At 45.0% G+C, this 576,716-nt stretch overlaps 1 protein-coding gene and 2 pseudogenes across 4 annotated transcripts; 1 reads left to right on the plus strand and 2 right to left on the minus strand.

The window, feature by feature from the left end:
• Nucleotides 1–58,926: 58,926 nt before the first annotated feature.
• On the minus strand, nt 58,927–450,533 carry MSRB3 (methionine sulfoxide reductase B3). 4 transcript variants are annotated; one of them, XM_085653427.1, is made up of 8 exons: nt 450,370–450,526; nt 298,428–298,554; nt 293,786–293,947; nt 264,228–264,336; nt 239,120–239,197; nt 182,632–182,660; nt 64,266–64,363; nt 58,927–63,368 (listed from the first exon to the last, which is right to left on the minus strand). In XM_085653427.1, the coding sequence occupies exons 2-8, from the start codon at nt 298,501–298,503 to the stop codon at nt 63,213–63,215; spliced, it is 708 nt and encodes a 235-aa protein (XP_085509553.1). In that variant the 5' UTR covers nt 298,504–298,554; nt 450,370–450,526; the 3' UTR covers nt 58,927–63,212. The 4 variants fall into 4 exon arrangements, with proteins under 4 accessions (XP_085509553.1, XP_085509555.1, XP_085509552.1 ...); XM_085653429.1 differs by having other exon boundaries at nt 298,521–298,554; nt 450,370–450,525; XM_085653426.1 differs by lacking the exon at nt 293,786–293,947 and having other exon boundaries at nt 450,170–450,533.
• A 65,642-nt stretch (nt 450,534–516,175) lies between these two features.
• On the minus strand, nt 516,176–520,150 carry LOC146855599 (uncharacterized; annotated as a pseudogene).
• An 11,343-nt stretch (nt 520,151–531,493) lies between these two features.
• On the plus strand, nt 531,494–534,045 carry LOC146855600 (uncharacterized; annotated as a pseudogene).
• Nucleotides 534,046–576,716: the final 42,671 nt, after the last annotated feature.

Consider the following 576,716-nt stretch of genomic DNA (forward strand, 5'->3'; position numbering starts at 1 on the left):
GTAAGTAAAAATTTCGATGTCAATAATATCGATATTTATTTAGTGTAATGTCATTTAATATGTATTTTATTTGTATGTTAAAGATTATTGTAATGTATTTTAATACATTTAAAAATAAATGTTTAGAGATTTATAATTATTTTACATTTAATTTAGCGTTTTAGTATCAGAGCGGGTTGTGGGTTTATAGGGGAATAGGGTGGGAAGTAATTTAATTATAATTAATGAATTAATATGTATTGTTTAATTGGTATTTATGATTAATTAATTGGTAATTAATTAATAATTGGTAATTAATTGATTAATTAATTGTTAATTATTAATTGTACAATTATTTTATTAATTGGTTAATTATATACATTATAATTAGTTTATTATTAATATTTATTTATTGTTAATTAATTAATTGTTAATTAGTAATTAATTGGTAATTTAATTTTATTAAGTGATTAATTGATAATTAAATTAATTATGTGAATTTTAATGTGTAGTGGGTTGTGGGTTTATAGGGGAATAGGGTGGGAAGTAATGTAATTATAATTAATGAATTAATATGTATTGTTTCATTGGTATTTATGATTAATTAATTTGTAATCAATTAATAATTGGTAAATAATGTGATTAATAGATTAATTAATTTTTAATTAATTATTAATTGTAAAATTACTTTATTATTTTGTTAATTATATAAATTATAATTAGTTTATTAATAATATTTCTTTATTGTTATAGTTAATTAATTAATTGTTAATTAGTAATTAATTGGTGATTTAATTTTATTAAGTGATTAATTCATAATTAAATTAATTATGTGAATTTTTATGTGTAGTGTGTTGTGTGTTAAAGGGGGAATAGTGTGGGATGTAATTAAAATTTATTTATTTAAATATTTATTTTACATAATTGGTATTTAATAATATTTTTTTTTTTAAAACATTGTTAACATGCAATTTTTTTATAAGAAATTATTAAATTGGTTATAATGTTAATAGAATCACTATGATATCTAGTGCTTTCCCAACTGTTTTACTATCTGGAGTGGGAATAGTAATTTTTACCCCTACGCTATCCAGCGCTTTCCCTACTGTTGCACTCTATGGAGTTGGAATAGTAATTTTTACCCCTACGCTATCCAGCGCTTTCCCTACTGTTGCACTCTTTGGAGTTGGAATAGTAATTTTTACCCCTACGCTATCCAACCTTTTCTCTACTGTTGCACTGTCTGGAGTGGGAATAGTAATTTTTACCCTTACGCTATCCAACACTTTCCCTACTATTGCACTCTCTGGAGTGGGAATAGTAATTTTTACCCCTACGCTATCCAACGTTTTCCCTACTGTTGCACTCTCTGGAGTTGGAATAGTAATTTTTACCCTTACGCTATCCAACACTTTCCCTACTATTGCATTCTCTGGAGTGGGAATAGTAAATTTGACCCTTACGCTATCCAACACTTTCCCTACTATTGCACTCTCTGGAGTTGGAATAGTAATTTTAACCCCTACGCTATCCAATGTTTTCCCTACTGTTGCACTCTTTGGAGTTGGAATAGTTATTTTTACCCCTACGCTATCCAACGTTTTCTATACTGTTGCACTCTCTGGAGTGGGAATAGTAAATGTTACCCTTACGCTATCCAACACTTTCCCTACTATTGCACTCTCTGGAGTGGGAATAGTAAATTTTACGCTTACGCTATCCAACACTTTCCCTACTATTGCACTCTCTGGAGTTGGAATAGTAATTTTTACCCCTATGCTATCCAACGTTTTCCCTACTGTTGCACTCTTTGGAGTTGGAATAGTTATTTGTACCCCTACGCTATCCAACGTTTTCCCTACTGTTGCACTGTCTGGAGTGGGAATAGTAATTTTTACCCTTACGCTATCCAACACTTTCCCTACTATTGCACTCTCTGGAGTGGGAATAGTAATTTTTACCATTACGCTATCCAACATTTTCCCTACTATTGCACTCTCTGGAGTTGGAATAGTAATTTTTACCCCTACGCTATCCAACACTTTCCCTACTGTTGCACTCTTTGGAGTTGGAATAGTAATTTTTACTCCTACGCTATCCAATGTTTTCCCTACTGTTGCACTCTCGGGAGTTGGAATAGATATTTTTACCCCTACGCTATCCAACATTTTCCTTACTGTTGTTTTTGTTGAAGTTGGACTAGTAGTTTTATTGTGTCTGATATTATATATGTTTTGTAATATTTTAGCTATTGTAATATATAATTAATAATAAAAATTATTCAAATTAAAATTATTGATTATTATTTGCTATATGTAATTATTTAATATTTATTAATGTTATTGTTTTATGTGTATAGATGTATTGGTAATTTAAATAAATATTTAATAATTTATATGTTATAGAAATTATTATTAAAAGTAATTATTAAGTAAGTGTATATATTATATATTATATATATGTTTAATTAAAGTTTCATTTAATTATATATATTTATTATAAATTTTACATATTATACAATATATTTAATTATGTTTCTTTGATTTATAAGTATTATTTGGTTTATTTTACATATATTTTTAAACTAAAAAAAAACCGATATTTTTGAATTACGATATTTTTGACATCGATATTAAATTATCGATATTTTTGTACTTACCATGTTGTAGATAGGATGTCGATATTCTTGACCACGATATTTTTGTTGCGATATTTTTGTAGGTCGAATTTTTGTCTTTCGAAATTATGTCATATAATCCTTTTGACCAGGGTGGTTTAATGTCTTTCACTGTTTAACATTGTGTGAGAGGGTATGGACTATGGATGTCCCCTCCATCCTGTCCTACGGGAACGCCTCATGAAGTCAGATAGTGCAGAAAAGGGCTGGGGAGGGTCCCCAACAACACCTACTACCTTTAATTGTCTCACTCATATACTAGATGCCAGAGAAGAACCCAGACAATATCCAATCCTTTTGTTAATACATCTGGCCACCCATCTAGTGCACAGCAAACATTATAAGTCTGTAGGCAAACAGTAAGAGATTTCAAATAAACAACTGCTAGCTTCACAAGGCAAGTGACACCCGAGACTTGTATTCTATCCACACATCCAAGGTTATTCCGTAGGCAGTGTGTAAGCACTGCAAAACCAGCCCACTGGCAGAATGTGACTGTGCAATTGAGTCTAATAAAGAGTTTTAAAAGAGGCACTAACACCGTTCCACTGAAAATAGCAATAGCTTTAGGCATGCTGACTTCTACAAAAAAATCAGTACTCTGGCCAAATCATATATAAGTCGGAAAGGCTTTTTTTAGGGCGTTGCAACAGCAACATTAGGGAGCCAATTACTGCTCCCAGCGTACCACAAACTATGCATCGCAAGGGTTCAGGTGAGTGGTGGCCTCGTATCATAGGAGAGGTGGCACAGCCGTCATACCCACTTTCATTTTCATTCATCAGTGTACCTACTTCCAGCAATTTAATGGCAGGAAGTTTTAAACCTATTTTTTCCTAAAACAAAATCTAATTTGTATGAAACAAAAGTTCAGGTGAAATCTTTGATCTTTTATTCAATTTTGAATAACTTTCAAAACCGAACACATTTTAGGAAACAGGTCGTTCTGTTTCCTTTAGCCCTTCCTCCTCACTAATAACTTCAGAGGCTCCACATTAGAACGTGTCCCGTTGCGCGTTTGTCACTGACTTTCGAGTCCCCGTCCCAAAGTGCTTTCCCATTTCATTGGTGGGCTTCGGTGAAGGTCCTTAGATAATTCTCAGGGCGGGATGTTTTTGTCTGCAGGCTCTCTGGGAACTCACTGCACCGATCCGAAGGATCATTACATTGTTACTTTATACTAACTTAATGTTTTTGTGGGTTAATTAGAAATTGTTGCAGTCGTACACCTGTGTGTTTCTATCAGCATTGATTGTTGTTGAGAAGGGTGTACACCAACACTAAAGAAACGATGAGTGATGGTGGGGAGACTTCAGATTTAAGGTGTCTCTCTACCCTGCTGAATTGGTGCTAATCAGGTTAGAAATAGCCCTGTGGCCTATTCTCATCTAAATGCATTAAAACATGTGGAGACTGTGATACCGTGTCGGTCGTACAAAAACCAGTGCCATGTTGAGGGGATTAGAGATGGGTACAAACACCTGACATGCTTCCAAGGTGCCACCTATGTAGTGCTCCCCACCATCCCATAGCAAACTGCAGTGTCCATGGGGTGGGCACCCCAGGACATTGCTGGAGCCGGCCTTGGGGGTGGCGGTCCCCAGGGTCATTTAGGCTCCAGGAGGGGGGCTGCACTGCTCCCCTCCCATCTTGAAACTAGCATCGGGGAGGTGGTGGTCCCTGGAGCAACGGGGGGGCATGTGGCCCCCCATTTAAGTGTAGTAGCCCCAGGGAGGTGGCAGTCCCCTGGGCTGCAAGGGGGGGCCAGAGGCGCCATGCATCTTATTAACATATAGCCCGGGGAGGTGGTGGTCCCTGGGGCTGGAGCCCTCCACGCAGTATAATTAAAAATAGCGCCGGGGAGGTGGCAGTCCCTTGGGCTGCGGGGCCCCACGTGGGCCCCTGCATTTGTATTTTTTTTGGCCCCTGGAGCCCGCGCTTCATTTAAAAAAACAATTCTGGTGGGATTTGCAGATCCAACGCGAATCCAGACACATAAAAAAAAACAGGCCTAGGGCGTCAGAGTGCTTCTAGCCTGTCCTCTTTTGTTTTTTTAAACGTTTTTTCTTGTGACTCAGTTCAACCGAGTCACAAGATGGCTACCAACATTTCCTGGTTTGAAGTGTTGGCAGCCAATCAGATCTCAGGCACATGATTGTCAGGGGTCGTTAATCCGCCAAGGCCACAATTGTATATCTGAGAAATCCTCAGATTTCTCAGGAACTACCAACCCGATTCACACCATTTAACAAAAAAGGTCCTTTTTAGACCAAGAGCTACCTTTTTGCCAAATTTGGTGTAATCCCATTCACCAGTTCGGACTGTAGTTGTGTCTAAAGTTACCTACGGAAATTACATGGATAAAAGACTTTTGGGTCCCCCTTTTTCTCGGCCCCGCTTGATGGATCATCCCCAAATTTTCAAAACAGCAGCTGAAGTGAGCGTCAAATTAGTTTTGTCAATTTCATCAAGATTCGTCAAACGACACCAAAGATATTGGCAACTGAAAAACAGCTTTTTAATAGAAATTAAGTCCTAACTATAACTACCTACTAGCGACTGCCAGTAGGTAATAAATATATACTAATACCAACGTATATCATGGATTACATAATACTCATTACACATAGAAACAATATTACACACCAACAGTTTACTTATTTTCAAACCCAATACTCAATAAACTTCACTCCATAATACATGATCATGACCATGTACGCAAAATAAACAGTGCAAAATACATACTGGAAAATACACAGCCTTCCCTACACACTACCAAATACACAATCACCCACCAATGCCGTTTATACACTACTAAAAGGAACAGGAGATCATGCAATAATCATTATGCACAAGCATAATAGTAAGCAGTCAGAATTACACACTCACATAAGCAATTCTCACAAAACCTCACTCTATAACAGAATGTAAAGACCAAAATACATATTGACAAATATGTACCTTTTACTATGCACTCTATACTACACATTCACTCAACAGTCCAAGCAACACACTCTAGTTCAATACTCACTACACACAACTAAATAGCCAGTCCCTGGTTTTAGTACCATTTTAGACTGCTATAAAGGTTGCAAACTGCACACATAACATTATACACAATTACATTTTCATAGATGAAGTACTATGCATTACTCCATAACTCATAAATATTGGCAACTATGCTAAAATACATACTGCCAACTACTTACCCTTCTCTGTGTAGTCCCAAAGATTTAAGCACTCAAGAATCCCAAAAATGGAGTGCCAAAAGACAAAGGTAATTATACACTACACATTGCAGACATGTTTCACGCAGTGTGCGAACAATTACACACTTCCATGCCAATACTCAATAGATATCACTGTATAATACATACACACCCCTATCTATGTGAAATATGCAGTCTACAATACATTAAGCCAACTAAATAACACTTCTCTACACAGTTCCAAATATACACATACTCAACAATCCCAGGAGTGTCCTACTAGCAGACACAAGTGATTGAGCTCTGTTTATTACACATATAAGACTATACACTACCAATTACACACTCCTACATGCAATAATCATGTGCACATCACTTTATAATACATACACATGCCGCATATGCAAAACACATACTATCAACTATGCACCCATCAATATTTCCAAGTGTCCATCACCAATAAACACATGAAATAATGCATAGCTGTTTTCATTCACACATAATGAAATGCACTAACATTTACATACTTCTAATAATAGTACTCTGTACAGTACACATTATAATACATAAATACTTTCCAATACAAAATACAACTACTCACCCATTACCGTGGATTCCAATATGCAAAAGGACTTATCAGTCACAGGTGTTTGTTAGCAATACAAGCTGGCGATTATACACTGTTCATTACAAACACACATTATGTTATGGACAACAATTACACATGTCCATAAGCAATATTTATTACACATCACACCATAATACATAAGCACTAACAGTAATATATAGCTAACACTTCACACTTAACAGTACATATAATGTTTATATTAGTAACTGATGTTTTGGTTTAATTCATTTTAATTTATTATTTTTCTTATGAACTACATCAATACCTAAGTCTATCACATAAAACCCAGCAAAGAAGAAGAGATCATTGAAACACAAAAAAAAAATACAAACCAAGAAAGATAAGTATACATATATTTTCATCAATATAGGGAAGCATAATGTACCAAATAATAGTGCATACCTACAAAGTTATTTAAAAGTTAGAGTATTGAAACATTGAACAAAAGCCCAAAAAAAGAATATAACTAGGAAATACTCAAAGTCACTCAATCCACAAAAAGTAATAAAATAGAAAGAAAGATAAAAATAATATTGCTTGATTAAACAAGAACAAATATAAAAAAAATACATGCACAAAAACAATGGAGTACTCATAGAGAGTATAACTCTGCAAATGAAAGCAGAAGGAAATGCTCATTTTGATTACAAAAAGTGCTTGAAAAATATATTTGAGAAATAGTTGTAATTAATTTCCTGCAAAATTCGAAGGGCTGTATCTAGTCAACTAAAAAGCTAATAGCCAAAGGTAATTCTAAACTGTTGAAGATAAAGCTTCTAATGTCCAGAGAAAATTATATGGAATCACTAAGCTAAAAACCATAAATAACTTATTCTCTAAATAAGCTATCTAAAACAATAAAAAAAAATAAAAAAACTTTGATTATATTTTTAAAATATATATATTTGGAGGAAATTAGTAACATATAGCATTAAAGAGTCATATTGTGCTGAAGAAACACAAAAAGAAGGACAAGTCAATGCTGTTGATGAGCATGGCAGGGCTTTTGAAATTATTATTACAGGTATTAAAGATTTTGAAAATCTAGTATAAGTTTTAAGCAAAGGATGTACTTGTAAACTGGAAAGCATCCAACTGGAAAAAAAGACAACAGAACTGCATTGGAAATGTAAACTCCATTTGTGCCGTTAAAAATAAGTCCTTTTTAAAACATTTATTAAACAATACTCAATGTCTTGTAAGAAGTAAAAAATTAAAATAATTCAAAATATGGATGAATTTTGAGTATGGACTTTTACTGAAAAAAAGGAGATTCAATTTCCTGTTTATAATATAAAAAATGGAACAGCACATTGCATCACATACACAAGTGGATCACATCATATTGAAACAAGAAAATTAGTACGAGAAATGAACCCTTTGCGAAGACCAGCATTTTACTCAGAAAAATTAACTCATGCATTATTAATTCAAAATGATTGTCACATTATCTTCAGAGAAAAAGAAAACAAGTAATGTTAATATTGTATCTGAAAAAGAAATCAATACTTGATATCATCTGAATTTCCACATGACAATATTCCATATCTTGCAGAAGATTTCATGCACAAGTTAGAAAGATGCTCCTTTTTAAAGAACTTCAAGAAAAACACCATCAAAAGTAGTGCAACTATGATGTCGGTTTGAGGAGCAATATAGAAATGTATACTGAAGCGAACTATTTGCAAATACTGTTAAACAAATGCAAGCAAATACCTACCAGTACCTACAAGTAGCCACAGCCAGTGAAAGAATTGACAGATTGATAGCTCTTTTATGATTCTGTGGATTGTGATGTATGGCCATTCTTAGTTGGTGGAGGAATATATTTGGTTAATTCCCATAATGAACAAGACTTTCCCGGGCTAAATAGCAGTAGAACATTGTGGCAGTTTGCAATTTTAGAAGAATAACTATAACTTGATAACCTCAATGTATACAAAGTATACTAATTCAAACTGCTCATCAATTTCAAACAATTATTAGATTATGAACAAAAATGTGTCTTTACCTTCTAAAGAATTAGTGTTGTGTAGAAAAGCTTTATAAATTCCTTTAGATATTGAGGAGAACAGCAAAACAGTAGGAATAAACAACCATTTGGCAGATAAACTTTTAGTACTAATCAACAGGGTTCCTACTACTATTCCTACTAAATACAAAACAAATTGGCAACCACTAGTAAATATGCCAAAAATGTCAAATGCATTGGAATCTTTAAAACCTTAGAACCCTGACTACTAAAATGAAAATATTAACATATTATCTAAACAATAATTTACCACAAAGAGTATTCCTGCCCCACTTAGGTAGCAGAATTGTAGTTTTACCCCTCTCTGCCAGTCCATATATCAGAATAAATAATTCCTTGTTAGCACCAAAGTATGGTTAAAAAATGCTATTTTCCCCACATTTATGTTGGAGAAAACATAGGCAGTTCAAGTCAAATGATTGCATTTTATCACCCAGCTTTCCCACACAGACCAAAAGTACCAAGTGAAGACCTTATTGACACCAAATTCACTTCACAAGGTCCACGTTTTGACTGTTTTCTGTTGCAGGTGATAAGCCCAGACAGATAAGTGAGGTATTATTGTTATCAGTAGAAGTTTGGAATGCTGGGTGGTAGGAATTTCGACAAGCCCTGCAGATTCCAAATATTCCCTTCGCATAAATGTGAGGGAAATCTGTGATTTTATCTAAGTTTGATGTTTGCATGGCATTCTGGGTAAAAACCAGCATAGTGGCCTCCACACAAGTCTGACTTCCACGCATATCTGTTTTTCAGAAATGTCCTGGTTTGGCAGTTTTCCCTGTGGGGCAGCAGAGCCTGGACCCAAATACCATAAATGTCCACATCACTGGAATGAGCCAATTTGCAAGGCGAATTTGTGCCATTCCCTTGTTGCATTATGCGGCTTTTCATGTCACTGGCGAAAGGCCCTGTCACATAAGTGGAGTATCGTTTTTATAGAGAGAAGCGATTTTCTCTCCATTATCACTTCCAAATGTAAACTAGAGTGGAAGGAGGAACATATTTTGCAAAATGCCATCTGAATCACTTGATACCTTGAATATCTTAGCTCATGTAAAATATGCATAGGTTTCTTCATACCAATGTTTCATTCATTAGATTTTAGTATATGAATTAATGCATGGTCAGTAAATAATGAAATATAATTAAAAGTTGCAGCTCAGTGGTTGGCTCTGTGTATCGCTGATGGACGTAACAGTATATTCCTTTTGAAAATTGGCTATCAGGGCAAAAATCTACAGATGAGAACATTGTTACTTATTTAAATTTTTCCTACTTATTTTCATTACTTTTTTATTTAATCAAATAGCTTCCTAATGAAATCCATGAGTGAGCTAAACAACTGACCACTTGCTGAATTCAGGATTTTGTAAAATGTTTATATATATATTTGTAACCGCCTCTTTAGAAAGCTATGTGTTAAAGGCAGAGGTGATTCAAACTATGCAAAGCGACCATAATCCGATTAGTACTACTCTAAGCTTTTCACGTCGCCCTGCGCATGATTTTGCGCTCGGTGCACGTGATCTGGTGGCATCAAATGACAAACTTAGAGTAGTTTGGCGCAATATTGACAACAACACTTTATTTGAAAAAATGATTAAACACCACTCAAATCTGGTGGACATTTGTTTAACGCCCTGCCTTTATAATATAAAGGTAGTTAACGCCTTTTCAGGGCTATGCTCTGGCATTAAAAATATACTGTCTAAACCAATAAGGGAGCCGAATTATGAGCTTGGTTGGTTTAATGCTGAATGCTCTGCGGCTAATAGAGCATTAAGAAAGGCCCTTGTAAGCAAACCCAGAGTGGCGTCCGCTATATCATCACTCAGGGCAAACTATAAAAAAGTTATAAAACGCAGAAAGGAAGAGCTTACTAATAACAACTGGGCAAATCTTGTGCAGGCTAATGTGTTAAAAAACAGCAAGAATTTTTGGAAGGCAGTTAAGGATATGAAATCTATGGGTAATATCCCCACACCAATTGCATGTAACATTATGAGTGAATCTTGGGAAGATCATTTTAGTAAGATTTATGCTGCCCCAACTTCCAATAATCCCAAAAAAGAATACATATACACTGGTGGGATATTGATTGAACTATATGAGGTCGAAGAAGCAATAACTCAAAGCCCGGGGGGCAAAGCCCCCGGACCAGACGGTCTCCCTATCGACCTTATTAAAAGTAAACCTGATTTTTGGGCGCCACTTCTTACGAATGTTTTTAACAATCTCACCAACTCATCTATCCCAGACACTTGGTCAGTTAGCACTATTGTCCCAATTTTTAAGAAAGGAGACCGATCCAACCCGAGCTGTTATAGGCCAATCTCATTGATTGATAACACCCTAAAAATCCTGGGACGGGTGTTATTTAACAGAATTAATTCATGGGCTGAGGATAACAAGGTCCTGCATCGGTCTCAATTGGGTTTTAGGAGTAGGGTCGGCACTGTTGAACAATGCCTGAATCTTCACCTGATTGTCAGTAAATACACCGTAGCTAAGAAAACACCAATGTATCTGACATTCATGGACCTTACCTCAGCCTTTGATTTTGTAAACAGATCCCAGCTGTGGAAAACCCTTTTAATTCTCGGCCTTGACGACTCATTAGTCTCCTTTTTAGCATATATACACAGAGACCTGAAAGCCAGGGTTCGCATTGGAAGGAACGGTGAGGTCTCTAAGCCAATTGAAATTGGTAGGGGGGTCAGACAGGGCTGTGTCTTGGCCCCCCTCCTATTCATTTTATACATCAATGACCTATCTAAATCTCTACTGCCCCTAACTGAGGACGTCCCTAGCATCGACGGGAATAAAATCCCCGCGCTGCTTTATGCAGATGATGCTGTGCTAATGGGGCGTACCCCTAATGCCCTGAGAGCTTTGGTCAACGGTTTTGTGGAATTTATGGCAACATTAGATCTGTGTACTAATTTTAAGAAATCATTTTTAATGTCATGTGGGACTAAGAAGTATTTTAACCTTTCTATTGTATCTAACTCTACCAGATTGTCTAGCACCAGCACTTTTCCGTATCTGGGCCAGGTTTTTGCATCTAACGGTTTGTGGAATGATCACATTGCCCATTGCAATAGGAAATTTATTAATTCCATTAATACAATTCTCGGGCTACCCAAACCCAAAAACATAGAGGTAGTGCCTGCTATTGTCAAAATTTACAGACAACAATGCATTCCAACCGTTACGTACGGCGCAGAGGTATGGGGGAACACTGCCAGCTCACCTATCCAACGAGAAGAGAACAGGTTTTGTCGCAAAATATTGGGTGCCCCATTTTCCTCATCTACATATGCTTGCCACGGCGAGCTTCACTTATCCTATATAGAGGATTTTATTAAGGCACGCCCGACATTATTCTGGCTTAGGATTTGGAAAAACCCGGCGGCACAAATGACTAGGGAAATTATCCTGGATTGTTTAAAATGTGACAGAGGGCTGGTCATATCATGGTTGGCCGGAGTCCACAAAAGCTTAATTAGCCTGAATTTGGAACACCTTTTTATAAACCCTTTAGCCCACAACCCTCCAAGCATTAAAACTGTGGAAAAACTACTCTATGCATCGTATAAAGAAACTAGGCTAGCAGCTGAACGTAATAAAACCTCCGTTGCTAGATATATGCGAATAGAGCATGTATCCACAGCTATGCCTACATATCTCTTAAAACCTGTTGGCTGTTGGGAACGGGGTCTATTTTTCAGGGTAAGGACCGACACCATGAAATACTTACTGTCTTTTCCAACTGGCTATTCTCTGAACCTTGATCACACCCCCTGCCCATGTACCCACAATCTGAAACAATCAATGTTACATTTCTCATTCTTTTGTTCCTTTTATTTACCGCTCACGAAAAAATTTCTGATTCCGTACTTTAAATCCCGATGCGTAACTGATTATAAAATAGCCTATGAGTTGATGCTTGCAATTGATAATGATGAATTACGTTTCCGAGTTGGATCCTTTTTAAAAATGGCTGTACATTTTCGTAATTCTATGATTTCGGACTAATTTCTTCTATGTCCAATTGTAAATAATGTTTTTTAACTGCACTTTTATGGATATGTTGTTTTTATCCGAATAAAGTTCATATTGATATTGATTGATTGAAAATGTTTAGAACTGTACAGCTTTCCCCACTAACCCAGAAGTTTCACACCTATTTCCACCACAACTGCAGATAGTCAAAAACACAAAAATAGGAAGAATGGACTACCACTTAGAAAAATGCTAAAATTGTGGCAAACATTTTTAACAACTATGCCTGTTCCTAAATACTGGGAAGAGGGTCATCTTTGTACAGCAAACCTTTTGTTGATGCCATTTTTTAGAAAAAAAGATTCACTTTCTTGTACAGCACTTGTTTCTATTATAAAAACATTTTGCTACATTCTGTCTATTTTCTTGGCTCCCTCTGAGGGAGCATAAACCATGTGTACCTAGGTACCTTAAGAATCCCTAACACGTGATGAAAGAATAGACACAAATGTCACTTGATACATTTTGCACTATTAAAGAGTGTTAGACTGGTCAGCCTTGCCTCATTTTTCCCACCCTCGTTTTCGTTGGCCTTAGGTCTCCGAGCGCCTTCCCATTGCTAATCAATGCTAAGGGGCAGGTGCTCTCTTCTTCCAACATGGCTGCCACAGGCCCCTGCTACTGCAGAGTGGTCTTTTTAGTAGCACCCTAGTTGCCAGGAGCTGGCTGGGACCCTAAACATTGTTGCAACACCAGCCCGCCTTTTTCTCCCATAGTTAGAATAGGGAAGCTCCTGGAACCTTCCAGAACAGGGGAGGGGTCTGCTTTTTGCCGCCTGAGAGTGTGGTCACCTGACCTGGGCATATATAAGGGAAGGAGGGAAACTTTTTAGTCAGTTGGGGCATCACTGACCTGGGGGATCCTACGCAGGAGACTTAGGCGGTAGGGCCTAGTCAGGAACCTATACCACTGGGAGTGACAGGGCTTAGGTGCTGCCTTCCAAGCTGAGTGAGGAACACTGGACTAGCCCACTGATCTGGCCCGGCGGGAGGGGAACCCAGGGACCATCTGCAGTGACCTACTGAGACTATCCTGCCTTCAGCCACCAACTCAACCCCCCCCCTCAAGAAATCCCCTACCAAGGGCGCAGGAACCACCACGCATCGAGAAGACCCTCTAACTGCCCACAGGACTACTGGGGGATCAACCAGGTGTTGGCGCTGTGTCACCCCTGCGCTCCCTGACTCCACCTGGGTCCCCTTTGCTGAACTGCCACTGTCGTGTGGCCTGTCCTGCCTTGCCTGAACTGCTAACCTGCCTAAAGCTGAACCAAACTGCGCTGCTTCTCAGCGCTCCCCGGCTGTGCCTGGAGAAGCGCTGGACTCCTCCCCAGAACTGCTGTGCCAAGAAAGCGCTGTATTTTCCCCCAAACGCTGTGTTACCAGCGATATTGCCAGAACTGTTGAACTGTCCCCGAAGCCCCCCTGCCGAGGTGCTGCAGGCGAACTCACCGTCGCAGCCCGGCACCGCGTGGGCGGAGTGCCGCTGTCATCCCTGGGGCCTCTGAGGGGTTCGGGGCTCCGCCATCGCCGTCGCGACCTGGGCGCTTCCCCCGACATGGGCCCGGCCGCTGTTCGTCCCTCGAGGCGGCCCCCGGTCAGGAGAGGGCCGCCGGAATCCAGAATGGGCCGCACTAGGCCCTGAGGCCATCATCCCGCCGCACAGGACGGAGGTGTCCTCCCGGACTCCGCCCCGCCGCACACCCATTGGCCCTCGCGACCGCACCCCCGCAGGCCGCGCTGCCATTGGCGGCTGCGGGCGCGCCTTCACCGAGGCCTGCTGCAATTGGTCCCAGGGCCCCAGGAGCTATCGGAGGGCCCGGGACCGGCTCCCTGACAGCGCAGGGCTCCCTGGCCTAATCCAGACCCGCCGGAGGCCCCACGTAACACCTGCTGATCCCGGGCACTGCCGGGAAGCCTGCACTGCTGGTGAGAGGGGCTCCAGGGAGAGCGAGTCCCCGATCTGCCCGCAGTACGCTGCAAGGGCCCTGAGGGGGCCGAAGAAAAAGGTAACCCCCGGAGAGGAGGGCGGAAGGCCGGAGGGAGGCCCAGAGATCGCCCCTCCCCTGGGGAAGACTGTAGTTGGGCCCTGTTGGCTCCCAATTGCTGTGGAAGGCATCCTGAACGGGGCCTGAACTTAGTAGAGTTAGCCCCTGGCTGGGGAATAGTTCCTTACAGGCTATTGCCTGGCCCTGATTAGGGAAAAGTTGTTCTTGCCCCAGGAACTGTGGATATTCCGGCCCGATGCCATATTGATTCTTGCTTCATGAAATGCTCATCCTTGCCTGCTGAGCTGGTTATTTTTGCCTAAGGAAATACTGTTGGAGAGAGCTAATGCTACCCAGGTTAAATGAAATGTTTATTCCTGCCTGGTGAAAGGTTTTATTCTTGCCTAATGAGATGTTGTCTGATTTATACTGAAATGTTTAGTACTGCAAAAGGAGTTGTTTACTCTTGCAGAGGGAGATGTTGATTAGTTGCCTCCAACGACCCAATGACATGTTTATCCTTGATTAAATGCTTTGATGAAATAGAGATACCGTGATTACCCTGATTCTGATCTAGATAAAAGCTATTTTATTTTTACTCAAACTCCCTGGTGTGGTGTCAGTCATTGCGTGCGTTTCCTGTCTCAGTGGATGTGTGTGCCGTATGGTCACTTTACACCTAAGCTTTCGGGTGCCTGCCTGCTCGCGCCAAGCTACCCCCCCCCCCCCGGGGAACTGGTGACCCCAGTTCCTACAAAGAGTAAGATTGAACTGTCCAAAACATGAAAAAGGGCTCGGCACTAAAAGTAAGGAGAGGAACTCTCAGCAATTTTATTTGCAACAATCAGTGCCCACCACTTGGAGAAGTGACAAGCTACCTTTGGATAAAAGAATATGAAACTAGAGGAGCATCACATATACATCTGATTCTATGGATAAAAGAAGCAACTAGGTTTGGTGTAGGTTCAGATGAAACCATTTTGCAGTATATTGAAAAGTATGTAACTCTTTAAATATCACCTGGACAGATAAGCACAAACTTATAACAAAATGTTCTAGAATACCAACAACACAAGTAGTTGTCAATTCACTCTTATATCAACAAATACTACAGAAAATGTAGCTGTGGCTTTCCAAGACCACTTACTGAAAATGGACAAATAGTCTATTGTAAACAATGTTACATTCTGCAACTCAAATAAAGCGATGTACTTGAAAGCAATAGCCAATTCTGAAATTATCAGTGACTAAAAGTGCAGAATCAGTACATTATAGAACGCTAATACTTATGTCAAATTTATTGCTGACAACTGCAATGTATGTGTTTGCCACGTACTGTTCTACATTATATTATCTGAAAGAATAGAATTAAGAGATGTACTGGATGACTTGTAAATGGAAAAAGTTTGGAACAAAAGATGTACAATTTATGGTTAGAAATGCTGAACCATAGAGAACATGGAGCCTATGAATGTTTTAATCAAGCTACTGGAACTCTTTTAAAGTTTAAGAACGTTTTATTTGGTTTTCATAAGTGAAAAGAAATTACAATATTATAACTTTCAACTCCTGTCATCTCCCCTCTCAACCCCTTCAGATATGCCAGATGTTTTTCACCCGAGTGCTCAGTTCTTCATTATGGCATTAGGGAACTTGAAATGTTCCGTCAGGTCATTCCTTGAAGAGTCTAATGGCAGAACCTAAAGTGCCCTCAATGTCTTTGGGCAGGTGAGTGACCTTGTATCTTCTTTAAAGAACTTTAACAGTGCAGCCCACTTAGCCACAAAGTATTTTCCTGGTCCTATCATAATGTGTGCCATCTTCTTTATCCTCATCATATACCAGTCTATGATGCCAGTCCAACAGATGCATTTCCTGCCATGCTACTGAATCTCTGGGATCCTCCCGAACAGTGTACTTTTGGCTTATCTTGGGACTGCTAATATTTTATTTTAGATAGAGAACTCAGGGCCATCTTCCAAAAGCCTTAAGTTTTGTGGCAGTCCAACAGTGTATTTTGTGGAAGTCCTATAAATAAAGAAACCTGGTACCCTTCCCGCCACACTCTCTCCAACCATCATTTGATCACCTCCTATCAAATGTATGTAATTTGGTCGGGGTGCAATGGCGCCTATAGAGGATTTTAATGGTAGACTCCAATCCCCCGTCACATAGGGTCACATCACACAGGCTCCATTGCACATAGTATGTGGCATGTAGGCCTACTTCCCATGTCTTCTGGAATGCCTGAGGCCTGTGATTCAGTCTAGCTCAATCCTTGATATAACTTTGATTTTAAATGTTTGTCCAAGTTTGCTACCTGTTGGAGTTTTTCAAAGGATGTACGTTATCTCATTGTCCAAGTCTTAACAATGTGGTGTAGTGTCCAGTGGCATGGCTGAAAATAGTTAATTCTTTCTTTCTCCCTCAATGCAAACCCCTTTCAATCATCTCAGTGTTTAATAACCACCCTAGGGAAGAGAACACCCAATTTCAGAAAGCCCTTTTCCTTCCATTGTTTAAATTAATTACAGTCCCTCCATGGGTTTCTGAAGAAAGGGTAAATGGGGTGTTGTAACTTGTCAAGCCTTTTGTAATATAAATTTCATCCCTGACTCTCAGGGACATGCCTAAAACTCCTCAATTATTTACTCTATTGCTTCTAACTCCTCTCTTCGTCAATTGAAACTCCTGTAATGTGTGTTCTGTTAGCATGTGTTCAAGAAAGCACCTCTGTTTCACGGTCTCTGCCCTTTATCATTCCCATATATATCACAGTTGTGATCTCCTGTAATATGGTCCAGGATGCCTAGTGTAAGAGATTGGAACATTAGTTGAGGGGGATGAGGACTCACCCCAAAAAAGTAAGCACATGGGAGAACCAAAAAAGTCACTAAATAAACTTTTGCTTAACCCTCTGGTATTTTGGCACAAATTGTGTCACTTTTAATAAATCAAATATTATTAAAATGACAAAAAGCCAATAAGTAGAACTAGAGTTAAACATTTTTTAAATTTACGGTTCAAAATACCGGCAAATAATGATAAGGCAAATTTTAAGGCCAACCGTGAGGAACGTGTCAGGTATAGGGATCAGATCCGTCCTGGTGAAAAGTTTTACCTTTGGACTCTCTTGGATGGAACTCAAAATTCTCAGAGGGGCTAGGCAGAAGGTTGTAGCCAAAGATGGTTTCACTTCATCGGATAATGACTGCAAGAAAAGGTACCCCCTATTTAATTTTGGGTTGTAGAAGAGGGGGAAAAAAACGAAAACTGTGAAAAGACCTCTAAACTAACCCACTTAATTTTACTGCTGGATTGATCCCTGTGAAAATGCCAGCAGAGGCCACGTACGAATAAGAAAAGATTACTGCAAGCCACAACGAAGAACAATTAAAAATTTCTTCTGGACCATGCTCAAGATGGTCTCAGTGGCAAAGAGCAAAATTGTATGACTTTGGAATCATTAACATCCACCCATTTAGGGGTCAGCACGACAAACTTATTTCAGAGGTGAATTCTCCATTATCTAATCTGACAACCGGCCTACAATTTGAAAGCCAATCTAAATACATGGTCTTATGTGCACTCTTGCTACATGTGATAAAGTTGCGACCATTGGAGAAGACCACATAAGAAGCGTTCAGATAACCCCTCTGTCAACGTGTCTGTTTGACATTGACCAAATACATATTTGGTCCTGATGAAGGCGGCTCTAACACGATATCCACCGAAACGTGCGTAGACCTTTTCCTAGATACAAGGGAATCCTACCAGAGACATAAACGAGAAAAGAATTGGATGGAAAACGATTGTAGAAAGGAATTAAATCTTCAACTGTCTCTGTCAGAAGGAAATAGGATCCCACATATGTTCTAAAAATGTATTTTTCTTCTCTGATATTGTTTATGTTGTGTGAATGTTAGTGTGATTGTAGGATCTCTGAGAGGTGTGAATGCAGTTTTGATGGGTGTTTTTGTGGGGTTATAAACAACTGTTTAAATTGTGTTCAAGACAATGTCTACACTAAGATTGTAAATACATTAATGTTTATTTAATTGTGATAAAACAAATATAAATGTGAAAAAAGGTATATAAAAAAAGATAAAGAACTAAAAATATATGTATATTTTTATAAACAATAAAATACTTTTGTAGGCATTAACCAGATTGTAGGAATGTGCCTTTTTGGAGATATGTCTTTTTAGGAGAGCTTCTTGCCAGCAGTAAAATCAAGTGGGTTAGTTTAGAGGTCTTTTCACAGTTCCAATTCATCGGATAGCCATTGGATGAGGTCTGAGTGAAGCCATTGGCTTTTGGCAGGAAAGCTCCAAGCGGGAGAAATTTGAGTTTCATGCCAAGAGAAGCTCCCTTGCCGGCCAGATACTTTTTTATGCCTTCATCTGCTGCAGATTTCTATCTTCAGTCGCCTTTTGGGGGCTCAGATTCTTTCAGTAGGGTAAGGCTGCAGGCTGAAGTTGATTAGGGCTCCACGAGGCCGGACACTTTCTCTGCAAAGTCCCACTGGTTTAAATTTGCTCCTCTGGAGAAGACCGTAGTGCAGAGCAACCTGAATCTTTTGCCCAGAGGCAATGTTCCTTCGTCTGATTGGCTTGCCAGGTTGGCCCCAGTCCACCAACAGTTCTCATAGCAAAAACATTGGCATAAAGTTTCCAAGTCCAAAATTTGATGAAATATTAGAAGGAATAGACTTTGACTCAAGCCCAGAGTCCAGGACCTAAGGAACAGCATGTAGGGGTCAAGACAGACTCCACCAGAGGCTAGCAGCAGGGTCCAGGGTAGGCCCAATTGGAACTGGTCGGCTGAGCAGTTGCAGGAAAGGCCTCTAGAAGATTGTAGTGTCCCTGTAGCTCAAATAGGAATTAACCAATTGATCCTGAAGTCACTTCTGAGGTCATGGATTCAAAGGAAACAGGTCCAGTATTCCTTCGGATTCTTCAAACAGCAGGGCAGTCATTCTTCTGATTCTTCACAGGTCCTGGAGTGTTCTGAGAGGGGTAATGGAGATTCCACTTACATGCTAAATGCGAACCTGTGAGCAGGGGAGACGCCCGGTTACTTCCTAACCAATGGGGTAAAAGTTTCTTGTGGTAATCCCACCCAGTATTGCAGCACTTTATGTGTGTTTTACTTTAAGCTATCACACAGTTCGTTTCTCCACCTAAGTCCAAAATGGCAGAGCTCTCCTTTCCCTGATCAAAGTTCCCTGTGTCCATCCAGAGGTGTGGCTAGGGTAATGGGGCAAACCCTCCCCTTCGGTCACTCGAAATCAGTTCTGGGGCAGCAACTCCCTCCACTAGGTTTGGAGCCAAGCGGACTAGGAAGTCAAAGAGAAGGCAGCTTAGGTGTGAGCTACATCTGGCAGTTACAGGGTAGGTGCCATTTGAAGCTCAGAGAGGAGCTGGGCACAATCCTTCAGGCTTTCCTGTTCAAGGAAAAAAAAAATCACCACACCCAAGTCTTCTTCTCCACTGTCTGGGAGTAACCCAGACAGGGAAGGGAAGGCAGGGAAGACAGTCACCAGTCAGGTGACACTGGACACTGAGAGAAAGGCAAATCTGGGTTAGGCAGGAAAATGACAACTTTATAAAGGTGCAACTTTCAAAATGGCAATATAAAATATGACTTTGCCATGAAGTTGAGATTTAAATTGCAATTCTTGAATCATTTTTTAGCTGCTTCCAAACCAAAATTAACAATTATAAGTTGGAGAGCCAGCCTTGCTACAGTGAAAAATGACTTTGGAGATATTTCACCTTAAATATGCATGTCCTACTTTTTTAAAATACTATGTACCCTGCCTTGTGGACATTAAACGTCTAACTTAGAGATGACTTTAGTGTTACCAATCATTGGCAAAACCAATAGGACTCATATATGCTAAATCTATTGGCTTTGTTAATGTTTCATAGCCATGTTCCATAGCAGCTGCTGTGTAACATGACTGAAATAAATAAAATAAAAATGTTATGACACAATCACTGCTTGCCACATTATATAATTTTTTGTCTTTAATTTCAGCCATGTTGTACTGTGACCACACTCCTGTGCAACATTGCTAGAAAAACATTGTCAAAGTAACATAGCTCTGGCATACACAAGAGGTATTTGGCTTTGGCAAAGTTTTTTTAAGTTGTGGTGGGAGGTAAGAGGCAAGTAATACAGAACAGGGTGGGAGGCAGCAAGCAACAAAGCTGGAAGACAAGCGCTATAATACAGCCAGGGAAGGTCGCTTCATATTGCTTTTTTCTAAATTTCTTGTTTTTTTAAACTATTGCTGTGACACTCTGCCAGATGTTGTGGTGTCCATAAGTCTTATTTAGGAACTGTAACAATATTGGAAGCCTTAAGGATAACACCAACATGTCTCATTTGTATTTTAGCATTTGTGTAGCCCTGCAGACCCCAGACGAGGTCTGAAGCTCCTCTGGGTAATGAATGTGAAGGCCATTAATGGTGAGGGCAACAACTCTAATGTGTTTCAGTTTTGGTACAAACAGCACATCTTATAGACAAGTAAGGATGGAGAAGGGAGTGGGGGCATGGCAAGAAGTGACAACAGGGAAGCATGGGAGAACAAGGGGCAGCAACATAGAAAAGGGGAGTGTTGAAAGGGAAAGAATCAACATGGAGAAGGGATGGGTGGGGAAAGAAGAAATAGTACCCCAAATCACAGTGCGACAAGCAGGAGGACACTAATCAAGAGGAAGCAACCTGTGCTTGGTTTATGCTCCACAGAAAAAAAAAGTGATGCCAGGCACACGCTGGCCTATTAGGATGCATCAAAGAAGAGTGACAATGAAGTCAATAAATGGTAAGCAATGGGCGTGCTCCAAGCACTGTACAATACTCCTCACAAGCGAAAGCACATATAGCGCGTGCGCTGTCACAGGGAATGATTATGCCTTGCGAAAGGTATATTTTGCCAAGTCGAATTTGCAGCTTAAATCTTCCCTCCCAAACTGCAGTGGTGTATCTGTAGGGGAAACAGCATTTACAACGCTGTCATTACATCACGTTACACTTACAACGCGGTCATTACAACGACTGCACTGTTAGAACGCAATAACTTAACATCGCAAGTCATTAGATCGACTTGCTGTATAATTTACTATTCCAACACCTTCCCTACTGTTGCGCATGCTGGAGTTGGAATAGTAAATTATACTATTCCTAAGTACAGTGCGCCCCATTCAGCAATACAATCTAATGACTTGTGATGTAAAGGTATCGCGTTCTAACAATGCAGCCATTGTAACAAACGCGTTGTAATAGAACGCGAAGTAAAAGCATGCATTGTAACATGCTATATTCACCTGTAGATGTGATTTACAGTGCTACTTTAGTTGGTGGTACAAGGAGGCTTCAATTCACTTGTCTCATTCAACATACAGGCTCTGGATAGATGTTGTACCTTATATTAGGGACGTACAAGTAAATTTAAAGTGCCAATTAGGTGTATGCCAATTTCATCAGGTTCTGAAGGGAGAGCACAAGTACTTTACCACTGGCTAGCTGGAGTGAAATGAACAGAGGCCTATGGCAAAACTCAAGGTCAACTACATAAGGAAAATATTTGGGGGAATAACACAAAAAAGTTGATAATTTCCAACACCTAGCCCTCCATCTAGATGGTAATGTAACCTTTTTTTAGACTTATTCTTAACCTCTTCTTCCACGCATCTATGAAATTGAGATAGATTCTCTGCAATTCAATCAGGGTAACGTTAAGTACATGTACCATTAGAGCCTGAAAGAGGAACAGAATCCTCTGCATGGTTGTCATATTAACTGAGGCCATGTGGCTCATTCATGATTGATTCATTTTGTATCAGTGTTGCAGGTATTTTAGATTGAATCTAGTAAGAATATATAATTAACTATATATAAAGCTTTGCTGTTCTTGGTAAGTTTTATGCCCAGATAACTTATCAATTTGTTTTGCCCATCTTCATGTTGTCTCACCCCGTAGCTAATCCAATATGACTGAGGAGATAGAGAGGCTCCTGGCATTTGACTTTGTCATATTGATTCTAAAACCTGATATTTCATTGTATTGCTTCAAATCCTTCAGCAGGGCCTGGAGAGAGGAAGTCATGCCTGGCTGCGACACTAACACGTCAACCAAAAAGGTGACCAGCTTGAACAAGTCTGACGGATTTAGATTCCAGGTCCGTCCGGGGGAAAATTTACCTTCTGACTGGCTCCATGCAATTAGAGTTATATTCTGTTAATTTTTGAGTTGTCTCTAGCCCCTTGAGCCCAAAGCTTTATGTAAAGCAAAAGGAAAGGGGCTAATAAATACCCCCGTTTTGCCCTTTCCTGATTTGCACCATCCAAGAGTCCTGCCCATTCATAATGATTGAAGTTTTGGGCACAGCCTAGCTAACCCAGAGCATACTCATAAACTGTCTTTAAATCTCCTCTCCCTTATCATCTCGGAGATCATTTTTTAATTCACCCTATCAAAAGCCTTCTCTGTGTAGAAGGAGAGGAGCATTGTCTAGGGTCTGAGTCAAGAACCTACATCAATAAAGCTGATCAAATTTGTTATGTAGTCTCTTGACCTTTACCCTTCCACAAACCCAAATTGTATCGGCTGGTGTAGTACTTCTCTTATCCTTTTTACTAGTATCTTGGTGTAGATTTTTACATCCTCATTAAGTAATGATATGGGTCTATACAAGTTACACTCCCATTCATCTTTACTGGATTAGGAAACACAGAGATTTTTGCTTCCACCATGACGGGTGTGACTGATCCTGACCTAGTGAATGAATTGAAAGGTCTAATCATGAGATAAACCATTTTGGACCCCCGTGTCTTATACAATATTGGCATGTAGCAATCTGGGACATGGGCTTTAGGTGACTGGAGGTCCTTTATGGCCTTAACCGCCTCCTTATTTGAGATAGGCCAATCTAAAATCTCTGCCTGCTATGACAATAGTGTTTCCTGATTGCCTGATGCAGAGCTGCAGTTGGGCATGTTCAAATGGGCCAGCTCCTGAAGTGTTCACCTACACCTGTGTTATTGTGCAGCTTCAAGCCATTTCCATCTATAGCATTTCTTTTTTTTTATATATATATTTTATTGCACAATCCATAGCATATAAATAATTATACATAGTAATGACATAAATATTTCTTCAAATAAACATCATAGGACGAAAGAGACAACAGCCCAGGAGCGAGAAAACAAAATTGCCATGATCAAAACAATTAACTCATATGTTCAATCATTGGAGCCCATATCTGGATACCAAGTTTTTGTTTTTTTGGTGATTTAAAAAAATAAAGGCTATATTCAAGATTACAAATATTATAGAATTTAGCTCTCCACATCTCAAACGAGGGGGCCTCCTTCTGTAACCAACATGAGGCTAAGCATAACCGAGCCACAGCAGTAGCAATTAACAACATATACCTAAATTTATATACCGGTTGGTCAATTTGGAGATTGCCCCCAATCCCCAGTAACATAACTTCTTTTGTTATATGTATTGGTATCCCTGTGATTTCAGACAAAAACAAATCTATATGTAGTTTAAATTGTGAAAGCGAAATGCAGTCATAAAACACATGCACAATGTCAGCTCAGCTCTATCTATGCTGCATCTAAAACACTTCCCATCATTAGTTCCACCCCACTTCATCATCCTCTCCGGGGTATGATATAAATCGAATATAGTCTAAAAGTGTTGTGTTTTTAGATTTGCTGACATCAAAATCTTCCCTGCGGTACCAATAGATCTTTGCATATACTTGCCTTCCTGCCCGAGTCGCTCACTCCATTTACCATCTTGCACAGCCAGATTATCTGACTGCGCCTCAATTATCATGGCATATAGAGCACCTATCCTTGCCCTTTTTCTAATTGCCTCAACTATCGAAACCTTATTTATTCCCTCATACACATTATGTTTAAATAGGAAATCATGAATTTGCACATATTTGAAGAATTCATTTTGTTGAAATCCGTATCTATCAACTAGCCCTGAGAATGAGGCTAATATTCCCCCCTCGAATAGATCTCCTAATTGTTTAATCCCCTTAGCCCTCCAACTCACCATCCAATGGTCCCAGAATGTCGCAGGGAACTTAAATATTGAGTTTAATGGTGTATAGAAGCTACTCTGTGGGATGTCTAGGTTTTTCCGTACCAGTTTCCACACCTTATATGCTTCGATCAATACCTTGAATCTTGTTTTTTTAAAATAGCTTGGCTCACGAAATTTTACTAAGCAGTTTCTAGCTTCTGCCCCTCTCAATAGCGGATATATGGACGGTGCCTCTGCAGTCGCCACGTCCTCCCCTGTCAACAAAATCCACATATTTTGCAGTAAGCATACATAAGAATAAAAGGAAACATTGGGAACCGCCCCCCCGTCATATGGTATCATCATATATTTAAACACTCGCCTTGATTTCTTTTGTCCCCATATAAATCTATCACATATGGATTGTACCCTCTGCAATTGCTTTTTACTTAATTCAAGCGGTAGCGCCCTAAAATAATACAAAATTTTGGGGAGAACAATCATCTTAATTACATTGCATCTCCCAACCATCGTGAGGTGAAGATATTCCAGCCGGTCCAGCTGCTGTTTAGCCGCAGAGACTATACTGCCCCTGTTCACCTCTATCAAATCTGGCAGGGACATTCATATTTTAATGCCTAAATATCTGGCTTCATCGGTTACTCGATTCTCACCCAGAGAGGCCATATTGGTACACACAATCTGTGTTTTAGTCGAATTTAATTTGTAGTCAGAAACCGCCCCAAATCTTATAGCCAATCTTTCAATCTCAATTATTGCCTGAGCTGGATCTGCCGAGGCTACAGCAATGTCATCTGCAGAGGCTAAGACAAGCACCTGAAATTGCCCACAGCTCATAGATCTAATACGTTTGCTTTGTTCAAACATAATCATAAATGGATTGATACATATAGCGAATAGCAACGGATAACAAGGACATCCCTGTCTTGTTCCTCTGCTAATTAAAACTTGCTGTGACTCCCTGCCCTTCGCGCAAATCCTCGCTCTTGGTGATTTATACATACTTTGAATAGCCCTAATATATACTTGCCCAAATCCTATCCTTCGCATGATACTCCATAAAAAAGCCCAGGAAACGCGATCAAGTGCTTTTTCCGCATCAAGAAAGATCAGCCCTAGCCTTCTATGATAAGCATTAGCATAGTCTATGAGAGTAACCACTCTATTTAAATGATTAGTCGTGCTTCTGTCAGGTATGAACCCATGCTGAAATTGAGATACCAAGGGCGTAATTACTCGCGCCAACCTATTAGCTAATATCTTCGCATACATTTTACCATCTCCATTTAACTATAGGCTCCAGGCATGTTCGGGGGTTTCTCCTTCTTTTTGAACACCACTATATTAGCCTCATCCCAAGAGGATACAAAAGTATTCAGCATATCTGTTTTCAATACTTGAAAAAGCATGCGATATACTTCAAGCGGGTAGTTTATCTGGACCTGCTGCTTTACCGTTCGCAAGCGACCCAGTTGTCTCCTCCAACTCCTCCATTGTTATTATCTCATCCAATTTCACATGCTCCTCTAAACTTAACCTACTCAAATCCAATTGTTGACAAAAGTTCTCTATCTCATTTTGATCCATATCACTCTGCATATACAATTCTTGGTAAAATTCATAAAACACCCCCACGATTCCCTCTACTGTTTGAACCGTATTCACAGATGCATCCTGCATAGCAAGTATTTTCTGTACAGACTGCTTTACTCTAAGCCTCTGTGCCAGATATCGACCCGAGGATTCGGCATATTCATATCTATCCTGTTTATAAATGTTATATTGGTAGGCAATTTCCTTAAACCATATCGCATTTATTTTAGCTTTACAGCATGCAATCTTAGTATGAACATCCTACCTTCTAATCCCTGCATAAGCACCTCTATTAACTCATTTTCTGCCTTCCTTAAATCCCCCAAAAGTCGTTGTATCAGAATTTGTCCTTGTTTCTGTTTGGCCAATCCAAAATTTAGTTCCTCTCCACGAATTCCCTCTTTAAGAATGTCCCATACTATAGGATTAGAAGAGGATCCCCTGTTCACCTCCAAAAATTGATCAACCCAATTAAGCATATGATCAATAAAATCTTTATCCATTAACAATTTCCTATTGAACGTGAATGCCCTCCTAACCTTTGCCTGCCTTAAGCTACATATATCTAGCTATAATGGGCCTTGATCTGCCGTTATCCTAAGCCATACCTTCATTTTTGCTCCAACTATGTAGGACCTGGGCATAAATACATAATCCAGTCTCACTAATTTATGATGAGGATATGAATAGAAAGTAAAACCTGGATCAACATCATATAAAAACCTCCACACACACATCTACTAACCCAGGGTCCTTCAACTATTGTTTTAAAGCTCTGAAAACCTTGAGTTTTCGACCGATATATTTTACATTTTTATCATCAACACCTTGCCCATCCGTATGTATATTGAAGTCCCCACACAGGATCAAGGGGGTAGGCCACAGAGCCAGTTCTACGTTTAAGCTCTCCAATATAGCAGCTTCATCAAAGTTTGACCCATAGATAGTACATATTGTACACTTGGTCCCTCCCACCATTCATTCAGTGATCGCCCATCTTCCATAGTTGTCTGTCATTATCCTTCCTGTCCCAGTGATCCCACCTCGTGTTAAAATAGCAACTCCCCTACTAGTAAAAGTCTGCCTGGTCGCAGCCAGAAGTGTATATCCCAACTCTTCTAGTACACTACGCTTTACCCAAGGTATATGCTTCTCTTGAATACACAAGATGTCCGGTTTCATTAACCGCAAATCTGCAGCTACTCTTCGCCTCTTATTATTATTATTCAGGCCACATACATTAAATGAACATATACGTACCCCATTAGCCATTGTTCATACTGTATATCTTACCTAAACTACATAGCTCCCTGCCAATCCTGGAATCCCAGAATTGTAAATCTTTTATTTTGCTCAACAATATTCTGCTAAGGATTGTTTTTTCTTTTTTTAACCCCCCCTCCCACTTACCCTTCCCTCCCCCGTGCCCCCCAATCCCCCACTCAACACCCTCGTGCCCCCAACTATCCCCAAACCCTCCCCCTTTCCCCAATTCACAGGCAATAGGGATCATAGCCCTTGTGATGGAAGATGAGTGTACCACTCCGTGTTCACCCGTCCCCCACTTCATACCAGTTTTGTTTACATTAATACAGACTCTTCTGAGAGACACTTATTGCTAAGCCAGGAATCTCTTCACAATGATTGCAGACACTCTCTAGCTTGAACCTCTGAAATGAAAAATCGTGTTTGCCCCTTACAAACAACCTTAAGAGTGGCAGGGTTTAGCAAAAAGACTTGTGCCCCTTTGCCTGAAAGGGGGTAATCAGTTGACGTAACTGCCACCTTTTCTCTACCGTATGGTGACAGTAATCTGGTCTAACAAACAATTGCGTTCCCTTTCCCATCCTCTTTTTGTCCGGTCGTGCCAAGTCATATATAACGTCTGATTAGCCAAAAAATTGTTCAAAGAGATCAAGATCGCCCGTGGTCTCAGTTCGATTTGCCCTCTTTTCGCATCTTTCTGCCTGAATGGGAATCTATGTGCCCTTTGCACTCCTACAGCCCAGTTCCACTCCTTCAGTTCAGGAAAAGCTTCCTCAAATAATTGAACCACAAATTTGCGAACATCTTGCCCCTCAATCCCCTCAGGCACTCCCAAAATTCTAAGATTGTTTCTGTGAAGCCTATTTTCCAAATCAACAAGTTTAGCCTGCACATCGTCCTTATTGGCGTTTATAGCCTCTGTGATCCCCTTCTGTGCCTCCATTTGATCTTCGAGTGTTGAAATTCGAGTCTCCGCTTCTGCCATTCGGTCTGTGTAGTCATTGCATGATTTAACTAGTCTTATAACAGTATTTTGAAACTTATGACAAGCCATATGGGTTTTCAAATTCTCTGAAAGCGTTTTCATCCTATGATCTGACAAACATCTATAGATTGACTCCAGCGAGATTTCATCCTGTGGATTTTCCATCACCCCACCCGTTGCTCGGTCAGATAGATTAATACCATCTGGGGTCATCTCACCTTAGGAGGAGAAATCCCACTGAGGAAAGTTCATTGCCTCTGCTCCAGTCCCTCCTTCCTTGGTTACATTTTGTTTGCGCACAGTAAGCAATTCCGTATGCTCTGAATTTCCGTCCTCCTGAGCAACACTATTCGAATCACTGCCAACGCTTATTAATGACCCTTGCAGGGAGTCGTTTTTATGGGCTGGATCGCCCTCATCATCAGACATATCCGAAGGTTCAGAAAGGAAAAAAAAACTTCTCCCCTGAATCACTTTCCTTGCTGGTAACATCCATCCTGTCAGCATTTACACCAGCATTTGGATCTATTATTTCTGGTAGCCCGTTTTCCTCATTATCACCTGCTGTTATATATCAATGGCACTATCAATAGCAGATTGTTCTTTATTACTTGTTCCTCCAATGTACTGTTAACCCCCTGCGGCAAAATTGATTTTTTCCTGGTTGCAGCCTGGAATATCTGTGGAACTTTCATAATCACCGGTTCTTGCTTGTTGCCTTGAGGGTTATTGTCCAAATCACCTCCTCCTGTAGCTTCTCTAGCATTGCGCCCCGCTAGCGCTGCTCTAGTCCCCACCAAGGCTTCACCTGCACCTCTTGTTTTACCACCACGGGCTGCTTTAGGCGGCATCACGCTCCCAGTCACTATTACGTGTGTCTGATATTACACTGGGTTAGCACAAACTTACTTTGCTCAGCCGAATGTATATACAGAAATACACTGCCACTTCGGCTACCCACCCCTACTGCAGGTTCTCAAACATCTATTGGCTCTGTTCGCCGGCAGCGCCTCCTCTCATGTTACTGGTACGTTCCTGTTTGCACACTGTTACAGCGCCTCTAGCCAGGGAACACACTGCTTCATTATTTCACAATTAGGCAGCAATTCACCTGGCCGTCACGCTCCTGCCTGACTCTGCCGACTCCGTTCACCAATACACTCCTCCTTCCCTGCTTCAGCTGCGTTTTTGGCCACATGCTGTCACCGGCCTGGAATTTCTCTGCTCCTCCAGTCCGCTACCTCCACAATTCCCGAGACAGCCACACCAACACCACCGCTTCACCACTGTTCCCCGCCGGCAAGCAGTACTATATTCAGCTTGCAGCCTCTGCAGGTGCACACCACAGGTGAGCATGCCTTACCCTGCTACTTGAAACTTAGTCCGGCGTGTCTTACAAACCGCCACGCTAAGAGGTTAAGAGGCTCCCTCAATGCTTTTCTGTTACTTTGTTTCTCTTCCTCATTTATAGCTACAGGCCTAAACCGCCATGCTGAGAGGTTAAGAGGGTCCCTCAATGCTTTTCTGTTACTTTGTTTCTCTTCCTCAATTATAGCTACAGGCCTTCATAACATTTTAATTTTCTGCCGCATACATCGCTCCAGCTTCTCGACCCTTTATGCGCCTCAATGTGGAGGATAGGCGAATTACACAGGAGCCACTCACACACACGTCCAGCCAGTGGACACCATCTTGCCCTCCAAACCATATATAGCATTTCTACAGCACAAACCTAACCAAAAATAGTGGAATGCTCTACAGGATCAAAGACAAGCATAAAGTCAATGAATGATAGGAGAGGGATCTGGTTTGTTGGCAGGTAAGGCATTGTGATGTGGTTTTCTTCAAAAAGACACATCCCTAAGTCTGATATCTTTAGTTGGGGCCACCCCCTCTGGCTCTTACTGTAAATAATGAGAACTCCTCTCAGGGTGGCCTTTAGAGCATCCCAAAAAATGTCTGGGGAGTCCAAAATCCTGATGTTTTCTTCTAGGTATCTCCCTCCCATTTGCTGGTTGGCCTCATGGAATTCCCCATCCTGTAAGCATCAGTGGCTCAGGCGCAACCCCGCGGTGGGCTGGGCAGGACCCCAGGTCCGGTCCAGTAGCACAGGTGAGTGGTCTGATAGGCCCATCGCCAATCTTTGGATAATGAGTACCCTGTGGCTCTCTGATTTAGGGAGCAAGAACTTGTCAAGACAGGAAAAGGACCTTGTGCATCAGAGAAGAAGGTATAGCAGCACTTCATTAGGTGATACGCCCCCATGTGTCCGTTAGGGACATATTACGCAAATATGCAGGCAGTGTAATTGGGTGTACCCTTGTCGGGGTCACAACAGAGGAACGGTTTGTGCCAGGTTCATTGACCCCATTAAGATCCCCGCCCAGGGATCCGTTGAAAGTTCCAAAAGGAGTCGGCTTAGTGTCTTGAAAAACTGGTGTGAATCAGCCATTGAGTTGGGGGGTGGCTGCATGATTGACAATACCCATGGCCTGCGTGTGTGGCTCGTGTGTGACGGCAAGCGCAATGTTAATCAGTGTGATAGAACTTGGTACAGACTAAAAGTGAAAGAAAAAGACCTTCCCCATCATAAAACCTATCCCATACTGTTGTGGTGCAACTAGGAGCAGTAGCCAACTGAGCTAACCTTCAATATCTAGCTCCCCTATTGTGCAACACCCCACCCAATCATGTCCCAAACTCTACACCACAAAAACCCCCAAAACCCCTAAACAGAAATTTAGGCTACTCTGGCATGGATTACCAGCCATCCCTAGGCACCACCACCCAGTATCATGATTGATTAGACACCCTGCAATGTTCAGTGGGAAAGGTCAGGCCGTAGATCTCTGGGAGGACATCGGAGGGTTAGAAACAGCTGTGTGTTGTGTGGGATTTAAGGGAGTAGCCAGAAAATTAAAATACTCCGCACTTTGATCCATCTCTCGAACAACGTCAAATGAGCAAAGCGAGTAAACTCTACCCACTCTAGATGAGGTCCCATAATACAACCTTCTGCCTATCTATTTCTCCATCCTTTAAGCCTGTCATGCATCCATCCATCTATCCATATTTTCATATTTCCACCCATACATATATCCTTTCACCATTCCATCCAGCTACCCCCTCAAAGTGAGAGGATTTATGTGACAATCTTGTTCTTCTTTCTTTACCCTGCATGTGTTATTCTGCTGTCTCCCTTATAAGCTTATTTTAGCACCCCCATCCTGTAGCCACACCATTATTACTCTTTTTTTATTTATTGCTGTATGCATATAGTGTGGACTCTCCCACCGGTTCTGAACTATGTGCCTTGCTTCACAGGACGTTGAGCTGACACCAGCACTCGAGCCTGGTTCCACAGCTCCAAAGTCGGCAGTCCTGTCCGTAAGACTAATCAGTTCCTTCTCCCTTCTCCACGGCTCTGCACTGCTCATCTCGTCCATGCCCTCTGCGTTGCTTAAACCCATCCCGCCCTGCTTTCCATTTAATTTGGAGACGTGTTAAAAGTCTGCAAGTGCTTGTTGCTGAAGTTGCAGTTTTTAAATGCACTCAGTGTAAACACGTTTTAATGTTTCTGTTTGTTTAAGGACATGGTGGATGGGAGCGGTTTGTACACGTGGTGTGGCACCAATACTTTTGGATCGAAAGTACAGATTGCAAATTTGAAACAAGAAATAATGTTTACGTGGTGTGATTTATTCATCGAATCAGTAGAAAATTCCATCACAAAACGAATTTCTCGTAAGGTGGCGATATTCTGCCTTCAAAGACATGCAAAGTCTATTTGTTTATAGATTGTGCAAACAAATACGCGCAGATGTTTGTCAGCTGCTGTGCCATGTGTGCCCCTGGGCACACGTGCAGAACTCACCTTAGTCGCTTCTCTTTGGGGGTGCCCAGCAACAGGTATTGGCAGAATGAGTTAACAGGTCCAGGGCGATGGGTACCAAGTGCTGCGCTTTTCCACGTTTTAATTCAACAGAGCAAGGGCTTCAGCAGGGCAGCCGCCTTGTATTTATTTTACAGAATAAAAAGATAAACACCAACAAGCAGCCCTCCTTCAACCTCAAAACTAGGGCTTGAAAAAGGCAATAATGAAGCAGATTGTAGTCCAATCTCGTTGTCCTCATGACGACTGTGACTAGAGCATGTTGGATAGATGGAGAACATCCCAGCGGCAGCTGTGAAATTAATTAATTAATGGCGTCAAATAGGTGTTGACTAATAATGAATAATCTTGGCCTTCCTGACCCCACCCACGAAGAAACCATTCATCTCGGGGATCCCTCCAGTCCCAAGAACACCACCTGAGAGTGCAACAGCGCCCTGAAGGCCTAGATTAACGAGCACCGCAAGAATGGCAAAAAGATCATGCTCTGTAACATAGATATATATTTGTCCAACCCTAATCGCTTCAACTTTTCTTAATATGTAATCTCGAGTGAATTTGCAATTTCTATATAATAACTCTAACCACAAGTATCTGTGGTAGACATATGTACTTACTACCATTCTTTTTGAGTTTAGAGTTTATCTGTTTGTATCTTTTATGTAATTCATGTACTCTGAAGTCCATATGTGATGTAACTGGTTCTATTGTAAAGCGCTCTGAAACCTTCGGGTAAAGTACACACTATATAAAAACACATAAATAAACAAGTAGCCCACGTGTTCTAGCATCACCCAGCCTGTCCTGAGCTGAGGCATCGTCTTTTGGGGGTGTGGGGCGATTATGCACCATTCCTAGGGGTTGGAGCAAGGGAGGAGAGGACATGAAATACTGTTTTAAATTAAAAAAAAAAATAGGTAAATTCACTTTGCTAACTTTCTTTCATTTTCTGTTTGGAACTGACAATTGTAACGATAGTGGAGCTCAGAGGAACAGATTGTTGTTTATAGCACGGACCTTGTGCCTACAAGCCCCCCCCCCCCACACACCACTCCTCTTTAGCATCTCCCTGCCAAATAAGGGGCAGAGGGCCCAGTTAACTGTGTTGGTGGAGCAAGGAGTTTCCACCACAGCCCGCGTGCCCAGAAGCCCCTACAATCCTCCTTAGCATACCCCTCAATATAAGGTGCAAAGCAAGGTGTTTTCGAGCACAGCCCGATCAACTATAGGTACCCATTCTCCTCTTTCGCATTTCCCTCAGAATAAGATGCATGGATTGCAACTTGCAGGTGCAGAGCAAGGTGTTCTTGATGACAGCATGGGTGCCTAAAAGTCCCCACACTTTTTCTTCTGGAGTATAAGGCACCATGGGGCATCTGCTCTTGTGCAAAGCGAGGTGTTTCCAAGCACAGCCTGGGTGCCTAAAAGTGCTGCCCAAACACCCTTCTTTAGCATTTCCTGCAGTATAAGGTGCAGAAAGGGCATTGCATTACATTGCACTATACAGTAACAGGTCATATATCATGACAAGTCATACAATACCGTAACATAACAGGCCATAAAATACTATGACAGGCCATACCATACAATGACAGGACATAGCATATCATACCATACCACACTATACAATGACAGGCCAAACAACACCATACCATACAATTGACAGACCAAATCATACCATACCTTACCTTACCATCCCATACCACACAATGGCATGTCATACAACACTATAGAATACCAAGCCATACCATACCGCACAATACCATACCATTATACCATACCAAACCATACCATACCATACAATGACAAGCCACGCAATACCATGTCACACTATTGCACACAATTAAAGTTTATACTATACAATACCATACAATGACAGGCCATACAATACTATACTATATAATGGCATACCATGCCATACCATACAAAATAATTATACAAAATTTCCAAAGTTTATATCACTGCTCCAGCTGGCTTAAAAGCAGTGGATCCAAATTTCATCTGTCAAATCGATTGTATCTGCAACCAATGAGAGAGTTCCTTGTGCTGCACATCTGTTGCTACCGACGTAATGTATTGCACCAGGGGTGTGAGCTTCTAGAGGAGGGGGCTGGCAAGGGGAGCACTTCGCAATTGTCTGCATACAATACATAGCCTAATGCAATGCGTTAATCAACTCCATGAATTCTCAATCGGAAGTTGGGGAAACCAATGCCAAGGGAGTGGATGACGATTTGGACACGATCACACAGCACACAGTGTATCATCGAAGTGAATTCTAACCCATGTTTCCTCTGCTATTTGAATAATAAGAGTCCATGCTCTACTGCCTCCTATGAAGCACCAACATTCTGCATTTAAATGAATAGAAGAAGAGATGTGTTGCCAAGTGTCCACCCATAGCTTCTCACACTTTCCATTGCATCTCATCCCATTCCCATCCCAGCAGGTGCCACATTTCTACCACAACCTTTTCCTAAGTTTATTTTACTTTTATTACATCTATTCTACTGGTCTGTCTTCTACCGTCCATTAACCATGTGATGTGCTAGATATGGCACTGGAGTAGAGGGCGACCCTCTGTAGTTACACTTTCGTCAAGTGTGGTTCACTGTGAAGATATCTTTACGGCACCTGGAGAGACTGACAAGGTGGCGGTGAACTACCCTTGACGAAAGTGTGACTACAGGCTTCCAGACTCCCTTTGGCTGTCATGAGATCTGGGTTATATCCATTATTGTTTTGCTCGCCACGCCACCCCAGTTTAGACCCAGCCATATGCAAATCAGTCTTGACCCTGTTCCTTGCCCACACAGTGATGGCTGTGTTGCTTTGCTTCCTGCCTTTGACTGTGACATTTGTACTACCTAAGGAAACCTGGCACACCTTCATTAAAGAAAGAAAAATGTTTTGCCAACACTTTTTCTTTTGGGTCAATTATTTGATCTCTTTACAGGAGGTCGAAAAATCAACTTTTCACTTAGAGAGTGCCTACCAATCCTCCCCTGCTCTGTTGGCAGTTCAGCGTGCCCCACCCCTACAGAGGAGTTCTGAAAAATAAAATGATCATATCATTCTGTTATTATCATTTTATTTTTCCTGTGGAGTGAAACTCCTCCGCCATAGCAACAAAAGAAAGAGTCGATCTTAGAAGTGGGCATCAAATGACATCTTTAAAAGCCAGGTTTGTAAGACTTTCCTAAAAGAGTGTAACTCAGTAATTAACATAAACAATTAACACGTATAAGAGTCTAATGCCTCTACGTTTAAGTGAATGCTTTCCACAAGTGTGCAGCATAGAGGCAGGGAGTTTATAGGCCCCAAATAAAGCTGAAGACAGATGTGGGCTTGTAATAATCGGCTGAAGCACATAGGGAAGTATGATTTTGAAAAGAATGGATCCCTGCGTTTATCCAGAAGAAAAAGTTATACTGAGCTCCCGATTTATGGTTGTGCCCAGTCGAATAGTACTTACCTACCCAAGTGAGGGGAAGGCACTTTTATTTGGGGGTGGTGGGTCTGTTGTGGGAGGGGAGGGTGAGAAAGTGCAGGAAGTGGTAGTTTTTTTTAGGAATTTTTTATGTTTATGGATAGGGTTGACCTTTTGTGGCAGGTGGGGGGATGAGCGGAGGCCTTTTGTGGGAGGGAAGGGAGGTATAGTTAGGGAAGGGGTAGTTTTTATTAGGATCTTTTTAGTAGTCATTGGCGGGGACCCAGGCTGGAGAAGACTCTACAACTGGCGACAAAATAGGGGATAAGTACCCCGAAGAATGATCATGCTCTCCCAGATAGTTTGCTGTGGCCCAAGCAAACTGCTCATGTGTACCACGTGTGTCACAGTTGAAGTACGGAATCAATGTTTCATGCATGTGGAGTCAAAGCGCAGCTCCAGCAACTGAAGAAAATGAAAACATTGCAAAGAATCTACAGGGGTTGGCCAAGAACCTGCTTGTCAAGCCATACATTAAGGTAATGTGCAAGATAAAGTTGTACATTATATGGTTTCCACACGAAGGTAAATGTCCCGCCATTGGACAGGTCTGTAAAGGCTGTGATTTGATTTTTAATTTATAAAGCGCAACAAATGCCCATAGGCGTCAAGGCGCTATAGCCCCAGCTGCCCTCACAATCCAGCTTTAAATCAAGCAATAACGAGGCCAGAAAAGAAACAGCCTATACAGTGTACAGCCAGGTCTTTAATGCCTCTCTGAAAGGTAAATGCCCTTTGATTGAAGTTAAAGACTGGGGGAGCGAGTTCCAGAGTCTGTCAGCAGCAACTGAGAAGGCTCTGCCCCCCATCACATCTTCCAGACTCTGGGCAAAGTGACCCAAGTGTGATGGGCTGATTGCAGATCTCTACTTGGAATGTACCAATAGAACATCTCTCTTATCCCAACTGGGCGTTTTTGATAAATAGCCTTATATACTATACAGACAGCCTCAAATGTGATACACTTTCTGATAGGGAGCCAGTGAAGCTCACACAGCCCGCAGAAGCATACTGATGCTTGGGAATATCAAGAATAGCCCTGGTAAGAGCATTCTGTGCTATCTGCAGTTTTGCTTGGGCTCTGATGTTAGAATCCAGAAAGAGAGCATTGCAGAAATCGATTTTGAACATAACCAATGCCAGAGCAACCTGCTTGCTTGCCGAGATGGGAATGAAGGGAATGATTTTTTTAACCTTCTTATAAGACTGAAGCATGTTACAACTGTTCAATTGGCCTGTCCGTTAAGAGAAAGGCCAATATCTAGAATCACTCCAAGATTTTTACCCTAATCAGCTGGAACAGGCAAAGTGCCAAGGGAGTTCGGCCACCATGCAACATTCCAGATCGAGGTATGCATTCCAAAAAGCAGCTCCTCAGTTTTCTTACCATTGAGTTTAAGGAACTTACTTCCCATCCATTCTCCTACTGCAGACAAACAGTGTGAAAAATTAACTGCAGTGGCTGCAGAATTCTTAGGAATGAACACAATGATTTGGGTGTAGTCAACATCTGATATTGCATGCTGCCTACAGGAATGGATAGTGGAGGCAAGTGGAGAAACATACAAATTAAATAATGTAGGGCTCAACGACGAGCCCTGTGATATTCCTCAAGGCAGGAAGAAGACAACAGAGTGGTTTTGATTCAGCATAACCCTTTAAGAGTGATCTTTAAGGAAGGAGGACAATAGTGCCAAGGCCCTACCTATAATGCCTATCTCTTGAAGGCGTTCAGTTAGTAGAGAAGAGGAGATGGTATCAAAGGCTGCCGATAGATCAAATAAGATCAAGGCCACACCTTGCCCTTCATCCACTAACCGCCTAATATAATCTGTGGACAACACTAATACAGATTCAGTTTTGTTATGTTGCCAGAAACCGAACTGTGATCTGTCCAACCAACCTTGATATTCCACAAACTTCATCAGCTGGCCATTTAAGTGTCTCTCCAAGATCTTAGCAGGCAATTGAAGGAGCAAGTTTGGATGATAATTTTTGTAATATTTGCTATCCAGATTGGATTATTTTGAGAGGCCTGACCACTGCCTCCTTCTGTAGCTGTGGGTAGCAACCAGAGGAGATTGCCTTATTCATCAGGGATGTAAGAGGGGGTGTCACAGTACCCGCCGGCATATGTATCATTGCAGGTCTGAATGCTTCCATAGGCAAACCAGATTTAGTGTTAACATGATGCTTTTCCACCATTTTGGGGATAAGCGGCAGAATAACAATGAGCAAATTAGCCAACTGAGAGGGGACATGGACTGGAATGTTACCCGAGGACCATTCATAAATATACCATCCAGAGTATGTCCTGCCTCCTAGGTAGGTGCCGTAACCAACTGTGACAGTCCAAAACCACTAAGGGCCTCCTTTTGAGCCATAGAGTCTTTATTGGCATTCTGTGCAAGGTGAAAATTAAAATCATCCAAAATGGTCAACCCACTTTTTATCAGATGTGGTTATATAAAATTCGAAAATTCAGTTGAAAAGGTAGTTCTAGGAACAGGTGACCTATAAACCAGCATCCCAGAAAATGAGCCCGTGGGAGCTAGCTGTGGGAAAGAGAACCATTTTGTGATGGTTTGTAAAATGAAGGAAAAAGGAAATATGTCACGGTGTGAAGATAAAATGCCTTCCAGAACATTCCAGAAAAAAAGTTTGACGCACACCACAAGGTCGAACGGAGACATCAATTGAGGCAAATTGACACTGAACGAAGTAGATCATCATCTAAATCATCGTCAAACAGTCTTCCACCTCAATATCAAGTGAAAGTGAGGAAGACGGGTGTGTCATGTCTATGTTTACCTAAGAGAAACATGTGCATGTCGGACTGGCTGCATGTGGTAAAACATTTAAGTCAACAAAAAGTCGACATGCCAAAGCATCAAAGTCTTACAAACATTGTCTGAAGATTACATTGAAAATAAACGTTTGCTCAATACCTTTCATCATCGACAGCGGTGCATCGAAAAACATGTTGCTCGAAGGGAAATACAATGAATCATCTCCATTGCCACAACTTACGCCATCGGAAATCAAAGTGTATCCATGGGCTGCATCGACACCCATAAAAAGTCAAAGTTCATTTGAAGTGACAATGAAACACCAGAACATGAAGGTGAAAGCACCCATCCATGTTCTTCAAGGTACAGCATCAAGTGCCTGTCTACTCAGTTTCAGTACAGCTGCTGACATGGGACTGATATCAGTGAACTACAACATGAATGCTCATCACGAAATATTAAGTACATTCCCATCGTTGTTTAATGATTTAGGAAAGCTTCAGACTATGAAAGTAAAGTTGCATAATAATGAAGATGTCTGTTCTGTTGCTCAATGACATAGACAAATTGCTTTTCATTTACAAGAAGCTGTTGAAAAAGAACTTAAATTGTTACTTAAGCATAACATTATTGAGCATTTAACTGGTCTCACACCATGGGTTCCTCCCATAGTGGTAGTGCCAAACAAGGACAGATAGGGAGCTGTACTCATTTTCGTTTACATGCATCTAGCAAACAAGGCAATTGAACAAGAACATCATCCAGGTTCACACATTGCTGACATGATAACGCAATTAAATGGTGCAAAGGCCTTCTCTCGCTTTGATTTAAATAAAGGCTATCATCAGTTGGAACTAGAAGAAGATTGCAGGTACATTACAACCTTTTCTACACATGTTGGTCGGTTTTGATACAAGAGACTACGTTTTGGTGTCTCATCGTCTGCAGAACTTTTCCAAGACGGCATTCAACGTGTCAAACAACTTTTGTGAATGCATTCAATTATAGCGATGACATACTGATTTTGGGAGCTACACAGAAGGAGCAGGATAAAGCTCTCACACAAGTATGTTGTTTACTTACTCACGCAGGTTTGACTTAGAATGTAGACAAGTGTGAGTTCCACAAGACAAAAATAACGTTTTTTGGCAATATCTTTTCAGTTGGGGTATGACACTTGATCCTGCAAAAGTACAAGCACTGTCAAATGCTGATACCCACAAGATGTTTCCATGATACGTTCATTTCTTGGCATGGCCAGTTACTGTTCAAGATACATATGAGACTTTGCCACTGTTTAAGTGCTACATTACGAGAGTTAACGTAGAAAAATGTTTGATTTAAGTGGTCACAAAAATGTGAGAGAAGTTTCAAGAAAATCAAACAAACCATTGAGACTACTGCTAAAATGGCCTACTTCAATTCAAAGCTTCATAGAGATTGCAGTTGACGCTAGTCCAGTCGGGATAGGTGCTACTGTTGCACTGCACAGCGGACACCCAAACGCACAAATGCCTATCATGGCATGTGCCAGTAGAAGTTTGTCCCAGACAGAACGTGCTTTCTCCTAGCCTGAGAAAGAAAGTTTAGTTGTGGTATGGGCTTGTGAACATTTCCATGTATTCCTGTACAGAAAGCCTTTTATGTTAGTAACTGATCGTCAAGCTTTACTGACTATCTTTGGCAATGCAACTGCCAAGATGCCTCCTTGCATTGAACAGTGAGGACTATGATTAAAAGAGTACAATTATATTATTATTTTTTTAAAATCTTTTTATTAACATGCTCATTGCGGTCAAGATTACAGTACAATGTTCAAATAACATGAGATAGGTTGGCAGTGCATAACACAAAGCAGGGCCAGCATGACCCAACGTCAAAACATTCAAGAGGAAAACCCCCCACCCGGACCACCCCCCATCTCTCTGTTACAATTGTATTATTGTGCATCATCAAGGGAAGGATCAATACCCTGCTAACTACTATTCCAGGGTGCCTTTATGAAGTCAGGGTACTCCATCCAAGACGGCTGAAACCTACATTCATTTCATCGGAAAATCAAATACTCCAGCTGTTATATTGTTAGCCCAGATTATCACTGCCACAAGCCATGATAGTGATTTGCTGAAGTTCAAAGATATAATTACACATCAGTCATGGAATCATGGAACCAACACACTCGACCTCTCACCAGTGATGGTGAATATCAAAAATACAAAAACATTAAGGATGAACCGTTCATAACTCAGGAAAGAGTAATACTGGGATGGACGAGAATCCTGATTCGGGAGAGTTTGTGAAAGAAAATAATTGAAGTAGTTCATGAAGGACATTGTGGTATCATTGCCACCAAAAAAGCTCTCTGAGACAGAGTTTGATTTTCATATTTAGATGAGAGATTTGAAAATGAACTCAAGGCCTGTCATCTATGCAACTGTCTTTCTACAAATTTTACTCAACATACTCTTAACATGTCAGAACTCCCTAAGCATGCATGGGAGAGAATAGCCATCGATTTCTTTGGTCAACTCAATAATGAACATCATCTGATGGTAATTGTGGCCGATTACTCACATTTTCCATTAATAGAAGATCATCTCACCCACAACTCATGATCAAGTAATTTTTTTTTTAACTTTATTTATCATTTTGGCAATAAACAAGATAGTGCAGGATTATATGTTCACCGTCAATGGCATAGCATTAAAATGATAAATAATAAAGGAGAAAGAAATTTGCAAAGCGTCACATCATTATCACAAAACAAACATGTCATAGGCTGTGCACTCCCAGCAATATAATATTGTAGTAAAAAGAAAGGACAGTCCTCCAGTTTGACCCCATTTATGCACGTCCTGACAGCTTGTATTGAGGAGCTACAATCCAGACGCGTTTCAATGTCCGCACTCATATTAAGCCAGAGACTGAAAGAGGAACAGACTGTGAGGATAAAGTGGAACATATAATACAGATAGTGTGTGAGGACAATCACTTCACCCAACTCCTTCCGGGACTATACCGTGGTGTAGCTGTGAGCTAGAGGCTTGCCGCATATTTTCTGCATACAGTCTGTAGGGGCCCCCGATGTCTTTAGGACGAAAAACCCTGGTAGTAGACCGGCCTATACCTCACAATTTGTATTAGAATAAGCCAGGCTGGGCAACCAGCCTGTCAAGGAAGGAGCAGTTTTTGCAGACCCATAATAAAGCAATTTCACATTTAGCTAACAGTAAACTGAGAGATACAAAACGTTTGATGTTTTTGGGGAAGTTCACCATGTAGCCCAGTAGTACTACTTCCGGTATGGGGGTAAGGGTCAGCTCCGTCATGGCCCCCAGAGTGTTGTGCACTTCTTCCCAGTATGTGTGAAGCTTGGGGCAAGTACATGTGAGGTGAGCAAAATCAGCATGTGGAGCTGAGCATTTGTGGCAGGTGTGTGGTCTAATCTATGTGCCTTGGCTGGGGTGAAATACATTCTACGCAGGAACATGTAGTGCAGCAGCTTATGTCTACTGTTTAGTGAGATATCCTGTGTCACTGCGCAGCACTTAGCCCACTGATCGTCCGTGATAGGGTGGCCCAGGTCCACCTCCCAGTACGCGCAAACCTTGTCGTCATGGACGGGCCGCAAAGACGTGCAGGATTTGTAGAGTTTGGAGATGAGATGTGCCCCGCTAGGGCTTTCGATTATTAGTGTTATGGGCGGGAATGATTCAGGGTGAAACCGGGCAGCGCAGAGCCGATCTGATTCAGTACAAAACTGTCCATAATGGTGATGGCCTGAAAACGGGTATCTTCCGATGCAGAAAAAATATGCCCCTTGGGGTATAGGTCCCGTAGTGTAGTGATTTCATATTTGGTTAAGGTGCACTGGATCAACCTTTCGCCAGTGATTGGAAGCCAACGGGGATTTGGGACAGGCAAGACAGAGGAGTATAGTATGGGGGCAGCGGTGAGTCGTCGCAGCTTGTCCCAGGCCCAACTGGTAGAGGAGACTGTCTGTATGTCAGTAGAGTCTCTGGGAACGCCCTTGGGCAGTACAGTTGACAACCGTTCAGGGAGGACAAAATCTGCCTCTGGACGAAGATAGGGGATCCACGTGTCCGGGTGAAACCACACGTAGGCATAGCAGCATTAAGCCACTAAATAATACAGTTGTAGATCAGGTACGCCATATCCACTACTATCATATGGTAGGGTAAGAATTTGCCAGCGAACGCGCGCCTGCATACTCCCAATACCAGCCGTATAAGAAGCTTACGCAACTGTAAAAAAAATCCATTAGTGAGGGGAATAGGAATATTGTTGAAAAGATGCAGAAATTTGGGCAGTACGGTCATCTTAAGTATTGCTACCCGCCCAGAGATGGACAAGGGCAAGTGTAGCCATCTCTCAATCTGAGATTCGAGAGTGGAAATTGCTGGACCATAGTTGAGACGAAGGATCTGGGCAGTATCAAGATGTATATGAATGCCCAGATATTTGACGGATTCAGTGCACCATTCAAGAGGTAATTTGCACTCCCAGGGGTGGTACTGGAAGTTAACGGCAAGATCACAGATTTGCGACAGTTAATGCCTAGGCCGGAGAAGAGGCCAAACCGCAGTATTTCTCTGATGAGGGGCTCTAAGTTAACCCAGGGGTCTCTAACATATAGGATGGTATCAACTCATGAGCAAGTAATTGAGAGAATAGGCGGCATCTTTGCGAAATGGGGCGTTCCAAGCATTTTGAAGTCTGATAATGGCCTGCCTTTTAACAGATGAGAATTCAAGGATTTCCTGGAGTATCTCAACATAAAGCATCAAAACAGGACACATTCATGGCTGCAGGCTAACATACTCGTTGTACATTTTATGAGTATGCTCAAGAAAGCAGTACAGTGTGCAGCTCTTGAGAGCCTCAGTTTAAAAACTGTATTACATTCTACCCTACATGCCTATCATTCAACACCTCACTCAATCACAGATGAAAGTCCTGTGACTTTGATGTTTGCAAGAGCAATGGCAACCAAGTTACTTCAATGGACCAACAAAAGAGAACACAACTCATACAAAGAACTTGGTTAACAACCAGAAAATGAAAGCCTATGCAGACAAGAAGCCTTTGAAAAGAACATCAAGTGTAAGAAAGGAGATCTAGTGATCGCCCAGCAAATGTGAAGCAATCGAATACTCCATATGATTCCATGTAGTGTCCACCAAGGCACACATGGTGACTGTCCAACATCCCGGAAAGTCTGTTACAGAGACTCTTCTCACTTTCGGCATTTGATTCATCGGTCTTCTGATCGAGAGGGTGAAGAAAAGACTGGACCTGAGAACTGAGTGACTGCTGTTACCTAGTCCCCATCTTCGATAATCTCTGACACTGAAGATGACAGCTTCCAGTAACTAGATCAGTTTGAATAATTAAAGTGGCAGGAAGATTGATTGAAGAGAATTAATTATATATACATATATATACATTAATTTGTAAAAAATAGTCATGTCATTTTTTATTTAACAGAGGGGGAGATGTAGTGTTTTGCGAGTTTTATGCCGTACTCCGCGGAGCTGTGATGTGGGTGTCAGATTGGAATGCAATAAAAGCTTGTTTTTGAATGTTGAGTTTGCAGTTGCACACAGATGAATAAAGAGGTGTAATATTAAGCTCCATGTGTGGTGTAGTCATTGCAGGTACCCAGACAGGAGAGGATGCTACAGCAGCCATGGTCACTTTCTAAATTTTGGGACCACTCTCTGCGTCTGTGCGCTGTCATCTAGGATCCTTCCACAGTGCCAATTCCAGATTAGAGAAAACACTTCTTTCTCAGAATTTGCTCTAATGAGTGGGTCCTAAAGTGAGTCTAGCTGATTGGCTACACTTTATTTGTCAGGATATCAGGCAGTGGAGCCTGATGCTGCTGGTTGAAGGCCCCAAGGCCGGTGACTGAGATGAAGGATGTAAATCTACATCTAACTTAATGCTTACCCAGACCAAGCCCCTTGGAATTGTTTTTTTTAATGAAGACATGAGCTGTGTAGCTTAGCTGCAAGCATGTATTTTAAAGATGTTTTTAATTAATTTTAATTAATTGGGAGTTAAAGCAGATGTTTCATGTCGAAAAAACTATAATCATCAATGTTCCACTTATGCTTCGGAACTACCTTTGTATAATGCTCTTCAAAAAAACACAAAGCATTGCAGGACTACAAACAATTTTTCACAAACAGTCTAAAACATACACAATTACCAAGAACAGATTGCACTCCAGTACCACACCACATCTTAGTGTCTTTTGAATATAAAAATGTAATTAATTGCTGAGCAAATGTGCCTTTAAATGTAATTCTTCAATTTCTGTGTATTTGTGAAAACCCAGCACTACTAAAAACAGGCTTTGAAGAACAATTTCTACCATTTTCAATCTTTTTATAATTGCCCAAAATGAATTTCAAACAATTTCGTTAAGTCTGCAATACCATACATTATTTTAATTCTATAAAGACCAACCTAAACTGGGACAAAAGGGCATACACCAATAATGGGTTTTAACAATTACATTTCAAGTTGGTAAACAAATGAAACTACACCACAATTGTTACCATCTAACATTTGGGCAGCAACTCACTTTTTGAGATTATACAATAGATGTGTTGAATCTCTGAGAAAAAACATACCAGAAATGGCCGAGAGAGCTTCATACATAGAGGAGAATGAGGAAGGGGCAATGGAGACTTGAGTCATGCAGAACCGACACTTCAGGTCATGTACCATGCTTCAGTCCCTCTAGGTCCTGTAGAGATCAGAGGTGCTTTCAGGATGTATTAGGTAGAGCCCTATAAAGACTTGGGCCCATGTTGTACTATGATTTTGCATGTGGTTGCATCACTTTTTGTGGTGCAGCCTGACTCAAAATAATTTTGGAAATTTACTAGGCCAGGAAATTCCACTTTGCATGGCTTCGGCTGGTTTTGTATTTACAAAGTAATCCAACAAAGCGTTCTGCGTTACTTTGGCCGGGTAGACATTATTTCGGTGGAGAATGAGTGATCCCATGCATCCACCTATGCATTATGGCGTAAACTCAGATTTACAAAGATTTGTAAACCTGAGTTTGTACCAGAATGGTACGCCTGCCCGAGGCTGGCGTAACTAGGAGAAATATCTTTATTTCTCCATGTTACTTCCTCTTTCCATGAAAGAAAAATATTGAATATTGCCTCTAAGGATTGTTTTTGTGCAGGAATGAGTCCATTCCTGCACAAAATCAATTCTGCCTGTAATGCAGGTACTCTTGCGGTATGTTGCCACGGTGCTTACATTGACGCTAGGCAGCATACAGTGCACAAGCGCAGGGAGAGAGCAGAAATGGTCCATATTTCTGTATATATGGACCATTTCTGCTCTCTCCTTTTACACATTTCAGAGCAGAGTGTTATCTTGCTGCACAGCATTGTGTGAAATAATAGTGAATGTGTCCCAGTTCAAACTAAGAGCGAATGTCTGGGAATAGCATTTTTTTTAACAAGCCTTTCGCATTACTTCCCACCCGCTTTTACGCAAACACTTTTATTGGTTTTCCCTCCTTTGTTCCTTCCTGTTACCCTGTTCTCTGTGCTGTGGTTTTTCCTTCTCTGTTGTCTGCAGTATTTGTCACACCACTGTCTTTGCTTCTATGTCCTGTCTAGGGCATCTGACCTGTCTTATGCTGTCTGGTTATTTGAAGTTTATCCATCTTTGGTTCTTGGGCAAGTTTCTGGCTTTCCCTGTGGGTTAAAGTGAGACTCCACAGCTCATATTGTAAGCCACTAAGTCTTGTATATGTATTGTTGTATCTCATGCCTTTATATCTGATGCAGTACTTTCCATCTCTCACTTTTTGTTTTAACAGATAATTGGTAACTTCTGTGTGTCATTCTGCCTAAGAGTCCAGTACAGGTCTTCAATCATCCAACCTGCTGGAGAGGATTCCCCCTCTCTCTCACTCCCACATCCAAGTCCTAAGATTCATTCATTGTCCTGGAGTAGCTGTACAGGAGGTGGGTTACCTCGATAAGGGGAAAGGGTGGGTTGGCCTCGTTACCCAGGGTCGGAGTCTACCATAGTCATGATTCGATGTCGAAAATATACGACTTGGTAGGAAGTGACCGACCGCATCATAACCAACAATTATAGATTGTCTAGAAAATGCTTAGCTCATATTATTAAAGGAAGAACAATGCCTGCAAAATAAATAATCACATTTCCATGCATTACAAATGAATAAACATCTCTAACCCCAAACTGCATAGTACTCTCAAATATGCTTATAAGTATGGAAAGTTAATCAATAATAACCAAGCATCCTTATATAAATGTGAAACACAAAAATAATACCTTCAATGTATACCATAGGAACAAAACCATTTGTCTAACTTTAAAATATCAAAAACATAACTACAATTTAACAAAACTATGCACAGCTGTACGGAGAGTAAATGAAGTAAAATGCTTTATTTGTTCATCATTACTTTCAAAAACGTCTGTTTTACTTTGACGGTTGTCTATTTTCCCACATAAGGCCACACGATTAAAATGTAAAACACAAAGATATTTTGTGTAATGAAGTATAAAACTGTACGCCTAAACATTATATATTCAACAATTTAAGAAATAATTAATTTCTACTAATTTCCCTAACCAATTCCTTTTTCATTCCCAATAGAAAAATGCATTCTAAAAATCATCTAAACGCGAATAAAAAAATGAATTTTGCAAATTATATAAAAACTTTTTTATGAATTGTTACATTCTAATTTTATAACTGACCATTTCTAAAAATGTAGGTTTACTTGAAAAAAAAAGTTGGAGAATCATGGTTTACTAACTTGTTAACAGTGACTTTGCAATGAAAACAAAAAACTCAAAAAATTCACGAATCGAGCGAAGGTGCTAAATTCTCCCCACTGCATTGAGTCAACGATCATTCACTCCTCTTGCATACACCACAGTACACAATACACCACATTATCAGATACATAATACCATACTACATGCATCATACCATCACACAACCAATATCATGCAAAATAATATTTTCCCATTATTTTATAGTGATTCAGAAAGCATCATTGGCCCTTTTTCACAACACCAGATACAAACACCGATAAAACATTATTTGTCAACATAATCGGCCACATACTCACCAACAAAATCCACACAGCCATCTTATGACAACACACCAACTATTCCAATACAGACACCATTTACAAAGGCTAGCTGATATCTAAAACAAAACATCAACCATCATATGCGGTAATTCAACATTTTGATCATTTTAGGTCAGCAAGTGACATCTTGGCTCCATCCAGTTTAAATTGCAGGAGTAAAAAGTCCTTCACTAAGTGCTATTCACCTGAGCTCAAATCCCCAAGCATTTGCTTACGATGCTAGAATGCCCTTGGCATAGGTATTATAATCCAAGAACAAAAATAAAGTGCATTAAATTCAGTGTCACTTATAAACAAGTGATTAGGAAAGCTAAAGCTGCCTTAACCCCTTAACTGCTATCCCGCCACCCGTGCTGAGCCCTTTTTTGGCTATTTGGGGTAGTTTGCACTTAGGGCTCCATAACTTTGAAAATGTATAGTATGGACAGTGGACCAAAGCACAGATACAGCACCAAAGCATTTTATTTCAAATAATATTGAACATCTGTGTGTGCACTTCTCCATATGCACCTCCTGTTCAAGGGTGCCCCCCTTTACAAGGAGATATGAAACAAAGCAGAGTCTGAGCTGCACCACATATAAGCAAACATATATATAGAATGAAAAAGCAGTGACAAAATGTTCAATCAAATATGGCTCTTCTATATAAATAACAATGTTAATGCGATCCATATGTTAATTTCTTCCATTATTGAGGTATTTTCCATTCATAAAAAACCATCACCCAACACGTTTCGGCCATTTAAACAATTGGACTTCTTCAGGGCAGTAAGATTACAAGGCGCCTGTGCCAATCACAAAGGTGCACCTTGTACATTTTTGAAAACTAGGCACCGAGCAGAATCCATGGTGGGGTGAATTGCGTGGCTCTCATCAGAATATTTTACCCAGAATCCCTGGCAAACTTCAACTAAAACAACATCTTTTCCCAATATTTCTGTGATGGAAAGTTCTGGAATATGTGGGGATCCCCAAACTTCCATACACCAAGCATTACCCCAACTCTCCCGATAAAAATGGTACCTCACTTGCTTGGGTAGGTCCAGTCCCCCAAATAGGACAGTGTCCAAAAAACAACATTTACACATCACATTTTCCACTCAAAACTGACCCTTTGTTTGCAACACGGGCAGCCATGGATTTTGGGCCCTAGCTCAGCCAGAACACAGAGAAACCTAGCAAACCTGCACATTACTGAACATTAAACACCTGGGGTAATACAGGGTGGGGGGACTTGTGTAGCTCTGACCTGGTTTGTTTACCCAGAATCCCTTTCAAACATCAAACTTTGACAAATTAAAACACATTTTTTTCCACACTTGAGTGAAGGAAAGTCCTGGAATATGTGGGGAGCACAAACATCCTTCCACACAGCATTCCCCCCAAGTCTCTGGGTAAAATTGGTACCTCACTTGTGTGGGTAGGTCTAGTGCCTGCGACAGGAAAGGGCCCAAAACGCAACATAAACACATCACATTTTTCCACTCAAAACTGACCCTTTTTTTTGCAAAGTGGGTAGTTGTGGATTGTGGGTCCTAGCTCAGCCGGCACCTAAGGAAACCTAGCAAATCTGCACATTTTTCAATGCTAGACACTTGGGGGAATACAGTGTTGGATGATTTGCATGGCTTTCATCAGGTTTTTTTTACGAGAAGCCATTGCCAACCACAAACTTTAACTTAACTAAAAACACACATTTTCCTCACATTTCTGTGCAGATAAGTTCCAGAACCTGTGCAAATCCACAAACTTTGTACCATCTGTAGTTCCCACACGTCTACCAATAACAACAATACCACTATAGTGGGAGTGGGCCAAAGACCACCACACAAAATGCCCTAAAGCTCTTACTGAATATGGATTTGTTTGTCTGAGCCGTGTTGGGCTGCCACACTTAGAATCTTATCAACCACATTCGCCTTCACCTTTGCATCCCTCGGTAAAGCCCACAAACTGAAGGTTGTTCCTACGGGATTGTCCCTCAGCATCCTCCACTTGGGTTGCGAGGCCTCTGGTGAGGGTCTCAAGGGTGTTCACTTTCTTTTGGAGGGTGGTCACGATGCCTTCTACACTGGACAGTCTTGTCTCAGCCCCTGTAAGCCTCAGAACCGAATTTCACATCACCTATTTTTGCATCCTGGATGTCTAAGATTGGGTATTAGTTTCCAGCAATGACGCGCTGTCTGGCAATGCACCAGCTAGTCATCCAGAGTCCGCAGTCGGGGTGCTAATCTCAGTGTAGCGGTCCGTCGTGCTATGTTTGGAGACAGCACCAAGTGGCTTATCACGTGTCATTGTGGGGGAGCCTCTCTATCTGAAACTCTCAGGCCCCACAAGGAAGCAGCTGATATTCTGTGTGGTTAGAGGCAAGGCCCACACCAGTGTCTGCGTCTAGGTGTGGGGCTCTCAATCAGAGGAAAGGGAGGGCCCCTGAGGTGTCTTCATATATGCTGGGGGGGACAAGAAGGAGAGGCAGCTGTATCCCCAGTCTTGCCTGGTAACTGTCATGGGGACCCACTGGCCTCACCGGAGCCTGGCCCGACCACCCCCACAAGTGGGAGCACTCCCCACCTCCCAACGGGTGCCTCACCTGTGGACTGCGCTCAGTGGTATCTGCAGGAAATCAGCTCCTCCCTGTTGAAGGCAGGTCTTTGGCAGGGCTCATTAGCAGCTCATCACCAGGGTTAGAGTGTGTAGTGGAGCACTCAAGCCCAATATGTGACCAGTTGGGGCCTCCTCTCCTCACAGCCCACCGGGCCTCCGAGTGATCCCAGCTCTAGCAACCAAGGTCTCCGTAGTGTCAGCAGAGGGGCTGGTAATGAGGGCCTGTGCTGGGTCCGTCTCCACCTCTCCCAGATCGCCCTCATAGCTGCGGCCCCACCCGGATGCCAAGGTCCCAGTAGACATATGCCACACTCCTCAGGGAATGCATGCACATCGCAGGCGTCGCTGCATCAAAGGCGACCCCGCCCCTACACAAGCGTAATCGTCGCCACTTCTGGATGCAGCCGCAAGGTCTGTTTGACCCTGGCAAGATCGTGGTCGAGGCCGTATGCTCACCTCGGGTGTCTGCCACCCACTCAAACCACTGCCAAGCGGCCATGGACAAATGCTAAGTCTCAGGCTTCTCGCAAAACGGGGCCTCAGACTCCCGAGCCTCACTACCAGTAGTGTATAAGCCCAGCAGGGCGGGCCTGCTGCACCACTCCAGGCAGCCATTGTAGTCTGTGCCTGAGACCGCCCCGATGCCAACTTCAGTGGGCTGCGGCCTTGGCCCTGGAAAGGCGATCCGGAACCCTCACCAGTTCGATCTTGGTCCACTCCGACCAAGCCTACCCTTGGAATGGTCACGGCTAGATGGCAAGGGAATCTCAGTAGGACAGGCCCCTCCCTGGCTGGGCCTCAGCAAACTCCGCGACTCGACGCAGCTGCTGGGACGCTCCTCCAAAATGGCTGCACCTCCAACATATCGCAGAGTATTTCCAAGTCATCCCAGCACCTCAACGCCTTTTCCTTCCACACCGAGAGGCCCAAAAGGTACCAGTACCGATGCAGGAGCAGCAGGGGACTAAGATGTTTGCATTTCGGAAGGATATTGGGTAGATGAAATATCGGGCTACTGGAGCTTGCCAAGAGCGCAGAGGCCATGTTGGACCACTAGGCCACACCCCCATATTATTATTTTATCCTAATTTTATTTTTCTGTGACTGACTCTGAGCAGTATAGCGATGCTGCTCCGCCATTACCGAAGAGTCCACTCCTGATCCTCTCGTCTGGTGACGAGCCGCAACAAAGGAGCACTAGCTTTTTTTCAAATTAGAAACATGAGAGTGAAGTTATATAGTAGCCAAGTAGCCTTATTTCTTATGTGACACTTTCCGTCAGGCCTGGCTTTAAGTAATTTACCACTTTGCATGCTAGGATTTTTGAGCCTGCACTGTGGAACTACAAATCGCAGAACGCAAAGTCCTTTTGGCAAGGAAGCCAGGAATGCGCAATGCCTTCACATGACACAGGAGGCACTTGAAGGCCATGCTTTCCATAGCTCACTGGCATTCTTTATTCAATGTAACTGCTTTCTGGGAGGTTTGTGGCAGTTATCTAGCGGTACCAAGGGTGCCAATGACATGTAGAATGGGCTCCACAAAGTAATTTTTTTAATGGGTTCATTAACTTCCATTGGATTGCAGCATATTGTTGAGCATCAGAAAGGTTTTTAAAAACCAGAGAAGAAACCCCTTTTGTTTGGGAAACAGGGAATATTATTTCTAAAGGGATATTTTGTTCAATTTTAATACAGGAATATTTAGTTAAAAGAGAACAAAATGTTTATTGTCATTTTAAGTGCTATCTATTTATAAAATCACATAAACGTGACTGAGTGGCACACAGAAACATTAAAAAAGCAATACTTTCAAAACAACATCATACAATATTTAATGATTGCAATTGGTGTATACCTGCTCTTTAACCTCACATGCAAATCCCCTACCTTGCCCCCATTTTCAGGACCATTTTAGGTCTCGCCTGAAACAGCACATGCGCTGTTGCTTGCAAGATATTTTGCTAGCTTAAAGTGGGCCCATTGTTTACCGTTGGTTGGCTTTATTGTCACTCTTGTCATTGTCTTTGCTGACTCTAGCTTGGTCAGCACATGCCAGCTTCACTGCCCTTTCATGTGTTTCTCCCTGTCCTGGAGCATGGGCCAAGTACTGCTTCCTTTCTTTGTGGGTATCCTTTTGCTGTTATTCTTCTACTTGCAGCACTCACTAACAGGACATGTGTTTGCATGCCCTATCCTCTCCTTCTCCCCTGTCCTGCTCTGGGTCGTTGCTTGCCCCATCCCCCTTCTGTCTTGTTACCCCATTTTTTTTACTTGCCCCATTCTGCGTTTTTGGCCCATTGTCATTACTTGTCCCGTACCCATCCTGTGTTGCTGCTTGACCTATTCCTCCTCCTCCCTGACCCAAACCACTGTCCCTCACCCCATCATTGTTTATCCTGTCCCTCGCCACTCCCCCATCTGTGCTGTTTCTTGCCCCTTCCACGCCCCCTCCAGCCAGAAAAAAGGTGCTATGATGCAGCCACTGTTAGCCCACATCATTGTACTTTTAGCTGCGCTGCTGTACAATATGGCTAAAACACATTGACAAAGTCAATAGCTTTCGCTTAGGCAAGACCTATTGGTTTTGCCAAAGCTTGTTGACATTTGAGACAGTCTGCACTTAAGACTTCAGAACTTTTTTCCACACAAATTTTCTCCCTTTTGTCCCACTTACTGGGCCGCCACAAAGGGCAAGTGAGGGGTGGGGTGGGACGCGAGGGAATGAAGGGAAAAGAGACAAATCATTTTTTTAAACTTACCTGTTCCTGCTGCCAATGCCAGTGCTTCTCTCCAACAGTCACTGGAAAGCATAAGCTCTGCACCCAATCCAGACGCTGCTCTCATGCTATGAGAGCAGTGGCAGGATTGGTCTGGGTGGCCTGGTCTGCCGCTCAGACAGTGCCTGGGAGTGTGCAGCTTTTCTCCAACCCGACTGTAACCACAGCTGGGTTTGAGAAATTGAAGAGCGCATGTCTGTTTGGCCAACCAAACTTACAAGCCCACTTTTAAGCGGCCACCACTCCTCCCTGTCATGGCCCAGCCCACCCTACACAGACACGCCAGCCAGAGCCAGTCACTGAAAAATAAAACGATATTATGGTTTTATTATGGTTTTATTTATCTGTGACTGACTCTGACCAGTAGGGCGACGCTCCTCCGCCATTACAGAGGAGCTACCCCTGGATGTCTCCAAGTTAAGTTTTGGGGCTTTTCTTGTTGTGGACTCTGGGTCCACCCATAGAAGAAGGGTAGTTTCGTTATTGGAATAAGTGGGGCAATGCTGGGCAGTAGGAATTATGTGTCTCTCTCTGTATTCAAGAAGTTTACAGAATAGTAATGCAATGAAAATGTGTGATTTTAGACAGAGTTTGAGGTCTACAGAGCATTGTGGGTAAGAAAACATCATGGAATCCACACAAGGCATACCACCCTGGAATCTCCCTTTAATGTTTAATTTTCCAAGATGTCTTGGTCTGGTAGTTTTCTCCAAGTAGAAAACTACCCAAGCCCAAAAAGTGCAGCCATTCACCATGGCAAGTTGGAAGATACTGGGATTTAACCTCACTCTCCAGGCCTATCTGAAAAAACAACGCCCGAAAGAATCAAATGCCCTCTTGCTTGGCTGGGAGACTGGATGTCGCTATTCGTAGAAGAGCAGAAAGACTGTTAAGGCTTAAGGGGTGAGGTTCATTTTTTTTTTTAAATAACCCTGGCAACCAGTGGGCTTTCTGTCTCCTGGGGCAAATTGGGGGGAAAATCCCTCTCTGTCCACCGTGGAGGTCAAAATACTGGTTTGCCCCTTTTGGGGTGGGAGTATGGCCTGTCAGACACCTTTCTTTTGCCTCAAATGGTGGGCCTTCTAACCCTCGCCCCCGGAAGCATATTTGGGGTAAATTATCTCAATTGGGGCAGAAAGATGCTATTGGCCCATCTGGGGCAAGGGTATGGCTTGATACCAGAGTACGCCACCACCTCCTTTTGTTTGTTTTGACACCAATATGAAAATCCTGATGTTTAGTGGGCCTTCTGCCCCCCTCCCTGGGATGGTAGACTGGGGGAAATACCTCTGGGAGTAGAAAGTCTATTGGACCTCAGGGTATGGGTCAGCATGGGCCCATGCCCAGGGAGTTCTTCCCCAAAACAAAACTGCATAAATGCAGTCCAAAGAGTCCAGTCGGTTTTATGCCCCTCAGAGGGGCCAATTGGGGGTAATTGCCTCCATCTGCCTCCCAGGGGATGAGAAAGACTGTCAGCTTCATTGTTGGGGTGGGGGCAAGGCCATGCCCATGGTGGACAGCCCCCGGCCCTATAGTTTTTTCAATTATATTCCCTGTTGTCTAGTGGCTTTCTGCTCCCCGGGGGACAGATTAATGGTAATTACTTTGTCTGCCATCCGAGGGGGCAGAAAGACTGCCTGCCTCGTTGTTGGGGTGGGGACATGGCCATACCCATGGTGTGCAGCCACAACCATCTCCCCTATCTGTCTCATGTGGGCCTGAAAAACCTAAAATATTTATTTAGTGTGGGGGCATGGAAATGCCCATGGTAGGCAGCTCCTACCTGTATATTTCTTGTTATAATATTTCCTGGTGTGTAGTGGACTTTCTGCCCCCCTCCCACTCCCGGGGCAGATTGCGTGATTAGCCCATCTGCTCCCGTGTGGGGAAGGGGGTAGAAACACTGTCCACATCATTGCTGGGATGGGGCCTGGTGTCTAGTGGGCTTTCTGTCTCCCTGGGTGGGCAGATTGGTGAAAATCCCTCACCATCCATTCCCCAGGGGAGCTGAAAGGTTGTCAAAATGTTTATTTGGGGTGGGGGCATGGCCATGCCCATTTTGTGTAGCCCCCGCTACTATATTTATTTTTAAAGTTCATGGTGTCTAGTAGGCTTTCTGCCCCCCACCCCCCCACGGGGGCAGATTGGGTTAATTACCCCCATCAACCCCTATGGGGGGCAGAAAGACTGGATTTTAGATGGGGCTGGGGGAGCACAAGCCTTTGCCCCAGGGGATGGTCCCCCAAAACCCCTGGGGTCTAGTGGGTGAATTCTTGCTTGGCGATCGCTCTTCTGTGGCAATCCCCATGCAGGCATCCACTGGGCTGGGATATCATTGGCAAGGGGAGATTCTCCCCAATGAGCATAAGTGTGAGTAGAAGTGAATCTGGCCATGTTCTGATGGAAGTAATAGGTTGGTGGGTTTGATCCTGCTGTACTAGCAAAGCCAGTAAGGGGCCTGGCTTGTCCGCCTTCAAGTGTGTATGCACCACATAAGTCCTAATATTGATGCAGCAGAGTCACTCAAGGAGCTCTATATGGTGGGTGCGTTCCTGCGATAGGGGATGGTGTGGGACACCTTGCACAAGATGGTAGTGCTCCAGGGATTCAAGGGATCCTTCAGTGCCCTTAAGCTGTGCCTCCAATTTGCACTCTGCACCCAGCGTGGAGCCTACACTATCCCCCTTAATTGAGACATTAAATGCCTCCCATTCAATTGCTCCAGAGGAGGCTGTGCCCTGGTTCAGTTCAAAGAACTCTGCGATTGCTGTGCGAAGCAAGAAGAGGAACTCTGCGTCTGCTTGCATGCTGGGTTGCATGCACCAGGTGGGAACGGGAGTACATGGTCGACCCCAGCTAAGGGTCATCTGCAGTGGATTATGGTCGGAAACGCTTTGGTTAAAGTAGTCCGCTTGCTTGACAAGAGTGCTTAACCAGAATGAGCATAGTATTCTATCTGAATGCTCATGCAAAGTGTGTGGGGAATAGAAAGAGTAGACCCTGTGAGTGTGGTTGTGAAACTGCTAAATGTCCATGAGGGTCCAACTAGTCTGCCAATGCATTTGGACTTTAGCATTGTGTACAGTAGGATCCTGCAGAAGTGGAGGGCATGATCTACCAAGAATGCACCTGTTTGATGCATTTGCTATTCTAGTACCAAGATTCTCCAGTATGGGTGAATGTTGACGCTCTATAAAGCCAAACTACAAATAAATATATATAAACAAATATTGATATTTATTTATTTTATGTGTATTGTTAAAGCACAAACGTACACTCTGTTATTCAGACATCACATATCCACACACCAACCACTATGTTTGCACAACCACCACTGTATGTAGAGAAACACCTGTCAATTACACAAACACCCAGTTATGTTAATTCACTCACTAAAAGACGAAATCAATCACCATGAAATGCTCACACACTCTTTTGTACATCTACACAGAACCCATCGTACATTAACACATGAACCATCATTTAAAAAACATCTCATTTTTAACTTAAAGAACTAGTAGGTTTCTGAGTTAAGATCGACTCAGTACAGCAGGGAGAAGGCAATAACTTAACTTGGGATTTGCATGTCTTATTAGATGCAATGTCTGTGTCGCCATTAACATAGTGTATATACAGATGCAGAGAGTGGGATGTGCTATTTACTACCATAGTTCATTATTGGCAGGGCTCGTGACTCCAGAGAGGTATAAATGAATGGCACATTGAGCAATAGTGACTGTGCAGTTTTACACCATTTAAAGGATCTGTATGAAATTTGGCACTCGGTGCATTTGTTAGAGTCGGTTTGTCAGTTTGGTGCAAATCTGTTTGGGGGAATTACAGGGTAGAGCAAAACGCTGCATTTTCCTTTGTAACTCCAAAAATAAACTTTGCTCGTGCCTACAGCAAATACGTCTGAATAGAATTACCCCAAACATGGCCTGAAACTAGAATCTTATTCAGAAAAGTGCCTTAGAATGGGTTTATATAAACCCATTTAGTAGCTTTTGAGATATTCACACTTCAAATATTTGTCAGCAGCTCAAAAGGTTAATCAGGCAAGGGTTTCTGCATGTGACTCTGCATGGATCTGGATCTTTAGAGAGTTTAAGGGTCCAAATGTTTAAAAATAAACATGCCTCACTTGATGAGGGCAAGCAAAATCTATGAGGATATGGAACATTCTAGGATCCAAGCAATTGGATTGGCTGGCAGCACTTGCATCTTTGGGTGTAGTGTGTGCCTCAGGATGCCAGGCAACAAAGTATTTGACCAGGAAATAGGTGACATCGAGAGTACAAGTCGCTGACTGAGTATTCCTGACCCCAGAGAGGATGTAGGTGGTCCCAGAGAGGCACATACTGATTCGAATATTAAAAAGCCCCTGTTTTTCAAGCAAGATTTGAGAACCTGGATTTGGGGCCACAGATCCACAAATGTGTGAGAAGATGAGCAAGTATTTTGCAAACGTGGCCAAATTTAGTAACCTTCACTGCTCATGGCTGAAGACTGCGCTTAGCAAAGATTGGCCATGCAGGAGATTGGGAGTTGGGCCTTGCCACCCTGCTCTTTAGGGCTGTTGGCCATGTACAGAGTTAGACACCCATGGATGGTTGGAAGGGCTTGGCTTTAGGTAGCCCCCACTGCATGTGGACAAAGATCTTGTGTAGAGGCGATTGGCCGGCCATTAATTTGGCAGGAGGCCTCGCCATTGTCAGGCTGCCCACCCATGCTAGGCTAGGTGTAGGTTCTAGCTAGCACATGGGCAAAGAACATCCACAGCACAGATGAGTCTTCAGAGGCTGAGGCCCTGGGTCCATGGGTCAGGCCCTTCAGTCAACCCTTGGTGGAGCATTGCAAAGGTTGGTCCCGCTTTCTTGGTTGGGCTACAGGCAACTCCTGCTATGCACAGGCCAAAAGCCATGCAAAACTTGGGTTGGTTCCACATGCTGAGTGGGTGCAAGGCCTGGACCTGTGGCCAACCCTTGCCAAGGAGGTTTTGAATGAACAGGACATGGATCAAGCATAGCATCAAAAACCCCAAGGGTTCCCTGAAACGTGTTGTGAAGAGCCATTTTTTAAAATCACAGTTCGAGAGATTGTATCCTCTCACTCTACCCACAATTACAACCGTATGCGTCAACCATGTTGTTGACATACACACAGTATGATTAGTATTGATGGTGAACGTGGTTTCAGGTTTTGCTCAGAAACAACCTTCGAGCTACATGATTCCATTAGCCAATTGCCTTTGAGAAAAGAACGCATTGACTTAAAGACTCTAAAACATGAAGTAGGCACAACTTTAAGCCACAATGGCACTGTTTCCCATGGCAGCTCAAAGTCACACTAGGTGTAGACGTTTGCAGCTTCCAGTGGAGCTAGGATACTTTACCCATGGTCTAACAAGTGAAACACACAAGACAGATTTAAATCACTTCGCACTTTTACTAACCTTAACCATACTTATGTGCGGGAAAGGCACTTAAACTCTGACTCTGCCTTGTACGTAATACAGATGAACTTCAAACGCATGCTATTTTTCTTTGGACAAACATTATTCATATCTACTTGGTTAACACAGAAACTGTAACTCATAATCAAACATCTAAGTACTATTTAAACTTTTTTGAAGGCATTGCATTTTTGAGAAGACCAAACCATAGACGCAACTTAGAATGCAATTTTATTGAACATTAGAATATAGCATATAAAGTTTTTCTCTGTAAATATAATTTGAATGTAAACATATTTTATACACTTTGCTTCCAAATTTAATAAGTAAAAATAGTTTATACCATTTTCCTGCAATGTAATATTTGGGCAATTAAATAGTATGTGTGTGCTTCTAAATTAAGGAACAGGAAACAAAACATTGGTATCTTCCTAGCTCATAGAGCAAATACACAATTCATTCGGTATTTCGCTGCCAAGCAGACTACTGAAAACCACTGCACAATTTTTTTTATTTAAATATCCCGTTCCCCCCAAAAAATCATCTAAAAAAACACAATACAGCTACGAGCTGAAGAGCTATTTTCTAAAAGGAATGCCTTGTACGACTTATTTTTTAGTTATGCGAACAATATTTAGCAAAAGTTGCTAGAGAGGAAACATTATCATTCATAAACCAAGATACTGCAGAAATCTTTGTTTTTCTTTCATTCAAAGTCAAATTCCAAATCCAAACAAAAGAGCAGTCTATGCGAAAGTGGACTCCAACCCCCCCTCCTCTGTCCCACCCTCACAATAATGATAAATGACCATGCACTCAAGGCACAGGTTATATTTCCTACATTTCTAGACCCACTGCTCCATTGAGCTAGGCAGAATAAACGTACTAGTCTGGATCAAACACCCAAGAGTGCAGGTCCCACCAAAAATGCCCTCCCTTCACACGCATAATCATACCAAATTTTGCAACTTTTAAATTTGAGATCCTGGTAATGCGATATTGCTCCTACAAGTCACGGCTCGGTCTCACTGCCTTGTAATCCTTGTGTGTGTTTTATGGCACCCCTTGGAAAGAAGGCATAACCTGATGCTAAGAGAAGGCCCATCCAGGACAGGAGAAGGTTCCCTTGGGTCTCCGTGACCTCCTTTGCCAGCATCAGGCAAAAAGCTGATCTGGGCTTGTAGAACAAAGGGAAAAGCTATGGAATCGTGAGACACTTCCAGGGTTGCGTGGACTCAGAAAATGAGAAAGCTCTTGCCCCATTGTTTTTAATGGAAATATTTGTAGATAATGGGCCAAGCCCCGGAAGGCAGTGGATTGCGATACATAGCAATACAGTATATGTCACGCACGAGAGATAAGCAGGTATGTTCACAAAGTGAAGTCAGTCCAGTATAAGGGAAAGCTGCACAAGAAAACAAGACCGAGGGAATTATGGGGGAGAACATTAAAGGGAGAATGTTGAAGTCTTTTAAGAATTGTACTAAAAAAGGAGATAGTCTGATGTACAAAGGGGGGATCATTCGATGGGCATGGCCCATATGCTGAAAAGGCCTGTTGGCGCCTGCTTTCTTTGTGGGCCTTTGGATGTTCAAACTGTCAGGGATGAGCGCCTAGTTGTATGTGTGCCATCAGATGCATGGTTTTTCCATGTGAAGTGTTTGGTAAAATCACACGATAAACATATACATCGTTTCTGGCAGGAAGAGAAAACAAACGCAGATTAATTGGGCTCAAACTCTCATTGGATTTTGAGAGCGTACAGAGAAACCAGTAAATAAAGCAGGGAAGAAACCTTGAATCAATTTATGGGACCTACAGAGTGGGGTAAGAACATCCCCCATAAGATTAGAAAATAAAAACTGTACCAGGCCCTGTAGTAGTGGACATTTTAAACAGTTTGCTATGAGGCCTGTGTGCTAGGAAAAACGTATCTACACTAGATTTCCATTCATTTAAATAGATCTAATTTACATAGTGGTAATCCTGGGAAATTGACATGGATGCTGCCCTCCTGGCTCTGCACTGAACATCTCTGGCACAGGATAACAGCACTAAGTGTTCTACATATCGGTAGTTAGCAGGGGGACAGTGCTAACTTTGGGGCATATCATCAAGGGCCGACGATAATTATTGCTAAGCGCACTTAGCGCTAGGATAATTATCGCCGGCTATCGTGGAATTTTATCTCTGAGTTAGCGTGCTATCAGCAACGCTCATCTCAAAAGCGATAAAATCCCTCGCGCTATCAGCCAAAAGTGAGTAGCCTTTTTCCTTTGTTTTAAATTGTAAAGGAACTGTAAATGAACAATAACCAAATGCCTTGTTCATTGGTATCTATGCTATAACATAACCTAAGCTGATTTATGACAGACCAGCCCAGTCAAGTTTCAGGGACCAGTGTTAGGCGTATTTATTTGTTCACATCTGCATAAGGGTGTTTGTGCACTTTGCCATTTTGTCTTTGCAACTAAAGCTATGCAGTTAGTCACAAATCACATTTGTATGCAACAAAAATTACACCTTTGAAGCCCATCCAGAGGTGTCCGCACAGGTGCAAGTGACAAGGCATGGAGAACTGTTACAGACTTACACACCTGCAAGGTATAGGGCGGATGTGCGTGCAACTCTTCCACAGTAAGGCAACTCTTCCAGAGGCCTTTCCAGTATTGGGACTAGTCCTGCTTTGTATGTACTCAAACTCACAATGGAAGACAAATCAGGATGAAAAATCTCTAGCAGAAGTGAGATAAAGAGACAGGAAGCCAAGGGTGATTGGAAAAGAGGCAAGTGTTGGCAATCAAACCTAGGCAGGGCAATCCAGGCATTCAGTAGTGCTGGTGGTAGTTTCCTACAACAGCAACAAACCTGGCCAGAGTGGCTTTCAGTTCTTCTGTGACCTCGAAGAGAGCTGACTTAGTTCTACGGCAGGGACCACAATTGGTTTGGAAGGAGTTTAGGAGACTGTGAGATTCAAGAAGACTGGATAGCTGTATGTTGACATGTTTTTTGATCATTTTCGCAAAACCTGATAGGAGCGAGAATGCATGTTCTCGAGTTTAGAAGCATCGAACGTGTGGTTTTCCGAACCATGGTATGCTTCCAAGCCCGAGGAACAGACGCTGTAGTAAGTGACAGGTTTACCAGGTCAAGAAGAACGGGGCTGGCCTTCTTTAGTATCCAGGGTTGCAGGATCAAGTGGGGAGCTAGACCTCGTCAACATGAAAAGACATTAAAAAATAAAAAATAAATGACTGTCAAAAATCAAGGAGCTGTAAGCAAAACAATACCCAGGTTGTGAATGCTAAGGGTGCTCTTGCAGACAATACGCGGTTTAAGGCGTGAAGGACAGTGAAAAACAGAAACGTTGGAGATGTTACTTCAGCAGATAGGAATACTTATTCTGAAAAGGCTATGACACATGACACAATTGGGCAATCTTAGATTAGAACTGTCAATTGCATAAAAGCAATGATGATGAATTTGCTTCTGTGGGAGGCCTGCAGCTAAAAAAAATACTTCAATGACTTAGGGCCTGATTACGATCTTGGTGGACAGAGTTACTCCATCACAAACATGGCAGATATCCCATCTGCTAAATTACAATTCTATAACATCCTAAGGCACCTGTAATATGGCGGACGGGATATCCGTCATGTTTGTGATGGAGATATCCATCACATTTGTGGCACAGTATCCCATCTGCCAAGATCGCACTCGGGCCCTATAGCTACATTCCTTCAACACCATCCTTATTTACCTCTGTCTTCCACAAAGGTGTTTTAAGCCCTTGGCAAGAGACTCTGACCTTTACTTGATGCTCTGTGCAATGCGAATGGAACCCGGCATGTTATTCAAGGTTAGATGTTTTGAATATCGGGCCCTCAGCCCATGTTGCTATCATAAGGTAGTCACAAATCACCTCTTGTCATTACATGCTTGAGGGGCAAGACTAGAGTCCTTCAGTCATGTCATGGTAAGATGCCATGTTAAGAAGACCGACCCTAACCAGCATGGCAGCGTCCAACACCATATTTGAACATTTTAAAAGGTCATAACTTCCTACCCATTAGCGGAACCATCCAATGGAATTTGTGGGGAGAGGTCTCTCAACTGAATACCCGCAGCAGTATGAATTTCAAATGTGTGTTCTCCAGTTTCTGACTCTAGCCAAACAGAAACAAATGTATGTGTTTTATATGTGGTTTAACAATGGGATTACTTAAAGTTGTTTAACTCAATGCAGAGCACATTTCAGTATGAATTCCCCATTAGCACCCCTAAAATAATTTTAAAACAGGCACGTTGGCGGGTTTACAGTATGTAATTTAAATCTCAAAAGAGGAACAAATAAGAGGTCATATATGACGAATCTTTGATTTGGGTAAAAGAGTGAATATACAGCAATGATTCCTGTATTGTTAAACCACATTTGATATGAGAGGTGACTTAGAAAACAGCAGTGTAGGTTATAAGAAAAATATTTTTTTCCTCGCTCTTCATTCTACAGCTCTTTCTTCACGCCTGTGGTGGAACTGCGATCCCCATCTGTGCCAGGAGGGTCCTTGGGCACAAACGATAAAGAGGCAGAGTTTATGCAGTATCGTTTACCAGTTGGACGTGGACCATCATCGAAGAGATGTCCCAGGTGAGCACCACACTAAAATGGATATCAAAAATAAATCTTGGTGAAAGTTTCTATGGTTGATAATTGAATATTGTAGCAGAAAGTTGATTAACGGTATACTATCCGAGACAATAAGAAGTTAATCTGCTACAGCGCAATAAATAAGGGTAATAGTAAAAACGATAAGAATACAAATAATTTCAATAATGAGACTAGTAAAGGTTCAATTCAACAAAGAAGGATTTAAATAATATGGTAATCTACGTGGGTCGGTGCTATATGACCCACTTGAGGCTTCAGGTCTTGTGAGTCATGGACCCTTCCACCACTCAACAATGGTACTCTCTGCATGGATATATACTAACTATCTAGCATGGTGTTGGAAGTTCACTCTACACTGAACAGTGTCGTAATCATGTAGTGGTCTACGAAGAGTAGTGAGTCTTACAAAACAGGTCACCTCTTCAAACACACAGTTAAGGCGTCTACACCACATGGAATCTTTAAATATTTAATAGATCCTCTTATATTTTACTCCAGGCATGTATTAATGGCCAGTGACGAGTTACAACTCCTCTTTTTAGCTGCTATCTCTGTGTCACGACACATTAATAATATGCAATGTTTTTCTGGATTTACGTTCTTATTTTAATAGTTAAAACTGCCTAGAAATTTTGTTTTGTGACTAATCACAAGATTTTTAAATTGTCGCCATGCATAAGGCATTATCCACCCATATGCCGGGGTTTGCCAAACGCCATGTTCTTTATCAGCACAACCGGTGACATACGGATTTGATCTAGTTTTTGACTCCTACCACTTTATCATGTCATATGTACTTAATAGGTAAAGAAGGTCTGGACCATTTTCACGTCATTCCTCCCAGTCATTGCAATCAGGTATGTGGCTCTCTCAGTGCTGTCGACTGACCTGACTGCAGCTCGTCTCCACCCTGTGCATCCCATGAGAGAAGTCGTCGGTAAAAGTGATGGTCTCCAGGCTGATGACGTCATAGAAGGAAGGCCAACCTGCAGAGGCAGAGAAAAGCACGATTTACTTTTTCTGAAATGAACATGACGGAAGGTTGTACAAAATGTCTGCTGGCCTTTTGCGTGAACACATTTCGTGAAAACATTGTGATAAATGGAGGAAGCAAGCAAACATCTCCAGACGTCCTTCCTTCCTTGAGCAATGTGTGAGCGCATGCTGCAAGTGCAGATTCATAAAATCTATTTCACCACTCCAGACGGAGAATAACATGCATTTTGCATATTTGCACACACAACTTTCAGCTGGTGTCATGTTCTATAATACCCCTGCACACTGTCACGATTGCAGAGTGTGCACTGGAGAACACTCGGAAGAGTCTACAGACATCCCGTCCCATAGAGCAACCTGGGCCGATGCCTGCCTTCAAGACAGGAACCCTCCATTCTAGCAGAGGAGTGCCCGCTGTCTGCGCACACCGCACAGATCATTAATGGGATTCTTTTAGAACTTTTAGCCTTTCCCATATAGTTGACGTTTTGTAATATTATTACTGCTTGATTCTGTCTTGCAGTGAGAGCAATTAAATGTGGTAAGCGTCGGGATGTACAGTGCTTAGAAGTGGCAGAAGTGTGCCATGAATGGGTGTGCAAAAGCAAGTTATTATCTGAGCTGTTTTCTATAGCGGAACAGTCAAGATCCCGCATTTCACTCGTAATTAAAATATTAATACCTTTTTGCTAATACCCTGGATGTCCCCTTCAACTGGAGAATTTGCTTTTCTACAGATACAAAATAAATGCGGTCGCTCTAAGAGGTAAATCTCGACTCCCTGCAGTCTAATGGCTAACAGCACACACAACAAACGAAATACAGACCTAAGGCAAAGAAAGAGCTTGGAAGGGAGGGCTGCCGCAGAACTGCCCTGCTGCAGGAAGCAGGCTCATTACAGTTAAAGAAATATTACACGTGATACGTCTTCAAAGAGGACCATACATCAGACAGCTTCATCTGAGCATTAGCCGAAGTCAAACTCAATCCCTGGATTAGAAAAGGCCGCACTTCTCTCCAGAACCACGGAGGAGAATCTCGAATATGCACAATTATGCATTTGTTCAGGGTGAAGAAATAAATCACTAGCGGAGCCTAGCAGATGTGCACCACTGGAATGTAATATCCGGTGCGGAGCCGTATCATGACCACTCAGAGATGAACATGTAACCCATAAGAACATACTAGCCTGGCTGATCATGCGAGTCTCATGCACTTAGATAAGCCCCATAAAGAGGGCTCTATGCAAGTGGTTAAAGGGTCGTCTCACAAAAAGCGTTAATGAGTATGGGAAGAAGTACTCCAGCAGTACTCCATCACACACTCTCACCAGTACTCCATCACACACTCTCACCAATACTCCATCACACACTCTCACCAATACTCCATCACACACTCTCACACTCTCACCAGTACTCCATCACACACACTCACCAGTGCTCCATCACACACTCTCACATGCCTTTGTAAAATGGGCCTGACACGTCCTTCTCCCTATCAGTAAAAGTACTATGAGGTCACAGTGCTTTCTCTTTGCACTAATTGTATATGAATATTCCCTGAATGTTCCCATATTATTGCCATTTTAGATGGTGTGGGGGCAATTGACAAGGGCATGTGAGAGTACGCAAAATACTACTGCTTGAATATTACTTCATCCTTCAAACAATCGATAAAATGAGCAGCACTTTGTTAGTTAGCCACAAACATTGCTCATCAATGACAAGAAGTCACTTTAAATAAGAAATCATGCTTTAAAAACAGACTGCTGTGTTGTGACTGGGCATTGAACACTGTCTCCAGACATGTTTGCTGGGGGCTGGTGTCCAAGGGAAGGGTTTGAAGTCGATGGAGAGCGGTTTCACATTGCCTAGTTTGGGTCCTATCAACAGGAATTCCATTTTCTTGATTAGCTTGGTACCCCAGTAGGTAAGGATCCACAGCTTTTCCAGTGTTCACATGTCCCCGCAGTCTGTAATGCCTCTGTTCACCCCCACTTACAAATGGCTATTCTTGTCTCCCTCTAGTGGCTGGGCTGGGGCCTGCCTACAGCAGGAGAATGTTGGCGCTCAGTGGGGTTGTTGTGAAATAGAGGCACAGCCCGCTGCCAGAAAAGGATGTACATCCGCAGAAGACAACAGTCCTATGGCACACAGGCAGTAACATCTATTGTACAAGTTCTTTCTGTGATGTGGGGTGGAAGCTGGATCCCTTCTTCTATTTTGTGAATGTGAGCCTTAACTAGTGCACCGTAGAGGGAACTGAAAGATGCACAAGCAGCATGTCATAACAAGAAAGCTGTGAACCAGTGCCTTTCTATCCAAGCAGCACACTGGCTGTCCTGCAGCTAAAGACAATTAAGCTTAGACTGTTAGCAGGAAGATTAGGGGCTTGTCTCAGTTACTCTTAAGGCCAGATAGCCCCTAGATGGATGAATCTCATGTAGAATAGCAGAGAGATTGTTTGCCGTGGACATAAAGCAGAACGTAATCTGCATAGAGGAAAACGGTTATCCACCTCTCAAAGAATGTGAATGGTGTTCAATTCACCGATTACTTTGATATACACACTCCCCTTACCTAGGCCTTAAAGACCTCCTACATATGCCTCTGTCAGTAACAGACCCTTCATTTGGCTGAAAATAGTTCAAAATTTGCGACTCTGATTTGAACACCATGTCTAAGAGCACCGCCGTCAGGAAGAGCCAAAGCCTGAGGCGTGGCACTGCAGCTGGAAATTTTAGCTCCAGCAATATGGGAGACACACACCCAAATGGCAGCTATCTTGCAAGGATAACCAATGGTCTATCTGCGAGTATACCCTATACTCTACCACACACCGTGTTGCTTCAGATTAAGCCTCTGGGCACAACTACAGACTAGCATGGTGTTGCGGCCTCCCCCGCATAGTATTAATCAAGGCTCTACTCTGGCGCATAAGAGATGTATGTTCCTATAAAACTATGGGATGTCCATGTTTGCAACACAAACATTTAGAAGCATAATATGTTGTCCTTCAAGTGTGTCCTGTATAGTACTTATCCCACTTCCTCATCTGTGACTTTGTGAAGCCGGTGAGGGAATGGGAGGTCCCTCTCCACCTGCGGCAGAAAGTCTCCGCAGGCCACGCCTCTGGCAAAGGTGCTAAATGAGGTGTATGTTTGAGGCCTCTCAAGAAATTTGGCCAAATGTGTCTCTTGCAAGAATACTAGGGGCAGCTTCTCTGTAATGGCAGAAAAATGTCGCCCCACTGCTCAGAACCAGCAGATCATAAATAAAAAGATAATAACACAATGCTATTATCATTTTATTTATTGCTGTCCGAGCTGCACAATAGGGATAGGGCCGGACATGGAAGGGAGGAGGAGTAGTGTGCACTTATAAGTGCGCATGTCTGTTTGGCCGGCCATGCTAGGAAAGCCAAAAAGACATACGAACTGGTGCTTCTCCAACCCATCTGTGTTGCACAGCCATGTTGGAGAAAAGCCACAGGCTCCAAGGCACTGTCCGAGCGACAAACAAGGCTGCTCAGACCAATCCTGGTGGTGATCTCTTGCAATGAGAGCAGTGTGTGGATTGCGTGTGGAATCTGTGCCCTAAGGCCCATCCACATCCGGGTAGGATGAGAGAAGCAACGAGGCGACCGGAAACATCAGCGGGATCGGAACGGCAGGTAAGTCTTCTTTAATTTGATATTGTTACCCAACCCTCCTCCCCCACCCGCCCGGCCTACCAAGCTAGGTAGGCCGCCGCCACCACTAAAAAATACAATTAAGATTTTCTGTCTATGCAGGTACACTGCTATCTCGCACCATTCAGGCTTTTAACTTGTCAGGCGAGCATGCAAAGATGTAATTCTTTCTGTGTCATGTTTTTCTCTCTGCATCATAGTGCTTATCTGCTACCCAAAGAGATTCTGTTCTCCCAATTTGGGTAATATCATGTAATATAAAGTAACTCTTTTTCACCACCATCCTACACTGCTCACCTTAACTAGCAGCTGCAATACCGCACGTTTCCAACCATATAATTTAGGAATCAAATCAACCATAAAACAGAAGTATAGCGTGTAACACTAATAGTGCCAAGCAACTCAGCCTCCGCTATAGTGGTGGTGGCCACCTTGCAGTAGAACATTGATCGTGTCCATCATCTTCTCCTGTTGCATCTAGTATCATGCATATTACAGATTTACTGTGTAGTTTCAGTGCTACCCCCATCCATAAGGTATATCTTCCCTTTACAGAGTGATATTGCATGTATATATAGTCAGCACCTCCACCAGAGGCAATGTTGTTACATTGCTATTGTAACCTCACCATATACTACTTCAGTGATTTCACACTGCTTGTGCTGGGTACCATTCATATGCACCATCATTAGCATTTAAATGAATGTGCCACATTCTACTGTCTTAGCTTCCTTCATCCACCATCTCTGCCGGGTTACCACACGCAGCCATAGATCAGGGGAGGTGTCATTTGTTTCACTTTTCTTAAGAAATACGTGTGCTGTCCAAGGGTGTATGAAGAGCTGTGCTTTAATATTCCATGTGATTTTGAGTCACACAGGATAGAGTATAGGGAGTTTAATTGCTTGTAGCTTCTTTTTAAGCTGGCAAAGCATCTTGGGTGGGCTTCCTGTACTGAGATGGTGAAGTAAGGGAAGAAAGACACCAAAGAGCCAGAGTATTGTAGGCTCCTTTTTTGCCTGCCAACATCAGCACTGCATCTCTGTCCCTGTAATTTGGGAGGCATACAATTATTGATTTTAGTGGAGCACCTGGGATTGGACCAAGTGCCAGTGATCCGCATTGCATATCTTGATATGGCTGTTGTTCCGACATGAACACAGGAATTTTCCTCTCCTAGTCAAGTTACAGTGCCCGATTATGACCGCTAGACCCACGGTGACATGGCAGTGGTGGTGGCGGTCCAGCCAACACCGCACTGGTGGTCCGACTGCCCTATTACAACTAGGGTGGTCGGACCACCATTGCACAGCCACAGCCGCCAGGGATCAGGGATCCCTGGAGATGGTGCAGCAGATTTGAGGACGCGATATGCTTGACGGGACCGCTGCGCTCCCGCTAACAATTTTACAGTTTCCTTTCTGCCATGGTTTTCTTTTTTTTTTTTTTTACTTTTTTTTATTGCAACCGAAGCATTTCATTTTTTAATTATTTTTTCCCTTTTTTTCCCCCCCATGGTTTTCATGGTGGTTCCTACTCCAACCGTGACAGAAAGTTGAGGTGCATGCAGGGGGGAACATGTTGTTCCACCCTGTGTGCATGCACTCCAGTACCTGCACGACATGGACTGCAAGTCCATGCCGTGCAGGTACTGCCTTTGACGTGCCGATGGCAGAGTCTTTTTCAATGGCATCGCCATAGAAACGCCAAAGGGCCGCCTGCCAGACCATGAGAAAACTCCTAATCTGGTGGGCGGGCAGGCGCTGGTTGACTTTGGTGGTGCGGGATTGGGGAGATGACGTGCCGCCCTGCTTCCGCAGCGTCAAAGTCATAATCAGCCCCTTAGTCTCTAGGCAGACACAATGGCCATAACCTATTGTAAAGCACTTTGATGCCGACTCTGTAGAGAAAGAAGAATCAAGAAGCAAATAAATGATAGCAAGTTGTTTCTAAATAGCATTCCATATTGCACGTTTGCGGTCTCTAAACTGTGTCAATAAGAAGCCATTTTATCCAATGTATAAGGTATTCAGTTTAGAGTCCGTAGAGGGATGGAAAGCTGAGTCTGCCTTGGTGGGTTTCTGACTCATGTCTTCGAGAATGTCACATTTTGTCAGCTGCGAACATTCACCTGATGCAGTCACACTTCCACTACATATAAACTTACAAAACATTTTATGAGACACTTTCATCTTCTTTAAAAGTTGATGACGCTTTTATGAGTTTCAAAAATTGTTGGGGTTGGTGGGGAAAAGGGATTGTTGAATTACCTCTATCACACTGCATTGGCCAAAGGCGTTCTTTTTCTAAACTTCAACACATCTAATATCTTTATAGCAATCAAGAATTTATTATAACGTTTTAAAACATATACTTTTTCACCAACCAACTAAAGCTCTAAAGGTTAGTGTAGTTTTCTTCTTTTTTTTTAACTGATTGGTTGGTGAGAATTGAAATAACTTTTATCAATCAATCCTCCTTAATACCTTAATATAATAATAAAGTTATTTATAGCAAAAGCTGTTCGTGCCAACATTTCAATAGCTTAAAAATAAATGGGAGAGGGTGGAGCACAAAATCTTTGTAGATTATGACACGCATGTTTTACTAGAATACAACGTCATAAGGCACAACTCTTTGATGGGTTAATATGCATTACTGACTTGTTTAAATTATGACGTGCAGTGCATTCATGCATTATTACAAAATCACAATGACTACGCTTCTTTCAAAATCTCTTCCCCTGCTCCACTACCCAGTATTGGTGCACTGAACTCACTGCCTTCATTATGCAATTATATGGGTTATAAATGAGTATAACATAGTTGAACAACTTTTTCTTACTCAATAAAAAAAAAATGATGCTTCTTCTCCGTACCCAGACCCCATAATGTATGATTGCACTCTTTTCCACACTCACTGCAACTGTTACACAAAGCCCATTGAGATAAATGTTACATGTGTCGATAAGAGAGGGAAATGTGTTGAAAAGTTTTTGACAATACCCACAAAATTATGACTGTGCATGTGATTATTGCATTTCCATTGTATCCCCCGACTACTCAGAGGACACTACTGCAGGATGCCCACTGTTGTAAACTAACTTCGCAACTTTATACATGGTCAGCCTATATATGAGTGCAACAGCATGCACAAGTAGATCTCACATGTTGTGTATTTCTTCTATGGGCCATTGTTGTTTTCCCTATGTTAGCAGGTGCAACCCTGGCAGGTAAGAGCGGTGGGGTGGTGAGGCTGGGGTGGGGTAGGAGGGCTTCTACAGATGACCATGAGGGAAATTAAATAAATAATGAATTTCCCCTAGAGGTCATCTGTGGAAATCTCCCCCCACTAAGCCCCACCACCCTTACCTGTATCTTAGCCTAATTGTGCACACTGTATGCCGCTTTTATTTTGCACCCATTCCTTAGTATCACGCTTGCCTTTGTGCCACATTTAATTTTCACACAGAACCAGCCCATGTTTTCATATTTTCCTCTTTTCCTGGGATTTAGTCTGAACGGCCTGGGCAAGGTCAAACAACATGGCCCCTTGTTATTCTCTTTGGTCAGAAACTAGTACCTAGACATAATAAAATAATATAGCTGCTGTTTTGAACACACATATGTTGTCATATAACTAAAGACAGGGGCTCTGAGAAAACACACACAGAGCAAAGGCCCTGAGACAACAGTGCTGTGTCATCTGAGATGTAGCACATCCACCTATGTAAGCTAAGTTAGGGGGTCTGCCACTAAACCCAAAAAACTATAATTTATAACCACTTGACTTCAGTAGTACAGGAGGGTTTATGTCAGATAACAAGACAGCGCTTTTTATGGTACATGGTTTATTAACCATGCTGATGATATTATTGACATGTATTTGCTTTCTAATTGTGGCACAATGATTGCATCTTAAAGCACAATAGTTTAAATAAACGTTGTAAACTTCCTTCGTGTCACGTTTAAAAAAATCTTATTGTGGACAAGTACGAGTGAGAGATCCCCGAGAGGGACGAGAGTGTTATGTTCTGCGGTGCCAAATCACTTGCCTCTCTGGAAAGGTTAGGAGGGCAAGTGAGGCAGGGATGTGAGCTCATAAATACTGAGGTGGTATGGTGACTCAGTTCCTACATACTGATGTTCTATGGTACCAAGCATAGTTCTGGTCCTGAGCAAAATCCCTGCAAGAACTGCATTCATTTATATGTCTCCCACTTTATAAAAATATCTCAAATACTCATGCATGAATTATAAATATTTTCCATGTCCAAGTGTGATTTACATATGGAAAAGGTTTTGCCAATCCACCCTCTTATTTTTAACATATAAATAGCATGTCTTGATTGGGTTATTTTGTTATTTAAGTTTGGAGATTTTTCTCCTGCGACTTAAAAAAAACATTAGATGTGAAGCTTTTCATTAAGTTTGTAGTTTCAGGATTCTTCTATATAAAGTACCTGTATGAATCTATCAACACACAAGGAAAATAGTCAAGAGGACCCAACTCCAACAACTATTGAAAGTGGACCATGGGCAACTGCTTCTATGGTTTCTCGAGGCCTCCTTCCACCAATTCCTGAAGCCTGGTCCTATCGCCTCGCTGCAAATTAAAAGGGTGTTTAGGCAGGGATTTCACCAATCAAATGCTGCAATCCCCAACACCAGCTTCTCCAGGGGACCATGAAGCTCCTTCCATGCTGGAGCAGGGTTCAGACGTGGATGGAAGCAATGACTCTTGTCAGTTGGGCATTAAATGGGGGCCAGAATAATTGCGACTTTTAACCGATGCTTTGACCGTCTAGACGGTAGCTGATTAAGGATCTTAATTTTTATTCTATAATATACACCATGTACATTTGGTCCCCATTTTCATTTTACTCACTATAATATCGGTATTTTGAACGGTATATTATGTGAAAGCAATCACCCCCAAAAGAGCTGCTCATATTCGTTGTTAGCTGATGGAAGGAGTCTATGGGATCATGTGCAGAGACTTTGGAGGATTGCTTCTACATTGAGGAGAGAACACAATTAGAATTTACAATTGGCCACAATAGACTGCTAAAAAGCAAATGTACATCATGTACCTTTTAACAGCATCCTCAGAAAGATTCCTATCTGCCGCAAGAGCAAGCGATGGCATCCCCGGGTTGCCCAGAGTCTCCCATGGTTAGCGATGAAGGACTCTTCTGTACTCCAACTCATCCGCAGACAATGGTATGTCAAAGCCACAAGGCCTCCTACTGTCTTCTTATGGAACCTCTTATGTCCTCTCCTGAACCATATAAAATCTCTGAGTCACAGCATTACTTTTCTAGACTTGGCCAGTTTGGACAGGGTGTTTCCTCTACAGAAATTCTCAAAAGGAAAATATCTACAAAGGTGGTATCAATTTGATCAGTAGGATGAACTCCACTGTTGTAGCAGTTTCAGGTAATTCCTGTTAGTAATGATTAGGCAAGCTGTGTTAAGAGGAAAACAGGAATGCAACTACAAAACAATGTAGTCATGCAGTTTGTGGCTACAGCAACCCCCCGACCTCCCCGCTGCCGCTCCAGGTTTCCTTTAGTAGTTTTATATTTCAAGTAAGTAAGCAAATTGCACACTGTTGATCCCCACAAAGCCTGCGCATCTCTTCCAAAATCTTTTACAGGAAAAGATAAACGTGACTACTCCCCAAGCAAGGAATTCATCAAGCCGCGCTCTTTTCATCATAGTCTATAGGAAACGTCTTTACAGCCATTAAGTTTTATAGCAGCACCTAGCAGAGAAATTTTCAAAATATTAAACAGCAGTGATACAAAATAAATTAAACGCCGGTAAAATAAATGAATACATGTGAGAATCCATTTATGAAAATGGTGCTGTTTCAGTTTTTCTGCGGATGAAACATGGAATCCTTCTACACTGTGTCCTATTGCAGCAAGTACGGGGCTTACATCTACCGGACTATCCTTAAAACAAGTATTGACCAAGCCAATAGGTCTCACCTATGCAAGAGCAATTGGTTTTGCGAAATATCTCATCCATGTTGTACACCAGCATGTCTGGTTTTCAGCCCGGCTAAAAGTTAGTAGGGTGAAGGAGATTGGCGTGGAGTGAGGTGTCGAAAAGTGGAGTAGAGTAGAGTGTTATGGAGTGGTGTAGAGTTGAGTATTGTAGAGGTGAGTGGCATGGAGTGAAGTGGTGGCTGCTTCCAATAGAAAGTGGAAATCAGCGGGGATGGGGGTGACTGGGAAATAATATTTTTAAGAAGGACTTACCCGACGCTGAGGCTGCTGGGGTCCAGCTTCTTCCATGAGCGCAGTCCAACTCCCAGACTCCACACCCAATCACAATGCTGGTGTCATGCTATTACCCAGCATGACAGAAGTACTGGGATTGGTCTGAGCAGGCTGGTCTGATGCTCACTCAGGCACAGGCAGTATGAGCCTCTTCTCCACCCGGTTCCTGTGCAACACAGCTGGGTTGGAGAAATGTAAGTGTGCATGTCGGTAAGGCCATCCTAAGACGGCCGGCCAAAGCTACATGTGCACTTACAGTGCCCACCACTCCTCCCCCTTGTTGCTGTTCCTCGAAGATGGCCACGCCCTGTCCTAGACTCGGGCCACTCTGTGGACTCGGCATAGCCAGGGAAAATAACATGATAATAAATTGTTTTATCATCATTTTATTTTTCATCTGCTGGCTCTTAGCAGTGGGGCGACGGAGGAACTGCTGCTGTTGGAGCGGACTGAAGTGGAGTGTCATGGAGTGGTGCAGAGTGATGTAGAGTGCTGTGGAGATGGTAGAGTGTTGTAGAGTGGAAGAGCATAGTGTGGAGTAGAGTTGAGTAGAGCGCCAGAGTGGAGTAGAGTGGAGTAGAGTGGAGTGGCATTGAGTGTTGTGGAGTGGTTTTTAGCAGAGTGGAGTGGCACAAAGTGGAGTGGCATAGATTGGAGTGGAATGGCTTAGAATGGAGCAGTGGAGTGGAGAAGAGTGAAGTAGTGCATCATTGAATAGAGTGGAGTAAAGTGGCATGGAGTGGCATAGAGGGAGTTGCGTTGATCGTCTTAGAGTGGAGTAGTGCAGTAGAGTGGCATAGGGTGCAGTAGAGTGTCACAGTGCTGTGGCATAGAATGCAGTGGCATAAAGTAGAGTGGTGCAGAGTTGGAGTTCCACTAGATCTTCTTAAGTTAAATATAAATCTTTGGGCACCCCTGCTAACACAAATTTTTAAATCGGTGGTTGTTGGTACAATTCCAGCATCCTGGAAAGGGTCTATAGTCGTACCCATGTTCAAGAAAGGGAATAGAAATGACCCTGCCTGATATAGGCCCGTTTCCCTTATTGACTCTACCGCCAAAGTATTGGGTAGGGTAATCCTTGCCCGACTAGAGTCATGGGCAACTAGTAGGGGGATCATTTCGAAGACACAGTATGGCTTCGGGAGGGGATTGGGAACAACAGAGCAGTGCCTAAATCTGTCCTTGATCATGGGCAAGTATATGAGGGCAAAGAGTGGTTCTATCCACCTTGCCTTCATGGACTTGTCCTGTGCATTTGATACTGTGAACAGGGGGAAACTGTGGGCACTAATGACAGAAATGGGGTTTGAGAGTGCACTAATCCTGCTCCTAAAAAGGCTACACACTAATAAATCTGTTTCCATAAGATTTGGATCACACAGGGAAAGGACAAAGCCCATTGCCTCAACCGAAGGAGTTCGGCAGGGGAGCATTTTAGCTCCTTTTCTGTTTTTAATTTACACAAATGGTCTGGAAGCATTTTTACTAGGCAAGAAAATTGATTTCCCTCACATTAATGGACAGCCAGTTCCACTGCTCTCGTATGCGGACGATACTGTACTCAAGGCCTTGACGGCCAACAACCTCCAAACCTCCCTGGACGCCTTTACTAATTGTATGGCGGCTCTAGACTTGAGGGTTAAATTCTCAAAGTCTTACATAATGATTTGCTGCCCAAAAAAGGTTAAAACCAGAAGTTTTAATGTCAGGGGTAAGTCCATTGAAAGGGATACTTGGGCACATGTTTAGCAAGGCTTTGAAATGGGATTCCCTGATTATGGCTGGGGCATAGCAGACAAGTAGAGTAGTGGAGCGGCTCTTTAGGTTCGCCTGTAAGCTAGGCCACAAGCCAGTGTCCGAGCTGGTTACCCTATTCAATGCAAAATGCGTGTCAGTCGCATCGTATGGGGCGGTCGTATGGGGCTATCAAAGAAGTCGCCCGCTAAAGGTAGTGGAGAACAAGTTTATAAAACGCTTGTTGATGATTCCAAGCAGCTCTGCCACCTCATTTTCTCATCGAGAAGTGGGGATGGAATACATAGAAGATCGTATCGCTGCTGCCCCTTTGCTCTTGTGGGCCAAAATCTGGGTCTCAGAAGAGTTACAGTTTTCCAGTGAGATCATCGAAGACTGTATTAATTTGGACAAGTCTGTGAAGATCCCCTGGCTTCGGTTTGTGAGGGACAGGTCATCCGAGATTGGGTTGGGTGAGTACTTTGACACTCCGTCGAGTATCCCCTTAAACGCAAAGGGTATAATTAAAGAGGAGTATAGGGTCTGGGCAAATTCGCGTCATTTACAATTGGAGGCACCCAGCCCTAGTTGCCCTTTCATGCCCAAACAGCAATATTACCTATCCTTTACAACGAATAGCCAGATGCGTTTAACAAGATTTCGCCTTAGCACTCTGCCCTTTTTGGTAGCGTTCCCCAAACAATCTGGGTGGATGGACAACCTTATTGCCTGCCCATGCAACAATAGAACTTCTCAGAGCACCTTGCACTTTACGCTTTTTTGTGCACTTTATAAAGAGCCATGGAGTAGATTTTTGTTACCCCTACTATTGAGTATTCACCCAGGTACACATATTGAGGGGTACAGATATCTGCAATCACTTACCAATTCTGTTATTTCCACTACTGTTTTAAATTTTATTAGAACAGCAATGGGCATTATGAAACACTATGAAGTGCAATAAATGGGTGGGGAGTTGAAGTGATCTGTATTCCTTGTTTTTATCTCAAATTGGTCCGAATTTTACGGCTATTATTAAGTATGATTTTAGCTTATAATGGAACTTTTATCTTACTAATATTTTTTTAAGAAAAATGTGTATTTTAAATTTGCATTGCTTGATTGTCGAAACTTTTATGGCTGTGTGCCGAATAAAGTTAACTTGACTTGACTTGAGTGGTGCACAGTAGATTAGCGTAGAGTGCAGTGCTGTATATTGTATTGGTTTTGAGTAAAGTAGTGTAGACATTATCAGTGTAAAGTAGAGTGGCGCAGAGTGCTGTGGCATGGACTAGAGTGGTACAGAGTAGTGGCATATAGTGCAGTGGGCACAATGATGCACTCTTATGCAATATGTTTACTGTTTTTATTCTGTGTGTATTAAGAATGTGCTCTTTCATCTCCCTATCATTAACTCTGGCTCCACTTTGACCCCTATCATGCCCATTTGCTCCTTTTCATTACTTCCTTCTGATCGCATGGAGCATTGCAATGCATATATTGCATCAGCATTTTCACTTGCAAACCAGCATAGGTAGTCCCTCTCTACTGAATATTTATTGACGAGCAGCTATTGGTCTATTTCACTGCTTCCTCTCTCTTCTAAACCCCCTGGAAAAAAACGTAATGTGCAAGCATCTGACTTTCTGGAATCTTCTTTATGAAGCTCTATAAGGCTGTTGCGCACTCTACAGCGTAGAGCCGACTCTTCTTACTGTGTCAAAAAAACTAAGAATAAACCTGGCACAGGGTGGCAACATGGCCCTCCCTCCATCTGATTGTAACTTTACCGGACCCTGACACTCGGCATCTCTCCAACTCCAGTTCACGGTTTCCTATTTGATTAAACAACCTTGTCCTCAAATGAAAACAAAACTCACACTGCAGCTAACTTCCTACTACCTTCACAGGTGATGTAGGATTTCCTCTTACTTCCTCAGGAGTGCAGACAAACTGGATCCAATAGGCCAGCGCACCCTACCTGGATCTGCCTAATTGCTTCACTGCCAGACCACAAGTGGTGCACATGAAAAGGCACTCCATTTGGAGTTGGCAGATGAGAATTTGAGAGAATCTGTAAGGTTGGAGTCTGTGGCCACTTATAGTATCCATAAGAAATACCATTGCCAAAGATAAACACCTTTTCCTTCTGAGGGATCATAAATCCCACAGATTCCTCCCTGTCCGCTCTCCCTCTTTACTTCTGAGTTAGTGTCATTCATAATAAGCTTCCAAGGTATTCAACTGTTAATTCTGTTGTTTTATTCTCTCTCTCGTAAACCTCTTTCAGCTCTTGTTCATATGCCTCTGTAGGGCATGAAAAAAGTTAGGAACAGACACCAGTGCACCAGCAAGTCCTGTATATATTAACTATTGTCAATTTGCTGAGCAATCAGAGCGGTTACTGAAGTTGCATGGTAACACCCAGTGATGATGAAGAGTTATTGATAGAGGAAAAGCTTTCTGGATCCCGGTTGGTGCCTTTGTCTATTGGGAGGTGACATTGGACGTAGTCAACTAATGAAGTGTAATTGACTTTTTTGAAGAATTCGCTCTGGAAACAAGTCAGTAAAGCATGAACTAAGGAGCTGGTGCCAGTGTGTCAGATGGTGTCATATAGGCCAAAGTAATCACTTCTTGTGTGGGCAGAACCATGGCTGTATTTATGTGGTACCACCTGTCAGCCCTGGAGAGCTATCGCTAGAGAAAAACATGTGGCACCTGGGGATAGTCATAAGGTGAGGAATCTGCTAGAAGATGTATCTATTTAAAAATATAAATCTGCTTGTTTTAATCTCAATCTCCCACATTGGCTCCCACCACTTAAAAGGTCTTTACTGGCGACCCTATTGAGAAATATGGCATGTTCAAGTCTCTCCTCATTTGCCTTCATTTTTTTTTTAAGAGCAGCCCATCATCCTTCCAACAGATATATTCTTGATACCTCCTGACTCAGTGTTTTCGGTATGCCCCCTGAATCTGCTTTGCAGTTGCCACACATTCTCGCATCTAGCTACCACACGTTGGAACCAATTGTCTCCAGCTTTAAGACTGCTATAAAGTCACTTTTTGTTTTCCAAGTCTCAGAAGGCTGTTTTTAGGTCTCGCCTGGCGTTAGTAGTGCATGCGCTGCCCTCGCCAAGCGAGGGCTTCTTGGAATCAATACAGTTCCAGAAGTCGTGTCTCAGCTTCGCCTGCAAATTTGATTGGTATGCGTTGTTTGTCGTCATATATTATTCAGTACAGACATTGTTGATTGTGCCGGAGAGTTTTTAGCCCCTCCTGGTTGTCACCCTGTCCTTTTTAGGCCACGCTCAGCGGGATTGGATCTTTTCCTGGCCGCGTGAGACGGTGGGTTTAATATTGACTTGCGGCACTTTAAAAAAAAAACTATTGCATACGTTTGCGTGTGGAATGCATTCTATGCTATTTTGTTACCCTACTTCGTTACTATACGCTTTTTTGTTATCTAAACAATGCTTGAATGTGCACATGCCGTTGGAAGCGTATTGAGGGGATGTCCGTAACATTAGCATCCAGACGGCGGACTCAGCATAAAAGTTAAGCTTTTGTGGATCAGGGCTCTGAATAAAAGGTAAGCTTTAGTGGAGTATGCGTTTTTGATTGGTTTATTTATGGCTTTTTTTGGTGATATTGGTTATGGTATTAAGGTGCGGTCTCTTGCATATGGGATGCATTTTGTTTATTCTATGCCAATTGTTTTTATATTTTGTCTGTGGGATGCTTTTTATTCATTTTATGCTACTTTGTTACTATACGCTTGAGGTGCGGTTGATGTTTTCTTTCTCTAAAGAATGCATGAGGGAGCACATGCCGCTGCTGACACACCGCTGCTGACACACCACTGCTGACACACCACTGCTGACACGACACTGCAAACACCCCACTGCTGATACACCACTGATGACACGCTGCTGCTGACACACCGCTGCTGACACACCGCTGCAGACACCGCTGCTGACATGCCGCTGCTCACACGCCGCTGCTGACATGCCGCTGCAGACACCACTGCTGACATGCCGCTGCTGACATGCCGCTGCTGACATGCCGCTGCTGACACGCCGCTGCTGACACGCCGCTGCTGACACGCCGCTGCTTACACGCTGCTGCTGACACGCTGCTGCTGACACGCTGCTGCTGACACATCAGAGCAGACACCGCTGCTGACACGCTGCTGCTGACACACCGCTGCTGACACGCCGCTGCTGACACACCACTGCTGACACGCCGCTGCTAACACGCAGCTGCTTACACATTGCTGCTGACACGCCGCTGCTGACATGCCGCTGCAGACACCACTGCTGACACGCCGCTGCTGACATGCCGCTGCTGACACACCACTGCTGACATGCTGCTGCTGACACGCCGCTACTGACACATTGCTGCTGACACATCAGAGCAGACACCGCTGCTGACACACTGCTGCTGACACATCGCTGCTGACACAGCGCTGCTGACACATCGCTGCTGACACAGCGCTGCTGACATGCCGCTGCTGACACGCCGCTGCCGACACGCTGCTGCTGACACGCCGCTGCTGACACGCCGCTGCTGACACGCCGCTGCTGACATGCCACTGCTGACACGCCACTGCAGACACGCCGCTGCAGACACACCGCGCCAGACACACCGCGGCAGAAACGCCACTGCTGACACGCCGCTGCTGACACACGGCTGCTGACACGCCGCTGCTGACACGCCGCTGCTGACATGCCGCTGCTGACACGCCGCTGCTGACACACCGCTGCTGACATGCCGCTGCTGACACACCACAGCTGACACGCTGTTACTGACACCACTGCTGACACACCACTGATGACACACTGCTGCTGACACACCAGTGCTGACACACCACTGCTGACACACCGCTGCTGACACACTACTGCTGATACATCACTGCTGATACATCTGATACATTACTGCTGACACCCTGCTGCTGACACATCGCTGCTGACACACCGCTGCTGACACACCGCTGCTGACACACCGCTGCTGACACACCGCTGCTGACACACCGCTGCTGACACACCGCTGCTGACACACCGCTGCTGACACATCGCTGCTGACACGCCGCTGCTGACACGCCGCTGCTGACACGCCGCTGCTGACACGCCGCTGCTGACACGCCGCTGATGACACGCCGCTGATGACATGCTGCTGCTGACACGCCGCTGATGACACGCTGCTGCTGACACGCCGCTGCTGACACACCGCTGCTGACACACCGCTGCTGATACACCGCTGCTGCTACACCGCTGCTGCTACACCACTGCTGACACACCACTGCTGACACATCACTGCTGACATGCCGCTGCTGACACATCGCTGCTGACACACTACTGCTGATACAACACTGCTGATACATCTGACACATCACTGCTGACACGCCGCTGCAGACACGATTGCTGACACGCCACTGCTGACATGCCACTGCTGACACACCACTGCTGTCATGCCACTGCTGACACGCCACTGCTGACACGCCGCTGCTGACACGCCGCTGCTGACACGCCGCTGCTGACACATCACTGCTGACATACCAAGACACACCACTGCTGACACATCGCTGTTGACACATCACTGTTGACACCACTGCTGACACACCGCTGCTGACATATCGCTGCTGACACATCACTGCTGACATGCCACTGCTGACACACCCCTGCTGACACATCGTTGCTGACACACCGCTGCTGGCACACCGCTGCTGGCACACCACTGCTGGCACACCACTGCTGGCCCACCACTGCTGACACACTACTGCTGATACATCACTGCTGACACACAGCTGCAGACACACGTCTGCTGACACGCCACTGCTGATACGCCACTGCTGACACGCCACTGCTGACACGCCACTGCTGACACGCCGCTGCTGACACGCCGCTGTTAACACATCACTGCTGACCTACCAAGACACACCGCTGCTGACACATCGCTGTTGACACATCGCTGTTGACACCGCTGCTGACACACCGCTGCTGACATGTCGCTGCTGACACATCGCTGCTGACATATCGCTGCTGACATATCACTGCTGACACGCCGCTGCTGACACACCCCTGCTGACACACCGCTGTTGGCACACCGCTGCTGGCACACCACTGCTGACACACTACTGCTGATACATCACTGCTGACACACCGCTGCAGACACGACTGCTGACATGCCACTGCTGATACGCCACTGCTGACACGCCACTGCTGACACGCCGCTGCTGACACATCACTGGTGACATACCAAGACACACCACTGCTGACACATCGCTGTTGACACATCACTGTTGACACCGCTGCTGACACATTGCTGCTGACACATCGCTGCTGGCACGCCGCTGCTGGCACGCTGCTGCTGACACGCCACTGCTGACACGCCACTGTTGACACACCACTGCTGACACCCCGCTGCTGTTGACACCCTGCTGCTGACATGCCGCTGCTGACACGCCGCTGCTGACATGCCCTTGCTGACACACCACTGCTGACAGGCCGCCGCTGACACGCCGCTGCTGACACGCTTGCTACTGACGCACCGCTGCTGATGCGCCGCTGCTGACACGCCGTTGTTGACACGCTGCTGCTGACACATCGCTGCTGACACACCGCTGATGACACGCTGCTGAGGAAACGCTGTTGACATGCCGCTGCTGACACAACACTGCTGACATGCCGCTGTGACACGCTGCTGCTGGCACGCCGCTGCTGACACGCCGCTGCAGACATCACTGCTGACACACTGCTGCTGGCACACCGCTGCTGGCACGCTGCGGCAGACACGCCGCGGCAGACACGCCGCGGCAGACACGCCGCGGCAGACACACCGCGGCAGACACGCCGCTGCTGACACGCCGCTGCTGACACACCGCGGCTGACACGCCGCTGCTGACACACCGCTGCTGACACACCGCTGCTGACACACCGCTGCTGACACACCGCTGCTGACACACCGCTACTGACACACCGCTGCTGACACGCCGCTGCTGACACGCCGCAGCTGACACGCCGCAGCTGACACGCCGCAGCTGACATGCCACAGCTGACACGCCGCAGCTGACACGCTGTTACTGACACCACTGCTGACATGCCACTGATGACACATCCCTGCTGACACATCGCTGCTGATGTCACTGCTGATGCACCACTGCTGACGCTGCTGCTGACACACCACTGCTGATACAGAGCTGCTGACACGCTGCTGCTGACACGCCGTGTTCATCAGCGGCGTGTCAGCAGCGGTGTGTCAGCAGCGGTGTGTCAGCAGTGATGTGTCAGCAGTGTTGTGTCAGCAGCGGCATGTCAACAGCGTGTTATCAGCAGCGTGTCATCAGCGGTGTGTCAGCAGCGATGTGTCAGCAGCGGTGTGTCAGCCGCGGCATGTCAGCAGCGGCGCATCAGCAGCGGTGCGTTCTGTGCACCCTACTGCTGACACGCCGCTGTTGTGTGCCTCACTGCTGACATGCCACTGTTGTGCACCTCACTGCAGACACGCCAATGTTGACACATAACTTCTGGGCCCCACAATGATGACAGACCATGGCTGTGCACCCAACTGCTGACAGACCACTGCTGACACCACTGCTGTGTGCCTCACTGCTGACACACCACTGCTGACACGCCACTGTTGTACACCTCACTGCTGACACACCACTGCTGTGCACTTTACTGCTGACACACCACTGCTTACATGCCACTGCTGACACACCACTGCTGTGTGCCTCACTGCTGACACACCAATGCTGACACACCACTGCTGACACACCACTGCTGTGTGCCTCACTGCTGACACACCACTGCTGTGCATCCCACTGCTGACACGCCACTGTTTACACACCCCTTCTGTGCACCCCAGTGCTGACATGCCACTGTTGACACATCTCTTCTGTGCACCCTACTGCTGACACGCCACTGTTGTGTGCCTCACTGCTGACACGCCACTGTTGTGCACCTCACTGCTGACACGCCAATGTTGACACATGACTTCTGGGCCCCACAATGATGACAGACCATGGCTGTGCGCCCAACTGCTGACAGACCACTGATGACACACCACTGCTGTGCTTTCCAATGATGACAGAAAATTGCTGTGCGCCCCACTGCTGACACGCCGCTGCTGGCCTGCCGCTGCAGACACCACTGCTGACACACCACTGTTGACACACCACTGCTGATACACCACTTTATACACCACTGCTGATACACCACTTGATACACCACTGCTGATACACCACTGCTGACACATCACTGCTGATGCTACTGCTGACACACACCACTGCTGCTACACCACTGTTGACACACCACTGTTGACACCCCACTGCTGACACACCACTGCTGACACACCACTGTTGACACATTGCTGCTGACACGTTGCTGACACGCCGCTGCCGACACGCTGCTGCTGACACGGTCGCTGCTGACACGCCGCTGCTGACACACCACTGTTGAAACATCGCTGCTGACACATCGCTGCTGATGCCACTGCTGATGCACCACTGCTGACGCTGCTGCTGACACACCACTGCTGATACAGAGCTGCTGACATGCCACTCCTGACACACCACAGCTGACACACCACTGCTGACACACCACTGCTGTCACATCACTGCTGACACACACCATTGCTGACACACCACTGCTGCTACACCGCTGCTGCTACACCGCTGCTGCTACACCGCTGCTGACACACCGCTGCTGACACACCATTGCTGACACGCCACTGCTGACACGCCACTGCTGACACACCACTGCTGTGTGTCTCACTGCTGACACACCACTGCTGACATGCCACTGCTGACACCACTGCTGTGTGCCTCACTGCTGACACACCACTGCTGACATGCCACTGTTGTGCACCTCACTGCTGTGCACTTCACTGCTGAAATACCACTGCTTACATGCCACCGCTGACACACCACTGCTGTGTGCCTCACTTCTGACATGCCACTGCTGTGTGCCTCACTGCTGACACACCAATGCTGACACGCCACTGCTGACCCACCACTGCTGTGTGCCTCACTGCTGACACACCACTGCTGTGCATCCCACTGCTGACACGCCACTGTTGACACACCCCTTCTGTGCACCCCAGTGCTGACATGCCACTGTTGACACATCCCTTCTGTGGACCCTACTGCTGACATGCCACTGTTGTGTGCCTCACTGCTGACATGCGAGTGTTGTGCACCTCACTGCTGACATGTCAATGTTGACACATGACTTCTGGGCCCCACAATGATGACAGACCATGGCTGTGCGCCCAACTGCTGACAGACCACTGCTGACACCACTGCTGTGTGCCTCACTGCTGACACACCACTGCTGACACGCCACTGTTGTGCACCTCACTGCTGACACACCACTGCTGTGCACTTCACTGCTGACACACAACTGTTGACACATGACTTCTGGGCCCCACAATGATGACAGACCATGACTGTGCGCCCAACTGCTGACAGACCACTGATGACACACCACTGCTGTGCTGTCCAATGGTGACAGACAATTGCTGTGCGCCCCACTGCTGACACGCCACTGCTGGGCCCCACAATTATGAGGGACCACAGCTGTGCGCCCCAATGATGACAGGCCACAGCTGTGCACCCCGATGACAGACCGCAGCTATGCGCCCCAATGATGACAGGCCCCAGCTGTGCGCCCTAATGATGATAAACCTCTGCTTTATGCCCTGGTGATGACAGAGCACTACTGAACCCCAAAATGATGACAAACCACTGCTGTGCACCCCTCTTCTGACATGCCACTGCTGTTCGCCTCACTGCTGACACACCACTGCTGTGTACCTCAATGCTAACATGCCACTGCTGTGTACCTCACTGCTGACACGACTGCTGACACACCACTGTTGTACGCCTCACTGCAGACACACCACTGGTGTGTGCCTCACTGCAGACACACCACTGCTGACACACCACTGCTGTGTGATTCACTGCCGACACACCACTGCTGACACACCACTGCTGTGCGCCTCACTGTTGACACACCATTGCTGACATCACTGCTGACACATCACTGCTGACGCAACACTTTTGACACAAAACTGTTGACACATCACTGCTGACACATCACTGCTGATGCACCGCTGCTGACGCACTGCTGCTGACACAACACTGTTGACACAACACTGTTGACATGCTGCTGCTGACATTACTGCTGACACACTGCTGCTGACACGCCAATAATGTCACATCACTGCTGACATCACTGCTGACACATCACTACTGACACAACACTGCTGACACAACACTGCTGACACAACACTGTTGACACGCTGCTGCTGACATTACTGCTGACACACTGCTGCTGACACGCCAATAATGTCACATCACTGCTGACATCACTGCTGACACATCACTACTGACACAACACTACTGACACAACACTGCTGACACATCACTGCTGACACAACACTGTTGACACAACACTGTTGACACAACACTGTTGACACATCGCTGCTGACACAACACTGCTGACACAACACTGCTGACACAACACTGCTGACATTACTGCTGACATGCCACTGCTGACACATCAATAATGACACATCACTGCTGAGACATCGCTGCTGACGCACCGCTGCTGACACAACACTGCTGACACAACACTGTTGACATGCTGCTGCTGACATTAATGCTGACACACTGCTGCTGACACATCAATAATGACACATCACTGCTGACAAAACATTGTTGACACACCACTGCTGACACATCACTGCTGACACACCGCTGCTGACACAATACTGCTGACGCAACACTGTTGACACGCCGCTGCTGACACAACACTGCTGACACATCACTGCTGACGCATCATTGCTGACACACCACTGCTGTGTGCCCCAATGATGACTGACCACTGCCGACACTCCATTGTTGACATGCCACTGCTGACACATCACTGTTGTGCACTCCAATAAGAACATACCACTGATGACAAAACACTGTCGACAGACCACTACTGACACACCAATGATGTGCCCCCCAATGATGACACACCACTGCTGACACACCACTGCTGACACACCACTGCAGACACACCACTGCAGACACACCACTGCAGACACACCACTGCAGACACACCACTGCATGTGCGCTCCATTGATGGCTGTCCACTGCTGATACACCACTGCTGACAAACCATTGATGTGTGCCTCAATAATGACACACCACTGCTGTACTCCACAATGATGACATACCACTGTTAACACAATACTGCTGACGTGCCACTGCTGACACACTACTGCTGTGTGCTCAAATGATGACAGACCATTGCTGACAACACTGCTGGCACACCACTGTTGTGCACTTCACTGCTGACACATCACTGCTGAAACACCACTGCTGTTCACTTCACTGCTGACACACCACTGCTGACACGCCACTGCTGACACGCCACTGCTGTGCACTTCACTGCTGACACACCACTGCTGACACAACACTGTTGACATGCCACTGCTGTGCACTTCACTACTGACACACCACTGCTGACACGCCACTGCTGACACACCACTGCTGTGTGCCTCACTGCTGACACACCACTGCTGTGCACTTCACTGCTGACATACCACTGCTGACACGCCACTGCTGACATGCCACAGCTGTGCGCCTCACTGCTGACACCACTGCTGACACACCACTGCTGTGCACTTCACTGCTGACACACCACTGCTGACACACCACTGCTGACACACCACAGCTGTGCGCCCCAGTGATGAAGGTAGAATTGAATGCAGCCAAATTTGAAAGAGGTGGGCATGCCCAGCACTGACCCATGTCATCTGAAGGAGTCAAGGCAAGGAGGAGGGTGCAAGAAGCTGCCGGAAGAGCTACGATAGGAGGAACATTAGACAGGTGCATGAAAGACAAGGACGAAATCCGTTTGATCCCAAAGCGGAGTCACGTGGGCGGGGGATAAGAAGGTAAGTGCAACTAAAAGAAGTGGAGTAGGAGGAGGCAAGAGCTCTGATGTAAAGAAACAACTAGCTCCGTAGAGCAGATTGACAACAAGGGGTGCTACCGGGTGGACAAGGCTTTACAGAGCAGTTTAAGGCTGCTCGGCCGTCACTAAAGATAGTCGCAGGTGCAGGTAGAAGGGATGTTTGGCAAGGATTGTAGGGGGAGAGGACATGGGAGAGTTACACGAATAGAACAAGCATTGAAAAATGCAATAGGTCTCGCCTTGGATTAAGTTTAGGGGTGGGCGGAATTTGCGAAAGCGACTTTAGCAAATTATCGCGAAAATGTTACTAATCTCCGCAAACACGCGGAAATATCGCGAAGATGCGGAAGTTTTTTTCCCGCCCGTTCGCGGTATTTTTTCTGCGTGGTCGCGGCTCGCCAACTTACCCATGCAGTTGCTCGCAGGCGCGGCCATCTTGTTTTCACTCTTCTCGCGGTGCATGATCGCGAGAAGAAAGACGTGATCGCGCGACGCATGACGTTACTGCGGGCGTGAACTGTCGCGAGACAGCGCAAATGGCTACCAACAATCCAACATCTCGTGGAAAACGTGACCGGATCGGGAAAACTTGTCGGCGAACGCGGGGATTCAGGTAAGGCGATCGTGCGCGAGAATGTATTATTTTACAGCGCGAGCAAGAAACAAATTATCGCTAAGCTGCGGAATGCGGAAATTTTGACATTTTCGCACTCTCCGCGGAGCGCGAAAATGTCAAATTATCGCAATTTCCACAAGCGGAACGGAAATTTAGCCCAGGCCTAATTAAGTTAAAGCCATTTGCTTTGCTAATGGTATTGTATAGCAAAGCAAATGGCTTTAACTTAATGAAAGGCGAGACCTATTGCATTTTTAATGCTTGTTTTAACACCTCCTCTGAATCCCGTGACGTCTCTTCCCTATTGGACCCTATTGGACCCTCTCACTTTTGTACCGTGTTTTAAAAATGAACCTTACAAAGATAGATAGATAGATAGATAGATAGATAGATAGATAGATAGATAGATAGATAGATAGATAGATAGATAGATAGATAGATAGATAGATAGATAGATAGATAGATAGATATGAGTCCTCTCTTTCATGGCTCATAAATGTCTATTTTGAGTAAAACTGTACCTCAAATTATGAGAAGAGAACTTCAATAGACCACAGTGTGTAACTGGCCAATTTAGGAAAAGCAAAAGAACCAAAATATGTCACCTAAGCTCTTATAGGTGAGATGTCCTTCCCAGAGACTAAGAGTGAACCCTTCTACCATAAGTGTCCAACACCTCCAATTGCCCATTCTCCTTCACCTGACTAACTATGGACAGAAATAACTTTCAGGACAACAATCCTGTCCCATTGGAACCCCAGGGATTTAAAGACAATATAAGAATAGTGTTATCAATAGGTTTAGGCAGCAGTAGTCTAAGCTATGATTTCTTCCCTTTTCTAGCCTTTAAAACAACATTAATAATTCTTGCTTTGATCATTCAGGTGATGCTCTAAACAAATGTAGACTCTTGCCCAATATCTTTTTTCTGGAAGTTGATTTTGTGAGCCTTGTTTGCTTTGTTGGCTAGTTTCAGTGGACAAGATTCATCTCGCTGGGACACATTGGGGTAGAGCGCATCTTATAAGTCTCATTATTCATTCTCATCATATGGCTGCATTCGATTGGTCATTGTTGCAGTGACTAATCAGAGTGCCACTTCTTCATCGAGGGACAGCAAGGAATTCAAGTCACACACTTGGACACTGTATTTTAGGATATAAATTTGGGAGTGTAATGCATATCCAAATGACAACAATAGTGATTTAGAAATAAAAATAGAGGGAGTAAGAGGATATAGACTGGGGCCACCCTCCAAACATAATTCACAACACAGAAAAAATAGGCACCCAGCAGTTAAGGAAAGTTGAACTTTCACCTGGGAGAAAACACAAAGTTTTCTGTGAAACCATCACCCACCAGGGTTAGCCCTTGGTGGCATGCTTCATCAATGGGTCCATCCCGTTTTGCTGCGGAACGGGACGTGATGCAAATCTCGAGTTACACGGGAGCCTTTTTAATGACTATGTTGATGACAGATGAGATGATATAGGAGGGAGGAGTGGGGGAGGGAGGAAAACTTATTTTAAAATTCAGCTATTGTGTTTTCTCCCAGGCGAAAGTTAAACTTTCCTTAACTGCTGGCTGCCTATTTTTTTCTTTGTTGTGAACAATTGTAATCTAAACAGTCAAGCTTACATAATAGTACAATTATTTAAAGCCCGGTTTGTGATGATTATTTATATGTCAATGGCATAGCAAGATTGGTATGGGTTCTAATGCATGGAAAGAACAATGGACCCCTCCCATCACTTGGGCCTGTTACCAGTGAAATTAGAGGCTGGTGTCAGGGAAAAGTGGTGGGGCAGTGCAGGGGGAGGATGACAATAACAACACATTGCAATGTCACAAAGCCGCTTTTCTGCTCCTCTGGCTCCACTGCAGCACAGGCTGAGGATCCCAGACTCCCCTACTGCCAATCCAGATTCTGCTCTCATGCTGCTGACAGCATGAGAGAAGCACCAGGATTGGGCTGATTTGCACTCCCACAGGGCCTGTGAGCCTGTGCCTGCTGCCTCCAATCTGGCAACGCAGCTTGGGTTGGAGATATCTCAGTGCACATGTCGGTTTGGCCATCCAAAGACGGCTGGCCAAACCCAAGTGTGCTCTTGCAGCAGTGCCCACCACTCCTCCTCCATTCCTGTCATCACGATGGCCCTGCCTCCAAGACTCAGCCCTGTGAAGAAAAATAAAATTATAATAAATCTGTTTTATTGTCATTTTATTTTTCAAACTTTGCAATTGCTGGCGGGGGAGGGCGACGCTCATCCGTCATAACAGAGGGGCCACCACTGGCCACTACACCTGTTACACCAGAGATAGCTCTATCTCTGGTATATAACCTCACTAGAAAATAAGATTTATTAAAGGTAGATGGGCAGTCAGCAGTATCAACTGAACTGAAGGAGAGTAGGATCTGCTTCACATGGGTAAACCCACTTTTTGCTGGTATTTCACTGTTTTTCGACCTTAGTCTGGCTGTGGCCCCGTGTTGGAAAACGAGGCAGCATCTGTGAGGCCTGCACAAATAACATGACTACATTTGTCCTTCACTGGGAACCAAACATGCAATTGTAGCGCCTGACTCTCAGAGGGTAGCGTTGCAGAGCAGTCTGAGGCTCACTCAAGGCAGGTGGTGTGGGCTAGTAATCGCCATTTGCAGGTGTGCAAAAATAACACTCAATAATTGATTGTCCCGTCTGTACTTTGCTTTATAAAAGTGAGAGTACATTTATTAAACACACATTACTCAATACTATGCACCAATTTACAAATATACATAAGCTGTTGGAATTACTTTGTGACATTGCATAACATCTCCACCCCTCCCGCAGGGTAGGTGGGGTCTAGTACCACCACTCCCATGTATGCACATCATCTTGCCCCCAATGCAGTTGGTTGAACATAACATGGGGCGAGGGCCCGGCGCACTAGCACCATCCCAGTGGCGACCCCCCCCCCCCCAAATATCTCAATAAGAATTTAAAATAGGTAACCCTGCCTTGGTGACATATAACCCTGACTGAGCATGTACTACTGACCATAAAGTATGCACCTCTATATCTTAAGGGTAGCAGTCTGGGTTCTTCACCTAAGCGCAGCAGCAAGAATACATGTTTAAGCAACACTTTAGAATGACAGTACTCATCACATTTGTGGATCACTTGAATGCATTGCAATTACAGCCCCTAAAAGCATCACAGAGTCCCTCTAAAAGAAATAACCATTAGTAAATGCATTTCTGGTACAAATACACCTCTTCACCTCCAGGGGATGCTCTTCTCCAGACATCTCCAACTCAGCCCTTCATTCCATGATGCACTTTTCAATTCACCCTCAGCTGTAGAACAAAGGTTCCAGCCCAGAAGTAGTTAAATGCTGGCTGAGCCCTTGAGGGGTTATTCTTTCAAATCCCCAAGACACTTAGGGCCTCATGTAGGTAGCCAAATACCGGTCGGTAACGGCCGATTTTCGGTAAATATGCCGTTACCGACCGGTATTCAGACAAGTGAGATGTAGGAGTCCAAAAACCACTTTTCGGTAAATATGAGGCGGTAAATACCGATTCATATTTACCTAATTCTAAAATACCGATTCATATTTACCGAATACATTATTAACGAATCGGTAAATATGAAGTGGTAAATATGAAGTGGTAAAAATTGAAAATGACATGTAGGAGCAGTCGGTAATTAAGAAATCCAGGAAAATCGGTAAATAAGAGTCGGTAATTAACACGGATGGAAAGCAGGTGGTAACCATCAACAATGCATATAAGCAATCCCAAAATGCAACAGCGTGGACAACATGGCCGCCATGTACGTCATTGCAAGGCGCCTACGTCTACAGGCAGCAGGACTGAGGGTGTGGCGACGGGAGGAACAAATCTACAGACAGCGCATCACACTATTCCAGCTGACTGATGCAGAGATACATGAGAGGTACAGGCTACACCCCGAAACCATCATGGACCTGATAAGGGACCTGCACCCACTCCTGGACCAGCCAATAAGAAGGGCGCACGCCATACCCCCACATGTGCAGGTGCTCTGCAGCCTACATCTGTTGGCATCCGGCAGTTATCAGGTGGTGATAGCTGCGGTGGGTGGGGTATCCCAGAGTTGCCTGTCACGTTTCTTCAGGAAGTTCCTGGATGCCATGATGCAGAGAATGCACCACTACATCAGCTTCCCAAACACACAGGCTGCACTGCAGAAAACAAAAACAGACTTTTATCACATGGCACAGTTCCCCCATGTCATCGGCTGTATTGATGGTACACACATCCCAATCTGTCCTCCAGCTGACACAGAGCACATCTACAGGAACAGGAAGTCCACCCACTCCATCAATGTGCAGGTGATCTGTGATGCAGGGAACATCATCACAGATATTGTTGCAAAGTTTCCTGGGAGCACCCACGACTCTTACATCTTCCAGAATAGTGGGATCTACACACGACTGAGAGCCGGAGAATTCGGAGAGGGATACCTGCTGGGTAAGTAACAGTGACGCCCCTTGAAACCTGCAAATCAGAGTGTATAGAGGCATGTAACTGATGGTTCCCTTTTACTCATCCAGGCGACAGTGCATATGCATGCCGTTCATTCATCCTCACTCCCTACCTACACCCAGCAACCCAGAGTGAGAGACGATACAACGTGGCCCACAAATCTACACGCAATGTGGTGGAGCGCACGTTTGGACTGCTGAAGAGCAGGTTCCGCTGCCTCCACAAGAGCGGAGGCGCACGCCAGTACAAACCCATCACCTGCTGCAAGATAATTGCCACTTGTGCAATGCTGCACAACCTTGCCACGAAAAAAGGTACAGATGTGGAACTAACATATGTTGAGGACAACGAGGATGAGTCAGGCCAGCCAGAGGGCAGCGCAGCTAGAGTGCCAACTGCAATCGATGGGAGAGAGAGACGGGCAGAGATCACATGCAACTATTTCTGAGTAAGTGAGGGGACACAGCGAGTCGTGAGAAGTCATGACGTAGTTTAATGTGGCACCACGCCATGAACACATGAACAGGCCAATCTGGCAATATGCCATCTATACAATGAGTATGTCCAGGGTTACGTCACCCAATGGCAAGTGGATAAGCAGGGCCACATCAATGTTTGCGCATACGCGCTGCAGTGGTGGATTGCACGGCCTGTGCATCCTCACTAGAGCCAACCCCAAGCCGCCTGCTGCTCCTGCGTGCTTCGGGGACGGGGGGTGTGATGCTGCTGCTGGTGTCGATGCTCTCCGCAGCATCCCCTGCAGCAGTTGTCGACGCCTGACTTGTCAATAGCACCCCTAGTGCACTTGTCACCTGCACCATCCCCCGTGACAGGTCGCTGCAGCACTGTGTTAGGCCCTCCTGCATCGTCACAGAGCGCCGGCAAAGTAGGGAAGTCGCAGTTGCCAGACGGTTGAGTGCCCTGCTGGTAGTGTCCCTTCTCTGGCGTTCCCGGCGCCGTGCTTCGATGTCAGCATCTAATTTGCTGCACAACTGCTGGATTGACTGGGACATGTCCCGAATGCCCGCAGCCATGCCGCCAATGTTTGTGTCCATGTTGACTAAGCTTGTCCTCATCACCCGCATGTGCCTCTGGACTGACATTACTGCCTTTGATTGCAGGCGCTGTTGCTTCAACATTTGGCCCTCGAGCCCCAAGAAGACACCATGGCCGTCAGTGGGTGCTGGTGGACTCTGGACACGCGACCTGCGGCGCCCTCTTGCTCCCGTCTGTGCTGCCTGTGATGTTTGGGGCACAGTGGGATGGCTCCCTTCCTGGGGCCCGGTGCGGTCTTCTGGGCCCATGGTGTCGTCTGACGAGGTGTCTAAGGCTCGTAGCCTGGCTGCTGGACGCCTCCTCATTCTCACACCTGCAAGCGGAGATGTGGCCGGTGAATCGAACATGAGTGGCGATGCTGGCTCTGGTGGTGGTGATGCTGGCTCTCGGTGAGGTGATGCTGGCTCTGTGTGCGGCGAGGCTGGCTGCGTAGGTGGTGCGGCTGCAAGTGGGCCTGCTCCCTGGTCTGCACTCGTGCTGGCTAGAGGTGATTTTTGTGGCCGGTGTGCCGTCTCCCCTGCAGCATGCCCTGTACTGCATGATGTCACATCTGTGGACAGAAAAACAACATTGGCTCAGTGTCCCCGAAGGGCTGCATTGCAAGCGTCACAATAAATCATTTCACATTCCAATCTGTCCTCTGTCTCCTTGTGCCTCGAGTGCGTGACATGCCTTGTTGCCCTGTGACATTTACGTCATGGTTAGTGTTGCCCTGACTACATCTCCCGGAATGCATTGCCTGTCTGCACTGACACGTGTGGACTGCAGTGTGATTCTCGTGTCACAATGGGGGATGTGGGATAGGGGTAGGGGCGGCTACATTGCTGTGCTTTCGTCTTACCTTGGTGTGTTGCGGCTCTGGCAGAGCTGTCGGCGTCCCCAAGACCCACGACGCTCTCTTGCTCGAGTGTGGCCGCCACCAGCTCCTCCAGTTCGGTGAGGGCAGGTGCCCTGTTGGTTCCACCTCCGGTCTGGCTGGCCTCCTTCTGGATGTCGCCCATCTTCCTCTTGGTCACAATCCTCAGGTCATACCAGCGCTTTTTGAGGACCTCAATTTCCCTGTGGGTCACTCCCACAGCATTGACCTGCGCCTGGATGGCCAGCCATATGTTGCGCTTTTCGGCCTCAGGCACTTGCAGGGATTGCCTCCCAAACAGCTTCTGGTGCTGCTTCACCACCTCCTCCACCAGCACCTGGAGTTCCTTGGGGCTGAATTTGAGCTTCCTCCTCCTTTCCCCTCCGTCTTTCTGTGTGCTCTGGCTGGACATGCTGTTCGTTTCCCGCTCGCACATGCAACTGCTCCCTGCCTCTCCTCTGCACTCCGAGCCTCTCCAGGGTCGGCTAATTATGTACACCTGCCTGGGTGTGGCCACTTCGGCTAATTGTGTACACCTGCCTGGGTGTGGGCAGTTCCTGGTTGGGTGGGCTGTCGTTGCACAGGATTAGCTGTTTCGTCAAGTCATGTGATGTTATTTACCGAATCCGTACGTACCGATTCGGTATTTTCCGATTCGGTAGATACCACCTCGGTATTTTCCGAATCGGTAGATACCACCTCGGTATTTTCCGATTCGGTAATTATCACCTCGGTATTTACCGATTCGGTGAATTCCGATTCGTATTTACCGACTGTTACCGAATCGGTAACTGTTACCGAATTTTTACCTACATGTAACTTACCGATTCTAATTTACCGATTCGGTACGGCTCGGTATTTAAGAACCGGTAAAATTTATTTACCTACATGAGGCCCTTAGTGTGGGACTTTTCTCTTCGTGCAGGGGGGAGACTGCGCCTCTCCAGCAGCTCCCCCAGCACGCCTCCTAGGCCTCGTGGGCGGCCCGGTCCCACCCGGAACCCCAGGTGAGGGTACGGCTCGGGGAGCCCACCCCCGGCCGATCAGCAGGCCATCCTCGAGGGAGGGCAGCACAGGGAGCCCACCCCCGGCTGCCCCCGCCGGCTCCCCGTAGGCTCCCGCCGGTCCGGCGGCCGTCGGGAGAGTGCGACGGCACTCCCCCACCTCCCTCCATCTTCGGGCCCTGGGGATGGGGTCCCAGGCCCCCTCCATGACTTTGGGGCCCGGGGATGTGGTCCTGGGCCCCCGCCTCCCTCTTCACGGGCTCGCTGGGGGGCCAGGGTGGGCTCCTGGCACCCCCCCTCCAATTTACACGGGGAGCGCGACTGCGCTTCCCGACTTTGCTTCGGGGCCCGGGGATGGGGTCCTGGGCCCCTGGACCTCTTCACGGGGGGCACAACGGCGCTCCCCCCTTCTCCAGCTTCGGTGGGGCATCCCCCAGGACTTGACCCACCCCAGGGGGCTGATGGTGACCCTCGACGGAGCCCCATGTGCTTCATCATCGGTCCCAGGAGGGGTCAAAGGTCGCCTACCTTCTGGGGGGCATATCTCGGGCACTCTGAGTCCTATTTGTATCCTTTTCATGTCCTCTCACTCCTCTTGGCCAGCCCCAGCCACTGAAAACACTCTCCTTGGACCTCGAGGCCTGTGAGGGGGCCATTCTGCAGGGAGTGCTCTTCACTGGCTCCCGGCACCAGCCTTTTACCTGATTCTCCTACTGGGCCTCTCTTCTTCCTGCGCATAGGCCCCTGCTTCTGCGCACCGGTCCTGAGCTCTTCTTCTGGCGCTGTTAGGGCCCTAGGGGGTAGTCAGGGGGTCTCCCCTTCAAACTGCCCATTGCCAGGCTCCAGCACCTTTCACCTCCTTAGAACACACCCAAGAGAGAGCTTCTCTTCCTGTGCAAGCACTTTTTAAAAGTTGAGTAGGGGGCTGGCAGGAAGTCTCTGTTTGGCCTATCAAACAGCGACACATCACTTCCCTGCCCCTGCTCCCTCCTCTTGTCCAGCCTCTGGGTTTGTTCAAAATGGCGCCGTCCAGGGTCTCTGGCCACATGCTCCCCTTCCCCCAGTGCTGCCTTCACCTTGGTTCAGCTTGGTGCCTGGCACCCAGTGTCAGCGGTTGATAGATTGGCCTGTAGCTCCACCTATCTCCTTTCTCTTGGACGGAAGATCTTCGCTCTTGGAAGAAAGGTCATTAATCTAACCTGCCAGGGACTCAGAGAAATATGACATTTCTGGATGACCCAAAAGCAGTACAAATATGACTTTGGACTCTGCAGAATACTTCTTTTCACATCCGCTACAATGGACTTTAGTGCGTGTCTGGAATCTGTAGGCCTTGTGGAAGTCACTCTAGCCATTGGCCCCACATCCCCCACATCCCCATAGGGGAATAATGAAGTGAAAGCACATTAAAACACACTAACTTTCACTGGCATGTTTCTTTCCAGTGTATAATGCCTATTCCATGTCACCACCCAATTCGGCATAAGTCCTGCCACACAATTCAATTTGTAGCTGCTCCTGGACTGCGCACGCTAGGAATCTCCCCTGCGCAGCCCATACACGTAGGCACACGCATGTACACATGTGTCTGCATGTAACCAGCCCTGTGCCCCATACTCCAGCTGCTGCGCTGCGGCTTAGTCAAGCCAGGGGGCACCAGTAAAATCTCCATGCAGTCTCCTTCATTATGAGTTCACTGTGGGTGTGTTCCAGATTATGAGGCTCCTCACAGTAAAAGCTCAACAATTAGGTGCTCAAAAAGCGAAAAATCCGGGAGGCCCCTAGTGTCAGAACCACCTTCCTACTAATCAGGACCCCAGCCTAGCTGCTTCCTCTCTAAAATGTTTCCATGTACATTAGGTACATCTCTAATTGGATTCTGGAGTGCCTTATCAGTCCCTAGGATATGGTATACTATGTACCCAGGGCATAGGTACCTCAGAGGCCTACCAGGGGCTGAAGCATGTATTATGCCACCCCTGGGAAGCACTCCAAAATGACACCACAGGTCTGCTACTGCAGCCTGGGTAAGGTGGTGCATGCACCCCTTACTGTGGTATAGGCTACCTATATCACTACCATTGCACACACATATAAAACCTATAAATAACTCATATGGCAGGCCTTAACAATCCTGAAGGCAGAGTGCTTGGTTTGTATGTGAGAGGGTGCACCTGCATGAGCAGAGCCCCTCTGCAGCGTTCGGAGTACCTCCTCTCATGCTGTTTGTGGTGCAGCCTGACCATATACTCTTAAGTGCATTATAACCTTGCGGTAAATGCTAACTTTGGACTGGCTGCATGGAAACATGTAGTGTTTGGTGTCAAACACTTTGGAATACTACCCCCCGCCAGTTCTGGCAGCAGGGGTAGCATTACACCCTTCTAGAGGGAGAGACATGTTCACACTGGTCCACCTGGTAAAGACTTTCTAAAGCCCTGGCATCACAAAATGGATGCCACTGCCACAAACACGGGTCTGGCCTCCTGCTGCTGACCGAAACTCCAGCAGGGGAGGCCTGGACAATAGGTTTCCTGTCCCAGGGACGTGTAACCACCTCCCCCAGACAGGCAGATGTGTATTGGGGTTGGGCGGGAGCACTCTCTGGTGCTTTGAAGTCCTGCACTGGGGGCACACTTGGTGTCCCTGTGCACAGTCCAGTTCAAAACGGTTGCAGGGGCTACCTGCCCCTGCTCTGGCACGAAACTGGACAAAGGAAAGGGGTGTAACCACCCCTCTTTCCAAACCCTCCCATAGGTGGGTCCCCAGAGTATGTCCAACCCCCTATCTTAGTATAAGTATAGGAACCCAGTCCTTGAGACTTCAGATTACCCTGGACGAAACTCTGCAACATATATCCTGGACCTTCGACTTTCTATTTCGACTAGAAGACTGAAGAAATCTCCCTTGGGGTCAAGGAGTGACTCCCCTGCTTGGCAGGCACCAAAGAAGCAACTGTCCGGTCTGCAACTCTGAAGCTCCCGCCGGACGCCGAAGTCTTTGCATCACCAGAGGTGGATTTCCAGACTTCCCCGAGGCTACCCTGAGTCCACAGCAAAGCTGAGGCCTGTGGCTTTCGTGGGTGACGTGGAACCGCGACCCCAGGACACCGTCATCTTTTGCCGGACCGTCATCTTCCTGGTCTTCCTCGAAGTTGTGCTTTGGGCTCCGAGTAGCCCCAGGCTTGGGCACCTACAGCACCGAAGATCTCTGGCCTCCACTCCACGAGTGACCCGTGGGCCAGTTTCCAGTGCGGCTGCTCGAGGCTCCTTCGCGATCGCTAGCCCATTGGCTACTGGGTCCCCACGAAGGCAACTCCTCTTCTGATTGGGCTTTCTTAATTACTCCAGATGTGCCCCGACTAGCCTCGCTGGTCTGCGCCCATGTCCTTCTTTTATTTCCACTTGACTTGCCGTTGCCAAGGCTTGTTGGGTCCATTCTGGTTGCCGACACCGCAGCACTCGACAGACTTCGTGGAACAGCTCGAATCCAGCTCCTGGCTGTCGTCGACGCCTCCTGGACCTCGTGGCTGAAGAGTCAAGACACTCGTCAAGTCACCTGAAGCACCCAACATCTGTGGGCATTGGACTATCGTGTCCCTGGTCACTGGCAAGTGACCCAGACTCTGTCCCCTCTGCTTTCAGGTTCCCTACATCCTCGATGCAGGCTTGGATATTCTCCCTCTCTCTCTCAGACAGGAACAGGAGCTTTTCAATTTTAGACGCCAGCTTAAGACCTGGCTGTTCCAGCAGTAACGGAGGTCTTTGAGGTTCAGAATGTATACTATCTCTCCTCCAAGGGGATCTTTCAGCGCCGGGACACTCCTTGGAGTAGCCGTGCGCTCTATAAATCCCCCATAACATTAACATCTCTTCGGACACTTCTCCTCTACACGGCAGCAGCACTTCTTTGCCAGCTTCCATTGAAAACAACGCAGCGACCCGACACCATTTGACACCTATGCACCCGGCTTCCCTGGGTGAGGTAACTCGAGTACTCCGGTGCTCCCATGGGTGTTGGCCCTAGACACCTCTAAGTCCAAAAGGGTTTGCTTGTAGTTGTCCTCTAAGTGTCCTTAAACTCTTAATTTCCAATGCGACTTTCCCCATAGAAGTTAACGGCGATTCGCGGCTGTGTTCTCACACTGCATGCATCCCCCGTGGGTCCTCTGTGTCAGTACCTTGGGTGGTTTCTTGTGGTCCAAGCACTTCTACAGGCTCTAGGCCTTGTGTCGAGCTCAGTCGTGGTTCTTATACCACTTTATTGGTATATGGTTTGGTACACCCCTAGGGCCCAAACGTTTATTTGTGCTTTTACTGTTGAATACTAACTTGTAACTTAAGTACTTCGAACTCAAGCCTCATAAAGAGACTAGAGGGGTGTGTTTTATCTTAAATACATATATTTTAAATATATACCTGGTGGGGTTGTCATTTCATTTGGTCATTCAAGAGATTATAGACTGGTAAAACAAGATGCTTTACATTCCTTCAAGACTTAGCCTGAAGGCTGCTCTCCATAGCTACCACTAGGATAGCTTTCTATAAAGGTTGTCTTTAACCTATCACCGTAAGGGGTTGTTTGGACTGATACAGGGTGCCCACTATAACTAGTGGACAGCATACATCAGGCCAACTTCTCACATGAACAAAACCTCAAAAGACAAACTACAACAGTTAAGGTAGCATGTTAACCGCCAATAGCTGTAGAACCATTTAAACTCTGGTAAGTGAATGCCCCTAGATCATGCCATGAACGACTGCATACACAACCTCAGAAATTATTCCATTAAGCGTGGCACAGAAGTCACCAGAGGACACAAAAATTTAACGTAGCAACTTTGGCACAGAAATATTCATCCTTCAGATACCTTCTTCAACCCAAAACTGCAATTTCTTTAATACAAAGCATTTTAAATCACTTTTTCCTATACGCAGTAAGGTTCACTGTTACTCAACATAATGGTGCTCTTTTTACTGATGGCAGGTGGGTGTAAGGCAGGTTAATGAAAATTACAACTGCTAGCATTTAATTCACTGATCCCTCTTGCTAGCTTAAAGTGCTGTCCACTACTATGATGTTGACTATCTTGCATGCTAATATCAGAGAACACACTCATGCCTCACATTTCCAGCATGGTGGAATTATCGTATTCACAAATTTAAGGATGGAAAAAAGTAGGAGACTTGATCCAAGCTGTGGAGTAATTTTATGGAAACAAATTTCCTACATTTATACAGTGTCTTTTTTAATCTGTGCGCAGGGATTTTCTGTGGGTGAAAATGAACTTTCACTCAAGAAATTGTATGACGATGTAAAACAAGCATTGACAGTATCAATAGGTCTTGCCGTTCTAACCTTTTAGCTTTGCCAATGCATTTAGCCGTGCCATACAGCATCTCTGCTGTGCAGCATGGTCAAAGAATTTTTGAAAAAAACATTTGGTGTAGACATCTACTTCATTTTGTATGGGTGTGCACCACACAATTAGGCAAACAGCCTCAAGGGAGAAAATCCCCCAAAAACGTTTGCCATGTTACAATGCATGAGGATTTCATTTGCTTCAGGTAACCCACACCCTGTCAAAATGGTGGACATTTGACATTGAACTGCGACAAATGGAAAGAAATATGATGTATGCTAACAAAAGCACCTCTCTCTACTTTTGTTGTGCAAAGTTCAACTTCTTTTTTGTTGTTAACAATTGGCTACAAGCCACTTTCCCGCTTGATACCGGATACCCTCAACGTGCATAAAACGCATATTATTGGGTTTTTTTTGTGTCGATTCACCAAAGATTAGTGTGGATTTCAATTTACAGATAGCAATGATGGAAAGTCTATGAATTAACCCAAATGTACAGATTGGGCTTGGCACATTTTACACAAAATGTAATTCTTTGTCAATAATCGGTATTAATTCAAAATGTTTTAATTAAGAGTTACAGGTCGCAGGTTCACATATTGTACCCTAAATTCCTAGTACTACTCACTTTTCCAGATTGAGGTCTCATGTAAACTTTGTTCTCTGTGATTTTTACCCACCTCCTCCAATTATGTTTTGGTGTGCAACTGCACTTAAAATAGAAATTGTTTATGAAGAAGGACTGGTGAATGCGTGCTCTGTCTTAACTGTCAGCAGTGTTGTAAACAGCAGCAGCTGGGAGAGAATGTGTAATCCGCTTTGAGGCTACCCTCAGAACCCCTTCCTCTGTAGGTCGTCCTCACACACACACACACACACATACACACATACACAATTCCCCTCTGATCCTACCGAGTGGCACAATGACTTATGGCCCGAATTAAATGTTGTCGGAGTGGGAACTCAGCTGCAACAGGGGCGATGTTCCCTCCCTACCAACATTATAGTCAGACATGGTGGAAAGTGTTTTAAGTCATGCAATTGAAAAGCTGAATTCCCCCTGATGATATTGAGGCAATGTCCACTAAAATGTTCAATGTCTAGCAGAAACTATGCCAGTCGGATTTCCAATGGGGAATCTGCATCATCCAGCATGATAACACAGATAACACAGCCTTCTAAGACTTCCACTTCCCCAGCTAGCGCTCTGTGTTCTTGCTCCAACCCTTCCTCACATCAATATGAAGGGGGTGAATCGTCCCACACTCCCCGAAAGATGGTCAACGCCATCTGCAGGACAATTAAAGAAGTGTCAGACAGCACAGAGGTCACGTGACCATGAAGCTGGAGGGCGGGTTCGCGATGCTGGTACCCTTCATGTTGGAGAAATAAAAAGAATAGCGAAAGCAGTTCAGAAGGAAGCAGGCCATTAGGGTGTATTCCATGTGACTCCATACCTTTCCTCGATCCTACCTGCGGTAAAACCCTGGAAGTCCCCCAAGGGGCAACCTTAGCTCAGACCTAAGGCTGGATAGTAAACTCAGGGGGCTAAACTGTTCTGCCATGTTACGCATGTATTCTCACCCTCATCATGCTTGGAGATCCAGCATAGACTAAACAAGAGTAAGTTGCGACTTTTTCCAGGTGCAAGTCAGACATACACCTTGGAAAATCTTTTGTGAATAGGGACCTTAATTTTTACTTTTTGTATTAGCTACACGAATTTCTGCAGCACCTTTGCTTGTTTCTCCCGCCTTCTTGCACTGCCTTGTGTCACTGTAGAATCACTCATTTCCCTTGGCAGAAGGGTTCTCCAGTGTCAAACATATTTTGGCCGTCCGCGTGTCTCATCTTTGGAGGCCTTTTAGAAACAGTGAGGGATCTCCCTTCGACTCGCCCAGGGCTTACATAAATACGCTGGATGTTGAAGTAATGTGGTGGGGTGAGAAGTTTCTGTAAATATACTCGGAATGAAAGGAGTATGTCTGCGGAGCACAGATAATAAAATGGTTGCTGGTACGTCCAGGTTGACACCGAAGACCCCTTCCTCAATTAATCTTCACACATTTTAAAAACAAAGTGAAATCCAGTTACGGCCCCCCTTGAGCGTCTTCTGCACACTGTAAATTGTATACAGTGTCAGAATGTGGCTAATGATATTTAAAAAGTGCAATGGCTGGATTCCTCTGGGATGAAAGGATTTCGCAGACATGTCTTTGAAGTTGCAGTTCGTGATGTATGCCATTGACACCAGGCAGGAGTCAGTACGATAGGAAAACAACAAAATTCACACAAAGAGACAGTAACACATGCTCTTTACAACAAAAACAATGTCTAATATGGTTCTAGCTATTTAAATTGTCTCACGTAGAGAAGAAGTCCCTTTCCTGGCACTTTGTTGCACTTAGACATCTGTGTACTTAGTGTGTTAGGAAACATGTGGGGCCCGGGTAGCACATGTGTTGTGACTAGAGATGGACAGAACTCAAAGAGTTTCACTCCTTGTAATTCCGTGAAGTTCCGTGAAGTTACATGAAAACTCAGCGAGAGTCCGCAGAGTCCCACTGCTCGGAATTCACACATCGCACAGCTCGTGCTGATTTTTAGTGCCAGGAGTTTGTTCCGCACTGTAAAATCAGTGTGAACAGCACCACACACCACGCCAGAAGCCACCGCTTCTTTCTGCCACTCGAGTAGATTTTGTACTCGAACAGCAGCTTTATCAACATGAACGGTTGCGACCTGCCGTGACCACCCGCGTCAAGAAAATCTTGTAGGTAGCGTTCTAGCACCTGAAAATTGTGCTAGGGTGCACAAATTCTCGCATGCGCTCGCCAACATAGCACTGGAGAGCCACGTGCAAGAAGAAACTTTGCCACATGGCAGTTGTCAAAGTTTTGCCGGAACTCCGCATTCCAAGCATAACACAGAGTGGGCAAAACTCCACAAACTCCGTGGGCGGAGAAGAGTTTAACGCCCACCTCTATTTCTTACACTTGATGAGGTAGCGGTTATGGGAAAAGGAAACAGACCCCCTTGATATGGAGTCGAAACTTGGTGTTGTGTGGCTGAGTTGAGATCCTAGATTGGTAGGGAGTCTGTGGCCAAGCAGAGGGGTAGGCAGAAAGGGATAGTGGAATGTAAATTAAGAAGGGTGCCAGGATAAATCTCCTGCCCAGCGCTATCCTAAAATTGAATCCCTTTTCGTCAATTAGCAGTTAAAGTATGGTTTAAACAATTGAGACACGCCTTCTCTCTGGTAGGGTGGACACCCCGACGCTGCAGGAAGCACTGATGCAGGGTAGGGGGTCAGACACGTCCCTTCCCTATATTGTGCGACACACGGCCGGTTTATGGCAGAGGTTCGTTGAGAAGGTCTTACGGAGGGCACCCTTTCACAGGGAGCTTCCGATCTGGATACTGGCCCCCTTCATCGACATGGGGCAACATATGTCCTTTCAATCTTGAAGGGAGGGTGGGTGCGAAGTTCTGGATGACCTTTATCCCAACGAGACCTTCCTTACTTACAAGCAGGCGGAAGAGACCTTTGGCCTTGGACGGGGACAATTCCTACACTTCCGGGGACTCCAGGAAGTGGTGAAAGTCACCTGGCCCCAGTACCCGGACATTCCACCACTGACACACACCCTGGATATCCTACTTTCATGCGGTAAGGGTCGTAAATTGATCTCTCTCCTGTACAAAGCCATGAAACAGGATTCAAGCCCCCGGTACCTCCGTCTCGGGCTGCCTGGGAGACAGATCTCGCCACCCCGCTGGAGGAGAAACAATGGGCACGCATAGGCACCCTCACACGCACAGTTTCATGCAACACCAGGTTTAAGCTGACGCACTTCAATTTTTTACACCGCACCTCCCTAACCCCAGTATCCCTGAAACGTATCTCTGGGGACAGGGGAGATAGATGCCCTAAATGTGCCGCTGAGAAAGCGGGCTTTTTACACTTGGCTTGGGACTGTCCATTGGTTAGGCAGTTTTGGGTGGGGGTGGTGGGTCGGATAGTTGCAGCCACAGGCCTTCAGATGGCGCTCGAACCCTTGTATTGTCTGCTTGCATTAGTCCGGAAACCCAAGAAAAAGAAACTCCTGCATAAGCTCCTACAATTAATGCTGGTACTAGCCAGGCGCAGTGTGGCAATAACTTGGATGGGGCAGAAGGCCCTGGAGGTGCCCATCTGGCTTAAAGATGTCCTTGAGTGGTCCCTAGCCGAGGAAGCTCACATGCAACTCACTCGAAGGGATGAGAAGCTGCAGGATGACCTAATGGCTTGGCGGGTTATGTGTACTTCTGGGTTAGCAGAAGGGGAGCCCTCCCCACAGGATATGACTGACAGTGAGGGAAGTGGGTTGGATCTACCCATTGGGTCTGGGCCCGACGGGGAGCGAGAGGGTCAGCCCCAGTAAAGTCCGTAGTGCGACAAAGTGCTGTGCCCGGTTCCTTCCTCACGGTGCTCTGTTTGCACATTATTTTTTCTTTCCCCATGGTTCTGTTCCCTCCCTGATGCTGCCTGTAGTCCTATGTGCGATTAATGATGTCATAGATTTGCCTGTATACAATGATCTGATGCCAGTTTGTGTGTTTTTTGTTTTTATAACATGTAAACTGAAAAATAAAGTTTATTATAAAAAGTATGGTTTAAACAAGTTAAATACAACAAAATGCATTAAAAAAAGAAAGTGCTTACTGGACTATCAGGGTTGTGCTGAATAGCAAATTCTGCTATAATAGAGGTACCAGGCATGTTACAATTGTAAAGAACTTTGCTACGTTATGTTCCTGAATTGTCTCAAATGGGAGAACTTGACACCAAACACCTTCTTTACGCCAGAGATTCTACCAACCTGTTTGGTGCCAAGGTGATGTGTGCCATATGTACCAATCAAACATCAGTATTGCACATGTGAAAATGAATAATATGCAAAAACATGAGAGTGGGGAGCTTCCCACTACAAAATGGGTGAAAATCACAGGCATCCACACTGCTGTATAGTAGTAAACTGTAAAAACAAAGTTAGAAATTTGCAAATAGCAAAAAATAACATGGCAGAGACACTGGTAAAATCGGCGGGCGGGCCAGCGTGGGCCAGCCGGAGGAAGGGCACACAGGGCACATTGCTAAATAAAATAAAAAAATACACTTATGTTGCCGCCAGGTCCCGCGTTTCCGCTCCCCTCTGTCTCGGACTCCAGGACAGTCAGGCTCCCCTGACCAATCACGACTCTGCAATGCAACGTTGTGATTGGTAAGCACCCAGGCTCCCCTGACGAATCACAATGCTGCGATGCAGCGTTGAGATTGATCTGAGAGCCATGGTTCGGCGCTCAGCCAGGGACTGGGGGCCAGGGCATGTTCTCCATGCAGGCTGTGAAAGTGCGCATGACTGTTTTGGGCAGCCCAAAAGGGCTGACCAAACAGTCATTGCCCACTAAGGAGGGTTCTATCACGCCTCCCCTGCTCTGCAGCCCCGCCCCTTCATACAAAGCTGCCACAGCATGAAGACAAAATAAAATGCTAATAACATTACGTTATTATCAGTTTATTTTGTCCCTTTTTTATGCTGCAAGGCAGTGGATAACATCAAAGGTTTACAGAACAACATGTAAAAATTGCAGGGAGAAAACAAATGCAGGAACTAAGAAAAATAAGAGAAAATTCCATGATGAGGAGCAGGTGGAGTAGGTGACAAATGACAATGATAAACCCTTCAGAAAAGCTTCCAAGAGGATCCATCAGGCTTCCAGGTCGGCCACATAATTCATACGTAAGGCCAGTATCAATGATGTTGGAATCACCCAAAGGTCCATTACTGAGATGGAAAAGCAGTGATGTGGCATCTGTCAACGTACCAAAAGTAAATACCAGACAACAATTGGAAGAGAAATGGCAGTGAAGAAGGGCTGAGTCAAGAGAGATCTTACACATGCACAGTCCACACTTAGGACACATGCACAGTCCACACTTGTTCCCGAGGCTTTAACTAAATTAGAAGGAGTGCACAACTCGGATTGCCACGTGTTGAACAACATGCACAGAGTCGGTGCCAATCCTTCATTTAATCTATTTACGAGTGGTCAGTGTTTAATTACACCTGCAAATCAGCTCTTAAACCACATCGACGAACAATCCATTCACCCCTGAGCGACCTCCATAATTGGAAGCCCCTAACAGCAACACTGGGAAATCAAGCACACTATTTCCATCGCCTAGAAGAATGTGCCAAGTACACCCCTTGGAATCTAAAAGGGGCACAGAGAGACAACCCTGCCTAGTTCCCCACCAGAAGTAAAACTATCAGGAAAGGTACCATTCACTGAAGTTGTTGCCTTAGCATTTAAATGAATAAGTGGAAGTAAACGAAACCACCTACAGCCAAAAATGAACGTATTTAATGTAATCCCAATCAGTACTCTCAGTTGTCTTCTTGGCAATAAAAAAGTAACTGAAATGCATGGAATAAATGTATTCCTTGGTAAATCAATCAACCTAGGAAGGTCTGGTTCAGATGAGTAGGAGTTTTCTTCTGTGCATATTTATGTATGTATATAGTATTTCTATAGCACAAACTAAGCCAAACTAAGCCAAAAGGCAGCAAAGCACAGCACAAGGTCAAAGACAAAAATAAAATCAATGAGAAAGATAAGAGGAAACTGGGCTGTGGATGCTTAACACATTATGATGTAGTGTTATTTAAAGAGGTACGTCTTCAACTCTTTCCTAAATAGGAGCATCATTGGGGTGGTCCTGATGGATATAATCAATCAATCAGGGGCTTCTATAGCCATCTACTCACCCGTGAGGGTCTCAAGGTGCTAGGGGCTGCTGGTCACCCTGGGTGGAGGATCATTCGAAGAGCCAGGTCTTGAGGTCCTTGTTGAATTGAGTCAGCGACGCGGATTGCCTGAGGTGGAGAGACAGTGTAGTCCAGATCTTGGCGGTGAGGAAGGAGAATGAACTTCCTCTGGTTCTGGTCTTGTGGATCCTTGGAATGGAGACTGGGGAGAGTTGGGCATAGCGGAGTTGTCTGGCGGGTATGTGGAATGCGAGCTAGTGGTTCAGGTATGCTGGTCGTTCGTCATGTAGAGCTTTGTAGGCATGAGTGAGGAGCTTGAAGGTGACTCTCTTGTTGACTGGGAGCCAGTGGAGTTGTAGGAGGTGTTGCGTGATGTGACTGCGGCGGGGTATGTCGAGGACCAGTCTGGCTGCAGCATTTTGAATGTTCTGTAGTTTCTTGAGCTGTTTCTGGGTGGCACCGGTGTAGAGTGCGTTGCTGTAGTCGAGTCTGCTGGTGATGAGTGCTTGGGTGACCATCTTTCTGGATTTTGTGGGGATCCATCTGAATGTCTTTAAAAGCAGTCGGAGCATGTGGAAGCAGGCTGAGGAAACTACATTGATTTGGCTGTTCATTGTGAACGATGAGTCCAGTATGATGCTGAGGTTGTGTGCGTGGGGGTGGGCGATCCCAGAGCATCTGGCCACCAGGAGTTATCCCAGGCTGAAGGGGTGGGTCTCAGGATGAGTAGTATGGTCTCGTCCGAGTTGAGCTTGAGGCAGCTGTCTTTCATCCAGGTAGCAATGGCCTTCATTCCGCTGTGGAAGTTGGTGTTGGGGGTTGTGCATTCATTGGTGAGCGAGAGGATCAGCTGGGTGTCGTCGGTGTAGGAGACAGACAATGTTGAGTCAGTGGCTTCTGACAATGGCTGTGAGGGTGGGGCTCAGGGTGGAACCCTGGAGCACTCCACAGCTGATCACTGTGGGTTCTGAGAGGAACATGATAGTCTAACTCGCGGAGTCCGGATGGTGAGGAAGATACTGGGAGGTTGTCCCAAATCCTGGGTGCACAGATGGAAAACACCTACTGTCTTTATTTTTCTTTTTTTATGCTTTTTAGACTACAGTCTGATTGTATCAAGTATGCTGACATCTACTAGAGATGGTGTGCTTTTCTTCAAGGTAAGTGGTGTGCTGGTCATGCTAGCTTTGTAAATGATGCAGCTGGTTTTGAAGATGGTGCAGACCAGCAAGGGAAGCTGATGGAGTTCCATCATCTTGGGGGGTAAAGTGTTCATAGTCCTGAATAGGAGGTGCTGCAGAATGTAGGATGTCCCAGAGGGGGCCAGTGTGGAGTCTGAGAGGCCATGGAGTAGGGCATTGCCGCCATCCAGATGCAAGAGCACAAGGGCTTGAACAGCAGTTCCAAATTCAATTTCTAAAAGAAATGGTTTGACTTTGTTCAGAAGAGAGCTGTTACCTGGAGTCTTTTTTTGACAATATATTCCTTGAATGTAAGGTTGGTCTTAGGATAAATTCAAGAAACTTGTCATTCAGTGGAAGCTGGGATTCAAAGCCATCACAGTTTATATTATTGAACTTGGCTACAACTGTTGCTTGTTTGCTGTTCTTGGCAAATAACAGGAATTCTATCTTGGTTGGGTTGAGCTTCAGATAGTCACTGACCATCCAGGTCTGGGTAATGTGCAGGCAGTGTTTGAAGCATTGGCTGTCTGAAGCAGAGCAGTCTTTCAGATAGAGTTGTGTATCATCAGCAAATTGGTAAATCTTGAAACTGTTATCTGAGAGATAAGCACTAAGTGGCTCCATGTAGAGGTTGAAGATGCCCCTGCCCCATCCCTCTTGTCCTCCATTCTTTGGATGCATGCCCTTGCTCCCTCCCTCCTGCCTTACATGATCAGCGTTCTGCCCATGCTCATTCTGGCCTGCCCCCCAAAGTCAGCTTGCTGTCCCTGCCCCTCTCCTCCCTGCCCTCTGTGTGTGTGCCCCTGCCCTTGCCCCCCTGGCCTCTATGGTCAGTTGGGCTGTCCTTGTCTCTGCCACTTACCCTCACTTATCAACTGCCTCTTGCACCTATTCTTTATCTATGGGTTAGGTGTTGACTACATGAAGCAGGGGGCTGGGTGTAGGAGAGTGCTGTGTGGGCATTGGGTATGTAAAATTGGGTGCAGGGCCTGCTAACAGGTTATGCCCTGTCCACAACCTCCAGACTGTGGATAGCTGGGATTTGTGCTTAGACAGGAGAGTGATAATGTGGGGAATGTGTGGACATTTGTTTTGGTGTAACATTGGTACTGAAGGAAGCTACCCCAGAAAAAGATTGGCAAAATTGACTTTTTCCTGGGTACTGTGGGAGTACAGTGGTAGCGGAAAAATTCCACCCCCAAAAAAATTACCCTGGATAATTGTTTTGTAAACAATCAGTTTTAGTATCATAAAGTTGACACATCAATATGACAATGAAGAAATAATATATTTGGGAGTCCTAGTTTGAAAAGTGAAATGCAGAACTGTAATGCATTCATTCATTTATGAGAGATAAACAGAATTCCTTTATGAGTTTTTAATACCAGATTAGAAAAAAATAATATATAAAAGATTTCCTTGAAATATGTATGCTTAGGTCTATAGGGATATATTTAAAATGCTAGTGTTTGTCAGTTGCAGCATTTAGGGAATAGATTGTTCTATGGTAATCTAGTAACCTTGCCGCAGTAGACAGACCTTTGCTATTCCTGGAACCCCGACCAGAGGTTACAATAAGATCAACCAATTGTTGGTGTTTCCACTATATGTTTGAAAAATAGTTTTGTTTTGATTGGGTGCAGAGCATCAAACCTCAAGATAAATATATGCCTTAAATAACCCTTCCAAATGGAGTTTAATTCTGGCTGGGGCAGAAGTGCATGAGCGAACTTACTTGTGAGTTTTGATCCTCACTTCTGACATTGTACTTTGGGTGTGCTGCACTGAGCTTTATTAACCTTATTTCTACATACAGTTTCTTTTACAGGGAATGGAGGGTATGCTGACAGTGGCATTTGGTGCATGTGTGGAGATAGTTGAAAATGCATTGTTATAAACTATATTTTAGAATAATGTATATGTTGAGAATGTGCTTTAGTAGTACCATAACTATATATCAATGACTGTGTTACACTGTTTCTGGGTGTTAGACCTGTAAGCCTTAGGTTGGTCTTACCCCAAACCTTTTGCCTTCCTCCTCCTTTTTTTGTGGATCTCATATTTGCTGGCCTTAGAACACTGCACACCTTACCACTGCTAACCAGTACTAAAGTGCATGCGCTGCCTCCTTAAACAATGGTAAAATTAGCTCATCCCTAATTAGAATATTTAATTTACTTATATAAGTCCCTAGTAAAGTGGTACTACATGTACACAGGGCCTGTAAATTACATGTTAATAGTTGGCCTGCAGCAATTATTGTGCCATCCATTTAAGTAGCCCTTTAAACATTTCTCAGGCTTGCCCTTGCAGAGCCTTTGTGCGCAGTTTAAACTGCCATTTTGACCTGGCAAAAGAAACCTTTTTCCAGGTCCCAGACCTTCTTTTTTACTACACACAAGTCACTCCTAGGGTGGGACCTAAACAGCCCAGAGAGCAGGGTGCAGTGTACTTGAAAAATAGAGAATGTGCTTTTAAGTTTTACATGCCCTGGAAGTTAAAAGCTTGAGTTATAATTTCACTAATGCAAGGTCTACCCATCCATTAGGATAACATTGGAGTTACCTTATTGCATAATATAAGTGTAATTTCCAAACAGGAATAGGTAACCAGTTCATGTTTGGTATCCCTGGAATCCCAATTCAAAATCCTAACTTGTGGTGAAGTCAGATTTTAAATTACAGTTTTGAAAATGCCACTTTTAGAAAGCTGGCATTTTCTTGCCTTAGCCATTTAATGCCTGTAGCCTGTCTCTGGTCACACCAAAAAAGGATCCCAAATAATGTTTGAAAAATAGTGATTTTTAATAAATAAAACAAGACCAAAATGACACAACGCCAATCATTGAATAATCTACTTTCAAATAACCAAACAACATATTTCTTTCCCTTTCCGTCACAACCACTGAGCACTATCCTGCAAATAATTGCCTTTTTTTTACTCAGAAGCGAATAGTTACAAACCTCTATAACTTTCAACTCTCCAATCTCAGTATGCTATGTTAAGTAGCACAATTGCATTTAAAATTGGACTAAATTCCAGACACAAACTTAACTCAATACCACACTAGTATAAGGAGACTGTAATACCTCAAGCACTTATGTGAGAATATAACATCTGTACAATTTGTTGTTTAGAAAACTATTTACTTTGAAAGATTTTAGTAAACATATAAACGTATAAAGCGCCAACCGTGAATATCTAGTTGCACTGGCCCGGGCCCAGTTAGGCCCACTGAACAAAGTATCTTTAATCCTGCAGAGTGGTGCAGCCGAAGAGATGCTTCAGTTCCAAGACACAGCAAGGATGCATTGTGAGGTCCTATTGTGTCGACGTCAAAGATCCTGTCAACAAGTGCATTAAAATGTGCTGAATTACGCTGCCTAATTTTCCTTTACTTGCCGGATAATTTAGTCAACCCTTCATATATAAATATATATACATATATTTACTGAAAAAACAAAGGTTAGAGTGAAGTTATAGTTAGGTATTGTAATAATATCTTACTTTCCAAAGGAAAAAAACTCGGCATTTCACTGAAAAAACAAAGGTTAAAGTGACCTTATAGTTAGGTGAAATTCACCAGTTAGTTATTTCAGGTAATTATATCTCATGCCTTCCCCATCCACAGCTTATGACCTGACATATTACATCGGTCATGGCATGTTCTTTGACATCATTGACAGCATCACTGATTTCATCTGATTTTACATCATTAATGATAAAGCTGTGCCTGCATGGGCGCGACTTATAGTAACTTGAAATAACTATAACTGGTGAATTTCAGTGCTTGTTTAATCTATAACACTTTAGTCTTTGTTTTTTTAAGTGAATTTCTATTTTTTCTATTGTAAAGCAGTACGTTATTACCATATGTCACTATGCCAACCCCATTGTCATGCTCAGCCGCAGTATGCCTAACCCCTGCAGGCATCCAACCCCCACAGCACACACCCCTAGGTCCAGCGCAGTGGGGGGTTGGCCACAGAGCCTGGCCGCCAGCTAGTTCTTGCACCTAACCCCCCTCATATGCAGTCAATCACCCACCACGCACAGTCTTTTACTGTTTGTGGCGCAGTTTAGCTGCAGGGCGAGCTGCAGCCAACTGTAGGAAGCTGGCTCTCTATATAGGGGCCGATTCCGATTTCGGTCGGAAGGGCTCCGACCGACCGACGGCCTGCCGTTTGGCGGCCTGGGCGCACCTATGGTGCCCCTCTGTGGCTCCCTGTACCCGGTGGCAGGCACTTTGTGGTGCCGCCCACAGGGTGCAGGGATGAACTGCACCCCTGCTTTCCATGATGCAAGCATGCATTCCGCTCGGAATGCATGCTTGCATTGTGTTGTATACGAGTGCAACCGAACCCTGTTCGGTCGCATCGTACTAGCAGGGCCGTAACCGACGACAGCAGGTTGGTTGGTTACGGCTCCTGACCGATGTCGGACGGACCCGAGTTCGTCCGACATCGGAATCGGCGCCATAGTGTACTAAAATGAAGTACACTGTGCAGAGAGTCCATGAATCATTTATTGGTATACAGAGGTAGAAGTAGATAATACTACTTCTCTTTTTGTGGTAGTGTGGGTGAGCAGTTAGGTTTATCAGAGGGTAGTGCTAAGCATTTGTTTCACTCACAGAGGCAATAAATGAGGCACACACTCAAGAATAAATCCGAGACCAATTTGTAAAAATAACTTAGATTTTTATATAATTTTTCAGACCAAGAACTTCGCTCTGAAGTCAGTACTTTTTAAGTTATGAATTTTTTAAGTTTGGAAAAGAAATCACTGTTGTGTGCAGTTACCCACAATAGAAGTCAATGGGAGAAAATAGGAAAAAGCACAGAAAATCACAGTGAGTTCTCGAAGTTCACTTTCAGAATTCAGGTAAGTAGCAAGGCCAGGTCCAACGTTCCAGCAACAGAAGTTCAGGAGTGTCCCGGATTTGGCCGGGAGCATGGTGCTGAAGTCGTTGGTAGCAGGCGAGCTAAGAAGAAGGGGACCACCTGAAAACACACCGCACAGCTGGACATAAAGGTAAGTACAAGGGGTCCCAGTCGAGGGAGAAAGTCGCAAGGGCCACAGGAGCACAGCTGGTTTGATGCTACCCAGGCCGGGCGGGCTTGGGGCAGAGCAGATAGAGCAGTCGTGTGTCAAGATGGTCCTCGCTCTCAGCAACAGGCAGGTTGCAGAGGTGATTCTGGGACAGCGGGCCACTTATGGAGCATGTGGTTTGGAGTCTGGATTTGACTCTTTCTTCTCGGTCTTTGGTGTAGGGAGTCCGGTACCCCAGGTATTTGCACGGCTTCGGTCACTCCTTGTGTCCTCTCACTTGGTGGAGGGACAGATGTGACCCTTCGGAGCTGATGTATCTCTCCTTGCTTGGGTGCGGACTTCCAGTTCAGTGCCTGCTGGTTGCAGGGGAGTAGCTCCTCTACTCCAAGGGAGGTTCTTGGCAATTTGCCGAAGGGTGGAGGTGCGCTGGGGTTCTTGGAAGTCTCACACTTGCAGGACGAGACAGAACAGCAAAGTTATTAAGTCCTGGAAGCAGCCGACAGGGTTTGGCTCTAATTTTCTGCTCTCGGGTCAGCAGCTCTTCTTTGTCCGTTGCTCTTCTTATGTCAGTTGAATCTAAGTTGCAGGGTGCAGGGATGCCAACTAACTACTACATTTAGGGGCATTAAAGGGGGAGACAAGTAGTAGTCAATGGCCTACCTACCTATAGGGTGTCTACACCCTCTAAGTGACCACTTCCTATGGAAAGGGGCACTACCCTAGCCCTGATAGATTAATTCCTGCCATCTCAAGAGAAGGTATTGCAAACGTAGTGTACACATCACCAGCCCCACCTTAGGGGTAGTGCTGGCTAAATGTGGGTGCACCTCCTAACCTAACTAATTTTCCCGCCTGTCCTCTTGCCAAATGTGGAGCAGGACAGGGGGGCTGGCATCCTCCACTACCTGGAAATGCCTGGCTTGCACTTCAAAGGCAGCACAGCCTTTGAAGCTTCCTGTCTTTAAATGTCTTTCCTGTGAAGCACCTCACAAGTCCAACACTGGCATCAGTGAGGATTTATTAAGATGAGATGTTTAGTACCAAACATCTTATGGTACAGTTAAGCTATCATTGAGCTAAGAAACTCGTAATGACAAGTATTCAGCCCATGTACTCTCTATTGCTTCCCTGTGCACTTACAGTATCTAAGAATAGATCTAGATTTTGTAGGGTCATATCTGCTCATGCAGATATGTCCACACCTGGTATATAGTGCTCCCTGCCTTAGGGCTGTAGGACCTGTAGTTGGAAGGACTTGCCTATACCTCATGCACTGTAGGTAGGCATGGGAGACAGGGCTGTGTGCCATGTTGACTCTTCGTGTTTCTTTGCACCAAGACACACAGACTACAAAGGCAGTTTGCATGGTCTTGGTGAGGGGTCCCTGGGGTGGCACAATTTGTGCTGCAGCCCCAGAGGACCCTCTTCAGTATCCATGTCCTAGGTACCAGGGGTACCATTTACTAGGGACTAATAGTGTGGCTGAAATTTCAGGAAAGAGATCTGGCACTGGGATTCTGGTTAGTAGAGATCTAGTGCACTTATATTTTAAAATTAAATTAAAGTCAAAAAGTGGGGCCTAACCATGATAAAAAGAGGCAGTTTACTACACCAATCCACCACAGACTCTCACACACCCTCCTTTAAAAACAAAAAAAAGTTTTCCCAATCCTTTGGAACTCCCACAGGAGCAGAGGAGTATCAATGACTCCTGTGAGAGTCCTGTGGGATTGCAGCAACCCCAAAATTTGTTTTTCTATATTTGGCTATAGGGATCTCTCCTGCAGGCATACATGAGGTCAGGTTACCCCTACCCTGCCCTATATACCTTATTTTTTTCTCCTTTTTTGGACACTGGGACATTGTACCAGTGTCCTGAAATGGCGCTGCAACATTTCTCCTCATGTTGTGGCAAGCCAATCAGAGCACGACGGGAAAATATACCCTCTTGGGTAACGTGTCATAATATTGAATTAAAAATATCGAATGGACAAAATATCAAGTTTTTAATATCGAGTGGACAGGAAATCGATTTGCAAAAATATAGTGGTTAAGAATATCGACATGCAGGTAAGAACTATCGATTTTAATAATATTGAAGTTAGTAATATCAATTGTCAAAATATCGTTGTTAATAATATCGATTTTTTTTAGTGTTTTTGTATGTTAGTATTTGTGTTAAAATTAATTTTTGCGTAATTTAATTCCGTAGCTGGTTGTGGGTTTATAGGGGAATAGGGTGGGAAGTAATTTCCTTATAATATATTTTTTAAGAATTATTTATAATTAATTAATTATATGTTAAGTACTTTTTGCATAATTTAATTCTGTAGCGGGTTGTGTGTTTATAGGGGAATAGGGTGGGAAGTAATTTAATTGAAAGTAATTAATTATTTTATTAATTAATACTTTAGTATTTAATAATTAATATTGTTAATTAAGTTAATTAATGTATTATTAATTATCAATTGATCAATAACAATAATGATGTGGTGATTATGTTAATTGTGCTATTTTTTTAATTAATTAGTAATTGATTAGAAATTAATTATTAATAATTAATTTGTAAATGTGTTAATTGTGTACTTTTTTATGAGCGGGTTGAGGGTTGATAGGGGAGTAGGGTGGGAAGTAATTTAATTTTAATATACTTTTTATTATTTGTTTTATAATATTTAAAGTTATTTTATAGTGTTAATAGTGTGAATTAATTTAGATTTGATGGATATTTTTTTCATTAATTGTTAGTAGTTAATTAATTGTTAATTAAATATGTTATTTTTAATATTTTACAATATTGTAGGTGACGTTTCTAGGGGAAAATAGTGGGAGGTAAATTAATTTAGAAAAATTCCCACCCGCTATCCAACACTTTCCCTACTGTTGCACTCGCTGGAGTGGGAATAGTAATTTTTACCCTCGCGCTATCCAACACTTTTCCTACTGTTGCACTCCCTGGAGTGGGATTAGTAATTTTTACCCACCCGCTATCCAACACTTACCCTACTGTTGCACTCGCTGGAGTGGGAATAGTCATTTTTACCCTCCTGCTCTCCAACACTTTCCCTACTGTTGCACTCGCTGGAGTGGAAATAGTAATTTTTACCCACCGGCTATCCAACACTTTCCCTACTGTTGCACTCGCTGGAGTGGGAATAGTCATTGTTACCCACCCGCTATCCAACACTTTCCCTACTGTTGCACTCGTTGGAGTGAGGATAGTAATTTTTATCCACCCGCTATCCAACACTTTCCCTACTGTACCACTCGCTGGAGTGGGAATAGTAATTTTATCGCCTACGCAACGTTTTCAGTATTGTTATATTTAGGGGCCGATTCCAATCCTGGAAAAACCGGGTACGAATCGTCGGACGGAGCGTTTTCTCCGTCCGACTCGTACCCGGGAAAAATACCTTACAAAATTGCAAGTACGATTTGTACAGAAACACCATTTCCGTGCGAATCGTAAAAAACACCGACCGTCTAAAATATACCCGCAATTCCGATCCAGGACACCGCGTACGTGACATTCGCATGGAGTCAGGCAGCGTTTTACGGACCAGCAAGTAAGATTCGTACCCACAGCACTTCGCACGGCAATATTATTACGGGACCCAAAAAGTGCCGGAAAAGCTAAGTACGCCACGATGCACGGCGAAAAGGGGGCCCGGTATGCACCGTACCCCCATCCCTACACGTCTGCACCGTACCCCCAGTCCCCCCATGTCCGTGCCTTACCCCAGCACCCCCCCGTATGTCCGCGCCGTACACCCAGCCCCCTGTATGTACGGTGCGTACCACCACCCCCGTATGTACGGGGGGTGGGGGTACGCACCGTACATACGAGGGGTACGCACCGTACATACGGGGGGGTGGGTGTATGCTCCGTACCTACACGGGGTGGGGATACGCTCCGTACCTATGGGGTGGGGATACGCTCCGTACCTACACGGGGTGGGGGTACGCTCCGTGCCTACGGGGGTGGGGTGGGGGTACGGCGCATATATGGGGGGGCTGGGGGTACGGTGCGTACTTGGGGGGGTGGGCTGGGGGGGTGTTCGGCGTGTATGCGGGCACATGTTTGGACGTCTCCATGGTTGCTATGGGAGTTCGCTCCGTACGGTGTTTTTTCCATACGGTTGTGCATTCGGACGCACGGGACGGATCGTACCTGTGCGCTCGGACTTCATTTTCCCGATTCGTACGTAAAAATGTCCGGGGACGTGTCGGACACTTTTTCCGACCCGAGGACATGTCGGGGAATTTTCACAATGCGATTCGTATGGATTTTTTAACATACGAATCGTACTTGCCAGTTTGTACGGATACGATTCGTACGGGGAATATTTTTAACGGATCGGAATCAGCACCTTAATGTAGTGTAAAATATTATTTAATTTGTTTCTTTTTAATGTTTTAACTTATAATATATAATTTATTTTTATATTTATATTATAGGTTTTTTTATATACATATATAAGTAATTATATTTTAAATTATGTTTTTAATATTTTATCATTCAAAATATTGATTATTCTTTAATATTATTAAGTTAAGATATATAAAAATAACTAAATATGCATGTTTATTTTTTTTTACATTACATTTATTATTTATTAAATGTAATCTTTTAAAATTATTTTTAAGTAAGTTTTACTTAATTATATTTATTCTTTCATTAATTTTATATTACTTTCAAGACATTTAAAAAAGTTGATATTTTAGCAAACTATAAAATTAACAACGATATTTAGAATTCGATATTTTTGTACTTACCTGTTTGTAGATAGGAAGTCGATATTCTGTCACTCGATATTTTTACCTCGATATTGTGGTAGCTCAATATTCTTCTCCTCGATATTCTGTCAATGATCCACCCTCTTGACCAATCAGATTGCTTTATTCTTTAAAGTTGCGTGCTCGTGGCTCTCCCACTTGAGTACAGCAACCCTAACTGTCCATATACATAATATTTTTAACCTTAATTTCTCGAAAAAGTAGTTTTGAGGAGATGTTCTCACTGACATATGTAAGAACAAAAAATATCACTTTGGTTGAGGAGTTTAACAAACAAATACTTAGGGGCCTATTAGGATCGCGGGCGGACGTATAGAGGTGCTGAGACCGCCCGCCAGTGGTGCGACAGTCCCGCACCGGCAATTAGGATGCCCCCGCCATGGTGGCATCCCCCATCCACATCATTGTGGCGGGCGGTGCACACAGCACCACCCGCCACAATGCTGTGGCTGCACATTGTGCATTTGCATGCACAACGTGGCAGGCACCGCGCAGTGCCTGCCACGTTGTGCATGCAATTGCAGGGGGGTACCATAGGTACCCCCCATGTGCACCCCCCATGTGCACCCCCCAACATCCTGGGGGCCCGCAATGGGCCCCAACTGAGAACACCACATGCCTTTCCATGGCGGCATTAAAGGCTGCTTCCCGCCTGCATAGTAATATGGATGGCGGTGTCTTGCAGAGGCCACCACCATATTCAACCCTTTTCCACCTGGTCGACTCGTCGACTGGGCGGAAAAGCGGCAGACGGTCTTCCCGTCCGCCGCGTTACCCCCGCCATCATAATATGGCAGGGGAAATGAGAGGCGGGTGGGAGATAATGTCGGGCAGATCGCCACCGCCATGCGGAAGGGGGTGATCCGCCCGACATTATAATAGACCCCTAAGTTACTCGTGATTTTGTACATAGGCTATTTTCTCACTTAGAGTACATTAGTAATTGATTAGCCCATGAATTAATAGGATCCATTTATAATATTTGACTTGCCACAATGTTGTATTTTTGTGAATTTTAAATTATTTAGAAAATATGCACGTCTCTATAAATACAAGTTACAGAATGCCCCCTTGTTGGCAGAATGGGGAAGTATGTAAATAGACACTGATGAAAGACTCACTAACTGTGAACACGACGGTAAGGTTGAAACAAGTCAGCTTTTTTTGTTTCGCTAAACAAAACCATTTGATAAATCTTCACAAAAAGTTCAAAAAAATGTAATCCACCGCAGTTCATTCATGGAAGGTTTTGCGCCAATGCTTAAACCAAGGGCCAAGAAAAAGGGGCTTTCCAAATACTGATTTGCCATGTTAATTCCCATTGGAAACGTTGCTGTCGCCAATAAAGAAAAAATGGCTGAACAGAATTACACTAAATTTGGCAGAAAATTCGAGCTATGCTCGGAAATTGTGCTTCTTTTGCTTTGGTGTTTGGAGAAATTATTGTTTAAATAAGTGCAGCGTTGGGTTGTATAGTCGTTAAAAAGTACGATATATCAAGATGGTTGGGGGTGCATAGAATGAACCGTGAAGCTCCTATGTGTTCCTCTGTCCTGTCGCTGGTGGGGTTCCCTAGGGGTCGCAGTCACTATACAGTGCTGCGAGAGTGGACACAGCACTCAGTCACGGAGGTAGGCTCCTTTTAAGTGAACAGGCAATTACAGACATTTGCAGAACTGGCAGCCGACATAGATCTCCCCAGGGGGCAATTTCTTCTCCATCGGCAACTGATCGAAGACTGCCGTTGTATGTGGCACACGATAGACACTGAGTCCCCCACCCATCCGGTGATACACACAATACTGCAGATGGGCTCAGGGCACCATCTGATCACTTGGATATATAAAGCGGTGCGAGCCCTGAAGCCAATCACCCTCGTGCCCTCTTGGAAGAAGTGAGAGGCTAAGATCCACAGACCATTACACAACAAAAAGTGGAGTTCCCTAAAAAGGTGTCTCACAACGATCGGTTCAAGTCCATCCAAATACACATATTACACCGTGCCTACCTGACCCCTGAGAAACTCCAACAGCACTATCCGGACACGTCATTTACATGTCCCAGATGCCCAGAACCCAATGCATCCTTTTTCCATATGTTTTGGGACTGCCCAACACTCCGCGCTTACTGGACCAGAATCCACGCCGTCCTTCTTACAGTCACAGGGCTTACTGACATTAATACGTGGTGGCCTGTGCGTTGGGTCCAACCAAACGCCGTGAGAACCAAAAAGTAGAAATGGGATTTGCATCCCTGGCACTCCTCTTAGCTAAACGCTGCATAGCAATGCGCTGGAGGCCACCCGGGGGGTCACCACTAGAGGCCTGGATGGGGCGGTCAAGAAATGGGGTGCTGCAGAGGAAGAGGTGCTCCGGTCGGAAGAATTTAAAGGTATCCGCAAACACCCCATGTCCATGCAGTGGGCTATCCTATTACATTCCTTTAAGCAGGAAATAGTGGAGGAGCCATTGTCGCAGACTAATTGATCCTCTGCAGCGGAGGCGCACCACGTAGTTGCCCGATGCAGTCCCTCCACGGAGTAGATGCACGGTGAGGCAGGGTTAGAAGCAGGGGATATGCAGTACATATAGCACCCCCAGACTAACATCCCCGTCTCCCCCCGACGCACACACAGGTCACAGCTTAGTTCAGATACATCAGCTTACCGGTCCCAATCGTGCGATATTACCTCAAACATAGTGTACCCCAGTTTTAGTCAGTTTTAGTTGAAGAGTTCAGATTGTTATCCCCAGTATAGCAAAAAGTAAATCGTTGGGCTAGCGTTGCGTGCTAGCGCTCAGCTCACAGGACATACTATCGCCAATCTCCCGCAGACTCACACTTCGCACCAGTATGCCTTCCCACGCCGGCAATGACACTTAAGTATATGATATGTTACTGATGCAAGGCTATACCAAATGGCATGATGTATAATTTGAATGTTGTTTATCCCTGAAGAAATGTTAAAGTATGCACTGTGTGGAAATCAGAAATGCCAATAAAAATGATTTTACAAAACAAAATATCTAGATGGTTGGTTCTGGAGAAGTCCTGCGGTACCAAAACTTTGAAAAAATAGGGCCTTCTGATTGGGTGAGGTAGCTTTTTCCCAGAATGCCATTTTGGCACCACCAGATCAGTACCGGTACAGCTGTACTGAACAATGTGATTGGGTGGCCACAACTCTGAAGAAAGTGTTGCGACCCCCATTACAGGACTCAGGGAACCAGTACCCGTGTCCTGAAAACGTTTTGAAAATAGAATATATGGGGGCATGGTATGACACCCTAACCCCCCAGGCATTGCTGGGGAAGGGGGGACCCAGAGGGATCTCTCAGAACCAAAAATTCTAAAAAAACAAACCTAGGAACTCAGTCTGTGGCTACTGCTGTACTCTTATGGGTCACAGCACGGCTCTCAAGTGAGGGACTGAGGTACTCTCACGGGAGCTACCGCAGAAGCTTCAACCCCATGATACCACCACAGTGAACAAGCTTCCTCGGGGAAGCTTGCAAGGTACTGCAGTGCCATGGGGAAGAAGCTTGCATGACGGGTATGATGGGAACACCACAGTCCCAGAAATAAGTGTAAAAAAAGAAGAAAAAGAAAATGCAAGATAGCCTTCCACAGGAGGAGAGGGGTTGGACACAGGACCTGGTCAGAGGCCGTACACAGTGGGGAGTTGGCTGCCCATGGTGCCATTTGGGTTCAGGGCCTGGCCAGAGTCCAAAGGCTATGTGCAGCGGGAGAATAGGATTTAGATAATGCTTCAGTTTGATTATGATTTGAAAAAAACAACAAATTCACAAAATAAAAAAGTAATCAAAGATTAAAGTGCCATTATAGTTAGGATGGTGATACGTTTTTAGCTTACTTTAAAAAACAAGCATAGGCAAAGTCAATCGGTCTGACTTATGCAACAGATATTGGCTTTGCCAATGTGTTTTAGCCATGTTGCACACCAGTGTGGCTGCTGTTCTGCATGGCTTAAAGTTAGTGGCTTATAGGAGAGTAGCGTTGAGTGGAGAAAAGTGTTGTGGAGTGAAGTGTCATAGATTAGAGTGGCGTAAGGTGTCATGGAGGTGCATAGAGTGGGGTGAAGGGTTGTGGGAGAGGCATAGAGTGGAGAGGAGTGTCATGCAGAATCATAGAATGGAGTGGTGTGGTATGGAGCCGTGTAGAGTGGCATAGAGTGTCATAGACTGGGGTGACTGAGGGGCATAAAGTGGAGTGGTTTAGAGAGGGTAAAGTGCAGTAGTGTTTCATAGAGTAAAGTAGAATAGAGTGCCGTAGAGCAGAGTAAAGGGACATTGAGTGGCATTGAGGATGTTGTGTAGAGTGAGAAAGAATGTAGTAGAGTATCATTGAGTGGCACAGAGTGGAGTAGGGTGTTGTAGATTGGAGTGTTGTGGCATACGATGGAGTGTCATGGTGTAGAGCGTCGAAGAGTGGAGTGGACTGTCAGAGTGGAGTAGCATGTAGTGGGATAAAGAGGAGTGTTGAAGAAAGGCATGACAGAGTGGAGTGCAGTTGAGTGAAGTGGCATAGAGTGAAGTGGCATTGAGTGGAATAGAGTGGAGTGGTGCAGTGTAGAGTGGAGTTAAGTGTCAGAGTGGAGTAGAGTAGGGAGGAGTAGAGTGGTGTGGTGTGAAGTGGAGTGGCATAGAGTTTCAAGCAGTGGTGAGAGTGGCGTAGAGTGGACTGACATACAGTGTTGTAGAGTGGAGCGATGTGGAGTAGAGTGAGTATCATAGAGTGGAGTATCAATGTGGAGAGTCGTAGAGTGGAATAAACTGTTGTAGAGTGGCATGGAGTAGAATACAATGTCATAGACTGCAGTAGGTAGAGTGGAGTATAGTGGCGTGAAGCAGAGTGGTGTGGCCCAGAATGTCATGGAGTGTTGTAGAGTGGTGTGGAATGTCAGAGGGTCATAGAATGGAGGGACATGGAGTGGAGTAAAGAGCTGTAGAGAGGAGGGGCATGGAGTGTTGAAAGAGGGTCACAGAACAGAGGGGCGCATAATGGAGTAAAGTGTTGTGGAGTGACAGAGTAGATTGGAGTAGAGTCTTAGAGTGGAGTAAAGTTGAGTGTGTATTGTAGAGTGGAGTATCAGAGTTGAGTGTCAGGGTGGAGTGTTGTAGAGTGGCATGGGATAAAGTACAATGTCATATAGTGCAGAAAGTAGAGTGGCGTGAAGTAGAATGTAGTAGAGTGTAGTGGTGTGTAGTCTTTTGAGTGGCGGGGCATAGAGTGGAGGGGCTTAGAGCGGAGTGGAGTAGTAAAGTGTCTTAGAGCCAAGGAGCATAGACTGTTGAAAGAGGGTCGTGGAGCAGAGGCCTGTAGAGCAGAGGAGCGTAGAGTGCAGTAAAGTATTGTATAGTGGAGTGAGATAGCGCAGAGTGGAAAAAAGTGTCAAGAGGAGTAGAGTGGCTTAGACGGGAGCATAGTGGCATAGAGTGGTGTGTCATGTAGTGGAGTGCTGTAGAGTGGAGTAGAGTGGCCTAGAATTAAGGAGAATCGAGTGGTGTAGAGTGTTGTAGAGTCACATAACGTAGAGTGGAGTAGAGTGCCTTAGAGTGGAGTGACGTAAAGTTGAGTGAGTAGAATATCAGAATGTAGTGACTGAGTGAAGGGGCATAGAAAGAACTGACAAAGAGTGGAGTAAAGTGTTGTAAAGTGGAGAGGAGTACCATGGAGTAGAGTGTCATATAGTGCACTAAATTAGCATGGAGTGTAGTACAGTGGAGTGGCATAGAGTTGCATAGAGTGACGTAGAGTGGCAGAGTGGCATTGAGTGGAGTGTTGTAGAGTGGAGTGTCTTAGAGAGGAGTAGAGGGTTTTAGAGTCAAGTGGTGTAGAGCGTTGTAAAGTAGAGTGGTGTAGAGTCGAGGGGTGTAATGTGGAGTGGAGTGCCATAGAGTGGGCTGGCGTGGGGTGGTGTAGAGTGGAGTGGGCAGACTGGAATGGGACAGAGTGGAGTGGGATAGAGTGGAGTCGGAGAGAGTGGAGTCGGACAGAGTGGAGTCGGACAGAGTGGAGTGTCAGAGCGAAGAGTCTTACAGTAGAGTATCAGATAGTGTGGATAAGAGTGTCAGAGTACAGGGGCATAGTGGAGTAGAGTGTTGTAGAGTGGAACAGAGTGGAGTAGAGTGTTGTAGAGTGGAGTAGTAGATAGGGGAGTGTTATAGAGTGGAGTGCTGTGGTGCAGAGTGAAGTGTTGAGGTGTAGAGTGGAGTGTTATGGTGTGGAGTGTTGTAGAGAGAAGTGTCATTGAATAGAGTGTCAGAGTAGAGTTCAGGGTCAAAGAGTGGAGGGTTGTAGGTTGGAGGGTTGTAGAGTGTCATGGTGTACAGTGATGTACAGTGATGTACAGTATGGTGGTGTTGAGTGTCGTAGAGTGGAGTGGCATAAAGTGGAGTGGCGTAGAGGGGAATGCCGTAGAGTGAAGGGTCACAGAGTGTCAGAGTTGTGGCATAGAGTGGAGAAGATTGTCGTAGAGTGTCACGGAGTAGAGTGCCGTGGAGTGTAGTAGAGTAGAGTAGAGTGGAGTGGAGTGGAGTAGAGTGTTGTATAGAGTAGAATTGAATAGAGTGGTGTAAAGTGGATAGGACAGTCCTTTCTTTTTATATGCAGAGTCTCCACCACGAATGCGGAGACTCTGCAGTCGTAAAGATACTACTCCTAAAATACCGTTGTGAATAGGAAAAATGTGTAAATGCAGCTAAGAGTGTAAGGTTACTTTCGTGTACCAAGCACTTTAGAACATAGAGGAGTGCAGGCAAAATAAATTGCTGGTATTTTTAACATATAATAATAATAATATAGAAAGAACACTTTGAACCAGCTTTGCAACTGACGAGAACGAATCTTTTTCAGGTGGATGTGCACAGGCTCTGTTCAGTCACTCAAAATGATGGGAGACAATGGGTAAAGTGGGTTGACTCGCTGCCTCCTGCTCTGAGCTGTGGGTAGTGATGCAAAATGTGAGTGGCAGTTTAACAGGCCAATGGATGAAGCCTGCTGACCAAAAGCCACTCTATGCATGTATATTATGTATGATATGTTGAGAAAAAGAGTAGTCTGAAGAGGCAGACCTCAAAATGTGGATTCCTTTTTATAAATCCTGATACCCGACCTCACCATCTCCAGTCTTTCAAGCCAACTGTGACAACTAAAATGCTTGCACTCATACATTTCTATGAATTAGGTTTGTTTTTGGCACAGTTATTTCTTGTATCTTTCCTGAAGAAGTAATTACGTTTTCAAATGCCCATTTATTATTAATTCTATAGATAAAAATGCTATCGGAATTAAATCTATAAAGTACAAACAACAAAAACTAGTATTTAAATAATATTTTCTTCATACTCTTCCACATTGAGTATAATTATATTGAAGTCCTCCAAGAATTTGAGGTTGTCACCAGCACATCTCTGGGTGAACACATACAAATTGTGCTAGTATCCCACTTAGCATCTGTTTCATCATTCGAGCAAAGATTCTCTGCCAAACACAGAATGCAATCTCCAATATTTGCTGTTGAATGTGAAAGTAATATCACACTGGGTGCTTTTGTGTCACAAGTGTCAAAAGGACAGCAACTACCCACTTTTTTAAACTTGATGTGCTTGTGAAGTGCAAATTCTGCAAATTTAAAACATAGGTGAAAAAAGAATCCTTCACGCCTGCCAGCCACCCAAGCTGTATCCTTTCAGCAGCTCATGCTCTTTGGTCACACTTTCCCTTGTACATATGTGGGTAGAGGTGCAGGTCCCAAGGACAGAATAGGATTTTCAGTTGTAGGCTGCACTGTCCATGTCCTGTCCATAGGACATCCTGCAGGAGGTTGTCCTACAGACAAGTTTGAACATCACCCACCCCTATATAAAAGTAGCATCCTCAGGTATGCTGTTCTGAAATCTAATAAAATATTGTTATGTCAGATGCATGCATTGCATAATATAATGGTAATTTATACTGAAACTTGAGGAAATGCCATTATGGTAAAACTATATCATATTTTGGAGCTGCCTTCCACAACATTGTCAGTATTCAATAAATGTGTTCACCATTTGTACCACTGAGCAATTTATAGTGTGTTACTGGGCACCAATTTAATGCCTCCATTATGGATTTATGGATTGCGAGAGCAACAGTCATTTTGTGATATAGTCTGTCATGATCTATTATAAGTTTAAATCAGCTGTGCTTGAAAGATTTGAACCTATTACTCAGGATCTGCTGTCAGACCTGTTGGTTAAAGTTAAATCAGGCTCTCCTTCTGACCCCTATCCTCTTATATCATGCTCTATTTGTCTACTCTGCTTAGTCCCATCATTACAGCACTGTGTAACATATCGTTCACCTTAGCTACGGTACCTTAGGAGTGGAGATCTGCACATGTAATGCTCATCCTAAAAAAAACAACGCAAATCCAAAGGTGCCTGCCAACTATTGCCCCATGCATCTTCTCTCTTTGTTAGGCAATGTTCTGGAGTCATATGTGAATAAACAACTTTCTTCATACTTGGAGGACTATTATCTTTCAAAGCCCTCACACTCTGGTTTTAGAGCCTTTCACGGAATCTGAAACTGCATTGCTGACAGTAGTCAATTCTACTAGAATATCTCTAGATGCTGGAAATCCAGCAATGTTGGTCCTTCTTGACCGGTCAGCAGCATTTGATACCGTCTCACATTCCATCTTGATTCAACGTCATTTTGAGATAGGTATCCAAGGAACAGCCCTAGCCTGGCTCAAAGATTTTCTTAACAACAGGAACCAAATGGTCTCTTTCAGCAACTTTCAATCTAAGATCCTTTCTCTCTGCAAGGGGGTTCCACAAGGCTCCTCCTTGAGCCCCACTCTTTTTAACATCTATGTGGCGCCCCTGCGGTTTTAAAATACTTTCCTATGCAAATGACACCCAACTAGTCATCTCCTTTGGGCATGATGTTGAAAATGTCAAAAAGAGATTTTTCTTGTCTGCATGAGGAAAATTGCTACATGGATTACCCTAAATTGTCTTCAGTTAAATGGAGACAAGACAGAGATCCTTTTGTTTGGAAAAGCTTAGTTGCACAGGTCAGAGGAATGGAGGCCCTCAGAGTTAGGTCCTGCGCCTTCTGCCAAAAGAATGGTGAGAAATGTAGGTGTTGTTCGTGATGAACACCTATCCATGAGAGATCATGTTACATCCACATGTGGTAACTTTTGGAACTATGCCCGTTCTTAGTAGAGTATTTCAGTGGCTTCTGCTAAGATCGAGGAGAAGTCTTACTCAGGCTGAGTTGCTTGTACTATGGAAATTCCTTACAATTAGCGTCTAATGAATACCTTCTTGCTAAGCCGCAGGTCATTCAGAAAACTGCTGCCCACTTGGTTAACAAACTTCTGCCAGGCGTGCCATCAACTCCTTCGCTTAGAGCCCTTTATTGGCTCCCAATCAGGAAAAGATCCTTGTTCAAGCTGCTTTACCTGACCCTTAAGTCCTTGATTGGCAAAGGCCCAGTACACTTACAGGAGATACTGACTTAATATTGTCCTAGCAGTAGTCTAAGTTCTAACAACAAATTGTTGCTACGTCCCGGCCGCATCCGTATGACAAGATACAGCGCCCATTCATCAAGGCCGGACTAGCCCTACCAAGCATCAGCGTTTCCCCAAGAGGCTGGAAGGGTGGGGGGCCAGTTTTATCAGTGGGGGCTTGTTCTGTAGCAGTGCAGCAGTTTTATAAGCACTGCAAAGCTCCTTATATATCCAGCAGTTCCCGGGCAACAATGTAAGTGTCAAGGTAACTCTGGTGATTAATGTACCTGCTGGTGAGAGATGAGAGTTTTGTCTAGTAGCAGTTTCGACTCATATAAGGTAGCGCAGAGGGTTAATATGGCTGCTGCAAAGAACGTGTTCCATGCATATCAAAGAACAGTATTTTATGTGCATAGCTCAGTGGGTTACTGCTTTTGTCACAGAGATTATTTTGTTACTGTGCAGTTCAGAAGTTATAACCATAATCTAGCACAGTGAGTTATGAACTGCCTTCAAAAAGCTGTATGCAAACTGCATAGTACAGGTTAGAAAGTTATGTTTTCCCCAGTCTTTCATTTTCTGATGTTGATAAAAAAAAAAAGGTTTGTTTGGGTATAAATAAATTCTTCGCCTTTTCTGTAATGCACTTAAATCTGATACCAATTTTGTTGGGTGAAATGTGGGAATGCATCACGTGTGCATTTAACATACAAGTTGTTATTCTACTGAAAATTAGATATAAGCATGCGTGTGTGCTTTTTACAAAAGCTGCACATTTAAAGGCATTATTCGAGAAAAACATGCTCAACTGAGAGGGTAAGTAAATGGGAAAGGGGAGTTATGATATTACACAGATACAGAGGTGACACGATTCTCTCTAATACAGTATATTAAGGTCATCTGGATGGCGTTTCAAAAAGAAAATATAATTTCTCTCCATCATGGTGCAAAAAACCTCACCACAAATTAAATATGTACGATATCCATTTCAGTTTTATCTTCTTATATATCCTAAAAAGTACAGCTTTACTGGTCTCTTCATAGCTTAGGTCTCTCATCCAAAGTTTTGTTATTTCATGTTCAGGCCATAGATTTCTTCTAATTACTGTTTTTCTACTTTAGCTGAATGGAGGTTTTCCGATATATACATATATAATTATATGAGAGAAGAAAGCCCCATACATAAATCAAATACATAGGGCACACAAAATATACAGGGAATTCTTAAATGGCAACGATTGTATATCTTCTAGATAGAGTTCTGACAGATCCAGAAACATTAATCATATTAAATTGGATGACTTAAAAGACTTGCATATTTGTGCAGGAGCGCAAGCTTTAACACTCCCATTGTCGCTGCCTCTGGTTAGGTCAGCATGTAAGGAAAGGAGCAAGGGCTTCTAGAACATTCGTCTGAAGAAGAACAGAATAAAAAGAATGTCTTGCTGATAGTAATGTAGTAGATGCTTCACAGACGGCACAAAAACATTCCTCGCAATTAAAATATTCTGAATGTAGTGTGCACTCCAAGGAACTTGGGCAAGTCATCAGAGAGAAAAACAGGGTTACAAAGATTAGAGTCTATGGGTCACCAGCCCATATACAGAATACAGAACTTGGACCAATAGCCCGAAGGCCCCCGAACTCTCAAAATCTGCAGAAGGACCCCAACATAAAAAACACTGGAAACAGGCTCCTTTATTAATGCACACATTTTATAACCAATGTAAATTCTATAGTAATGTCTTTTAGGGATTGTGTTGTCTGTATTTTTCTTCTTAAGCCCTTTCTCTCCTACATTAAACAACAGACTACATAATGCTGTATATATACTATATATATATATATATATATATATATATATATATATATATATATATATATATATATATATATATCCAACCAGCATTTCCCCGTTCCGGAGCCACAGACCCTTCAGGGCGGCCTCACGCAATGGGCACGGAGCAGCCCATCAAACACAGGTTAAGCAAACACAGTGAGGCCCACTACTGTAGAAATGGTTTTATTCCAAAGTTCAGCAGCGCCTGATTCCACTCGTCTAACGTTTCGGCATATTTGCCTTGATCACAGACTGGAATTTACAAGCGCCAGGTGCGCTCAGGTGTGTTTTTGAATAATTGCATCACGTGACTGAAATCACCATACTACCAATCCCACAGTGCATTGTGATAGTTTTTAAATGCATAAGTTGGAAGTCCATAGATATTAAGACCTTAATGGTGATTATTTCTGTAGCACAAGCACTGTCACTGTGTGGAATATTCTTAAAGTACAGTCAGGTGAGTTGGTACATTACCGCAAAATGTTCTCATGTTGTATTTAACTTCAGAGATACAACCTTTCACAGCACGATCATCGCGGGATATCGTCCCGCTTGAATCCCTTCCAAGCGCCAGTCATTTTTGCTTCTAATGGCAATCCTTCGTAGGAATCCTTCGTAGGTTTTAGGCGCGAGTGAGTCAGGCTCCATTAGAAGCAAAAATGACTGGCGCTTGAATATTCCACACAGTGACAGTGCTTGTGCTACAGAAATAATCACCATTAAGGTCTTAATATCTATGGACTTCCAACTTATGCATTTAAAAACTAACACAATGCACTGTGGGATTGGTAGTATGGTGATTTCAGTCACGTGATGCAATTATTCAAAAACACACCTGAGCGCACCTGGCGCTTGTAAATTCCAGTCTGTGATCAAGGCAAATATGCCGAAACGTTAGACGAGTGGAATCAGGCGCTGCTGAACTTTGGAATAAAACCATTTCTACAGTAGTGGGCCTCACTGTGTTTGCTTAACATATATATATATATATATATATATATATATATATATATATATATATATATATATTATATTCACACACAAATAACAAAGGTTATAGGGAAGTTACAGATAGGGTGAGATTTGGCTCGTACAAAACCAGAGAAATTCAGCTGATATAGTTACCTTAGGTAACTTTAACTCACGCCCCCGCAATGCACTGTTTATGACCTCACATTATACATCACTCATGACATGTTCATTGACATCACTGATGACATCTCAATGACATCACAGATGACATCTCAAATGACATCACTGATGACATCAGTGATGACATCATCCAGTGACGGTTTAAAAAACGTTTATGAGTGTTAAATATATATACTAAGGTGTATTGGTGAATCAGTGGGCGTATGAGTGTTTATATGGATGACTCAGTGGGTGCCTGACTGACTGTATAAGTGAGTGATTAGGTGTCTCAGTGAATGTATAGATGAGTGACTGGTTGTGTAAATGGGTGTATCTGTCAGTTGATGTCTAAGTGGGTGCATGAGTGTTTTAGTGGGTACATGAATGGCTATATGGGTGATTGATTGGTTGTCTGACTACCTCTATGGTTGTGTGAGTGTCTCTGTGTGTGAAAAAACAACAGCACTGTGCACAATTCAGTGAATCATTGTAAGTAGCACGAGAGCAATGATCCAAGTCATAACAAGGTGAGACGACCCTTCAGGGTGAAATGCTTGATACACACAAGTGGGAACAACTCAAGTAGTGCTTATAAGACATTAGCAGTACCTGAAGGGTTCTTTATCAGGCTCTGAAAATTTAGACACCACCCTAAAACAGGGCCCAGGTTTATGTTCCAGAATTAGAGAAAAGATTCCGGTTATAGAAGACGCTAGAGGGGAGAGAGCGTTACCTGTTAAAAACAGGTATCAGCTTTGCTCTTGGCTGGAACTGCAAAAAAAAGACCTATTGGCTTCACAGGGGGAAGGCATAGGGGGGTTTGATGCAGTAGTTCCATTAACCCCTCTGAAAAACAAGAAGGAGAGAAAGGAAAAAAGCATAAAGAAAGGTGAGTCCAAAAACAGTAAGACCTTGAAAATTTTTGCTTTTAGTAAAACCCACCCCCTCGCTAAAATATTATTTTAAGATAATGGAGCAAGTGGGCAATTCCAAGGGGGGGAGGTTCCCCCTCTATCCTCCCCCGTTCAGATTATTCCTCAAATCTGTATTGAAAACCGGTACTCTCCCTTATCTTGTGATCCGGATATCGAGACTGATGAGATGGCCCCTTCTGGGCTAGAGATTTCTAACCTCCCAGTCCCGCCTGAGTCTGTTATCCCGACCCTAACTCAGTACCCAGATAAAGACGTAGATTCTATGGTTACCGCTAATATTAAGATCTGCACAGCAGTCTGTCTTCCATCAGCCCTATGTTCATCACCCTTTACCGATGTTGAAGTGGGAGAAAGGTCTGACCAGGGTGCTTTGGGGGCGAGACCTGGAGATTTGAGTGGTGGACATTTACAGCTAGAGTCACTTCTACAGTCCCTCAGAGGGGACTTACTTTCCAAAGCAACCGAGGCAAACCAAAAGGGGATACACGAGAAGTGTGCAAATTTAGAAACTAAATTGGACGATATCTGTAAGCGGACTGGGGCCTTGGAAGTGGAAGTTGCTACACTCTTGGAAGTGGGTCGAATACACACAACGGAAATAGCGGAATTGAAGGCCCAGAACAAGTCACTCCAAATGGACATTGAGAGGTTAGAGATTCAAGCCAGACAAAATAACTTGACATTTTTAAAGATTAGAGAATGAGCTGAGAACGGGGATGTTAAATCATTGATCTGTAAACTTCTCAGAGAAGGAGTACTAAAAGACAGATCAGACATTGACCTCGAAAAAGAAATTCAAAGGGCACATAGAGATCCTTTTAGGCAACACCCAGACAGAAAAGCTCCCAGAAAAATCTTAGTTAACTTCCATACCTTTGCAGTCAAGGAGTTGATATTGGGTAGAGCACTCATGGACACATCTCTTCAGCTCGATTCTACAAAATATCTTATTCGTTCTGATGTGGGCAGAGCTACAGCACAAAGGCAATGGGAGTTGGGGACTATAATGCCCGATTTGAAGAGCTTTGGCGCACATGTCCAGATGAAATTTCCTGCCTTACTGAAGGTGATGTGGAGAAATAAGTCCTATAAACTTACTTCTCCCCAAGAAGTAGATTCATTGTTGATTTTGATGAAGGAAAACTCACATTAGAATTTTTTTATTTTTTTTGTCAAAATGGGCGGGTTAGGCCTGCATTTGAATGTCTGGGATGCGTACTAAATTGGGGGGGAAGTATAGGCATTGGGATGAGAAGAGAAGAGAACCAGGAGATAATTAAAATATATAAAAAAGTAATAACAAAAAGAAATTTAATTTAAAAAAATAGGATGTGTATACAAAAAAAACAAAAAAAAACTAGGGCATATAATTTTTTTTTTCTTTTTAAAGAGGGTCAGAGCACATGAGGGAATTTAACGTTTATAAGGGGGTTGATTCTGGTATCGGATCAAGCGAGGTCCCGATAGGCGACTAAGATCGCCAAAGAAGAGGAGGGAGGGTTCCTCAGGGGGGGTGGAGGGTGGTCGGGGGCACGGGTGGTAGGAGTAAAATTGGAAAAAATTAATCCTCACACAACTGTGGAGAAAAGAGAACTATAATGGCCGGGTGGGAGCAAAATTTAGTCTACCTAATGCAGCCCCAAGATGAATAGCATTCCTAATAAAATCAAGATAATCAGCTGGAACGTCAATGGGTCGAGAAATACGAGAAAGATGTCTAGAGAGTGTGTAATTTTTTGAATAATTCTAAGGCTCATATTTGCTTTCTTGAAAAAACCCACCTAGAAGCAGATGAGTGTAAGCTAGGGTTTGGCAAGCTCAGATGGGTCCAAGATCTTCTCTGCTCCGAACAAAATGGTAGTACCAGGGGAGTCGCAATAGTAATCACAAACAATGCTGGGATTAAAGTAGAGAAGTTCGAGACAGATCAATCTGGGAGGTGGCTGGTAGCTTCATTGTTAATAGGAAGCTCTCCATTGGTGTGTGCAGTTTACTATGGGCCTAATCAAGATGTTCCAGCTGCTCTCTCGAAATTAAAAGCTAGCCTTTCTGATATGGCAACACCCATTATCTTTTGGGGAGATTTTAACTTGAACTTGGATGAATTCCTAGATCGTACTTCAAGGGTTAAATATGCCCCTCCCCATAAATCACATTTGGAATTGAGAAATATTATTAAAGAGTTTAATTTGATAGATATCTGGAGAGCAAAAAACGGATCTAAAAAGGATTTTTCCTTTTACAGCCGGAAGTACAGACATCACTCCAGAATTGATTTCTTTTTATTAGATCAGTCCCTTTTCTCAGCAGTAGACTCCATCTTATATACTCCAGCACTACTCTCTGATCATTCCGCGGTGGAGCTGGTAGTTAATTTTAAGCAAAAAGAATGTCAGAGAAGGTGGACCCTGGATAGATCCTTATTACTAAAGGAGGAGGTCAAGTTGGACTTCGTGAATCAGGAAGAGGAATACTTTAAGTATAACTGTAGCACCGCAACTGATCAGGGGTTTGGGAGGCATTTAAGGCCTTTTTTTGAGGATCGTTAAGTACACTGATGATTAGGAGAAATTTGTTCAGGAGGAGGCTGAAGGAAGAGCGCCTCTCTAAGATTAAGCAAAAAGAACAAGAGCTTCAGAGGGCAGCGGCAGACCATTAGAATACAGTACCACACCTGCAAAGTGAGCTGGACGGATTACGGGCAGAATTCCAAGCTAGTTTGGATAAGATTCTAAAAGATAGGTGGGATGCCAGCAAGCTCCAAAATTTCTCCTATGGCGAAAGATGTAGCTCTTTTCTAGCCTGGAAAACCTGGGCAGATAGGGTAAGGAATCAAATTAAAAGCCTATCTCAGAGCAGCACAGGAGCCATCATATATGATGATGACCAAATTAGGGAGGAGGCGAGAATATTTATGCAAGATCTATATAAAGAAGACACTTGCTCTTTACCTCAAAGAGCTAAAGATTGGTTGAATCAGTTAGGGCTGCCTCAGATATCTATGTTGGATAGAGCCTTTCTATGCTCGAGCATCAAAGAGGGCGAAGTTAAAACCCAGATTAAGAAAATGGCCAGAGGGAAGGCAGCGGGGCCAGACGGGCTCCCAATCGAGTTATACTTGGCAGTCCTCTAAAAGGTTGTCCCTGTCCTAACAAATCTGTTTAATAGAATCTATTTATCAGGTGAGTCCGTCCCAAAATCATGGTCTGAAGCCACAGTAACCCTGATCCTGAAGTCCAACAAAGACCTGTTAAAAATTGAGCCTTATAGACCCATTTCCCTGTTAAACACGGATTATAAAATTTTTGCGGGGGTCTTGGCAGAGAGAACAGCAAGAATTATTAAAACAATAGTACATCCGGATCAGAGGGGTTTCATTCCCGATAGGCAGCTGAATTAATTAACTTTTCAAGCTATCGTGGCAAAAGATATGCCAACAGATAAGAAGCTTCCATTGACTTTAGTAGCTATTGATGCCGCCAAGGCTTTTGACCAGGTGAACTGGTCATACCTATGGGAAGCTCTATCTGGGTTTGGCTTTCCCAATAATTTTGTTTCAGCCGTTAAGTCTCTTTATTTTTGCCCTCGGGCAAGAATTTTAGTCAATGGAGTCTTAACAGATTGGGTTACAATCGCTCGGGGCACCCGGCAAGGGTGCCCCTTGTCTCCCCTATTGTTCAATCTTTATATCGAACCTTTTGTTTGTCAGCTTAGGTCCGATTCATTGATCAAACCCTTCAAAATTGCAGATCTGGAGTTGAAATTTGCTTTATACGCAGATGATCTGCTTATGTTTACATCTAATCCAGCTGAAGCTATCTCCAGATTAGTAGATCAGGCTGAATCATTTGGGGAAATCTCTGGATATAAAATAAATAAAGATAAGACCGAGATTATGGAATGGAACCAAGATGAGGGGACACAAGGGGCTAAGCCTCGAATGAGGTATTTGTGGATCCATCTGGCCCAGAAAATTGGAGATATATCTAAAATTAATTTGACCAGAGTTTCTAAGGATGTTTGTGGTTTGCTTCAGCGGTGGTCAAGCCTCCCTCTAAATATTTTTGGAAGGGTTAATTTGATAAAAATGATCATTTTGCCAAAAATAACTTTTCTATTTAACTCAATTATGCTATCTTTTATGACACCAGATATCGCGAAACTGCAGGGAAAAATCGGCTCTTTTATTTGGAATACTAAGTCCTCTAGAATCTCCTGGAAAAAGCTTAGGAGAAGTTTATACATGGGTGGTCTAGCTCTACCAGACCTATTCACTTACTGTCACTCATTTCATTTTAAAAACTTCAGAATATTGGCCAATAAGACGGATGCATCTTCACTGGGTTTATTGTTTCAGGCCCTATTATATGACATTCCCCAGGGGCAAGAGTTTTTTCTTTTTAAATTCGGAGATCCGAAGTTCTATAAAAAAAAGTCAGGCTTAAGATTCTGGGTGCTGCCTTGAAGAACTGGTTATACATTAGAAAAAGTCTTAAAATCCCCTACTATGCATCCCAGACAGTCCGGGGTACCGGGGGACTTCCCCGGTACCCCGGACTGTCTTAAAGATCAATTGTCCAGGCCCTTAAAAATGGCAGGCATTACATGTTGGGGTGATCTGCAGAAAGATTTGCAGCTCTTGAGCTGGGTGTCCCTCTCGAGTTTGACAGGAGGAACACTCACTAGATTTAAGTATTACCAGTTGTCAGGATGGTGGGCAACGAAATCCTGGGACCTTGAAGCATCAAACTCCAAATTTGATTCAGTCTCAAGGAGGGGTGGATGGAAACGGGAGGTTTCTTTTTGGTATTGGGCCCTTCTAGAAACCGGAGGAGTTACTGAATCCGAACTCCAAAAACTCTGGGGCAATGTCATTAGTTTCAACTCTAATGAAATCAAGGGCATTTGGGGGGAATCCTTTACTATGTTGCAACCAGTTGTTAAACCTGCAGCACTTAAAAGAAATAATTTATATACTACTCATAGGGTATATTTAACACCTGGAAAATTAGTTAAGGTGACGGGTCTAGAATATCATTGCCCCAGGTGTAAGCACCCGGCTGCGGACGATCTCCATATGTTCATGGATTGCCCGAAGATCTCTAATTATTGGATTGAGATACAGGAATTTTTGGAGGACGTGTTACATCAACAAGTGGAGATTAGCCCGGGACTATCTTTCTTGGTCTTTCGACAGATTACGACCTTAATGATTTAGCCTCTAAATTTATTTTCTATGTCATTATACTGGCAAGGCGTGAGATATGCAGGGCCTGGAAAGACGTAAATGCCCCAACTTTTACGGAATGCCTGATACATATAATTTTTACGAGCGAATCAGATATGGCCTGTGACAGTACAAGCTACAATAAGATCTGGGCGGCCCTAGTGGCATGGCGAAATAGGTAACGGTGGTCCTATGATTTTGCCCGGGCACTGTTGGTTCTTGATCTCCATAGTAACACTGGGTCCCGTTGGTAGTGCGAACTGGAGAGGACTAGGAAAACAGTATCAGCTTGTGGTATCTCCATCTTCCACTCTCTTTACGGGCCTCGGAGCCGGGGCTGGAACAGGTTGGCTGTCTGAGAGGGGGGATGTCTTGTTTCCCATTAAGAATGCCCTTCACGGTGTATGAGGACAAAAAAAAAAAAGTAGTGCTTATAAGACAAGAATAGACCTACAGTACTGCTTTGACAATCAACAATATGACACACAACAAAGTCAACCTGACTCAGAGGGCAAAAGTGAAGTAGTGTGACCACAGAGCCACCAACCTGATGCTAGGCCTCGCACTATGAAAGGTGGGCAGAGAGCGGATAGTTTAATGAAGGTCTGCTGCAGTAGATAGAAGTAGAAGAGGATGCAAAGAAAAAAGAAATGTAGATTAGGAATTAAGTCAGCATGTTTGGCTCTACGGTGGTAATGTATCATTTTTGATGATGTCTCTGAGATGTAATAATACATCATCCAAATTCCTAGCAATCGTGTGTTTCTAGTTAGCTCGCTGTGAATGGCCCTACATTCAGCCTCAGCCTATTTTACAGTGACTTGGCACTATACCTAAATGGGAGGGTTTGCTACCTTACATTGCATAGTGACCACGCACTTAGCCATCAATAAGGCTAGATCCAGAAACCAGGATATCACCTTGTTCGTTTTCTCTTATACAATCCCAAGCCACAGGCCTCCCCAAAATCAAAGTTTGCTAGCCTAGTAACATTCGCCATCCTATCCTTGACTTCAGACAAGCAGGTCACTAATGAGGTGCAATTCTAGAGCATATGATGGAGATCAGCTGAGCTTACAGTGCAGCATGCACAGAAAGAACTGGTGATGGGGAAGATTTTCTTAATTTAAACGGGGGATAGATAGGCACTGTGCAAGATATAAAATTGAATGAATACCTCCGATATGGGGATATGCAAGTATTTTATCTCATTCCTTATCATGGACCACTCGCCCTATTTTAGTCTCCCAAGTGTCTCAGAGAGCCTGCAATGATATGTGTGTTTGATGTTAGAGGGCATTGCATAGTCCATGTTTGCAATTTCCTATCATGAGGGTTTGGCTAAGGCATCGTGTTTTGGGTTCTCCATCAGAAATGAACCAGATTGTCCGTAGACTATGGATCAGGGCTCCGTATGTCAGGAACTGTCCTCTGTGGAAGTCAAACTGGTTCACCATACTGGAAAAGATATTAAACTGCAATCTTAAAATAAGCTAACCAGGGTTGTGATGCCCATCTCCTCCTAGTTTAGACGTCACTAACTGTGAGCTGTGCCAGATACCTGGGAGGCAGAGAAGAGGGAAAACCAGGGCGTAGGGGATAATGTGTTTAGGGGAAACAGCCTATCCAACATGGCATTTACTACGCATTGCCTTTACCATGCACTGCCTTTACCACGCAGGTCTTTACTACGCATATGCCTTTACCACCCATGCCTTTACAATAAAATGGTAAGTATACATCAGGTAAGAGTATAAGTGGGTATATAGTCACTGAAAAACCAAAAGGTTACAGGGACATTATAGTTAGGCTCAGATTTCACTTGTACAAAATCGGTGAAATTCAGCAGTTATAGATACCTGAGCTAACTGCAATGTATGCTCCCGCAATGTACTGCTTATGACTTCACATTTTACATCACTCATGACATGGCCAGTGACATTTCAGATGGCATCTCTGATTACATCACTGATGACATCATCCAGAGAGTGTAAGTGTTTTCTAAGAGCTTATGAGTGTTAAAGATATATACTAACCTGCTACAAAAGTTAGATTAGTATACTAGGTACACTACTAATGAGAGATACTACTTCTAATATATATTATGTGAGTAACTTGTGTATCTGTGTGTGGATGGCTGTATGAGTAGCTGTATGGGTGTGTGAGTGGCTGTATGGGTGTGTGAGTGGCTGTGTGGGTATATGAGTGGCTGTGTGGGTGTGTGAGTAGATGTATGGGTTTATAAGTGGGTGTGTGAGTATATCTAGGGGTAAGTGACTGGCTATGTGAGTCAGTGTATTTGTGAGTGAGTGGGCGTGCAACTGACTGTATGAGTAGGTGAGTGCCTGTGCCAGACACTGGATGGGTGTGTGTGTGTGTGAGAGTGGCTGTATGGGTGAATGAGTGGCTGTATGAGTGAGTGACTGAGTGTGTAGGTGGGTGTATGGGTGAGTGTCTGTATGAGTGGGGGGGTGTATGGGTAAGTGAGTGGATGTGTGAGTGGCTCAATGGATGAGTGAGTGGGTGTATGAGTGGTTGTATGTGTATAGGTATGTGAATAGGTATGTGAGTGGGTAGGTGTATGACAGGTTGTATGGAGGTGTGAGTGGGTGTGTGAGTTGTTCTGTGGATGATGTCATTAGCAACATTATTAGAGAGGTCATCAGTAATGTCATCAGTGATGCCCCTGACCATGCCATGAGTGCTGTAATATGAGAGTTCACAAGCAGTGCATTGTGGGAGTGTAAGTTTTAGTTAGCGCAGGTAAGTATAACTGCTGAATTTCACTGGTGTTGTTCGAGTGACATCTGAGGCAAACTATAATGTCCCTGTAACCTTGGCTTTTTTAAGTGAATTTCTCAGCTTTAAAAATTTTGTTTCCTAACTATAACCTCTCTATAAACTTTGCTTCAGAATTGAGGAGAGTCGGAAGGTTTTTTCTAGACTTCAATACGATACTTACTGTTGCCGAACAGTGTGTTGCTGTAGTTTTGGAGACAGCAAAACATCACACGTTATTATTCACACCACTAGTTACATTGCTTTTGAATTTCTGGAGATAATGGTTTTTTTTCCAAGTTGACATTTTATTTAAGAAAAAAATACAAAATGTTAGAAAACTAAAGAAAAATCCAGAAAAAAGAAGAAAAAAAGGTAGGTGATAGAACCTCCTTTCATGGTAAATACAGAGGAAAAGAGATAAACATATGTCTGTATATACTGGGTCTTTAAGTGGCTACAAGGGTGATTGGGTGTGTGAGGAACTGTCTTTGTAAGTGGCTGTATGAGTGAGTGAATGGCTGTGTGAGTTCCTGTATGACTGAGTGAGTGTTTGTGGCTGTATAGAAGAGTGAGTGGGTATACAAGTGCCTGACTGGGTGGGTGAGTGCCTGTATAAGTGAGTAATGGAGAAAAACCAGGGTGTTGGTGAAACTGGGATTCACGCTATCCTTGTAGTGACCCAAAATAATGATGGTACGTGCCTCACAAATGGCTACACCCAAAAGCCATTGTAAAAAGGTAATTTTAGGTAGTTGGTGGAGATTTGCACCCCTTAATCCTGATAGGATTGTGGAAAGTAATATCCAATGATTATATTTCGGTAGACAGTGGTTGCTACTTTTTATTTTTTTATTTTTCTTTGTTACACATCATAACGATATCAAATATATATATAGTATAAGTGAGTGACTGGATGTGTGAGTGGCTGTATGAGTGAGTGACTGGGTGTGAGTGGCTTTAGAAGTGAGTGACTGTGTGTGTGAGCGGCTGTATGGGTGAGTGAATGTCTGTGTGAGCGCTTGTATGCTTGAGTGAGTGGTTGTGTGAGTGACTGTATAGGTGAGAGACTGGTTGTGTTAGTGCCTGTGTGAGTGAGTGACTTTGCATGAGAGTGTCTATATGGCTGAGTGAGTGGTTGTGTGACTGCTTGTGTAATTGAGTGAGTGGTTACCTGAGTATCTGTATGGGTGAGCGACTGGGTTTGTGAATGGCTGTGTGCGTGATTGGGTGTGTGAGTGACAGTATGAGTTGGTAAGTAGCTGTGTGAGTGGGTTTATGAGTTAACGAATGGGTGTGTGAGCTGCTGTATGAGAGTGATAGTTGATATGTGAGTGGCTGTATGAGTGATTGACTGGCTGCAAGAGTGGCTGTATGGGTGAGTGAATGCCTATGTGAGTGCTTGTTTGACTGAGTGAATGGTTGTGTAAGTGGCTGCATAGGTGACAAACTGGGTGTGTTATATCCTGTGTGAGTGAGTGCCTGGATGTGAGTATCTATATGGGAGAATGAGTGGGTGTGTTAGTGCCTGTGTGATTCAGTGACTGGTTGTGTGACTGACTGTACGGGTGAATAACTGGGTGTGTTACTGCCTGTATCGCTTAGTAACTGGGTGGGTGAGTGTCCGTATAAGTGAGTGACTGGGTATGTTAGTGGCTGTAGGAGTGAGTGAGTGTTTGTATTAGTTAGTCACTGGGGGTGTAAAGGGCTGCATATCTAACTGAATGGGTATGTAAGTGACTGTATGAGTCAGTGACTGGCAGTGTCACCAGCTGTGTGGTTGAGTAAGTAACTGTGTGAGTAGCTACATGGGTGAGTGAAAGTGTATGTGGGTAGCTGTATCAAAGAGTGAGTGGCTATGTCAGTGTTTGCATCAGTGTGTGTTTAGATGTCTTAGTGGCTGTATTATTGTATGTATGGGTGTAAAAGTGTATAGAACAGTGTGTGCCTGAGTGTATCAGTGTATACACAGGAGTTTGTCCGGGTGTGTCAGTGAAAGCCTGGGTGCGTTACTGTATCAGTGTTTGGGTGGATGTATTAGTGTATGAATGAGTGTGTACTTGGGTGTATCAGTCTATGCATGAGTGTGTATGGGGGTGTGTTAGTGTTTGCATCAGTGTGTACCTGGGTGTGGTAGAATATACAGTACTGTGTGACTGGATGTGTCCCAGTCTGTATCTGTGTGTAGATTGGTGCATGAGTATCTATATAGATGAGTAAATGGATGTATGAGTGTCTGTATCAATGACTAATTGGGTATGTGAGTGACTGTACAGGTGAGTGAGTGACTTGGTCAATGTCTGTATGTAATATTGAATATGTATGGCAGTACCTGTATAAGTAACTGACTGGCTGGGTTAGTAGCCATTTAGGAAAGTAAGTAAGTGTATGTGCCACTGTTTACAAGAGTGAGTGTATGTCTTTCTAGCTGTATGGGTGAGTGATCGGGTGTATTAGTGGTTACATAGGAGAGTGACTAAGTATGTTAGTGATTGCATGCATGTCTGAGTGATTGTATACAGTACTGTGTAGGTGAGTGAGTGAATGTTAAGTATCTGTATTAAGAAGTAACTAAGTAGGTGAATATCTGTATGTGTAAGATCATGTAGTTGTAGATGTATTCGTACGTGAGACAGCGTGATATTGTGTCAGTGATGCCCCTGACCATGCCATGAGTGCTGTAATATGAGAGTTCACAAGCAGTGCTTTGTGGGAGTGTAAGTTTTAGTTAGCGCAGGTAAGTATAACTGCTGAATTTCACTGGTGTTGTTCGAGTGACATCTGAGGCAAACTATAATGTCCCTGTAACCTTGGCTTTTTTAAGTGAATTTCTCAGCTTTAAAAATGTTGTTTCCTAACTATAACCTCTCTATAAACTTTGCTTCAGAATTGAGGAGAGTCGGAAGGTTTTGTCTAGACTTCAATACGATACTTACTGTTGCAGAACAGTGTGTTGCTGTAGTTTTGGAGACAGCAAAACATCACACGTTATTATTCACACCACTAGTTACATTGCTTTTGAATTTCTGGAGATAATGGTTTTTTTCCAAGTTAACATTTTATTTAAGAAAAAAATACAAAATGTTAGAAAACTAAAGAAAAATCCAGAAAAAAGAAGAAAAAAAGGTAGGTGATAGAACCTCCTTTCATGGTAAATACAGAGGAAAAGAGATAAACATATGTCTGTATATACTGGGTCTTTAAGTGGCTGCAAGGGTGATTGATTGGGTGTGTGAGGAACTGTCTTTGTAAGTGGCTGTATGAGTGAGTGAATGGCTGTGTGAGTTCCTGTATGACTGAGTGAGTGTTTGTGGCTGTATAGAAGAGTGAGTGGGTATACAAGTGCCTGACTGGGTGGGTGAGTGCCTGTATAAGTGAGTAATGGAGAAAAACCAGGGTGTTGGTGAAACTGGGATTCACGCTATCCTTGTAGTGGCCCAAAATAATGATGGTACGTGCCTCACAAATGGCTACACCCAAAAGCCATTGTAAAAAGGTAATTTTAGGTAGTTGGTGGAGGTTTTCACCCCTTAATCCTGATATGATTGTGGAAAGTAATATCCAATGATTATATTTCGGTAGACAGTGGTTGCTACTTTTTATTTTTTTATTTTTCTTTGTTACACATCATAACGATATCAAATATATATATAGTATAAGTGAGTGACTGAATGTGTGAGTGGCTGTATGAGTGAGTGACTGGGTGTGAGTGGCTTTAGAAGTGAGTGACTGTGTGTGTGAGCGGCTGTATGGGTGAGTGAATGTCTGTGTGAGCGCTTGTATGCTTGAGTGAGTGGTTGTGTGAGTGACTGTATAGGTGAGAGACTGGTTGTGTTAGTGCCTGTGTGAGTGAGTGACTTTGCATGAGAGTGTCTATATGGCTGAGTGAGTGGTTGTGTGACTGCTTGTGTAATTGAGTGAGTGGTTACCTGAGTATCTGTATGGGTGAGCGACTGGGTTTGTGAATGGCTGTGTGCGTGATTGGGTGTGTGAGTGACAGTATGAGTTGGTAAGTAGCTGTGTTCGTGGGTTTATGAGTTAACGAATGGGTGTGTGAGCTGCTGTATGAGAGTGATAGTAGATATGTGAGTGGCTGTATGAGTGATTGACTGGCTGCAAGAGTGGCTGTATGGGTGAGTGAATGCCTATGTGAGTGCTTGTTTGACTGAGTGAATGGTTGTGTAAGTGGCTGCATAGGTGACAAACTGGGTGTGTTATATCCTGTGTGAGTGAGTGCCTGGATGTGAGTATCGATATGGGAGAATGAGTGGGTGTGTTAGTGCCTGTGTGATTCAGTGACTGGTTGTGTGACTGACTGTACGGGTGAATGACTGGGTGTGTTACTGCCTGTATGGCTTAGTAACTGGGTGGGTGAGTGTCCGTATAAGTGAGTGACTGGGTATGTTAGTGGCTGTAGGAGTGAGTGAGTGTTTGTATTAGTTAGTCACTGGGGGTGTAAAGGGCTGCATATCTAACTAAATGGGTATGTAAGTGACTGTATGAGTCAGTGACTGGCAGTGTCACCAGCTGTGTGGTTGAGTAAGTAACTGTGTGAGCAGCTACATGGGTGAGTGAAAGTGTATGTGGGTAGCTGTATCAAAGAGTGAGTGGCTATGTCAGTGTTTGCATCAGTGTGTGTTTAGATGTCTTAGTGGCTGTATTATTGTATGTATGGGTGTAAAAGTGTATAGAACAGTGTGTGCCTGAGTGTATCAGTGTATACACAGGAGTGTGTCCGGGTGTGTCAGTGAAAGCCTGGGTGCGTTACTGTATCAGTGTTTGGGTGGATGTATTAGTGTATGAATGAGTGTGTACTTGGGTGTATCAGTCTATGCATGAGTGTGTATGGGGGTGTGTTAGTGTCTGCATCAGTGTGTACCTGGGTGTGGTAGTATATACAGTACTGTGTGACTGGATGTGTCCCAGTCTGTATCTGTGTGTAGATTGGTGCATGAGTATCTATATAGATGAGTAAATGGATGTATGAGTGTCTGTATCAATGACTAATTGGGTATGTGAGTGACTGTACAGGTGAGTGAGTGACTTAGTCAATGTCTGTATGTAATATTGAATATGTATGGCAGTACCTGTATAAGTAACTGACTGGCTGGGTTAGTAGCCGTTTAGGAAAGTAAGTAAGTGTATGTGCCACTGTTTACAAGAGTGAGTGTATGTCTTTCTAGCTGTATGGGTGAGTGATCGGGTGTATTAGTGGTTACATAGGAGAGTGACTAAGTATGTTAGTGATTGTATGCATGTCTGAGTGATTGTATACAGTACTGTGTAGGTGAGTGAGTGAATGTTAAGTATCTGTATTAAGAAGTAACTAAGTAGGTGAATATCTGTATGTGTAAGATCATGTAGTTGTAGATGTATTCGTACGTGAGACAGCGTGATATTGTGTCAGTGAGTTAGTGGGTGAGTGAGTGCTTGAATGGATGAGTGACTTGGTGTATGAGTTGTATTATCAGTGTGTCTGTGAATGTGTCAGTAGCTGTATAAGTCTACCTTGGTGTACAGTTTTACAGTATAAATTTGCTGAACTACACTGAAAGTAATAATTAGGGCATCTGCAAAACAAAGTGGTGGCAAGGTATGTCAAGTGCTCTTCATGCATAAAAACACTCTCCAGGGGTATGACTCAGACATATTTCTGTGGTACAACACTATTTTGAACAACTAAAGACATAGCACTCCAGCCACTATTGAAAAAGAACATAAATATATGTTGGTTTTTTATTTTCAAAATTGCAGAAACATAACAATACACATTGGTTATGCTCAGGGCCACTGGAATTATGTGACTATGCGGCCGGGGCGATTTTTGTATAATTATAGATTTGACGCATTTGCCACATACTACATCATCTACTGCATAATCTTTAGATTATAACCCCCCCAAAAAATGTTGTTTCTCAGGGCCTGGAGTATTACCAGTGGCTAGAGAACAAATGGCTTCCTGAATCCCAAAGAGGGTAAGGAGGCCGTTGACTTCTGATTTCTATTCTAGCATCATTTGGAGGACAGCCACGCCAGATAAGAACATGTCCACAACAACTGCAGTGGCAGTTGTCGCTAACTGATAGAGGAGAGTAATGTGTGGTTAACTCAGCATGTATGATAATTTGGGTATGGAGGGTATCCCCATGGGCTGCGCATAGTTCCATTATTGGGTGACAGGGCTGTTTCTCCGCTCGAATAAGGCAAGCCAGCACGAACCCGGATTTGACCACGCCGGCGTGTCCTGGCTGAATGAGCTGCATAGTTTAGACCACAAAGTCTCTCTAACAGTGCAATGTGCTCCTGTTGTGCATGTGTCAAGTGATCCCGGTGGGCAGGAGTCCGCAACGTTTGGGTCTCATGGCTGAGCATATCGCGCTCGATCCTCATGATGTCTCTATCCAATTGGTAGCCAATTTTCTAGGTAGTGCCAATACACTGGTCCCTTATTGCAAATTTAAAGGCATGCCACTGAATTAGACAGGAAGACGCAGTGTTAGTGTTGATATTAAAGTATTCAGTAATGGCAGTGTCTAAAGAAAAGTACAAAAGGGGGGGTCTTCCAGTGCACAGTGCAAAAATAACTTCCTAGGCAATTAACATTTTTTGTATATTGCTATGTAAAGCGTGTCCAAGTAGTATAGCCAAGAACAGTATTTAAAAATATCGCATAAATGTTTATTGTTAATATGATTCTCACAGAATCACAGGCAAAATCAATAAAAAAAAGCAATTCAACAATGCATTTGTACATAGTATAGACATTCAATGTATTAATATTCATTAAACAACAGTTAAAAGTAGAAACAAATCTGTGGCCATATGATCATCTTCTACGCGCGTTTCGGCGAAAAGTACGCCTTCGTCAGGAAATGCCACAATTCTTCAAGATGTGGTCTAGCGAATGGATAACGGGTGAAGGATTTGTCTGGAGGTAGTGTGAACGGTCTGATAATTGATGTAATGCCTTTAACCATGTGGTTTCACAGTAAATAAAAAGAACGTTGCCGGGTATTACTGGTGGTGGTCATGAAGCCTGTTCTATCTGTTAAAATGGATTTTCACATGTGTCGATCAAATAGCTTGAATGAACGGAGTGTTCATTCATGGGTTCAAGATATATTCTTTGTGCAGCAAAATTCTTTTGTTGTGTGAACCCGATGAAGGATTGCCACAGATGATAATTAAAATGGTGCCGTATGGATGACGGGCGTCTGGTTTTAGGGACAGATATCCTGATCTGCGGCGTGATGGAGTGCCGATTGCTTCTTTGTGGACGTTTACTCAGCTGTGGATAATGCGATATCGGCATTATCCACAGCTGAGTAAACGTCCACAAAGAAGCAATCGGCACTCCATCACGCCGCAGATCAGGATATCTGTCCCTAAAACCAGACGCCCGTCATCCATACGGCACCATTTTAATTATCATCTGTGGCAATCCTTCATCGGGTTCACACAACAAAAGAATTTTGCTGCACAAAGAATATATCTTGAACCCATGAATGAACACTCCGTTCATTCAAGCTATTTGATCGACACATGTGAAAATCCATTTTAACAGATAGAACAGGCTTCATGACCACCACCAGTAATACCCGGCAACGTTCTTTTTATTTACTGTGAAACCACATGGTTAAAGGCATTACATCAATTATCAGACCGTTCACACTACCTCCAGACAAGTCCTTCACCCGTTATCCATTCGCTAGACCACATCTTGAAGAATTGTGGCATTTCCTGACGAAGGCGTACTTTTCGCCGAAACGCGCGTAGAAGATGATCATATGGCCACAGATTTGTTTCTACTTTTAACTGTTGTTTAATGAATATTAATACATTGAATGTCTATACTATGTACAAATGCATTGTTAAATTGCTTTTTTTATTGATTTTGCCTGTGATTCTGTGAGAATCATATTAACAATAAACATTTATGCGATATTTTTAAATACTGTTCTTGGCTATACTACTTGGACACGCTTTACATAGCAATATACAAAAAATGTTAATTGCCTAGGAAGTTATTTTTGCACTGTGTTATACCCTGTCCTAGGAATTACATTCCATTTCCTCATGTTCAGGGGGTCCCTGTTACCCACATAAGGGGTCTTCCAGTGCCGCTGGTTGCATGCCCCACAAGGGAATGAGAAAGGGTCGCTTTACCCATTCAAATTGAAGTAGCTGGGGTTTATGGTCAGTGGTCAGAATGTGTATGCCCCAAATAATCAATGTATGTGACGTGTGGAAGAAAATCGGGGGAACCAATATGGCGATCGATGAAAATGTGCAAATCATGTGAAAATGAAAATAAGGAGTAAACTCTGGTAATAGCGTTGCGTGTGCACCAGGTGTCAGCCAAATGCCAGTGTGTGAGCCAGTCGTAAGGTTTTGGCCATCTGTTGCAGCAACCATGTGGGAGGGGAGAGCAATCTAAGTCAAGTTGCTGTACACTATTAAAGTCCCCCCAAATGGAGCCTGGGTGGTCCGCTCCAACTCCATAAGACATCAGACAGATTAGCCAGGAATGCTACTTGGTCCGTATTGGGGGCATGAATGCTACCCCTTACCATGTGGTGGCCATTAAACCTGCCCTTGATGAAGGTATACCTGTCGTCCGGATCAACTCTGGTGGTCGCAGCCTGGAAGGGAACACCAGCTGATGCACACCAGTACTCCCCTTGCATGCGCTGAAAAGTAGGTGGAAAACAACTGACCTTGCCATTGTTTCTGCAAGTTAACAGGTTCTCTAGCAATTGAGTGATATTCTTGTAGATAGGCAATGTGGTTGTGGTGGCAGTGCAGGTAAAAACATACAGCGTACCTGAGAGAAGACGTGTGTATGTCCCAAATGTTCCACATTATTATGCTGGTGCCTGCCATATCACTAACTGCGGTGTGCTAAGGGGTCTGAGGAAAGTGCATGTCGTCAGGGTGACGACAAAAAATCCAAACATCAAACAAAAGAAAAATAACTATGTAAATCAAATACAAAATACTATTGGGTTAGATCAGCAATATGCGTCCGTCCAAACTATATAATGTTGCATACATGAAGTAACAGACTAACCAACTAGGTTAGGTCAATATATAGGGTGCAGGCAAGTGAGACCTCCCTTACTTGCAATGGCATGATTGATCTTTTACACAAGTGAGTGCAGTTCCCATGACAAAAGTAACATAGCTACAATGCATGCTCATCAAGGCTGATTGTCAGGTAAATGTGCAGGATAGCCGAAAGGGGAGTGTAGCAGAAAAAGTGGGAAAAAGAAGAAAAGGGGCAGGGGAGGAGAGGAGAGGAGAAAAAAGTTGGGTAGAGAAAGGAGAGATGAGGCAAAAGAAGGAGGAAAAGGAATGGGGAAGAAGGAGGAGAAACCAACAGGGTTAAACCTGGTGGTAGCCGACAACCAAGGCACAGCAACTGGGAAGAAGACACTCTGTCGCCACTAGTGGGAAGAGGTCAGGAGGTAAGCAGCATCTGTGTCCAGTGACTTCAGATGAGTTCATCAGCTGTTTGTGGACTCACATCTGGCGGTGCCATGGTGTCTGGTTTAGAAGGCCAGATGAACTGTCTTCACTTGAGGACCCAACAGAGTCTCTGTCAGCGTCAGATTGGATTGTGGTGTCAAACATGGCGGCAGTCATCTGCAGTGCATGCTGCTTCTCCTGAATCACCTGCTCTAGATTCGGTGTGGATTGAATTTGCAGGTGGCTCTCCTCCCTGTGGTGTTTCCTGCGGTGTCTGTCTGTTTTTGGGAGCACCAGGACCTTGTCACCAGGCTGTGAGGGTTGGTGCGATGAAAGTCCAGTCATGTCGATCCTGTCCCAGGCTTCGTTGGGGTCCATGAAGAAATAGGACTTTTCCTCCATAAGGATCCTGAGTTTTGATTGGAACAGGAGACAGTAATTCACATCAAGCTCACACAGTCGGCATTTAACCGATGAGAACAAGACCCTCTGGCGCTGCTCAGTGAAAGTATAATTTTGGAAAAGCATTGTACTGACCTTGACCACAGTGAGATTGATTAGTAAGGTTACGGTCATGATAATGCAGCACCCTAAAGACCAAAGGTCTAGGATGGATTCCTGGTGGAGGCCTCCGGGCCAGCACTCGGTGCGCCCATTCAACAGAGAAGAATGGTGATAGTACCGAGGGAGAGAGTTCCACGGATTCATTGTTCGATGTAGGCGATTTCATCTTGGCCCTCAGTGTTTTCAAGGAGGCCCAAAAGTCTGGTATTGTTCCACCCGGAGCGGCCCTTTGCCCTCTCCTCCTGTATATGAATCTGGTCAGTAAGTTGGTGGACTTTCACTTCTGTCGCTCGCGCCCGAGGTTGCAGCATTGTGAGTGATTTTTCTGTTTCGTGTACTCCGATGATTAGCATGCAGTGAGTTCTGCTACAACTGTATCAATCTTGTTTTCAAGAGAGATTCTTGATTTTGCCACTAATACAATATCCATCAGTGCGTGTTGAAGGAGTGACGGTGTTAGTGCTTGGCGGGGTCGATGTAGGGAGGATGAGTGGTGCAGCCAGAAAAGAGGTAGCGATGTGCGGGGCACACTTGCATGGTGGAGGCTGTGCAGCACAAGCAGCCCCAGTATATCAGGCAATTTAGAGAGATGGTACACACCCTCGATGCAGAATCTAAAGCATGAGTTGATCAAGCCAGAATATCAGTTCAGAGCACACACATGGTAGAAAGCATGAGTTGTAGACACCTAATCAGGGCCGGACTGGGTAACAAAACAGGCCCTGGCAAAGTGCTCGGCCGGCCCCCTGGTGGGTTGGGGGTAAGGGACGTTTTTGGCTGTTTTTGTTACAGGGGCCGATATTGCAGCTATGCTGCAAAAACGGCCTTGTAACAAAAACAGCCCCCCAGGGACCCAAAACCGGTCCCCACCCTGGCAGCCCACCGGGCAAAATGCCCGGTGCACGCTACGACCAGTCCGGCCCTGCACCTAATAACCAGGCGCATGGTTCAGGTCCACAGTATAAGCGATCCCAAAGATCAGCACCAGAGGGCAAGCTGAGTAGGCCAGAGCTCAGCAGCAGGGTGCCTGAGCAAGCGTGGCGGGTGTGAATTGGCAGAGAGCAAGTTCTTAGGCAGTACTGAAGGGCAACAATTCCAATAAAGTTAAAGTGCCATGGGTCTCAACTGGAGGCAATGCGTGCCTGGGAGCGCTTACAAGGTGCAGGTGAGTGCCTAAAATGGTGCAGGGTCTGCCAACAGCTTTTCAACCACATTTATAGCAGGGCAGGGGATCAAGCGAGCAAGTGGTGACCACATTTTCAGCCCATGTCCCACTGACAGCTAGGTGGCGTACTACCAGTTGGATTATGGATGTATTCATGTCTTTCTGACCCCTTGCCAGCAAGATTTTCGTGGGAGGAGAGAAAACAGAGTACCAATGTAAGTGGTATAGCACTGTACTCACTCCCGCCAACAAAGTTTCAACCAGCCCTGAGCGCTGCAGGGCCACGTAGTCTAAGAGTCTCTGTGTCACTTCAATAAAGGGGTCAGCGATCCAAATCGGTAAGCCCCGTCCGAGCTCCGATCAGGCAGCAACCTACAGTGGGAGCATTGGGGCATCCATTTCCAACAAAGTCAGTATAAGGGGAGCAGGAGTTCTGGTAGGGTCATCCATTTACTGCATGTGCAGATGACAGTAAAATGGCGCTCCTCTGTCCTAGTCCACTTTCTCCTGTGTATGCCCGGAAAGAACAATTAGAGTCAAGGCCTTAAGGCATCCATCGCCAACAGGGATAGCTTGAGGGCATTAAGGGGGAAGAAGAGGAATCATCCACGCCCTGCAAGATGCCGATGCCGGACGCTTGGCATGTACCATGGGGTGCCACTGGATTGGCGGTAGCGAGGGCAATCAGCTCACCTCCTCAGCACCATCCGGGGGCCAAGGCGGGCAGGGGGAGAACAGCCAATGCAGCACTCCACAGGACTCAGGTGCAGTCCGGACTTTACAGGACGAACTTGATGACATCAGAGCAGTGTCTCCATCAAACTAGGCAGGATGGACTCAAGCGTGGTCCATATTGCGGCAGCGACCTCGTCACACTATGTGGGGTGCAGATACCCTGTTGTAGAGGCAACGTCAAGTGATTGACAGGATAAATGTTGGATTTCAGGGGTCTGATGCGGCGCTCCGTTAAAGAGCGTCTGCCATCTTAGCCTCTCAAGCCACGCCCCCCTCCTGTTCTTACCGACACCGGAGTCTTCCTGTCTTAAATTGAAAAATCAGTAGTGAGCTGACCTTACCAGTACTTCTGTAGTTTAGTGCCCTTTGCATGGATGATGTAGGACTCTTGGAGCACGGCTAATTGGACCCCATGGTGCTTAAGGGAGGAATGCATTCTGTATCATTTATTTCCCGAGTGTATCCGCCTGATATTCCATGTCAAAGAAAAAACATTTAAGGAAGATAATAATATATATGTCCGTGTGGAGTCAAAGCCGAAGGGATTTCGGTTCCCAGAGGAGGGGATCAGAAGGAACGAGGCAAGATCTTCCTAAGAGTCTTAGGATGAGCTGCCATTTAGTGCCGCAGTAAGATAACAGAATGAGGCCATCACTGCCAAAGCACAGCATCTGCCTTCATAGGCCTGTTCCCATGACATAACCACAGCTATGGTAAGGGGCAGCCCATGTCTCGCCCTTGGATGTCTGTATTGATAGTTAGTCAACTTGTGCCCCCATTTGAGGAGTGCATCTGCTTGCAAGGTCGTTCCCTGACTCTTGGCCTAGTCCCAGGCTTCTTCCTGCTCATTTAAGAACTGTTGTGTCCCAATAGGATCTTGAGTTTGACTGAGAACAGTAGGGACATTTTTTGCCCCATTTCTCCAGGTTTCCTCGTTACATCCAAGAAAGATGTCCTGTCATGCGGACTATACAAAATGTAGTCTAGGACACGACGATTTGGTGGTTGTCAATCTCGAGGGCCTCACCTGACGCACCACCCACAGTATTTCATTTCGACCTTTGTAGTGAAACAGTTTGGAGATAAATGGCCTCAGCAGAGCACAAGGTGGAGGGAGGAGAACCGTAACCTGTGAGCTCTTTATATAGAGGGAGAGTATATATGCCACAACAAAGTTCTTTTTCCAAGTTCCAAGGAATTGAATGGTGTCCAGCCCCTGACAGCCCTCTGGGATGCCAACTACCCTGACATTGCTAAGTCATGAGTGATACTCCACTTCCTCCACTATACCCTTAAGGAAACTTACTTGTTCTCTGACTTTAACTTACTGTTGTAGGACTGAGGTCTGGGGCTGCAGGTCTTGTAGCATCCAATCCGACTGGGTGACTCGTTTGGTCATCCACTTCTGATCATTCCACAGCAGGCCGACGTAGAAGGCGATTATGCCAATTTTTGTCTTGGGAGAGGTCCTGGTCATTCCTATGGCCACCATGAACATATTGAGTTTATCTGGCTCAGTAGCTCGGGGGACCACCGGTTACCCATGCCACCTGCCAATGACAGTGCCAGTGCCAACACTATTACCAACCATCACACTCTTACAATTCAGACTATTCCTGGCTTTCAAAGCTTTAAGAATGGCTTGAGTGGTAGCTATCAGTCTTTTTTGATATATATTGAATTAATAAACAACTGTTGTTGTGCTGATTTCTGAATCAGAAAGACAGCGCCACCATGTGGCAGACTGTCATATGTTTTGGTGTTGGCAATTAAGTGCGGTTTCAGGCACCGGAAACCAGCCGCGGTCGGTAGTAGGAGTTCCTGCAGGGCGGTGACGTGGGGAGGGGGAGGGGCAGGGTGGGGGGTAGTAAACTATGGATTACGGAGGTTTACAGGTAAGTAAACATATAAATTAATAAAACGAATTTCGTTGCGTGCACTGCATCACATTTGGGGATGCAGTGCACGCAACAAAATTTGTTTTATTAATTCATATGTTTACTTACCTTTAAACCTCCGTAATCCATAGTTTACTACCCCCCACCCTGCCCCTCCCCCTCCCCACATCACCGCCCTGCAGGAACTCCTACTATCGACCGCGGCTGCCGGAAACCACGGGCTCAAATTAAGCACTGACTGACTTCCAGGAGTATACTTGGGCATGTTGCAAATAATGTTTGCCATCCACAAAGAGCTGTGAGGCACAAGCTCTTTTTAGAACCGTAGGCACAAGTACCCAGTTGCAGTCTATCCAGGAACTTCAGATTCTCTTGTTCTTTTCTACAGGCAAAATTCACATTGACAATGCACATAAATGCAAGTCCCCGCAGGCACTGAGATGTTAACAGACCTCCTAATCTTCACGAGGCAGTGTGAGTACCAGCACTTAACAGATCCCAAAAGCAGAGAAATGCACTGCAGGCTGCATTCCATCAATGTAATTCTTTTTGTACTTTCATTTTCGTAGAAGTCAATACCTTATCTTTTGTAGTTGTGTTGCTTTTCAGTCAATAACAGACAAGTCTCCTCTGACTCCACATCACATCTACTGCCAATCTGATCACATCTAGCTCTCTCAATCATATGACAAACTATACTGCCAGTTTGATTTCTTGTTCCCTTCGGGTACTCAAGGTTTGATATTATTTTAAATGCAGTTCACTTGAGATATTCCACGTGCATGTTAATTAAAACGTGATGGATCTGGTATCATTGTGAACATATGTAACAGATTTGTATGCCTTATTCTTTGTTTTCAGAATATGTCTGGAATTACTATCATTAGGCCAGGGTAGGCATTATAAGAAATTGGGCTTCATTGGTATGAAGGCCCACAATATGCCTACAATTTCCACATGATTGCCAGAACCGCATTCATGGCATGGGTATCCATCATTATACACAGCAGGCCCACAACATGTAAAGAATTAAGGTCATTCTCTCTGGACTAGCGTTACATCAGAGGAAAGCAACTTCATAAAGGAGGCCAACAATATGCCAACTATTATCACCACTATCCCAGGTCCAGCATCATGCCCTAATTTGACAATGAAAAGCGATTCCCAGGCATGCATCCACTCCACTAGACACCAGGGATGTCTTTGAGGTGGGAGAGCGCCCCTTCACCCTAACCCCCACTCCCCACCAGCATTGAACGTCTTTCTGCCCGCTGGGGGATGGATGAGGGTACATATCCCCATGGGAAAAAAGCCCAATTGACACCATGGATGAGTCATGTGATTTATTAAGAAAGGCTAAGGATGGGCATAGCGTAATTCCCCCATACCAAAGGGGGGAAATACGGACTTTAGGTTTGCCCCCATCCTCCCCACCACTCCCAGGAAGCGGGAGTGAGAAAGTTCACCAGACCAGGCAATGTTTAAAAAAATAAAAGATGCAATAGGGCCATGCCCCCTCCTCAAAGAGTGCAATACAGTGTCTCTCTCGGGAGGTATATAGGGAGGTGTACCCTCATTCTGCTTATGAGGATGCAAAATTCGCACTAGACACCAGGGATATGTCATGTAAATTATTTGGAAGGGGTGAGAGCTGCTCAGCTTGGCATTTCTGAAAACTATACACCCAGGGGAGTCAGGGTGGTGTGACTTACATGGATCCCCTAACATTTTCTTACCCATAATACACTGCAAACCACAAACTTTGGCTAAAATGCACACATTTTCCTCACATGTTGCAAAGCACGGCTGCTGTGTAGCATGGTTGAAAGTTTGTAAAAGTTATGATGGAGCCAGCATTGACCGTTTCATTGCGATTTTTTTAAAAACTTTCAGCCACAGGTTCTGTCACATCCTGTTTTCTCCTGTAGAGGTGTAAGTACGTCCACCTACATGGTATTATACTCAGCCATGGCCAGGGGAAGAAGTACTTCTAGCATTGCATGATGAGTAGCACATGCGTGCTGGTGGGATGCCATAATGACAGGACCTTAACCTCCAGTATGTGACGTCACTAGTAGCCATCTCTTTGAGACATCGAGAAACATCTTCTTAGCATGGGTGGATTCTGAATTCAAAAGAAGGTTATAATGAAAGTACAGCTATTTATCAGAAAAATGCTTATCAGACCATAACACCTGGTTGCCAGTTACAAATCATCTAAATTCTGAAGCAATTTATCTACCCAAGTTGATGATCATCCCGTATCATTCAACTTGTATAACAGTTTTATAACAACCATAATTAACAAGCAATACAAGGACCTGTATGATAATTGCATGGCACCTTTGTAATTTTCCTATATAACAAATTGCATGACAGTTAGTTTGTAGATAACATGACTGTTTGTCAAACAACATAGCAAACTGTAATTCCATTTGCATGTCAAATTCTCCAATGTTGTCCACATTCAACAGAGTAGCTTGCTATCCATCTGCAAAGTGCCTGAGCCCCTCATCGGTGGCAGTACCCTGAACATCTATGTGCATAACCAGGCACATCTGTACTTGATGTGAAGCTGTGCACATGCTTTGACAACTCATCCGTGTCCGTCTGTTTTACGATAGTGGGGACTTGTGTGAGCCAATATGTAGTGTGTTTCTTTGCTTAGTGCTATTAAGTTAGGAAAAGCTACATAACAGCGTTTGGCAAAGTACGTCACTTAAACTCCGAAAACAACCTTACCGGTCATGAAAAATGAATCGAGTCCTGCCATGTGGTGTTTAGCACTAGTGGCAAGTTAAGGTTCTGTTTGTTTAGTTATATTTGTTTGCAGAATGTAGCCACCGTTTTAACTTAAAAGCGCAAATATTCCTTTCGTAAACCACCCCCCTGGCAGCCACGCAGTATCCTACATGTAGATAGCAATTTCACCTAATGAGGACTAAAAACGAGAATTAACAAACAAAAAGCAAGCCCAGAGTTGCAGCATTTTTACTCAAACCCACCCCGCACACATCAAACTCTTCATTTTATTTTTTGCAGTCATTTCTTTAGTCTTCTACTTTCAACGGAATGAAAATCCAATGTCCGGAAACATAAGACAATATGACATCCTCTTTGATTCGAGTCTCTTAAATATCCCTGAGACAAGGCATCGCTGCGGTGCTGGCGACACACACGCTCCTGTAGAGAGCGCATTCGCCTGAGCTCTCACTAGCCTAGCAAGGTGCGCTTCTGTCTTTCACTCTGCTGCAGACATGCACTTGTGGATTCCCTAAGCCCAGTCCCTTGCCCCTCTTTCTTGAGAACCTGTATTGTTGCTCGAGTGAGACCCAGGAAGGACCATAATGCATGAATTCATCTTCCCTACTTATAGAAACCCACCCTCTTGTATCGCACTTGAAGTCGGCTAGATCTGAAAAACTGCATACCATGCATTTCTTGAAAAAATAAAGCCTTTGAATGTTCCAATCCCAAACAAGAGATGCTAGTGTTTGGTGACCTTTTCCACTCACACTCCAGTCTCTTGTGTGCTGCAATCGGTCTTCCTGTACCAGATATACAAGGCCTGGGAATGTGACCCTTGACCTTTGAGGTGCTGCACCAGAAGCGATGGGATGCAGAGTAAGCAGACTCCGAGCAAGTAGAATCGGGAGCAGAAGTGGAAGCATGAGTGAATTAATGAATGGTCCGATGGATAACAGACAAGAGCAGGCATGGTCAGAGGAGAAGTTAATTTCTAGATGCACGTGAGTGATATGCACTGATTTGTAATGAACAGCAGAGTTAAACGAGCACTGCCTTTATGCTGCTCTGCTACTACACTATCACCTATGCTATCTAACACAGTAATGCAAGTCCACAAGGACACCTATTCTTAGGTCTCGACTGAGCCAGCATGCATGCCCTGCTCTGCGAGACATTTAGTAAGGGCTTTTGAACTCTTGAACACACGCTCGTGCGTTTGCTTTTTTTCTATTAACCCGCAATTGGCCTGTGCATGCTTCTTTCTAAGAAAGACAGCACGCAATTGGTCCAAGGCGGGTGCATGTCCCTCCTTCTCTGTCCCCTGCAATAGGGTGCTCGGGAGCGAGCAGCAGCGCCATCTGTTTCCAATTTACGCGCCCGCGTCTCGCGGTTGTGTTAATTGGAAACAGATGGTGGTCGCGCTGGGCCTGGTGCACTTTCGCTCCAAACGCAGCGCTTTTACTTTCTCCGCCGATTAGAGCTATTAGCTCCACAGGCACTTTGTCTGTGCCCCTAACTCACCTGCACTTTCCGGTACTGGACACACTCGCCGCACTACGTCTTAGATCCTGTTCACTCTAACTCCATGTGTGCCTTGGTTAGTTTCCTACAGCGCCCCTCCCGCCCCCTCAGCATTCCATTACATGTAACATGTATCCATGATTTAGGAAGAGAAAAGAACAACACCCAAGCGAAAGTTTCAATCAATATTTTAAGAAGTAACAAATAAATTGGGCTACAATGGTACAATTGAAAGAATTGTGAAGGAGGGGTGACATGTAGAAGTAAATACAGACAATACACTTAGTACACTTAGTATAACAATTAAAGGAATAGTTGGGAAAGTGCGATTTTTGGTAAAGTCCTTATGATTGATCGCATACGCCTCCTGTTCATATGTGAATAGGCTTTTGAACTGAGACGTTGCGTAGACTCTTAGTATGCGTCGACGTTTCGACCCTATGTAAGGCGCAAAACTTTTTTAAGCGTCACGGCGGGTCTTCTTCGGGACGGAGGAGTGTATGTAGCCTGCAGAGTAAAAGAACTTCTTTAAGGGTGTGTGCTAATGCGAACAAGTAATTAAATCAGTGTTCAGAAAAGTAATGATGCTTACCCTGCGCAAGAGTCATTAATCACTGCGCGTGTATTATGCTTCTTTTTCCAAAGGACGGGGTCGATTTATGTTTGACCTGTGGGGTAATAATATCAAATATCAATGAAGTGATAGCTATTTACAAGGACCGGACAAACTATGGGCTTTAACCAAGCTCAGACAAATAAATCAGGCTTTGTGCAAGTGCATATGTGGCTCAGTATACAAATAAAGAAGCGCCCCAGAAAAAGTTGCTCGGAACTAGCACGTTTCTAAGCAATTAATTCCTTCATGCCAGTGAGGTGATTTAGCTGAAGCACAAAAGAGAGGGATTTGAAGCCGAGCCTGTTTGGGAAGAAGGTCAAAAGCCAGGTGGTTGTCTATTTCAAAGTGAAAGTGAGGGATTTAAAGAGGAAGTCAAAGGACAGCTTAATAATTGCTGTTTGTCTATTCATGCCAGTCACTGGCATGAAGGAATTAATTGCTTAGAAACGTGCTAGTTCCTCATGTTCAGAGCAACTTTTTCTGGGGCGCTTCTTTATTTGTACACTGAGCCACATATGCACTTGCACAAAGCCTGATTTATTTGTCTGAGCTTGGTTAAAGCCCATAGTTTGTCCGGTCCTTGTAAATAGCTATCACTTCATTGATATTTGATATTATTACCCCACAGGTCAAACATAAATCGACCCCGTCCTTTGGAAAAAGAAGCATAATACACGCGCAGTGATTAATGACTCTTGCGCAGGGTAAGCATCATTACCTTTCTGAACACTGATTTAATTACTTGTTCGCATTAGCACACACCCTTAAAGAAGTTCTTTTACTCCGCAGGCTACATACACTCCTCCGTCCCGAAGAAGACCCGCCGTGACGCTTAAAAAAGTTTTGCGCCTTACATAGGGTCGAAACGTCGACGCATACTAAGAGTCTAAGCAACGTCTCAGTTCAAAAGCCTATTCACATATGAACAGGAGGCGTATGCGATCAATCATATGGACTTTACCAAAAATCGCACTTTCCCAACTATTCCTTTATTTGTTATACTAAGTGTACTAAGTGTATTGTCTGTATTTTCTTCTACATGTCACCCCTCTTTCACAATTCTTTCAATTGTACCATTGTAGCCCAATTTATTTGTTACTTCTTAAAATATTGATTGAAACTTTCGCTTGGGTGTTGTTCTTTTCTCTTCCTAAATCATGGATACATGTTACATGTAATGTATTTATATTGTGAACATCCCAAAGCAATTGTATTTCCCCGACAGAACCATTGTAGCCATATAATACAAATACCCAGATTCTGAGGGACACAGGGTCACCCCATTATTTTTCATAATAATTTCCTCAGCATTCCAAGCAAGACTCGTGTTTGTTTTTAACATGTATATTTTATGTTAAATTCAATACTATTGGAAAACGTCCATAACGATGCTTACTGTTGCCATGTGCGTTCGGCTTCTTTTCAGCTAGTTGTTTCTTCTAATGCGGAGGGATTGCTTCAAACCCTAGAACTAAGAGTGCCAGAAAGCAGCGAATGAAACGTGCAGCTCGCCGATGAGAAACAGGCCACTGACACAGTCGAGCGCGGAATCCAGGGGTTCACAGCCAAACTCCCTACCCCGTGTCACGTGACACTCCAGGAAACAGTCAGGGGCATCCACCACACAGAAGGTCGAGCGAGGAGCGCAGGTAGAGACATTCAGAAAGGCTCCCTGAGGGGGCCCTGCATCTGTGAATTGTGTTTTGGCACACCCGCATGTCAAGAGATCGAGGGCCTTGCTGGTGGATGTGGTTGGCTGGCCACTGCCACCCCGCCCTTCCTGCAAGTCGGTTGGGGCTGGTCTGAAGTGGATGGTTTGGGTGTCAGCGGATAAGCTCTGGCACATGTTTGAGGTGGACTCTGAGGTATGCCGAGTGGCAGTTGAGTTCTTGTGTTAGGAACCGGTAAAAGTCTAGCAGAGCGTGATTGCTGATTGGCTCTGACGGCGGTGCGCTCGCCTCCCCAGGAACCTGCTGGCTGATTGGCTGCTGTGCCTCGTAGCTTTAGACGGACTGATTGCTTGGACAGTGAGGCCTGCCGAATGATTACCTGCAAGCCACTGTGGTGCCGAGTGCTATCAAATGGCCTATGGATTGATTTGGGCTTTTCATTTTATTCGCGTTACGAGCTTAATAAACTACCCTGCCTGCTGCAAGTGAATGGTCCCAAAGGCGAGACCTATTGGCTAAGCCAATGCTTGTTACGTCTTTACAGTGAGAGTGATACGCAATTTGGACATTATGGAGGAATGATCAGAGTCTTTTTCAAAAATTATTCTGGGTGTCTGAGGTGTGCTGCCCCGAAATTCAGAGTTCTTATCTCTGCAGTCAGAAAACCGCCGCTCAAACTTGAGCAGTCTGCCGCTCTTCTTACTTTCTAGCGTGGTTCACCGCAATACCAGTTTTCACATGCTGAAAGTGAGCCAGACATTTACTATGACTTATACTGCCATTGCACACTACTAGTAAGTGTGCACACAGACTGGTGTTTACTCGTCAGCTGCTGAAAGTGAGGCAGACATTTACTGTGAGTTATCCACTGTTGCACGCTTCTAATGAGTGTCCCCGCAGGCTGGTGCTGACTCGTCAGCTAGAGAAAGTGAGCAAGACATTTACTGTGCGTTATTCATCGTTGCACGCTTCTAATAAGTGTCCCCGCAGGCTGGTCCTGACTCGTCAGCTGCCAAAAGTGAGCGACACATTTACTAGGAGTTATCCAGCCATTGCACACTTCTAATAAGTGTCCCCACGGGCTGGTCCTGACTCGTCAGCTGCCGAAAGTGAGCCAGGCATTTATTGTGAGTTATACATCATTGCACGCTTCTAATAAGTGTTCCCGCAGGCTGGTCCTAACTCGTCAGCTGCCGAAAGTGAGCAAGACATTTACTAGGAGTTATCCAGCCATTGCACGCTCCAATAAGTGTTCCAGCAGGCTGGTCCTGACTTGTCAGCTGCCGAAAGTGAGCCAGGCATTTACTACGAGTTATACTGCCATTGCACACTTCTAATAAGTGTCCCCATGGGCTGGTCCTGACTCGTCAACTGCCGAAAGTGAGCCAGGCATTTACTGTGAGTTATCCATCATTACACTCTTCTAATAAGTGTCTCTGCAGGCTGGTGCTAACTTGTCAGCTGCCGAAAGTGAGCCAGACATTTACTATGAGTTAGCCATCATTGCACCCTTCTTATAAGTGTCTCTGCAGGCTGGTGCTGGCACGTCATCTGCCGAAAGTGAACAAGACATTTACTAGGATTTTTGCAGCCATTGCAGGCTTCTAATAAGTGTCCACGCAGGCTGGTGCTGACTTGTCAGCTGCCGAAAGTGAGCCAGACATTTACTATGAGTTAGCCATCATTGCACCCTTCTTATAAGTGTCTCCGCAGGCTGGTGCTAGCACGTCATCTGCCGAAAGTGAGCAAGACATTTACTAGGAGTTTTCCAGCCATTGCAGGCTTCTAATAAGTGTCCCCCCAGGTTGGTGCTGACTCGTCAGCTGCCGAAAGCGAGCCAGACATTTACTGTGATTTATCCACGGTTGCACACTTCTAATAAGTGTCCCTGCAGGTTGGTCCCGACTCGTCAGCTGCTGAAAGTGAGCGAGACATTGACTAGGAGTTATCCAGCCATTGCATGCTTCTAGTAAGTGTCCCCACAGGCTGGTGCTGACTCGTCAGCTGCCGAAAGTGAGTGTGCCCACTGACTGCTGCAGACTCTTGTTTGCTCAAGGATAAGCTACTGTTTTCATAAATATCTTTTGCAATAATCACTTTTCAAAAACATCTTTTACAATAACCTCTTTTACCCCTTAATATCTTAGACCAAGTTTAGCACTGCTGTCTATGGATTGAAAAATAATGTGTAGCATACGTGGGCGTGTGTGTGTGTATATATATATATATATATATATATATATATATATATATATATATAGACACGGCCTCTGAGGAGATGCAAACAGCGGCATCGAAACGCGTCAGGCCATGGACTTCAAAGGGATGTTAAGCTGCCTGCTTGGTTTAAATAGAGTTTGTTAATCACCTGCAGTAGTGTGCGGCCTCAAGCTTCTGGGTGTTTTGCTTCGGCAATATTGGTCATATATATATATATATATATATATATTGACATTTATAAATTTACAAGGAAATTGAAACTGCGCAAATTTCATTTTTTGCAAAAGAAAGGTCAATTGAATAATGAAACAATGGTGGTTCCTGTAGCAACTAGTCCATCCATGCTTACAGTTAAGGATATGGAGCTCTTGCGAGATTTACAGGAATTGCGCGAAGAAAGCACCAGCTCGCAGTGTTCTCAGATTATTGGCAAATCCAATATATCAAACATTGGCATCGCAGGTTTAACGCACTTTAAGGCTAAGTCCACATTTAATCCAATCATGTTACATGACAATTTGGATGTCTTTAATGAGTTGTTGACCAATCAATTGAAAAAAATTCACATCTCTACGCTGAAATCACGGTGCAGAGTATCTAGAGATAACAACCGTTATGGTCAACTGATACGAAAATTACACTCCAAAGACAATATAATTGTCAGACAGTCCGACAAGGGTGGCAATGTGGTCTTATGGCCACGTGAGATGTACTTGGAGGAAGCTTATTGCCACCTAAAAGACAGAGACTGTTACAAAATCAGTGATAAGAAAGCAGTCAAGCAGGCATGGAGGGAAATTTATGTCAAGCTTGTAGGATGGAAGAGTGCGGGTCTACTCAGTGGGGATGAATTTAAGTTTTTAAAAAATGATTATCCGGTGATTCCGGTTATCTATTTCATCCCTAACATACACAAGGATGCCAACAAACCACCTGGGCGGCCGATAATTTCAGCCCGTAACAGTATTCTAGAGAACACGTCCAGATATGTTGATTTTTTCCTGCAAGAACATGTTAAACATCTGTCTTCATACATTCAAGACACCAGTGATTTCTTGCGGAAAGTTCAGGACATTGTCTGGCAGGACAACTACCTCCTCATTACCCTAGATGTCAGTACGTTGTATACAAGCATTCATCACCGTGATGGCATTAAGGCAGTGGACTATTTCTTAAGCAAGAGACCATTTTGTATGCTAAATCATAACAAGATGTTGTTGAATATGATTCTATTCTGTTTAACCAACAACTTCTTTTTATTCAATAATCAGCTTTATCAACAGATGAGAGGAGTTGCGATGGGGGCTTGCTTCTCCCCAAGTTATGCCTGTCTGCATATGGGAATTTGGGAGGAGCAGGTCCTCATCAACAAATTTGCGGAAGTGATGGCCAACAATGTAATTAGATGGTATCGTTACATTGATGATCTGTTCCTTGTATGGAAGGGCAATGTACAAGAAGCTTTGACCTTCATAGATGACATTAAGGACAATGAGCTGAATTTGCACTTTGTTGCACACGTTAGTAGGGAAAGAGTCAACTTCCTAGATGTAGAGGTATACATCAATTATGGTAAATTGGAGACAACTTTACATCATAAGCCAACAGCAGGTAATACAATGCTCCACGCATCTAGTCATCATCCTGAACATCTGATTCGCAGCATTCCATATGGGGAAATGCTGCGAATCAGAAGGATATGCAGTGTTGAGTCAGAATGCACCCTAGCTCAAATTGAGAGTATGAAAAGATTCCTGACCAGGGGATATTCTAGGGAAATTCTTGACAGGGCAATGAACAAAACCAAGGTGATTTCCAGAACAGTAGCCCTTGCACCCAGAATGTCCAATCAACTTAATAGCAGGTCTAACATCAGTAATGATTCACCTCGGTTGATTTTAACTTACAACAGGCAGCATTTGGCCTTGCGCAAGTTGATCAACAAAAACTGGGTTGTAGTACGTAATGACCCAGTTATAGGGGAACTTCTTCCTAAAAAACCTGCCATTACATTTAGCAAGGCACACTCTATGAGCGATATGTTGGTTAAGAGTAGTCCTGAAATAATATCGTCTAAATCATGGCTCCACTACATAAAAGGTTTTCGCAAATGTGCTACATGTAAAGCTTGCAAGTATGGTAAAAACAAAACTACTTTTACCAGCCCATTCAATGAGGTGCCAATCACTATATTGAGGAGATTAACCTGTAAAACAGAATATGCTGTATATGTGCTGGAGTGTTCATGTGGCCTGCAATATGTGGGCAGTACCAAGTTGCAGGCTCACAAACGGATACTCCAGCACATAAGGGCAATCAACAATAGTGATGCAGCATATCCAGTCGCTCGTCATTTTAAAGAATGCCATGATAACTGTCTTGATCATCTCAGTTATTACGTGATTGATACGGTGTCACCACTCAGACGAGGGGGCAACCGTGAAGCATTACTTAGAAAATTAGAGACCAAATACATCCTGGAGTTGGATTCTAAAGTGCCCAATGGGCTCAATTCCAGTGATGATCTTTATACATGTTTATAAAGTAACTAATAATGCTTCCTGTAGAATTTGATTTCTGGATTGAACAGTTTTTAAGCTATAGTTTCAACCACCTCCTCTGCAATATAATTTTTAACATGATGTGTTTTTATATGTAAAGAAATGAATTATTATATGTTTTCAAAACTTGCATAGTGGATTATTGCACACATGCACCTATTTTGATTTTGTAGATATGGGTTCTTTTGACAGCGATTTATCAAGTAGAAGTATAGGGACAAAAAATATATTACAATCTCTGCAAAACATAAGATACATATACTATTTAGCATCATTGCATAGAGTATATGGGTACCGTACATATGATGCATGGAAGTAGGGACGTTTAGGTGAATATTATTTAAAATCCATACATGGCCATTTTTCATGTGAGGAGTAGTATGATAGCCCACATGGGCTTTATTGGCGTAGTATTGGATTTTGGCATTATCGCATTTTTGATGTGTCCATTTCACCACAATGTCCATAATAATAACGTTCTCCCCATTAATGGTGATACAATACAATATAAACTGATATGGTTGTTATTATTGAACGCTATTTCACATTTCAAGTTATTACGTGCATATTAAGGTCTGGATTATTGACCAATGCGGGCTGAAGCAATGTTTGCAGTTACTACAAAGGATTAGTTTTAATGGGCCCGATTCACAGAATTAACTTAAGACAAAATCCTAAACTTACTACCATTTTCGTATTCACAGAAGGCACTTACTCATTTTGGTATTCACAGAAGACACTTACTCATTTCGGTATTCACAGAAGTTAGTAGTCCTAACTTTAGGACTCCTAAATGCCTTCTGTGAATACCGAAAGTCTTAAAATTAGGATTTTTCTCAGTTTAGTAGTAGTAAAGTTAGGACTCCTAACTTTACTACTACTAAACTGAGAAAAATCCTAAATTTAAGGCTTTCGGTAATCACAGAAGGCATTTAGGAGTCCTAAAGTTAGGAGTCCTAACTATACTACTACTAAATTGAGAAAAATCCTAATTTTAAGACTTTCGGTATTCACAGAATGCATTTCGGAGTCCTAAAGTTAGGAGTCCTAACTATACTACTACTAAACTGAGAAAAATCCTAACTTTAAGACTTTCGGTATTCACAGAAGGCATTTAGGAGTCCTAAAGTTAGGACTCCTAACTTCTGTGAATACCGAAATGAGTAAGTGCCTTCTGTGAATACCAAAATAGTAGTAAGTTTAGGATTTTGTATTAAGTTAGTTTTGTGAATCGGGCCCATTAATGTGTTTATGAATTTTAATAGACATGTTTTTAAATTCTTGCGATTTTGCACATAACATGCAGCTATTTGCACATGTATAAAGCATATTTTGCACAAGTAGAAACAATATATATTTGTCCAGGCTTCTGAAGATTTGGCTTAAACGTGTTTATGAAGATAATAGATATGTTTTTAACCAACGCGAATTTGCACGAAAAGAGAAGCAATTTGCACATCTATGAAACAGTATTTGCACTAGTCAAAATATGTTGTTGATGTCTATTAATGAGAAATAGGTTTAAAAGTGGTTTCTTTAGACATGGTTTTTAATGTACGCAAATTTGCACAAAGAAAGCAGTATTTTGCACATTTGAGAAACTTCAAAGAATTTTGTCGATGTTTATGAACCCATAATCACATGTTTGTTGCACTGTCACTTTAAATTCAATGGTCACTCCTTGTGGCGTCATGTGATCAAGGCTTCTCTGAAGCCGAAACGCGTCATGGCGGCAGTGCCGGTTTAAAGAAAATAAATCAATCAGCACTTATACCTGGGTCCGTACCGTCTTTTGTGCAGAGCTTGGGAAGTGGAGTACTGCGACGGATTGCGTGTGTATATATATATATATATATATATATATATATATATATATATATATATCTCTCCACATATATATGTTATAGTTAGGATGTAGTTTCCATAGGAAGAGTTTTTTTTATTTGCCAATAACTTTGGCGTTGTTTGATGAATCTTCGCAAAATTTTCAAAACTAGCTTGACACTCACTTTGGCTGCTGTCTTGAAAGTTTTAGGGTGAGCCATCAAGTGGTGGCCGAGAAAAAGGAGGGGTCCCTAAACGCTTTTTAACCAAGTTAATTTCTATAAGAAACTTTAGATATGGCTACAGCCTGAGCTGCTGAATGGAATTACAACAAATTTGGCAAAAAGGTAGAGCCACTCAGACACCCTCTCCCAAACTGATACAGTCATAGTGCCACTGAGATTATATATATTAGAACGAGTATCACTTACTAGTAGTGCAAAAATAATAGTATTTTAACTTATGCAGTACCTTAGCATGTGTTTTAACTCTCAGAAACTTTTACGAAACACACTCACTGGATGATGTCATCAATGATGTCATTTCACATGTAATTTCAGATGTCACTGACCATGTCATGAGTGATGTAATATGTGAGGTCATAAGCAGTGCATTGCTGGCTCGTAAGTCATGGTTAGCTGAGGTAACTATAAATGCTTAATTTCAATGGCTTTATACAAGTGAAATGTTAACATCCCTGTAACCTGTGCTTTGTTCAGTGAATTTCTAATATATATAACCTCTGCTGTGTTGGGCTTGTTTTTCCGGGCTGCCGTGCAACGCAACGTGAGACGCGAGGAGTCGAGTCATTTCCGGTCCCGCGGTCCGCGATCTGTGGCGAAGCTGAAGGTTGAGGAAAGCGCGTGAGGAAAGCGCGTAGGACTCCGACGCTGATACAGTGAGGAGATTCCTGGTGGCAGAAACCACGCTCAAATTGCGGAGCGGGTGCAGCGGATACGGTGAATTGGTAATTAAGACGTGAGGCACAGAGCACGGAGCGAGTGCCCAGAAAAGGAGAAAGGAGCAAGTGCGAAGGAGAGCACTTAAGTGGGGAGTGGTGCCTGAATTCTGCTAGTCTGTACCCTGTACTCTGAATTTGGTGGTGTTGCAAAAAACAGACAGGGGAGGGCAGAGGCAGAGTCAGAGGCCAAAAAGAGGGGAGGAGTAACCCGAATGGTCTAGCACCAGTTTAAGAAAGGTTACCCCCTGGAGTAAAGTAAAAAAAAAAAAAAAAAAAAAGGGGAACGACCACGGCAAGCCTGAGGTACTACTAGAACACAGCAGAGGTAAGTGAAAGTGATTTTTGCATTTTTTTAATTCATTTTTATTGCAAAACGTAATTGATTTGCTGTATTGGTAACAGAAAGTGCCGGATTTTTACTGATCCTTTCTAGATAGTAGTTTTTAGTTTTAGTAGTCACGTCGACTCACTCATTGTAAACCAGAACTTGAGCCTCAAAGTTTAAGGATATATCGGATTTGAGTCTTTCTTTTTTTGTTGTAAGAAGGCCCCTAAAAAAGCAAGAAGTAACAAAATAAGAAAAGACCCCCAGTCTACAAATAGGGAAATAAGGGAGTTAACCCCCATGGAGATTTCGAAAGAAGCAAATGAGGCAATTAATAGGAGGGGACAAAATAAAGAATTAATGAAGGAAAATACGCCAAACATACTGAACACATCACATGTGAGCATGAAAGGAAACAACCCAGTATCTAGATCAATAAAAGACTTTGTGGGAAAACATTTTACCAAAAAATCTACCGCTAATAAAATTGAAGAAGTAGAGAAGGATTTAATCTTAACTCAGGAAACAAACGAGAAATGTATTGAATGTATACAAGACTCATTTTCCAGTCACTGTGACTTAAGCAGTATAAACATTAATTTGGAACCAAGACTTTCGTCATTGCCTAGGATTTTCCCCGAGCATGATATTGGAGACATAGAATATGAGGAGCTTTTAAAAGAGCGCCAAGCTCAGAATGACAGTATTGCCCGGGAGGAAGGAACAATTATGGATAAAAGCTTGGGCCAATGGACAAATGGTGCCTCCAAATCTATGGAAGATATGTTACGTAATAGCACTGAGAACTTGGACTTGTCGGAAACTCCATTGGCTTCAACGTTGGATATTATTGGATATTATTTTAATGTTACAAAAGATTTTGCAGGGCTTGTTAGAAGTCACACTCTCAAATAATAAAATATTAAAGGCACAAAAAATGAGCCTAAATCTCACTGTGTGTGAATTACAGGGTATGAGGGGTTTAATGCCATTGGTGGTTAGACCGGTATCGGATACCCCCACTGGAGGGGGCTCAGGAGACACCAAGGCATTAGATCTATCGAATCAAGCTCAGGATGTGTACATATCGAAACGACCTATGTTAATTAGGAGAAGAAATGAACATAGGTGGCAAAAGTTTAGTTTCCCGTTAAGGAAACTTACCCAGTATTCGGGAAAGCTTAAAGGGAAACAAACAGCCAGTAAAAAAGTAAAGTGCAAAAAAGATAAATCATTTGTAGCAAAGGTAAAAACTGTAAGAAGAGTTCCTCCTAGAATTAGTAAGAAGGAAAGGAAGAAGAGGAAAGAGAGCCTCCAAGAAAGTGGGCAAGAAGTAAGTTTGAAGGAAATAAGGGAAAAAAGGTTCCAACAAAGAAAGCCCCGGGAGGAAGTCAGGGAGAAGGAAAGGAGTGAAAAAAGGGTAAACTTAAAAGATGTAAAAAGTAACCCAAAAAATTTATGGAAGGCGGGTTTTAGATAATAGGCCCAAATAGAAAAAGAGACATAAGTGAAGAAAACACTAGAGATCGAGGAGTTGTAGATGTAAGTGATAAAAAGTGATTATACTTTGAGCCCCAGGAAGTACCAATGGGCAGGAAAAAATGAAAGAAAATTATACCATTAAATCGCTCACAATTTCTATTTTCTTTCGCATAATGTTCAAGCCTACGTAAAATAGAATCAAAGGATTCAAGGCAGGTTGGATTTTTATCTAGTAGTAAAGGGAAGGAATTGACAAAAGTTGACGTATATTCAGGGATGATTAAATCCGCAATAATAAATGCTAAACAAGAGATACTAAAGGAAGGAATAAGATTAATTACAGAGGCGGAAATAGCAAATGTAAGTCATCCAGATAGTAATTTCTTGAACTGTCGTGCAGGATTGGGGAAAAGACAAGCAAGAATAATAACAGGGGCATGTGGAGTAAGAGAGGAAATTAAAATCATTGTTGAAAATCATGAGCTGGATAAGAATTGGGGAAATTGGAGTATTGAGGACAGAGAACTAAATGAATCCTGGTGGGCCGTAAACGAGTCCGGTCATTTGAGTGAAATAGATTAGGAAAGTGGGTTGTCGCATAGTCTAAGAATAATTTCGTGGAATATTAATGGATTAAGAGAACAAATAAAAATGAAATGTGTAAAAAATATTTCACGACAGGCAGACATTGTCTGTCTGCAAGAGACTTGGCTATGCAACAGTACCCAGATAGTCGACGGCTTCACACAGCTTCATAAAGCGGCTACGAAAGTTAGATTTGGTCGCCCATCTGGTGGGATCCTGACTCTAATTTCCACAAAAACAACAAACAAGGTGTCTTTGATATATACATCTTGTAAATGGATACTGGCTAGTGAGGTATGACTACAAGACTAGGGAAGGCAAAAGGAATATGTGATCGTGGTTAACATTTATGTGCAGTGGGGTACCCGAGAAGAATATGTAAAAGAAATGGGGTTCTTTAAAGCAGATTTGATATCCCTAAATGATAAATACGAGAAGGATTTTCTAGTTATCACTGGAGATTTTAATCATAAGTTAGATTCTGAAAAGATGGACCCTTGGATGAAGGAAATTTTAGACGCATATGAGATAGTGCCAGCCCTTTTTCCCATTGGTAAAATGAACAAACAAGATGAAGAGTTAATGAGATTCCTAGGGTCGCATGGGCTAGTTAGTCTAAATGGTAGATCGGAACTCGATAGACCTGCAGAACAAACATTCAGAAGGGGCAACCAATTGTGCCCTGTAGATTATCTCTTCGTACATGCCTGGAATTTTGTTTCAGTAAAAAAATTTAAGGTAATTAAACGCAAAGAAAGTGACCATTACCTACTGTATTGTGAAATAGCGAGAGCTTGCCCAAGAGTTTGTGAAAACGTTTTATCACAATCTATGGATTATCCAAAAAGGCTAACCACTAAATTGACGGAGGAATATATTATAAAATTGTCTAATTTTCAACAAAATTTAGACTCTGAGATAGTTTGGAGCCCGTGTGTGGCATGGTTTGAAGGAAAAATCAAGCAGGCCGCACTATGTTTGTCTGTCAATTTAAAGAAGACAAACAAAGGGGGCAAAGCTCAGCAAGGGGGTGGCAGTCAGCAAATGGTTTGGTTTGACTCCGCATGTAGAGAGAAAAAAAGGCTACTAAGAAGAGAAGAAAGAAAGTTGAAGTTAAGATACAATCAGGAGAGCTACAATAATTTATTAAAGTTGAGGAAGGAATATAAAATGTTAGTGAGAATTAAGAAAAGAAGCTTTAACCCCTTCGCCGCGGCAGGAATTCCGCTGCGGCGCTGGGGGGGGTTTGGGGGCAGCGCGGTGGCGCTGTACTCGTGACGGAACCACTCCGTCACGAGCCACGGTTGAGCTGTGCTCATGACGGAGTGGTTCCGTCATGTCTCCGCCCACTGCGCTAATCGCCCGCACAGGCGGGGAATTAGCGCCATGTGGGCGGAGCGGCCGCCAACGGCCACAGCATGACGGAACCACTCCGTCATGAGCACAGCGCAACCGTGGCTCATGACGGAGTGGTTCCGTCATGAGCGGGGAAGGGGTTAAAGAAAATGCTGGGTTTCGCTGCTAGAAAGCATAGAAAGTAAAAATACTAAAGGGTTCTGGAGGCTGATCCAAGATGCATCAGGTCGATCCCCAGGAACCATGAGTTGTGAAGTCGACGAGGCATCCTGGGAGGAGTATCTAAATCAATTCTATAAGTCTAGAAATGGGCCAGAAATTGGTGGAGAGAAAACCTGGAGGCGACAAGTAGCAAAAAATGTAATTCCTTTATATTCGCCTGAAAACGTAAAGAATACTATTAAAATTTTAAATCTAACCCGTGCAGCAGGGCCTGATAATTTACCTGCAGTAATAATTAAAACAGAGCTAAATTGTTGGGCCCAATTTTTCTCAAAAATGTTCATAGCAGTATTAACCACAGGTACAATTCCAACGTCTTGGAGGGGAGCCGTAATTAGGCCACTGCATAAAAAAGGGGATAGAAAGGACCCCAAGAATTACAGATTGATTAATCTATTAGATATCGGTGTGAAAGTGTTCTCTAAAATAATCCTGGGAAAACTGAAGGAGTGGGTTGAATTAAATACAATTGTCCCGGTAGAACAAGGAGGTTTTAACCCCTTCGATGCGCATGACGGAGCGGTTCCGTCATGCGCATCGGTTGCACTGTGCGGATGACGGAACCGCTCCGTCATGGCCCTGCCCGCGCACGAACCCTTCAGCGCAGCCCGATAATCCGCGCCGCGCTGAAGGGCTTAAAGAGGGGCACTCAACACTTGATCATTGTTTTGCATTGTGGGCCGTGGCTAGGAAGACAGTAGAACGGCAGGGTAGATTATACTGCTGCTTTGTCGCCTTCCGGGCGGCATTTGATCTAGTAGATAGAGAATGCTTATGGGAGACGCTAAATAGATATATTATCCCCGAGGACCTATTAGAAGTCATCCAAGGACTGCACAGCGAAAATTGGGCACAAGTTATTAAAGATACAGCAGGAGGTTTAACCCGAGAAATAAAAATCAATAATGGTTTAAGACAGGGATGTGTATTGGCTCCTCTTCTATTTTCTATTTTCCTTGCTGACTTACCAAAACTGTTAATAACTGAAAGAGGAGCAAGCCCAAAGGTAAATGGAAAGCATCTGTCTTGCCTACTATACGCAGATGACCTAGTTATCTTAGAACAAACGGAATTAGGGTTGCAAAGAAAGCTAAATGTTTTTGAGACATATTGTCTAGCCAAACATCTAATAGTAAACATGGAAAAAACTAAAATATTGTGTTTTGGAAAGAAAAAACATGAAAATAGCTGGTGCCTGGGTCAGACAAAATTGGAAGTCGTCAATGAATATAAATATTTGGGAGTAGGGTTTGACAGAGCTTTAAATTGGGGTCTGCATCAACAGGCCCAGAAATTAAAAGGACTAGCAGGAATTTGTGGGTTGTAAAAATGTAACAGTATTGATGGAGACATGTCACATAGACCAGTGTTGAAAGCATTTAAGGCTATGATCCCCCCACAGATGCAGTATGGGGCAGAAATATTGTGTCTGGGGGGCAAATGTTCATGGGATAAGGAGGAAGGTAAATGTTTAAAAACTCTTCTTTCCTTGCCTAGCTCCTCAATGGTACAGGCCATTAGGCAAGAACTAGATTGGCCAGCATGGAACATACAAGTCCAGGTAAATCTGTGTAGATTTTGGAAACGGTTGGGATCAGGAGAGGAGGAGAAAGTGTCATGTTGGTGTAGGAAGGAGATACAATTAGTGAATTAAAGTGAGCAAAAGCTACCAGAAATAAACTGTTCTCTATTTGTGAATCACTAAAAGTAAAAATAGACCCAGAATCATTATGTATTGAAGAACGGAAGAGTGTTCTAAATATTTTGGGAAATGAAAAATCCAGAAAGATGAACATGGATTACTTGAATCAAAAAAAGTCTGTGCATTTTATGTTAAATCCCTGGAGCAATGATAATTGGTATCCGTATCTAGATACTGTACTAAATCACGGGTTGAGATTGGAACTATTAAAAGTAAGAATAGGTATTAATCCCGCCCGTTCAAATGAGAAAATAAAAAACATATTAATGGATGACTGTGGTAAATGTACATGCGGGCTAGATTTTAAATGTACCTGTGTTCATTTTATAATGGATTGTCAAAAATTGCTATCTGTACGGTGGATGATTTTAAGGCCATTCTTTTTAAAATATGGAATAAGCTCAAGGATACAAGCAATTAAGCTCCTTATTGACATGCAGTTTTTTGATATTGCAATTGCTTTGGCAAAGTTTTTACAAGTAGCTAAAAGTTTTCTCATGGAATAAGGAAATGAACAGGGTTGTCCAAGGGGGATAAACAGAGGCCAATCGAATTTTTGTAATTATATCATGTATTGAATTTTTTAGATAAACGGCCTTGGCTCATAGTATGACAATACAAAAATAAGCTTTTACGAGATAATAAAGAAATTTGATTTTAGGTTCTTTTAAATATTTTAACAATTGTATTTATTATCTGTGTCATGTTGGTATATGTAGTTTAGAGACCAATTGGTCACAATAAACTTATTTTTGATTGATTGATTGAGATATATATATATATAGATATAGATATAGATATAGATATATATCGCGCTCGACTTCCGCCTTTTTTCCTTCACTCACGATCGGGTGCTTCGAACGCGGTGACGGACACCGCGTAAATAACCAAGCTCACGGTACATAACGATACCAGCACTCACGGGAACAGTTGTCCTTAAAAACTAAGGACAACTGTTCCCGTGAGTGCTGGTATCGTTATGTACCGTGAGCTTGGATATATATATATATATATATTTATTTATTCATTCACTGAAGGTTACAGGTACATTATAGTTAGGAAACAGAATTTTAAAAAACTTTAAAATTCACTGAAAAAACAAAGGTTACAGGGACATTGTCGTTAAGAAATAGAATTTAAAAAACCTTAGATATTCAATAAAAAACTAAAGGTTGCAGGGATGGTTCAGATTTCATTCGTATAAAACCATAGGCTAACTATAATGTATGCCCCACAATGCACTACTTATGACCTCATATTTAACATCACTTATGACATGGTAAGTAACATCACTGATGACATCTCAAAGGACATCACTGATGACACATTACGGATGACATTATCAAGTGAGTTTAAGTATTTTCTAAGAGCTCATGAGTGTTAAACATACATACTAACTATCTACAAAAGTTAGATTAGTATACTAGTGTACTACAAATGAATGATACTATTTCAGATGTATGTAATCTGAGTTGCTGTATGACTGTCCTCCACCCAACTTGTCCTAGCCACTGTTTCATGGATCCACAAGACCAGAACTGGAGGAAGATCCTTCTACCTCCTGCCAGGACCTGGAAAACACTGCCTTTCCACCTCATACAATCCCTGGTGCTGTCCCAATTCTGGAAAGATATCAAGACCTAGCTCTTTCACTGAACCCCAGCACCATGACAGATCAGCAGCCCCCTCCTCCCTCTCAGTGCCTTGAGACCCTCACCAGTGGTTTGCTGCACTATACAAACACCCGATTGAATGATTGATAGACTGTCTGTATCAGTGTATGAGTGGTGTCTGAGTGGCTGTATGGGTGTGTGAGTGGGTGTATGACTGGCTGTATGGATGAGTGAGTGGGTTTCTGACTAGCTCTGTGGATGTGTGAGTGGTAGTCTGAATGGTTGTATGGGTCTGTGAGTGTGTGTGGACTGGCTGTATGGGTGTGTAAGTGGGTGTGAGAGTGGCTCTATGGGAGTATAAGTGGATGTGTGAGTAGCTGTGTGGGTGAGTGAGTAGCTGTATGGGTGTGTGAGTGGCCGTATGGGTGTGTGAGTGGCCGTATGGGTGTGTGAGTGGCCGTATGGGTGAGTGAGTGGCTTTGTGAGTGGCTGTACGGGTAGGTGTTTTGTAAAGCGAGTTTGTGTGCGAGTGGCTGTATTGGAGAGTTAGTGTATAGGTGAGTGAGCGGATATGTGAGTGCACGTATGGATGTGTGAATGGATATGTAAGTGGTTGTGTGGGTATGTGAGCGAGTGTGTGCTTGTATGGGTGAATGAGTAGCTGTTTTGAGAGGGTGAGTGGGTGTGTAAGTGGCTATATAGGTAAATAAATCAATGTGTGAGTGTCTGTATGGGTGAGTGTGTGGCAATGTGACTGGCTGTATGGGTGAGTGACTGGTTGTATGAGTAGCTGTATGCGTGAGTGACGGGCTGAGTGAGTGGCTGTGTGAATGGCTGTATGAGTGAGTGGGTATGTGAGTGACTATGGATGAGTGAGGGGTTGTGTGAGTACTTGTATGGGTCTGTGAATGGATATGTCTGTGGTTGTGTAAGTGGGTATTTGAGATGTTGCAGAGGGGTGTTAGTGGGTGGATGTGTGAGTGGTTCTATGGATGGTGTCATCAGTGATGTCATTTGAGATGTCACCTGTGATGTCACTGACCAATTCATGAGTGATTATATGAGGTCATAAGCAGTGCACTGCAGCGGTGCAAGTTATAGATAGCTCAGGTAACTATAACTGCTGAATGTCTATGTTTTTGTATAAGTAACATCTGGGCCTAAGTATAATGTCCCTGTCACCTTTGTTTTTTAAAGTCAATTTATAGAAAAATGTAATGTTATTTCCCAACTGTATTTTATTTCCTTTACTGTAACCAGTAACCTTTGGCATTGAGTGAGTGTATGAGTGTCTCAGTAGGTCTGTGAGTGGGTGTCAGAGTTTGAGTGGGTCTGTGAGTGGGTGTCAGAGTGTCTGAGGGGGTTTTGCGAGTGCCTCCAAAGGGCTGTGAGCCAGTCTGTGAGTGGGTGTCTGAGTGGGTCTATAAGTGGGTGGGTCAGTTTCTGAGTGGGTCTGTGAGCGAGTGCATGAGTTTCTGATTAGGTCTGTTAGTAGGTGTGTGAGTCTCTGACTGGGTATGTTAGTGGGTACATAAGTCTCTGAGTGGGTATGTGAGTGGGGCTGTTAGTGGGTGTGTGAGTGGGTATGTGAGTGTCTGATTGGGTCTGTGAATGAGTTTATGAGTCTCTCAGTGGGTCTGTGAGTATGTGAATGAGTATCTGATTGACTATCTGAGTGGGTGCGTGAGTGTCTGAGTCGGATTTTGAGTGGGTGAATGAGTGTCTGAGTAAGTTTGTGAGTGGGTACATGAGTGAGTAGGTCTCTGAGTGTATGTGTGGGTCTGTGCATGGATGAATGGGTCTGCTAGTTTTTCTGTCCTCTGTTTTGCCTTTAATGCTCATTTTTCTGGCTCTGTTTTGACTTTCATTCTTGTATTTCTGCCCTCTGTTTTGCCCTCTTCTGCTCTCTTTTGCTTTTCCTGCATGTTTTCTGCCCACTGTTGTGCCTTTTCTGCCCTCTGTTTTGCCTTTTCTGCTCTTTTTTCTGCCATCTATTTTTCCTTTTCTGCTTGTTTTTCTGCTCCCTTTTTTGGCTTTTCTGCTAATTTTTCTGCCCTGTGTCTTGTCTTATTCTGCTCTGTTTTTCACAGGGGAGGGGTGAATTTCAGTAGCTTTTATTTTGTTTTGTTTAAAATGCTGTGTTGTAACGGAAACTTTCACCTATCTATTTTTTTTAATGGACTGCATGAAATAATTACAGTTCGTAACTATAACGTCACTTTAACTTTCTTTTTTTTGTGAATTTCTAGTTTCTTTTTACATAAAGTAATATTCACAAATGTTTTAATCAAATGTATATTTCAGTAATTCACAATAGGATGTTTAAAAATAATGATTATTATAAGAATGTTCAATAAAGTTTTGATAAAAAAATCTCAACAGGTCTATGAGTCTTTTTTTGTACATAATTTTTCTTAATGCATTTTTAGGTCCAAAAAATGTTGAAAGAAAGCATCACAGACTTTTTTTTAAAGTAAAACCAACATGTATTTGAATCTTTGTTAACATTTTTCAGCCCACAAAACGCAATCATAAAAACAATTAAAAAGGGCCTTGCATTGCAGGTGAAAAACACAGAGCTCCAGCTAGGCATGATTTGAAAAAATATGGTAAGTTCTCATAGGATCATGAATTCAATGACCCAGGAAACTTACTGCATTTTTTAAATAATTTACTTAGGGGCTGCACGCAAAGCTCAAAAATGTGTTTGAAGAGCCCTCTCAGGACATTATGGGGCAATCCTTCAAGGAGCAGTAAATAATTATTATGCAGCTCCTGCATTCATTCATTCTTCTTTTTTTTAGTTTGGATAGCCCGGTGCCCGCCCGCGACACCCTTTTTCAAATGATTATTGCAGAGGTGATGGGTAGACCCCTCCCCAAGCATTTACCGGCTCTGGGGAACCCATCTACAGGGGTCGTACACATGCATCATTTGTTAAGAAAAGGGGAATGCGCGGCCTCCCTCTCAAGCCTCTATGGGCCAAAAGGGCTGGTTTTTAAAAAACGGGAATGGGGGTATATGGCCCCCGTGCTCGAGCCTCTATGGGACCACATCTGCTGAGGCAGTTCTATCTTTTATGGGGAGGGGAGCTCCTGGCACCACTCCCCAAACTTCTACATGCCCCAGGGAACCCAATCTCCAGGGCCTTTTTTCTTAAGAGGCTGGGGCTTGGTCCCCCTCCCTGAGCCTTTATGGCCCTGGGAACCCCATTCCCCTGTGCCTAATGTGGGTGTCCCAGTGTCCACCCAGGGTACTCACAAGAGACAATGCTGGGGGTTGCGGAGGCAGCTCCAGGAACCTGTGGCCCAGCCAGCTCCCTGCACACAAGAGCATGGAAAGGGAAACAAATGTCTGCTGCTGCCTGGCAGGAGCATTTTTGCAGCTCCTACCAGGCAGGAACAGACAAGTTTTCGCTGCCCATGCTTTTACAGGCAGAGAAACAGTGTCATGGGGGTGTGCTCCTCAGAGCACACATTGGAGCTGGACCCGGGGATGGAGTCCCCAGGGCCCAAATCTGATGAGGGAGGAGAACCGCGTGCCCCCCCCTTCCGTTTGAATATTATGTCTGTCCCAGGGGAATGAGGTCCCTGGGACTGTGATCAGCCCAGGGAGGGAGGTGCCACACTTGTCTCCCTCCCCAATATATATTTAATTGACCCCCAGCCCCTTACCCACCCCAGGGGTCATTTTACTAAAACAAAATAAAAAATTGCAGCCCCTCTTTTGGATAACCCCATGATCTGAGCAAACATCTCAATTTGTTTTAAATCTTGGCCTCAGGAGGGTCCCTCTAGGACCCCCTCTTCCCCCATAAGGGTCAGGGGCAAGTTATCCCTACCAGGCCCTCTTATATATTTTCTAGTTCCTTAGTCCTGTAATGGCCGCCACAACATTTTTGTTCGTGTTGAGGTCAGCCAATCAGAACGTTTGCTCCCACAAGACCCTCACTTCTGACGTGCTTCTGCCCGAGCTTGGGGAAGCTTGAGAGGGAGAATACAGGATGGACAGTGTTTCCAGAGTGTGCCCTCCACGAGATAGGGAATTGCAGCAGAGCCTTGCAACTCTGGGCAATCTGGGGCCCCAACTCGACAATGACTGCAGCAGCTGAGGTTGACCAAGGTACTCAGAGGGGTTTGCGGTGGCCGAGGGGGCATCAAACTCTCCCCCAGTCCACTGTGCCCAATGTGGCAACGATATAGCGTCCAGCGGTGGGTCCGCCAACCTTCTCTCCCCTGCCTGGGTGATGCCACAGATCTCCTCCCTTGCTCTGACCCCTGTCCTGAACATAGATGACCCCATACACTGCTTCATTGCCCATAGGAACTCTGCAGTGCTACTGCGAGAGGGCTTTCCGGATGGAGAAAACCACTGAGGTGTCGCCATGCTGGGCTCCTCTTGATCATGAGTTGCTCCCCTGTCACACCACACTGTGAGTTGGGGCTAAACCGGGGAATCCAGCGAATTCCCCTGCCTATATGTTGCTCCAGCCAGCCATGGCATGTTGGTCCCGACTGCAGGGGCATCCACAGCCCCCAGTCTGATCCATGGCTGTCAGGCAGCTCAGTGACACCAGACACCCCTGCATCTCTGCTGATGGCTCTGGGGGTCAGCCAGGGGCAGCCCTATACAAAAGCACCTATGCCACTCCTGCACCACATGGGGGGGGGGCCTTGGCCCCCTACACAATTTACCGGAGATCTTGCCATCGCTGACAGTGAAAACGGACTGCAACACTAGATGGCGTCGGCCAGCTTTGTTCACACAGTCTTTTCCCCTCCCTGCCCACTCCAGCCTGGACATACCCCAACTAGGAGAAACTGGGGTAGGGCTACGAACCATCTATTCAGCAACAGACCCCCCTTTTCGAGGCTCTCCCTTCCAGTAATGGCACAAAAACTGCTGAAGGTCTACTCCTTCTCGGGGGTTTATTGTATTGTGCGTCTGACGCAACCCAAATAATGTAGGCGTGTGAGGCACAGTCCCTAATCGCTGCAGACAAAAGGACTGCTATGTATGTATGTCCACCATCTGTCTGAAAATGGATCATCATATACTTCCATCGTATATCGTTTCATATCCTGTCCTTCATCTACTCTCTGTATATACTGTTACCTTTGGATATCATAATGGCATGCTATATAATATCATTATGCTATTTCTATATTCTTTGCGCTCACTCCCTGCCAATACTCTTTGTGCTCACTTCCCGCCAATATTGGCAGATTATATCTATGTTTTTAGTGTTTATACCCATGTATCTGTTTCGTAACTTATTTGGAATCCCTGTACTTATCCTTATGTAATATAAATGGTTCTCTTGTAAAGCGCTCTGACACCTTCGGGTAAAATACACGCTAGATAAAAATGCGTAAATAAATAAATGAGGTGGAAGAGCCAGCTGCCGGTTTACATTGGATGTCCTGCTTTTCCAAACTGTAAATGACCTCCATCGTCTATAGGCAGAGCCTGGGAATTGGGCAATTCCATGGCAGCAGTGATTTCCACATAATTATTTATTTGCAGCACATGCCAGAAGATCCTTCATTGCTGCATCATTTTCACATTACAACAAAAACCTTTGTTTCAGCCTGAAATGGCTCATAATTTACTAATAACCATAAACCTGGAGTCCAAGCATCCCTTAAATTTTAATTGTCATATTCAGACAAAGAGTTGATAAATTTGCAGTGATGCTGTACATATCCTTAAATGAGCTTGTTGGAAAAGGCTTTATTCCCCCAGCAAAAGACAAAAGCCCTACACATTTCAAATGCAATTCAGATGACATAAGAAGTGATTTCCATCATTCATGGAAATCCACTTTTACATCACAGTGTTTAGAAGCTGAAAATATTCAGAAGTGCACAGAGTTTAGAAAAATCACAAATAATTTATATCGCTGCCTCCATCGGAACAAATATATAAAAAATATGAAATGTTCAATACTGGACTATTTCTTGTTGAAAGGAGTTGCATCAAGTAGCCTTGAGCTTCGAGCCAGAGAAAATGTAAGGCAAGTTTTAAAACACAGCTGGGGGATGAATAATAAAGAGGTGCATCTTGTCCATACGTAGGCTTATTTTCAACCCAGTGCAACATTTTTATATGTTTTACACAAAACTCTTTACTTTGGAAGAGAGAAAGAGAACAGTATTTCTAAGATGGTAGCCCAATGCCTCTATGCAAAGCAATTATTGACGATTAACGTTTTGACAAGTATCAGTTAATGTGTAAATTTGTTTATTTCTTAAACTTATTTTTTCATAGTGTTGAGATTCGTATTTTTCCGTAAAGGACTGTTAAAAAGATAAAAACAAAGGTTGCTAAAACTACAGAATGTGTCGAATTATTTAACTTTGTTCAAATAATGTGCAGCTTAATTTGCTTCTCCATGTGGCATAATTAGTCAAGCCTACCACATAATGTATTTCCATTGTCACATAATTTTCATGACCTTGCCTTAAGGATATCTGAACACATGCTGGAGAATCCATTTTCAACAATGGAACGACTAGCAAAGTGTGCTTGAAACAATAATTATATCATTTTTGCATGGCTTCATTATGTAATCTAAGAAGGCACCAACAGACACACATATTTTACTCTTGAACCAATGCTACAAAGCATAACATACCAGAGCTGGATTCAAACTTCGTTTCAGATCTGCAATGAAATAAAACATATGTTTATGATCCAAGAACCTCTTGAAAGTAAAAATAACAAGTAATGATACATTGAAATCCAAACATTTTTCTTTCAATTTATTATTTGTTAAAAGAGCAACTTTCCACATCTATTTCGGGTGATTTCTCTATTCATTTTGGAATTAGATTTTTTTTTCTATGTACATTGTTATTGCTTTTAGACTGATCTGCAAAGAGAGAATATAGGATACATTTTTTCCCAATATTAAACTGAAACATAGTACCAAGCATAGTACTTTCTCATAACGCACTTTCAGTTACTAGGACAAACCATATGAAAATTATTAGATCAGAGTTCACTTCTGTATGAATTTCATAAAAAATGCTCCATGTCAATTAGTGTGTCGACAATCTACACTCTGTGGCTAATGCATGTCCAAAGAAACCTTAGTTTATGGCATTTAAGAATTTTTGGTTTGCATACTGAATACAGTATCCCCTTGTCATACATTATCAGGATATTACAAATCACTGTAGAGTTTGGTGACCAGATAGATGAACGAGGCCAAAGGTAAGTAAATTTGTAAGGTCATGGAACTCCAAGGTGACTTCCAATACTCTTTAAGCATACGGTAGAGGAAATTCTATTGCTTATAATACATGGCCAATTGCTTATAATACATATTCACACTATCACCCCTCCTCCAAACCACTTAAATCTTTGCTATTTTGCTCTTTGAAAATGAGAGTGGTGGTATGGTCCCGGACATGAAACAAAATAAAAGCAGAGTCTAGTGTGCAAAATTAAACACACCAAAAGGCATTTAATAATTAGTTGCAAAAATATATTAGAATCCGTTTAATGTAAATGATATTGAAAAATGCTGCAGCTCAGAATGTTCAAAAACATGCAGACAGAGATGCAGTCTTGCCTGTAATGACCTACAGAGTGCAAAAAATAAACATGTCGCTCCATTTATCTTCTATATGCGGATCACTGTTCATTTAAGAAAAAAAACAGAGCAGATAAAGGAAAAGCCAGTTCTTGTTTTCCTTGTTTAAACTGCAGCTGTACTTATGCTCTGTGAACTATTTCACTTTGGCTGCTGGCAGCAGGCATTATGATCTCACAAGTCAATTGTGTTAACTGATTACAGTTGAACAGCTGTCATTTCAATTTTACTGGTGACTAGTGAGAACTCGACATTTCATTATTACATGTGACTAGAGAGAAATTGACTGTAATAAGGAAATTAGAAACAAACTTTCATACGGAGATTGTAGTCTCCTGTGCATTTTAATTATAGAAAAATTCCCAAAACACATCTAATAGGTTGAGTGTTGTTTATTAAAAAAATGCCGGTCTCAAAAAATAGTAGAAATTAAGATGACATGCTGAATTATTGGAAATGTCCGATTATCACCAATTCCAAATACTTTTCCATTATTTCATTTGGCCTTGCTTGAAAAGAGAATGACAAAGGTCTTTATAAAAACATTTCATATACCAATAAAGATTTATACCAGAAAGTCTATACATGTTAGGTAAACTAAATATATTAGCAAAATCTACTGTGTTTTATTCTATGGCGGTTCCAAACTGAGATGCAGATGGAACCACATAGTTTTCTGTTGAGTTGAGATTCCAGTTTCCTCCCAGACCAAAGGCATGCAAAAAACAAGCATTGGCAAAGCCAATCGGTACCAGCAATGCGAGAGCTATTAGCTTTGCCTATGTCAATGTCTTTTAGCCGTGTTGTGTAGCAGTATGGCTGCTGTTAAACATGGCTGAAAGTCAGGGGAAAGGTGCTATGACGCTGCTATACAACATAGCTAAAAGACATTGACATAGCCAAATGCTGTCATATTGCTGTGGCTTATTGCAATTGTCAATGCTTTGTTTATTGCTGGTGGGAGTGGAAGGGGGACAAGAGGCATATGGAGGGAGGGCATGTGGGTGGGGGCAAGATAGACAACTGAAGGTGGCACTGCCCTGAGAAGCAGTGTTGTTGCTACTGTACACCTAGCCCTTCAATCCAACGATGCCATAAGGAGGCTGACTTTGCAGAGGTGTACTATGCAAAGGAAACCAAGTATTTACTTTAGAGATATATTTAATCATGTACATTTTCATGCAACATGAAAACATTTCATACATACCGTCAAAATCTTGTTCATTCACTCAAGTAATCCATTAATTTGTTTATTCAAGCATTCAATTAGGTGCCCGCAGGTTCGGCAATTCATCCATCCATCCATATATGAAATCAATAATGAATTGGTCCATCAAAGCTTGCATTAATTCAACCATATGTTTATGTGCTCTGTTACTCGTTCCATCACCCATCCATCTGTTTATCCGTGCACTGAATAATTCCCTTTTTCACTCATGTAATCATCCTTCCAAACATTTGTTTATTTGTGCATTTAATCATTCATTTAAATATCGATGCATGCTTTCATTTTTATATTTATCCATGTGCTTATTCATGAAATCAATCATTCATCCAGGCAAACATTCTTCAATGCATTTGTTTATTCATGTGTTAAAGCCTGCATTCAGTTATCGATGCACACTTTCATGCATCCATGCATTTATTTGTTAATGTATTGCTGGGTAGATGATTTGCGCTCTCTTCTGTTAGCGGTGTCATGTGGCAAGAATGTGTCCCATAAGTACTGGAATACTCCCACCTTCCTCCACAGCCATCTTTAGACACTGCAGCTTACATCTGAATAACACAGTTTTGTTTATCTAACAATGGGAAGTGCAACAGTGCTGGTGTAACACTCCTCACCCAGCTGCCAACTGGAAAGCACAGCTGACTTGGACTGCCATGCCCAAAGACCTGCCAGATACTAACACCTGATTGTCACGCACGCCCTCCTACAGCAGCAGTTTCTACAGCATGTTTGTGATGCATCTGAACTTGCAGGTTACATACTCCCTGATAGCTCATAGGTTCAATGCACCTACAGCCAATCATCGCAAACTGCAGGACAACGTTTCTACTCTCTGTAGGACAGCTCATGTGGTTATACAAGGCATCTGACTGATTCCACCCCAGCCGTATAACACATGAGGCTTCTGTCAATATGTAAATGTCTAGTTTTCCAGCTTTGTATAGCGCCCAACTCAGCTTTCATTTGAGGGTTAAGAAATTTCACTTTTGGAAGATCAGAGACCTGAGGAGGCCCATGCCGTGCGGGGCTCACATCTTTGAAAAGAGTTGTGGAATAAGAGACGGAGCTGACAGCCATGGAAGAGTAGTATTCTGGCATTGGGAGGGGGGAGAAGGGTTTTGCCTACGGTTAAGGGAGAGACGGGAGATGTGCGGGTGGTACTGTGGACAACGGAATTGAAGCAGGGTGGGAGAGGTGAACACCACGGTAATGGAAGGGATGGAGCGTGGCTGGGTGATTGAGAACAACACCACGTACAACGGAAGAGAAGGTCTGCGGTTGGTGGGTGACAACACTACAGATACATAAAGGATGGCCAATGGGAGGAACAGGGAGGTGGGGAAGTACACAAGGGATGTATTAAAGACTGCATACATTTGTGGTTGCTGCATGCATTGTTTCTGGTAATATTAGGGGAAATAACAGTAAAAACCGGCCCACCAGACCATAGAACACGCCTAGAAACATCCCTAAGCTAGCAACTAACAGACAGCAGCTTCTGGTGCTCCGGCCCTAGCACCAGCGTGCGCACCGCCATGACAAACAGACAAGTAGCTCGCGGGAGGCACCCTCACGGCTAACAGAGGAAAGAGGCTGCCTCGGCTGCATGGCTGACTGGCTCTAATTCACGAGGCACTAGCACTGTGGACTTCTGGCAAACTTGATATAAAAAATGAAAAATACATATGCAAACTGTTAAAAACAAGAGACCAAACAACGAAATTGCAGAAGAGGTGTGCACGAGGTGGTAATCGTTATGAGGGACTCAGCTGGGAGCCAATGGGGAAAGCGGGCACTGGACTGTGTGTTTTTAATGCAGGAAAGGATGAAGGGAGGCGGGAAGGCGAGAGTGGCTAGCAGACTGTACCACCAGAATGATGTTGGGTGTTACTGCGGAGGACTGTAAAACGATATCCATAACCATGCCCTTCCCAACGGTGCATTCTTTTGTTAAATTTTAAAATAATGATACAGATGTTGACTTTACTCACAGGCACTCGAAAAGTTTTCATGATTTTGCAGTGGACACATCAAGTCTTCCCCTACTTTGGCTCCTACCAGGTCTTTCAACAACAAAGCTGTACGATCAGTCTGGAAAAAACGTAACTAGCTGAGCCTGGCTTCCTTCCCACTACTAAAAGGGATATTTCTGCTCATTGACCCGCTGCTCTTTCAATCAGATGGCCATTACCCTGTTTCAAAATGGCCGTCGCTGGAGCTGCTGGGTATTCTTTTTTTTTTGGGACTGGTGACTATCAACTCTCTAAAGTATTTTAAATAGTGTGAACCTGGCCCTAAATCACGTTACAATGGAACCATACAAAGTTACACATCCTTTAAGGTACTAGGAGGGGGCGTGGTGTTTTGAGATGAGCTGTAGCTGAGGCACAGGAGCACTCTACTCGGGAACGGGTAAAGCAGGTTCAAATCCTGCACTGATCTCACCCATCATGCCGTTCTAAGGAAATAGCTTAATTGTTCTTGACTCAAAATGCAGTGAAAGAAACTAAGTTGCATGCCGGGGCTGAGCAAGTCAGGGGGTGTCGTACAGAAATAAAAAAGTAGTCCAAAACAATGCGATAAAATGGCTGCTGCATATGTTTAGCAGTACATGGTCACTGGGCTCAGGAAGGCCTACAGTCAGGAAGAGGCATTAGACATGACTGCTATAGACCAATGGGAAGAAGGAATAATGGAGCTATGTGGGAGCCAGCAAATGGCAAGCCTATGGACGGGCTGAAGCCCACAACAGTAGATACAGCATGTTTCTCTTCGAGACGGCGCATGCAGCCCGTCTACAGCCAAGACCCAAAAAAAACACCTTTCATTTCCTCTGTGCAAATTGGAAATTGGGTGGCCCAATTTAACAAGGATACTGAAAGCCCAGGATATTGCTGTTTTCAATTTTTCCAACCATTTTAAAAACAGTGAACTATATGCCGGACAAGAAACTCTCCCAAGTCTACAGTGTGATAGAAAAAGACACTTCATTACTACAAATAGTAACAAGTGATAACCTAACTGTAGACCAGATACGTTTTACCAGCATATCCTTTAAGAGTGGGCACAATACTGAGAAAAACAAGGAGAGTAAACAGAAAGAGCTTCTATTTCGGGAATCCTCTGTTTGGAAAGAAGTCTTTATCCAAAGCATTTGATGCGTAAAGATTTGCTAACAATACCAATGTCTGCCATATAGCCTTGTGCCGAATGTACAAAAGTTAATTCGCTCGCAGTAAATTTGACAGCAAAATAAAAGAGCTTAAATAGTACCATTTTAAGACATTTGAGTTCTAAGAGCTCAAATAGTTATCTAAAAATATTTAATTGCTAGACAAAAGCTTTCTAATAATCAAATGATGTCTTTCCTTTTAAACAATGGATTAATAAATATTCCTAATTTCTAAAGCAGGGTTGCCCAATACTACAATTGAATATTCAACAGTGCCTGCCTCTCCTTTAGTGTGGCTTAAAGTAAAATGCTGGGGCCTCCACTTCAAAAGGTGTTGAGGGGGGTTGAGACTCCCATGTGTCACAGGTATTCACACTCCTGAGGTTGAACGGGGGGCCTTCCGAAAGGTGGGGGATCCACTGCTCCTCAGGGGCTGCAGGGGCCTGTGTTACCCCCATGGCTGGGTAAGTGCTGAACATTTTATCTATAGCGCCTTGCAAGCCCGAAGAATATAGCCTGTTATGGTGTTACAGTTGTGGTAAAGTTTGACAGCTTAAATGTCTGGAACAAAAAATAAAAACCACAGGTAAATGATTCTCTACAACAGAATGATGTAGCTAATGTTTAATTTGGCCTGTACCCTTATACAGTAAATAATTTCATATAATCTTTCCTTGGACTGCTGAGTTCAGAAAACATCACAACGGGACATCCTCTAAATACTTGATGTCGGCATACTTCCTTTTCATAACATTTTGAAGCTGAACGCAAACAACATAGACAATCAGACATAGCAGACACCTGTAAATGGCTTCAAATGAATATGGTATCCATTAAACAATGTGTGCCATCAGTTAGTAATATTCCGAAGCAGCCTAGCGCGCTGAGGCTTCTTTCATGCCCTAAGAGCTTTATGGATCACTGTATCAAAATTCCTTAGGACCTTATTTTTCACATCCTGTTAAGTCCTTGATAGCTTATCATGCCCTTCTACTGGAATGGCTGAAGATTCTAGCTGGTCCATAAGGGGGACTCTTGCATGGTTGGCATATAATCAACCACAGTTCACATTTACTGTGTGGAATCTGCCTTGGCTACAAGGTACGATCTGCCAACGACTGGGTGGTTCTCTCCCTGGCTACTTGTATCAATATATCCGGCTGTGGGCCCCTGTTCGTCACTAATATTCCTAAACTCCTTCCTGTAACACTGTTTGGAGAAAGTGGCATGTCTATCACTACTGACTCCAAACTACCCTAACTTTGAAATTAGTCTGTATGCTTTTGTGACTCCCACTTCAACCATCCGCTGGCCGATAGAGGAGTACTTTTTCAGTTCGCTTTGCGACAATAGCTTCACTGAAGAGACACCAATGAACATAATTAGTACCAATATTGATGGAGGATGGGTCTCTTTGATGACAGTCAAGCTAAAGAAATCACACTCAGTAAAATCACAAAAGGCACCTTATGACTGTTACAGATAACAAAATGTAAATCATATTAGGTCATGGTTAGAAATGAAGTAATATTTGAAACAAGTGCGAGATAGAAAAAGGTAAAAATAAAATACAGATTTCATTTCTTGGCCTGATCCAGTCTCATCAAATGGTCAGAAGAGACCTTCCGGTCACACAAACAGAAAAGGAGTAATTTGGGCCCAGTATGTGGATTTTGGGGAGGTTACATTCCAAGCAAAAAGTGCAACATTTTGGCTATCACTGAAATGAAAACATTTACACAGAGAAAAAAGTGTGCTGAAAAAGTTTACTCAAAACACTTTCAGAAAACGCAAAGTGTGAAATTCAGAATCTTTACCAAACAAATTAATATTTAGAAAATTAATAAAAGTAAAAATTAGCTTTTGGACACGCAATTGCATTAAATGTGTACCATACAATATTAATTCTCTCTCTAACTTTACATAACACATTGTATACATATGCAACGTCCTTCACTGACCTTTGATATTCACTTTGATGTACGTTTGAGTTAATTTGCTAGATTCAAAACCTGCCAGCCTAAGATTTGAAAAATTACATAAATACTATTTTGAGCACTTGGTGGCCATTTCTGGGAATCCGTGGCCAAACTGTGGCCCGCACTGGACTTGCCATTAGTGCAGCTGTGGGATGCAACATGCAAATGTTTTGCTTATTCTATCGTGCTGTCACACTGCATCCTTAAGTAACGCCATCAAAGAGCGGGCGAAGGCCAAAGGCGCCCTGAACCTGCAGGCTTCATAGCTGGGGAGCCAGGGCGCTTGTGGGAACACTGTGTGCCATATTCCCTTCAGCACTCGCTGTGGGTTCAGAAGCCTTTGAAGCTCTCAGTTCGGTGGTGGGAAAGCTGCAGCTTTGTAATTACTCTCATGATGGTGCTGATGTGCTGTCAGGCAGAATTAACTCTGTGACTGGCCCAATGTGCCCAAGCTGCCGTAAGACAGCATTGTCCAAACCAGCCCCCGACCAATTAGCGGGCCGTGCTCCAGTCAGACTTGCACTGCGCGCTGACAGTCGCTTTAATACCACTCAGAGCTGCCATCAGCCGCCACAAGAACTCACCAGCAGGAGACCTCGCGAGGGGGTAATACCACACAAAAGACCGCCAGGGGAAGTGGTTTTACAACACAAGGAAAACATCATACCTTATTTTAAGCAACAGGTTTTTGATGGAGGGGAGCTTTCTGGTCACGGGTGCGCTGTTATGTTTGTGCCGACAGAAAATGAACAATGCCACAACTAAAAAACCTTCACATGTTAGAAGGTCCATTCCAATGGGATGATGACTGAACAAATCAACACAAAATGACACCGTTCAATAGAACGTGTTTAAAATGGCGACATTTCTTCCCACTACATGGCAGAAAGGCTAACCTCAGTGGTGGGGAACTGAAGCAAATCAGTTTTCATAATAGAATAAGGCCAGCAATGGTGCACGGAAGTCCAACATTCCCACCATCCAGTGGACGATCAATAAACCACTAGAGGTAGCGGTGCTTTGCCAATGCCAATGGGCATGCCCCGTGTTCATTAGAAAAGCTGTGGCTACAGTGGCACAGTAATTCCATAGCGGGTGTCCCTGCTATGCTGCTCCCCTTGTGCAACTGGTGGTAGGCCGCTGCTGGCATTCCGTTACCACACGTGTCTCTCTGCAATTGGTGGTAGGCCACTGCTGGCATTCTGTTACCCCATGTGTGTCTTTGTCACTCGCTGGGTAATTGTAATGGCAGTGTTTGATAAAGCAATACAAGTACTGTAACAAAACTCATCAACTTATGTCCCTTGACTGAGAACACCCAGAAACATAAATGGATTGCAGATATCATGGAGTCGCGACTGAAAACAGCCTTTTTGAGAACATAAGTGGGTTAACAGAGAGATAAATATGATTCACTAAATGAAACAGGCTGTGACAGAGCCAATCGTTTAGTCTTTTGTACATTAAGAAGTTTTTTTTATTATGCCCTACTAGCACACTATATATCACTAAAAAAACAAAGGTTACAGGGACGTTATAGTTAGGGAATATAATAAAACAAACTTAGACATTCACTGAAAAAAAACAAAGGTTAATGGGAGATTATGGTTAGGCTCATATTTCGCTCATACAAAACCAGTGAAATTCAGCAGTTGTAGTTAGCTGAGCTAACTATAACTCATGCCTCCGCAATACTTTGTTTATGACCTCACATATTACATCACTCATGACATGGTCAGTGACATCACTGAAGACATCATCCAGTGACTGTGTGTTTTTTAAAAAGTTTATGAGGAGTGTCAAATAAACATTCCAAGGTACATTGGTGAATCAGTGGGTGTATGAGGGCCTATACGGATGAATCAGTGGATGCATGACTGACTGTATAATTGAGTGATTAGGTGTCTCAGTGAATGCATGGGTGAGTGACTGGTTGTTTGAATGTTTGTATCAGTCTGTCAGTTGGTGTCTAAGTGGTTGTATGGGTGTGTGAGTGGGTATGTGAGTGGCTGTATGGGTGATTGATTGGTTGTCTGAGTACCTGTGTGAGTGTTTGTGTGGGTGGGTGAGGGGATGTGTGACAGTCTGTATGGATGAGTGAGTGGGCGAGCCAGTGGCTGTAGGTGTGAGTGAGTGTGTGTATGGCTCTTTGGGTGAGTGAGTAGATGTGTCAGTGGTATATGGGTGAGTAACTTGGTATGTGAAAGGCAGTATAGGTGAGTGATGGGGTATATGAGTGACTGTATGGGTGAGTGTGCGAATGTGAGAGTGGCTGTATGGGTGAGTGTGTGAATGTGAGAGAGGCTGTATAGGTGAGTTAGTATATGCATGAGTAAGTATGTGGGTGGGTGTGTAACTGTATGGGTGAGTAAATGGCTCTGTGATTGACTGCATGGGTGAGTGTCTACGTGTGTGGGTAGTTCTATGGGTGACTCATTCAGTGTGTGAGTGCCTGTATGGGTGTATGAGTAGATATGTCAATAGCTGTATTAGTAAGTGAGTGGGTGTATGAGTGGCAGTATGGGTAAGTGAGTGGATGTGTGTGTAGATCTATGAATCAGTGAATGGGAGTGTAAGTACTGGTATGGCTCTGTGAATGGGTTTGTCCATGGTTGTGTGGGAGTGGCAGTGGGTGTATAAAAGATTACATAGGGGTGTGAGTGGGTGTGTCAGAGATGCTGTGGACGGTGTTAACACTGATGTCACCACAGCACCGAGACTGCCCTCATCGCCGCCACAGACGACATCAGGATCCTGCTAGACAATGGCGAGACGGCGGCCCTCATCCTCCTGGACCTCTCCGCCGCCTTCGACACCGTCTGCCACCGCACACTACGCACGCACCTCCACGACGCAGGGATCCGAGACAAGGCCCTGGACTGGACCACCTCCTTCCTCTCTGGCAGAACTCAGAGTCCGCCTCCCCCCGTTCCGGTCCGAAGCCTCCGAGATCATCTGCGGTGTCCCGCAGGGATCCTCCCTCAGCCCAACACTGTTCAACGTCTACATGGCACCACTCACACGCATCGCCCGACAGCACGATCTCAACATAATCTCCTATGCCGACAACACGCAGCTGATCCTCTCCCTCACCAAGGACCCCCCACCACCAAATCCAACCTCCACCAGGGAATGACTTAAGCTGAACACAGACAAGACGGAGATCCTCATCCTCGGGTCCAACCCCTCAGCATGGGATGACTCCTGGTGGCCCGCATCACTGGGGACACCCCCGGGTCCTACCAACCACGCACGCAACCTGGGAGTCATCCTCGACTCGAAACTCACCATGACCAAACAAGTCAACGCAGTCTCCTCTAACTGCTTCAACACCCTCCGCATGCTCCGCAAGATCTACAGATGGATCCCGACAGACATGAGGAAAACAGTCACCCAGGCCCTAGTCAGCAGCAGACTCAACTACGGAAACGCCCTCTACGCCGGAGCCCCGTCCAAGCTCATCAACAGACTGCAAAGAATCCAGAACGCCTCTGCACGCCTGATCCTCGATGTCCAGCACCGCGACCACATCACCCCCACCTGAGGAACCTGCACTGGCTCCCCGTCGACAGAAGAATCTCCTTCAAGCTCCTGATCCACGCACACAAGGCACCCCACAAAACCGGCCCAGCCTATCTCAACAGTCGACTCTCCTTCTACGTACCCAACAGGAAACTCTGCTCTGCCGACCACACCCTGGCCACGGTCCCGCGCATCCGTAGAACCACATTCGGAGGCAGGTCCTTCTCCCACTGCGCCGCCAAGACCTGGAACACCCTCCCCCTCAACCTACGACAAACCGAACACCTGCTGACCTTCAGGAGACGACTCATGACCTGGCTGCTCGACCAGTAGCAGCAGCACCCCCCCTCCCTCAGCGCCTTGAAACCCTTGCGGGTAAGTAGTGCGCTTTACAAATTAACTGATTGATTGTTTGATTGATTGATTGATTGATTGATTGATCAGTGATGCCATATGAGATGTCATTAGTGATGTCACTGACCATGTCATGAGTGATGTGATATGTGAGGTCATATGCAGTGCATTGCGGGGGCACGAGTTATAGTTAACTCAGCTAACTAGAATGGCTGAATTTCTCTGGTTTTGCATGAGTAAAATCTGACCCCAACTATAACTTCCCTGTAGCCTTTGTTTTTTTTAATGCATTTCTAAGGTTTTTAATTTTTTTTATTTCCTAACTATAACATCCCTGCAACCTTTGTTTTTTTCAGTGAATTTCTAATGGTAATTTTTATATGAAGTAAGATGCCCATTGCAATGCACACTGGGGGTGGGGTTGAACTCGGACCTGGTCTGGCATTCTGCTGTCCCCAACCAAGCTTGCTGCTCATGCTACCCTCCTCCTTACCATCCATTTCCCATGTCCTTGACCCTGCTCCCTAATTACAGCGGTGTGTGGCCATTGTTTTGCCGCTACCCTTCCTGCCTGCCCTAAACAGTTAGCTTGCTACCCCATCCACCTGTGCTCTTACCTCTGTTGTCAGAGTCCATTCATCACCCCCTCCCTCCTGCCCCGCATGGTCCAATGTGCTGCACTGCCTTCCATTTAGAGCAATATCTCTGCCCACAACCTCCTGCCCTCCATTCCCAAATTCTATGCAACATCACTGTCCTCCTGCTTAGCCTCAGTTCTTAGCTTGCGGTCTCTACTCTCCTTACTCCTGCCTTCCTATGTCGGTGTGCATGCCCGTTCCCTCCTTTCTACGATATTCCATGGACCTGCCACCCTCCTATCTACTCTGAGTGTTCTGTTGAGCTGCCACTGCCCCTCCCACCTACCTAGCATGGTCAGATGGCTGCCACCTGTCCCTGCCACCCCCACCCTGCTGGTCTAAATTCCATGCCCCTATTCGCTCCTACCTGTCCTCCATGGTACATTTTACTGCCACTCCCTTCTGCCCTCCATGCTCTGTTGTGCTGCAGCTGCTCCTGCTGTCTACCCTACATGGTCTGTTGTGAAGGCCTTTGCCTAGCCCACCTCTCTTTTTCGGTGTCCAGCCCCTACCCCTCCTATCTGTCCTCCACGGTCATATGTGCATGGCCATGCCCCCTCCTGCTTACCATGCATGGTCTTCAGTGCTGCCACAGCCTCTCCCACCTGCCCTGTGTGGTCAGCTTGCTTCCTCTGACCCCCTCCCAACTCCCCTCCATTGTCTCCGTGTATGCCATTATACTCTAACTGTGGCCCTCAATGGTGTGTTGTGCTTCCAGTGCCCATCCCACCCGCCCTCCATGGTTAGCTTGCTGCACCTGCCCTGCCGCCTGCCGTCCATTTTCCATGTGCAGACCCCTATCCCCTCCCTCCCGCCTTGTTTGTTCTGCTGATGTTCCCCTGACCCCTCCCTCTTGCCTTTCACAGTCCATTATGCTGCAACTGTCCCTCCTGTCTGTCCGCTATGGTCATCTTGCTGCCCCTGCCTCTTTCCCCTCTGCTCTCTATTGTCAATGTGCATTGACCAGTTCCCTCACTCTTGCTTTCCATGGTCCGTTTGCTGCACTGCCGTCCCGCTTGCCCTGTGTGATGTATTATGCTGCTGCAACCCCTGACGCCTGCCCTCTAATGTCAATTTGGTGCCCCATACCATCTCCCTCCTATCCTCTCTTATCCAAGTCCATTTCCCTACCCCATTTCTCCAGCCCTCCGTGATTCAATATACCAAACTTGCCAGCATTTTGAACTTGTAAAGAGGGAAACTTTGAAGAAAAAAATAGAAAGTGATATTCCCTATTGGCTCACAGTGAAAAAGAGGAGATTTTAGGCAGGAGAGAAATAAAATAAAGACCTTTTGGGCTTAAAAACATTGGGAGTCTCCAGCCCGAATAGGGTCTGTTGGCATGTATGGTTGTACTGCTGCTGCTTCTTCTTTCTGCCCTCAAAGGTCTTTTATATTGCCACAGCCTGTCTTGCCTGTACTGCATGGTTGGTTTGTTGCCTCTGTCCCCCTTTTCCCTGCCCTCCATATTTATGTTTTTTTGATCCAGTTGATCACTTGATTATATGTTACACGTAAGGGAGAGGAGGTGGCGTTAAAGCCAGAGCTGCAGACTTTGCCGCTGGGGAACCAGGTTTAAGTTTCGGCGTCAGCTCGACATTCTGTGACTCTGAGCAAATCACCTAAGGGCACATGCATCAAGCTAGCCTTTTGGGATGCAAGTGCCCAAAGCCATTCACAAAATAGGTAATCGCAACATTTGCAATTACCTATTTTGCAAATGTAGTTAGGGAATCGCAATTTACAGTTCCCTAAATGCAATGCAAGAAGCATTCTCAGAAAGCAATTTTGCATTAAGGAATCGCAAATTACCATCAACTTCAAGTTGATGGTCATTTGCAGTTCCTTAGAAAAATGCCAGAAATTGTATTTTTCTAAGCGCTATGTGGCGCACACACATGCCCTTAGGGAATGTGTGTGCGACACTTGTTCACACATGCCAATTTTGGAGGTGCATCAGGATGGCCTTTTGGCCATCTGGCACTCTTGAAATTGCATTTGCAATTTGCGATTACCTATTTGGTAATCACAAATTGCAAATTGTTTTCTATTCATTCCTATGGGCCTCTGAGCCCATAGGAATGAATGAGAAACCATTACCTAATAGCGAATGTTAATTTGTGATTCGCTATTAGGTAATGTGTAAGAATCGCTATTTTTTTAGCGAAACCTACATGTATAGGCAATTGGGATTCCGTAATAGCGATTCATTAATAATCGCTATTAGGGAATCGGAATTGCTTAGCTTGATGCATGTGGCAGGTAACCTCCCCATGCCTAAAACCAAATTTATGTGTCCTTGTGTATTGTAACTGATGCTCATGTAAAGCACTCCTATACCTTTGGGTCAAGTCTGCGCTATGCAAAACCGCAAAAAAACACTATAATTAAGTGTTTTGCACACTTCAGTCCTTGAGCTACACTTTGGCTACATTTGGGTGATATTTTAGCTGTATTTTGGCTCTTTTTTTCCAGTGACCATCTTGGGAGACACATTTGTTATGAAGCTTTCTAATTTCATCATTTACTGTAGTATCCTCAGTTGAAAATACTTTCAGTTTTCTACTTTGATTCCATCAAGATGGCGTTCATATGTGCAACACCTTTGGCATAAATTCAGAATGTTAGCACTCTAGTTGCTCATTAGAACACTGTAGTAAAACTGCTGATATCCAAGGAGTTAACTGGCAGTGTGCTGCTGGTGTTGAAAGATCATGTTTCAGTCTGCATGTGTTGAAAGTGCATATTTCAGTCTGCATGTCAGAATGTTTTAATGAAATAGAAGAGGAAGATATTTGGGAACTCACTTAAAATGTGTCCTTATTTTTCTTTCTACAGCACTAAATATAATTTCTATGACAATCTGAACCCCCCCTATTTTTTCCTTTCTAAATTAAATGTTTTAAGTTTTACCAGTTTGATTCAATCAACGTGACTTCAGGTGTGCCATACTTTTGTCATAAATAACACTGCTAGCACTCTAGTTATTCTTTAGAGGCTGCCGTAGAACACAAGAAATCAACTGTCAGACTTCATTTTCATATGGTTGAGAAAGAGAGTGTGAATTTACAGAAAATATGCTCTCATTTTAGCTTCTGGAGCACCTTCCATAGCCTCTATGGGGAAATCATGAGAAAAAGATTTCTCTCAAACATAATTCTTGGAATCCCAGCAGAAAGCTTTTTCACACGGTAAAATCCCCTAAGAACACACCACAATTCCTAAAATTAGTATGGTACCATCAACAAATGATTAATCTTGTACCTAAACTCTGTTATCACCCTATATACGTTCTCCTTTTTGTAGCCCTCAAAACCTACCGTTCACTATAATGCATTTCTGTATATTGGTCCAAAGATAGCTACCAACACTTCCTGGTTGAAGTGTTGGGAGCCAATCAAATTTCAGTGGGATGTAAGTAGGATTTTGGACTCCCAAATATCTATATTTTTTAAACCTAAATATCTTTGAAACTAGTAAACGGATTTACACCAAATCACAAAAAGCACGCTTTCTAACCAACATCTAGCTTTCTGACAAATTTGGTGAAATTCCATTCAGCGGTTCGGGCTGTAGTCGTGTAAAAAAATTGAAAAATCAAATCGACATAACAATGGGAAAACAAGTTTTGGGACCCACCTTGGTCCAGGAAGACATAAGACAGCACCAGCACTGAAAGGTTTTTTTCACACATAGAGAGCTTCAGCTACGGTACATGCAGTACATGAAGCTGAAGTGCGCATCTACTGCACACACAAAGCACACATACAAATGTACAGCATCAATGAAAGCATGTCTGTCTTTGATGGGGTATTTGTATTTAATATGGATGACATTTTGAGCTTTGTGTGATCGTGTTTGCAAGGGTTTGGTACACAAATAGGTTAGTGATGGTGGATGTGGGTGAAATGAGGTGTCATGGGACACATATTGAATAAATGGTGTGTGCGATAGTGTGTGTTAGTAATAATGCATGTTATTTATTTGAAAGCATTAGCAATGTAGGCGTTAGTGTTCTATTAAGCACATTTGTAATAGATGGACCTCATCATAAGGAGCATTTAGAGCTTTCCTGATGTACAGAGGAAATATTCTATACTTCAATCAGTAATGGAGGTTTCATTGGCAACATTCAACCCACCTGCTATTCTAAATATTTATGATAGAAGAGAAACCATCCTACCATGAAAGATGACTTTGCCTTCCATAAGCTTAAACAAGGACCAGCTCTAGTAGTGGGAATCCACCACCAGCACACATGATCCATTTGAAACACCACAGAATACCACTTCTCCAGCCCTAGACTTTTCCACAACCTCAACCACCTGCAGACCACACACTCACTATATCTGGGCCATCCATATCCAGTCTACTTGCCTTACTGAAGATTGTCACCCTCCACATATGGTCAGTAAGAAAACTGTCTCAAAGAAGGCCCGGGCTGCTAGAGTTCACAATGACATTATGCAAGCTTAATGAAAAGTTTATGACTAAAATAATAAAATAAAAATGCAAAGTACTGCAAAAGGGAAATAATTGTGGTATAAATGTTGAAGCTACTCAGTCTGTCACCAGTGGCCCATCTCCACAAAGGAGGAAATACCTGCATTTGTGGAGCAAGCAAGATGTTGAGAAGCAACTTTGGTGGCAGGCACAGCCTGGTTAGAACAGGAGCAAAGCGCACAAGAAATAGAGAACTTAAGAACACAGAAGTGGAAGGTCATGGGGATGGGGGTGGGGTGGCATGGGAGACTATTTGTAGAAATTAACATAGAAAACAACTCAATTTAAGAGCACATGGCATCTACGTTTTTGTAAAAATTAATTAGTCAAATTACTTCTCAAGTTGGTTTCCATCTAGGTGGCGTACAACCAATTCAAATATGCTCCGAAAGCACCATCAAAAATTGTAGAACATTCCTCTTTCTTGGACAACCTCACCATGTGGTGTGAACACTGAAACTGTTCCCATCCCTTCTGCATGCTACAGTGAATCTAAACCTGAATCAACAGGTATATAAATCTTAAGACACCGAACGCCTGCAACCCACATACCCCAAGAATGGCACTCCCATGGCTTCTTTAAGCGGAAGACATAGTCCTGGTCAGCCACACGCAAGTGAGCCTGCAGCACCTCCTCACCACCACACAGGAGTTCTCTGAAACTAATGGCCTAAATATCAACCTGGAGAAAACAAGGACAATCACGGTCAAGAAAAACCCAAACCCAAAGAAGACACCAGTCTGGTACTAGGGCAAACACGCATTGAAGCAGCGACAGAATACAAGTACCTAGGCATGATCATAGATAACGGAGGCCACTTTGTGCCCCAGAAGGACTCGATCAGAAGGAAGGGCCTTGTCCTGGCAGTCACACAAGGAAACTCAGATCAAAACTGAGCTGCCCATCACTACTCCCCTTAGGCCACGTCACACAAGCCAAGCTCTTACCAACGATAGCCTATGGCACTGAACTACAGGGAGGCAGGGATTCCAAGATTCTGGACAGCACAATCATAAGAGCGTACAGAATTATCTACGGCTTGCCCAACCACACATCACCAGCATAGATTAGGTCGGAGTTTGTAGTACAAAAATAGACCCTGGCAAGACAAGGTACATACATTATATTTATCACCTACAAAAAAAATTCCAGAACTCCTCACCAAAAACCCTCAACCACTACTTATGGCTAGAACTGCAACAGAGCCACTCAACACTTGCCTTAACCTACCTCCTAAAATGCCTGTGCAACACAGGGTTATCACAGCTCGTGGACTCACCCATCACCAACATCTCATTCAAAAAAATAGTATGGAAACCAGTAAAACTTCTATCACTGATCAAAGACAAAGCTGCACGATAGAAGAGGGCTCATGGCTGGATGACCTTAAGTACCTATAACTCTCTGGCCCCTCAAAAATACTTAAACTTAGGATACACAAAGCTGTCAAAATTAAATTCCTGAAATATCATCTGGGGCTGCTACCCTGCACGCAGCATCTCCCGCTTTGGCTCAGGTATCATGCAGGCTCCTTTTGTCGCTTATGCTGTACAGCACCAACCAACCTGTTGCACCTTTTATGCACCTGCAAGGATCTTTTGAAGGAACAGAAACAGCTACTGAAACCTCACTTCAACCAAAGAGGCATCCGGACAAGGAGGCAAGCTGTGTTGGTCTGCTTCGCTCCAGAAGGCCCACAGTTGAACGGTCAATTGGTAAAAATATTGACATTGGTGGCCAAAAAGATGCCAGCTTACTGAGAGAGGGATCCTCAGCCAAAACAATCTGCAGCAAACTTAAAGCACTCTTGAGAACTCATCAAACTCATGCCACGCTCTTCCCCTCTCTAAGGCCCTACAGCATAACAATAAACAAATCCTTGTGGGAAATGAGCTCCTTATTGATGGCCACTCCTCCAAAGATGTGCAATGTTGACCTCAAGAACTTAACTTGCAATTACAATGGTTTACAACTTATGTAAACAATATTTTATAACTTTTTTTAGAAGATTTTTAATGCTGTACCTTTTATGCAATGCTTTCAAGTAACTATGCTAATCAAATAAACTTGAACTTAAGACACTGCAGGTCAAAACGTAACCCCTTCTGGTCTCACAAACGGAATGGTTCCCTCATGATCACAAGTGCAAGTGTGCTCATGACGGAACCATTCTGTCACAAGCACACTTGCAAAAAAAAACTCTGCTGTAAACAGCAGAGGGATTTCCTCTTTTTCTTTTTTGCTTTGGGAGGTGGGGAAGAGCTTCCCCAACCTCCCATGGCATACTTCTAGTTTTCCTTGCAATGATGATTGTGCGCATGGTGTGCTGTCTTCATTACAACAAAAACTAAACTGAAACTTAGTTTCAGTTTCACAGTTTCGGTGCTCGTGGGGCTATCTCAGCCCCCTGACCACTTAAAAACACATGGGAGGAGTATTGTTGGAAAAGAGAGATATTCCCCTTTCCAATGGTACCACTCCCTAGTGGATCCCTGGTTGAGGATCACCCCAGGAGGGCAAAACCCAAGCAGAGATCCACCCACTAGCCACCAGGGTGGTAGGAGCGACCCCTTGGGCAAGGGCTTTGCTTCCCCCCATTTTATTCTCACACAACCAGTAGCCCCCAATCTGCCCTCCCGGGGGGGGGGGCAGAAAGCACCCTTGGTGCCAGGCGCTATTTTTTTATAGGCCAGGGGTGGTGCTGCCCAGAATGGGCATGCCAATACCGCCACCCTTCCCCCCCAAATAAGGTCAAATACTTTCTGTCCCCGCCCAGGAGGGATATGGGGGCAATCATTCCTAATCTGCCCTCCCTGTGGGGGGCAGAAATCCCACTAGGCACCAGGGATTTTTTTTTTGTACGTAGGGGTGGAGGCTGCCCAGAATGGGCATGTCAACACACCCACCCCAAAAAAATACCAGTCTTTCTGCCCCCCCCCGGAGGCAGATGGGGGTTGCATCCCCTTATCTGCCCCCAGGGGGGTAGAAAACTGACTAGGCACCAGGGATTTTATTTTTTAAGTTCAGGATGGGGGCTGCCCAGAACAGGCTTGTCAATGCCCCTATCCCCTCAAACAAATGTCACAGTCTGTCTGCCCCTCCCCACAGAGGCAGATGGGGGCAGAAAAGACCTGGTGAGAGCCAGACAAGTCACCCCTCCTGGATTCCCATGGGTGTCTAGTTTTCAAAAATGTGTAGGTTTGCTAGGTTTCCCTAGGTGCCGGCAGAGCTAGGTTTCAAAATCCACAGCTAGGCACTTTGCAAAAAAAGGGTCAGTTTTCACTGTAAAAATGTGGTTTGTCCACATCGCGTTTTCGGCAGTTTCCTGTCTCGGGCTCTAGGCCTACCCACACAAGTGAGGTACCATTTTTATCGGAAGACTTCGGGGAATGCGGGTAGGCCTGGGTGAAAAGTTCTGTTCCACTCGCGGAAGTTGCGAAGTTTTGGCATTTCCGCATTCCGCAGAGAACACAGAGATATCGAAACTTCCGTGATCCGCTGCAAAAGCGGAAGTGTTTTCTTGTTCGTGCTTTAAAAATGCATTCTCGTGGCGCGGTAGCGACTTACCGGATCCCTGCGTTTGCCGACAAGTTTTCCTATCCGTTCACGTGCGCCACGAGATGTTGGATTGTTGCTAGCCGGTTGCGCTATCCCACGAAGAGTTTACGATCGCGAACACGTAATTCGACCTGGAAGAGGAAATAAGCATCGCAAGCAAAATGGCCGCGCCCATTAGCGACTGCACAGGCAAGTTAGAGATATATTTCCCCGCGAGCACGCAAAAACACATCGCGAACGGGCGGGAAAAGCAATCTCCGCGTCTTCGCGAAAGTTCCGCGTGCTCGCGGAGATTTATAGAAATTTCGCGATAATTTGCGCAAATTCCGCCCACCCCTAAATGCGGGGTTGGCGGAAGTCTGTGGATCCACGCAGATTCCATAACTTTTCATAACAGAAATGTGAGGAAGGTTTTTTTTTGTATAAAGTTTGAGGTTTGCAAGGGATTCTGGGTAACAGAACCTGGAGAGAGCCACACAAGTCACCCCCTCCTGGATTCCTCGGGGTGTCTAGTTTTTAAAAATGGATAGGTTTGCTAGGTTTTCCTAGGTGCCGGGTGAGCTAGGGTTCAAAATCCACAGCTAGGGTCTGTTTTCACTGTAAAAATGTGGTGTGTCCAAGTTGCGTTTTGGGCAATTTCCTGTCGCGGGCACTATGCCTACCCACACAAGTGAGGTACCATTTTCATCTGGAGACTTAGGGTGACACAGAATTGAAGAGTCACTGTTATTACCTATTGACGTTCGATGCATTTCTGCCTTCCAAATGTAAGACATAGGTGCCGATTACGATCCTGTAAAAACCGGGTACGAACCGTCAGACGGAGCATATTCTCCGTCCGACGCGTACCCGGTCGTACAAAAATACAAACATGGAATTACGATTCGCACGGGAACACCATTTCCGTATGAATCGTAAAAAACCCCGACCGAACAAAATAAACATACAAATGCGAACCGGGAAAGCGCCGACCTGACGTTGGGACGCACGCAGCCTGCCATTCACGAACCAGGAATTACGATTCGCACCGACGTCATCCCGCACGGTGAATATTTTCCGGCAGCCAAAAACTGCCGGGAAATCAGGACGACGCGAACAAGGACTACCAGTACGCGACGGACAGACAGGACGACGCGAACAAGGAGGATCAGTACGCGACGGACAGACAGGACGACGCGAACAAGGAGGACCAGTACGCGACAGGACGACGCGAACAAGGAGTACCAGTACGCGACGGACAGACAGGACGACGCGAACAAGGAGGACCAGTACGCGACAGGACGACGCGAACAAGGAGGACCAGTACGCGACGGACAGACATGGACCCGAACCTACGAGTCATCCCGGTCCTCATAGCAGTCGACCTCCTCTACAGGTTCCGACGCAGACGCCGCAGAAGGTCAGAACAACTAAGGGAGGGGGAAAGTGGGGTGGGGTGGGGGTGGCAGGACCAGGGCAGGCCACAAACCCCCCACCAAAGTCACACAGCACACATGCCCTGGACATACCGGACTCCCATGCCCTGGTCACTACGAGGGGGTGGGGGCGTGTCCAGATAAGCCAGCGACCGCCACAACGGAAGTCCGTCACGACGCGAACAGGCAACACAACCAGACAGGTACGTCCCATACCCACGCCTGAAGAGCGTGGGTACGAGTCGAACCACGCCCACACCCACGTCACCCCAACAATGGCGGGACGGCTCGTACCCACGTGGCAAAGGCCTGGGTACGGCCCGCACAAGCATCACATAGCGTGGGGACGGATATGTACGGACCCTACCCCCACCCGTATGCATGGAGCGTACCCTTACCCCAACAGTGTAAGTACGACCCGTACCCACCCGCGTACGTATGGAGCGTACCCTCACCCCAACAGCGTAAGTACGACCCGTACCCACACCCGCGTATGTATGGAGCGTACCCCCACCCCAACAGCGTAAGTATGACCTGTACCCACACCCGCGTACGTATGGAGCGTACCCCCACCCCAACAGTGTAAGTACGACCCGTACCCACACCCGCGTACGTATGGAGCGTACCCCCACCCCAACAGTGTAAGTACGACCCGTACCCACACCCGCGTACGTATGGAGCGTACCCCCACCCCAACAGTGTAAGTACGACCCGTACCCACCCGCGTACGTATGGAGCGTACCCCCACCCCAACAGTGTAAGTACGACCCGTACCCACACCCGCGTACGTATGGAGCGTACCCCCACCCCAACCGTGTATGTACGACCTGTACCCACACCCGCGTACGTATGGAGCGTTCCCCCACCCCAACAGTGTAAGTATGACCCGTACCCACCCGCGTACGTATGGAGCGTACCCCCACCCCAACAGTGTAAGTACGACCCGTACCCACACCCGCGTACGTATGGAGCGTACCCCCACCCCAACAGTGTAAGTATGACCCGTACCCACCCGCGTACGTATGGAGCGTACCCCCACCCCAACAGTGTAAGTACGACCCGTACCCACACCCGCGTACGTATGGAGCGTACCCCCACCCCAACAGTGTAAGTACGACCCGTACCCACCCGCGTATGTATGGAGCGTACCCCCACCCCAACAGTGTAAGTACGACCCGTACCCACACCCGCGTACGTATGGAGCGTACCCCCACCCCAACAGTGTAAGTACGACACGTACCCCCACCTCGAATGCATGGAGCGTAGCCCCACCCCAACAGTGTAAGTACGACACGTACCCCCACCTCGAATGCATGGAGCGTACCCACATCCGTGTATGTCATGAGCTTACATATTGTGAAATTGGAGAGGTGGGTGCAGAGTCCTCCCAGCAGTGCCCTGAGACAGGAGGGGTGTGTGCAGAGTCCTCCCAGCAGTGCCCTGAGACAGGAGGGGTGTGTGCAGAGTCCTCCCAGCAGTGCCCTGACACAGGAGGGGTGGGTGCAGAGTCCTCCCAGCAGTGCCCTGAGACAGGAGGGGTGGGTGCCTATCACTCCCAGCAGTGCCCTGAGACAGGAGGGGTGGGTGCCTATCACTCCCAGCAGTGCCCTGAGACAGGAGACAGGAGGGGTGTGTGCAGAGTCCTCCCAGCAGTGCCCTGGGACAGGAGGGGTGTGTGCAGAGTCCTCCCAGCAGTGCCCAGGCACAGGAGGGGTGGGTGCAGAGTCCTCCCAGCAGTGCCCTGAGACAGGAGGGGTGTGTGCAGAGTCCTCCCAGCAGTGCCCTGAGACAGGAGGGGTGTGTGCAGAGTCCTCCCAGCAGTGCCCTGAGACAGGAGGGGTGTGTGCAGATTCCTCCCAGCAGTGCCCTGACACAGGAGGGGTGGGTGCAGAGTCCTCCCAGCAGTGCCCTGAGACAGGAGGGGTGGGTGCCTATCACTCCCAGCAGTGCCCTGAGACAGGAGGGGTGGGTGCAGAGTCCTCCCAGCAGTGCCCTGAGACAGGAGGGGTGTGAGCAGAGTCCTCCCAGCAGTGCCCTGGGACAGGAGGGGTGTGTGCAGAGTCCTCCCAGCAGTGCCCAGACACAGGAGGGGTGGGTGCAGAGTCCTCCCAGCAGTGCCCTGAGACAGGAGGGGTGTGTGCAGAGTCCTCCCAGCAGTGCCCTGAGACAGGAGGGGTGGGTGCAAAGTCCTCCCAGCAGTGCCCTGAGACAGGAGGGGTGTGTGCAGAGTCCTCCCAGCAGTGCCCAGACACAGGAGGGGTGGGTGCAGAGTCCTCCCAGCAGTGCCCTGAGACAGGAGGGGTGGGTGCCTATCACTCCCAGCAGTGCCCTGAGACAGGAGGGGTGTGTGCAGAGTCCTCCCAGCAGTGCCCAGAGAGAGGAGGGGTGGGTGCAAAGTCCTCCCAGCAGTGCCCTGAGACAGGAGGGGTGTGTGCAGAGTCCTCCCAGCAGTGCCCTGAGACAGGAGGGGTGTGTGCAGAGTCCTCCCAGCAGTGCCCAGACACAGGAGGGGTGGGTGCAGAGTCCTCCCAGCAGTGCCCTGAGACAGGAGGGGTGGGTGCCTATCACTCCCAGCAGTGCCCTGAGACAGGAGGGGTGTGTGCAGAGTCCTCCCAGCAGTGCCCTGAGACAGGAGGGGTGGGTGCAAAGTCCTCCCGGCAGTGCCCTGAGACAGGAGGGGTGTGTGCAGAGTCCTCCCAGCAGTGACCAGACACAGGAGGGGTGGGTGCCTATCACTCCCAGCAGTGCCCATGGAACGCAAAGGGTGGAGTAGTCACAGATACCATGCCCACAAATGTCAGTCAGGTGCACAAAGACCCTGCAGTACATGTACCACATGTGTTCGAGGCTGGGAGTATACGCATGCATAGCGCAGAAAAGAAAACATGTACACATGAAGTCATGTCAATAGGCCACATACACAAGTACAATGACTACCAAGGATGCCACGAATGACGCAGGTGGAGACATCGCTCAGCATGCATGTGCAAAGGTGAAGGACTACGTCACACACCCAGCTAATGGACACACAGCTCTGTGCCAAAGTCAGGGGACACCCTGCAGGGAAGAAGTCAGGGTACACAGAGGAAGGAATACACCTTGGGACAATTGCAACATGCAGCAACTGCATACATGAATGGAGAAAGGTAGCTAACACCGTGTGATGGCACACAGATCCCAGGGTCCCCCCTATGAGCAGCACACTACTACATTTCCCACACACCCAACACATGACCAACACCCACAACCATGTAGCAGCCCCACCAACTGCAAGGCCAGCAATGCAGGAGTGTTCCAAGGGCAAAAATAAATAGCTTTATTCAGCATGAGAAAAAAACTAGTATGACGTGAGTCCAATTTCAACAAAGGCCATAGGGCAGTCCAGGAGTCCCAACTGGATGGGGGACACAGTGGGATGCGTGTCCCCTAGCTTGCCTGCACAGTTACAATCCGTCGTCTTCCACAGGGGTCAGGGCATCATGTGGGGGGGAAGAAACAGGCACCGCAGGGACAGGAGGGTGAAGGGTAGGTGTCGTGGGTGCAGGGATGGAGGACTCCACCACAGGGGGTGGGGCAGGGCCAAAGGCGGAGGCCAGGATCTCGCTGCACGCCTTAGCAAGGTCCTCCAGGGACTCCCCTGCACCTGAAGGAACCACAGGCCCCAAGGAGGGGGGGGGGTCAGAGGGATGGGTCGCAGCGCCACTGTGGGAGGGTGTGGACAGGGGGGGGGAAATCAAGCACCATGACCGGGGACCTCCTTGACCGCTTGCGGGGTGGTGTCACTGTGGGGCTCAGGGACAGAGCGGCCATGAAGGAGTCTTTGGGGGAGATGTGGCCAGGAGAGCTGAGGGGAGGGGATTTGGAGGGAGTGGATTGGGTGGAATGCGGACTCCCACTCTGGCTGCGTGTCACACGTTTGCCCCCCGACCCAGTGGGTGTGCCTACTGCACCCTGTGTGTGCGTGTCAGGAGGTGTGCGGGGGACCTTCCCTGCAGGTGTGGTGCCTGTGTCTGTTGTGGTGGTTGCATGCTTACGTCTGGGTGTATGTTGGACAGGCATGGGAGTGGGAAGTGTGGAAGGAGCAGGGGTAGGGGGTGGGACGTAGCGCTGCAGGAGACCCACTGCTGCAGTCAGTGTGGAGTCTATGGACCTCAGCAAGTTGCGTTGGTCAGCCTGCGATGAATGAATGCCCTCCAAGTATGCCTCCATGTTGTTGAGGACCTGGCTGTGGCCATGGAGGACATTAAGGATCGCAGTCTGACCAATCTGCAACTGCCGCTGGATGTCCACAGACTCAGCATTGGCGGCAGCAGTGGAGACAGGGGCAGGGGGTGCGGTGCCTGGCAGGAAGGAGACATGTGGTGACCGGGCACGTTGGGAAGGGACACGAGCACGTGGGAGGCGGCTGATGCCAATGGAGGGGGCGGTGCCAGATGTAGGGCTGCTGTCAGATGGTGGTGCAGCCACCGCCCACTCGGAGTGATCATCCTCGGACCCGTCCGCTTCATAGTCTGTTGTGCCAGTCGACAGGTCCCCGGGGGTCACTCTCCACCGCCTCTGTCCCACTCGAAGTGCCAGCCCCGATGTCACCGCTGGCACTGGTGCTCGGTCCCTCCGCGCCGTCTGTGTCCATGTCTCCCACCGTGTCCCCCGACGATGCTGTGGGCAGGGTGAAGAGACAGAAAGTAATCATACACCTGTATACATATGTTACATGAGTACAATCTACGTAGGTTACAGTGCATAGCCTGAAACAAAGGATGAGTTACAACTACAAAACAAGGTACATACGTAGGCCCTGCAAGACACAGTTGTGTGACCCACCATGGCATGGAAAAACTATGGAGAGCATGACACAATAGCAAATGAGATGACATGGCATTCTGACTGAGGAGCAAGGCCCTGGGGACAATACAGCACTGCATCTGCACCACACAGCGTGGCAGGAAATTGGGATGAGCAGGGACCAAATCCAGGAACTAGAGGCACATGCAGCATAGGTAATACTGAGAACATGCCCACCCTGACTGGCACGCTGCACCTTGAGTGTATGTCCAGACAAACATCACACACTGGCCAGTCCGAGCAAGGAGATGACAGGTCTTGACATGTAGGCCATGGCCGCCCCACCCACCCCCTACATGAGACACATCTGTGGAGACACAGGAAGCACTTACATCTCTTAGTCTGGGTGAAATACACATGGGATGCAATAATTCAAGATTGCACACCAAATACCCAAGGTGCGGCTGTCCAAAGAATCATGTACAAATGGCCATCATCAGATGATTGCTACAAGACACACAGGCAATGGCCACCGTGAGTATGAACTTGGAAAATCATGTCAGGCTGGACAGTGGACACTTGTAATACATCTCACGTCAATAAACATGGTGCCAGGGGACAATGGCACAGAGCACAAGCGATGCTGTAGACACAGAGATTATCGGCATTCTCGGATTACACACATGATACCTAGGAAAAGATGCCCCTGGGGACAGTAGTGGCCACACAACTCCATGCTCCTGAATGGAAATGACTGCAACACACGCTAACATCCCTGCACTATGCGTAACACACACTCATGCACATCATGTCACAGGCCACCACATGGGACATGCCTGCTGGAAGGCCTCGCACTCAAGAGATCAACTCCCATGTCTGAAATCAGCATCAGTGCCAACTGACATGGAACCCACAAGTCCAGAACTGGACAGGGCACAGGCAAGGTCACTAAACCTCTTACACACCACCCCCACACATGACGCTGCAGGCATTGTACACTTGGAGAAGGTGTCAGGCTACATTACTTTGTGATGGAGTGACTACACAGAGACCAGGGAACACATTGCAAGGTTGGGAAGGGAGGCAGGTGAGGCCTGCAACACTGTGGGTAACAGGATCGTCACAACACCATAAACCCTGGAAGTGTATCCATGGAACTGTGCACTTACAAATGCTGGTGAAACACAACAAACACACACATGTACCTACCCCCTTCCGGCTGCTGCATGTCCTGTAGACGCCTGTCCAAGTCAGGAAAGACCACCGCCAGCACACGTTTCTGGATGTGGGAGAGACGGCGGCGCCCGCGGTTCTTGTGGCTCTCAGGTGAGTCCCCCAGCAGGAGCCGTGCGATCCTCCGCGTCCAGCACCGCAAATCCTGCCAGCGTTTCCTCACCTGGGACAGGTGCCGCCTCCGACCATCCGAACTCCTCACGGCGCTGACGGCGTCCAGCCATATCTGCTCCTTGGCAGAGGCATCTACCTGTGAGGATGAACAAGTGACACTACATCAATACACCTTGCACATGTCACGGGGACACAGATTAGAACACATTTGCAGTTTACAACAAGGCATAGAATGCATCCAACGCATTGCAACTTTGTCATAGGGACATGATCCTGTGGGGGAAGGCCAAAAGCAGTACGTGCCATTGGAAGGACACAGGTGGAATGAGGGCAACTACACAATCAATGATCCAGGCTCACACTGTGCATCACACCCACCCCTCCTGTCTCAGGGCACTGCTGGGAGTGATAGGCACCCACCCCTCCTGTCTCAGGGCACTGCTGGGAGGACTCTGCACCCACCCCTCCTGTGTCTGGGCACTGCTGGGAGGACTCTGCACACACCCCTCCTGTCTCAGGGCACTGCTGGGAGGACTCTGCACACACCCCTCCTGTCTCAGGGCACTGCTGGGAGGACTCTGCACCCACCCCTCCTGTGTCTGGGCACTGCTGGGAGGACTCTGCACACACCCCTCCTGTCTCAGGGCACTGCTGGGAGTGATAGGCCCCCACCCCTCCAGTCTCAGGGCACTGCTGGGAGACATCAGGCATTCCCCCCCCCTGGGACCCCCCCTACAGTACAAAGCATGTGTGTCACACCTGGACACAATGGCAGAAGTCACAGTCACTAAAAAGGGACACAGTCTGTGCCAGTGGACACTGAACTCACCTGATAACCTGGTCGCCCATACAGCATGGGGTACCGTGGGAGGATCACATCCACCAAAGCCATGTTCTCCTCCAGGGTGAATGGCTGTGACCTCTCCACAGCCCTTGACATGGTTCCAGGGAATCAGTAGCAGCAGCTGGGTCGTGGAATACAGAGATGTGCAGGCAAGTGCTCCCTCATGGGACCTGGCTGCCTTATATCTGCCTTGCTGGCCCATCTCATGCACAGGAGTACAGAGTGATTGGTCACTCACATTTGCATCCTATGTTTCCTCCAGTCCCTTCAAACCTAGCAGTCTGTGGGTTCTCTATCGGTTTCATTCTCCTGCATGATGTCAGCCCCACAAACACATTGCAACAAAGTAGAAGAATTCCAACTGACTACTGCTGTGCACCTTCCAGAACACATTCAAATTTTGAACTTGGTCTCCATGACAACCAGCATGCATGTAGGCCTTAATACTTGTCCCTCATGTGTCCCCTATGTAATTTGGAGCTCCACACACAGGTACGGTGCGTTCCGGGGCCCTAGGGCACCCCAAATGCATTGCAACGGACCGTACACGCGTGCCTACGTTCACTATCACTATGGGTGTCCTCGCGTATGTGTAGTCGTAGTGGTACGGGCCGTACACACGCCTGTACGCTCCCTATCACTACGAGTACGCATACGCGAGGCCACCCATAGTGATAGGGAGCGTACAGGCGTGTGTACGGCCCGTACCACTATGGGTGTTCTTGCGTATGCGTACACGTAGTGGTACGGGCCGTACACACGCCTGTACGCTCCCTATCACTATGGGTGGCCTCGCGTATGCGTACTCGTAGTGGTACGGGCCATACACACGCCTGTACGCTCCCTATCACTATGGGTGTTCTTGCGTATGCGTACACGTAGTGGTACGGGCCGTACACACGCCTGTACGCTCCCTATCACTATGGGTGGCCTCGCGTATGCGTACACGTAGTGATAGGGAGCGTACAGGCGTGTGTACGGCCCGTACCACTACGAGTACGCATACGCGAGGCCACCCATAGTGATAGGGAGCGTACAGGCGTGTGTACGGCCCGTACCACAACGAGTACGCATACGCGAGGCCAACCATAGTGATAGGGAGCGTACAGGCGTGTGTACGGCCCGTACCACTATGGGTGTTCTTGCGTATGCCTACTCGTAGTGGTACGGGCCGTACACATGCCTGTACGCTCGCCATCACGATGGGTACACATACGGCAGCACTCCCATAGTGATATGGGAACGTACACAGGCCCTCTTCGCAGCAGTACAGCGGTTTTCACACATCACAGTGGTGACAGGCGGCACACAGGTAGGGATAGGGCGGACATACTTGACCATGGATGGACATACTTGTCCATGGATGGACACACTTGTCCATGAATGGACATACTTGTCCATTAATTGACATCAAGGCATCGTCTGTGCATTACTACATGTGTGGGGCACAGGTGTGACGGCCTGTGATGTGGAACATTACTCCTGAGTCGAGAAGGCACCAGATGTATGATGAGATGTGTACAGATGTACTGTGTGATGGTGCAATGTGTGCCAGGCATGCCCTTGACTCCTTTGACATGTGTGCATGTCGTACTGCACACTTGGGGTGAGCGTCACTGGCATGGCACGGACACCAACACACGGAAGTGTCCCCTGATGCCCGGTACAGGGGTTATCACACCTGACTTGTCACTACCCACGGTGCACAATGTGACTATGTCATGTATGTGTGGGGGCTTCCCATCAGGTTGATGTTGGAGCACCCTCAAAAGCTGCAGCCGTTGCAGCAACCAACATGTGTCTGTGTGTAGATTGTCATTGCACACTGTTCCGCACACCATGCCACATGTGGTATCGGATGTGAGGTGCACATGTATGCATGGGACACGGAGTAGCGTGACAAGGACATGTCAGCATCCTCACAAGGAATGTGTGGTGAGTCATGACATGTGCACCTTCATGGCAAGGTGTGTGGGCTGTCCTAGTGTAATGTCATGTGACCTGTGGCTCCAGTGTTCCGCTACCAGTCTCTGCAATCGGCATCCTACTGCTGCTGATGTGTGGGCGTATGTCACTCCTGTCTTGCGTCTGGCTGTTCACTTGCACTGGGACACAGCTATTCCCATGGCGTGGCATGGGGAGGTTCTCAATCTCCGTGTGTAGCTGGGTCTTGGTAGGAGTGTCACCTTGCATCCATACGTGTCCTGGGCATGTAGCACATACCTGACTCCCTATGTAGCATATGTGTATTGACAGATTAACATGTGCTCAGTACATATGATTTGTTGTCGTAGTGCACTCACTCTTTCTTGTCACTTCCAAATTACTGCAGAGCACCGCCTCTTGCCCGACCAATTCCGGACTTGGCTGCCATGCAGGAGAATGACAGCATCCGGCTCTACCGCTTCACCCAACCGTTGATTCTGGAGTTGACGGCGAGACTGGCACCACACCTGCAACCGCAGCACAGGTATCCTACGGCACTGACACCCCAGCTGAAGGTAATGGCTGCCCTACATTTTCTTGCCACGGGTACCTTTCAAAATACCATAGCTCATGTTGGTGGCATGTCCCAGAGCATGTTCTGCCGTGTGCTGCATGATTTCTTAGAGGCCATGTTGATTCACCTGGATGACTTCATCAAGTTCCCAACCCCTGAACAGATGACTGCGGTCAAGCGTGGATTCTATGCCCTGGGAGGGATGCCCCATGTCATTGGGTCCATAGATGGGACACATGTAGCTTTGGTACCACCACACGCACGGGAGGTGGCGTACCGCAATCTAAAGCACTACCACTCCATCAATGCCCTTGTGGTGTGTCAGTCCAACATGGTGATTTCACATGTCTGTGCTCGTTTTCCAGGATCAGCACACGATGCCTACATCATGAGGCGTAGCAGGATGCCTGAAATGATGATGCAGCTGCGCAACGAACGGGCATGTGTTGTTGGTGGGTACAGTCTGTCTGTCCTGTATTTTGCATAGCCTACCAGCACGACCGCTTCACCACTTCTAACGATGTCCATGTGCTTCCCATGTAGGGGACGCTGGCTATCCCAACATGCCTTGGCTGCTCACACCTCTCCGCAACCCCATCACGCCGGCCCAGCTCCGCTACAACACCGCCCATGGCCGGACAAGGCGAGTGATAGAGAGGACGTTTGGCCTGCTGAAGAGCCGATTCAGGTGCCTACACAAGACCGGCGGCGCACTCCCATATGCCCCGGCGAAGGTCTGCAAGATCTTCATGGTCTGCTGCATGCTGCACAACATGGCAATTGAAAGAGCTGTGCCACTCATCCTGGATCAACATGACGAGGACCATCCACCCGTGGAGGACGAAGGGCTTGGCAATGGGGCTAGTGATGTGGAGGATGTGGAGCCGCAAGAGGACATCCGGACTCGGCTCATACGCGACTTCTTTGCTTAGTGGTGAGTACCAGTGTCTGAGTGTGCACGCATTGGTCCCCGTGTGGCATGTGTTGTGATGTGTGTGTCCACCTGCATGTATGGCACGTGAGTCAGAGGTGTGTGTGGGTGTGTCACTGGAGTGATGGTGGCAGTGATGGTTGTATTTCCCCAGTCATAATTGTGACCTAGCATGTTGTCATCCATACATGTGTCGAGTAAATGCACATGCAAGTGGCTGTGCTTTTTGTGGCTGACTTCTTGTGTGTCTCTCTTCCCCAGGTACTTGCGCATGCCGTCTGCTGCTTGCATTGTTGTGGCACTGCTATTCCTCATGGACATGACATCGTGGGCTGATTCAGCGTTACAGGCACGGACACGTTTGGAAGTCTCCATAGGGTAAGGGATGCATCTGGGGTGTATTGGGTGTGGCAGTTGTTCACGATGTATGCACACTGCCCCTGTCGATGTTTGGTTCCTCTGCAGCCATGTAGCATCACCATGGGACACGACATGCAGCTGTGTACACCTGAAAAGATGGTCTGCCTGGTTGACAGTCATCAGTGATGGGATAGGGGATTGTGATGATGGCATCAATGTGTGTGACACTGCCCTCGGACACATACGGTTAGCATTGGCTTGACATGGTGTGGGACTTCCACATCAGCGGATCTATGGTGTATGGCAGGCTCTCCGTGAGCAGCTGTGGGTGTTTAGCTGTTAGCCGACGCTTGTGTGCCAGTTCCATGGCGAACACGCATTTTTGCTGCAGAAGGGGGGTGCCAGTGTTGGACCCACATGTTACTCCACATGATGTGTTCATGTGTACTTCAAGTTGCCTCTGCAATCCCGAAAACATGACTAATAAAGGTGTCCCTATGCCTCCAAGGTGCCTCTTCTCAGTCAATGCTGGTGTGTTGCCACGGTGCATCCAGCATGTCTGGCATGGTATTCCCTGATTGTGGTTATGTGTCAATGTGTCGAGTAGCAAGATGCAAGCTGTGTGTGTGGGCTGAGACTGTGTATTGGGCATGATGTCCATGACTGTGTGGGTATTGTGACATGTGCCATCCCCATGCATCCAACGTTGTCCAGGACCCCATTCTCTGCCTCCACCGGGCTCAAGCTTGCAGGACATGGTTCTGCCACCTGTCTACACATACCTGGGTGCCCCCCAGGACACTGGACTGGATCCCTGACCTCTGCGCATGACTGTTGCTGTACTCAATGTGTCTGTCAGCACGGTTGTTCGGCCACCCCCTCAGCTGGTTGGGCCCATCACGGGTGTGTATGGTACTCCATGTCTGTCTTGCCTAATACACTGTGACCCATGTGTCCTGTGCCAGACTCAGGCCCCAGGGTGTGGATGGTTGAAGACAAAAGATGACTCAGGCATGTTTAGACTTTACAAGACACATGATAGGTAATAATGCAACCAGCAGGCATCTACTCTTCATAGTGTGATTTATTATTGAGGGGGGGGGGGGGGGACAAAGTGAGGGGCTTTCCGGGAGTTTGGAATCCAAAGTTCAGTAGGGGAGTTGGTGTCCTTGCCATTTGAAATCCTCAGAGTCCATGCCACAGTCTTTGTCAACATTGGTCAGCCAGTGACCAGCAGGGCCATGTGGCAGAGAATGTCTCTTGATGCTGTGATGCTGTTGCTCCAGTGGGCCAGGTGCCAGGCCAGGTGTCCTGGGAGATGGTGATGTAGCGCCGACCCTCACGGTCCTTTCCGTGGACGACCCGGCCTCCTGCGTGGACCCTCAGCAGCAGGCCGTGACGACGTCTGGGATGCTCCATCGGATGTTTCCTCCTCCTCCTCCTGATCCCTCCCTGTGGGTGGTGATGTTCTCTGCCTTCTGGCACAGGGAGGGTCGGCCATGTTGTCGGCCATCCGACGGAGTGTATCGTGAATCCCCTGGAACGCCGTCACTTGCTCAGCCTGTCTGTCCTCCATCCTCCGTTGGTGTCTCAGTAGACAGGCATGTTGCTCCGCATGTTGCTGGGCCTGCTGGGTCTTTATCTCATCGAGGGTCCCCTTGATCTCATTGAGGGTGGACACAACCTGGGCCATGCCCGTGGTGTCCTGCCGGTATGTGTCCATGATGTTTCGGACATGGGCAAATACCGGTTCCCCAGCCAACTGGTCAGGCTCGCGCCTCCGCCGTCCTCCACTCCCACCACCCCTGCCCACTTGCACCTGGCCTGCCCTTGTGGGTACATCGAGTCTCCGGGACCCCTGAGGGGTGGCATTGGCGTTGTCGCCTGCCTCCTCCTGGGTGCCCGGGACACCGTGTCCCTCCTGGCCAGCCTGGCTGCATTGTGGTGTTGGGGCAGGGATCCTGGGTGTCTCCTGGCATGTGGCAGGAGTGGGGGTGGTGGTTGGCACAGTTGTACCTGACGCAGGTGCTGCAGGTGGTTGGACACCAGAGGGGCCAGGTCGGTCGGGGTCGTCCACAGAGTGGTGAGAGTGGTCGCTGCCGGTGGGATCGGGCTCCCGCAGCTCCGGGTCCTGTGAGTCTTCCCCCCCAGTGTTGGGGGGTGAACCACGACGTTGACCTGTGTGTGAGAGAGACAATGTTAATTTTGGTCCATGCAACATCCATGTTTCATCTGTTTCAAAGTTGGGACATTTCCTCTTGGAATTGGGATCTGTCTTGCATTCCACTCACAGTGCACTTGTGCATGGGTGTGTCCCTTGGGCACCACTTTGGCCCCTTTAACTATGTGTGGCACGGTCTTACTTGCTGCGTCAAGTGTGACTGCAGTCAGCAGTGGAGTGGGCAGGTGTGGCGAGCCATGCATTGGCGCCTTCCGTGTAGCACTGTACATGTGCACATGGAGTGGATCCACACACTTATATGATCCAGGTAGCTGTTGTTGTGCTCGTGAACAGGTTGTGACATGGCCCTGTGTTTTGCCATGGGGAAGAGGGGGGTTCTGGGACTGGCCACCCTTGTCTACATGCACGCAGTCTACCTGCTGACGAGCAGACATTCGCACACGCCACACGGCTGATTTGCTCTCCCTGTGTCTCGCTCCCTCTCTGTCCCCCTCTCCCTCCCTCTCTGTCCCCCTCTCCCTCCCTCTCTGTCCCCCTCTCCCTCCCTCCGTGTTTCAGCCTCCTCCCTCTGTCCGTCTCCCTCCCTCTCTGTCCCCCTTTCCCTCCCTCCGTGTGTCAGCCTCCTCCCTCTGTCCGTCTCCCTGTGTCTCCCTCCCTCTGTGTCCCCCTCTCCCTCCATCTGTGTGTCAGCCTCCTCCCTCTGTCCGTCTCCCTGTGTCTCCCTCCCTCTCTGTCCCCCTCTCCCTCCCTCTCTGTCCCCCTCTCCCTCCCTCCGTGTGTCAGCCTCCTCCCTCTGTCCGTCTCCCTCCCTCTCTGTCCCCCTCTCCCTCCCTCTGTGTGTCACCCTCTGTCACCTCAGCCCAGCTTCCTGGGCACACACTGTTAGCAGATCTTTGAGTGGCCCTTGGCTTGTTGATGTGAGTTTGTTTCTGATCTCCAGGCACCCATTGGGTGTGATGTGTGTCTGTGCGCTGCTGCTGTGGTGGTGTGTGCTGCCACTCTTTCACAATGTTGGCTGTTCATTAGCTGCTGTCATGTGCAAAACAGTGCCTTCACCCCCATGTGTTGATGCAAGGCGTCCGCCATTTGCTGGCAAGTCATTCCTGTGTTGGGACACACTGTTTGTCTGGCTGTGACCTAGGCCATATGGGCAGAGGGCATTGTTGTCTGCTTCGGAGTTGCACTATGTGATTTTTGGGGCCCGGCCTCCCGCCATCCGGGTTACCGTGTCATGTGTTGGTGTCTTCTGTGGCCTGTGACTTGACATTGTCCAGCTGGGTGCATGGGGCATGGTGGCAGCAGTGGCATGTGCGTGCTCATGGAGTGTGGTTGAGTCATGCGATGGCTTGGGGTGGTTGCGTGCCTGTTAGTGATCTTGGTTGTGGATGCCGTTCCCCCCCATGTGAGGTGCGTTGTTTGTGTACCCACCCGGGTCTCGGAGTCCTTCTAATCCTTCGACTGCCTCCACCGGCAGTATGGCCATCACCCTCTCCTCCCAGGGCTGGTAGTGTACGGGTCTGCGGGAGGGCCCTCCTCCAGTGGCGTTGGCCTGGTTGTGTTCCTCCTGCCTCTTGGCTCGGACCCTCCTCCGCAGATCGTACCACCTGTTCTGGCATTCCTGCCTGGTCCTTCTGGTGTCCGCAACAGCATTCACAGCATCGACGATGGTCTGCCACATGGCTGTTTTAGCTGCCATGCTGGTGTTTCTGACCAATGTTCCAAAGAGCTGTGGCTCGACTCTGAGGATTTCATCGACAAGAACCTCCAACTCTCGGTTACTGAACTTTGGATTCTTGGTAGTGGGCATGGTGAGGGGTGTGGGTGTGGATGGTGGGGGGGGGGTGTGGATGGTGGGGGGGGTGTGTGGATGGCTGTGGGTGTGTGGGTGTGGTTGTGCAGGTGTGTGTGTGAATGTGATGAGGGTGTGTTTGTGAAGGTGGTTGTGTGGAGATGTGCAAGTGTAAGGTGTGGTGAAGCTTGTAGTAAGGTGCTGTAAGTTGTCTGTGGTGTCTGGCAGCAGTGAGTCTGTTGCAAAGGCTCATGGTTTGTGTGTGTGGGCCCTTTTTATTGGTCCATTGGTGGGTGTGGCTGTGTTTGATGTTTGGGTGGGTGTGTTATAAGGAGTGGTGGTGTTTAGGGCCTCTGTTTATTTTTGGCAGTTGCAGGTCAGTGAATGTGTGTTTTTGAGTGTTTGTTGGCCATGTTTAGTGGCTTTGTGCCATTCGAATAGTGTATTTTTGTGTTGTTTTGTTTTGTCCTGGTTGTGTACGTGCGTTTTGAGCGTGTGTACGGTGTGTAGATGGGCCATTTGGTTGTACGGTGATGTCCTTGTGTGTGGCTTGGCACGACTCGTACATGCGGTTGTGATGTTGGGCCATGGGGTGCGCTCCGTACTTAGGAGGTTGTGGTGGGGGTGCGACTGGAACGTACTGGGGTGTAGGTACACGGGGGTACGACACGTACAGGGGTGGGGGTACGACTCGAACGTACTGGGGTGTACTTAGACGGTGGTACGACACGTACAGAGGTGGGGGTACGACTCGAACGTACTGGGGTGTGGGTACACGGTGGTACGACACGTACAGGGGTGGGGGTACGACTCGAACGTACTGGGGTGTGGGTACACGGTGGTACGACACGTACAGGGGTGGGGGTACGACTCGAACGTACTGGGGTGTAGGTACACGGGGGTATGACACGTACAGGGGTGGGGGTACGACTCGAACGTACTGGGGTGTGGGTACACGGTGGTACGACACGTACAGGGGTGGGGGTACGACTCGAACGTACTGGGGTGTGGATACACGGTGGTACGACACGTACAGGGGTGGGGGTGCGACTCGAACGTACTGGGGTGTGGGTACACGGTGGTACGACACGTACAGGGGTGGGGGTACGACTCGAACGTACCTGGGTGTAGGTACACGGGGGTATGACACGTACAGGGGTGGGGGTACGACTCGAACGTACTGGGGTGTGGGTACACGGTGGTGGTACGACACGTACAGGGGTGGGGGTACGACTCGAACGTACTGGGGTGTACTTAGACGGTGGTACGACACGTACAGGGGTGGGGGTACGACTCGAACGTACTGGGGTGTAGGTACATGGGGGTATGACACGTACAGGGGTGGGGGTACGACTCGAACGTACTGGGGTGTGGGTACACGGTGGTACGACACGCACAGGGGTGGGGGTGCGACTCGAACGTACTGGGGTGTGGGTACACGGTGGTACGACACGTACAGGGGTGGGGGTACGACTCGAACGTACTGGGGTGTAGGTACACGGGGGTATGACACGTACAGGGGTGGGGGTACGACTCGAACGTACTGGGATGTGGGTACATGGTGGTACGACACGTACAGGGGTGGGGGTACGACTCGAACGTACTGGGGTGTGGGTACACGGTGGTACGACACGTACAGGGGTGGGGGTGCGACTCGAACGTACTGGGGTGTGGGTACACGGTGGTACGACACGTACAGGGGTGGGGGTACGACTCGAACGTACTGGGGTGTAGGTACACGGGGGTATGACACGTACAGGGGTGGGGGTACGACTCGAACGTACTGGGGTGTGGGTACACGGTGGAACGACACGTACAGGGGTGGGGGTACGACTCGAACGTACTGGGGTGTAGGTACACGGGGGTATGACACGTACAGGGGTGGGGTACGACTTGAACGTACTGGGGTGTGGGTACACGGTGGTACGACACGTACAGGGGTGGGGGTACGACTCGAACGTACTGGGGTGTGGGTACACGGTGGTACGACACGTACAGGGGTGGGGGTACGACTCGAACGTACTGGGGTGTGGGTACACGGTGGTACGACACGTACAGGGGTGGGGGTACGACTCGAACGTACTGGGGTGTAGGTACACGGGGGTATGACACGTACAGGGGTGGGGGTACGACTCGAACGTACTGGGGTGTGGGTACACGGTGGTACGACACGTACAGGGGTGGGGGTACGACTCGAACGTACTGGGGTGTGGGTACACGGTGGTACGACACGTACAGGGGTGGGGGTGCGACTCGAACGTACTGGGGTGTGGGTACACGGTGGTACGACACGTACAGGGGTGGGGGTACGACTCGAACGTACTGGGGTGTAGGTACACGGGGGTATGACACGTACAGGGGTGGGGGTACGACTCGAACATACTGGGGTGTGGGTACACGGTGGTACAACACGTACAGGGGTGGGGGTACGACTCGAACGTACTGGGGTGTGGGTACACGGTGGTACGACACGTACAGGGGTGGGGGTACGACTCGAACGTACTGGGGTGTAGGTACACGGGGGTATGACACGTACAGGGGTGGGGGTACGACTCGAACGTACTGGGGTGTGGGTACGCGGTGGTACGACACGTACAGGGGTGGGGGTACGACTCGAACGTACTGGGGTGTAGGTACACGGGGGTATGACACGTACAGGGGTGGGGGTACGACTCGAACGTACTGGGGTGTACATACACGGGTGGGGGTTCGACATGTACACGGGTGTACATACGGGGGGGTGTACATTAACGGGGAGTACGACTCGAACGTATGGGTGCTGGGGGGAGTGTTTGGCGCGTATGCGGGCACATATCTCCATGGTTGCAATGGGAGTTCGGTGCGGACGGTGTTTTTACCATACGGTTGTGAGTTCGGACGCACGGGTGGGATCGTGATTCCTCGGTCGGACTTGACTTTTCACGTTTGTACGGTAAATCGTCCGAGGACGTGTCGGACACATTTTCCGACCCGAGGACGTGTGGGGAATGATTCCAAATGCGGTTCGTATGGACTTTTTACCATGCGAATCGTGATTGCCAGTTCGTACGGAACTTGTACGATTCGTACGGTAAAAAGACCGGATACGAGTCGCACGGGGATTTTTTCTACCGGATCGTAATCGGCACCAATGTATAAAAAAGAAGTCACTTTGAAAAATGTCCAATAATTTACATGCTAGTATGGGTGCCCACAATTTCGTAGATGTGCAAATAGCTACTGTTTCTAAACTCTATATTTTGTTCCCATTTCAGAAATACATAGTTGTCTTTGATACCTAGTTTTCACTCATTATATTTTACCAAATGAGTTGCAATATACCCGGTACACAATGAAAACCCATTGCAAGACGTTGCTCAGTTATTGGCTCTGGGTTCCTCAGGTTCTTGGTCAACCTACAAGTCCTATATATACCCACAACCAGAAGTGTCCAGCGGATGTAAAGGCATATTTATTTTAAACATCTGTCATACTTAGAAGAAGTTACAGGTGAAAACGTTGGCACAAATGGCTGCTTTTTCAACTCATTTTCAATTTTTCCTAATTTCATCTGTTGGTTTCTACAAAGAAAACCTTGAAGGATCTATATAAATGACCCCTTGCTGAATTCAAAATTGTGTCTACTTTTCAGAAATGTATAGTTTTCCGGGATCCATTATTGCTTTCACACCCATTTCTACCACTAACTGGAAGGAGATTGAAAGCACAAAAAGTAGCAAAAATAGGCTATGTCCCAGTAAAATGGCAAAACTGTGTAAATAATTTTGGTTTTCTGACAAAATTCTGCCTGTCCCTGAAAGCTGGAATGAGTGTGATTTCAGTACCACAAACCCTTTGTTGATACCATTTGCAGGGGAAAAAACAGACGCTTTCTTCTGCAGCATTTTTTCTCCATTAAAAATAAAAAATGCTGTACTTTGGCTAATTTCTGGGTCCCCTCCAGGGGAATCCACAAACCCTGGATACCTTTAAAATCCAGAGTTAAACACCATCTTCAGAGTACACAAGCTCAACTCAGTAGATCACAGTCACCATGACACCTGAAGAGACCACCTAGCTTTTTCTCCTGCAGAATCTCCCTTGGCCGAGCGTGTATCAAACAATGAGCCTTCGCAGTAATTGGTCTAAAATTACTGCAAAGCAAATTCAAAGGCACTCTTTACCAAGCTCCGTGTGTTGTGCTCAGTACTCCTGCTAATCAACTCCCGTCAAATGCCATTGAGCGGGGTGTTCCTTAACAAAGCCTACAACCATTTTTTGGAATGTCATTCTAACATCACTGACCATCTAGCCACCAGGAAAGGGCTACGTATCTGGCCCTTTGCTCCAGAGTACCAATGACACCTTTAGAAGATCAGTGCCCTCATTTAGACAGAGCTGAATGAGTCTACCTTTCAGCAGACACGGTGTGCAAGTATATCACCCCTTCACCTATCCCTCCCCACTATTGCAGACCTAGAAGCCCACACTGCCTAAAAACCCTAACTCACTTTCCATACAACAGTCAGTCAATTCCTACATATAACTGACGCTGGCAGTACTCATTCCATTTAACCCTGTGATCTACCAGATGATCTACCAGATAGAGCGCAACTAATAAAAAGCCGGACAACCACCATGCGCTACTAGACAATACACACAGCCAAAATGCCATATCCGTCAAGCATAGGCTGCACTTTACAAATCAAGCTAACATCACATAGTAGAATATTAGGACATTTTCTGTCCTTTCTACAGGACGCTACATCATAGCACAATCAAGTAACAGCTGCAGAGATTTATGAAAACATGGGCAAAAGGCGCAATTGCCAGGGCTCTCATCTTTCCCCTCACACCACCCCCCCCCCCCCCCGAAAGAAATTTGTCTCTCTATGTCACCTTTATTTCTCAATGTATTCCCTCTGTCTGCCTACCTCTACCATGTGTATTTTGTATGCCACAAGCCAGGTTAATAGCTGCCCTGTCAAAACTCAGCCCTAAAAAAAGGCATAAAAAAAAGAGCAAAAGAGGAACACGACGCATATTAAGCATGTGTTTTATAAGAAATCAAGTTGTTTTTTGTATTCTTTCAATTTTTTTAATCAGATCAGTGCATAATAATACGTTACTTTGTAGCTTTTGTATACTTTTTCGGTGGCAGCCGAATGGTAAAATGTTTGCATCTTCCATGATAAAGTCCAGTCTCTCACCACTGCGGGAGACCCGTCTGATTGATTTGTTTATGAGTAACTGCTTACATGTCTTCCTCCCTGTTAATCGTAACTAATGCAGAGTGTTTTAATGACGTTCCTGTTACTGCAGCTTTGCTCCTTCAGGGCATGGTGAATAACAGATGTTACTATTACCCAACTGCGTGACACTTATTGTGTTTTTTTCACTTCAGAAGGATGGAAGTCTAAATTATCCCTGCGGAACAGGATTTGACGCTGACCTACAAATTATCGTTATTTGCAGGGCAGTGAAAGACAATTCCCATGCTTGAGCCAAACACTATTCACACTTTAGCATCTGCAGGTCACACTTAACAAATCAAGACACTCAACACAGTTGCTCTGATACGCCATGTTACCTAAAACAGGGCTTATAGTCTTAAAATATCAGTGGCAACCCGAAGCAGCTGGGGAGCTTCCGGGCCTTTGCAGCAACCAGGGTGGCACAGTGGACCATTGACTGGGATGACAGAGGAGGCGCGGGACGAGGGGGACTTCTGCTCGGCGCTGCCAAGAAAGCCATCCGCGCAGCGCAGTGGACACATTACTACAGCTGCGTGACATCTCTGGTAATCTGGGTCAATGGCCGCCATTATTGCACAGGGATCATCTGCTGGGTCCAGATGCCACAGCAATGAGTCACTGTGCCAGCTGTGCTGCGGCTTCCTCTTCAATGCATTTTAGAACAATATTGTGGACATATGGCGCATCATGGGCACCAATTACTGTGCTCTATGGAGAACCCATAGTGTCCAAAACATGTTACATCTACAGGACAGCTGAAAGTATTGGAGCATCAAAAATACCCCAATATAGGTCTTTTTCCCACACTGGCACTGCTCAGCTGCAGAAAAACAGATATTAAACTTCCAAAATGCTAACTGGTCTAATTAGTAATAAAAGCAGATCATAGTGAAATTACATAAAAGAAAAACATAACAAAGACCTCTACATAACAGTAACAGACCAATGAGAACATTACAAATCTGTAATGCTGTATGTGACAGACCGCACCTACAAGCAAACACTGAAGCAGATTAAAACATACCATGAACAGGGCGCACGTTAACACACGCAAAACCCCTCAGCTCCACTCCACCATCAAACTGTGGAGGTCTAGGGAACGCACCCTGGGATTTGTAAAGAAACTGGATGTCATGAAAGTCATTGTTAACTTAATAGCTACTTACGTACCATGGAGAGTGAGCAAGACAACAGATCCATATGTATCATCTTTTGGAGGATACTATGGGGCTCTCCATGCCATTGGAATCAAGCTATCCTAGCTGAAGAGGGGTGAAACCCCGAAACCGGTCCTAGGATGCTTGTTTCCAGTCCAGGGAGGACCTTGCCTTTCAGTTCGGGCTGGACTGTTCCCATTGGGCGCAAGGCCAAGACTGATTTGCATATGGTTGGGTCCAAACTGGAATTGCATGGTGAGCAAAAAAAACGATGGGTTTAGGCCCAGATCTCTGTACTGGGGTGAATGTATGACAATGTTCTGTATTCTGTCCAGCAATTGTTCTTTTTGCATTTGTAACCCCGAGTGGGACATGTATGCCCAGACGTGGGTCCCGTGCTCTCCATGCCACTGGAGTCAAGCTATCCTGGCTGAAGAGTGGTGAAACCTCTAAACCGGTGCTAGGATCCTTATTTCTAGTCCAGGGAGGACCTTGCCTTGCAGTTCAGGATGGACTGTTCCATTGGGCACAGAGTGAAGACTGATTTGCATATGGTTGGGTCCAAACTGGAATGGCATGGTGAGCAAAAAAACGATGGATTTAGGCCCAGATCTCTGTACTGGGATGAATTAATGACAATGTTCTGCATTCTGTCCAGCAATTGTTCTTTTTGCATTTGTCACCCCGAGTGGGACGGGTATGCCCAGGACGTGGGTCCCGTGCACTCCATGCCACTGGAGTCAAGCTATCATGGCTGAAGAGGGGTGAAACTTCAAAACCGGTCCAAGGATGCTTGTTTCCAGTCCAAGGAGGACCTTTCCTTGTAGTTCGGGCTGGACTGTTCCCATTGGGCGTAGGGTCAAGACTGATTTGCATATGGTTGGGTCCAAACTGGAATGGCATGGTGAGCAAAAAAACTATGGATTTAGGCCCAGATCTCTGTACTGGGGTGAATGTATGACAATGTTCTGCATTCTGTCCATCAATTTTTCTTTTCGTATTTACAATACAGCACACCATGGTGCAAGGATTGATAGATGAATCAGAGATTCTGACGCATCTGTTGGCCCAAAAGTCACACATTGCTGGAGTCGTGTCGCAAGCACAACGTAACTCTAGCTATGCATGTTGAGGTCTATACTTTTTGTACTGTGTCACTCCTTACACCTGCAGGCGTAAGGTTTTGACTCAGTGACATCCTAGAAGTAGCGGATTGAAATCTTGTAGATTTCAGTACGTCACTTTTACAAGGCTTTGCTGCAGGTGTAATGTGATGCATGGCTTTACAACGTGACACATCTCTCTAGAGGACACAAAAAAATGTGTATCTGCACAGGGTGCTTCATTTTCTCTTTGTGTAATTGTGCACTATGTAGAATTCTCCTTAGGGGAAATATGAGGCCTTGGGATGTGTCCCATGCCACTCTCGGTAATTTGTTACGAATATTAGGTCTATTCTGGTTATTACCCCACTTGAATTGCATGTGCCAGTCAATCAATCAAAAATGAATATGTGTGATAAATATTATGGACATTGAGTTATTATTATTATGTTCTGTAATGTGATAATTACGTTTCTGTGAATATATTCACAGCATTTAGCCTACATACTGAGTACTTGGTTTGACATTCGTTTGTTTTTTATTTCTAAGAGTTTTTAGAAAGTTGACAACTATGGGTCTGATTTATATTTTGGCAGACTGGTTACTCTCGCACAAACGTGACGGATGTCCCATCAGCCATATTACAAGTGCCACTGGATATAATGCACTTGTAATAGGGCAGACAAGATATCCATCACATTTGTGTCAGAGTAACCCATCTGCCGAATTCTAAATCAGGCCCTATGTGTCTTGTTTACTGCTGTTATTCAAATGAACATAGTCCCAGAGAAAGAAAAAAAGTGAATGGGCATCAGACTACTTTCTGTTAATTGTTTATGCCAAGAGTTTTAACAACAATGAAATAAGGTTATAAAAATGGAACACAAAGAGTGAAGGGTAGAGGGGAATATTCATGCCAGGCGATACTGAGACAGGCATAGCAGAATCACAGATCTGTGGCTCCAATTGAATACTACAGGGACTGGAGGAACATAACCTATGCTCACAGACTTATCAGTGCAGCTATCTTTGTGAGACGAGGTTAGCAGACCTTGCAATTGTTTTGAACATACACTCCTTTGTTCAAACAGATATGTAGGCGTGTACCATCTCTTAAACTCTTAATAGATTTATTTTCCGCAGTTCTAGAATTAGCTTAACGTTTAGAAGTGTCAAAATGAGGATAGAGTTGCAATAAATCTATAATCGAAATCAAGTTGGAGCAGTTCCTTTTATTTACGCTTTTAGTAAACCGTGCTGCTGCCTTTTTAGGTCTCGCCTGACCCAGCGCATGCGCTGGGCTGGCGAGACTTTTTGAGAGGGCTCAAAAAAGTGCTACCACTGTAGCCTAGAGCTACAGAGGGGGGGGCGCGCGCCTCACTTTCGCGGCCGCACGGCCGCTTTGATGTTTGATCGCGATCACTTTCGCGGCCGCACGGCCGCTTTGATGTTCTCTGTGAGACATATGTATCGTGGCACACAAGATGTGAGCATACGCCGTGTGTGTGAATATGTGTGCATGTACATACATGCGCCGTGACTCCCTTGTGGTAATTTGAGCTGTTCTACTTTTCTTTTACAACATGGCCAACAGCCATTTAAAAACTGCAAGGTACAAATACAAAATAAAGGGCATGGAGGCTCCAGTTTAGACAACCCATGGCAAAGTCCATTGATTAGCACTCACCTTTTAAAGGTGAAACTTATTGGCTTTACCAATGCTTATTAATTATACATGGGGATTGGTAACTTGTTAGATCTGCATGTTCTAGAGGGGGGTTCCATATTATTCCCAAATGCAGTTTAGCACTGGGAACAATAATGTGTTTTGTGAGAACAACTGCAATATATCACCACAAAATATTTCAACATTAAACCAAAGCACCGGAAAGTACCCACACATTTCTGCTTTTGAGGGCTTAATTAGATCATGCACGTTTAGTATGATGCATGGTGTGACAACGTGTAGGGGCGAGCATCGACATGGAAAACGGCAGTTTCCTGTTTTCTGCGCCTACAGTTGTTCACCTCTAAATGTCAGCCCATCAGAGGCCTTTGGGGTGCAAAGCATTAATACCAGGCGCTTGTGACAGCAGCATTTGTGACTGCGGTGCTGAAAGGCAAATTAATCTTTGACTTCTAAACATCTCGAGCTTTCATTCATAGGACAAAAGGAGTTTCATTTCTGGGGCCAACAATTCTTGCCTCGGCTGGCCGTGGGCTGGGAGGACTGCTATGGGTCCGTATCCCAGCGCATCCCTATCGCAACACTAAAACAATGATGGGAGTTTTAAACCGGGTACAGATATGGTATATCTATTTGCTATCGTCCAATCTGCATAAAAACAAAAAAAACAAGCATTGGCATAGCCAATAGGTCTCGCTTTTGGGACCTTATAAGTATATTTACTTTTGCTATAATCACGGCACGTAAAGCGCGGGTGCCGCGATTAAAGCACAAGTAAAGAAATAGAAAAAAACATCTATTTCTTTACTTTTGCTATAATCACGGCACCCACACTTTACGTGCTGCAATTATAGCAAAAGTAAACATACTTATAAGATCCCAAAAGCGAGACCTATTGGCTATGCCAATGCTTGTTGTCTTTATTGTGGTTACAATTCATATTGTATGCGCTAGACCAGGACTCTGATTTTAAATACATTTTTACAGTTTATCCCTCATGTTCTAGTGTTCTTGAGTGTGCAATACCTTAATGAAAAAGAGGTTGGGGTTCGACTAAGTATCCTTGCGCTGTCTGATGAGATCGATCATTCACTGAAACACATCTCACTCAAATAGTTGTAGAGTGGTTGTAGTACAACTGTTTTTCTGATTTGGGTTGGCACATTAACAGAGTTCTTGGTGCTGGGAGGGGGCGGGTCTCTGCACCATTCTTCAGAATTTTCAGTCTGTTCAAAAGGTACTCTGGAATACCAGATAAACAGTGTTTCCATACTTTAAATATCTGAATCACTAAATGCAACACTCAGTATACATCTGTGCCTATGTGTATGCACCCCTATTCTTTATCCATATCAGGCTAGTATGCTTTCCTTGTATAAGGATTCTTAGATGGATGTGAATCCATGCTCTCAGTCACCATGTTCTCACTGCCCTGGAGGGGAATTTTCTAGATGTGGTTTATAATCAAGGAAAGCGCTATATTGGTCTTCTGGCTTACCATCATAAAGCAGAGGTGTGGAGATGAAGGATGTATGTTATCCCACTGCCTTTGCCAGTCAAACATGGTGAATTTGTCAATGTACGTGATTCCTTGACTGCAGAGTCGTCCTTGTAGCAGGATTTTTCACAGCTCCATGGTTGGGATTTCCGGTACTCTTAGTTCTAAATGGTGCTGTGGGGATGGTGCTGTGTAGAACGTGCATGCCAAAGAAGCAGCTATCAGTGCAATAGTTCAGTCTGTTCCATGTCACAGTGTTGGTTTGTTACTAGAAGTCTACCCAGCAAGGCTACGGAGCCAATCGTTTTCTTATTGATCCAGCCCCTAAATAGTACATTTCCCTGCAGAGCCTGAGATGGAAAAAAACTTGGATGGATGGAGAACTAGGGGACAGACACTTGCAAAGGCCTTTATTTTGCCAAGAGCTAGAGCTTATGGAAAAAATAGGGTCATCATGAATTGAGGGAGAGATCCTCTTTAAGGTTTTACATCCTCCTCCGGGTTAGATATGCTTGAAAGATCTGCTCTGCTGCGTTCACCTGAAAGTTCTTTGAGGTATGTAAATCATTTATTTTACTCAATCTTGAATCTCAACGCTTACGGCCCCCCGCCTGTAATGTGCCCACACGATGGGCCCTGTCCAGCTTGATTTTCAGGTGCTGTGGGGAGAGGAGTTCTGCAAAGAGGCCCGTCACAAATGCCTCCAGATCAGGCCCCTCCACCCCCTCTTCCAAATCCCGATCCGAACGTTATCCCTTCGAGTTCTGTTCTCCAGGTCTTCCACCTTAAGTATGACTTGCTGAAGCTGGGCTTGAAGCGCTTGCTGTGAATCTTGTACTTTGGAAGTAGCCGTCACCAGGTCCTGCGTCTGTTCCTCCACCTCCAGTACTCTAGTACCCACCGCGTCTACATCCTGCCGGAGGGTGGTGAGCTTCTCGGTGAGGTCAGTTTTTAGTTGGTCCACCGAGGACCGCAGGTCTTGTTTGATCTCTAAACACAGCTCAGCTTTGAAATCACGAAGGGTGACCAGCAGGTCTTCTCGTGTGAGCGCCATATTCTGCAGTTGTGCGGTATCCTGCTGAGGTGAGAGCCTTCTCAGGTGCCATAAAGTACCGGGAGACTTTGTTGGTGATTTCTTGGTCGGCATAAGGTCACCACTCCGCTCGCGCACGATCAAAGCCACCAGGGTCCTCCAGAACTTGCCAGAAGTAATCGCGACGAACGGCCAGATCGTGACGTGTGCTTCCCCCTCGCGGTGGGGTCGGACCCCCGCCGCCTACTGCTCTCCGGTATTCTCTTGAGGGTCAGGCAGTGGTGGGCCCGCCCTGCTGAAAGCTTCTAAGGGATTCTCCTCCAAAGCGCAGTCCGCCGTGTCCTCTCACTGTAGCTGGGTGGATGGCTCGTTATCAAGGCCCGGATTGCCAAGCCGCCGTTGGTGCCTGTCTCTGTCACGCCGCCATCTTGGGGTCAGGCACAGCCCTCGGGGAACGTTTTCCCCCAGGTCTTTAACCACGCCGAATCACTCCTGTTGCAGATGGGGGAGCCCCAGGCCGCTCAACTTCTTCACTTCTGAGTGCCCCCCTGCCGCCGCTCCCCACTCAGCACAGCGCTCCTGCCGCTTCACTGACACTGCGGGACCCACAAAATGGCGCCAATGCGGGACCGCTGGCACTAACCGAGTTTGGAGGGCTGGCTGCACCGGCAGGCATGGCAGCGTAGCTCCACTGGGTCAAGGCACCACTCCGGCGCAGGGGAGATCCATCTGTGGCCCCCTCCAGTTTTCGCGGCAGGCCGCAGGATTCTCAATTCGACCCCCTACACCATTCGACGGCGGGCCCGGGACCTCAGCGACTCAGCCTCAGAGGCGCGATCTCATGGACCTGCATCTAACCTGCAGTACACCCAGCTCCTGGAAGACCTCGGACACCCAGTGGGTGAGTAGCTCGTTCACTAGGCTGCTGGAAAGCGCATATTACAATCGGTGGGGTCCGGAGCCGAGTTGGTTCACAACCGCTCGGCCATCTTACTTGGCCACACCCCACAACACTTCATGTTTAATTACAGTCTAAATAGGAACCATCCCATAGTTTCACTCAGACATGTGTTGATGTAGCTCACTGAAACAGCCCTGGATTATTTTGTTCAATGCCAGGGCATCCTCCTAAACACAAATAAAATGCAATGCAAATCAAGCATGCCATAAGCACATTTTACACAATGATTACATCATGTTAACAGTGATTGCAAAAAAAGGCTCTTCAACTGTGTCCAAATGATTAAGAACTAGAATTATGAAACATCACCTCCTAATGGCTGCATCTAAAAATTAAATGGCCCTAATAATACTGTATGCGGAGAGGTTTTTGCATGAAACCCTACCGAGTCGCACTTGAGAATGACATTTTAGAACTACATTCTGGCATGCAGGGAGCTTGATGGTGCATATTTTGCAGCTAAGGATGGAAGCCAGAGTTAAGAGTTGACAGCAGCGCTCCAACTGTGTAAAAGGGAGTGTACATGTGACAGCACCCAATTCCATCTCTTTGGGAAGAGGTAAAACAGCTGCCAGATAACAGAGGACAATCCCTCCAAGATGGAGTGGGTAGGACGAAGACTCCGTTGTACGAGGAAACAAAGGCACTATACATCCGCAACAAACAAGAAACAAGCATTTGCAATGTAATTGGTCTCACCTTTGGGACCTTATATGTATTTAGCTATGCAGCACATTAGCCTGGGTGCTGAAACATCTACTGTTATTTAACATGGAGCGAAAGTAAGCACCAAATTACGTGACACGCCAGGTATGGGAACACATGGAGAAAAATATTGCCTTTCAGTGGGAAATGGTATAGTCCAAAGCTCTGTTTTAATATAAAAACAGGGCCTTCTGCGGTCATATCACTGAAAATACAAGATTTGAAAAAAATATAATTGTCTATGGGTGTTCGTGGAAGACAATTTCGATGGACTGGAATCTAGAAAATGCTAAAGTGATTCTGGTACGTTACTGATCTCTGCTGGTCGTTTTCTATCAAGAAAGTTAAATAGAAGCAGTTGCCAGAAAAAGAAAAAAAAGAAAGCCTCTCAGCAGAAAGCAATTCTGGTATTTTACTGACCTCTGCTGGTTGTTTTCTATTAAGACAGTTAAATAGAGGCAGTTGAACAGAAAAAAGTCCCTGAGCAGAAGCAGACAAGTCCTAGGGTTGATCTCCAGAGCCCACAAAGTAAATACACATATAAGTATATACTAAAGTATATACATGAGGTCTCGAATGCTCGACCTAAAATCTACAACCTGACAGTTGCAGTTAGTGGTGTGGGACGGGGAAAAAGCTGTAAAGGCTTGGGCAAGACGCCAGATAGGAGAACGGCATGTCACGTTCAATGTGTAGCATGAGAGAGTTGGTGGGCAATTGGGCTGTGGCAAAAACAGGAGACTTCACACAGCAAAGAAAGCATTAATAGGTTTTATGCAATGGTCATGGAGTTGTGAGAAAAAATTATCATATTCTAGCAAAACACATTTAATACACTGTGGCAGACATATGACTCCGAGTGAGGTGATGCCACTGGTGGGGTTTACCAAAACTAGAGGGGGTTATTTCACAGCACACAGCATGTACTTGGAGGACTGGAAAGGCGCCGATTTGATGATGGAGGGAGATTGCTATGCGGAATGAGCCCTCTGGCAATTGGATTCCCTGGTGGAGGAATGCCACCTTCCACGAACACAATTTCTGATGTATGGGGCGTTAGTTCAGTCTAATGCCCTAATGCAGAGTCCCATACGCAGTGGCCTAGTAAGGAGGGGTGGGGGTGGTCTGCCCCGGGCGGCACAAGCTTTTTGGGGCAGAGGCCTACGCCCCCCTCTTCAATGCAGCTGCCAGGGGGTAAATGCAGTCTCCGCCACGGGAAGCACAGCGTCTAGATACGCCACTGCCCATATGCATGACTCACTGCAAACAGTGTTGACCTTCGGTAGCGGCAGACACCTTGGAGCATATATACAACACAATGACGGAAAGTGGCATTAAGCAAAACTTGCTAACGCCGCGCTCTATATTCTGAAAACACAGGGGTGCACCGTATTTACAACGATAACCCTTGCATTTTCCATGGCACTAGCGCTAAATTAAGCTGCCTGGTGCCAATGCAGGCACCCTTGGACCATAATGCATGGGGGCCTGCATTGGGAGCAATGATGTTTTCCAATCTTGCACATAAACAATCAATCATGGCGTTTTGCTGTTTCTATGTGTGCTGCACAATGCAGCACACATAGGAACAGCAAAAACAAGGAGAAATAAAGCATTTCTGCTCAATTTGCCATGTTAAGACCAGGTTTTCCCTGGTATTAATTTTGGCCCTGTCCCATATTTACGACTCCCTTGTAAATATGGGGCAGTGTCAAAATCAATGGGTGTCACAGCGAAACACCCACAGCAACACCCATTGCCCATGGTAAGTGGCTTAATGTCGCCTTGTAAATAAGGCGAAGCCACTTTCACCACAGAAACGTCGTAAAACATAATGTTCCTGTGGTGATAGGGGCCTGTAAATATGCCCCTTTGTGTTCTGGCTGTACTGCATGCTGCTAGCCATGACTCTGGGTGGTTTTCCAGGTGCAGGGGCTAGGTGGGAGGTTACAGTGGGCCGCCCATTTGTGGCAAAGAATGGGAGTGCATATTACAACACACTCAGAAGGTCTCAAGTGACACACACTTCAAACACATGCAGTTTAACTTCCTGCACACTACATATCTTACACCCCACCGACTGACTGTTATGTACCAAACTAATGATAAAGTTTGTCCCAGATGTTCCCATGTGGACGCAGATTTTGGATATGTGGTATGGAGCTGCTCAGTGATTACACAATACTTGGAGGGGATAGTGGCGAATCTGGAGCGTACTTTGGACCACTGGGGTTTGGGGACTGCTGAGGTATGCGTACTGGGCCTTTATAGCTGGCAACCTGCTAAGAAAGTGGGCAACAAATTCCTGGACATAGTGCTTGGGCTGGCCTGCAGAGACATTGCCAGACACTGGAGGTCTCAGAGTGGACCACCACAATGCCTGGGGAGAGCGGAGGTCCTGAACTGGGCAAAAGCTGAGGAGGTGTTACTGTACCTAGAGGATTATAGTGGATTTCAAAATAAGCCATTAGCGAATCTCTGGCAGGAAGTGGTAGCCAGCTTTGAAACCACAGGAGATGGGGGGGATCTGATTGCATTGGACTCCGGGGACAGGGCCCATAGCTGGGGATCAGCCGGAGCCCTGAGGCAGAAACAACCACAGGATGGGATGGAAGAGGGCGCTCCTTCCCCCTCTCTCTTTACCACAGTGCCATAGGTTTTCTGACACCCCACAAGAACAACCCCTCATCCACATTCTTGAAGGAATTAATTGGCTTGGGAAGGGTTAAAGTTACGTTGGTTGAATGCGTTGCCAACAAACTGTGATGATCAAGCAATAGGATGGTGTTGAACACTGCAATACCCAATGTTGTATGACCATAGGAAAATCCAATGAAACAGATTTGAAAAAACACACACATATTTAATACACTGGAATTGATTGGAAGCGTGCTATGATTTATGATGTAACAGCGTAGGTTTAAGAGTTAACACAGGAAAGAAAGAAGTTTGTGTACTGAGAAAGGTACCCTACCTTCCCAGGAGAATCATTATCCTATTCCAAGTTGAAAACCCATCTAAACATAATAAAATCTGTATGGTCCTATTCTCATCCCAGAGAAAAGAGTACACCTTCTTAGACCACAAAATATGCAATCATAGAAGCAACCACTCGAGGTCGCAGCTGAACAGAAAAAGCTCTAACTTTGGGAACGTTAGGAAATTAATGGTGAAAATCATGGGGCTCATGGATTTCATGACCCCAGAAACATAGGGTAAATTTTGAGTATTGATCGGGGCTGCTGCGCTCCTTAGGCCCCACACACTTCCTTAATCATGGTGGTGGTGACCCTGCTTTCTGTGGGGAACCACAAAAGGCTAATAAGCCTCTTCTGAGGCATTATGGGGCGTTCCCAGCCAGGGAGCACTGAATATTTTAACAGTGGGTCTCCTGCTGTGTTCCAGAGCATGGAGGTCTTTTAAAATGTGTTTCCTTTCCATTTAAAGGGTGTGACTGGCAGAGTCGGATTGGTAAGGCGGTCACTCGGGAAATGGCCAAAGGGCCAATAGCCGAGTTCCAGCTGTGGGCTGCTTTTTTTGGCAGCCTCGGGGCTGTCTGTGCTGTTAGCCCAGTGGGTGCCTGAGTGGCCTTTCAAGTGGCAGATGGGCGGAGGTATCACTCCATTTCTCTCGGTGGGCCAGTTCATTAATGTAAGCTGATTCAGCAGTGGCAGGGGGCCTGAGCAGAAGTGGTCTCACTTGCATTCATGTGTGGCTCAGCAGTGTGAACTAATCTCTGCAATTTTTTTATCTAACAGAAGGTAATAAAACATGCCCCACCCCCATTCTTTTCATAAAACTTCGCTGAAGAAGTGTTTTGCGGAAAAGCAATGCACAAATATGGGCCACTTTTTTTTGGTGTGTCTGGGCAGATTTTTGATCCCAATCCAAACCTGGTGCCTGGTCCCACCCAAGACATCCCCTAACCTTCCTCCTCATCGTGGCAGTGCAGGGAGCCCACTTCCGTGCTGCCATGCAGGCGCTTCGGCTCCCGCCTCAAGCAGGAGCCTGCGATCCTCTGTTGGTACTTCCACTCTGGCGGGGGGGGGGGCTGTTGTAGATGTTTTTGGGCTCCTGTGAGGTGGGAGCCCACAATAATTTCTTCTGCACAAACCTGCAGGTGGGAGTAAAGCAGACTTGCTTGCCTCCTCATCTGGAGACAAAGTATGGGATCCCTGGTCCCTTAACTAAATATGCCGGCCCTGGAGTTGGGGTCCCCAGGCCTCACTGAGCTCTAGGGAGGACCCCCATGCATGCCCCATTCTAAACTCAAATTATTGATGAAGCTTGAACCAACCACCGAGCACTGGCCCACGATGGGGATGGAATTCAGGTTTGCAGCGGAGCCCCACAACCTCTGTCTCTCGCAAAGGGGTCAAGAATCTTTAAATGTGGATATCTTGGGGCCTTGATGGGACGAATTTAACCATCTTGGGCTCACTTTACTCCTGGTGGATAGCTCTAGCCACCAGAAGCATTTGCAGCAGGACTACTGGCTTAACAATGGTGCACTTTGCAGGGATCTGTCTTCACTGGCTCCCTGCACCAGGCTCCTCCTCTGTTGTGCCCTCCACAGACCCCATGGACTTCTAGCCATCTTACTTTTTCTGTTAAAGCCAGGCATTTAGCTTTTCTGGGATTGTAGATATGAAATGGACGATAGGAGAAAAAACACCTTGATCTGATGTGCTGCACTTCCTTTTTAGGTCTCGCCTGACCCAGCGTATGCACTGGTCTGGCGAGACTTATTGAGAGGGCTCCAAAAGTGCTACCAGGCCAGCCTAGAGCTACAGTGCATGAGCACGGGCGCGCGCTGTGCTTTTCCGCGATTACTTTCACTTTTGCGGCCGCTTTGATGTTTGATCGGGATCACGATCACTTTCGCGGCCGCTTGGTATAGCCAATAGGTCTAGCTTTTGGGACCTTATAAGTATTTAGTTATGCAACTGTTGCATGGCTAAACACTTATAAGGTCCCAAAGGCGAGACCTATTGGCTATGCCAATGCTTGTTTTAATGGGTTTTCAGTTTGTTTGCTATCTGGCATGAATGTTAGAGATGTGACATTTTGTATGCACTTTGGGCTGCTTTTTGGCTGTTGTGTTATAACTGCTACGGATATTGATCTAAATCAATTTCAGATTATGCCTGCACAGCCAGCTTTGTATTTTCGAGAGGTAGCTTTTGATGTGATTAGTGGAAATGTTGAAATGTTGTAAATCTTATGCCAATGTGCGTATTGATGGTAAATGAGGCTATATGAGTGAGTCTACGGGGCTAGTTTAGATCCCAGCGAGACCACATAAGGCGTTTACAGGATGCGAGTAAGAGTAATTTCTTTTCAGCTGTTGTTTTTAGGTCTCGCCTGACCCAGCGCATGCTACCAGGCCAGTCTAGAGCTACAGTGCATGTGCGCGGGCGCGCGCTTTACCGCGATTACTTTCACTTTCGCGGCCACACGGCCGCTTTGATGTTTGATCGCGATCACCTTCACTTTCGCTGCCGCACGGCCGCTTTGCATAGCCAATAGGTCTTGCTTTTGGGACCTTATAAGTATTTAGTTATGCAACTGTTGCATAGCTAAACACTTATAAGGTCCCAAAGGCGAGACCTATAGGCTATGCCAATGCTTGTTTAACTTGGGCCTGCAAAAAATTCACTCACTGTTATACATCATGTTTGATATTTTAACGCTCTGTGTTAAAAACAGCTAATTTCCTCATAAGATTGTTTTAAGCAGACAAAGATCATGTGACATCAACCACCTCATGATGTTACTGTGTTCCGGTTTATTCAGAACCTAACCTAAATAAACAGCGACTGCTGTTTATTCTTGAGTATCGCATATGCATTCATGTTTCCAGAGCTTATCGTATACAGCAAAACTGTCATAGGCTGCTTGAAACACAGACAGTGCGCTTATGCATCTTCATTCTTCAGTCTGATTCTTTGACCTATAGACATATTCCAGTAGTGCACAGAGGGGCAGCTGCCTTCGCCTGCAGTCTTACCATGGAACCCAGCCACCACTGATTTTCACATTACAGAGACCATACCATTGTCTCAGTTTGACTAGCTAAGGGTTCTTAGACTACTGGAAACTGGTTTGGAGTTTGGACCCCTACAAAAAATAAATTAAATACCACAAACTTTACCTGCAGCAAGCACAAATGCATACAGACTCCCATACCTTGCACAACACCTATAGAGTATGTCTTTAAAAGTTCCAAACTGCCCTCAATTCGTGATGTTTAAGAGTAAACCTTTAGGGACACTAGTAACTCTGACTCATAGTAGTACAGAGTGTGTGGTTGTTCCTTTTCGTTCAATCTGGTAGTATGATGAGTGCCTCGTTAAGCTCAGGCTACCTGAGGAAACCACTTTAAAAAAAGAATAGTAAGGTCCTTGGGCGCCAGTGTCCGAGCTCATTGTAATTGTAAATTGTATTTATATAGCGCTTAATTCCCAAGACTTCGAAGTGTTTTTCAGCATTAGCACTTTACTCCAGAACCCGAGGTGGATTCGTAGAGGGAAAATATAAATTGTTATTGGGAGCGGTAGACATGTGCGCCTGTTAGTTAAATGAATAAGATGAATGGGACAGCCTCATCCCTCCTCTCTGCTCGGGCCTGGTTCCCTGCAGTTCAGGGAACTCAAAAAGACAAACTTTTCCAGCCAGGCTTGAACTAAGCCTACAGCTTGATGGGAGTCACCACAGAATGGCAGCTCGAGGTCCACCCTATGGGCCTGCTGCACTCTACCTCCCTCTCTGTTCAGCCTTCTGACCTGAGCTGGATGACATGTAGCGCTATACAAAACTCCTAAATAAATACACAAAGAAATAAACGAGCGTGGCGCAGCTAAAACCGGGTCTACTTAGAAAACAGGCTGCACATGAGTCTGGGGCAATGCATGAAAACTAGATATTCCCTGTGCGACACTGACAACCAGCACGTGCAGGGCACAGCTCCATAATTCAAGTGCTGCAGTAGTCTGTCCTCTAAACCAAAGGCTGTATAGGATTCAGATGCACTTACTTAAAGAGGGCGGTTCCGCACACTACACATCTGTACGTTCCTTCCGCCGTCTCATGTGTGTACTCTCCTGCAAAGGCGCTTGAAACAAAAAGGTAAAAGTAGGATTAGAAAACACAGTAAGATTTATTTCCTTTCAAATGACTATTCTCATGTCAACACATGTTAATGGTCTGAAATGTCGAGAGTTTGTCGAAGCTATTTCTCACATAGCAAACAAGCATTTGCAAAGCCAACAGGTTTAACGTTAGTTTATGACCTTCTGGCTCTACCAACACTTATTCTGTTTGTGAATCATTTTTTTTAAATGAGGGCTTGCATTCTACAAAAGCAAACAGAGTATAAAAAGCACAATATATGTATATATTTTATGTAAAATACATTGTAGCATTGTTCCCTGGCACTGAAGGGGACTTGTGCGGTTGTGCAAATTGTGCAAGAGCAGAACGCCATCACTCACACTCTATGGCTGAAGTGGGCTTACCCTGTGCTCACTATTGTCTATATGCCGCAGTGGGTGGAAGCAGAGTGAGCATGACACTACAGCAGACCATTGGATGAAGACGGCTAACTGAGCACTCCTGCAAGTACATATGTTTTTAGTAAAAACAAAACTTTTTGACTTACACCCGACTTACAAAACGGCCATAACATTCCTATGAACATCTGAAATGGGCAGTAAAAAGACCATTTAATGTCGTCTAGTTACTTCTTATTATTTGTATTGCTTCAAATGCGAACCGTTTACAGAGAAGGAAAAGTGTAAATTGCAAAATTTTTAACCAATGTTTTTGGCAGAGATCGAGATTTCCCATCTGAGGTGTGAATGCTTCTTACTGTACAAGTGTTTTCTTTGAATTCTGGTATTTGCATTTTCAGTTTTGTTCCAATTTGAAGTTCCTTGAGCAGAATGCTTGCTGTACTAATGGCAACCTAAATCCAGGCAGAAAACGCAATTTAACTCCCAGATGGTAGTGGGGTGCTTTGGTCAATCAGATTACTGCAATGTGATCATTTTAATTTTCTGAAATGCCCCCTGCATTCTGGCCATTCTAACAGGTTGTGCAGTATCTACCCAAATCGGTTGAAAACACCAAGGGGTCCAACCCTAGGACAAGAAGACATGCGGGTGTCCCTTGGGAGGCAGTGCCAGTAGGTAAACAAAAGCAGAATCTTCAACAATCCACTCCCGGGCAAAGTTGTTTAAGATCAACACATTTTGCATTTACCTTTTTTCAGACTTAGCTGCCTATAACTACAAGAATACATAGAAAACAAAAATGCCTATATTAATCACATCTGCCATGGGACTTCTTGAAAGCACTGCCTTGTACCCATTTCCGACATTCCTTAAAAAGAGAAATACTGAGATGGTATGTTTTTCGTATTTTGGAGTTTGTGGTTGGAAGCAGTAGGGTAGATCTTCTATCTTTCAAAATTAGTACAAAAAAACCCTAAACAACCAGTCCAAGATTTCACGCTGTTTGACTAGTTATTTTTTCTGGTTTCAAAAGGAATATTGCCGGTTAAGTGGAATATTTTCCTAAGTTAACAATTCTTAAGGGTAGGAGGTCACCTGCCTAATACAATTCAGCTGCTCTGACCCAAAAAAACGATGTGCTCTGCAGCTTGCTTTTATTATCCTTTCACCGTTTTATGAGGCTTCGTTTTTCTCTTTTTTATGAACTGGATTCTTAAGAATGACTTAACGTTGGGTTGTTTTTGTGCATTAAATCATTTTCTTTTAGGTTAAGACGCCCATGCAACAGTGAGTGAACTCGGGTGGGAGGCGGAGGAGGGGAAAGGAGGGTCTGAGTTCTCTCAACCACCTTAGCTACCTTTCTGGCAAGTTTGGGAGGACGCAGATCGCTTTGCAAGTTCGGGGGTGGTGGGGCAGGGGTAGAGTAGGAGTCCCTCCTGCAAGGACGTTGTGCAGGGCTGGGAGGGTTTGTGCCAAGTTAGAGTCAACTCTTTCAAGTTAGGCGAGATGGCAGACGTGTAGCTGGGGGGCTCCTGGACCCAGGTCCCATGATCCCTTTTCACTACACGGCTGGCTGCAGCATGGAGCCTTGAATAGGTCACAGAACTGTTCCTGGAGCATTGGCTGACACCCATAGGGCGCTGGATGACTGGTGGGCATCCGAGAACACCAAATTCTTGTCACCCCACTGCGCGACTAAGATGGCGGTGGACGTCAAGTGGCCCTGAGACTGGTGCAGACTGAGGATTGTGGGAGTAGCTGCGAGCGCGGGCCTCCATCACTCGGCGGGACCGACGTATCAGGGAGGCGGTGGACCATGGCTCCAGTGTTTCTGTTGACTTATGGCCTTGAGCAGCCCAGCTCACCTGGCTGCCGGGCCGAATCACATAGACCTGCGGGAGATCCTGGTACACAGGTGGGCCGCTGAGCCATGAGCCACTGTCTGGTTCTACCCTCACTGCCAGGATCACACAGCCGGTGAGAGGGGACCCCAGCCCAATTGAATTACAGTTCCCCACTTATCTCTGGCGATGGAAGGGAGGCCGGGCTGATATAGAGTGCCCTATGGTTGAGGGCGACCCAGCATGCCCTGATGCTTTGCTTGTATGCATGTGTGGACTCGCTTCTCTGGACCCCACTGACGCAGTGTCTGATGCTGAGCAAGGATTATCGAGGGCCTGTCAGCTGCCCTACATTCCTCAGGTGGTGTAATCGTCAGCCAGACATGCGCGCCACCCCTGGTGGTGGAGCCTTGTGAAAGTACCAGCCAAATGCAAGGAGCCACTGGGAACCCTTGGAGCACATACAGGTGTTCCATATGGCACCTATACCACCAGACAACATCGGGGGCCTGGCGAGTAGATACCCGATTTGTGGGCTAGGATTACCACCATAGCTACTGGCTGTGCCTGGCTGGATGGGAGAGGTGACGGCTTACCAATCCACATCCAATTAGTATCACCTCATGATCAGTCACATTCAAGTTGGGCTCTATGTGGACCGGGCTAGCCTTATGGACAGTGCATGGTCCACTCAGGGCAGACGCCACTGATCTCCACGCAGGGAATATCTGCTCGCCTTGAGATTGGGACTGCACCAAAGCCCGCTTGTGTGCTGAAACCCATGGTGCACCCCTGACGCCCTCCCTCCAGTACACTTCCGCAGGAGCAACCCGGGACTGCGCAGGTACACCTGCACCTGTCCTAGTAGACCCAACAGCCATTTATTGCAGATACCCTGTTGATTGCGAAGCTGACAGAGGGCCCTATCTCCCCTCTGTCTACTGGTACTGAAGACAAGGGACAACAACCATGGGGTACACCAAAACCAGGAGTGACAGGCCTCCCGCCCACTTGTGCTTCCAGTCCACACAATCCGAGTACTCAGGCCCATTCTCACGGCGATTGTGCACCTTCAACCATGATAACACCTCCCATGGATAAGTTAGATGTCATCCTACAAGAAATCCGAGACTCCAGAGTAGCCATCAAGCAGTGACTAGGTGCTATCACTACAGACATTAGCCTGCTAAAAATGACCAGCATAAACTGTCTGGCAGGGTCAAGTCAAACATATTGGCGCTTTCTGCCTTGTCCCCAGGTCATAAGGAACATGCTGCACAAATAACACAACTGAGGCGACAAGTGGATCAATGCAAGGAAAGTGCAGAGGATGCCGAGGGCAGTGCCCATAGAAATAAACGAGGCTGATTGGAATCCCTGAGGGGACAGAGGGCCGCCATGTTACCCAATTCGTGGAAGACTGGCTTAAGCAGGTGGTGGCTCCGACTGACCTGGACAATTGTCAGCAACCAGGTCAGCGACTACACTGTGGGCAACTAGACCGCTTGTCAGCTCCAGTTCCTCACACGACAGTGCCTCGGACTCAGAATCAGAAACAGCAGCTTGGCCCTAGCCCCCTCGATTTCTCCAGAAACTGCTAGTGATCTATTAGGCTGATTGTTCATACTGCAGCATGACCACTCATGGTTGACCGCTCATGTTTTTCTTTTCAGGTGCAATTCAGGTAGCACATGCCATATAACCTAACCCGGCATTTCTTTGTAGCATACCGGACAGCCTACTAGCGTATTCATTATGAGGGGTCGTTTATGATACCCATTATCCTAGCTTTGAATATGTCTGGCATTGTATGGTTTCTTATTGCATTGTCCAGAACTCTTTCATATCTTAATACTGGGGGTCTTGAGTCTGGATGGCCCACAATAATACCAATGTACATACACAGTAGATGCCATACACCCGGCTGGGATGCTATTACATGCCCCAATAGTGAAGGCAAATGGTTCACCATAGTTAATCTGTTATGGTTTTTTCTAATGTTTAGTTGAATGACAAAGAATCGCTGGACTGAGTATTATGGGAAAGTTTTTCACTGTTTGACGTGGTCACCTGATGGGAAGATACAGGGAAAATGTATGGAGGGTGGATTTGCCACAGTTTTTTATGTCAATTAGGTCTACTGTACCTCACGATTACAATATAATTACTTAAAATGTACGGGGGATGGGTCAATACATAAAAGGCATAGAATATTGGCCCAATTACATAGGCGCCACAGCCCTAAAATTACGTAAACAATGGCAAGGCCAATTATTCCATACCACTTACTCTGCTTACGATAGGGGTGCTGTATCAAACAAGGGAAGAGGTCCTATTGGAACTTACACAATGCGAGAATAGCCTTGGCCCCCTAGAGAGAGCAGGGGCTAAACACATGGACGCTGTACCCTCAACTAGAAGAAGCTAGAATTTCACATGCAAAGCTCTTTGAACGCCTTAGAGTGCTGGATTATAAAGCTTACACGCAGAAAATTCACAATCAGGCAAACAAATTGGGCATGCTATTGGTACATCTGATTCAATCCGAACCATCGCCAACCTCAATCCAGGCGATTAATACACCTACCCATAGGCTTGTGGTGACCCAGTTGGGGATCAACACAGCGTTCCAAGACTTTTGCGCTGCACTATATCCTGCCCCTCACCCCCGGACCCGGCGGAGTAAGAAGCATTTCTACATTGCACAGTGTTAACCCAAGTGCAGGCCACTGATAGGGAGGCCCCAGCTGCCCCCATCACATCGGGTGAAATACGTGGGTCAATTAAAGAACTAGCCTGAAATAAGACGCCAGGTGCCGATGGGATTCTTGTGGAATTCTACCCACATTTTCTTCCAAACTAGTCTCAAATTTAGAGAAGCTCTACAGAGCCTCCCTGGAATCAGGCTCCTTACCCCCTTCCACCAAAGAAGTGCTTGCAATGTCCCTGCTCAAACCCGGTAAATCCCCCACTGAGCCAGCAGTGTATAGGCCATTATTGATTCTGAACACGGAATACAAAATACTCAGCAAGATCCTAGCCCTCCGGTTACACCTGTTACTTCTGACATTGATCCATACGGACTGATGCGGTTTTGTCCACCCACAGAGCTCGTGCCTGAATATACGGTAGCTATTTAGTATAATGGATGCTGCTAGAGACCTTAATTCAAATGCCGGTTCCCTAGCACTGGACATTCGGCAATAATTTGATACCTTGGGTTGCGATTTCATACTAGAAGCCCTGGGTCGGTATGGGATACCTTCCCCTACATCAGATGAGTTATGTCACTGTATACAGTGCCTATCGCAAGAGCTAGAACTGGGCCTTATATTTCAGATTCCTATCAGGTTGGAAGGGGTACGCAGCAAGGCTGCCCCCTTTCTCCGCTTCTTTTATTTTAGCAATTGAACCCATAGCATAATGAATACGGCAAGACGTAGGGCATAAGGGGATCCTCATAGACAGCATCACGCACTCCATATCATTATATGCAGACTGAATGATTTTGTACTTCAAAGATCTTTGGGAGGTAAAGGGTAGATGTCTCAGTTATTATCAAAGTTTGGTCTTCATATACATTTAGAAAAATTGTGTGCCTTTACATTTACTGACTCCCACATAGAATCCATGGTTTGGAGAAACACGAATGCAGGAGGCACCAGGCACCTTTCATTACGTCAGTATTCAGATATACTGTGCATTGCAAGACCTATTGGAAGGTAATCTCATACGCACGATAAACGCACTCAAATCCCAGGTTGCCTTTTGGCTCAAGTTACCCATATCCGTGATGGTCCGCTTGGCCCTGGCAAAAATGGTGCTGCTACTGTGCTTCTTGTACCACTTTTTTCCTCTGCTTCTCATAATTCCAGCATGGGCGTTCTAACTATTGAACTCTCTTTTAACCAACCTCATATGGGGCACTGGATGTCGCAGAATCAGTATGGCCAAATTGCAATTGCTGACAACCCAGGGTGGTATGGGGGCTCCAGACTTCAATGCAAATTGCACAGCCAGACAGTTCCAATGGTTATCCTATTGGTTTGCCGGCCACAACCTGCTGGAGATAGGTTACACCACGGCCCGACTTAATCAGGGTTTCTTACACTGGTTGATCTGCATCTGCCCCAGTGCTTCACCCTTACACACTGGTTCACTCTTACTGTGTACGGCCCTCGCCTACTGGAAGATAGCAATGAAATACACTGCGTCACCAACACCCTATTCACCAAATATCCCATTATGGGATTTTCCCACTTCTTCAGGCACGCTGACAGCTCATAGATTGGGCCTTTGGAAGCAAGCTGGAGTGACTGCGGTGGGTGCATTATTTGCCGACGGTGCAGTGTTGTCACATACAGACTTTGTGCATAATCATGGACTGCCTGAAAATCTGTCCTTAAGTCATGCCAGTACTCTCCGATATATCTGAAAGCATTGGGCTACGATGGCACCTGACCCAGCACCCAGGAGTTCCTACAGGCGTTACACATGATGGGATACAGTAGACACCTCTGGTTATATGGTTGTACAAGGGACTCTGAGCACATCTTCTGATACCGCTACAACACTCAAAACCAATTGGGAAACAGATCTGGATAGGGAAGAGAAAATGACCGCCGAGTAGGAGCCATTCCTCAGAGCTCCCGGTTGGGGATCACCATATCGGTCGATATCCCCCGATAACCCAGCCATCTGACATCAACTGTCTTATATCTACTACAATCGACATTCTACCAGACGAAACAACGATCTTGACGCCACTTACCTGCAGAATCACTCTACCAGGATCCGTAGAGCCTCAACTCATCTGCCGAGGCGCTCTCAACAAGAGTGTGCTCCCCAGGATCGGGAACTCTCATCCCCTCGCTGGTCATGACAGAAAGGATCTCCTGTCTCCTAGATTTACATGGCGTGAAGCTGCCTCGATGCCCAGTACCGAGGTGAGCTCCTTTCTGCACAGCACCAAGCCACAGGGTATGGCGGCCCTATTGGGGACAGAACTGATTCCCCCTCGACTGATGCTTCTTGCCGCTCCCACTTCTCGACGGTGAGCTGCTGTCGATGCCGGTATGCCCTCACTCCGCATACATGTAAACTTTGCCGATTGTGGCCTCCAGACGGGTCTGAATTGATCATCCCGCCGCTGAGGTCCGTTGCCTCCCCGAACCTTGTTGCTGACCCGGCGAAAAGATAACAGCTACCGATCTGCCATCTATACATACATCCTGACCACGATCTTAAGGAGTCCCACAGCAGGGAACCACTGACTGGATCCGATCTGATCCCCTCAATGATTGGGTTTTTCCGTAAGAACATCCCTGCTTGCCAGTCAACAGTTTTTACTGCTCTGAAGGATCCGTTGCATTGTGAGAAGGAATCCATTTAGCATTTAAATAATATATTCATGGTATGTACGGTACTAGAATTTTAAAAAGTTCAAAGAGAAACACTAACATGACTTCTTTTTTAAATTGATTGCATGACTATTTCCCACCCCTGATGTTAAATTTAATGGAAATGGGCATGTAATGCTTCCCATGGCTCCCGGATATCTAGAAAGTAGAAATGACATTTGGAAAGTTATCTCCCCTCCCTGCACTGAACAACGGATGTTTGTGCATGGAGCCACTGCCTTCCTGATTGACCTGTGGCTGCCCTTCCCTCACTGAGTCTGAGCCCCTGGACACATCAGACCATGGTGGGAGTGACATGCTCTTTCTTTAGGTTATAAGGGCTTTATCCTTTTATCTCTCTCCATGGAATTTGAAAAAGGGGAGAACCTATGGACAAAAAAGATAGCAACCATCTTGAATTGATCAATAATTGGCACGTCCCCGATTATTTAGTCCAAGCATTCACAGCAACAAGACGCAAATGCGCAACCAACCTCTCCTCCCATAGATTCATATAGAGCCTGATCTCTCAGTCTTTAACCATGCAACCGCCAAACCCCTCCCGGAACTCTAAACTCTGCCGTTACGGACCCAACTCATGGTCCATGAAGTACCCAGAAAATCTGACCAGTAAAGCTAAAAAGAACCTAAAGCACAGTACCTTAAAACAGCACTCGGAAACACTTATAGTAGACAACTACCACACCGCGACTAACGGCAACACGAAAACTAACTTCATCTTTTACACAAATCACCCGACTAAGTGGAAGAACACCTTCCTTCTTCACTTTCAAGTTACGAAATCAGTAAATATTCCCTATGGCGAAAAAATCTCCACAACAGTCACCCCCTATCTTTAAAGGGGAACTCACAATTTCTATCTTCAGAACAGGAAACATTCTCATAGAGGCCACCTCACCGCACCTCACCATTTTTGATCGGCATTTCCCAACATTACTCTCCTCTCTAACTCATCAGTACCATTAAACCCAATCCCCCCCTGTCCCCTCTACTTAGACAGAAAACCCAGACCTGACCCAATCTCCCTCCCCGGACGACCCACGAAACAACTCTTGGACATCCACCATCACTAATTATAATCTCACTACCCCGATCATCACACTCGGCTGGCAAACACCCTCTACAATGGCTTCAACCTATACCACCAGGTCCAGTAAATGCACAGCTAATAAACACTGCAAGGCTGACCCTGAGCTAGGCAGATCGGACTCAAACGGCATTCTTTACATGACTGAACCCACTACAGGCAACCCCCCTCGACTTAAGGAAACCCGACTCTACTGCCACAAATTATCCTCAACTCCACTACTGTCCCTACTCCTCCTGCCCAAACCATCTCCATACCCAACGTCACCGATAATCCCTCAGATAACTGACCTCCCTCTAGCCACTGCTCACTTCCACCCTCGTCCCACCTCCACATGCTCAAACTGCCCCGTCTTCTAATCACACTGCCAATCCCCTAGACACAGACTTCCTCCTTACCATTGCTCACTTCTCTCCCTTGGACCCAAGACCCACAACACCCCCTCCTAACCTCCTGACCGGAAGCAACAACGACCAGACTCCTCACATCCAATCCATCCCCACTCCTAACCCCAATGATGCCATTCAATCCCAAAACCTAGTACCCTCTCCTTCCACAGACCCTAGTCATACACTGCTCCCGACGAAGGCAACATGCCCTTTCAGCACACTTACCCAGCTACTGAGCCGAATGGAGCAGAAAATAGACTCCCTAGTGGCAGATATCCTACACCTGCAACAAAACCTTCCCAACCAGATTAAGCCCCTTGCTCACACACTCCAGGTAACTACACACCTCCCCCCATACAGCCTCTTCCATTGCCCCGCTTGGCACCCCATGGCCCACCAATCCTATGAGGAGTCGGGCATATCGACCTAGTCGAGCTCTCCGACCCATTTCAGAATGAGACGCAGATGATATTAACAACTCTTACCTCGAAATTAGCCTGAACACATCCCCGTTGGCAATCCCAGTTTTAGTGAGCACTAATAGAATCCCTAGACCTGTCCTCTCGCCCAGACCCCCTGCTCAATACACTTCTATACATACAGCACACACCAACACTGAGGAGCCCCGGCCTCTATTGTGGATGCTCCTCAACTGTAGATCAGCAGTACAACATGCCACAGATATTGCTGAAGTTATACTCACGGAGGAAATAGACATCGCATTCCATCCTCACAGAATCCTGGCTCAATTACTACTCTACCCCCATCCTAGACCTTCTCACCCCCCCAGGCTACAACATCGTCAGACACAACAGACCGCTCAAAACAGGTGGCAGCCAAGCTATCATTCATAAAGAAGGAATACATCTTACCAGATTAAAATCCACAGAATACCTGACTCTTGAGTACCTAGGTGTTGAACTTACAGTCAAAGGTACCACGCCCATCAAATTTCATACCATCTACCATCCTCCTGGTGAACGTACACTCTTAGCGGAAGAACTAACTGACCTAATAACTTGTTTCTCCCTAACAGACACAAAAGACGTATTCCTGGGTGACTTCAATATCTACTAGAACAACCCAGAAGACACTACAACCCAGAACCTCTGCAACCTGCTTGATATTACCAACCTCAAACAACTCTGCAATGAACCAACACACATCAAAGGAGCAACTCTGGATACGATCATCACCAAAAATGAGCTGGTCTCTTTGAGATCGATTTCTCCCATTGACTGGTCTGACCACCACCTCATACGGTTTAATATTGACTCACATGTCAGAAACCAACCAAGACGACCTGACAAACCTAAGCACTGGACCAGGAACATCAACGGAGTCCCCATAACTGAACTGGAATCCAAGATTCATGCCCATCTACAAGCCCAGCCTTCCAATATAACGGCCGCTGATCTCACAGCCCACTTTAGTTCCACAATGACAGAGGTGTTAGATCAAGTAGCACCACTCAAACTCGAATATTTGAGATCTACCAAATAAAACTCTTGGTTCAACGTGAATCGTAATAACGAAAGAAGACAACTCAGACAATCAGAAAGGACTTCGAGTCTTAACCCGTCGACTCTTTTCCTAGCACAACTTCGATCAACCCGGTCAGCATATAAAAAACACATCTTTAGAGAAAAGGCCCCTTGCTTCCGCAGCGAACTAGACCAGGCGAAAAATAGACCTAGAGAACTATTCAACATTGTCAAAGGTCAAGCAAACGGCACATCCCCACAAGAAATAAAAGCCACCAAAGATCGATGCAAAGAAATTGCCAGATTCTTCACAGATAAAGTCACAAAAATTGAGCAATCCTTCATCCAAACCTCAAATCCTCCCTCCCTCGCAACCTGCCCCCCTTTAACCGCCCCTGACCAAGCAAATCGAAATCATACCATGGACAACCAGGACCGCTACCAACTGAAAAATGACGCTAATTGGTTGAACTTCGAACCCATGTCGGAAATCGACGTCTTCAATATAATTGCAAGCTTAAAGCCTACCTCCCACACTATGGACCCCCTCCCATCCACAATAGTAAAAAAAAAACTCAACCACGTTATTGCCCCTTTCTGGACAAAAATCATCAACTCCTCTCTCAAATCAGGCAGGTTGTGTCCCAGACTCCCTTCAGCTAGGACAAATCACACCTATACTCAAGAAACCAGGGGCCGACCCCAACGAGCTCAACAACTTCAGACCTATCTCCAACCTTCCGTTCCTAGCTAAAACATTGGAGAAGTGCATTCTCCAACAACTTAACCAACATAGTGACGACTTCAACCTCCTCGTCACCTTTCAGTTGGGTTTCAGGAAAGGTTGTAGCACCGAAACAGCAATGCTCAATATTGCAGATGATATCCACAGAGCCTTAGATGAAGGTGAAGCCTGTCTCCTCATCCTTATTGACCTATCTGCGGCATTTGACACAATAAACCATCAAGCTTTACTTGATACTCTGAAGAGGCGATCTGGCATTAATGGCACAGTACTAGAATGGTTCACTTCCTTCCTTCAGCACCGTTCGCAACAGATTAAAATCAACTCCTGCCTCTCTGTACCAACACGAGTCAAACTTGGAGTCCCACAAGGATCGATCCTCTCACCATCCCTCTTCAATCTCTTCATGGAACCTCTTGCAATTATTCTGAAACAAGCAGGGGTTCAGTACCACCTTTATGCAGACGACACACAAATATACTACAAAATCAAATCACTCAGTGACGTCCGACACCTCAATGGCACGGTAACCAAGATCCAAACCTGGTTTAACGCAAACCACTTAAAACTGAAACCAGACAAAATGGAACTAATACTGTTCTCTCCGAAAAGTAACCACCAACCAATTCAAGACTGGCTCAAGGAGCTTGATGCTCTAAACTGCTCCCTTGTCCTATCTGACTCGGTAAAGTCACTAGGCATTACCCTGGACAAGAACTTGTCAATGAAGGACCACATCAAGAACTCTGCAAAGAGTGCACTTTACTCTTTAAAACGCCTCAAGAAAATTAAACCTTTCATTCCTCAAGATGATCTCAAGACATTTGTACAATCCCTAGTCCTTTCTAAACTGGACTATGGAAACGCCATCCTAACAGGGTCACCAAAAGCTCACCTAGCCCCACTAAGGACAGTCCTTAACATGGCAGCCCGACTCATAACTGGTGTAAAAAGATTTGAACACATCTCACCAACCCTCAACGCACTCAACTAGCTTCCCATGGAAGGTAGATGTATTTGCAAACTGGCCTGCATCACACACAAGGCCCTTCACATCCAAGCCCCAAACTACCTAAACAGCAAACTAGTAAAAGCAGGAAAATCCAGAACTATGAGAAGCACCAGCTCACTTCTTCTCATCCCTCTGAAACTGAAAAAGAAAACAACCCAGTGCCGGTCCTTCTCGGGCAACGTACCCAGGATGTGGAACGCACTCCTGATTGACCTCAGATGCAACCCCTCCTTCTCTTGCACCAAAAAGGATCTGAAACTCCTTCTCCTCAACCAATACTTTTCCGACCAAGTCAAAGGTCCTAGACATCAATAACATAATGGACTCCCCCCTCACTTTGACCTTCGAGGATGGTGGTTGTCTGACTGTGTCAACCCCCTGCATCTCTCTCCCCTCACTGGATACATAAGTATTATGTCTTTGCTTATATCTTTATGCATCCTCATGTCCTGCGATGTTATGCAATCTTTCTTTTCCTTTGTGTATGTAAAGTGCTCTGATACCTACGGGTCCAGCTGGCGATATATATAAAAGTAAATAAAATAAGGAGTTCATGGATAAGGATTGGGCCTATGTCCTGGAATACCCCAAGGCAATCTCGCAAAACTCACAATTGAAATTCTTTTAACTTTCCATACTTCATAGAGCATATTTCACGTCCCTCAAAATCAACAAAATGTTCCCCCCAGGGTGGATGTATGGCAGGAGGCAGGCCCGGACTGGCCGTAGCGGGCACCGGGCAATCCCCCGGTGCGCCGCACGGGTGGGGGCCGGTTATGGGCCCCTGGGGGCCGTTTTTGTTACAGGGCCGTTTTTGCAGCATAGCTGCAAAATCGGCCCTGAAACAAAATCGACCGAAAACCGGCTCTGGCAAAGAGCTCGGCGGCACCCCCAAGCCCGGGGGGCCGGCCGAGCACTTTGCCAGGGCCGGTTTTGGTTCCCAGTCCGGCCCTGGCAGGAGGAGGTGTTACACTGGGGCCTGGCCAAGAAAGAGGCCCTGAGGAGGGAAGAATATGGAGGCCTTCGTAAAATACCCATATCAATGCAATGGGACATGTTTTGAGAGGGCTTCAGACACCAAGAGGAAGGGCAGTGAAGGGTGAGTTGTACAGCATTATCTTGAAACCTAGTTAGCTTAGTTTTCTTGATGGTATGGCAATGACTTCACCGTCATTAACAATGGGTCTTCCATTTCTAAGGCATGCCTCCAGCACCCCGTCCTACCCCCGATTGAGTTGGCCTCTAAGTGTCGGATGATCTGTTAACTTCATGACATCCAAATGACGCATTCTAGGTAGATGATGCTTACCCTACACACGTTCCTCTGTGACACGGGCTGTTTCATAGGTGACACGTCTGCGTTCTTAAACGGGGGTGGGGTGTTGCCTTTTTTGTTTGTTACTCTATAGAATATGCAACATTTACCATAAGTGTTGTTCTCGTTATATAAAAAATTGACCAGTTCCTACACCGTCGGATTAACATGTGCACTACTACGAATTGATCCTGATGTAATGTCTTGTATCTGTCTTTGATAAACTCAAACTAAGAGGTAAAAAAAGAAACTTTTTCAAGTTAGGGAGGCCCCTAATTTCTCTGCCAAACAGAAGAAGGCTACTGCCCCTTGTCTCCGCTAAGAAGAGATCTGGGGTGCTAAACTAAGTAGCTGAAAGATGGGTACAGTCTAACGGTTTGGAGGGCACAGGTCAGTTTACCACGTGGCGGTGCTGACCCTCGGCATATTGAAGAAAGGGAGGGTCTCTTCCAAACTGGGTGGTAGGGTGGGCACACGATTCTTCCTGCCTATACTAGCTGGGATTCCGGTGCCAAGCTGGGGCAGGCTTGGGTCTCTCTGCCAAGCTGGGACGGGTGGGGGCCCTTTTGCCAGGCTGTCTCTGTGTGTTTTTAAAATGCCAGTGAACTCCATTCAGTGAGTTCACTGAACAGTGCAGTGTGACAGGAAAAGAGCGCAGCCCATTAACCAGAGCCCCGCGTGTGGTGCGGGGTCCTTCCAGCTCATGAATGAGAACAAGCAGTTACATCATTAGTACATTTGGACCAGAGGCGAGGCAGGGCCCGCTGCCAAGCTCCCTGCTACAAATTAGACGGCAGGATGCCTAACCCTTGGCAAGGCCCGCTCCTGCTGGAGTCAGCTGAGAGACACTCTATTCACTTAAAAACAGCCTTGGACTTGAACAAACATTTTCATCCCCTCTCTTCCAAGGACGAAAGCCATGTGAGGGCAGTTATTGAACATTTTTGACATTCCAGCCACAAATGAGCCAATAAATACTTTCTCCACATGTGCTTCAAAAAGAGAAACCCGAGCAGGGTGGAAAGGAAACGGAATTATGCTGCCTTCCTCGCCGCAGCCAAGGCGTCTCTGCTTACAATGGGCACTTTCAGTGCGGGGCCCCCTGGCACTGAGGTCGCCCACCCCATGGTTCTGCTTACTGGGAAGCCTTGCTCCCCGCCTCCCTCGCCCAAAACACTGCTGTGCCTGCACACATCTCTGTAGTAAAGTGGAAACAGTAAACACACAAAGCAGAAGACTTTATTGAGCATTCAAACGTACTTGTAAAAGACGGAGCAACGGTTTGCATTTATACTTTTTAATCAAAACCTTTATAACATGAGTTTTTTTCCCCCCTGGACAAGGCAGCATGGTAGTTAAATTGTCAGGCAATAATTTATAATTTGGGTTTGCAAAATTAACAATTTCCTTTTGAATAATTATACGGAATTCCAGAAAAAAATATTCAAAATTAGATGAAACGTAAATATGACATTTTGCGCTTTTTTCTTTAAGCTTGAAGTGTGCCCTCGTGTCCAACAAAGGGGATGTGAGGATGCACCTCGCACTGAAAAAATAAATAGTACGAAATAAACAATTGTCATGATCAAGAGTTCGCGGTGTTCTGGTGCTCCCGCGATAGGATCGTTTACCCAAATGGCACCGAATTATGCCATGTGGCATCGTTTTATGTTGTACAGACTTGTAGAGCTTGCTGTGATCTAGAAGGTATCCTGATGCTGAGGTAAATGCTAGTTCTAGAACAGGAAAATAGTAAGAAAATGTGTAATAAGGGTACATAAAGACAGGGTTTTAAGGCTATCCTAAATGGGACTACATCATGGACCCAGAGGCGGCTGGCACAGATCGAAGTGGCGAGGTAGAGGGGGGAGGGGGTAAAGAAAAAAAAAAAACCTTACCTCCTTGCTGCGTCTTGTCTCTCCTCCGTCGTCCCTCCGCGTCGTCCCGCGCTGGGCCGGAACAGAAAGCACCCAGGCTCCCCTGACCAATCACATTGGTCTGAGCGCTGTGGCTTTGCGCTCAGCAAGGGAATGTGAGCCTGGGCATGTTCTCCACCCAGGCTGTAATGCTGCCTGGGTGGAGAACATGCAAAGTGCGCAGTCCGAGAGGGCCGGCCAAAGAGTCATTGCGCACTTACAGAGTGCCTATTTATTTATTACATTTATTTATTTATTCATTTGTAGAGCACATGGTTACACCACCAGTGTGTCCCAGCACTTAGAGAGGACTCTGGGAGATGCGGCTTCTAAATGCAAGATCGGCCACGACATAAGGCCATTAACCGAGACTTATCCTTGTAGCTGTTGCACAAACAGCCAGGTCTTTAGCTGCCTACGAAATCTGCTTTCGCATGGCTCTCTTCTTAGGTCAATCGGTAGGCTATTCCACATTTTTGCAGCACGGTACCTGAATGAGCATTCCCCCATTCTTGCTCTCAAAATTCTCGGTACAGTCACCAGATCCTTGTCCAACTATCTTAAGCTACGCCCTGGTATGTATTTGGTGATTAAAGGTTGCAAATATCTTGGGACTTTCTTTAGTAGGATGCGGTGGCAGTGGCACATTGCCTTAAACACGACTGCACAGGTGTCAGACACTGAGTTGTTGATAGAAATTAGCAAACGGGTCTCGTCAGCATAGTTCAGAAATTAACCGCATATGATCGTATAAATTGGGCTGAAGGGGGCGATATAAAAGTTGAACAGAGTAGGGCTCAAGGAGGACCCCTAAGGAACACTACCACAAGGCTTTGAACTCAAAACAAAATCTGGGGCGATGAACAGTCTCCAAATTGGACCTAACCTGTGCAGCCGTCTTTCATGCGACACCATATTGAAAGCAGCAGACAGATCAAACAGCACTAAGGCCACTGTCAGCCGACATTGGAAGTTCTTCCAGGATAGTAAGAAAGCAGCTTCCTTCCCATGTCATGGTGTTGCACAGACAGAGAATTCTGCTTATTGATGTACTTCTGCAAAATGTTTGCAGGAAAAGGCAGTAGTAACATAGGGCAGAAATAGCATAAGGTGGCAGGGTCAGCAATGGTCTTCTTCAACAATGGCACAACCAAGGCCTATTCCTACTCATAAAGCAATGTCACATTTGAGATGGATTTATTACAGATCCTCAGGAGATAATAAACCAAACAGGGAGCCACCACTTTCCAGATCACTGGAGGACTCTGGCCCAATGGTGATCTAGATGAGACTGCATTCGCCAAATCCACAAACACCTCATGGGTTAACTATTCAAACCTCAAATGCATGAGCATCTTCGCTTTATTAGTCAGGCTAGACACTGCATCAGATTCAGTTGTACTGAACGTACAACAGGAGCTGCTAGGGAGGGCTACTAGACTCTCACAGATCTTAGGAATTTTCTCATCAAAGACGTTGGACTGTTCATTGCACGACTGCTGTGCATGCTCGAAGGTCTGGCTAGCGCACGCGGGAGATACCTGGGACCTTACAACTGAGGAAATCTCCTTAGGAGTGTTACGGGCTCCAAAAATCCTTTCTGTGGAAAAAGTGGCTTTGGCTGTTTGCAACAACTTTTTGTTTTTAATGCCAACTTAATATCAGATCTAGCCTCTGGAGAATAGTTGGTTCAACAAACCTGTTCTAGCCTTTGACAGCTGATTTGGGCTTTTCTCAGTAAATTGACATAACAGCGGGCAGATGGGTGGCCTCACTTGTGCTGGGAGATATGAAGAGTGAGCACAGTATCCAGAGTAGACGTAATCCACACAAGTTAGTTCCTGTAGTCAATATTAACCAAACCATCTCCCATCGAGAATTCCAAAGTTCTCAAGGTGTATATAAACTCATTGGCTGATTTGAATTTTACTCATGAACGTACCAGTGTAGGTCTTCTATTGCACTCTTTCGAGCCTCGCTCCTGCTTTCCCTCCTTAGACCTAAAATGAATTAGGAAATGGTTGGACCAGACGAGGAACAATATCTGCACACACCACTGGCTCCTCAGGGGTGAATGTCAAATCGCCTCTTAGAGAGTGCTGGTGGAGACCTTTTGAATGAGATATAATGCAGCTAGCGCGTTGATCATATCTCCGGCGTGCACTTTATTAGCCAGCTTCACACACTCATCAAAATCACCCAATAGAAAAAAGGCAGTATGGGTAACTAATAAGCGAGTGCATTCGTGAAATGAATACATACTTAGTGGGTTGTTGATAACAAAGAATGCTACCAATGCAGGCTGTGGGAAAAAGGGAAATAGAAAACCCCAGTAGCTCTGCCAAAAAGAAAAGGACTACGTTTTACAGGCTGAACCTATAACCCTTCTTTAAGCATAATACTCAGCCCTCCACCTCTTCCATTGCTGCGAAGTAAATGAAAAAATATTGGAGTCTTCAAGGCAGGCAGCAGTTCACTCAGGTGCCAAGTCCTCCACTGTCCAACATTCAGTAAGGGAAAGTCTGACTAATTTACCTGTGACAATCACTTCATATATTTCCACCAAGTGCTTGACTAATGAAGGCACATTGATAAAACACAAGACAAATTAACACCTTGGTTCACTGGTGATGGACCAAGATGGTTAAACAGTGGCTGAATGACTAACTCTTCAACATTAGCCTGACAGCGGTTTTTGACCGATGCACTGAACTGGTCAGAACCTAACCATGACTCACAAATGTTTAATAAGTCATTGCTACATTAAACAAGAAGTCCAATTTTTCCTGCTACAAGATGCAACCTGAAGTCAATAGCAAGAAGAGAAGTGTGGCTGGTGCTCTACGTAGCCGGTGTGTGGATGGGTGCAGACAGGCTTGCTTTTGGCACCCCACAAGCTTGTATGCTGTGTGTCCCACTCAACTACACAGACATGATACAAGCAGGCTTAAATAGGCATCCTGTTGCATGCACGACTAATAGCAACTATAAAGCAGCGAGACCACCAATCAAGATGGATACTTGACCACATCCAGTGGCATGGAGGAAAAATGGCGTCAGGATGATGAGAACTTCCCTCAGATCAAACAGCATAAAAATCAAAATGCAACAAAAACGCTTTCCATATTCATCAATGTAGTACCATAACAACCAAGCAGCACAATAACCATCAAGCAAATCCCTCATCTATTCCTATTAAAAACAGGTGTAGGGACCTTACAAAAACAGTTAGTGTGCAAGAATAGCAGAATAGCGGATGATGGGGAAATTTTGTAAAAGAAGCGGAGTGCGAAGTGCTGGAAATTATATGAATTACGACAGAGTAATTGAAATTTGGCTTGGCACTAGTTTAAATGAGAAAAGTAATTGAAGGAAATACAGCAGACAATGGCTGGCATAGGTCCCAGACATCCAGGCATCCAGCAAAGTCACCACAATACACGGCGGTCACAATAAGAATCAGTCCCAGCCCCAAATCACAAAATAAGGCAAAAATCACAATCCCACTACAAAAAAATTATGACGAACTGCTAAATAGAGTACATAAGCCAAGACTGAGGCTCATAACATGGAATGTGGCAGGAATCACAAGCACACAAAACAGCGAATCAGCAATGGAAACGATCCTGGAGGGAGACATTCTCTGCCCACAAGAAACCTGGCTATCCGAGGAGGTCCATTTACAAGGCTTTGCAGGTATCCATGTACCAGCCAGAAAACTACACTCATATGGCAGGCCCTCGGGTGGCCTTGCAATTTATGTAAACCATGCAATAAAAGTCTCTATTACAGAGATTGGGAAACCACTGGACACGCTACAGTGCGTTGTGATAAATGGACTATTTGATGGCAAATCCAGAAAGGAACTCTTAATTATCAATAACAGCAGCATCTCGAAGTTGGCAATCACCAAGCAGACCATTGCAATCTTAGAGGAAGTACTCTGCGAATACGCCCATATGGACCTGATTATCACTGGGGATTTCAAACTCCACCATCTGAGTCCGGACAGCGAACATGGCACACCCACTGAAAGAACATTCAACAACTTCCTAAGATCAGTTCAGGCCTGGACCGAGCAACAGAGTCCCAAGGAATCAATTCTTTTCACCTTTAACAATCAAACAACAATCAACTATAGCTTCATTCGAACATGACACAAGTGACCATGCAATGCTTATCTTAGAATTCAATTTCCAGTGTGAATGTTGTGAAGAACTGGTGCCCATAAGCAACACACGAGGGTTGGAGAAGTATAAATTAGTGAAGAGGATTAGATGGAACCACTTCACGGCTGTGAATTGGGAGTCTTGGCATCGAGTATTAACACTGAAGAGACACAACACGCCACTCAATTAATCAATCAATCAATCAATCAATCAATCAATCAGGGAATTGTAAGCGCGCTACTCACCCGTGTGGGTCTCAAGGTGCTGTGTGGGGTCTGCAGATCTGTTTAGCCGAAGAGCCAGGTCTTGAGGGTCTTCCTGAAGGTGTTCAGGGAGGGGGCACGTCTGGTGTCTGCCGGTAGCTCCTTCCAGGTCTTGGCTGCAATGTGAGAGAGGGATCTTCTGCCTGCTCTGGCTCTGTGGATGCGTGGGGTTTTGGCCAGTGCAGGGGCCGTCTGTGGCGCCTGGTGGATGGTCAATTAAGTTTTCGTAGAGGTTTTTGATCTTGAGGTGGAAATTGGTTCCAAGCTTGTCGCAGAGGTCTTGGGATGGGGTGATGTCTGTGGCTTCGCTGCGTGGGTTGGTGAATTCTTGAATGACACTGAAAAGTTCCTTGGAGTTGGTGGAGTTGGCCAAGATTTTGTTGTGGATGAAGTTTCTCTTGGTGGCACTGATCTGGTTGTGGTAGTCCGTCATGGCGTCCTTGTAGGTGGTGTGGTTTTCTGTTGCCTTGGTGTTTCTCCAATTCTTCTCCAGGCGTCTGTAGCTGCATCTGGCTTCTTGGAGAGCGGTGGTCAACCAGGCGGCTTCCCTGGGGCGTTGTCTGTCGGGGTTGTGTAGCGGGTTAGCTCATCTGTGCAGTTGGAGATCCAGGTGTGGAGTTCTCTGGCTGCATCATTTGCGTCGGGTGCCCAGGTGTGGTTGTCTCGGGTGAGGGTGGAGTTAAGTTGCTCGTTGGTAACCTTGCTCCAGTTCCTTCATTGTGGGCGTGGGGCTGGTTTGGGTGCCTTGGGTTTGCTGATGGCGAAGTGTACGCAGTGGTGGTCGGTCCATGGCGACACTCACCCCATCTATCCAGAACTGGGCCACCTGGATTGAAGAGCTACGAGCAGCCCTGTTGAAAGGGAATAGGAATACAGCCCACTAGACGATGGGGAACTCCGAACAAATCAGGAATTACAACAAAGGGCTGAAGCACACACTCTCAGACAGGTTAAACAGGCATACTGAAAAACTGGCACCCCGGGGGTAAAGAGCGTTTATAACGAAGCCCATCGGAACCACAAACACCTAATATGGAGAAAACAAATGCCAGACGATTGAGAAGGAATGGATCAAGCTATTTGACTTGTGCAAACCCAACAAACAGAAGCAATTTTGGGAGTATATAGCCAAGATGGAAAACACAAAAAACGGACAAGTGGGATTCAGTTACAGCGGAAGCCTGACTTGCACACACGGCAGAAATCTACACGACGAAATCCAGAGGCCAAAGTATCAGGAGGTCCCCATGGCCAGAAGGGGCGGTTGTGGAGGAAGAAGACCAGACACACGAGGCGGGCATAGCACAGGAATCTAAAGAGATCATGAAGGTCATAAAAAGGATAAAAAGTAACAGAGCACCAGGCCCCAACGGCATACCGGGTGGCCTGTTTAAACAGGATCCCAAGGGGGGGGGGGGGGCTGCTATCACCCTTGTATGTGAAATGCAGAGCTTTGGGGGATGCACCGGATTCCTGGCGTTGCTCGTTACTGCAGCCAATATTAAGAAGGGAGAAAAACAGGTCCAAAATACTATAGGCATATTCTCTTGTTATACATCGAAGGCAAAGCATTTGACATTACCTTGTTACAGGAACTAACCACCTGGATTGAGGGAGATGGAATATTACCTTTTTATCAAACTGGATTCTGAAAAGGCTGTTTCACTATAGATAACATAATGACACCCTCGTTCCTGGCACACCAGGCAAATTACAGAAACAACCCCCCCGGTATTTGCATGCTTTGTTGACTATTCAGCAGCTGAAGTAAGTTTTGGCATAAATTGTCCAGCTGCAAGATCCCTGGTAATTTACTGAAGATAATTATGTCATTGTACACCAACACCTGGATGAGAATCAAACTGGCAGGGGACACGGTTACACATAAACTGCCAACAGATCGAGGTCTAAAGCAAGGCTGCGTCCTACTGCCAACAATCTTTAATCTGTATACGGCTGACCTGAGGAAAGCTCTACAAGGCGCAACCTTATTAACCCCGAAAATCGGACAGCAACGTCTACACGTGATTCAGTATGCCGGTGACCTGGTGATTCTCAATCACACCAGAGTAGGCCTGAAAAGAGGATTGAATGCACTAAACATCTACAACGAGGCAAACAAGCTTGTAGCCAATCCCTGCAAAACGAAAGTTGTGGTTTTTGGACAAACTCAGAAAAAAGCGCGTTTAAAGTGAAGACTGGGCAGTAATAACATAGTAACAGAGAGAGCATACCTCTATTTAGGAGCATGGTTGAATGATAAAGGAAAGGCAACCTTGCACCAGGCTAAGACAGAAGCCAAAATACAAGCCACCATCTACGCACTGGGCAAGCTACAGGGCAAATTACACAGCCCTAGTACGGAACCTATAAGGAGAGTAACAACATCTAAATTGCTCGCTGTTGCTGGGTATGAATCGCATGCATTCCCTGGGGAGATGGAAAAGACCATGGAAAAAGTCCAGTGCCAGTTCTATAAAAGGCTTTTCGGGCTTCCCAAATACACACAAAACGCCTTGATCCCTCTAAAGTTTGGCCTGGTACCACAAAAATATGAATGCAAAAGCACTCTGGTAAAATTCTGGTTTAAGACACTAAGGGCCATATGTAGGAAGCCAAATACCGGTCGGTAACGGACGATTTTCGGTAAATATCCCGCTACCGACCGGTATTTAGGCATTTGCTATGTAGGGGGCATATTTCAGGATTCGGTAATTTACCGAATCGGTAAAATTACCGATTCGGTAAATACCGAATCCTGAAATGAGATGTAGGAAACACTCTAATGAGTGTTGTGTAGGAATTAGAATTCGGTATTTACCACCAAATATAGGTTGGTGATAAATACCGAATTCATGCAAGAAGCAATATTTTGCTGAAATAAGAGTGCCATGTGGCAGACATACATGCCCTTAGGGCATGTATGTCCGCCACATGTGCACACATGCAGGAATCAGGGGTGCAACAGGGTGTCAATGTGACACCCTGCCACCCTTGAATGTGCTCCCCCCATTACCGAATCGGTATTTACCGATTCGGTAATGAGGCATACCTTCCCATTGATTCCTATGGGCCTCCAGGCCCATAGGAATCAATGGGAAGGTATGCCTCATTACCGAATCGGTAAATACCGATTCGGTAATTACCGAATTTCTCCGATTCGGTAACATTTACCGAATTATTACCTACATAAAATTTACCGATTCTTAAATACCGAATTGGTAAAATTCGGTATTTAAGAATCGGTAAATTGTATGCCACCTACATATGGCCCCAAAAGCCCAGAAAGGATCCTTTAAGGAGGTACTGAAAACGATATTCGAAGGGGGACCAAACCTATGGCAGAAGTACTGTCTAGAGACAGTGCCTGAGTTGGGTCTATCCACAGTGTGCTGGTCCCAAGATGTAGTAAACTATTCAACAATTAAGAAGGCGTTAAATAACCAAACCATCCAGTTATCAAGGAATGACGACATAGCCAGATTCAAGGATATTGGAGTATTGGCAGGCCTAATGAAAGCATTTCAGACACACAAAATCTGGCCATACAGGAACAGCTTCTTAGGAAGGAAGGGATTGAAAGAAATTCAATGGGCGCGCCTAGTCCCACTGCCAATTAAGGAACTGAATGCTGTCTGGAAATCCCTGAGTAATATAACCCGATGCAAGCTGTGCAATCGCAGTGAAGAATCCTTGGCACATCTAATATGTTGCTGCCCCGCCCTACTCCACTACTGCCGAAAATTGTTAAAACCAATCTTTCTAAGGCATGGGATCAGAAAATGCGTTGATGCAGTTGCCTTGCTCTTTTCCTGCACAGTGCCCTTAGACCAGGCCATTTTTTTGGCATGAATGTGGCTGGAAGGGACTTGATTGAAAACAATCTAGATGCAAACTGTGCAACCACAACTGCGTGGAATCCTGCCTGCACAGAAAGTGAGGCTTCCCCCCAAGAAACTGGTCCATGAGGGGCCCAGTAAATACTGTGATGCATCAAGTAGACTTTTTGCCAACAGTCAATGATCATATAAGGGACCCAGACAATTTTTTTACTGAAATTTTAACCCCTGCATTTTAGGCCAAAACCTTATCTCACAAAAGGTCTGAAACCTGTTTGAAATGTCAATTTTGATACATGATTTGATATATGAATAACAAAAGGTGAGAGACCTGTTTTAAATGTTAATTTTGATACTGTGTCACAATTTTGTAATGATTTTAAGTAATTATGCAATAAATAAATTCATTCCTATTTGAAATACAATGTATAAATTAAGTTTGAATGAAGATATGTCTACAAAAGAAAAGAAAACACAATATAGTGGAAAACAAACACAAGGACTGACTGAAGGTGTCACCATGACAATAATAAAGGACTTTTGGTCGACCAAGGCATTTTCACTAATTCTGATCCAACAGTGAATCATTGGGCATTAGAAAATACATGAGCAATGGCAAACTGGCCACATGCGTAAGTCTATTCCCTTTGTAGGATTGATGCATGTCAACTACGTGCATGACGGTTTTAACTCCTGTGTGACACAGAGCACATGTACATGTGATTTCATGTAAGAAATAGGGATTCACAACTTAAATGGACAGTTATATAACTTCATTAGGGTGCCACATTCTTGGTTAAATTACGCATAGCATGGGATAGCTTAGCAGCTACATTTTGTTTAGTGGAGTTGAAAATTCTGTCAAAAAAAAGAGCAAACTGTCTTGCACATTGCTGTAGTTGTCCATAGTGTTTTCATTTGGCTCCATGCTATGCAGCACACTCTTATCTTGCACACCCTTATTCACCTGGAGGGCTTTGCTTTCTCAGACTTGTAGTTCTATTTTTTCCGTTATGTATGCATGCCTCCATGGGACCATTTAGAAGACGTTTGTGAGGAGTCAACAATGTGGGGGGGGGGGCATGGTGGACAGGCAGGTTGGACAGGAAGGCAGGAATTTGCAGAGACCGGTTCATCCATCCCACCTTACCTTTCAGTACCTTTCTCTTGGGTGACATGGTACTGCAGGGGTGTTAGCCTCTTCTTCAGCTCTTGTGGCGTGAAGAACACCTTGCAATTCTTCTTATCTCTACATGACCCTAAACGAGAGAATCAAGTGGAGAAGAATTTTGTTATATTTATATCTGGATGAGCACCAATGTCCATTGCTCCAATCATTGGTAGCATGGCTCTTCCCCAAAGCACTACAAAAGCACTACAATGATTTAGATGCTTAGTGGCTGGTTATTTCTTCAAGCCCAGTCTTTAGTAAAGAAGGTGTGTAAATCTATGCCAACTATTTGCCAAGAAAAATCATTTTTGGTGATTCATCAGTTCTTATAGACGTGTGTCCATAAACCTAAGAAAATCATACTCTTCCAGACCTACTGTTAATTCTCTATGTGCGGAACTTTCCAAGTTGACAACAACCTACAAAACGTTTGTTAATATCTTCACAATTACAACTGTGTGGTTTTTTCCCCCTAATATTTTACTGGACAGCTGGCCAAGAATGCTCTCTGTCCCACCCCTGGCTGGACATTTAGTACAAAGGGCAATCTTGAAAACTGGCAGACAGTCCACAGGATTCAATTTTGTGATCATGGAATTTCCACCTACAGATACGTTTTTTGAACATCTAGTTTAACTTAAGTGTGCATGAAATTTATCAAATTAGGCGATTTGTGTCGTGGTGATAAAATCAAAACAGTGACCATGTGCTGCAGCCCAAGCCATGCGTGTTTGTTACTGCAGTCCTTCCTACAATTCGTAAAAGAAATAATACCCTAGTATTTGCATTACCTATAATCCACTGGCCCCCACCCCTTGGGAGCATTGGCCAATCTGATTGGCCAACGCACACCCTATCAGACTTGCCAAAACTTCCACAGTCCTCTGGGACGAGAGCACCGATGACCTGAAAGTTGAATATTACACCCAAGGCAGATATCCGGAAATGGATGGAAGGGTGGCTCATTATGCTGTTCTTCAAGAACCATGTAGGAGGAAAGTGCTGCCATTGTAACATTATTGAAGGTGTGCAGATTCCTAGTAATTGATAGTAATAGTAATTGAGTATATAATGGCTGAATCATAATTCATTTGAGATGACTGTTTGTTGGGAAGTGTGTACAGTTGCTGGTTACACTAGTGCCTAGAATGCCCAAGCACTTAGTGGCAAGGGATTCTTGGAAATACATTGTTATGTTACGTATAAGGGTGGGCGTAGTTCGCGAAGTAGCACTTCGCGAAGCTACGCAAAGTGAAGTTCGCACTAGGCGAGCTACGCGTAGCACTTCGCGAACTGCGTAGTAACATGTTCGCACTGTGCAAGATGTTGTTTTCATTGATTGCACAGTGCGGACAAGCAACCGGCACTGTGCAATCATTGAAAATGGCATCTTGCACAGTGCGAGCTGTAGTTTTCTGCTGCTCGAGTAGATTTTTACTCGAGCGGCAGCTTTCTCAACGCGAACTGGTAGTTTCTCATCGCGAGCGGTCGCGAGCATACGTGACCCCTCGCAATGAGAAACCTGCCTCCTCACGTTGGGAATCTCGCCGGGAGGTTTATTTTCCATGCTCGCGATCGCCAACTTGATGCTGCTGATCGCGAACAAGGAAAAAGTCTCGCCGGGATGTCATTTTGCTTGCTCGCGGTCGCTAACTTGACGTTGAGGACCGCGAGCAAGCAAAAAATGACCGCAGCACTACGCAACACTAAGCTACGCGTGTTCGCACTGTGCTACGTGCAGTTCGCGTAGTGCGAAGTAGCGCGAACTTCGCAAACTACGCCAGCGTAGCGTAGTGCTTCGCCCAGGCTTAGTTACGTAGTGGTATTTGTACAGTGAAAACATCGCACTATGCAAACAGCAAAACTAGTTGCTTTGTTAGTGCTTCTTTGGTTTTGTGTATTGGGCCATCACTAGGCGGGAGCCGTAGGTGCACAAGGCTCCAAATTCAATGTTTATACAGTGCCCCGCACTTCTGCTGCAAAACATATTAATAGACTTACTAAGCAAGACTGAGATTTTTTTTATTAATGATAAGGGAGCTAACAAGTAGAGGCCACTAGATGGGACCAGATGGTGTAGCTGCCCTGCTTTCAAATTCTTTATAGGACACTTTTTATACTCTGAATCAGGTACTCTGGCCACCTGGCATAAATGGAAGAAGTGGCAGTGGATCCCCGTGTCATTTTCATCCCATGCACTGCAAAAACATCTGGCATGGCTATTTATGTAAATACATTTATTACCACTTTATGAAATATCTAAAAACAAAATACCAGAAATGCATTATGTATAAGCACAGCCCTCCCCCACCCCAGCCTATTTTTTATTCTAAGGAGAAAATCTAATTAGCAAAGAGGAATGGAAATTGTTTTTTGGTAGCGACATTAGATACACAAATCCAGATCAAAAACCAGTGATCTGATATAAAATAAAATAGGAAAGCATGCTGAGTGCGTGGTGGCCTACCACATTCCGTGTCAGGGCCAGCCCCCATCACAAAAAAGTGAAAAATGTAATTTCTGTGGGGAAATGTATGAGGTTCATAAACATAGGTCCAAATCTGCTAACCCAGAGGGTGGTCTAAAGCGGATACTTTCACTTTCCTGACATTTAATCATTGGGTTCTATGATTATTCATTATATTTATACAGCTTCATCTCCTGTGAGAACTCATGTGGATAGAAAGAGAGCCTTTTGTGGCTAATTTCTGGTCACTAAAAATATACAGTTTTCTCTCTCTAAATAGCCCATGTCAATTTAGCTGAATAAACGGCATGGTTTTCATGGGTATTAGGGGAAATTGACATGGATATGTTAGAAAGACACAACTGAATATTCTGAAATGACACACATAACCGAGTTTCGAATTGAGATCAAATTTGAGTTATAGCAAACTCTAGTTTAGTCTTGCTTTAAGGTCAGCTGAAAATTGCAATGTGATTATATAGATAATGTGATGTTGTGGCTAATATGTGGTCACTAAAATGTTTTACCTCTGTTAATATGAGATCTTACAGGAAGAACAGCAGTATGAATGTGCTGAGTTTATATGTATCTGGGTACCCTGGTCAAATGTCATCTAAATCCACACACAGGCACTGCTAAATAAAAATGACCTGTTAAAATAGAACATGAAACCGAGATGAGTTTTGTTACGTTTACTCTTCATTACATTGGATTTATGATGCACCCAAGTAGGGTGACTTCCTCACTTATTCACTAATGAACGATTCCAGTCATGAGCATTTGTGTGACATCCAAGTTCATTCTGGGTGTTGTAGTCTTATTTTGTTAACTTTGAACTAGTTAAGCTGACACACCTGAAAGCAATATTTTATAGGTGAAAAGTTCAGTAATAGAAAAACCATGTCCGTGATGACAAAGTAGGGTGGTCACCCTACACACGGAATATTATTATTTGTCGATAGCTCATAAGGGTGATGCATAAACTCCTATGTACTCTTTAATTATGTACCCAGCGCTGATGTTTGTAGCTTGGGGGGTTGCAAAGTGCTCAGGCTTATCTGCACAGGACAGAAGACGTATGTGTTTCCTGTAGGGTATACGTTAACATCTCAGAAGATTGAGGCAGTCTTCCATCTAAGAAAGCCACACATTTAATAGCCAGTGAAGCTCCTTCAGATGTGGTGTGATGCGAATGTGGCGTGGGAGGTTAAGAGTGATTCTGGCTGCAGAGTTCTGAATGGTCTGCAGTCTTCAGACGAGCTTTTATTGATCCCGGCATAGAGGGTGTTCCGGTAGGCAAGCTTTCTGGTGACGAGGGCATGCGTGACTGTTTTCTGAGTGTTGATTGGGAGTCATTTGAAAAGCTTCCTCAGCATCTTGGGCGGTCATGTTGAGTTTGCTGTTGATGACAATTCTTAGGTTCTTGGCTTTGTCAGTTCAATCTCTGTTGGCTACCAGGTAGAGTCCCATGGTGAAGTGCTATTTCCAATGATCACGATTTTGGCGCTCATCCAGTGGGCAATTTCATTAATGCAGGCATTGAAGTTGATCTGGGTACTGGGCTTCTTGTCCATGTGGAGAGAATGAGCTGTATGTCTTTGGCATAGGAGAGGACTTTTATGTTGTGAGAGTGGATGATGCTGGCTAGAGGGATCATGTATGCTTTGTAGACAGTCGGGCTCAGGTAGGATCCTTGCAGAACTCCACAGATGAGGTTGCAGGTGTTAGCGGTGTAGGGTGCCAGGCTAACTGAGTAGGTCCTTCCAGTCAGGAAGGAGCAGATCCATCAGAGTGCATGTCCAGGATTCGGATGTCATGTAGCCGTTGGATGGGGTGGAAGGCCATGTCAAAAGCTGCAAACAGGTCCAGAAGGATGAGGACCGCCATGTCTCCCCCATCCGGAGACATGATGATGTCATGAGGGCAGTTTCCGTGCTCTGGTTGTATATCAAACCTGACTGAGTGGTGTTATTGAGGTATTTGGTGTGGAATCTGTTAATGATAATCTGTAAGACCTTGGCCTAGAATGGTAGCAGGGAGATCGGTCTGTAGTTGGCGAGCATTGAAGGGACTGTGGTGGGTTTTATACAGCAATGGGAGGATAGTTGCAACTGTGTAGAGGTGGCAGCATTCCGAATGGGTGTGAGCATGGCGCTGATGAGTTGCAGTCCTCTGGAATAGAAGTGGTGGGGGCAGGGTCAGATGGGGCCCCTGAATGAATGGACTTCACAGTGGCGAGGGGTATCTTCTGGGGTAATGGTGGGTCAATTGGTTTTGTTGCTGAAGAATGGAGAGGGTTTGTTGCCCAGGTCCTGTGATGGGGTGGTTGAGTTGGAGGCGGCTTCTGGTGAACTGAAATCCTTCACTATTGTGAAGTTTTCTGTGCTTCTGTTGGTACTGGCATCAATGTGGTTCACCAGAGTGGCACGTTTGTTGCCCAACTCATTTGATGGTTGCATCTCAAGATGGATTTGAAAGTGTTCCTTTTAGCACTGTCCCGCCTCAGTCTCCATTTGCACTCCAGTTGTTTGCAGTGGCATGTCATCAGTCTGAGTTCCTCCGTGTACCAACTGGACTGGAGTCTAGATCTTGTTGTATTGCTGTGTTTGAAAGTTGTCAGGCAGTTGGCGCAGAAATTGATCCAGTTTGAAATTCTTGATGGCTTTGGGAAGGCTGTTGCTCTTCTCGGGTCAGAGGGTGCTGAGAGCAGTGATCCAGGCCTTGTCAGTTATGCTGCTTCAGTTTCGGAGGGCTGGTCCGGTGGTGGTGCGTGTGTATTGGACCAAGACGGGGATGATGAACTTGATATGGGCATGGTCTTTCCAGGAGACTGGTTTGGGCTCCTTGAATTGAATGTTGCAGAAGATGGTGAAAATAGGATCCAGGAGGTGTTCGGTGATGTGGCTAGGTCCATTTATTTGTTTGGTAAGGCCCAGCTTTCAGTGGTCTTTGATGAGTGCTTTTGAGTTGGGGTTGAGGTGGTTTTCCAGGTGGAAGTTCTGGTCTCCAAGTAGAATGTAATTGCTAGCATTGAGGGAGAGTCATGTGACAAGTCCTTGATGGTGTTGATGATGTTGCCACTCAGGATGAAGTTGATTGTGATGCGGAGGTTGAACGACAGGCATTCAAAGTTTCAAGATGACGTGTCCATGGAGTTGGTGCAGTTGATTGCGTTCTTGTGGATGACGGCGATTCTGCCTCCATGCTTGTGAAATCTGCCCTGCCTGGCGATCTTGTAGCTGTTTAGAGGGGATGGCTGTGGTTATGACAGGTGCCGATATGGGGTTCAATCAGGTTTCTGTGGGAAAAAGTAGTCAAGGGCCTTTTTAGGCAGGAGGTCTATAGCGTGTTTCATGAGGGAGTAGGTGTTGAAGAACATGCATGTGGGTGCAGTGTGTTGTGTGGATGGTTGTAGGACTGTGCGAGAGAGTGGGGTGTTGGGTGCTGTGTGCTGTTTGTGCCGATGCAGTGAGTGTCAGGTGTGAAAGAGAGCATGAAAACTTGCAGGAAGCGCAGGAGAACACCCCCCCTGTGTTTTGTGGTATGGTGAGAAAGCAGTAAAGGGGGCAGCAACCGGGTTCGAGGGCATGGAGGGTTGAAGCGGGGTAGCGGTGGGAGAGAAGAGGACCAGGATTCCTTGCATTGGGCGTGGTCCCGGTGGAGACAGGCTTGCATTTAATGCGTCCGCCTTTAAGTAGGTCTGGGAGGGGAGGAGTACTTTCACTGCCTGTGCAGATAGATAATGGAAATCCAGTGTTGTCACTTCCAGTGCAGATGGATGATGGGAAATCCAGTGATGCCCTTCGTATGTAGATGGATGATGGAAACCACTTGTCCTTCTTGGCTTCTACTTTTAAAGACACTTTTGGTGGAAAACCAGTGATGTCACTTCCTGTGAAGATGGATGATGAAAATGAGTCCTCTTGGTTGGCTTCTTCTTTTAAAGACAGTTTTGGCAGGAAACCAGTGATGTCAAGGAATAAGTGTTCATGTTGTGTCCTTATACTATATTGACCCTGAGGAAGTACAGATTAATTAAGAACCCAGAGTAAGGCTAAAGTAAATATACTGAACCACCACTTTGTTTGCACTCAGATAAGTACAGGGCAGTGGACGAAGGATTCTTGTACCACCAGCCTCATACAGCTGTCGTACTTTGACAGCTCTGCACTGACTTCCAGCAACTCTGGGCTGGCTTATCGGACACTGTAGTATACATAAAGCTACTTAGATGTTAAATCTAATGTAAATAGTCTTTTTACAAGCGCAAAGACATTTTTTTAATTCACAAGTCTGATTCACTTACAGGTTTCCATGTGGGTACATCTTTTTCTGTAGGTGGGGAGGGAGCTTTACATGAAGGAATTTCCAGTTAAGTTTACTAACACCTCAAAGAAAGATTTGTGGGCAGTGGTGTAACAAACTCTTAGGAGGTCCCTCTGTAAAAAACAGAGATGGCCCCCACCACATACCCATTCCATCCTCGTGCCCCACCTCCCATCTTCATGATGCCTCAGAGCCCAGCTAGACCACAGATGACACAAAGCCACAGACTCTGGGCTTAGAATACAGAGCTATTCTTCATGTGAAACAGAACTTACATACTCATGACAGAGCTATCTGTCAAGTTACTCAAATGTAACAATGTGAGGCCTCTGACAGAAGAGCTACCCTCAGGTTACAGGATGTTTAACTCACACATTCACTACTGCTGAGCACTGCGTCACCTACAATTTTGCTGATTTTATTATTTAAATGTAATGCATGGCTCTCATAGAGAGCCTCTATCATTTATTTCAGTTTCGGAAAGCCATAAATCCTTGCTATGACATCACAGCAGTTGAGAACAAAACTGGTCATCAACTGTTGTGATATCATAAAGGCCTTTCAGACCATGTGACGGGGCTCGCTGAGAGCTCATCAGTGCAGCGCCGCATCCCTGCTTTGACCGAAAGCACAGCTGCAGGAGGGGGAAGGAAGACAGGGAAGGGGAGGGGTTTTGGTTTAGGATAGCTGGTAAGATATTTATTTTTCACATTTCCGACAGGGAGGAGAGTGCATGTTATGTATAGTTCTACCAATATCATCTGCCCATGCGCATTAGTTGAAGGTAGGGGCAGACGATTTTTGGGCCATACAGAACATTAAATTATAGGTGGATAAAAAGGGAATTACGGAGATGTTTTTCACCTCAGAGTTCTGAGTGGCATCATAGACAATGCAAGCTTCGCTCTCGCTGTCTATTTGACATTACTCAGAACCCCTCGGTGAAAAACCTCCCCATAATTCTCTATATTAGACATAGAAAATACAGCACTCTTTTATTCACTAAGAGGCTTATGTTCACATTTGTATGAATTGGTTCAAGTAATTTGACTAATGTATACAGGTTGGGTATAGGTATGATTCGTTTAAAAAAAGAAATCGCACAGAACCATTGTTCAATGTTATCAAACAAATTGTTGGTTAAACTGTCAAAGACTATGGCAATCTTTTTACCACTGGACATGGCTTAATCATATTTCCATGACATGTGTTATGATTTTTCGTCAGAATACATGTCCATAATATCATACTACTGCACAGTACATCTTATTACATTACCATAAACACCTCCGTGTCCATCATACTATGCCGGATTATGCCAATGCATTTCACTTGCATCTACTTCATTTTGTGTCTCTCCTTTTTCTGTCACACTTTTCCCTATCCCTCTTCCTCTCCAATTTCTTGTGTTACTGTTATCCTATTTTCAAGTCTCTCTCTCTCACATACACACACACTGTCTCCCAATATTTCCCCATCTTGTCTCACATCTCTCCCTGTTCTGGTCTCTACTCATGTGTCATGCCCAGATTTCTCTCATTTCCCACCTGCCACCTCTCTCTCTGGTCATCTTTCCTCTCTCCTTTTTCAATATCACTTTCCTTTGCGTCCCTGATGTATCACCTCTTAGCTGTCTCACTCACATCCATCTCTCTCACCTGCTCTCCTGTTCTCTTTCTCTCACTCTTCCCTCTCTCTCTAACTCACTTTCTTTCACCCGTCTCTTGTTTGTTTAAGGTCTTTCCTTACTCTCTTTCTTGTCCTCTCGTCCTCTTTCTCACTCTTTCTCTCTCTTCCAATCACCTGAGTCTTTCTCTGTCTTTTTTCTCTGCCTATCCACTCTATCTTTCAATGTTCGGTGGCAGCAAGAGACACGGGAGTGCCTTTTCTTGGGGCCAAATCTACCAGCACCACTAAATCAAAAATGTTGCAAGTCTGTTATTTTCATCTCGGCGAAACTCCATGTTTTGCTTGCCATACGAACCAGTGCATATTTACTACAGCAGAGCTGAAGGGCCCCTGGAAGGGCGGGAATCCCGGGGGAGGCACGTACCCCAGCAGCTTCTGGGTCCTGTCTTACACCTGTTTGTGGGTTTTCACAAACCATATTTGTACCCTTCCCACCGTGGAATGGGTTGGTCATCTGGGGCAGGAGTAAATGTCTTTCTATGGTAGAAAGGAGAATAAAGTACACCCACAAAGAGTAGGCGTAGGATTCATTGTTGATCAATGGGGAGAAAAAAACAAGTTTTTATATTCTCACATGCATACGTGAACAAGCATTGGCAAAACCAGGTTTATTTGGCTGGGGAAAATATGGCAGGGAGAACGCTGCAAGGAGATCTGAGCAAGCTCCCCATAAGGTACATCTCCTACTCTATCGGAGGCTAAAATGTTGCTCTCACCCTCCAAATTAGGCTCCTACCATCAGTCGTGGCCAGAATGACTCACGGGTGGGGGGTTCGCGAGGGGGGCTAGAGGGGTTAAATAAAAAAAGAAACGTACCTTCTCGGGTCCCGTGCCGTCGCAGCTCCTGGCCGGGTCCCGTTTTCCTGCTCTCCTACTGAACAGGAAGCAGGCAGCCTTCCTCCCCTCCCCTAAGCCAATCACAACGCTGCAATGGCAGCATTGTGATTGGCGGGGACGGCGCCCAGCCGGGCACCTATGGGGAGGACATTTTCTCCATGTAGGCAGCATGCAGCCTACATGGAGAAAAGGGAGAGTGCGCATGACTTGTTTGGTCGGCCCCACAGGAAAAAGAAAGCTGGCAAGGTCAGCGCTCCAGTTATCCACAACAGCCAGTATCTAGCGGTGAACAGCAGGGCGTTCCAGAGGCAGGTGAGAAAAGAGCCAACGTGTGGGAGATTAGCTCTAACAAATGTAGGCCACCCTGTGACAGATCAGGGCTGAAATAAAGAGATTCGACAAGCCAGCAAGGGGAAGATTTACCACTTTTTCACACAGCGCAGTGCAGCAGCCACAAATGCTGAACTGCATGAAAAGGAGCGGAGTTGAGCACCAAATTTACTGAAATATTACTCTCTCCTCCCCTTTCCCTTGCCCAGGTGCTGAAATCAGCTTCCGTGCGCTACTGATACACCTTTGCGCCATGATGCAAGGGTGTCTCCGTGAGTCTGGCATTTGTGCTGGAAGGGTAACCTCATGTCTGGTATAAGGGACCCGTGCACCCTGGTACCACCCGGATGCACGGGTTCCTTATACCAGACCTAAGGCTGACCTAGTACTTCCTGCCCCATTAAGGACAGTGTTACCGCAAGGGTTTCCTCGCGACCCACGAGATATACAAACAGTATCAACAACTAGTTGGGCCTGGCGGAAGCTAGCGTGTGTAACAGGTGGTCGCGCATTATACTCTTCTGAGATCCCACTTGGCAACAATCCATGGCTCCCCATTACTGAGGAGAAGTTGGTACAAAACACGCTCACCTCCATTTCCTTAGACAAGTTCGGCAATTTGTTTCCAGAGGGTCATGCGTTCACTAGCACAGAGGGCGGGCAGTTCAGTGAAGCCACTTTTATGGATACATTTATTTTGTGTACGCTCAGGAGAGCGCTTAGAGAGTGAATTACTGAATTCCCACTGGAGGATGAATGCTTCCCTACACTAACACTAGTGATTACAAGCAGCAGGGGGGATCGTCTGATCTCTAAATTATACAAATCCTCCATGGTTTTGGTCCCTAGCAAGGATGCCAAGATCAGAGAGGCTTGGGAGCACGATTTGGGGCACCCGATACAGGATTCACATTGGGCATATTGCTGTACCCAGACCAAAGAGGTTTCCTTCAATAGTAGACACAAATTGATTCACTTTAAGTACCTGTGGAGGACATATATGTCGCCTGCGAAAATCAATTCTATTGATCCCGCCAGACCTCCCAACAGCCCTAAGTGTGGAGGGCCGCAAGCTGATTTTGCACATATGACATGGAATTGTGCTAAAATAGGGGGTTATTGGAGAGCCGTTCATGAAATACTATTGCACATGACACACCAAGATATTGCCCCCTCGCCTGAGGGTGCCTTGTTGGGTTATGTGCATGGGTTCCCTAAGCAGCTTTGCAAATTCATTGCTATATTCCTGCTCATTGCGAAGAGAGAAATAGCGATCCAATAGGGCAGTAAGGTTACCCCCACAACAAAAGCCTGGCTAGCTAGCCTCACATTCTGTAACACAAATTGCGAGTTATATTCGATGACGCAACCCCTTGCATCTAGTCCCAAAGATATTTGGCATCCCCTAAAGACTTCTCCTTGAAATTAGCTCTTCCCCTACAACACAGCACCCAGCAGGAATAGTCCCCACTGGGATGGGGTAAACCACAATTGTTATAGATTCTTTTTTTTCTTCATATTCTAAACATCACGCTGGAGATGTGTAGTGATGTATTTTTAGGAAGGAGAATGTTGTCAGATTATTTAGAATGCTTATGGGGAGTGGGATAAATGCATAGGAATAAGATGTTTTAAAGTTCTCATGTGTGATGTCTTTTTACCCTGTCATGGTGTGTGGCAATAATATGCCTGTATTGCATTTATTTGAAAATGGTAAATAAGGTTTTAAAAAAATAAAAATAGAAAAATAAAGTACAAATAGTGCTGAAAACTCTCCTGAAGACTGATTGACTTATAAAAGGCAACAGTTTGGTTTCCTCGGATCCTTGCTCATTCTAAAGGACATATCTATACTAAAAAAAGTTGCTTTATTAAAACCTCTATTAAGAGATATAACTTTTAATGGGTTTTGTAGTGCAAACTCGTTAAATGAAGTCCTAAAATATGCAGATATATAAGAGAGTCAGGGGATTGGAAGCATAGTCCAAGGCAAGATAGTCCAAGATGGCTGTTTTAGTGACCCTTGTTTAATTTCTATGCCAGATTGAATGCGAGAGTAGTAAAGGTTTCAATAAAAGCTGATCTTCCAAAAAACACAAACCAACTTAATTTTGGGCAATCAGAGAGGAATCTGAGACAGGCAGACATAGCAAATGTTTTATAAAAGTATTCTCTTCAACTTGCAGTGAGCTGCTAGGAGTATAACCCCACAACCCCTCCCTCATATATCGCAGTGGACACCCCCCTTGCCTTGTAAATAGTTCCTTAACAGATCAACAACCCAACCTTTGGGCAAACCTAAAAATCCCATGGCAATTCCTACTCATCTTAGATCTAGCATTACCCACCTGTCTTGGCTATGTACCATTGCTTCAAGAAGAGGATCCCTAAGTAACAAAAAGTATGGACTCTTAATTTGTGAGTCTCCAATAAAAAAGGATCTATAATTATGCACCTTTTCCCCATAGGCCAGAACTTAAGTTTTTGTTTTATTGATAACCGTTTTCTTTGAGTTCATAAAGACCCAAATTGCATCCATCAGCTTTTGCAGGCTGAATGGTGTCCTAGAGATTAATACAGCATCGTCGGCGTATAACAATATGGGAACTGGACACCCGGCGACACAGGGTGCATCGGACTGCAGAACTTGCAGGGCACCATTGACCATTGATGAACAGTGAGAACAAGAAAGGGGACAATACACAACTCGGTCTGATTCCCCTCCGAACCCCCAAAAATGTGGGATCATTCTCCGTTGGGTCCATAACAAACCTTAGCAGAAAAATGTATATATAGGCATGCATGAAAACAGATAATCTCTACTGGGGCACCAAGGGAGATCAGAATTGACCAAAGAATGGATTGGTTAACCAAATCGAAGGCGCTGCTTTGATTGGTGAAACAGAGAAAAATTGATCCCTTCTTAATCCTGGTGTATTTCCCAATCAGCGGTTCCAAGTTGCAAATGAAGCCACCAACAACTCAGAAAGAGGTTAGAATGTTTTTCAGACTCTATAGAGTCTGATACTCAAGGAGGAGTCAAATCAGGTACCTTGGGATAATGACTGATTGAATTTCTGGAGTTGAGAGAAAGTCATTGTCGCGCCCCTGCGATAGGAATGCCTGATTATAACAAATCATTTTTATTCTTCTTCACTCTCTCAGTACTAACACAAACACATGGGAATGCCCGTAAGCCTGTGGCCTATATTTCCAGCTACCTTAGATCCAGTAGCAGCGGTTCTGCCTGGGTGTCTTAAAGCAGTGGGTCCCACAGGTGTCAGCATAGAGAAGTGTGAAGGCATGGTCATGGGTCATCCTTGAACAGTGTACATGCCTCACTCTGTGGAAATACTGCTGACGTGCACCCGCACTCAGCATTTGATGAACAGTTGCTTGGCCCGCTGTGAGCAGATCATGCCTGCAGCTGAAAACGTCACGTTGAAGAGATGTTCTGTTTTGAGTCCTATTACATTGTTACCTATTCCTGATGTTGATGTAGATCAAAGTGAACTAAAGCATGACTGTCTTGATGTCACTGAACTATGCACCAAGCCGAGACCTGATATTCAAGATGAGCCATAACCTGAATCTGATTTTGTATTGTTTGTGGATGGCTTGTGTTTGCGAGAACACGAATGAAATTTGTGAGCTGCTTATACGGTTTGCGCAGTTTCAGGAATATTAGCAGATTGGGCTCCCAAATGTATATTCTCACAAGTGGCGGATTTGATTGCTTTTACGTTGATATAAGTGTGAGAGATTGTTTTGCGGGTACATAGTTGCCTGCCTCAGTAGTTGAGAGCACCACCTACCATCAAATACCTTTGATATATGGGACTACATGTTGTCTTTTGATGACTTTATTCTATGGACAAGGAAGTTTTCAATATTATTTTTTGAATTTTGATTTAGCACTGCCAGAAATTCCGATTTTCAAGCATTTGAATAAGAATCCTTATTTTAAGGGGGCAGTATTTTTCAGGTAAATGCTTTGCATCTCTTAAAATGCTAGATACGGCTTATGCTCACAGAAACAATCTGACTTGTTCAATGTCAGATGCGAAGGAGAAATTTCCGAATTTAGTGGAGAATAGATAGAGAGACCTGAAGACTCAAGCTGAAACTGGTAAGAGTGCAGAAAATCACAAATGGGGTAGCGAAGAACTCAAACAGCAAGAAAAGGGAATTCTACTTGCACTTGCTTTAGATTGGAAGTATAAGGGAAAATAGTGCATACATGTTGATCAGAGTTATTTTGATCCATTGTTCTTAGGGGAGAGTGATTGTGAACATGTGTTTGAAGCAAGAGGAAGGAATCCTCGTTATCAGGAAGGAAACGATCCTATGATTCCTGGAGCATATTTCATTTGTGGACAAAATGCATATTCAAATTACCTTTAGGATGGCATGGCACATGATATCTTGGTATAAAGTTTCAAAATATTTACCACGTTGAACATTTTGATGATCCAGTATGGGAAAAGAAATACAAGACAAAATGAGGTGTTAGTGCAACGGAAGTAGTAGGTGACATTTTTGGTGCCATGATTCCATCTGTAGGTGTGATCTTGAATGATCTGAAGATTAGGATGAGTGAACAATAGTGGATAAATTAGTCACTAGTACTGCAAATTCTCTACTGCTTATAAATATGGAAATGGTACTGATTAGATCAATGGTTTTACAGAATAGACTTGCCTTAGATCTTCTACTCTCAAAGGAGGGTGCAGTCTATCAGATGCTCAAAAGCCAGCAATGCTGTACTTCTACACTGGATGAGATATATCTGGGTTGATGAAGGACTTTGAAGGGTTGAAAGCAACAGGAGATTGGGAAGTCATTGGAAATTGATTGTCTGCTGTGAGAAAATGGTTTGGAAATTTGGAAAGTGGAATATTGGGTGCCATCTTAAAGCCCATATTGATAATTGCTCTTTGTGTGACATTCCTGTTCTTGTTCTTCAAGGGATATAGATATGTTCAAGTTAGGCAGGGAGTGAAGAGAAAAAAAGTTGATGTAGAGCTAGAGGAGAGTGAGGATAACCCCTTTAATGCTATGAAATGTCTCAAGGATTCAAGACGACCACACGGTTTTAGATGGTTCATATGATATGATTAGATTATCTGTGATTGCTTGATGCGCCATCAGGTAGGGTCTTAAGCAACATAAAATTGGCTCCACCATCATTATTATTGATTTGGACACATATGTATATTGAGGCCTTATGCAGTCATGAGATATAATGTAACTCACAAGAGAAAAGTGCACTTAAAGCCACATACAAAGTATACATGCTAAGTAATCATGACATTTATAAATGTGTGTGTTCGCTAATGCTTTGTTTTGAGTAATAATGAGATATAGCTTACATGCATTTATAAGATGTTTTGCTTTTTGCTATATAATGGAATATGCATACATGAGAACTGCATTTACTTTTATAGTGACTGTTCGTCTATTGGCATTTATTTCATTATAACGTGTATTGAAGTTTTGAATTTGTTAACTTGACCAAAGGCCTTAAATATTTGTTTTTCACAACACCTAACTTTTAACATGAATGTTTGCTCAGATCAAGTGTTTTTCTCCCCTTTCCAGGTGCCTGATACTATGACCTAATGAATCGAAAGTAGGCTCTTTTGTGTGAAACAGATAAAGAAGCAAAAAGGGAGTCAAGGGTGAAAGAAATTATGGCCAGCGGGGAGGCTTACTGTCTGTGTGGAATGAAGGCAGAAATTCAAGGTCAACTTGAGATATGGGGATCAATGGAGAAAGAGTTATTTGTGTGTTTTCGAAATGTACAACAAAGAAGAAGGAATTATGACTGTGTTTTGCTAGAATATTGTTTGAAGGTGGTCTTTAATTGGGTCCATGACAATAATTTAGGAGGGTCTTTGAGGGTATACCTAGACTAATTTAGGAGGGTCTTTGAGGGTATACCTAGGCTAATGTAGGAGGGTCTTTGAGGGTATAACTAGGCTATGTTCTGTGGCGTTGAACACACTACACTGAGGCTTCTTTAGGATAGGAGAGGTTTAGACCTCTGTGCTTTGCATTTTCTGCTTTATTCTCGTTGTATGGCTTCACGCTATTCAATACTTATTTTTAGAGTCTTCTACTGAAGTTTCATGCTGACATCTTTCTCTTGATTTTGTGGATCTAATTGAAGCTTAGTTTTGCATTTTGAGTGTAGTTAAATTGGGGAATTGGAAATCTTCATTCATCATAGACAGGAAGATTGGACGTTTCAATCTTTTCATTCTGCTGTGCTACTTTTACTCTGTACCATCACTATTGAGGTTCTCATTGGTTATTTACATTGAGAATTAATTTTGTTCGCAGAGTTGGAAGTCCTTTGATAATTCTGTATTTCTATGCGATGTTTCTAAGACTGCTTTATATTACGTTGGCTTTGAATCTGTAATAAATCTATGTTTAACCTGACTTCCCCACTTGGAGCTTTACTGTGTAGCCAAATGGGTTGCACTGTATCGGTGAATTGAATTGAAACCTAATTCCTTTATTTCTCAACTCCGTAAAAAGATCAGAGTTGGAGGGGACAAAAAGGGCCCAAATGCCATCCGCTGGAGCAGTGCCATGTGGTTGGCAATATCCTGCTGCAACTGTTTGAAAGCAAGACATGCCCACAAGCCACAAGAGGCATGAAGTAAATAATCCCTCAATCAAGTGCATGAGAAAAGATGGGCATATTTATTGGCTGGATGGAGACAAGACAATTGTCATTAAATACAATTTTTTTAAAGAGCGTGAATGAATTGGGAGCAAAAAACTATTTTAAAGACACAAATCCACGAATCACTCTTATCCATACCTTCCTCAGGTTCCACAAAGCACACTGTTCTAAGAAAATGTTTTCCAATGTTTTAAGGGACCTTAATTTGAAGTTGGAGGGGATCTGTGGCCTAGTATTATCACTCTTGAGAGGCTACTCTTGAATGGAGTTATTTTGAATACAGCGGCACCCATCCAAGATGCTAGGCTATTGTTGATAATATTAACAAATGAGATAAAAGGGGAAAAAAGGTAACGAGCAGCCGCAGTGTGTCCCTTATGCTACAGGAAAGATGTGGATACCTGGGATTTTATTACATTTAGATAACAGTCCAGATGATGGTGTAAGTGGATTCTTTTTTTATTCGAACACCACTGTAATTATTAAAGACAATCCAAGACAATTTGCAGATTTGTAATCCCATCAAGGCCATGTTAAAAATGTACAAGTTGTCATGGTAGCGTTACATCTCTGCCAAGAAAGGAGTTGAGAGCTTACCGTGAGCCCTGTGAGCTGCAGAGGAAGCTGCATTGACCGCTTTGTTTCTGGGACACCGCCCTCAGGATATGGCTGATGCCTGCACTACCAGGACTGCCCAGTTGCCCCTGAGCTTGCAGAGGCCTGGGGGGTATTCCATAAGCTGTCAGGAGCACAGGGGGAGAATGGCGGCAGCAGGATTGTGCAAAGCAGCGAGGAGAGAAAGATGATGAACTCTGCCACTCATTTGCTTCCCAAGTGAACAATATGCTTCCCACAATTAGGGCATGGTCAAGCATTATAACATGATGTTTATAATAGAGCGATCTGTCCATACGATGTTATCTGAGGATCCCAAATCAAGAGGAAGTCGACATGGGCGAACTGAAAATTATACAGGTGCAAATAATGTAATTTCATGTTTTGCGTTATGCTTGTAACACAAAATTCCTGAACTTATGTCATTACACCACTTTGCGTAATTACACCCCATTCACAGTAAAACATTTACAGCGAATGTGTCACTTGCTGCAAGAAATGTACACAAATACAAGGGAATAACAGAATGCGAGAGCCTATTGTTTGCAGTGCTTTCTTTTTTTTACACTTTTCTTTTGCACGAAATGCTTCCACATGTAAAAAATTGATGCAAGGATGCATTTTGTGCTAAAATATCATGTGAAGATAGATTTGCATTTCAAGCAATTTTGTGTAATTTTGCCAAAATTGTGTTTAATTACTCAAAAGCAAATTGCTCCAATATATCACACCCTTAGAAGTAAGGTGTTTTTCCGTTACATCACCTTCTGCTACAACAGTTCTAATGAATTAAATTAAATGAAAAATTAATTTATAAACCGCATTAAACCTGAGGGTATCTAAGTGATATGCCCTGAAAACAATCTAAGTGACGTGCTTGGAGTATACCAGCTAAAGAGGGTGGAGAGATGTTGGACCCTTTGTGATGGAGAGCGAGGAAGACAAGGCAAATAGCCTTAAAAAACGTGTTTCCTCACAGGAAGCCGACACAGCTAATGTCATCTCTGGCAGACACTCGTTTGGTAGTGTTAAAAATAAGGCAGAAGCCACATTTTTCACCACTTGTAGCTTGTTAAGTGAGGAGACATTAATACTCAGAGCGCACTGCAGTAATCTAGTCTGGAGGAGACTAAAGCAATGGCCACCGAGTGATGCAATACAACTGAAATAAAAGGAAAGACCATCCTAAGAGTCCTAATTATGTGAAAGCAGGTGCTCGTGATACAATTATCCTGTGAGTCAAAGTTCAGGGAAGTGTGGAAGGTTACTCCAAGATTTTTGGCCACTTTAACAGGCGTAGGTAAAGAGCCACATTCCTCAGGCAACCAGTAGCAGGATCAGATGGATTCTTGTGCACAAAACACCAGCACCTCAGTTTTTTCCATGTTCAGTTTAAGAGAATGTTCTTTCATCCAGATGTTAATCTTGGTCATGCAGAGATTAAACTTAAACCTACTGAGGGCTTTCCCTCTGACACCGGCCTGATGAAGGCACTGAATTATGCGCACAGGTGAGGCGGTGTCATAACGGTTGCTGACAAATCTACCAGCACCAAGACCGTCACCCCACCCTGATCCACTTGGTGCCGGATACTCTCCGTAGCGGCCACCAGTGCAATTTCTGTACTGTGACCACTTCTAAAACTATTTTGTGAAGGATCCAGAATGTCACATGTCTCAACAAGCATCACTAATTCCTGATTAAGGTATTTCTCCAGGATCTTGGCAGGTGTAGGCAGAAGCGAGACAGGATGAAGTTCTTCATATAATCAGGATCAACGTTAGGCTTTTTTTGAAGAGGGATTACAGTAGCCTCCTTCCAAGTTTAAGGGAAAGTCCCACATTCAAGGGCATGATGGAGTAAAGGCTGTAACGTTTTGGCAACGCAATCAGGTGCCAGTTGCAGAATTTTAGGTGGACAGGGGCCCACCAGGGACCGTGATCTAAGGCACTTGAGAAGCTCCTTAGTTTTCTGCTTGGAAATAGTGAAGAATGGGTCGCGAGACATTTGCTCTCCAATTTCTCATTGCATTCTTTGTCCTCTTGCTTACATTTTTGACCAGCAGCCCATTCTCCATCTGGTCATGTGAGGATGTCACCACTGTGATGGAGTACACTCTCTGCCAAACTCTAAGACAGAGCCTACATCTTCCTTTCAGGGGGCTCTGCTATTATTTGTTGTGTAAACTCCTTAAACTTCTCTGACCATTATTTACTTATACTTTGTGCTTCCTTGATAGTAGAAGTTCACTTACTCTGCCATGGTGGTATGCTGGTATAAGAAAACCAGTATAAATATTTTCAGAGTTTTTCCCCAGGTGTCAGGTTAAAAAAAAAAAATGTGGATTCACATTCTGAAATAAATGTTCAGATAAAGTTCGCCGCTGACATAGCAATGAATAATTAAGGGACAGTAAAATATTGAAATTCTTTTCTATGCTCGCTCCTTTTCAAAATACAGCCGGTGATATTATCCCTACCTGTGGCGCTTTCCAGGGGGCTGGCGAGTCCTGAATTGCAGTCCTTCCCCTCCCGCTGTCGCTGTGGGTTTACCAGCGACCGCTGTGTGGAGGCTTCGCTGGACTACGGTGACCAGGCTCCCTTGCAACAACTTCCGGAGGCGGACACCCTGCATTTCGCGCCCGTAGGCGCTTTAAAAATAACTCTGCCCCCGGTTGAGCGGGTTTCTATGCTCGCTCCTTTTCAAAATACAGCCGGTGATATTATCCCTACCTGTGGCGCTTTCCAGGGGGCTGGCGAGTCCTGAATTGCAGTCCTTCCCCTCCCGCTGTCGCTGTGGGTTTACCGGCGACCGCTGTGTGGAGGCTTCGCTGGACTACGGTGACCAGGCTCCCTTGCAACAACTTCCGGAGGCGGACACCCTGCATTTCGCGCCCGTAGGCGCTTTAAAAATAACTCTGCCCCCCGCATCGCGGGACCGCGCGCGGGCGTAGCCGGGCTAAGCCCGGGCAAAGGGCGGGCCCTCTTAGGCCCTCAGAGGCACGAGGAGGACGGGACGGGGCCACCTCCTTTTATTCATCTATTCGTTACAACTTGAAGGTATTGTTCATTGGTTCACTGGCCATTCCTCATTTGGGAACTGTGGGTACTGCTATCATCTCCGGGACTATCTGCCTTATAACTATAATGTTGCTATGTGTCATTGATACTTGTATCTGTAGTCCTGCGTAACAACCCAAATCGCAGAACAGGGGTTATTATTTGTCAGCATGGCCCCAAGAGGCACCCGCAGCAAAACTGCTGCCGCTGTGACTGGCCCCATTGACCTTTTTATTTCTAAGGCCAATGATGCCATCAACCAGGGCATAAATCTACTAGAACGCAGGGTATCACAAGACTTGGCGCATGCCAAACGTTCTTCGCTTGGCCTCATTGCTACCGCCACTACACCTGCACAAATTATGCCTAATAACATCAGACCCCTACTTGATGTTTGTGCTGACATACACACCATTCCTAGCGAGGTTAACCTCTCAGCCTCAATTCCCCTGTTAGACACAGATACCGACACTAGCACAGACCTGGAAAAAACGCCTGACTTACTAATTAACCCCTCTCCCAAAGTACAATCTGCTGATAACACCAGGCATGCTAGAGGTAGGCGTGAGGGGGCAGTTCAAAAACTGAAGTTACACGTACCCAAGCCCCGGGTAACTAAGATCAGGAAATATGGCCGGGCACAAAGGAAACCTGGGAAAAATACCAACTTTGTCCCTGACAATAATCATAACGCGACTAAGGTTACGGTAATACCCCAGAGGGATGATAGTGAAACTGTTCAGCAGGGCAGAACAACGAACACTAACGGAAATATAGACAAGGCATATGACCCCCTGTTGGAAAGACTGGGGGATTTATTAAGCATTTATCTATCCCCAATCGAAAATAGGCTTGCTCGATTAGAAAAACAGCTAGATGAATTGAGCAACCCTCTTAAGATTTTCCTAAAGGGAGGTCCTGCAACCAGTACAAAAAATAGTAACCCCACCAATATAGTAGGCCCCAAAACAACTATCTTACAAGTACCCCCAGCCGCCCCAAATAATGCAGATAAAGTTGTACCTGTTGCGCTGGCCAATGGCCCAATTACTAAACAAAAAACAGCAACACCACATACTAATAGCAAATTCACAGATAAAAGAAAGGATCCTGGCATCAATACCACCGCGAATACCACACTCTCAACTGCGAGCACCACAGGTCACCCTTCAATTTCTACAAGCAATCCTATCTTGACCCAACCCATCCCAAAACCGCCCAGACAAGTTCCGGCCCGCATCAATCTTCCTCCGGAATGCGGTGCATATGTATTAGTGTTAGTAAATGTTACTAAACTAAGAGAGGATCAGGATGAAAATCCCATATCACTCAAAAATAAAACCCTGCACTGGCTAATTACTAACTGCAATTACCCGATTGATGGTGCAAGGGAGATTATTAACACACAGCGGGTGGGTTGGATTGGACCCCTTAGGAAAAAATTTGAGGGCGACTGTGTCATTATTAGTTTTAGAAAACCACATTGGGCAGAGAAAACACTAGCCAACGCCCCTTTACCATCGCCATGGGAATTTAACACCACGCTCCTTCCCTTAGGATATTTTTATCGACACCTGATACCTCCAGAACAAGCCACGGTTAACCCTCCCAACAATTTCCCCATTAACTCATACCAAGAGATGAATTTTGGTGCAAGGGTCAAATCACCCTTTTTTGCCCAAAACCAGTACCCAAATGCCGCCTTTTCCAACAACCCCAATTGGCATCCACAACCTCTAATGCCAATTCTCACCCCCAACCATCCACAACATTTTCAAGCCCCAACTATGCGTCAGAGCAATCACAGGGATAGGTCTTATCCAATCCCTAACCCATTCCAGTTTGCACAGACGACACAAGTCAGGCCAATGTACAATATCCCAACTTTCAATCGGTTCGACTATTTATCATCATTAGACGAACAGGATTGACTGAGTATACCCCTTAATAATGAATCATGCAAGAATGCAAAAACTTGTAACCAAGAGGATGCCACAATCATAAATTCACTTGCATCACTCCATGCTAAAACAGTAGTTCCAGAAATCATATTGACGGATAGCACTCCGGCCATTTCAAATGAATCAACTATCTATGATAATGGGAATACTAGGTGCACATTTATCAACCAGGGGTTCAAACACGGCCTATCAATCCTAAGCTGGAATGTCGCAGGTTTAGAATCCAAGCTCTCTGACCCTGCCTGGACCGAACTAATTAAGAACATAGACATACTCATGTTCCAAGAGACTTGGGCTGTTGATAACCTGTATATCGAAGGCTACCACTGTTTCAGCCTGACATCTCTAAAACCTAGTTTTGGCCGAGCGGTGGGTGGACTCTTTACGGGGATTAGAATTTTGGCAGGCGGTACAATTAATGTTCTGAAGTTAGATAACCTTGCTAATTCCAACATTCAAATTCTGGAATATAAATTGAAATCAAAGACCACAATTTATTTAATTAATTTTTACAATAATGATTTTAATGGTGTACCGAACAAAAATTTTGTTGCTTTATCTAAGGTTTTAAATATAATTGATTGTTCCATGTCAGTAGATATTAAGACTAGTATTCTGATCGGGGGAGATTTTAATGTGAAACTTATAGATAACTATGGATCCACTAACTTTGATCACTGTAATGACCGCAGGGGTTTGGAACTGATTAGCATACTCTCGGATTTTAATCTTGTTGATGTAATGAGTGTAGGGTATGATATGAATTTTCCCTATGCCCCTACGTTTAAGGGCAGGGATAACGGTTCAATTATCGATTACATTTTTACATCACCTGTGTTAACGGACTGTTTAATCAAATCTTCTGTGGTGCAAACGTCCTTCAGCGATCATAATCCTTTGTTTGCTATTTTTAACCTCGCACCCAGTCCGATTTTTATGAATTTAAATGGAGCTAGGGATATCACACCCTCAATTGATGGCCTTCGCCTTAAATGGAGAGGAATTGATTGTGGGGCCATTTTAGATACGATTCAGGAGGCATATCCGGATCTATTGAAATGTCTCTCCTCCCCCAGTACAAATAATGAAGAACTGATTACTGATTTTGAAGCTTTATGCACCAATATAAAAACTCTCCTGTCAGTCCCACTCTCTACTGACCATAAAGAGCCACGGTGGTTTGATACATCTTGCTCCGTGGCCAATAGAGAGTTAAGAAAGGCCCTCTCTGCCAATCCCAGGTGTAAGGACGCTGTTCGAGCCGCCAGGAAAAACTATAAAGATAAAACATCGAAAAGGAAGGCAAATTTGCTCTCCGATCACTGGGATAAGCTGGTTATCAGCGCCAATCTGGGTGGCAGCGGCCCATTTTGGACGGCAGTTAGGAGAACGAGGGAAATGGGCAAAGAGCTTACTAAAATTAGTTGCAATATAACCAGTACAGCCTGGGAGACCCATTTTTCTAATATTTATGCTGCCCCCTCTGATGAGCAACCTCTCGCTAACATGAACCAAACAGCAGGTTTAGAGATTTCGGACTTAGAAGTCAGGAAAGCTATCAAAGAGAGCCTAGGCAACAAGGCGCCCGGGCCAGACGGCCTCCCTATAGATATCCTTAAATTTAATGTTGATCTTTGGACACCAATACTTTTAAATATTTTTAATAGTCTTCCACATGTAGCCATGCCTGCCACCTGGGCTACTAGTATTATTGTCCCCATTTACAAAAAGGGAGACAGATCTGACCCAGTAAATTATCGTCCCATCTCCCTCCTGGACAATACTTTAAAAATACTAGGACGAATAATTTATAATAGGGTACTGGTATGGGCGTCTGATTCTGACTTTTTAGACCCCTGCCAGATGGGGTTTAGGAGTGGGGTAGGAACAGTCGAGCAATGCCTAAACTTAAAATTGATAATAGATAAATACTGCATTGCTCGCACATCCCCCGTTTACCTAGCTTTTATGGATCTTTCATCCGCATTCGATCTTGTGAATAGATCCAAGCTATGGTTAACTCTCCTGTCAAATGGTCTCGATGCCACTCTTGTTAGATTCTTAGCCTATCTCCATACTGACTTGAAAGCTCGGGTACGTATTGGTATGGGCGGAGAGGTATCGGGAGCCATTAAGATAGGGAGGGGGGTGAGACAGGGGTGCGTTTTAGCACCCCTGCTGTTTATCATTTATATTAATGGCCTGTCCAACTGTTTAAAGAAAGCTACCCCTGATGTCCCAATCATTTTAGGAAATCCCTTGCCCGTACTTTTATATGCAGACGACGCTGTCCTTTTGGCACGTACACCAAACGCCTTACGTCTGCTTGTACATAGTTTTGTAAATTTTATGGAGGGACTGGATTTAAAAGTTAATTTTAAAAAGTCTTTTATTATGCCTTGTGGGCCGGGCAAAAGGAAACTCGGCACTATTCAAATTGGAACAGATAAACTCGAATCTGTCCATAAGTTCCCTTATCTGGGGTTGGTTTTCGCTGCGAACGGCTCCTGGAGTGGGCATGTGGCCCACGCCACGAGCAAGTTCTCGAAAGCCAACAACTCCGTCCTGAGTCTCCCACGCCCCAAGAAAATCGGCGCCACTAAAGCTATTGTTCAAATTTTTAAATTACAGTGTTCCCCTGTTGCTACGTATGGAGCCGAAGTTTGGGGATCGGCCAGCAGCATTGGTATTCAAAGAGAGGAAAACCGTTTTTGCAGGAAACTGCTGGGAGCACCAATTTCCTCTTCCAATTTCATCTGTCATAACGAACTTAACCTCCCATTCATAAACGACTTTATTAAAGCAAGACCAGCACTCTTCTGGATCAGAATCTGGAGGAATGAGGCTGCTGCCCTTACGCAAAACATCATTAGGGACTGCCTCAATAGTGATAATGGCATACAGATTCCCTGGTTTAAAGAAGTTTTTAAAATATTTAATGAAATAGGAAGAGGTATTTTGTTTACTGAGCCAACGGCTATTGAACCAAAGGACAAACATGAGGTTCAAAAGGCACTCTATGCACTTTATCGTAATGAACGGCTTGGAATTGAACTACAGAAATCAGGGGTCAAAAAATACATTGGTAATGGTCTCTGTATGCAAATCATGCCACCCTACCTATCACTGCCTATGTCAAATTGGGAACGATCTCTACTGTTTCGTCTAAGGGCAGGAACTGTTAAATTTCTGCTCTCTTTTCCTCTGGGGTATCAACACCATATTGTCCTTACCCCCTGCCCCTGTGACGGTACAAGTACTCAAGATGATTTGCACTTTCTGTTTTTCTGTAAATATTATGTGAGATATACCAAATGGCTTTTAACCCCATATTTTAGAAAGCTCAGACCTCTTACACTTCAGGAATCCTACATGCTGCTGCTCACCCTGGACAATGATGAACTGACATTTCGCACTAGCACTTTTCTAAGACTAGCCATACGTGCACGCAAGACTATGGAAAGTCCTTGTAATCAGATTCAGTCAAAAAATACTACTGCTAAAACCTTATAAGTTAATGGAATTTACTGTCTATCCTCTGTATGAATTGCTTTGTTACTATGAAATGTAAATTATTTAACTGTCTTGTATTATGTGTATGTATATGTTCTTTGATGTGTCGGTACTTTTATGAATTTTAACAAATTCGAATAAAGGTCTTTTGAAACTTGAAACTTGAAATTCTTCCCCGACATTTTTGTTAAAATGTACTTTTATTTCTTAAGTAAAGCTTTACTTCTTAAATACACATGATTTAAAAAATATGTTGGCTGGGATTTCATGAACATTTAAATGTAGTTTAAATGTCCTAAATGAATAAATTCAATAGCATTTAAGTCCAGGATTAACCGATATTGACATGTTAGAAGTTGAAAAATCCGATAAACAGGTACTTGTGAATATTCCTTTTTTTGTTTGTTTGCAAGCACACACAGCGAGGTCAATCAGCCTGCTTTCCCTGTATCACTTCCATCATAACATCCAAGTGTCTATTAAGGATATCTTCCTGCAAAATCAGATCTGTTACCTAGAACACTCCATCTATTCTATGTCGTAATGCTTTTGTTTTAATTTAAAATACCAAAAATAATATGTGATTTAAACATTAAAAGATGTGAATGATAAAAAGTTAACAAAAGAGTAATGAAAGCATAATACGTTACCTAAAAATATCAAAAATCAATTTAGCGGTTTGTACATCTCCAAACGAGCTTACAAGGCTACGCCAGTGGTCTTTCACGAAAAAAAAACCAAGGCCATTCCAAGGAAAAGAAACCCGAACCAGTGATACCGTGTACATTTTTAGTAGGTTTTGGCAATCTTTTTAGTATTTATGTCGTTATTGCTTTTCTGCCAATGTTCATTTTTTTCTGACCAAATAGTGGCTGTCCTCACAGTTAAAATTGCAATGAAAACATAAATGGAACATTTTAATTAAAGAAAAACAGACCATCATTTTGATGTTGAATAAAGTTTCATCTGTTTACATCAAGTGCTTCGAGCAAAAACGGAGGGTTTCAAGCCTTTGCTTAACCGTCTACGGAAAATATATTATTATTACCCAAGAGGATAATGGTGAAAAACATTTTTAAAAAACAAAGAAAAACTTGTTATTCACAGGTACCTCTCGCATCACAGCCTAATTCAATCGTTGCTACCTCTACCCAAACAGCTCAAGTCCTCAAACTAGGAATCGATTCCAATCACAGCCTGACCCGCATGGCCGATCACTCACTAGTCATAGCAACCATCTGCCTGTGGGAAACCAAGTGCCTGGTAACCCTGTGAGCTAGTACCTGGTAGCTGAGTAGCCCACAGCTACCCTAAGGAGGATGTGAAGATATCACCAGCTCAACCAGATCATGAAGCCCGAGTCAATGCCTCAGATAGTTATGCCCACAACACCGCAGATGGGCACCTGGTTTCACCAATCAGAAAAGTGATCTAGTCACACAGTGGACAAGTATCAAACTGCATTTAAATAAAGTCTGTATCCAACTCCCGTTAAAAGGAAAACGTTCTTTAAGTGCTCTCCTTTTTAGGTCTCTCCTGACCCAGCGCATGCGCTGGTCTGGCGAGACTTTTTGAGAGGGCTCCAAAAAGTGCTACCAGGCCAGCCGAGAGCTACAATGCATGTGCGCGGGCGTCGCGCTTTTCCGCGATTACTTTCACTTTTGCTGCCGCACGGCCGCTTTGATGTTTGATCGCGATCGCTTTCGCAGCCGCACGCCCGCTTGGCATAGCCAATAAGTCTTGCTTTTGAGACCTTATAAGTATTTAGTTATGCAACTGTTGCATGGCTAAACACTTTTATAAGGTCCCAAAGGTGAGACCTATTGGCTATGCCAATGCTTGACTTGCTAACTGCACGATCTCCCCAAATCTTAAGCCTTCATCGACTGTCTGTGACCACTGGAAAGATCCTTTCCTGCCCTGTAAAATCATCGTTGACCGAACCAACCAGGAGGGACCACCAACTCGCTTGCAAGGCTTTGCAGTCTGCTTTGGCCTCTGCAGAATCTATTCCATCTTCTCAGGTCGTCTTCTCTGTGATTTCCAAGCCACTTAAGACTTCATATTTGATCGATTGGCTATCACATGACCTCCAGGACACATTTAAAGTACAAAGGTAACTATAGGGACCGGGCCAAATCTTCATTACACACTGGCCCGATTCATTTGTTGGTGGGTTGACCTTTAGGTCCACAAAAAATGACCCATTACTGCTCTTAGACATTTTTTAAATATTTCCCTGCCATAAGAGTCTTTAATGGGACACTGTTAAAATGTTAATTCCTTAAACCTAATTGTCAACTCTATTGGCAAATTAGCATGAAATTTTATCTTAATTGATCTAATTCCTAATGCTAACTTTTGGTGGTAATAAGCTAGCTCATGTTTTATTAATTTCACGTACCTTTGTCTAGATTCCTAAACAAAGGGACCCCCTTGCTTTGATGTGGTTCCTAGGGCAAAATTTCTGCAATGTTAGCCTTTTTCTGGATCCTACACTTTCTCACTTTTCTACATGGTATTCTGCTAGATGGTTTCTATACCATGGGCACATCTGGTAGGATTCTTCCTAGAGCATGGCCAAGCTACACGAATGGCACCTCCGAGAGCTTGGCTCACCTCTGTTTGCTAACAGCTGAACGTCAGAGCTATGCAAGGTCGGTTAGGGAGAAGCATATCTCTTCCACTGCCAGTGGGTTTCTTACAAACATATATGTACATATACAAGAAAAGTACACAAAACCCTGCAAACCCTGACCAGCAGCCTCGTATGGCAACATTAGACTGCCACCGAGGGCCATGCGCTTCACCAGAGACAGCAGGGACACATACATTAACTGCTCCTGTATCATTTTACAGTAAGCCTGGGCAAAGCACTACGCTACGCTCGCGTAGTTTGCGAAGTTCGCGCTACTTCGCACTACGCGAACTGCACGTAGCACAGTGCGAACACGCGTAGCGTAGTGTTGCGGTCATTTTTTGCTTGCTCGCGGTCCTCAACGTCAAGTTGGCGACCGCAAGCAAGCAAAATGACATCCCGGCGAGACTTTTTCCTTGTTCGCGATCAGCAACATCAAGTTGGCGGTCGCGAGCATGGAAAATAAACCTCCCGGCGAGATTCCCAACGTGAGGAGGTCAGGTTTCTCATTGCGAGTGGTCGCGTATGCTCGCGACCGCTCGCGATGAGAAACTACCAGTTCGCGTTGAGAAAGCTGCCGCTCGAGTAAACATCTACTCGAGCAGCAGAAAATTACAGCTCGCACTGTGCAAGATGCCATTTTCAATTATTGCACAGTGCCGGTTGCTTGTCCGCACTGTGCAATCATTGAAAATGACATCTGGCACAGTGCGAACAAGGTACTACACAGTTCGCGAAGTGCTACGCGAAGCTCGCGTAGTGCGAACTGCACTTTGCGTAGCTTCGCGAAGTGCTACTTCGCGAACTACGCCCTGGGTTACTTTACAGCACCTTCAATGCTTTACACATCAGAGGTACGAGGCGCTCATTCTTTGCAAGAGGTAACAGTGACCCAAAAGCAACTGCTCCAAGAACATTAAGCAGCACATTCCATGCCTTAAACATCAGAGGTACGAGGTACTCATGAAGGATATTGGCACCCCGACATGCCAGTGTCTCACACCTGCCAATCTCAGCGGTCTAAAATATGCACTCCGCTGCCCTGGCCCTACTCTCTCTCCATGCAGCTGATCTTACAGACAATTGCTCCTACAGGGAAAATGTTGCCTAAAAAGGATCTTTCCTGATAAATATTCCTGGGGAGTATTTGACATAGGTTCATTTTTTGTCATTTATGTTTCTTTATCCCACTTTCTTATCAGGTGTGCATCTAATAAAAATGTTTGGCATTACATCAAAGCCTATAGGTATCGCTTTTGGTTGTTCTGCCATTTGTGGCTTGGTGTCCTTTTCAACATCCGACTCATATTTCTTCTAGCGAATGAGAGAAGATGATGACTGTATCATGTAAATGCAGGTAAGTACAACTAGATACACTTTGTTAGGTGTATTGTACTGCCCCCACCTGTGCTGAATCGACATCTGAGGTGTTTGTGTAGGAGCCCAGAGGTGCATTCTACAGGGTTTCTGGTCCAGTTTTGAGCAGCATAGCATCTCATCTCTCGGGGCGTGAAAAGGTTCCACAGTGGTCTATGCAACCGTGGCAGAAATAGGAATCCAGTATTTCCTGTGAATAGGGTGACACGTATGAGAATTACGGGGTCTGAAATTACTTGAACATGCATGGTGTGGTAAACAAAAAGGACGTGTTATCTTGCGGATATGTATGTCAAGAAACAAATTGGCTGCACTTATGTGAACGTCCTGTTACTTAACGAAAACTTGCTGTTACTTAATGGCATAGGAGTGTGCGTGCCCTGCTTACTCTTAGGGTCTATGGATGTGACATGCAATATGAGGTTGTAGGGGTGTACAATGTCCATGGCCGCCTCTATAAGGCTCCATGTGTGGTGATGATAGGCAACGCTACAGCTCCACATTCCGGTGGGGCTTTGTCTCCTATACCATTCAGGTATGTTTCCAACATATGTTGTAGCCCAGTCGCCTGAAGGGGGAATTTTGGTAGGACTCTGGGAATCAACTGTTCTATAACATTGTGGCCCTGTGGCAAGATTCAGGGAGCTGGGGAGACCTCTGATAAAAGAGATGAGGAGCACTCACGGGTTACAGATAACAGGATTTATTTGCCCAACAAACACATTTCGGCATTCGCCTTTTTCAATGTTGGTCGACTTTCGGCATGTTACAACCAGAATGTTTAAATACATCTCAGCACACTGCGATTGGAGAATACATAATAAACGGTAAAAGAGGACTGCTCTCTGCTCTCATTTTACAGATGGCACTTGTGCAGTCATTCTAACTTAAGTAGGTGGCATACCTCAATGAATGCGAGCCACATGTTGTAGCTGGATTCACTGATCTCACAAAATAGAGAGGAGGAGGCCAATGCATCCATACATCCCATGCATCCTTCCCATAAACAACTCCTATATCACATACAAGTGGGGCGTCTGAAAAGGAGATCACAGATACACACAGACGACCATGGCCTAAATTACCAGAGAGGTCATCCGCTATCGCTACACTCACAAAGGAGCGGATTAAAATGGGAAGGCCATCCTTAATGGAAGAGGATGTCTCACACACATAGTAGTGTCATGCTTCATCATCGGCATCCTCTCCCCACCCCAGTAAGATGGTACTACCAGGGCCGACTCAACATCTGCAAAGACTTGTCGGTAGGAGGGAGTTCTTACATAGAACTTACTGGTCAAGGCGGGATCCAGACAATCTAAAAATACCTAAGAGTTCCTCGGTGATCACCTTTACTTGTGAGGACTCTGGGTATGTCGAAAAACACCAAGCTCGGCGGGTAGCGAGAGTGCAATGGCTCAAACCAGTTTGCTAATCACCAACATGTTTCTGCCCTCAATAATTATCCTATCTGGTCTGGGGCATTCGTCAGGGCTAAAGGATCCCTGCAAAAATAAATAATCAGCTTAATTTATCCTAATGCATGTGCATCACCAAACAACAATCACCCAGGTGAGTCCTACCTGGCTTTCCTTCCAAAAGGTTATCGTAGAAGACCCTAGACTTTAGGGATACCAGTAGGCTGGTCAGGGAGGGCGCGATGTCCTTTGTAGTCACACTTGCATCAAAAGGTTCACCGCTTCAGTGAACCTAATCGTTCCTGCTCCATGCCGCTGGGTTCACAACAGTTCACAATTGCAGCCACTTGTGCCAGAAGGTAACAGCACACTATTTAAAAGCCAAACTCTGTCTCCCTCGTTTGCCACCGTTAACTATTACTCTGCTGCACACCCAGCATGAAGTCCCCTTGGATGCTGAGAGTCTTTGGGGGCCAACAACCCCCCCCTGTCACCATCAGTAGGTCCCTCACAGCTTTACCAAATGATAGTAAAAGCATTGAATTCTACAACCTCCCAAGTAACAAGAAAACACAATCACACAACTAGGCTTGCCGTTTAAATATTTGCTGTTTTCACATCCCCAGTACACACAATATCAATAAAAAAACTATTAAAAAACAGAAATGAAAGTCAGAGCTATCTGACTTTTCTGGCGGCAGGCATTATCTAGGGTGGATCCTGCTGAATCCGTTTCAGAGATCGCCGTGGTTACCCAACAACTATGACCAACAGGAAGAAAGACTGATGTCAGATCCTACTTTGTTGTTTTCAGCGGTGTGGGAGTTTTCAGTAACTGTGCAATGAGCGAGAGCAACTTCCGCTGTGATAAGACAACTTAAAAACGAAACACATTTCATTCGAGATTAAGCATAAACGGCCTTTTTAAATTCCATGCACAAAACAAGTGATGCGGGTAGCCAAGCCAGAATTCAGTGTCACACGAAGCACACCCAAAGGATAAAAACCACAGCAAAGCGAAAGGTGAAATGCTCTTCATAAGGTGGGTGGTCTGTCTCAGAAAATATACTCAGAAGGCTGCTGATTGAAAAAATCCGATAAGGATTATTGAGGCCAATTGTAAACATAGTGGAGGCTGAAACTTGGCCGTTGTTGCGTGACACTGTCACAGTAAACCAAGAATTAACTTAATAAACACTTCTAATTTACATCTCTAAGTGTAATATTTAGAACAAACACAGCTTTCTAGAAATAAGTATGGGTACAAGCAAGATGTGCACGTGCATTCATAAAATGGGCTAAACTATTCTTTAAAAAAATGCAATTTTATACAATTGGTCGTTTATTCCACGTGGTGTGGGCTATTTAAGTTTGGAGAGCTCTGGAAACTACTTCTTCGAAAATAAAGAGGTTAGGCTGCCATCTAGTGGGCATTTTGTGTACACACTCTTCCCAAGGGTTTGGTTGTGTTGTCACTTGCTATTAGCATCGATTTTGTTTTCTATTTATATGTATTTATATTTTTTTCTTTGTTCTTTCCTGCGGATATTAAGCACCTGCTAACTAACCCTAAGAGGTTAGTTAGCAAATCTACAGGTGAACGGTCAGCATCCTATGCTGTGAAACAGAAGTAGGACTCCCCCCTCTAGCTAGATGATGCCGAATAGTTAGCTAGGCATTTTTTAAGAACAGGCTAATGTGCATAAGCATCGAAGTCCCAAAAAACATAACTTTTATTTATGTTGAAAAGTGGAATTCAATACAATTCTGAGTATGTATTACAAAAAGCCACAGAATTACTATTTTTAACACCTTCATGAAAACACAAAGAGGTGGTTGACCGTCTTCTCTTTCGAGTGGCAAATATAAGTTTGCTGCAGGAGTCGGGCACACCAGACATGAGGGCCTGAGAAATCTCATAAGGGAATTCTGGTTCTAGCAATAGAGAGAACGAGGAGCTGTATGCATTTTTTAAGGAACCTAGTATAACTGAAGATTGTTCTAGATATACAAAAGAAATAATTAGGGGGTAAAAAAAAAAAACACCGAAGAGACTGCCAAGTGCATTTTATATACAGCTGAAACATGTTGACACTTCTACATAGGGAAGTAGACGAGAGATGTTTTATCTCTTTGAATCATTGGTAGCTTCCGTACTTTTTATTCCATATCTTACCTCTACTGAACAACAAAACAATCAAAACTAAAATATGCTGGATCTAGTACAGATCCGAGCACAATCAATAGGTATGAGCTGTCAGGGCGTGATTATACGGCCTGATTGAATATATTACCTGTAAAGACTAGAGTTTCTGTGAAGGTGGCAATGGTGTGGTCAATGGTCAGAATGTTTAAGGCAACTTTACACATAACAAACTGGAATCTCACTTGTTCCAATAAAACGCTAGGATTTATAATATTCGTTGTATAGTTTTGCCTAAAATGAATCTTGTGACCAATCAAATAAAACAGATTAGCTGAAGAAGTTTTCCTAGTTTCAAGACGCTCAGTAACGGGGTTGAATGAAGCAGCAACATGCCAGCATATGGTTGCATCACTCTGCTGTATGAAGTCTTCACTAGTTGCGCTTGCACTTTTATGATTTATTATTGTTATGCTTAAGGACTTTCACTAAACTGATCAAAAGGATATCTCCTTCCCTTAGAGATAGGCAACCAAACCAAAAGCATGGCTTTCTGTGACTGGATACCCCTAGATTTCGCGGAGCCAATTTGTGCAGTCTAGACATATTTGCTGCGACTATGGAACTGTGTGCTCAACTCTATTTGTGTTGCAACGGGTACTCCGAATTTATTTTAGCCTTAATTATATACTTTTTTGTTAATAAGCCTAATTTCCCTGACTACTTCAGTTATTCTCTATTCTGTTTTATATCCATTTTTACGGTTTGCATTTTGGTCATTCTATTTTGAACCAGGATTTTTATTTTCCTACCTGACACAAAAGGATTTATTTTCAAGATAAGCTGTATGTATGTGTGTGAAGATAGATAGATAGATAGATAGTTTACTGGACAACGCTCAAACCCCTGGGAGTTGGGAGTGCACGCTAGAAATGGAGCCCAGAGCGTCCAAGGAAAGCAATGACTAGCGCCCTCTGTTTGCAGCAGAGTGCGCCAGGGTACAAGCAGTGAATTTAGGTCGCCTTCATAAAGAGTCATTGACTGCGGCAGACGCACCCCCTGTGAGGGCCCTCAGAATGCATCACAAAGACAAGCTGCACTCATTCAACCTGAGGGAAGCCCACAGGCTCGCAGGGAGACTGGCTGGCTCTTTGTCACCAAATGAAGCAAGTTGAATGCAGACATCACTGTGATATTCTCACCAACAAAACGAAGGGCAAAGAACAAGGTCAAGAGCTGAGTGGGGAGAGAAAAAGAGATCAACAATTAAAACATCAACAAATATGGCATGTGCAGCAAACGTGATGATACAGGTGATGATGAATCTCAGAGACAAATACAGCAATGCACTACTGAAGACAGAGCGCTGTTCAACACCCTGGAAAACGTGCAGTCAACACCAGCTCAGAAAGCGCTGCTACCTCCAAGTACATGTAGGAGGTACAGCTGCTAGCATGGGGGTGTTTTTATTTTCAGTTCCTATTGTAAATATTTAAATTGCCTCGCTTCTTTGTAAATATGTATTACCTTATTTTTGTCACATGCATAGTACTATTTTATTTCCTATTTCATTTGATGTCTTCACAGTTACTGTGCAGTTATGTTTAACAACTTCATAAAAGTTGAGAACTACATGAAATGAAATAAGCAAAACATGCACATTTAACCTATTTCTAAAGATGCTTTTCTTTGCACAAGACTTTCTCACTGAACATAGATGGATGCCAAAAGAAAACATGAAATCATGGTAAATAAAAACAGTAAAAAGAAAAAAGCAAAACAAAGATCTGGTCACAAACAACTGACTCCCATGAAAAAGTACACAAAATAAAGGATTTACCTTCCACCGAGTATAGGGTAATAGTTAACAAGAAACCCCGTTACATTGTTTGCTCCAGGGAAGTAGTGCGTACATTTCCATCTCACACTCAATCAAAAAGATTGCGACAAGAAAAATGCATATTATAATAGTGGAACCAAAGAGGGAGTTTGTGAGGAAGTGCGGCAGGAATGCAGAAGAGAAGCAAGGAGAAGCAAGGAAGGGCATGGAAGTCAACGAGGATGTTTAAAGCAAACATAGGGATAAAGCGTCATTAACAATTGATAAATGAGCACACGTCAGTGACCAGAGTTTATGCACAGCGCTGCCGTAAGGTGTCCCATATTTACCGCAACATGTCCTAAACTACCTTTACAAAGAAGACTTCTTACATTGACATTTCTGTACAGTATTGATCCAGAATGCTGCATTGGCAAGCTGCTCGTCAGTGTCATAAGCGACTTGTTTACACCTTGAAAAAGCGAATACCATTACGTATATGTATATATTGTATTCGTGTTGTTCGCATTTAACTTGTATATGAATTGTGCAAAAGGATAGGGCTTTGTGACATGATGTAATACGTTGATTGCCTTTTTGGGAAAGTCAGCTATGCTGCCCCATGTATATATTGTCAGTTGTAACAAAAGGACTGTAATATAAATATATCGTACAAGATGCACTGCTGCAGGACACATTTTTGCAACATAACTTGTTTGTAAGTGAATATTCGTGCACGTTATGTATAGATAGTCTCAATTTGATTTGGATTGGGGCTATGCTACTTTTTCACTCACTGCTCAATGGTAGAAAGCAATCTGCAGTTCAGTGAATCAAAAGGAAGAATAATTTTGTACTGACTGATACATTAATAGATAATACTTTTTCTATACTACATAGATAGTGCATTAAAAAAAACTATACATTTATTACAAAAAAGCCTTAAAGTCATGTAAAAATTCCCAAAAGCTTTTCATGCAAAGTACTGATCACCCTTCAGAAAAGTTTCAAAGTGGAAAGGTAAACTTCAGGTATAAGAATAGGTGAAAAAATGTGCCTGAGGAAGACCCAATCTCGGTGGCTGTGATTTTCAAGGCTGGACAGAAACACATATTTAATCCTACTCTGAGGAGTCCTGATGGGCTACAGTTCTCCACTTTTCCCTTCTGACCAATCAGAATCTCCAGAAAAGAGATTCATCATATGATTAATCTTTTGACCTGTTCACTGGTCAGCTACGTAGTGTGCCTAAATCCTGGTGGTCCAGAAAAACTTGGCCACGGCAAACCGGTCAACCCTGGAGGATGCTGGAATCTGGTCAACCTTGCCCTACTGGAAAACATTGGATTTTCTACTGTTTCCTATGAACACAATTTGTAATTTTTGTGATGTTTACCTAATGCAACTTTGATGTCATTGTTTTTTAACCAAAACATTTTATACTTTATAATTCAATTGATCTGAAAATTGCAACCTTTTTATTTTTAACACGTAATGTTGTTGCCTCTGGTCATAAATCATTTGCAATTTTTTGTGGGGAAAGTTTAGCTACATGTGCCAAAGTACTGAGGGTAAGCTGCGGATTCCAAACAGAAACTGTTTTTCAATAATATGTTTTTTCTAAACCGTATTAGTGGGCCAATATCAATGTATAGTCTTTTTCAGTATTCGCATGGCCTTGGCATAAAATAAGGATATGCACAAAGGGAAAGAACAATTTGTCAAATAAGAAATATCACATGCTTCAAAATCAGGTATTTCCTAATGCTAAAAATATATTTTGGTCAATTCGAAATAAAACTTAAAAAGCATGTGTTACAAAATCTGATTCTACTTCTGAGTAACGGTGCATTGTTATTACCCAACTGGTCAACTGTTCGAAAACAACATACCAAATCAAGTAAACAAAAAGTTTGGAAAAATACATATGGAAATGCAAAAAGAGCAAAAGTCTGCAAATGGAAGAGAGAATTCCATTACCCAACTTATTTTCCAATTCAAATATCCTGTGATCCCTATTGCAGGTCTCTGTTTTTAGGTCGGCTACAGCGGTAATTTCTTCAAAAAGGACTGATAGAGCGGGCTTTGGGTCAGCCCTTTCGTCAGTAGCTTTTATGTGTTTTTCGTGGTTTGCCAGTGCTTGGCTGGGCTGTCTTTCAAGGCCATGGCATTTCATGTATGGTTGGTTACATTTGTGTTCCCATAACAGTCTTGTGATGGGTTACTAAGTAGTCTTTTTTGTCACACTGCAGACAGAACATGGGGCTTTAGTTGTAACTGGCACTCACTGTGTGCTCCTTGGTCTATTTACTTTGCTGGCACAACATTATTTTAATTTCTGGAATATAGGAAGCCTGATCTTTGCATGTACTATTCTCTTATTGCCATTGCGAGTTCATTAGTTTTACTCTGCTGTCATAATAATACATTCACATTTAAAAAAATGATTATTTACAAAGTACAGGTGTGTGTGTGTGCATATAGGCTTTCTTAAATATTCAACGAAATTACTGACCTTTCCTATGTATGTCTTTTAAGTTCCCTACTTATAGTGAAAAATGTGTCTTCTGTACCCTTTTCATAACTCTTCTCTACTAAAGTGGTTTGTGATTTTGTAGCCGATGACGTTGCTTCAGTGTGGCATTTTCTTCAGCTGGGGGAAAGGAACACTAAGTTGCCCAACTATTACCAAACACTAAAAATAACAAACAGCAAGACCTATTGGCTTAGTCAATGATTGTTTGAAATCCGAGGATAACATATATATCAAGGGTCGGCAAACCCTGCTACCTTCCAAATCAACCTTCTTATTAATGAATGAGTAACCAACCATCCCTCTAAAATCCACAGAATGATCAGCCCACGTGCACGTCAAAACATTAAATCTGCTCCACATTCCTTTCAGCTTCTCCAGGTTAAAGGATCTTTCACTTGCAAATATACAAATGTTCTGTTCCACGTCCAGCGTATGAGAGAACTCCCTCAGAAATATGTGCCCATGATTGCACACTGTTCACAAACAGGATAAACAGTTGCCATTCCACAACAGAGGATACCAACACGAGGGCATAATTCCCTGGATTTATCAGGCTAGCTCTTAAGTGGCAATTTAAAAAAATAAACTTTGAAAATAACCTTTGATTTCAAGATGAATTTCCTTTGTGAGCTGGCTTCATGAAATTTTATGAAAGCACAAGGGCTTGTCTTATGATGCTTGCTGCTTATTTACCATCCTATGATGATCATATATTCTACCACGAATAAACAGTGGATTACAGCGCTGATTAAGCTAAAATCTAAATGCAGAAGAGACTGTTTTATTTTCCTTCAAATGACCTTTGGACCAAGACAACAAAAGAAGCCCAGTCGACCACACTACTTTATCTTACAAAGAATTTTTAGAGAGTGACAGTAATTACTTCTATCAAATGCAGACCCTATGGCATAAGACATTTTACAAGTTCAGTGCCAGAAACAAGACATTTAAAAACAATATGTAGCCAAGCAGTAAATACCCTCTAATCTTCCTTCAGAAATCTCAAATCAGAAATAATTAATAAGAAACTTGGCCAGCCTGTAGGCAACCATTTTAACCTTGCAAACCATCTGATGTTAGACATGAAGATTTTCCCAGTAGATCATTTCTTCAAGACAGAACTAATGGATTCTAGAGAAAATATCTGGATGTACCATTTGAAATTGTTGCCCCTAGATGGACTGATTATCACTGACAATACCTTCTTATCAATGGATCTCAGGACAGTATTTATTCTATATCCCAAATGGAAGTTTCATTGATGATGCTTTTGATAACTCAGAAATGTCTGCTGAGCAATCACTGGGCGAGCAATCTTGTACTAACCGAAGAAGGCGGATGACAGATGTTGTAGCGAAAGTATATTTGTGTTCTTTGGTAAGTCCAAATGTTTGAGTCGCTCATTTCTTTGATATTAATTTCTATATGACTCTGATATTCTTTAGCATCCAGATTCCTGTCTTGGGTGGGTACTGATTTCTTGTTGCCCTTCATATTTTTGTGATAAAAATAAATATACATTACTTGTATTAGTCCAATAAAAGCTATCGTCATCTGCGCAGAGTAATTTTTTTCGCCTGAACCATCCTTCAGATGACGGACATTTACTTTTCCAGTTATATGGATAACCAGTTTTCAAAAAAGATCTGTCTCGCTTTGGAATCAATCATCTGAAGAAGCAGTGCACTATGTGTGTCAGTAAACTCCCTCAAAGCCAAAGTCCTGCGGCTGGGGGTTAAGGGCCCAGAGCTCCGGCCTAAGACCACAGGCTTAAGTCTCCTTGATCAATGTCTCGCAAGGCATAGAATGCAAATGAATGGACCGAGAAGAACAAATAAGGAACCAAATAACGATGGCAGCATTGATTAGCAATGCTCCCTATGATAATGCTAATAGAGCCCTGTTCTTAGGAGCTACACATTTGAAATCCACATAATGACTATTGTCATCAATCCGAACATATCCACCTGTACCCACAGCAATATGAACTGCACTGCATTGTGTCCTTTCCAACCCTTCCCAACCAAGCCTGTTATTATCTATGCATGTTCAACTGTGTCAACTAGGCAGAATTATGCACATCATAATGCCCTGTACAACCTGACCTCATGTTACAACCCTTTAGTAGATCCATCCTCCCAGCAGTATTGGGCCTTCAAGGCCAGTCCCCATATCCTCTACATTACCACTAAATCTACCCTTTCTCTACCACTTTATCTTCCAGGCCAACCCCTGTCCACCCACCTCAGTTGCCCCCCTCAGTTAAACACAACAGATATGAGAATACTCCGCCCTTTTGAAATATCTGATACATCCCCACATAGGTACGCTTGTTACTGTTCAATTTGCCAAAACCTTCCCCCAATACACTTTCCAGCCCTTAGTGGGACATGGATCAGTTAAAACGCACATCAATACCAGCAGTAATTTGCCACATTCTACCACACTCCACAACAATGAAAAAGGCAATTGAGATGGCACCCTCCTCAATAAATCACTCTCAACAACACCCACCCCTACATTAGCACCCCCTCCTTTACCTTTCGAATACCACCCTACTTCAGTCATTGCACCTTTCAATGCCAGTGTATCACCCACCAGGAAACATCTGCTCCTTCTTCAATACTCTTATTGATAATATCCACTGCCACTAAACTCATTATACTTGCTGACCCTAACCTTAATTCAAACAATCACTAAAAAAGTATCCTATTGTCCAACGCCTATCCGACCGCTCAGGTCAAAACACTCACTCATTCCCTACACAGTCACAGAGAAAAATCACTTGATCTGGTCTTTATTTCTAAGACAGTAACTTACTTCAGACCCACCATGGTCCATTTCCCTCTGGTCGTGGAACACATGCCAGCCTCCATGCCTCCCACCCTGTTTTCCCTGCTTAAAACCCCAGCACCAAACGAAAACAGTCTCCAAACGATATATCAGTCCAAACCAAATTCGAAATGCCACCCACCCCCCAAGGCACGCCACATGGACTGGCCTACTTAATGACCAACGTTTCCTCGCGCTAACCTCTGCGAAGCTTTACCATGCAGCCCACTGGCGGCAGCCCCTGAATAATTATAATTATGAACGAATGAATGCATTATGGAGCTTGGATACAGGAAGTAAAATAACTATGGACGTTCTCGATGAATATGTCACGGTTCCAACTACCCTCACGTCACGAGCGCAAAATTCTCTTGTCAGAGGAGATCCGCAGACTACTCAAAGCCTCCTTGACATCAAGGTCCTGGAAGGCTCTTGGGAAACTTAGTCGAGGAGCTCAGCATATAAGCACGAAGACGTCTGACATTCATAGCTATGGTAGTAAACTGTAGTGTCCAGCAGGTGGCGCCAAGCTGACATTGCCTCTGTAGTAGCTCAAAAGCAGCAGACTGTTGAATCTGCAATGTTCCCGTTACGCCGAGCTGGATTTTACCTGTAATTGTCACTTACATCATAGCATGGCCTGTGATTCCACTGTAGGAATGCCTCAAGAAAACTAAAACGATCATGTAAACAGCATTTTTTCCATGTTTGCGGTTATAAATTTCAGAAACCTGTGGGCAGCGTCAGATAATAAATAAAACAAGCACTGGCATAGCCAATAGGTCTCGCATTTGGGACCTCATAAGTGTTTAGCCATGCAACACTTGATGTTGTTGCACCAAGGATATTGTGCTAGATAACCAAACACTTGTAAGGTCTCAAAGGCAATACCTATTGGCTATGCCAATGCTTGTTTTATAAGCCACCAAAGAGACGGGGATGGTTGGAAGCATTGGCATAGCCAATAGGTCTCGCTTTTGGGACCTTATAAGTATTTCGTTATGCAGCACAATATCCTTTGTGCAACAACATCAACTGGTGCATGACTAAAGACTTATAAGGTCCCAAAAGCAAGACCTATTGGCTATGCCAATGCTTGTTTCCTTGGTCACAGCTGTGCTTCATGCGCTCTTCCTCCGGTCCTCACTCAGTCTTTCACAATAATTAGACGGTTATGCTAACACAATCATCTGTCGTGCCAGAAGTTCTTTTAGGTTTCTGTATAAGCCGGAGATATCACCTCTGGAGCAGTGCTTCCCATTCTTTTCAGAACCGCAAACCTTCACGACCCACCTCGCTTTAGTGAGCGTGAGGTGGGAGACTTTTTAATGCAACTACAGTGTTGTTTTGACAGCACACTCTATTACAGGCAGCACGTTATCCAGTGAAATGGCCACTAAATGTGTGCAGATGGTTTTACTGATAAAACTATCGCACACAAATCTGTAGAACTAGTTTCAGTGGATATCTATCATGTGTGCATCACCAAATAAATCGTCTAAATAAATTAGTTTTGATGCTATTAAAATCTTTGTTTCCGTAACACACTTCAGAATTACCAAAAAATTAGCTTCTTTTGCTTTTCTAACTGCTGAATGTGTGCACTTCACTTTTTACAGGTGTTTACATTTTGTTGTTACAAAAGACATCTTTCCTTTCACTCTTTCTCTACAACAGCAAGATTGTCACATAATTACCTACTTATCTGGCTGCAAAGTGAGGAATTTGTAAACACCAACCCTCATGTTAAAAAATATAAGCAGCAATTTGTCAGAAGACCTAGCCTTACGTTCGATCTGTCTCTGAAGCGCAGGCAATGTGACAAGATAAAGACCGAATTTAAAAACTTCTTTATTTATTGCTTAGACCTTTGGCACCCACATAGCTGCCAAGGTTTCAGATGTGTGGCATTTTCATAATTTCAGTGTAATTGAGTGACATTCAATGACTGTGTGACACTCACGAGCTAAATGAAGCGATGAAGACAAGAAAAACAAAGATTTGAAATTACCCCATTGGTGCTATATGAAGCTTAGTGCTAATGTTTGCTCAAATGTACTTGCACCGAGGTAGTGCTGACATGTCTCAAGCAGTCTGTGCCTTGCTGTCCTGGCTGAGAGGCAGCAAAAGCAGGTACATGGCCTCTGTACGGTGTACTAAATCCCTGGTTTCAATTACTGCGGTTAGAAGTGGTACTTGGGCCACCATGTTTATAAATGCTTGTTTACTGTTGGTGCACCCCACAAACTGACGGTCGGTCCAGGCTGCGAAATAGCAGCCGCGGTCTCAGCTGCTAGGAGTCCTTATTAGCGTCACTGACTGCTTGAGCCGCCCAGTCCGCAGCGGCACCACACCAGTGCAGCCTGAGAAGAGCAGTGAGCTGCAGGCTAATGTCGTAAAACAAAATATTTTCAAGAAGTCAGTAGCATTACAGACCTGAGTGACTGAGCTGTCGGCCATGATGGCAAATCTCCAGCAGCCCTATCCAGTGGCAGGGCATCATGAGAGAGGCACAGTGGCGGGCTGCTGAACAACTTAGAAACCGAACTGCCGCCCACTACTGACTCATGTCTTGACTCTGCAAATGAATGGACAATGGTTGTCACGTGACATGAATGCTGCTGCAGTCAGTGAGCGCAGCTGAGCGCAGCCTGGCCGGCGCGAGTGGACCCATGCATGTGATTTCATGAAAACTTTATAAGTACAAATTCAACAGTATTTCACTGCAGTGTGGTTGCACACTGTGGCCGCCAGAGCAGCACGAGGTCCGTCATACTTTGCTCATAGTGCAATAGAGATGTTCCCGTTTACCGCTTGTCAGCAACTTAAGAGGGCGCCATAAGGTCAGGCATTGCTAAAGTTAAAAACCAGACTCTTCAGTCTGTTTTAAAACAAGCATTGAGCACGCACGTGCCTCGCGCTCAAAGTTAAAAACAAAAACAAAAACAGGTAGAGACTGCCAGAGTCAGGGGCACACCCAGGGGGGCATGCACACTGCACACTGCACTTGTGAACTTACTGAACTGCTTGTCATCCTCGGGATCAGAGTTACTCATACTCGCCAGGTGAGGCTGCAACCAGGGCACCAGAAGATCTGCGGGAGAAGAGGTGGAGGTGGGGGGCGGAAGGAAGGCATGAAGGTTGGCACGGCACAGGGAAGGGAGGAGGGGGAAGGAAAACAAGCGCGCGCGCGCGACGGCAAAAATAGGCTGGCGAGTGGGCAGGAAAGGAATTTTACCAAGCGCGCGCGCCATGCGAGTGGTGCGCGCACGCGAGACGGCAAAAGTAGGCTGGCGAGTGGTGTGTGATGCGGTGCGCGCGGCAAAGGAAAGCCATGGGGCTGAAAGCTGGTGGATGCGCGCGTGCACGCTCGCGTGAACGCAAGCGCTAGGCCAGCCAGCAGCACTTTGAAAACTCACCTACAAAATGTCTCTCCGAGCAGCGCATGATCGCTGACTCAGTGAGACCTAAAAAGGTGTTTGCATATAATTAAAGTGGAACTCCCCGAATACCCTCCCTAGTAACGTGAAAGAGAATCTTCTTAAGCCCTCAGAACCATGGTCTGTTCTGTGCTAATAGAGGACAGCAGGCCCCACTCTGCCGCTTCCCAAAATAGGCTTCACTCAAGGAGCCACTAGTAACCGAGCGCCCCCCTCGAAGCTTGTTCTGCTGCAGCTGTAGCCAGGCAGCATGTACTATGCACCTATGGTCACTCACTTTCTAGGACCAGGACACGGACAGCAGTGTAGAACCCCCTTGGTGCATGTGCACAATGGGCCAGGCCATCACCAAACTTCTAGAAGGCTTCTAGCTAAGGTGTAACGGCGGCAACTTTGAATTATCCTAGACCTTTCCCCCCGTAGGCCTTGGACAATGTGCCTACAACTTGGGGTTTAATTCTAGCCTCCCCAAAAATCAGCAAAGCGGTTTCCATGCCAGTTTCACACCATCTTGTTTCGTGACATTGAGAGGCAGTCCAAGAGCCTGACTATACCGGTTGCAGTCTCTCTATTAAGTTTCTTAAGTAGGCCAGTGTATGTATTGTTGCAATATTTATGAGACGTCATTCTTCACCTCGGGTTATCACCACTCTATGTTGGATTTGAAAGGAATGGAAGATTTTCTTTAGCATGAATAGTTAGAGCCAAGATCTTTCAACATTATAAATTCATATCCGGGAAAAGGAGAGGTCAATCAAGGAGGACAATGACGTCTCCTAAGTTTTTTGCCTCCTGAGAGGTGGTCAGAGGGCTCCATGACGAGCAGTTCTCCATGACCAGCAGGGATACCCTGTGTGTTTGAGTTTCAGTTTTGGGCTCCATCTAGGCCTGCAGTTTCCTTTCGTCCATCGAGGAGTTTGTTTGAGGAGAGTGATAAAATTAGGATAACTACCAGAGCCATTCTTCAGATTGATGTTAGTAAGTCACAAAAAACGAACATTTATATTTTTTCTTTCTCTTGCCTGGTTATAGGTAAAATAGGTTTTTGCTTCAGAGAGAAAAGAGTGCAGCAAATACAGCAAGTAGACTAATTATTGAGTGAATATATCTGAACCTCAAAGGGGTGTTCGGGCGTTACTCGGACTGTTAAAGTTAGGAATTCCCGAGACTAAGGAGGTACATAGGCACATTTTTAAATGATTCTTGAAAATCCAATGACTATGTTGGGTTCAAAGGGTAAATAATGATTAGCCACTAGGTGTGAAAAGGATCTGCCTCCAAGTTGGGCCCAACAAAATTCAGGCATCGAAAAAGGATAAATGGAAAAAGATTTGCTAGGACATACAGAAAAGAAGTACAAGTTACTTACGTTCGGTAATGCTCTTTCCGTTGGCTACTCTACCCAACTACAGATTCCTCACCTTGGGATACTCCCCAGGTGCGAAGACTGGATCCAGAAACTTCCTTAGCAATGCTCCTGGGCACCAGGAGGTGGCACTGTGAGGTTCCATTCCACCTTAGAAGTGACAGATCGAAGTCACATATAAGCGCCACCTCTGCGTGCTGACATCAGTTTCTTGCTTCTTGTGCCCTCAAACGCGGAGCATCAAATAGTTGTTGGCACCAGTGTGTCAAATCTTAACTTTTTAGATGTGAAAAGAGGACACTCCACAGAACAGGGAGGTGAGAGGGAGGTGCAGAATCTGCAGTCAGATTGAGTATTCACCAGAAATAGCATCACTGAAGGCAAGGAATTCGTTCTTCTGATGGATCCTTCTAACCACAGTTTTCTCCCCTCAGAATAGATACAAAGCACTACCTCCACAAGATGGAAGTTCTGTGGAGTGGACTCAGACCAGCAAGTCTTGCATCACAGAACAGGCAAAATGTCCTTCCCGGCAGACCTGATTGCCAAGGTACTAATGCTTCATAAACATGTGCACCGAGTCCACGTCACAGCCTGGCAGATATCAAGGACAGGCACTTCACATGCCAACACAGTGATAGCAGCCTTGGCCATTGGTGGAATGGGCTCTCAGACCTTCCAAAGATTGTTTCATGGTTAGTTTGCATCAAATCTGAATGTAGAAGACTATCCACCTTGACAAAGTCACTTTCTGCATTGCCTTCCTTTTTTCGCTCTAGAGAACCCTACAAAATGCTGATAGTCCACCCAATGGTCCCTGATATGACCAATGTAAAAGCTTAAAGCACTGTTGGAGTCCAGCCAATTTAGCCTCTCTTTCTCCTTCGAGGGGTGAGAAGAGGCAAAGAACGCTGGCAGAGGGATGGATTGTCCAATGTGGAAGGGAGTCACAACTTTAAGCAAAAAGGCTCCCCGAGTCCTCAGCATCACTTGGTCCAGAAAAAATGTGATGCAAGGCAGATGCACTGAAAGTGCCTGAAGTTCACTCATGTGAGGAGCTGAAGTAATCACAATGAGTGGATTCAGAATGAAAATTGAATGGCAGCGGTACCCAAAGAAGAATTTGAGGGATCTTGGGCTTAATGCTTTTCGGTGGTCATTGTTCTTTGATGGAAAAAACTCAAGAACCATTGGAAAGGAAAGGATTCCCATTAAAGCTCTTGATGACAAGTGGATATTCAAAGACAACTGGCAAGGTTTATAGAAGCTGCACAGAACAGGCGGCGGAAGAGGAGTGCTTTTCTGTTAGAAGAGTAAGCAGCTCTAAAATCCCTTTCTCCCTTACGAAACTAAGCGTCAAAGTTTTACTTGAGCATTTGCGCAGAACGCTGCAGATGCTCTGGTTTCACAAATATTTTTGAGGACTGAACACATTTATGCACTGTATTATATTCTTGGTCTTATTCCATGTGTCCATTTGTTAATATTTTTGTTTGGGACTAAAATTGGGGGTTTGAAATGAATTGTAACATGATCCTCCGTAATTAGATGTTAGATGATGTTTAGATGTTGTTGCTGCTATTTCTCTACTTTCAACTTGTTGTTTATTTAAAAAAAAAAAAAAAAACTACTGATATTTTAACATATTATTTTGTGTCAGTTTGATTTTGGTATGATGTGCATTAGGAAAATAAATATTTTTTATATGTTGACATGTTTTAGACAACACTTTAAAAAACAACACTGATTATCGCTTATATATCAGAGGACATGAAATGATATACACTAGCATACTGAACCACAAAAAACTGTGAACTTTAAAGCATTGTGAAATACCATATTTGAAAGTGTCCTCTGCAAAAAGGAACCTGCGGTCCAGTGGATTCAGTGTCGACATTAGAATCAGAAGCTCAGGGTGCAGGTCCCAGCCTGATCACATCTGAAAGACTGAAGACTTGCCTGAAGTCCAAATTCAGTTAAGGATGTTGTGCAAGCATGGTTTGTATGTCAAAAGCTGTTGGACCTCTGGAAAAATACCTGAAACTCTTATTTTAGTTTTATATCTAACTTGTCAGAACAGTCGAGGATGCTTTATGTTTTTATAGAATACGGAGTTTGATGATATCTGTTACAAATTTGTTTTAAAATGTTTCTTGATGAGTCACATTTGCACATACTAATTATGTGCAGTATTCTGCAAAGATTCAAACAAATAATAAACACTGACAGTGTCAATAGGTCTGACTTTTAAAGTTACTTTTGTGTGACTGATGCTTTAGACACTCAATAAGTTACCCTACATGAACTTTATCGCTCATCTTTGCACTTATGCATTTATTGATCCATTCACAGACTCATTCTTGCATTCAAACACAAACTCAACAACATATGTAATATAAATTAAAGCAATGCAAGCAGAAACAAACATTGGCAAAACCAACAGTTCTCACCTACGCAAGAGCTATTGGCTTTATCAAAGTTTACGTTATCCGTGCTGTACAGCAATGTGGCTGCTGTGCAGCATGGCTAAAAGTAAGGTAGGAAAAAAATGGTATGAGGTGGCCAGTGCTGACTGCATCATAGTGGTTTTTAGGTGTCGCGCCTAGCGTTGCAGTGCACAACACTGCCTGCGCAGCAAGAGACCTCTTGTAGGGGGTTTCAAAATCGAGATGGGAACAGAACACGCTCATGCGTGTGCTTTTTCTTTTGGGCCACGCTATTGGCCTTTGCGTGCGTCTTTTTATTAAAGACAGCACTTAATTGGCCAAAGGCAGGCGCATTGCTCTGCCCATGGCCTATTGGTGTCTACTACGCGCACCGCCGGCCATGTGGTTTCAATTATCGTGCCCAGACACGGACGCGATAATTGAAACCACATGGCTCGCTGTGGCGCGCGCGCACGCACCACTCGTGGGTTTCTGTGTTTTGTAATAGCGATCGCTTTGACTGCCGCTTGTTTTTAGAGGGATCAAACATAGTAGAAATAACATATTTTAGTGTATTACTGATAAATAAGGCTGCTCCCAATATTTTCTAGGGGCGGTGCATGGCTCAGGATATACAGATACAAGTGATTCCACCACCGACCACAGGGTCACACCGCATCCCGGCCTCGCTCGCCTTTACTTAGCATTCGAACTGGCCAAGTGCACTGCCTGGCAGTGAACGGCCAGACGTGACCTTGCTTACGTATGACTGGTGGGGCGGACGAGCGAGGGTCACGGAGGGCACGGCGTAACTTCAGCGCATCCCGAGGATGCGGGGCGTTGAGAAGGCTGGGGGCCGGGTTTAATGGAAGCTGGGATGTGTTTGTCAGTGTGTGGTGGGTGTGGGTGCCGCTCTGGTCTGCGTGCATTGCCATGTGAATTTCAGATTGTTGTACCCTATCACACTCTGTGTGCCTGTCGCTGTTTCTGCCCACCTGTATGTACATGTATGTGCGGCGGTGTTTCCTCTTGTGCGTATTTTATTTGCCACTGTATATCCACAATTGTTATGTATATGTGCAGAATGGTTTCAAAATGTCTTTCGCCCTGTCAACTTGTGCCCATCCCTCGCTGTCGGTTACACTCCGCATCTCCTACTTTGTGTGTATGTCATACTATGCCCCTATAATTCTTGGTTTGGGTCACACTTTGGGATGTGTCTCCTCGTGTCCCTATCACTCTATGCCTCTCCCTCCGTGTGATTGTCACTTGTGCTGACCACTGTGTGCGCATGTATGTACAAGAGACAGAAAGAGAGGGCGCATCTTCATTTTTCACTGGCCAAGTGTCTGTGCTACCCGGGTGTGCGCTCCTTTCTCCCTTGCTCATTCTTTATTTGTGTGTACATAACTGTCATCCGCCTTGCCTGTCATCGACTGTGCGTGTGTTTGTGTATTTGTATTCATCACTCACTTTGCCTGTTATTCTTTGTGTCCCTGGTGGGCTGAGTGATTGCGTATTTACGCCTACCCCTCTCTCAGCTATGCCCTCTTTCAAGATCTATGTCTATTACTCTGTGTATTTGTCGCTCGTAGCGTTTGTGTGTTTGTGTGTCTGTTTGTATGTGTTCTCACACTCGGCGTACGACACCCTCTTTGCACGGGACTCTCTGAGCATGTCATTCTACGTCAGTCTGTCGGTCACTCTACGTCCCTGCAGGGTATCGGCCGCTCAGTCAGTATATCTGTGCACCTCCAGGTGGGATTGTGTGTGGACCACTTTCTGTAGCTGTCCCTTAGTGTTTATGACTTTGTGTTCTTGCGCGCATGGAATACTGCGTGACTATCACGCTGTATGCAGGTCACGCGGTGTATCTTTGACTTCAGTACACGTGGGTGTGTATGTGGTTGCAGACACTATTAGCTTTATATGTGCGTGCGTGTGTGTTTGCGTGTAAACGTGAGAGGGCCTGCCCATCAGTCCCCGTGTATGTCTTTTACCGTAAGAGACGAAGTTTATGTCACTTCGTAGATCTGTTTCACTGCGTTTATCTAGCATTGTGTGTGAAACTGTATGTCTGTGCCACCTCATGTCTGTGCCCCGACTGTGTTTGCAAGACTGTTTCCTATCACTCTTTCTGGCCATAACCTCGTTATCTGTCACTGTCCATAGTACTGGCTGCTTGTGTGACAGATTGTGAGAAGGCTCGTGTGTGTTTTTATTTATTAGAGGTGGGCGAGCCATTAAATTAACAGGGGGAGCCAAGGCTCTGGCTCGGCTCTTAAAGCCCATGCACGAGCCGAGCCCTGAAATTGTTTCCCATGTAAATCATACAACACACATTAAATAAAATGTGATAATGCCTCTTCAAAATTCAACAAGCATTTACAATGCAATAGGTCTTGCATTACTGAAAGCTTGAGCTCTTGGCATTGCATTATAAGGTGCAACGCCAATAGCTAAAACTTTTATTATTGCGAGACATATTGCATTGCAAATGCTTGTTTTCTTTACTTTCAGCCAAGCTTCACAGCGTTTACGCACAACACGGCTAAGACAGACTGACAAAGCCAATGGCTCTCATATAGATCTCGCTTTTGTAACCTGAATAGGCCTTGGCAATTGTTTTTACCCATGCTGCACAGCATCCACGATGGCTAAAGTTTATATGCGTGAGCACCACACATGCACACCTACAAATTACCAGTACTTTTTTCCATTTTAGTTACCAATAAGAGTTGGATCAGTACCTAAAAAGAAAACAAAATGTGTAAAAGCATCTTTTTAATGCGAGGGGGGACACAAAGGGGATTGGGGTAAAGCAACATGGAGGGTGGGAGTGGGGGAAGGAACAACAGGGAGAGATAAGGAGGGCAAGCAACATGGAGGGTGTGAAGAGCAATGTGGAGAAACAGACGGGCTAGGTCATCAGGAGGATAGGCAAGGAGGAGCACTGAGACAACAGAGAGCAAACACAAGTGTAGAAGGTGAGAAGTACATGTGAGAGTCAGCTCGAAAACACATGCATTGTAATGAAGTGCTTAACAAAAAATAAAAAAGTAGAGCTTAAAAAGTAGGCAGTGGAAGCGGAGGGGCCAGCCAATCAGAGAGATGGTAACGATGCAATGCTCCATGGAAAGGACAAACACAAGACTGACAGCTGGTACACCAATGAGAAGCAGGCAAATGAGAGTGACAGGAAAGGAAATCAGTGGTAAGTAAGGAACGGGCAGGCTCCGAGCCCCTGTGTTCTTGCTGAACTAAAATATGCCTGAAAACAGACAGAGCATGCACTGTGTCATAGTTGCTTATTTTTCCAGGTCCATGCATGATGTGCTGTTTCAGTCCAGGTTTTTTTAATTTGATTTCTGGGACTTGTAGTCCTGTTTTATAATTGAAAAACAAGACTAAAAATCCCATAATTCAAAGAAAAAATATGGACTGGCACAACATATCATGCATAGACCTGGGAAATTTAGCAAGGCTGTTGTCCAGTAGGCCCAGCCTGAAAAGACAACTCTTCGAGAAAGATACATGCATAGTTGGATGTCTGCGAGAAAAAAAGCATCTGTTATTGTCACGCACAGGAGTGGGATAACAATGTATTATGATGCTCGAGTGAAAAAATCCTTGTATTGTTACACACTGCGGGTGGTGGGGAATAAACATTGTGTAGTCACAAACTGAGTGAGGTGAACTTCTTGCGATTTATCTCACGCACTGGTGAACAGCACCCTCATGCTGTCACACCGTGTGAACATAGCTACAAGGTTTCCCAGGACCATGCTTGACTAATTAGGTCAGTCTGGTTTTTTCCTTATAATTCTGAGACTTGTAGTCATATTTAACCCAGCATAAAACAGAATTCTATGAAAAAAACAAGACTGGCCCAACTAGCCAAGCATGAGCTGGGAAACTTAGCAGCTATGTGTGAAAAAGTCCCCTTATTGGAAAACATACCTCGAGGTCAACAGTAATGAAAAGATTTAGCACAAGGTAAACCTCCCAGTTTATCATATGCTGGGGAAACAAATCTCATGCAGTTACATACTGGGCGAGATGAACCTCGAGTTGGAAGAGCTCTTGTGGTCATGCACTGGAGTATCGAAGATATTAACACACATTCAGTACTCGGAATAATGTCAGTTCAGTATTTGAAGGAAAAGTATCCTCATCCTTTGAACTTGAACAGTTGCCGGCTTAATTAAACTTTTTGCAAAACAAATAATATCGTTCTTGAGTGTCTGATGTATGAAAAAGTAGAAGTTTTCCGTTTGGTAGAAGAAATTAAGTGGATATATGCCTTCTGCTCTCGGGGCGCTGCAGTAATCAATGTTACTGTTGCTCGTACGACCCCTCACAGCCCTCCATGTACTGCATGAAGTACTGGATAATCTATATTCTAAAATATACTGAAGAGGCGAGTGGGTCATTTAAAATTGAAAAATCATGTATTTCAATAAATAAAGGGAAATATAAAAAAGTGAAGATTTAGACTGTTCTTTGCATAAAAGTTATTCCAAGCGAGATACTGGCGTTACAGCACTCCAATTGTTGTAGATCCGATGCAGCTGCTGAATCACATTTCCAAGAGATTGTGGGATTGGTTAGGGATTCCCTGTTTCCATGCAGTGGCGTTGTTAGATGAAAAGCCATCGAGGATGGGAGGAAAGCGCTTTGAACAATGACAAAGCTCCGCCCCCTTTCTTCAAATTCGATGGGTGTCATGTATTTCAACACTCAACATGGCAGGATGCTGAAACATGCACGTGTAGAGTCATCATGGTGTCTTAATAACGAACTATAGCACTGTACAGAGTTTGTGTGACTAAAAGGAAGCAGGAGTGAACGCAGTGCTACTGAAATACAAATAACAGATTTCACCATATCCTAGTGAGCACGCTGAATGAACAGTCCAAGCAGAGAATTGTGGATTTTAGTACTGAGCATTCTTTTAATGCATGTTTGAAAACCAGCTTTTCTCATATGTGAAGTAACATTTGTATTCAATAATGATTTCATATAACATCAAACATTAATTTATCGGCTTACACTTTCTCAGGTGCACCTCTGATAGTCATTTTTTAAAAAAATCTGAAAGAACTATGGAGGGAGCCACAGGGAGTAGGAGGAGGGGGGATAGACTCCTAATCACATTGGGAGCAGTAGACGGTCACTGATTACGTTTAATCAATATGTGCTTGGTCCCTGCTCCATAAAAAGAAACAGGAGTGGCGTTTGGCTTTGCGCTAGCCAATTAAGAGGCTGCAAAGAAAAGTGACACACAAGCCAACAAATGGTAAGCAATGGGAGGGCTCCAGACCCTTTTTGTAATCAATAGAGTCTTGCAAGTGTGAGCACATGCTCTTGCATGCTTGACCCTAAAAAGAAAACAAGTTGCTATCTAAAAACAGCGGGTATATGCTTGCAATAACAAAACTAAAGATAGCAATGGGTATCCATCTTGCAGAGATATTGCAATTACTTTATAATTGTTTTAAAGCTCCAGCATGACTGCCACCTCTAGAACCAACATGGTGTCCATTTTGGAATGGTAAAACAATGACACACTATGGACAACAGGATATAGTTAAATCGAAGACTCAGACTCATTTCCGACTGAGTTTCAAAAGCTGGATTACTGACGCTTGGAAAACTGGCACCTCGAAAAGGCTAAAACAAGCATTTACAATGCAATGGTCTCGGCATTGTTAAAGTTAGAGCTATTGGCATTGCTCATGACATTATTTTTGTTTATGTTTTTGTTTTTAAAACATTTAAAGAAACGGCATTGTTATTTACAATGTCAATAGCTTAATCTCTCTCAAATGCGAGACCTATTGCATTTGGACCCACACACAAAGCCACACACACAAAGCCACCCACATACACAGAGCCACCTACACAGAGCTATTCACATAGAGCAACCCACACACAAATAGAGCCATCCACACAGAGCCACCTACACACACAGTTACACACACACAGACCGAGCCACCCACGCATAGAGCCACCTGCAAAAAAAGCCACCCACACAGAGCCACACACACACACATAGAGCCTCCCACACACAATTTATGAGGACACTGTTCCAAATTCAGCAGCTGTGGCCATAGGGCCACATCCTCTCCCCCACTGAACACCATACTGTCCCACTGAGAAAAACTCACACTGCCTTCAACTACAACCCAATTGCTGCCGGCTATAAACACCTGGATGAGGCTCAATTTAAATGACGCAATAGACAAGAGCAATATGCGGCCTACAAAAAAAACGTAACATCATCCTGGAAAAAGCAAACACTCATAGGGGAATGCAAAATTTAGCAAACCATGTGAAATGTAAGCAGGAACAACATTGTTACCTTAACGCTTTTACACTCACTATTCAGAAATCAGTGAGTGCTTTTGCCTGAAAGGGGTCTTGAATGGTCCCATTTCAATGTCCATTGCTGATATCCTTACAAAACGTTAGCAGTATGGTAAAAAGACCACATCCCTGGACGCAGAGCCGCAGTACACATTTTGGTTTTCCAATCCACACTTTGCAGTACCTCCAGGATTGGTGCACTAGATGCAAGCCCAGGGAAAACAAAGACAAGAAAACAAAAACAGCGCTTCACTGGCAAACTCTGTAAAAGTGGCGCTAATGTGTTTGGGTGTGAATAAAATCAATCTGGCAAGTTTGCTACCACTCTGTCTTACTTTCTTTAGTTATGTTTCATATTTTTAACCTTTTATTCCAGATGCTGCACCTTAGAATTAAAATACGACATTTCCATCAAAAATGATTCTCTTTTTTGGATCCATTTCACAGGGGAGCAAATAAAAGAAAGTAGAGGAAAGATAGTGAGAACCCTATCTTGAAGTCAAGGCTATGCCTCTGTTCCCAGCTCACTGTGTCTTGGTGTGTTGGGGGTGGCCAGCCACTGAGCTCTGGTGCCACTGCACCTGCTGCACCATCAATAGGTATGCCCGTTCCCAGCTCACCGTGTCTTGGGGGTGGCCAGCAACTGAGGCCTGGTGCCACTGCACCTGCTGCACCTTTGGTGTGTATGCGCCTGTCCCCGGATCACCATGTCTTGGGGTGGCCAGCCACTGAGCCCAGGTGCCACTGCACCTGCTGCACCATCGGTAGGTATGCCCTGGCTCACCGTGTCTTAGTGTGCTGGGGGTGGGCAATCCCTGCTCGCTTCCATCTTCCCCACCCCTCCCCCCTTCGTCTGGCACCACCAGTCCACCATCTCTATTCAGACTTCCACCTCCTGCCTGTGGCCTTCCCTCCTCCAGCTGCTTTCCCTGCCCTCCCTTCTCTTAGCTAATGAGCTCTCCGCCCCGTCGCTCGCGCCCCATTCAGACCCGGCCTTTTATAGAGCGCTTTATTCCTGTATCTCCATTCACCCGTTTATGGGCTCCAGTGAGTAAACAGCCTTTCACCGCGGCGCTCTTAAAGCGGCCGAAGGGTCCCGTCCCCATGTAAATGTCTTGTTGTTTGCACAGCACTTAGGGCGGTGTCCAGCCTGTTTCCAAGCACTTACCATTAGGGTAAATAAAGGGCCTTGGACGCAGGCAGACAGCGCGGTTTAACGAGGATCACACGAGGGTTCATCTCTGGGGAGCAGGATGGGCGGTGGGAGCTTTACCGCGGTCGAGGGGTGCGGCACTTCTTGGGACGGGAGGGCCTAGGGAAAAAGAAACATGGGCAGACTTGGGGCCCGGCAAGCATGGCTCCTGGGTGTGCCCTGCCCATAGTGTATGGAGGAGAAGAGACCAAACGGCCAGAGCTGCCAGTGCCAGCTCTCGAACTGGGAGCCAAATCCGAGTCCCGGCGTTGCCTAAACAGCTTGTCATCTTGGGCAAATTACTTAATCTCCCTGTCTCTAAAAATGAGGGGAAAAGTGGATGTGATCGTGTGTATTGTAATCTGGTGCTCGTGTAAAGCGCCCTTGGGCCAAGTTCGCGCAACAGAAATCTGCAAACAAGCACACCACCGCCTTTCTCCGAGGCATTTCTGCTCCGCAGTGTCGTTTTCGGATTCGGGGGCGTGTTTTGCTGTTATCTCCTCTTGCCATTGGGAGGAGGAGATAATTAGACTTTCTGCAAAAAACACGCCCCCGATCCGAAAAGGACGGGGCCTGATCGGAGTGATGGGACCTCTTCTCCAATGGCTGGCCAGCATTGAAGAGGCCAGCCAATGGAGAACAGGGGAGAAGAGGGGCGGGTTCATTAAATCTCGGATCGAGACTGCGCAAGCGCAGCCTTCGAGCCGAGACCTAATAAACGGCACATTTGCATTGAAAGACACAACATCAGAACAAAGGCTGACGCTTTTACACCCGTTTTTAAACCGGCGCAGTAATTGACCCACGCATGTGAAAATGTCACTGAGGGACTCGTTTCCTTAATATATTTGGATGCTCAAAACTCCATTATCCTTTCGAGAATACATATGTCCTTGAAAGTGTCCAGGTAAATCAAGAAGTATAAAACGCTCAGGGCTACAATATCAGGTTACACCGTGCTCCTGCCCTGATGAAAATCCCGTAATTACAACGCGGGATTGGAAACGCGTCGGAATTTCCTCTCTATAGAGGGCTCAAACTTAAGATGTATCCCATAGAGTAGCATGCATCCCTTGTAGCAGCAGACTCCTACATTTTGCCAAGTTATAGGGTCTGATGGAACTGCTTTGTATTATTTGTGTAAACTATCTGCTGGTGTAATTGTTTATTTTGTTCATTGATTTATATATGATTCATGATCACACTTTTTTGTGCACATTTTGTATATAGGCACACTTTAAGTTTGACAGTCGTTGTGTATTAGATGTGTATTTGACTCATACATGAAGTAAATGTTATATGAAAATATTAAATGTGATAAAGTTTTGTGAATAAGACATAATTGGCTTAAGAACCTATTGGTCTAAGCTCCAGTCTGCTACAATAAAACGCAGCATGTTAAATTGACAGCCACTGGCCACTGGCAACTGGCGTCGTTTGGACGAAACCACCCTTTTTATCCCACACTATGGACAACAGCATTCCAAAACGGTCTCAAGGTTTAGGGAAAATGGTCATTTGGGATGGGCCGCAATGCAGATGAAATAGGCAGCAAAGGAGCGAGCCAGGGCCGGACTGGTAACAGAAACCGGCCCTGGCAAACTGCTGAGCCGCCCCCCCTCTGGGGTGAGGGGGAGTGCAGCCGAGCAGTTTGCGAGGGCCGGTTTCGGCCGATTTTGTTACCGGGGGCCGCGATTGCCGACCCCCGGTAACAAAAACGGACCCCCAGGGGCCTAAAACCGGCCCCCAACCTAGCGGCCTACCTGGGAAACGCCCGGTGCCCGCTATGGCCAGTCCGGCCCTGGAGCGAGCCCTCGGCATTGCTTGGAGATTTATATATTCTCTTAAGAAAAATTTAAATAACAAGAGGATCAGCAAAGAAATGAAATGGCAACCATAAGAGGAGAAAATAAATTGAAAACAAAAGGACTGATCAACTAGCTCTGACACAAAAGCTCACTCATTTTCAAGAGGCTATTCACATGTGGTGAGAAAATGCGGTCATTTACACGGAAAGAGAGCTAATGACTATTGTGAACTGAACCATTACCCATGCATTATGCTGTCATGAATGTAAGCAGAGTCTAAATAGCACCCAGATAGACCAACGGAAGGAAAGGGTTACCCAAATACCCTCTATGTATCTATATGGATATAGTTGGCTATATGGATATATCTTTTATTTAATGACTGCTTTTATTACAAGATTTTGGCAGACAGCTAGCCTGTCAGGCCTTCCATCACAGTGCAAATATTGCACCCCTAGGGTATGACAGACCTCCTTCCCTACAAAGGGAATTTGTGAGATTACATATAACAAATTGACTATCTGTATGCTTCAATTTAGAGCAATAACAATGTCCCATAAAATGCCCATTGCCTTTAACATGCTTTTCACAATAAATATGTCAGGCATACTTTCACATATCAGACCTATGACATCTGAAATATATTTTCCTAGTGAACCAATCAGTCCAATACCTGTTTTCACTGGGGTATCACTATATCCAACTCAAGCCTTATGTATTGAGCTTACGCTTTCCCACAAGGCAACCATTACGCATACAGTCAACAAATTACAATTGTATTCAAAATAACAAATGCTAAAGCAAAATACTATCACAGGGGTTATGCAGCAACAAAACCCTTGCCAGCTAGACTAATCTGAGATTTCATGTAACATTTCTATGAGTAGGCTTTAATACAGAGTATAACAAACAATCCTTAAATGCCTATTGACTTTAACATGGGCTTATTACCATCAATATACCAGGCCTACTGCCTTTATCATAACTTATATTATAACAATTAGACATAAGCTTTATCATTTGGGTTTGCCACCATAACCAACTCAGAACTACTGTGTTGGTTAAAATACATTCCCACAATGCAACCATCATGTACACTTGAAAAAAATTACAAGTTTGCACAAAATTGCAGGTGTCAAAACAATATATAATCCATACTAGGAGAGCCGTATAAGTTTACCATAGTGCTAATCTTCTTTCCCCATGGTCGGTTTGGTAGGATCACTAACCTCAAAACCCTTGCCTACTACTGTAATCTATGAGACTCCATGTTAACAAAACACCTGCTCACAGGCTTTAGCACAGTGTAATAACAATCCACCCTTTAAAAGCATATTGCCTTAAGTGCATGTTTATCACAATAAATAAGTCAGGCAGACTTGCTTTGTCATAACTTTCCATTACTAACAGATCACACCTATGGAATCTAACATAACTTTCCCCAGTGACCCAACATGGCCTAAAGCGTTTATCATTGGCATGACACTATATTCAACACAGACCTACTAATGTCCGCATGAACTAGCAACATTAGGCATACATTTGAAAAAGTACACGTGTACAAAATACAGTTGGCAAAACATTATACAACCCCTCTCAGTAGGACCTAATAACAATCATCACAGTGAAATTCTACTCCCAGGGTTTGCCAGAGAGTGTTACCAACACCAGGAAGTCTTGTCTTCTATAGTCATCTTTGAGCTTACATGCAATCAAATACCTATCTACAGCCTTTGACAGAATGCAATAAGAATCCAGGTCAGGGGAGGAGGAGCCTAGCGCGCAACCAAGATGGCCGCGTAGGTGCGAGGCTCCCGAGGACCTCCGTGACCTCCTACATAAATCCTGACAATATCCTGTCCTAGATGAGGGGACTGTGTTGGTGAGCCCGAGCTGAGGTGTCACCCGTTTTCCGCTTCCAAATTGGACCTCGGACACCGGCGGGAGCACCGAGTGAGGTTTGCGGCCTTCTCCACGCCGGCCCCCCGGATTGGAGTTGTGGGGCGATCCGGAGACAAAGTGATCAACAGCGGCGGGCAGGGCCGGGCGACTCGCGTACCCCGCACTTTCACTTTCGCTTTTGCACCCTCCTTGCTGCGTAGGCGAGGTTGGGTTGCGGGGCGGTGTGCGGTGGTGTGGCCTCGTTGGGGTGCCCTGCCGGCCCGCCGGCTGTGATCCGTCCTGCGGACCTGTGGTTGCCCCCCCCGGAGCCCGTGAACTGGTTTGTCGGCCTTTTCCGAGGTGATTGGCACGATTTGGGGACTGCAACCATGTCCACAAAGCAAGATGGCGACCGGGCAAAGGTGAAATCGACCCGCCGTGGCGCAGCCCATCAGTCCAACAACATGGACCGCTACACCCTCCAGAAGGGATCTCCTGAGGTGCCGCGTAGGTGCCGCGTAGGTCCCCTGAGGGCCCGACTGATGCTCCTGCTCTGCCCGCGGATCTGACCCTGCGAGATGTCATGGGCGCTATCGCCGAGATGAAGGCCTCGGTGGACCAGCGCTTTGACACACTGGCGCAGAAGATTGACTCGGTCCACGTGGATGTTGGCCTGGTGAGGGCCGATTTATCCAAGACCAATGACCGGGTCGATTCTTTGGCCCACACCGCCTCGGGCCTCACAACGGACGTAGCGGCCCTCCAAAAGGAGGTGCGCCGGCTTGGCCAGGCGAGCGCCCTGATGGATCGTCGACTGGAAGATTCCGAGGGCCGGGCCCGGAGGAACAATGTCCGCATTGTCGGGGTGCCGGAGGGACGTGAGGAGGCGGCGGCGGACCTGTTTGTGGAGGACCTGATTCTCACCCATCTCCAGCCCCGGGGGCTGAGTAAATTCTTTGCGGTGGAACGTGCCCACAGGGTTCCCGGAGGACGACCTAAGGCCGGAGCCCCTCCGAGGCCTCTCATTGCCCGGATTTTCAACTTTCGGGACAGAGACGCTATCCTGCAGACTTCTCGGCTACAAGGACCGGTCAGACTCGACAATATGGACGTAAACTTCTATCCTGATTTCACCCCAGCGGTCCAGAAGCAGAGACTGAGCTTTCTCGGAGTTAAACGTCGTCTACGGGACCTGAACCTCAAGTATGCGATGCTTTTTCCAGCTAAGTTGCGGGTGGAGGTGGATGGCCGCACGCACTTTTTTGATCGTCCCGAAGCGGCCGGGGACTGGTTGGACTCTTTGCCCGGGGATCGGGGCCGGGGGGGTGGGGGGGGCGCGGTTGGAGGGGAGGGCTCGCCGGATCAGGACTGAGGGACTAATAGTAGGCCTCGCTCTGGACAACATTATCGTCACTTTTGACTGTTCGTGTAAGTTCCCCTCCTGTGGAGGTAGTACGGGGTCTCCTGGGGGCTCTCCCTCCTCCTCTGGGGGACTAGTTAGTTTAATCATTTATGGGGCGACAGGCACACTGCACTTTGGGGGGGCTGTTTGGGCTCATGCAGGGGTGCAGGGAGGGGGGAGTTTTGTTGGGATGGGTGGGTTGGGGTGGGGTGTTGTTTGTTTTTACCGCAAGGCAAACCCTTTATTGTATTGGTGTTTTTAAGGTGCTCTCAGGGGGACGAATGATGGCTTCTGTACGTGATGGGGGGTAGGGACCTGACTTTATTGTCTTGGAACGTTAATGGACTGGGGGATAGGATCAAGCGAGGTGTGGTCCTGCAGTATCTGAAACGAACTTCGCCAGATGTGGTCTTTCTGCAGGAGACACACCTTATTGGTAATTCTTTTTGTGCCATGAATCGGCGTGGCTATCGTTTGGTGGCCCACTCGGGCTTCACGTCGGGCTCACGGGGGGTGGGCATCATGGTGAAGAACTCGCTCCCGTTGGAAATAGACGAGGTGCGCCATGATGAGAGGGGACGCTACACTGTCTTAGTGGGGAGAATGGAGGGTAAAGTAGTTGTCTTTGTATCAGTGTACGTCCCACCGGGGTTACAGTCTACCACTTTTGCAGACCTGGGGCGCCTCCTTCTTGACCTTCCGGGGGGGCTTCTGGTGGTTGGGGGGGACTTCAATGCGGTGGTTTCTGGGACCGTGGATCGCCACCCCCCTAGGGACCTCCCCCGGGCGCAGGCGTGGCTGTCCGGCTTTCTAGATACACTGGGATTGGTGGACTGCTGGCGCTTAAAACATCCCACGCAGCTGCAGTACACTTTCCACTCGGGTGCCCATGGTAGCCTCTCTCGGCTTGATTATGTCCTTGTCCCTGCGGCCTATGTGGGGAGGGTAGGAGAGGTACGCCATTTGGCGCGGGGTATTTCAGATCACTCCCCGCTCCTGTTGCACTTTGATGTCTTCCCGAGGGGGGAGGGCAGGGTAGCTCCAATCAACGCCTGGTACCTGCGCGACCCCACCATTCGCGCTGATTTGATTAAATCCTTGCAGCGGTATTTTGATGAGAATGTGGGGTCCGTCCCTTCGGCTATCTCCCTGTGGGAAGCCTTCAAGACAGTTCTTAGAGGGGAGGCCCTCTCCTTTATCTCCCATGCCCGGAGGCGCGAGCAGGAGGAGGTGACCCAGGTGGAGGCCGAAATTGCTGAATTGGAGGGTGATCTAGAGGGTGGGGTGACGGATGCTGCACTACATGTCCTACAACTTAAGCAGGCGGCCTACAGGGCCCTCGTCACGGAGACGGCCAGGGGCCTCAGTAGAGAGCAACAGGGGCGACTGTATGATGTGGGTGATAAGGCTGGTAAACTGCTTGCGTGGTTGGATAAGAAGGAGAGAGCGAGTCGTGTGGTCCCGCTGATTGAGAGGATGGATGGTGTGCGTGTCACCGAGCCAGAAGACATTGTCTCTTGTTTCGCGGATTATTTCCGCGATGTGTATTCCCCGGTTTCTCCCTGCTCGGAGGAGGATTCCCATGCCCTGCTTAGGGATATCGCGCTGCCTTCCCTTTCGGTGGAGGACAGGGTGTCGTTAGATGCCGCTCCCACCTCCGACGAAATTGCCCTCGCCATACGCTCGGTCGCATCCGGCAAGGCCATGGGCCCGAACGGCATCCCTATCGAGTTGTATAAGCTGCGACCGGATGTACTGGCACCCCATCTCCGCGCGATGTTCCTGGCGGCCCACTCGCTGGGCTCCCTCCCGCCGGACCAGCGTCTGGCTACAATCGTGGTGATCCACAAGGAAGGGAGACCCCGGGACCGGGTTACATCCTATCGGCCCATCTCGCTCTTGAATGCGGAGCCCAAAATCCTCGCCAAGGTGCTAGCCAACCGGCTGGTCGGCGTGGTGGGCGATCTGGTCCACCAAGACCAGTCCGGCTTTATTCCCCATCGCAACACGGCCCTCAATCTGCGGCGCTTGCACGGGGTGCTCGCGCGTGTCCCGTTTGTGCGGGAGCCGGCCGTATTGGCGTCCTTAGACGCCACCATGGCGTTTGACACGCTCGAGTGGCCATACATTTGGGCGATGCTGGCGAAGTTTGGATTTGGCCCGGGGTTCATCAGCTGGGTCAAATTGTTGTATTCGGGCCCTTTGGCGCAGGTGGTGGTGAATGGAAGAGTATCGGTCCCATTCGAGCTGGGACGGGGCACGCGACAGGGCTGCCCCTTGTCGCCGCTCCTGTTCGCGCTGGCCTTGGAACCCCTGGCGGAGTGGCTGCGGTGGCACCCTTCCATCCGTGGTCTCCGTTGGACCCCCGAGTATGAGGACCGCGTGTCCCTATACGCTGACGATATCCTTTTGTACCTAGCCTCCCCGCGTAACTCACTGATTGTCCTGGTTGATGTTTTGCGCTCATTCGGCCGCAACTCAGGCCTTGTCATCAACTGGGCTAAATCATGTGTGTATGTGCTTTACGGGGAGGCTCCCGTCCTCCCGCGGGGCTGTCCGATCCAGATTGCCTCTCAGGGGTTTCGGTACCTGGGTGTTTATATTACTCTGGACCCGGAGGCCCGCTACGAGCGGAATTTGCTTCCCCCCCTCCAGCGCTTGAAGGAGGACGTCGCGCGTTGGCGGCGCCTGCCGCTTTCGCCGCTCGGCCGGGCGGCATTGTTTAAAATGATGTCGTTGCCACGCTTCCTGTACGCTCTCCAGAACACTATGGATTTAGTCCCAGCGCGCTACTTCCGTGAGGTGGAGAGTCTACAGCGCCGCCTGTTCTGGGACGGGAGGCCGCGTATTGCCCTGGCGAAGTTGACGCTCCCATGGTACGACGGGGGGATTGCCCTCCCGGATATTAAACGGTATTACTGGGCCTCCCAGCTAGCTGCAATTAACCATGGCCTTTACGGGCCCGCCTTAAACCCGGCATTTGAAATGGACAAGATGCTCCTGCCTGGTGGCGACTATAATCGAGCGCTCTACTCTGGCGCGCCCGGCCCCCGCCTAACGGGACCTACGCGTGTCATGGTGCGAGTATGGCACGCGGCTAACGCAGCTATGGGGTGGAAGGACCGTTTGACCCGGGCATCACCGTTGTACGCGTCTGAGAGATTGGGCTCCCTGTGGACCTCGAAGGGCTTCGAGAGGTGGGACACGATAGGCATCAGTAAAGTGGGGGATCTCTGGACGAGGGGGGGATTTAAAACATTCGAGACGCTGCAGACGGAGTTTCAGCTGCAGGGCAGTGAATACTTTCGGTACTTGCAGGTCCGTCACGCACTGGGCTCCGTCTTCCCAGACGTCGCCTCCATCCCGGAGTCTTCCCCCCTGGAGGATAGGGTGCTGGACGGCCACGTTCCGGACAGCACGATCTCCCTTATTTACAAAAAATTGATTAATGACCGATCGGGCTTGCTGACTGGCCTCCGCGAGGCTTGGGTTGCCGATGGGCTGGAGTTGGACGACGAGGACTGGATTTCCGCGGTGGCCTCTCCGAAGGAGATGGCCATACCGGCTCGCCTTCGCTTCGTCCAGCTTAAGATACTCCACCGGGTTTACATGACGGGGCCAAGGCTTCTGCGTATGGGCTATGCTGAGGATGGGTTGTGTAAGCGTGGGTGTGGTGCTTTGGCTACTTTTTTGCATATTTTGTGGGAATGCCCGAAGGTGGAGCGATTCTGGCGTGGTGTGCATGAGGTCCTGCGAGTGGTTACGCATGTCGCGCTGCTGCCTGAAGCGAGGAGATGCCTGCTGAATGTGTGGGAACCAACTGACTACTCGGTTCCGCAGACGCGATGGGTGACTCTGGGATATATGATTGCTAAGCGTGACATTGCTCAACTGTGGGGATCCCAGAGGCCCCCGGCGGTGTCGGCTTGGAAAGAACACATGGATTGGTGCATGTTCCGAGAAAAGGTGGTGTATGTGGCGAGGGGTAAGCCTGGGGCATGGGTGAAAGTATGGGGCCCCTGGAACGCTTACCGCGGGGGTATCTGCGCGCCACCACTGCTGCCTGCTGCCTCACCAACCCCGTCCCCTTAGTTGACTCCTTTCCCCAGCCCCGGGCACAGAGTTCCCCCAGTCCTCGATCTGTTCCCCTTCCCCTCTTTAGACTCCTGTGGATGGCTGGGGTCCCCCATTCGGGGAGCACGTGCTGTTACTTTCGATTGCGGGTTGCCTTGTGGGTGTGATTTTTCGTGTTGTTTGTATAAAATGAAACCGTATTGTGGGGTCAGAGTGATGTGGCCCACGACGTTGATACCTCCTGATTCTGCTTCTCTGCACGGCCAAGTGTTTTGGAACGTATGTCATATGCTCCTGTCATTCTAGCGGCCGGCCGGAAGGTTGTAGGCCCATACTTGTATATTCTTGAGATTGCAATAAACGGTTTCAAAAAAAAAAAAAAAAAAAAAAGAATCCAGGTCAGATGCCTATTAGCTCTAACAAATGTTTTCACAATACATAAGTAAGGCCTACTACCTTTGTCAAAACGTTTCATGATAAACAGACCAGACCTTTGACTTCTCTTTTATAACTTTTCTCTGCATACTAATCAGGCCTAAAGCTACCATTGGCTTGTCACCACAAGCAAAGAAATTCAACCCAATCAAATCCTGCACTTCGAGGAAACAACATGCAGGTGGGGCTTAAGCCCCTTTCTCAATAGTACTCTGAAAGCTCTTTTTTTGTTCATCGCATAAGGTGTGGCGTCAGCTGTGCTGTCAAGCCAGACATGAAAATGGAAGTGATATTGTGTCTTCCATATGTTATTAATAGGTTTTAGGTACACATTAAGCAATCATATATGCACTGATTCACTCATGTTTGTACTCATGCATTCATTCATCCATCCACTGACTCATTCTTGCATTCATCCTCTGAAACAACTACAATAAAAACACACACAGACTCAACAACATACGCGAGATATATTAAAAGAATACAAATTAAAAAAATAGAGAACATGCTGAAAGGTGTATAGTTTATTTACAGGAATTTAAATATTGTTGTCTTATAGACTTTCCTTTCACATCCTGCACCTCAGCAACATTGTCACCTAGGTCACTTTTACAAAATCTGTTCACTTTGCGGTCAGAGAAATAAAAGTTAACACCAGTTTCCAAAGAAAGCAGCAAGTTGTCAGCAGACAAAGCCTGACTTTTGACGTTTGTCTTTGAACGCACACCAAATCTGAGAAGATAAACACAAAATGCATTCACCTTCTGACATACATTGTTCATTTTATGATGTTTACATAAAGTTTGGCAAGAGCTGCGACGTCGAACCAGACATCATGAAAATAACTTAAGGGCTATAAAAACATGAACCTCTACAGTGTGTCATCAGTTGAGCTCAATTTGAAAGAGATACAACAATTACAAGAACTGCAGTGAGCAAATTTTATCTTAAAATCCAGGATGCACATAACGCATAGGGATGGGATTCTCTACCATAATTTATGCCCCTAGAAATGACTCTTTATTGCTTATCAGTTTCACCAAACATCCCTCTCAAGTGTTTGCAAAAAACTAAAATAAAACAAAAATTACATTCAGCATCACATTTGTCTGCCAATGTGATTGCTTTCTTTAACTAAAAGTCTTTTTTGAAACAGCTGTTACGCTCAACAGCTGGACAAATGCTGTTTCAAAACAGGAAGCTCAGGACACTATCATCAATATCTTTAAAGATAAAATACACTTTCAAAACAGTATGCAGACAGAATAAATGTATATTTGTAAAAGAAATAAGCACAGTAAGGAATTTTGCGTAGCAGCTGCAGCAATGTCTAACTAGTTTAAAAAAAACTATTTATAGATACTCATTAATTCTTTCTTTCATCCAAGTCTGATGTCAAATTCCATTATTTCCTAAAACCATACTTCCCCCCACAGACTTCAGGGGTCAGTTTTAAAAGGCTGAATAAGAAAAATATATTTTTCATGACTCCATGCCACATTAGATTATTGTACTAATGCAAATTGTACATCCATTTTTTGTGCTCAGCATTTTTCAATGCGACTGAAGCACTAATCAATCGCATCGAAAAATGTACATTCATAGAGGGTCACAAAACCTCCTGTCTCCTAAATATATATGAGTCTGGTCACATTTTTCAACCTTCTACCAGTGGCTGCAAAGGCAGAGATGGAGGCCTGAAAGGAACTGCAGACCTCTATCTATAGATTGGTTCTTCTACACAAAAAAGGATGTTCATAAGGTGGGAACACATACCACTAGTGGTGGGAGAGTATACAGTGGCACACTGGACCAATATCTGCTCCACCAGGGGCCACCAACACAATTCCGAAAGGGACAGCTTCAACATTGCACATCAGTTTCCAAAGCAACTGGGGTATCCCCAACCGATCAATGAGCCGCAACCACAATTCTGATCCGAATCAATTGATGCATACCTTTGCAACTAAAAAATTGGAGAGGGGTGCTTCTTGCATGCACCCTCATATCTGCGATTCAGAAATGTTAACAAAAGTCCTTTTACAGTCAAAGACTTTAATGACTCATAAAAGGGCTTTCAGAAACTTTAAAAAAGGTATTTTGTGGTCGCGAACCTTGTGATTTTGTGAATTGCAGGAATTGTGACAGCAAAATACTTTGGGCCCTATATGACCATTAACACCTAACATGGTAATGTCCTTCCATCATTCTTTAGTTGTTTGATAATAGCAGCAGCGGCTCTTCCCATAGGACGGAGGAGTGTGCCCGCTGCAAATTGAAGCATAAAAAATAAAATGATAATAAAACAATTATTATAATTTAAATTTCCGTCCTGGGCTGGCTGCCAGCAAGCCGACTGATCGGAGTATGGGGGGCGGGTCCAGGCAATCCTCAATTGACAGCTGCAGCAGTAGGAGGAGAAGAGGTGGTGGGCACTGTAAGTGCGCATGCCATCTGGCCGCCTCCTTAGAACAGCCAAACCGTCATGCGCACTTAGCAGCCTCCAACTCTAGCTATGTTGCACAGCTGGATGGAGCAGACACAGGCTTCCAGTCCCTCTGTGAGTGGAAAACCAGTCCGCTCACACCAATCACAGCGCTTCTCTCATGCTGGTAATTGTACTACCAACATGAGAAAATCGTCATGATTGGCCTAGGAGTCGGGAGCCTGTGCAGATTGCAACACAGTGACGACAACTCCTGTCTTGGACTGTACATGTCTCCGCTGCTTATCTGCCCACCTCGCTGAGGCCCACAGATACTAAACGCGCCACCGGATGTTTGGGGGAAGAGAGGAGCACCTGCATTTCAGCTACAGAAACGATCCACTCAATAATCAACTCAACCAAGCGCAGATCAGGCTATTTGTTGCTGCCCTGCCTGACCCCCCCCTGCACACCGGGGGTGGGGGTGTCCTGTCTGACTCTCTATGCACACCCGGTGGCACCTTGCTTGGATCCCCAAACAACCCTTGGAGGAACCTGCCTGCCTCGCCCTCTCTCCCTTGGCTCCATGCCAGCACTCCATGGACACCTCCATGGACATCTCTTGGAGTCACCGCTTCAGGGGGCAGTCTCCCAGGCTCCCCATCTGCATCTCAGACCAGGTGCTCCAGTCACGCCCAGCTGTCAGTGTCTGGGATGGCACAGGTGGGTGCCTGTGTACTAGAACGCAGTGTTAATTTAAATTATGCATGTATAACTCTTAAGATGAACTCTGCTTAATCTTTCAACATCCATAACGTGACCCTTGCGCTCTTCCTTGCCTCACGCGCTTTTCTAAGGTGTATCATTTTTCTGCTGGGGTTAGTGCTACTGTCAGTGCCTCCTGAGATTCCAAAGGCTCTGTCAGCTCTGTAATTTGGGGCACACCTGCCTAGTTATTCTTCTAAGTGTCTTTCCAGAGAGTCAAGCGTTTTCACTCACCAGTGAGTCCATATTTACTGCTCTGTGTTTTTTTACCTGCTACCCAGCGCTGTCTGCCTAAGTGATACAATGGAATCAACTCATGACTACAACCCCCATAATGCATTTGGTCGTGAAATGAAAGCTGAGGACTGGAAACAGGTTCCGAACAAACATGGAGCCAGTTGGCGACAGTAACAGAGTCTGACCAGGACGAAAGGGAGTTCTTACACACCTCAGGCCTCATGGTTGCAATTACTGATGTTTCGAGAGGTGAGTGAGGGCCGCACTAAGACTAATGAGTACATGGTGTGTGTTAAAATGTGACGACGGCTGGACAGTGCCACAGAGTGATGCTTTCACAATGCATGTCAGGGCCTGATTTTGAGCGTCCTGGGGTAGGATGTGCAATTATTCCATTCAAGGAGGTTTTAGGAAGTTATCGGGTTCGTTAATTATCATCTGTCCAGGGTTTTGCTCTGAAAATTGGGGCATAACATACAGATTTGGGTACTTGCCACATCAAAAAAGCATGTCCAGTTTCTTTACGGATCTTTTTCCGGCAGGTTTCACCTCACAGTATAATTTATTTACTGTGACTTCAGTGTGACATAAAGAGCTATATATAAAAATAAAAACTATTATTTATTGCTGCTGTTCCATTAGAAGAAGGCAAAAGGAATAGTGTATCTGCAGAAAGCTGACACAGCAATTCTCTAAGTGGCCTTTATGTGCTTCTTTGAGCATGTATTTAATAACCACATTGGATTAAAAACCTTTATTAGTACATAAGCATAGTACCTTACTTTGTATCAGCAGCTGATATATAGTGCAGAGACCTCGGTATACATGGGTTGTTGGATTCTTGCACATAGGAGTAAACCATCAGTTATTGTAACAGGATATTTCTCTGTATAGTTATAAAACCTAGTAGCAGAATTAATTTAGTATAATTGAAGTGACTTACTTGCTTCGTTTGTGTATCGAGTGGTAAGCAAGTTAAAGCAAGTTAAAGCAATTAATGTGAATTAGAATGCGGAATGATCAAACATCCTCTGAGTTTTACGCTCCCAGGCTACTCTGCCAACCAAATGAGATGTACAGTGCCTTGTAGGGTGCCCTACTGCCTTTTAATGTTTATTCCTTGCTCTCTCATTGTATCCACTCCGAAAAATCACAATAGCTTGTATTTCCTCAATAGATTTCATTTGTAGTAAGGAAATCTGTGAGGTACTCAGCACTGTTATCTCAAAGTCTGTTATGAAGTTCTCAGGTTATACTGAATAGGCAGCTACCTATGCAGTGGCTCAAACAATTTTCGGGCTACCCATGCCAAACATGTTCTTAAGAGTCTTCACTGACTCCCGGTGAGAAAAAGGATCATCTTTAAGATACTGCCCTGTACCCAGAAAGTCCTAATCGGAACTGGCCCGTGCTATCTACAAGATGGAATTAAGTTCTATACCCCCCAGAGAAACCTTAACTCTGCAAATCTCTGTCTTGCCTAAGTTCTGCGGGTTAGGAAGGCAAGGTCAGGGGGCGGATCTTTCTCCTTCCTGGGCCCCTCTCTGTGGAACAAACTTCGGTTGACACTCAGATGCATCAAGGCTACACCTGTATTTTGTGGTCTGTGGGTGGGGGTGGGGGTGGGTTCCCGAGGGCGGGGGGCAACCAGGTGCCTTTCCAGGCGTCAGGGTGGAGGCCCATGATGAGTACTTCGGTTTTGTCTGTGTTAAGTTGGAGGCAGCTGTTCTTCATCCACCTGGCGACTGCTTCCATTCCTTCATGAAAGTTGTGTTTGGAGATGTTGGGTTCGTTGGATAGGGAGAGGATGAGTTGGGCGCCGTCTGTGTATGATACGATGTTGAGTCTGTGTGATCTGATGATGAATGCGAGCGGGGCCATGTAGATGCTTAACAGGATGGGACTGATGGAGGATCCTTGGGGGACTCTGCAGGTGGTCGGTGTGGGATCGGAGAGGAAGGGAGGGAGTCTTTGCCGGAGAGGAAAGAGCGTATCCAGTCGAGGGCTTTGTTCCAGATTCCTGCGTGGTGGAGTCTGTGGGCTAGGGTGCGGTGTGAGACTGTCGAAGGCTGCAGAGAGGTCCAGGAGAATGAGGGCCACAGTCTCTACTCTCTCGAGGAGGGAGCGTCTGTCGCACGATCAGGGTGGTTTTGGTGCTATGGTGCTTCCTGAATCCTGATTGGGAGGAATTAAGGATGTTGTTTTCATCTATGAAGGAGGCGAGTTGGCTGTTGACAGCTTTTTCAATCACTTTTGCTGGGTACGGAAGTAAGGAGATCGGTCTGAAGTTCTTGAGGTCGGTGGGGTCCGCTGAGGGTTTTTTCAGGAGAAGGTTGATCTCGGCGGTCTCGAAGGAGTGGTTGATGATTCTTTGCAGCGCAGGGCGATGATGTCTGCGACTCTGTTGTAGATGTGGTGGGGGCATGGGTCCATGGGGGCCCCAGAGTGGGTGGTCTTCATAGTCTTTAGGGTGTCTTCGATGCTGGGGGCGGACCAGCTGTCCAGTGTCGGCTGCATGATGCAGGGAGGGGTGGGTGTGGGTTCCTCGTCGAGGTTGCTGTTGTCAAAGTTGTCATAGATGGTCTTGATTTTGTGATGGAAGAAGGTGCTGAGTCTGTAGCAGAGGGCCTGGGAGGGTGGGATGTCCGTAGTCACACTGTTGGGTTGGGCACTCTTTGATGATGCCGAAGAGTTCTTGGCTGTTGTGGGCTTAGGTGGAGATTCTGTGCTGGAGTGCTTTCTTCCTTGAGTATCTGATGAGTTTGTGGTGCGCGGTGGTGGCTGCTTTGTAGTTTTGGAGGTCTGCTGGGGTTTTGGAGTCCCACCATAGCTTTTCGAAGCGTCTGCAGGTTCGTCTAGATTCTCTGCGTTCGGTGGAGAACCAGCTGGCTTTCTTGGCGTGTTGGTTGGAGGATTTCATGAAGGGGGTGATGGTGTTGGTGCAGTCAGTGATCCATTTGTGTAGGGTACGGGCGGCGGTGGTAGGGTCATCATCTGCGGCTGTGGGAGCGGAGCCACTGAGGGAGGCGGTGAACTGGTCAACGGAGTTCTTGTTACAATTCCTGTGCTGGAGCTATTGTGGGGGTCTGCAGGAGATGTTTGCCTTGAAGGTGAAGTGGACGCAGCGGTGGTCTGTCCATGGGAGTTCAGAGGTGTAGCTGAAGGTGATGGAATTTCCTGCTGTGAAGATGGGGTCGAGGGTGTGTCCTGTGGAGTGCGTTGGTTCTGGTACGATCTGTTTGTATGGAGGTTGTCCAGGAGGGAGGTGGAGTTGGGATCCTGGCGGTTGTCAAGGTGGAAGTTGAGGTCTCCCACCAAAGTGTAGTCTGTAGAGGTGATTGCATGCGGGGTGTTGATGTCGGTGATGGAGTCGAAGAAAGGGTCTGGGGGGTCTATAGATGAGGGTGCCTTGGAGGGTGGTGGACGGGTTGGCCTGTAACTTGAAGTGGAGGTGTTCCATTAGGTCTGTGGGCCTGTCGGTGTAGGTTTTCAGACGGAGGTTGGCCTTGTGGGCAATGCCTCCTCCGGGGTGGTTTTGGCGGTCCTTCTGGGTGATTTTGTATCCTTCAGGGATGGCGATCGCGACATCTGGTCCCAAGGCGTTCGTCCAGGTTTTGGTAAGGAAGGCGATGTCAGGAGTGGTGCTGTCGAGGAGGTCCCAGATTTTTGCGGCATGTCCGTGGAGGGAGCGGACGTTGAGGAGCATGCATTGCAGTGTTTGGGGTGTGATGGAGTTGTTGCTGGAGGGTGGAGGTGGGTCCTGGGTCTAGAGAGATGAGGAGAGCTTGCAGTTGTCATTCTTGCTGACGTTGAGTGCGTAGAGAGCTGAGGAGCTGTAGCGCTGGCAGGTCGGGGACCAGGGTTCCTGGCGCTGGTCGGATTGCGGGCGTACGCAGACATGCTTGCCTTTGGCGCCAGCAGTGCGGCCACCTTTAAGTAGAGGTCAGAGGAGGGCGGGACAGCTAGCTGCAGGAACACCCAGGAGGGACCGTGGGGGCAGCAGCGGTGAGAAACAGCTGAGAGGCGGCTTAGGTGGAGAGGGAAAGTAGAGGAGAGTCGAGGAAGATAAAGTAAAGGAGCAATAAAGTAGAGTAAAGGAGCAACAAAGTGAAGCCAAATGGAAGAAAAGTTAAGAGGTGAAATAAAGGGAGAAAATGAAAATGAAGGCAGGCAGGTAAGAGCTGAGTGCAACAGGCTGGGAGTTGGAGCAGGGCCTTGAACCACAGTGAGCGGCGGTGACAGGCAGAAGCACTGCCTAGGCGTGCTACAGGTGCAGCTAATTGCTGGGAGAGCAGAATCCTGAGGGTACTTGCATTGGCCCCAGGACACTCCTTGGAGTAACAGTCATGCTCTACAAATATTCTACATGCATACATACGTCATTATGAAATTAATTCTCTTTATTGATGTCATAACTACACTTTCGCAATTGCCTTATTAACCTTTGAGAAAGCACAAATATGTTTGACAATGCACTATTTGCCCTCTCTTTTTTTTGTTTTTAAAGATTCTCGTGGGAGAATTCCCTGCCCCCCCCTTATGATAGTCAGAAGCGCTCGATATGCTCACTCGCCACAGGTCACTCATCTCAAACTTTTACGTCTCGCCACTTTCAAATGTAACCAGCCGCCACTGTCCAATAGCTGTTTTTTAGGTCTCGCGCCTAGCATTGCAGTGAGAGACCTCTTGTAGGGGGTTTCGGAAACTGACCTAGGAATCGCACACGCACGAGCGTGTGTTTTTCCTTATGGGCCACGCTATTAGCCTTTGCATGCGTCTTTTTTACAAAGACAGCACGCAATTGGCCAAAGGCGGGTGCATTGCTCCGCCCATGGCCTATTGGTGTCTGTTACGCGCAGCATGTTTCCAATTATCATGCCCAGACACGGTCGCGATAATTGGGAACATATGCTGCTGCTCGCAACCGCACGCGCACACCAGCAGCTCCCGCATCTCGCGCGCACCATTCGCGGGCTTGTTTGAAGTGACTTTCCCTCACTTCCGCCTTCATTTTGTTTCCTTACTTTGAGCTCTCAGTGCGTGACGGTAACGCACTGGACTAGGTTTTGCATCCACCCGTTTCTACTGCCGTGCATCTCCTAGGGACAAATTACAGAGTGCAGGAATTACCACCTGCTGTTTTAACAAGCAGTCTGCGGCCCGGGACTCTGCGTTTTCGCCTGTACCTGCTGAGTGAGAGCTAAACAAAAGGGTTTTCACTATCTCGCCCGTTGACAAGTGTAACGGAGGTATATAACTCAGTCGGCGGCGTGAGGAGTAAAAGTTTAAATTCCCTGCACGCATGCGCAGTTCCTTCTTCTCCCGGCTCGAGCGATAGGACGCCGCCACATTGGTCCAGCATTTCAGTTTGAAGGAGCCAGAGAGCGGATCCTTGAGACAGCAACAGCTCGCCCCTAACATCACGTTCAATCATAACCTTCCCTCCCTGCGCGCGCCTAGCCCCACTGACCACCCGGGAATGGCACCCGTGCCGCTGTGAAGCTCCTGCATGGCCCCTGCTTGGATCCCAGAGTAGGCTGGATTCAGCCGGAGCAGAAGGGCCCTGCCAATGCCTTCTGGATGCAAATATGGGCGACCTACCAACAAGGCTTGCGTGGCTCCTCCGCCGGGGGCTCCCGTGCCCCTGGGGTTCCGACTGCTGTTACCCTCACTATCTCTGCTTGAATACCCCTGCCGAGATCAGCCCCCTTTTCTTCCCCGGGTCATGACAGCCCGCCGGCTACATCAACTCTCATCGGGCGCACTGCCCGCAGCAGCAGCTCCAATGGCATCGGCGCGCCGTGCACTGTCCGGGCTGTACCCGTCCAGAACCCATGCCCACCACCCCCTTCCACCACCCAAACTACTATGACCACCTTCACCAGTACCACCCAGGCCACCGGAAACGCGAGAAAAAAGGCAAGCATCTACCGCATAAATTATCTCCTGCCGCACGGGGCCCCCGCGGAGCTCCCCCTGGACCCTCTGGAGGAGGAGGAGTGGCAACTACAGTCCAGGCCTGCAGGGGTAAGAGTTTGGCGACTGAGTATGTGGATTTTACTCAAGTAATTGAGTTAACGGGGAATTCCAAACATTGAGATTTGTAAGGTTTCCGTCTTTTGGTTATATTGGCACAGCTGACCATGTTCAAGGTCCGGTTAAGTGGTGTCATGTACGTGTGACTCATGACAGCTGAGAGAGAGTGGGCCTGGCCCCTCTGGCAAACGTGGGTGGGTAAAGGTAGCTCCATAGTCTCCGACCGTGGATCTTAGCAGTTGATAACTGTGCCCCCACCGGCGCTCACACGTAGGGTAACCAACTGGCATTGGTGCAAATTCAGGACGGTGAGTGTAAAAATTCAGGACAAAGAGTCAAAATTCAGGACAGGAGGTCAAAATTCAGGACAAAACTTCAGGACAATAGATAAGTTTTACAGACACATCAGAGGAGGTCGTAGTATATAAGTAAGCCCACATATTCAACCATTTGCAAACCTATCCATCATGTATCCTTCCATCTATCATTTCACTCATCCATCCCTTCATCCATCTTTCACTCTTCCATCCATCATCCATCCACCCTTTCACCCTATCCATCTGTACACTCATCCATCCAGCCATTTACCTTTTCACCCATCCAGCCATCCTTTCACTTACTCATCCATCCACCCAGTCACTCATCCTTCCACCCATCCACCCTTTCAGTCATCCATCCATCCTCCCTTTCTCTCTCCGTCGACCCTTTCACTTAGCCATCCTTCCTTCCATCTATCCACCCACCCATCCATCCATCCATCTACTCATCCACTCATGAATCCATCCATTGACCCCATCACTCATCTATCCTTTCTCTCATCCATCTATCCTTTCACTCCTTCATTCATCTATTCATCCTTTTGTCCACCAACCCTCCCTTTCACTCACTCATCCATCCTTACATCCACCCTTTCACTCATCCATCCATTCACCCTTGCACTTATCAATTCATCAATCCATCCATCATTTCACTCATCCATCCACCCACTCACTCATCATCCACCTTTTCACTCATCCATCCTTTCACTCATCCATCCACCCTTTTACCCATCCAGCTACCCTTCCACCCACGCATCCAGCTATTTACCTTTTCACTCATCCATCCATCCTTCCACTCACTCATCAATCCATCCATCCTCTCTCATTCTCCATCTATTCAATCTTTCATTCATCCCTTCACCCTTTCACTAATTCATACAGCCATCCACCCATCCCTTCACTTACTCACTCGCCCATCTTTTCATATTAATTTTGAGCTGAGCCTTTTTGAGAAAAGGCCCATCAAGAACCTCACCCTCACTGCAGGAGCCATTCCAGGAAGGACTGGGGCAGAAGCCACCCAGGGCGGAGACAGGATCCACCACAGGGGGGACAGGAGCCATCACAGCTGGGGGGGGGGGGGAAGGGGACAGGAGCCACCACATGGGGAGACAGGAGCCATCACTGGGGTGGGGGGGCAGGAGCCATCACAAGAGGGGGAACAGGATCCACCAGGGTGGGCACAGGGGTGGGCATGCAGTATTCAAGTATCTTGGCCCCTCCAGGGTGGGGTAGGGCTCCTCACCGCCTCCTGGACTAGATAACGAGACGACAGGCTCTCTTTCCAAAATGTTAGTTTTGCCATCCCCCACTGTGATGTACAATACTTAAAGGAGATACTCCAAGAGAACGGATTTAACTGATTGTCCTCCATACTTTGTTAATCAATGTGGGTGCGATTGTGCCATTTCTTTATTTTATTACAATATAGACTGCATGTTTGCAGAACCGAGGTTTGCTTACAATTTAGTGACCGTAATTAAGCTCTGTGAAGAGAACCACGTGCTGCCTCGGTGTTATCAGGGCCGGTTCTATGATGTTTGGGGCCCTGGGCAGGAAGGGAATGTGTGAGGCCCCTCTAAATTGCAGAGACATGATGCATTCAGGGCTGTTTGCATCTGAATACATGCCCCTGCTCCTGAAGCTGCAGCCCGTCTCTCTCAGTCACCTTCAAACACCTCTTAACAGCTCATCAGGGGCTGAAGGTGTGAGGGTTGCCATCCCGCTGTGCCTCTCCAATGCTGCTGGGCATCTGAGCTTTGGTACTGCATTAGAGTCTGTTACACCCGACCTCAACAGCATTGGAGTCAAGAAGTGAGTGGGTGGAAGCTGTGCCGGTTTTAGTGTGGTGCGACCGGTGCCCGGTTAAAATTACGGACAAATGGCGTCCGTTAAAGAATCCTTCACGGACAGTGGACAGTCGGCCGAAATTACGGACTGTCCGTGAAATTTACGGACGGTTGGTCACCCTACTCACACGTGGGTAGCTGTCAGAGGCGCTAGGTTTCGTTTGAGAGGGAGGGGTGTGGGGGCGGAAGCAGACCACGGACAAAGACTTTGTGTGAAAAAGGCCGCCTTTATTGGAACAGGTGCACATCACAATTTTAAAACTTTGGCAAAAAGCCTTCCAAAACTAAACCTCACTAAATAAACCATATACCTAACCCAACACCCCGCCCCCTCCCCTAAATTTCTTCGAACCCGCCCCCGCCCGTACATTACAACATTACAACAATATCAAACATTACATTCCTGTATAACCCCATATAAACCTCTAAATACAACCCTTCCGTTAAACGAACTCCCCTGCCTGCCCCTTTACAGCTATCAATCACCCCAACTGTGTAACCAAACTAAAATTAACCAACCTATCCTTTCCCTGTCGATAACCCAACTCAACAAATTAATCAACCAACCTCCGGCAAAACTGTCAAAATTCAAATAACCACCGCACTGCACCTGCTCCAAGCGACAAATACATCGCAAAAAAACCCTGCACACCAATTAAAAAACCCGAATAAAATCAAAACCAAAAAAAAAAACGGAAAAAAGGGCAAAAAGTAAGAACAAAAGGAAAAAAGTGTTTTTTGAGGGGGGGGGGGACAAAAAACACTGGGACTGTCAGCCTCACTCCCCCGGGCTCTTCCCGCTGCTGTCACTGCGGCCTGTTTCCACTGACACCGCATTTGACCTGGCCTTTCACGCTATCATACGGCATTTCTGGAAAGCTTTTTAATTCATGCAGTTTTCTATCAGAGTTTAATTGCTGACGTATCTCAAAATGTATCATGTCTTTTTCGAGGCCGCGACCTCAGTGTGTCACGTGTTATAGGCTGTCATTTTGGGTGCATTTTTGAAGCGAAGAGGTGCCCCCTTTTTGGGCAACCCGAGCTTCTGTTCTGTCTGACGATGTACCGTGTACTAAGATGTCAAACATGTTTCAAAGATATAACGCCTGAAATTTTGAAAATGGAGAGGTAGTTTAGGAAGGGTCTCCACTATTTTGACATAAGCCCGTGTAACTTTGTTTTGATGGGACAAATGTTTGTGTTGACTATATTAGACGCAAGTGTCTATTGTGATTAACTTCCTACGTTTTTGTAGAATGTCTTTTTGGGTTTTGGGAAAATGACCTGTGAAAGTCATTGCCTAAAGACACTATGGTAGTTTTCACTTCCTCACCATTGTGGTTTAAGGGTTTTGTTAACGTATGTACTGTTGTAAAGTGACTTACTTGTGATTTTCTCATCGTGGCTATCGGTGGCATCGCTCCTTTAAAACGAGCCCAGTGCGGATCGTGCTGACCAGGGGGCTGACCTTTCCCTTATAAAGTTGGCGCTGCCTTCATGCCCAAAGCATGCAGCAGCTTCGCTTTGATGTGCTAGTCGGGCAGTCGATCCAGACCTTTTGGCCAGGAACCCCTTTGATCTACTAGTGTCAGTTTGTTGGTGGTGTTTTAATGTAAATGAGACTCCCCGTAGTGGTATTGTATTTCTTTTGCTGTGTTTATGATAAACCGTATTTTTGGTTCTATATTTAGTTTTTAGAGTAACTGCAATTGCACATTTATTTATTTAGTGCTTACGACCCCTGATATAACATTGACGTGCTTTTTCGGGGTGTGCAAGCTACTCCGGAACCCAAGATTATTAATTAGTATGTTAGCACTTTTTTGTATGTTTTTGTTCATTAGTTATGTTAAGTTTGTTCCCTTGAAGTGGAAGTAAGGTTTTTGTAAGTAGTGGTCATGTGCGTGTTGGGTGGTATGGTTAACAAGCATTTGCAATGCAATAGGTCACACATTTACGCAAGTTTGAGCTATTGACATTGCAAATGACAATGAATTTTATTTTTGTTTTTAAAACATAAATAAAAGGCATTGTCATTTACAATGCCAATAGCTCAAACTCGCGTAAATGCGAGACCTATTGCATTGCAAATGCTTGTTTTTGTTTGAGGCTTTAATTCTGAGTTTTCCGTTAGGATTGGATTAGGTTTTGATGAGCAAAGCAAATAATATCTTTACATTGTTCATACAAATATTCTCTAGCAGCACTTATAGAAGAGTGCAAGGATAGATATTGACAAGGAAATGTAAAATGGGGGAATAGGAGGGAAAAGAGGAGGGGAAATGAAGGGAGAGAGAAGAAAATACAAAGCAAGAGAAGAGAGAGTACCAGAGAAAACTCAGGACAGTGAGGGGAGAACGAAATTAAGAGACAAAAACATTGTAAAAGAAGACTGAAGAATCAAGTCCACTGCTGATTTCCAGAGATTGATTTTTTTTAAAGAGTTTGTGACAGAATATTCAAACAAATGTGTGGCTCTGTTGTAATGTGAGTAATCATTTTTACGGTATGGTTTGAAGATGTGTACCAACAAACCTGTGTGGCACTCTCCCTTTGTAATCCAGATAGGGCACATCCTGATACTGATAGCTTCAGTTAGCATCATGAGTTGAGACTTCTGGAGAAACAGAGGACAGTGAAGAACATGTTAATTAGCTTCAGTAATGTTCTTTCTGGTGGGTAGGCTACCTACCTTCAGATACCTCACCTTTTGAACATTTCCCAGGTGTCCGGCTCGATACGGAAACATTTGGAGCAGTTCTGCTGAGCACCAACAAGCTGTGTTGTGCAGTTCTACGCCAAGGTCGTTCCACACTGGAAGACTGAAGCAGAGCCACATATAAGCACAACTCAGATTTGCTGACATCAATTGCTTTCTCGGTTGTCCTTGCCCTCAGATGCAGAGCCCGTCAGTAGATTGGCATGTCCAGTATGCTGATCACTAGATTGGACCTTTTTAGATGCAAAGAGAGTCCAGTTAACAGCACAAACGGTCAGTGAGGAATCTGCACTTAGATAGAGTATCCACCAGAAAGATTGTTACCGAAGGTAAGCAACTTGTTCTGATGGATACTTCTCACCATAGATTCCTCACTTTTATAATAGATACCACAGCAGTACCTCCCAAGGAGGTGGGTCTGTGACCTGGCTCAGACCAAAAAGTCCTGTATGTATAAGAAGGCAAAAAAGCCCCTCTCAACAGGCGTGACTGTAGAGCCAATACTGCTTTGTGAATGTGTGTACCAACACCCATGTATCCAATTAATAGGTGTCAATGAGATGGTTGTGGATGTGGTAACAGCTTTGGGCCTGTTGGGATAAGCCTACAAGCCTTCTGGGGCTGCCTCTTTGCCAGTGCATAGCAGATCTTTATACAGAGAACAATCTTTTCTGGTCGGTCCCTTTTTGCACTGCCTTGCCTATTTTTGCCCCTGAAAATCCTACAAAGAGCTGATAGTCCACTCTATGTTCCTTGTATGATTGATATAGAATCTCAATACTCTTTAGCTTCCAAACAATGAAGTCTCTCTTCCTCATTAGATTGATGAGATGGAGCAAAGAATGCCAGAAAAACAACTTATCTGGGAAGAAGATGGGTGTAAGGTTAGTTAACAGAAAGAGCCTAAAACTCACTCACACGTCTAGCCAATCTTACGGAGATGAGCAAGACTGTCTTCAAGGTCAGAAGTCTCAAGGGACAACTGTGGAGGTGCCCAAAAGTGGTGCACATCAAGAAAGTGAGGACCCACTGAGGCATCACAAGGATTTTAGTGAAAACAAATATTGCTAACCTTTCAAAAATCTCATCACAACAGGCGATTTAAATAACAAAGGCTGATCCGGCAACTGCAAAAAAAACAAAAGAGCCAATAAGTGGCCCTCAACAATGCTCAAAACACATCCTTGCTGGGATTAGATAGAATGAATGATGAAACTTTAGACAACTTTACATGTAAAGGGTCCATTTGTTGGGTGCGGCACCAATCCACAAATTTGTAACAAAGACAGGCATACACTGACTTTATGGGGAGCTGCCTTGCCACCAAGATGACATCAATGACCTCAGGTGGCAGATCAAAGGACATCAACTGAAACCACTCAATCTCCAAGCATGGAGATGTATATTGCACACCCTGTACTGCTGCTACGACAGAATAGCCTCCTGAAGTGGCATTTTGATCAGAGGACAGATGCCCATGCCCAGAAGCTCCGGGTAACACACTCTCCAAGCCCAATTTGGTGCCACAAGAACAACTTGAGCCCGTCTGTTCCTGACTTCTTTAGAACTCAGGGCAGGAGAAGGCATACAAGAGTCTCGAGCTCCATTCTGGATAGAAGTCATCTCCTAAAGAGAGCTGCTTTGGAAACTCCAGCACGCAGAAGTGCTGACATTACGTGTTCTCAGTGGTAGCGAAAAGATCAAGTGAGGTTTCTCTCCATTGCTGGAAGATGCCCTGGGCCACCTCCAGGTGCAACTGCCATTTGAGATCTGCTAGGCACCTACGGGTGAGTTAATCGCCACTGGCAGTTAAAGATTCCACCGGGTGGTTAACTACCAGTGAAAATGTGATCCAGCCACTTCCAGAGGCACAGGGCCTCCTGACACAGGGCGAGGACCTCACCTGCCCTGCTTGCTGCAGTATCGCATGGCAGTGGTGTTGTCCATTAGCAGCAGCTCATTTGATGGTGGGTATATGATGGCCTTCAACATCAAGTGAATCACCCTCAACTCCAACAAATTGGTATGACGTTGAGTCACTGCCACAGACCAGAGGCCTCTTTTCCTCACCAAGATATGAAAATCTGAAGAGCTGACAAGTGACTGCATGCCAGTTAGCACGGGGTGTGGATTTGGTCGAGGTTATGGTGTAGTCAGCTCAGCGTCTGATAGTACTAGTGCTGTACATCCTCATCGGGTATCAATACAAAAGGAATCAGTGCAGGGGATGGCGTCGGAACCGAGGCCTGCACCAAAACCAGTGCTGAGCCTATTGCATTTCCAAGGGGCACAGACAGTGCCTAGGATGGACCCCGCAACATATATCTGACTGGAGGCTCCTTGGGATCCTGGGGGCCTGAAAGTAAGCCAGTGCCTAATTTGTAAAAAATAAAATAAGTGCCAGGGCCCTCGTCTGGAGGCCCTCACAGCTTGCACCACTATTTACCACTGTCAGCACTGCCAATGATGGCTACCAACACAACCACTAACCATCACACTGCTACAAATGTGCTACAAATGTGACAATTCAGATTGTTTGAGGCCCACAAAGCTATAAAATTGTCTTTGGCAGCAGGTATAATTTTTTTTCATGCATACTGAATTAATAAACAACTGTTGTTGTGCTCATCTCTAAATTACACAAACAGCGCCACTTCATTGCAACTGCCATAAGTGCTGGAGTTGACAATTAAGTGTCGGTGCTAGGCACTAAAAACCACCAGCTCAAATTAAACACTGAGGTATGCCAGAGGGAGCCGGTAAAGTGCAGAATATGTGCAGATAGGCCTCCCTGAAAGAGTCGACGTGCTGCAACATCCAGGACCAGACTTGGGAAATTTAGTGGTGGGGTGGGTGTATAAGGGGGAGGGGGATTACAAAAAAATGTAAAAGAAAGAAAAGAAAAGCTCACTTACCAGCTGGTTGCCGCCTCTCCTCTGTCCTCTTCTGTAGTCTCCAGGAAATAGGAAGCACACAGGCTCCCAGACTGCCCTAGCCAATCACAACACTGCTGCCACCAGCATGACAGCAGCACCAGGATTGGTCTGCGCGCCCTGGTTCATCGCTCAGACAGGGAGTGGGGGCCTGTGTATGTTCTCCACCCAGCTTTGCAATACAGCCGGGTGAAGAATATGCTAGGTGCGCATGGCGGTGTGGCCTGCCCAAAACAGCCGGCCAAACCGTCAGGCGCACTTAATTTGCTCGGGCTCCGTACAAAAAATAAAATGATAATAATGTTATTAACGTTACGTTATTATCATTTTATTTTTCCGTTGAACTCAGTGCGGTGATGCTCCTCCTCCTTAGCGGAGGAGCTGCCACTGGCAACGCTGCCAACACACCTGGAAATTCAGGATGCAGTGGTAAATAACTCTGAATCAACTCCGATGGAGATGAGGAACAAGACTGGGGGCTCATTAACGTTCTTGCACCATTTCTGGAGTTTGAGAGTGGTGGGTAGGGGCTGATTCCCCCTTTGACTTCTTGTGCTTTTTCTTTGGTTTACCCAAAGACTTCAACCCCAGCGAAGATCTACCGCAGGAGCAACTTCAGGAGTGGAAATTCCTTTTGACTTTGACCGGCCGCAGCATGGGGTTTTCTTGTGTAAAGCATTGTACAGTTTGGCCTCACTGTCCCGAATGGCATTCAAGCTCACCTGGGCACAGCCGCTGCAGACCCCGGAGTTGTGCTCCAAACCCAAGCCCCACAATCAGACTTTGTGAGGGTCCGTCAGAGACATCAGTTTGAGAGTCCCTGCGAGGAGTGATATTTTCACTTTCACACTTGTAGAATTTTTTTTAAAAGCTGGTCGAAAGAACAACAAAAAGCAGCATGCTCTACATCTAGAGGTGCAGAAAGGAAGGTACGGATGTCAGCGCACATGGGTAGCTCTTATTGGCAACTCGCTTGTCACTTCCAGAGAGGAGCAACGTTGGCGTTGAACCACCTGCCCGTGCACGAGAACTGTTCCAAAAGTTTGTGGATCCAGTCTGATGCCTGAGGGATATTTACAATGTGAGGAATCTGAGGTTAGATCTATACTTCGGAGGAATGAAGTACATCATTACTAGAAACTAACCAGTGGGCACTACCCACAGATGTGAAAGCCTTTCCAACTAGTCAGAAGGCACCCTAGATCTGTGCAGGATCGTGGGGTTGCTATCAGGGTGCAAGGTTTGAAATAGAATGGTATTATGCTTTGGCACAGAACCAAGACCAATTAAAAATTCCCCACCAGAAAAGTAATTATATGGATACGTTCAGTTACGTCATTGCACCTAATATTTGTAGCACTGAGATGCAAACTTGAGCATCACCAGTTATTAAAGCAGGGACAATTCATATTGAATGTTTTACAGCGTACAAGTTAAACACCTTCTAATATACCTCCAACTTAATGTCCAACAACAAATTCTGAACATTACATCAGCTTTTTGATAGAATTCAAGAGGACTTAGCTAGTGGAAGCTACTTATAGACAGATGAGCACCAGAGTGCAGAAAAAGGTACAGATGACTCAGCAGAAGCCAGGTGACAAAACCAAGCAGTACTCCCAAACAAGTGCTTCAATAATAAGAAACCCCTTGTTGGAGCCAGCAGGACTACAAGCGGCTGGATGGAGAACCTTGCTGGAGCGATTCTGCTTTACCCCATGGCTCAAATGATATCAGGGTTGCAGCCATATCCCCACAAGTAGGAAACCTGACCTGTCACGAAAAAACGAAATATCACACATACCACCCAAAGAAAAGCAGAGGAGAGGGGAGAAGTGTGTCTCTAAGACACTGCCATAGCCAGGATGTACATCAGTATTCACAATGTAATACAACTACATAATATTCCTCTATCATGGGACATCAATTTACAATAAAAAAATATTAAAGCTGGTTGTGTTACTTGGGGAGGGGAACAGGTCCAATTTTTCTGGTGTTTGGTGGGGGAGCAAAATGTAATTTAGCACCAAGCTGATAAAATCTTGAACTGATCCTGACTCTAATAGAGCATGCAAGGAACTATCCACATCACCTTTCTTCTCCAGCCAAGCCTACTCCTGATATTGAGGTCAACAGCATGGGTCATAAAGTGAGGCCACAAGAAATACAGAAAACATGACAACATGAAATATTAATTTAATAAATTATTAGCAACTAACCAGCAAGCACAGAGTATAATCTGAGTTGTCGGCTCACTCTGACAAAATCCCACTCTAATAACTATTTTATAACAACGCTATCATGACTGTAGCCATGAGCCTGCAAAAATACAAGTAGGTTTACTACCAGCTGCAGTTTCTCCATTTGGGCAGTGGAATGTTGCCCCCCTGCTGCAGGTGCAGCAAAAGTAAAAAATAAAATGGCAATAAAATTATTTTATTACCAATTAATTTTGTTCTGTGCCAGGCCAAGCTGTGTGTGAAGGCTGGGCCATTGCTGCTGATTGGTAGCAGGGAGGAGTGGTAGCTGACTATAATCAGTTTAAAGTGTCCATCTCACTTTGACTCGCTGGCTTGCGATGGGCAGCCTGACATGCGCACTTCAAGCCACTCCAACCTGTGCTCTGTTAGACAGCCAGGTGGAGAGAGGGCACAGGCCCCCGGTGGCTGAATGAGCCCTAAACCGCTCAAACCAATCCTGGTGCTTCTCTCATGCTGGTTAACTGCATGATAGCAGCATCTAGATTGGGTGCTGGAGAAGAACACCAGGACCAGAGGACATGTGGCCAGTGGGTAAGTAAATATTGCTTTTTCTTTTTAAATATTTAAAGAAATATAAACAGTAACTAAATCACTGACATTTATTACAACAACATTTTAATGTTAAACATTTTAACTTTAAAATGTTAATATATTACGTCATCGTTTTAGCTACTGTTTATTGTATGCAAGCAACTTTTTTTTAATTTTGCTCAAGTTGGCAGTCAGCAACTGTTTGACACACTGATAGGCACTGTGAGAAACTCACACTGCCTTCAGTGTCAACTCCAGAGCTCTCACTCGTGGCTCCTTATAACTGTATATAATGACAGCTACAAGTGAGGGCTTTGGCGCCGAGCCAAAAGGCATTGCTGGTTTTTGTCTGTGCCAGTTTGCTTGCAGCATCACTTTCAATTATAGCCAGCCACCACTGCTTACTATGCAAGACAGAAGTACAGCATTTCCTGCATGCCCAGTAGGAATGCTCTGCAATTGAAAACAAACCCTTAAAAGAGTGTCCTGGAACTGTGCAACTCATAATATAAGTTCGGACCATGCATACAAAATATTGTGCCATAACCTGATTCTACTAGGGATTATTTAAAACCCGATAATGCATTACCTCCCAATGCATTCTAAATACACTTCCCAAAGAGATAGTGGTGCGGGCTGTAACGCACCAAAAACATGGAGAGGAGCCCTTTTTGGTTTGTCTTTAAGGGGTGGACACCAATGTGAGCTCTTTGGTATCAGTGTGCATTGGTAGAGTGGTTTGAGGAGGGACGCAATGATGAAGCATGTCGCCTAAGGGTGGGTGAGGGTTTTCGTCCTAAAAGATATGGGTTTTATAATCAAGAGACTTGTGACCTGCGCACCCTTCTAGATGCTGGGTTGCTCTTATCGGACCCTATGCATTTATTTGGTGCATTTACAACCAGTTCTCACCAAGCAGAGTTTTGTGGCATTGATATCTTATGCTGACTAACTAGGTTTGTCAAATTTTTCCAAGTTGGTAGTATTTCATGTCTTACACATTGTTTTTGTCAGGGACTTCACATTAAATTAAATGTAGGGTAAAAGTCACAGAATGCACTTAGTTTGTGAATTCAACGGAAAACATAATGTCCCGTTGTGTTAACCCAATCTCGCTAGGCTATTCTCAAAACAGCAAATCCCAGATTAAACTTGATGGGGCAGAGCCCAAACACCATAGACTCCATGCGATGTATAAAACGTGCATGAGTGTATCAAGCGTACCCTAACCACCCAGCAGCCCCTTGCAATTCAATTCAAAAAGCTTTATTTGGACAGTTTGTCATAAAAGCACATAAATACAACACATATCACACGACTTAATAAATAGATAACACATAATACATTACAATTACAAGATAAAAGATAATTAAATTCCATATACTGTCATGTATCTAAAAAACTTTAAGAACAGTTAAAAGAGGAGAGATAGCACGGTGAAACAGATCATATTTAGAAAGTACATCTTAGGATTAGGTAGCAGCAATAGTTTTATTGAAAGTGCGAGTGCGTATGATCCAGGACCAGCCCAGGAATTTGGCAACTGCTATAGCTATACTAGGACTACAATCAGACCCTAGGATTCTCAGCGCAACAGCACATCTCCGGGCACCCAACAAAATATAAATCGGCCTCAGCCATCTCCGCCGTGGGGCCGCATATAACGGACAAACAAAAAATACATGGGTAATGGTCTCAGCCATTGCCATACAGCAGTGGCATTTGTCATCAGTTCTAGAAGCCCATTTACAGGTAAAGGTCTTGATGGGTAGACTACCTATCCTGAACTGAAAATAAAGTTTTCGGTCAAAGGGCCTCTCGATCAAATCCCAGTAGGCCTCACACACTGGCCACGATTTAGAATCCAGAAAGCGACCTGTTAGGCTAGTTGAAATACTGGAGTGAACTACAGATGCATAAACCATTTCCCAGTATTTCTGTTTCAGTTGCACCTTTGATGGGAAGACTGCCGTCTCAGGGTTGTCCCAAAGTGTCTCTAGATCCAGTTTAATAAGTAGGGACCTGATCTCTTTTAGCCAACCTACTCTATGGAAGCAGTCCCATAAGATCACATCCTTAAAAACCAGGGCATATTGCGCAAGTTCCGGAGTGACCCAGAGACGTCTCCAATAGAGGAGTGGCCGTAACTTTGCTAGGTCTGCTATATTTTTCCTCCCTAGGTCTAGGTGAAGCGGGATCGTAGGAGTGCTTTGTGGGACGCTAGCAAGGTTACGTAAAAATTTGTTTTCTAATCTTACTAGCTGTTTTATATCGTTAAATCCCCAGAGCTCAGCTCCATAAAGGGCCGAGCTCACCGCTTTAGCGTTATAAATTTCTAGGGCAGGAGTGACTGGTTTTGTAAAAGAGGACTTATATTTCTTGGTCAAACACCCTATATGCTGGTGTAGTTTTAGGGCTGTAAGATCCAAGTGGTGATTCCAACCCAAGTCCTTCTGGAGGGAGATACCAAGGTACGTAAACGCACTCACCTGTTCTAGGGGCACATTATTTAATAAAATACTGCCTCTAAAAGATTTATGCTGATTAAAAGCCATGAACTTGGTTTTTGAAGTGTTTATTTCTAGCCCTCTTAAAGAACAAAATTCTCCAAATGCATTAATGGCCTTCTGGAGGCCGCTCGGTGTCCTGGAGATGAGCAAAGTATCGTCCGCAAACATGAGGACAGGGACATGATTGCCAGCCAGTAGGGGAGCCTCAGTGGGGGTCATCGAAAGGTACTCAACTACCCCGTTGATGTACAAAGAGAACAGGGTAGGAGCCAACACACACCCCTGTCGGACACCATGCCCAACAGGGAAGGAGTCGGTAACCTCCCCCTGCGCCCCCCATCTAACTTTTGCAAAATTGCCCTCATGTAAGCGAGCGAGAAGTGTTATCAATTCCGGAGCCATCCCCAGGTCACCAAGCACACCCCACAGTTTCCTCCGAGGGACCAGATCAAACGCTGATTTAAGATCTACAAAGACAGCGTAAAGTGACCCCCCATTCAGGACCACATTCCTCCAGTAAATAGTTAAAAAACGAAAAATGTGGTCTGTGGTGCTGGTACAGGAACGAAATCCCGCTTGAAATGGGGACAGAATGTTAGCATCCTCTACCCAGGTCTGTACTTTTCCTAACACTAAACGACCCATAACGTTTTGTATTGAATCATTAGACTTATGGGCCTGTAGTTACTGGGGAGGGATTTGTCTCCTTTCTTAAAAACAGGAATTATCTCAGCACCTTTCCAAGATGGGGGCACTGGAGCTCCATTAGCCACTGCATTAGCAAGAAGGGCTATGTACTGACACCAGGTTGGCTTATCACTGAGAAATACATCGGCCGGAATTCCATCCATACCTGGAGCTCTTCCCCTTGTCACACAATCAAGTGCTACCTCAACATCCTTGATAAAAAACACTGTGCCAGAATAAAATTTTAAAAAATGTGATGGTAGATCCTCCCCAGTTGCGCTACCAGCGTACTGGGGTCTAAAAAATTCAACCCATTGTGCCTGAGGAACATTATTCTGGGGGGGCTCCGGACGCCCTCCCCTGTCCCAGTTAACAATGCTCCAGAAAATTCTCGAATCCTTTGCTGCGCAGGCACTTCTCAGATCCTGCCACCATGCTTGGTCCCAGTCTTTTTTTGCTTTTTTTGCACATCCCTATAATGGTCCCTTGCACCTCTTACCCCCAAGTGGTCTCTTGATCTTAAAGCTTCACTCAGCTTCTAGCGAGCCACTCTACATGTAGTATTAAACCAACTAGCATCGTTAGTTTTTGAAACCTGTCTCCCTGGCTTCACATCCTTTAAGAAGTAGGTTTTCAAGTTATCAAATAGACTAGTATGGGCTTCTATCACAATTCGTGGGAATTCTAAACTAGAGACTCTTGACATAAGAAAGTCGGTGCTCTTAACTACTTCAGCTTTAAGGGCTTCCAACTTTTCAGGATGTTCAACTATTTTGTTCCATTTTACATGGCGTTTATCATTTGCGATCACTAAATCCGAGGAGATAGTTCCCTCAGCTTGGGTCACGTCTCCCTCCCTAATCGTGGCCCAGAAATCAATACATAGGGGATTGTGATCACTTTCAAGCCGCCATGTTACCTTCATGTCATCAAGTCTATGCCATACCCTAAGATCAATCAATATATAGTCGATACGGCTAGTAGAGCGCCCATTGTCAAAGGTAGTTACTCCTTTCGAATCTGATCTGGTACGCCCATTTGCAGCCCTGAGGCCTCTTTCAAGACACAACGCCTTAAGTTGGATTGCAACATTTGTACATCTTTTAACAGGGGGTAAATCAAGCCTTGGGATTCCCCATCTAAGGTCCTGTTCTATTGATAACTCCTGCACCTCGTTGCCCAATGGTTCAAATGTAGTGTTAAAATCCCCTGCTACAATAGGAATAATATGAACGGGAAGATTTTCTCATTGTAAGTCCAGAGATGTTATAGTCTCTGAGCTTTGTCCTCCCCTCTGACCCCTAGCATACACATTAAAAATAGCAAGGGTACTCTCATTAGCCCTACTGAGTTTCAACACTAAAATATCTTTATCAGAGGATTTTAACAATACTACACAACAGCCTAGATTTTGCCAAACCCAGGCCACAAGGCCACCTACAGGACGCCCTTTAGGGTTTTTTTTTGCAGGGATGTAAAAGTTAAGGTATCCAGTCCTAAAAACAGGATCAACAGCCCAAGACTCCTGAAATAGACAAATGGCGTATTTGTCAATAAAGTTGCCCCAGTCAGGAGACAGCATTTTCTGGGCAATACCTGCAATGTTCCATGATATCAAGGATATTTTGCTACCACTATTAGGAGTATTTTGTAAGGGCTTTCGCCTTTCTATTGCCATAGGATTATTTATTATGTTGCCAAAGGGGATCATTTGTTCAATTGACCTATTACAAACAGATGCCAATATTTTATGGTTACTCGTGGAGGTATACGTAAGAACTCGGGCACTAGTACAGGCAATTGTTTCATCTAGAGTTCTGTCTCCGATCAGCATGATTTCTTGGGGGTGTGTTCGAACAGGGTAGTTATCACTCCCCCTATGTCAATCACATTCCTCCAGATCGGTCAAGGCGATAAATCTATTTTCTAGCCTAAGATCACTAGAAAAACCTGAGAGTGCCCTCCTACCAGTAACTATATTTAGGCCATTAGATGATTTTTGCGTCACGTTTCGTCTTAGGGATCTGGGATTACCGATAAAAAATTCCAATGTAAGTGGGATTATACCAGAGTCCCTTTTCTGAGGTGGCAATAGGTTGGCAAGAACATTAGGTAATACATACATAGTAGCAAAATTAATGGCAACACAATCTCCCCAAAATTTTTTCTCGTTATTTCCTAGCCATGGGACACGTCTGGCCATTATAATTTCTCTTGCCAGTTGTTGTTGGCCACCCACTCCTCCAATGTTCATGTTCCTACTAAGCCAATGTAATGCTTTATCCATCAGCGCAGTTGTTGACTCTGCTTGACCCGGTCTTAGATGGGGGACATTGGCAAGAACAAGAACCAAAGGAATGGCCTCTCTGACAAACGGGAGCCCTTTCCCTGGGAAGGTTTTTTTTACATTCATAGTAGGAGTAGGCTTGATAGGGGGAAGTTCGTTATTATGAGCATTAGCAATTTGGCAATTTTGGGTAGTCATAGTTGATGTTGGAATCAAAGTGTGAGTGGAAGAGCCTGCCGCCGCTGGGAGGGGCAAATAAACACCATTAGAGGGAGCTTCCTTCATTAACACAGGCACAGAGCACTGAGGTTGGTCGGGGATTCTAGTTTCCGACAACACCAGGGTAGAAGGTTGCACAATTGTTATCATGGCGCTAAGCTTCGCTTCCAATATAGAAAATCTATCTTCGATAGATATCAATCTGTCAGTAATGGGGGCCAATATAACATCCAATTTTTTCTTTATTGCTGCCCAGAGTTTGTTAGATAAACCCTCCACCTGAGGCTGGGGCCCGAGCCTGATTTAGTAATTCGTCCCGAAGTCTGTTTCTTAGATCGTACAGCGTGAGCCGGGCCCCCAGCTCTTGTGCGTCTTGTCTGGATTGAAACCGGGGGGAGGGAGAGACCTCTCCAATCAGGGGCTCTTGAATATGAATTGGGGAGGTGGACACACGATGCTCAATAGTGTTTGGGGGGGAAGTCATAAGTTCTAGCTGATCTACTAGATCCCTGGGAATGCCTGGTGATTGTTGCTGTGTTTGTAAGTCTGGGGTATCAAGGGTCTTGTGGATGAGGGCTGTTGTCTTATTCCCTACCCCCATCGACAAGCGCCTTTCAGTTCTCTCTATTTCTTCAGTCAGGACACTAGCAGCTCTGACTAAATATGAGTCCAGGGTTGCCCCTACCACCCCATTTGGTTTAGCTCCAGTGGACTTCTTTTTCACCATGGTTACACCTAACAAACACCACTAAGCACAGTACCCTGTCTTTACGCAGATCACAGAGAGCAGGCCCAGCCCGGCCTCTTCCGGCCCCTGACGGCCACAGACGGCCCGCCCTCTGCCCAGGCTCAGCCCGGCGCGGCCCGCGCGCGTCCTCGCGGGAGGAGGGCCAGAATTCCGCTATAAGCGCCTCCTGGCGCGCAGTTGTGCGTCGTGGGGGGGCGGAGCCAAGCCCGGCCCCCGGTGGAACAGCTGAAGAGGCAGCGGCAGCACCAGCAAACATGCCGCTAGCAAAGAAGAATGGCACCCCTCAAGTCCAGCGCCGAGTCCCGCTATAAGCGCCTCCTGGCGCGCAGTTGTGCGTCGTGGGGGGGTGGAGCCAAGCCCAGCCCCCGGTGGAACAGCTGAAGAGGCAGCGGCAGCACCAGCAAACACGCCGCCAGCAAAGAAGAATGGCACCCCTCAAGTCCAGCGCCGAGTCCCGCTATAAGCGCCTCCTGGCGCGCAGTTGTGCGTCGTGGGGGGGCGGAGCCAAGCCCGGCCCCCGGTGGAACAGCTGAAGAGGCAGCGGCAGCACCAGCAAACACGCCGCCAGCAAAGAAAAATGGCAGCCCCTTGCCGGTTAAGGAGCCTAGCAATCTAACAAACTGAATTATAATCAATGTATAATAATTGGGTAATGTTACCTTGTGTATAGTTTGGCAGGGAATGGCATTCCAGCAAGAAAACTCAGCGTTTCAACCTGCTGCTATCTGGGGTGACTTGCAAGTCATGTATTTGAATTCCAAATAGGCTAAGACAAGCTTTTGTCTTTCCATGATAGATAAATGTAATATAACTAAAACGGAGTAACAGGAAAGTCTGTTGTTCACAGTGACAGAGTAAGCATTAATTATAGTGTTGAGCGCTATATAAAACAATAGATTATCTTCATTTGAGGTTGTGCTATGTATTCATTTATTTATAATAAAATATGTCCTAAGAAATTGGGAAACTTGGGATTGCTTAATAGAGGTTTAGTAACTGAGCCACCTATCGCATAGTATCTTTTTGAAAAAGATTTACTTCAATTTACCTAAGTTCATTTAAAAATGATGAAGGCACTAATTTATTGTATTCTTTGTAGCACTTTACAGTTACGACAAACACTATATTTCGGACACCTTGCTTATAACGTTGAGCCCATGCCATCTGCACGTGGGACTGAAAGACCAGGAGCCCACTCATAGCCGGTATTTGAGTGCCAGTTTAACGCGAGAGTAGTTTAGTGGGTTAACGCACCTGCTTCACCTTCCATACAATGTCTCAAAAAGTTAGAAAAGAGGAACACCATACTTCAAGAAATAACACTATGTAAAATATATTGAAACAATTTAAAATTTTGAGAGACAAAGTTAAAAGAAACGCAAAGATGTTCCCGATGTGAAAGACTTAGAAACGAATCAGAAAGAAAGTAAAAAAACACTCTACAATCAAGCAAGCTAATTATAATACATGTCATAACCATGATTCAAAAAGTACACAATAACCACGACAAAAGTCAATTTGTTCACATTTCTTTCCACTACTGCTTCTTTTCAGAGGGAACCCCTGCCCGATATCCTGCCTTCAAGTCTCCCCTACCTCTTATGAGTCTCCCTTCCTCGTCACCTTTATGGATTGTGGGAGTTTTGGGGGGCATAAGCCTCCAAACCTCTTATTTTACTGTCACCTTACTCCCTTATGCTCTCACAACCCCTCATGCCAGTCTCTCTCCACACCATTGTGGAAAATAATTTTATGATAAGATAATTAATTTTAAAATGTGTAACAGAACAGATCCCTTATTTTGTTCTGCTATTATTATTGTTTTTAAAATTGTGGGTAAACATATTTCTTCAATATATTAAGCATATGAAATCAAAGCATCCTTATTTAGGAACTCTGCATATGAATTTGACATTACTGTACAGCATGAAGATTTCTGCTATACTAAGTTGTAAAACGTTTATTTATTTTTCCACTTGTAAGAAACGGGGCATCATACGTCTTTTCTAGGTTATATTTTTAGGTTATGTGTTTCTAGGTTGGGAATTATAGATTATAGATTTCAATATATGCTTTTGTAAAAGTCAAGCACTTACTCAATTAGGCATTGTCTACCTTTTGAGTAAATTTACAACTGGTATAGAAATTCCATAGAATTCTGTGAGCATTCATGCACATCTATTACGGTCACAAATTCCCAGGAGCACTAACGTGTGTATCCTTCAACGCTCACGGACGTGTATATGTATGTATTTCAAGATACAGAAACTGACATGGACTGTACATTTGCACTCAGGGCCGGGTCTAGGGCGGCGCGACCGGTGCCCTGCACCGGTTGCTGACTCTTCCAGGGGGCGCCGTGTTTGGAAGTATTTATGGCTTTAAAAGCACTTGCTGCTGCATTGCTGGCCTCGACAACATTCATACAAAAATAAAAATGTCAAGATTACACGGTGAATAATGTTCTTCCTGGAGAGAGAAGGAGTTTTGTCAAGTGGAAGTTTTAACTAATTGTATGGTAGTAAAGAGAGCGAATGTGCCTGCTGCAAAGAATGTGTACTATGCAAATCACAAAGTCCACATAGTTTAAGTAGGTCAGGGCTTCTATCAGAGCAATACTTTTCTTACTAGCAGTGTAGATGTTAAAATCCTAACATGGAACAGTGACCTAACAACTGCCATCAAAGAGCTGCATGCAAACTGTAAGGTATAGATTGGAGCATTATGACGTTTTCCTCCATCTTTCATTATTGTAATGTTTCAAAAAGGGTTCATTACGGTAAACAAATAATCCTTGTTATTAAATGTCACCCCCAGCCATGGGGTTATGTTTTAAATTCTGAGTCTGTCCTTCTCCAGACTAAGCTCTCTTAAACTATACTGTCTACCAGTATGGATGACACGTGTCTCACCTTGTCGTCTTCTGGTTTATGTAACATTTGCCATACACTAATTTACACACATATGATTGATTGTCCCTGTGTAATGTGTGTGTGTGATGTAAAGTGCTTGGACACCCTACACTGGTATAGGTGGCACTATATAACTAATTAAATACATCTGAGAGAGAGTAGTTATGGAGACTTGAGGGGGCACTGTTAAAGGGTGGTAGTGAGGGAGTCTGTGGGGGGGTGCCAACAAACATAGTCGCACAGGGCGCCATCAGCGCTACAGCCGGCCCTGGCTTTGTGACTATTTCTGTTTTCACACAGCGAACAAATGTTTCCCAGTGAAGAAATGTCTTCTCCTTCGGCTATTGTAATTGGGATTGTGTTCTTATCCAATTCCCATCCTAAAAACAAGCATTTACAATGCAATGGTCTCGGCATTGGTAAAGTTAGAGCTATTGGCATTGCTCATGACATTATTTTTGTTTATGTTTTTGTGTTTAAAACATTTAAAGAAACGGCATTGTCATGAGCAATGCCAATAGCTCTAACTTTACCAATGCCGAGACCATTGCATTGTAAATAGCTCTGTACATTTAGGTGTTGCTCCCATAGATGATAGGTAGAGGTGCATATTAGATTAACAATTTTGGCAAGGTTTTTAAAGAAGGATGTGGTGCGTTAAGGTGCGTGTTATATAACACTTCGTGCATTAAATGAGGTTGTGGCTGTAACAGTAAGGTGCGCCGGTGAGAGTGGGGTAGTTTAGTGAAGTATTGTGGAGTTTTCTGTCAGTCTCTTATCCAGCAGGCCTTCTCCTCCTCCACCCCTAACGGACAGACAGAGTGAAGGAATGTGGCATTTACAAGATGTAGAGTTGGCAGCATGGCAAGGTCATCGTGGTCGATCCAAGTTTCAGTTTTGGCAGTGAAGGTAAGTTTTAGAGGGGTCAGTATTAAAAAGGTTTTTATTACAGAACCATCTAGCATTCCATAGGCTGAGCAAAATGGCGCTGGCAGCGAGGCTGTAAGCATAAAGTACAGGCTCTCAGTTCACAAAGGTGGTGTGGGGCAAAGTTCTCACACGATGGCCACATACATGGTGTAGGTCACAAATCACAGGTGGTGCAGGGAACCAATCGGTCAGTTCTTTAGAGGAGTGCAAGGCAAAATTAGAGGGGTTTGGGGCACCAATCTCTCGAATGCGTGAAGGCCACATGGTTAAGACGATATCAAGTGGGGTGCATTCCAACGATCAACTGCGATACATGAGGGGTATAGGTTACTGGCAACATTCATAAAAGAGGACAGGCTCATATCACCAATCACTCAGATTCCTGGGATCGATTTATGAATGAATGCGTTTTGAATTATGTGAAACACAAATATATTTTCCGGATTAGAAGCGTTCCAAGCAATGAGTACCTTCTGTAATGACCGGTGAAAATAAAATTTTCGGTATTGGATGTTCAAAGATCGGATGAAATACACCTCAATTTACAAGGCAATGTTCATGAAATACAAGCAGAGAAGACGCTCAGTGTCATAGTACTGAGGCACACAAACCTTAAACATGGCATTCAAATTGACACAAAGCTGAGCTGAGCGTGGCCCTCTGTGAAGCACTGCTAGTATCGGTGAACCACGTACACCGGTTTCATAAACCAGCAGACGTTGCTGCAGGAGATTAGGGCCCAGGCAATCTTCATGTAACCGGAAACCATCGGCGCACTTCGAGATAACAATTTCAAGCGGTGCCGCGGTGCCATGCGAGCCATGAATGGAGCCAGGCTGGTGCGCAGCGGTGACATAAGTGGCGGCAACACAAACCCCATCTCTCAAAGAGCATAGTGAATAAGGCCATCGTTTCTTCCTGTGTAATTATTGGAAGCATGCTAACAAAGCGCCATTGTGCTGAGGTGACAAGTGACAGAGGAGCGGCCATCCCTGGCCGGGTCAGATAAACCGCGGGAGGCATGTCTTTCAGACACAGCATCGCGCCTTTAACAAGGGGGAAAGGCGTCCAAAGCACGGTGCGGATCCCGATAGCAAAGCAAGGAGATCAGGTGAGGGAGCAACGCCGGGACACCACCGCCTTTCTCCGAGGCAGAGAAGAACTGCCTCGGAGAAACGCAGCCTCGGTTTCGGATTCGGGGGCGTGTTTCTTTTTCTCTCCTCTTGCCATTGGCTGGAGGAGAGAAAAACACGCCCTGCGAAAAGCAACGAAAAAACACGCCCCCCGATCCGAAAAGGACGGGGCTTCAACGGAGTGACTGGACCTCTTCTCCAGTGGCTGGCCAGCATTTAAGAGGCCAGCCAATGGAGAACAGGAGAGAAGAGGGGCGGGTGCAAGCCCCTCTTCTCAAAGTCACTCAAAGTCATTAAATCTCGGAGCGAGACTGCGCAAGCGCAGCCTTCGCAGCCGAGACCTAATGAAGAGGTAGGCAAACAGAAGATGAGTGAGTGGAAACAGTGACAACACCGCAAAAACAGGAGGAAACGGTTTACCATTAATTTTGAAAAATAACATTTTGACTGTGGTTTTCTGGTGCTTTCCATAGCACAGAGGCCTCGTGTGCACGTGTGCAAATCGTCGTGAAGTCCGTGTGCACTTCAACACCTGGGCATGCTCAGATCTGCCCCTGTGCCTCCCCCCCCCCCCCCCCCCCCCAATCCCCTGTCTCCTGGCTGTGGTATCTCTTGTGCAAATACCTTTGCAGGGTGTTTAGCGGATGGCACCGTGTGGTGTCTCCTCACACCACGAGTACATGTTCAGAAAAGGACATCTGGCGTCCTGCCTAAAATATGCAAATCAGAAAAAATCTAGCGCTCCTCCGCCCTCCGCCCAGAATAGGCCGGAATCCGGCTAGATTTCGAGAAGTTGCACTCTCATGTAAACAGAATACGTGATTTAAAAACACTAGCTGAAATAACCATGTTGCATTCGTATGATTTGCGTTCTGTGTAAACCGTGCTAAGGAGCACGTCATAAAAGGAAAACTGACTTCACAAATGTATACAATGGTTTTGTATTGTTCTTAAAACGTGTGCCTAGCAGTTTTGGGACTTTAATTATTAAAAAAAAAAATCCTCACAAAACTATTTGAAATTTAGTCAATTATCAAAATATGCCCTTTAATATTAGCCTAAAAAAATCATATTTTATATGATGTCATCGTTTGGTGACTGGTGGTAGGTAATACTGAACGTATTAAAATGCTAACGTGTTCATTGTCTACTTACAAACTTAAGCCGTAAATATATCACCCGTCAGCACGTTACCCAAGGGCGCGCGGCGCTGTGGACTTCTAGGCACACCCAGCAGGCCTTAACGCGACCTTGGACTCCCCCGAGAGATCACAGACTCTTTTCAGCGGTCTCGAGGCTCGGAGGACCCGCAGGGCCGGGTCCAGCACTCACTTCTGATGGCACCGCTTTTACAGCGCTTGCCACGGTCAGAAATACTACAAAGCGCTACATGAAAGGGACAATAATTATTATTGTATTATTACCATTATGATTACAATGAATAATACAGTTCTAATAATAATAATAATAGCACCCGTCCTTCCTTGTTCCACCCTGGAAACGTCATGCTGTTTTATAGACATTTTGAGGTCACCTATACGTAGGGTGACCAGACCTCCCGGATTCGCCCGGACAGTCCCGGTGTTCCACCTGCAGTCCCGGCAGATTTCGGCAAGTTTAGCTCTTGTCCCGGTTTTTAGAGGGGGTCGACTGAAAACAGTAAGAGGCACATTTGGGGGTTTTCTCAGGCTGAGCTAGTTAGCTGCTGTTATAAGTCAGCAATTTGATTAATAGGTGTGATGTTGGTTGTAGAAATTACATTTTATTTATTTTCTTAATGCATCGTTTGTTATCCTATTTTGATGAGAGCTGTCATTCTGCGCCATTCCGTGGATGAAAAATTGGAGTCCTTCTTCTATGTTTCCGAAATGTCCCGGTTTTTTGTTCTCAAGATCTAGTCACCCTACCTATACGTGAGTCAAGTGCGGTACAGCCAAGCGTCGAGGTGCAGTGAGTGTTTTTTCGCCCTAGCCGGCCTCCGTCATACCACTGACTTCACCAAGGCCGAATGGCTGGCCCACGACGCCCCCCGTGCGGTGGGCGACGCAGCCAGCGGGTGACTCCTGGGTGGGTGCTGTCCCTACGCGCGGGTGCATTAGATAGAGGGGTCCCTGTGTGTCCAGATCAGGTGTCCACTGCATCCACCCCACCCATTCCCAGTGGCGGCGCCTTTCTGGGTAGGGTGCAGAAGGAAAATGAGGGTGCACGCCGCCTCAAGCGCCTTGAGGCTTCCTGCGCCTAACAGCTGTGTATAAAAGTATATTTAACCCAAAATAGAGCTGCAGCCCTGGTTCCTGTGGTGCCAAAGCGCCACGCAGGACAGGGGGCAGACGGGCCTTTCATTCTTGTACACACAAGCCCACCCAAGCCCCCTACGCGCACAGCACAGCCTTATCAGCCGGGCCAGAACGAGGGAAACCCTTGGGCGAGATATGAAAAGCGCCCATTGTTCTTCGAGGCGCACTTAGGGTCCCTGCGCGCCCCACGTGCGCTCCGGGCCGGGGATTACTCGGCGCTCGCTGTGTTTTTCCAGCAAGTTGATGCAGAATACATGAGAGTTCCAGGGCAGGATATGTAAATATTTAGACGTTTTCCAATTCTGGGGGAGGGAGGGTCTTTGCAGCGGCGAGGCTGCCAAGGGCACTGGACGCCAGAGCAGAGCGCAGGGCATGAGCCAGGGAGGCGTGCGCTGCGCTGTGATGGAGCGCCCCCTGGGGGTGAGCTGGGGTTACAGAGAACACCCACGGGCCGGCACTGTTTCAAGCTGCGGCACAGACACTTCTGACTTCACTCTCAGCACATTTCTTCATTTTGTACCGATTTTAGACATTTTAGAAATAAACCATAAATTCTGTGTCTGCCTAAATTTCCGGGTCGAGGGAAGGCGTGTTGAAATATCAGAGGAGAACGAGGAATACAGGGGCTAATGACGTGCAGAGACGTCTATTACCAGAGGCTAGCAACCCTACAAGCTAGCCAGGAACCCTACAAGCTAGCCTGAGGTACTACCTGAATTTAACAGCAGGCCAACACACAGCACTGCGCCGGGACACCACCGCCTTTCTCCGAGGCAGAGAAGAACTGCCTCGGAGAAACGCAGCCTCGGTTTCGGATTCGGGGGCGTGTTTCTTTTTCTCTCCTCTTGCCATTGGCTGGAGGAGAGAAAAACACGCCCTGCGAAAAGCAACGAAAAAACACGCCCCCCGATCCGAAAAGGACGGGGCTTCAACGGAGTGACTGGACCTCTTCTCCAGTGGCTGGCCAGCATTTAAGAGGCCAGCCAATGGAGAACAGGAGAGAAGAGGGGCGGGTGCAAGCCCCTCTTCTCAAAGTCACTCAAAGTCATTAAATCTCGGAGCGAGACTGCGCAAGCGCAGCCTTCGCAGCCGAGACCTAACAAATGTAACCTTGCGACTTAGAGGGGGAAGTTGAAATAAAAAAGTTGGGTCCAATGGCAGACACTGTTTTTTGCACTGCATCTGTGATATAACCATAGCATTGTGGTAAGCATGCTGCATTTGTGAACTACGCTCCTAGACCTGTCGAAGTACAAGTGTTCAAGGAGGGATAAAGGACCCCCCCCTCTCTGCCATGAGTAATCGAAAGATGGTATCCATTGGAAGGGATGTAACTTTGGGAATGTAGCTTAAGCATCAAAGGGAGAAGCAAACTAAAGTCCCACATATAAGACAGCTCCTCGGAAATGCCACCTGATACATATCCCAGTCCTCATTGGGCACGGACAGCACCATTCAGCAAGCAAGACAGCAACACTCAGCTGACCAGCATGTTCCAAGACATGGTTTTGATTTATATATTGTCTAAGCTCAATAAGTCATTCATCTTGCGACTGCATATTTTGAAGTAATCTTTTAGTTTTGTTTTGCTTACATACCCCCAATACGTTTCATATATTCAGATTCATTTGGGTGCACATTTTAATTGATAAACATGTGCTGCGTGTAGTATTGTTTGCTCATGTATAATGGAGCTTTATTATAGTTTCATAGTGCCTACACTATTCGTATACATGTAGCTGTATGATTCAAAATGTGTGATAGAATTTCTGCAAACACTTTCTGTGAAGGCCATTGGCTCTTTGGAGCCCGCCTGACCGTATCAGCTTATTTGGGCATGGCACAACTTAATTAGAGAGTGACCTTCTTGAACAAGAAACAACAGGCTTGTTCTTCAGTTAAGGTATGCAGGCTAGAAGCTATCTCAAGAAACTCAGAAAGGCACTTTTGTTGATAAAACTGCTTAGCTAGGGGCTAGAAGGGAGTGATTGGCTAACAAAGACTGCTTCCATCATTCTGTGCAATGAACATTTGAAACACTATCACAATGTTGCAATAATTTTTAATATTTTGCTTATTAAATGCTTCAATTGCGGCTATAGTGTTAGTTATTTTTTTTTATCGGTACATCTATGCTCGTTATCGTGTTTTTAAATAAAGAAGAAAAATGTAAAAATAAAAAATGAGAAACATTCTGTAGATGAGAAGAATTTGAAATTAGGCACTAGAAATTAAGTTAGTATCCTCAGATTGATTTGTGGGAGCTGTGCAAGTGCCTCGAAAAGAATATAGTAGGGATGAATTAAATTTAGAAATACTCCTACCTTCTTATTAAAATAATATTTTTAATTGTTCTATATTTGTTTGTGAATATTTCATCACTTGCGTATTTATTTGGTGAATGCTTGTTTCTGTATTTTTAGTGTATTGTTTTGTGGTTCAAATCATAAAAAATACTTAGACCGTGATCCTCTGATTCCAATAATGACTCATAGGGGACCACAGATTTAAATAATGATGTATTGAGGGTCCCCGGTTCCAGTATTGAAGAAGTGGGGGTCCACAGAAGGCAAAAAGTTAAGAACCACTGGTCTAGGGGATCTAAACCTGGGCTCTATTTTGCAGATTGCAAAAAGAGTCAATTCTACGTTTTAGTTCCCCACAACCTTTTTTCAGTTTGCAGAGATAGACAACAGCACCAGTGCAATTTGAAACAGTACTCTATCAAATAATGTTTAGGTGCAGGACACTTGGGTACAACATATATTTGTTCATCACATAGAAAAGACTACCAAAGCAGTTGGATGAATAGATGTCAACAGGTAGCTGGCAGTGTGTATGGATTACGAGGCTGCATTGTGGAGAGCAATCTCCAGCCAAATTATGTCTACTTGTTAGAGGGGTAACCCCGCCAGCCACTTATACCAAGTTCAGAGAGATGAGCATGCTATGCAAAGTGCATTCTGAATGGGAGTGGAGAAGCAGAGGCCATGGTTAGCAGAAGGGACAGTGATGAGAGATTACATTGGGACTGCCCAAGAAGAAGGAGATGGTTGTGACATCAACACAAGAGAATGTCACACAAAAATCTATTGGTGCAACCCTGAAATACACTTATCCGGTGTCATAAGCTAGTCCGGCAAAGGGTCAGAATAAAGGGGCCAACTTTAGGACAACCGTTTCCTGGGTAGTCGCATTCTCACTACATTTTCATCCACTCATTCATGCTGCCCTTGGTCCCAAGGCATCAAGGGGGAAAGTTATGTTTTGCTTCTTCCTGTCAGAATCCTCCCTCAACTTGGACAGGGGATCAAATATATGGCAAAGGTATGTGAGCAGTTCACTCTTTCCCCAAAGCACCATCCTTCCCATGAGAAACAGGGATCCAATATGAACTTTGGATGTACTCCTATCGGCCTGTTTGAATTTTGCATCATTCAGTTTTAGCTCAGTGTAGGGTGAGCCTTCAAAATATTCTGAGATCCAACAGAGATGGAGCCCAAAGAGCTTATAGAGTTAGACCAGAGATTTGTGCTGATTTCAAGACGTGGATAAAATCTGCTTCAGGAAAACACTGGGTTGAGCCCGTCAGCAGCTTTTCCTGAAGAACCACAATTGAGAGGTTTGCAGAGCTGAGAGTCCATTTTGACTGTCATGACCATTCCCAGTTCCTATTAGTAAGTATCTTGTGAACTTGTGAATTTGGTGAGATACATACTGTTGGACTTGGCCCTTCTGGCAGGTTCACCCCGAGACTTTTTGCTTTTTATTGGTGACTTGGTGTAATGATTTTTGGTTTCTGCGCACTTTACCGCTGTGTCCCAGGTTAAAGTGCGTGCGTGTTGTGAGGTTGACCTGCCCTCCCATAGGAATGCATGGGGGAATGTATGTGTCCTGGTAGTTCCTGATGCGTGGGGTGTGCAGGCCCGAGTTTGGTATGTGCGGACTCGTGTGGTTGAATGCTGCGCGATGATGTGTGCGGCGTGCATGTACCTAGTGTGGAAGTGCCACTTCTAGAAGTGGGCACTTCAGTGTGCAGTATGAAATGTGTGGCTTGTCTGGCGATTGGCTGGTGGAGGTCATGTGACGGACTAGGGAAATCCCCAGAGTCAGGAGGAGTCACCCAGTGGTGAATGGGAGGTTAGCATACTGATGGCTGGGGAGGAGTATACCTGGGTCCTGAATAGGACGGGGCTTTCCCCACACACTGCTGGCTCCAGCCCCTGTGGTGCGTCTGATGACCCTAGCCCTGCGAGTGAATAGGGAGAGGGGCTGAGCAAAACAAAGTGCTCAGGAACCAGATGTAACTGGTTCGCCCCTTCCCTGCACCTTCAGACAAAGACTTTTACTGTATAAAAAGGGGCTGTGTCCCCTTACAGGGTGTGTTCTCTTGCAGGATCATCTGGAGGGGGCCTGCTGCTGCTGGGCGCCAGGAGAGACCGCCACTGGGGACCGCCTCCCTGCTGGAGGGCCCTGTGTGCTGGCTCTGGGCCCAGCCTTTGCCCCCCTGTTCTTGGAGGACTTTCTGCTGGACCTTTTTGACTTGCAGCGCCTGGGAGCGCTTTTATGGGCTTAGAGCGCTGTTTTCCTGGACTTGCTATTTCTAAGCGCCTGGGAGCGCCTTTATGAGCTTTATAGCGCTGTCTGACTTTATAGCGCTGTGTGCGCTTTGATTTCGTTGGCGGGTGCCCACCCCGCTTATTCGTCTTGCTTGCGAGGGAGCTTACCCCTCAGACGGACGAGAATCACCGCTGCAGCCCGGACCGGAAGTCAGGCGGGCTGAGGGCGGGCCTCCGGGACACCCGGAACTGATAGAAGGAGGGCGGGAGCCTACCCCGCCTCCTACGGAAGCGTCGCGGCTGGTCCAGACCTCGACAGTGACGATCCAGGCGGGAGCCCACCCCGCACTGGACTGAGGAAAGGAGCGCGGCGGCAGGAGCTGGTGCGGAGGGGGGCGCGAGGCACATTGTCGGTGCCTGCCCCCTCCGCGTAGAGAAGCAGCCCCGGAGTCCGCCGGGACCGAGAGAGAGCAGACGACGCGGGAGTCCCCTGAAGCAGCCCGGTGAGTGTTTAGAAGGGCTGGGGGACTCCGCGCATGTGTTGGGGGTGCGGGGGCAGTGTCAGAGCCCCCTGAAGGCTCCAACGTTGCCGGGCATAGTGGCTGCATACTAGGGCGGCCCCGGAAGGCAGTGGGTCGCCCCCACGTGTTCCAGAGTCCAGAGGGACTCCAACGTTGGGGGCAATATTTCGTTAGAGTCCAGAGGGACTCCAGGGCCGCGACGTGGGTAAAAGAGCCTGCGGGGCTCACGAGTCCCCCGTGTGGGTCTCCAGCGTCGGGGCCATGAATGTTCTCGAGTGCGTGTAGCACTCCAACGACCGGGGGCACTTCGATAGAGCCCAGTGAGGCTCCAACGGTTGGCACATTGTTTCTCGAGCCCAGTGAGGCTCCAACGTTGCGGGGCATTGTTGGTGCAGAGCCACGAAGGCTCTAGGGGCATTTTGAATAGACAGAGCCCAGAGAGGGCTCCAGAGGCACGCCGGTGCCTGAGTTTCGTTCTACAGCTGCCCAGCACTTAGTGGGCAGCTGCATCGTTTAGGTTGTGGCCCTCGGAGTTTTGGGACTGTGCCTCCTGCGCAGCCTTGCCCCTGACTTTGTTGAACACAGGGCGTCCTAGCCTGGACAAGGCCAGTTGGCCTAGGGACTGCCACAGGTGGTGGCATATGAGTTCTTGCGCAATTGTTCCTTCCCTTGCACCTCTGAATGTGTTTTTATGCGTCATGTGCCATTGCTTTACACCTCTGAATGTGTTTTTATGCATCATGTGTTTTCCTTCCCTACACCTCTGAATGTGATGCATCATGTGTAACGTTCTATTACCCCTACAGGTATTGTGATACTTAGGTGGTTGTTTGCTTTCTCCTAGTACAGGTGGTGCTAGTGAGGTTCTAGTTCCCTGCGTGACAGTCTCCTAAAGTGGTTAGGGTTGCGTAGGTGGTACTTTCCTGATACCAGTAAGTACTGGTTGTGTGCTATACCTATTATTTCTGTGCTACAGTAATTTTATATATTTTTGTGTTACGTTCTAAAAAGTGCTAATTCCTGACAGTGGTCCATGTGGCCCTGTCCCCTGTACATATAATCCCTTGTAAATTCTGCCCGTGCCGGTTATTATTATTATTATTATTATTATTATTATTATTACATTGTAAAGTGTGTGTTTTTATCTAATGTGTTGTGTATAATACAAAGGCTATTTTTATAGAATACCTTGTGTAGAGTTTCCTTTGTGGTGGGCCTTGGGTGTTGTTGCTGGGTGCGCGCGCAAACGCTTTACACATTGCCTCAGAGATAAGCCTGACTGCTCGTGCCAAGCTACCAAGGGGGTGAGCAGGGGTTATCTTTGGCGTGTAACTTCCTTGCCCTGACTAGAGTGGTGGTTTCTGCCTGGCTTTGGCGCAAGCCTTAGCCAACCAGAAATCCCATTTCTAACATTGGTGATCAGCGGTGGGATTTGGACTTGCGTTTGCGCTGTACCGCAGCGGCGACTGGCTGCACCACAAAACTCTGCATTTAGATAATCACATGGTATAGGGATTATTGTTCTAAGTTTGTTTTTGTCATTTCTGTGGAAATGTGTTTCTGGATTCACCAGTAGGGTGGGATCCAGTGGTGGCAGCATAATAGTGTCCTGTACATTTGTTCCCCGCCCTGCGCCCAGAGTTGGTACCTGTGTCACTTGTGGTCAGGTTGAGGAATCAGGGGTGGTAGAAACTGCCTTACCAGTCCGAGGGGAGGGTTGTGTGTGGATGAGTGGTGTGTGGCACTAGGCAAGTGAGTGTGAGTTCTCTGGGATAGAGAGCTTGCTTAAACCTTTGTGAATTGTGTACTCCTGTTCAGCTCAGATACCTAGGTCCCTTGTGTTGCACGTGTCCCTGAGCGTCCTGCCAATATGGAGTCTGCTTTTAATTTCTGTGGTCTGTTTAGATACAGTATGGGGGAGTTGGTTGAGTTTTGTGAGGAGAGAGACATAGCAGTGAGTGTGTCAGCCTCCCAGTCAAAACTCAGGGAAAACTTGATCCATTGGCAGAAGGATGAATGGGAACGTGAGCGCAGTGAGGGAGATAGGGCCCGGGCCGCACGCCAAGAGGGTGGTGGGTCTGAGGGGAGCCCTGAAGAATCTGAAGAGGAGGAAGAATTTTACCTGACAGGGACGCCAGTAGACAGTGAAGACCCCATAGATAGGGAGTCCCTTGCTGGGTCCAGTGTCAGGAGCAGCACCCAATCCCTTTCCCTGTCCCCAGAGGAGTGGGTGGATAGGAGGGAAGAAAGGGAGCATCAGCTGGCCATGGAGAAGCTCAGGTTAGAGCATGCCAAGCTGGAGGCCGAGAGGGTCTTAGCGCAGGAGAGGATGGCGGAGGCTGAGAGGGCCTTCGCCAGGGAGAAATTAGCTCTGGAGGGTAAGTTGTCCCCGGGGCGCAGTTGTAGTTGTCTGGATTCCCCAGGGAGGGTAGAGTCCAGTGGTGGCAGCGAGATAGAGTCCAGTGCAGGACGTCCCATTCCCAGTTCCCCAAGTATGGTACCTTGTTCCAGAGAGGAGGAGTACAGGTTAAAGTTTAGGAGCAGTAGGAAACTGTCTCACCAGACTTGGGATGATTTTTCAGAAGAATGTGAGGAGGCACTGACTAATTGGGTGACGGTTAACACGGAACCTGATTATTCCGAAATGTTTGATCTGATTCTAAAAGAGCACCTGCTCAGCTGTTGGGTGCCGGAGTTGCGCCAACACCTGTTGGAGTGTGGGTTTTCTGATATATGGCCATTGGTAGTAGAAGCGGACCGTTGGGAAAGTGCCCAAGGTTCTGATGAAGCATGGGAGAGTACGTCCAATAGTAGTGGCTCAGGTATCTTCCCGTCCAGTATTGGGGAAGAGGCTCAGAGTAGCCCAGCTAGGTCCCAGAGTAGTGAGAGGGGTGTAGGGACTCACAGCCTATCTCAGTGGAGTAGGAGTGAGTGGGTGACTTTGAGTCCCGAGAGGCCCGAAACCCAGTCTCAGGGCCTGGATGGTTCCTTCAGGGAACACCAGGTTAGGGGCCTAGGCTGTCCTGTTAGGCCACTTGAGGAGGATCGCCTAGTGTATGGCGAACCTGGAGTCTCTGTAAATAGAGCTCCAGTGGTTCTGGTGTCAGGCAGTCCCGCTCCAGTAGGGAGGGTACAGAAGTCCAGCGAGAGGAGTGGCATGGGGCTGTGTTCCCCGGTGGAGGAGCCAGTGGGTCAGGGACCAGCCGGGAGGGCTGAGTCTCCTAGAGGTGACCATGGTGACCACACGTTTGTCCTGGGGGATCTTCGCGCACTGTCAGGTGGACAGGGGACGGGAGATCTGCGCCAGGCAGACTGTCACGTAACATATGAGGAATATGTTACTCTCGGGGGGATGGTGTGTAAGTCCCCAGAAGTCCTGGAGTGCCAGGCAATTATTCCGCCAAAGGTTCTAGACCAGAGGTTGGGAGGCCAGGTTCAGGATCAGCCTGACCTGAAGGGTAGGACTACTGTAACAAGTGTCCTGACCGGTTCTTCTTCCAGAGGTACCGCCCCAGTTGGTAGGGAGCAGGACTCTGGAAGGGGGTGCAGAGGGTGGGAGAGCCCACCTCTGACCCCGGTGCAACCTGAGGGGTTAAACCCTAGGTTGGGAGACCAGTTCTCAGGGAAGGGTCCTGAGCTGGTTGGTGAGTTATGTTACGGGGTCGCCTCTCAGAGGAAGAGAGGGCGGAACCCTAGGAGAAGAGGTAGGGGGAGGAGAGCCTCACCCGTGACTTTTGGTCAGCCTGAGGGTACGGACCCTATGCTGGAGGATCAGTGGCAGTTTAGAACTGCCCTGATGAGGGGTAGAGTGGAAAATGGTCACTATGTGCCACTCTGTGGTTAGGCAAGGACCTAGATGGGCTAGGGCCTGGTCCTGGCCACGGACAGCTGAGGAGTACCAGGGGGGTATCCCAGCTGGTCCGCCGAGTTTTTTCAGAGGAAACCATGCGAGTTCAGAGTGGCATAAAACCGGAGAGTGTCCCAGCCGTTGCGGGCCTGCGTCCGTGTTTTATCGCCCCAAGCAGGGAAGACCATCACGGTGGTGATTGGTCTACCCTGCGTTTTGGCTGGAAGGGGGTTGTGTTGGACTTGGCCCTTCTGGCAGGTTCACCCCCGAGACTTTTTGCTTTTTATTGGTGACTTGGTGTAATGATTTTTGGTTTCTGCGCACTTTACCGCTGTGTCCCAGGGTAAAGTGCGTGCGTGTTGTGAGGTTGGCCTGCCCTCCCATAGGAATGCATGGGGGAATGTATGTGTCCTGGTAGTTCCTGATGCGTGGGGTGTGCAGGCCCGAGTTTGGTATGTGCGGACTCGTGTGGTTGAATGCTGCGCGATGATGTGTGCGGCGTGCATGTACCTAGTGTGGAAGTGCCACTTCTAGCAGTGGGCACTTCAGTGTGCAGTATGAAATGTGTGGCTTGTCTGGCGATTGGCTGGTGGAGGTCATGTGACGGACTAGGGAAATCCCCAGAGTCAGGAGGAGTCACCCAGTGGTGAATGGGAGGTTAGCATACTGATGGTTGGGGAGGAGTATACCTGGGTCCTGAATAGGACAGGGCTTTCCCCACACACTGCTGGCTCCGGCCCCTGTGGTGCGTCTGATGACCCTAGCCCTGCCAGTGAATAGGGAGAGGGGCTGAGCAAAACAAAGTGCTCAGGAACCAGATGTAACTGGTTCGCCCCTTCCCTGCACCTTCAGACAAAGACTTTTACTGTATAAAAAGGGGCTGTGTCCCCTTACAGGGTGTGTTCTCTTGCAGGATCATCTGGAGGGGGCCTGCTGCTGCTGGGCGCCAAGAGAGACCGCCACTGGGGACCACCTCCCTGCTGGAGGGCCCTGTGTGCTGGCTCTGGGCCCAGCCTTTGCCCCCCTGTTCTTGGAGGACTTTCTGCTGGACCTTTTTGACTTGCAGCGCCTGGGAGCGCTTTTATGGGCTTAGAGCGCTGTTTTCCTGGACTTGCTATTTCTAAGCGCCTGGGAGCGCCTTTATGAGCTTTATAGCGCTGTGTGCGCTGTCTGACTTTATAGCGCTGTGTGCGCTTTGATTTCGTTGGCGGGTGCCCACCCCGCTTATTGGTCTTGCTTGCGAGGGAGCCTACCCCTCAGACGGACGAGAATCACCGCTGCAGCCCGGACCGGAAGTCAGGCGGGCTGAGGGCGGGCCTCCGGGACACCCGGAACTGATAGAAGGAGGGCGGGAGCCTACCCCGCCTCCTACGGAAGCGTCGCGGCTGGTCCAGACCTCGACAGTGACGATCCAGGCGGGAGCCCACCCCGCACTGGACTGAGGAAAGGAGCGCGGCGGCAGGAGCTGGTGCGGAGGGGGGCGCGAGGCACATTGTCGGTGCCTGCCCCCTCCGCGTAGAGAAGCAGCCCCGGAGTCCGCCGGGACCGAGAGAGAGCAGACGACGCGGGAGTCCCCTGAAGCAGCCCGGTGAGTGTTTAGAAGGGCTGGGGGACTCCGCGCATGTGTTGGGGGTGCGGGGGCAGTGTCAGAGCCCCGTGAAGGCTCCAACGTTGCCGGGCATAGTGGCTGCATACTAGGGCGGCCCCGGAAGGCAGTGGGTCACCCCCACATGTTCCAGAGTCCAGAGGGATTCCAACGTTGGGGGCAATATTTCGTTAGAGTCCAGAGGGACTCCAGGGCCACGACGTGGGTAAAAGAGCCTGCGGGGCTCACGAGTCCCCCGTGTGGGTCTCCAGCGTCGGGGCCATGAATGTTCTCGAGTGCGTGTAGCACTCCGACCGGGGGCACTTCGATAGAGCCCAGTGAGGCTCCAACGGTTGGCACATTGTTTCTCGAGCCCAGTGAGGCTCCAACGTTGCGGGGCATTGTTGGTGCAGAGCCACGAAGGCTCTAGGGGCATTTTGAATAGACAGAGCCCAGAGAGGGCTCCAGAGGCACGCCGGTGCCTGAGTTTCGTTCTACAGCTGCCCAGCACTTAGTGGGCAGCTGCATCGTTTAGGTTGTGGCCCTCGGAGTTTTGGGACTGTGCCTCCTGCGCAGCCTTGCCCCTGACTTTGTTGAACACAGGGCGTCCTAGCCTGGACAAGGCCAGTTGGCCTAGGGACTGCCACAGGTGGTGGCATAGGAGTTCTTGCGCAATTGTTCCTTCCCTTGCACCTCTGAATGTGTTTTTATGCGTCATGTGCCATTGCTTTACACCTCTGAATGTGTTTTTATGCATCATGTGTTTTCCTTCCCTACACCTCTGAATGTGATGCATCATGTGTAACGTTCTATTACCCCTACAGGTATTGTGATACTTAGGTGGTTGTTTGCTTTCTCCTAGTACAGGTGGTGCTAGTGAGGTTCTAGTTCCCTGCGTGACAGTCTCCTAAAGTGGTTAGGGTTGCGTAGGTGGTACTTTCCTGATACCAGTAAGTACTGGTTGTGTGCTATACCTATTATTTCTGTGCTACAGTAATTTTATATATTTTTGTGTTACGTTCTAAAAAGTGCTAATTCCTGACAGTGGTCCATGTGGCCCTGTCCCCTGTACATATAATCCCTTGTAAATTCTGCCCGTGCCGGTTGGCACATTGTAAAGTGTGTGTTTTTATCTAATGTGTTGTGTATAATACAAAGGCTATTTTTATAGAATACCTTGTGTGGAGTTTCCTTTGTGGTGGGCCTTGGGTGTTGTTGCTGGGTGCGCGAGCAAACGCTTTACACATTGCCTCAGAGATAAGCCTGACTGCTCGTGCCAAGCTACCAAGGGGGTGAGCAGGGGTTATCTTTGGCGTGTAACTTCCTTGCCCTGACTAGAGTGGTGGTTTCTGCCTGGCTTTGGCGCAAGCCTTAGCCAACCAGAAATCCCATTTCTAACACATACCCTCAATTGTGTGCATGGAATCCACTTGACAACAGTGGCCGGTCAGAGATCCTCCTTGTGGACTGGAGTGTTTATCCTATCTAGAGCCAAGTAGATGAGCGTGCCCCAGTATATCACCACCCACAAGTCAACCTGAAGCATTGAAGCACATAATCTTATCCGATAAAGCACAACCATTTTGTCTTATTTCTCTCTACTGAAATGAAAAGAAAACTTATAAAGCGCGAGCATTCACCCGAAGCACAGTTGTGCTTTGCTCAGTGTGCCTGAAAGCCCATAATACCACCCACTGAAGGTGGAGAAGCTCTAGAAATCTCAGTGATGCACTATTTTACTAGTGCCTAAGATCGCTACATTGTAAAAACCTAGGAAGATCAGTGGCTCCCCAGAGACTGGTGTTAAAAGGCGGTAAAACCTGAAAATGCCATGTTTGGCTTCAGTGGCACTTAATTGTGGAAAGCACCAATGTATGTGGAGTTCCAGCAGTTGTGAAAGACTCCAATAACATCAGGACTTAAATCCTGTTTTGGGATCACAACAACTGTGGTACATTTTAGCTTCAATGGAAATCATCCCTTTGCAATATACTAGCATTAAAGACATGACATCAGGAATCTTTTCTTGACAGTGTAAAACTATCATCTATCAGAATCTGGTGACTTTCCTAGTAATTACAAAAGGAGAAAGGCTTTTGCCCTGTCAAGGAGATTGGTTTTATATTGTAATACAAATTTTGATAAAAGGATTTCGTTTTGATCTACTTTTACAGTAACTTGTAGAAAATGAATTGCACAAGAATTTGCCAAGTAGTGAAACCACTTTGCAGTTTTCTCCATTCTCACCTCTCTCCCAGAAGCTTTGACATGGCCATTAGTGCCAATTTTGCCTTTTTTGTGCAGCACTAATTTATTTTACGTTTCATCACCACCTAAGTGACAGTAAAATGTAAAAACTCTTATCAACTAAGAATGATTTTTGGGATATGATGTGTAATAGAGGATGGGAATTTGGGGATTCTCCATGTAGAAGCTCCAATCAATTCTCCAGAATCACAGCCAACAAATAAGAATTGGGTGAGCGGATTCATTCAGCCAAACAAATATATAGCAAACCAAAGAATTCCACATACGTGTGAATGCGTTGGCATAGCTAACTGATTAGCAGAAGCTTCCACTCCACTTGTATGCCAATAATGACCCCTAACATCGCCGACTGTAACATAGATCTCAGACAGGCCAGCATGATAAAACGGCTGGAGCATATTGATGTCTTGTTGAAGGAGAACAACTTTTGTATGAATGATGCTAAAACATTTATGAAGTAGAATGAAGCTGTAACTCGTTCAAATATATTGGGTAGTCAACAACTCTAAAAATGACAAACCACTGTGCATGACTTCACATTAGGACTCCATTATTGCTCCAAATCCTACACTGGACTATTAAATGGATGTTAAGTGTAAATATAAACTTACATTAAGACATGGACAGTACCATTCTCAGTCCTTGCCTTGTTTTTAGAACTACCAACAGAATAAATCTTAACTTGAAGAGATGTGGTGGTTTGTCTTAGAATACTCTTTGGTGCTTATAGCAATTGCCAGATTGTTCCGCACTCTGCCACTCCTACAGCCATAGGCATCTGCACCCAATTCCCTGCCACCCAGAGACATCCCATGCATTCAATACTATCCCAGTCATCCCATCAGCCTCAGCCATAGGTCTCGACGACTAAACATAAAACTGTATATGCAACCAATGCCTTGATCAAGTAAGCTAAAGACAACACTGACCATCTCACAGCTTCCTAGTCACCAAAGACGACAACTGCAGAAGCGATCTGAAGAAATACTGCATGAAGCTGCCTTATGCACAGAGCCTTAGCACTCCTACATGCAGTGCTAACAAGCTGATCACCCAATGCACATCACACTCACTCATTCCCATTGCTCAGTGACTCAGTCTAAGTCATTATCCCCTTGTATTCCTGCCATCTGTGTCCAGCATAGGCAAGTATATAGAGTGGGAATATCAGTTAAAACAAATGTCTTTATTCCTTTGTTGCTCCATGCAACCTAAGAGAGGAACACTCCATTCCTGTCATAATGTGCAGTGACAAGGGCAAGCGTCCAAGTAGTGGCAAGCCATGATTCATCTCTTTAGTGGCCTGCTCTGCTCAATTTATCACAGAATCAGTACAGGAGTTAATTCCAAAGCTCTGATTATCGTGGAGCAAGTTCTGGTGGCATATGCTCTCAAAAAGTGCAAATTCCTACCGTAATTATTACCTGTTCCTTAACCAATAAACCTCTTTGAAACTCCCACCTCTTCCGGACTCAAAGTAAAACTTGTTCTGCACAAACAAAGGATGTCTAGACTCAGTGTGCCTCCTATGCCATTAAGCTAAAGAAAAGATGAAGTCTATTGTTATTTCCTGCTCTCTTAAAATTGGTAGACTTTAGCACCCATTTTGGGTCTATGAATATATAAACCACGCCCCTTGGGTTCCACATGTGTCACATTGAGAATCTGAGGGGAGCAGTGGAGGAAGCGGGGCCACTCCTCACGAAACAAGAAGTCATCTCAGTCAGAAAGAACCACTTATAAGTGGCGCATCACTGGGCAACCAGTGTTTATTCTGGGTACACATATCTTAAGTTTGTTAAAGGCCTTTTCCTGAATAAGAGCAGGAGTGCATTCCCTCACCTTCTGCACCACTGTCACTGAAGGGAATTTGCTTGTGTGTGGTTGTGCTCCTTGTGCGAGAGCCAAATGCAGTCACTCAAAGTCATGTCAACTAGTGACTTAAGTAGGCTGGGCCATGCTATATGCTCTGGTGGGTGGAAGCAAAATGTGAATGACACAACAACAGACCAATGAAGGCAGTTGGCTGAAAGCCTCTACATGTAAGCATATTATACAAATTTTAGTAAAATGAAAATGTCACGGCTAAAGTAAGACCTAAGGTGACAGCAAACGATACTTACAAGTCCACTTTGATCATTACATTGGTTGTACAAACCAACAATAAAGTAAAAGAGGTACTAACTGAATGGGTGGTTACGCTAGACTCAATATACCTCTCAAACTCAGCCAAAATGTTGAATTACTCTCTCAATACTTGAATCTTAATCTATCCTACAAATTAGAAACGGTATGTACATTGAAACAACTCTAACAGAACTCAGTCAAAAATATGTCAAGAGCTATTTGTAACTACACACCTACATATGTGAAGGGCCATTATACTTGAAACTATCAGACAGTGGTTTAGAAATACTAATAGTATGACTAACAATTGCATCAACAAAGTGAACAATCTCTAATTAAGTAAGTTAAGCTCTAGACGTGTGCACTGCCCACTCATTCATGTATGCATGTGTAAAATAGACACTGTAATCAAGACAGTTTAAGGCTGGGCAGAAGATTCCTAAATTACTTGTTCTTTACTATTTTGGGCATCATTCAACTGGAAAGATGAGACTGCCACATGAAAACATCTCCCTGACCACAGAAAAGACATGCAATACCCATAAAACAATTCAAGATTAATTTTCTGGGTAACTAGGTATATGAAAATAAAGGGAAATAGTACAATGCAGATCTTATGTTAATAGTAAATGCCATGAGTAGAAAAGCGATGATCTCCAGAGGAAGAGAGAGAGAGAGATCTCATTTGGTACTTGTCGATGTTGCAAAGAGGTTTGTGAGAATTGCACAAGTCTCATGACATGCCCCAAAACAAAGGACACAATAAGATCCTGGAGTTTCTCATAGATAGAGCAAAATGATTTGTGTGGCTTTTATATAGTGAACATCAGTTTAAGAACAACCAAAGTGATTTCAGAAAAACAGATGTAGGGTTCGCAAAAATGGTGGAGATGTGGTGGTTGATGTATCAATCAGTTATGAAAAGTCACAGGATTCCCTGAACAGACGTATGGCTGAAAAGCTAACTGCTATAGTGAACTGACCCAGGAAATTAAACCACTATTTTGTGATTTCATCATACGTTCTCAAGGCATGATGTGACAATGTTGTCTCAACACATTTAGGCCTTCAAATATCATTCCTTTTCAAGAAAAGTGTCTGCCTCAATACACGTATGGCTACATTTAAAAAGTGCCAAGTATTCATGGACCTTTAACAGACTAGCAGAGTTCAATCATAGTTTACAGAATAATATGCTAAGAAAGTTAATAGTATTTTACTGAGTGGAATTAGGATACAAGAAGAAAAGTTGCATGGGAATTTTAGGATCTAACAAGGAGTCCATAATGTGTTGGATAGACATCTAGTATGTGAACATTAAGGTAGATTAGATAATACCAATATTGGTATCAGTTGCCAATAGCTTTCAAAACTTCCAGGTCAATGAATTTGTGTATTAGTGTGCATTAATGCCGAGATTGAAATACTTTAAATGTTTACATTATTGAAATGCTAATTAAAATGTATTCTGCTCAGGACAATCAATATAAGAAACTTCTGTGAGTACATAAGAAAATATTCAATTGCTAGAAAAGTACTTACTGAAGCTTGTATGTTACCCATGTGCAATGAAATTCATGTTCTATGAGATCAATTTATAATTATAATTGCTCTCTGAAACAATTACTGTATTGTGAGAAACAAGACTAATTTAATACTGACGGGCAGCAAATAACCCAGAATGAGCCACCACATGGTGGTGCAAATAGCTACAACAGTCCCATTGCTCGTATGTACTATCTAGCAAAACCACAGCCAAGGTAATGACCTTGGCAGATTCAGCTGCAAAATAAGTCACTGCTGGGTTTTGCTCTAGTCTACCACAAGGAAGAGCCACAAGAGGTATAAGATGAATGGGAAGCTATTTGTCCACTAGTGAAATACCACTAGCCGGTAATTTTTAGGGGGGGGGGTGTTTCTCGCTTCTGGCTCCAAGTAGCCGGTGCTCGCCAAGTGTGACATGATCTAGGGGCAGTGGCATATTGGGGCAGTTCACCTGTCAAACAATAGTGAAAGTGTTCCTAATCAGGTGCAAGAGGGACATAAATGGAAGGTCAAAACCTTGCTTGACTCAGTTTTCAGTATAAATACACACTGAAATCAGGGCTCCCAATCATTCTAACATTTTTGGTTCCAAGCAGGAGGTGGCAGAAAAGTTACAGGAGGGATAAGAGGCTTGTGGCAGCAGAGCATTCACAGTGACAAATATTTTTGATCCTTTGATGTCATTGTAAATTACAATTCACCAAGCGTTGGTTAACATGGGTCTTAGGAAGGGGGATAGCACCCCTGGATATCCGGGACTGACCGACTAGGCTGCCAGCCCCAGACAGACAGGGATAGGGTGTGAGCCGCTGTAAAACTCCAGTTAGAGGTCCATGTGGTGTGGGTGCCAGGCTTTGCCCCCTATGAGTCAGGACTACTGCTCTGGCAAGAACTAACTTCCCTACCCAGGCACGGTGGCGTCAAACTAGAGTAGATTCTCGTGTTCCTCCAGGTCTACCAGCACAAAGTAGCCCCATTGAGAGGTTCGTAATACCCGCAAGCGCACCTTGAGTTTAGTTGCCAGGGCTCCATGCATCTACCAGAACCACCTGTCCTACTCAGAGCACAATCTCACCAGCCCCATAGGTTTGCAAATTTTAAAGACATCCACACCGTAAAGCTGGTCAGACTTAAAATTACATTTAGTTCAAAATATCATCAGTGACGTTTCACTCTCAAGGCAGATCCAGCCAATAAACAAATATGTGTGTTGCAGCTCGGAGTCCTGCCCGTGTACTATGTGTTGTTTCTGTAAACATCAGCAGCCAGGCCAGGCCAGCCAAATACATTTCACACACTCCTTGTCATCTCTGAATCTCCAATCTAAAATATGGTAGCCCTCTCCTTACAGGTCGTGTAGCAATCCAACTTGCACCACTCAAGGCCATTCTATATGCTCAAGGCCATTCTATATCCAGAAGGAAGTTCAATCTCTGTCATCAAAATATATGATCACATCACCCAGAGCTTAAATCACTCAAATTGCTAATCATATAGCTGTGCTACAACTTCAAACCAGACTGCATTGTATATAAAGCTCTAAAACTGAACAAAGTATCCGGCTTACAAATTATCTTTGCCGGAGATAAGATAACACTCTCTACATAAACTACTTTCTGCTAAGCAATCTCTTATTTCCAACAGCAGGACTTCAAGGAGAGCCTATATGTCCCCACTCACAAATGTATTGCTAATCTAAAGGTCATGAATTCGAATCCCAGCAAGAAAGATTCAGTCTTCCTTCCTTCCCGAAAAGGTAAACCAAGCAGCAAAAATCAGATAATAGTAACATGTGCTATTAACCACACTTAGAAATGGCAAATGCATGGTGTGAAGTGCTATACAATAAAGTTAGTACAATACCAAGTAACCCAGGAATAGTTTTAAAAAGCATTGTTGCAGCAATTTTGAAAAATGGGGTTGTTTGGAATCGTAAAAAGCTCTTTTATTATTTACATACCACAAATTTTGATTCTGTAAAATGGTACAAAAATGCAATTAGGGTTTGCGGCCAAATACCAGGTGTGTATAAGGCATCCCTTCCAAACACTGAATTGCAATGTATTCATGTTAAATGTGGTCACAAAACATTATTGCTCTACCAACTACAAATATATGGCGTGTAAGGAAATATCTTTTTTTCTATAGACTTCCCCAAAGTTTTGGACTGATGCTGCTGGGTTTTTGACTCCGAGAGTGCACTGAGGCCTGCAAACCAGACCTCAGTGCCTGTGCCCTGACCTTAAACTATTTATGTTTGATTGGCTTATACCCAATTGACATAAGCAACATTTCTTGTAAGCCCCTAGTATATGGTACACAGGTACCAAGGGCCATAAAGTTGGAGGCTCAACCCAGGGACTGTAGCACTGCTTGTGGCACCCTGGGTCTAACCGAAGTAAAACATGGCTCCTAGTCAGCCACTGCAGACTGGTAGGGCAGTTTTGAACTGCTATCTCAACTTTGCCATTTAATGTCATGGAAAAGCCTTTTTAAAGTATGTAAGTCACCCTTAAGGCAGGCCTAGCGAGCCCTAAGGATGGGTGCTGTACATTATAAAGTGGAACATGTGGAACCAATAAATTTGATACTGTATCAAACAACTTCTTACATTAAGCCCGACTTGATACCCAAGTCAACATTAATGTAACATGTTACAGGGTGCAACTTTTAGGACGTTGCCATGTTGTTACCCTAAATCTCCTGTGCCCGTCCACGGTTGCACACAGTGTCTCTCCTTGAGACAGCTTTGTGCCCTCCTGGGGAAGAAAGAAGACAATGGCAGCCTACGTGCAGGGAAATCTTAAGGATTTTGGGGGCCCTGGGCCAAACCTATTTTGGAGGACCCTGTTCATAGCAGGTCTGAATTTATGATCACATTCAACTCTTTCCTGCTCTTTTTGGCCAGGTCACAGACTGCACAAGCGCAATCATTGAAATCCTAAATGTATTTACATCTAACATTCAGGGATAGTGATGTGTGTTTTTAATATTGTAATACAGCAGCAGCTCACTAATATTACTGCGAATAATCTCTGTGACGCCCTCCCATTTCTCATATGTGAGGTGCTATTGTAATCTAAAAGAATCCTTTTAAAATTGAATGTTCCATGAAAAATAAACACATTTCTCTGCAAAATGTTTGTAATAGTCTCCCACACACCACCCACATTAAAAATAAATTAAAGGGAAACGTCTGCAAAGTGCGAACCTGGGGCTAGCCCTCTGCGTAAACGGGCAGCCTCAAAGGGAGAAGTTAAGGCCATTATTTCCAGGCTATCCAATTCTGGCAACACGCAACAGCGGTAGTTGTAGGAGAATGAGTTGACGTCTAGCAAACAATATCTGCAACCACTCCTGGTGTTGTACTTGCTTCCCCGACGGTCCTAATTGTAAGGACAGGCTGCCAGGGGAATTTAACAGTGGTCCCCAAAGTCTCCCTGCTCAACTATCAGCTGGGCTGCCAGTACAAGCAGCGGGAACTATGCTTGCCCCTTCCTCAACACCCCCAGTCCTGGTTAACAGTTCTGTAAATTTACCATTGTCTGCACTAGAGTTAGGAATCTCTGCTAAGGATCAGCAACAAGCAGACGGTGAGGGGCCTTCGCTGTATAGTATTATGCAAGTGTTAGTTATTCAGAGAGCAGAGGCTCAAGAGTATTACCAACAGGCCAAGGCTGACAGCAGAGAGATAAAGCAAGCATTGACGGATGCCACATCCAAGGTTATCCAGCTATCCTCTGAGGTTACTGATTTACAGCAACACGTTGCAGCTGTGGAAGGGGCCAATACATGCACTGTGAATCTTGCAAAAACAAAGGACTCTCAAATGCTGCTTAATCAGGCCAAGATTGAAGACCTTGAGAATCGGCAACGGCATCAGAACTTGGGGATTATTGGCATTCCAGAAGGAAGGGAAGGCTCTGATCCGCGGGCTTTCATCGTCAGTCTTTTCCAGAAAGCTTTTCCTGATCTAGCGGATTGGGATATGGATACTCAGGTTCAGTGTGCACACAGATTACCTTTGCCTTTGTTCATTTTGCAGGGTAACCAAGCTAGGTCCAACTTAGCTCTGCCAATTCTTGTGTTTTTGGGCAATTTCTTGCTACGTCATGTGATTTATTTAAAGGCGCATCCATCAGCCTCTGTCAAGGTGGACACTATGTCTATATTTGTGCGTTCCGACGTGTGTAAAGCAACAATGGACAAGCGATGGAGGCTTCGTCAATTAATGGATCCTCTAAAAACTGTGTGTTCACAAGTGTTCCTGCAAGAACCAGCCCGCTTAAAGATTATTAAAGATGGCCGCTCACATTTTTTCTTCAACGAGCAGGACGCTAAATAAGCTTTATCAAAGTGGCAGTCTACTGTCAAGGAATGACTCAATTCTCGAAGATGGTACTTTCTGGGACATAGAGAGGAATAACCCGTGACTGCTTTCGACTTACGTTTTCAAAATATTATTTCTGCTTTTTGTCTTGTTTTGTCACTGTGGAACACATTTTGGGAGGTGCGGGCGGCGTGTGGGGGGGGTTTCGAGGTCTGTGGGGAGGTAAAGGGGGCATCTTCCCTGGGCTGTCATCTTGGGACAGCAAGGAAGGGGGCGATTCCTTTTTGTAAGTCCTGGGGGGGAAGTAGGAAGGGAGGGGGAGGGTTTGAAAATGATAGCAGGCTAATACTGGTTGGGCTGGCGGAGCGGCAGGAGGGGAGGGGGTCAGGGATGGAGGGGTATAAATAGCCACTGATTAGCTAAAGTAACATCGGTAGAGCACCTGGGAAAGGGGCACGTAATGAGAGGGGAGATGACTGGATTGAGTTGACAAGCACTATTAAATGCTGGACTTTATGTACATGTGTTGGAATGTATCAGGGCTCAATCAGGCCGGAAAGTCTCAGCTAGTAATGGAGGAACTCCGCGTATTCAAACCTCATATATTAGGGCTTGCTGAAACACATTTAGCTTTCAAGGACAGAACTCAGCTAAAACAGCTTGGACATGGCACAATTGTATGTACTTCACAATCGATTTCTATTTGAGGAGTGGCTTTACTGAAGTCTAAGAATTGTAGAGCTATGGTGCTTCGAACACTGACCGACTCTAAAGGGATATGGGCAATTGCCCAATTGCTGTATGGGCGCAAGTGGGCTGGCGAGTTGATAGTCATGGGAGACTTTAATTGTATCTTAGATAGTAAGTTTGACAACACTCACACTACAACTCGTGTTAGAATGTGTAGGACCAGGGCAGCTATTTTAGAACTTCTTCATATACATCGGCTGGAGGATGCCTGGAGGAGATTATTTCCAATTGTACCGGGTTATACATTTTCTCATCCCCACACAAACATTATTCCTGGATTGATATGATTTTCACTATTAATATTATGCTGGAAAATGCATCCATAGAGGTATGTCCTAAAATTACATCAGATCACAACCCGGTGATGCTAACAGTGCAGCTCCAGGCGGGGGCTTAAGAACCAGTAAGGGAATTCTCTTTTCCTAGACATCTCCTCAGTAATTTAGAGTATGTGGAATTCATGCGAGGAACATTGGGGGGTTGGGGGGGGGGGGGGGGAGTACATAGAGAATAATTGGGGCACGGCACCTATGGCTGTAGTTTGGGACTGTTTGAAGGCTCATGTAAGAGGGGCTGCGCTGCAATACATTATAACATCGATAGGGTGTTTGTTTGGTGGAGCAGGAACACAGGCTTTACTTAGATTTGGAGCAACAACACGCTGGAGCCATAGCTGCAAAGGATACATGCGAACAGCTGATTTATCAGCAGGTTATCGAAATGAGAGCCAAGCTTGAGCGAAGATTAAGGGATAAAGTAGCTAACCATTACCATAAGTACAAATCTAAACAATATGAGTATGGGAAATGGTTGGTAGTCTGCTGGCAAATCAGATAGAGGAATCAAAGGGCTAGATCGCATATTAAATTAATTAAAGGGGTAGATGGCCTTGCTTACACTCAATCTACTGATACAGAGGAACAATTTAGGCTATTCTACGCTGATCTATACGGCGATTCAGCATTCTTTAGTCAGCAAACCGCTCTGGATTACATACAGGAGAGTGTAATTCCTGTTTTGAACCCACTGCTCTCTGAGCCCCTGCAAAAAGATGTGTATTTTGGGGAAGCGAGGAAGCGATTAGAGCCCCTGCAAAAAGATGTGGATTTTGGGGAAGTGAGGAAGCGATTAGTGCTCTGCCTGCTAGCAAGGCAGTTGGCGAAGACACCATTCCTCGTGAATTTTATAAAATTTTCAAAGATATATTGGTACCTGTCTCCCATGCATTATGTAATAAAATTATTCAAATGGAGGATGCCCCCTCCTACTGGAATATTACCAATATTATTGTCTTTCCAAAAAAGGGGAAATCAGTAGAGGATATGAGTTCATATCGGCCCATATCGTTGATTAATGCTGATGCGAAAATCTTCTCAAAGATTCTCACTTCTCGCTTGGATCCAGTTATTCACCTTTTAGTTTCAGAACAGCAGCATGGTTTTGTCCCTGGTAGAGACACCGCTGTGCACATTATTACAGCTATTGCTGCATTCAATGTTTCTGGCCAGTTAAATCAGCATATTGGGATGCTGATGTTGGACGCTGAGAAGTCCTTTGACCGAGTGGTTTGGGGAGCTTTATGGACAACGATGTCATCATTTGGTCTCGGTCAAAGGTTCATCTTGGTGGTTCAGAAACTCTATAGAAATCTGAGTGCCGCTGTCAAGCTTAATGGCCTTTCCTTATCTTGCTTTGCTGTTCAAAGGGGAAAGCGGCAGGGTTGCCCGTTATACCCATTATTATTTGCCCTTTATATTGAGCCCATTATTAAGCATCTGTTGTATAATGTTGGGATTCCTCCGGTGTCTCTTAATAGTCTGGAATTAAAACTAAACGCATATGCAGACAATATTGCAATTTTTCTCTACTAGACCAGTAAACGCTACAGCCGAGATCACACAAGAGGCCCAGCCATTTGGCTTCTTTTCTGGCTATAAACGAAACTTGAATAGACGATTTAAAATGTTCAACTTGAAACGCCCCCAGCAACACTAGGGACTACAAGAACGGCAACATATCTTGGAGTGTGTCTTAGTAGCCAAGTTGATGACGTGATTACATTAAACTATGAGCCACTGCTAAAACAGGTGGTGGCAAAATTGCGTTGTTGGCACCGGCTTCCCCTTAGTATATTTGGGAGGTGCAACGTTGTTAAAATGAATATTCTTCCAAATTTTTTTACCTTTTTTGCACTATCCCGCTATGGGTGCCGTTGACGTTTTTTTAAGCGCTTAGACGGTGCCGTCGGTAGCTTTATTTGGGGCTATCGACGTGCAAGGAGAGCTCTTCGGTATATTAAATTACCATATAAACAAGGTAGTTTTAAGCTTCCAGATTTTAAATTGTATTTCTGGGCCGCATTTGTCGGCTGAATACAAAGCTTACTTGAGGGGCCCGATACTGGAAATTTGTTTGGCTTTCATACCAACTGGCTTGTGGATTTAATATGGGGTTTCTATTGTACAAAACAATTGACCCCAATTATTATAAACGGGTTCGATTTAAGGTAGTGAGGGACATTACTAGGATATGGCATGACATTCGTCAGGTATATACATTACCAGAGCTGCACGTATATACTATGTTGTGGGGAAATCCCATGCTGCCTGACATATTTCATGACCACGTTGGGAGAGGGTGGCAGCGTAAAGGCATAATACAGCTTGGTCAATTGTGTGACGGACATGGATTTTGATCATTTTTAGCCCTGAAAGAAGAGTATGGGTTGCTACAAAATTCATTTTATAAGTACTTGCAAGTAAGGGATTTCTTGTTCAGCCGCGGTCAGGGCTTATTAGAAATGCTGAATCCTTCTGAGGTACAATCTGCATTTTTTCAGATTTCAGGCCGAGGAACTATTGGCATAACCTATCAGAAACTTTTAGCACCCGTTAGTGACGATGGCACACAGATAGCAGTTAAATTAAGTTGGATTTTTAATATTGACATAACTAAAGCGGCATTACACGAATCTTTGGAGATTATAGATTCCACAGTGACGTCAGTTAATCTGAAACTTCAGCAACATAGTGTCATGTTTATGCTCTATTATACTCTAGAGCTTATTTCTAAGTTGGCTAAGACCCAACCATCTGCTAAGTCATGTTGTCCGAAATGCCAAAAGTACGCAGCAGACTTAAGTCACATGTTCGTCACCTGTCCAAGGCTGAATACATTTTGGTCCGATGTAATTTATGCGCTTGCAAAACTGGTTGGTCACGATAATCAGATTACAGAGAAGGAAATAGTGTTAGGGTAATACTAGACTAAGGCAGCCTTATGAGATCACTTGTTTCAATCATTATAGCATGTGCCCGTTTATGCATTGCCCGAGCTTGGACTCACAAAGTGAGTCCAAGTATTAATGAATTTTGGGTCTTACTCAGAGAAATTTATGAAATGGAATTAGCATTAGCCAGTGGTCCGCGCTCTTGGTTAAAATTTAAAAGGGTGTGGTCTAGCCTTCAGTGGGATTAAGAATCTGCGGCGGTAGTTTAGTAGTTGTCTCTTTCCGCTCTATATGTGTGGTAATTGCAATTGGATATGCCTATGTTACTTTTCTATTCTCTATTGTTTGTGCAAAGTATGCTTTACTCTTTGTGTTCTCATGTGCTCAGATAATGATTACTGGTGTTTTATTTCTGTTTTCTTTTGATGTAATGTGCATATGGCTAAGAAAAAGAATAAAAAATGTGATTAAAATAAAAAAAGGAAACCAATACTGCAAATTACAGAAGCTCCCTTCGGCATATGTTCAGCAAGCTATAGTTTTTGTTAAGTCCTTTTAGCACAGCGCACAGAGGCTTGGTTCGGTTAGTAAGAGAAGGGGGTCTTATTTTAGCCTCCATTCAGTACAGAAGTGTATGTATAAAGTTTTTATATATAAACCAAATTGAAAGGAAGTGGAGCTCTGTATATTGTCAAGGCAGGCTCATCACAACATATGATAGAAGAGGTAGCTAGGTTGTGGAGAATTGCTGATGTGGTTTGATGTAAAAGTGTGAATCAATGTCTGTAAATCAATCACTTCTTGCAGCATCATCTCTGCACAACTCGTTAGCGAACTTGAGTCACGTGATGCAGATCAAAGAAGGTGACGTTGACAGCTCGCACAACTGATTATCTTGGTCCTCAACGTTATCTTTTGAAACATATGAGGTAGCCGCAAGACTGTGCACTAACGGTTCCTTTTATAAAATACTTAGCTTGCATATATGGTTGCAATAATTATTGTTAATGCATTGTGCCTCTGTGTGATGATTGGCGGTCTCACGTGTGAGTGTAGCTCTCTATTGGAAGCAGTAATGAGGGGCTGGAAAGCTAAAGCGAGACTCAGAGGGGAGGAGATGGAAAGAGAGGCCGACGACAGAGCGGGCACGCAGCAATGGGGGGGGAGAGGGCGACAGAATAGGCGCCCTCGAAAAATTGCAAAGTGTGAGGACAAGATTTACTGGGCTGTTTACCGAAACTGCACCAGAAGCATCAACACTACAAAGAAACAAAAGGGGAGCCTTCCCAAAACACCTGCTGAAAGAAACAAAAAAGAATTAGTGTGCGCACACAAACTGAAATAGACAAAAGTGAAAGGATATAAGTAATAGGCCACTGCTCTGTGGGAGGAAGCAGGACACAAGAAGGAAGGACAAAAAACACACCCTACCCACAAAGAAGCAGGTTTTTGGGAAGGACACACGAAGAAACAAATCAAAACCAATAGGCGTGCTGTAAGCCCACAGAGTGGATACAGCATGTTTCGAAGAGACAGAGCATGCACTCCTTAGTCAAGAACTAAAACACATGCTAAAAGTTAAAGCCTCATTTTTTTTGTAATGAACTCAACAAAGCAAGAAATAGGCCTAAATAACTAGCCTATATGCATACATGCCAACATTTTTAAGATGAAAGTGGGCGATTTATTAAAAATAATCAGGAGAATGTATTTTCCGCTCATTTACTTCTATTGAACCGGAGGCAATTTTAGGCAGGAACAGGCCAAATTAAAGCCTTTTTTTAATTTAAAGAATCGTCAGTCTCCTGCCTGAATTGGATCTATTGGCATGTATGCATATGATCAAAAAACACCAACTTTTCTAATAACCTCACATGAAAAATGTAATCCATTTGCACAATTCTTTTATGAAAAATCACATACAATAAGGTAGGAATAACAGTACAACCTTGGTAAATTCGACTAAAAGTTGTTCAGGGAAATAATCAACTGTGAGACATTTGAGCTCACATCTGAGGACCTCCAAAATTCTTGCATGAAAAAGGCCTTTATGGCATCCACATACTATGGTAATAAATTACTCATTCTTCCTCTGAGTCATGAAAGTTCCCAAACTGTCTGTAGAGAGGTCAGGTGAAGCCACTGCTAAAGAAAGCATCTATTCACATAAAAAGCGAAGAACTTCAGACAACTGCCTACTCAACCCAAAACAGCTTCATGGAAGGTAGTGGCAAAGAAACAGCAACTTTAACTATGATTAATGAGAGAGTCCTGCATCCTAATCCTTCTGGATGTTACAGAAAATTTAAAACAGCACACTACTCACCTTAACACTCTACAAAATTGGATGTAGATTGATGTTAGTGTCTTAAACTGTTTTACAGCTTGCCAGTGATAGAGCAGAGATGTTGTCATTCACCTATTTATGACAGATTTGCAGAGAAAATGGATTGTGTGTCTATTTTAATTGATAGTGGCATGGATGTGTATTAGGTTTCCATGTTTCAAAAACCACACAAATGAGATTCTGATTTAGAAACTACATTGTAAAAGCATGAAGAAGGTTAGAAGTAGATTTCTGATACCACCTAACAGTCAATAAGCTGGTGTAAAATTTGACATTGTAGTGACATGTGTACTTATGCTTTGATGAACCTGGTAAATAAATGATGAAACAGAAAAATTCTATCTATGAATGAAGCTGCTTTTTGTTTTAGGAAACCAGATAAATAACACTAGAATGTGTAACGTGAGCACAGATAGAGACAAGAGAAGTAGATGTTACACAAGGTTGTGTTATGCTATGCACTTCCTAAAATTTTTATTTCAAGTGTGCTTTTAAATTCTGTATGATGTATGAACGTATAACGTGCAATAGAGACTTACAAAACTATATGTGAAATGATAGTGAGTGTTAAGATTTAAGGATTACCCTATACTTACATGAATTAATTTATTTTTAAAACGAAGAGATGCTTAATTGAAGAATGAATCCACTGCTCTATGTAATGTGAGATTCATATGTAGCAGAATTTCATCATGCATGAGCTATGTTTCATGAAGGCCTCAAACTTTGCTTCCTTTCCTATGGGAACTTTTCGTGAAGTTTCCACTTGTGTTCTAACACTCAATCGTTTCTTTCATGTTTGTAGCTTACTTGCCTAGACTTGCAACAAAAGTGTTACATCCTAGAGCAATGTTTTTTTGAATGGACTGACAAGAGATGAGAGCATGAACTTGCCTACTTCTTATATGTAACAAATGATCAAATAAAAAAAAAACTACAGTGGTTCGAAGGAGAGTGCAAGAAAATGGATTACCTAATTCTTCCGGATTTGTATACTTTTACTTACTACACCATTTCATCCTATTGTGGGCAACCACTGAGACAGAGTGGTCCGACAAATTTGGTGATGTCAAGGGGTGTAAACCTGGAATCGAGTATAATTGCCTAAACTTTAAACTAATGGGCGTCTCACCTTTACCCATCTTGTGGTACAGAGACTTCCAGAAACAATGCGAACTGTGATAAAATGCTGAGATTTCTCCCGACTGGTATGCTATTGTGGTGGCACCTTTTCGGCTGAAAAGGGTTCATAACAGAGTAGTTGTGACATTGACGCCACAGTGCAGACAGAGGCACAGGATTCTGTCTATGAACTGGAACTGGAACTGGACATTTGGTATTTGCTGAACTTTCCTAGAGGGTTGCCATGAGATTCAACTGATTTCCTGCTAATTCATTATTCAAGAGTAAACAACATCTCCCATATGAAATCGAATTCCAATTTCCAAATCTGCACCGAATGTGAAAATGATATGAGAACCTGACCCCCAACGTAACCACTGCAAGACACTGAATCAGGGGCACTAGCCATTTCTTGCAGGTAGCAGTCCAATACCCACAAACTATTAAATTACTGTTCCCAAATTCAGAATCCTCAGTTCCTCTTTGTGTCAGTTTCCAAACAGCCAAAACTCCATCAATCAATTTATGTATCTATTTACAAATGCACCATACATCTCGAGCAACACTGCCGAACGTAGGACCATGACAGTTAAAACTGTACACATCACTATAGTAGAATGGGTGACCTATCTAGACATATCAGGTGGCTGCACGAAGTGTGAGATGGGAAGGCCGCTGTGTAAAAGAAATCAGCTCACAGGTTCATAAACAACACACACTCGAGCATGCAACATGCGTTGGAAACCAGGCCTCTTTGCAATGCCTCCTCCAATGGATTGAATCTGGGAAAACTTGCCGTCTGCAGTACAGGACATTAAAAGTTAAAACGAGCAATGCATTCACTAGTTCAACGATAGCAGAGGACATTGCACTGGTGCTTCCATTTCTCACTGGTACACTTCAACAAAAGACCCATTTAAATTTAACATAATAGAGACAGAACCTTTTTGCACACTCTGCCTGCTTGAAATGTCGTATGGAACTCACCAGGGGTGGGCGAGTGGAGCAACTCCGCCCGCTTACGGAACTCTGCGGAATTCCACAGAGTTTTTATGCAACTCCGTGGAATTCCACGTAGTGCAACTCCGTGAGCTCCGCCCACACTTACTTATAACTTTAGCGCCATTTGACGAATCTTCACAAAATTTTCCAAAAAAAGTGAAATCCTGGTTCTAGTTCCGCATGGAAAGTTTCGGGATGATCAGTCAAGTGGGGGCCAAGAAGAAGTGGGGGCCAAGAAAAAGAGGGGGGTCAAAAAAAGTGTGTTTCCCATGTTAATTTAAATAGAGATTTAGACACGACTCCAGCCCGAACTGCTGGACGGATATACACCAAATTTGGTAGAGATAGACCTTGGTCCAGAAAGAGCACCTTTTGTGATTTGATGTAAATCTATCCAGTATTTTTTGAGCTATTAAAGGAAAAACAAATTTGTATTTCTACGGACGCACATCCAACAGATCTCATGATGAGGATCTGATTAGCAGCCAGCACTTCAACCAGGAAGTATTGGTAACCCTTTTGGGACTCGGACTCAGCTGAGTTCCCCCCCCAAAAAGTTAAGAATAAAGAAAAGGGGGGGCGTGGCCAACTTGTCGACCAAGATGGTCACATAGCTTTAGAGCTCCACCGCACCCCCTGAGATCCGGGCCACCTTGGTGGCCTCTACGCTACTGAAAACGCACTGTGGTGGTATGCAAGAGAGCGTTATTATGTGTGGAGCAGAATAAGCCCAGAAGCGTTGATCTGCGAATGCAGAAACTGCCAAACACGTCGACATCGGGCCCTCGAGCCTGGGAGGAGCAGGGAGGCAGAGTGGTCTTGTGACTGGCCGCAGAGTCCCGCCGCACGGCTGATTGCAGACACAAGCTCCGATCCTTCCAGAGTGGTTGGGGGAGGGGGAGTGTGGAGGAGGGCGCGCCCGCTACGGACACCCTGGAGCTGGAGCTGCAACCCCGGCTGAACACATGGATGGCAGGGAGCCCCGCGCTGAACCCGGGTTAAACCCCAGGGAAGGCCGGCCAGCAATTCCCCCAAAGGCTCCGAGAAGATATGGTCAATGGGTGAGCCTGGGGCCCGGCCACCGGGCTGTGCTGGTGCGGCTCTGCTCGGTGCTCTCCCCTCCATCGTAAACCCTGCTCCAGCACACGAGAAAACCACTACACACACCCGCTGCACCCCCCTTTTTGCCTTCAGTATTTGCCAGCATGCCGGAGAAGTGCGGGTGGGGCAGGCCCTCTCCCTCAGCCAGCATCCTACATAGGGGAGAAACACAGAGGTGTAATTGTCCCACAGGGGGGATTACCGGAAGACGGAACTTGCTGCGGTCCATGATCACTCCGGTATAGGTGCTACGTGTGCTGGGCTGCAGTGGGCCGGAAGCTGTGCAGACCTCCCGGACTCATCTCAAGGCTCCCGGCATGTGGTGGTGGAGTCTGATGCCCCCCTGTGGCATGCAGGCACTCTGGATATATGGGACAGCATTGAGGATCGACGTCGCACCCCTTCATAGTCTCTTAGGCTATCACGGGGCTGAAAAAGATCACCAGTTATACTCTCCCCTCAACAATTGTTGAATACATTGAAAGTACACAGCGCAAGGGCCTAACATTCTCCTCCTTATTCGGACATGGTCCGTGGTAACTCCAAGAAGCGCAAACTAACATTTGACAAAACCGGCCGAGGGGCTGAAACATCAGATCTGGGCATGGCGGAGGGTGGGGGTGTTCCCGTGGCCCCTTCAACGACAACACATGACACAGATGCCCTCATGATGGAACTTGGGGCTGGTTCCAAATCATTAGACACGCGCTTTGATGCGCTGCATAAGCGATTGGACACAATGGGTGCAAGGCTAGACAGCCACGAGGGCAGGTTGGACACAGAGGAGGGCAGGATTTCTGACCTGGAAGATGGCTCAGCACAGACCACTAGGAGGCTGAAACTGCTCAAGTCCATAGCCATTAAGAACGAGGACTTGGAGGCCAGGGGGAGACGAAACAATGTTCGCATATTAGGAATGTCCGAATCCACCAACTCAGGCCGCCTCGACGGCTTCGTTGAAAAGCTCCTGTTTGACCTATTCTGCCGCAAATCCGTCACTACTACATTCGTGGTCGAGAGCGCTCACCGCTCACTTGGGCCAGGTCCTAATCCAGGCTGCCCCCACGACCGATCATTGCCCGCCTTCTAAATTTCAAAGATAGGGACACAGCGCTGTGGCTGGCATGGGAAAAAGGCTCATTGGAATGGCAGGGTTCGTCCATATCACTCTATCCAGACTACACCACAATGGTGCAGAAGGCTCGCTGGAAATATGCAGGAGTCAAAGTCACCCTACGCAAACTGGGACTGAAATATGGGATGCTATACCCAGCACATCTGAAAGTAGACATAGAAGGGAGGTCACGGATCTTCGATTCACCAACAGCAGTTCAAGAGTTCTGTCACTCCTTCTCCAACTCAAGGGGGCACCAATGTACAACTACACCGGTCCGGTCCCCTCTGATCTCAGACTCTGGGGCCAGTGTGGAACTCTTCTCTGCCAGTCTGCCAGATGAGATTATGCCTTCCACGACATAGCTAGCACAGTACCGCAATTACTTACTACTGCATTATATTCCAAATGTTTTACTTGCAAATATTTTACTGCCACCCTAGGCATGGCCTTGGCCAGCCACATTGTTAACATTGTTTAAAGATTCAGGGACTCAGCCACAGGTTCGCTCTGGGGCGGAGAGGCGCCTCTCCCTCTACGAACGATGGCTCATTACACGTACATCAGACAAACACCTTATTTCTGACCTTTATAAGCAATTGCAGGTTAAATATAAACACTCATATAACTCTAGCAGGAATAGGTGGGAACAGGAGCTGGGAAGAACGCTGAGTCATAAGGAATGGGAAGACATATATTATAGGGCGAGACACTCTGCATACCACATGGGACTCACGGAGACTCTAACGAGGATTGTGACACACTGGTATTACACCCCAGAGTGCTTGCACACAATGGATCGTGCCCGGGAGGCGCTGTGCTGGAGAGGCTGTGGCGTTGTGGGTAGTCTAACCCATGTCTTGTGGGAATGTTCCCATCTCCGATCTTACTGGTCGCAAGTGCTTAGACGAAATAGATAGGCATTTTGAGACGGAAATACCACGTTTCCCGGCATATGTACTCCTCGGACTGCCCAATCCTTTGACTTACCCACTGCGGTCCCGTAGAGGTCGGCTGATGACTATTGCACTAGGGTCAGCTATCCAAAGCATCCTCAATCACTGGAGTACTCCTCAGGTGCCGACTTTCACGGGGTGGTTATATCGTTTGTGGCATGTCTTGGGTATGGAAAAACTGGCACTGACCATGGCGGGGGAGGGGGAGAGATTTGGAGAGTTATGGCGGCCCTTCCTGTCGATCTTGGCCTCTGAATTCAGGGAAGTCACTTGTCCCCGATATCTCAGACTGTTACGTATTGCTGGGACCTCGGAAGGTGGAGGGCACTAGCAGCTCATCAGAGGGGTTAGGAAAGACGCGAAGCACGGGGGGTGTGGGGAGGGGGAGGGGTTTCTCATTGTTGGGGGGGATATGTTTTGTTTTGTGTTACATATGCAAGAGCGGCGCCAGATCAAAGTGATGCTCAGGCTCTGTACATGATGCACACACGGGATACAATGTTGACCTGTCTGGCGAGGGCTCGCACAATAGCCGTGTAGTGAAGTAGTTACATGCATATATTTATGTTGGATATACAATAAAAACACTTAAACCATAAAGATTCAGGGACTCAGCATGGCATCGCCACTCCCCAAGTGCATTTGCACACTTTTGCTCTTAACTTGTATGAATTCAATCATCTTCTAAATGATCAATATCATTTTGGGTTCTGGGTATTTACCCTGTATAACGTAACTGGGGATGGGTGGGGGTAACTGGGGATGTTAGACAGTTTCTTTCGGCTAAGTTTCCACGATCGATGTTCAAACAGTACAAGTGCCTCTACACAGGTCCGTCACACATAATCACAAATAGCAGTGATCAAGAAGAATAGGGTTCACCCATTTGCAAACAGCACCTTGATGACCTGGAATATTCGGGGGTTAAATAACACACATAAATGCAAACAAGTGGTCCATTATATGCAGCGCCACCAGGCAGACATCGCATTACTCCAAGAAATACTCTTACCCCCCAATGTCCCTTCTAGTTTTACCGCAGGCTGGGGCCCTCATAGATATTTTGCTGGTTACAGCACCTATGCCAGGGGAGTTGCGATACTGGTCGACAAGTGGGTCCTGTTTTGGGCAGTGGCAGTGCACGCAGACCCAGCAGGGTGATATTTAATGGTTAAAGGATGCTTGTTGGGATACACTGTACTCCTAGCGAATGTCTATGCCCAGAACGCCGACGAGCCCGACTTTATTGGGAGCTCCTATCACAAATAGATTATGTGGACGTGGACCAGGTATGCATGGGGGGGATCTCAATATCCTACTTGACCATCAAATAGATAGTACAACCACCACTCCTGATAAGAAACCAAGGGCTAGGCGTAGACTGATAGAACTCAGGGAGACACATTAACTGACAGACGCTTGGTGACATCGCTACCCCACACAAGCAGCGTACACCCATTATTCCACCCCACAGAACACATGGACCCGACTGGACTGCTGGCTCATTGCTCCTGATATAATTCCATGGCTTCATTCGATACAACGCATGCCACATACATTGTTTGATCACTCCCCAGTCCTGCTGCAGTTGCAGATCCCACGGGACGGGGGGGTGGAAAGACATTGGAGATTCCGGGAGATGGCTTTGTGGGACGCACTGTTCAAATCCGAACTATGCTTGGCAATAGTAGAATATTTTGAGATCAACATGAGCACAGTGAAAACCAAGGCCACACTATGGGAGGCCTTCAAGGCCTACATCAGGGGGATGTGTATCTCTGAGAGTACCGGTATACTCAGGGATTTACGCAGAACACTATCACAACTGGAAGCGCAGCTAGCAGCGCTAGACCATGATCATACAATGCTACAAAATTTGTCCAGCTTACAGCGCCGGGCCATCCTGATGACCGAGTTTCATGAGGCGGGGAGCGCGAATCACACTATCTGGGGGAAAACGCAGTCGCCAGTAGATATGGGGAGGGTGAAAGACTGGGTCGTACGTTAGCAAGGTTGATGCAGCAATCCAGAGGACAAACATACATCTCAGGCCTTCAAGGCCCAGACGACAAGCACATATCAGACACTGTTGGCATACAGAACGTGGTGCTATCATACTACACTGAATTCTACACTTCCTAGGTAAAAGCTGATACCTCGGACAACAAAAACTACTTAGACGAAATCGCTATGGTGTGGCTCGACTCGGCTCACCAAGAATTCACGGAAGACGAAGTCACCCAAGCCACAGATTAGATGGATTGATCTAGGGCACCAAGCCTCAACGGATTTTCTGGTAGTTTCTGCAAAGCATATAAGCAATTACTTGCCCCTTATCTCCTGGAAGTGTACCAGGAGGCCCTGGAGAGGGGTGAGCTCCCCCCCAAACTTCGTGAAGCGGTCATAACGCTTCTTCCCAAGGCAGGAAAAGATCCACAGCAATGCAGCTCTCATAGACCGCTCTCCTTGTTAAACTTTGATAATAAAGTACTGGCCAAAATGCTTGCCACCAGACGTTCACTTATCATTGATATCTCCAGCTCAGTCAGGATTCATTCCACACAAATACACTGCAATGAACCTGCACACTCTCTTTGCCACCCTTCACAGAATTGCACCCACAGTCCCTGCTGCAGCCGTACTCCTGGATGCTGAGAAGGCCTTTGACCCTCTCGAGTGGCCATTCCTGTACTCCTCCCTGAATAGGTTGGGTATATCCAAGGGGTTTATTTCCATAGTATGATTGCTGTACACCAATCCTACGGCAAGTATTCGGTAAATGGCACTCTGACACCCCCTTTTGCACTCGCTCGCAGGACACTCCAGGGCTGCCCTCTTTCCCCATTGTTGTTCATAATAGTCTTGGACCCTTTGGTACGTCACCTACAGGAAAAGCACCTCCATAGAGGCCTACAATTCAAAACATGCCTACTACTTATCACTCTTTGTGCAGATGATGTTATCCTATATGTGAAGCATCCTGATGATAATTTGGGACCCAAACTTCGGGAAGTCACCCGCTACGGAGCCCTGTCTGGTTTGCACATAAACTGGGGCAAATCGGAAATCTTCCCATTAACAACAGCCCATTGCGATAGGAATACTGAGTACCCACTTACATGGTGTGAGGCCCCCGTTAAATAACAGGGTTTCCACATTCATAGAGAACTAGAACAAATCCTACGGCTCACTTTTGGTCCCGCAATGGAGAAATTGGGCAGAAAAATCGATCGCTGGCTAAAACTACCTATCACCATGGCGGGCCGAATCACCATAATCAAAATGGTCATACTGCCCCAATTTTTATAACTGTTCCAAAACATACCAATACCACTACATAAAGGGTTTTTACAACACTTTGCTTGCACTGAATACAGCTTGTCTGAGGTGGTAAACAACCCAGTTGGGATACACTAACATTACCGTATAAATGTGGTGTGTTCGGAGTCCCAAATTTTCACATATATTACCTGGTCGCACAGTGTAGTTTCGCAAAGCACTGGTACCACTCAGACATGCGGGTTCCCTATCTCAGACCAGAAGCAGACCTCATACACCCCACACCACTGGCAGTTCTATTACTGGCCTTTCAAGAGCCTTTCAGGTAGGCATGCACATGAGTGTGCCTGGATTAACACTTCACAGGGCAGATATTCTCCTTTCCAGGGAGCCGGTCCACAACATGTATTGGTTTCCCCCAATCCGGAGCCATTGCTGGCCTCTCTCACTCCCATGAATCTTCCCCTCCCTTCTCCCCTGTCACGTTCCTCTCATGAAGTTCTCTTTCCCTCCTCCTCACTTTGTCGCTTTCACCCTCCCCCTCTTTCTCTCCCTACCACTTTTTCTTTTTCTTAAATTGTTTTCAACGATGACCACACTCACGGTTGTATGTTACAGGCACCAATATTTTATGTGTAACACGAATGTCACAATACAATGAGTTCTTGGCACTATGCACCATTTCCACCATAGCTCCAGCACCATCATATGTGGATCAAATGGATCTTGTAAAACATAGATTTTGTCATGGAGGGTGCTTTTTCACCTTGTCACCGGCCGCCACTGACAGTACACCAATGACCCTGTGGGTTCAAAGTGTCTGATTACGCTCTCTTGTACATCATTACAGCCCTGAAGAAGTCTTGGGGTATTGCCTGTACGAAACAAGTGTTGGCTGGGCAATCACACACAATAAACGAAGAACAAGCAATACTCCAAAGTGTTCTTCTACATGTTTAAATTATTGTGTAACACTGTATTTCTTACCTGTTGAACCCTGACACAGAGAAATTGCTCCACTATCCAAATTCAACTTGGTAACACTTAGGAACTTGTTCCCTCGCGGACATGCCTTTCGCGCACGCACGGAAGATATCCGTTTTAGGGAAGCCACACCTATGGACCAGTTAATATTGCGGCGGTTGCAGGGAGCACTCAGATCTCAATCTCCCAGCTAACCTCTCGAGCCGCCCGAGTTCCCTCCACTAACATTAATTATCGTAGACACCAAGTTGTCCAAGATGCACAAATCTGCTTTTGCCCTGTTACCCAATAGGGACTCTGGGCTATGCGCTGCATGGGAAAGGGACCTGGGTCAACCCCTTTCGGACTCTCAATGGCATCATTGCTGCGAACAAATTTGCAGGGTGTCCCTAAATCACAAACACAAATTGTTACACTTCAAATTTCTCTGGTGTGCATATATTACACCCGTCAAGATACACCGTATAGCCTCGACACGCCCCCACACATGCCCTAAGTGTCACTCCCAACTGGTGGACTTTCTACACATGACATTGACTCTGAGAGGATTGCCAAATATTGGAGGGCAATATTTGGGGAATTATCCCGTATGACTGAATTAGACCTTACGCCTTCTCCATTGCCGGCACTTCTGAGATATGTACATGACATTCCAAAATCAGCCCGCCGCTTTGTTGCAATTGCTTTATTACTCGCTAAAAGGGAGGTGGCAGTACACTGGGGTAGTAAACACTCACCAACACTAAATGCTTGGTTATATAGCATGACATATTGCAATATGAACCGCCAGCCTCCAGGCCCCTGGATATCTGGCAACCACTATACTCATACTTGCTTGTTTCACGGGACCCAGTGGGTTCACAAACTAGGCATAACAACCCCTCGCAACCTACCAGGACACATAACAATGCCACGCCCATAGCATGGTAACATCGCTACGCGTACAGGCATACAGTGTAAACTCCCCCAACAAACCAGTTATAGAAATTTCACAAATGTCATTTATGATATGGACCATGCTTGAACGTTTTGGAATGACTGATAGCCACTTGTACTGTATGTTTGTTATATGATATGGAAAATCCCAGGGACCCCGCTTGAACCCCAAATTTTTTATTTTTTATTTGCGGTGAAAATCGTAGGTGGATTTGTGAATCTCTGCAAAAAAAAATGTTTTAAAGACATGTGCAGTCTCCTGCGCTTGTTTGTATTGGAGCGCCCTGGTGGGCCAGGTCGGGGGTGGGGAGGGACGGCGGGGGGGATTCTTTTTACTTTTTATACTTCTGCCACCTGTGTTTCTTCAGCCCCCATACCCACCGTCTCTGATGCTCTCTACAAGGCGGCCAACCTGGCACTGCCATTTGTCTGTCTGCCAGTATTAACAGGTTTCTTCCTGTGCCTCAGGCCTCTTAGCTGATACTGTCACATGATTATGCGGTCGCCGCATTGCTATTACAATTCAAAGTAATTAAGTGTTGGTGATACACATACGTGCTCTTCCCACCCCCGCATCACAGTAAGGTAAAACATTTTCTTGGCACTGGTTCACCCAGTCTGATGCCAACTTGAGATTTTTACGCAACCATTTTTCTACGTGCTTTGATCTCTGTATAATAAACACAGACCGTGGGTTAACCTTGTACGTGCCAGGTCAGTTCACATCCTGATGTGGTTGGCGTTTGCAGTTTGCACGTTCTTTTATTATTAACCTGTGGAAGAGGGCACCAAATTTCGAATGCTAGACGTTGCTCCATCAACATGTGCCCTGGGGAGGTGGACAAAGGCCTCTCCACAAGCTTACATATTTACTCCAGACTTCAACTTGAGATGTGTTTTTTGTGTCTCTTCAAGGGAAGCAGTCTGCTCTTCTCATTTGAGTGAGGATGGGGGCATGGAAGTGAAGCTGCACTCCTGTATAAATTTCACATGGCACTGTGGCATTTATGATACCCTCCTGCTACCCTGGCTTTTTACCCAACATTTCTTAGCACAAGGGGACTCGCAGCATCACTTTACCCATTAATTCAATGAGACTGCAATCTCCAGAAAGCAAGCAGTGCTGCTAAAAAGACAGGACTGGCTGAAAGTGTTATACATAGGTTGACCAGAGGGATCCATGTCACCGGGGCACCACTTTTCCATTTGCTTTTACATATCATAATCAGTGCTTTAAATAGGCAGGTACTCAACGGTACTGAGTGCCGGCACTTCTTAGATTTATCACTGAGTACCGGCACTTCTCTATTGTCGAGGAGAGTACCGGTACTCATGAAAAGGTAGGCTCATTGGCTGTGAGTGCTGGTGAGCAGGAGTGGAACGTGTCTCTGGCAGCCAAGGCGCCGCTTCTGTAGCCCCGATCTTGAGCCCCGGCTGAGCATTCCAGCAGGGCTCATTTGAATAATGTCCAGGTGCTCACCATCACACTGTGTTTGACAGAGCAGGGTCCATTCAGGCCCTGTGCTGTCAATCACATTCGCACTATCGTGTGCATTTGTGCAAACACAGTCATCATGACAGTTCACTGGCAGTGGCAATTAAAACAAGCATTTGCAATGCAATAGGTCTCGCATTATTAAAGTTTGAGCAATTGGTGTTGCATTATTTAGCAATGCCAATAGCTCAAACTTTAATAATGCGAGACCTATTGCATTGCAAATGCTTGTTCTGTAACTCCCCTGCCGGTCAATCTGCACACCTACTGGCCAAACAGTCATGACTGACGGCACTGAGAATCACTGAAAGAAAGACCTATTTGCCTATTTTTTGATCCAGAAAAAAAAACAAGACAAGAAAGCAGATGCTTGTCTGTCTGTATTAAAATGGGGGGAAATAAATCAAACGGGAGCCTCATTTACAGAAAAAAATTACAAACTCACAAGAATGCATAAAGTCTTAATGGCCCATTATGTACCTTTTAAAGACCGTTTTCAATCGCATGCTTACTATTTAATGTCATGTGCTTATGATTCACGTCACCGTTTCAACTATTAAATACATAACAGAGCCTCAGTGTGAGGCCTAAGGCAAATCACATCATTTTAATTCTCTGAAGATCGTGGAGAGTTCAATTATTTGCAAAATGTAAGTGAACAGTGGTGAGACAGTGATTGGTAAAAATGCTCACGTTAGCAATCAAGGGAACTCACACAGTGAAAGGACTGATTTGCCACAGATTATATAATGTGCAGAAGTGGAGAAGCACAGACTGTGGACTGCCTCCTTTATCTACGGTCTGCAGTCTCAGCAAAGCACTGCAACCATGCTCTGCATGTATTTACAGTAAACATTCTTTAGCATCAATTGCATGTATTACAGTAAATATGTACCCTCTGTCAGAGACATAAACAAGCAACAAAGGTAAGGAACGGAGCCACGGCACAGCTATAAATACAGCATACTTGGCAATACGCAGAATTATAGATGATTTTTCACTGAATGGCTCGGAATGACCTCAAATAGACACCGGGCGTCAATCTCGAGTTGTCTACATCGTCACTCAAAACCTGGCGGCAAGAACATCTCGTTATTCACTTTTTAACCCAGCTTCAGCTTTACATCATATATGTCCACTCAATCACCGGCCCGTGCTTTCAACATCTATATAAGGACAGAGGAGTAATGTAATGGTAATGGTAGAGTTGTACGTAACATTGCACCCCTCCTAAAGATAAAGAAAACAAGCATTTACAATGCTATGGCATTGTAAACAAGCCCGCGTGTGTTGCGCGCGCGCCACAGCAAGCAATCTGTTTTCAATTATCGCGCCAGTGTCTGGGCACGATAATTGAAAACAGATGTCAGCGTGCGGGTAACAGACACCAATAGGCCATGGGCGGAGTAACGCGACCGCCTTTGGCCTATTGTGTGCTGTCTTTCTAAAAAAGACGACCGCAAACGCCAATACCGTGGACCAAAAGGAATCACACACGCTCGTGCGTGTGCGATTCCAGGCTCCGTTTTGGAACCCTCCACAAAAGGGCTCTCGCTTGCGCAAGCATTGCTGCACACTGCAACGCTAGGGCGCGAGCCCTAAAAACCAGGGTAGGTGAAGAGTATAAAATGGATTTTATCATACCCGAGTCTTTTGTGAGTCTGCTTAGGTTTGTGTGTTTGCCTGCAATTGTTTGCCTGTTTTTGTAAGAAAAAAAGCGGGAGACAGAGAGAGAATCAAGACACTCTCATGAGGTATTTTAAACCAAATGCGTGGCGCTTTGTGTGTATGTCTGCTCGCCAAAGGTTCATAAATAATTTAAAATGGAGGGTTGGTGGGTGGGTGAGTGAGTGAAAGGATGGATGGATGGACGAGTGAAAGGAGGGAAGGAGTGAAAGGGAGGATGGAATGTAAGGGTGGAGGGAATAAAGGAGTGAAAAGGTTGATGGATAGATGAGTGAAAGGATTGATGGATGAGTGAAAGTGTGGATAAAGATATGGAGGAGTGAAACGATGGATGGATAGGTTTGATGATGGATGGATAGGTTTGGATATGGAAGGGTGGACAGACAGAATGGTGAAAACTGAATGATGGATGAAAGACTAAGTAGATGATAGAATGTAAAGGTTAAATGGCAGACAATAGCAGGTAAATGGTAGGATGAAAGGATGAACGTATAGATCGATGGAAGAGACAAGAGATATTTTCTGGGGAGGGTCATGATGAGATGCTTCATTTGCTTGGTGCCATAAGACCTTTGGTTCGATGTGGGGGTATTTTCAGTTTCTTCCTACCCACGTGCTCAAAAATATATATTAATGTGCCAAACAACAGCGATTAACAGTATGGCATTCAGAAGGTGAATCTATTGCAAAAAAACGAAATAACATATTATCGCGTTTGTCTTTCATTTTGTGTAATGAGTTAACCTGCTTTGCTTATATAAACACATTTCTCATGTGTTTTGGTTTGTGTTGCACTTATTATAGAAGTCGTTAAGTATCACCATGTCTTGCCCTTAGCCCCGCCCCTCACCCCGCCCACTCACTACACCTCTAGCTCATTTTAATGAGCACCTGCACTTATTTTTTCCCATTTAAAGCACTGATCATAATTATCAAGTGTGTTGGCCAATTGGCGCCATTAAAATGGATCGATACTACAACTCACAGAATGCAATGATAAGTCCAGGAATGGAAAAGTGGTGTCCAGGTGGCATAGAAGTTCTATGCATATTCTTCATACCATACCACACAGGGCTCGGGCTCCTCCCTGATGAATGAACACTCACTGGTTTTTAGGTCTCGGCTAGCGAAGGCTGCGTTTGCGCAGTCTCGCTCGCGAGATTTAATGACTTGGAGAAGAGGGGCTTGAACCCGCCCCTCTTCTCTCCTCTTCTCCATTGGCTGGCCTCTTAAATGCTGGCCAGCCATTGGAGAAGAGGCTTGTCTCGCAAAACAAGCCCTGTCCTTTTCGGATTCGGGGCGTGTTTTTTTGTTACTTTTCGCTGGGCATGTTTTTCTCTCCTCCAGCCAATGGTAAGAGGAGAGAAAAAGAAAAACACGGCCCCGAATCCGAAACCGCCGCTGCCTTTCTCCGAGGCATTTCTGCTTCACCTCGGAGAAAGGCGGTGGTGTGCTTGTCTCCTTTAGCCTTCAATTTCTCTCCTGTAAGACTCTTGCCCGTTCCTCTTCCTCTCATCTCCAGCCCTTCCCCTCAGGCTCTTCTTGCCCGTACCTCCTTCTCGTCTACTATAATTCCCTGCCTGTCAGACTCAAGACCTGCAATCTCTCACCCCACGCTCCCTCCCCTGGTTGCCGGTCCTCCCAGCACTCATCCCCTCCCACTCCCTCCTTTGGTAGCCTATCCTTCGCTTTATCTCTCACCACTCTCCCTCCCTTTGGTAGCCTGCCCTGCCCTCCTTCGCCCCCTCCCTCTCCCCGGTGCGCGTGCGAGCGCTGGGCTCGGTATTCCAGGCTGCTGCCTGTCGCCCACGCCCAGCCTCCCTCCCACGCAGGATCTGCGTCACAGGCCTATGTGTGGGAGGGTGGGAGGGAGACAGCCGAGCTCGGAGTGGAAGATCCCAATCCGAGCGGCAGAGGGAGGAGGGGGGAGGGTGGGTGCGGAGGAGGAGGGAGCAAGAGAAGCTACCGTCCGCGCCCAGCATTACCACACTCCCACCCACAGCTGCAAAGGCTGCCCAGCTCCAGCACAGGCGGGTCCTGGGCAGAAGGGGACAGGAGACCCCTGACCGCTAACAGAGTGCCCACCCCTGTGGGCACCAGATGGGTAGAGTGACTGTCCTGCTGTCAGGGGGTGCTGTTGGCACTGAGTGAACAAATAAGGCTGCCACCGCCACTTGGGGTAAGTTGCACTTACTCAGTGTTTGCCTCTTCACAGCTCGGGTAAGTGGCACTTACTCATGCTTAGTACTTTAGGGGACTTCTAAACTTTTATTTTTATAATTGCATTATTCAGGCGTACAAGGCACCTTGTACACCATCATATTCATAACGCAACCAAATCACAGGGTATCCGACTGTTCACAGGGCTGCAGAACAGTGCACTCTACAGTTCACGCGCGACTGCATTGCCCTTCTGTGCACGTATATGCTGTCCTACGCTATAACCTTCACCTCACACTCAGGCAACTTTGCACTGAACAACTTGCACCGCACACTTAAGTTCTCGTAACGCGCAACTACACTGCTCTGCAGTGTACCCTTGACAACTGCATGTGTTTGAAATATACTTTTCAGAACCCTGTGTACCCTCACGTGCAATGCATGATATAATAATTCACAGTTCTGTATGCACATCAGAGTGCACTGCACACTTCATTTTAGGACACTTGGTTTGATGTACTTCACTAGTTTATGCATCAGCTTGTGCTTTGCTCTACACTCCACATCTCGACATACCTGTATTTTACTTTTCGACTCTTTACGCAGTTGCATACCATTTACACTATGCTCTTAACACCGCTACATGACTGCACTCGCAGCCCTAGCTCGCTTAACCTAACTATTAGTTACACTACACAACAGCAGACGACAGCATCTGATCAGCCCTTGTAGACTTCGGAATATTACTTAAACACGTGTGTGATCCGCTTGATGAAACTCGCCACATTAGACCTGCACGTGTACACTGTATTGCACTAGCGTCATGCGTTCCGCAGAAATGAAGCGTTTCCTCAGCTTTACCCTTTGCTTGTACGCTGCGCTTCACTGAACTATATAGATTTCTATCCTGCGCTGTATTGACACTTCCCATCCGTTTTCGCCTGAGCACTCTTTGCTTCACATTACCAACACCCTGACTGTACTCTGCTGTGCACACTGCAAAGTACTACTACTAAATACTCCTATACTTACTTTATGGTGTTGTATGCTATGCACTGTACAGTTTCTCCATATCATACAGTATGTGTATTTGGATTGTGTACTTGACTACACCGTATGCCAGTTTTTTAAAGTTCTGTTACTTTACTTACAAGCAAAAAGTACTTTAAAGTTAACCAGCATTCGCATTGCTTGACATTGCGTACGGCCTTCTGGGCAAATAGTAATGTGCGAAGCGTGCTGTACTCTTGATGTGCTGTCACGTGTCATTTGGGGGTACCACGTGACTTCTTGTCATGATGAAGCTATGATATATCGGGTCTCGTACCCACCTTGCTATTCATGGTTTTCAAATAAGGCAGGGCAGTGGGTTCATTTGACTACAAGTCCCAGAGTGCGCTGTTGCGTGAAAAAGACTAGTTATATACACGCACATCGTGCGCGATAAGTGACGGGACACGGGTGCTATAAAATGGCACAACCTTCACTAAGGCATAGCAGGGCATGGCTCGGCACTCAGTGCTGCTGCCTCCAAGCCACGGGAGGCCTCGCCAGGGCAGTGCCAAGGCCTACATGGTGACTTAACATTACAACAAGTGCTGTGCCCGCGGGGTGCAGGGGACAGTGTCCACCGTTGTTATGGTGCTCTCTGCGCGGTTTCCCAGCGCGACAAGGGCACCACGGCCTTAGAACAACCAAAGTCCAAATCTTGCGAGGTATGTCAATCTCACACAAATCCCTCGAGCGGCGGCCCGGGCTGTGCACACCCCGCTCTGCTATCCCGCCCTGCACTGTGCAGGACTAGCAGCAACGGGCGAGTGATGGGAGAGCCCAGTGCCAGTTAGTCCTGTGCACTGCCGCAGTCACTGACGCTGACACCGTGCACTCTCAGGCCTGGTCGCTCCTCTGTCATTTATGCAGCGTCCCATAGAGTGAAAGCTGAGATCTGACCCCATACATCATAGTCTGGGGCGCACTCAACTCAGCAGCAGACACTGTGCCAAGACAGGCACTTTCTGCGATGTTCACCACTCTGTCACCCCGGAGACACTTCACTTTAAACCAAAGCCAGCGAGAAAGCTCAGTGAGCTGAACGGTCGCCGCTGTCACAGTGCAGTTTACCTCCGGTCGGGAGTTCGAACCCCACCTAAAACAGAAACAGTCTTACCGTACATCGTTACACTGAGTCACCTAACTTAGGAAACCATAACTTCTGTGGTTACAGTGCATAGAAATGGCATACGTTCGGTATTTAGCACTACATTCAAAAGAAGGTGCTATTAACATGCTTTATGGAGCTGGCGGGGCACTGAGTAGAGTGGCATTGGACATCCACATTTAAATAAAAATTGTACTGCAAAAATTATATTTGATTCCTGAGTGAAAACTTGATATGGCCCATTTTGTCAACTGATGCAGCTAGTTTGGGACCAATTGCTCAGAGGGCACCAAAGACAGGTTGAAAACAGGGCTCTGTAATTGCCAATATAACAAGCATTGAAAATGCAATAGGTCTCGCCTTTTATTAAGTTAAAGCCATTTGCTTTGCTGTACAATACCATTAGCAAAGCAAATGGCTTCAACTTGATCAAAGGCGAGACCTTGTTGGCTCTATGCGTGGGTGGCTCTGTCTGTGGGTAACTGTGCGTGTGTGTAGGTGGCTCTGTGTGGGTGGCTCTATTTGTGTGTGGGTTGCTCTATGTGAATAGCTCTGTGTGGGTGGCTTTGTGTGTGTGGCTCTGTGTGTGGGTGCAAATGCAATAGGTCTCACATTTGAGAGAGATTAAGCTATTGACATTGTAAATAACAATGCAGTTTCTTTAAATGTTTTAAAAACAAAAACAAAAATAATGTCATGAGCAATGCCAATAGCTCTAACTTTAACAATGCCGCGACCATTGCATTGTAAATGCTTGTTAACCTCTGAGAGTAAGCAGGTGCATAAGGAACCTTGAAGCATGAGTGAAAGCTCTCTTAGAAGGTGGGGTGGACTGACAGAGGCCTCCATTTCACATCACGGTACATGTACAGCAGGATCGGAGCGTTCCGCCAGTACGCTGCCTTAAAAGCTGCTTTGTGTCAACAAGAAGCCAGCACGGAGGTAGGTTTTCTAAAAAAAGAAAATCAAAATTCTTTTACAAAACCCGGAATAAGATGCAAGCTTCATTATAATAAACTTCTAATATCAACAACAGGACGTGTGGTGTTTGGACTGGAAAGTTAAGCTTTCCAAAATGTAGGTAGCGATAAAAACACCAAGGTCATCACTCTTACTGTCTATAAATAGACACATTAAGGGAACTAGAGCCCCACTTAACACTGCCAAATGGCTGACTGGTGTACACAAAGAATGGCCGGCTTTAAAATAATGTGTTGTTCCATACTTGACAAAACGCCAGCGAGAGAATAGAAATAATGCTGCAGCTACAACAAAAGATACCCCATCTGTTGTGTCTTTCAGTCCAAAGTTGCTGTAAACTAACGGGTCAAGCGCTATTTAGCCCTTCACATGTAACCGCATGTAGAAGTCATAGAGCTTGGCAGGGGGCAAGACGTGGTCTTCTTGGCAGAGTAGCATTTATTGAGTTACAGTTTCTTACAACTCTGCCTCTAACTTTGTTCTCGGTTTTTACGTTGAATGCTGGTCCGCCCCATTAATTTAATGACTAAAAATGTGCAAATAAATGCATACCTCCCGGAGTCACTCTAAGTGCTGTGCTTTAAAGAAGACAGAACTACTGTCTAAATGGGAGCCTTTAAAACATACTGAGGTGCCATAATAGAAACACAGGTGTGTACATGGATGACGGTATACCCTGGAGACACAGACTCTGAAACAAAGAACATCAGAAACATATGATATATTCAGTGTCATTGTATTAAAGCATATCTATGCAGCTTGAGAGTGTCTTTCACCTAACCATGGTGAAATGTACTCCCACAAAACAAAAGCCACCCTATCCACCACAGCGAACACAGAAGTTTAAATAATTTCTCTGGTCTTGATAGGGAGACGCTAACCTTCAAGTGGATGGAAAACAAGGCTTATAGTGGCTATATTTACAGATCAAGCTGTCATTTCTATGATTTTACTGACAGCAAGCAGAAGGGAAGTTACATTGTAATTTCAGCTCTAGGCGGGGCTAGGCAGGGTAAAGATTTCCATCACAGAGAACATCCTATTCTACACAGTCACTGATATCATCAGGAGGGGCCTTCCTCTAAAATCGATAGGTAATTTAAACAAATGTGTGCAATGCTATTGCTACATTTTTGGGATGAATTGGGGAATTATGCATGGGATGAGGAGAATAAAGGTCTAACTCTTATTTGTAGGTCAAACCTACAAGACAGCGCATTGGCTGTCTGTTGTGAGATACAATGGGGCTTACCAAGAACATAGAGGTGCATGGAATCCCACTCATTGCTTACCACTGGTATACATAGAACATAGAGATTTTTGGTAAGAGATTATATTATATATTACCTACTGGCAGTCGCCAGTAGGTACTTATAGTTAGGACCTATTTTCCATAGGAAATCCGCAACATTCTATTTGGAATAACGTTGGCGCCGATTGACGAATCTTCGCTAAATTTTCCAAACTTTTGGCCAGCTCCGGTACGCTACTATCCTAAAACTTTCACGGTGATTCGTCAAGCAGGGGCCGAGAAAAAAGGGGGGTCCCAAAACACATTTTCCCCATGCATTTTCCCATAGGACCTGTTGACGCAGCAACAGCCCGAACTGCTGAATGGAATTACACCAAATTTGGCAAATAGGTAGTCCTCGGTTCAGATTCGTGCCTTTTGCTTAAATGGTGTAAATCCGTTCAGTAGTTCCTGAGAAAATTAGAGTTAAAAAGATAGATATATCTGGGCGGAGCCTAACCACACATCTCATCGTGAGATCTGATTGGCTGTCAGTACTTCATCCAAGAAGTGTTGGCAGCCATCTTGGGACCAATATACATGATAGCACCTCATTAAAAAGCATTGCAGTTAATAGAAGGTTTTAAGACTTTAGTTACATTATAAATCATTTGTTGATGGTACCATACTCATTTTAGGAATTGTGGTGTGTTCTAAGGTGATTTTACCATGTGAAAAAGCATTCTGCTGTGATATCACAAATCATGTTTGAGAGAAAACTATTTTCTCATGCTTTTCCCACAGAGGTTTGGAAGGTGATCTATAAGCTAAACTGAGAGCATATTTTCTGTAAATTCACATTATCTTTCTCAGTCATGTGAGAATGAAGCCTGACATTCTTAGTAAAATTTGGACATCCAACAAGGGCAGAGACTGTCAGTTGATTCCTTTGTGTTCTACTGCAGTTTCCCAGAGTGTTCTAAAGAACAACTAGAGCGCTAACAGTCCTACTTATGACAAACCTATTGCACACCTGAAGCCATCTTGATTGGAACAAAGTGGTAACTCTTAAAACATTTAATTTAAAACGGAACAAAATGAGGGGGTTCATTTTGCCATAGAAAGTATGATTAGTGCTGCAGAAAGAAAAATTAAGGCACATTTTGAGTGACTTCTCAAATCCTCTTCTATTTCATTAAAAAATTCTGACATGCAGACTGAAACATGCACTTTGAATACCAGCAGCAGACTTCCCTGGTGAGCAGTAGCTTTACTACAGTGATCTAATAAGCAACTAGAGTGCTAACATTCTGAATTGATGGCAAATGTGTGACACATCTGAATGCCTTCTTGATGGAATCAAAGTAAAAAACTGAAAGAATTTCCTACTGAGGAGACTGTAGTAAATGAGGAAATTAGGAAACTTCATAACAAGTCTCCCAAAATGGCCACCAGAGACAAAAGAGCCCAAATGTGCCCAAATATCACCCAGATGTAGCCCAAGTATAGCCCAATGACAGAATATCCCAGAGTGTTCTTAAGAACAACTGGAGCGCTTACTGTCTTACTTATGACAAAAGTATGGCACACCTGAAGTCATCTTGATTGGAATAAACTGGTAACACTTAAAACATTTAATTTTAAAAGGAACACAATGAGGGGGTTTATTTTGCCATAGATATTATGATTAGTGCTGAAGAAAGAAAAATTAGGGCACATTTTGAGTGACTTCTCAAATCCTCTTCTATTTCATTAAAAAATTCTGATATGCAGACTGAAACATGCACTTTTAATACCAGCAGCAGACTTCTGTGGTGAGCAGTAGCTTTACTACAGTGATCTAATGAGCACCTAGAGTGCTAACACTCAGAATTTATGGCAAATGTGTGACATATCTGAATACCTTCTTGATGGGATCAAAGTAATAAACTGAAAGCATTTCCTACTGAGGAGACTGCAGTAAATGAGGAAATTAGGAAACTTCATAACAAATAAATCTCCCAAGATGGCCACCAGAGACAAAAGAGCCCAAATGCAGCGCAAATATCACCCAGATGTAGCCCACATGTAGCCCAATGACAGAAGTGTGCAAAACACTTATTTTTTGTGTATTTGCAGTACCTTGTCAGGTATTGGAGTGCTTTACATGAACATTGGTTACATCACACAAAATTCATTTTGGTTGTAGACATGGGGAGATTAAGTGATTTGACCAGAATCACAGAATGTTGAGCTGAAGCAGAAACTCCAACCTGGTTCCCCAGTTGCAAAGTCTGCAGCTCTGGAAGTAACACCACATCCTCTCCCCTAAGTGCAACATTTAAATCAAGTGGTCAACTGGATCAAAAAAACATAAAGATTACAAATAATTTAAAAGTTCTTTGTCGCTATTTGAAAACTCAGAAAATATGTCCTCATTTTAGTTTTTTAGAGCACTAACCATAATTTTTATGCAAATAAGACCCTCTCATATATGCAATTTCTAAAGGAAATGCTCTAGGTATTACAGTTTTGATTACATCAAGATGACGTCAGGCGTTCCACACTTTTGTGATAAATATAGAATGTTAGCAATCTAGTTGTTCATTAGGATACTGTTGAGAGGCAGAGGCCAGGGGCACGGACTCTGAAAATTGAAGGCAGGTAGGAGAGTGCAGAGGCAACAATTTGACCACACTGGGCAGGCAGGAAGGGAAGTGGCAGCACAACAGAGTATGGAGGACAGTGGAAAGGGGGGCAGGGACAACAAACCAACAATACAGGACTGGCAAGAGAGGCTGTGGCAATCTAATATACCATTGTGGGCAGAAGGAAGAGGCAGTGGTAGTACAACCATACATGCCAACAGACCCGTTTCAGCCAGGAAACGTCCAATGTTTTTAATCTCAAATGGGCTTTATTTGATCTGTCTCCTGTCTACAATCTCCTCTTTTTCAATGTAACTCAAAGGGGAAAATCAATACCCCAGTTTTTTTTCAAAATCTCCCTCTTACCAAGTTCAAAATGTTTGCAAGTATGGTACATTGGATCATGGTAGGCAGGAGGAATTGGGGTAGGGAGTGGGACATGGACTCGAATAACAGAGGACAGGAGGGACATGGAGAGGTGCACCAAACAGACCCTACAGGGCAGGCATCAGGGTTTGCAGCAGCACAATACACCACACAGGGCATGTGGGACGGGAGTGCAGCACAACAATCCATAGAAAGCAATAGGGAGGGGACCGGACCATGCACTAGGACAACAGAGAACAGAGGGGAAAGAGGCAATGGTAGCTAGCTGACCATAATGGACAGACAGGAGAGAAAGTTGCAGCATAACAGACCATAAAGGGCAGGAGGGACGGATCAGGGGCATTACAATGGAACAGACAAGCCAGGAGGGAGGGAATAGGGGTCTGCACATGGAAACAGAGGGCTGGGGGCAAGGGGGCAGGGCAGGAGCAGCAAGATGACCATGGAGGTCAGGCAGGATGGGCACTAGAAACAAGACACACCATGGAGAGCAACAGTGAGACTATGATGGCATACACACAGACCATGGAGGGAAGGTGGGAGGGGGTCAGGGGCAGCTAGCTGACCACACAGGGAAGGTGGGAGGGGCCATGGCAGCACAGAAGACCATGCATGGCAAGCGGGAGGGTTAGTGGCAGCACAATGGCTATGATGGGCAAGAAGGAGGGTGCAGGGGCATGCACAAAGGACCATGGAGGATAGAAGGGAGGGTCAGGACCTGGGCACAGACAAGGGAGTTCAGGGGAAGGGGCCTCACAACAGACCACGTGGGGCAGGCAGGAGGAGCAGTTGCAGCACAACAAACCAGGGAGGGCAGAAGGGTGTGGCAGTAAAATGGACCATGGAGGACAAGAGGAAGGGGATAGGGGCATGGCATGTGGACAGGCAGGGTGGAGGTGGCAGGGACAGGTTACAGTCACCTGACAATGCTAGGCAGGTGGGAGGGGAGTGGCAGCTCAACAGAACACTCAGAGTAGATAGGAGTGGCAGGTCCATGGAACATGGTGGGTAAAAAGGATGGAGCAGGGGCATGCAAGACATCGGAGGGCAGGGGGAAGGAGAATAGGGGCAGCAAGCTAAGCAGGAGGTCAATGATGGGCCATAGAATTGGGCAGTGGAGGGCAGGAGGAGTGGACTGGTACATCATGCTAAATGGAGGCCAGTGGCAGCACATCAGACCATGCATGGCAGGAGGGAGGAGGCTAGTCCATGGATTCAGACAACAGAGGATAGGGAGGAGGTGGATGGGGCAGCAAGCTAACTGTTCAGAGAAGGTGGGTATTAGGAACTTTATTGTTTTTAAAATGTGTGTCTGTGCGAACTACTTAAAATATGAACAAGTATGCAGCATAATCTCACTTTTAATCAGGAAGAAGTGGACGTTTGTGACTGTGACTCCGGGCTCACTTGGCAAAAACACCCCATGACCCTCCACCCCCCATCGCAAAATGTAATGCCCGTGAAAAGGGTAGGTGGATGCATTGTTATATAGAACATAGTCCCGAGAGCACGATTGAAAATGAAAACTAGATATAGTACATGGTATAAACTATGCACCAAAAAATTTGATATAAGATGAACCGGGGCATGAAATATAATATGCAATACATTGTGCGCAATGACAGATTCATTGGAGAGCGCGAGATAGCACAGGCACTAGCGTGTGCTATGCGATATGCGCCTTGGAGTGTAATATGCACAGGGCAGTGTTGTGTAACCTAATTAGTCTCTAAAGTTGTAATATAAAATATGTGCTGGGGAGTGTAACGTTACAGATGCACTGTGACAAAGATATGGATCCCAGATTGTAATATGTATGGCATAGCGCTGTGCGTTATAACATAGGCATCGAGGAAGGCACGTTAGATGGGGCAATATAACCCGTGCGAAGGCAAGTGTGGCATGACATATTCACGGGGTGGTGTTACAGTGCACATGGCCTAGAGAGTGTCATAGCATACGCACTAGCTGGTGGAATACAATACAGAGGTGAGTGGCATTCGGCGGGCACTGGTGGGTGTAACACAGCATTGGGCTCAGCCAGGAGCACGCTGTGACTCTCAAGTGAGGTTCGTCTCCTTTCCAGAGAGTAAAATAAAAAGTATTACACATCCGGCGGTGGATGTGCGTTTTATTAACCGTGAGGGGGGTTTCTTGCATAGTTTGGTTGAATTTTTGTCGAATCCCCTTTGAATGGCTTGGTGTGCGTATGTATTAAATGTGCCCGTCAATAGCTACCCATGTTTGTATAAATAAACGACAAGGGTGTCTACTTGGAGAGTACCCACCGGCGGGGGTGCCGGGATTAGGCACGGTAGGGCGTCAGACACGTCAGAGCTTCACTAGCAGTGTAAATACATTCCACGTGGATTCATTGTATGCATAGTCGCCTTTTAATGAATATCACGCAAATCGTCATGGTGATAGGTACATAGGTTTGTCCAGCATTTCCTAGGTGTTTCTATAAATATATATATTTTTTAAATAATTAAAAACAAAGGCCGGCCCCGGGGGATGGGGTCCCCGGGGCCATAAGTGCCCTGAGGAGGGTGGCAACGCACCCCCCTCCTAAATAATTTTTTTTTAAAAGGCCATGACCCGGGGCTGGGGTCCCAGAGGCCGATTAAGGCCTTGGGAGGGGGGGGCCACGCGACCCCCTTTCAAATTTATTTCTTTCAACAAAAAAAATTAGGGTGCAGGCCCTGGGGGATGGGGTCCCCAGGGCCAATAAATTAGAAAAAGAAGGGGGGCCACACAGCCCTCCTTCTTAAAAAAATAAAATAAATAAAAGACAGGCATCGCGCCAGAGGCCACGCCCCCTCCTTACAGCACTCTGCAAACGCGCCCCCTGGCCAGTTGTAAATTGGGGAATTAATTCCCCTTCAATACTGAGGGTCCCTGAGGGCCAACTAGCCCAACAGGTATCTCCAGTATGCGCCAGGGAGCTGCGTTGCAGACAGGTGTTCTGAGGCCACGCACCTTTTTACACCTCTATGCAACGCAGCTCTGTGGCGCTTACTGGAGGTACCTAGTGGGCTAGTTTGACCCTAGGGACCATGGGGGCCAACTAGTCCACCAGGTGCTTCCAGTAAGCGCCACTGCTCTGCGTTGCAGAGAAGTGGTGCAGGCCGTGCCCCTTTTTACACCTCTCTGCAATGGCGCTTACTGGATATACCTAGTGGGCTATTTTGCCCCTAGGAACCCTCAGCATTCAAGGGGACTTAATCTCCCAACTTAAAACGACCACAGGGTGTGTTTACACAGTGGGGAAGGGAGGGGACGGGGCCTGAGGTGATGTGTGCAAACACGCCCTATGGCGCGTTTTAAGTTGGGGAAATAGTTCTTCTTCAATCCTGAGGGCCCCTGGGGGCTAACTAGCCCACTAGGTGTTTCCAGTAAGCGCCACTCAGCTGCGTTGCAGAGAGGTGGTCTAGGCCGTGCCACTTTTTACACCTCTCTCAACGCAGCTCTGTGGCACTTACTGGAGGTACCTACTGGGCTAGTTGGAACCTAGGAACCCTCAGGATTCAAGGGGACTTAATCTCCCAACTTAAAACGGCCACAGGGCGTGTTTACATAGTGGGGAAGGGAGGGGACGGGGCCTGAGGTGACGTGTGCAAACACGCCCTGTGGCGCGTTTTAAGAGGTACTTTTAATCCCCTGCCCTATTATATACTAGGGGATTACAGAGGAGGTTATGCTAATCACAGGGGAACCCCAACGAATAGTGTTCCCTAGTGTATGTAGGTGTTTTTACTGTATTCTGAGTGTCTGTTAACATAGCACTGGCTCTAGGACTGGTTAGTCAGACTCAGTTTCAGTTGTAAGATAATTTAGGAATAATATTTAAAAATACAAAAACCTACAAAACGGACAATTTGTGACAATATATTGCTGAGAACTACAGAAAGATTATCAAATACATTTTATTTGTGTCATATTATTTGTACATTACACATAAATTTCAAGTCATATTCGCATGTTTCGGATATTTTTAAACTCAAAACAAAGAATCGGACATTTCTTTCTTGTTCCTTATGAAGTGAGTGAGAAATTTCAACATAACATAAGAATTCAAATCTCTTTTGTTGCATAAGTTACATACAGAAAAACAAATTACACTTGTGAATAGTCATGGCAGAATCGTTGGTATATCAGGATCAGGATATTAGGATTCTTTGTTTTGAGTTTAAAAATATCCGAAGCATGCGAATATGACTTGAAATTTATGTGTAATGTACAAATAATATGACACAAATAAAATGTATTTGATAATCTTTCTGTAGTTCTCAGCAATATATTGTCACAAATTGTCCGTTTTGTAGGTTTTTGTATTTTTAAATATTATTCCTAAATTATCTTACAACTGAATGTTAATAGCACCCTGATTTAGGAATTAATCTCAGGGGCACCCCTTGATTTTTTCAAACCATAGTCAGACTCAGTTACCACCAGTATCCGTCTGAAAAAGTTGAGGATACAGGATGATTTTGCAACAAGGCTTCTTTATGCTCTTCTGTTTGTTCTTTCTGCACGTTATCCTTCTTCCTGCACTTTTCTTCGTCTTTGAGGACTTCTGTTGCTTCTTTCTGCATTTCTTTTTTTTCTTTGTGCGTTTTTCTCCTTTCTTCACATGTCCTATCTCTGTAGGCATAGTTAGAAATTAGCATTTAAAAACCTTTGAAATTCACTGAAAAAAACATAGGTTTCAGGCACGTTATAGTTAGGAATTAGCAATTAAAAGACCTTAGAAATTCACTGAAAAAACCATAGGTTTCAGGGGCGTTATAGTTAGCTGGACTTTTCCCTCGTACAAAACCATTGAAATTCCCCCGTTATAGTTAGTTCAGCGAACTATAACTCGTGTGCCCGCAATGCACTGCTGAGTACGACCTCGCAGGATTTCAAATAACAATATGCGGAGGTGGCAAAATGGACTTGCCTGCTGTTTTCAAAGCCCATTGTTGGTTAAATAAAATGCTTTCAATCAATGTTGTGTGCGCAGGACTTACTTAAAGCACATTGTTATTTCTCAACGGGACTAGATGTCCCAGCATGCAGCATCTGTCACTCGCAAAGGGCGGGGCCCACTCAGGGTAGTGTGGAAATGTGGATTTTCCTGATCAGTTATGTCCCCTATCTTGGACCCCAACGATTCTATGTGCATGTCACAAGTACATGTATGTTCCCTCCAGTTCCAGTTTCCAAGACGCAAACATATGTGTGTCTACCGTCGACATGTTCTCTGTCAGATCCGCCATCAATGGGCTGGATATTCAATTCCTAAGTATGAAAAGCCACCGACTTTATATGGCTAAGGTACTCCATTTTTACAGTTCAGGCAAGTAGGCCCGATTCTTTCCTCAAAGCCTTTCCCTGCTCTCTGTCTCTGACAGTTTCAGCTTGAGCTCGCATCTGTATCCATGAACTTTGTCCTACTCCCTGTGCAGCTAACGGTGCCTGCCTCGGCCAGTTTTCGCCTGCCTGCCAAGAAGCTGTATTTCACCTTCGAATTATCTAGTTTGCTCTTCAGCCGATGCATTCCTGTCTAGTGATTTAGGTAAACATTTCCTTTAGCTCACAGGCAAAGGACTCAGCCTTTCCGTCCTCCTGCAAGTGATTCATAGCCCTGTTGCCATGGAAAGTTTTCTGCCCCTCGCTTCTCATATAGACACTTAGACGCTTGTACACGCACATACTGTTAGTATAGAATAGATTCTGTCCGAGAGTCCTTCCTTGTGGATAACATAGTTCTCTAAACATAGGATGTTAGATATGATTTGGGATTAGGTTGACATGACCCCCTAGACTTCTCATCTCCACATGTAGAGCTAAATGTCAAGTCCCCTTCACCCCCTAGTTGCACGTCAATCACACGTCATGCTGCTGCGCACGCATCCATGTTAAGTATTATCGTATAGATCCACCTATGTAAGATAATCAGAGCCAATCATGTTTCTTTTTGCTCCTTATTACGCCTAGTTTCAATTACGTATCACTATGTTAATTTATCTTATCAATTGTTACGCCTTTCTGCACTTGTTTCATTGTAAATGTATGACCTATAAAAGTTACTTCTTGTCAATAAAGTATTGTACTTCACTTCCTGAACCCTCGTGGTGACGGAACCTGAAGGCCGCGACTCGAGTCGGCCATTTTGGATGGAATAAAGCCCATTTAGAAAACCTCTTATACCACGGATTCTGCCTCTTGTTATTCTGAGCTATTTTACTTTATTTTAAAGATTCCGTATGAAATTCAGTTTCGGTAAAAAGAATATTTACCACATAATGGCGCCCGAATAGGGACACTTTCTCATCTCACGCGCCGGCGGTGCGTTGCAGGCCCGGTCTCCTGCCACAGCTGGACGGACCATAAACGCGTACCAGCAGGATTTCCTGTAAGCTCCCTCCGGTCAAGCGGGGGCGACTGAGGCTGCGATCAACCCAGACGAGGCGGTGAGAAGTGCGAAGTATCCCGACCAGAGCCTAGCTGAGAGAGCAAGATCCGAGGTATACAGAAGCCCACCAGGTTTTCCGAAATCCCGATGTCCAGAGGGTCCGCTGTCCGCAGTCATCGAGTCCTGTCCATTCTCTGAGGCCTTCCGTTTCAAGGAGCTACTCGGTGAGTACCATCGCCGAGGAGGCGTGTTGACGCGCACATAGGTTGTGCCGGTCAAGACGGATTTGGGTACACAAATCCGGTCTGCACTGTTTAGCAGTGTATATGTACTGTTTAGCAGTATATCAAGTATTCCGAAGTATTCAGTTATTGTCAAGAATTCAGCGTGGTGATTAGTTAGGCAGACTGTCATCATTGTCGGTTATTGTTAAAATGTTTAGTGTTCAATGTTTAAAGTGTTCAAATGTCTTGCATATTGTGGTATGAATGATTGTTCTTTGTTCGCTGTTCATTATTGTGTTTTTCGTATTAAGTGAATTCAAGAGTAAGTATCAGATCAGTTGTCAATATGCCGCTCTTCTCGAAGTTAAGACAGATTACTACCAGAAAAGGGGTGCTTGAAGAAGCAGTTCCTATTCCTCCTAGGGACACTCCAGGGCATTTTATGTACCACAAGCATGGCTTAGATGCCATATTGTTTCTTGATCTATGGGTAGATTATACCAAGGGATTGCCAGAAAGTCAAAGGTGGCCCGCAGCGGGAACCTGGGATGCAGAGTGCATCATGAAAGTGGAGGAAGAGTTATGGAAAAGAAAGGTCAGACAGTCACAGAAAGACGCTGTTGAGTTATGGCGTAAAGAATCTCATAGACGTACAGAAAAAGCACGTAGACAAGAAGAGAGGAGTAAAGAAAGTTCAAATAAAGTTCAAGAAAATCTATTAATTGAGGAAGGTATCCGAGTGAAGTCAGAACAAGTAAATAGACAAAGAAATGCTCTTATGAATGGTATGTATCCCCTTCTAGCCGAAGGACTACCAAAGGCTGTTCCAGGGATGCCAAAAGACTTGCCACCCCCGTTATTTCCAATTAAGGTACATCAAAAAGGGCATCCCAGAACCGCAGAAGATGTTTTTCTTTCCTCATATCTAGACGACACAGCTCCCGAGTATGCTAACGCCACACTACATAGACCGTCTGGCGGAGGGGTTCAACGTCAGGATCAGGTATCCGACCCCGTGCAACAGCAAGTCCCGATACAAGCTTCGGCAAGCACATCTGTCCCCGCAGTCGATTCTACAGTGGTATCGACACCCATAGTTGCTGTGTCACGTTCAACGAACCCATTCACACCCGACGCCCCAGATGGGGCCACGGGAGGTGCTAGCAATACCTTTACACCACCCAGAATAAATAAACTTGTCTTTCAAGAATCAGCGCATTCACGTACACCTAAATTCGTAAGTGAACGTACGCTTAAGGAACTCCTTGTAAATTGTAGATATGACCCGGTGGTTGGTAAAGAGGACGAAATGGTCCTGGCATCATTACGCATCAGGCGAGCCGCAGAGTATTTAGCAAGGTTACCAGGAATGACTACGCATCTAGATAACATATACCATTTTGTTCAAACAGGACGAGATCCAGGATGTATTAACAGAGCTATGGAATTCCAGAAAGTAGAGATACAGGGGGAACTGTTACGTTTCCTCATAAACAGTGTGATCAGAAATCAAGACCGTCCGGGGGTAGACCCGAATGCAATGCTTATTCTTACAAGATGGAGCCAGAATATATCAGAAGGGAGACACGATAAGCAAAATTGTATAATAGCCATGTGCCGAAAAATACGTAGAGAAATAGAGCGTATTCATGAAGAAAGATTGGGAACAGACGAGTTCGAGCAAGATGAAGTGTCCGAATCAGGGAATTCCGCAAGACAGTCAGAGACCATAGCCTATGTAGGCAGAGGAAGATCCTGTGATAATGCTAGATGTTTTTCTGATCCCATACACTCTGTATGCCCAAATAATAGCAGAACGTATCCGACGCCTGTAATAAATCTGAAGTCTCCTGAACATTTGTTTCAAGCCGCAGATAAAATACTACGAGAACGAAGGGGTTACCACCTCCTCGATTCCATGGATGAGCAAGAATTAGCCAGATCAGCTGTTCACTGGATTGACAGTCCTGAAAAATACGGTGATGAGACCGTAGCACACACGTTTTTTAATCTCAGTGCAGACGAACAACGTTTAGCTGGAATCTATATGATTCAGCAACTCCTTATATTATATAAGAGCCAACATGCTGACCCTGGTCCTTTACCTGATATATTAACGGAACTACTCACGAACAGATGGAGAGGTTCTAGTAACAAGCTAATTAAAGAGATATTAGTGTCACGTAAACAGTATGTCCTTTTTGTAAATCCGGATTCTCTCTCGCTGCCCCACAGAGAAAGAACGCCGTACTATATGGATAGACAAAATCCTTTACGAGAAGTGCACCCAATAAAAGGCGAAGACAATGAGTTTCACCGTGTATTTGTTTACACACCCATATCAAAAATGGAACTATTAGAAATGAAGAAAGTAGTACCTAGTCATGACAAAGACCCAGCGGGTTTCCACCGAGAAATTAAAGACATGTTACTAATGGGAGAGTACACCTTTCCTGATATTATGACGATATTAAAGGTGCTTTTGCCTGCTGGCATCTATGAAAAACTGAAAGAAAAAGAGTGGGAAGTGGGAGACCAAAAGATAGACTGGACAGCATTAGCAGAGGAAGAAAGGGCCCGAACTGCAGGTTCAGGGCTCGGGGATAAAGTTAAACTGTTACCAGGTTTACTAGTACAGGTACTGCCACGTCTATTAACTACAAAAAAGGAAGATTGGGGTGCAATCACAGCCTGCAAACAAAAGCAAGATGAAGACACAAGCGATTATTATGCTCGATTTGAAAAATGTTTTGGTATAAACAGTGGTATAAAAGCAAGTAGTGACTCATATCCACATTTATTTGTGACAAAATTAGTGGAAAATGCATTGCCTCCAGTGAAGAATAGAATATTGAAATTCGAGAGTACCTGGCAAAGTAACACTCCGTCACAAATGCTACAAATGTTACAGTATCATCACAATAGAATTAGGGATGAACAAGAACACGAGCATAGACGCATGAAGGATACAAAAATGAAAATGCTAGTTTCTCAGACAGTACCAGCAGAGGGTCACAAAAAGGGTGTGACACATTCTGGTGATTCTGCAGCTCCTGTAAAAGGAACCTGCAATTACTGTAAGCAACTAGGCCATTATGTACACGATTGTCCAGTCCTGAAACGTAATATAGCTACAGGTATTGCAAAAGAGAGACCACGATTAGTTAGACAAGATCAGAATGAACAAGGAGCTATGCAGCATGGACAGTCCATGCCAGTTCAGCAACAGTCCATGCCAGTTCAGCAACAGTCCATGCCAGCCTCACAACAGCCCATACAGTTTGTGCCAGCTGCACCACCGTTGCCTGCTACTGCCACACAAACCACAACACGACAAATGTATCAGACTGCACAATATGAATATCCTGAGTATCAGCGTTACGCATGAACAAGCCTAGAGAGGGAAGTTGACTTACCGCTCATCGAGATTCCTGTAGATCAAGAAGGACCGTATGTACATAGTGAATTGTTAGGTCAAGATAGAAAATTCTTACTCGATACAGGGGCAAGTCGAACAACTATAAAACGTAGTGAAGTTCCAGGGGCACCCCTCTCAGGCTCTCAAAATGTTTCCCTTGGTTTTTCAGGAAAACCTATTGTTAATGAAGTATCACAGCCTCTCCCACTTACGATAGGACCTTTGACACGAACTACAGATTTATTACTTACTAAATCATGCCCAGAAAATCTGTTAGGAATTAAAACTCTGAAAGCACTAGGAGCCATAATATGTTGTTCTCCGGAAGGAGTAAGGTTGTTTCTACGTGATTTTAAAGGTCACTATGTGTCTAGGGACATGGATCCCCGACTACAGACTTTACCAGTACATCTATGGGCACAAGGCCCTACGGATGTTGGCTGCATGAACATTACACCATACCGAGTCACATTGAAAGCAGGAGTGGTACTACCACGAATGCGACAATACAAGTTACCGCATGATGCTGTAGTGGCTTTGCTGAAAATCATTGATGAGCTAATTGCCCAGGGAGTAGTTGTAGAAACAGACTCCAATGTATGTAATTCACCGATAATTCCGATTCTTAAACGAACTGATCCTACTGCCCCACCAGTATACCGATTGGTTATTGATTTGCGTGAACTAAACAAGTGCATTGTACCACAATTTCCTGTGGTCCCTGATATATCATCATTATTGACAGCAATTGATTCCGAAGCAACATTCTTTACTGTAATTGATCTCAAGAATGCCTTTTTCAGCGTCCCAATAGATCCGGAAAGCCAATATTTGTTCGGATTCAGTTTAAATGGGCGCAGCTTTAAATTCTCACGCGCTCCCCAAGGATTCACAGAAAGCCCCAGCATCTACAGCCAAGCACTGAAACGAGAACTTGACAGTATCCACATGCCAGTCAATACTGCACTGCTTCAATATGTCGATGATCTGCTGATCACCGCGAGAAGCGAACCTGAATGTGAAAAGGCTTCTCTGACAGTTTTACATTTTCTAGCCGACAAGGGGCACAAGGTGTCTCCTTCTAAGCTGCAATTCTGTGTCCAGCGAGTTATTTATCTTGGTCACTCGCTGTCCAAGGAGGGAAGGCAGCTTACACCAGATCGCATCCAGTTAATTGCTAACATGTCAATACCCCAGACACAAAAGGAAGTGCGGGCTTTTATAGGCCTCACTTCATATTGTAGGCAGTGGATCCCTCAGTACGCATTTCTAGCAAAACCACTCATTCAGTTAACCACACAGGAGGCAGCCACATCGACTGTTCTCCCTTGGACTCAGGAACATACACAAGCTTTTGAAAGCCTAAAGGAAGCTTTATGTCAAGCACCTGTTTTAGCAACACCATGTTATAGCAAACATTTTACACTCTTTGTTACAGAACGTGAAGGTACTGCCTTGTCAGTACTCACTCAGGATCAAGCAGGATCACGCAAGCCATGTGCTTATTTTTCCAGTACATTAGATCCCGTAGCTCAGGCTTTGCCTGCATGCCTGAAATCAGTGGCGGCGACAGCTTTAGCAATCAGACAAAGCGATGCCATAGTATTAGGACATCCATTGACAGTACAAGTACCACATGCAGTAGAGGTTCTTGTGAACCGAACACAAACACAACACTTGACCATAGCAAGACTTACCGGTTATGAACTGACATTGTTTCAACCACACATAGAGATCCGACGGTGTAATACATTGAATCCTGCTACACTATTACCTGTAATTGGAACAGACCCACTAGCTCATGATTGTGTTGAAATCATTGAAATAAAGACGAAACCTAGACAAGACTTGACAGACGTTCCATTGTTAGATCCAGACCTGACGTTGTATGTAGACGGATCGTGCATGAGAACAAGTACAGGAGATTTAGTGGCCGCGTATGCAGTCACAACAGACACTGAAGTTATTGAGACAAATTGTATAGATACTTTGTCAGCCCAAGCAGCAGAACTTATTGCTCTAACACAAGCCTGTATTCAAGCCACAAATAAGAAAGTTAATGTATACACTGACTCACGTTATGCATTCGGAGTTGTACACGACTTCGGCGTACTGTGGCGAGAGAGAGGTTATTTAACCTCCCATGGTGCCCACATTCAGCACGGACCCCTCATTCATGCCTTGTTAGACGCAATACATCTACCCACTGCTATATCGATTATGAAATGTAAAGCACACACGAAGGTTACTGATATCATTTCTCAAGGCAATGATTTAGCTGACAGAACAGCTAAACAGACTGCTCAGAATCGCACATTAGACATGACAAAGCCAATAGTTCAGACACCAACACAGTGTATGACAATTAAGGATCCCGCACTTGACGTAATTGACATACAGACACATGCTACTGCAGAAGAATTAAAGAAATGGACTGAACTAGGAGGGATCCAGACAGATCAGGGATGGATGACGAAGGAGAAATCTGTATGGTTTCTTCCTGACTCTATGGTCCAAGCCATTATAGCTACAATTCACAGCCCGGCGCATTTAGGAGAAAAAGCTATGCTAGATAGCATTCAACACATTTGGTTCAATAAACATTTACGAGCAGCAGCTAAACAAAAGGTCCGTACCTGTATGATATGTTGTCAGTTCAACCCGGGAAAAAGTGTTCCCGTAGAACAGGGTGGATTCCAGACTCCTGATCATCCTTTTGAAGTGCTCCAAATGGATTATATCCAGATGGAACGATGTCGAGGATTCAAATATGTTCTTGTAGTTGTCTGCGCTCTCTCCCGATGGACTGAGGCGTACCCAGTATCAGATTACACGGCCCCGACTACTGCCAAACAGTTAGTTCGAGAATTCTTCCCACGGTACGGGCTACCACGTGTTGTATATTCAGATAACGGCCAGCCTTTCTCATCCGAATTAATGAAACATGTCTCACTTTTGTTGGGATATCAGTGGAAATTCCACTGTGTCCGACACCCCGAGGCAGCAGGTCTCGTGGAACGACATAATCAAATTTTGAAAATCAGATTGTCTAAAATATGTAAGGAGAAAGGTGTTGACTGGATAGTAGCCTTACCAGTTGCACTATTTTACATAAGAATGGTAGCACACTCTCGAACAGGGCTATCCCCGTATGAGGTGATCTTCGGAAGGCCACCAAATATGTGGGGGACGCCTGTACCACGTAAAATAACTGATGTTAATTGTAATATGCTGACAGATTACCTGGCTTCCTTGATGGCTGCACTACAATCTTGTCGTTCACAGGTAGCTGCAGCTTTTCCTGACAACACTGAGGTGAAACCCCATGACGTTGCTCCGGGGGATCTGGTGTTTGTGAGGAATTTCGATCGGAAAACCCAATTGGAGCCCAGGTGGAAAACACCGAAGCTAGTCCTGCTGACCACAAGAACAGCCGTGAAAGTGGAGGGCCGCAAAGGATGGATACATTCCAGCCATGTTAAGAAATTTCATGGACTATCCTCGGATATAGACACTGTGCCCTGCACTCCCTCACAGACTGATTCAAAACTTCCCTTTGTTGAAAGGAATGACTCTCAGAACTATAAATTAAAACTTAGGCCCAAACAGTCGAGCAATTTGATTGTTTAAGTCCTCTCCAAGGTGAAGCGGTTGAATTGTCTCTGACATGTATCCCTTGGACCTGAGTAGAGAAAATACCAGAGAAATGTTGAAACGACAGGCGTATTGTAAATCACTGTGTAGCTACTGTGTGAGGACGTTATTAATTCTGTTTTTATTGAGTGTTTTAATAATCATTACGAGTGTGATTTTGCACATATATCATCCTATTTCTAGACATGTTTATAATATTACTGCTGAACATTCTTTTAGTGACCTACCGCCACATGAATTATCTTATAGACTTGCGCTGCGCAATAACACCTTCATTAGTATGTTACATCATTCCCATCAGACTAGTAATGCCACCAATTGTTGGGTGTGTGGCCGACTCCCTCCCTATCAGAATAACAAAGGAGTTCTGCCTTTCTTTCCACATCCGTTCACACACAATGGCTCCTGTGGAGCATGGTTTAGTTTACTAAATTCCATAGACCCAGACACAGCAGTTTATCAACAACATTGGATATGGGGAAATCTGAATCTAATTTTATTCAAAGTCTGTCACCCTAATAAGGAGGGTCACCCCAGTAGAACAGGAACTGATTTAGAAAATGAAGTGTATAAATTAGGTAATTTTACGCCTAACCTCATGATTTTGAACGTCAAATCCGAAGTTGAATTAATTCTGCCCACTATGTCAGTATTTCCAGTTAAGGGTGAATTATGTGTGAGAAAAGTCGGTTCCATACACATGGGCCATAGCAAATGCGTTACTACAGTAGAATATAGTGATCAAGGGAAATCTTCATTTAGAGCTTCTCGCCATTCTTACTTTATATGTGGTCAGACGGCATATATGCGTCTGCCTCTAGATTGGGATGGTACCTGTTACATAGCATTCCTTTTGCCACCTGTTTTCCTAGCTCCCCCTGATTATTATCGAAATGTTCATTTAGTACACAAAAGAGAGCGTAGAGATCTCCCAGTTGTCGATTATACTGAGACGGCATGGGACAAGTATGTAGATTTCAATAAAGGTATCTTTCCCTATATAGGTATAATATCAAATAGTAAGCTGATACGCAGACTCACCAAGACTCTTGAAGCTGTAGTAAACGAGACTATAGCCGCCCTAGGCAATCTGACAGAGGAACAATCAGTGATGAGAATTGTTGTTCTCCAGAATCGTCTTGTCCTTGACGTCATCCTGGCCGATAGGGGCGGAGCTTGCAGGGTCATCGGATCCAGCTGCTGCATATTCATACCAGAAAATTCGCCATCTGTATATAAAGCTATAACACGCCTTCATAAGATTGTAAGCCAGATACACGAGAATCCAGGCACTTGGACGTGGTCCGGGTGGTTTTGGAGTGTGATATCAGCCTGGGGATGGAGAGTTCTATCTTTCCTAGGTATTGGCCTTTTTATGCTCTTCAGTTGTTGTCTATGCCTACAATGTGGACCAGCTATTTGTGGTCTGTGTGCCACATCATGCATTCCATATCAAAGTTCTCGTTCAAAATGCCGGAAAAAGAAGGAAGAAGAAATGATGCTCCATGAGCAAATCGATGGAATGATGAAGATTGATATCTCTTGAAGGGCAAGTAGGGGACAAGGAGGGAATGTGGAAATGTGGATTTTCCTGATCAGTTATGTCCCCTATCTTGGACCCCAACGATTCTATGTGCATGTCACAAGTACATGTATGTTCCCTCCAGTTCCAGTTTCCAAGACGCAAACATATGTGTGTCTACCGTCGACATGTTCTCTGTCAGATCCGCCATCAATGGGCTGGATATTCAATTCCTAAGTATGAAAAGCCACCGACTTTATATGGCTAAGGTACTCCATTTTTACAGTTCAGGCAAGTAGGCCCGATTCTTTCCTCAAAGCCTTTCCCTGCTCTCTGTCTCTGACAGTTTCAGCTTGAGCTCGCATCTGTATCCATGAACTTTGTCCTACTCCCTGTGCAGCTAACGGTGCCTGCCTCGGCCAGTTTTCGCCTGCCTGCCAAGAAGCTGTATTTCACCTTCGAATTATCTAGTTTGCTCTTCAGCCGATGCATTCCTGTCTAGTGATTTAGGTAAACATTTCCTTTAGCTCACAGGCAAAGGACTCAGCCTTTCCGTCCTCCTGCAAGTGATTCATAGCCCTGTTGCCATGGAAAGTTTTCTGCCCCTCGCTTCTCATATAGACACTTAGACGCTTGTACACGCACATACTGTTAGTATAGAATAGATTCTGTCCGAGAGTCCTTCCTTGTGGATAACATAGTTCTCTAAACATAGGATGTTAGATATGATTTGGGATTAGGTTGACATGACCCCCTAGACTTCTCGTCTCCACATGTAGAGCTAAATGTCAAGTCCCCTTCACCCCCTAGTTGCACGTCAATCACACGTCATGCTGCTGCGCACGCATCCATGTTAAGTATTATCGTATAGATCCACCTATGTAAGATAATCAGAGCCAATCATGTTTCTTTTTGCTCCTTATTACGCCTAGTTTCAATTACGTATCACTATGTTAATTTATCTTATCAATTGTTACGCCTTTCTGCACTTGTTTCATTGTAAATGTATGACCTATAAAAGTTACTTCTTGTCAATAAAGTATTGTACTTCACTTCCTGAACCCTCGTGGTGACGGAACCTGAAGGCCGCGACTCGAGTCGGCCATTTTGGATGGAATAAAGCCCATTTAGAAAACCTCTTATACCACGGATTCTGCCTCTTGTTATTCTGAGCTATTTTACTTTATTTTAAAGATTCCGTATGAAATTCAGTTTCGGTAAAAAGAATATTTACCACAGTAGTATAAAGGTATGCTGAGAAATCCTGCGAGATCTTCATTTTGCAACAGACCTCCGAAGAAGGGGCGTGAGCCTTGAAATGCGTAAGGTCTAAGAAAAAGAATTTGGAAGAGCAAGACAAGTCGCCATAAGGAAAACCGCATGGTTCCTCCACCGTCGTGTGCGCCCCTAAAGCTGTCGGGCTTTTTGATGGATTATATTAACGCACGGCTGCCCTGCCGTGAGGGGCAGCACCATCCAAGGACTTATAAAGGAGGCTGCTAGTGGGAACTGTTTCTGCTTTGCAATGCAGCACGGCGGAGGTGGCAAAATGGACTTGCCTGCTGTTTTCAAAGCCCATTGTTGGTTAAATAAAATGCTTCCAAACAATGTGGTGTGCGCAGGACTTAATTAAAGCACATTGTTATTTCTCAATGGGACTCGATGCCCCAGCATAGAGTATCTGTCACTCCCAAAGGGCGGGGCCCACTCAGGGTAGTATAAAGGCATGCTGAGAAATCCTGCAAGATCTTCATTTTGCAACAGACCTCCGAAGAAGGGGCGTGAGCCTTGAAACCCGTAAGGTCTAAGAAAAAGAATTTGGAAGAGCAAGACAAGTCACCGTAAAGAAAACCGCAACGGGACACCTCCAGGCAAACATTATCGCCATTGACGACCCCGCAATGAAGAGTGGGCGGCCTTACAGCTGACATCGTCAGTGCATTACTTAATGCCCGAACCGGTTACTTAACCTACGTTCGCTGAATGGAACTGCCTACATGCCTCGTTGCAATGGGAGTTTTCAGATGTCACTTGACAACAGGGGCTTCAAGATCGTCAGCGCAATTGATTACCATACTGAAAATAGAGACTTTACCAGCAAGCTCTCTGATTGGCTGCATGAGGACCAATAGGATGACAACAAACAGTATGTTAAAGCCCCATTCAAATTAACTTTGTGAAACACAATGCTGGCAATGAGGAAGGCATTCGCCGAAACGCGTCTGCCAGGTGTTTTATTCTGTGACTTTGTACCAGTCTGAGTGGTGAATAAAGCCTACCTGGAGAGGTCCCGAGCATGTGTCAGACCCGTTTCTATGGCAGAGGCGGGAATAGTCTTGGATATATATATATATATATATATATATATATATATATATCCAAGAACATAGAACTGCTTGGAACACACTCATTGCTTGCTTACCATTGTGATTTTATAGATAGATAGATAGATAGATAGATAGATAGATAGATAGATAGATAGATAGATAGATAGATAGATAGATAGATAGATAGATAGATTCACAAAAAAAAAGAATCAAAGGTTACAGGGACGTTATAGTTAGGAAATAAAAAAAATGTAAACTAGAGATTAACTGAAACAAGCATTTGCAATTAAATCGGTCTCGCCTTTGGAACCTTATATGTATTTAGCTATGCAGCACATTAGCCTGGATGCTGAAACATCTACTGTTCTTTAACATTGAGGGAAAGTAAGCACCAAACCGCATGACATGCAAGGTAAGGGAACACATGGAGAGAAATATTGCCTTCCAGCGGGAAATGGTATAGTCCAAAGCTCTGTTTTTAATATAAAATCAGGGCCTTCAATGGTCATATCACTGAAAATACAAGATTTGAAAAAAATATTATGGTCTACGGGTGCTCGTGGAAGACAATTTCTATGGGACGGAATCTAGATAATGCTTAAGTGATTCTGGTATTTTACTGACCTCTGCTGGTCATTTTCTATCAAGAAAGTTAAATAAAGGCAGTTGCCAGAAAATTAAAAGAAGAAAATCCCTCAGCAGAAAGCAATTCTGGTATTTTACTGACCTCCACTGGTTGTTTTCTATCAAAACAGTTAAATCGAGGCAGTTGAACAGAAAAAACAGTCCCTAAGTGGAAGCAGACAAGTCCTAGGGCTGGCCTCCAGAGCTCACGCAGTACATACACATGTAAGTATATACTAAAGTATATACAAGAGGTCTTGAATGCTCGACCTAAAAAGAGAAGGGTTTGTCCTTGTGTAATGTAACTGGTGCCCATGTAAAGCGCTGCTATAACTTCGGGTCATGGTTGCATTACACAAAAGTGCAAAAGCACCACAAAAAAGACTTTGGTAGTAAAGTGAAACAGTGTAGAGCCTGTAGTCGCTAGTGTGAGAGCACCTCACCGATGTACTCTGTGAAAGGAGCTGGAAGCACATAACGTTCATGGGCAGTTAACATCTTTGGAGTTACTCAAATGACGTAGGCGCAGGTGGAACATCCTCATGTGTCAAATATGTTCACCCGCATTAACATCAGTTTACCATTTTAGAGCGTCTTGCCACTTCTATGCTCTGTGCCCCATCAGCATCACTCCATAATTCAGAGATTTCCAGGTTAGATAATGCCCTTTTCAATTGTGCGCAGATATTTGCACCATTCTAACGAAACCCAGGACCTTGTTAGACTATTGGATTAATGGCTTCAGCTTTGTGGTCGCCGGCCAGAAGGAGCGTGGTATGCAAGGCAAATGGGCCCCGTTCTGCCTGCTAAGCATGGGAGGTGTGAATGATGATAGCAGCCCCTTTGAAGCTTGTTTACTGAGAGGTAATAAATGAAGATGCGCAGGAGCCAGGAGGGAGGAGTAGAGAGGCGAGCCAGATGGTACTGCAGGGAAGAATGCGTGCTTTGATAAGCGGGCGCTGAATGATGTCAGTGTTTGTCCTGAATCTTATTAAATCAAAGGTTTGCTTATATTGGCTCCATGAAAAAAAAAACGAGCAAAGAAAAGTTGTGATGTCAGATCTTCAGTTTGGGATACCCGCTGTATAAAGTAAGGCGTGACCAGGAAAGGATTTAGTAAAGAAAAGCTGCGGCAATTTGTGTTAATAAAAAGCGAACTTTAAGTGGCTTACAAGTTTAACCCTCAACATTAATGCTGTGATGTGGCACGACTCGTAGAAATGTAAAGTGGTGACATGAGAAGGAATGTACATAAGACCTAGGAGTGTATTAATGAAAGTGGTAAAGTCAGGATGGGTGTCATCTGCTTCCTTGTCCAAGCCCTTACAGCGTGGGAAGAATCATGCCAGGGAAACAGACAACTGTGTTACCCTTTACATTTATCAAACCGTTTTTGTCCAAGTCCTTTCCATGACAACATAAAAGCCTGACTACCTCACAAACCATGCTCAAATGATGGCACACACGAATGTGCTGGGTCCAAAACACCACATAGGCAGGAAAGCAACTGTCAGAGATACCATCAATTGAATGGCTGAGCAAGAATTTCCAAAAACAAGAATTTCACTGTTACCCATACTTCAAAACATCAAACTGGATTGCACTGTATGTAATTGGATTCATATAGCGTTTACTACCCCTGACGAGGCATTGAAGCGCTTCACAGTGAGTAGCATGCTACTCCGTAACCCAAGATTAGTGGTCCACCCTGGTTTTAATAGCCTGTGTTGTACTAAAGGAAGAGAAGGTTAAACTTGACATGTAAAGAGACACGAGAGCACACCAGCAAGACAATAGTTATCCATAACAAATAATAGTGCCTACACTTTATCCATGGACTGGAATTGGATACCCTTTAATGACAAGCATTGGCCGCATCATCGCGATCGTGGACTGATGGCGGCTGCGCGTGTGCAGCCGCTAAAGTGAAAGTCATCACGATCGCTGGCTGATGGCGGCTTAGCGCGTGCGGCAACGAAAGGGCGAGTGGTGCGCATGGCAAAGGAAAGCCATAAAGGAAATCCAGGGCGCTGGCGGCTGCGTGCGTACAAGCACGCGTGAACGCAAGCGCTAGGCCGTGGCAGCACTTTTAAAAGCCCTAACTAAATGTCTCGCTGAGCAGCGCATGCACTGGCTCAGGCGAGACCTAAAAGCTAAAGTTTACATGGACGTTATAGTTAGGAAATAACATTAAAAATAGCTTTCAAATTCTCTGAAAAAAACAAAAGATTACAGGGACATTATAGTTAGGAAATAACATTGAAAAAAAGTTCGAAATTCACTGAAAAAAACAAAAGGTTACAGGGACGTTATAGTTAGGCTGAGATTTCACACGCACAAAAACATAGAAATTCTGTAGTTATAGTTACCTGAGCTAACTATAATTTACCCCCCCACACAATGCACTGCTTATGACAAGACGGAGGTCCTCATCCTGGGCTCCTCACCCTCCGCCTGGGACGACTCCTGGTGGCCTCCCGCCCTGGGCACCGCACCCAAACCGACAGACCATGCACGCAACCTGGGCTTCCTCCTGGACTCCTCCCTCTCCATGACCAGGCAAGTCAACAACGTCTCCTCGGCGTGCTTCAACATCCTACGCATGCTACGGAAGATCTTCTGGTGGATCCCCACCGAGACCAGGAAGACCGTCACCCAGGCCCTCGTCACCAGCCGACTGGACTACGGCAACGCCCTCTACGCCGGTACCACCGCCAAGCTCCAGAAGAGACTCCAGCGGATCCAGAACGCCTCAGCCAGACTCATCCTCGACATCCCACGAACCAGCCACATCTCCGGACATCTGAGAGACCTTCACTGGCTCCCCGTCAACAAAAGAATCACCTTCCGCCTCCTCACCCACGCACACAAAGCCCTACACGACCAAGGCCCGAGCTACCTCAACAGCCGAGTCAACTTCCACGCTCCCAAACGCCACCTCCGATCAGCCAACCACGCCCTCGCCGCCGTCCCCCGCATCCGAAGAGCGACTACAGGAGGAAGGTCCTTCTCCTACCTGGCCGCCAAGACCTGGAACTCCCTCCCTACCGACCTGCGCCTGACCCAAGACCACCTCTCCTTCAGGAAGAAGCTGAAGACCTGGCTGTTCGAGCAGTAGCGGCACCCCCCCCCCCCCTCCCCCCCCCCAGCGCCTTGAGACCCTACGGGTATGTAGCACGCTTTACAAGTGTCACTGATTGATTGATTGATTGATATGACCTCAAATATTAAAACCAGTGGCAGCTCGCCGAGGGAGTGCTGCGGGGCGGCAGAGGGAGGGGCAGGGGCAGGGTGGGGTTAGTAAACTCTGGCATACTGCGCAACGGAGTTAAGTAAATAAATAAATAAATAAAACAATTTACATTGTGCATGCTGCAACGCCAACTCGGCGATGCAGCGGGTGCAATGTAAATTGATTTATTTATTTTCTTAACTCCGTTGCGCCATATGCCAGAGTTTACTACCCCCTATCCTGCCCCTCCCCACCGCCCCACAGCACTCCCTCGGTGAGCCGCCATTGATTACAACACTCATGACATGAACAGTAACATCACTGATGACATCATCTACAGAACCACACAACCATTCACACACCCACTCACACAACCACTAACAGATCCATACAACCACTAACACATCCATAAAACGACTCACACATCCTTACAACCACTCACACACCCACACAACCACTCACACACCCACTCACACAGCTACTCAGACACTTGCTCGCAAACTTCTGTACACACGACAATGAGGAGAAGGAAAACACCTTTGTGAGAAGTTGGCCTGGCATATGCTGTCTCCTAGTTATAGGGACACCTTGCACCAGTCCAATTCGACTCTCATTGAGGATAGGTTTAAGACAACCTTTAAAGAAAGCTATCCTAGTGGTAGCTGTGGAGAGCAGCCTTCAGGCTAAGTCTTGAAGGAGTGTTAAGCTTATTGTTTTACCATAATAACCTCTTGAATAACCAAATGAAAGAGTAGCCCACACAGGTATATATATAAAATATATGTATTTATTCTAGACAGAATCCCACAGTCTCTTTATGAGGCATGGTTGTTCCCTGTCTCATGGTCCACTTGGGAAATCCTACCCCAAGGGGTTCTAGAGTTTCTCCAAAGTCTAGGGGAATTACCTGTATTGGTTTTTGGTACAGAGGTGGGCTGGTGGGGTGTCTGAGTCTGGAAATGAGGCCCTATTTGGGGTGGTCTCAACCTCCTCAGGTCACTGGTCACCATGGAAGCCTTTCTGCCCATGACTGTGTCATATCTGGCCCTAAGGGTCAACCTCTGGCTGCCTGCAGCTGGGGGTTGGGTCCCTTTGGTTGGAATAGTGGAGGGCACTGGAAGGTTTGGGGCAACTATGCCCCAGGTTTCCCTGTGCCCAACAACATCCATTTGAGGGGTACCTATACCTAGGGGTAAGGGGGATCCCTCAGTTTGTAGAGGAATATTCACCTGGCTAAAACTATTCTGCTGGGTGTCCCTAATCTGCTGATGAAGGGGTTCCTCTGGGCAGGGGCCCATTAAGGGTCCACTGACCTCCCTGACCTCTGCAGCCCTGGGCTGACTGAGGCAGGGTAGAGAGGGGCAGGATACCTGCTCCAGACTGGGTACCACCATGGAAGGATCCCTTGCCATCAGAGAGGTGGCTTGGCCAGGCCTGTCCACTTCTGGGGCAGTTACTTCACAAGGGGCAGGGTCAGTTTCCTGAGAAACTTGACCCTTACCTTTAGTCTGGTGGGGGGAGGACTGTTCCTCTCCCCCTATGCTCTCTGTTTGGGTAGAGTGATCCATAGTTTCAGGCTTCACTCTTTACTTTCTCCTGGGGTGGAGGTGAGGCCTTTAAGGTCCCATCCACTCTCTCAGGGATGCCTACCATTTTCAAGTGGGCCTTCTGATCTACCTCAGCCCAGGCTGAGATTTCCAGATCATTCCCCAGTAGACAATCTACAGGCAAGGTTGGGGACACTGCCACTCTCTTTGGGCCAGTGACCCCTCCCCAGCTGAGATTTACCACTGCCATGGGATGGTCTGTCCTAATTCCATCTATATTGGCCACCTGGTAGCTAAACCCAGGTAAAAGCTGTTCTAGGGGCACTAGCCTCTTGGTCATCATGGTGACACTGGCCCCTGTGTCCTTGTAGGCCACAGCCTTCTGACCATTGATCATGGGCTCTTGTCTGTACCTGCCCAAGATATTGGGATCCATGGTAAAGTTGGCAAACCCCATGCCACCATCACAGACTAGAGTTGCTTGTGTAGGGAACCTGGTTAGGCCAGAGTCCACCTGAGTTCCCCAAGAAAGCCCAACTAAATTTTTGGGTGCACTCCCACCACCTGGAGGATTACTACTAGTAGTAACAGGAGGTGTTGGAGCTGCAATGGGAGGAACATTTTCTTTATTGCCATTCTTTGGACAGCTGGAGTCAGTTTTCCAGTGGCCAGGTTGCTTACACACATGGCAATATGGTTTCTTGTTAGAAGAGGAAGGATTTTGGGACCCACCCCCAGCACTGGGTTTTTGGGGCCCTTCAGAGGACTTTTCTGTTTTATTATCCCCACCTTTCTCTTTGGGCTTGGTAGAATCTTTCTTCTGGTCACCACCTTGGTTCTTGGGCCTGATCCTGGTTCTGACCCATTTGTCTGCCTTCTTTCCCAATTCTTGGGGAGAGGTCAGATCAGAGTCCACCAGGTGCTGGTGTAAGAGTTGGTTATGACAATTATTAAGAATCTGCTCCCTCATTATGAGATTGTACAATCCTTTGTAATCATTAACTTTACTGCCATTTAACCAACCTTCCAATGCCTTGGTAGCACAATCAACAAAGTCTACCCAATCTTGATCCTGTGCTTTTTGGGTGTCTCTGAACTTAAGTCTGTATTGATCAGTGGTTAAGCCAAACCCATCTATTAAAGCATCTCTCAAGATATAGTAATCATCAGCATCCTCTTCTCTTACAGAGAGGAGCTTGTCTCTACCTTTGTCTGCAAAGGAGAGCCACAGGATTGCTGCCCACTGCTCTACTGGGACACTTTGTACTTTACAGGCCCTCTCAAGAGCAGAGATCCATTTGTGGATATCATCCCCGGTCTTATAGGGGGGCACAATCTTGTGGAGGTTCCTATTGTCAGGGACTTTCTCTCTAACTCTAGGGGTTTCATCACTGCCACCAGGGGTCTCTAGACCCCATCTTCTTGAAGCTTTCTGAAGCTCCAGGGACTCCCTGTCCAATGCTAACTGCTGTCTCCTGAGCTGTAGCTTTGCCTGCTCAAACTGGATCAGTCTGCATTTCCTCTCTTGGGAGGATTCTCTTTTGGATCTCCTAGAATGGTTGGACCCCACTGAGGGGGATCTGTTCCTTCTACTTGGATCCACCACTCTCCCTTTAGGGATGAGAGAGTGCCTTTTGGGCCATCACCTCCATGTTGTGAGTGGTCTGGTTCTTCCAGGTCAGGATCATCATCCTCTTCCTGGTCCTCATCAGAGTCCTCTCTAGGAGGGTCCTCTTCTGAGGGGTACCCACCCAACCTATCTACCCCATCAGACCCTAAAGTCTGCTTAAAATCTTCTATGAGCAGGATTTCCCTGAGGCGTTGAGTATTGGCACCTTTGTTTGTCTTAAGTTTCCTAGAGGTGCACATCTCCCTAAGATCAGCGAAGGAGAGATGATCATATTTGTCGACTGGAACCCTTTGGGGTCCTTCCAGAGCCTTATGGGCACCTGAACCTAAAGACATTTCTAGTGTAGTGATAGTGGTGTATCTACCTACTCTAGGTGTGGCCTACTAAACCCTTTCTTGAGTTGTAGTCAAGGTGTGCTAAACCCTCTACACACAACTCCTAAGTTCAGTAGAACTTATTGTATTCTAGCTTGAATTTATATGTACCTTTGGTACCAAGTGGCTTTCACTTTAGAAATTCAATTTGTTATCTGGTAAAACAATGGCAAGCTTGAATCCCACCCGCTGCACACCAATGTGAGAAGTTGGCCTGGCATATGCTGTCTCCTAGTTATAGGGACACCTTGCACCAGTCCAATTCGACTCTCATTGATGATAGGTTTAAGACAACCTTTAAAGAAAGCTATCCTAGTGGTAGCTGTGGAGAGCAGTCTTCAGGCTAAGTCTTGAAGGAGTGTTAAGCTTATTGTTTTACCATAATAACCTCTTGAATAACCAAATGAAAGAGTAGCCCACACAGGTATATATATAAAATATATGTATTTATTCTAGACAGAATCCCACAGTCTCTTTATGAGGCTAGTGGCAAAGTTACAATTCAATCAAGCATTTATAAACACAATAAATAGCACAGGAATCACTGGGCCCCAGGGGGGGACCAAACCATATACCAAAAAAGTGGTATAAGAACCACGACAATTCTACAGACAATGCCTAGGGCATTTAGGATCGCTGGCCCCTTAAGAATCCACCCCAGGTTATGAGAAAGGGGACCCACGGGAGGCGCGTGCAGTGGAAGTAGCTGCTATCGGGATCTCCATTATAGTCTATGGAGAATGTCGCGGTTGAAATTACACAGATTAAAGTCACTTCTAGCAGGAGTACAAAGTTAAAACTTTAGACTTAAGCTTTTGAGGAGCCCACTACCACGAGAGTACCGAGGTACCACTGTTACCTGCCCCAAGGAAGCCAGGTGCATAGGTTGATTCTGGTGTCGGGTCGCGGGCTGATTTTCTATAGGAAAATGTTCAAAAGTGCTGCTAGCCAAAAGCGTCGATGATGCCGTGAAGATCAAAGATGTGAAGATTGTAGAGAAGAACCTGAAAGCAGAGGGGACAGAGTCTGGGTCACGGCAAAGTGACCAGGAGGCTCAAAGGAAAGAGCCCTTCGATGTCGGGTGCTTCAGGTGCGAAGTGGTGTAGCTTGGATCTGCATCCACGGGCTTCGGGAGGCTTCAAGGAAGGCCAGCTTCCGGAGGGTGACTGTCCCATGTCGGATTAGGGTCGCTGCGGTGTTAGTGTCTGGATTGGATCCACTAAGCCTTGGCAACCGCAACCCACGAAGAATAAACAAATCTGCTACAGTGCAGACCCACGAGGTCTGGGAGAGGTCTCCTTTGGAGAGACTGTAGAGCAGGCCTGGAGCAACCATGGGAACTCTTGATTGTAGAAATAGACCTCCGCTGGGGCCCACAAGTCGAGAGACAAGGGACCGTGGGAGGCGGCAATTTGGAGTGCGTAAAAGGGCACCCCCGAGCCACCGGAGGGGGCTAGGGCACTGGTCTTTGGCACAATTGCTGTAGAGTGGTTGGCTCAAAAACGGGGGGCCAAAGCACAACTTCCCCACTGGTCAGGGTTGTGTGCTACGCAAGAGGTGGCCGGTCCTGGGGTATTGGGGATCTCGGCACCCACGCGGTCCACGGTGCCCAAACTCGTTGAGCACACTCACTGGCCTCTGGGATGCGCTGGAAACCCACCTCAAGGGTGCTGGAAGTCGTCAAAGTCCGTAGGAGCAGTGCGGTTCCAACCGGGTCACTTGCAGTGTTTCAGGTGCCTGCCAAGCAGGGGGATAACTCCTTTATCCCAAGGGAGATTTCTTCCGTCAGCTGGGCAGCAGCAAGTCGAAGGTCAAGACTGTAAAGTTCAAGATTAATCTGAGGCTCTGGGGCCACGTTATTCACCTTTATCCCCAAGATTAGGGGAGTGTCCAGAGTAGTGTCCACCAATGAGTGGTGAGGCGGGAAAGGGTGGCTACACCCTCTCCCCTTTGTGTGTTTCCCGCCTGGGCAAGGGGCAGGATGCCCCTGAACCGGTTCCAAGTGGTGTATGCAGAATGAGGGCTCTGCAGCTGCCTACGTGCAACTCTGAAAGGACATTTGGTGCACCCACCCTGTTCCAATTCACATTATCCTGTCTGGGGAGATGCTAGCACCTCCCTGCCACAGGAGCCCTATTGTCCAGCTGGCGAGGCTGGGGTTTTCCCCAGCAACAGCCAGTCAGAGTCGTGTGGGTGGCGGGTAGTAGCGATTTCGTACTACATGTGCACTTTTAAATTGGTATCTCAATTCTGCCGCTTTTCCCATATCGCCCCTCTAGCAGGGGGGAATCATACCCTCATGCCCATGGCTGGACTGGGGGTATGATTCCTACATGTTTGACACCAAACACGATATGGATCTGTGTAGCCATTCTCAAGTTATCGCGTTATCGCGATAGCCTTATAATGCGGTTAAGAGTATATGGTATGGCTACACTACAAACAACCCAGCAATGATTTTACGAAGGTTGCAGGGAGGTCCTACTCATGTAGGGGTCCCCCCTCACACATACCTCAGCACCCTGCCTTGTAGGATTAGCAAGGCCTGCCATAGGGGTGACCCATGAGAGTACATGTGTTGTAATGGGGTGGGATATAGGCTACCTATATCCCTGTAAGGGGTGCTAGCACCACCTTACCCAGACTACAGTAGTGGTCTGGTGGTGTCAGTTTGTATGGCTGTCCCAGGGTGGCACAATAAGTGCTGCTGCCCTGGTAGGCCTACTGAGGGACCCATGCCCTGGGTACCTAGGGTACCATCTACAAGGGACTGTCAGGGCATCCTCAGCATCCAATTGGTTTGTACCTAGGGTACTTTACATTAGATTTAGGGAGAAAGCAGATAGGCTGGGGTCCTGGATAGCAGGATCCCAGCCAGACTAGTCAAAAACCACTCAAATACCAGGCAAAAAGTTGGGGGCAACCATTAGTCAGATTCCACCTTCCTACAACCTTACTTTGCCTTCCTTCAAGACAATATGGATACACAAAAGAAATTAAGGTGAATACAAGTCGCAATTGTTATATAAAGTTAAGCCAGGAGCACCTTCACTGTGTAAAAACTGCCCTCTCCCACAACAAGTTGTGGCATGCTTCATCATAGGGCTGCTGCAAAATGCCTCAGCGCAGACCAACACCAGAGGCAGAGCAATAGGGAAGGGTAGACAATACACAGAAATAAGAAAGGACAAGAAAAGGATCCTAAATAGGTGCAGACGATGAGTGTTAAAACTGACTAAGGGATATCGTCAAAACAATTTTACTCCTGGATTCCCTTGTCAGGATTGAAAAAGGGGGAGAAACACCCCCGGATGGGTGAAGGTGCTCCATGCTTAACTTTATATAAATTGCTTGCACACCCCTTACAACCTCTCACACACCCACACAGCCACTCACCCACCCACACAACCACTCACACACCCAAAAAACACTCACACACCCATTCACAGACCCATACAGTCACTCACATACCCACTGACCGACCTATACAGCCACTCACACACCACACCCATAAAGCCACTAGGACACCCACTCACACAATGATACAGACAGTCACACAGCCACTGACACGTGAGAAACAGTATCACTCATTAGTAGTACAGAAATAATTTGTATCTATCTTTAAGTCTCAAATGATTACAAAACACTTACACTCACTGGATGATGTCATCAGTAATGTCACTGATCATGTCATGAGCGGTGATAAATGTGAGGCCATAAGCAGCACATTGCGGGATCGTAAGTTATGGTCAGCGCAGGTAACTATAACTGCTGAATTTCTATGGCTTTGTGCATGTGTAATTTGAGCCTAACTTTAACGCCCCTTTGAAATGTGTTTTTTTGTGGGGGAGAAAAATAATAAATATATATATTAGGTAGTTATAGTTAGGACCTATTTTCCATAGGAAATCCGCAACATTCTATTCCCAATAAGTCTGGCGCCGGTTGACGAATCTTCGTGAAATTTTCCAAACTTTTGGCCAACTCTGGTCCGCTCCTATCCTGAAAGTTTCGTGGTGATTGGTCAAGCGGGGGCTGGGAAAAAAGGGGGGTCCCAAAACGCGTTTTCCCCATGCAATTTCCAATAGGACCTTTTGACGCAGCTACAGCCCGAACTGCTGAACGGAATTACACCAAATTTGGCAAAGAGGTAGTCCTCAGTTCAGACTTGTGCCTTTTGCTTAAATGCTGTAAATCCGTTCAGTAGTTTCTGAGAAAATTACAGTTAAAAGTACATTTATATCTATGGCCTCGGAGGATCCGAGCACCCTGAGCGCACCCTCTGCGAACCGTGCGTGCACCCTCCCGATCACGCGCTGAGTGCTAATTGGCTATCAAGTGTCTGTCAACATTCAAAACCAGGAACTGTTGGCAGCCATTTTGTGCCTCGGTAGAAGCGAGGCTGAGGAAGTAAGGGAAATAAGTGTGTGAAAGATGTAAAGGGGGCAGGGTAGAAATACTCTGATCCTCTAGTGTTGCTTAGGGGGTCCCAGAAGGACCCCCCGGGGCCCCATTTTTTTTTTAAACGGCAAAATGCGGCGGTAAAAAAAAAAAACTGGGCTTGTAGTCGCGTACCGGTCGCATAGCAATCGCGCATGAAAATACGTACCCATCGCATACCGTATGCGGATCCCACACTACAATCGTAAAATGGCGACTATGTTCCGCGCAGGGATCGAGAAAGGTACGCATAGGGTGCGCGAATCCCCAACAAAAAAAAAAACAGAGTATTAAAAATATAGTTTAAAAAAATATACAAAATAGTTTTAAAAAAATTAACGATTTTTTTTTTTACAAATCATTAAAAACATATTTTTAAAAGAATTAATTGCAAAAAAACTTTAAAAAATGGTGAAAAACAATATTAAAAAAACATAATTAAAGGAATTGACACACTGAAATATAAAGATTTAGAAATCCTATGAAAATCATTAAACATCATAGCTTTAGAGATAAGTTATAGACAGGAATTAGCATTTAAAAAACCTTTGAAATTCACTGAGAAAACCATAGGTTTCATGCACGTTAAAGTTAGGAATTAGCATTTAAAAAACCTTTGAAATTCACTGAGAAAACCATAGGTTTCATGCACGTTATAGTTAGGAATTAGCATTTAAAAAACCTTAGAAATTCACTGAAAAAAACATAGGTTTCAGGGGCGTTATAGTTAGCTGGACATTTCCTTCGTACAAAAGCCTAGAAATTCCCCCGTTATAGTTAGTTCAGCTAACTATAACTCGCGCCCCCGCAATGCACTGCTGATGACGTCACATATTACATCACTCATGACATGGTCAGTGACATCACTGATGACATCTCAAATGACATCACTGATGACATCACTGAGGATGTCATTCATGTGATCATTTGATGCTTCTTGTCACATCCTAATATAACCTTTGTTACACCCACTCTAAATTACATACTGCCACTCTCAAAACCATAGACACTCCAACTCCAATAAGTACATACCCCATCACAGAGTCTTAGGTCTAAACACCTATCCACTCACTCACCCGTACAGTCACTCATACTTATGGTCACTCAGTACAGGACTATCATATGCACTCATACACCTATATAGACACTCCCACACCGCTACTCATCCATAGAGTTACTTACACACATACTCAGTCATGCAAGTAATTAATCACACTACCATTTACTCACCTATACAATTATACACGCACAAGCTCAATTACTCATACAAATACGAGCACATTCTTACGGTCTTATACAATCAATGATACAAGCATACACTCATCCATACAGCCACACACACTATCACACACTCTCAGTTATAGTTATTTCTGTACACCAACATACATATATACTGCCGTTCACATATGTAGTAAATTACACATGTACTAATGAAATATATATTCACACACTAACACATCCATACAGATATTCACCCACCCATACAGTCCATTACAGAGCTAGTGTTGAAACCATGCACCCAGTGAACCACCCACTGACAGATCTATGCACAGAGTCACACACATCCCACCCACACAAACACTTAGGTACCCATACAGATACTCAGACAACCAATCAATAACTTATATAGACACTCATGTACCTATTCACAAAACCATGCATCCGCCAACAGACAGACGCATACAGTCATTCACACAGTTTAGTCATTAACTCATGCATTCAGTAAGATACATTTATTGACTCACTTATACAGTCAGTCACGCACCAACAAAATCATCCATTCACACACTTATAACTCACTCATTATTCGTTATGCTTTTCCCTATATATAATAAACATATTTAAAGTTTATAGAAACACACAGACACTGGATGATGTAATCAGTGATGTCATCAGTGATGTCATTTGAGATGTCATCAGTGATGTTATCAGTGATGTCACTGACCATGTCATGGGTGATGTAATATGTGACGTCATCAGCAGTGCATTGCGGGGGCGCGAATTATAGTTAGCTGAACTAACTATAACGGGGGAATTTCTAGGGTTTTGTACGAGGGAAATGTCCAGCTAACTAGAACGCCCCTGAAACCTACGTTTTTTTCAGTGAATATATATATTACACACACACATATATATATATTGCAATTTCTGAAATTAAAACGACAGTTTAAACCGATCTCCTGAGAGAGCGTGATTACTTCGTTATGGCGCAAAAATTTGATGTCCGGTAAGCTTTGCTGGGACGCGTTTCGACCACGTTCCGTGGTCTTGGTCACATATATCTATCTATCTATCTATCAACCACCAACTCCAATCTTCGACCAAAGAAAGGACGCCGACACCAACGACTTTCACTGAATCCACAGGTTTAATGATTACATTCCTTTGCTACGTGTTTCGGAATCACCTGCCTTAATCATGCAATATATATATATATATATATATACACACACACACACATATACATGCAAATATATATATATATATATATATATATATATATATATATATAAAAAAACCATAACATACATGTAGGTCTTGTTATCTCCATAGCTATATATTACATTACAAAGTGGAGGTCGCCACTCTGTAGTTATAGTTTGAACCGGGTTTCCTAAGGAAACTGATTTTTTTTGCTTGCTAATAACGCTGGGGCCATTTGACAAATCTTCACAAAGCTTTCTAAAAAAACAAAAAAAGGGGGATTCATCCACCCCAGCTACTTTCTGGAAAGTTTTGGAGTGATCCATCAAGCAGGGACTGAGAAAAGGAAGGGAGGGCAAAACATGTTTGCCCCATGCAATTTTCTATAGCAAAATTGAACAGTGATGTCATGAAAATGGGCAACGGCATTACACCAAATTTGGCTGAAAGCTAGATCTTGGTCCAGAAAGCGTACCTGTTGTGATTTGGTGTCAATCCAATAAGTATTTTTTTGAGAAATGACATTAAAAACAAACAAAGGACTTGCAGGGGCTCGCTTATACATGCTTTTGTGACGGCCATCTTAGCCTAGCTAATGTTGGTATATTTTGCTGTGTGAACAATCGATTTTCATTTTGTTTTTAATGTCTTCTGGATTAGCGAATTAAATAACTTGTTATTTAAAGGTGATGAATTTTGTGGTAACTAACACTGACGAACGCCAGGTGGCCTGAACGCGTGTGTTAGCTTCTTGATTCCTGGAGTAAGCTGGAATAAACTGAAATGTTCTGCATTGAGCCAGAGTGGGCAGCTTTCTGTGTCCTGGGACATTGGTGTTGGATATATATATATATATATTCACTGAAAAAACCATAGGTTTCACACACGTTATAGTTAGGAATTAGCATTTAAAAAACCTTGCAAATTCACTGAAAAAACCATAGGTTTCACACATGTTATAGTTAGCGGAAATTTTACTGATAAAAAACCAGTGAAATTGCCCCGTTATAGTTAGTGCTGGCAACTATAACTCACGCGACCGCAATCCTCTGCTGATGCTAATACTGTATTTAGACACTTATTTGCCCATGTCTTCTTCCATACATTTTTAGCTATACATATATTACAAATATTTTTTTTTCATAAAGACACATATGTCATCAGCAGAAGATTGCGGTCGCGTGAGTTATAGTTGCCAGCACTAACTATAACGGGGCAATTTCACTGGTTTTTTATCAGTAAAATTTCCGCTAACTATAACATGTGTGAAACCTATGGTTTTTTCAGTGAATTTGCAAGGTTTTTTAAATGCTAATTCCTAACTATAACGTGTGTGAAACCTATGGTTTTTTCAGTGAATTTGTACGGTTTTTTAAATGCTAAGTTATTTTACGCCATTCGAGGCGTGCGCGCCCACTTAACGCAGTTCGTTCCGTGCACGGTTTTTATCAACTTTAATAAGCCCTGTACATTTGGTGGCCTTCGGCCACCAAAAGCACAGGGGGTGGGGTCAATGTGGATAGTGTTTTTTTTATTTCGATTTTATAATTTCATGTTGCCAAAATTTAGTTTTTTTTACCTATTAATAAGCCCTGTACGTTTGGTGGCCTACGGCCACCAAAAGCACAGGGGGTGGGGTAAGTGTGGATAGTGTTTTTTTTATTTTATTTTTTTTACCGTACGCTTACGGTAAGCGTACGGTAAGCGTACTCGGCGAAATTGCCGAAAAAAAAATAAAACCGTTTTTGCTCTTGGGGGATGTTTGGGGACTCCCTCAACATGACTGTGTGGGAGGGAGTTGTCAAAAATGCCCCGTAACATGTTTTTGGGCATCAAGTTTGAGAAATAACTCTCAATGCGAGAGACAAAATGGCGGACGCCGCTTCCTGGTTTCGGCCGATTCGAATGTTTACTAAGATCTAAGAGCCAATCAGAATCGCGCTCGCGCACGCCACCGTACGCTTACGGTAAGCGTACGGTAAGCGTACCGTAAGCGGGCTCAGATATATATATTGATTTAAAGGCTATTTTCTCAGAATCTACTGAACAGATTTACACCAAACCTACAAAAGGCACTTCCTTGACCTAGGGACTACCTCTCTGCCAAATTTCTAGTAATTCTGTTCAGCCGTTCGGGCTGTAGCTCGTTCTAAAGGTCCTATGGAAAAATGCATGGGAAAAACGCGTTTTGGGACCCCCCTTTTATCTCAGCCCCCGCTTGACGAATCCCCCCGAGACTTTCAGGGTAGGAGCGGAGCGTAGCGCCCCACCTATTTTGAGAAATTCGCGAGGATTCATCGACCGGCGCCAAAGTTATTCAAAATAGAATGTTGAGGTTTTCCTATGGAAAAGGGGTCCTAACTATAACTACCTACTGGCGACCGCCAGTAGGTAATATATATATATATATATATATATATATATATATGTGAGGCCAAATTAGACAAACTCCTTGGCTGCACACAATCTGAGGAAATTATCCCTCTGAGGCGAAAAAATAATCATGGGCATTTCGAGAAGCTGCAGATCCTCTGTGGGCCCTAATGCATTCCTCCCCCGTGTGGTTACGTGAATCCTGGGTACCACAAAAAACATAAACAAGTGTTTAGTGCCCACAGGGTGTTAGATGGCTAGGCTTGCCCCAAACCCCACATGTTCTGCTGTGCACTGTGAGGTGTTGGGTGCTTGCGGGGATTGGGTGCAGGTGGCCAGGCATGCCCGCAGGTCAGGCCCTGTAGCAAAGCCCACACTGCACACAGCAGGGGGTGGCATCCATGCAGGTTTGTGCGCAGGGTCTGGCCGCAGGCTGAGGGCTGTTCCTGGCATGAGAATGGCATATTAAGGTATAACAGAATAGTATTTATGTTAAACAAATAAAACCCAGAAATTCACTGTCTGCTGAGACACAGAGACACCGGTGGCTAAACAGACATTGTCGCAAAAAGCTGTTTTGGAAATGCTTCATGATCCTTGCCTGTGGCCTACTGGTAGGCACTCACCCAGTAGCCATTTGGTCCGGTGCACGTATGGGTGAAACAAGGTCCTCCTGCCCTGAAGAAATTGCCAATAAATATGTTATGGCAATGAAACATGTCGGCCGTTCTATTTAAAAAGGTCTAAACATGGTATGGTGTTTTTAATCATGAGTGTGGGCATTATTAATTAAAGACAATTGCTTATTGCCTTTGCAACTCATTTTTCACTTTTCTTGTGAGGAAGAAGCTTCTCCCTCTTTGGGGACCTCGGAGGGTTGTTGAGATTAGTTTTTTACACAATATAAGTAGATGAATTAAAACACACACTCACAACATTCTTCTGAACTTGTTTGGGTGTTGGTTTGTTTCCATACATAGGAGCGGTGCCGATGATGATATAGTGAGCAAATTGGTGAGAACCTGCCAATCGCTCCCTGATGGTTGCTTACGTGAGGCACTCCCTATGTTTTCTGCAATGGGTGTTTCATAGCAGCACTCTATCTCTCAGTACCGAACCTACTTATTTTGTATTGGCACTTAACACACACACACATAGGGAAGGTTTTCAAGATTTACACTAGAGACAGCACTATCCTTGATATAGACAAAGTGTACCCCAAAACGTATATAAATAGGATTTGATGTGTGTGTCATACCAAGGGCTTTCTGTATAATATGATTAGTTGAGTGGAGGGCACCCCTGGTGTGTCTCCCTCTTTTGCCCCCTTCTGTATATTATGCACGCCGGTCAGACCCTGTAGTCAAGCCCACACTGCACACAACGGGGGGTGGCACCCACGCGGGTTTGGGCGTAGGGTCTGCCTGCAGGCTGAGGGCCGTTTGTGGCATGGGAACGGCACAGTAAAGTATGATAACAAAATAGCACTTTATGAGAAAAAAAAAAGAAATTCACTGAATGAAACAAAGGCTAAAGTAACATTTTAGTAAAGTGTGGGAATAATATATTATTAGAGATGCTAACATTGCAGTCATTAGACATGTCATTAATGATTATATATGCGAGGGTATAAGGAGTGCATGACGAGGATGCGAGTCTAAGGGGCTCATTATGATGGTGGGCGACTTGGTACGCCGTCCCACCACTGCTATTAGGATGCGCCCGCCAGTATGGCGGGCGCATCCTGGGCCTTTATCATTGCCGGCGGTGCTGCTGGCTGCAGCACCGTCCGCAATGATAACGGTGCATGCACCGCATTTCCCTGTACCACGTGGTTTGTGCATGGAACTGCAGGGGGTACCCCCCCAGTGTACCCCCCCTCACAGAGGGGACCTGCAACGGTCCCCCAAAGCCAGTCTCCGCCTGTCTTTCTGAGGCAGGATATCTGCCGCAAAAAGACAGGCGGAAAGGCATACCGTAATCCCTATGGCTATGTCTGCCCGGCACCACCGCAATGTTGCCCTAGTTACGGGTTCCGCAAGGCGCCCAGAAAAGGACCATGGCAGACGGACTTTCCGTCCGTCGCGTAACCACTGTGATTCCCACCACCTTCCTAATTTGGCGGTGGGAATTTTCTGTATGATGGCGGAAGGACCACCGGCCCGGCGGTGGCAGTCCTTCCGCCATCATAATGAGCCCCAAAGTTACTTTAGAACGTAAGTTATAGTTACTTTAGATGAGAGTGTGAGTGTGTATGTAGGACACTTATGGTATATTAGATCTCAACTTTAAACAGAAAGTTGCTTGGATACCTCCTAGTACATACAAATAAGTCAGTCCCCAATTATCCGTCACTTGAGGTTCTGACCAGTCACAAAACTGCCATCTGCCATTTAGATGGTGTGGGTGATTGGTGAAGGCAGTGGGTTCAGGGTTGTCCAGTGTAAATAAAAATCCAGTGTATGGTTTACTTGCGTCATGTAGTCCGGTTAAGGTTACCTTGAATGAGTCGGACAGGTAGCACTCTGGGAATCTGATAGTGGTTTTTAGGGATTATATGTAAATTGTGAGGCACAGCGCATTCTGGGACACTTTGCTCGGTTCCATTGAAGTCTCTCTTCCGAGTGAAGAGGGGTATCTTGTAGCGTTGGTAGTTCTACTTCCACCCCAGCCCCCTTTATCCCTCCAGAACTACAAGGGCACCAGCTACGATCACGTGACGCGTGACAACCTGGGATGCGTGTGCGGTGTAGAGCAGTTTGCGGAAGGGGTTGCCAGTGTTAAATATTCAAGAGGTGTAATTACATAGCAGTAAAAGTAATAACACAAGCTATCCTGTCACTGAAAACCTTGCCCAACTTAAACATCCCGCTGAAAAGCATTAAACACTCTCAATAAAACATAGCGCAATGGAAGAGCGAGAACGGAGATATATATACACACATATACATACATCACCTGAGTGGGAACTATACATATGCGCAGCTGACACGCCTTCAGTGGGAAGCCCCAGTATCTGTTTGTCATTGTGGTTGCCGACTGGCCAGACCAGCACCGCGAGCTCAGGTGACAGACATGGGATACCCACAATGCCGAGGACCGAGCGAGAGAGACGGCAATGACGGAAGGAAGAACAGCAAAACATGCCTTCTCCTTACCTGCTGCAGTGGCTGCTCCTGCGTGGAGTATGAGGCAGAGGGTGAGCAGGCAGGGGGGGCGTATGCTCATTGAGCAGCAGAGGCGGAGAGGAGTGCTGGTGCTGCCGCCTGTCCTGCCTCAGCCTACCCTTCTGAACGGCGCCGGGGGCATGACGGGAAATTCCTGGGCACTCATCACCAAATATGAGCACAGAAGGGAAGGTGCAGGAGGAGGGGCTGCTACAGGCACTACAGCAACTTTGACGGAGGATAGGAAGCCGACACCACTGCTGCTGACAGGGTCAGTGTTGCTATCCCTTCATTCTCTCCCCTGGTGACGAGCCGCGACAAAGGAGCGCGAGCTTATTTTCACATTAGAAACACGAGAGTGCAGTTTATAGCGGCCAGGCAGCCTTATTTCTCATGTGACACCTTCCGTCAGACCTGGCTTTTCGCCATCTACACTTTGCGTGCTAGGATTTTTAGCCCACAGCTGAACTACAAATCCCAGAACGCAAAGTCCTTTTGGCAAAGAAGTCAGGAATGCGCTATGCTTTCACATGACATAGGAGGCATTTGAAGGCCAGGCATTCCATGGCTCGCTGGCATTCTTTATTCAATTCGAGCGCTTTCTGGGATTTTCGTGGTAGTTATCCAGCGGTACCAGGGGTGCCAAAGACCACCAAGTATTTTTTTAATGGGTTCACTAACTTCCATTGTAGTGCGGGATATGATTAAAAATCAAAAACGTTTTTAAAAAACAGAGAAGAAAGCCCTTTTGGACGGGAAACAAGGAATACTTCTTTTTAAGTGGACAGCTTTTTCAATCTCGATACAGGAATATTTAGTTAAAAGATAACAAAACGTGTATTGTCATTTTATGTGCTATCTATTTATAAAACCCCATAAACGTGACTGAGTGGCACACAGAAACATTAAAAAAGCAATTATTTTAAAACATCATACAATATGCAATACATACTCTTTAACCTCACATGCAAATCCCTTACCCCTGCCCGCATTTTCAGGACCATTTTAGGTCTCGCCTGAGACAGCACATGCGCTGTCGCTTGCAAGATATTTTGCTAGCTTAAAGGGGTCTAAAATTCTGCAAATTGTTTTCCATTAGTTGGCTTCCATGCCACTCTCATTTGCTGGCTCCAGCTTGGTCAGCGAGTGCCAGCTTCACAGCCCTTTCATTTGTTTCTCCCTGCCCTGGAGCATGGGCCAAATACTGCTTCCTTTCTTTGTGAGTATCCTTCTGCTGTTTGCACATTTTGGTCCATCTACTTTTTTCCTCCACTTGCACCACTCACTAACAGGGCATGTGTTTGAAGGCCTCTCTCCTCCTTCTCCCCCGTCCCGCTCTGGGTCTTGCTTGCTGCGTTGTTACCCCATTGTTATTACTTGCCACATCCCTCGTTGTTGGGCCGCCGTCGTTGCTTGCCCCATACCAGTCCTGCGTTGCTGCTTGGCCTGGTCCTCCTAATCCCTGTCCCTCACTGCTGTCCCTCACCCTGTCATTATTTGTCCTGTCCCACCTCCCCTCCCTCATCTTTGCTTGTACCATCACACCTCCCCCTCTTGTTGTCGCTTATCCCAACCCCATCCCCTTGATGTTCCTTGCCCCTTCCTCCGCCCCCTCCAGCCAGAAAAAAGTGCTATGATGCAGCGACTGTTGAACATGTCATAGCTGTACTGCTGTAAAATATGGCTAAAACACATTGACAAAGTCAATAGCTTTTGCTTAGGCGGGACCTATTGGATTTACAAAAGCTTGTTGACATTTGAGACAGTCTACACTTAAGTCTTCAGAACTGTTTTCCACACAAATTTGCGCCCTTTCCCCCCCACTTACTGGGGATTATAAAGATATTCTGGTTTGTAATTTAGTATTGGGGGTTCAGAAAAAATAGCCTAAATATTGAAACCTTTTTTTTTTTAACTGGAAAGCGTTTTGTGAAAAATCTGCTGGGTTTGTTGCCCCTAAAGTGGCACAAACAAAAGGTTGTTGTGCTAAGAATACAACTCGCGTGATATCCTAACCAGACATACAAAGGGACATTTTTTTATTCACCACTACTTTTGCAATTTTGCAAGTGAAGGCCAATATTGTTTATTTTTGTGGTTTCGACCCACTTTCACTTCAACTGCTAAAATAAGTGTGAAATCCATGGGTGGACATCAAAATCTAGAAGCGGACTCCTAGGCAAAATTCTGAAAAAGGGTTCGTTTGCGTAGATTGGTCAAGAGTTTCCCGAATGAACTACTCATAGAGTATTTCAAATTGGGGAAAAGAGAAATTGACAAAAAAGTTTACATCTATAACTGTTCTAATATTGAAGGTAATTTTAGCAAGGTAATTCACTGGTACACTTCCACATCAGGAGAACCATAAATCATTAAGAAGTGAACGTGGATTGGAACAGCTTCACATAAACTGCAACATTTAAATTTTCGATACTCCAGAGCAGACCAGGGGAGCAGAAAGAGGTTGAGCGCCTGAGGGAGCAAGTAAATGTCAAGAGGGTCTAGCCCCCATTTCTAATTTTCTTAGTTGCATTTCATGCACTGGCCATAAAGCTCCACCATAGGAGGCTGATTGTGGTAAACCCACAAACTGGGGCAGAAAGTATAATTGGACACCTTGGATGTATGTTTTTTACGTAACAAAATATATACATGGCCCACACCCGCTTTCAGTCATACTGAGAGGCATCAGCAACTAGAGCATTTTAACTCCAATTTGCTCTCCACAATTCAAAATCCTCATTGGTGCATCCCTACCATCCCTCGCGCAACCTGAAATCCATGGGCTTTAATTTAGTGTCAGTTCCCCGTGTTTTTATAGCCTGGCTTGAGGCCGCTGTTTCTGTTATCAAGCAGCTAAGATTTGGAATTCCCTCCTGGTCCACCTGAGGATGGAACCATCTGAGACAACTTTTCGGACCCGGCTCAAAACCTGGCTGTTTAGGTCTCCTTAGGATAGGATCTGGGTGAGCCATTGTTCCTTTTAGTACACTGCTGCTGCCTGGGATGGTCTGGTCCTAGCGCAGGGACACATCGTACAGTGTAATCATAGCGCTTTGGAAGACGTATTATTATTATTAATAATAATAATATCACAAGGAAAGTTAAAATGCCAACTAGAAAACATCAGGGATATTTTTAGTGGCACGCATATAGGTAATACGGGCCAGACCTTTCTTGGATTGTACTGCACCCTAAACCCAGAATTTGCCCGCAGGGGCTGAAAGGGCTGCTGGTTCAACAGATGGCAATTCAGCTTCTGACCGGGGACCAGCACCCCCTCTGCATATGTTTTGTTAATTAAGAAAAGAAGACAAGCACAGTTTCTAATGGAGGTTTCAGCTCAGCTGAGGATGGCAGAGTGCGGACAAGGTGCAAGGACATGGAAGTGCAGGCACATGTCAGAAGGGGCCAGTCCACCATTCCATATACTGTAATATTGCCTAAAAAATGCCTGCTGTCTAGTGGACCACCAACCTCCTCTTGAGGGCTGGAACTATTGCTGGCCATGTAGATTGGGATGTAGCCCCATGCCATTAGAAGCTTGGCCCCCACTCCAGGGATGTCACAATGCAATAAAAATATATTGAGTGGTTCTTCGTCTCATTCTGAGGTGCATATTGAAGGTAAAATCTTGGAGGGGTTGAACGTACAGGGGTGGGTGGGGGTTGGGGGGGGGGAGTGAGGGCCCATGTGGAAGGGCTGTCCCCGCCACAATTTTCATTAAACTAAACATATGCCATCCTGTCTAGCGGGCCTATCAGCTGCATTAGTGGTTTGAAAGAGCTTTACTAAGGAGGAAATGGCTTATTATCAAGGAGGCGGCGGGGATCCACATTCCACTGATCAACTTTTTAAATAATAAACAAATAAAATATTCCTTAGTGTAGTTTTCAGGCCCCGGGGGTTGGCTAATTGAACTAAACCCCCAACCTCTCCCCGGGTCTGAAGGCTAGGTGGAACCTAAGGGGCTGGGAGCTGAGAGCTCTGCCCAAAGACAGAGAGCTGACCCAGAGAAAAATATGTGCTCGTAGATCTATGGTCACATTCCTGCTCAGTGGCTGCACAAAGCAACCCAGAACATGAATCAATTCGGCAGAGACTCTCTGCTTTAAAATGGTGCCTCCTCCATATTTATAGGGCACCAGAGAACTAGGACTTTGCCCAAGAGTGCCAATGCTTCTGTCAACCAGAGAACCACTGCAGCCCAAAGGTTTCAGAAGGCAATTTCAATGACGTCAATACGTTGTATGTCATTTGTTGAAATACAAAATAATCAATATCCAGGGGCTGGCACAGAATCAATTTTGTTGCCAGCCCTCATTATGAAAGGAAAGAGAAGGCTTTCCTCGATTGTGCCAAGGCGCAGCAGCCTTCCTCTCTCAGTTCTCACTTTTCTTTAGTGTGCAGCATTTCCTGCTTGTCTGCAGGGGCAGTGGAGCAACAACTGCGAAAAAGACATTGTACAGTTGTGGTCTGCTTTAGCTCTAGCAAGGGCATTGAGTGCATGGTAGATGCTCGCCCCTGTGGACTAGGTGTAATGTCTGGAGACAACTAATTCTGATTTGGCTGTTCAATCTTGTGGGAGTGAGATTCAAATGCCAGAAGCTGGTTCGTTACGCCACCACCAGAACCACCTGAAATGTAAATGTACCTACAGGTGAGAACTTCACCCAGTGGAAAGGGGAAGTGGAGAAAACAAAAGATGGCGTCGTTGGTGTCGCTTCAATATGACTGCGCCACTTCTCCTTCTGTGTTCTAGTGTCATAATGTGTCTAAAAGAATAACATTTATTTTTAGAGGCTGCACTTCTCAAGTATAAACATAACTTTTCTCAGATCTAGTTTTGTAATTGTATAATATGTATGTTCTTACCTATCACCTCCCAAATTACCGCTAGCAGCTGGAACCCTGATTATTAACCGAAATTCCTAAGGGAATAAGGGGCATATGTATCAACATCACCATTTGCGATTCTCAAATAGCGATTTTTAAAGAATCGCTATTTGAGAATTGCAAAACGGGATGTATTTAAAAAATTGCAAACTTTTTGCGATTTCTTAAAATTCCTTAATTGCGATTAGCAAATTGCGAAATCGCAATTAAGGAATACCTGCCCATTCAGTTCTATGGGCCAGGAGACCCATAGGAATGAATGGGAAGTAATTCTCAAATAGCGAATCGCAATTTGCTAATCGCAATTTGAGACTAATTTCAAAGGTGCAAGGGTGTCATGATGATACCCTGATGCACCCCTGAAATTAGCATGTGTGTGCATATGGCGCTCATACATGCCCTAAGGGCATGTATGAGCGCCACGTGGCACTTTGTAAAATTCAAAAAAGTGCTTTTTGAAAGGAAATCGCAAATTACCACCAACTGGAAGTTGGTGGTAATTTGCGATTTCTTAAGGATAATTCGCACAACTTGGGTGCTTTTTACATATCATTTAAGAAATCGCAATTTGCGATTTCTTAAATGCTTACGCAAAATTAAGAAATCGCTAAATTAGCAATTCCTTAATTTTGCGATGGGGATTTGCCTCATACATCCCGATTACCGATTTTTTAATCGCAAACGCTGTTATTTTGCGAATCGCAGCGTTTGCGATTAAAAAATCGTTTGATACATATGCCCCCAGGACACATAAAGAATATCGGTAAATAGACTTCCTCTGAAAATCAACCACCAAGAATATGACTGTAGAATCTATAAATTACCTAAAAATAAATAGATAGTTTTCTAAGTCAAACCAGATACGAATGGAATGCGAATAATTCCTTAAATATCTTGCAAAAAACCATCCACAACAGTAGCGATTGAGCAATGTTTAATGGATCTCCAGAAGAGTCTCAGAAAAGATAGTCTGTAAATCTCAATTGCTTTGCTTCAGAAGTGTAGTCACAAAATAACAGCCTTTTCCATTATTTTCAGAGATAATAGTCCCCATCCAAAGGAGTTCATGGAATCACAGCACAGGACGGTGAGTATATGTCCTAAAATGTATTGTAAGCATGCACCGTACCATTTTGGAAGAACAGTCACCTGTTGGTGACCCCTCTTGTACCCGTTTATCTCCGCAGGTCTCAAAAGAGATGAGAACATGCAAAGAACGCCCCTGAGCCATCAACATGAGGCGAGGAGAACAAGGACATTCAGGAATCAAAGCCAGGAAGAATCCAGAAGGTAGTCACATACAAGACAGGAAGCGCAACCTTAAAAAATACAGCTAAGTCATTTTTAATCATTTTTTGTATTAATTGCAGGCAACAAGGGATTCCTAGTTGCAGCTTTCATACTGCCTCCCAAGAATCCTATCTATGACTAGCGCAGACTTCTGGGAGGCGGTCTGACACAGGGGGACATAGCAACACTAGACCACTTCCTGTGCCTCGGCCTCCTCATCACTGCTGGTTACAGCTGCACCGCATGCTCTGAGAAGGGAAGCACGATCGCAACTGCACATGAAACTTATTAACCAACTGGGGCACATGCCCAGCATGTTCTACTCTCTGACTATAACCTTTCCTATCAATGAGATAGAAAATATGTCCTTTCACTCTCTTCAAATCCAAGATTGCTTTCACTTCATATTTCTGTTGGCCCCCAACCTCCACTCGTGGTGGTATTGTATTTAAATATGGGCCATCTGTAACTGGTTTGACCAAAGACACATGAACGTTTGGATGCACAAGTGACATATTATGCAGTTCTAATTTGATTGCTACGGATTCATTAGTTATAAAAACCTCAAAAGGGCCCATACATTTCGGCTGGAATTCATAATGCCCCTGAAGACATAAGTGTTGTGAGGACAACCACACCTAATCCACAAAGGAATGTACCTTTCCTGGTGTTCTGTGTCTGTCAGCATATGTCTTATAATATTGTTTTGCATGTTTTAAATTCTCCTGAGCTGTCTGATGTATTTTACTAATATGTTCCTGAAAAGTTAGTGCAGCAGCGTACTAGTTTAGGAGTTTGAATTTCGCTATTCATCATCTTTGGGAGGAAGCCATATGTAGAGAATAAAGGAGAAACACCCAGACTTTCATTAGTGGAATTGTTATATGTGAATTCAGAAGTCCACAAAGAGTTTCCCACTTAGAGCTGTTGTGTAAGGTTTGGCATCTGATATACTGTTCGAGCCACTGATTCACTCTCTCAGTTTGACCATCCTTTTGTGGGTGATAGCTAGAGGAAAGTCTTACCTCAATGCCCATCAGGTCACACAAGGTTCTCCAGAAATGAGAAATGAATTGTGACTCACGATGAGAAATAAGTACAGAAGATATACCATTTAATCAGATTATGGATTGTGTAAACACCTCTGCCAACATTTTATCTGATGGGATACCCTTCAAGGGAGTAAAATGTGCCATTTTGTCAAATGATCAAAGGTTACCAGAATTTCAGGTGTGCATGGTAATTCCAAAATAAAATCTAATGGCACAGTATGTCAAGGACGTGGTGAGAGAGGAATGGCAGAAGTAACCCCAAAGGAGCAGTGTGTGCAACCTTTCATTCACCGCATATAGTGCAAGGTTCCACGAATCTTTGTGAATCTATTACCATAGCAGGCCACCAAAAATGTCTCCGTAAAATGTGTGGAGATCTTTTTTCACTTGGGTGACAAGCTAACTTACTCAGAGGACTCCAAACAAGTGAATGTTCTTGTAGATTGAGAGTAGGTAAGTATAGACCCTATTTACTTAATTTAAATGATCCTTTTCTACACTATGTTGCTTTAGAAATGTTTTACTTTCCTTTGAGTTTTGCTATAGCTGAATTAGAGTAAAATATCCAGGAGCTGATAGAATCCCTAGTAATTTTTCAGTTGTTATTATACATGGAGGGTCATTCAGACGTTCACATGGTTCATAACCATATCGAGAGAATGCACCTGCTTTGCCATTCTTCCTCCTAGCAAAAAGAACAATTGATGGACAGAATGCTGAAAAATATCACAAATTAACCCCTGTACAGAGATCTGGGCCTAAATCCATAGTTTTATTTTGCTCCTCATGCTATTCCAGTTTACACCCAGCCATATGCAAATCAGTTTTGACCCTGCTACCCATGGGAACAGTCCAGCCCGAACTGCCAGTCCAGGTCCTCCTTGGACTAGAAACAAGCATCCTGGGACCAGTTTCGGGGTGTCACTCCTCATCAGCCAGGCTAGCTTGACTCCAGTGTCATGGACAGCACGGGACCCACGCCGAGGCATATCGTTCCGCTCGGGGTGACAAATGCAAAAAGAACTACTGATAGACAGCATGCTGAACAATGTCAAACATTCATCCCAGTACACAGATCTGGGCCTAAATCCATTGTTCTTTTGCCCCCTATGCCATCCAGTTTAAATCCAGCCATATGCGAATCAGTCTTCACCATGCTCTCCATGGGAACCGTCCAGCCCGAACTGCCAGGCCTTGTACTCCCTGGACCAGAAACAAGCATCCTGGGACTGTTTTTTGGGTATCACCCCTCAACAGCCACGCTAGCTTGACTCCAGTGGCATGGACAGTATGGGACCCACGTCTGGGCATACCCGTTCCACTCGGGGTGACAAATGCAAAAAGAACAAATGATGGACAGAATGCTGAACAATGTCAAACATTCACTCCAGTACAGAGATCTGATCCTAAATCCATTGTTCTTTTGCTCCCTATGCCATGCAGTTTAAATCCGGCCATATGCAAATTAGGCTTGACCCACTGCCCTATGGGAACAGTCCAGACCGAACTGCCAGGCCAGGTACTCCCTGCACCGGAAACAAGTATCCTGGTACTGCTTTCACAGTATTACCCTCATCAGCCAGGCTTGCTTGACTCCAGTGGCATAGTGAGCAGCTCATTGATCATACTGCACCTGTCGGGGGAAGACTACAGGGGTTTCACTGGATTCATGGAGCAGGGTGAAGACTGATTTGCATATGGCTGGGTCTTAAATGGGGTGGCATGGTGAGCAAAAGAACAATGGATTTTACCCAGATCTCTTGACTGGGGGTGAATGTTTGATGTTTTCCACATTCTGTGCATCACTTGTGTTTCTTTTGCTTTCTTGCCCTAAGTGTGCCAGGTATGCCCAGACATGGGTCCCGAGCTCACTGTGCCACTGGATTCAAGCTAGCCTGGCTGATGAGGGGCGATATCCCGAAACCGGTCCCAGAATGCTTGCTTATGGTCCATGAAGGACCTTGCTTGGCAGTTCAGAATAGACTGTTCCCATGAGGATCAGGGTGAAGACTGATTTGCATATGGCTGGCTCTAAACTGGGGTGGCATGGTGAGCAAAATAATAATGGATTTAACCCAGATCTCCTGACTGGGGGTGACTGTTTGATTTGTTCCACATTCCGTCCATCATTTGTGTGTCTTAAGCTTTCTCGATCTAAGTGCGCCGGGTATGCCCAGACGTGGGTCCCAGGCTCACTGTGCCACAGGATTCAAGCTAGGATGGCTAATGAGGGGTGATACCCCAAAGCTGTTTCCAGGATGCTTGTTTCTGATCCAGGTAGGAGCTGGCTTGTCAGTTCGGGCTGGACTGTTCCCATGAGGAGCAGAGCAAAGACTGATGGCATATGGCTGGGTCTAAATTGGGGTTGCAAGGTAAGCCAAAGAACGATGGATTTTACCCAGATCTCTTGACTGGGGTAAATGTTTGATTTGTTCCACATTCTGTCCATCATTTGTGTGTCTTTTGCTTATTCTTCCTTCTTGAGCTGGAGTGTGATGACATAATCATCAAAAGATCTGTGCCCGACGTAATTTTCGAGCAGACTGGGCCCGAACAAATTTAAGGAACTGTAGGTTGCGATGATCAGTAAGTATTGTGACCTCGAGTTGGGTCCGAGCAGGTAATGATCTCCCCCTTTAAATGCAAACTTGATGGCCAAAAGCTCTCTATCTGCTGCCGTATATTTGCCTTTAGCTTGACTGAGTTTATGTGCATTTATGTGAGTAGTATGCAACTGGATGCCAAGTGACCTGATGGTGTTGCAACAAATCTCCACCCACTGCAATTTGTGATGCATGTGCCTTCACTACAGAAGGGTGTGTCAAATCTGGATGACTGAGAATTGGGATATAAAAAATCTTTCTTTTAGGGCCTGAAGAGCCTTATCCACTTCATTATCCCAATGAAAAAGCACCCCTTTAAAAAAAAGAAGTCTTGTAACAGGGGCGACCAAAGCAGAAATTTTATTTATAAATCATAGATAACAGTTGGCAAAGCCAAAAAAACTTTGCATTTCCTTCACAGACTGTGGAGACTTTCAGACCTCAGTAGCCTCAACTTTCTTCTTCTCCATCTGAATTCCTTTTGAATAAATGATAAAGCCCAGGAATTCAACCTTTACAACAAGGAATATGCATTTTTCCAATTTGGCAAACTGATGATGTTCTCTCAACTTGCTCAAGATGTTTTTAACATGCTCAATATGTTCTTTGAAGGAACTGGAAAACATTTATATATCATAGATATACACAACTGTGCTGATATCAATGAACTCTTGTAATACCTCATTTATGGAGTATTGGTATACGGCAGGCGCATTACAAAGCCTGAAGGGCATCGCCAAGTAATCATAAAGACCAAACTTAGTACGGAAGACAGTCTTCCATTCGTCGCTCTTTTGGACCTCTAATAATTACCACTTAGTAAAGGTCCAAAAGAGCGACGAATGGAAGACTGTCTTCCGTACTAAGTTTGGTCTTTAAGTGCCTCTAAGATCCAATTGAACAAGTTACTTACCTTCGGTAACACTTTTTCTGGTGAATACAGTGTCTGCCTGTGGATTCCTCACCTTTTGAAACTATCCCATGTACAGCATTCCCCAGAAACCTTTCTCTATAGGTCTCCCACGTCGACGAGGACATTATAATGGAACGGCTCCGCACGTGACTCCGTGTGACATCATCGGAGCCAGAATAAGACCTCGTCGGTGTGCTGGTTTCAATTCCACCAATTTTGTCCATGCCTTCGAGGTGAACGGGTGAACCGACAACATTTTCGCAAGTATACATAGTATAAAAAACCAATTAAAGTTCGAAATTCTAAAATATAGACATTTCCTAGTGACAATTATCAAATTTTTCCAATTATTCCAACAATAAAATACATAATTTGCATGTCAATCATTTTTCGGTATAAACATGCAGGCAATGGGGTGGCGGGTGGGTCAGTGAGGAATCTACAGGCAGACATTGTATCCACCAGAAAAAAGCTTTACCGAAGGTAAGTAACTTGTTCTTCTGATGGATATATCTGCCTATCAATTCCTCACCTTTTGAATTGAATCCTCAAGCAGTCCCACATCTGGCGGAGGGTGTCTACCTACCTTTACCAAAAAATCCTGCAGCACAGAACATGCAAAATGGCTGTCCCTCCTCACCTCCAAGTCCAAGCAATAGTGCTTCGCAGAAGTGTGGAGGGAGGCCCAAGTTGCCGCCTTGCAGATGTCTACAATAGGGACTCCTCTAGCTAAGGCCGAAAAAGACAACTTAGCTCTGGTGGAATACCTTCAGGAGGCTCCTTCTTGATCAAGGCATAGCAGATCTTGATACAGAGGATGATCAACCTGGACAGCGTTCATTTGTGGACAGCCTTACCCTTCATCTTGCCCACATATCCGATGAAAGGTTGGTCATCCAACCTGAAATCTTTAGTCCTGTCCAGGTAGAAGCTGGCCACCCTCTTGGGGTCCAGACGGTGAATTCTCTCCTCCTCCTTAGAAGGGTGAGGATAGAATGTGGGTAAAGTGATGGATTGCCCCAGGTGGAAAAAAGCGACCACCTTAGGCAGGAAAGCAGCTCTGGTCCTAGGAAATATCTTATCCATATCAAATGAGGTAAATGGAAGCTTGGAGCTAAGAGCTTGCAGCTCACTCACCCATTTGGCGGAAGTGATTGCAATTCAGAAATATTGTCTAAAACACCAAGAACCTTAAGGGACAACTATGTAAAGGTTAAAAGGGAGACCCCATCAAGAAAGGAGAGCCAAATTCAAATCCTATGGAGGCATGATCAAGGGAGTGGGAGGAAACCTATTGGTGAGACCCTTAATGAATGTCATAACTATGGGAGATTTAAATAAAGAGGGTTGATCTGGCAAACAGAGAAAGTCCAACAAGGCAGAAAAGTAGCCTTTAACAGTAGCTACTGCACAAGCCAGGAAAAAAGAGAAGCTCAGAATATCAGACAAATGGGCCTGCAAAGGATCAAGCGATCTCTCTCCACACTACATCACAAAATTGGCCCACCTACCAGAATAGACAGATTTGGTGGCGTGTCTTCTAGCCGATAAAATTACATCCACCACATCCGGTGGGAGAGAGAAAGAGCTCAGGTTGCCCCGTTCAATCTCCAGGCATGAAGGTGCAGGCTCTGGAGATGGGGGTGTAGAACCTGCCCCTGTGACTGTGAGAGGAGGTCTGCTCTGAGAGGGAGACGGAGCGGAGGGTGCTATGAGAGGTAAAGGAAGTCTGTGTATCATACCCTTCTTGGCCAACCCGGAACGTTCAATATGACTCGGGCCCAGTCTTGACGTATCTTCCTCAGAACTCGAGGAATCAAGGGTATGAGAGGAAATGCGTAAAGAAGTAGTGAGCCCCAATCTAACTGAAATACGTCCCCCAACGCTCCCCACGTCGGATACTGGAGACTGCAGAATGACGGGCAGTGCACGTTCGAAGGTCCAACTGAGGGAACACCCCATCCTGAAAATTTGATGGACCACCTTCGGATGGAGACGCCACTCATGATTGGCCGAGTACTGCCATCTGAGAATGTCCACACGCACATTCAGCTCTCCGGCCAGATGATTCGCAGTCATGCAAATCTGATGGTCCTGAGCCCAGGACCAGAGTTGCAGAGCCTCTCTGCAGAGACGATACGACCCTACTCTGCCCTGCTTGTTGATGTACTACATCACTATAGTGTTGTCCATCAGGACCTGAACCGACTGACCGCAAAGGGAGGGAAGAAAGGCCTTGAGAGACAAATGTATCGCCCGCAATTCCAGAAGACTGATGTGAAACAATCTTTCCTCTGGAGACCAAAGGCATTTGACATCCAGATCCCCCAGGTGATCTCCCCACCCTAGAGTGTAGGTATTTGTTATCACTGTGGCCACCCGAGATGGAGGTTGAAACGGCTTCCCTTGAGACAGGTTGTCTGAAACACTCCACCATAACAGCCCCGCTGCAGTGTCTCTGGAGATCCTGACTCCCCCTTGAGATCTCTGTTGTGTTGAAACCAGTGCCTGCGGAGGCACCACTGGAGTGCCCTCATGTGCCTGCGTGCATGGTTGACCAACAGTTTGTAGGAGGCGAACAGACTGAGCAGGTGCAAGACCTTCAGGACTGGAACAACCGCTCCATTCTGAAAAGTGAAATCATAGCATGGATGTCTTGGATCCTCTGCAGAGGCAGCAAGTCATGACTCACAGTAGTGTCTAGTACTGCCCCTATGAAGAGGTTGCGCTGAGACGGCACCAGGTGAAATTTGTGTACATTTATCGAAAAACCCAAGTTAACGACAGACGCATTGTTACTTGCAAATGATGCAGCACCATCTCTGGCGACTGCTTCGAGCAGACAGTAGTCCAGATAGGGAAAAACAGGAATACCCAACCTTCTGAGATGTGCTGCTACCCCCGCCATCACCTTTGTGAAGACCCGAGGTGCAGAAGTGAGACCCAACGGAAGGACCACAAACTGGTTGTGATGAGATCCCACTGTAAAACGGAGATACTTCCGATGCGACTTCAGGATGGGAATATGAAAATACACATCCTGCGAATCAATCGACACCATTCAGTCTTCCTGCTGCAACGCCAGAAGAACCCGAGTCAGGGTCAACATCTTGAACTTCTCCTGCTTAAGGTAAAAATTCAAGACCCTGGGGTCTAGGATCGGCCCCAATTGACCATCCTTGTTTGGGAATCAGGAAGTAAGGGCAGTAGCATCCCTGACCACTTTCTTGTTCCGGAACCACCTCTATCGCTGCTTTTTGCAGTAAAAATAGAACCTCCTGTTGTAGTAGCAACAGGTGCTCTTCTGAGCACCAACCCTGAAGGGGGGGGAAAGGAGGGGGAACTCCTGGAAGGGTAGGGCCTACCCATTCTCCACAAGGTTTAGCACCCAGAGATCTGAAGTAACAGACCTCCAAAATGGGATACCCTTCTTCCCACGGGACAAACATGCTCTGGGAGGAAGGAGCTAGAGCTGCTTCCCTGCCGTACCAGTAGGAGGGGCAGGAGAGGAGGAGGAGACTTGCTGCCGAGCCGTACCGTGCAGACTACCTCTACCTTTTCCCCTGTATGACCTGTACAGGAGGTTCGCCTGCTGCTGCTGTTGTGGCTGCTGCTTGGCTCGAAAGGATAAAGTGCTGCCAAAACCGCGAAACCTGAGGTATCCAAAAACGCCTGGACTGGGACTGGAGACCCAACGATCTTCCAATGGCTCTGCTATCTTTAAAGCGCTCCAGCGCCGAGTACGCTTTGGCACCAAGAAGACAAGACCAGTCAAAAGGCAAGTCCAATAGGGTATCCTGGACATCAGGTGAAAGATCAGACCCCCGTAGCCAAGCGTGCCTCCTGTTCGCAACAGAGGAGCCCATTAGCCTGGCAACAGAGTCCGCAGTGTCCAGACCTGATTGAATGACCTGGCAGGCCTCAGCTTGTGTATCAGAAAGTACCTCAGAAAAAGGCCCTGAACATCTTCTGGATGCTTCAGGAGCACCTCCCTCGCTGAGTCCATCAGAGCATGGATATAGCGACCCAACATGCATGTCGCACTCGTCAACTTTAGAGCCGTACTAGCCGAAGAGAATCATTTCTTTGCAGATTGCTCCATACTTTGGATTCTCTGTCTGCTGGTGTAGATGGGAACAAGCCTGCAGACTGTTTAGAGGAGCACGACGCTTGGACTACTAAACTCTCTGGTGACAGGTGGGTAGATTGGAAAGCATGATCCCTTGGAACTACCTTATGCCTCCTCGCCACAGACCTGGGCACCACGGTAACAGTCATTGGTTTCTGCCACACCTCCAAGATAGGCTCAGTCAAAGCCTCATTAAAAGGAAGCAAGGGTTCCGAGACAGAAGAAGAGGAATGAAGCACCCCCGTCAAGATGTTACATTTGAGTTCTACAGTAGGCAATGGCAAATCTGGCAGATCCGCTGCCTTCCTAATTACAGAATAATACAGAGACACCTCCTGCATTGGATGGCCTTTTGGTGAGGAGCGCTCCCATTCAGGAGATGTATCCAGGCCACTAGCCTCCTGCAGGCCCTTACATTCTTGTACAGGGTGGGCAATCTCACCTTCTTCAGCCTCCTCCTGGTGCTCTTGATATTCCTCCCCTTCCATCAGGCTTTGTGCTTCCCTTCTGGACTTCATTCTTTGAAACGGCATCAGCGACGCCAGACGTGGCGCCGGTGACTGCAGGACCAGTGTCGACGGAAGTTCCACCGTGATAGTAGCCGGACTGAAGCCAGACTGTGTCGGCGAGGGTCCGTCCAACGGCACTTTTCCCTGCAGGCACTGCTCCAGTGTCGAGAACCTCGGCGTTGGGCGAGGCCAACTCCCCAGAGCCTTTGGCATAAAAGGCATGAGAGGTACCTGAGGTAAGTGAGGTGGCAAGCCTCCCAGGGAGTATGCCAGCAGACCCATGGGGCCAGCCGGCGCACCAGCAGGGTTAGCCAATCTGTTAAACAAGCTAAACATCGCATTGAGAAAATGCAAAGGATCCGTACCCGGATCTGTTACTGCGGGTTCAGAGACCGCTCGAGGAGGCAGCTTAATTGGCTCTTGTTGCGGCTCTGGAAACCTTAGAGCTGGGGGTGGAGTTGCCGGCGGTGGAGGCTTTGTTTCTCTCGGCGCTGGTGAAGCTCTCGGAGCCGGAGACTGGGCTTGAGTCACCTCAGGAGAAGAAGAAGGAGAGACTTCATCCTTGCAATGACGTCGGAGAGCCAGAGACCCCGACTTCGGTGTTCCATCCTTTGACGAATGACATCGAGATCCATGGCGCCGCTTCTTTTTATGTTTCCTTGATGACTTCGAGGTATGTGGAGTCGGTGACTTGGACCGGGACCTCAACATCCTTCGACCTCTTTTCTGTTTTTTCACTTTAGCCATAAACAGCTTGGACTCTCTCTCCTTTAAAGCCTTGGGATTCATGCACCTGCATGACGAACACCCCCGACGTCGTGCTCGAACAAAAGGCACCACAAATAATCTGCATGGCTTAAAACAGGACTTCCTCTGGGTAGCCATGATCGCTGCTACAAATACAGAAGGTACTTAAAACAAAGAAACTCCTAGAAATAGAGAGCCCTGGAAAACCATTATGCATCACCGGCGCAGTGGAAAGGGAACTGAAGTGAGCACGCCGACGAGGTCTTCTTATGGTTCCAATGACGTCACAAGGAGTCGCATGTGGAACCGTTCCATTATGACATCCTGATCGATGTGGGAGAGTTATAAAGAAAGGTTTCTGTGGAATGCTGCGCATGGGGTAATTCAAAAAGTGCGGAATCCACAGGTAGATGTATCCATCAGAATGCTGAAAAAAGTGGACTTTTTGACATGACCTAGCAAAGATGAGATCAGAGGAAGAGAGTACCTATTTTTAATTGTGACTCAATTAAGAGCTATATAATCTGTGCAAATCCAGAGGTCTCCTCCCTTTTGAGTGGAAAAAAATAATGGAGAATATACTGGAGAATGGGATGGGTGGATACATTCATTGTTCAAGAGTACATTAAATACTCTCTGAAATGTTGATTTTCTGGCTCTGTCAGAGGGTAAATTCTGCTACATGGTAATTGAGCCCCAGACTGGAAGTCAATCCTACTGTTGAAAGGTCTAGGGCAGTATGGGAGGTGGGGGGGGGGGTAAAACACTTGTTTCTTTTTTTGTCAAACACATCTTTGAAACAATGCTATTCCAAAGGGATGTCTGAATCATTTGCCCCAAGGTTGCACTGAATGAGCTCCTGACTTAAAGTCTTCTTCAAACAAGTTTGTTGACAGTGAACAGATGGAAAGATTAATGTCACAGAAACCCAGTCAATGGATTATGTTAGTATAACCAAACTACACCCAGAAGTGAAGAGAAGCAATATCAAAACAAATGGACTAATGATGATCATCAGTAATTACCAACGTCATTTGTAGAGTTTGTGAGACTACCGGACCTGAATAAATCTCTTAACCATCTATTGTGTACATTTTCTCAATGTTGTCACTGGGCACAATTGGGATACCTAACACTGTGGAAAAAGATGAAGCCATGATGTTACCAATGGCGTCAGAATCAGCTAATGAATCTAAAGAAATACTTTTGTTAGGTTCCCATTTTAAACAGGTACATGAAATTGTTTGATTGTATGCTCACAGCTAGTATTACCTAAATCATAAAAGACACTTGTGTCTGAACTACCCAGTAACTGGGTCTTTACAATCACTGGGATCAAGTGTTTTCTGCCTCCTCGGACTTTGCTGAAACGGTTGTAGACCTATCCTTGAGTTTACTATTGTAATCTCTAAGAAACTGTCCAGACTTTCCACAATTTAGAGAAAGTTTCTTACCTCTACGTCGTTGTTTTTCCTCTTTGGAAATAGGACCGCAAATGCTCCCAATTTGCATGGGTTCTTTTTCTCCTGGGATAAGAAAATTCTTCGTTCTCCTTTTCCCCTATTTGGTTTCCTTTCTAACAATCTGTGTTCTAGGCTGACCAAGTCAATAAGGTCATCACAGATTTACCACTTGAGCCAATAAATCCTTCAGATCTTCACCTAGACCCCTATTGAACAGAGAAGCTCTCTTTTTCTTAGGCCACTCAGATTCAGCAATGCATCTATTAAATGAGGTCAGGTAATTGATAAGATACTTACTACCCTGTTTTAGATTGAGTATTTTGGGTCTACGGATTGCATAAATGTATGCTTATTAACCAATTTTCTCATCTCCACCTTAAAGTCTGGATACCTATATAAGATCGCATCATCCCTTTCCACCTGTGGTTCTGACCATGTAGCTGTGGTTCCCTAAATAGGAAAGTATAAATGCCACTTGAGATTGGTCATTCAGAAAATAAGCTGGTTTGCACATGAAACTGCAACTGGCACAATTAACAAAATTAGTGAACTTACTTGATTCCCCATTAAACCTCTCTGGAGGGTCCAATATACAATGTGCTGAGTAAAAACAACATGAACTACTGGGTTTGACACTCCTTCCCCACCAGTTGCACCACCCTCAACGGTCGGGGAATATGATTCATAATAAACAAAGATAGGTGGTTTATGAGTAAACCTGGTTTGAGTGTTCTCTCCAGGACTAGTTTTAAATCTAGCACCCGTCCTTCCAGGATTACCTTGTAATGTGTCTAACTTTTGTGCAAGTGGTGTGTTTCATCTTGAGACTGTTGAACTGCTCGATGTAAATTCTTGGTTTAAGTGTTTTGAGCAACTAGTAAATTAAATACATCTGCCAAGGAGGGGTTCAGGGATACAATCTCGCTCAGGCAAGAATTTTAAACTTTGATCTGCAATTCTGCAGCATCTGGACATAACCAATTCTGATTTGGCTGTGTAATCTCGTGGGAGAAAGATTAGAATGCCAGAAGCTGGTTCCCTACAACGGGGAGCCTTTCAACTGCTTGAAATGTAAATATTACTCCAGGTGAGAGCAGCACCCAGGGGAAAGGGAAGTGGAGAAAACAAAAGATGGCATCATTCTTGTCTCTTTAATTGACTGTGTCAGTTCTCTGAACTGCAGGTTCGTTTTGTGTTCTACTGTTGTCGTGCGTATAAAGAAATACGATTTGATTTTAGAACTTGCACTTCTCAGGTATAAACATAAGTATGCATGGATCTAGTTTTTGTAAATCTATGTTATATATGTTCTTAGCTATCGCCTCCCACTTTCCCACTAGAATCTAGTGGTGGAACCCTGATTATTCAGCATCATTCCCTAGGGAATAAGATGCATACAGAATATTGGTGAATAGAATATCTTCAAAAATCACCCACATACAACATCACTGTAGTTCCTATCGCCTAAAAATAGATAGATAGTTTTCTAAGTGAGACAAGATACAAATTAAATTTAAATCATTCCCGAAAACTAACCACAAGAGCATTTGTGTTGAATGAATTGCCAGAATAGTCTCAGAAAAGATAGTCTTTGTATCTGAATCACTTTTTTCAAAATAGTATAATCACAAAATAACAGTTTTTTCCTTCTTTTTTTCAGAGAAAATAATCACCATCCAAAGGAGATCATGGAATCACAGCACAGGACGGTGAGTATATGTCCAAAAACGCGTTGTAAGCATGAACGTTGCACGAAAAGCAGGCAGCTGTTGGTAACCTCTATTGTACCCTTTTGTCTCCTCAGTTCGCAAGAGAGATGAGAAAGTATGAAAAATGCCACTGAGCTAGCAGCACCAGGCTAACAGTACGAGGAAATTCAGGCATCAAGGCCAGGAAGGATCAAGAAGGCGGTCGAGTGACAGGAGAGGAGGAGTCACCTTCAAAAATACAGGTAAGTCGTTCTTTAACGTTTTTGTTTTTTTTTTAATTAATTGCAGGCATATATACTGCTGCACCCGAGAATCCTAACTGCAACTAGTGCCGACTTCCGGGAGCTGGTGTGACACAGAGTGGGGACGAGGCAACACTAGACTGCGTTCCCTAAACCGGCCTTCTCCTCACTTCAGGGTAGGGCTGCGCTGCGCGCCCTGAGAAGGGCTGCATGGCCGTAACCATGACACTAGGTAATGTCATTCTAAAATGTACATAATACTAACACTTTTCCAATAACCTTTGCCAGCTAGATATTAATTCAGACAGAACAACAGTTTCCACAAATAGAGAAGGCGGCAAGACCCCTACTATAAATGTGCCACTATGTGGCATTCTAATTAAGTATTTTATCTACATTTATTCATGTTGCTGTTAAGCTGTAGGAGATGTCATTGGTTATCTTTGTGTTCTATTCTGGAATGTATTCCTTGTTCTTTTGAAGAGCTGAGAAACGTTAGATGCCCTGGGCGCTTTGTACTGGCAGCATGTTGAAATAAGACTTCTTCAATAAAACTTTATTTAAAAACCTACTGTGAGAAACTGGCCTGGTATATGATGTGGGCAACTTGCACCTGTCCAGACAACCCTTATGGTGATTTAGGAGGTCTTAGACAATCTTAGAAAGCTCTCTAAGTGGTAGCTCTGGAGAGCAGCCTTCAGGCTTAGTCCAGAAGGAGTGTAAAGCAGCTTGTTTCACCAGAATGAAATCTTATATTATAGATTAAGTGAAAAATGCCACACCAAGTATTTATAAAAATACGTATTTATTGTATAATATTCCCTAGTACGTTCCAGTATCTTCAACACAGAGATAAACACAATGCACACAATATGTTAGCAAATAAACACAGTAAGTAGCGCGAAATACACAGTGGTTGCAGGGGGGACCAAACCATATACTAAGAAAGTGGTATAAGAACCAGGACTCGAGTCAAGACAGTGTCGAGAGGACGTAGAAGTGCTGGGACCCCAATGAACCACCCAAGGTGAGTAGATAGGGACCCCACGGAGCGCGTGTGCAGTGTGGACTGCGTGCTCCGTACCACTCTATGTGAAAGTCACGGTTGGAGGTTTAAAGATTAAGCACTCTTCCCAGTGGACCCTGAAGAAAACCAGTGGAAGAGAGAAGGATGGAGAGTCACCCCACCTGCGGATACCCTAGTACGCTTGTTACCTACACCAGGGAAGCTGGGTGCAAACGTGTGAAGTGGTGTCAGAAACCGCCGTCAAACCCAATAGAGGACTTCAGGAAAGTGCCGCTGGTAAAAAAGGAGTAAGAGTTTGGTGGAAGCCAAGGATGGATTCTTGATGAAAGAAACCTGCAAGCAGAGGGGACAGAGTCTATGTCACTCAGTGGTGACCAGGAGACTTGGACGACGAATGCCCTCCAATGTCGGGTGTTGCAGGATGGATGACGATGACCTTGACTCTACAGCTATGAAAACCAGCCGATTCTGAGGAGGACCAGGAGCTGTGCACGAGCTGTCCCACGAAGGATGTCGATTGCTGAGGGGTTGGTGTTCGGCAGGAGCACCAACAAGCCTTCAAAATGGCAAGCAACGCAGAAATCAAAGAAGGAGCAACGTCGGGACCAGCAAGGTCCAGGGGACTCGCCAAAGGCAGGGGAGTCAGGGCAGGCCCCGAGCAATCAGGGGAGCCCGAAAGAAACAAGTGTGACCCTCAAGTGTGACCCACAGGCCGGAGGCACTGGAGTCGCGAGAGGACTTCAGGCAGCTCACCAAAAGATGCAGGCCGCAAACCAGTGTGGCTGAAGATTCTGCTCACTTGAGGTGCTCGAGGTTGGGGCTAATTGGAGCCCAAAGATATTCTTGCAAAGAAGCCAACAAGCCTTTGCAACTGCAATTTGGATGCCATGCACATGGGTTCAGTTATTGCGACCCCCACGAGGGATACTGGACTCAAACATGGTGAGAATGCAGGACAGGCTTCAGGAGCTGTGAAAAACCACCACCAGTGTTGCAGAGCCCACAGAGCCCGGAGGAGCTCAGGATCTGCAGATCGGTCGACTTAGTTGCAGTGCCTGCGAATGCAGGGGAGGGACTGCTTCACTCCAAAGGAGATTTCTTCAGGTATCTTTGATGCTTCACAGGCCTTGGAAGGTTCTTGTATGATGCACTGGCACAGATGATGCAGCACACTGGAAGGGAGACGAAGTCAGGCCGAAACAAAGTCCAGCAAAGTCCATAGTGCCCAGACGGTAGAAGTGCAGTGATGTCTGAGCTGAATCTTATCCCACGACAAATCTAAGGACCTACACCCAGGTAAGCCCTAAAGTACCCTAGGGAAAGGGTTGGGAAAATTCAGGGGACCCTCCAAAGGGAGGGTCTGGACAGGGGGGAGGTTACTCCCATGTCCTTTGTCCAGTTTCACGCCAGAGTGGGAGCCACCGGCTCCCAGAACTGGTTTGAACTGGACTATGCACAGGGACACCAAAGGTGCCCCTAATGCAGACTGAGTGGCGCTGGCAAGCGCACCCACCCCATCCCAATACACTAAATCCTGTCTGGGAGGTGGTCACACCTCCCTGTGACCAGATGCCTATTGTTCTGCTTTCCCCTGCTCGAGCTTGGCACAGCAGCAGGAGGGCAGAATCGTGTCTCTGTGCGGCAGCAACCATTTTGTGCTGTCTGGGTCAAGAAGGCTGGTACCAGGAACACTGAGAGGCTAACGGATGGCTCTTCCAGTTCTTGGAATAATACCCCCATTCCATTTACGGTGTGGAGGTATGATTCCAACATGTTTTATATTAAACATGATAGGATTTGTTGCAGCCATTTTCAAGATGGACATCGCGTAATTACGCAGTGCCCCTCTATATGGTATATGGCTGCTTCACTGACAACCCAGGAGAATGGACTCCGTAGACTGCAAGGGTGTCGTGCTCCTGCAGAGGGGAATCTCTCACTTAGACCCAAGCACCCTGCCTTCAGGATTGCAAAGGCCTGCTATAGGGGTGACTTATAGGTTTTAAGTACAGTGACCCTAGATATAGGAAACCTATATCTTTAGTAAGTGGTGCTAGCAGCAGCTTAAACAGGCTGCAATGGCAGGCCTGTAGTTCCATTTTGAACGGTCTCTCATGGGTGGCATAATACGTGCTTCAGCCCATGGGAGACCTCTAGGGTACCTATTTCCTGGGTACCTTAGTACCATATACTAGGGACTTATAAGTGTACCCCAGTATCCAATCTAGGATGTACCTAAGTACTGTGCACAACAGTTTAGGGAGAAAGAAGATAGACTGGAGTCCTGATTAGGGAGGATCCCAGTCAGACTAGTCAAAATACAGCTTAGCACCAGGCAAAAAGTGGGGGTAACCATAAAAGCAGATCCTACTTTCCTACACCTACTCAGTGGATTGTCCCCTGCTTCACACTACAGATTTGGCAACGACCAGGACTTCGGCATATGGGACTTGGCTGGTTTGGAAATACTTGCATTCGTCTGATAGTTTTATGAGGTACCGTTCGTTTTACATTTTAAAAAAAGGGGGAAAGAAGAACAGAAGATAAAGAGCCCAGGAATTGGCTGTTCTTGCTGTGTGCTTCATATTGCCTCGCCTCTGTACTTTGTTTTGGTTGGCTGAGGCTTGCCCGAGCTTGCAGTCAGATGCCCTGGGCCCTTTGTACTGGCAGCATATTGACGTAAGACTTCTTCAATAAAACTGTATTCCAAAACCTACACAGTGGATTGTCCACTGTTTCACACTACACACCATCTTCATCTACATTTACATGGTCACCCATTTAAAAGTGCCACTGATCACAAAGTGCTGATACTTTCTCCCAGGCTGCACAGGCTCAGACACAGGTGCACACCAATTTTCAGATTTATTCAGTCATGGAAAAGTGCAGGAGAGCAGGTTTTAACCTTGAAATGCATTTTGTGCTCCTTTCTACTGACACGCTGGCCTACTGTTCTTGCTACTAAATGTGCGCAGATACATTTTCATAAATTCACTCACTTATTCGCTCTCCTGTGTTATAAAAGGCTCCTGTGGTACCCCTCCTACAGACAACTTTGAGAACATTTCTCCAACAGGGATAATGCACTCTAGTCACTCACATTCCTCTCACAGTCCAAGATCAAGAAATCCCAATGCAAAATGGGTAGAAGACTGCCCCCTGTGTCCCTATTCATCCTAAATGTTAACTAGACTACAACATGACGGACAGCAGAGATGTCCTTATTTGACCACAGTGACCGATCTCAGACTCTATCTGGACAAATTAGGCCAGATTTTGTCGCACCGACTATTAGTATTTCATGCTATAACAACTTGTGAACACAACCGCACCAAGGCCATCTTTAGTCCAACTACCAGGACTACTGGGATTTAGATACGTTGATGGCTAAGAACTACAGTCAGATCCAGCACTAGAAATGCCTTGAAGTGCCAGACCTGCGTGCCACAAAGGGGGCGGGCACACTTTAGATGGCCCTTTTTCCTTGATGTTGTTAAAAAATGATCAAACTAATAATCACAAAAGTAAAGAAAATAATCAAGATATGAAAACAAAAGAACTCTCGATTTCGAGTGTTCCAAAGAAGAAGACTGCATATTATCTCCTGGGATCACACCTCATACCTTTTGTGTTGATTAACTTGTAGCTTTATATACTGAAACTTACTCGCTGAAGTATAATTTACTTTTCTCAAACATAACAACCAGCACACCTGAATTTACTTCATATGGCAGGCAAGCTGTAGCTGTCTCAATAGGACATGCCCAACACCAACATATATATTGGAAGTATTATGAAGATAAAGCTAACTTAAACACATCCTACCGTTACTTGTACAATATTCCACCAGAGCTACTTAACTGGCTATTGATATTTTTCAAAAACCACACAGCTCAACAAAGAAATTGCAAAATGCTATCGCGCATCCACCCATACATAATAACACACTACAAGGATCTTTAGCATGATCAGTTTCACTCTACTTTCACATACGCCAACATAAACATTTACTAAATTAAACACTTAACTAGTCTCTTTAAACCATAACAAACCAACCAAACATACACACTAATTAACAAAAATCCCTGAACTATATGAAAAAGTGCTCATATTAGAAAAGCGCAGCAATGCCACAATAATGTCTAGGAACACTACTTATAATGGACGGGTTGAGTCTGAAAAGTGTTTATTGCACACATTAGTAATCTGTGAGTCACAGAGGGTACTGACGAGTGGACTGGGGCATGAACCATTATCTGCAAATCCTTGGTTTTGCTCATTGCCACATTAACATCTTTTTGGCATCAAACACATAGCAAAATCTTTATGACCACCATTAAAAGGTACTGAAATATGGTGAAGAATAAAAAACACCTGTGGAAGTTGCTATCTTTTTGATCCTAGGAGAGTACCATTCCCCATCCTCTACCTCCTAACTCATGGTCCCACATATCACAGGTCAGTATCCTTTCAGGCCTCCTCTATGCGGGTACTACCCAGTGACCCCCTCACACCCATGGAACCCATTAGCCTTAGACATAGGCACCAAGGAACAGTGTTCGAATGAGACCCTGGAGAGGGGCCAAGGCATCTGACATGAAGAAGGAAGATGTGTACTGGGGAAGGGTGGCACGGGCTCACTGAAGTGTTTGAACTAGCCAATGAAGACTCTGAAATACCTTGGTAATGTGGTCTTCATGTGAACTTCCTTTTCAGATTACAATGCAGCATGTTTCTAGATCAGTGCAAGATTTGTATGTACTTGGCTGAAAGCCTGCTGTATAGCACATTGCATGAATCTAGCATCAACAGAATAACAGCTCAATAACACCTTTTGAGTTGAAACTTGCACCTCAAGTTTTCAACATATTCCCTCTCGGGAAAACCATGGACAAAAAGGATCCAGTACTGCGCCATGTGTTTTTTTTTTTTACTGAAGTGATTCAACAAATTCCCTATACCAAGAAACCAACGTACTCCGTTTTAGTTCCGAGACATCAGGCAATGACAACCAGCATCGCATTATTACTTGACGATGAAAAAGCCTTCAATATCATTGAATGGTGGTACCTTTCTCAGGCCTTAGACAGGGAGGGTCCTGGAAGGGAATTCATTTTGAAGGTCAAATGGCTCTACGAGAAGCCTATAGCTCAGACTAATTGCGGAGGATTCCTACCGAGGACATTGGCCATTAGAAGAAGAATGCAGGACTCACCGTTGTCCCCTTCGCTCTTTCGTCCAGCGCTAGAACCCCTTTCGGTGGCCATCCGTGCATCTGCTTTATCACAGGAATACACCTCCACAAGGCAGGTGAATTCCTTTCTATATGCAGAAGACATCCTCCCTCCTTACACTTACTAAAATGGATACATGTTTTGTCAGCTCTTATGTCATTGATTCTCTCCCTTTCCCAGTTCTCAGGATATAGGGTCAGCTAGCATAGATGTGAGACGCTGTCCATGACATACTCCACTATCACGGCCAGCCTTCACGGCCATCCCGTGTGATGGATGCCAAGAGACTTGAAGCGTCCCCGATGTCTTAATCAATAGGGGACTGGAAGGCATGGTGGACAATGCCCACAACCTGCTGGTACTATGCACTCAAAATGATTTTGCGTGATAGAATAATTTAAATCTTATTCTAAAGGAAACCGGTGCAGGGGATTAAAATGGTAGTGGCACTATGCTTCAACTTTAGGGATATCAAATCATTTATATGGAGTGGCTCACGACCCTGACTAAGACCATCCAAGTTGCATGCTTACACTCTATCAGAATACATGCACCTCGCTCACACGCAAAGTTAATATCCAGCTCATCAACTGTCACAACTAATGTGCAATCTATCAGCCCTGAAACACCAGTGTGGGTGAAGTAGGAGAGCAATATGTTGGATAGTATGCAGGATCTATGCATTGCTACATTCATAAGATAATCACAAAGGACATCATTGACTCAGTAACAAGCGCCATGCTGGTTATTTAGACGCAAGAGCATACACTCAAAGCAAGAGGAACCTTAAAACAAATTTATATCAGTCTTCTGCAGCCTACTGATTGAGCAACTGTTCTCAGCACTGACTGCATTGAACTCCAAAACGCACAATTAGGGATTGTTGGTCCGAAACTACGCAGAAGCAGATTACCGATCTCAACTGGGAGTGTGTCTCGATATATACAATGTACAACATATATATGCTATGTACTATATATATATATATATATATATAAAAAAATATATATGTATTGAATATATATATATATCCCAAAACTTCGTCCAAGATTTCTTAAAGAAAGAACGAACGTAGACCTCATTTGCGTGTGTTGAATAGTTTATTCGTCCTCGCCTGCCATTACGCGTTTCGGCCGTCGAAGCGGCCTTGATCACATGACCAATATATATATATATATATCACTCCAAGTGCCCCGAGACTTCAGAGACATCACTCCATGAGGAAGTAGATTTCCAACGTTTTATTTGCAAGAAGCTATGCACTGCAGCTGTGCATAGAAGCGTCCCGACTCATTTTGCAGCTCACGCTGCTTTTTCATAGGGTGGCAAACATCGAGTGACGAAGATCTACAGCCATATTTATCCAATCCGCATGCACTCCCTGGTGAGTTGCATGCTGGTAGCTGTAGTTTGCTTTTTCCCTTCAGTGGGGTTCGTCACTAGAACTTAGTTCTTTTTGCCTTTATTTCTTTTTTCTGCCCTCCAGTGGGCTACAGACGTAGTGATTAGCTTCTAATTGCAGCTTCCTCGTGCTGCATTCAAACTGTCAGATGGCAGTCAGCAGCCCTGCATTCACATTCCATAGTGGGTGGTTCATCTCTCGCGGCTGAGGCCGCCGCGTACAACATCACTCCAAGTGCCCCGAGACTTCAGAGACGTCACTCCACGAGGAAGTAGATTTCCAACCTTTTATTTGCAAGAAGCTACGCACTGCAGCTGTGCATAGAAGAAGAGTCCAGACACGTTTCGTAGCTCACGCTGATTTTTCATAGGGTGGCAAACATCGAGTGACGAAGATCTACAGCCATATTTATCCAATCCGCATGCACTCCCTGGTGAGTTGCATGCTGGTAGCTGGAGTTTGCTTTTTCCCTTCAGTGGGGTTCGTCACTAGAACTTAGTTCTTTTTGCCTTTATTTCTTTTTTCTGCCCTCCAGTGGGCTACAGATGCAGTGATTAGCTTCTAATTGCAACTTCCTCATGCTGCATTCAAACTGTGTCAGAACCATTACCGACAAGAAGCCTTCGATCTGCACTATCAGTGCCCATCAACCAATGAGAAACACAAAGACCCTAAGAACTCTGACGTGGAGTAAGGCCTGGGAAGTATGGAATCTTAAGATGGCCGACGCTCCGGAGGAGTTAGCGTTCTAGTCTTTCTCGTTGCTCCAGAACTCTATGAGAAGCGCGCAACTTAGAACGTTGGCGCACTTCACCTGAACCCGTCACCCTAGCAGCATCCTTGAGTCCGAGTTAGTTTTAGTGAGGGCATTTCCCGTAGTTTCCTGACAGGAAGAGATTCCAAAATACCCTTGTCTTGAACCGTGGCAGTTTTGGATTTCGTGTTTGCGTGTGTAGTTCCACCTCAAGCCTTCCGCTCCTGAGGTAGTGTTCAGCTGGAGCTCATGCGCAGTTCAAAAGAGTTTGGAGTTTCGCAACAGTAAACCCGTCAGCTGTTTTAGGAGGAGAACCTTCGTCAGAGAGTCACGCGTCGGTGTGGCGCGCCTGTTCCAATTCCTGAGAGACATTTGACTGAAGAGTCAGTGAAGAGTTCGAAGTTCCATGAGAAGAACCAGAGCTAAGTTTTGAGTCTAAAGTCACACCGTGTAAATTTTATGATGTAAATAAGGAATAGTGTTGTGGTACAACCCAAGTTCATCTTTCTACGAACAGTTCCTGTGAAAAAAGAAAAAGAATATTATAAATGATATTTTCCTGTGTAGAAGATAGGTATGACTTAGTTTCAGGGAATCTAATAGATTGTGGTGAGGTATAAGAAAAGACCACTAATTTTTTGTGTTAACATTAGGAACAATTAGAAGAGAGATACGGAGCAGAAAAGATAGCTGTCCAATAGAAGAGAAGCAACACTGGGTTTACAAGCTGGTATGTAGAAGGGGCTAATAATATAAGACTAAGGTTATTTAGAGGAAGGAGATTAAATAAAACTAATAGTCTAATGTTTATTCAGCCTCCTGAATGATCCAACCAGAAGCCAGTTAAACAGAAAGAAGACCCAACAGGAAGCAGTCAACCAGTGGCAGTCTCTTCTCTTTTGTTATTTTATCCAATCCCCCTACCCCCTCCGGAGAAGGCATTAACGCATCTTTTCATAGTGCTGCGTTGGTGGTTCTTGGAGGTGGTGTTGGGAAAAGGCATCTCTGTTCCTGCGCAAGAAAAAAGGGCTCCTGACAGAGTGAAGTGCCCACGTATTGATTGCGCCCGAACAGAATGGCTGAAGGTTTGGAGTTGCAAAAATTAGGAGAGGTCTTACACATAATACAAAAAGAATTAGCCGCAGTTAGGGAGGAAAACAGGGGTTTGAGACAGGAGGTAATGGACACAAGGAGGGAAACAGTCGAGCTGGCAGCAAAAATTTCCAGTTTTAATCCGACATCCAGTTTGAAATTCCCAGACACAGAAGGTGAGCACTCCACTTCTAGTGTAGCCACACATGTAGTCCATTCACTTTCTCCTGTTATTCCTCTAGCCCCTCCAGAAAGGTTCAGTGGTGATCCTCAGAAGGCTCAAATCTTTTTGACGCAATGCTCCCTGCACTTCATGTGTCGTCCTTCGATTTTTCCAGACGCACAGTCCCGTGTGGCCTTTATTTTGTCATACCTTAGCGGAGATGCCGCTAGTTGGTCCATGCCCTTAGTCACCAGAGACGATGCTCTTCTTTATCACTTCGAAGATTTCAAAAAAGAATTTTTGAGGATATTTGATCGCCGAAAGATTTCTCAAGCCACAGACAATGAACTTTTAGAATTAAAGCAGGGGAACAAGGATCTTGTAGCATATCTAGCTCAATACAATAAGTTGGTGGTGGAAACGGACTGGCCGGAATGTAAAAGAGCAGCAGTCTTCTATCGTGGATTAAAAGACGAATTGAAGGATGTTTTGGCCCAAATTCCAAATCGACCTACCGACGTTTCAGCCTTAATCGATTTGGTTTTGGAAATCGATTTTCGTCAAAGTGAGAGGAGGGGTGAAAAGCGAAAGGATTTCAAATTTAGCATACCGAGATTCGACAGAACTAAGAATGACTCAACGAAAGTACCAGACAGTCAATCTGGAACCGAGCCTATGCAGATAGGAGTGGTTAGGGGTCCTCTGACCAAGGAGGAGAAGGAGAGAAGACGGCAGAATAATTTGTGCCTGTATTGTGGAGGAAGTGGACACTTCGTCAGAATTTGTCCAAAAAAGCCAAAAATGTTCTCAAAGGAGAAGGAAAACTCCACGCACCACCAATAGGAGGAGTTGGGTTGGTAGGTGCTGAGGATAAGGCAACTCCAGAAGAACATCATATCGCGAACACTTTACAGTCTTCATCTCCCCACCTTGTAATTTCAATGAAAATTAAGTTCAGGAATGTCATTTTAACTGAGGTGTCAGTTATGATTGATTCAGGGGCAACAGGAAACTTCTGCGATATCAAATATGCAGCCAGCGTCGGACTAAGACCCATCTTGAAGTCAAGAAGTGAACCAGTAAGAGCCGTAGATGGAACTAATCTTTCCTCCGGACCGATCACTAGTCACACGGAACAAGTAGAGTTGACCTTTCAAGAGGAACATCGCGAACTTATCCAGTTCAATTTAATCGATGCTCCTCAGTTCCAGATTATATTGGGCCTGCCGTGGTTAACGGAACACAATCCAAGCATCGATTGGGGAGCGAGAACAGTGAGCATGAATTCAGAATTCTGTAAGGGCAACTGTTTTGACCATCTCGTGGAAACTAAGGAATCAGGACCAGCAACCTCCTTGAGTGAACAAGAAGTTTCAGTGTGTGTGATCCACACTGGTGAAATTCCATCTGAATATAAGGAATTCGAGGAAGTGTTCAACGAGATAGAGGCAGAGAAGTTACCGCCACATCGGCCATTTGACTGCAGGATAGATCTGGAGCCAGGCGCTCAATTACCATGTAGCCGAGTGTATGCCTTGACAGAGAAAGAGAATGAACACTTGAAGGAATACATTGGGAAATACTTGGCCAACGGATTTATCCGTCCATCCCAGTCTCCGGTCTCCTCCCCTTTATTCTTTGTGCCCAAAAAAGAAGGCGAGTTAAGAACCTGTATAGACTATCGAGCCATTAACAAAGTTACCATCAAGAATAGGTACCCTCTTCCTCTCATCTCTGTGCTGTTAGACCAGGTAAAGGAGGCACAGATTTACACGAAGCTAGACCTGCGAGGGGCATATCACCTGATCCGGGTTCGAGAAGGGGACGAGTGGAAAACGGCGTTCCGAACAAAGCTAGGCTTGTACGAGTACCAGGTCATGCCTTACGGCTTATGCAACGCACCAGCAGCCTTCCAACATTTTATAAATAGTGTCTTGAGTGAGTACATCGATCAATGCGTCATAGTATATATCGACGATATATTGATTTACTCCAGAACAGAACAAGAACATCCAGGCCAGGTGAAGAAAATTCTACAAAAATTGAAGGAGAACCACTTGTATGTTAAACTGGAAAAGTGTGCATTTAGTGTAAAAGAGGTGGAATTTCTTGGATTCGTGCTCACGCCGGCTGGAATCACGATGGACATTAAGAAGGTTAAGGCAGTTCTAGAATGGAAATCTCCAAGCTGTGTGAAAGAATTGCAAAGCTTCATTGGTTTTGCCAATTTTTACCGGAGGTTTGTGAACGAATTTTCACACAAGCTAGTTCCTCTTACTCGATTGCTCAAAAAGGGGGTTCCTTTTGAGTGGTCTGAGGAGGCAGAAGAAGCCTTTAGGTCACTTAAAAAAGAGTTTACCTCCGCACCAATTCTATTACATCCAGACCCTACCGAACCTTTCTATTTGGAGACGGATGCTTCGGATCTAGCAATTGGAGGAGTCCTCTCTCAACGACACAAGAAAACTGGACAACTCCACCCAGTGGCTTACAGATCGAGGAAATTAACACCAGCTGAAGTTAACTACACCATCACAGAAAAGGAGCTACTGGCGATCAAGGACGCTTTCCAGGAGTGGAGACACTATCTGTTGGGAGCGAGACATACTGTAACCGTGTTCACTGACCATAGGAACCTAAAATTCCTGAAATCTGCAAAAACCCTTACCCCGAGACAGCTGAGATGGTCGTTGTATTTCGCGGATTTTGATTTCGTGATCACTTTCCGACCAGGAACTAAGAATGGGAAGGCTGATGCCCTGTCAAGATTAACAATGGAAAAGCCTGAAGGCGACCAAGAATCAAAGACAATCATTCCAGAGCACCAAATACTTGGGGCAGTGAGTCAAGAAACCTTCGAGGAAAGGGTAGCTGGAGCAATGTCACAGAAAGAAATGCATGATTGGGCAGAGCAAGAACCTTTCCGAAAGATTCAACATGGACTACCTTGGCATGAAGAAAAACTGTATCTGCCTACTCTAGAGCTTCAACAATTAGTTTTGAAGAACAATCATGAGAGCAAATTAGCCGGGCATAAGGGCATTCAAAAGACTGAAGACCTGATTAAAAGAAACTATTGGTGGCCACAAATGACTAAGGACATTCACTCTCATGTGAAGGCCTGCGGGATCTGTGCGCGAGGAAAATCGGAGAGACAGTCACCTAGGGGGTATCTCCAACCTATGCCCACACCCCCACATCCCTGGCACACGGTTACTGTAGATTTGATAGTGGACTTGCCTTCCAGTCAGGGTTTTAACACCATATTAGTATTTGTAGATGCATTCACCAAGATGGCGCATTTTGTTGCACTAAAGGGGCTTCCAACGGCTAGAGAACTGGCTTACCAATTTGGCATACACATAGTGCGAGCCCATGGTGTTCCCCGAGCGATTATCTCAGATCGGGGTTCACAGTTCCTATCTCGCTTCTGGAAGGCCTTCATGGACAGCTTGGGAGTAGAAACCAAATATTCCACTAGCTATCACCCGGAGACAGATGGGCAAACTGAGAGAGTCAACCAGGAACTAGAACAGTATTTAAGGATGTTCTTGTTAGATCAAGAAGGGGATTGGCCAGAGTATTTGTGGGCTGCAGAGTTCGCACACAATAATGCTAAAAATGTTTCTACGGGTTTTTCCCCTTTCTATCTAAATTATGGTAGGCATCCGAATGCTTCTGTGATTGGTAAAGAAATCTCAGTCCCAGCCGTGCAGGAAATAGTACAAAATTTAGCCCAAGTCCATCACACTGCCACTAATAATTTAATACAAGCCAAGCAGACATACAAGAAATATGCTGACAGGAAAAGAAGGGAAGGTCCTAAACTGCAAGTAGGAGACAAGGTTTGGTTAAACGCTAAAAATCTTAGACTCAAAGGAGATAGAAAATTCCAACCAAAATTTGTAGGTCCTTACCCCATAGAGAAAGTAATCAATCCAGTGACTTACCGTTTGACCTTACCACCTGAAATGAGGATTCATCCTGTGTTTCATGTTTCCTTACTAAAAGAAATATCCTCAGATGTGAGAATGGACCTTCCTCCTAAACCTGTGCATTTAGAATCAGGAGTTGAGTTTGAGATTAAAAGAATTCTAGACTCTAAGAGATCTAAAGGAACAGTTTACTATTTAGTGGACTGGAAAGGCTATGGTCCAGAGGAACGATCTTGGGAGAAATGCTCTGATGTCCATGCCCCCCGTTTGATACGATCCTTTCATCTAAAATTTCCTCGGAAGCCTAGATTGGAGGGACCTCCTTTGAGAGGGGGTACTGTCAGAACCATTACCGACAAGAAGCCTTCGATCTGCACTATCAGTGCCCATCAACCAATGAGAAACACAAAGACCCTAAGAACTCTGACGTGGAGTAAGGCCTGGGAAGTATGGAATCTTAAGATGGCCGACGCTCCGGAGGAGTTAGCGTTCTAGTCTTTCTCGTTGCTCCAGAACTCTATGAGAAGCGCGCAACTTAGAACGTTGGCGCACTTCACCTGAACCCGTCACCCTAGCAGCATCCTTGAGTCCGAGTTAGTTTTAGTGAGGGCATTTCCCGTAGTTTCCTGACAGGAAGAGATTCCAAAATACCCTTGTCTTGAACCGTGGCAGTTTTGGATTTCGTGTTTGCGTGTGTAGTTCCACCTCAAGCCTTCCGCTCCTGAGGTAGTGTTCAGCTGGAGCTCATGCGCAGTTCAAAAGAGTTTGGAGTTTCGCAACAGTAAACCCGTCAGCTGTTTTAGGAGGAGAACCTTCGTCAGAGAGTCACGCGTCGGTGTGGCGCGCCTGTTCCAATTCCTGAGAGACATTTGACTGAAGAGTCAGTGAAGAGTTCGAAGTTCCATGAGAAGAACCAGAGCTAAGTTTTGAGTCTAAAGTCACACCGTGTAAATTTTATGATGTAAATAAGGAATAGTGTTGTGGTACAACCCAAGTTCATCTTTCTACGAACAGTTCCTGTGAAAAAAGAAAAAGAATATTATAAATGATATTTTCCTGTGTAGAAGATAGGTATGACTTAGTTTCAGGGAATCTAATAGATTGTGGTGAGGTATAAGAAAAGACCACTAATTTTTTGTGTTAACATTAGGAACAATTAGAAGAGAGATACGGAGCAGAAAAGATAGCTGTCCAATAGAAGAGAAGCAACACTGGGTTTACAAGCTGGTATGTAGAAGGGGCTAATAATATAAGACTAAGGTTATTTAGAGGAAGGAGATTAAATAAAACTAATAGTCTAATGTTTATTCAGCCTCCTGAATGATCCAACCAGAAGCCAGTTAAACAGAAAGAAGACCCAACAGGAAGCAGTCAACCAGTGGCAGTCTCTTCTCTTCTCTTTTGTTATTTTATCCAATCCCCCTACCCCCTCCGGAGAAGGCATTAACGCATCTTTTCATAGTGCTGCGTTGGTGGTTCTTGGAGGTGGTGTTGGGAAAAGGCATCTCTGTTCCTGCGCAAGAAAAAAGGGCTCCTGACAGACTGTCAGATGCAGTCAGCAGCCCCGCATTCACATTCCAAAGCGGGTGGTTCATCTCTCGCCGCTGAGGCCGCTGCGTACAACATCACTCCATGATCACGGGATGAAGGACCGAAACCAGTTGGGCATGGCAATTGCTTCCTTGCACTAAATAAAAAGTAAATTCGGATCCCAACTGAGTACGTCCTCATTCACCACTGAAGCGGGATTTGTTGATTATTTTTATATATACAGTCATAAACCTATCAAACATGGAGTTAAACCAAAAAGAGAAAGAAATTCTATTGCTTGGACTAACCTACTGCACAGATACTAACTTTGAATATACCCAGACTCGAATAGATATGTACCAATTTGTATGTAAGTTGAAATTACAAAAATATTTTTTCAACATGACTAAAAATGTGACAGTGCTCGAAACAGAAAACATACAACCAGGAGCGCTCAGTGTGGCAGACATGAATATACTTGAAGATCTTACAACTCTGGAGCATGATATATTATCGAGTCAAATATCCCCAATGGATGCAGCTGCTAGATCAGACCTTGACATTTATCAATCTGTGCGCACACCATTCAGACCGAAGTCAGTTTTTAGTCCCCTGCTACAAAAAGATGGTTTGGATATGTTCTCTGACAATGTTATTAAGGACCTAAAAAACCTGTCATTAACAAGTTCTAAAGAATTCATCAAAGACAATCACAACAAAAGAACGGAGTACAACAAACTGATCAACAAGATCCAAACTAGACCAGACATTGTGGTTAGATGGTCTGATAAGGGCGGAAACATAGTCCTATGGCCATTGGAAATGTACAACCAGGAAGCAAACAAACAATTGCAAGTACGGGATTGTTACAACCGCGTAAGCCCTAACAGTATAATAGGTGTTAAGGAGAAATACCACAAAGTACTATACCAATGGAGAGGTACTGGCCTCATATCAAAACCCGAACTGGAGTTTCTCAAGAATGACTACCCGGTTACTCCACAGCTCTACCTCATACCTAAAATCCACAAAGATCCAGTACAGCCCCCGGGCAGACCCATCATCTCCGCCATCGGGGGCCTCTTTGAAAACACCAGTAGATTCATTGACTGCTTTCTCCAACCTTATGTGCGGGAACTACCAGCCTTCATTAAGGATACTGGGGACTTCCTTACAAAAGTGTATGATTACAACTGGAATGCTAATTTTGTTATCATGACATTGGATGTACATACCCTGTACACTAGCATTAGACACATAGATGGTCTCAGAGCTCTTGAACACTCTTTAGGTAAAAGACCCATTAATCTACACCAACCCACTATGATGCTACTGCAGATGGCAGAATGGTGCCTTGATAACAGCATCTTCATCTTTGATAGATTACACTACAAGCAGGTACAGGGAACCGCCATGGGTACTTGCTTCGCCCCCAGCTATGCAAATTTTCATATGGGCTGGTGGGAGGAGCAAGTACTCATGACCACGCAACACAGGGCCATGACAGAAAATTATGTAATCTACACCAGATACATAGATGACATCTTTGTACTGTGGCAGGGTACAGAAGAAAGTGCAAAACAATTTGCTACAGAAATTAACAACAACAATCTGAACTTAGAATTCACGTGCACTACAAGTAAATCATCTATCAAATTCTTAGATCTCGAACTATATGTCGAGAACAATAGGATCCAAACCAGGACATACAGAAAGCCAACGTCAGGGAACGCTATATTGCATGCCAATAGCTTTCATCCCACTAAACTCAAGGAAAGCATACCTTACGCTGAGTGCCTCAGAATGACACGTAATTGCAGCACACTAGAGGTACTTAAGCAATCCAAAGATAGTCTCTTTATGAGACTCAGGAATAGAGGCTATAGTAACAAGACGCTTGCCAATGCAGAGCAGAAATGCGCAACTACCAATAGGAGGGCTCTCCTATTCTCATCCAAAAATACTCCATCGGATAATGACAAAGTACCCTCAGGGAATACCCCTAGATTAATCACGGGGTACAATACATACCATTCTAACCTTCGCAAAATATTGAACAAACATTGGCATTTAGTGAGCCGTGATCCCATCCTGGGTCCGACGTGTAGTAAAACACCGCAAATAACATTCAGAAAGGCAAAATCCATGTGTAGCAAACCAGTGGTAAACGCCCCTTCTACCAACAAAGGAGCGACTTGGCTAAAGGCCTTAAGTGGATTTCATAGGTGCTCCAAGTGCAAGGCATGTAAACACGGTATTAACACCACTACCGTCCTTCTACCACTGAGACACACACCTTTTGTAATCAGAGGAAACTACTCCTGCAAAACAGACTTTGCAGTCTACGTACTCCAATGCACGTGTGGCAAACGTTACGTAGGCAGCACAATACACCCAGTTCACGTAAGGATACTGCAACACCTTAGAGCCATCATCCATGATGACCCGACATATCCCGTAGCTAGGCACATTAATACAACCCATGCTGGAAAATAACAAGACCTTTCCTTCTATGTAATCGACAGCATCCCCAAAAACATTAGGGGTGGAAATAGACAGTTATCACTGAGAAGGCTTGAATCTAAATATATAATCCTGCTTGATTCCAAAATCCCGAATGGAATGAATGCCGATGAGGCCTTGAATGTACATCTCTAATATCCTAGTCGCTTGTACCGCATCCCAAGCCCTGTCCGTAACGTCAGGTCCTCACTACTTGATAGTTTTTATAAGTTTCAGTTGACACATTTTTAACCTTTGGTTTTTTTACACACAACCCGCAACGCAGAACCGAGTCTGTCCTAGTCTAAATCAGGCACCCAATGCACAGCCATAAGCATAACACTTTACACCTCAGCCCACTTGGGCAGCACTCTTTGTTACTCTCCATTAATGACACCGACAAACCCTTTAATTCATACATCCAGCCTAAATACACCGTACTTCAGTGCACCTGCATTTACCAATTGATAACACAGGTTATTAAGTGTATGATGTATCAACTTTAACTGAGGACTTCCCTAAGCACAATGTAACACATCTGGTACGCCTAAATACAGCGGGATCGGACAGGAGAGTAACTCATAACAATAGAATGCAAATATAAGCGTATACCTGCTTGTGATTTCATTTCAGTACGCGAGACAGCAAACCAATTTGGTTTAGGTTCCCCCACTGTTCTGGGTTGGTAAACACTGTCACAGTTTAAATTTTAAAATGTATACATCCAGTTATCTTTTGTTGTAATTCTCGACTAAAGATGTAATCAATACGTGAGGTTTTCGCAGATACAGTGCCATATTAATTGTGCATATTTAACAATTATGACTAAGCACACAAACACACAGCATTTGTTTTAATTTTCAGCACTTTAACCGTTTTTTTGCACCATCATGCTCATGCAGAAAACTCTTCTATGTTTGTTGCCTTCACACGGTTGCTGTGACAACCAACCAGCGTACACCTGTCAATCCTGAAATATGTGTATATATACGATGACATCTGAGGAACCAGATGTAGTGAGCAAGGCGGTCCGCCGCCGAAACGCATCTAGGTCAATTTTGGAATAAATCCATCTTGCTTTGGTAATTAATCCACGGAGTCAGCGCCTTCTTTATCTGCAAGTTTGAACTGGTTTTGATATATATATATATTCACTGAAAAAACCATAGGTTTCAGGGGTGTTATAGTTAGCTGGACATTTCCCTCGTACAAAACCATTGAAATTCCCCTGTTATAGTTAGTTCAGCTAACTATAACTCGCACCCCCGCAATGCACTGCTGATGACGTCACATATTACATCACTCATGACATGGTCAGTGACATCACTGATGACATCTCAAATGACATCACTGATGACATCACTGATGACATCATCCAGTGACTGTGTGTTTCTGTAAATTTTAAATATGTTTTATATATTTATAGTGAAAGGCCTGTGGAAGAATGAGTGGCTGTACAAGTGTGTGAATGGATGATTTTCTAGGTGCGTAACTGACTCTATAAGTGAGTCATTAAAAGTATCTTACTGCAGACTAGTGACTAAACTGTGTGAATGTCTGTATGTTTCTGTCTGTTGGTGTATAAGTGGCTGCATGGTTTTGTGAATAGCTATATGAGTGTCTATATGGGTTATCGATTGGTTGTCTGAGTATCTGTATGGGTGTCTGAGTGTTTGTGTGGGTAGGCTGTGTGTGACTCTGTGCATAGATGTGTGAGTGGGTGATTCTATGGGTACATGGTTTTAAGAGTGCATCTGTGATGAACTGTATGGTTGAGTGAGTGTATGTATGGGTGTGTTAGGGATTGAATGTATATCTCAGTGGTACATTTGTGACTAACTACATATGTGAAAGGCAGTATATATGCGTGTAAGAGTAAATACGTGGGTATATGTGAGAGTGTGTGATTGTGAGAGTGGCTGTATGGATGAGTGTGTGCTTGTATCAATGATTGTATAAGAGCGTAAGAATGTGGTACTATTTTTATGAGTAATTGAACTTGAGTGTGTATAACTGCATAGGTGAGTAAATGGGAGTGTGATTAATTATTTGCATGACTGACTAGGTGTAACAGTACCTCTATGGATGATTGGTGGTGTGTGAGTGTCTATGTAGGTGTATAAATGCATATGATAGTCTTGTACGGAGTGACTGTAAGTATGAGTGACTGTACATGTGAATGAGTGGAGGTGTATGTAGACCTAAGAGTTAATAAGTGGGTATGTAGTTATTGGTATTGGAGTATCTATGGTTTTGAGAATGGACGTCTGAAATTTTGAGTTCGTGTATCAACGGTTAAATTAGGGTGTGAGAAGATGCAGTAATTTATCACATGGATGATGTCATCAGTGATGTCATCAGTGATGTCATTTGAGATGTCATCAGTGATGTCATCAGTGATGTCACTGACCATGTCATGAGTGATGTAATATGTGACGTCATCAGCAGTGTATTGCGGGGGCGTGAGTTATAGTTAGCTGAACTAACTATAACAGGGGAATTTCAATGGTTTTGTACGAGGGAAATGTCCAGCTAACTATAACACCCCTGAAACCTATGGTTTTTTCAGTGAATTGATATATACATATATATATATATATATATATATATATATATATATATATATATAAATATGTATTCACTGAAAAAACCATAGGTTTCACACATGTTATAGTAAGCTGGACATTTCACTCGTAAAAACCAATGAAATTCCCCCGTTATAGTTAGTTCAGCTAACTATCCCCGCACGCCCGCAATCCACTGCTGATGACGTCACATATTACATCACTCATGACATGGTCAGTGACATCACTCATGACATCACAGATGACATCTCAAATGACATCACTGATGACATCACTGATGACATCATCCATTGTGTATGTGTTTCTGAACAATTTTAATATGTTTAATATATATAGGGAAAGGCCTGTTGAAGAATGAGTGGGTGTACAAGTGTGTAAATGGATGATTTTCTGTGGTGCGTAACTGACTCTATAAGTGAGTCATTAAATGTATCTTACTGCAGACTAGTGACTAAACTGTGTAAATGTCTGTATGTGTCTGTATGTTGGTGTATAAGTGGCTGCATTTTTTGTGAATAGCTATATGAGTGTCTATATGAGTTATTGATTGCTTGTCTCAGTATCTGTATGGGTTCTTGAGTGTTTGTTTGGGTAGGGTGTGTGTTCCTCTGTGACTAGATGTGTGAGTGGGTGATTCTATGGGTGCATGGTTTTAAGAGTGCATCTGTGATGGACTGTATGGTTGAGTGAGTGTATGTATGGGTGTGTTTGTGATTGAATATATATCTCAGTGGTACATTTGTGACTAACTACATTTTTTGAAAGGCAGTATATATGCGTGTAAGAGTATATAAGTGGGTAGATGTGAGAGTGTGTGATTGTGAGAGTGACTGTATGGATGAGTGTGTGCTTGTATCAATGATTCTATAAGAGTGTAAGAATGTGGTACTATTTTTATGAGTAAGTGAACTTGAGTGTGTATAACCGCATAGGTGAGTAAATGGGAGTGTGATTATTTGCATGACTGACTAGGTGTGAGAGTACCTCTATGGATGATTGGTGGTGTGTGAGTGTCTATATAGGTGTATAAATGCATATGATAGTCTTGTATGGAGTGACTGTAAGTATGAGTGACTGTACAGGTGAATGAGTGGAGTTGTATGTAGACCTAAGAGTTAATAAGTGGGTATGTAGTTATTGGTATTGCAGTATGTATGGTTTTGAGAATGGAACTCTGAAATTTTGAGTCGGTGTATCAAAGGTTATATTAGGGTGTGAGAAGATGTGGTAATTTATCCCATGGATGACGTGATCAGTGATGTCATCAGTGATGTCATTTGAGATGTCATCAGTGATGTCATGAGTGATGTCACTGACCATGTCATGAGTGATGTAATATGTGACGTCATCAGCAGTGGATTGCGGGCGCGCGAGTTATAGTTAGCTGAACTAACTATAACGGGGGAATTTCATTGGTTTTTTACGAGTGAAATGTCCAGCAAACTATAACATGTGTGAAACCTATGTTTTTTTCAGTGAATTTGCAAGGTTTTTTAAATGCTAATTCCTAACTATAACGTGTGTGAAACCTATGGTTTTTTCAGTGAATTTGCAAGGTTTTTTAAATGCTAATTCCTAACTATAACGGGTGTGAAACCTATGGTTTTTTCAGTGAATTTGCAAGGTTTTTTAAATGCTAATTCCTAACTATAACGTGTGTGAAACCTATGGTTTTTTAAGTGAATTTGCAAGGTTTTTTAAATGCTAATTTATGAATGAATTATTATATTTTTTAAATATTTATTTTACAATAAGCTACCTATGTATATAGTTATAGATTGACTTTATCCTGTAATATGGAATGGCTCAGCTCTTTTTTTTTTTATTTGGATAAAGTTGAACAGCATAGTTAATATCTTCTATAAACTTATAAACACTTAAAAAAAAAAAAATTTAAGGGTTTTTGACCGTGTGCGCACGGTGCACACATGCGTACGTGCTCCACGTGCGCATGCGTACGTCGCGCGTGCTCCGTACGCGCATGCACGCGTGCTCCGTAAGTGCGTGGACCGTACGCACATGCGCGCGTGCTCCGTACGCACATGCGTGCGTGCTCCTTGTGCGCACGGCAAGTCATGTGATTCAGAAACAACACTTTTCATTGGTTTATAGTAGTTTCAGGTCATGTGATTAAGAAACAACACTTTTCATTGGTTTATAGTAGTTTCAGTTCCATGAACTTCCAACACCACACCCACTCCCCTCATTATTTCTTCTGATTCCCTGGGATAAGGAGCTGAGCAGCTTTTCCAGTACTCCAGTACTTGAGAATGGCAGAGCAGCAGTCATCTTCTGGGAGTGAGCAGGAGACCCTTGTGAGACAGAGGGAACAGAAAGACTCTTTTATCTGGCAATTTTTTAGATTTCCAGAGGGGCAGAAGAAGGTGAATGCTCCAAAAGTCACCTGCACTATTTGTGGTGTTGTCTTATCAAGAGGAGATCCTAAAAAGAAATACTCTTTTAGTATCTTCACTATGATCAGGCACGTTAAAGGAGTACATCCTGTGGCTTTTGCTCGAGCTGCTAGAGACAACCCTCCAGCAGCTCAGCCGAGCACATCCGCAGCAGCTCAGCCGAGCACATCATCGGCAGCTCAGCCAAGCACTTCATCTGCGGCGGCAGCTTCATCTGCTTCTGTTCCTCTGGATATACACCCTCTTTTCAAGAGGGTGCATATACGGTGCAATGTGTGCAATGCTCTTCTCTCTTATGGGGACACCAGCATTACCCTAATAGAGAGCAAGATACAGCAGCACACATGTGGCACCCTATAATTTTTTTCATTTTTTTGTTCCTCTGTTCCTCAATTAACACAATGGCTCTTTTTAGAGCCACCTAACATCTAAACACTTAAATTTGATTTTTAATTCTATTTTTTAATGATTTTCTTTCCGCCGTGCGCGCACGGTGCGCGCACCTCGCGACGGTGCGCGCACGGTGCACACATGGTGCGCGCACCCCGCGATTTTTTAACAAAAAATAAAATGTTTTTTTCACCCTTCAGGGTCCTTCAGGGACCACCTGACAAAAGCTAGGGGGTCAGGAACTCTGTACCCTGCCCCCTTTTCACGTTCTCCACCTTTCTTTTTTACTGTCACACACAAAATGGCGGCCGACACTTCCTGATTTCGACCGATTCGAATGTTGACTGACATGTAACCACCAATCAGAATTACGCCCACGCACGGCACCGTGCGCGCACGGTGCGCGTATATAGATATGTATGTACTTTTAACTGCAATTTTCTCAGGAACTACTGAACAGATTGACACCATATATGCAAAAGGCACATCCCTGACCTGAGGACTACCTCTTTGCCAAATTTCAAGTAATTCTGTTCAGCCGTACGGGCTGTACCTTCGACTAAAGGTCCTATGGGAAAATGCATGGGGAAAACGCGTTTTGGGACACCCCTTTTTTCTCAGCCCCCGCTTTACGAATCACCCCGAGACTTTCAGGGTAGGAGCTGAGCGGAGCGCCCCATTAGTTTTGAAAATTACGCGAGGATTCATCAAACGGTGCCAAAGTTATTTAAAATAGAATTTTGAGAATTCCTATGGAAACTCGGTCCCAACTATAACGACCGCCAGTAGATTTTATATATATATATATATATATATATATATATATATATATATATATATATATATTACCACACAACAATCCTCCGCGCACAGGAGCCCCCAACCCTGCAGGGCGGCCTCTGAAACAATGGGCACGGAGAAGCCCATCACTTTACCTCCATAAACACAACTCAGAGGCCCAGTTCCGGGGACATGGCTTTATTAAGGACACAGCAGCACGACTTGTTTCCTTTTCCCTTACGCGTTTCGGCGTTCAGACACCTTGCTCACAGGTGGAAGTCCTTTGCAATGTGCTTAAGTGCGCGCTTTAAAACACAAAATAAATCACATGACTGTTAAAATACTTCATTTCCCAAAGTGCATTATGCTTTTGTATGTAAAGTACGTTGCGAAAGTTCTCATTGTAATTAGCATAGTGCTTACTTGTTTTTCTTGCACAAAGCACTATCGTTGCTGTGAAATCCCAATGGAAAACAGTCAGGTGAGTCCGCTTTCGTGCAGAGTGCTCAAAGTAAGATCTTGTGACTGTCCTTGACATCGCCTGCCTTCCGGACCGATCAGCACGGAGATTCCTCAGCGCTGAATCCCTTCCTCGCAGGCCAACAGTTTTGCTAAATAGCGTTCCTTTTGTAGGCATGTTGCTGCAAGTGGGTCATGCTCCAGATTCATAGTACCACACAACAATCCTCCGCGCACAGGAGCCCCCAACCCTGCAGGGCGGCCTCTGAAACAATGGGCACGGAGAAGCCCATCACTTTACCTCCATAAACACAACTCAGAGGCCCAGTTCCGGGGACATGGCTTTATTAAGGACACAGCAGCACGACTTGTTTCCTTTTCCCTTACGCGTTTCGGCGTTCAGACGCCTTGCTCACAGGTGGAAGTCCTTGGCAAAGTGCTTAAGTGCGCGCTTTAAAACACAAAATAAATCACGTGACTGTTAAAATACTTCATTTCCCAAAGTGCATTGTGCTTTTGTATGTAAAGTACGTTGCGAAAGTTCTCATTGTAATTAGCATAGTGCTTACTTGTTTTTCTTGCACAAAGCACTATCGTTGCTGTGAAATCCCAATGGAAAACAGTCAGGTGAGTCCGCTTTCGTGCAGAGTGCTCAAAGTAAGATCTTGTGACTGTCCTTGACATCGCCTGCCTTCCGGACCGATCAGCACGGAGATTCCTCAGCGCTGAATCCCTTCCTCGCAGGCCAACAGTTTTGCTAAATAGCGTTCCTTTTGTAGGCATGTTGCTGCAAGTGGGTCATGCTCCAGATTCATAGTACCACACAACAATCCTCCGCGCACAGGAGCCCCCAACCCTGCAGGGCGGCCTCTGAAACAATGGGCACGGAGAAGCCCATCACTTTACCTCCATAAACACAACTCAGAGGCCCAGTTCCGGGGACATGGCTTTATTTAGGACACAGCAGCACGACTTGTTTCCTTTTCCCTTACGCGTTTCGGCGTTCAGACTCCTTGCTCACAGGTGGAAGTCCTTTGCAAAGTGCTTACGTGCGCGCTTTAAAACACAAAATAAATCACGTGACTGTTAAAATACTTCATTTCCCAAAGTGCATTGTGCTTTTGTATGTAAAGTACGTTGTGAAAGTTCTCATTGTAATTAACATAGTGCTTACTTGTTTTTCTTGCACAAAGCACTATCGTTGCTGTGAAATCCCAATGGAAAACAGTCAGGTGAGTCCGCTTTCGTGCAGAGTGCTCAAAGTAAGATCTTGTGACTGTCCTTGACATCGCCTGCCTTCCGGACCGATCAGCACGGAGATTCCTCAGCGCTGAATCCCTTCCTCGCAGGCCAACAGTTTTGCTAAATAGCGTTCCTTTTGTAGGCATGTTGCTGCAAGTGGGTCATGCTCCAGATTCATAGTACCACACAACAATCCTCCGCGCACAGGAGCCCCCAACCCTGCAGGGCGGCCTCTGAAACAATGGGCACGGAGAAGCCCATCACTTTACCTCCATAAACACAACTCAGAAGCCCAGTTCCGGGGACATGGCTTTATTAAGGACACAGCAGCACGACTTGTTTCCTTTTCCCTTACGCGTTTCGGCGTTCAGACGCCTTGCTCACAGGTGGAAGTCCTTTGCAAAGTGCTTACGTGCGCGCTTTAAAACACAAAATAAATCACGTGACTGTTAAAATACTTCATTTCCCAAAGTGCATTGTGCTTTTGTATGTAAAGTACGTTGCGAAAGTTCTCATTGTAATTAGCATAGTGCTTACTTGTTTTTCTTGCACAAAGCACTATCGTTGCTGTGAAATCCCAATGGAAAACAGTCAGGTGAGTCCGCTTTCGTGCTTAGTGCTCAAAGTAAGATCTTGTGACTGTCCTTGACATCGCCTGCCTTCCGGACCGATCAGCACGGAGATTCCTCAGCGCTGAATCCCTTCCTCGCAGGCCAACAGTTTTGCTAAATAGCGTTCCTTTTGTAGGCATGTTGCTGCAAGTGGGTCATGCTCCAGATTCATAGTACCACACAACACTCCTCCGCGCACAGGAGCCCCCAACCCTGCAGGGCGGCCTCTGAAACAATGGGTACGGAGAAGCCCATCACTTTACCTCCATAAACACAACTCAGAGGCCCAGTATATATATATATATATATATATATATCTACTGGCGGTCGCCAGTAGATAGTTATAGTTACAACCTAGTTTCCATTGGAAATCTCAAAATTCTATTTTGAATAACTTTGGCGCCGGTTGACGAATCCTCGCGAAATTTTCAAAACTAATGGGGCGCTCCGCTCAGCTCCTACCCTGAAAGTCTCGGGGTGATTAGTCAAGCGGGGGCCGAGAAAAAGGGGGGGTCCCAAAACGCGTTTTCCCCATGCATTTTTCCATGGGACCTTTAGTCGCAGCTACAGCCCGAACGGCTGAACAGAATTACGTGAAATTTGGCAGAGAGGTAGCCATAAGGTCAAGGAAGTGCCTTTTGCAGGTCTGGTGTAAATCTGTTCAGTATTTCCTGAGAAAATAGCATTTAAAAGCATATCAATATCTATACGCACGCACCGTGCGCGCACTGTGTGCGCACCCTGCCGTGCGCGAGCGCAATTCTGATTGGTTGTTAGATGTCGGTAAACAATCGAATCGGTCGAAACCAGGAAGTGTCGGCCGCCATTTTGTCTCTCGCAGTCTGAGGGGGTGAAAAAAAAAGGTGGAGAACGTGAAAAGGGGGCAGAGTGGACAGTTCCTGACCCCCTAGCCTTGGTCAGGGGGTCACAGAAGGACCCCCAAGGGAGAAAAAAACATTATTTTTTTTTTTTTAAATTGCGAGGTGTGCGCACCGCGCGTGCACGGCACGCACTGCGAACCGTGGGTGCTCGGTGCGCGCACCTCGCGATTTAAAAAAAAAAAAATAAATCACGGTGCGCGCACGGTGAAAAACCTGAAAAAAAAAAAATAATAAATACATAACTTAGCATTTAAAAAAACGTACAAATTCACTGAAAAAACCATAAGTTTCACACACGTTATAGTTACGAATTAGCATTTAAAAAACCTTGCAAATTCACTTTAAAAACCATAGGTTTCACACATGTTATAGTTAGCTGGACATTTCACTCATAAAAAACCAATGAAATTCCCCAGTTATAGTTAGTGCAGGCAACTATAACTCACACGACCGCAATCCTCTGCTGATGACGTCAGATATTACATCACTGATGACATATGTGTCTTTATGAAAAATAAATATTTGTAATATATGTATAGCTAAAGATTAATGGAAGAAGACATGGGTAAATAAGTGTCTAAATACAGTGATGTAATATCTGACGTCATCAGCAGAGGATTGCGGTCGCGTGAGTTATAGTTGCCTGCACTAACTATAACGGGGGAATTTCATTGGTTTTTTACGAGTGAAATGTCCAGCTAACTATAACATGTGTGAAACCTATGGTTTTTTAAGTGAATTTGCAAGGTTTTTTAAATGCTAATTCGTAACTATAACGTGTGTGAAACCTATGGTTTTTTCAGTGAATATATATATATATATATATATATATATATATATATATATATATATAATACCAAGTTCCCCCACTGTCCAAACTCCGACGGAAAGAAAGGGTACGGGCTCCTCTTTTCGTGCCAAACTTCTGTTTATTCAAACTCCCGCTCCAACTAGTTTTGACACGTTTCGGTCACTGCCGTGACCTTGATCACACAAGGAAGCGTCTACACAGCCAAGTTTAAAACAATTTCATTTCCTGTCGTGATCGTGACTCGCAGTGAATATGGACAACAGACTATGCGCATAAAAGATTTTTTGCTCATTATCATCGTGTGTTTTTATGTGTGAATAAATAAGGGTTATCTTTGTTGTTTGAATACATTAATTACCATAAAATACATTCAAATTTACATTTGTATTTATGTTATTTTCTATTGAATTTACAGATCGTATTTACTATGAAGTGTTTCAATAAGATCAGACATTGGTGTTGTCTCATTGAATCTCCCTCACAAAGAAAGATAAAATATAGAGTGTTGTAATTAGTCATATATGTCAGTCTAAGCATACAGCATAATATATATACAAAATATAAATACCAAATAAATATATAAATATATATAAAGTGTCAATATGCAAGTGTCATCTTCGATGGATAACCTCATTTCTACTACTCGAAAACCAAAGTTAAAGCTTCTGATATGCGCAAACAAATGCGTGTGTGTTTTGCACAGTAAAAAACTGGGGGACTCAAGACTCATCGCAGATTAATACTTATATCATCACGTCACCCCTAGGTGTATCTTACTGCTTAAATGCTTGTACGACGTTTGTATGTGTACCCATCTTCATCCTGCATAAAATTTAAACAGCAAGTAAAACCCATAAGAAAAAGTGCTCAATGTGCAATGTCTCCCTAAAGTGCTAAGTGCATGAGAAATAAAATAAATAATACAGTGTAAATGTGTCCATGTAAAAAATGAAAAAGGCTTGGAGAGACTTTTCTTATTCCAATCAGTTCTGTCCCTGATATCCTGCAGCACTAATGCTATATATATTTTTTATATTAAGTGTTAACACATAGGACAAAGAGTACCCTGTAAATGTTCTAAATGTTAAACATATTAAAACTATTAGGCAGAAAATAGAGACTTCAGTACTAACAGTGGTTTGTGGATAGTGATCATAAAGGTGTTAACATGAAATTTCAGTTGTCAAATAACCTATATATATCATATAATCCTCCCACAAATGCTCAGAGTCCACCTACATTGGACACCGTTGCATACCTAATTGTAGTCACAACTTTGCCTGGACTTGAGGCCACTTTAGGAAATTAGGATGTGATTGAATGGAGGCCAACGTACTAGCAGCCTGCTAGGACGCCATATGTGCTAGCTACACAAGTATACCCAGCACTACATAATTACATAAACAGACTCAATTTTGTCTAGACTCTGCATTAGCATAATCTCCTGCTCCAACCTGTGGTTTGTTGACCTAAATCTCACAAATAAGTTTGCCCAAAACTTGGGGAACAAAGTTGTGTTTCACCCTTATGTTGATTAGTAAAGGTACTGTTTTTTAGAAGATATGTGGAATGGAATTGGGTTGGGTTGGGAAGGAAAAGCTATACATTTCTTGACATGTTTGATGTATTGTTTAATGAACTGTGACTCTGTTGACTTTAAGGGATGCACAGTCAAGCGTCAATATATCTTGTTACCCATGTTCGAGCTTTGGCCCATATGTAAAAAATTACTAAATAGCGATTACTAAAAAGCAAATCATTGTGAATTGCAATTTAGTAATCACGAATCTGTACGTAAGCAATGAATTGCTAAAAAATGTAAGATGTATTATTTATTTGAATCCGCATTTAGGAAATTGCATTTAGCGATTTCCTAAATAGGGAATGGAGTCGCAAATAGCAACCGTCGCATTTGGCATACAGTGATGACATCAGGAGCAGGAAGTAGGCTTCCATTTATAACTGGATAGCATAGGTGCTGTAATTCCCTAGGAGAATCCATACGGGATCCAAGTGTGTGTTTGACATCCAACCTTTTTTAAGGCCAAAATGTCAAGTAAGACAAGTAAGGACAGTGACCAGGATGCTGGCAGCAGAAAGAGGAAGCTGACGCTATCTGAAAAAGGACTTGAAATACTCACAAGAGGAATGTGTTGGTCTTTATTACCAACTGTTTGGGAAGTTATCCACGACAGGGCCTGAATCCCAGAAGAAGAAGATCTGAAAGGAGATGAATGAAAAGATCAATGCGGTAGGAGTGACCCAGAGATCAATAGAGGAGATACGCGAGAGATAGTACAATCTCAGATGACGTGCCAAAAAAAGGTTGCAAGCCATCTGTGTGAAGCAAGAGTAACAAGAGGAGGCCCCCCTCCAACTGCTGTAGAGGAACTCGTGCAAAGCACAGAGGATATGATTCATTTGACACCTCAGACCTTCCTGGAACCTCACAAGGTAAGTGAAATATAGAATTCTAATACAAAACTTTGTTAAAGCTGTAAGGCACATCCACCCCACACTCACATGAAGAAGGCCGCAAAGAGCAGGGCTCGTGCGCCCACTTTCAGCAGCAGCTCCTGCATCTCCAGTCCCTTGGCCCGGTCCTCACAGCTGCCCTGCTCTTTTCTGTTATCACCTTGGTGCTCCTTGATGCGCTCTGCTACACCAGGCAATGGGCAAAGCTGAACCAGGAGAGCAGGAAAGGTGGAAGGAGAGAGCCCCCTCTACAGTGTAAACGCCCTGCATCGTTAGCTCTGTCGGAGGGTCTCTCTCAAGGGCTGGCAGTTTTCATATTTATTCTCCTCTGAGCAGAAATCAGCGAGGGTGGAGGAGATTAAAGGTATGTGCTGCCGTTACTTATAGTTATGTTTTTCAGTCATGCTATGGTGAAACTTGAAAGCCCAAGCCCTGACAGAAGAGGAAAAGGAGCCTGCACCTTAAAAACCTGAGAAGCACCCATACCCATAATGCCTTGCACTGACAGTATGCGTGTGAGAGTCAGTTCTTTTTTACAGAAACTATAACTCACATGCCTCGACAGCCGGGGAGGAGGGTGGGTCGTTTATGACTTCAATGGAGCCACCTACAATACAGAGCTAAGACTACAGATATGTAACCTTTCCTTCTGCATCATAGGATCTGCATTGATAGTCATAAACGTTGAATAGAGTAGCAAGCTGTTACCAAGACAATTCCGCAGTAGGCTGTCATTTGTGATAGGAAGAAAAGAAGATCATTTTGCCATGTAGGATACAAGCTAAAACATAGTTTGTATTGAGAAAAGCAAAAATTGTTTAATCATTTAAACAGGTTTCTAAGTGTTTCTTGACGGAACTTTGCTTCAGCTTGAATGTCTGTGTCTAGACAATAATATCTTGTAAAGTGTGCATTGATCTCCAAATGGCTGCTTCACAGATATCTTGAATCCGGACATGCCTGATCCATGCCATGGTTACTGCTTTACCTCTTGTAGAGTGAGGCTTAGGTTTAGCTGGTAAAGGTTTTTTTGGGAATCTGGTAACATAAAGAAATACATAAAACCATCCATCCTGCGATGGTTTGTTTAGTTTACATAGTGTTTGTGAGCTTTTCTTATATCAAATGATTTGTCTAAATGGAAATGGAGCACTCTTTAATTATCTAGAGAATGTTGCACTTTCTCCGCTGCTGGAGAAAAATTAGTAAAAACAAGTAGGAAGTGCAATCGATTGATTAATGGGGAAATCTGATACCACTTTTGGAATAAAGGAAGGATGTATATGTAATACTACTCTATTATAATGCAAAACTGTAAATGGTTCTAAAGATGACAATGCTTGTAGTTCACTAACTGTACCGGCAGAGGTAATGACTATTAAAAAAGCAGTTTTCCATGACAGATGCTGTAAGGTTAATTTGTGAATGAGTTAGAATGGGGGGCCCATGAATTTTGAAAGCACTAGGTTTAACTCCCATTGGGGTGGTGGTCTTTTTACTGGAGACAAATCTTTTTAAAGTCATTTTAAAAAATCCATAATCACAGGATTTTGAAAAAGGATAGCTGCAGTAGAGATTTTCTGTACGCAGTCATAGCTGCTAAGTGGACTTTGCTTGATGGAAATTGTAGATCAGATTTGGCCACTCAAAGTAAATTATGATTAAATGACATTTTCTTGTATAGGGATAGGGTTATGTTCATTGGTTTGACACCACATACAGAACTGTTTACACTTAAGAGCATAGCATGATCTTGTTGATAATTGTTTTGATTCTTTAAGGATATTTATACATTCCGCATTTAAGTTTAAATAGCCGTATTATGTGATCCGAGGAGCCATGCTGCCAAATTCAAGGACTGGAGAGTTGGATGTAGGATGTGTCCCTAAGTTTGGATACGAGGTCTGGTCTGAGTGGAAAAGGTAGCTTGGAACTAATCTGAAGAGCGGCCTAACTTACGAGCTGTGGATCACTTTTTGTGGAGGGTGTTTGAAGGGCAGAGGGGGGGAAGGCAAAAGAGACGGCAAACATAGGAACTCCCCGAGAATGAAGCACAGCTCCATGGCACAGGAATCGACGTAGGGTGAGCAGAACACGCGCACTTGGACTGGATGGTTCTCCAGTGGGGCGGTCAGAGATAGAGAAGGATCTCACACAGGGCACTACTACATCTGTCACTGTGTCATCCTCCGAGAAACCTCCAGACTGACTTGTTTCAATGAACACTTATGTGTGTCCAACTACTCCTCATGAAACTGCGTGGTGGTGCCAGGAGATGGCTGGTGATCCATGCCATGGATCGTTTTAATTTCTGTTTTTGTGTTTTTGGTAGAGTTGGGACATGCTAGGGTTGGGAGTCACACAGTAGGGGAGACACACATCTCAGGTTAGCCCCGTTGGCTACTGTACCTAATTGGATAACAACAGGTACATCTAGTTGGGGAAGTATGGGGAGGGCGCTGGGTTTGAGAGGGGGAGGGATATGTTCTTCCTTTTTTAGGTTGTACCTAGTTATGACACACTCATCAACATTCAGATTGTCATCACAAGATACACACACATGCAGATTATGGGCACTACCACTTATGCGGCCACTCCCCTGACCCTGACTATGATTGACTCACAGCAGTCCATCCTTGCGGGGAGACTTAACGTTCTCTTGTAAAACAGATAAAGAGATAAAAATAAAGAGAGGGGTGGTTCTTAGGGTGGCACAGAAATACAACCCTGACATACTCCTATTGCAAGAGCCGCACCTAATGGTCAATAATGTCCCTTTCTGGCACATAAGGGGTTTTCAAAGTTGCTTCACTCAGGGTTTCACTGTGGCTCAAGAGGAGTCATCATACTGCTGCAGAGGCACATCCCTTTAGTGGTATCCAAGGTGTGACCCCCTACAGGGGTCTCTGCTGTCCCTGGTTTGTGTATGTGCTACCCCTTCCTTGATGCCAGAGTTCGCCACGACACTGAGCCAGCTCCTGCTGGCGCTCCCGGCGGCCTCATGGGTCTTAGCAGAGACCTCAATGGTGTCAATGATCCAGGCCTAGACCATTCTTCCGCAACAACCACAGCAAGGGCACAACCGACTACTCTGGCCACATTTTTGCACAACATCTCTCTATTGGATGCACTGGGGACACACCAAACACTGGAGCACTGCTATTCTTTCTCTTCTAATGCACACCGGTCCTTTTCCTGTCTCAACTACTTTTTGCTCCTTAAAGCAGAGGGCCACAGGGCACATCTTGTCCAGGGGCCTATTATATCACTCGCCCAAGTTGCTCGACCTCGCCTGGGGGCCTTAACAGCCTGCCATGGGGTGGCGCCTGTGCCGCTGGTGCCTGCAGAGTGGGGAATTTCCAAAGGCCTGCCAGGGAGGACAATACTTAAAAGAAAATAGTGCATCAGTGGATAACTCAAGTGTCTTTGGGAGGTCTTGAAGGCCACCCTGAAAGGGGACATCATTAGTTACAACAAGAGCCAGCGGGGTCGGACTCAACAAAAGATATCCGACTTGGAGTCCCACATAGTTGTGCTAGAGAGTATTACCTCACAACAGCAGAAGAGTCAATTCTGAGGGATTATTTAAAAAAAGGTTTATTTATTGAGTTTTGAAATACAACATTTACAGCAGAACAGCAAGGCGGAAAGCATTCAGGCTGAAATACAATGTATAGCCAGGCGTCCAGCAATCGCCATATCCCACGAATGCATCAGGAAACTGTACCTGATATGAGGGGGAAGGGTGAGGGAAGGAAGGAAAGAGGAAGGAACAGGAGGAGAAGGGAAAGGGGAAAAACAAGCAAACTTGCCACTCAGTTAAGTACAATATACACAGGCAAGAGGGTCTGGTGACAATGCACCGGTCAAAATGAAAGGCCAAGGTGTCAGCTCAGATTGTTTGAACGGACAGGCAGGGCATCATGTGTAGAGGGGCAGTTGTGTACGTCTCCAGTCAGTAGGGCATTGCCAGAACCGTCAGTATCCTCAATCGTCTCTCCATATAATCTAAGATTTTCAAGGGGGCCCAAATGTCCCTCAGGAGGTAGCGAATGGGCATCAGTTCCCAGTATGCATCTTTTGCAATATGCTTTTTTTTGTATTTACCTTGTTGTGTCATCATCTAGCTTCCTCCTTCTGAGGATTTGTAAATTGCTTCGCTTATTCTTGATCCACGAATCTCAAGGCCCGCTCTGACATTTTTCCCACACCCTTGTATATTGCTTGACTGTTTATTAACCCTAGTTATGTTGGCCTAAAGAGTTTCTCCTCCTGTACCTTTTCAATTACCATGTTGTTTGATTTAAATTCTGTTTCTTTCTCTCTCTAATGTAAAGCACTCTAAAACCCTCATGGGTCTTGTTCGCGCTAAATAAACTTTAAAATAAATAAATCTAAAATCTCCTGGCAGATGGCACCGTCGTGAAGCCATTTGCTCCTACTGGGCACCTGTTGCCTGCTCTAGTGCATCGCTACCCTACGCTTTGCCAGCAGAAGCAGTATAGCCGTCAGTGGGTGGATCTCCGGGGGAACCTCCTTGACATAACCCAATAGCGTAACTAGGAGAGAGCACTCAGAAGAATGGCCCGTAATACTAGTCACATCTCTAAATACCACCTCCCAGAAGTTGGGGCAATTCCATGCTAGCTGCAGAAAATAAGCGGGTGACGCTGCGCAGCGCATTCAATGTGCATCTTCAACAAGTCCCATTCACAGCAGACGCGCAGGCATGTGGTAGATTCTGTGTAAGAATTTGAAATGAATAAAGAGCAACCTGTAGTTTAGGGATAGGGCCTTGAACTTGGAGCAGCATTAAGTCCATTAGTCCTCACTAATCTCTACATTGATGTCAACTGACCAAATCTAGTGGACAGAGGTCGCCCAAATCGGCGCAGCCTTTTGCATACCAGTGTAGATGTGCGTGACCAGCTTGCAGGGAGAAGGATTGGTAAGTATCTCCTCTAGCACATTGAACATGAGGGGGCTGCCAGAAACGTGTCATGGAGACCTAGCAGTGACGCTCGAGCTGATAGTAAGTCATGGTGTCCAGAAAGGAAGCTGCGGGATCTTGAAACACCTGCTGGGGGGCAAAAAAGTTGGCATTGGGATATGCCACCCCAAAGGAGTTCCAATGCAACTGGCGCAGACGCATGCGCGTTACCGCGTAAGCACTCATTGGGAACAGCGGGTGCCCCGAAATAGGAACATAGGGTGCAAACAGATAATCAAGAAGCGCCCTTTACAGCAGCTCATTCTGCGCCTATACTGTGAATGCCACGGTATCCACCTGGTGTCGCACATGACGGGCAGGGCCATATAAGACCAGCACAGGCTACATGATCAGCTTCAGGTGCAGTGTGGGGCTGAAATTGTGTCATGTGTAGCTAGAAGTGTGTTCCCAGCCCACCCCGCTCAAAAGAAAGCATCAGGATCTCCCACGCCTCACATTTTGTTTGCCGGCCCACACCAATGAGACATGGAGAGAGGGGTGTTTCCGTCTAAAGCAGACCTGTGGCATATTGATAAAAAAATATAACAATTTAGGACGTATACCATCTTCTCAATAGCCAACCTACCAGTGAGTGACAGTGGTAGCTGTGATCAGACGGTCACCCAGTCTTCGAGCCATGTAATCAGTCTTGTGTAGTTTTCTCGCCACAGTTCCTCCAGGTCCCAGCCTAGCTAAGCACCCAAATAGCAGACAGGGTCACGTGCCCACATAAGCCAAAAGTCTGGGGTGAAGGGCTGTGTGGCCGCTCTGAGCGGGAATAGGATGGACTTGGCCCAGTTGATAGTAACACCCACCATGCTGCTGAAGCGAATGAACTCCCGGAGAAGGGGGTCCAAGTTAACCAATGGGTTTCTGACATATGGGGTGACATCGTCCGTGTATATGGAGACAAGTATCTGCCTGGGCCGTAATGTAAACACGCGGTGTGAGTGATGTTGTTGCAGCTGTGCCGCAATAGGCTCCATCGCAATGGGGGGTGAATGATGAGAGTAGGAGTACAAGTTAGCATAAAAGTTCACCATGGTACTCAGTACATCATCACTGTCAGCCTGTACACTTTGGTGGCTGTCCAGCAGGTTGAACACATACTCACTTGACCAGAGTTTATGCAGCAGCCCAGCCAAGCTTTTGCCAGCCCTATCACCCTCCCCGTATCGTCGGGTGTGGGTGGCCCTCCCCAGGTAATGCGTCTTTCGAAGCAACTCCTCCTCATAATCCAAAAGCTTGCTACAAATAGACTTGAGGAGCTCTTCGCGAAAGCCGAAATAATGGAGCCTCCACCTCCAAGCGGGTCAGATCTGCCCAAATTGTTCTAAGCATCACAGCCTTTTTGGCAATGCAAACTCTGCGGATGACCACTTTAAAGACCTCCCATAGGGTAGACTGAGAGCCCACTGACCGCTAATTATTTTAAAAATATTTTAAGATCTCCAAAACGTACAGGGGCAATGTCAGGTGGGCGCAGCTCCAAGAGCACCAGGGCATGGTCCGACAGTGTACGTGGGAGATAGAGACAGTGGTCCAGGAGACAATGTCTCTGGTGGCCAGCCAGAAGTTGATTCTGGACCTGACCAAGTGTTGTGAGTGGATGTTATACATGTACCCACGGAGAGGTGTACGTGGTGGATGTGCCAGATATCTGCAAGGCAATTTCCAGCAATAATGGTATGTGTTAGGGCCATTAACTGATAGCAATATCATAGGTGTCCTCACTAAATCCTGACAAGGATAACGTATTGCCCATGTGGATTGCAAAGCACAGAACGTGTGTGCCAGTGCAGTCCCCATCAGAGCACCACAGATACCCCCTGCACGTAATTTAAGTAGCAGGTGACATGCTTATTGCCTATCCAATTCACCCTTAGGTACATCTGTGTTGCATCCGTCAAATGTAACTCTTGCAGTAGGCAGACGTCTATTTTAAGTTGCTGTAAATAGGCAAAGATGTGCCCCACCTTCCTAATATTCCAAGTTAAGCATTCAATTGCTGCCATCTGAAAACATTAAGAATGCAGGGGACATCTATAGTTTGTCAGGTGTGTGTAGTGTAGAGGGGGAAATCACAGGACAATGCCAAAACCCATGAGCCACCTTCCACTTCGGCCCTCCCAACCATGCTAAATAAGACCATCCCTCCCCCCCAACAACTCCCAAAGGAAAATCCAAAGAGGTGTAAGGGGACTCATCCCAAGGGGGCGAGGTGACTGCCCAGCACTCACCCACCGCAGACTGAGCTGGGCGGCCAGACGGAAGGGTAAGGGCGACCAGAGGCGAGCAAGACTTTGCTTGTAAGTCTGGTTGTCAACCTCACACCCCATCTAATATGGGGCCAGGGGGTCTCTGTTTCCAATCTTCAGATGGGGAGCATGGTGGGGTAACAAAGACCCAGGTCTAGGAGCCAGGATTCTCTACCCCGAAATCATACGCGCCCAAGTCCATCAATCATTTTCGCTGAGGTGTCCGCGGCCCGGGCACATTGGCAATGACAGTGGAGCAGACTCAGCAGCAGGAGGTCCTCTGAAAAATTTGGCAGCCACCTTTGGGTGAGTAAAGAAGTGTTTTCCCTACGTGATTAATGCAAAGTTTGGCCGGATAGATCAAAGAGTATTTGGCATCTGTCTTCAGGAGTGTTCGCCTACCAGCCTGGACAGCCCGGGTGAAATCTGTGAAAAAGAGCTCTCACTGGCTTGAATCGGGGTGGGGGGCGGGGGGCGGCGCTCCCCAGGTCAAAAAGGAAGATCATTCTGGAGTCATTCTGAAGTCATTGGATAACTTCAGCTGAGCTATTCCTGTAATTATCTGGGAAAGTCATCCTAAGCCATCCTGAAGTATGCCTATAGGAAGAAATATTTAAATGAGATGACTCGACTCTATAGAGTCTTCACAAAATCTACTCTAGGATGGTGTTCTGAGGACTTCCACTGGCAGGAAGTTATTACCTTTTACAACTTCACAAATACTAATTGACAACTTCAGGATGAGTGAGGATTACTCCAGGATGGGTTCTAGACAATTTAAGGATGACTGCAGATTACTTTAGGATGATTCAACAACAATTTTAGGATGACTGTCGCTTATTCCTGGATGATCCTATAACCACTTCAGGATGGAAGTTTATTACTCTGAAATGATCCCTTGACAATTTCAGGATGAGTGTGGATTATTCCTGGATGATCCTATGACAGCTTCAGGATGGCTATTGATTACTTTAGAATGGCCCCAGGATATTTTCAGTATGAGTGTAAATTACTCTAGGATGATTTAATGACAACTAAAAAATGAGCATGGATTACTCAGGATTATTTAAGGAAAACTACAGAATGAGTGTGGATTACTAAATGATTACTACATAAGGACTTTCAGATGATTGTGAAATACTCTTGGATGATTTTAGACCAACTGAAGGCCAAGAGTAGATTACTCCCAGATGATTTAATTAATAATTTAGAATGCCTGTGGATCGCTAATAAGTCATTACGGGTGGATTACACCTTGCCAATTCCATGTTAGGAGCATGTTAACTGACTGCCAGTATTCCCTTGCAGGGTCCCACTAGTAGTCTTTTTTTTTTTTTATTATTTTATTTTTGCTGGTCAGCAGAAGAAAAAAAAAAAGGAAACATACTGGCATAAGTACATATTGACACATAACATGGCCCGATAATAGACCTGATGTTAGTATAGCACTAACATGGCCCTCCCATCACAGGTAGGAAGACTAAAAAACACACATATTGTCCCGAATTACCACATGTCACCTCCACCTCACTTCAGCATCTAGTAACAGATTTGACATAGATCATGCACAAGTTTCAGGAGAACTTTGTGGGGATTTTGTAGCAGCATCGGGTGGTGTACTGAGATAATGTACAAAAGGTTCCCAGAAGTCCCTGCGTCGGGAAGCTTGTGGTATCTCCTCTGTATATGTCTCCAGCATCTCCTTGCAATATGTCATGTCTGATACCGAATCTTTGTAACGCGGTGGGCGCTTGTCACCCCATCTTATTGCTACCCTACGCTTGGCCAGCAACAGAGCCACTGCCAGTAGCTTCCGCCTCTTGGCCAGTCTCAGCCTGTGGATCCCTAATAAGCATATTTGCGGAGCATTTGGGATGGGTTCAGAGAGCATGGTCGTAAGAGCGACTGTAATGTCTTCCCAGTAGGCTTGAAGTGGTGGGCATGACCATGCCATGTGCAGGAAGTCTGCACCTGAATCACCACATCTTTGACAGTTATCATCGGTACGAAAACCGTATTTATATAGTCTAGCAGGGGTATAATATATTTGGTGCAAGAATTTGAAATTAATTATGCAGAGGTTGCAGTTGGAGGTCAGTAGGTGCAATTGGGTGCAACTGTACTCCCAGTCCCCTCCCTCTATACTGACACCCATCTCCTCCCACTTTTTTATCGATTTGTTCTGAGCTGGGATCTGTTCTCCCTGAGATGCGTTGTATAGATGTGTGACCAGTCCCTGTCGCGTGGGTGCTTTTAGCAGTAGTTGCAGGGTGTGGAGCTGGGGTGGCTCGCTCGAAAATGTTGGGAATAGTTCCTTGATAGCCATTCGTAACCGTAAATAGGCAAACACCTGCCTTGGTCCATGATATGAGCTAAGGGATGGCTTGTCTTGTGTGGAAGATCTTGCCCATGTCAGTGAGGCCCATATCTTCTAGAAGCGTGAGCATCTTTTTTTCTTGGGTGACTGAAATTTGTGGATGGTGGGCTATGGGTTGTGTAGGGGCATATATTGGGAGTTTCTGTGCCCTGTATGCAAGTGTGTATAATGCTCTTGACGTGCAGATCACAGGATGTATCGTGTCTCTTGGGGTATGCTTTTTCGGGTCAGATATGTAGGCTAACAGTGGGGATGGGAGAACACTCTCGTGTTCCACTGCTATATGGGGTATATATGTGTGTAGCTGTAGCCAGTAGTGAGCGTGTTATGCTTGCGCGCAATAAAAATACAGTTGAAGATCCAGTGCCCCAAACCCCCCTTGAAGATATGGTTTGGTTAAAATGTTCCAGCCCACTCTTGCCTGTTTCCCAGCCCATGTGACTCGTTGCATGGCTGATCTCAATTTGGAAAAAAAAGCTTGTGTAAGCCATATTGGGATATTTATAAATAAATATAGAAATGTTGCTAGAACTACCATTTTTTGTATAGCGATCCTATCTGCTAGAGATAGTGGCAGTCTTATCCAGTGGTCCACTTGTTCCTCTAGTTTCGTTATGGCCCTACCATAGTTTTCCCTAATCACTGTTTCGGGATCCCGGTGTATCCATATACCAAGATATTTCACTGGGTCAGTGTGCCATTGGAGCGGGAACTCCAGATCAGGTGGGGTTGTGGCAGGCATGAGTGGTATTACCATTGATTTGTCCCAATTGATTCCCAGTCCCGCGTATTGTTCAAATCGAATGTATTCTCTGATGAGCGAGTTTAAATGTATATTCGGGTGGCGTGTGTAAAGGACCATGTCATCTGCATAGAGGCATATGCCTATTGGGTGGAGGTGAAATTGCAAGGCAGACTCCGGATGTAATTGGCGAATCTTACAAGCCAGGGGCTCTAGCGCTAACGTAAAGAGAAGAGGCGAGAGCGGGCACCCTTGCCTTGTTCCGCGGCCGATGTTGATGGGGGGGGAGTGTTCCCATTGATTCTAATGCATGCACTGGGCTCTGTGTAAAGGAGTGCAATCCATCGCAGGAAGGGTTCTGGGAAACCCATCCGGCGGAGGACAGTGAACATGTACACCTACTCCACAGAGTCGAAAGCCTTCGCCGTGTCTAGTAGGGTCACGGTAGCCGGCACGTCAGGGTGCAGCTGATGGAACATTGTGAAGATAGTACGTATGTTTTGTGCTGTAGATCTGGTCGGTATAAAACCTGCTTGGCCCGGCAACACTAGATTGCGGATCAATAGCTGGATACGTGTCGCAATAATTTTTGCTAGGATTTTGACATCGATATTTATCAGGGAAAGTGGGCAATATGATCCGCAGTCGTTTAAGTCTTTATCGGGTTTGGGGAGAGTTATTAATAAAGCTTCTCTCAGCATGGGTGGGAGGACACCGTCCTCATAGGATTCTTCGTACATTTCAGCCAAGTGTGGAATCAATATCCTAAGTTCTTTATAAAATTCCCCTGGGAGCCCATCTATGCCACGCGCTTTGTTATTTGGGAGTGAGTTTATTGCATCAACAATCTCGTCATGCGTAATGTGGTGGCCCAGAAATTCACGGTGAGTATCTGATAGCCACGCTAATGCTACGTCATCTAGATATCGATCAATTTCGGGTGGGGACGTGGTCGACTGTGTGGAGAAAAGACGAGTGTAGTAGTCGGTGAAACCCTCTAAGATTGATGGCGTGTCATATACCAGTTGTCCACGTGCATTAATGATCTAAGTGACGTAGGATGTCATGTGTATGGGGCGAATTCTGTGTGATAGTGCCCTCCTCCCGGTAATGTCGCGCCGTGTCTCTGCGCGAAAGGTATTTGAGTTCATCCTCAGCACGCTCATTATATATGTCAATCTTTTGTCGGATGTCTGATAATAGTTCGGTATTTTGCGTGGTTACAAATGCTGCTTCGAGTTGGTAGATATCTCGTTCCACCAGTGAGAGTTGTTGCTGGATATCCTTCAGGATGCCCACATGTTTGCTTATGCAGTGGCCTCTGATTGTGACCTTGAAGGCCTCCCAGAGAGTTTTCGCACTGCTCACGGTTCCTGTATTGAAAGCAAAAAACTCCTCAATGGCCTGGTGTAGTTTGACACGATAGACCTGTTCCAATAGGGCGTTTGGTTTAAGACGCCAGGTAAACTGTTGTGGGGTGTGTGTAGGGATAGCGAGCATCAGGTGGACAGGTGCGTGGTCTGATAGTGTCCTGGGCATATGCTCAATCTGCGTGGTCCATGTACTTATGTCATGTGTGACCAGCCAATAGTCTATTCTAGACCATGTGTTATGTGCAGAGGACGTGCAAGTGCCATCTCTACGGCCTGGGTGTCTATGTCGCCACAGGTCAAGCAGTGCATGGTCTGCCATACCGTCCTTTAATACTTTGTCCGCTTGCTTCCCATACCGGTCATTTCCGGTGGATCTGTCGAGAGCCGGGTCAAGACATGTATTGAAATCTCCCCCCAAACAATAGCGGTGGGTGGAAGTTCACGTAGTTTGGCCCAAATGTGTGCGTAGAACAAAGGATGATCAGCATTGGGGCCATATGCTTTGACTACTGTCAGCACCGTACCCCCAAAGTTGCCCTGTACAATAACATAGCATCCCAGATCATCTTTGATGGCTTTGAGGCGTGTAAAGGGGGTGCCGCGTCTAATGAGGAGCATTACTCCTCTAGCATAATTTGAGTATGAGGACGCCATGCGGTACCCTGCCCATCTGGCACCCATCCTCCCCTCTGTACCTGTAGTAAGGTGTGTCTCCTGTAAACAAGCTACATCTATCTTGTGTCGATCCAGGTATGCCATAGCCTTCCTAATTTTCTGTGGGTTTTGGAGGCCCCTTACATTCGTGGTTAAGAACGCTAGTGGTCTGGTGTGCTTCGGGTTATTAGCCATTTGTGTTGTTTTTGTGAGGCCTTGCAAGTTGTTCATGGTATGTTCTCTATGTACATAAAACTTGAGTTTCCGTGTAATCTCTATCCAGTTTTTAATAATACAGTCCCTCCTCCCCCTTCCCACACCACTGTCCCATGTACAGCGGAGACAATCCCAAAAAAAAGGAACCTTCCCCAACATGGTCCCTCGATACTGAGAATAAACCAAACAACAATGAACTAGTTTGTGGTGTACACAAGTGGGCAGGAACCGCCGCCCTGATCTCCCCGTGATAGAAATCACATGGCTGGCCGCCCCATGAAGGCAACAGAGTAAGGCACTACGGTGTCCCCCGAGAATGCCCTCTGGCATCAAGAGATCCATCTAGTTCCGTGGGCAGGCCCCAGATATGTTATACAATATTGACAGTACCCCGTAGGGCTATGAAAACTGTAACACCCAGCACATAAGGTCCACTTAGCTGTGTCCATCAGGCACGCATGTTGCCTGTCCTCAACTGGAGTATTCGTCAGCGCGCCGGTTCGCGTGGTGTCGCCTGTGCCTCTTGACTTGGCCCCATGTGGTCGTTGAGCACTATTTCGAGTTTATAGCAGTTATTGTGATTTGCCGTATTTCAGCCCTAATCCTCGACGCATGGGTGGTTATCCAGTTATTCCCCATCTGAGGTGGTCGCCTGTTCCTCCGGACCTCCTCTGGGCGAGCACCGGCACACATTCTGGGACCCCTTCTTCCCGCCATCCGTCACCCGTAGTCTGGCAGGGTATAACATTGCATACGGGATGTTCATCTCCTGGAGATTTTGCTTAACAAGCAAGAATGTTTTCCTCGACTCCTGGACAAGCTGTGTGAAGTCTCGGTACAGCGAAATTTCCATTCCCTCATGTCTCAGGTTGCCCAGTTCTCTGGCCTTGCGCAGGACAACGTCCCTGTAATTTAGGAGTTTGGCTATGATCGGTCTCGGTCTAGCCCCCGTCGGCGGTGGCGGAGCCAGGGACCTGTGCGCCCTCTCGATCATGAAGACTTCTGAGAAGGTTTCTCGGCCCAGCAAAGTTATAAGCAAATTTACCATGTACTTTTACATGGAGCCTGTGTTTGTGGTCTCTGACACACCCACCAGGCGGATGTTATTTCAGCGTGATTTCGCTTCGGCATCCTCGGCCCTAGCCATGAGCGCTGATAATTGTTTGTCCATTTTACCCTGCCTGTTCTCCATCTATGTCTGCGAATCTTCGGCTTCAGATATGCAACGCTCCGCCATGTCGATCCGTTCCGTATGCCGGTCCAGATGCTCCGCCATGCGGTCTACTCTATAGGTGAGAGAGTCCAGTTTACCCTCTATATTTGCGAGAGCGGCCTGGATCGTCGTGAACATGGTATGTAGCCTCCTGCTGTGGCATCACTCGTCGAGGACCCTGCCTGCGGCGGTTGCGACTGGTCCACAGGGCCCTGATCCGCCATTTTTTTGGAGTTATCAAATGTTAGCTTGGGCTGATTTCTGTCGGGCTTGCCCATGTTGAGGTAGGCCGTGATGCATCAGCAACTGCCCTGCTCAGAATTTTCAGGGAAGCAGTGCCGTTGTAGGGTGGTAGGAGATAGCAAATAGTGGTTGTCACTAGCGCGCTCCGGCAGTGAGGCTGCAAAGGATTCTTGGGCCGTGCCCTTCTGCCCGCAGTCCCAGCCCACACTGACCTTGCCAAGGGCCCACTGTTTCATGCAAAGACCCACCCGCGGCATCAAGGTGATCCGCTGTGGCAAGCCAGCACCGCAAGAGACCAGGCTGTCCCTCGCCTCCCTGCTGCGGAACTTCAATGGGGCAAGGCCCTGGGGGGGGCGGCGCTATTTCCCTCAGCCCCAGCGCCCGTCCTCTTCAGTCTGCAGCATGTTGGAGATTTTCCGCCTGCAGTCCTCCGTCCGTCCGTCGCCCGCCAGGAGAGATGAAGCACTAGCAGAGTGTCCACTGGCCCCACACCGGCCCAGGGTGCTCACTCACCTGCCAGGGTCAGCACACCGTCAGCAATGGTCCACCGCAGCCAGCAATCATCAGCAGACCTCCCAGTGCAGGCCCCGGCCACACCGCTCCACAGGCACCTCCCGCGTAGCAAGGTGGTGTAGCCCTCGCCGGCGTGCATGCTCTGCGTCACAGGCCAGTCCGCATGCGAGTCCGCTGCTCAGGATTCGGCCGCAGGCCCGATGTCGACGGCCCAGGTCTGCACGTTGTAGAGTGATCTGTGGGTCTGCAGGTAGGCGATTAGGTGGCTGCCCAGGTCCGGAGATGGGTCCTCAAGGTTTGGGGACGTCTCCGGCTCCGTAAGTGCAGGATAGCTGTGGATTTTGTCTACGGCTGGAGGAGCGCGCTTAGGAAGCGGCCATCTTCCAGCGCGGTTGACTGCGCCCCCAGGGTCCCACTAGTAGTTTAGGACTATCGATTTGCTGGATAGGACAACATTTGGTGGACCACCTCTTACATGTACTTTCCTGTCTAAAACAGGCCACTTGGCTGTAATATGCCTTTTTTGCACAATATCAAGAATTGTTTGCAATGCCACGAGTTCTAAAGTAAGGCCTAGATTTACAAAACTGTCACTGAAAGCAGTGCAGTACCCTAATTGGCTGTGTTGCATAACAGGGAGAGAGCAGAGAAGTGTCATGTCTATCCCTCTCTCTAGCACCACTGCACTATAATGCAATGTTGTCTGTGAGATTCTAGCCTAGGTTTTGTACTGGAAGGGTACCCTTCTGGTACAAAAAAAAAATACTATGGCTTGACACACGTGAAACCTTTACCATTTCGGATGAGTGTTCTACCAAATACCAATTTGCTCTGATTTGTAAATCCTATAAAGGATTTTGATTCAGGTCTGCATTATAAAACTTAAGCAAACCAAACACAAAAATTCTCTAAATCTGGTCCTAATAATCTGATTAATTTTCTCCTGCTTTGGAAAGATTACTTTTTAAATTCTACAGTGAGAGGTAGACACCTGTATAAAACAAATCTGAGAAGTGCTATTTTTGGCTAGGTTTGTGCTGTAGAAATACCACAAGCTCCTTCATACAAAAGAAGTGGTCTGCAACAATGTTATACTTTGCGTTCAGATAAGCTTAACAACGTGTGCTGCTACTCCCATACTCCTGACTCATAGGGACTTGCCTTATTTTGAGGTACAGAGCATTATCTGAAGCCGTTTGACATGGTGACCAGTGGCAAAAGACTAAACAAAACAGTGGTTATAGAAAAAATGTTCAACATGTAATTTTATCTATCTAAAGCACATATTTGGCCCCATAGGGGCCAGAATACCAAACAAGAGAAAAAATCCAGAAAAAAAGTCCAGGGAAAAAAGGCCAGACTACTGCAACCAGAACAATTAACGAAAAACAGCAACTTCGTTGTTTGATTCTAGATTCAGAGTTTTCTTTAATCCTCTTCTAGCATTTCAAATCTTTATAGCCAGCTTCCTTCTCATACTTCTGTTTTCCAGTCATGGCCAGCCGTTGGTACTGCACACAGACTTCATAAACTCTGGAAAAACAAAATAACATACATCAGTATCATGTTACCACCACTATTTTTGGATTTTAATAGGGCTGAGCTGCCTTTGAAAAGTTTCAGTTCCATTATTTCATATAGAGTGCCAGATGAGATATGGTTAGGGTTACAAGGGTTCATAAGTGTAACATTAAGGGCACTTGATCAAAGAGGCACAGGTGAGAGCAAGGCATTGATGTAAAGGGGGGCAGACGGTGAAGAAAGAAAATGTTCCTTTATTAACCTTAAAGTGAAGCAGCAAGTTGTGGATTCAGGAAATCTCTTGGAGTTTCAGGAAGTGGACAGAAATGTCCACCCGCATCAAAGGTCTTAACTTTTGTGCAATGGGACCCCTGATGATAAAAGGTTGGGTCCCCTCTAAAACTTCAGTTAAAACTTAGGGCAGCAGGAGTGGGCATGGCTCAGAGCAGGGGTACTTTTTTGTAGCTCAAAATCACCACTAACTGTGAGAATTCTAAAAAAGCAAACGTGACTGACTACAGAAATTGAACACAAAGCACCACCACATAACAAGTGTTTAACCCCAGGTCCCTAATGACCATTATAGCCCCAAGTTGCATATTTGGAAAACAGTCTAAGAAACTAGCATAGTGACCAGAAATCAAAATTGGGGCTTATAACCAAGTGCTAGGAACAGGACCAACTGATCTAATTATTTGGAGAGTTGAACAGGTCTAAATAAAAGCTTCGAGCACAGTATTTTATAAGTTCACTTTGCTATCATGCATTCATCCAGTTTCAGCCCCTCACCTGGACCTACAGATTTAGAAATAAAATCCCAACTCAAAGCTTTGTGCCAGATTTGCATGCCACTTGTAGCACACACTCAGCACAAATTGTTAATAAATTAAAAGCCACCCCCATTGCTCTTCTTGCTCTTTTTCAGACATCTGTTGAGTAATGATGGAGTCATCGTACAATTATATGATACAAGACCACATATGCAAACCTTTAAAACAATGTATAATAAAGAATTTTCACAATCCAAGATCGACTGAATGTTAATTTGAACATTTGTAATATCTTACCAAATAATGCATCGACCTTCTCCCCATCAAGGACAGCTGTTCCAGCACAAGCCTTCGTTACACCTTTTGCAGATGCAAGTTCTTTTGGAGAAACAAGTATTTTGCTGATACCATTGAGAAAAAAACCTGCACTGTCCCGAGCTGCCTTGGCTTCCTCCAAGAGTTTGTACAATTTTCTCTTTGGAACGAGAACATCTCTGAACCGTGAAGGATCATTTTAGTCCTTCACCAACTGCTGCATATAAGTCTGCAAAATAACACAACTATTAACTATTTGCCATCATGTTAGGTTACATACTAAAATTTATATATAGGAAGATAGTGTTTTTTTGATTTTGATTTGGCATCTATACATGGCTGACAATGTAATATTTGCTAGGTTAGCTCCAGGAGTATAAAGCAGCCATATTTCAAAACATTGCACACAGGAAGATTCCAAAGTCCTCATGCAGGAAATCTACAAGGTTTGTCCTATATAAACTTTAACTGTGCTAAAGAGTGGCAAATAAACAAAGTACCTTTTGTACAGTGAATTATCAACTGCATATTTGTGATGCTGCTGTGTCTGTTAAGTCCCTTGAGTTGGTCAAAGCAGACAGCGCAATTTGCAAATACTGTATAGCCAACTCCCTATTGCTAGTGCCTTGCAACTGTGCTATAATCAAATAAATACAGTTGTTAAAGGCAGCAGATAAATACAATATTCACATAACAAGCATACATTTTGGCAATGCATGTGTTTGGGTGGAAAAAAGGATTATTAATTGGAATTTGTTGCAGTTTACATGGGAAGGTAGAATATCAAGCACGCCCCTTTTAAGTGTTGGTTTTCAGCTTGTAACCATACACCCTCCTCATTCAGACAGGAACCAGGGACAACAGAAAAGCTTTCATTTTGATTAATTATGGCCAACTAGTTATATACCATTTCCTTAGAGAGAAAGCAAATCATAATTAGGCCATACAAGTGGAAATGCAATTTCCTATGTACCTTAAAAAGAAAACACACATTACCCCAGTATTGAATGATGGACTTTCCTCCATCATCAAATGAAATGATTCTTCATTGTCCTGAGAGGGGAAAAAAGAAAAGAAACCATTAGGCCCTCATTTATACTGATCATGTCAAACAGTTTTCCATTTGTTCATTCATATTTCAACAGGTAGGTATATGTGCCTTATTGTTGAGGAAATGAATGCACCATATTAATTCTATGTTTTAATAAGTATCTAGGCTTTTTGCAGAGATAACAGGTAGAAGTTGTGGTTTTAAGGCATGTTACATTAACCAAGGAAAAAAGGCCGGCATACAGGCTTAACAATATGCAAATGTGTATAATGGCAACACTCATTTAGCTCTGCTTACATTATGGTCAAAGCTTTCGTTGCTTGCAAATGGGTCATCATGGCAAGGGGTATGGTTCACATCCACAGCTGATGCTGCAGATGGAAAGTCACTGTAGGCCAGGCTGTGTGACTGTGAGCCGTGAGCCACAAAACCTTGTGGTATCAAAATATGTGATGCCAAGGGTACCATAATTTTGGGATCTTGTTTGCAGGGTCTAGTAGGTTTTACTTCATTGCTCGAAACAGCCCACACTGATGTGTAGGAAATAGTTTTTTCGGTATTAACTGGTGACGTGGAGAAAAGGAGGCATGTTTTTGTCCTTGATATTTGGATTTAAGTGGGGACCCCATGACAAGTTCATTTTCACTTTCTACTGCGTCCTTTTTACTTGTGGATTTTGGCTGCAGGACATTAGCCGTCCCTGCTAAAAGGGCCAGGTTTTCAAGTTTCTTTAAATTAATCCGTGAACTCGCATCACCAGGCTGAGAAGCTGTGCTTTCGGCATGAGCTTGGTTACCAACTCTCATATAATCCAGCCCACTCTGCTTGGCTTTTTTGTCCTTGCATCTTTTCTCTGCAATTTTTTCTTCTTGGAGTTCACATAACACCCACTTAAGTCGTCCAGCGCTTCCCCGATTGCCACATTCCAATATCAACTGCTTTTCCTCCTGTGCCCTTTGAAGTAACACCTGTTTTAGACCCTCTGTTGTGCCAGAATAGCTTGCAATTAAGTTTTCAAAAATATTTTGAATCGTAAGACACTGTTTCTTCTCTAAAAAAACGACAGAAAAAAAAATATATTTCTATATAAACTTTAGAGATAAGAACACATTGATCACTTGCAATATATCTTCACACGCTAGCCAGAATATATAAATAAACAGGTATTGATATTAAAGGACTAATGTACAATCTATCCACAGCAAAGTAAGTTTTCCTTATGAGACAGTACATATTGTAAGCCTGAACTTGAACCTCCTGATAAAAGTTGCCTAAATAAAATAGTTTATCCACAAATGGTGCCACAAGCTAAACGTTTCAGCCCTTTTCATAAGTGTTACATTTGTCTCTGGAGAGCAATGCAAGGCATATGTGAGGACATGCATGGTCATTTTTACTGACCATTATTGGATTCATTTATTCTCAAATGTAGGTTTTTACTGAATCAGGTTCGTAATTTGTCCTACAGTTGCAAACTTAATATAAAGGATTACTTATTGTGCTTACCAGATGATTGGAAGAGGATCATAGCTTTAAAATCTCTCTCTGCGATGATTGGCCGACCAGTTTCATCTATATTTTTGACCAGCCATTTACAAAGAACTTCACCGGGATTGTCCAAAAGCAGAAAGTCACCATCTTTTCTAACACACACAGAACGATCGCAAGTGAAAGATAGGATGTCGAATGAAACCATGATTATGTCCTGCTAGATATAAAAATCAGGAATTAGTTTGTGTCTGGTTTAAGTTTCAGAGGTATAATACAACACATATCAAACTGATTCACAGATTATTTAATTGGAGAAAAGCATCCCAACAAGTACACTGACCTGGTGCAATTTATATCCAATATGCATAGATTTTGGACTACAAAGAAGTGTTTAGGCATCCACTGAAGGCCATTGAGGAAATTGCATAATAATCCAGTATGTGCTAAAGGGATTACAATGCATATGATATAATGGTAGGCAGATGCCTATGGAGCTGCAATAATCTGACCCATTGTCAGCATGCAGAAAGCAATGAAATTGTTGGTGCTTGGTAGCGCAATACAGCTGTGCACACCATAAACCATGCCCCATCTCATCCATTCTATCACATGCTTCTAAGGGTAGAAAGTGACAACTGTGAGCCCTACAGGACTACGGGAAAAGACTTCTGATGCTGTTTGCTGGGGAAAAAAGCTGGAGTGGGGCTTTCTTGGAAGAAAAGGAATGAAAGCTAGTTGGGGCAAGGGACCTCCCATATATCTGCACCATATGCAAACCACATGCACCTCAAGGCAACAGGAGTAAAGACAGATTTGGAGACTGTATAAAGTGTGGTAAATGCCATGGCGATACTTAAATAAGTTGTTCCTAGTGGTTTTATGCACAAAGCATTATATGACGACCACATGTAACTTCAACATAACATGCATCTTTAAAGTGCACTTTCGTCCAAGGTTATCTTGCCGCTGAACATGTTTTTCGTTGCCCAACTCAATTGTACTCATTTTATCAACCTCAGAAGTGTGAATGGTTGAGTGGACCCGCCATAATCTGAACCTGCAACCATGAAGCATTATTCCACTAAGCCACCCGACCCATGTATTTCAAGGCATCAGGAGCAAAGAGAGAAGTTGGGAGACAAAGTAGAAACCAGGGAGAGGACAGCAAGTGTAATATACACAAACAGTATAAAGCAAGGGTACTCAAACACTTTCTCAGGGGCCAAAAATTATGGTCTGTGGTGTGCCAGAGGGCTGCCCTGAATCCAGCAAGAAAGGGATCAGGGAATGTGAGGAGAGAATAGGGGATGAGAAGCATTAACATGGTGTGGGCAGCGATTCAGTTATTTTGAGGGTTTACTTTCATACTGCTCTGTAAATTAAGCCCCTAATCTCTAGAAGAGAGATATATGACTGTACTGTGTTATGCTGTATCTCAGTCAAAATCCCTCTACTGCACCCTGGAGTAAGCCCTCTCTATCTGATATTACTACTTTGAGTGTTACGAAAAACCCTTGACAAAAAATCCAAACAAGCTGTGCAATTCACAGAGGTGGGCAGATACGACCTACCTCTATCGCCAGACATTGGGAAACATGAACTATTAGTGATCTAAGAGGCAAGACAGTTATGTAAATGCTCATTTTTACATCCCCTTCAAAACTGGCGTAATTTACCAGACCTATTTTAAGCTGATATTTAAGGGACAAACAATGTGGCATTGGGGGAGACTTTATGCTATTACCTTGGTGCCATGGGTGGGTGTAACATAGGCCTTGCAGCCCCTGCTGTGGGGGCTGCGGCATAGGGAGGAGATGCCTTCAGGGGCCCCACTTCCATCCTAGGCCAGTGAACATCTAAGATATGGGAGACTTAGAAGCTCCTGAAGGCATACAAGCCAGCAAATTAATGGGTAGAGCAAAGGACCAAAATGGTTTGCTTCGCAAATCATAAAAACATCACAAAATATGAACATGTTTCTTCAAAGTTTAAAGAATATCTAATTAGTGGAAGCATTGACATTCATGCATGACGGTGTTTCATTGCATTGTGAAGAACTTACAATTTAACGTGATAAAAAAAGGATATTTGTTGAAATCAAATATTTGTCAAAAATTACATATTTTAACCATTGAAGCTGCGATTTATTGAGAAGCTCTGGTTTCACATTCTGCAAATCAGTAAGTAAGGGGTATCAATGTATATTCCTTGTATACATTGGTCACTGTATTTTCAGTGACCTAGCTTAGTCAATAGCACTAGTGGGGTTAACTTCAGATTTCCCAACAATCATGGTCGCATAGCTTGTTAACACACATTATCTAAGAAGCAAGACATGATGGGGGCTTAAGGGGTAGTGGAAAGGGAGAGAAGTTCAACTAATTACTATAGGACACATTTATGTGGGTGGTTTACCACCCCAAACACTCCCCTTCCCCAAGCTACGCCCCGGCCTGCCCTTCTTATTACTCAGCAACGCAGCTAGACCTCTAATAGTAGAGTACAAACTCTTCAAATGAGGTCTGGTATTTAATTTAAGTACACCAGTATAATTGAAGGTCTAATTCTACGCTCTGTCTGCTTTTGCCGCCAAGTACACAGCTTAATCTACTTTCCTCAGCATCTCTCACTACACTTTCGATCTGGAAAGATGGTGGGCCACCAGCTGCTAAGCTGCCATTGTCACTATACAAATACAGTATATTATGCAGTACGCATTCTGATATACATGCATTTGGCACCGCATCCTTGTGCACTGGGGCACTGAGGTTAAATGTGTCACTATGCCAAAAAAATGAACGGGGCCATGTGTAAATTAACTGATGCCTAAGCCAAAAATCTGTGCTTAGCACAGTGTGCTGCCTCACTGGAATTTTGCTGCTTCTGTCCATTAGTTTGGACATAGAACACAACTAACACTACACATACAACAAGCCAGGACTATTGGCGTTGTCAATGGTTGTAGGTTGCTGAAGATAAATCAGCAACAACTATCACTTTGTTGTATATAAGAGTGAACATGTTATGCGTTTTTTCATGGGGAAGCTGTTACCTACGGTTAGAGCAGCCGACCTTCAAGTAAATAAAGCGGTTATACACAGGTTAGAATTGACCCCCGATTTGAATCTTCCCATTCTGTTACTACCTATTCTGTAGGAAATTATGTCAAAACTGGCTTCAACATTCCACCTTGGCATCTGTTAAACTTCATATAATCACAACTAGATGGGTATTTGCTTAAGGATCTGCACATCCACAAAATCAGTCAATTGCACATCAAAATATATGGCTTATACCTTTCTTTTAGGCGTGCTGCAATGGTGTTGGCAATACCCACCCATCAGGGTATAAAAGCGTTAGGACAAGTCCTAAAACAACATATGGATTCAAAATACACCTGAGCACACCCAGAGATGATATCTGTAATCCAAAGGTGTAGTTAAAACCTAAGCAACATGTACAGTAATCAGTTGTTCAAATGTCCTTTATCATAATGGCATAAAAAGAAGCTTTCCAATCAGGTCCTGTCGCAGAGTTTTAATGATCAGAGAAAACGCAGAAGTTAAACTTCATTTGTCCAAATTAACTGGCACTGTAGATTTGAATGATTTTGTTAAGGGTCCTGTGGGTGGCAGGTCCAAAAGATGTGTATTTGCTATTTGCAACGAAGTTTGGAAATTATCTCAAATTGAGGCTGCTTCTAGATTAAGAGCTATTGATCAAGCGAATTTGGAAAAAGTGCTTGCTGTCATTGATAATAGCATTAACACCCTTTCTTCCAGAATTTACACATTAAATAATATTGTTTCATCTGTTGTGGATATTGTACTAGATGACATTTCTGTCTTATACCATGGTCAAAATCAATTGCGTTCTATAATGCAGTTTGCATGGACTTTACAAACATTGAAGGCTGGGAAAGTTCCTTGGGACTACATGAATACGTCATCTTTATTCCTGCCGTTTAATCTGACAGATAAGCAACAGTTCATGTCAATGAAGGATGCAACATATTCGCTATTGCATATTGAAAAGTTGGAACCTTTACCGTTCTCTGTGGCCGAATCAAACTCAGCTGTGTGGCTTGTCCATGGGTTAATCACTTTACCTTTTCCCTTGTTTAAGTTCAGTTCATGTATGAAGCACTATGCCTTAGGCAGATATGAACCACTAGGTACTGTTTACCTAGATGAAGTCTGGTCACTCCCATTTACATATAGGTGCCTGAGAGAAGGTAAAGAGGTTTATTTAAAAGGAGAGGATTGCACTTCCACACCTGATCACTCAGTAGTTTGTAGGAACATCCAACTGCATGGCCCTTGCAACGTTCACGCCCCTAATTTAGCTTGCATTTTGAAGTGAAATCCTGTGCCGGCAATTACACCAACTTTTTCGTTATTAGCTAACGGTAGCTATTTGCTTTTAAATAATGAGGCGTGTTACGGGATGCTGGCAGGGATTCCGTACATTGTAACTGTCTCACAATGAGTAGTCTGTTGTAAGAATGTGTTTTTCCCACCCCCGCATGGGAGACTCGATGTATCCATCTGGCCTTCCATACCAACCTTGAAAGCAGAGTTCAACAAGATGAGCAGAATAAGGGCTCTGTTGTCTCAAAAAGAAGTTGTCCTAACTTCCTCTCGTGAAACATTTGTCCTACATGTAGCAAATACCCGCACCGAGGTGCATGCGCTTTTAAATACTGATCTCCCACTTCATTTCGGTGCTCTGATTCATACTATATTCAATGCCTCATCAACAACTGGCTTGGTGTATTTTTTCAAAGTTGTGGGCTCCGGCCTTGTGACCTCGTTCCAAACAATATTTGGCGTGATAACGGCATTTTTTCATTCTATTTTTTCCAGCGTCTTCTGCGGGCTTCCGTTCATTCTCGCCTTGACTGCTGGTGTGCTGCTGTTGATTTGTTTCCTCGCAATGGCTGCATGATCTGTGTCACAAGACAGTCTACCCCGGCTGCTTCAACTAAGCACCCAGATGCTGGACTACTATGGAACACTACCTCTGACCACTTTGAGCGTAGCCTATGGATTGTCCTTCTGGTTCTCAAACTTTACTTGCGTGCAACCTGTTTTCCATTGGCTTGATTATTCATTTGAATGGGCTCTGGATTTGTGCCTGTCGAACACGGGTCTCCTGCCCAGAATTATGATTGACTGATGAGTCCCTTAGTGGCTTATGAGTTAGACTGTTCTGTTATCGGGATTATGGCCTGTGCAGCAGCACATGGAATCCTAGGAAATTGGGATATATATGCTGTAGCTCATGACTTCCTGGCAAGAAGTTATCTTTAAGAACACACAAGTTGTCCTCTGATAGTGCTAGAGGCTCCGGTAATCGAAGAACATGTATGTTTGTTTACTTTATTAGATTGGATGGCTGAATCATTTACTGAACATTTCAATGACTTCCTCTTGGAGGCTGTTGCGACATACTGTGCCTATATGTTGATGGATTAAATTGGCAGTTGTCCATCTTCCGCGCTTACTGACTGGAAATGTTTTACTTTTATTTTTTTTTCTCTCCTCTCCAGAATGGGTTGTATCCCGCCATTCATTGGTTTTTGTTTTTTAATTTTTCTCCCAACAAACTTTTCGAACTTTCTCTACCAATTATATGGATTGGCAATATATGAACTTGGTTCTGTCTAACTCGAACTTGAACTCTGCGTTCCTACATTGCTTCCCTATTTTGTTCGTGGTCCGATCAAGGGAGGGTGTAGTGAAGACAGGGTTTTGCCTGCACACATCGCTATGTTAACATAAGCGTTTCAGAAGTTAAATGCCATCTTGCCACTTTGCTGCTTTTGCACACAACACTACAGGTAGCTGTTATTATAAGTAAAACTGCTTGCTTGCTTTTTCTTCACATGAGAATGGTCTGTTTTTCACATCCCTAGACTTACACCGCAACCGTAGTCTGAACACTGTGCAGAGACCGTCAAGGTCAAATAACAATGTATGCTGTTGAATTCAGGTTGATCGGCCCACGCTCTAGACACAACAAGCACACAGCTGCAAATATCTGAAACTCGGGTGCCTTTAATATTGCATTTGCATGCATGATACACACACTTGGAGAAAACCTTTCCAGACACAGAGAGCAGTGCTGATCCTGTGATGTGATTCACCTAAGCTGATCTTTGAGGTATGGGGTTCCCCATTTAAACCTAGAGACCTTCTATTATTATAAAACTAGCTTATTAGCCAGGAGAGTGTGGTTCACAAGGTATTATAGGACCTGTTTCCACTATCATTGTAATATGATTTCTCCCTTTGTTTTTTATGGTATTGTAACAATGCTGATGGTTTTATTCTTGATCATTTGTTTGCTTATGTTAGCCAAAGTACTGCATCTTAGAGCACGTAGTTAAAAATAAAAATTTTAAACTTTTCTGTGTCTCTGATTATTCACGTTGTGTACTGATGTGAGAACAATAACGAAAAGGTGTTTCTGATTCCCACCATTCCTGAGAGTATTCTAAGTCGCTTGTTCTGGGTTGTCTGATCATTGGTATCTTCGATATGATACGGAGAATGAATGAGACACTGATGCTAGTCAGATAGGGGTTCTAGGTACTGAGGTGAGTTTTTTGGTACACCACAATTCACTGGTTTCCTGCGCATAGTTCTGTGCATGAGCAGAATCCCCACAACAGTTCGAGCCTCCTGTGGTTAACAACATTTTTGCTTGTGTAATTTATCAGGAGTTCGATTTTTAAGCCCTCCCAGTTTGCGCTATTTAAAAGTTTAAAAAAATTAGCTAGCCCCTAAAGAATGCCGGTGAGTACCGGCAGGACCCGGCCCACTTAAAGCCCTAGGACGGAGAGCTGAAGACTGTCTGCTCTCTCTTATGAAAGGCCCTGTGCTGTGCAAATAGCCTGCAGGCTCCCCCTCATGAAAACAACCAAAAAGGAACGGGTACTTTGCTGAAGCCCAAAATCTGTGCCTTACATGCAGTGCGCTGCCCCACTGAAATTTTTCTGCTTCTGTCCACTAGTTTGGACATAGAACGCAACTAACAATACACATACAGACTATTGGCTTTGTCAATGGTTGTAGGTTGTTGAAGATAAATCAGCAACAACTATCACTTTGTTGTATACAAGAGTGAACATGGTACACGTTTTTTCATGGGGAAGCTGTGGCCTATGGTTAGAGCAGCCGACCTTCAAGTAAACAAAACAGGTTCGAGCCTCCTGTGGTTAACATTTTTGCTCGTGTAATTTATCAGGAGGTAGATTTTTAAGCGCTCCCAGTTCGCGCTGGTTAAAAGTAAAAAAAATAGCTAGCCCCTAAAGAATGCCGGTGAGCACTGGCAGGACCTACTGACCTTCAGGAGACAACTCAAGACCTGCTTTTCGACCAGTAGCAGCAGCATCCCCCCCCTCCCCCCCAGTGCCTTGAAACCCTTGCGGGTAAGTAGTGCGCTTTGCAAATTAACTGATTGATTGATTGATTGATGGATTGATTGATTGATGGATTGATTGATTGATTGATTGATTGATTGACCCGGACCACTTAAAGCCCTGGGGCGGAGAGCTGAGGACTGCATGCTTTCTCTTATGAAAGGCCCTGTGCTGTGCAAGAATCGGGGTTGACCTGCAGGGCTCTGACCCGGGACGGGTGACTGCGTGGGTGGAAGTATGGCGTCGATGAAGCTCGGTCCTGCCCCGATGGACTGTTGAACATTGACCCCTTGCAGCTGCAGCATGCCTTACCTGAGTACGCTGGAATCCCTGAAGTTTTCTTGCTTTTGAAGTGTAAAGTGGGAAAATAAAGAGACCAAGTCCGATCCATCGTGTTCCTTTTATGGCCATTGCACTCTCACGGTATTCGTTCTTGCAGCAGAACAATGCCGTCACTTCCGGCGCTTTTGCAAGACAAGTCCACCGGCTTAATTCAGGTACATGCCTAAAGGTGAGTGCAAGCAGTACGGGTGTTGTAAATTGTAACATTTTGGCATTTTAATAGTTATGTATTTATAGCTGAAGGAGTGGCGAGCTGCTCTCCATTTAGGACCCGATTCGAGTCCCAGCTCCGGCAGGCTGAGATGGTTTTCAGTGGGCGGGGGTGAAGTGGTAAAGTTATTTTGTTCAATATGGGTAATGTGATATAATGTGTGATAAATATGGTGTGCAAGGCCTTGAAGTAAAAAGTTGAGAAGAATTTCAGGAATATCTTTTCAGTTTTCCAGACCGTCATTGGAAAAAGCCGGTTGGTTGTGAATTGTTACATTTAACAGCCCATTAGGATAATACTATGGCATATTCTATGGTCTTTTCAGTGTATTGAACTCCTACTTGGTTTGATTATAAAAAAGATATCAGGTGGCCAAGATTGATGACCCTGCCAAACATGTGATTAACTGTGCAAGTAGGATTTATTAATCAGCTGGCCACCAAATCCTATTCATTCCTTCTATGCAAATTGCACTGTAGAATATATCCAGGGGGCAAGCAGTGCAGCTACTGTGTAATGGCAGAGAATTTTGTTATATTCATGGCCACTGGAATTATGTGATACTGCGGAAGCAGTGTTTTCCTCACAACTATGGATCTGCTGCATGTACCACTGAATCAGCACCTGCTGTGTAATCTGCAGATTTTACCCAAGATAAGGTTTCCAGTTTAATGGGATGAAAGTTACAAAAAACATGGTGACACGTGCTCCTAAGCAGTGGAAGGCTGTTGGTAAGGTTGACTTGTCATCTTTTGTTGCTTATTACTTTATTTGGTAGTTAAACTGGTATTAACTAGGTACAGTTGTTGTGCAGACATTGCTACTATGTGCAAAAAGCACAAAATAATAAAGCAAGACTATCACAAAATGTATTGCATTACGCCACATAATTTGTTTTTTCTTGCTTTATAACTTAGTCAAACGTGCCACAGAATTTGGTCCTCACCTGCTGCATAATTCCAGTAGCCCTATTATATTGCAGAATTTTAGCCTGCTACGGCACCCACGCTGATCAGAGTGTATTGTGTTCTTATTTAGGCCATGGTTAGTAAAAGTGAAGATTATCTTGACTCTACAATGTGCAACATTTATGCAGCATTTGTGCCTGAAAATAAAGGCTGGGTCGCCCCCAAGTCAAATCTAGTTAACAGCAAGGGCTATTTTTGCCAAGATACTGTTAATATGCTTTTGTCATTACTGTTTTACAACATGCTGCTTGTGCCACATCATCAGCATGCTGACGTTTAATTACAACAGCAGCAAGCTTTTGAGCACAGTTTCGGGCACCAGCACTCTATATTTGACAAATTAAGCACTGCATATGATTGTTGAGGTAACGCAAATATATTTGCTTTCTCATTGCTCGGTATTACACAGGGATAACAGCAGATTCATGAAGTTAAACAGCAATTTTTCTACATGTATGTGTTGCGACATTTTACGAGGCGAAATGTTTGCTTATTTGATATAGAAACAGATCCTTGCACTGCATGGGCTTTTTGAGATACTATTATTGTATAATCTTGCTTGCTCTTATTTTTGGGCAAAATTTTGGTTGAACACCCTTGGCGAAATCTAATGAAGAGTACTTGGTGAGTAAATGAGCATGGGGTATTTTATTTATACTCTGTGCCACACTGTGTCTGGTGTCCTGACGACCTCTTGCTCCCCAAAGGCTTTTGTTAATACCACCCCAGGATCAGTATGAACCTGTATTCCTAAATAGGGAACCGAGTCGGTGGTCCATTGTAGAGGGAAATCCAGATTCACCAGAACCGTGGCTGGCGTTTGGGGGAAATTAAAGATTTGGCCCAATTACCCTTAAGGCCAGATAGTTGCCCAAACCAGACCACCTGTGTGAGGACAAGTGTAAGCTGTCTCTCAGGGTCCCGAATATAAAGATGCATGTCATCAGCGTACGCTGAGACGATCAAATGGTAGCCCGGGATGCGCATTCCCCTGTGCCCATGGTAGTCTCTCAGAGCGCAGATCAGTGGTTCTGCGACCAAGGCGTACAGCAGAGGAGATAAAGGGCATCCCTGACTGGTACCCATTGAGATAGGTTTGGGAGATGTAACTCTGTTGCCCAATCTAATTTTTGCAACTGGGGCATTATATAAGACCGCTAATAACTGGAGAAGGACCTCACCCACTCCAATGCACCATAGCACTGTTTTAATAAATGGCCATTCTACAGAATCAAAAGCTTTTTCAGCGTCTAAAAATACACTGTCTGCTGTGTCACGGTAATCCTCTAGGGCTTTTTTAATATCCTCTCGGATCTTTGAGTTACCTGATCTCAAATATGATTGTTCCAGTTGTGCTATCTCTTTTTCTAATCTGGATGGTCTGTCTCATATGGAATGTAACACTCCTGCGTGTTTTGAGATTGCCATCCCCCTTATGTACACCTTGAATGCCTCCCGGACCTTTGAGGAAGAGGTTACTAAGCCTATATTGTCTTCAAATAAGCCTTGTATGGATGTGGCTAGATCTGACTGAAAGACCGGGCCCAGTAAGGAGTATGGGGGGAACCTCCAAGTGAAAGGGGCAAAGTGCTCAGTTCATAATTCTATGTCTAACATAACCAGGGAATGATCTGAATATATTCTTGGAAGCCGGTCGCAGGTGACGACCCGGGTAAGTAGACTCTTAGATACATCAGCCAGTAATCAATTCTAGTGTGCGTGTTGTGGGGTGCAGAATAATGTGTGAATCCTGGGGTGTCATCGGAGCTCTGTCGCCACACATCTAGCAGACTTAACTAGTCAATAATATCTACTATTGCTCCAGCTGCAGCAGAAGGGCGACATGGAGGGCCCTTGGAGCGGTCATGGGTAGGGTCCAATATGCAATTAAAGTTGCCTCCCCAAATTTGCTAAAGATCAGTCGCTTTAAGTAGGCGGAAGCCGAGTGAATGGCAAAACTGTGGATCATCTTGGTTGGGGCCATATATATTCACTAACTTAACATTTAGTCCTTCTTTGAGGTAACAGGACAAATAATGATTAAGCACACATGTCTGACCTTTATTTACATGGCACCCTGCTCCGAAGGGTTGCCTGGGGTGACTTATATGAAATAAAAGGGGATTTTGAGGCTCGGCAAGTAGCTTTAAATGCCAAGTCAAAGTGGCAATAAACTGCACACACGGGCTCTACAATGGCAGACCTAAGACAGGTTTGAAAGGCTACTTATGTTGGCGTAATCAGTGCTAGAAGCTCCCTGGTTACGTTTCAAGTACAGGGCCTGGGTATATGATATACCACTTTACAAGGGACATATCAGTAATTCATGAAAAATGTAAATCTTGAAAACGTCGCTACAAGAGCATTGAATGTTTGTCAGGTGTAAATACCTTTTAGCGGCCCTCCATTAGCCAGGAAGATACTGAACTGAGATGTTTGGCATCATAAAATAATACCAAGTGAGGGAGTCAAAGTAATGGCTGTGCGAGAAAGACCCACAGCTCAATTTCCATTTTAAAAGTGTATTTCAATCTGTACTCCACAGTATGTACATCTATTCAAAGTGCAAATAATTATTCAAGACTATTGGAAGCAGAAAAAATGATGCCAGTGAATAAAGGAGGACAACTTGGAAAAGGAAAGAAACATGGGCCATACAAAAAATGGTTATTTGAGGTAAGTGCACATTATAAAACATTACACCAAATCTGTTCAGAGGACACTTCAATCTACAAAACAGATTTACTCACAACAGTCAGTAACCTCAGGAGACACTCTCTTCTATAATGACAATTGTTATTAAGGTCTGCTTTCTACACCAGTCAGTTTCAACTGAACATTTTCCTCGGTTGCCTAGAGGTTTGTGTTTTGAGATTAGGATGATATCAATTGTCCAATTTACAGAGACACTAAGTTGCAGTTAACAGTACTTCAGATGGCTCTTCTTTCTTTTTGAGGCAAGAGTGTGAAACAGGCTTCCTTGCAAAGAGTATGATCAGTTTTGTTTTACCCTGCTGTTTTCTTTCTTGTGATAGTTTAGTTAGACAAGCCCTTAATAGAAGGAACATGTAAGTAATTAAATTATTGTTAGCTATGTACTTAATATATTACTGTAATCATCTTCAAATTCATATTCTGCGGAGACAAAGTATTGCGTTGTGGAATTAAATGGTGCAGTAAGTTTAACGTGGTCACAAAGTTAATATCAACAGACAGAGGGTTGAGGCTTATAACACTCCGCACCTGACAATACAATATGTGAGCAATAAAAACAGTGCAAAGAACCATGGAGTACACCTCTCTATACTCCTATACCAGGAAATGAAAATTTCCTAATCAGACACAAACACAGTAGGTTCAGCGCTAAACAATTTATCAAGGTAAACAAAACAGTCTCTGTGTGCCCATTGAATAACTCCCAGTCCTCGGTAGTTTCTTTTTGTTCAAAGTCGTTCTTTACTTAAATTCTTGTTAAAATTCAATGACCATAGCCGACGCGTTTCATCCCGCTCAGGGGCTTCTTCAGGGCTCCACAATATATCATAGAACTTTCAATGTTGACATTCAATCATCAGTCTGTAAAAGGTCCATTGTTCACACAATTTATGAAGTATACCCTCCATCTTAACGGCTCGGTAACCGGCAGCATGTACGTGCATCTGTTTCTCAGTTTGGAGTGATCACAAAGTTATATTGTCCACTTTTGAGAATACATTATTAACATAATAAGTCACCAAACTAGCCTCTCTGATTTGCATGAAGCCAAATCAATACCACCACACTCAACCATCTGGAGATTATTGTACCAAAACACTATTTGTTCATTCTCATGTTCCATCCTAATAGCCATGCATCTGTGGTGATTGCACACAAGACACAAAATAATTAATGCTGTGGGTACAAGAATTGCTCAACAAGTGGGGGACTTTTAGAAGTCGCAAAAAGACCTGTGATACATGTTACTAAGTGAAGAATTGAATTAATTGGTCCTTTTTCTGCATGAGAGTAGAACGAACATTTCATTAAAGAAGCAGATGACAACATTATAAAATATGCAGCACCGAAGAAAGTAAAAGAAGGATCCTTGCAGACTTCACGCACAGCAGATGACATTATCCCAAAAGGTACAGTATGAAATTATAAACTCCTTTTTATACCGCTTGCATTAACAATTTGATGTATGAAAGTATATAGTTTGAAAGCACATCACTTGCAAAACTGAAGGTCCTCATCAACCCACATTGAGTTTCTGCCACAGAAAATGTAATTGGTTACTGACGTATAATACATTTACAATCTAATCAAACATATTTTGCTTACTAAATGTACAATTACGTACTTTCTTGTGTTATAGTTCTGCATACATCACCTTCTGCAGAGCAGTGTACATTGCATTCAGACAACTGTAGAGCATTGCCAGATTATACCCCACCAGTAGATGACACAGATGAAGATCCAATTGACGCTGTTTGGGATACCCTTTGTAGCAGCTTAACCCCTTCGCCGCGGCACGAATTTTGCCGCGGCGCTGGGGGGGTTTGGGGCAGCGCGGCGCCGCCATGCTCGTGACGGAACCACTCCGTCATGAGCCACGGGCGCGCTGTGCTCATGATGGAGTGGTTCCGTCACGACTCCGCCCACTCGCGCTAATCGCCCGCACAGGCGGGGAATCAGCGCCGCGTGGGCGGAGCGGCCGCCAACGGCCGCAGCATGACGGAACCACTCCGTCATGAGCACAGGGCGCCCGTGGCTCATGACGGAGTGGTTCCGTCATGAGCAGGGAAGGGGTTAAAAGGTGAAATGGATGCTCAGCTTAAAGATGATTTAATTAATGAATCGGATTCTGGTTTTGAACAACTTTTGGATCAAGTTGGATATACCATTCAAAATGAGTACGAAGAAATTCAAATTTGTTCTGTCAAACTAATACCACAGATGAATCATCACCTATTTTTGAGGGCTCCAACAAATGCTTAGAGGTGGTCATATTATTGCTTTGTTGCTTTATTATTCGTTTTCGCTTCAGTGATGAGGCAGCTGGCTATATGCTGCAAACAAAAGTGTTAAGGCCCCAAATATTACTTACTATTGTGCCACTTGCTATACACATGTTGATAAAAACACTCAGACCTGTCCTAACCAACACTGTATGAAAGATTTGATTCAAAGTGACTCAGTGTCTTATTTCATTCAGTATAGCCGAATTGCCTAATTGCACAGTTACAGACTATGGGCCCGATTCACAGAACTAACTTAAGACAAAATCCTAAACTTACTATCATTTTGGTATTCCCAGAAGGCACTTACTCATTTTGATATTCACAGAAGGCACTTACTCATTTCGGTATTCACAGAAGATGACTCCTAAATACCTTCTGTGAATACCGAAAGTCTTAAAGTTAGGATTGTTCTCAGTTTAGGAGTAGTAAAGTTAGGACTTCTAACTTTAGGACTCCTAAACTGAGAAAAATCCTAACTTTAAGACTTTCGGTATTCACAGAAGGCATTTAGGAGTCCTAAAGTTAGGAGTCCTAAATTTACTACTCCTAAACTGAGAAAAATCCTAACTTTAAGACTTTCGGAATTCACAGAAGGCATTCAGGAGTCCTAAAGTTCGGAGTCCTAACTGTACTACTCCTAAACTGAGAAAAATCCTAACTTTAAGACTTTCGGTATTCACAGAAGGCATTTAGGAGTCCTAAAGTTGACTCCTAACTTCTGTGAATACCGAAATGAGTAAGGGGCATATGTATCAACATCACCATTTGCGATTCTCAAATAGCGATTTTTAAAGAATCGCTATTTGAGAATTGCAAAACGGGATGTATTTAAAAAATTGCAAACTTTTTGCGATTTCTTAAAATTCCTTAATTGCGATTAGCAAATTGCGAAATCGCAATTAAGGAATACCTGCCCATTCATTTCTATGGGCCAGGAGACCCATAGGAATGAATGGGAAGTAATTCTTCAAATAGCGAATTCGCAATTTGCTAATCCCTATTTGAGAATAATTTCAAAGGTGCAAGGGTGTCATGATGACACCCTGATGCACCCCTGAAATGAGCATGTGTGTGCATATGGCGCACATACATGCCCTAAGGGCATGTATGAGCGCCACGTGGCACCTTGCAAAATTCAAAAAAGTGCATTTTGAAAGGAAATCGCAAATTACCACCAACTGGAAGTTGGTGGTAATTTGCGATTTCTTAAGGATAATTCGCACAACTTGGGTGCTTTTTGCATATCATTTAAGAAATTGCAATTTGCGATTTCTTAAATGCTTACGCAAAATTAAGAAATCGCTAAATTAGCAATTCCTTAATTTTGCGATGGGATTTGGCTCATACATCCCGATTACCGATTTTTTAATCGCAAACGCTGTTATTTTGCAAATCGCAGCGTTTGCGATTAAAAAATCGTTTGATACATATGCCCCCAAGTGCCTTCTGTGAATACCAAAATGAGTAAGTGCCTTCTGTGAATACCAAAAGGGTAGTAAGTTTAGGATTTTGTCTTAAGTTAGTTCTGTGAATCGGGTCCACTGTTTGCGAAAACATTTTACAGAAAAGGTCATGAAACATCAATTTGATCACTATATAGAGAATGAAAAACAAACAATGATGGGGAAATGTATTTGGATTTATTCAAGAGTGGATTCCTGAAAAACCCTAACAGCCTTTCCTTTGCAATGAACACAGATGGTGTGCCTGTCTTTGAAAGTTCCAAAATATCAATGTGGTCAGTGTACTTAATGGTAAAGGAGCTGCCTGCATCTCAAAGAAAACTGTGTGAAAATATATTACTTTATGGTATTTGAGTTTCCGCAAAAAAGCCAATAATGTGGTCTTTCTTAAAACCATTATATATTGAACTTGCGCAGCTGGAAAGTGGAGTGTCATTTAAAGATCACAACAATTGTAGTTTTACTTGCCACGCTACACTTCTGACAATCACACTAAAATATTAAACAGAATCTGGAGTGCTTGCCTATGGCAGGGTCACTAGATTCATTCAGTGTAAGCAGCCAGACATGTCTGTTAACCTAGCACTCATGGTTCCACTTAAGTGTGAATCCTATGACATCAGGGAACCAGTGCATCTGGTAGTAGTAGATGACAACATCACAGCTATCAGTGATAAAATGTGCCTGTTTTTACATTCAGGTAGAAAATGAATCATTTGTAAGTGAAATGCCAAATCGATTTGAAATAGATTAAGGCAAATCATGATAGAAAGTTCTACAACATGCATGTCTCTTTTATAGTGCATTTGATTAGAAATTATCTTGATAAGCATTCTTAACCTGTGCTCCAATGACACCTAGGGGTCCGCGACTCCTACACAGGGGTCCTAGACTGCTCATAAAACATAGTATTGTTGGCCAAATAATAAAGTGTATATCAATATAGAAGCAAAATGTACAACTGAACATTCAAAAATGTTTTATAAATGTGCAGCAATATGAAATTGGAGGCTAATAATTCATTTGGTATCCTCGAATTGATTTTTGGGAGCAGAGCAAGTACATCAAATACAATACAGTATGGCCAATGGGTGGTCTCAACTGATTTTAGAAAAGCTTCAACCTTCCCATTACTAGTAAAATCTTGGAGGTTTTTTTGCATTTGTTTGTGAATGCAATAAAATATTTCATAATTTGTGTATTTGTTTGATGGATGCTTGTTTCCCTCATTTGGTGTGTTGTTTTGCGGTGGAAATCATCAAATATCAGATGGCTAGATAAAGATTCTGCCGCATAATGTTCCTCCAGTGATTGCATAATGTGTAGCATTTATTTTTGTTACGTTATTTAGTTTATCCTGCCACATATTTTCAAACTTCATTGTCCCTTAACTTCAGTGACCATGCATACAATGGCTAATGTTCATCTTCATTAATGCTAGGCATTGATCTTTTTACAGTGGATGCTTATTTTACCTGGTTTGCACAAAAAGAAAGTGACAAAAATAAATAAATGTGTTAAAAAAATAACCTCTGACTTATACACAGTTTGCTAAAGCACGTTGTATGCTCAGTTGTGTATAATAGAAAACGCATATGTAATTTTGCGTTTATCTGCTATTAATCCTGCAATCATCCAACAGTTTGTATTTTTCTGGAAACCTGAAACCAAAGTGGTGGACGTGCTCTTTAAATAGACAAGCAATTCCTGTTAAAATCACCAGAAGCAAAAACATCTTATTGAAAACACAATAGTACCTTTGAAGTAATCATATACTTATTTTCAAATCATCCCAAAGTCATCAGGAACAATGTCATCTTGTAAAGTTATCGGAGAGTCATTTTCAAGTCATCCTTAAATCATCAGGAATAATGACACCTTCTGAAGTCAGCAGATACTCATTTTCAAGTCATCCTTAAATCATCATGAATAATGACACCTACTAAAGTCATCAGATACTCATTTTCAAGTCATCCTCAAATCATCAGGCTGAGCTTTTCAGCTTTGCTGATGACTTCAAGAGCTTGATGATGTCTAATGATGTGAAAATGACATCTAATGTAGTTGGCTGATCATCGGATGACTCTAGGATGGCTTCTAAAGTAATCCTGTTTGACATGGGTACCTAGCAAGGCTTAGCCTGGTGTTGCAGTAGTTTAAGTGCCTCGTTATTATCGGGAACATGTTAGCCTTCAGGGGCGTTTTTCTGCCCCAGCGATCTGTGTGCCCTCTCTATGATCAGCATAGGGGAGAGGGCCCCCCTAAAGAGGATACATGAAATATTTTCTACAAAGTGCTCTATGCGGTTCATCACATTTGACTCCGGAACACCTTTGATTATCTGATTGCTGCATCACAATCACACTTCCAAATCTTTGTTCTTATTTTGTATAACTTCAAGAACTTTCTCCACCTGGAGCAGCTGCTCCCTGGCCGAGGAGTGCGTATCTTCAAAATCAGATGTGTGATGTTTAAGCTGGTGAAGCTGCTCTTTGTGCCTATCTACCTTCTCATGTGGACAAAGTGGTTGGCCAAAATATCAACTTTCACGTCAATGGCGTGCAGGCTTTTCTTGAGGTCAATAAACAGAGTGAATGTCTGGCTCCAGGGTTGCATTCCCAGCAGCCTAGGAGCTCCGCACAGCCTCCTCCTGCACAGGCTCCATGGTGTGCATTGTCCTGCGGGATTCAAAGGGCAGCTTGGAGATTTTATTATATGTCTTACCCATGAAGCAGCCTGCCACACTTCTGGCGACAGGGGGGCCGCAATTCAAGGCAGGAGAAGTCAGGTGATGCCGGCAAAACATGTCACTTCCCGGGCCACACCCTCTCCAAAGCTCCCAAGCACGGCTTGGTGTGCTATGTATAGTATGCATGATTGGGAAACAAGGAAACCCTACCCACAAGGAGCCTGGGTATTATGTGCTGTAAGGAAACAATAGCTCATGCGGATTAATACTTAATAATATAGTATGTAATCTAAAATAATGATCAAAAAAAGAAAAGGGGGATTTTGAAAGATGTCAGAAGAAAAGGCAAGGCCATACACGTTGGATCTTTTTTATGAAGAATGTTCTTCGTTTATATTTCTGAAATATTTACACAAAAAGTGAACATAAATTTACGATACAAATTGACATTAAACAAACAAATTACAAATTAGTGTCCCAATGAAAAAAACCTTACACAGAAAATTAACATAACATGCAACATACAGACAAGGTTTCCATTTCTCTTTACAAAGGCAATCACAAACAATTAATAATTCAAATTAGCAACACTTAATTAATGTAGGTGTTGATTTAGTGATTTGCCTATCGCGTCAACGGCGTTTCGACCCTATTCCAAGTTTAAAGGGTCTCGTCAGGACTGTCTAATATAGGGACACCTAAAAAAAGAAATGACGAAAATGCGTCAGAAAAAGGGCCAAAGAGTCTCAGGAAAAGAAATTAAATTAAATTTAGATGATGTGCCTCTCTACCTTAACGTCCAGGACTGGTCTAGCGTGTAAATGTATAGTGACACCGTGTTTAAAGTGAAAGGATAAAGTACTCACAGGTACCCAGCCGGGTGCTGTGTGAAGATAGAGAAAAACCATTACTGTCAACGCCATAATCCAATCGTTTATTTGTATAGTGAATACCTGAATTTCTACTTACCCCTGTGAGAGAAGACTCACACGGAGGCAGTTGCCCACTGTAATTCGATACGGTTTTGCTTTTCACGTAATGTAAGGGTCCTTCAATATACAGAACCTCCAAACTGCTGTATTAACGAGTCCGGTCAACTGTACCCAAAATAAAAAAGCGAAAGACGCTAGTATTAAAAAAGCCTCCAGGGGAAATTAGCCTCTTCAGTCTGTGAATGACCTGTAATGAAAACCCTTTGAAGTAGAGATGCAGCTCCTACCTCATTTCTTCCTTCCGGGTTTCCGAATATCCCACGAAGCGCTGCAGCAGGCGAGCAAGGTCCTGGCTGCTTGGTACGATCACAGCGGTTGGTCGGGGTGTGGAATACTTAAGCCTGATACGTTAAGCAATAGCCAATTAGGAGTGTCTAACAATAATGTGGCTATGACGCGGGCGTGACGTTGCCTAGTAACTAGAAGCTACAGTCTTTCACTGTAGCGTAATTCCAAGGCTTCTGAATAAAGTTAATTGTTTTAAAAAAACGATGAAAGGAATGAACGCTGAGCTCCGATCTATACCGCTATGATATTAATAGTGTTGGAACCGGGAAAGAAACGGGACCGTCGGATTGAATATCCTAATTACCAAGGTGATGGTAAATATATAAATGTATACAGTTACCTGCATTCTAGGTCGGTAAATGATCAGTTGGTTTCTTTGAAAGGTGGGTGGAGTACAGAAATGATTATCGTAACAATTATATAATTTCATGAGGTTTACAGAGGTTGCTAATATCAGGCTATTTGATTGTATATTGGTTATGGCAGTGGCAATTACTTCAATTATTTAAACAATAAACAGTGAATATTACGATTCAACACAATTGTGAAAATAATCACTGATTTGAAACAATAAATAGTAATACAGACGCATGACATACAATACAAAAAGGCTTAAAATAATTATCTTATCCAAGACAATATGCCTCAATCAATAGTTAGCTATTCCATCAAAGACATTATAGTACTGTACATTCGCATTTACATAGTACATGTGACAGTAGATCCCTAACCATATAGATTATCCATCACTTATTGTCACACAAGTACGATTCAGGCTGATTATGGAACAGTATGACGGAACCTCTTTAAAATTACAGCTAAAGCTGTATTGAGAAAGGTGTTTTGAAATACATGCTGGGTGATCAAGCAACACTGTTTAGGAAAGGGTAGTAATAAACCCACGCCATTCCTCAGCTGTGTTCAGCCCCTGTAGTATGGAGTTAGTACGCTCAATCCAACGATGGGTTTCTATTTCTACCATGGACTCTTCAAAAACATTCTTGTTCCCACTACCTTCAGCTTGCGGTAGCGTTCTAAACACAACTTGTCCTTCCGATCCCAAACAGTGTTGAAAAATATTTTTTCCCTTTCAGCTGATAACCTTTCACCATCAGTAGCCTTGAGGTAAGTCATAAATTCCTCCTTCCATCTTACCCAATGAATGGGAGGTTCACCCTTGTCCTAGAGGAACAAATTGCATTACAGCAAATTATAAAGTATGTTCAGTTCTACATTTTTAACAAGCATTTGCAATGCAATTGGTCTCGCATTTACGCGAGTTTGAGCTATTGACATTGTAAATAACAATGCCTTTTATTTTTGTTTTCGTTTTTAAAACATAAATAAAAGGAATTGTCATTTACAATGCCAATAGCTTAAACTCGCGTAAATGCGAGACCCATTCCATTGCAAATGCTTGTTTTACTGAGGCATTATGCAATGTCGGTGCAACAAGGGCTGGCAGAAACTATATTTTCCATGTGAAATTAGATTAAATCTTACAATGCTACGATGTTACTATCTTGTGGAAACATCCATTTAACATAGGCCAAGGCTATATATAATATTCCTATTGCATTAAAAACTGGTTAATCACAAAAATATATCTTGTAGTGACTGCCACATACTTCTACCTATGGCGTGTTCAGACCAGTTTACATAAACATAACGATATTCAGAATATAGTGAATTTGGTCACGCTGTGCTTGCTTTCCTTTGCATGGTGGATGTTGATCTTGGAACAACAAAAACTCTTAAAAAGTGCACCAAAGCACATCTTAAAAACGAATAGCCCAGAAGCAAATTATAGTTGCAGGGTCCTCCAATTTTTTTTTTTAATTAGAAAAATGATAGAGGTAGTGGAACAAGGGTGAAGAAGCTGGGGGAGAAACACAGAAGAGCAGTGTGAAGTAGGGAAATTAATAATTAGGACCAGGCTCAACTGAGGAGAAGACTGCTCTATTTTCACATAACATTAATGCCCTCCACGTGCTACAAGGTGTACAGTTTTAGCATTAAATATCAAGCAAAACTACCATTAAACTTACGACATCAATAATATCCCCTTTATAAATCTTTTTCAGTGTCAATATTAGAATTGCGAAATAATAAGTTTCAGGTCAATTTGGAGTTACGCCAAATTTGCTTCTAATTAATTCAACTTTAAACACTGATTGCCTATATAAATAGAGACCAAAATTATAAAATGAATTATAGATCATTTGCCCCAAATGAACTGCAAACCTTTTGCAAAGTTCCTTGATGTAAGCTTCACTTTGCGTCGTAAACAAATTGCGTTCTGCCTACCTTTTCCTTAGAAATGATTTCAACATTGCATTACACACAATAATAACACTGCTTCGGTGCCATCGAAAGGGATCAAAAGTAAAAATAGGTCCTGGTGCATGGACTCCGTTTCTTTAAGCTCTCAAATTAATCACAACATCAAGACCTACAGATATATTACATTAATTGACTGAATTTATGAACACATCCACGACACTGACAGGTTGATTTCCAATGCTAGGGTCTCATCTAGAACTGACAAAGCCAATAGGTCCTCCAGCACTGGAGATTTCAACCTCCCCAGTTGTTCAGCTGTCTGACCAGCACCCAAAAGGACCTTCTCCTGATGGACTCGGCCACCGTACACCTGTTGCTATCATCTGGTGATTCCAGCTCAGATGGCACAGTGACACAATCAGTGCACCTACCAGCTCCTCACAAGCGTACAATTTTTTGCTGCTTATTTGTTATAAGTAAACACCATTCCAAGGAGTCGGGTATGATGCATTGAAAAAACCTTAAATTATGCTGCTGCACAGGCAATATTACCCAAAGGAAATCCAAGTATGCACGAGCTGTGCACGTCAATAAATGACTGTTTCATTACACTAAGGCCCACTACAATACAGCTACTGCATAGGTATGGTCAGCATTTAACCGAATTACCGACTTCTTCAACTGGGACTTCAACACTATTCTTTAAACTAACCTTACACTTATCCTTAAACTTCATTCTAACCCAGATCTTAACCATAACCCTAACCCATAAACTCAACTAGTCCTAACCCTAAGCTTTGCCCCACACTAGTCGAACCCCAAGACTAACCCTAGTGACATAGTACCCTTAGCTTAACCGTAGCCTTCAGCTTAGCCCTAACTCTTGGCCTGGGCCTCACCCCAAACTTTACTGAGAGTGAAAACCTTGACCTTGTTCCAAGACTGCCCCTGCTCAAAATCCTAACTTTAACACTAAAACTGACCAATCCTTTCCATAAACCCTAACCCACCTCTATCATTAACCCTAACTCTTGCTTGCACTAATCTGATAGGAAGTAGTGGTGCTCTCGGAAGCTGTATTTTCAAACTAGAGCCTTCTCTATAGTGCCATGTAAATGCAGTGGATTTGAAGTAGTGGAAGCACACATAAGATGTGTCTGTTATAGCCTTGCGAATTCAAATTTGTAATTCTTTTGAGTGTCTGGAACCCGGATCCCATAGAAAAGGACTGCCCTGAATGTGTGACCCGCCAATTCGGATTGTCTGAACCAAGCATAATCCATGCCCTCCTTTTAGAAAAAAGTCAACCTGGCACTTGGTCAATGGGACACTGTGGCACTGTAATGGGAGCTCTTTCTTTTTGTTGGGGCACTGCTCTGAATATTATTCAATTACACTCAATGGCCACCATTTTTCTTAGAAGCAGACAGTGCCATTAATATACCTTTGAGAGTCAGATGTGTCTTGACCGCAAGTCAAATATAACTTGTTTTTAACAAGCCAGGTGAAACAATTCACTCCTCAAAGCATTATTCTGCACTGCCCCAGGCTTGCTCACTAAGACAGCCATGACAAGGACAACAAGAAAATATCAGCTCGTTTCTTTGCAAGCTGCCCACCCACAATCTTAGATCACTACTGGAATAGCTCCATGAAGTTATTTACTTGTCTTTTTTTTTTTACTTTGTAGGACTCCATTGGTAATGACACATCACACCAGGAGCTGGTCAAGAGCTGCATGTGCTGGTAAATAAAGGCAATGCTCTTCTGCTTCAAAAGTGAAAATATATAAACTTTCAGCTCCAAATCTTTACCACCAACCAATTAGCATGGAGCAAAATGAACATTACCATTACTGTGGAAGCTCCACCAGAAAATGGTCACGGTGCTGGATGAGACATCAATTACGGGTGCTTTAGCTGCCCCTCGCCTCTAACCTTTCATCACCATCATGTAAAAGACTGCAGCACATGAAATACTGAGCAATTTGAGAGGAGCTGGGTCACAGCCACTCACTGCCATCCTGTGAACAGTTTCAACTATCCCTGGTTGGCATAGCACAAGTGCAGCAGTCGTGGATAGGGGGGTGTACAGGGGCCACATCTTGCCTCTCACACACACAAGCTCCCCAACTTCGTTGTGCCAAGGAAGGCAAAAACGTGCAACGGATACCCCCAATGTCTCTTAGAGCAACACTAGTAGTCAGAAAGGGACTCAAGGGCGCGAGGCGCTTATGGGCAGTTGCACAGTATGTACAGAAGTAAGTCTGAATGTGCACACAGTGGATATGAACGGATCATGCATGCGAACCAATGGGTCTCACCCTGTAACTCATCAGACAGGGTTGGGACCTGAACCGTCAGAATGAATTAACACTTGAACCGTCAGGATTAAATAACACTATGCACTGAGAGGAAAGAGACAGTGCTGGAGTACGCTTGGCAACTGAGGATTCAGGGTCCTTAAAACTAAGAGGATAATTCAAGAGAGAAGGACACTGAGGAAGAATACTGTGAGAGACCAGTCAAGGACTGAAAAGGTATAGTTGAGAACATAAAAAACAAGTGCAAGCTACTCCTTAACGTCACAAGCTGCAAATGCATTTGCCTCAGGACAGAGATCCTTACTGACATGTACACAGGACAAACAAATGATTTTAAAATTATAGATAAGGGTGGGTGTGGCCGCTACAAACCACCAGGACAAAAATAAGTCAAAGTTAATATTTATCCGAGAGGTGGGGGAAGCGCTTTACTTCAGACTTGAGATACCTGTTTGAAATTAACTTTCGAGACATGTCCGGAAACCACCTTTTCCCACAGAAAAACTTAAACCGGACTCGAGGAATGTGACGGCGCACAAGGGGCACTTTCAGGAGAGATTTGGAATCTTGGCACACGAGTCAAACAACAGTGTGCGCACTGTGCTGCTCCAGAAAAGTGAAACCATTAATTTAACTGGACATGTGCTTATGCAGAGCCACTCCGTGCTTCTTACCATTACAGTTTCCATACTATGCAAAAAATATTCTTCAAAATAACGAAATATGCATTTTACATGTTATGAAACAAACAAACAAACAAAATATTACTGGAGAACAAGTACTTGCAATCCTTTCCAAGATGGAGACGAATGGTTTGAGGTTAGGGGCAATAAAAGCAGACGAGCTGATGTGGCCTAGTGGCTAGAGCTGCTGACTTTGGACATGGGTAAACAGAGTCGAATCCCTCCCAGCACACCTGCGAACTGCACCACCCTTCCACTGTCCAGGACGCCCATGAAACCTCCCCACCTTCCGATTGCGCCTGCATGATCATGCCTCACCGCTAATCCTGAAGTCTTCACACAGAGACTGTCTCAGCTTACTTTAATGTTCACTGCTGTTCTACGTTACCTGTATTCTTTCCAAGTGTATTGCCAAGAACAATAACAACACATAGTGCAGGAGAAAACTGATAGAACCACTGGTAAATAAATAATAACACAATGAAATGAGCCTCAATACAAGAACAGTAAAGTTCATTTGAATGTGCTCCTGGGTTCTGAAGAAAGAGTTTATAATAAATCGACAGGAGACATTGTAATTTTACATACATCACTGTCCGCTGTCACCTTTGCATCTTCCGTTCACGTAAGGTCCTGGTGCCTATAAATAGCTGAGTGGGTTCGGTGGTAGCTCACAGGCCTGCGAGTTATAGGTTCGAACATGAGAAGGGTAGATTCAGCTTCTCATCCTTCCAAGCTGAGTACCCTGAGTCTGGCAATTATAGCTCCAATAATTGAAGTACCCAGTGAAAACTCAATCTCTGATGTAAGACACAATTACACGTACATCATTGGACAGATTCATCCACAAACAAGACGGAAGAGACGCTGTGCACAACAAACGCCGTGCGCGTGCACATCATCGCGCCTGTCTGCTGCTTGTTTATATATGCATCGCGCTTTCACCTTTAGTGAAAGTGCGATGCAAAAATAAACACGCGTGTCTGGAAGAGAAGCCATGCACGAGCGTTTGGGAGCTAAATCTCCAGTCCAGGTGGGCGGGGTCTAACGGCGACAGGGCAGACACAAACCCCACTTCCAAAGAAGCGGGACACAATAGCAATGACTGTAGATCTCGCCAAGGCGAAGCAGCGCATGCGCTGCAACATAGGCGAGACCTAAAAAGCTGTAGATAACAGGTAGATGCCCAAGTATTGTTCGGGAATCCAAAACCAAATATGTTTCTCTTCCCACAAAACAAATGTCAAAGTCAGCTTACCGCAAAACATCCAATACCACACCACGCACGAGGAAAACTCCTGAAATCGGCCTGCAGAACACCCTTGTGAAGAAAATCCTCACTTCCGCATTACCGAAAGTGACAGAGTATGAATGGCTACAGCAGGAGCCACTGAAACAGTAGGGTGTGTCAACGCATAACTTCTTCCTTCTGGAAAGGGGGGGCTCTTGGCCCCCCGCCTGCATGGCAGTGCGGCGACCTCCCCCGGACTTCTCGGTGGTGGGGGCGTGTCCACTGGGGCGCGCCCTACCACCGATTGGCTGCTTACGTGACCCGGATGTCGTTAATCGACATCCGGGTCGGAGGGGAGGGGGGGCGGGCCACTGGGGTGGGATAAAGAGGTAGGGAGCGCCCAGGTGACCCCCTTGTTGCCTGGACGCTACCCCACACAACGGACGTGCCCCGGCGTTCAGGGCGCTCAGGGACATTAGATACATCATTGTCAACAGGTGTGAGTGACTATCCTTAACAAAGACTCTAATACAGATTGTTTCCTAACCGAGTCTAAAATCCTCCTCTGCATTTTTGTATACTAACATTTCTGGGCCATATGGCAAGGTCGCTAACCGGTGTCAGGTCCTACTAGCTGCGCCTCCCCTACAGGTGCGCGCATGCGCAGCCGGGCCCGGTAATTACCCGGTCCACGCCGTGAACTTCATTTACCCACTAAAGGAGGGCCCTTACTCTGCGCCATCCGGTGACGTCATGAGTATGCGCGCGCGGGGTGGCTACCAGCCTAAGGAAAGCGTGACTCCCCAACCCGCGCCCCTTTGAAGCACCAGTTACCTTGCCCCTGAAGTTCTAGGAGGGGGCAATGGCCCCTCCCCCTGGGCGGGCACCTCCGTAGGATGATGCCCGCCCCCTCAGACCTTCAAATAGTTGCTCACCGGTCATGACCTTACCGCATGCCCCATACCTAATAAATACGACGACCTATGGGAGAAAATTCTAAAGGACAACTACACTGACTAAAAAATCACACGTCATGTATAACACCATAAAGCTACAAGGGAAAGAAAAGGCCTAAACACGACTGCACCAGTTCCACATAATACAGGATCATTCCTTACCTTGGGAGAAAAAAGGCCTACGAGAAAGCATAGTCAAGAACATAACTGCACATTACAATATTGCTCACTACAATGGGAGAAAAAGTCCTAAAAGAAAACCTCATCAGAAACTAACATTTCTTAACATTTTACCGCGCCCAATGTCCGCTAGTCGGACTAGCAACGCGTCAACCACGTACTCCAGGGATGGTGGGTGGGGAAAATTAAGCGCCCTGAACGCCGGGGCACGTCCGTTGTGTGGGGGAGCGTCCAGGCAACAAGGGGGTCACCTGGGCGCTCCCCACCTCTTTATCCCACCCCAGTGGCCCGCCCCCCCTCCCCTCCGACCCGGATGTCGGTTAACGACATCCGGGTCACGTAAGCAGCCAATCGGTGGTAGGGCGCGCCCCAGTGGACACGCCCCCACCACCGAGAAGTCCGGGGGAGGTCGCCGCACTGCCATGCAGGCGGGGGGCCAAGAGCCCCCCCTTTCCACATGGTCAGTGACTGGCTACCGCCCTCCCCCTGTGACCACACCACCCCCGGACACAGCACATAGACGTGGTATCTTTGGAAGGCGGGAGGTCGCGAGACCCCCCCGGCCGTATTTATTAAGTACAAAAACAATAAATTTTTAAATTTGCATGATAAACAGTTATACAAAAATCAGCAGGACATTAGATACATCATTGTCAACAGGTGTGAGTGACTATCCTTAACAAAGACTCTAATACAGATTGTTTCCTAACCGAGTCTAACATCCTCCTCTGCATTTTTGTATACTAACATTTCTGGGCCATATGGCAAGGTCGCTAACCGGTGTCAGGTCCTACTAGCTGCGCCTCCCCTACAGGTGCGCGCATGCGCAGCCGGGCCCGGTAATTACCCGGTCCACGCCGTGAACTTCATTTACCCACTAAAGGAGGGCCCTTACTCTGCGCCATCCGGTGACGTCATGAGTATGCGCGCGCGGGGTGGCTACCAGCCTAAGGAAAGCGTGACTCCCCAACCCGCGCCCCTTTGAAGCACCAGTTACCTTGCCCCTGAAGTTCTAGGAGGGGCCAATGGCCCCTCCCCCTGGGCGGGCACCTCCGTAGGCTGATGCCCGCCCCCTCAGACCTTCAAATAGTTGCTCACCGGTCATGACCTTACCGCCACAGGCCAGCATTGTTAACCGACGATCTGGCCTCCCCCTTTACCTAGACCTAAACCAAGAGCGCGCTTATTTTGCAAATCCCTCCAACCAACTCCAGACATTATTAGACCACAAGACGTTCGCTGCCTCCGTCAAGTGCACCCCGTCCCTCAAGTAAAATTGCTCGCCCCAGATACACCCATGTGGAATCGTCTGCAACTGGGGGGTCCGAAATAATTTGTCCAACTGTGTGTTGACCCTCCGTACCGAGTGGTTCAACGCCCTGACCGAGACCCCCCCTCGCCACTGCCACCGAGGGATAAGTTGAGACCAAACTACTGTGGAACCCGGGCAAGCCCTGGCCACCCACCCCGCAGTGGAAATGATCTCCTCAATAAGCACGCGCCTCCCCAATTTTGCCAAATCATTCTCCCCCAGGTGAAGTATCACCACTGACGGGGGGGGGCCGCTGCTGAGCTAAGAGTCCCTGGAAAAAATCCCGAAACTGGCTGAGGCATAAACCCCCCCTCCCGAAAAATGATATAACAAACCCCTTTTGCACTGCACGCGTCCTACGGTCTCCTGAAAGAAAAACATGTTCCGCACGCCTAACATAAGAGTGGCCCACAATCCAAGTCACCAATTTCTTGTGTCCTCCGTGCTGTGCCGATGTCGGTCGTTGGCGCCCGGTGACGAGTTCCTCCCCTGCGTGACAGGTTTGAGAAACTGCAAAAAACCAGAAACATACCCGGCGTGAGCACCATTCTGTCACAACATGTCAATTCGTACATAACTCTTGTAACGTTCAGACGACCATCTCCCCAATGTCTTCACATTCTCCACTGAGAGACCCCTTGCTACTGCCTCAGTTGCTGCCCCAATCCTAAATGAGTGGGTGCCGAATTCCCTTGGATCAAACCCTGCCAGACTGACCGTTAGCTCCAAGACTCGCCTAAACTGGTACCTAGTCAATGGTGTACCATCGGCGTGACACAGCAGTGTGTCCCCCGCCGTGCACTCCCGCTGCCTGCAGAAAGCCTCCACGTGAGAAACCGGGCAGCAGGGGTTGGCCCGCGCCCGGTGGAGCACTATGGTGTGACCCCGAGAGTCCTGATCAGTTTTCGATCTCTGAATTGTTATTCTCATAACGTCCTCCCTGATCTCCACACCAGCCCACCGTAGACCGCCCACTCTATCAGCTTTTGACCCAGCAACTAACTCCCCAACCCTCAAAGCCCCATAGAAGGCCAGGGAAAACGCCGCCTTGAACAAGATAACCTCCCACTGGGAGCTACAAACACTGTGCAGCGCCCCCAATAAGGCCGTCAGCCGTGCCAATCCAATGGGCCTTCTCCTATCGCCCCGGTAACCCTGTAAACGGCGCCAACCCCTCAAGGCCTTGCGCACCAGAAAGGTGTTAGTGGGATCTCGCATACCCTTACCCTGCGCAAAGAAGGAGACCGCCGCCCTATGTCTGTTCGCAGTCGCCACTGAGCGCCCTTCCCTGTGCATTGATTCTAGGTAAGCTGCAAAGCTGTCCTCCTGGGCCCACCTAGCCTCCCATTCCTGCCCCAAAAAGGCCCGGTAAGACAAAAACGCCCCTTCGTAAGCTGTCTTGGTCCTGGGGGCTAAGCTAGCAACCACGAGGTCCTGTAATCTGGGGCACCAATCTGCCAAAGTACTGCCGGGAATTGCGCCGGCTGGGGATCTGCCGCAGGAAGATGTTCCCTGAAAACCTGCATTTGAAAGCGAGAAAGGGAGTCAGCTGCATTATTGAAGACGCCAGGGACATGCTTGGCTCTGAAAACCACATTCCATTTTAAGCATTGCAACACAATCTCCTTCAGTAAACGGAGTATGAATGGACAGCGTGCCCCCTGCTGGTTTATGCATTTCACAACCATCATGTTATCCGACCAGAACACCACGGATCGGTTGCATAAGTGTTCCGGCCAGACCATCAATGCTACCCATATCGGAAAAAGCTCCAGAAAGCCAATATTGGTAATCAGTCCCTGTGTCCTCCATTCCGCTGGCCACCGCTGGGCGACCCACCTGGTACCCAGAATGGCGCCAAAGCCGGTACTCCCAGCAGCGTCCGTCCATAAGCCCAATTCCGCCGATGTGGAGGGAGGACCCGGCCACACTACTCTGCCATTAAAATCCTCCAAAAATGCCATCCAAATAAGCATATCCTGGCGAACCTCAGATGACAACCTCGTGTGGTGGTGTTTCTCCCGTAGTCCTTTCATAGCTTGGGCAATAGAGCGTGAAAAAGGGCGTGCCATTGGGATGACCCGAAGCGCAAAATTCAATTGCCCCACCACCTCCTGTAGCTGTTGCAATGTAACCTTGTCTTTGCGTAGGCATTGACGTAGGGCTGCTCTAAAGCTAGATACCTTAGCCCTGGGTAACCTGAAGCATCCCTCCACGGAATCAATTTCGATACCAAGGAATTCCAAACAGGTGGACGGGCCCACCGTCTTCCCCGGCGCTAGCGGGACCCCAAAAGCCCGCATGAGCACGCAAAATTCCTGCAACGCCCAAGCACACTCCTGAGATCCCGCCGCACCTAAGAAAAGGAAATCGTCCAGATAATGCATAACCTGCCAGTGCCCCGTCACCTCCCTCATGACCCATTCCAAAAATGAGCTAAACGCCTCAAAGTAAGCACATGAGATAGAACAGCCCATGGGCATACATTTATCCATATAGAACTTGCCATCGAAAGTGAAACCTAAAAGATGATGGTCCAGAGGATGGACTGGGAGGAGGCGGAAGGCAGATTCTATGTCAGATTTTGCCATCAATGCACCTGGCCCCAGTGCCCGCAATAAATCAACTGCCTGGTCAAATGAGGCATACTTGACACTACAAATCCCCTCATCAATCGCATCATTCAGTGACGCACCTCTCGGTGCCGACAGGTTGTGGATCAATCTGAACTCCCCTTTCTCTTTTTTGTGTACTACCCCTAGTGGAGAACACACAAAATCGGGGACAGGCACCTTCTGGAAAGGGCCAGCTATCCTACCCAGGGACAGTTCCTTGCTAATCTTAGCAGCCACCACTGCGGGGTTATGTTGCACCGACAGTTGGTTCCTGCAATGTGCGCTACCTGTGTAGCCCCCTGCCGGGATCCTAAAACCTTGAGAAAAACCTTCCTGCAGTAGAGTGGCCGCTGTGTGATTCGGGTACCTATTCAACCAAGGGATCATTGCCAAAACATCTATAGGGGTTGGGATATCCCGAATATCTGCACTACACTGGCTTCCCCCTCCCCCGCTGACTGTGGTTGCCCTGCTTGGACCTGCAAGATGACTCGGGGTGGGAGGGATGACCGCAGATCGAACATGCATGTCTGAATTTACAGGTGCCAGGGGCCCTCGTGCAGGTGCGCTTAATAAAGTCCCAACACACCCCTTTCCTCTCATACCCCCCCCTACCCCTACCCGGGACCTCACTCCCCTGAGCCGCCCGAAAGGGGTGTTGAGGTCTGGTGGAGTACCCCCTGACCGCAGTGGTGGACTGTAGTGGGGCAGAGGTCCCTGAGAACTGCCTATGCCATGACACAGAGTCCACCTTGTCCCATGCCAATGATGTGTCAAATTCCTTAGCTTTCCTGAAATTGACATCGTACTCCTTCCAGGCATCCCCCGGGTACTGCTCGCTCCACCCCACAATCCTACTCTGGTAGCAAGCCAATGGCGCCTGCACATTAGGAGGCCGTTCGGCCATGATGGTCGTGAACACTGCGAAAGCCCTAACCCAATTGAGCAAAGTTTCCTCTACCCTAAATCTAGCACACTGTGCCCTCCACTCACTTGGATGCATCCACTCCTTTAGTGTCTTTGCCTGTTCCATCTCCCTGTGATCCAGTAGCAATGAAAAAATGTAAACATATTTTCCCGCCCAAATCAATTCCTTCGTTGCCTGAGACACATGTTGTGCCAAATTCTCACTCCTAGAGGGCAATGACCCATCACCCAAGAGAGGCAGTGCCACCTCCTTACCATTTTCCTGCGCCGCGGCCGGTTGACCACCATCTGCCTTCGGTTGGGCGGGGCTGGAACCTGCAAGTGAAGAAGAGGGGGGAACCGCAGCTCTATCCGCTGCCGCTGCTGATTTAATCTTTTCTACCAACTGTGCTGCTTCTGCTGCATGATCTGACGACGCTGGTAACACACCCCCCTTTTTTAGCCAAGGCAATAAAGCCGCTATCTGAGATACCAATTCAGGCGGGACCGAGTCCGGGCTATCTGCTGGGACTACGGGCGCCCCGGGGGGCATGGCCGGTGGCACTGGCATGGTAGGCAGCGGAGTGACCGGCGGCGGCAGACCCGGCACTGGGATCGGTAGCACGGGCGGGGAAGTAGGCCCCACAGGAGGTAGCGCCGGCGGCATGGCAGGAGCCGATGTAACGGGTGCCGGGACAGGTACAAGGGGTACCGAAACCGCGGGTGGGATCGAAACCGGTACCACTGGGGCTGGGGCACTGCGCCTTCGCTTCTTAGCCTTAGACGTCTTGGGCGGGCTAACAAAATCCCCTCTTGACAAGGGTGCCTTCCGCTGCCGCGCGGGCCTGCCTGAAGAGACTGGGGGGCCAGTAAACCTTTCATTCATGCGGGCCTCCAATTCATCCACCTTACTCAATCTCCTATTAATGCTGTTCATCTCCTGCATCATGGCCTGCATCATAGCCTCCATCCTGGACCCCCCTTCACCACCCATTGACCCCGGCATGACTTGGGTGCACCGCCCTACACTAATATCCTAATACAGGCGTAAGTACGCTTATTACCTTCACCAGATGGAGGATATACAGGGGGCTGTAAGCACCATGCAACCGTAACCGCAACGCCCCGGCTTATCCGGTTTGTCAGGGGTGAGTAAACTCTAACGTAGACCCACCCGGCGGCTACCAGAAGCAATGCAATGCGAGCCCCCCGCTCTCCTCTTACCGTTCAAGATCCGGCGCACTTTCAGCCGGAATTTCGCCCGCGACCACACTGAAGTCTGCCACTCCGCTCGCTACGTGAGATACAGGATACAGCGTTAACGTGCCTAAAATAGAAAATGCATTAATACATGCTAGTGTTAAATACAACCAGCCGGTGAAAAAAAACGGACTGGTGAAAAAAACGGACTTGGCGACGAGGAGGATGTTAGACTCGGTTAGGAAACAATCTGTATTAGAGTCTTTGTTAAGGATAGTCACTCACACCTGTTGACAATGATGTATCTAATGTCCTGCTGATTTTTGTATAACTGTTTATCATGCAAATTTAAAAATGTATTGTTTTTGTACTTAATAAATACGGCCGGGGGGTCTCGCGACCTCCCGCCTTCCAAAGATACCACGTCTATGTGCTGTGTCCGGGGGTGGTGTGGTCACAGGGGGAGGGCGGTAGCCAGTCACTGACCATGCGTATTGCTGAAATAAATGTGACGTGATTGGCTAAGAGTGCTAAACCAATGGATGAAGATGGTGCATCTGTGCGTCTGATTCATTGCTAAGGATGCACTGAATAGGCTAAGACTTGTGATGCGATGAACATTGTTGTTTCCTTCGAGCTTGTATCCCTGGAAACAGAAGAGGCATGCACAAGGAATACCACAATACAAGGGCTTCGTAGGCCAACCATTTGCCAGTGGCAAGAAAAAGGTAAAAATGCAGAATTCCAAAAACTGGAAATAGACCAAACCTGCCAGCGTCAGTCCAGAGTACAGCAAGCAATTTTCCTCTCAGTAGACAAGGCACTCCGGTAAGAAATCCAAGAGTATAAGGTAAAACTTAGGTTCACTTGAAGACCAAATCTCTCCTGTGCTGCAGAACAGTGGTAGCAAATAAGTCTTCAAATCATCGACAATTGTAAAATTCCAATCCAATCCAAGGAAGTTTTATATTAAAAACGTTATTCATAGTACAGTACCACAGGACTGCAGGTGGCAAGTCCTCTGGAAATATAACTCCCACATAGAATTTGGAACCTGCTGCATGGCAACAGGCTACTCACAATATTTGAATACACACGTTTACATACAGCAGTGTTGGAACTGGCCCTTTTTGCAGGTTTATCCCCAAACTTTTTGCCTTCCTCCACTATTTTATTCTGACCTGTTTTTGATGGTTCTTTGAGACTGAACCACTGCTGAGTGCATGTGTCCTCTTCTGTAAACTTGGTAAGATTGATCTACACCTGTTTAGCATATTTAATTTACCTGTAAATCCCTTGCACAGTGGTATCCCATTGTAAAGAGTTTAGCGAGATGAAAAAGGCAGGGAGCTTGATATGTTTTGTCTCTCACTATTTTTATTAGATAGCAGACAATCGTTGAGTCTCAAAACTAATATATTCTTCTTTTTGTTCCTTTTCTCTTCGTCTAGGGTCCTTGGAGGTTCCTCTACTTCCTCTTTCCCAACGGTACTGGGAGAGCCATACTCCTCCAGGAACGTGGCGGGACAATTTGCGATAGCGTCGCCTTTCTTCAGCTTCCCCGGCTTCTGCAGGTGACTTCACAATGAGCGTCTCTTCGTTCGTCGAGGAAGGATACGGCGGGTCTTCTTGTCGGAGTTTCTCTGCTGGGGGCTCTCGGTCGCTGTCCATCCCGGAATGGTCGCATGGGTCTCTCTCTCGGCGTTCGTCTAGTGGTGGCTTTTTCGGCCTGCTCTGGATGCCCTCTTTTCTCTCTCCCTTTCCAACGTTAAAAAAAAACCTCATGGCACGGGGCGAATGTCATTGGATCCTCTGGCTCCGTGATGTCAGCACAGAAGGAAATAAGGAAGTCCTGTTCCTTAAAGAGATTGTGTTCTATTTGAAATGATTCCTTCTTGTGGAAGACGGTATGTGTCCAGTGTGGCTGTGAATAAAGGAGAGGGGCTATGTAATGAGGCAATTGATCATCTTCCTCCTCCTTCTCAATTACGTCATGAAGCAGATCCACCACTTCGTGACACGCCCCTCCCCTAGACCTCTCCCGTTCAGGGAGATGGGTAACACAGAAGAGGACGTCAGCATTCCCTTTCTCAGAGACCTTACGGTGTCTAACTTCAAACGCAAACGGCTGGAGTGCGAGGAACCAGCGAACGATACGAGGATTATTACCCTTGTTGGTGCTCATCCACAACAAGGGGGCATGATCAGTTTATAAGGTAAAAGGAGACCCTTACCGATAGGACTTCAATTTTTCCACAGCCCATTTGATGGCAAGACACTATTTTTCGATTACGGGATACTTCAGTTCCCGGGGAGCAGTGCATAATTTGTGCCTGTGGTTTCCGGTGTGCAGCCCCAGCCCTTAATTGTCAGCACCTGCTCTGGTGACAGCCCACCACATGATGGCGCTGTCCTTTTTAATTTTGAGATGAGCTCAGCAACCGTATTTAATAGGTCAATATACACTGGAAACCAGCCTCTCATGCCATTATTATGGCTTTGTGTGGCTGGAAATCATCTGAATTGTCAAACTTGTAGGATGTTGATGCTTAGGTTTTATGTTGGTACTGTCAATGGCAGCACTGGCAGGGTGGTGCAGGCTGCAGTAGCCTCCAAGAAGGCCCTGGTACTTAACTTTTGACAAATTAAGCACTGCCGGGGAAACAGTTTGTGACTGATGAACAATATGGGAAGTTTAATACCCGCCTTGGATAGCTGAGATAAAACGGCTCCCAACCTGGTTTCAGAGGAGTCTGTCTGTAGTATAAAGGGTTTGCTGAAGGTGGGGGATACCAAAATGGAACTAGAGGTTATAGCTTTCTTGAGCTCTTAAAATGCTTCTTGTACGACTCGTGATGGTTTTACTAGGTCTTTTGTTTTCACCTCCTTCTGTAGGAGATCGAATAGGGGACCTGCAATCTCGAAGTATCTGGGCACAAACCTCTAGTAGTATCCTAATAACCCCAGAAAGGCACTCTCCTTCTTGGTGGTGGGAATAGGGGTGTTCAGGATAGCCTTTATTTTCTCTTGTTGGAATTCTATAACACCATCTCCTTAGATGTATCCCAGGTACTTGACTTTGTTGAAGTCTACTCTGAATTTCTTTGCATTGACATGTAACCCTGCAGATTTTAGGGACTGAAAAACCTCCTGAAATGGGTAAGATGTTGTTCCCATGAGGGACTGAATATCAAGATGTCGTCTAGATAGGCTGACGAGTATGTTTGGTGATTGTGGAGTACCTTTTTCATGAGTCTCTGAAAAGTGGCAGGGGCTCCATGTAGACTAAAAGGAAGTATAGTGAATTTATATAAGCAATTTGGGGTGGCAAAGACGGTCTTTTCCTGATCTTCTGATCTAAGGGGTACCTGCCAGTACCGTTCGTGAGGCCAATGGTTGATATGTATTGGGATTCTCCAAATTTCTCAATTAGCTAATTGATTCTGGGTAGAGGGTAGGAATCAAATTCGGATATGGAAGTGACGGCCCTGAAGTCAATGCAGAACCTTATTGATCCATCTGGCTTTGGGACCAATATTATATGAGAGGACTAATTGCTCTGTGAAGGATTTATGACCCCCATTTTTAACATGTCTACCTCAGCAGCAATGGCTTGATTCCTAGTGGTAGGTATCCGGTAGCGTTGTTGCTTTATTACTTCCCCTGGAGGGGTGACAATAGTATGTTCTACAAGGGCTGTCCTACCTACGAGATTAGAGAACATAGAGGAAAAGGGGCGTAACATCTCTTTAAGAGATGACATCTGTCCTACGTTTAGGGTATCGTTTACAACTAGCTGATCCAGATTGGAAGGATCTGGGTTTGGCTCAGGTAAGATTATGTGGGTGGTTTTAGCAAGGGGACCTAACCATTTCTTCAGGATGTGAATGTGGTACATTTGGGTTTTCCTAGAAGATATCTGTAGTCGATAGGTTGTATGACCGACTATGCCTACTATTTTATATGGTCTCTTCCATTCTGACCTTACTTTGGAGAGGGACATGGGGAGGAGGACAAGGACCCAGCAATTGATTTGTAGGTGTCTCCATTTCTTTCCTCTATTGTAAAATGTATTTTGTCTCACCTGCGCTTTCTCTAGTTTGGAATGGCTTGCTCACGAAGTTTCCATATACGGGTTTTTAGTCCCTGAGTATATTCCAAGAGATTCTGGGTCTCTTCTGGTTTTTGTTAATCCCAGGCCTCCTTCGTCATCTCTAGCAGAGCCCTGGGTTGTCGGCCGTAGAGAAGCTCAAAGGAGGAGCAACCCAGGCTACTCTGAGCTTGGCTTCGAATGACAAAGAGGGTGAGGGACAGTTCTTCCCTTCGCTTGTCAACTTCTTTTTAAGTGTTAGCTTAAGAGTCCCTTTGTACCTCTCACATAAGTGATCTATTTGCGGCTGATAAGCAGATGTTTTTATGAGGGAGAAGTCCAACGTTTTACAGACCTGACATATAAGATGTGATACAAACAGGTGACCCTAGTCTGTTAGGATCTCCTGGGGAAACCGTACTCCAGGGAAGAGCTCTATTTTGTTAGCAAGGATTGTTCTGCTCGATTTTCCCGGCCTTCTTGTGAGAAAAAGTGATTGTATGTGACTTCAGTCTCTTACCATTCAAGTCTAAGGGTTAGAGTAGTGAATGGAGCCTATTTACTAGGCACTTCGACATGATTCTGTGCTCTTCCCCATAGATCAGGGCTTGCACACATAGCCTAGGGGATAGATTTGTTAGTATTAGGGATAACCTGTCCTGTAGTGAGGGTATTTCATGGAGCCGTGCTGAATTCAGGCCTGGTAGGCCTCAAACGGGAGAGACTCCATCTTTCTTTCTGCTCCGGCAGCTTGGGATGCTTCTAGGTCAAATGTAATGTTTTAGTTATGAGGTGTTATTCGCTTGGAGAGAACCGGTTCAGGCCGGCCCTTATCGAAGGATTGTATTTTTCTTCATGCCGAAGACACTACATCAGGCCGGCCGGCTGGGAACGTGTCCTTGGTACGGGGAGGTACAAGAATTTGGTGGGCGGCAGGTTACGGGCCGGAATTTTCCATGAGGAAACGCACCTCTATATTAGTGAAAGTCTGAGGCAGTTACATGTTCAGTCCGTAGGCGGCATCTAGCCGTTAGCAGTAAAGCTACTACTTATTCCAGGGAAGACAGACGCCATCTTGAAGGCGGAGAAAAACCGAGAGACAGATACTCTCCTAGCAGAATAGCCAGAGAGGAGAGAGTAGCCGATAAGGAAGAGGTCCCAGTGACTCGGAGAAGGATGACTGCGGAGGTGTGAATTCCAGGCGAGCCGAGGCACAGACGAGAAGGGAACCTAGATGACCACTGAGTGCAGGCTACACACTACTAAGGTGATGTCGACCCTTTCTTATTAGAGTACACAACTTAATCTTTCACTTCTCTTTGCAGGTTATGTGTTATATTGTAATGTTATGTGATTGCGTATGTAATGAGTAATAAAGTACCCAGTTTGTAGTGAACCAACATGTGCTGCGTGTTCTTGTATGAGAGGGTAGCCTATTCTTCTAGTCAGCTGCGGCTACATGAACAGATGTTAACCCTGATCAGGTAAGTGGTAACTGAATAAGGGAAAGAGGAGCCCCTCGAACCGGAGAACAGGATATGCTCGAACTGGCAGTCCTTGTGCGATCTGATGAATAGTGAGACTGATTCCCTTTTTGTATGTTATGGTGATCATAGGATGAACTGTCGTATGAGACTGCCGTCTGGGTAGAGAGGTCTGGATTCGTATGGGATCGCGAGGCCGCCACTTGTGATACTGCCGTCTGGGTAGAGAGGTCTGGATTCGTATGGGATCGCGAGGCCGCCACTTGTGATACTGTCGTATGGGCAGAGAGGTCTGGATTCGTATGGGATCGCGAGGCCGCCGATTGTGCTGAGACTGCCATCTGGGTAGAGAGGTCTGGATTCGTATGGGATCGCGAGGCCGCCACTTGTAATACTGCCGTCTGGGTAGAGAGGTCTGGATTCGTATGGGATCGCGAGGCCGCCACTTGTGATACTGTCGTATGGGCAGAGAGGTCTGGATTCGTATGGGATCGCGAGGCCGCCGATTGTGCTGAGACTGCCGTCTGGGTAGAGAGGTCTGGATTCGTATGGGATCGCGAGGCCGCCACTTGTGATACTGCCGTCTGGGTAGAGAGGTCTGGATTCGTATGGGATCGCGAGGCCGCCACTTGTGATACTGTCGTATGGGCAGAGAGGTCTGGATTCGTATGGGATCGCGAGGCCGCCGATTGTGCTGAGACTGCCGTCTGGGTAGAGAGGTCTGGATTCGTATGGGATCGCGAGGCCGCCACTTGTGATACTGTCGTATGGGCAGAGAGGTCTGGATTCGTATGGGATCGCGAGGCCGCCACTTGTGATACTGTCGTATGGGCAGAGAGGTCTGGATTCGTATGGGATCGCGAGGCCGCCACTTGTGATACTGTCGTATGGGCAGAGAGGTCTGGATTCGTATGGGATCGCGAGGCCGCCGATTGTGCTGAGACTGCCGTCTGGGTAGAGAGGTCTGGATTCGTATGGGATCGCGAGGCCGCCACTTGTGATACTGTCGTATGGGCAGAGAGGTCTGGATTCGTATGGGATCGCGAGGCCGCCACTTGTGATACTGTCGTATGGGCAGAGAGGTCTGGATTCGTATGGGATCGCGAGGCCGCCACTTGTGATACTGTCGTATGGGCAGAGAGGTCTGGATCCGTATGGGATCGCGAGGCCGCCGATTGTAAGAGGTCTTGGTATGTATAGTAGGAATTCCCTGTCCTTAGGTGGTAAGATATATGTGGTTACCTATTGTAGATAGGCCCTAGGGAGAGGGAGGGGGTAACGTTCTGGGTGGGTTAGTGAGGCTCTGATGAGCGGGTTCTATCTGATCCGAAAACCCAAGCAGAACATTTGGCGTCACGAACCGTTTACGAAACCTGTGTGCGTTGTGATTGTATCGTGTTTGCTTTCGGCGCGTGCGTGGTTTCGTTTGTATATTATTTGTATATAATTGTGTGTGTAGTTTTTTTTTTCCTTTTCTTTCTTCTTTCTCTTTTTCTCTTTTTCTTTCTTTTCCGAGATGTTTTCTAGAAAGTCGAAATCTACTTTTAAGTTGCCCGTTGATATTCCCGGCTGGGATTCAACGCCTTATGAAGCCTTAGCCCGTGAGTGGGCTGATTCTACTGGTTTGAGTGAGAATTGGAATTCTTTTTTGGAGCTGGCGGAGCCGGCTAATGTGATTACTTGTTTACAGAAGGTGCCGGTATCTAAGGGTGATGAGCTTCCCGTTATGGGGCGCAGAGGTTGGATTGTTCTGTCTGCGTACTGGATTCTGCATGAGAGGTTGTTGAAGTTACAGACATTGCATAAGGATATGGAAGCGAACTTTGTTGAGATTCAGAATGCTTATACTTTGTTGCGGTGTCAAAATAAGTTGCTTGCTGACAAACTTGAGACGTACCAAACTATTGCCGAGAGGGCGGCTGTGCGAATTGCTCGTTATAAATACAAGAATCGGCGTGGTCGGGTTTCGACGCGAAAGGTGCGTCTGGTCGTGGCGAAAGCCGGACTGGATTGGAATCCTGATGAATGGGATGGTAATATCTGGAACTCGAGTGATTCTCCTTCCTCGGGTGAGGAGTCTGCCACGCGCGAGTCCTCTTGCTCCGGCCGTGATTGTAAGTCTGCTTCTTGCGCCTCTGATGGTGCACCCCGTGATTGCGCTCGTCCTTCGAGTGGGGTCGATCCTTCTTACACTGATTGTTCCTCTACGTGTACTGGTCGAGCTCCTTGTGATGCTCGTCCCGCGGTCTCGGTGCATCCAGTTTTTCGGTGGAAGTTGCAGCAGGCTCCCGGTGCTCCGAATGGTATTGCTTTAGACTCTTTGGAGGATTTTACTCAACAAGAAATTAGTGATATCTTGCAGCGATTTCGGCAGCGAGCTGGTGAGAGCTTACTCACGTGGATGGTGCGCCTTTATGAACTGGGCGCTGCTGGCATTATGTTGGATGCTGGCGATTGTTTGAAGTTTTGTTCCTTGAGTTCGGATTCTACTGTACAGGATCATTTTCGTAACTTTAATGTTGGTGGTCAAATTTCTTTGCTTCAATTGGCGACTGAGGGTTGTAATCAAAAATATCCTACTGAGTCTGACTGGCCTGTGAATGACAAACCGTGGTATACTTTGCGTGATGCTGCACAACGTCTCAAAGAGGAGGTGATGAAAACGGCAATTTTTCTGAATACTGCTGACAGGTTGCTTGATGGTTTGTTGACATCTTCTGTGCGGAATCGTATTATTCGTTCTTCCCCTGTTGCTTATAAGCAGGTCATGATGACTTTATTGATTAATCAGACTGGTAACATATTGTCTATGGTGCTGGAATCGGTACGCCAACTCGGTGAGTTGGGTGAGTGGTTTAAACCTGAACGGCAATCCCGGCCTGACACTCGTACTCCTGGTGACAATAAACTTACTAGACGTGATATGTTTTTTGGTCTTATGGCCGATGGTGTGCGGAAGGAGGACATTGACGGTGAGACTACTTCTCGTTTGTGGGAAATGTTTCGCAAACGTGGCTTGGATCGAAAGGAGGGTGCCCGGCGTGTTCGGACGACTGAGTGTGATCGTGGTTTTTCTGACGGTAGCGGTGATGACGACCGCCGTGGGCGCTCTGATCGTCATGATGATCGACGTTATGTACGTTATTTGTCCCCCCGTCGTGAGAGAGACAGGGAGAGAGAGGGGGAAAGAGAGAGGGGGAGAGATGATTATGTTAACAGCAGACGTAGAGATGATAGGGATCAATCCCCTGAGTTGAGAAGGAGAGAGGATCGACACAGATTGGCCGATCGAAACCCGCAGTACAATGCAGAGGACAGGAATCCATTTCGTAATGGAGATGGATATGAACAGGAGGTATCGATACCTGGGAAACGTGAGAGTCTTTATCCTGATTTATCCTGGTACACAGAACGCAGTAAAAATGACTAGGAAATAGGTCAAGCTCCAGTACACAGATGGGCTCACAGAGATAATAGACCCTATGTAGATATTGATATTTATTGGAGACATCGTAATATCCAAAGGGCCCGAGCATTGGTAGATACAGGAGCGGAGGCCACTCTTATTCATGGAAAATCAAAGAAGTTTAAAGGTCAGCCTTTTACAATTACCGGATTAGGTGGAAAGGAAACTCCCGCAGTTCAAACTTTACTTGAAATGAGAATAGGTAGAATTCCTAGAAAAGAATACTCTGTATTAGTGGTGCCACTCTTAGAATTCATAATTGGAATTGATATTTTGAAAGGAATGACTTTGCACTTAGATGATGGATGTTACCAATTTGGAACTAAACATTATATATCGTCCAGGCCTGTACGGGTTGGTCGTTTAAGAATGCCCCCCATAAAAGTTCCCCAGGCGACAAAAGTGGTTCGTCAGAAGCAGTATCGTATTCCAGGTGGTCATGAAGAGATTAGTACCACTATTCAGGAGTTGGTGGATGCAGGAGTTATAACCCCAGTTACTTCTGCTTGGAATAATCCTGTTTGGCCTGTACGTAAGAGTGATAATTCTTGGCGCATGACTGTTGATTATCGAGAATTGAATAGACACACACCCTCTTTGACTGTTGCAGTACCGGATGTTATTACCCTAATTGAAAGAATCCAAAAACATCCAGGTACATGGTATGCGTCCATTGATATTGCTAATGCTTTCTTTTCGATTCCGATTGCCCCTGAGTGTCAGGAACAATTCAGTTTTACGTGGAACGGGCGTCAGATGACGTTTAGAAGTCTTCCCCAGGGCTATGTGCATAGTCCTACGATATGTCACCGGCTGGTGGCAGAGCATTTGGCTGAGGTACCGGTTCATCCGCAAATTCAGATATGTCACTATATTGATGATATTTTGATCCAAGGCGAAACACAAGAGGAAGTTCAGACCCAATTGGACAGAGTCATTGAGTGCCTGCGTGAGAAAGGTTGGGAAATCAACCCGGATAAATTACAAGGTCCGTCCCAGGCTGTGAAATTTTTGGGTATTAATTGGCATGAGGGGCACCGAGAAGTGATCCCTCAGGTTAAACAGAAAATTCTTGATTTTGCAGTTCCGAGGAATAGGAAAGAAGCCCAAAGCTTCATTGGTTTGTTTGGTTTTTGGCGCCAGCATATTCCTCATTTGAGTCAAATATTGGCCCCTTTGTACCAGGTCACTCGTAAAAAGAATGCATTTGAATGGAATAAACCACAGCAAGATGCGTTCAGTCTGGCAAAAGAAGCAATTCAGCATGCTCTGGATTTATGGCCTGTATGTGATGGTGATGTGGATTTGAATGTGTCTGTACAAGGCCTTTATGCGAATTGGAGTTTGTGGCAGAAACAAGGCAAGAGTAGAGTACCGTTAGGTTTCTGGACCAAAAAGTTACCTGATGCTGGTGAGCGTTATACACCTTTTGAGAAACAGTTACTTGCATGTTATTGGGCTCTGGTGGATACCGAGCAATTGACTTTGGGACATGATATAGTTTTGCGACCTGAAATTCCTATCATGCAGTGGGTTATGAGTTCACCGAAAACTCACCGAATTGGACACGCTCAAGAGGCGAGTGTGATTAAATGGAAATGGTGTATACAAGACAGGGCACGTGTGGGACAAAAAGGAGTTGCATCTTTGCATGAGCAGGTGGCGCGGGCGCCATCGACTGAGACTGAGAGTGAATGTTCCGTACCTTTAGTACAGGAGTCTCCTGTTAAGTGGGGTAGACCTTTTGATGATTTGTCGGCGGAGGACAGAAACCATGTCTGGTTTACGGATGGTTCAGCAAGGTTCATAGGGACGAAACGGCATTGGAAGGCGGTGTCCTATAATCCGATCACACAAAAATTGCTGAGCACAACTGGTGAGGGTAAGAGCAGTCAATTTGCTGAACTCTATGCTGTTTATCAAGTTCTGAAACAAGAGTTACCTGGCACATGTCATATTTTCACCGATTCTTGGTCTACTGCCAATGGACTGGCAGTTTGGTTACCGACTTGGCATTCCCATAGTTGGAAAATCCATTCAAAAGAACTGTGGGGAAAAGAATTATGGCAGGAGATTTGGGAAATGCTCCCACAGAGTACTGTTACAATCTTCCATGTGGATGCTCATACCCCGATAGACTCTCTTGACAAATTCTTTCATAACATTGCAGATGAGAAATCTAAAATTGCTGAGGCAGTGGTGGACAGGCAAGATTCTGATATTGCGGGATTGGCGAAATGGGCCCACCAGAAAGCAGGACACTTTGGAGAGAAAGCCACTTGCAGGTGGGCTGCTGATCGAGGAATTTATATTCCCCTAGATTTAATCAAAAATGTTATTCTACATTGTCCCATTTGTCAGCATATCAGGCAGCGCAAAGTGCCCCAAACTGTTAAAGGTCATTTACATCGCGGGAAATTGCCCGCTCAAATTTGGCAGATTGATTACATCGGTCCACTTCCTATGAGTAGGAATTGTCAATATGTTTGCACTATTGTTGATACATACAGTGGCCTGTTGGTGGCCCTTCCCTGTAAGCAAGCTACCCAATTGAATACTATTAAAACATTGGAATTGATTATGATGTATTATGGTGTGCCATTTCAAATTCAATCTGATAATGCATCCCATTTTTGTGGAAGATTGGTACAGGAATTCTGTGTGGAAAACAATATTGAATGGGTGTTTCATATACCATATTATCCACAGGCCTCGGGTCTTGTGGAGAGGTTGAATGGCCTGCTGAAAGATCAGTTACGTAAATTAGCAGATGACAAGTATAAGAATTGGCGAGACTTTTTGCCTCAAGCGCTATTGATTTTGAATAACCGTCCTTTTCTCAATGCTGAATCCCCACTTATGCGTTTGTTTCCTCCGAATGTTGATGCTAAGCCCAATGAAATCAGAGAGACTGTGATGTACTGGGAAATTACTCCCGGAGCTTTGGCTCCATGTAGAGCGACCCCAGGGTCGGCAGGTTTAGACTTGCATGCCATGGATGATACCGTTATAAAAAGTAAGGATCGAGTCATCATTGAAACTGGTGTTGGTGTTCATATACCAACTGGGAATTTCGGATTAATCGCCCCTAGATCGGGGCTGGCTGTAAAAGGCGTTCAGGTGCTTGGAGGAATCATTGACAGTGATTATCAGGGAGAGATTAAGGTGCTCCTGCTGAATAGCAGTGAGGTTGACTTACTGATACATCAAACTGACCGAGTGGCTCAATTGCTAATAATGCCTGTTTTCAGTGGTGAGATCACAAAAGGCACTGCCCCAACGTTGCTAACTGTACGAGGCCAGAAAGGTTTTGGCTCCACAGATAATCCTGGGGCCAGAGTTTGGGTGCAGTCGCCTAAGAATCCCCCTGAACAAGCAGAAGTCATTGCAACCGGTCAAGACAACACCATTTTAGTTATGAGACCAGGGAAAGATAGCTGGGAAGCAGTCCCGGCTGACAAATGTTACTTACGAGAATGAATAATGCCTGTATTTGATTTTCTTTCAGATCATTCTTTGGACTGTTGCTGCAGGATGTGTCGGCGTTGGACTCCTTTTGGGCTGGTACGACGAGAGAGGAGGGATCCCATCAACCCGGGCTGAGTTGAGAACCCGAGTGTCGCGTTCCTTCGCTGCGTGGGATTCGTCGTCGAACTTTTGGACTACGTTAGCCAAACGAGTAACTAAAGCCCCTCATTTCTGCTTGACACCGATGAGATCGGTGACTGACATTCTAGCGACTTGTTTAGTTGCTGTCCCTGCTTCATTGGAGACTTTGACTCATATTTTCAATTTATCGAATGCTCGCCCCAATGTTCTTCTGGGCGATTTTGCTACCCATGAGTATTGCTCCTTGTGTACTGTACTGTCAGACCCGATACCCCCCATCCAGTCCCAAATAGTTACCTATAATATCACACAGGGTGATTTGTGTTTTTTCCTTACTTGTGATCCTAGTGCGATTTCTGAATGTATGCGTTTAAGACTGAAAGGTGCCACTTCATTCACCGCTCATGAACGAACTTTGTGCCTTCAAAGGACACCGAAAACATGTACTTCTGTTCAGAATGACATGACTTGCAAGAGTATGGTAGTTACCCCCAGTCATTATCGCACGATGTTACTACCTGCCGGATGGCTTTTCTCATGTGGTAATACTTCCTGGCCATATATCCCCGCAAATATTTCTGGAGGCCCTTGTGCCATTACTAGACTGAGCTTGTTAATGTTTTCATCACATCCGAATGCCAACTCTCGTGTGATTCGAGATACAGTGAGGTTACAGGAGGATTGTGACTCATCTTTGCATTTATATTCCAAGTCTGAATACCTTAGCCTGGCTGTTTCAATTGTTGGTGTTCCTGCTTTGGCAGTTTATAATGCCAAATCTATTGGGAAAATGGCCTGCTGGATGGTAAAATCCATTAATGATACTTCTACAGTCCTGTCTGACATGCTATTAGACGCCCAGGGTGAACGTAGAGCTATCTTGCAAAATCGAGCGGCCATTGATTATCTTTTGCTTAAACATGGACACGATTGTTCTGATTTTGAGGGTCTTTGTTGTTTTAACTTGTCTGATCATACAAAATCCATTCAAGCTCACATTGATAAACTACATGACTTGACAGAAGAAGTTAGAAAACACATTGACCAGGGCTGGTTTGACTGGCTCTTTAATTGGTTACCTGATTTGTATATGTTACGTCAGATATTAGGAGGTATTCTGGTTACTATCGGCATTTTGATTTCTATCTGTTGCTTTATTCAGTGTATTCCTTCACTACTTCAATTCTGCACACCTGGTACTAGACATAGATCAGTTAGTCTTGTTTCATATTATTCTTCCACAGATATTAGTTCTGTTTAATGAATGTATAATAGACTGAAGTCAAGGGTGAAATGTTCTGCTCGATTTTCCCGGCCTTCTTGTGAGAAAAAGTGATTGTATGTGACTTCAGTCTCTTACCATTCAAGTCTAAGGGTTAGAGTAGTGAATGGTGCCTATTTACTAGGCACTGCGACATGATTCTGTGCTCTTCCCCATAGATCAGGGCTTGCACACATAGCCTAGGGGATAGATTCGTTAGTATTAGGGATAACCTGTCCTGTAGTGAGGGTATTTCATGGAGCCGTGCTGAATTCAGGCCTGGTAGGCCTCAAACGGGAGAGACTCCATCTTTCTTTCTGCTCCGGCAGCTTGGGATGCTTCTAGGTCAAATGTAATGTTTTAGTTATGAGGTGTTATTCGCTTGGAGAGAACCGGTTCAGGCCGGCCCTTATCGAAGGATTGTATTTTTCTTCATGCCAAAAACACTACATCAGGCCGGCCGGCTGGGAACGTGTCCTTGGTACGGGGAGGTACAAGAATTTGGTGGGCGGCAGGTTACGGGCCGGAATTTTCCATGAGGAAACGCACCTCTATATTAGTGAAAGTCTGAGGCAGTTACATGTTCAGTCCGTAGGCGGCATCTAGCCGTTAGCAGTAAAGCTACTACTTATTCCAGGGAAGACAGACGCCATCTTGAAGGCGGAGAAAAACCGAGAGACAGATACTCTCCTAGCAGAATAGCCAGAGAGGAGAGAGTAGCCGATAAGGAAGAGGTCCCAGTGACTCGGAGAAGGATGACTGCGGAGGTGTGACTTCCAGGCGAGCCGAGGCACAGACGAGAAGGGAACCTAGATGACCACTGAGTGCAGGCTACACACTACTAAGGTGATGTCGACCCTTTCTTATTAGAGTACACAACTTAATCTTTCACTTCTCTTTGCAGGTTATGTGTTATATTGTAATGTTATGTGATTGCGTATGTAATGAGTAATAAAGTACCCAGTTTGTAGTGAACCAACATGTGCTGCGTGTTCTTGTATGAGAGGGTAGCCTATTCTTCTAGTCAGCTGCGGCTACATGAACAGATGTTAACCCTGATCAGGTAAGTGGTAACTGAATAAGGGAAAGAGGAGCCCCTCGAACCGGAGAACAGGCTATGCTCGAACTGGCAGTCCTTGTGTGATCTGATGAATAGTGAGACTGATTCCCTTTTTGTATGTTATGGTGATCATAGGATGAACTGTCGTATGAGACTGCCGTCTGGGTAGAGAGGTCTGGATTCGTATGGGATCGCGAGGCCGCCACTTGTGATACTGCCGTCTGGGTAGAGAGGTCTGGATTCGTATGGGATCGCGAGGCCGCCACTTGTGATACTGTCGTATGGGCAGAGAGGTCTGGATTCGTATGGGCTCGCGAGGCCGCCGATTGTGCTGAGACTGCCGTCTGGGTAGAGAGGTCTGGATTCGTATGGGATCGCGAGGCCGCCACTTGTAATACTGCCGTCTGGGTAGAGAGGTCTGGATTCGTATGGGATCGCGAGGCCGCCACTTGTGATACTGTCGTATGGGCAGAGAGGTCTGGATTCGTATGGGATCGCGAGGCCGCCGATTGTGCTGAGACTGCCGTCTGGGTAGAGAGGTCTGGATTCGTATGGGATCGCGAGGCCGCCACTTGTGATACTGCCGTCTGGGTAGAGAGGTCTGGATTCGTATGGGATCGCGAGGCCGCCACTTGTGATACTGTCGTATGGGCAGAGAGGTCTGGATTCGTATGGGATCGCGAGGCCGCCGATTGTGCTGAGACTGCCGTCTGGGTAGAGAGGTCTGGATTCGTATGGGATCGCGAGGCCGCCACTTGTGATACTGTCGTATGGGCAGAGAGGTCTGGATTCGTATGGGATCGCGAGGCCGCCACTTGTGATACTGTCGTATGGGCAGAGAGGTCTGGATTTGTATGGGATCGCGAGGCCGCCACTTGTGATACTGTCGTATGGGCAGAGAGGTCTGGATTCGTAAGGGATCGCGAGGCCGCCGATTGTGCTGAGACTGCCGTCTGGGTAGAGAGGTCTGGATTCGTATGGGATCGCGAGGCCGCCACTTGTGATACTGTCGTATGGGCAGAGAGGTCTGGATTCGTATGGGATCGCGAGGCCGCCACTTGTGATACTGTCGTATGGGCAGAGAGGTCTGGATTCGTATGGGATCGCGAGGCCGCCACTTGTGATACTGTCGTATGGGCAGAGAGGTCTGGATCCGTATGGGATCGCGAGGCCGCCGATTGTAAGAGGTCTTGGTATGTATAGTAGGAATTCCCTGTCCTTAGGTGGTAAGATATATGTGGTTACCTATTGTAGATAGGCCCTAGGGAGAGGGAGGGGGTAACGTTCTGGCTGGGTTAGTGAGGCTCTGATGAGCGGGTTCTATCTGATCCGAAAACCCAAGCAGAACAAGGATACAACAGGTCTTTTCATCGGAGTTCCTCTGCTGGGGGCCCTCGGTTGCTTTTCGTTCCGGAAGGGTCACAAGGGTCTCACTCTCGGTGTTCGTCTGGCGGCGCCTTTTTCTCCCTGCTCTGGGCGCCCTCTTTTCTCTCTCCCTTTCTGGCGTTCAAAAAAACCTCACGGCAAGGGGAGATTGTCAGCACAGCACAGAAGGAATTAAGAAAGTCCAGTTCCTTAAAAGGATCGTGTTCTATTTTAAATGATTCCTTCTCGTGGAAGACAATATGTCTCCGGTGAGGCTGTGAATAAAGGAGAGGGGCAATTGAGAGGGGCAAGTACTGAGGCAATTGATCGTCCTCCTACTCCTTCTCAATTACGTCATGAAGTGGATCCGCCACTTCATGACACCCATATACCCAGAGCCTGTAAATTAAACGCTACTAGTGGGTCTGCAGTGCTGCTTGCACCACCCACAGATGTAGCCTTTCAAACCAGTCTCAGGCCTCTGCCGCTGCAGGGCCTGTGTGCGCAGTTTACGCCACAGTGATGTGGATTTAAAGTGTTTGCCATGTCTGAAACTCCACGTTTACTACATGTTGTCACCCCTAAGGTAGGCCCTTGGTAGCTCTATGGGCAGGGTGCTGTGTAGGGAAAAGGTAGGACATTCACCTTTGTTGTGTGGAATGTCCTGGTATTGACAAACAGCCTATTTGGCTTCTCACTACTGTGAGGCTGTTCCTCTCATAAGTTTGCATTGGGAATTCCCTGATGTGTGTTTCAGTGGTCATTTCTGATATAAAAGAGGTAGTGTGTCCATGTTTGGTATGTCTGGAATAGTGGTGATGAATCCTACTTACCACATACATTTTGGAACCTGCTGCATAGCAATAGGCTACTCACACCATTTGAATACAAACATGTTTACATACAGCAGTAATAAAGAGAATACAACTGTATTGTCTGTTTGAATCATCAGATCCTTGGAGGTGAAAGATGGTAGGAAAGCTTTGTGCGCTATATGCACTGCATTTATGTGGTAAGACTTTTCCTTTTGAGACCATCGTCCCTAATTTGAGAAGTGGTTCATATGTGCACCGCATCCTGAGAGTTAAGTGTCTGTGATAATGGTTTGTGAAGGTGTTTCCTTCAGAAAAGGATCTCCTACTAGCAGATTGTGAGGTTTGGATTAACAGGCCAGAGATTGCCACGAGTCATTGTCTGTTAGATATATTCGAACTTCCCAATGTCCTGTTTTTTGTGACCACTGGGCCTCTAGACAATACTGAAGAGGTCTCATGAAGAGTCTTGCATTTGGTAGCATGAATATGCAGGATGCCATAGATCCTAGGAGGGATAAGATTTGCCTAACAGTTGGTTTGACTTGTTGGATTAGGTCTGCACATGTCATCTGTATTGGTAATACTCTCTCCTCCAAACAATACACTTTTTCCTTTAGAGTATCTATTTTTTGCACCTAGAAAAGGGAGGTACTGTACTGTTGTTGAGCTCAATTTGTCGAGGTCTATTTGGAAACCTAGTATGGACAGTATTTTCGTTGTGGTGCTAAAGTCTTTCTTCACTTCCACAGAAAATCTGCCTTTATTAACCAATTGTTATACATTTAAAGAAGGTTCGAGGGACTGACTTCATTATTATTATTATTATTATTATTATTATTATTATTATTATTATTGCAGCTTGTAAATCGCTTTGTTACTCCAGTTCGGAGTGTCCCCGCACTGAATTCCTACAAGGCTAAACTCAGTAAATGAAGACTGTGTGGATTCTTCAAAAAAATGATTTAGAAGTCTCCAGTCTAACGTGTAAAGGAAGTGAATTCCACTGCTTGGCAGCCCGGTGCCTGAAGGAGATACCGCCAAAGCATATTCTTTTGTATTTGGGGATACTAACCAATCCTGTTCCAGCCGATCTCAGGCAACGCGTAGGCTGATATGCTTGAATCAGCGGATTGAGGTATTTCGGGCCTTGCTCCGTAGCATTCTGTGAACATAGCACAGGGCTTTAAAGGAGATCCTTTCCTCGATAGGGAGACAATGAAGTGACTGTAGAACAACATATTGATAGTGTTTGTTTCCTACCAGAAATCTTAGATATTTTCTGTAAGGATGATAAATTGGAATGTGAAATGCACATCCTGTTAATTTATAGCACATAACCAGTTACCTTTTCTTATGTGTGGATGGCATTCTGAAGTTTTATTTTTTTACAAACTTTTTGAGAAAGCTAAAGTCCAGAATTGGTTGAAATTGGTTGGGATTGCTTTTCTTTTGGATCAGAAAATACCTTGAGTATATACCTTTGTTCATCTGGCTTGAAAGAACCTTCTATATTGCTCATTTTTGCTGTAGTGAATATATTTGATGTTGTAGATTGGTTAGACAAGCCGCTGAAAAAGGCTTTAGTCGGACAGGAGGAGGAATGTGTTTGAAGCGGATTGAATATCAGATTTGTATGAAGTTCAACACCCATCTATCCATGGTTATATTTTTCCACTCTTCCAAGAAAAACGTCACAGCTCCCCTACATTTGTGGGAAACTGTGAAGGGGTGTCAGATTTACATTGGATATTTCTTCCCTTTCTTTCCCTTTTCCTACATTGGAGTTTCTTCCCTTTAACTGAGAAGATTTTGTTAGAGTGGATTTTCTTTTTTGGTATCTCCTCTGGTATGGTCTTAGTGATTGTTTCTGTTGGTGCGAAGACTGGTATGGCCAGTTAGGGGTCTGAACCCTATGATAGTAGTATTGCCAGTCTTTGGATTTGGATTGTTGCGTGTAAAATATTTTCTCCTCTTCAATACCCACAGCTTTAAGTGTTTCAGCCTTAATCTTTATCCTGAGCATTTCTTCCACAGTGTGTTGCCCAAATAGTGATGTACCTGAAAAGGGCAAGTTTGCAATTTTTAACTGGGCATCAGTTTTGAGGGAGGATAAACTGATAAACGAAGTCAAGATGGTCTTCTTAGGGAAATTACATGGCAGAATGAAGTAGCAGAGTTCGACTGAATTCACTGTGGCACTGTTAGACTGATTTGAAATTAATGTGCGTTCCTCAATCATTTCCAAAAATTCTTGTTGTCTGTGAGTTGGAAGATCAGACAAAAGATCTCATACTATCCCAAATTTCTCAGTGATATCTACCCAGAAGAGCTGCTACATTGGCATTCTTTAACAGGGTGGAGGCAGTGCCACGTATCTTTTTTCCTATAGTGTCCATTCTTTTGCTCTCTCTGTCCGGTGGGGCTGTGGAGTCTGGGGCAGAAGCATGTTTATGCCTAACCATCACAGCAATGAGTGAATCTGGTTTAGGATCCATTTTAAGAAAGTCAGGATCCTGTTGTGGTAGTTAATATTTCTTAAGCAATCTTGAAGTCGCTGCTTTAAGCGTAGCCAGATTGAGCAATTTTGCTTCAACAATGTCTAGTGGCCCTGGAAGTAAACGTAGAAGGAGTTTTGGAGCTGCCCTTGGTTGTCAAGTTTCAAGAATGACTGAAACTGTTGATAGAAAAGTATTGATGTTAATGTTTAGTTTGGTTGTAACTCTTATTAAAGCATATTGGAAAGTAAGGATATCAGCTACTGGAGATACCCACATATTAAATCTGGGAGTACCCTTCACACTTAAGGTATCAAAAACAAGGTGATGATTGGAATGCTTCAATTAATCTCAGCAAATAGGATTCATTCTACTTAATCTCTCTGGGAGATTCAACTCAAATCTTGTCTTAGCAACAGAAAGCTAAACTTGCTAAAACTCTGCCAAATTTCATGCAGGTTCATCAAACAGTACCAAAGTTATTAGGACACAAACACTTCTTTGACACTCACACCCGCCTACAACCACTCACCCCCACCTGTTTTAAATGTACTTTCACATTAAGGACCTGCATGAAATTGAGAACACAAAGAATAAGCTAAACATGTAAAATCTCTACCAAATTTCATGCACCTGCATCAAACAGTGTGAAAGTTATTTACAAATCAACAATGTTTTACCCACCCCATATACTGGTTGAAAGCTACCAATAGAAATCTATTTCTGCCAAATGTAGTGTGTGCTAAAATTATTAGCAAATTAACAGCCTTCCCAGCCTCCATTCTAACTGATCCCTTCATAATGGATCTGCACAAGTCTGAAAACAGCAAGAGTATTCTTAACATGCTTAGTTTCTTCCAAATTTCATATATAGTCCAACTGTTCTAAAGTTTTAATGGCTTTAAAAATGTGAAAGTGCTAACCCTTTCATGCCCACGGAGGGTGGGAGAGGAACAGGCTGGACTGTTCCCATGAGGCACATGGTCAAGACTGATTTGCATATGGCCAGGTCTAAACTGGGGTGGCATGGTAAGGATAACAATGATGGATTTAACCCAGATATCTTGACGGGGGGTGAATGCTTTGATTTGTTCTGCATTCCATCCATCAATTGTGTGTTGTTTGCTTTCTCTCCCTAAGTGCGCCAGGTATGCCCAGATGTGTGTCCTGGGCATACTGTGCCACTGGAATTAAGCTATCCTGGCTGAAGAGGGGTGAAACCCCAAAACCGGTCCTAGGACGCTTGTTTCCAGTCCAGGGAGGACCTGGCTTGGCAGTTCAGGCTGGACTGTTCCCATGAGGAACAGGGTCAAGACTGATTTGCATATGGCCAGGTCTAAACTGGGGTGGCATGGTGAGCAAAAGAATTATGGATTTTACCCAGATCTCTTGACTGGGGGTGAATGTTTTGATTTGTTCTGCATTCCGTCCATCAATTGTGTGTCTTTTACTTTATCATTTTAAACAGGGCCGCCCTACCCATAAGTGAAAGCGGAAGAGTACGCCAATGGCTGACATCAGTACTAAGTCGTCCTATGTGAGGCCCAAGGTTCTTTTCCAAAAACTCCTTTTGGTCCCGTGTAACGTGGGTACCTAAATATTTGAATCCCTCCGACACGACTGGGGCTGGGCACAGCATTGGAACCCTGGGGGGGGGGGGAGGGGGGGCAGACAATGGAAAGATCACTGGCTTGGACCAATTAATATTGTAGCCCGAGTAGCTACCAAATAGTTTGAAGATGTGGAGCACTCGCGCTATCGAGTGGTAGGGTCATGCAAGGTATAAGAATATGTCGGCAGCATAGAGCGAAATTCGCTCCTCCCACCCCCCTGGCACCACTATACCCCAGATCATCGGGTCCCTCCTAATCCAATGTGCCAATGGCTCCAGTGCGAGGGCGAACAGTAACGGGGACAGGGGTCACCCCTGTCTAGTGCCTCTCCACAATTGAAAGGAGCGTGATAGTGCCCCATTAATTTGCACTCGAGCTGTGGGTGTCTCATACAACAGCCTCGCCCAACCGCAAAAGTTGGGACCAAAACCCAACCTCTGGAGCACCATGTACAAGTACGGCCATTCGGTACTGTCAAACGCCATTGACGCGTCCAGTGCCATCAATGCTGTCTGTTGGGCTGAGAGATCGCTCGTCATGTGGAGTATACCATGTAGTCTCCGAAGATTATGCCGGGTGCTTCTGCAGGGCATAAAGCCCAATTGATCCACCTGGACCAATTCCACAATGACTGACACCAGCCTGTCCGCTAGGGCCTTGACCAGAACCTTGGCTTCCACATTAATAAGAGAAATTGGACGGTACGAACTACATTGATCTGGCGGCTTCCCGGCTTTATAGATTACCACAATCATAGCCGCCCGTTGGTCCAAAGAGAGTTGCCCTTTTTCTAGCGCCTCAGTCAACATGTTTCATAGCGGTGGTATTATGATCGAGGCCTGTCCTTTATAAAGCTTAACTGGGAGCCCATTCGGGCACAACGCTTTCCCGGATTTCAGAGAACCCAGGGCGCCACCTAGCTCCTCCTCTGTGAGGTCAGCTTCTAGTGCTTCATGCGCTTCCCCAGACAACATGGGCAGGGTAAAATCTTCTAAGAATTCTCCACAGTCATTTTTCGACCTCGTGCACACTGGTGCGTAAACTCGCTTAAAGTGTGTAGCGAAGGCTTCTGCTATTTCATTACGTTTAGTTTTCAGTGACCCAGTTGTATCACGGACTCCAGTCACCCACAAGCGCTCCCTGTCACGTCTTTCCAGCCACGTGAGGAGCTTCAATGCCTTATCTCCTACATCATACAAGCAGTGTTACGTCACCAGAGCATATGCCCTTGCCTCGCTATCTGCCAGGGCCCTCAGGAGCTGCTGTCTCAATGCTAGTCTATGTTGCAGATCAGCACTAGTTGCCACTGCAGTATCTCCTTCCATCTGATGAATTTCTTGCTCAAGCAGCCGAATTTGCATGGATTCCTCTTTCTTCTGGGCCCTAATCAGCACCTGTGCCTGTCCCCTCAGCACCGTCATATAGGCCTCCCATAAAGTAATGTGCGAATTTACTGACCCGATATTTTCTTTGAAATAGAGCTCCGAGCCCTTTTGGATTTTGTCCCTAAGTGTTGGGTCCCGCAGGCGCCTGGGGTCAATTATCGGGAATGCAGCTCTATCTAGAAGCGGGCCTTTAATAGTGACACATACCGGGGAATTATCTGAAATGCCTCTCGCCATGTGCTTGGGGTTAAAGAATTCTCCCACCCTGTCATTACGTGTAAAAAAATGGTTAATCCTAGAAAAGGAGATGTGTCGTGCAGAATAGCAAGTTTAGTGCCTTAGCAGTGGGTTGTGTGCTCGCCACAGGTCTACAAAGCCCATGGCCATAACAAAATCTGCCAGGCCACGCTCTCCTTGTCTGCCCATATGAAAGCCAGACAGGTCTAGTTCCGGGTTCATGACTGCGTTCGTATCTCCACCAATCAGGAGAGTACCCAAGGGCAGGTCCATCAGGAACGAGCTGAACTTCGGGAAGACCACTGCATGGAGACAAGGGGGTATATAGCATGAACACAGTACGAGTAGGCGCCCCTCCCATTTACACGCTGCTGCAACAAAGCAGCCAGCGTCATCCGTCCACGTGCTTGTGATAACTAGGAGTAGCATGTTGCGTATCAGGATACCCACCCCACGAGCCCTGCATGGGTACCCGCAGTGAGCCACCAATTTGTACCCAAAGCGATTTAGTGGCTTACATTTACACCCTCTTAAATGCGATTCCTGGATCAATATAATGACTGGGGAATGCCTCTTGACATGCTGCAGGCCTAATGTGCATTTGATCTTGTTCCCTAGACCATTCACGTTCGAGGTCCATACCTGCAAACTAGCTAAATCTCCCATGGCCTCGGGCAGGGTGAATAGTAATTGAGTGTTCCCTCGCCACTCAGGTTTCCTTTATGTTAGTCACCTGTTAGTGCTGGATCTACTGGTCTTGAGCGTTGTCCCCATCCCCCCAAACAAATCAAACAGTGTACCTAACTCCCCCCTACCTGCAACC

The sequence above is a fragment of the Triturus cristatus genome, chromosome 4_1, assembly GCF_964204655.1.
Source record: "Triturus cristatus chromosome 4_1, aTriCri1.1, whole genome shotgun sequence".
NCBI classification, from domain to species: Eukaryota; Metazoa; Chordata; class Amphibia; order Caudata; family Salamandridae; genus Triturus; species Triturus cristatus.

Excerpts from the sequence above, each read along its gene's own strand:
- MSRB3 (XM_085653426.1), bottom strand. The coding sequence starts at position 450,439 with ATGAGCATACGCCCCCCCTGCCTGCTCACCCTCTGCCTCATACTCCAC. Across the intron at positions 298,555-450,169 it reads TATGTATAGTTCCCACTCAG|CTCTTGACCTTGTTCTTTGC; the intron begins GTGATGTATGTA and ends CTCCCCACTCAG. Across the intron at positions 64,364-182,631 it reads GAAGTTTGAATCCAGCTCTG|GTTGGCCTTCCTTCTATGAC; the intron begins GTATGTTATGCT and ends CTGCCTCTGCAG.